Here is a 487587-nt window from a genome sequence, read left to right on the forward strand (position 1 = left end):
TTAAAGATGTCAAAAAGTATCTCTTAAATGGAGGGAAAGAAATTTAATGTGAGACATTTTCAAGACACGAAATGACCACCTTCTATTTAAGTGGAAAAATGCTGTTAACTTAGGAATCCTCAATTAAATTAGAAGCTTATAGCAACACAGCAAAGAGATGGGCTACAGATACCTTTGTTAAATAGATTTTATCCATATACATTGTGCCATGTAGGAGAATGACACAAGGGAGATTTTTGTTAAGGTTTATTTAACATAACAACAGTTTACTCATGAGGTAAGTGCTTATATGAAAATCACATCCCCATGCCAACCAGTCTCCTTGGTGGGGGATTAATTCTCCCAGCAAAGTCAGGAAGTGGATTTGTCACTATCCTCTGTAGATTTTCACTGTGGGGCAAAAGCTATATTTTATCCAGGTTGAATAAGAGCAAATAGCACAGAGCATCTCAGCCCCTGTTCTTCCTTGAATGGAAAGTTCCCAGTAAAGGTTGGGAATGCAGACAGTGTTCTCAAGGGCCAAGATTTGTAACTCATCACTGCTTTTGTTCACAGCAGACTTTTCTGTCTTTCTCTAGACCAATTTAGTTTTGTATTATTCTTTATTCTGTCATCCTTATCTGAGAAAAATAATAGAAGCTAGTCTTTTCCAAAAATCTATCCCAGACTCACACATAAGTGTTATCTTACATTTCTTTCATTAAAACTGAGGCCTCTGTTAAAAGAATGTTGATATTAACTTATAACAGTGCTCCTAAGGAGGTACATACATTTATTTGAACACCCAAAGACATGTTTACTGTGATTTCAACCAATAACAGGGTAATGTAAAATGAATATCACCCTCACATATGTTATTTTTAGAGTATCTACACCAGTAGCAAAAACATCATGGGGAACTGGGCACAACTTTCACAAACACAGCATAAGATGTGAAACCTAAGAAGAATATATTAAGTTACTGGCATCTGTTTGTCTAGAAATAGAATCATCTTACAGTATGCTCTGTATAGACAAGGAAAACACACACTTTTGAAAATGAATCAACATTTTAAAAAAACACACAGATTCTGAGTGTGTGATGTTCTGGTTGCTCAGTGGGGACACATGGATGCTGCTTTGCTCCTTGAATGTCTCTCCACATTTCCAGCCCTCCGTCCATGTGTTTCCTGTCACATATGAAATGGAAAGCATGACCTCATTTACTTGGATGTCCCAGACATCTATTTCTCTCACTGCTTGGTATCTGCCTAGTGCTGAAATAAAATAGCCATTTTGAAATATGTTGATTTGAACCATTCATTTCTCTTAAAAGTTTGAACTTTTATTTTACTCAATAAAACTCCTATGGAGTGATACCCAAGATCTACAAAATTTCCCAAGTTGCTGAAAGGCAAGGTGCTTTACAGACCATAGGAAAAAAATATTAGCATGATTTCCAGAAATTGCAACTACAGTAGAATCAGCATATTATTAGTTTTTTTAAGGTTCACTAAAATTTTCAAATGCAAAACTTGTATCACAGGGTAAGATACAGCTGGTAAAAATCTCAGGAAAATCCTGTTCTTATTTTTTTTAATTTTCAAGGTAAGTTTAGTTTCTACAGAAAAGTGTTTTGTCAGGATGTTAATGCCAACAACTTACCCAGCTCCACAAGACATGACAGTATGAAGTTATATTTTCAAAAGAAAAGATAAAGGCCATGTTTCATTATATTACTGAGGCCATAATTCTTTCATTCATGTTCCTGAGACTCTTGAAAAGTTCTGTGTGCTCACATTACTGTGCTGTTAACAATATTAAATTATTTGTATTTAAACAGAAAAAGAAGAAACCATGCATAATATTGGTTATGAAGGTTAGGCAATAGATATTACAGATGTCTGCTTATTTTATTTGCCTTGTAATATTTTATCATGAAAATTCAACTGAAATTCTGATAGCAGTATATTCCCACATATTGACTTACATCTTCCCTCACACATTTCTTTACAGCTCCATCTCAAGGAATCATCAACGTGACAAATTCTATTGAATTCAAAATTATGAAAACACAAGTTCAAATTAAAACATATGTATGATTTTTACTTTAAAATATATCAGTTTTTGTACATTTTTATATAACTTTAAAGGGAAAATTACATATATTGCATTATTTTGTCTTATACCTTGCTACCTGCTGAAGAAATAACTGTGTAGGGTCATAATACATGTTCTTGGTAGGATTCTGCAAAAGCCTGGAGATAAGCTGGTAAACTCAAGTTCAGTTGTAAGTATATTATGATGAAAGTTGTAAGTAAAATTACAATTTTTTCAAATAAGATGAATTTTACTGTTTGTATTTGCAACATATTAAGTTTCATCCTTTCACTCTAAATGAAATTCAGTCATGACTAAGGACAGCATGTGGATACTATTCTGGAGCAAACATTAATGAAAACGGGGTTTTCAATGAGACTGTCCCATTATCACAATGGAGCTGGGTTTTGTCGGTGAGAAGGGCTGTCAAGTCCTGGAGCACTGTATAATTAGAGACCAAGAGGACTACTGATAATCAATACCACCAACTGAAGTGATTCTAAAACCTTTTGGAATGTAATGGACAATGGTAAATCATTCAAAATTCCATACACTGGGTTAGAGCAAAGTCTAGAAGAATGCTCCAAATTAAATTCAGTTGAACTTTATGATTATGTGTGGATCATGTACCTGTGGAATGTTTTAACTGCTGTGTCTTAACTTCAATAGAATATTGCAAAAAGCAAGGCAACCTTGTCCTTTGACTCAGCAATTTGTCTACCTTCTCTACATGTTTCTATATAACTGTTAATCTGTTTTCTGGACAGTTACACCTATGAATCTTTTTCTAGCAATTTTCTTCAGCTTCAAGTAAGTATCTCATGTTCAAGTCAAAGTTGTGCAACCAAACCATGTTGCATGCTCTGTTTGGTTTGATTTTCCTAATTGTTTCACATCATTGTTGATTGGTTCCTAGGCCACAACCAGAAATACTGAAACATAAGTTCAAAATACTCATTTCTGCTCCTCAGTGGGAAATCAACTTGTGAGAGATAGCTCAGAAAGGTATCTGTGCAGATGAACATGGAACACAACATCTTCTCAGAAATAATCGAAGTCCCAAAAAAGAGAAAGGAATAGGTTTTCATTCCATCCTCCATCAGGTGAAAGAGGTGTTAATGAAAGATTTTAATTTTATTATCCTCTGCAACGGTTCTTGGGAGTATTATATTGTTGATGATGTAAGGTAAGACAACAAACTTCAGTCATGTTCAAATTATTGAAAAGTCAAAAGTGGTCCCAGAATTTGGTTTCTGTTATAATTTATTATTATGAATGCTCTTCCATTCCAGTATAATTGGACAGGTCAAAACTGCACATTAATTCACAAATTAATTAATTCTCTAACACTATAAACAGTTAAAACTTGTGACAGATCTTCTGTTTGTATTAAACTCACATGCAAATTCATAGATTCATGTCAAGTCATTAAAATGTTGAACAACCAAAGATTATGTCCCACAATGCCTTTAGGCCTCCATTTCACTTTGCAAAGGTGTCATATTTAAGATTCATTTGTGGTCCACTGTTTTTCTGCATGAAATCTCAGCCTTACTGTTAAAGTACGAGACGCATGGATGGATGGATGGATGGATGGACGGATTTTTTTTCAAAGATGTGAAAGTTTCATCTCAAAGAATATCTGACATCAGCTATAAAGCTGAGGGCTCATTCTTGAATAGGTCTCTTCCTTTTTGGTGTTCTGCCAAGTCATTCTTTTTCAATTACATGGAGAGAGAGGTGCCACCCATTTTGCATGATCGAAAACTCTTCTAACAGCAGTTTGAACAGCTGTAGTGGCCAAGGGAAGGGGAGAGGGAAGCAAGCCAACTTGTGCACCTTCATCTGCTCCACTGCTAGAGGCAGTTCTTACAGGTTGCCCTAGGGAAATACTACATATCTTCTGTCATCTCAAAACTAAAGAATACCTTTCTCTTCAGCTGATGAAAGACAAGCATCTTCATGTTAAGCATTTATCCTTGAACAATATTAGACTCAGCTCTCCAATCACCCATTCTTCATTCTATTCCAAAGAAATATGAATTGCTTCATAATGAACCCAAATTTGCTGTCCTTTCTCAGGCCTTTGTAAATAAGTTCCCTTTCTTGAGTAATCACTTTTTAGACATAAATTTTAATAATTTTTTTTAACTCTGGCATCACTTAGCTCAGGTAAAAAAAAAAATGGATTGTGATATGCATTGTTAGATGCATCTGACCTAGTAACCCTGGGAATGTTTATGTGCTAAAAGCTTTGAAATGCTTTATACCCTTCCAAAAAAAACAAAAAACCCTCACAAGTTGTAACCTTGGGCTCAAAGTCCATTTTTTATGGTGACTGATACAATTAAATGAAAGCCCAATACTTTTTTCTTGTCTGCTACACTTCCATTCGCTTTGTAAGTGAAATTCAGGTGCACTAAGACAATAGATGATTTGTCATTGATCCACTAAGATCAAAAATATTTGGATTTTTTGCGGCTTCAATGGCTGTTTTCTTAGCTACCTGGTTATGGTGGGAAATTCATATTTAGTCCATATATGTATTAAAAATCTGAGTTTTCTTACAATTAAATTTGGACCCACCTTCTTATTCAATTATTCACTATTCATTTGTGGGTTTACGTAATCAAGTAGTCAAATTGCCACTGATAGAGGATTTCCAAAAAATGGAAAAATTGAAACTTGCCACCTTCCCTATCAAATACTAGAGATTTCAATTTTAAAAACTTTTTTGCCATTGTTGTTGCTGCATCAGATTTTTAACTGCACACTTCAGATATTGTACTTTATGGGCCAAGTTACTGATATCTCAGTAGACCTTACAGCTCTAAGCAAGGGAGTAGTGTCATCCCTATTTTCCAGGGATATAAAATCTTCTCACTCTAACCTCCCATATTTTCAGGCTATTCTGTTCCATTTAGTGACTCCCAGACTGAGCAGAACAACTCATGGTCTGAAAAGAAAACTAGGAAGTTATTCAGCTCTGTTTCAAAAGTAATAAAAATGATGAACTGAAGCAGAAACAATGAACTGTCATAAGGGAGATTATAGTGGAGCTGAATATTGAACTTGGTTCTCCTGGGTCTGTGCTAACCATGATAACACCTTACCCTCCAATGCACTCTACCCAAGGCAGCTTCCAACAAAAGAAAGGCAAAACTTGAGATCTTAAACAATGTTAGAGCTCATGAAATGCTCCTGACTAAATGCCATCTGGTCAAGCTTAGAACTTTGCAAAATAATCACTCACACTGAACTCCTGTTAAAATTCACCTAAACAGGGGGCAAATTAAGACACAGGTCAAGGGCTTTTCCCACCAATTGTTTACAAAATTATAAACTAGAGACATTCAGAGGTGTAGGTTCCTGATGATTATAAATATAGGTCATTTGTAGAATTTCTTTTCTACAAAAAAAGGGGTCCTTTTTTGACATCTGCCTTTGCAAATACAGCTTTGTGTTCCTCTTCATTCACAAAATGTGTATGAAGAGTAGGCTTCCAGCTAGACTTATGCCAAGACAAAATTCTGTCATACAACAAGTTGCTTCATTTCTGGAAAAATTCTTCTGGAGGGGGAAGGTAATCCCAAACACCCATCTACTCTCCAAGCAATAACAATGCAGGAGCATCATGTATGGGAGTTAGAATCTACATCAGATTGCCAAACCTACTGTGTCTTTGCTTGGTGATCCTCAAAGGGCACAGCATTTGGTGGCTATCTGAGAGAACATGAGAAGCTTATTCATAGCTCAGCCTCTGTCTTTGTAGATCAAAGAGCAAACTTTTTTGGCTTGCTCTGAAACACACACAATCTGAAAAGTAACAATTTTTTAGGAAATTAAAAGTACTAAGTATTTGTATTAGAAAACTATATCAGTATTTACCTCTATATTCTACCAGCAGAATGTCTTCATCAGGCTAACATATTCTCTGCATCCAGTTGAGGAATGTAGCTAGGCTATAGGGAACTCTGCAGGAGGAAAAGAGAATTATTTTTTCCTTTTTTCCTTTATATACCAGTTCATATTATCTGTTTCCATGCTCCCTTTCTCCAGAGCAGCAGGTGAAATAAACAAAACAAACAAAGAGAAGAAATGTAGCCCTTAGTAAATCTAGTGGTACCTAACCAGAGAAAGGTTTTTATTCCAAGTAGGCATTGTAATTTCCCTCATATAAAGCCCTGAAGTGGCGCAGAGAAGATGTTGCCACTTCAGTTTGGTAAATAAACATATGAGCTTTTTTCTTCCTTAAGCCATCAAGAATAGATACAGGTTTGTAAAACTTTGTCTTGCAATCTTTGCAAGTATACATGCAAGACAAATTTTCAAAGCTGAGACTGCCTAGACTCACTTCAGCAGACTGCGGCTTTCCACAAAGGCGTTATATGTCATCTGAATAAGGTAATCCAAAAATAGCAGAGGTGATCTGCATTTTTCTACATTCAGGAAATAACTGCACAAAATGAACTTAATTGTTCTCATATTTGCCCAGTTTTCAGATGAATTCCTGTATGATTTCTCTTTAGGGCATCCTGAATGAAAATCAAATGCATAGTTTCACACAGAAGCAATGAATCCAAATAAGCTGGTCTGCCTTTCAATAGTGATAAAAACGGGCATACTATTTAGGAACATTCTATGCAGCTGCTATATATGTATTTTATGTCCACATGTCTTCAGTCAGAATAAGGTTATTTACAACAGGCAGTGCTTGTGAGAGATATCAATTGTACCAGGTACACAAGCCCTTCTCCTGCTCCCCCACCGGGCTGGGGATTTCACAGAACAGGTCCAGCCTGTCCTTCTCTTTGCTCCTTCTCATAGGAGGTGGGATCCAAAGGAGTTTCTCTCAGGTGTGACAGCAGCACTCCAATGCAGCAGATTAGGGTCCTGAGGAAGTCATCAGCTCTCCATGGATGTCTCCCAGAACTGAGAGTGGCTCCTCTGGATATTTGCAACTGCACAAAATCCAGCTCCCATAGGAAATGCCAAAAGTGAATGTCTTAAAAGTATCTTTATGGAGATTTTTTTCAGGCAGTCTTTTGGGTAGAAGTACTTTTGAAGCACTGAAGAGGATTTTCTTGCAAAAAAATGTTCAACATATTCACCTCATTGCCTGTGGAAACTGCTCTTTACTATCCAAGAGCTGCTCATGAGTGGATCTGAGACTCTGTGCCTGTCTCTTCCCGTGATTTGTATTTTTTCTCAGCTGTTAACACCTTGGTTAATTTTCCAAGGACATTAGAAGCAAGGCCTTAAGAATGACAAATTACAAATGCTACTGAAAATAAAAGAGGAGAATTAAGAAGACAGGCCCCAAAAACAATATCTGTTTTTCTGGGATTTGGTTCTGCTGAGGAATACTTTCTAGTGGATAAGAACAAGAAGTCACCACCTTTTCCAGATGATAGGAACGCATAATAGCTGCGCTCTTTTGACTCTTTTCTGAGTATCTGCTCTTTACTTTTTTTCCAAATGAGTTCCTTGTAAAAATGTCACATTGTAGCACTGCTCAAAGGCTACTTAATATTCTTCTTTTCTTAAAAGCTCTGTATTTGGGACATCTGAGGTTTCTCTAATCAGCTCTGAAAATGGCCCTTTTTCTACATTGTTTTTCCTTACTAAATTAGAAGGAAACACACAACCCTCTAATCTGTATATTTTCCATTTGACGTGGGAAAATAATGAGCTTTGGAAGCAACATTTTAATTGTCAAGATTCTTCTGTTGACTAAAATATTACTAAAGATAAAGGATTTGTTCTAGTCATGTTTTTAAAAAGTACTTACAAATCTAAGCATTGTACAGAGTCTGACTCACAATCTTCAAGCTTAAAAGCACCAAGCATGTCATTAAGAACTTCCTGCTCATGATATGGAACATTATCAGGTTTGAAGTGATTTTAGTGGCATTTTTCAAACAGTGAAATAAAACCTGTAAGAAAACAGAATGTGTAGATCAGTGGAAAATACTATATTTCACAGTGTTTTACTCCAAACAGGGATAAAAATGTAAAATCAGAATGATATTTATGCAGAAGTGATATGATTCCTTAGTATTGGAACACCTACTGTTTTATATATGAACATTAGAAAGTATTGATATGAAAAATATTACATTAAAATGGACACTTTAGCATTCAAATCTACAGCGATTCAAAATTATAGTTGAACTGAGAATTTTTTCTCATAAAGATGAGCAATTTTTCTTCACTTATATTTAATTAAATGTAATAAATTTAAATAAATTTTCTGTTTAAAATGGTGAAATATGCTTTACTAACACTTAAAAATTAATAAAACTATAGTCAGAAGATGTTGAACGAAAAATAATTAGAATCCATTTTAAAGTAAAATAATCCTTGAAATACCTGCACAGGTGCAAGTTTTGTTGTATATTTTGAACCTGTAAAACTGAAATAGGGCAGAATTTTGCATGTGTACAATTTTAAATGGTGTGAACACACCTCTTAATTTCCAAAGCTGCAGGTTAGGACAATAACTGTATTTAACATTGCTTATGCAGGGATATAAGCACTGTTGAGTATGTTGAACTAATTTTAACTGATTTTTTTCCAAAAAGTCAAGTTATTTTCCTTCTCTCCACAAGTATATCTAGAGCTCTGGAAGGCACAAGCTCCATTGCATATTTCCTACAAAAACCCTCAAAAACACCAAGCACAGGAGCTGTGATGTATAAATGCATCCCATGACAATTTGTTGGAGCCAAGAACAAAAAGCAGGATAGTGAAGAATATACAGAAGGATCACAGATCTTTGCAGATTCTGCTACTCTCCAATACAAAGTGCAAGAAGAGCAACATCTACAAAGTTTACTTGAGTTATAAAATAAGCAGCGAACTAGGATCCCTACTACTCCTGCAAAGTGTGGTGAAATTCCCTCTATGGATGCCAACAAAAAATTCCACATTTCTTCTCCAGAAAAATGATTGAGGATTGTATCACTCAGTCTCAAATAATAACAATAACATCGTTGAGACAAATTATAAATTCCATTTTAATATTTTAATAATTTTAATGTATTTATCTTTAATTATTTGTTAGTTTTCTTGCAAGTATGAAAATTGTAAAAATAAAAATTTTCCAAATATTTTTTCCTTAATTGTTATATTTGAGTTTATGAACAGGTGGTATTCTAGATGTGCCATAATTTCAAGAGTTACTTGGTTCCTACCAGAACAACTCCATTCTAATAGATATGAAAAGCAAGACAGAAAGCAAAATCTTTGTCATTTATTTCAGTCTTTACAAGTTCTAGACATTGAATTTCTTGTAAGCTGAAGGGAAAAGGATGATGAAAATTGCAAAGATCATAAGGATGTTTAGTCTGTCTGAATGAAATGTCACAATTCCCAAAAGACAGGAAATCTTAAGGTTATAAAGAATCACCCTCAGTGAAAGAGATGAATACTTTAAAGACTCATCAACACCTCTCCTGTGACAAGCTCTAGCCTTAAAATGAACTTTGTTTTGGCAGAGTTGCAGAAAAATTGTACAAGTACTAGAGGAGCAGCAGTAAGTGGATTAGTAAAAGGGAGAATAGGCAGCAAGCAGGGAAAAGCAGAGGCGTTTATACACGTTATTTATTACATATATCTAAGATAACCTAATTCCACCCAGTACCTGCCACAAAGCACTGTGGAGGATCTGTGGGCACCCTCAGGACTTGAAACTGCTGTTTCTCTTTTATTGAGTTCTTTTCCTGTCTGCTGTTACTTCCATTTCTGATACACAGCACTTAACCATGTGCAGCAATGGGAATGTGGGTTTATGAATGGGTTCCTACAATTTTATTAGGTTTGTCACTTCAGGGAGGAGTGTACATACATTTCCATACTAAAGCACTTATCAGAAGCACCAGAAACTGAAGCATAGCGCATTAGACCAAAGAAGGAACTAAATTGATAAACTCTGAAGACTTCTTTTTCTTTTGCTAAGCATCAGATCATACCAGCTTCTCTTCTTGCCTCTTGTAAGCACTTTCAAACCATATTGGCAGTATAAAGCACTCCAGTATTATTTTGAATAGATTCTGTACCTCTTTAAACTTTTAATCTAGTCAAAAGAATAGTTCTTCAATAACAATGCTACATTTCTTCCACCCTCTACTCATCTTCAGAGCTAGACTATTTGTTTCACGATGCTCTGTAGCTCACTTTGAGCTATCAGCAATCTAGAACCATTACAGCAATCAGATGTAATCTGCTTTATCGCCAGCAAAGGTGTTACCAGAAAAAATTTGTATTACCACCATTCTTATAGTAAGTCAGTAAAATTGTACCTGATATTTAAAGCATGGCTTGATTTTCAGTTTTGGAGCTATATTTTCAAGCATGAAATTGCTTAATTAGTAATTTTGTTTTACTGAACAAGTGTATATTTTGCACAAATTATGAAGGTTGAATACAAAACATCACAGTTGCATTTTTAGCAAGAAAATTTTGCATGTGTAGCCAAAAGCCAAAATTTTAAGCTGATTTTTACTGCATGATGATTTAATAAAAAATTAGAAAAAATTTTGATCATTCATCCTTATGGCTGAAATGTCTACTGACCTCTCCTGTGCCAAAGCAACCCCTTTTACCGTGCTCCCACGACTCCCTCTGGTGGCAAACCTCTCATCCAAGCTGCAGGACGGCATCTTCCCTTTTCTCTGGGATGTTTCACGCGGATGAAGACACATGCTGGTGGATTTTCAACTCAGGCAGTGGAAATCCCCTTAATTTTTTTGCTTGAGTTTTAAGAACTATTTTTTTTCCTTAATTACTATAAGAACCGCCTCTTCAACTTAATAAAAAAAAACTACCATTAACTATGCATAATATTTAAAAGATTGCATAATAATGCTAGTTTGAATAAATAATTTGTAAATACAAATAAGATTTCTGGTTTCCATGTAGCCCACCACTATATATACACCTGGGAAAAATGGTCCTAGTTTTTCTCAGGCCAGGCTGCTAAGGGCAAGAGCTTCATCACAAATGCAAAGACAGGGTCTTACCATTCCCAGTTACTGTCATGCTAGGAAAATTAATCCTGCATTTGCTTCTTTAGTGGGGAACTTTACAGCACTCAGTTATATAAAAGAACCTCATTGAGTACCTATTAACTCAAAGCTTTTTCCTTCCCCACCACTGGAAACAGCACTTCCCACCTTCTGCTGCCCTCCCAGACTGTCCTCCCTGCCTGCTGCATAGCAATGTGGCAGTGGAGCCTGGCAGTCCCAGTGTGTAAGAAATCCTAGAAACATGGTAGCAATCGGATGACAGAAGACCTGACATAGCCTGGCTGGCCAACCAAACTGATTTGGTACCAAAGTCATCTTACATAATTAAGTCACTTTAATGATGGCTAAAATAATTTTTTAACATTAAATTACAACTTCTTTTCACTTGTGACTTGTTCTTTCTTATGCACATCTGACATCATCAAGCAATGACAATGGCTAAAATATTACAAGAAATCACAGATTTTAAAGAAAAAGTGATCACTCTCAAACTCACAGCTGAAAAGAAGATGAAAATACTTCTATTTATCCTGCTGTCAAATCAAATGTGTTCATTGGTTACATTACAGAGATCTTATGCAAGGGTAAGCCACATTCCATACCTGCACCAAATATGTAATTCCTCTTCTCATCATGAATAAATCAGCTGGGTACAAAAGGATGATGAGCAAAAGCAGCATGACTGACCCAAAAGGCAGAATGGTAAGTGGTAAGTCTGAGGAATGAAGGGAGAATGATCTACGAAGCACTGTAATGCAGGGTGATGATGTACAGGTGCTCAAAATAGAGCAGGCTGCTGTAAACTATAGTATGCATTAGTGGGAGGCTAAGGAGGTCTCTTTATGTTACCTCTGCTAAACAGGCTCCTACTATTTTTAGCATTTTAATTCAGGTTATAATTCAGGTATTTCTTTCAGACACACATGCTTCCCTGCCAATATGTATGCTCACAATATGTGTACCATAATTTTCCATTACCTAAAATGAAGATTTTTATTCAGTGATTTCTTATTCAAAGACTGTTGTTATTCTAATGAAAGGTAGTTCTAATTAAATTATATTAGTGAATTCATTATAACTAAAACTCTAGTCTTTATTCTGTAAGTATCTATGCATGGGCTTTTTATGCTTGCATTTTATTTATTATAAATGAATCATACCTATTGCAGCTCCCATGAAGCAGAAGCATGCCTCCTCCAGTGATGTGGAATGAGAATAATGGTGTAAATGGAACCTGATTGCACCAGTCCCTGTCTGACAAAGTAGAGAAAACCCTTGCAACGTGATTTGTCCTCTTCAGTTGTATTAGAACTTCTTAGAGTAAGTTGAGGACTTCCAGCAATAAAAATAAAGATCCATACCAGAGACTATTCCCAGAGCCCAGTCCCATACCAATGTCATAAACATTTGGTTGTGGTTTTCCATCCTGAACCTTTTTTTCTTTGTCCAAGTGGATGCTTTTCTAGCTGCAGAGTGATTAAGCTCCAGCTGAAGGTAGAGCTAGCTAAACCAGCAGAAAAAAGAGCATTCTCCTGGTAGAGGGACAGTGTGGATCCAAACAGCTACAAACACAGGAATGGGTAGAAATCAGAATTTCTTGCCCCTGGGTAAGTGCTTCCAAATGTCAGCTATAAGTACAACCATGTTGATAATGAATTAAGCAACAATATTTTTTACAAAGTCTCTGGATTTTGTCTCAAGCATTCAGTGCTGGGCAGCCCAAAACTGAACTGCTCCACAGTGTGGAGTTGTTGGCATCGCAGTCTCAGAATGAGAGGAATCAGAGAAAGCACTGTAACAATGAGAAGGATGCAATGGCTAAAATCCAGAACTTAGAAGGAAGGTTGTGGAAGAGCTGGGATTGTTGGTGGAGCTCATGATCAGAAATATGAGTATCTCAGAGACTGACTGCTGCTAAGTGGGTAGGATCTGCTATCAGTATCTGTGGTGGTAAGACAAGAAACAGTTGCCTTTAATCAAACATATAGTTAGGCTACATAAAAAGGCACATTTTCTTGCAGCAAGGTAATTATGCACTAGAACAGCTCTCACCAAGGGAAACAGTCAATTCTCAATCACCGGAATTCTTGAGCCAAAGGTTGGATACAGATACAAACTCATCCAGCCTGGTGCTAGCAGAGGATTTGCTCACCCTCTACTCCTACTTCTAATGCTATTTTTCTAGGTCATAGGATTTTCAGAGCATATCTCAGAGGTGAACTGAGATGAAAAGTCACCTTAACTCTGGATTGCAATATATATTCTTCAGGGACTATATTTTACACCTGTCGAAGTGAAGTAGATGCCTGTATTTAGGTGCCTGAGGAACTTTCAAGAGTAACCTTGAGAACATCTCCAGGATAAGGCAAGGGGGAAAATGCTCTTTGCAAAGATAATGTAGACACAACATTTACAGCTGAGCACAGTCATATCCATTCACAGTGTATTGAAATGTGACAAGGAGAAAATTTTAGACTTCAGTGAAGCATGACTAACTAATAATAATTGCATAGTTTACTTATGGATGTAAATTTGCATGGGTTCCTCAGGGCCAGTAAAGCCAAGAACCCAAAAAATTTTCTTTTCCCAAGTCTGCAACAAAATTAAACAATTACATATGCAAAAATCTACAGTTAATTCTAGATGGAAAATTTTTTACCCAAGTGGTAAATGTGTACAACTCAGGCTTAAATATGGTGTAATTCAGGCACAAACTCCTTTCCATACCTGAATAAGACTAAGTATCCACAGTCTATCTGTTTCACTTTTTCTTCCTGCTCTGCTTCTTCATTAACCAGTCCAGCACGTATCCCAAGTGCTCAAGAGGCAGCTCCTCTTTTAGATTCTTCATGAGTTCCACTGTCCGAATGAATGGAAACCAAAATTGCCTACTGTACATACCAGGATCTCCTTGAATATACCTGTTTTTGAGTTCCACATTGATGGTGCATCCTTAGGTAAAACTACAGTGTTCAGGGTTACATACACTTAACCATTTATCAAAGGATAGTGTAAGTATAGATTCATACCTGATACATCCAGGTATTTTTCTCTGCAACTCATTGAGTCATTATCTGTCACACTCTTAGGTAAAAGTGGATCTTGTTAGTGGATGTAATTTTTTGTACAAAAATACGTATATCAGTGGCACCGTATTAATGAAGGCACACAGAATATACTTTTAAGTATACCCTTGTTCTTCTGTGGCTTTATTCATCAAAAAGTCTTGTGGAGTAGACATAATTGGCATTGCTCAAGTATTTTATGCCTTCCTGGGATTGAAGCACTAATTGTCACATGACACCTCAGCCATTATTTCTAGCCCCAGTCCAATCTCTCTTTACCCCTACATTCCTTCTTTTTCGCCTGCCTTGCATTTTCCCTAGCCACAAGCTTCAGTCCAGCTGTAGAGATGGGACAGCTGCTGACTGAGGGGGAGGGCTTCACTCTAGGTTTGCTGCCATTGTGGAAAGGTACTTAGCAAGGCCCTGGCCTAATTCAACTCCTTTTGCCAAGAGCCTGGTCTCTGACCATGGCACATTCTGGCACCAGGATGCTACATTTCCCTCTGTGTGTCCTCTTCATGGCTGTGTTTTTAACTCCACAAGTCAGTTTATCCTGCACACGTGGCCAGGGGTTGCAGTTGTGTGTCGGTGGATGCTGGAGTGCCAGGACAGACCAAATCTCCATCTCGTTAAAATTTGTGGTCATTCCTACTAATGCAGCAATGTTGCTGACACACTTGGAGAAGGGTGGTTTGTTGACATATTGCAAAAGCATGTACTTTTGCCAACAGGTAGTTAAACTATTAAAGGCAATGTTCTCATTCCTGTAAATGAGCTCATTGCCTTAGTCTAGGAGGAACGATGCATATAGACAGGAAATGGATTCAACCATTTTTTTTATAAGGTCCTATTATTTTGTCAAGGTTGAAGGATCATATTTATATATAGGTTGGTTCTGGGAATAGACTTTGTTTGAGTTTGTGGTCAGATAGGACCAAAAACTGCTTCCCATATGTATGTTCTCCATCTACTAGGATATTTCTTTCCCTAAGCTAGTTCTGAATAATCATCTTTTCATCACCTTCTTTTCTCTATTTTTCTCTGGTCACTGGATATTTTATTTTTTATTTACTGCAATATTTTTCATGTGTATTTCCAATCTACTTCTTAAACTCCTTGGTGATTTAATGAAATTCATATGACTTTGATTTCTTTCCAGAATTGCAGCCTAAAACATATTCCTTATCCTCTCTTTGATGTTTTGCTTTAGGGGAATGTTCTTTAGATGGACTATTCTTAAATGACACTCTCTGTGGAGACTCTATTCCTTTCTGTAAGTACATTTTAAGTTCCTTCTTAATAGTGAACTCTAGTATTCACCTTTAATGTCACCCTGCTTATCACATCAAAGTAGCATTTGTCCATAGTGCTCCACTGAGGTGTAATGAACAGTATGCCTGACAAACATCCAGAGATGTGAGTACACTTCAGTGGAGTATCTGCTGAAATCACACCCTGCTTGAAACAGAACTGCACTCCTTTTCAGGTTAGTAAATTTGTGTCCAAGCTGAAATAACAGGGTATCTTACCAAACTCCTGTCTAGAGAAATTAAACTCTTTAGAATACCCTGTGGTGAGATACATGAATCCTGGAGAGAACTGAGCTCCTCTGAAGCCTTACAGACTGTCTCCTGGGTGGGAATGGCAGGGAGGAGCAGCTCTGTTAGTCAGCATTGCTTCTCCAAGCACAGGTCATGGAGGCCCCTGTGCTGCTTCACATGTGGTGACTGTCCTTTGTGCTGGAGTCTCACTATTTTTGAATCATAGGAAGGTCAGATATTTCAGATCACAATCTCACTAGAGATGACTAAGTGTTTTCATAACATATGCATTCCCCAGTAGCCTGCTACCACTGTAATTTATGCTGCTCAACCCCTAAAGACTGATTCTGAAATAGTGTCTTCCCCAGGCAAGCACCTCCCCAGCTGAAGTGTTTGGAGCACCCGGGCAAGGGCAGAGCGACGAGTGTTGCTCCAAAGGCACCTTCGGGGCTGATGTGTTTGATATTGTTTTGCTTACACTTGCTGCTGCAAATCAAGATGACACTTAGGAAATTAATATATAAAGCCCCTTTATTGACCCACTACATCCTGTTAGCAGCTCAGAGACCAGCTGGGAACACTTGGTTGCCAAAGCTTCCTACTAACATCATGAAAGAATGAAGCTTTTAATCAGACCCCACAGAGATATTTTTTTAACCTTTTTTCCCCACATCTCACTTTTCAGTGTTGCTGGCCTTGGTGTTTTTTAACCCAGCAAAAAATTATTCTTAGAAAAAATTGCCAAATCCATCAAATTCTGATGCCTCATTTGAAACCATTCAAAAGATGGCATACACGAAATAAGGGTTTTCATTGTCATTTTCAGTGATTAACTATATATCAGAAGGATGCCACAGGGACACTGCACCAAAAATTTAATGTTTGAACAGGAAAATATATACATATGTTCTTTAATAGAACATTTTCTCTGCACTTTGACCACAATACACTTATCGGTAAAGATAATTTTTCAAAAATAATTGCTATTAGAGCTGTTCACAGTATTGGTTTTCATAAATTCATCCAGTTATAATTAATATGTGCCTTTCAAGGACCTAAAAGGGAAGGCATTCAATATTTCTTGCCTCTAATTTTAGTATGATCTGATTTTCCTCTGGTTGCCTTTCCAAACACCTGGGGCCAGCCATATGAGTAAATTAGATTGTGCTAAAATGCATATTAATGAAGCTCAAGCAATGACTCCCTAAAGGGACAGTAAAGCTATATATAGCTCCTTTTTTTCCCCTCGCTTGGTTAATGTGCCTTTCAACACACAAGTGAAATCATGCCATTTTGGAATAGACAAACAAAAAAAAAAAGAACCAAAAAACATTAAAGAAACTGTTAAAAAGTGAGAAGCCTGTTTATTTGAAGTGTCTAAATTATCACCCCTTTTAATACTTGCATTTTAAAATTGTTTCCTATTAAAAAATAATTTTCTATTAATTGATTTATCCTATGGGAAAAATAGAATATCAAGACATTTGGGCTAGTAAGAAGTGGCATACTTTTAAATCTCCTATGGCAACCTCTCCATTCTCTTCTCCATTAAAAAATCCCAATTGCTCATTATAATGGATAGCTGTGGAGGGCAACAAAAAAATTATCACATGTGACTCAGTACACAGGCTGAAGAATTTTGGAAAAAAACAGAGTACTAAATCTCAGTTCCTCAAGAAGGTCCAGTGAGGCTATCAGGGATTGTCTACAAAAACATTTCGGTCTGGACAAGACAGGTGTTTTTTAGTGTATCATTGCTGACTGTGCCTTGCTTCACACCACAGACAGGTCAAAGAGCACAGACCTGGTTCCCAGAGGAGAAACCAAACTGGAAGGTAGACTCAAAAGGCACATTGAACGTGCCCTGACTGCTAACAGGCATTCAGCTCACAGAAAGAGACTAAGTGAAGTCCAAAATCTCCTAAATGTGTTGGCACTGGGTCCTCAGCACCACCACTTTTAAACCAGGTAGATGCAGAGGAAACTGCCTGAATGACTGGGGAAGGCCAGGTTGTCATATCAGACAAAATTTGGTTTGGTTATTAAAACAAAGGACTAGAAAGGATGTAACTCAGTTATTAACTGCAGGAAGGGAACAGAACTATCAAGTCACAAAAAAATAAAAAAGACACAAAAACAAGTATTAATTACTTGGATTCTAGAAATTAGAAGGACGATCTAAACACAGATCTAAGGATTATAAAGAATATCTAAACAAAATGGAACTTTTGCAACAGCATGTCCACTGGAATATCATGGCTCATGAGAGCTCCAAATGTTTTTAAAATGCAGTTTGTGGAAGGAATTTTATAATATTTTTTTATTTGTCTAAGTGTAGGAGGCAAATATAAGAGTTTAATCTGTCTGAAGTGATTATTCATTTCTAAGCATTTTCAAAGCACTTGTCTAAGTTCTCCTTCTTGCTATAATCAAACAACTTTTTAAACAGGCTCATGTAACTTTAAACACTTTTCAGTGTAAAAAGAGCAGGGAAATATAAGACAATTTACCACTAAAAAAAAATTGAGCACATCTTTAGGATGAAGGATAATATCTCTGCTAAATTGCATATTTGTTAATTGTTTACAACAATCTCTGCATTTCTCTCTTTTAAGGTACTGTAGTACCTGTATATAAGGGAAAACAATTTCAAACATTGTCTTTACAAACAGTGTAATGGTCATAAAATTGCAGCTTGTGGATCTGCATGCCAGTAATTGCTACTCATCAGTCCTGCCCAGTTATGTATTTATTTTTATTGCACATTGTAAAGCATATCAGAAGAGGCAATCAAGAACAGTGGCACTCAGATTCAGTGGCTACTTTTCCAAGAGTTGCCTGCCAGCCAGAAGCTTTGCCATGATGATTTTCAATTAGAAAGAGGATCTTTGTATTCAAGAAGGTTTCACAGACTTATTCAGATTTTCCTTTCTTCTGAGCACCACTTCAGAGTCAACAATTGAAAATGCAGGATAAAACTTCTCTCTGTATTTAATGAAATTTACTTATTTCATTCCACTCTTCTCTCCCAGTAAAATGAAAATTTTAACTGTGCTAAAGCCTTACCTGTTCCTTTAGGATCAGGATTCAATTCTACAACTATTGACATTTTATTTTGAGGGTTATTATTACCATTATTTGCTTTCTTCCCCTACTGCTTGTGGTGTTTCCTTCTGTCTTCTCAAATACCCACCCTCTTGCTTTTCTCTTTGAAGACAATCCCAGCTTCCCCTTGGCACTGTGGATAATGTTTGGAGCTTATTGGTTTCCACCACCAAGAACTGCAGGAACAAACATCTGCTATCTGCCTCCCCTCTCCTTCCTCACTACTACTTATTTCTAGGAGCAGGCAAAACATGTCTGTCTTCTCCTGAGGCTGAGCAACAGTTCTTGAGGTAGGTATCCTGGTAGGAAGTGATCATTTGTTTCCACTGATTCCTCTGGACACCCGGGACACTGGCAAAATTTGACTCAGTTTTGTGCTATCCATCCTTGATGTGGATAAAACTGGAATTAACAATGTCCTCTCCAAGAGGACAGTGATTTTGCAAAGGTGCTGGGATCGCTCATGATGAAATGGGCAATGAAATGGTAGAACAAAGGCTGCCCACATATAGGTGCACAGGCCAAGAATTCTCTCACCCAGAAGCAGTCCATGGGCACTACGAAGGAAAATCTGCAATTTCAGTATGTTCTCCCAGGAATAAGACATTGAATCAGAGCTCTCACGGAGTTTCCTGAGACTCTGCTCTTATTCTATAACCATAGTATGGTTTAATTAGGTTTTGAAAAGTTAAAATGCCAAAAATAAATTTGTGCATATATTAATAAATTTAGAATTTCAAACTGAAAATAGTGACAAAGAAAGATTAAATAAGATTTTTTTACTACATCTGATAGTGTCTTTCTATAAAAGTAATTACAGGTCAATTAAATTGCTCTTGGAAAAATTAAAAATTTTGCAGAAATATGTGAGACCTTTAATTTCTCATCTTTTATGTTTCAATTGTATGGCAAAACATTTTGCTAAAGTAATTTTGTGCATTTAATTTTGAAGCAGTTTTAAAAAGTCAATGACATGTTTTTAAAATACAGCACATGAAACGATACTTCCATCAACATGCAGCAGTTGCCATGAACAGCCTTAATTCCCAGTCTAAATTAGTGCTCTAAATACATTCAGACAAATTAATGCAATGGAAAATTATAGACCCCAAATTGTATATTTATTTATTGCAGCATGTTTCACTTGCATGTCATTTGCCATTCATACAAGGTTACTTCAAGTTTAGTAATTTTTCCCCTTTTCATGCTCAAATTGAGAGGAAAACATGTCTCCAAATGTTCATAGTTGAGTTGAAAAACATATTTTGGACTAATCTGTTCTCTAATCAGCAATATTATTTCCTATATATCATACATTATAATTTCATTTCAATTGTTACTGCTGTGTTCAGATGCTTAAGACTTTAAATCAACAACAAGTAAAAATTGCTTTTTCAGATTATGTGTGGGCTGGTTTTGAATCAGCTAGCCCTACAAAGTGAGCTGAGGTGCAGAGAATCACCAGTACATGTGCAGGGTTTTTTCATTGTCTGTCTCCTGGTAACAGCTTTATAATTGGTTTTGGAGTGGCACACAGTCTGAACTGGGGCACTACTGACTGAGACTGGCTTCACTGAGAGGAGGTTGTATTCTTTGAGGACAGGATCTCTAATAGTAAGGAAAACCCTCTTAGATAGTGCTATACCATTGATCATCTCAGGTTAGGACATTAGAAAGTAGATTACCTTCCCCAGCAATTGCAAATGCTGAAAATCAGAAGTGGTGAGTGGTAAAATTTATTTCATTGTCCTAAAAAAGAGAAAGCTTTTACTTTATTGCAAAGTAAGGCCTGGTTTCTATGAGACAGCAGACTGTCCTCTGATTTTCCAGATTATTTTAAAATGAAGCCTTTTTCTCTTCTTTTAGACATTGTAGCTTATTATAAACAGAAACCTTAATTGTTCAGTATGCCACCTGTTTGACAGAAGGAAATGAGGAACAATTACTGGCTGTGGATTTCACATGGAGCTGGAAAAGACAATGAAAAATTAAGCAAGTTATGTTTTATACAGGAAAATGAAAATAAACCATTTATGAGCACCAGAATTAATAGTTCCCTTTGAGATATAGTTTTTCGGGTTTTTTTTAATTATGTCTCACAATTGAATTACAGTTACCTCACCTTCTTTCTGGTATTTCTCAAATCTCTCTCTCACTTGTCACACTTTCATATGGTGTGGGGAGCTGGGGGTGGGAATGGGCACCAACACACTGAGAGTCTTCTTCCCCTGCATGTCCATGTGAGCCAAAGAGAACTGCTCTGCTCATCCCAGGGAGGAGAGGGCTTTGTGAGCAAAACGTGTGGTGTGCCGGTCCCTTATAGGAACTCCTTAAACATCATTAAACTGATTGCATTCCTAGATGTGGCTAATGCCAGTTGAACAGGTCAAAGGCTGGTTGTGAGGAGTTGAAGTAATCACAAATATGAAACTTGAATAAAAATGCAGAAATAAATAGAATAAGATTACATACAATAATGGCAAATGAATTACAAATACAGTTGAGTCACTGCAAAACCTGCTGGCTCTTCCACATCACCTCTGTCCCTCTTCCAATTACTTCAATTACTCTGCCTGATTAAAATACTCACTTTGTGTCATGTCTGACATCAAGTAAGACGAATTTAGAAAATCTCACCAGGATTTTTGTCTTTTGTCAAGACCAGGTGCCTCCAAAATATCCAGACTCACCCTGGACACTAACTGGATTTTGAGATTCTCAAAACCACAGAAATCTTGTGATGAATGGCTTTAAGCTGGGAAATCAATGGCTGCCTTTCTCCAATCTCTTGGAGCAGTGAATTTATAGCAAATAAATACCTGCTCTCTTGCAACATTGATATTTATATCCCATCTGGGGAAGTCCCTATTGGTTGTGTGATTTACCATAAAAGGCTGGAAGAGCCATTACTGCCAGCACACAGTTCAATCATGGGCACAAAAAAAAATTGTATAGGTAGTATAGGGCCAGCCAGCTCCAGATGTATAAAAACTCCTTTTTCAGATGCCTTATATGCAAAAGCACAAGGAAAGCTATGTCCCAAATGTTTTCATAAAGTGCATGGGATTAAAACCTGTAGTAGGGGACATCTTACCTTTTCTCTGATATATGGCAATCCTAGCAGCACCTGTGATGCCTTGCAGGTCCTCCAAAACCAGTGCCCAGAGCTGACACTTTGCAGCCACGGGTCTTGTCAAGAAGGTTTGAGTGACACACTTCTCCCCAGGGTTACCCTTGGTTTGGGCAGCAGCAGCAGAAGGGAGGGGTTTGTGTCCAGGGAGAGGTCCAAATCCCGGGTAGCAAGGCCCTGACAAGAGCTAGAGCTAGCTAGCACACTTTCCTGTGCTTTCACGTGCTTTTGGAGGTGTCCAGGCATTCTCTGGGAAATGAACATCAGTGGACATTTTAACCATCAACCATGGCAATGAAGATGACAATGAATATTTTCAATTTAATTTCCTTAGGAAGAAAAGTTGGCCATGGATGAAAATAGAGCTGGGTTTAAGCCTGAAGAAATTATTTAAACATTTTTTTCAGGTTTGCCAAAAGTCATAAAAGCAGGTACATAAACAATGTACAGCAGCTGCCTTAACATTTCAGTCTTTCACACATGCTACCCTAAAATGTTTCAGAATGGTTTTTCCCCTTAGAAAGGTAAAACAAATGTACTAACATCTCTCAAATATAAAATATGTTTTGCCAAAACTCCATAAAGAAAACAAACTTGAAAATACTTTTCAGATGGAACTCTACTCAAGTACATTACTGTGGTAGTGGGTTGATCCTGGCTGGACACCAGGTACCTCTCTCCCCCTCAGCTGTACAGGGGAGAGAAAATAGAATTAAAGACTCATAGATTGAGATAAGGAGAAGGAGAAATCACTCATCCACTACTTTCATAGGCAAAATCATTTGATTGGGGAACTCAGCTTAATTTATTGACAATCAAATCAGAGGAGGATAATGAAAAATAAAACCAAATCTTTAACACCTCCCCCACATCTCTTCCTAGGTTTAATTTCACTCACAATTTTTTATTCCATCCTCTTCAGCAGCACAGGGTGACAGAGCACAGGTGTTGTGGTCAGTTCATCATACATTGTGTCTGCTGCTCCCTCCTCCTCAGAGGGAGGACTCCTCACAATCTTCCCCTGCTCCATGGTGGGATCCCATGGGAGAGAGTTCTCCACATACTTCTCCACTGTGTGTCCTTCTCATGGTCTGCAGTTCCTCACAGACTTCTCCAGCACTGGTCCCTCAGTGGGGTGCAGTCCTTCAGGAGCAGACTGCTTCAGCTTGGGTCCCCCACAAATCACAAATCCTGCCAGGAGCCTACTCCAGCATGGGCTTCCCATGGACTCACAGCCTCCTCTGGGCATCCATCTGCTCCAGTGTGAGGTGCTCTAAAGGCTGCAGGTGGTTCTCTGTGCCATCCTGGACCTCCATGGGCTGCAGGGGGACAACCTGTCTCACCAGGGTCTTCCTCACAGGCGGCAGGGGAATCACTGCTCTCCTGCAGCTGCTGTTTGGGTAGGCTTTTTACCCCTTCACTACATTATGCCTGAGGCACTACCACCATCGCTGATGGGCCTGGCCTTGGCTAATGATGGGTCTTTCTTGGAGCTGGCTGGCATTGGTTCTGTCCAACATACAGGAAGCTTCTGGCAGATTTCATAGAAGCCACCCCTGTAGACCCCAGCTACTGAAACCTGGTCCTGCAATCCCAATACATGCATCTTTCCTGTCTCTCACCTCCCTTTCCCACTAGCTTACACAAAAACAATGTTCTGGGAAAATGAGTCATTTCTGTAGCTGCTCTTTAAGAGTGTTGTTTTCAGGTTTTTGGTGAAGTATGGTAGAAGACATAAGAACCATTGGGTATTTGAATTATGTCACCAGGTCAATTACTACAAAGACTTTATGGTCTAGTTTCTTGCAGAAAGATGTGCACTTCTTAAAATCCCAGCTATTTCCTGTTTAATTTATTTGCAAAGCAAGATATAACAGGATAAAAAAATCAGTTGAACACAACAATTTTATTTGCATTCACCTGCTACAACAATGTTTATGAACACAAAGCTTCTAGCAAGACAAGCAAGCAATCCTGGAGCTGTTTTCTAAGATTGCTGCTGTTTGCAGCAATGTAGGATGAGCACACAGTCAGTTTAATAGGTTTCCCCCTTGATCAATTATTTAGCCTTTCCTTTTATTTTCCTGAAAGTGCAGGTTGGTTTGTTTGTTTGCTTTATTTAGTACAGTTAATGTCTTTAATAAAGTGTGTACCCCTGTACTTCTGCATGTTTGAGTTTAGAACACTATAAATCCCTGCTTTCTTATCTCTGTTTCAGTGGTTCCTCTCTATCCCCCGTAGTTTGTCAGGCAGGAGAAGGATGAGAAGTCAATAGCAGTTCCAGCAGATCAAAGAATAGGCCATATCAGGTCTCCACTTCCTCCACATCCAATATTGTGTTGCAGGCCCCAGGGGCCAAAGCAGAACCTTTTATATGAGAACTTGCACTGAAGAAGTTCCAGAATGCCAAAAAATGGATGAAAGCCAAATACAGTCTGTAGGCTTGGGATTCACAGGAACATGGGGAGAATTGTACACAACCAGAGTTGCTGTATTAAAAAAAAGCATATAGAAAATAAGACGTCTGAGTAAAATAAGCTAAAACTGCATTGTAATCTTCAAAAGAAAAATAGAGTTTTTGAAAAAATTTCCTTTCATAACTATTGTATCCTCTATTTATTTCCATAAACTTTTTTTTGCTTTTATTCAAATACTTTATATATACTTAAAATGCAATTGATATTTAAATTTTTTTCAATCCCTATGAGGTTCAGTAGACAGAAGCAATTCAATCAGAAACAGAGAATGATGTGAAAAGTACTGAGGGAGTGTCTATTCATTCAGTGCACAAAAAAAATTAACATCCAGAGGACAGCTGTTAAATAGGGAAGATATTTTTTCATAAAAACCAGACTGATTTTGTATGAAGCAAGCATTATATGCTCGAGAAAGATGGGTGACAGCTTAAATTTGTTAAAAGGTGGCGTGGGGGCAAGTGTTCTACTTATTTGTAATGAAAAATACCACAGTAAATGACTAAAGCTCTTACTTTACTCACATTTTGGTTAAAAAAAAAAAAAACAACAAACTGATTTTGTCAATAGAACAAAACACAAATCTAGCTGCACGCTTGAAAAGTAGACAATGTTGAGTAAAATGTAATAATTAGTCAAACTTATCAGTTTGTATCCCTGATTAGAAGGAAATTATCTTACCATTCATGATCAGCAATTAAGCAAATACCCCAGAAACAGCCTTCCTTAAAGACCACAGGGCCAACACTAGTGGAGGGAATCTGGACAAGCAAAGTAGCAAGAGAGACACAGGCACTCTGCAAAGCTGCAAACCCACAGGAGCCCTCAAAGCCCAGCAGGTGCGAGGGGCAGCAGGGGAGAGCACTGCAGGCACCAGCCTTGAGTCACTCCTTGTGTCCCCACAGCTCCTCTGAGCTCAGCGTGCTCGAGGCTGGGACTAAAACACCAGACAGGTACGTGCCACCCTGTGTCTTGTCAGAGGAGGGAAACAAGGTGCTGTAACAGCTCAAGCTGGAAAGCAGAAACAGGAGAAGCCCCAAGCTAGGGAGGCTCAACATAGGTTTCTGCTATGTTGAGCAGAAACACAGGTCTGGTAAAGCAACTGGCTTCTTTGCAATCTCTGAATGGTGAGAAATAGCTGAAACCTAAACTATTCAAATAGCTTCATCTCCTAATGCATTGCCATGATATACCTTATTCTCAGCAAGACGATTCTGCATAATGACAACAGATTTAGCTCCTTAGTATGACTGTCTAAAAAGAGAATTTAGAAGTACAGGCAAGCAAAAAAGATCCTCTCCACAGCTCCAATGCAGACTGGGGTAAAACTACTTTTTTCCCATAGGTCCCAAAACTTCTGGCAACATTGAGGTCACATATCAGCCAATGCAACATCAGAAGTAAACTCCCCTCCCTGAAAGGGAGGACCATATTTTCAGTATGGTATAACATGAAGTTTTATAACTAGTTTGAAATGGGAGGAGAAATATGGCCTATTGTTCCTCATTATCTAATCAATGCTTCTGCCAGTTGAGGGCATTAAAATTGCGATGTATCTGTCTCATACTTGCATCAAAACATAAAGAAGACATCAGCACAAAAAATCTTATATTCTTCTCCATACTACACTAGAGCAAATTTCCTATATTATGGAAAAAGAACCCCTATTTACACAAAATCCAAAGTAATGAAAAAATAAATTTAAATATTAGATTTTCCTCCCAAGCCTAAAATGAAATATGGAAAAACAGTTGGAGGGAAGTTGGAAGGGAATATTTACATGAAGTACTTTTTCTCAGAAAAGTGACAGAAATTTAAAATAACATCTGAAATTCTGCTCTTAGAGTTGCATTTTAGTTTCTCACCCATTTTGACATACTAATTATAGAAAGACAAGTTATTTTAATTTAAGCTTGCATATGAAAATTCCTGTAAAATGTACAGATGTAATACCCTGATGTGTTAAAATTGTTTATAGGATGGTTGGCTTTGTATATAGTGATGACATTATATATGACATTTATATTCTATTAAAGTGGTTGGTAATCATAACAAAGCCTACATAGCCCAAATTTTAGGGTTGTTTGATAACATAGTGTTGTTTTAAAAACTTTATAACAAATTTACATAGAAATAGTGTGTTGCCAAAGAAAAATATATATGTTTCTGTTATGTAGCAACACTATAAAATTGGGGTTTATTTTAAATCCTATTTCTGAGCTACATAAGATTTTTACTTTTTACTTTCTGATTTTTGTTTTGTTAAAATAGAATATATAAACAGGAAAAAAACCTTTTCTTAAGTACATTGTTTTCATCAGTTTAAAGATGCATATATCCTTAGTTAAGAATATACAGTGCTGATAATACTGATAAGTAAGTTATATGTATATTTCTTACTCTTTACTCTTTTCTACTTTTCTACTAGAGATTAGTTTTCATGAACAAGAAAGTACTGAAAAATTTTCATTTTTTTCATGTTTCCTAACCAAGTTGGGGAAGAATGCAGCCATGCTGCCACCTATAAATTTTTATACAGTGATGGAAATAGGAAAAGAAGTTACAATTTTTAACAGGTAAGGAAAAAAACCACAACAGAAACCAAATATATAAAACCTAAAAACCCTGAATGCAGCTTCAACATTATGAAACCACTAGCCTTTTCTGACAGTTTAACAGCTGAAACACAAGTAAGAAAAGAGAGCATGTCACCTACAAGGAAGCAAGGGGAGATAATGTAAGGAGAGACAGCTGATGATTACCATGTAATAATGGCTGGCAAAAAAGAGACAGATTTCACATCCAGATTTCTGTTGACTGGAAGACTCAGTGAAGGCCCATTTCAGCCCAGCTAATGGGATCTGTAAGGAGGAAGAAACCACATGCAACACTGGTTGTGCTCCCTGTTAGAGCAGAATGGCTGCTCAGCAGGAAAGACCAGAAAAATCTCAGTCTGGCCCCCCAAACCCCTTTCACCTTCCGAGCACTCTTGGTGCAGAGCCAGCTGCTGCTCCACAGCTGCAGCACAGCTGGATGTGGAGGGCAGAAGGACGCTGCTGCAGGGCTCTCCTCACACACAGAACAGGAGTGGCTCTGGGAAGCAGTGATTTCTCCTTGCCAGGGAGGTGCCAGCATGGCTTAATCTGCTCCATGCTCCAGCTGGTGGGTACCAGAGGGCTCTGGAGCCCAATGCCCATCCCAAGCAGGCCCCTGACACACCGAGTCCATATGGAGATAGCCCAGTCCAGCTGCAAGTAGCCAAACAGAACAGCTAAGCCACCTCTCCAGAGCCAACAAGTTACAACTCACTTCACAATCCCTCTCTTCCCATAAATACGTAATTGTTAACTTCCATTGATGAGGTAAACTTGTAGATTTACTTCATCTGCAAAAAAATACTCTGAAGACAAAAAAACCTGACAAACTCCAAACTCTGTCCCAAGATTTCTGGGATGATTATCCGAAAATAAATAAACCATAATTTTACTGTGCTTTTACCTTCTCTCCTGTGTCTCACACACAAATTATCTCTGGGTAATTTTTATATAAGTTAAATATAACCAGCTATATTCATGTACCAAAATGTATCCCTTTGATGCATCCCTTTTGAGTTTTACTCTACTTTTTCTTCTGAGCTGGGAGAAGTTGGAAAAAAGGATATGTCCTTTTTAGAACAAGGATCAGCAGATTTATTATGACTGCATTGGAGTATTCAAAGTGCCTATTACCCACTATATAACGTTTAGTTTCAATAAAATATATGAGGTTACTTAAGTGCATTAAAAACCAGCAACACAGATCCAAGAGTGGGAGAGGTCTGAGCTGAAGAGGTATGGCAACAGTTGTTTATTAATTAGTGAGAAAACAGAGCCATTAAACTCCAGGAAGCTTAGATTTCTATGCCAACATAACCAACCCAGACTGTAAACCAGGAAAGTTCAGCTCACACCTGAAGAAAGTATTAAAAGGTCCAAAAATTGATTTCAGAAAAGTTTACTGTTAGATGGGTGATGGCAAAAAAAAAATTTAAATGTTTGAAGGAAGAACCTTCTGAACAGTCTTCTCCCAGTTACTTTTAGCTAGCAAGATATTCTGGCAAACTGTCTGCTAGAATCAGATGTAAAATATGTTAATTCTTGAATTAATTTTCTACACAAGCTGAGTGGAATCTGAGGTATAAAATAAATTTTATACTACCCTTTATGAACCAGTCACTCTTATTAGGGCACAAAGCAATTTAGGTGGTAGGCTGAAAATTGGCCAGAGCAGAATGCAGGTAAGACCCAATTAAAACAAAAAGCAATTTGAGTTTACTGAATAATCTATAAGAGCAAATGACAAATTAAAAAAGCTAGAGAAAATTATATGTAGGTTTTGCTTTCAGTGCACAACTGGAAATGCTGAAAGAAAACAAATAGAACATTACCAAATAATTAGAGTGGGGTAACTTCACATTCAGTCACTAATAGTGAATGATAGAAAAGGTATCAGCAATTTAAATAGGTTTCTGCATAAACCCAGCTTGTTGTTGTTGTTGTTGTTAAATAGAGGAAAGCCAGAACAAATGAAATGGTCCTGTCAGGTGGCACAGGCAGCACCTACATTTTGAGCAAGGGCAGATGAAGACAAACAAATAGCTCAAAGCTGTGACTGAGGCAGGCTCATGCCTCAAGATTCCTTTTCCCCCTGCCACCTAGCTTAGAGACACGGGAACTCCTGCCATGAGAGAAACAACTGATATGAGTTCCCCAAAACAAAGATTAACCAAAAAATTGCAATTTTATTTTTAACTGGAAGATTTAGGCATGCCCACACTTGTGTGCCCTGCCTCTTGCATATCTTCTCCTAGGCAACTCCTGCATGTTCAAGAAACACAGACACTAAAATGAAGGTGACTTCTACATAGACACTGATTTCAGGTCTTACCTGCCACCATCAGAGAATATAAATATTTCATTAATGTATGTCTGTGCTCCATCACTATTAACTTTAGCAGTGCCAGTCTTAAATACAGTATCCCGATTCATCAGCTATGTACAAAGTTGTGAAAGCATATTAATATTATTTCTGTTTTGGTATATACATTTCACAACATTCTAAGTAAACTCTGAGTGCTCAGTGGGCACTTACTGGAATTCCCAAAGGCACTTTGGTGCCTTAGCTGTTAACTGAAAGGATAATTTCACAAGTTTGATTGCAAGTCAAGCCAGGAGTTATTCATCAGACCTTTATAAAGACTGTGCCACCATAACACAAGCAAATGTTTTCTCATCCAGCATAAAGTCTGCAGGCATAAATATAACCCAGAGGGTTCTTTTGAACTTGCAAGGCTGAAGCATGGCTAGAGAGAAAACAGAACAGGCTTTTTTCCTTCACAGTTCTGAAAACAAGTCCAAATAATTTAACTACTAGGCAATAAATTGCTATAAGTGAGTAAGAAGCAAACTGAAAAGACACAGAAAAATGATAATTTGTAACAGGATTATCAGTGGCTGATTTATCTTTGAATATATATTAGAGTAAGAAATAAGATGTAAAATAGTATTCTAATGTATATTCAAATATATATCATTGAATATACATTAGAGTAAGTATAGACCAGAGAACAGAAGTCCTTAGTGTTAACATTTTGGTACCTATTTCTCATGGGAAAGAAGCCATATCATCATTGAAGCACTTAGTAGAATATTCACTGCAGTTGCTTATTTAATTTATATTTTAGGTACGTCTTCCTTTACCAGGAAAAAAAAAAAAAAAAAAAAAGACCAGTAAAAAATGCTTATTAGGGCCAGGAGCTCTTTGGAAAGAAATATAACATGTGAAATTAATTTAGTCTCTTTCTGCTTTGAAATATGTTGCAAACAGATTGTGATTTTCTTCAAAACATTACACACAACTATTCAAGGATTCATTTCAACAATAATTGACATCCTGAACCTCATTAGTAAGTAGTTTGCTGCCAGTAGTCAGTATTAAAAATGAACTATTTCAATAGATTTGTCATGTTGCTTTGTTGGGCTTTTTTTTATAGCTTGATTGCACTGATATAAATTAGACGATAAATTTATCCATGTGAAGACAGGAATTCAGTACTAGGTTTCATCAATATTTTTCAATACTGAGTTATTCTCCATTTGGGCAATTACTTCTACTAGCTAATTTAGTTCCTATCCCTGCAGAAAAACCATCAAACCCCTATGAAAATAGGCTGCACAAGTTTCTTAACAAATGGGGTAACCAAAGCCTTAGTCAATCTTAAGTAATTGTACAGTTAAATTAATTTTTGTTGGGATTTTTCATATTGTGTATTCATTCACATGAACATCATGGAGGTATCACTTTCTGCTTGTAGAAGTGACTGCAGTGGTAGAGGAGGCAACACCAGGTTTCTCCACTGCAGACCAGAGAAGTGTTATCAAAAGCAGAGTGGGGCTTTACAGTTAACATTTCAGTGACAAATAAGGTAACCCAACAGAAACAGGAGCTCTCTGAGTGTGTATTCCATAAAGTCCTATTTAGTTTCTTTACTTTTATACATGTAACTTCTAGAGACCCATGTGTGCTGCCTTTTCTTCAGAAGGAGGGAGGGAGCTGCAGCACTTCTTCTCTCTGTTGTGGCTTCAAAGAGCCCATGAAAAGCCCACACAGAGCTGTGCTTTGATGCCAGTGCCTCACTCTTGAAGACAGGTAGACAATGGTCTGCCCTTCAGGTCATGCACGTGGAGTTCCTCCAGATCACACAGACAGACCTGCCCTAGGTCAGACTCTGGGAAATTGAACTCTGCAGCTTCTATTATAAATTGCAAGTTTGCTCCTTATAAAGTCTAAAACAATCCTCAGCATCCCAAAAGTCACTTCAGTAACATAAGACTTATTAGGCTCAGTGAATGCACTGCCTATCCAGGAGCTGTTCATAGGGATGACAAACACAAATCAAAACTGTAACACAGGATTATGTTTTTGGCCGCAGTTTAAACAGCTTCACAGGTAACAGTTTCCATCCTCTCTCTTATTTAAAAAAAATAGGGAAGAAAAATAATAGGAATTTGCTTAATATTTAATTGCATTGTTGTTTTGTTTTTTTGGTTTTTTTTCATTATCACAAACATCTGAAGCAGCCATTCAGTCATGAAGATTAAGTAATCTTTTTCTGCAAAGGGAGGGTTGACATATTTTAGTACTCCTCCTTGTAACAAGGTAGTACTCTGTAGTTCAGGTCAGTTGTGAGCTGAAGTTTACAAAAATTAACTGGATGGGGTTGCATAGCAAAAATTTTACATAATATTTCCCTTATGATTCCTAGAAGGGGGTTTATCTCTTCTCAACAAAACACTGTGAAGATAAAAGAAATCTATCAGTCCTTACTATTTCCTTCTGCTAAGATGTGTTCTTCTTCAGTTACTCTCTGTACTGGAAGACAGCAATTAGATTTTGAGACATCTAAACACTCATGTCACACCAAGCTGGTACATGAATTACAGCTGTTCTGCAGAAGAGGGTGTCTCCCCATTCATCACCCAGCCCCTCACTATGGAAAGTCAGAACTGCAGATTGGATTTCAGCTTCTTGTGACATAATTATGCCAGCTCTCCCGCAGGCTGCACAGACCTGACCTTTCAAAAGTAAAAATAGAAAACTGAATTCCCTGGAGAGAGAATACAGCTAGAATTTGAGGCAGGAGGATATTTACTTTGTTTTCCTATCAATTGAATAGATTCCTTAGACCACATATGCCCTTCAAACTCTCTTAAATTAATAACATTAAAATCTTAATTGATAACCAGCCCTTTCTACTTCCCCCAGGCAATTACGAAAACAGAATTAGACTCAGGTAACTCAATTAGACATTAGCCTAACCCAGCACTCTCCAGGAGGTCTCTAAGCAAAATTCTCCATGAGGCTGATGAAAACAGCATTAGGATTTAGGATTGCTTTGTTGAGGTCATATAGCATATGCTTTCAATAACCACTGAAGGCAAAATGATGCCTCGTTGTTTAGTCTATAAACCTCTCCACTTGGCACTTGACTTTCTCATCTATTCTCACACTGAAATTGTGCTGATCTGCTAGGTGCACTATGAGGATGACCTTGTGAATTTTTCCCTTCAGTCCTGCTTCTTCCCCAGAAAACGCTGCTTCAGACACACAAATGAAGCACAAGGGGCCAAGTAGAGGCAATCCTGAGCCTTATTTCAGCAATCTGCCTTGCCTTTCCTCTTCTGCACATCCCTCCCTTGCCATTTGAATGCAGAAACAGGGGTCTGCCTAACATATGAAAGCACAATATGAACATGAAGGAGGTGTAAAAAAAGGGCAGCTCCAAACATTTGCATAGGCAAGGCCTTAGACCTCGGTCTAAGTAAGTTTTTGGCCATTTAAAAATGAATCCTTAGTCCCTTGCCTCTAAAGGGAGCTCAGGATAAGGCACAGAATCATCAGTGCAGTACATTGGGAGAGGCAGGTGCCTCCAACGAGCCATCCTGTTCCCTGGAAACTTGAAGTGTTGCATGTTGGTTTGCATTCACTAGCTAAAACCCTGGGACTTTCTATGGAACAAGAATTTTCTTGTTTTGGGGAAATTCCCCACCTCTGTGTTACCACCCTAGACTCACATCTATCTGCTCTCCAAACACCTCATGGCAGATGTCATTGCTCCCTGGTATCCCACAACTGCAGAAGGGCTGGGAGGTGCCTGCCCTGGTAAAACAGGCAGTAACCAGTGCAATTTTCCAGGATGAGAAAGCTGATGCCCCGGGCTCGCTCCCATCTCTGGGCAACTGCTCAGCTGTTATGCAGAAAGTGGGAAGCACAACCAGACAGAAGGCAAGGCTTCTAAAATTATGTGTGTTTGCAGACACCTAAAAATGGGTTGGAGCTCTTGATACAGGTTCACAACCTCTTTTTTGAGGCTAGGCATTTAAACTCCAAAAAGTTCAGACATAACTCTGTACTCAGCATCCCCCATCACTAACTCAGAGGAGATTCCTGTTGCACAAGGCCTGTTTCAAACCCTGTCTCAGGCACTTAATTCCTCCTGTTGCCTGAGCTTGGTTGCTTGAATATATGATTGCAATTTACTCCAAACACTTAGAATTCGGGCACTGGAGCACCTAATTCATGGGTATGAAGCCCTTTATTATATCTGCACACCATCAGTAACTTACTGACACGAGCAAAATCGATATACAGAAGGGTTAAAAGGATTGATAGAAACCTACATTACAGATTTGAGCCAGATGAACCAGATTGATTTTTAAATTCACTAGATGTACTTTTTCAAGACTGATTCATTTAGCAGTTTCTCCCTTTAAGGCTTCACTGGTATTTCACATACAGTGACTAATTACTTTTCAGAACACTGTGTACTTGTTCTCTGCTTCTGTGGACTTTAGTGACTTCTGCACAGTCATTATGTCTGGGTAAAGTGGGTATAAAGTACTATTCTGCTTGACAGTATTCCACAGCACTCTGCAGGGATCACAAAAGGGGCAAGAGAGTGTCTGACAATTGCTGTTGGAGGTGGAGCTGCAAACAGTGGGAAAATACATGGTCAAAGCCATTCTGGCTCTGTAGGGTGAAAAAAGCAAAGCCATGGTGAGAGCCGAGCCTAGAGATGGTTGAGCCTTGGCTGTGGAGAGCCCAGAGGAAGAGGAGGAAGAGGAGGAGAAGGAAGAGGAAAGGGAAGAGGAAATGGAAGAAATGCAGCCCTTCACCACCTGCCCACTCCACCTCTGCTGTGCCATAGGGCACAAAACTATCTCCAGGATACCTGCAGGTTTTGTGATGGGCACAGACAACAAGTGATGATTAAATACCTGCTCTTTTCCTTTTCAATATTCTTTTTATGCTAAACTCTTGAACTCTCTGCTCTACCACTGTGCCTGGGGTTTATTTCCTCCCCTTTCTTAACTTCATAAGCAGTTTTCAGGCAGCTATGTCTAAGGTTCTCATAGATTGCTTTTTTTCCCCCCACATGCTTCACTCATCCACAAGTGAATTTCAGTATAAAAGTCTGCCAAGTCTTCCAAAAATCTCCTGAACATTTTACTCCTCAGTCAAGTGCACATCAGTATAAAAGTCTGCAAAGCCTTCTAAAACCTCCTAAAACTTTTCCTTCGCAGCAATACCCACAGAACCTGGGCAGGCAGCAGGTTTGGCTGGCAGTTACACCATTGTCCATTATGCTCACTGCCAGCTTGTGCTCCCTGCTACTTTTTGTTTGGTGTTTTTTTTTTATTGTTGTTGTTGTGTTTTGGGTTTTTTTTTTTTTTTTTTTTTTTTTTTTTTTTTTTTTTTGTGCTGTGCTTTAGCTTACACAAAAGCTGCTTACTTCACGGGACCAGGGCTAAATTTTTGTTCACAGAATCATATAGTTTTAAGGTATCTCCAGCTATGAAATACCTGGTTTTTACCATCTACTGTTTCCTAATGCAACAGGAATGTACTCAGATGTTCAGATGCTCCCCTTCAGAAGAAAACAGGACTTGTGGACCAGTGTCAAAGTGTTTCTAATGGACAATTAGTTCGACTGAGAACTCACTTAGGCCATGCCTGCTTTGACAGGCATGGAGATTTGCATTCATTCCCCTCATGCTTACTCCAGTGGCAGAAGCACACAGGATGCAGTTCTGGAAGAGCTGACATAGCTGGACATGAGCCAGCACAGCTCTGGCTTTAGCCTACACTTGCTCATCTGCCATGGGCACAGTAACTGCCCCAGACAGGACTCCAAGAAGGATGTTCAGCTCTCCGAATTCATCCCAGTTATGGTAGCCATATGCTGCCCTAAACTGATCATCTCATTACAATTAATGCACCATACCAATGTATTTATCTAACACCAGTAGTCTTATGCTGCCAATGCTGTCAATGCAGAGCAGGAGGAAGAAAGCCCATGGTCAAAAGAAGCCCCGTAGAAGTTTGTACAGAGAGGATCTTATTTCTTAAACTTCATGACTTTGCTTATTGTAGTGGTTAAACTCACATGCCCCATAATGACAAGAGAAGCAAAAGTGGGACAAAACCTCCCCAGAGATATGTCTCCAAAACACTGAGATATATTCTTTTGCACTCTGTTGCAGTGTAAGAAACCTGGCTGAGGTGCCTGACATTAGCACCAGCTCACCCAAGTTCACACAAGAGGAGTCTGGTATCCCTAAGCCTTCCCAAGCCAGACTGCTCATTTCAGAGCTGACCTTTGAGGTCCAGTTACTCTCCTGCTTTGGAGTTGCTAGAAATGTTAAAATTCATTTCAGGCGTGTTCACAGATATTCTCATAATGTTCTGTACTTAACAGACAAAGAGTTCTCTTAAAAATTCATTTTAGTTTTCTTCCATGTAGCCAGGCAGGGCTGGAAGGACAGTTTAGAGCTACAACTCCTCTGTTACTTGAAGGCAGCTTGAAAACAATTTTGAAATTTCTAGGGCTTTTAGTGATACCACATGCACCCTGCTAAAGATGCAGGAATCATTTGCAAGTATACATGACTCTATTCTGACCAGTACATAGCTCAGTCTTAAGGAATAAACAGTAATAGTTCAGTGAAGGAGGGGTAATGTGCAAGACCAGCTCCAACTGGATTCTGCTGCTGACTGAAGGAATGAAGTTCCTGTTCAGGAGTCCTCAGCTACACGAGAAGATATCTGCCCACACTGGGATGTTGTAATATTTACAGAACAATGTAACAGTGTAAACCCTTGTCATACTCTAATAACTGACTTGAACATTGATGAATAAGATGTGAATCATAGTGGCAATAAGCATTTTTAAATTGTTACACACACTGAGCAATAGAAAGAAAGAAGGTCATGCCTGACCTCAAAGAGACAAAGCTACAGAGACAAGTACTTCTCAATGTAAAGTAGCTAGAAAGGACAGGAAAGAAAGGAAATGGTTAAGGAAAAAAAAAGGTATCAAAATTTAACTAAGAAAGGAAAAATCCAAGAATAGGAAAACATTTTCAGAAGGAAAATTACAAATTAAAAAAAAAAAAACAACACAAAATGTTGAGGAAAGTCAACACACAATTAAAAAAAAAAAGATAACCAAAATCAAACAAAACAAAAACAAAAACAAAAAAAAACACACCAGCACAAATGAAAAGAGCAGAAATAAAAAGCTTCACAAACATTTACAAGTGGTTTTCCCACAATACTCTTTGTTCTTCCTGTTAACACTTTGTATTCCTTCCTAATGTACTTTTAAAATCACAAGACCTGGTTAATCAAATATGGATAATATAGATATCCTCCTTGCTAAAAGGCCCAGGAAAAATACTGTAAAAGTTCTATAATAGGCCTGGTATCTGCTTTTCCCATTAGTCTCACAAATTTGAAGACACCAATTATCCATTAGAATTCCTCATCTATTTTGTCAGACACCACTCCTCTGAGTTGAAAACACTTGATAAAAGAAGACACTCATAACATCTAAATAATCATTGAGTGATTAATCTCAGTTTTGAGGTTGTTCTCCTTTATGATTGACAAGGTTAGCACTTCCAAGATCTCTTCTCTTTGTTTGTATTCTGATTGGACTAAGGACGTCAACATGACATAGACTTTGCTGTCCTACTTTCTACTTTAGATAGCAATTCACCTCTTCCTCCAACAATTAGGATTTATCTTGGAAAATTACTAAACTGTACACTACATTAAACATAAGTCAAAACAATTTTCTGTTCAGTTTGCAGGCCCAGAAGGAAACTGCTAGCATGTGCATATTGCACCCTCCATAAATGAGTCCATGAATTATACATCAACGTTATACATCTCAATTCTTTTTAGATTATGAGTTTTTTATAGAGTACATTAAGATTATACAGAATTTAGCATGCAAAGTCACACAGTCTTGCTTACTACATAATAAAGGTACCAGATCATATTTTCAGAGAATATCACTATACCATTTACGCAAATAGAAACAATGGAAAGCTTCAAAAAGCAAAACACAAGTTTACCTGCATATCAGAAAAGCTCCAAGGCCCCACTGACAGACCATCAACTGAAAACAGCATATGTAATCGTATCATCATAGGCCTTAGGTGTATGAGTGACTATCTAGTCTAGTCTACTAAAACACCTAAACTTCACATCTTTCCCTGAAAATCTGTGAAAGTGAGCAGCAGATGTGAATTCTCCAACTCCATATCTTTTTCTGATCATGAGTCAAAGTTAGAATAAAGGTTACACAAGCTTCAAGGTTACACAGGCTACAGTTTTATGATCCTGGAATCAAAGATTTCAGGCAAGGGAGAATCCACCTTTCTGAAGAACTAATCCAAATGATCACTGTTTTCTTGGCATAACATGAAAAGATCTATTTTCAGAATATAAACAGCTATATTCCGAGAAGCAAATTTCAAGGACTGCAGAAAGAGCAAGAACATCAAAAAACAGAATCCATGCTAGTAATGCTGGGCAAATGGGAAAGAGGATTATGAAGAGCTTTACCACATATATATGTGAACGAGGAATAGGTTGAGAATTGGGGCAGAAATTAACAATGGTTGAGAAATTATTACAGTCTGGAAATCCAAGCATGTGGTAACGGAAGATGAGCCATTAATATAAGTAGAAAAATTCAAGTAAAAGAAAACATGAGGACATTCACATTTAGATTACACATTGGAAAAAGAGAATTTGACTACTTTTTCAGTATTTAGGGAGAGCAACCATTGAAAGAAAGAATCTTAAAATAAATCCCCCTCAAAAAAAATTATTTGGAAATCAATGTCAGATAGAAAAAGATACTGCCAAACTATGATCCCCAGAAGTCTAATTTTTTACATTCATATGAAGGACTGACTCTAATTTACCAGTACCTTTAAAATAAATGGATATACTGAACAGTAGAGATAGAAGACATTTTTAGAGATCAGAAATTACAAGTGGAAATGCAAATCTTGAAAGAATTACAATTAGTTTGCAGTAAGTGAATAGTTTTAATGGCTTTTTAATTAAGACTATTTTCATTCCAAAATTACAGTTTCATTTGTAGTCCAAATTATACATTTAATGTGGAGTAAATCCAAACAATTTTAAAACTGTTTTTTTATGCTTTCCCCACAACAATATCCATTACTCACACAAGTCTGGTAACTACCTTTCATTCAGATGAAGGAAGGAGTAATTAAATATTCCCATGTATGATGACATCTGAAACAGAAACTCCTGCCTAAGGTTAAAGTCAGTATTGTAAGCAGTTAAGCCAGTTGAGTCAAAAGGCTTCTCTGATTTCTCAGTTGATTGCCAGGCAATGGGTAGAGGCATAGATGTTTTTAGCTCTGCATTCTTAGAGGCTGAGGAAAACCAAAACACTAAAAGCTACCCAGCAGACAGCACAGATTTTGTTCATCGGGAGCAAATGCAGGGTTTAGTGTTATACAGAACCAGTTGCAAAGTCATACTTGGCTACCGTAAGTTAAAAAGTTAACAACTTGACTACCGTAAAAAGTTGCTTGTGGAAGTCTACATACTGTGTTAGGGGAGTTAACACAGTTGCAAAATACAATTAACCAAGGATTATCAAAATCTGCTGATTATTGAAGAAGCCAGAAGAGCTTTCAAATATTGCCAAACTATTTATGCTAAAGGACAAGGAATTACTATGAAGCCATTGTTCAGCAAAAAATCCATATCAAAAGGCATAAAATCAAAGAAACAACCTTGCAGTCCTCCTCTGAACTTGTCTCCTTGGTCACAAGGCCCCATGAAAATGCACAGTCAAGGGGGAGAAAGATACATCCACACACCTACCAGATATTTATGTTTATTTCTGCATAGACCCTTTGTTTCTGCCTTGGACCATGCCTTTGAAAAAAGACAACTGGAGCTAACAGTAGGCGTGGCTATGCAACACCATTCAAGTTTTTATGTCATTTTTTGTGTCATGCTTTCAAATCATAAGACACAAGGGAAAGAAAAAAAAAAAGAAAAAGAAAAAAACCCTCACTAAAAACCAAACAAAAAAATACCCCAAAAAACCACAGCACTACATCTGTCATGTACAGAGTTCATCCTATTTTTTGCAATAAAGGTTGCATATGTGTTCATTCATAATCAGGTCCATCAGCTTTTATACATGAAGGCAGGCCTCAAGTTCCTCATCTGCCTAGCACAGAGAGTAATGAGATCAGAAATGATCCTGGACCAGTGTCCAGGAAAGTGCTGCCTCATCCCCTGACTTTTCTGTTGTGAGAGTCAGATTCTTTGTACCTGAGTTGACAGCTGCTGTCTTAACCCAGATGTATACCATAAAATGTCTTTAAGGGCCTTATAGAACAGGAAAATGACCTTGAACCTAAAGTATTCATTTAGTGGAGAGAAATAAAACTGTGAAGATAGGTCACACACTCATGGAAATTTCTGTATTTGATGAGATGTGTATTTGACAGCACTGAATAAGTTAGGAGAATAACCCCCCTGTCTGGGATTCAGCCATCAGCAGGGATCCATAGGCACCTCAAGGACACAAAATACAGCAACAAGATTCTTACTTTCTGCAAGCTCCCACTTGTATCACCAGTGAGAGACCTTTCATGATATTATCCCTGCCTTGGTTGTAGCTTGGGATAGAGGAAGTGCTGGGAAGAGGACGGCAGTAGAGTTTGAATGCATCTGACATAAATGTTAGTTCTCTTTATAAATAAGATAAAATAAAGCTAATGATTTATTATGTTCAATCATAATTGAAAAAAATCAAAATATTTGTTTTCTTAGGAAAAATATCCTCCTCAAAAGGAGAAGTTAGTAATTGAAACTTTGTTCAGGTTTTCAACATTGTCCTTTTCTTATGTAGAGACTTCTCACAAAAACAATTTTTATTTCTCCCATTGGATATTTATTAAGAGATTATTATTTACTTATTACTTAGGCCTAGAAGCAAAGATTTTAACTTCCAGTTATCAAAATTTTTTTCAGCTCCATCTCTTGGAATTTGGAGCAAAACTCTGTTACGAGAGCATGCAATTTAAAGACTGTATATTTTTCTTGGCCTTAGCAAGTACTTGTACTTGTACACTAAAGCAGCATCAAAATGTGTCTGGCATCATGTTGTTATTTGGCATCCATTATGCTTTTATTTCCAGAAGATATATTAGAGACTAAGTAAGGGTCTGCTTTTCCCAAATTACTTGTAAATCAATTGGACAAATATATAGCTTAGGGTTTTTTTGGGTTTTTTGGTCTCCTGTTATAGACAGCTCTAGTATTTTCATGCATTACATACTAAAACCACTGTAGACAGTGAAAACTCATGAAAGCCTGTGAAAATTTTGAAGCTGTTTGGAGTTAGTAGTTGCATTCAGTCTGGCAGCTCCTAATTACATCATCAGCTGTTTGCCTGGTTTTAATCCATGATGTTACCATCTTACTACCCTAAGCAAAATGCTAATACATCAAGTCAGCAAACATATTGGTCATGAGCATTCTACCCATATACTTAGTTCTAGACCTGTGTTTTTAAGCAAAACACATTTCATGACTGATATACTGCTATCTCTATGCATGGCTGGATGGAAATGGAAAGAAATATGCATATAGATAGAAAGAAATATGCATTCTTCATTTATGTTTGCTCAGTAGTAGTAGTAACTCACTTGTTGTAAAATTATGGAAAAGAATAACTTGTATTTTTAAGATCTGCTGGCAGACAAGCTGATATGGGGGAGTTTACTGCCTACTACCATCCTGGTTTTAATGCATCTGTGACAATTTTCTGTGATGCAGAAAATACTTCACAGGCCTAAAATGGTACATAAAACCACTCTTGAAAGAGGCCAAAAACACTAAAGCTCATTTAGAATTCAATAGGGGACAGTTGTTTTAATTTCAAGACATTCTCTTTGTTTTACATCAGCAACAGTCTCACATGACTGAAATATCATAGGTTATTCCAGGATAAGGAACCAGAGTGAAACCTCAGCTTTTTCTTTTTAGACTTAAATTCCTTTTTAATTCCATAGGAATGATTCCCCAAAGCCTTAGGATTACTGTCAGCGGTCCAGGATTCCATCAAATTTCAAAATTATTTTTAAGCCTGGACACAGTATTCCTAAGTGTAAGCAAAGTTGCATGAAGTAGAATTATTATTCTGTCCTTAAAAGTCATGTTCTATTTATACATCTGGTACAATACTAATTTTTTGCAACTTCATCACATTGTGAACTCCTGTCTCATTTGCTCTCCATCACCCTCAGGTCTTTCTCTGCATTTCTGCAACTTATGATTAAGGAACTTGCCTTTAGTAAAAATAACCAACTCAATCAACCCTTACCCAGAATTTGAGAAGTCAGACAATCCAACAGAACATTACTCTCCCAACTCCATCTTCTCTAGTCACACTGCAAATAAGCACATTTACTCCCACCACTTAGTAATCCCATTATAATTACTCCTCAGAAAACCTTTGCTGTGGGTTGAGAGGAAATAGAGAACATTAAAAAAACCTGAGCCAGAAGCTCCAGTCCTATCAGAGCTAGGTTAAGTGCTCTTTCAAGCACCTGCCACAATTCTGCCATTCTTAACATCTCAGAGTAGAAATAAGAACTACTGCATTATTATCCTTTGCTCCAGCACCTTTTCATTTACAACTCTTGTCTGAAGCATTTTGTTACCATCTCTGGTTTCTTTCCCTCCAAGCCCCACACAGCTGGAAAATTCCTGCTTGGTAGCAAATGGACCATTTTCTTCTGCTTGGTAGCAAATGGACCATTTTCTTCTGCTTGGTAAGGGCACTACATTATCAATTTTGGAGTATGCTGAAGTTATATTTTATATTGCATTTCTGCAATCATTAACATCACAAACCTACATATAAAGCAGAGTAATATGACATTCTTAGTTGACGTGATTCTAAAAGTTGTCGCTTCATGAACATCAAGATAATAAAGTCCAGTTTACAACATGATTTACTTTTTATCCACAAGCTTTACTGCTGCAAATTTAGCTTCCTTATTGCATTCCTACCAAGAAGCAAAATTGTGAAAAAGAAAACACCATGATCAGCTTATTTCTACTCATGTTATACTGCACATGCTGATAAAGGCAAAGAGATCCTCATCCCTGGAAATTTTCCAGACTTAGCTAGACAAATCCATGGCTGATCTGATTTAGTTCCAGGATAAGCTCTGCTTCAAGCAGGAGATGGGGTAGGTGGCATCCACAAGTTCTTTTGAAACACTCCTAGGAATCCAGTCTGTCTGTGAAAGTGGTAGGAAAATCAATTTTATGCCAGTGCTTTATGGATGTCAAATACTGAATAAGGCAAGAGGAGCAAATTCATCTAAAAATAAAAACAGAATCAAAGGATGCTTTGTTTTTCCTGTCTCACAACAGCAACAAGAGCCAGGAGAAAGCAGAAAATACAAAAGATCTTTTTCTCTTTGGCAGCTTGAGTGGGTGACTCACAGCAAGTAATGAACTCTTTGCATACTGCTCCTGTCAGCATTGAGTGAATTTGCCTTTGAGCCCTGACCTGAGCCACGTAACTGCAGACAGAAAGAGGGAGCTTGGCTTCTTCCTAGAAGTTTCGTCGATATGACACAATGCCAAAGACAGCTGAGAACAGCAATCACTGAAACTTAGACTTTACAAAGTAGCTAAAAACCAAGTGATGAGAAAGCAGATTGAGAAAATTCTAGCACTCTCATCTCCCACAGCTGCTCTGAATTGCAGCATGCTGAGTCTCTCCCAAGACTTTTCTTCCCAGAACTCAGAGTGCCTTTGGACCTTTTTACACCTACCTACTTCAAGCCAGAAAAATACATGTTGTGTGTTCTTGTACTTCTCTAGTAGCTAAGTTCCCCACCAAAATTTGCAACTTTCCTTGTGACTTCTAACTTACAAATCAAACCTAAAGATTGAACAAAGGCAGTGTTTGCTTGTGGGGAGCAGGAAACGGGATTTGATTATGATTTTGTAATTAACTAATTTTTGTCCAGCCACTATATACTGTAATTGCTCACAATCACTGAGGCACATGATGGCACATTTCCCTGAAAGCATCATGCATTTTCTCATTGTTTATACCTGGAGAAAGCTGCTCACATTCACACCCTTCCAGAGTAATAGGAAGACATGGTCTTTCTGTAAAGATTAGGGTTTAATTTTCCATTTGTGTTTTCAAGAACTGATACACTTGTGTATCAGCTAAACTTGCTATTACATTTACTAGACACACAGTTTAATTGCATTTCATTAGACCTTCATCAGTGTGATGGCTTTTAGTCTCCATAGCTCAGACACCACCATACCAGTGTCTTGCTTCTCCATGTAAATAGGATTTTTTTCATATATATGTAAAATCAATGAGCAGTATGGCTGTGGCATCTGCTGCAGTGCAGCTGTGGCTCCAGCTGATTTTCTTCCCTGGGGTAAATGAACAGCACAATATTTAGATTCTGGGGAAGAGGTGGTGGGTGGGTGAGTTTACTGTAGACAATATCTTCATAAAAGCCAATAATATCAGTTATTTGTGTTCAAACAAGTTCTTTCACAAGAATTATAATTTAAGAAGTATTTCCAAAATTTCTCAAGCCTAAGAATGACAAACCTGGGTTTTCTAGTCTTTACTACACAGTGTGTTACTGCTCACACACCAGGCAGAACAAGAGCATCTTTTGCCTGCTTTACACAGCTCAAGGCTAAACACAGCCATCTCTACATTGTGCAGGCCTTATAACTGGAAGTTTCCCTGATGAACTCACCAACACAAGGACCGAAGTAACTGCTAATATTCAATGCAGGGCTGGTGCAAGCTTTTAGGTTCATATCCTGAAATGGATCCTTCTTTCCCACATTCTGGAAATGGCTCAGGAATGGCACTTCCCTCTTTCCTGAGGATTTCCTCCTTTATATTAAAGAATAAAATATTTTGTAAAGAGAGATGCTTTTATTCCGTGCTGAAACAGTCCTTCCTAAGTAGTCCCTTCCTTCTAACCCCCTACTTCAAATCTACTTCAGTTCAGTTTTAAGAGCAGCAAACTTCAGAGTTGCACGTAAGTAGAATGACCTATGGATGCTGAGAAGAACACACATATCCCAGGCTCTCCTGTGACTGTGGTGAATTAGTCCTGCTGAGCACAGTGTCTCTCTTCACCACCCCTAGAAGAGCCTGCAGACACCATTAGTGACCCAGCTGCCACGCAGGCATTTGTCCATTTGAAACCATCCCTGACAGATATGAAGCTACTGAGAACCACTAATAAGAAATTAATTCTTTTTGATTCCAGTTAGGATAGATCTGAATTTGTGACTCTGGCATGAAAGTGAATGAGTTCTGTGAACTTCCTATAGGGAGTTCTAAGGAAAGATTGCCTCCTTTCTGGCAGCCAGTCTCTGTTCCAGGTCAGGTAAGGACAAAATAAGTGAATACAAAAGTAATTGCCTAAGGAAAAAAATGAGGCAACATCAACGACACTTGGAATTTTAACTGACATGAAAGGAGTTTATGCTTATCTTAAAGATGCAGATGTTGGTCATTTTGAAATAGAACCATTGATCTGTTTGCCTTGCTATGTTGTCTACTTGACCACATCTGGATCATTGGATTTAATAGTATTCCTGGCATGGGATCTTTCCTGCTCTTGGTTTCTATTTCTCAAATTTTTACAGCATATTAGAAAACAGTTTGTAACTCTTTTTTTCTGAATGCAGACCACTCTTACAGTATCTCTTATTATTTTAAACACTTTATGAGCATTAGAAAAATGTTCTATTCCTCTGTTTTCTGTCTCTACTATATTTATTTGGTCACGTTCCATATGCTGGTAAGAAATCTACAGTTTTTACTTACAGGAGATCTGCAGATATTATAATTCAACTTTACCAGTATAAATAAAAAAAAAAAACTTTGTGAAACACAGTCTCATAAGTATTATATTCACTTAGACTATAAATTTAAAGTCAGTCTGGTGAAATGTAAAAAGATGGATATTTAATACACATTTTAATTTTTGCTTTTCCTCTGTGGTTCATTAAGTCACTTCCAGTCATGTACAAGGCTCATTGTAAATTTTGGTTTTTTAAAACAATACTTGGCTAAAGTTGCCATTTCAAACTATTCTTCAAAAATGAGGTGCTATTTGCAATTAAAATACCAAATTGGGAGTCAGAAATTATAGAGTATGAAGACCAAAAACCTGATTTATAGTAAGTTGCTCTTGTGGCACTCATGACTACACTAAACACAATTACAGGAAAGGTGAAATAATAATAATTTGTATATAAGATTGAAAAATTAGCTTGGTATTTTTTAATTTCTGTTTACAAATCTCTTCTGATTGCAAACTCTTCTGGTCTTCTTATTTAAGGACACAACTCTGTAAGTATGTTTATAAATAAATTTACACTTACTTCTACCTATGTGAAATTATAAAACACAAGAAAGAGTGAAAGACTTAAGTGAGAACACAGTTCTTCTGAACACACTGACTACTATTCCTGCAGTCAGAATTACAGCCTCTTCCAAGACTGTGAAGCTATTTTGCCTATTTATCAATCAAGATTTACAAGTTTACACACCAGATGCCAGCATGTGATCTAATGACCATTAGGGGTTTTGTGTTAGAAAAAAGACTGATTACATTAGTCTAGAGACAACTGTTTGTAAAACTGTTGTAAAAAGAGTGTATGCAGAGGAATAGTGATACAAGTCACCTACTAAGCATATTGATGCAAGTCTTGCCACTGAGTTTGAGATTCAAATTTAGACCTGATAAGCACCTGCTGTCAGAAGTGGTAGCTGCTAATGTCAGTCATCTCCAAAACCCAGCAAACACATGTGGATTCAGCAATCTCCAGCAGCAAAAGAAGATCTCAGACTATAGTCATTTGCTTGTCACCTTCATTTAGGTGCCAGGTTCTTCAGGAAGAGGAGTCTCAGAAGCATTCTCAGATGATCTGGTAACTCGATATATCAGAACAACAAGTATTATAGTCACTGAGCATATATCCCAGAGTGGAGAGAATGTAGAAGATAATTTGTTTAAAATAAAATTCCATTAGAAATGTGACTCATGGAAAATTAGACTTTGGAAGTCTCTTATCGCATAACAGTAACACAGGCATTTTGTAAAGTCTGTCTCTTCACAGATTCAAAAATCTCACAAAGTAGATCAGATTGCAAAATGGAAATGCTAGCAATGAAGTCTCAGCAACGGAGAACTTTAAAAGCTCACCCTTGTGTTGGTATTTCTTTTATTCAGGATATAAGAGGAAATTGTAGGAGTACAATTCAAAATAATAACAGGATCAGCCTCTGTATTCCTTCACAACAGCCCAAAGATTTACCTTTAGGGTGTGGTAGAAAAATCTCTACTTTGTAATTTCCAGCTAAGCTTCTTCAGAAAGAAGTCTAGTTCCTGTCCTCCAAAGACTTTAAGTAATGTAACTTAAAGAACATCAAGTGTAGGAGATTCACGGGCAAGGGCAAGTCACATTAATAGAAACATTTATGTAGTGCACTTAACTGCTAATGTTGGCAGACTCATTCAATCCCCAGAAGCAAACGTTTCTTCCAGCAAAAGAAAATTGCCTAAGGTCCCATTTGTGACCATCTGCATGAAACAGCTATTGCAAAACTAACAAGTCAGGTATGAATCTGAAGTACAATAACCATTTGTATTGTTTCTCTCACAGCTCTGTCTCCTGCAGGTTACACTGGGTTGGCTACAGAAGCTGCTTTTCAGAGCTGGACACATTGCCTCTCAATCAGAAGTTTCTCCTCCATTATTCATGAAGTAATGGCTGGGCCACCACAAATTACATACTAAAATTAAGGAAAAACTTCAGGCATAAACCATAATAAGAATGAATTTTTGTCCTAGGTAATCCTAGACATCCTAAAGAACATCAAGACCATAGAATGAATGATATTTGTAGATAGCCTGGAAAAAAAAAAAAAATTGTGAAAAAGGATTCATGGGATGCCTCGTGCTGGATCTGAGAACAAGGTGAAAATAGGAGTGCCCCCAGGAGTACTCGCCAACATGGTCTAAATATGACTGATGTCCAAACCAAATCCAATGTCTTTTATATTCCATCCCGTTTGAGATGCTTCTTTCATAAATGAGCTTTCACAGGCCTACAGGATTCTATTTGTCTTACACAGGCAAAAGCTATTTTGAAATAGCTAATTGTGTAAAAATAATCACATGGACAACCGTCCAACAACTCTAAGGTGAGACAGATCTTCTGATATATATGTTAGTCTTTAGACTTCAGTCTGAATGGTAAAAAAATGGATGTAGCCTTTTACGAAAGGAACGTTCAATCTGCAATATTTTTAAACCAAAATTTTTTTCCCCCCTGTTAACACAGGAATACAAAGAAAAAGAAAACAAAGTTAATATAAAGACTGACTTCAATATTATTTTTAGAACAGATTTTTGGTTATGCTTCTAGTTCTGTTTCAGGGACCTCTTAGTAATGACGGGTAAAATTCACCTTCATGAGTCCAAACAGACTTGAAAACTCACAAGTTATTTCAAAAAATTTGCCACAATTACTTTTTTTGCTGCTTAAAAAAAAAGGATTTCTATGTCTCCTAAGAAAATACTGTTTCTATTTATGTAGAAAAGCCTCCAGGAGACCATTCTACCTTCTAAAAAGGCAAGGACATCAATACTTCAAGTCCCTGTCAGGCTGTGTGATAAGCCACAGGCTACATTTTGCTGATCATGTTAGGCTCCAAAAGAGGCAAATACTTTAAATTTATAGTATGAAATTATGTTCCTGCTAAGAATACATCCTGGTAGCTGACAGCCATTTCTCCTGGATTTAAAGGAGTCGTTCAGCAAAAATCCACCTGTCACGTTTCAGCAAGCAGGAGTGCTGTCTCTGGTTCTTACAAACTTCTTACATTACCTCCCATGTTATAACTGTATCTGTTTTGTAGTATGTAGTCATTATGGCTTCCAAAATGAAATCTTCTCCTTGGTGCCTGGTGCAGAGAAGTGAGTAGTCAAAACAGATATTTTTATTATTCAAGCGTTCTTTATATCATCTCCCTGTAGTGAAGTCATCCACACTTATAAGGAGCATTTGCACTGGTTTGAAAACTTTTTTGACAAAGAGTATCACATGCAATGTGTTTCAAGCAACATGTGAAACGGCAAATGTGAGTACTTCAATACTGGATCCCCAGCAAAATTTAGCCTCTTTTGAAAAACAGAACACATTTTCTGTAAAGACAAGGGATTCACTAGATAACCACAACTCTGAAAAAATTAAGAGGTACTGCCACTGGGAGAGCGGAAAAAATATGTAGATGTGGTACTTACAGACATCATTAGGTGGTGGACTTGGAAATGCTGGGTTAATAGTTGGATTTGATGAAATAAGAGGTATTTTCCAATCTAAAGTTATTCTAGGCATTAATAATGTGGGAAATGTCCAGGAGTACCTTCGCACATAGAGAGAAGATATAGATAAAGAAAGTGTTAACTAAAATCTGAACCTCAGTAAGAAATGTATGTCTCCATTAACCACTACAGTACCTTTCTGTTCTATTTTCTATCTTTTTAAATATAACAGTCTATCAGTGTATCCTCAATAAATTGAAAAGGTTATTTAATTTTATCATAACTCTACCTAGCTCTAAATAAACATTTCAAAACTGCCTTCTTCTTCTGCAGTCTGTAGTATAATTCATACCTCAGGGCAGCCGCTATCAGGTCATTCTTAAGCCATAGTAATAGAGATAAAATTTTGACAAAAATTAGTGTGGAGGATGCTCACTTCATGGTATTTGTGTCACAGTTGTTTTATTAGATGTTCTGGAGAAGTAAAAATAAACCATTGTTCAAACAGAAAATATTTATCTGTGGTGCTCTTATGGGAAAATCACTGCAAACCCATATAGACATCCAGTCAAAATTTTTGAAGCAGCGTTAATATTAATGACTTAATTTTTCCTACCATCATTCTTTAGACTCTTTCAAAATGATGAAGCGAATACTAGCCCTTTTAATTTTATTGATAACATCTTAGATACTACTGTCACTAAGGTCAGACTTAACCAAACCAAATACCATATGTGCAGGACAAGCTAGAGCTTTGGCATTCCTTGCTCTTCTTGAAGTATATCATATTGCCTGCAATGCGATGTCCTGAAGGCAAAGCTCCGTTAGATGTTGTATGAATAGACTTTGTTGTTGTTCTCTCATCTGCTTAACTGAAAATTGACTTGAACTTCAGTAGAGTCACAAATAAGCCACATGACAGCATCAAGAGGCAGGAGAGATTAAAAGGAGTTGGGCAATCATTGGAACAGACAAGAACACTTTATTCATTCTAGAGATGTATTTATTTTATAGGTCATATCTAAAGATGCCTGAAATATCTTTTTCCATGCCCTCCCAGGACTTAGGAGGGAAAAGAAGGAGAAAAGTGAAATGACACAGCATACCCTGATCTATACACGGCACCACAGAAATAGATTATTCCTCACAAATTTATTTATTTTCCTGCCTCAAAAATTCACATGCACCTTAGCCTTTCGCTGGGTAATTTTTAGCATACACTACTCCAATCAGACTTTGATGTCATCTTAGTTTATGAGTCAGGCTATCATATCTGCAGTACAAGATTACAGGAAACTGTAGCATTTCCCAATTTGAAAATGATCTACTGTACAGCTATACTGCTGTTGAAAGGTACTAAAATTATACACACCTGACCCATACAGGAAGGCTGGAATTTTAATCCCGAAAAATGAGACCATCTTTAAGATTATCAGGTTTTGCAGATGCACAAATAATCAAACATAAAAGTTTTTGTACTAGTACCAAACTTTCTTAAAGTTACTGTGTCTGAATTGATTATACAGCAAATTTATACATAGCAGCTGACAGAAGCATGAACCAGTGCTAAAACCACATACTATTTTGAATGACATTTGAAGAAAACCAGTTAGATCTGCTGGATGTTTTGATATCTCTTGCTAAATTGAAGTGATTTTATGAGTTAATCCTTCACGGCAGCAAGAAATCAGCTAAGAAGAAACTTGATCTAGAAAGAGTGGCTAGCAGTCTTTGCTAAAGCTATCATGATATTGACTCTGGTTATTGAATAATTCATAAATTCCAAATAACAGGGGAATGTGCTCAGACTAAAATCTATTTTAAAAAAACAACATATTTTTAAGGGAATTTAGGATCGATTTTCAAAAAATTATGTTTATATTTCATTATCTTTGTTACTAGAGTATAAAGTATGTTTGTGATGCTTAGGTTGCAAAGAAGTTGCAATGAATACAGAAACTACTAGAAAGTGCATTGTCTGTTCTCAGCATTAAAGGCTTGTTTTACTTTCTACTCATGCACATAACATCCAGGGTATTTTAGGTATAAAGTGCTTTGCTGCTTTTCAGTAAATATTTAGGTACTTCCATGAAATTTAACTCTCACTTTTCTATTACACAAGTGATAGTCTGAAGGAACTTACAAATTCTTAACTTTTCCCTCCTGTGTCAAAAGAAACAGCTGCTTCCCATGGACAGACACAGATAGTATCTGCTGGCCAGAATGGAGATAGAGAACGTACTGTTTATCAGAAATGCTGGCTGCTGTTTAAACTATTCCTGCCATTTTATAACACAAGCTAGTAAGTAAAAGATGCAATTTCAACAAATAAAATATTTTATCACTACCTAATTCTCATGATCTTAAAGATACTTAATTAAATTCCACAATGAGCCCCTATTTGGGAAGTATTTTAACCCTTCTACAAGCTGGGTGTCTCTACCTACTTGAGCAGTAACCTTAATTTGTCCTGCAGCAGAATCTGCTTTCCAAAAGCAAAAGCTTTATTTATGTAAATATTGGGACTTCAGATGCAAACCAAAGTCAATATAATGACTACTTTTTTCCACTAAAATACACAGGGTCAGGGTACTAAGTAAAGGGACTACTGGTGTGCACTTACTTTTAAAGGTGTCAGTCTCCAGAAATGGAATCTAAGTTCTGTAGTTAAAAAATTATTGTTATGGGGTATCAGTTTTAATTACTATGTAATTTTAATTGCTAAATTACTGCAGTGTGTAGTCTGAAGAATGCAATAATGGACCAACTCTAAATAACTGCATTAGTGCAAATTCAGGAATGCAACTCCCACTTTTTAAACCATATTATCTTGTTTTTATGGCTTATAAGACACCACCATTAATGTAGAAGAAAATCTTAATTTCAACCCAAACATTCTACTGCTGCCTGTTTGTCTGCCATTCAGATACATATAGCAAAACCATTTCCACATCTAAAAAAGAATATTTTAGCCCTTTTAAATCACTACCGTGGTTTAATGTTCCATTAAAACAATTACATGCTTTTGGTAATATTTTTGTAGATTACATTGCACTAGAGACTCTTATGATGATGTCATCACACTGGACAAATTCTTCTCTTTGATGTCCTTTTTTCGGTTCTTTTTCAAACAATTAGCATCTTTAAGATAGAAGAAGTGAACAGGCTGGGAAGACTTGATTGTCAAAACTGCCACTGAAAAAGATGGAGGCAAAGCATTGCTGATTCGCAGCTCACAAAGTTTTTATGTTACTTTTCGTCCACAATTTCACTGGGAAAAAGACTGAAAATATAGGCTGCTGTCACCCTTCCCTCAGGAAGGAAGAGCACTTCCATTTCATATAATCTCATAGTGAAGATGTGGGTTCAGATCCCTGCGGGCAGAGTAGAGATGTGAACTGGTTTTCCCACATCCCCTGTGAATCTTCCAGCCACACAAGCACTGGAAAGTGCTGTCATTATTCGTCCTCCCAGTCCATGAACCAAGACTTTTGATTCCAATGCTATTCATGAAAAGTGACAGGCATTAAAATATTTCAGAAATGTCAAAAGAAACTATTGTAGTTTTCCGTAAATTGTCTTTTAGAATGAATTTATTTATTTAGAAAGTAACTAATACACAGAGGATCATTCATCTATTTTCTGCATTCAAGGTAGTAAGTCCAGCTGCTCAAAACCATTCTTTCCCAGAGAGTGAAACTCCATCACCCCTATCAGGAGACTAATAGTTTATTGCTTTTATCCTCTTGGAGTAAGTGCATGAATCCTTATTGCTCATTCTAGTCTTATGCCTCAGGGACAAATACATTTATGTTCATCTATTTTTCTTCTTTGAACCTTCCTGTAATGTGTTCAAGAAACGTATAGATCACACATGTTTTTTTCTCCACCCTGACAGAGCATAGGAACATCAGTTTCATCAGGCCTTAGAAAACTAATCCTGTTTTAACTGCCCACTCCACTTCCCACCAATATCTCCTTCAATATCTCCACCAATACCTCCTTCAATCATTTTGCATTTGAAGCCTGTCACTAGGACCCAATTCCCATCACATATTCCAGGGAAAATATCTGTGTGTCCTGTGACTATAATGCCTCTTCATCAAATATTCTTTAATTTTTGTGCCTGGAAAGACTTGACATTTGATAAATGCTCCCTACTTGCTTATTGAAACTAAACTTCCATGTTACTTCATTGTGATAAATACTTTGTATTTAAACTCACTTTACTAGTTTTAGAAAGAAACTCTGAGAACTATGAGAAAAACAACAGTGATAACATAATTCAAATGATAACTTATTATTCTGAGAGAGTATATTTAACGTAAGTATAATTTCACCCCAGTTTTCCAATTTCACAATTAGATTTCTGATTTTCCAAATCACAGACATACTCATATTTTGACTGTGCAACCTAGACTTCCAAGTCTGGAGGCTCATGACTGGAAGTGTTGATGCCACAGCAGTATTTTTCAGGCATCCTCCAAATGCCTCCATCTCTCTTCTGTCACTCTAATACTCCTACTCTTCCAGGATACCTCTCTCAGTGCTCTCCTAGTATGATGCCACACACAGAACACTGGCTCATGCTTTTCCTTCTCAGCCTATGCTTCCCAAAATCCTACACAATGGAAAAATGTAAAGAACCACGTAGGCTCCCTGTCCAAGTAATTATTGATGTAATCTCTTTTTACACCATCTTAATCCTTCTTAGGCAGACTTGCATATAAAATTAGAAATAAAAATATTTCAGAAAGATACAATTAACCCCAGCATAAAGCTTTATTTCTGATTCAGATTTAACTTCCTGAAATAAATTGGTAAGTATGGAATACAATAATCCACAGCAGAAGATGACTCTTGGATGTTTTCCAAGTCAAAGTAAAATTAATACACAGTGGTATGTTTTTTTCATTAACACATGATCAGCTATTTCAGTTTCAGAACTTAAAGGAAAATGTAACTAAAGGAAAAACTCAGTCACTACACTGAATTTTTCTTTCTTAATGCTGATTCACTAGCAAAATTTTAAATTCTCCTTCCATTATGCTCCTGTATTTTGAAGAAAAAAAAACCCACCCGACAAAACAAAATGGAAATACTCTTACAATAAAATACATAACACATAGTGATGAAAGATCCAAAATACAATGAAGCTGTTTAAACAATCTCTAAAAAATACCTGCACAGAAAAAGTTGGACCTTTGAGCATTATGTGGGCACTTACAGGTGATGGGTGAGATCAGTATTTGCGCACCTCATTCAGAGTGAGTGAACAAGGGATGACTTTGCAGTCAGTAACAATGAAAACCTTCTCTTTGCCTATTAGAGTTTTGCCTTGATAATTGCACCTTCAAAAGCATTTTATCCAAAAAGCAGAAAACCACTGTCCTCTGTGATTAGCTGTAATTTTTTTTTTTTTTTCCTGGCAGGACCATCATGGTGCTGCTAAGAACCTGTTATACAACCCACTGCACAAAGTCATATGTCACGGACCTTCTCATCAGCATGAAATCTCAACGCTACCTACTGTCCGATTTGTCACAGATTTAACTGTAGCTGCAGCTACCCCCTTAATGCTTCTGGCCACGTCAAACAAGCAGTTTCATGGCGTATTTCCCTGCCATGATCTCCTACGGAATGGTTTTGTCTGTGTATTTCCAACAATTACTAACAGAGAGAACTGAAGCACGGCGGATTTGGGGAAGGGCTGCGGCCGGGCACAGAGCTGCAAAGGTGCCGCTGTAAGGGGCAGCTCTGCCGGCTGCAGGCGCTGCCCCCGCGCAGGCAGCGCGTTCCCAGCCACAAACTGGGCTGCGCAGAGAAATGGGCACAGCAGCTCCACGAAGACATGAAACAGCTGAATAAAACTTGTGTTCTTCAAGCGCCCACACCACGGACACCCAGCCGCCCGGGTTTGCTCGAGTATGTTGTGAATTCAGGCTTTTCCCGCAAGGTGGTTTGTAGGTGGGGAATGTGTTTGGCACCCCCGCCAGACGGGCTCCCGGCCGGCTCCCGTACGGGGTCTCTGGGAAGCCCGTCGGGGCAACCCACCCCAGTGCAGGGGCAGTCGCACTGCCCCGGACACTCGCTGTGTTTTCCGCCTCACTGTTTCGCTAAGCACCGCGGAGTGACCCGCTCCAGATGTGCGGCGTGGGAAGTTCACTCGGCAATAACCCGTCCCGCAGCCCGGGCCTCTGCCGCGCGGTGCGGCGGGAGCGGCGGGGCGCGGCCACGGCGCGGCGGCGGCGCGCGCGGACTCCATGTCCCGGCCGCCCGCGCGGCGCGCGCATGCCCGGGCGGCGCAGCCCCGGCACGGCGCGCGCCTCCCCGTGGGCCGGGCGGTGCGCGGCGAGCAGCGGGAACACCATGGAGGCCGCTCCGCAGCCGCAGCCCCGGCCCCGGCCCGGCGGGGCCGCCGCCGCCCCGCCGCCACCCCCGGAGCAGGAGCGAAAGCTGGAGCAGGAGAAGCTGTCGGGGGTGGTGAAGAGCGTCCACCGGCGGCTGCGCAAGAAGTACCGGGAAGGTACCGCGGGGGAGGGGGCCGCTCCGGCCGGGCCGCCCCGCTGCCCTCGCCGGCAGCGGGCCGGGGCGTCCCCCGCGGGCGGGGGCGGCGGGCCGGCCCGGGGTCGGGGCAGGATGGCCGGGAGCAGCTCCGCGCTCGCTTCCTGCTCCTGCCCGGGAGAGCGGGGTCGCCGCTGCCCTCGGCTGCCCGCAGCCCCGCCGGAGGCAGCCGGTCGGGTCTGCCGGCGTTGTGCCGCTTTCCTGCAGCTGTTGGCAGCGGAGCCCCGTCCTGGCTGAGAAGGGAGCTTCCCGGCCCTATAGCAGTGTTTTCCAAACTGAGCATCTGCAAGCGTGAGAATAGGAGATGATGAATGCCAAAGGAGATTGAATGGTGATCTGGAAAGGCACAGGTCTTTGTGAATTACTTGTGCCTCCTGTCTTTCAGTCGTAGTGCAGTAGTTCAGGCAGGAGCGCTACCTGAAGGGGTTGGGGTAAAGCTGTTGTAATTAATCGTAGTCTTTGAAAAATCTACTTTGTCGTCGGTATTAATGCCCTTATGCAAGGTTTTTATTGGTGGCATTGGGATGCTTCAAAACCTCACTGAAATGCTCGCACAAGTCACAGAAAATTCATCCAGTCATTCTTGTATGAGCCTGCAGCTCACCTCCAGAAGAACACACACATGAAATGGGAGCTCTTCCTCTTGTAGGCACAAGTTCTTGCCTCTCCTCTGTGTTTGCATATGACACTTCTGTTAAAGAAACGAGGTCATACTGCCTTCTGGACTCCCAAAATCTCCCCTGGAGCCAGTTCATGGGATTTGAGCACAAACACTGGCCTATCTAGATGCTGATCAAAAGTAGCTGTTTATTTTGGCCGTGGTGAGGCAAAACTTAAGGAAAGATCTCCCTTCACTCAAATGTTGGGAGAAGTAACATAGCATATGTAAACATTCCAATCCTGCAGAGGAGTCCAGCTTTTAGCAGTACATGTTTCTGTGTTATTTTAGAGCACCTGTAGATTAAGACAGACAAGGACTGGCTTTGTTAACTTTATTTTTTAAAGTGAGCAATCTCTGTAGCAACTGATTTTTTTTTTTTTTTAGATGAGAGCCTAAATAAGGAGGAAGTTTTTGTCAGGCTATTTCTTAGCAAAAAGCAAGCTTGTGCTCAAGGGTAAGTTGTGTGTAGCTGTTTAAGCAAAAGAGCCAACAGTATTTCCATTTACTTCCTAGGGCTTGTAAATCATGCATTAGAGAAAACTTTACAATTATTTTTCTAGTTTCCTCAAAGTAGCAACATGATATGTTGAGAGTTAAAACCATTTCATTGAATTAAAACCAAACAATTCACCACATCTATGCAACAAGAAAAACTCTACCTATTACCTACTCATGCATTAGTAGATGATCCTTCTAAGTTACTAGTGTTTAGTAGTCAGGAGTGAGTACTTCCTATGTTAGGTTCTTTCAGCTTAAGAATTTTAGTTTTGGAGTCTTTTCTACCTACATCTACCTTTGCTTGTAAAGGCAGCCTTGAGAATCTCCTTCTTAAATGCCTTTAATGTCATTCTGAAATTGTATTACCAGGACGTGCTCGATCTCTAAAAGGATTTTTCTTGGAATTTTTTTTTTTTTCTAATACTTGGTGATGCTGACTGGCAAGTATGTTATCCTGACAAAATTAAATTTGACAGTTTGCTAAATAGAAATAAAGTATCAGTAAATCATCTGTAATTTTGCTATACAATTTGAATTATGGCTTGAATATTGAAAAGCAAGAAGCAAAAGCCTTTCATGCTTGCTTATGTGTTTACAGCTTTTTACACAGGGAAAGCCTCTTGACTCCACAATTCAGTGTTCTCACCTCCATATGAAACAGAAACATTATTCTGTACTAGTCTCAATCTTTTGTTCTCTTTTTTTCTCTTTTCTTTTTATACTCTGTCTCCTCTCATGTGTTACTAGAGTTCTGTGAAGCTATTTGTCTAAATAAGCAAACACTGCTTGAATTGCTGTTGCAAGGACTTCGGTGCTTTGTCTGTAGAAGCCAAAGTAGAATCCCATATTAATTTTGTTGGTAGATGAAAAATCATGTTCATTATCCTGAAAGCTATATGATTATTTTGTACAGGGTTGGTAAGTCTAAGAAAGCCCTTTATATTGTAATATCATCCCTAATATCATCCTAGGTTACTGTCTTCTGTTAGAAGTGTTGAAAGGAAATAGATGCATCCTTGATACACTGAGATGTGTGTTGATAGATTTTATTTGGACTTGATTTAATAAGCTGATTTCTTTCCTCATTCATTTGCTTTGCTGACATTATCAAGGTTTGTGTTTTAATGGACAATTGTAACAGGCAAGCCAGTATATTATCTGAGTTGCTTATAACTGCACCATTGTTATAATTTCATTTCATTTTAAGCAATGGTTCCCCTCTTTTTTTGAAGATGAGCTAGTAAAAAAGTGACAATATGCTCCAAAATTGCAAGCCAACATGTTTTTGAAGTTATGTACTTGTCAGAAGTGCAAGAGCAATATTTCTTAATTAAGGGAGCATTGCAGTAATTTTTTTTCACAGTTACTAGGGAATTACTAGAATAAAGTTTAGTCATCATGTCTTGGAAAGGGTTTGATTTTGATTTTTCTTCCTGGTGAAAAACTGGAGATTAATCAAGGCTAAACCTTGGCTATTTTTAAAATTTCTGCAATCGCTTGTAAGTATGGTGCATGGATTTTATATGTAGTTCTGTACTGTGCCTCATGTCGTATCAAAGCCCCATGCCATTCATGACAAGCATTTACCATCTTTTAAATGATGCAGCTGAAACTCTTTTAAGTTTGTACTGAAGTGCATTTATTTATTTTCTTCAACAATTTTTGGTTTTTTGCTGTGTGACAAGTACTTATCTTTTCTATTGTTTAGATACTACCAGTATGACTTATAGTGGGAATATTTCAGATTTTTTATCCTTTTTTTCTCCTTTTTATCCTTCTTTATTTCCTTTTCTTCCCCTTCCTTTCTCTTCCCTCTCTGTTGTTAATAAGAAAACATAGGGAAGCATGTCATCAAAAATGCCATGGTAAATTCGGTATTTTGAAACTGTAGGCTGGTTTTTTTTCTACGGTGGGCCCTGCAGTAGTATTATATGTGATATTTTTTAATTGTTTAATTAAATTTAGCAAAGTAATGTAGGTTTTAAATTAAAGTGATTGGTTCTTGTCCACACTGAGTGAATGTATCAACTAAATCAACAACCATTAAGAAATGGTTTCAAGCTGCTTTTAGGTAATGATAAAGAGTAGTTGTATAGTAGTTCCCAAAAATAAACATCATTCCTGAGGTTAGTCTATAAACTTTCTATCATAAAGAAAGCTTTAAGTGAGAATAACTCTGAGATGTAACATATTCACTTAGGAGTCTCTCTCATTAGTATAAGGCTCATGGGGTTTTTAGTTTTATTCCTGCTTCCTGTTCAAATGGAGTAATTTAATCTTAATTATTTTACACACCATAGTAAAATGAAAAAGCTGAAACTGCTCTCAAGTAGTGAGTTTTTCACTTAGAAATTTCAAGGTGGTTTTGGATGCTTGACACAAGCATTTAGGAAGTAGAGAAACTAGGATTTTCCATAATGTTTGAATTTCTGTTACTACACAGTGATGGGGAAAAAAACAATGTTTGATTTAGTCGCTTCATGTTGGTTCTGTACTACAGGTGACCTCAGGTTTTACAGTGCTTTCCTCTATGCATCTTTTGGGCACCTGCAGCCATGGGCTGGAGCGTGTTGTATGGGTTGCATATATGCATGAATGTTTCATATGCTGCATGTAGACTGGTGTATGTGGAGCCTGACAGACAGACCTGTAATAGCAGATTTAGTAGTTCCTAAGGAACTACACCAGATCTACTGAACATCTGCTATGTGATGTATGTTTGTTTGCTTCCAATTGCTTGTAGTAACTAAATAGGTTTAATTTTTACTGGGATAAAAAAATCCCTTCCCCTGATACAGAGGCATCCTGTTTTTCTCTCAGTTGTTTATTACTTTTGTAGTCATGCTGAGCTGTATTTATCAAGTAAATGTTTTCTCTGTAGCATGACCCTCAGTTATAGATGGTTTTGTGTATAGTCTGAAAGATGATTTACAAGACTACTTTTCCCTTAAAATTCTGTTATAAGTACAAGTGGAAAAAATTGCCAAGGTATCTGTAAAGGTGTTTTATGAAATGTTTTCCTGTGTGTTCACTAAAACAGTTCATTTCTCCAACATATGCCTGCTAAGGCTGGTGAGGCTTAGAGAATCACACAGAAATGTTGTTTGTCCTGTTACTAGTTACCACATCATAGAAGCTGACAAAAACATTTCTATGTGGCAGTTTGATTCCTTACAAGAAATATTTGTTGAAACATCAAAGAAAATGAACTTTTTAAAAGGTTTTTTTCAGAAAATCAAGGAAAATTTACAGGACCCTGCCTGATGATAATACGTAACCCAAGTAGGTAAATGGTTTAGACATTTAGACAGAAAAGTTGTTCTGAACTCACTTGTTTCATGGTCTCTTTGTCTCATGTTTTTCATGAAAAACTGTGAGAGCGCTTAAGTTCTTCCTAATGTGAAACAGGAAACATTTTGAAATGGTGTCATTTTTCACAGGACAGGAAAAACTTTGTCATTGAACTCTACATGATAAATTAACAGTTGTTACTCCTTTTTGTTAAATATAACTGATTTACACTAGAAATTTTTCAATATATTAATTTAGATAGAAGATAGAAGTATTCAATATATTAATTTGTGTTCTACCACTTGCAATAATTTCTTGGAACAGGAAGACATTTTGTAATACTTACTCTTGAATTTTCCAGCAATAGAAACTAAATTTTATTTAATTAAAATGAAGATAGATTCTTGTTTATGACAAAAGCTTTAAGGTATGATTGCCCTTAAAGTTTGCACACCACCTTTTTGCAACAAGGCTTTCGTTAGAAATCACATAAGATTTGCATTTTCGGGGATTTAATTACTGCTATAATTTGGTTAGCCTGTAGATTTGAAAATGTACTGACTACAGTATGGGCTTGCATTCACTGATCAAACAGGTCTATGACACCTTCCCTGCTCCTTTGCTGCCCTGGCAGGGAAGATAGTATTCCTGTTAAAGGGTCAGCATAATAAGATCTGTACCTATCAGCATAAGTTTAGCTCCTGCATTTGGAAAAATTACCAAAATCAGTAGTTTCTGTTGACATGTTCATATCTGTGTCGATTGTGTTAGGGTACAGCATCTAGTACATCCCAGAAAGTCCGGTTTGGGAAAGAGGAGAGGAATGAAGTTTCCAGAAGAGTAGGTCCAACACCTGGGGGCAGTAATTGCTTAAACTATCACATACATGCTGCTTGTATGACAGCCATCAGAGACTTATAGCATGAGAGACACAAATTATTCTTTAGAGTGATCTAAGCTGACCCCCAGTAGATGAGGAAATACCAGTCAGTTGGGCTCTGAGAGTCTGTTTAGGATAGGATAGGAAGTTTACCTGAGAGGCCAGATGTAGAAATCCCCATTTGGTCAAATGAATCCTTGCCATGTAAGTTGGAGGGAGGAACATTGATACTGAGATAGAGAAAGTTAGATTCTTGCACTTGATTATTTAAAAAAGATTTTATTCTGAAATACTTGAGGTAACTCCTAAGAAATGTGAAGCAAATACTAGTCAGACATGAGGAGGAAAATATTAACTCTGACTGCTTGAACTTTGTCCAAGTTGAAGTTCATGTTCTGTATATAGACATGTAAAATTGGAAAACAGAAAAGCCAAAACTACCTAGTGTCATTTGCAAGGAATGCTGAATATGCATTTAGTAAGACAGATGTTCAGTAAGCTTATGTTGTATACAATGAAAATTATGAATGTCATCATATTTTCTGATATTCCTCATGTGATTAATTTTTCTGATCATTGCCACAGCATCCATACATTATTATTACAGCTAAATCTCAATTGATAATGTTAATAAGGAAATTTTGTCAGATACTAATAGGAATTTGATTTCAGTTTTAGTCTAGTGAACAATGTAGGACTGCTTTCCTCATTTACTGTTTAGCATGTTATAGAGGCTAGTTTGCTATTTCCAGCAAGTGAGAGGTGATCTTAAGAGGCTGAAAATGAGATGGGTTCTTTTCATGCCGCAGTGCAATGCCATCAACAAACAAAAAAACCCTCAAAAATCTTGCTAGGCATTGCTATGGCTAGCAACTGATCATCTAACGTTATGCAGCATTGTCATGGACACTTGTTAATTGTGGGGATAGGTTTGCTTTTTACAATGAGCAATAATTATGATTTTTTATTAAGATAGTCTTAATATTGTGCAAATATTAACATATCGGTTTTGGTTTTGCCTTTTGTTGTTATTATGTATATTGAGGTTATTTTCTCTTCTACTAGAGCCAAAGTTCTGGTAGAGGAGAAAATAGGAAGGCAATGTATTGCTAAATGAAGGTATTGAAAAGGGAGTGGATTGAATCTGGTTTTCTGCTTTACTAAGTTATTTACCAGTATGTAGAAGACTTCAAGCCTTTAAACACTTGGGGATGGGTTTTGGTGGTTTGGCACTTTTTTTGGGTTTTTTTTGGAGGGTTGTTTTTTTTTGTTGTTGTTGTTTTTGTTGGGGTTTTTCCAATTAAAGCTACCTTGAATTGAGAAAATTTTTGTTTTCCAGAAGGAAATAATTACCCTTTTTCTCAAGTAGTTTTTTTTTTTGTGTTTTTTGGGGTTTGTTTTGGTGGGTGGGGTTTGTTAGTTTCTTTCTTTCTTTCTTTCTTTCTTTCTTTCTTTCTTTCTTTCTTTTTTTTTTTTTTAGATTATTACTACTATTTTTTAATTTCTTTTTTTTGGAGGAAGTTGTTGCTTAAGATCTAAACCTGCATGACATGTACCTGAAGACTTAAATGCACAGTGTCAATGCCAGTTAACTTTTGATATGCAAGGTCTTGTTTGGTGATGGATGAAGTATTCTGTAGCTAGTTTTGAGATTGTCAAGATGAATGCACTGTTTTTCCAAAGAGCACCAGTGGACTTACGGAAAATAGCAATTAGAAATATCTTCTTGTAGGTGCAGATAACTCTATGTGATAACTATTGTGTTGCTTGATAAAACAGAATTATTCAAATCAGTTGGTTTTGGGTTCATCCCATTTCAAAATGAAAAATACTGCCTTTAGCAGAACTGAGCTCTATTCCTTTTGTAGTACAGAAGGTTATGTTTTCTTAAAATACCAGTTTATGTGATTTGTTCTGTCAGAAGTTGAAGAAAAACTGCCTAATTATTTTTATTTTATAAGTGTACTTTAAATGATAGTTCAGTTTAACATTCTACAAGTAAAAATGTAAATGTTGAAATAAAAGAATATATTTTAAATCTACAGGTAAATTTTAAAATAAAAGAATATATTTTAAAAATGGGATAGAAGAAAGCTGATTTTTTTTTTTTTTCTTTATAACAGACTACCTGGAGAGAAGAATTATGGTGTAGGTTTGTCTCACCAGGAATGGCAAACTGCATCTACTCATGCTGTTATGGGAGCCTCTGATAAGGACTTGTAAATAAATGCAGAGCTAGGGGAATTCTTACTAATTTTGTATGAGTCTTCTCCATTAAAAATATTTTCGGTTAAAAGCTAGAGCTAACATTTGGTCTCTATTGCTGTTACCCACAATTAAAATTATCTTGTAATTAGGATCGTTTAAAAATAACTTCTACATGCCTGACCTGTTCTCTGTGTGACAGTATTCAGCAACTGCTGATACATCTGTGGTTGAGTTCATGGTTATGACATGGCTATTCTGTGGGCAATATTAATGTGGGTGGAAATTACTTAGAAGGATTCATCTGTTCTAGGTAAGTAGTATTGGATTTTTGTTACTGTAAAATCTGTGTTAGGAAGAACAATTCGATCACTTATTAGTTCAGTGACAGAATTCTAGGAAACAGTGGGCTTTGACTTTTTTTTAAAGGAATAGTTAATCTTCAAGGTTACATATTTGTTTTCTAGGTAATTCTGAAAAAAAATAGAACAAGCATTAATTAATTTTGAAATAGCATGGTTATAGTATTTTGAGAGGTGTGTGAAACTCCTATTGTGAGCTAGTTTTGCCAGTCACACTTTTCAGCTGGACAGTGGCATATCTGGCTCCTTGATGGAGATCGTAGGTCTATGAAGATCTCTGAAGGTTCAGCACTCAAAAGAGGTTTTAAATTGCTTAAAAGGTAATCTCTAAGTGTAGAGTAGAAGTGTTTAGTGCCTTCAACTTTATGTTATGGTATGGTCATGAGTATGAAAAGTTTAATACACAAAATCAAATATTAATTTCAGGATGTGGTCAAAGATTCAAGACTTTTCTTTTTGTTCTATTAGATTTGCCTACCACAAACTGCTATTTAATTTACAGTTACTGATTGCTTAATAGAAGACTTTATGTATCTTATTTCTCTAGTAACTACTAGTTTTGTTATGAAACGTTCCTGCATATTTTACTGCCTGTTTGGTTACATAAGCAAAAATTTCTTGATTCATAAATAAATGTTTAACTCTAGAGTATAGAGTTAATGCCATATTTGCACCTGGATGATAATGTATTGCTTGAAAAATTAGTACACAGTGGATTATAATATACTGATTTAAAAAAAATAATGCATAACTCTTCTGTGTTCTAGGTATGAATTTGAAATTAAATTATTCAAGACTTGTAGTTACTATCCCAAAATCTGAACAGATAGGAAGGACTGTTTGCATTTTCAACTCAGTATTGGACTGTGATTCTGGATTTGAAGTTCCTATATATGGTGTGCCTGTTTGTGTCTTCTCAAAGCTCACCATGTTAGAGTATGGGGGAGGAAAAAACACAGCAAAACAATGCACTGACATGCTTCTTGCTCAAATGAAATTAAATGCCAGACCCTTTGAAAGGCCCTGTACGATGGTGACAGTGCCTTATGACCCATTATTTGCAGTTGTTTGGAGCTTGTATCCAAAAAAAACCCCAGAGAAATGGGCATTGTATAAAAATCAGTATTGACAGTAGGCCAACAGCAGATGCCTAGACAAGAATAAGTGAAAAATGCTGCTGGAGTATCACTGTGCTTGCTTACTATTCTGTCTTTTAGTGATTTTGTGGTCTAGAAGCTCCTGAGTTAGAAGTCTCATCTTTGAATACGGAGTTTGTCATGGATTTTCTTCCTGTAGTTTGCCCATCTGCATGAACTTAATGAACTTTAAACTTAGTTATACATTTTATGAGGAACTAACTTTTTCTTTTAAGCAGCTCTTTCTGTCTCATATTCTTGGAACAGCCAGAAGTTGTCCTGTATTTACCTTCCCTCTGTCAGTTGTGATCTTGTGGTAGTTTGTCCTCTCTTTGTTTCATCTGCCTTCTTCCTTCTACTTCAGTGCTCCTCATACAAAAGCAGGGCTGTATCTGTCCCGTGTAGACAATTTCTGTATCTCTGTATTGGTAAGTGAAAATAAACTAGAAGTGCTCACAGAATCGACATAATAGAGGATATGTGACAGAATTACTTTGTGATGAATTTTTCACTTATGTTCTGCATCTCTCTACTCATGGTCTCTGTAATTCAATTTTATTTTCTTGTCAACTCAGAGCCAAGAAGCTGTTACTCTTACAGGCAGTTCTTTTGTAACCCAAAATTCACATCCCAGTGTGCTGGTAGTCAGCTCTGGGTCTGTTGCTGTATGTCTCATTTTAAGACCCCTTATCTGTGGGTGCTTTTATCCCTCATCTGACTTCCAGAGACAGGTGAAATATACTATTTGTTCAGAAGGAAATCAGAGCAGCTGCTGTGAGAGCAGGATTTGGTCTTAGAAGGCATCATTACTTTGCTGTTACTAAGGGTAGGCTAGTTAAGAAGTTAAAAACATCTGGTCTTTGCATATTTCTTCTTTCCCATCTCTCTTATTTCTTAGGCTTTTAGGAAAAGGGGTATTTGGAAATATAATAATTGCTTCAGGATAGACCAGATGAAGTATTGAAATAAAAGAGCAGTGATAAACTTCAGATTTTGTATTTGTGATATTTTCCTTCAGTAAGTGTTCATTCATTTACCTTTCCAATGGGCCACATATTCAAACAAATCTTTAGCAAGTGCAAGTTATTGAAGCATTTCACAGCTGTCTTGGCATGCAGTAGAACCCAAAAGTATTGTGTTGAAGAAACTACAACACTTTGTCTAAGTTGCATCAGAATTTGCTATAGAGAATCACTTCAAACTTTGCTAATGCTTTGTTTGCTAGGAGTTGTGTTTTGCCCTGTGTGCTGGTTGGTCCCTGTTATTGCTATTTTCTGCTCTCTTTTGTCAGTAGCGTATGTCCTGTTCTGCATATTTGTTTCTACAGAGGGCTCTCCTGAAAGCTCTGGAAAAGTGCCCCACAGGTTTTAGCAGAAACCCCTCTGGGGACTTGCCTGCTTATAAAGCATACCTCTCTGAACTTGGATCATTTGGAAAATAATGAGAGATGTCATTCAGTATTATACCCTGCGTTTGTTGGGGGTTTTTTTTGTTTTTTTTTTTTTTTGTCCAGTGTAATAACTTTCTCATATATGCTTGTTGAATAGCAAGTAGAATATCTAATTTCTTGCACAGCTTCTCCATTTTGATAACATTAAATTTTGGCCACTCCCTTCCATCTCCAATGCCATCTCAGACTAGGGAGTATAAACACCTAATTTTAAACATGACTCACTTTGATGATTGTACAAGTGTACTAGATGCTTATTTCTGAAAATTGCTATGAGATCCCTAAACCAAACCTAAGTAGGGAGTAACCTGGGTGGTTGATTTAAATCTTTTAAGTATACATCTATAGTTGTCCATCAGGGACAGTATTTCTGTAAGTGGAGGACAAATGAGGTGAGGATTGTTCTTGCTTTGCACAGGAAAGAAAAAATAAAAAGGTTGTCACTGGAAAAAATCATTGATTTACTGCTAATTAAAACAAAGTACATCAAAGAAACACCAGCAAGCTCTTACTGGTGAGGACAAGTCATACTTTAAGCTACTTTCAGGCTTTAACAGACATTATTAGCTTATGGCTAATATACTTTTAAAGTATTTCCTTCTCATATAAAGATGCTACAAGATGGAACCATGTTGTGAAAAGTGTGTTGTTTGTCCAAGTTAAACCTTAAAATATAGCTGTGTTCTTGAAAAGTTATTTTTAGCGCTGTATTAGCTTGTAAGTTCAAAATGAGTGTGTATTTTTTATTCTGCAGATTGGCATATATTCTAGATATTTGTGATTAAGAGACAAAAAGAATTTAGTGAATATCATACCAGGAAAGCATCTTTCTTAGGTCAGAAATACCCTTTCAGTAAGATACACCAAGGGTTTGCATGCTGTATAGGAATTAGGGCTAGCCATGACTAGCATTTATCTTGTTTTTGTTTAGCAGTACATTATGTAAAGCAGGCTAGGAGAAGAAGATGCTTAATAGCAAAGAAGAAAAATCATCATGTTTAATTACTTTGAAATGCCAGAACTTAACCTGCAAGACTTCTTTTCAGCAAGATGAGGAACATGGAAATAAATCTGTCCCTAGAGATCAGCAGAGGAGTTTGTCTGAGATTTCCTGATCATAGTTGGTTTGATTCTTCAGTACTATCCCTAGATGCTAATTTACTGGGCCTGGCTAGATTAGACAGCAATCAGTGAGAGTTTGAATTTCTTTTTCAGTATACCCAAAGAAATCTCTATTGTGGGTTTAACTTTCATGGCTTTTTCATGTAATGTTATCTGCAGTACTTGCCATGGATGTGAATGCTGGTAGAAACCTTTAAATCTTTCATTTCTAAAATGTTGTGTTAATGGTTATGCACAGAAACCTGAAAGCAAAACTTCCCAGGGACTTTAATTTCACAGAATAAACAGAACAAAATCCATGTACTGATATTTCATGGATTTCACAGCCTCTTCCTGCCCCAAAACTTGGAATTTTGTGTTTATGACTACAGAAAGGAGAACTTGTTTTTGTTATGTGCAGGTAAAGTAATCTCTTGATGCATTATGTAACTTTCAAACCGGATAGGGATTTTGCCATGGAGATAATGAGAGACTTTGTATCTGATGTGCAATTTTTTTTGTCTTGTTTTGTTTAGTGGGAGACTTTGATAAGATCTGGCGTGAGCACTGTGAGGATGAGGAAACTCTGTGTGAATATGCCGTGGCAATGAAAAACCTTGCAGATAATCACTGGGCAAAAACATGTGAAGGGGAAGGCCGAATTGAATGGTGTTGCAGGTAAATAATGTATTTGAAATGCACATTTGCACACTTTTACTTGTAATTATTTATAATACAAAGCTTAATTGTTTTTTACTTTTTGTAAATATTTAACATTTGTCCTATAGCATATTAATAATTTATTGCTTTCTTAAAGAAATACCTTCTTAGCATTCCAGCTTACTGAGGGAATAGCTTATGAAGTGTTTTGTTATTAGGTGATCCTTTCTTGAAGTATTTTCAACAATTTTTTTTTCTCAAATACTGAAGCTGTTTGCAAATAAACCTATGAAGTAATTTTACATGCTTCTGAACCTAAGCTGAATAAATGCAGTGAGTGTAACTCAAGTTTAATTTTCAGAGGTTTGGTTTGATTTGTACATGTAATAGTGTTTGATCTCTACATGCAGATCTCTGGTGCTTATTTTTCAATTCTTAATCTCCTGTGACAGACTTTACCCCTGTGAAACTTTTTTTAAATGTGTTATAAACTCAAAAATTCCTATTGGTCGTAAACATCTAGTTTTTGTTGGGCTATCTGAACTGTAAAGTTATGAAATGAGGAGCTAAACTATTTCAGTCCCTGAGGAAAATAAATAGTAAAAAGAGATGTTGGTGATCCTGTATACACTTGGCATCCAAGACATTCTACAGAATCTGTACAGCAGAATAAAACAATGCTGTTGAGTTTTAAATGGGCAAAGAGTGTATCAATGGTCTTGCGATTAGGAAGGGAGTGACTTCAGAAAGCCAGAAAGTAATCTTGTGTGCCATTGTATAGGTCCTGCAGGTGAGTGTTGCAAAGTGGTGAGCAAAGAGCACTTGATGTGCTATTGCTAAATTTAAATTCTCTTGTGCCCATAAAACAAAGAGGGAATTGACTGTGAAACAGTTGATCTTGGTGGCAGCTTGAGATCTTCTGTGGCTTCTGGAAATGGAGCAAGTAATAATAAACTGAGTTTTTCCTGACATAAACTCTTAAATATTTGAAAACCATTCCTTTACTTACCAATGTTTTATCCTTTAGCTTAGGAAAAAAAGTGAAATGTTTCTTTATAGACGCTTTTCTGGACATGCTTTGTGTATCTGTATCGCAATTACATGAGAGGTGTCTCAGTTAAAAAAAACTAAGCCCAAAAATGGACAGAGCATTTCAATGTCAGCGTCAGGGATAAATCAAATAGATTTTATTGAGGTTGTAGTAGACTCTCGGTTATGCTATTGACTTTGTTTGGTGGGGTTTGATATTTTGTTGGTTTCAGATTTTGATTTGGCTTTTTTTGTTGGTTTTGTTCTTTTGTTCGTGTGCTTGTGGTTTTTTTCGGTAATTGGCACAACACTGACTTTTGCTCCTTTGACCCCCTGCTGCCTATTTCTGTGTTACAGGCTTCCTGAGTTCCTAATTGTTTACTTTTATTTGTGCTATTCATTACTTCTGTGGAAATGCTGATACTTATATTTCTCTTTACTACATTGGACTCCCTTGAATCATATTGAATTCTAATACTGTGATTTCTTGCAACGTCTTCCTCCCACCCTGCTCTGGTTTGGCATCATTCTCAGATCACTTATAAGGAACTGAAACTGGCTATTCCACAGTTCAGGTTATCTGTGAAAAAAATAGTTGTACTGGACCCAGGGCAGATTACATGGAACATTGCTTGATATTTTCTTACCATTTGATTGTCTGCTAATATGTGAAACCTTTTAAATAGAGCTGCGTGTTCTTACTTTTATTTCAGCTAAGTAGCTTGTGGCAAGTTTGTCTGTTATCATGTAGGACAGGATAATGTTGTGGACAGTGATTACTTGAATATAGGTTTTGTGCTCCCACTTGGTTTCTGTTATAAATAATTTTCAAAGTAAACATTGAAGTAAATGTCTAGTTTGGGCTTTGCAGCCTGAGCTCATATTAGGAAGAGAATCCACCCACTAAGAGACACTAAAATGCTCTGTCTTCGTATAAAGCTTCAGATAAAGCACAAAGCTTTTCAGTTTACAAAGTCAAGGGATCAGGAGGTTTTACATTAGGAGAAAAAGAGAGAGTACTTTTCACTTGTCAGGTTATACCGAGGTCTGGATTGCTAAATACCAGAACATATCAGATTGACTGTGTGTTCTGCAATTTTTTGTCCCTTCTCACAGGGCCAAGAGGTGTGCCAGATAGGTGGCAGGTCCCATTGTTGTTACTCCGCCTTGTGCCTGGGTGCAGAATTGCATGCAATAGAGCTTTGCATGGGACTTGTGTGAAAGCTTTTGCACACTGCTTATTACTATGTTACCATGACAACAGGAAGGTAGCTGTTTCATATTAGATGAATTTTAATTTGTGAGTGGAGTGCTGAAAATAGATTGGAACCACCAGTGTATGCCTCCTGAAGAAAGAAAAGACTGAGTTTTGTTTTAGTCTGAAGGATGATCTTTTCAGTGATCTGAAATTGAGAAGTATTTTTTCCATTACTTAAAAGAAAAAAAAAAAAGGTGCAAAAGACTTTGTGGGTTCTTGTTCTTTTCTTCATTTTCCTTGTATTCTCCTTGGAACTTATAAAATAAATCAGCATAGAATAATCACTAGAGACGCTATGCGTACTTCTCTGGATTAAGAATATCAATTTTGTTTTTCTTTCAAAAGCCTTTTTGTTGAAGACATGGGAAAAAATCTGACATCAACTTTTAAACCAGATGACATAAAACTTACTGTTTTACTTCTTCATTAGTGTTGATTTAAAGACATATATCCAGACTCTAGAAACTGTAATAGATGGAAAGCAGTACCTGCTAGACTGTGCTGGTGGCCATATGCTGAATTGTATAGGGCCAATTAATTTATTGTTTCAGGAAAGCATTACAGAACTATTATGTGGGGAGAGGGATGGTGGAGGAGGGATTGAAACTATCCACTTTCAGATCCAGGTTTATTATGCCCTGAGTGCTGGTGTAAAAAGCCTGAGCAACACTCAACTGCTTCTTCTTTCCTTTATATACATTTAGAAAATTGAATGCAAGTAGCAAGTGCTATTTGCAGATTAACACTTCTGTTTCTCTTTCATTTATACTACAACACAAAACTTAAACAAAACAGGTTAAGATAGTGTTTAACCTGAATAATTGTTGTAACTCTTTAATTTTTGCTGGCATAGATAAACTGGTGAACCTTTGCACGCACAATGAATGCCAGCTTGTTCTGGTTCTAGTTAGAACAGAATAAGCCAGACCAGCAGGTTTGCTTCTTTTCGATGCTTTTGTCTCAGTGTTAACACTTGTGTTGACTTGACTGGTTTTTTTAAAGAGCAAAAAATACTATCTTCTAATCATCATGACAAAATACTATCTAGACCTGGATTTGTTTAAAAAGTCTTTTGACTGTTTAATGAGTAAAGAAATACAGTTCTGATTAAATTAATGACAGGTGAGTACAGAACTGCTTGGAAACATTTGCAGGGAATAGATGTGAGACACTTATCTTAAAAATGTGATTTACTGAGAAGGATTCTGTCAGAGTGTATCTCTGTATCCATAACTAATTAATACTTTTATTAGCAGTCTGCTAGAGTAAAGTGTATTTATTAAATTTGGAAATGAGACCAAAGAGAGAGGCACTGTGACTCTGAGAGCAGAATTTAAATTATTGCAGTTATAAACTGTACTAGAAATTATATACTGTATTAAATATCAGCTCTTCAAATAAAGGCCAGGGAATAATTGATTGTGTCAGTCTTTCAAAAAATTGTTTGGATTCTGAAGCAGGCCATAAACTGAATTTGAAGTGGTCATGGGATGCTTTTGTAGTAGAGGCAAATATCATACTTAAGTGTGTTAAGGAGATTGTCCACAAGATATGTAAAGTAATACTCTGACTTTATTTAGCATTGCTCTTAGTTAAAACATCACCTTAGCCACTGCATATAAAAAATAACAAATAGCAGCTCAACTCCAAGAAAGGTAAAGAAATTATCAAAATCCTTTTGTTTTTTCCACAAAAGCCTTGGTGTTCTTTTCTAGAAACTGGAGCTGTCTAGTCAAAAGAAGAGAAAGCTAAGTCATCTATTAGAGGATCTTTGAGAATAACAGATCTCTGCTACAAGTGGAAAGCTGATCCTCTTTAATTGGAAGATTGAATGAATGAGTGTTTGCAAATCCCTTCAACACTGCTTTACAGGTTTTTTTGGTGAATGCAATTAGTCGAGCAATTCACTGCAAGGAGAATGGAACTGAGGAAGGTGGCAGAAACAGCAGGAGGGGAACCATTTAAAATGGGAAAGGACAATGTTCAGTGTTTACATTTATATGAAAGTCTTAACTTTTTGCTGTTAAACACATTGTTTACTGATGATACTAAATTGTGAGGAGCGGTTAACTCCCTTGAAGGCAGACAGGCTCTCCAGAGAAACCTCAACAAATTAGAGGTCTGGGCAATCACCAACTGAATGAATTTTAACAAAGACAAGTGCCAGATTCTGCGCCTGGCTGGGCATTGGAACAGACTCCTCAGGAAAGTGGTCACAGCACTAAGCCTGACAGGGTTCAAGAAGTGTTTGAACAATACTTTTGTGTACATGGTGTGTGACTCTTGGAGCTGTTCTCTGTAGATCCAGGAGTTGGACTTCAGTGACCCTGATGGATCCCTTCCAATTGAGGCTAATCTATGATTCTATGACTACTTTGTTCTGACAAAAACATCATTTGTTTGTTGAACACTAGAGCTAATTAAAGCAATGATCACATCATAACTGCTGACTATTTTCAAGTTCTTTGAATCCTCTGGCAATAAAAGATACTGCTTCCAGAAACTGGCCTGGGGCAGCCACAGCCCAAGAAAAACATATGATTGATTACAGATCTAGTCGCATTTCTCAAAAGGAAAATTTCTCAAACCCCTAGAACTGAGACCAAATATCGAAGTGGAAAATTGTATTGTATATAAGTTTCTGAACTTGAAGCTTAAAACAAAAATAAAATGATGCTATAAAAAATTATGATAGTTTGCATTGAGAAACCTGCTGTTCTCACCCATGATAAACACAATTTTCTTAACTTGAAGCTGGGCACACATGACAATCACTAAATATTTTTAGTCCAAGGGAAACCTGGCTGCTCTTTTAGGTATGATTGGTGTGTTCAAGGGCAGTTGATACTTCTCCCTCCCTTCACTTTGGAGGTTGGGAGGTGGATGGGTTAAACCTGTAGAAGAATTTGCAATTTTATTTTTTTCAGGGTAGCAGCTCTGAGAGTGGGCATTTATAAACTTGTTTCTCAGTGTGTGGCAGGAAGGGAGATATGTTTTGCAGCAGAAATCATGATGAGAAATCCAGATATTCCTTCAGCTGTGAAAGGAAGATTGCTATTTCTCTGTACCCTCCCTAAAGCCATTTTCAGTATTAGGTTTTGGTTAGTAAAAATTCTAAGGAACATGAGTCAAGCTCACCTTTTCCTCATTATAAAGCAGAAGGAAAGAGTCAATAAAACTGGGTGCTTGAAATCCTCAAGCATTGATTACAGCTGTCAGAAACTGCTTTTTGCTGTGATAAAAGTTGACCACACCAGATTGCTTTTAGTTGTTCATTACTGCTTGAGCAGAAGAATTTATTAATGATTCTGTTATGTTTTTTTAATTTTGTACAGTGTTTCTTGGCAATGTCCCCCTCATTTTTTTTCATTTTATATTCTATAGAAGTTCATGGATTTAGTCTTTCTTTTTGAATACAATCCTTCTCTTTTATTGCTGTAGAGTATTAACAAAATCATATGTATTCATATTAGCTTTTTCTGAGACTTCCTTTATTTTATTATTGTCCAACCCAACTGCCAGACAGAACAGGGGATTCAACTGGAACAGGTTATTTACTGTTTAAGATTTGAAATATGGAAAATATGTTTCACTGAAGAAATACAAAGATTTTATTTTTTTATTTCTTTTTTAAAACAAAGACATTAACTGCACACTTCACCCAGAAACCTAATCTGTCTCTCGTCTAGGAAATTGGAAACAGTATTTCAGTTTAGACCTGAAATACTTATTTTGCAGTTTGTGTGAACTCTAGCAAGTGTCAGATCAGATAGCATTTACATTGCACAATTCTTTACAAGCAGGTATGTTAATTGTAGAGCTAATATTATGTCATCAGAGACTGCATGTTTAATTGTCAGTTTTTAGAATTACAAAATAGATTCCTTAATTTTCACTTTGTAGATAATTGAGATACTCTGTTTCTTACTTGAGACAGTTGTTAAATGTGGAGTCTTTATATAACTGCAGACTCAAAACCAGAGTGGTCAGTGATTGCTTTAATGGCTGTGAAGTTAAACATCTGGCTACATCAGCAAGTTACCATGGGGTAAACTACAGAGGGCATTATTTCTGCTAACTGCCAGTGCAGTGAGTGCCCATGTGCTTGCTGTTTCCCCTCAGGAAGTGTGAGGATCACTTCTACAGGGGGAGTACATAGACAAATTGTCTGAGTGTTCAGGAGCAAAAAGGACAACATGTAGCAATCATGCTAGAATGACTGTGATGTCAGAAAAGTGTAAAGGGAATATAACCCACAGTGGCTATGAAGTGTAGTGTGATCTAAGGTTTTTGTTTGGATTGGTGGATTTGGCTGGGGATTTTTTGTGGTACTGCACCAGTATGCAGAGCCTGGGGTCTGTATGCGAAAAATTGTATCCATTTCTCGGCCTTACTTGTGGCACTCACCAGTTGTGCACCAGGGAAAATGAAGTAGGAGATGCTTCTCTTTGTGCTTGACTTTGATAGTGTCTTATGCACAAATGAGAAGGGTCTATTATGAAGAATATAGAATTATGAGACCTCAGTTGACATGATAGGGGTAAAAAGATGGAAGAAAGACTCCATTTGCATCAATACCAAGAATGAGGAAGAAATGGCTTCTCAGTGACAAGAGGAATTCACACTTTACAAATAGGTGGTTCTCCTGTGCTTATTAAGTGTTCAGCTGGGTAGCATACCAGCTTCTAGGGAATTAAAAGGTTGATAACATGAATAGTTGAGGGAAAAAAAAGAAAACATTCTTCCAAGGTTGAGAATTCTCTCATGTCCATGAGCAGGGAGTTTGGATCAGATGACCCTCTGGGGTCCCTTCTAATCTGACCTATTCTGTGTTTGCATATTTCTGACTCAAGGTGCTTCTTTCTTTCCAATGTTGGGGTGAAATTACTTCTGTCTGTACCTGTTTGTGTATGTTTCCATCAAGGAAACTCAATGCCATTCCAATGACATTTTTTTTGTTGTCCTTCACATCTTATGTGATGAAGAGACTGAGTATATTTGATTCCTAAAATATCACCAAACTTCAGATAAGCCCTGTGTATTCCAAGCCTTTGACACTATTTTGTTTTAAAGGCACCATTATACCACCATGTCCATCCTTAAATCTGTGATGTGACGTGTCATTATGTTGTTCCTGCTTAGTATAAAATATTCTTAAACTACACTTGAATTTATTTTTTGTAGAATGTTCCTTCAAACCTCTGCAGTTTTTTTAGAGAAAAATGGAGTGAATTTCAAGAAGACATCATAAAAATGAGTTGTTCAGAAAACATTATTCAAACAAGTATTATTTCTGTTGAAATTTCCATGCAAATACTTGAATGGCAAATTTAATTAAACTGAATTGTGCAGGGTGAATCCAGCTTTTTAATTTCACAGTTTGTGCATAAATCTGGATTAGGTTTCTTTTCCCCTAGTTTATGTGCCAGCAAGACACACAGTTCAAAACCTTGTGTCGACAGGGAGCCAGTTGCTAACTCTTTGCACTATGTGCAGAACTGAGCTGAAGTTTACCTTCTGGTGATGTTCTGATAAGACTTCTGCTGTCTTACTCTAAAAGTCTATCAGATAAAAATATTTTAAATCTGTTTATTCAGCTATGATTTATGGCATAATTTGGAGGCAGAAAAAAACCCCAGCAACCCACCACTCAATTTTGTGTTGTTGGGTGTATCACATCTTTTTTAAAGCTCATTTACCAAAGTTGAAATAAAACCCAGATTTGTTTAAAAGCTGACAGCAGTTGTGTCACTTAACCCTGTGGTATGTATCTAAGCTGTAATAATGAGTAACAAGAGCATTCAGTTTTCCTGGGGAATTTTTCTTTTTGTCTTTTCAGTGTGTGCCGAGAATATTTTCAGAATGGTGGAAAAAGAAAAGCACTTGAGAAAGATGAAAAAAGAGCACTTCTTGCTTCTAAAACCACTCCGGCTTTAAATGTTCCTCAGACTCCCAAGATTGAAGATCCTTTGCCAAACTTTGGCTTAACAAATCATGAAGCTGTGACAGAAGAGTAAGTTTTACTTATTTTGACTTTTTTTTTCCCCTTTTTTGAGTGTTAAAACTTACCCTGACATTTTTTTCCCCATAACATGTTAGATCAGTCTGATGTATTTTTATTAGTTAAGAAAGGGAATTTTCATGTGAATATATACATTTCAAGAGCTATTTATGTTGTAGTATATTTTGGGGAATGCCATGAAAAAATTGCTTGAGAATGACAACTTAGTCATCTTCATTTTAGTGCTAGAGCAATTTCACTTTAGTATGTCATTGGTGTGCAATGCAATTTATATTAAACCTTGGGGTGAAATAAGTGACATGTTAATTAAGTTAGAATCTAATGGCTGTTCAGCACTGTTGAAAAGTCAATTGCTTATTTAAGTACTTAGTGCCAAATGTAAATATCAGGGTACTTAAAACTTTCTCTTCATAAATAATTGCAGAGAAACTCTTGATTCCAATTACATACTTCAAAAGCAATTTGGAATTACAACCCATAACTTTTAATGTGCTAGTTTTCTGATGACTGGCTCTGCAGAACTTATAGTATCCTTGAGATATTTTCCAAACAACAGTTTTAATTTTGTTTATGACCTTCACTCAAGCAAGAATTTTATTTTTGGTATCCAAGACTAACTTTATTATTTCTCAAGTCCCACCCTCCATTTTTTTTTTCCTAAATAGCATGGCTTGTTTGTGACTATTCTGTGTGTGTTGGAAAAAATTAATATTTTGCAAGTATAATGAAATAACGAATGCATGAGCATAGAATCTATGAAAGTTATATTTATGACTTGTTTCATATTCTTTATAGATTAGTTCTTAGAACTTCCTGTAGTAGTGTTTTTTTCTGTTGTGTAAAGAGGTTTTTTTCCTTTATTGTAGCATGTCTGCTGTGATCAGCACTTACTTGAAGCTAGGTGTAATATGAGTTAGGGAAAGAATGACGTGTTACTGTTGTTACTCGTAGGTGTGTCTGTCCTTCGGAGCTCCTGTCTTTTGTGTCTCTCATGTTTCTTTAAATCAATTGATGATCATATTCACTTTAAAGCTGCCTACCAGTGGGAGGCATTGTTAGGACAAAGCACTGTTTCTCTCTTTACATCTCTTTGGTCTCTCTTTGATTTCTGTCTTCATGCTTTCTACAGTTAATAGTGGCTGTTGCAGGGCTAACTTTACCTGCCTTCTTGCTACCATTTGTTTGTAGCCTTCCCTTTTGTTCTAATGTGTACAGAAAGAAGTTAATAGAGATTTTTTATAAATTATTTATAAGCATTTGTTAGTATAGTGAGTGCTGATGATTTTTATTTTCATTCTCAAAACTTTAAAAATATGCACACCTTATAAGACATACGTGGCAAAGGCAAGTTTTATAATATTTACCTGAGTAAGCTACAAACAATAGTAAATTCTTAGTAGCCGTACAGACCTTGAACAAGGCATAACTGGTCTAAGTTACTGCCAAGAGAAATCAAAATTCATTTTTTTCTTGATGCCTTACAGAAGAAATTACAGTTTATCAGAAAGAAAATGGATTGTGTATTACAGAAATCAGAGATCCCTCCTGAAATGCTTTTTCATGTCTACACTGATCTAGTAGTGAAGTCTCAAACTTGGTACAAGGGATATGGAGGAACCTACACAGTGTTTAAAGACTGTCACTCCATTCTGGTCGTGTAACACTAAGAGAGTGTGGGTTTGTCTATCAGTATGACTAAGCCTGTGACTCTTTGTTTTACTCTAGTAGGTGTAAAGACAATAATTCTGTTCATCCCACATATAATCCTCACTCAAGTAATATATAAATATATATGAATAAGGTAGCTTATTGAGAATACATCATAGTGATTTTTTCACTGTACCACAGGTGAAGTGGCTGTCCTGGAAATTAGAGGCTTCTGGGATTTGCTGCTTAATTTTAATCTGTACAAGTATTTTATTTAACATTTTAAAGGGAACATGTTTCGATCTCTAGAGGCTCTGTCTTTTTTATTGAAAGTTTTCTCTGTACTGTAGCATCCTGTTTCCTCTTATGTTTCCTGTGGTCCCATGTGTCCATTGATTTGTTGTTACCATATTAGACTCTCATATAGAATGTAAGCATTCATACAGGCGTACATTTTTGTGTTTGAGTGAGGAAAGACCTGCCATTAGTGTCTCCATTTGCTAGACAAGGAGATACACTGGTCTGAGAACTCAGATTACCCTTATGCGGGAAAAGATCTCTGATTTGACTTCAGTCCATGTTTGTGATTTATGGCTACTAGGATCTGCCTATACAGTATCCAAATTCCTGTTCCAAGTCTGGAAAAATTGTTGCTTTAATCTTCATTCTGAAAACTCACTCAATACTGATTGGCTTACAGGGTAGCTTGGTAATGTTTGCAGCTTTAACTTAAAGGTAATTGCTGCACTGTGGTGTTTTGAGAGAAGCATGGCCTGGGTATCCTCTGTTCCATGTAGAAGCAAAATGCTTAAACTTGCCATTATTTTTCAAAATGCAACAAGACACTTTCTCTTCCTTTTCCAACATCCTTCCTCTGGTAGGTTACCAGAAGTCTAGAAGGGGCTTAGAGAGCCTGGATCTCTTACTGCTGCATAGAGGCTTTTTTTTCTTTCTGCTTTGTTGTTTCTATGAGTACAGCCATAGCTTGGTTTTACTCCTGCACCTCTGTTTCTAGAAGTCTTTTGCAAAGTACCTTTCTCTCCAGGGCTGAGCCTTTCCCAGAAACATGACAAGTTACATTTTGGAGATGCCGATTGGTTTTGGCTACAGAAACTTGAAGCAAACATTTTATCTCTGGAAGGTTATTAGCGTTCTCATCTCTGCGAAGTCCCTGTGAAACTTTGTTTGCCTCTTTTAATGGATTTTGGATATTCTAAGATGTTACAAATCATCATGGAATTTTTTTAGATTGCAGCCCTGTAAATGATGCAATTTATGTAGTTGTTCTTTGTTTCCCTTATCAACTCAGGAAATATTAACTCTAGCATCTAATGTGACTTCAAAATTAGTAAATACTACAAAAAAGTTAAGTGAGAAACACAAAATTATATGAAAACCTGTTTAGGAGACACACAATTTGCCATTTTATTTAGTTACTACAAGTGCAGAAGTGAATAGTTATTACACCTGCTCTGAACAAAACTCTTCTTAAGGGCCACCTGCTTTTATTGATGGATCTTGGTTCTTTAGGTACGTCAGGAATTGAAGTGAGGGATTCACTTCTATTAGTCACTACCGTGGTGTTCTGTGAGAATCTTTTGCATTAGTTACCTGAAATTGTAACTCAGAATATAGCTTTCATAGTTACATTTGATAAAACTTAATTTTTGCTACTTCTTAGGTTCCTTCACTCCTTGGGAAAGATCAGATTACTTGATGTTGGTAGCTGCTTTAATCCATTTCTGAAGTTTGAAGAATTTCTGACAGTTGGCATAGACATTGTTCCAGCGGTTGAGGTATGTAATATTTGCTGTATTTAATATAAACTTGATCCTCAGATTTGTGGAATGCCTCAAAATAACTGTAAAAGAAAATGTTTAATACTTACATGCTTTTTAAATATCTGGTTTAGTAGGAACTAAACACTACATACTTTCCCATGAACAGGCTCTAAAGTCTTAGTGGTGTTTTCTTTTAAAAATACAATTTTTTCCCAGAGTCATGCCTTTATAATGGCATTATTAATCTTGAAAATTTTGAAAATTTTAGTAGCCATCTTTTTAAGGGTATTGCAGATGAACCCTTGCATCTTAAAAGGTGTAAGTAATGATTAAGTAGGCTTATGCTTAGGTGAGAGCCTCTCAGAAGCTGCATTCAGTGACAGAAGGAAATGATAAGTGGCTGTACTTGGTGAGTTTTTCTGGGGAGATTTAGTATTCAGAAGTGCACTATAAGGGAGCATTTCTGTTTATTGCTAGAAATATTTTTGAGCTTCCAAAATCCAGAGGACAAATTTATCAGCATATATGGGGTAAATTCCTTCATTTTCTCTAGGCAGTGAGGTTCTTAAATGCCTTAATTCTGCTGTAATTATATCTTCTTTCTTTTGCTCTTGACCCAACTTCTGTCAGCACTAATTGCATTTATCAACCACACAAAAGGATAAAGGAATAAAAATTTTAAAAAATACACAAATACATTTCTGACAGAAAACAGAAAAGCATTTGATTATACACACCTTGACTACTTACAGTTAAAAATCAGGTTCTGTTTAAATCTGTGGCCTAAGGTAACCTTCTTTAGAAGTGGAGAGGTGAAAAGAAGTGTACAGGTGAAGTAATAGAGTTAACTGGAAAGTAATGTTCTTTTATTTGCTGCAGCGTGATTTACATGCTAAATGCCTGGTAGTTTGTTGTTGTTACCAAGTTTAGTCCATTGACACCTCATTTGTATTTTTGCATATATGCTGAGAGATACTGAAAGATTCTTTAAAAATTTGAGTCTGATAAATTGCTTTCAAAAGGAATTTAATTGTTGTTCTATCTAAAACACAAACTTTGAGTAGATTTTTTCTTGCCTAATTTGAAACACAGGTGTCATGATTCCTTTCCATGACTTTAGAAGCTGTAAGACTCTGCAGGGCTGTTGGGCATGACACAGGAGGTAAAAAAGACAAATGCCACTGGAATGGCAGCCTGTGGCATTTAAAATGGTAATACATGGCAAGTGAATTTCTAGCTATGATACATAGATCCTCAGTGTCTACATCTCAGGTTCTAAGTTCTAATTACAGTCAGTGAAGATCTATTAAAAATAGTCAAACCTAAATATCTGCTGTTCTTTAATGGTGAGGTGAATTGGGTCACTGTGTATTGTCTTATTCTCCAGTGACTATAAAGGCAGCCTAGTTACCTAACACTACATGAGTTGAACCTAAACATTAATTTTTGAGTATGCCTAGTTAATATTCTTCTATCTACTAATCTGTTTTTCTGCTTTCCTAAGAAAGCTACATTTCTTCTCATGAAAATCAATTTAAATGTACAATGACCAAAACCTATACTGGGAAAAGTCCTGAAAAAGTAACTTCTGTGGATTTAATGGAGGAACACAAGCAATTTCTATGTACTAACCAGTTCTTTAGATTCTCTCCCAGTAGAAGGGAACAACAACAAGATAATTGATTTCTGGTTGTCTGACACATTTAGTACTATAGCTTCATGGTAGGAGCTTCCAGTGGTAATTTATATGTGGTTACACACTTGCTTATTCTGAGGCCTGTCTCAGGCTCAACATCTTTGATTCTCTTGGATGCTTTGGCTTGTTCAGGGCACCTTGAAGCCTGGGTAGCAAGTGTTCTTGGAGGGACAGGGAGTACAGTTTGAGCAGTCAAACAGATCTGCTAGAATAAGCTTAGTCCTACATCCAAAGTAGAATTAATGAGACCCAATGTACTGAAGATGACTCTTCTTTGAGCTGTGTCAGCACCATAACCTTCTAAATAAATTCCTCTTTTAAAGCTAGAAGTTGCCTGGGCTGATTTAAGGTTTTTGGAATAATAACCACAGGTTTATTATGGTGGTCAATGTCATCTCCTGACTTGAAAAATTTATTTTGATAAGTTGTGTAAAAGCTGAAAATCAAATAAACAGGTAAAAATTTGTGATTTAGCAGATTTCTTAGGTAAAATCCTAAAGTACCTTTGAAAACAAATTGAAGCACATAGGCTTCTTACAAAGCCCATTTCTTAAATAATGTTGATGAGAGAGTTAAATAGTTTTTTCTTTAATAAAAAAATATTATCGACCTTCATATAGAAATGCTTTGGATATAGACTAAGTAGTTGAGTAATACTTCAATTTATTTGGAGGAATAAGAAGGATGTAATTGTGGAAATACAAGGAAAGGAACTGAAATGTTAGTTATGTAATTCAAGGAAAAATGTCTGCAAAATAGTTGGAATCTCTGTTTCACATACAGAGAATGCAAACTGTAGAATATGGAAATATATTTCCATCGATGGGCTTTGGGTTTTGAGAGAGAGGGAAACTCTTTATTAAGAAAAGATTAGTATTTTCTTCAGTTAAGCAGCATGCACTCAGTTCCTGATGTCCTGGGGTAAAGTACACTGAGGGAAACATGCATTATTAGAAGCTAGGAGATGAAAGCTGAGACTGCAGTGTGCAGCAGATGCTCCTCTCTTGGAGTAAATACAGCCTGGGACAAAGAAAAAAAGAGGCTGGAAGGGTACTGGAGTTAAAAATTAGAATATATATCTCAATACTTGAGGGTCCCTTCCAATTCAGAATATTCTGTGAAATATCTGTGCAAATTATTCACGTAAGTAGGTTTGTGTTCTTAAATGTCAGTGGATGCACTGAGATATAACTATTGTTTTAGTGTCTCTGAAGACTTAACATTAGTTCAAGACTTGTATATCAAAAGTTCAGTAGCAGATTCCAGTTTAGCAGCATTTTTGTCCTAAAGCTGATTACAGATTACACTTGAAACATACCTTAGTCCTGAAATTGTCTTTAACATTATTTCTGCATTACTAATTTATTTCTCCTTTACTCAGAAATGCTTGCAGTCTAAATTGTTTTTTCAACTGTATATGTTTGGCCATTAACTTCTTTAACTCTTGGAGTAAAGTCAGCAAAGTTTACTCTTAGGTAAAGTTAACACATCACGCTGAACAATCAATTTTAAGGGAATAATTTATTTTTCTGTGGATTTCGGTTGTATTTGCTCCTTAAACTAATCTTGATGTTTGTTTTTGTTTTTGTCACTCCACCAGAGCGTATACAAATGTGACTTCCTAAATCTTCAAATTCAGCAACCTCTTCAACTGGCACAAGATGCTATAGATGCCTTTCTTAAGCAACTGAAAAATCCTATTGATTCTCTACCTGGAGAGCTGTTCCATGTTGTAGTTTTCTCACTCCTTCTTTCTTACTTTCCATCTCCCTATCAGCGATGGATATGCTGCAAGAAGGCACATGAACTTCTCGTATTAAATGGCTTATTGCTTGTAATAACTCCTGATTCATCTCATCAGAATCGCCGGGCTATGATGATGAAGAGCTGGAAAATTGCCATAGAGTCCTTGGGCTTTAAACGCTTCAAGTATTCCAAGTTTTCTCACATGCATCTGATGGCATTTAGGAAAACTTCCCTGCAAACAACAAGTGACTTAGTTAGCAGGAACTACCCAGGGATGTTGTATATCCCACAGGATTTCAACAGTATAGAGGATGAGGAGTATTCCAGCACTGCCTGCTATGTTCGGTCAGACACAGAGGATGAACAGCTAGCTTACGGTTTTATGGAGCTTCCTGATGCTCCCTATGACTCAGACTCTGGAGAAAGCCAGTCTAGTTCTATTCCTTTCTATGAGCTAGAAGATCCTATATTGCTTCTAAGTTAATGTAGTTGTTGAAATGCCCTTTCAGTCAAACTTCTTGCTTAACTAATTTTGCTATACTAACATGGGCTCAACACAGAAAAATGGTTTGCATAAAGAAAATGCAAAGGTTTACAGAGTTTGCTATTTTTTTCTACTTTTGAATTTTAAAATTTATTCTTGTATGAAAGTGAAAAAAATACAAGTTTTATGCAAATGACTCATGTCATAGCATAAATTGCTGTTACTTTCTTTAGATTTGTATCACTTTTTTTTCCAGAAAGGTACCATTCTTTTCTTTAGTGCTGTGAAGTGTGAATTCTATTTAATTTGTTAAATGTTGTTTCAGTATTTTAACTCAATGTGGTTGAGCTTAAGGCACTGGAGTTGGTGGGCTTCTGAGAAGTATATGTAGGAGGAAATAATTTGCACTTTAATTAAATGTGCAGATAAGTTAAGACACTTGGTTAGAAATGTCCTTTCTTAATTATGGAACAAGACTTTTTTTCTTCCAAAATTTGTTTCACTCTGGTTAAGCCTGGGCTGGAGAAACAATAATGCTTGCACATTTGATTTTATGTTTATTGCAGCCCTTGTGACGTGACACCAAAACACTGGAATATATTCATCCATAGTTCTACATACTGTGTAATTTCATTGCATAAATAGCAATTTCTGGAGATGCTTTTCCCCCAGAGGAGTATGGTACGTCTAGACAATTATGTTTCACTTCAAAGCAGGAATATGTTTTGCAGTTTTATGAGCATACAGGCGCTAATGTATATCAGTATTTCCCCAACTATGGTGTTCTCTGTTCTTTTCCAACTGTGTTTTTTGGGGGACAGGGTGGGTTTTGTCATGTTTTAAAGTAAATTATTTATGCATTTTAAAAAGAAACAACTTTTTCATGAATTGTCCTTATTTGTAGACCTTCCAAGTTAGCCAGTGACTACAAACTGATTTAGTAAGGACCATAACTGTACAAGCTTTTCAAGGATACACATATTTGCATAAAGCCATGTAATTCAGACCACACAAGTGAAGTTAACACATGCTTTTTGTTTGCTTATTAGGACCCAACTGACTTCTGTTTAGTTAAATAAAAACTCCATAGCTGACTGAAAACTGGTCTGCACTGTGAAGAGACCAAATATATATTTTTACATCTATTAAGTTTTTAACTTGTGTAATGAATCCGTGAGTTTTTGCAGGGAAAATCAATTCTGTTCAGTGGTTTAAAAAGAGGATTCATTATTAGTTTAGCTTAGATTTTCCTCCATTTAAAACTAATGGCCAGAATTTTCAGATTTGGATATCAGGCTCTTAAATCTATATGTAAGTGCCTAGTAGTAAATTATTAGAACTAGATGCCAGATCATGATTTATTTCTGACTTCTGAAAATTGGTAAAAAAATACTAATACAGTTTCACAGGTTACTATCATGTCATCTTACAAGATTAAATATCTTACATTAAACTGCCACGTTGTATTCATAATATAAAAGTTGATAGATAAATTGTAGTATGGACTTTACAGTGCTTGCTACAAAAATGAAACTTACTCCTTCCATTGAAGTTTTGCACTGAATGTGTCACAGTTTGTCCTACCTGTTTTTCTTTTATGGTATTTCTTACACAGAGTAATCACATTGGTCCAGTTTGCACTCAGATGTGGTCTGGACTGTGGTGCTGCATTCTTTAATATAACCTTTTTGTGTCTCTTCTTAACTTTAAAGCATTCCCAAATACCTAATTCAAAATTGTTATTCAATCTGAATGATAGAGTTATACAAACCAAATCATTATAGTCTGATGTGCAAAAAGAAAAAAATAATTAAGTTTAGAAATACAAGAGTCATGGTTCTCTTGCTAATATTTGTAACAGAGCATACTTATCTAATGAAATACACAGTGGCATCAAAATCGGCTTTAAGTCACATTTTTATTAAAATATTTGCCATTGAAAGCCTTTCTTTCCAATTAACCACTGATTCCAGCAATGCTCATGTTAAAATATTGCTTCTGTAAATTCAGCTGTTTATGGGAGGTTAATATGTGCATTCTTCAAAGTATACCTAATATTTTAACTGATACTCGACTTAGAAACTAGTACACCATCAAACGTGTTGGCATTGATTACTGTAAATTGGCTTGTGATTCATACACAAGGAAATGCAAATCGTATCAAGATTTTTCCCCCAAAATAGCTTAAATACTAAGCTTTAAAATTTAATCCTTTTTGGGAGGTTGGTGACAACACTGTGGTTTAGGGACCTGAGATTTGTAACAGCTTGGTTTTCTTGCTGATCATTCTAAATGCCCAAAGTGGTTTTATTGGTTTTCTGGGTTTTTTTTTTTTTTCTTTTTGGTTTGGTTTGTATTTTTTTTTTCACAAGGGACAGTAGATTGTGGTGGAGGAGGAAAGTGTGATTTACCTAAATACTTACATCTCCCTTAAAAATAAAGTGGTGATATCAGGAGTAGTTGTATATTTGGCTTTGGTGCAAGAATATTACTTCTAGGTTATGAAATATTTGAAAATTATGACTGCGCAAGGTGCTGGAGAAGAAAAGGAAGAAAATATGTGTTGGCATCTCTGTTGTCTTTTATGTCACTACTTTTGTGAAAAAAGCACATTTATTAAAAAAAATCTGGAAAACTGAAAACATTTTCTAAAATTCTTTGGGATAGAGCTATTGTCTTTTTTTCTTTCTGTGCAATCTGTTTATGCTGAAATCCAGTGAAATCAATGCAAAGCTATTTTCTTTATTTTCAAGGCGATAGTTGTCTTGTGTTTAATTTATAACCCATAATGATGTTAAATTTGGTACTTCAGTTTCAGTTCTACAGCTCAGCTATGGTCTTTGCTTTTCGGAATGGTTTTTTAAGTTCCTCCAGTCGATTCTGTTACCATGTTGCTTTGCCTGCCCACTTAGATGTGACCATTTTCTAAAGCTCTTCCTCTCATCTATCTCTACATGTTATTAATTTCTATCTTGCTGAAATACTTTTACAGCACCCATTGTATGTTGCCCCTTTGATATCATTATCGTATATTTCTACATCATGATTCTGAATACTGGAGGTGTTGAGAAAAGGATGGCAGTGGGAAAATAAATCCAAAGAACTGAGAATTCAAGGCTCCTGCTCAGATACAAGTTCTAGGAAGACTGGGTTTCAGCAGAACTGAAGTGTGTCCCTAGCACTCATAGCACATAGCACCTGGTACATTCTGATCCCTTAAGTGAGAGTGGGGATGACTAAATAGCATTTCACAGCTGTGCTCAGTGTTGCTTCCTGCACAGCCTTTCTGCCTCATTCTGTTTCAGGAAGACTGCCTGACTGGCTTCACAAGCGTGATCATTCATTCTAAGGCTTTTTAATCATCTCTCCATGCATCAGCAGCAGATTTTCTGCTCATTTTCCCTCCTCTTTCTGTTTCCCTCAATTGTTTTCAACCTGTAGAAAAGCAAGGTGTCTTTTTAGAAAGGGTCCATTTCATGAACTTGCACAGAAACTTAGGTGGGTTATTTTCCCCTCCAAGTAAAACATTCAAGCAGAAGTTTCCATAGTTGTTTGAGGAGTATAACAAGATCATGGTTGGATCAATAGAGTACCAATTAAGTGTTGTCATAATGCTGGTAAAGCATCTGAAGCATGTGACCCTCACTAGGCAACTGAGTGTTCTACTGCAGTGCTTTTTAAAGGAAAACCTCTTTGCTTGTGGGTTCTTTTTATTTCTTGGGCTTTTGTTTGTTCCTTTGGGGGGTTCATTTAGTTTTGTTTGTTGTTTTTAACCCGTGTGATTTTAGGCCTTTGGGCCAGTTTTATTTGATATTTGGAGAAGTGTAATAATTTAGAGGATGTCTGAGGTTCTTTTGAGTCTGAATAATTGAGTCAGGAACGAGAGAGGGGGCAAGCTTAGATGTTCAGGCTGCCCTAGTGCTTCTTGGCTAGGGGCAGAAGGTGCTGGTTACGATGGAGGATTACAGGAACTAAGGCTTTGTCTCCGCAGCAGCCCAGCCCACCTGCAGTTCAGAATGCCTGCGCAGCACTGCCATCCAAACTCCTCGTTTTGTCTCTCTGGGCCGGGGCGTGGGGTTACCGGGGTTACCATGATCCAGAACCTCCGCGCTATCTGCTCACCTGCCTGCGAGAGCCAGTTCAAAGTGTGCGTTTCCAACCACGCGTGCGGAGAAACGCACTCCGAGGCCGAGGGAGCGCACGGATCGCAGGAGGGGGAGGGCTCGGTCTGCCTTGCAGTCCCGATTTAAACACAGTTTTCCGGCTTCCATGCCTCAGCACCAGTGTTTATGGGCTTGGTTCGGGCGCTTGCTTGGTTGGTTGGGCTTTTTCACGATTCTATCGGGCCGCGCCGTGGCGGCGGCGTTTGAGCCTCGGCGCGGCCCGTAGCGGGAAGCGGCGGGCCGGAGATGGCGGCGGGCGGCGCGGGGGGCGGGAAGGCTGCGGCGGCCGGGAGGTGAGAGCGGGCCGGGCCGAGCCGAGCCGAGCCGGGCCGAGCCGGGCGGGCGGGCGCGGGGCTGCCGGCACAGATGGCGGCGCGGGAGGCTGCCCAGGGACCCCTCGCACCGTGCCGGCGCTGACCTTCCCTGGCCGGGCCGGCCCGCAGCTGCAGCCGGGAGCGCGCCCTTCACCGGGGGGTTACGTCTGGTTGGTTAATGTGTTAGCTAAAGACTTCTTGTTTTAAAAAAAACTCCTACAGAATTGCTTTAAAAAGAAAAAAAAAGTGCTAAACTGCAAGAATAAAGGTGAAGGGAAGTGGATTCACTATTTTAGACAGATCTCGCCTGGCCTTAACTACTGAACCAGCTTTGGGGTTTGGTTGTGTTCTCAACTTTCTTAGAGGGTTAGGGTTAAAACTACATTGAGAGCAGTGTTTCTTTACATAGAGGAAAGCTATTAAATAGTTTGGTCTCTAAATGTTAATGAGGCTCCATGTTTTCCTTGAAATTATATTTGCAGAAGTTGACAAATACTTAAAAGTGGGTGTCCACGTTCTTTTTGCAATCTAAAAGTGATTTGCTGAGATCTGTAAGTCGTGTCCAACCTGAAAACCTTAAGGCCATTCGTTTAAAACAAACACAGGAGCGCTGCCCACCCCCCAGGAGTTTGAACAGTCCTTGGGTAACAAAGTACTGACATAAAATACTAGCAAATAGCTATGTTTTAGAGAACAAATCAGTTATTGATATTTCTCTTTAAAATTGAATTGCTATTGTCTTTTTATTTGGTAATAGCTGTGTGATGGGCTACATTAATCAATAAAATGCATCTTTTCCTCTTCACAAAAAGTTGACCATGTATTTTGGTTTAAAAATGCTAATATTTACTAGTGTGGTTTAGGAGTACACATTTTTGCTCATTGGCTAGCAGGTGGGGTCAGGAAGAAGAGATTTGCATTCACAGACTGAGCTGTCATTTTGCAAATCCTTTTTCACTAATTGTACCGAAGCAGATTTTGTGTCTTTCAGTAAGAACAGACATGTTTCCCCATTTGTTCACTCACCCCAGCTTTTCTCTATCATGCCAGTCACTCTTCAGAAGTCTCTGTAAGATGGGCAATTAGTTAATTACTTCAAAAATTATAGAGGCTGTGTATAAGTCTTTCTGTTTGTTGGAAACTCTGCCCATAACATTACAAAATGCTCCTTAAAAATACTACTGGATGTTTGTAACTATACTAAAAAGAAAATCACATCAGTTAAATGGATCTGAGTCGGAGGTGCTTGTGTTCTAAACGTAATATTTATCCTGATCAGCTTGTTTGTTTTCTTGTTTCTGGAGGAGAGGGGAAACTGTCTTGAAGGGGTGCAAATGAAGGCTTTGATTTTACATTAGGAGACCTCTCTGAAAATCATGACAAATCAGTTGTTATATCTGTGTGTCCAGTCACATTTTATGAAATGGAGATAATAATATCTTTTTTACTGTGGGTTAAGCTCATTAACTGAGTGGGAAGATCTTTTTGTAAAACATATACTTATCTGACTGCTAAAAGCAGTCTTGCAAAGCATGCTGAGAAGATTTAATAGAAATTGAGAACTTACCAAATGTAATGGTGAAATAAAATAGTGTTTTAAAGTAATTATACAATGTTCTAGAAGTAAGTGGCTGTCATAGAAGGGGTTTGGATATCCATAAATATCTAATACAGATGCCTAATCAATGAGTTTTGTGTAGAACTGCCAAGGCTAGGATTGTGTTCCTCTCATTCAGGTTACAAAATAAGGTTTATGCAGAACCCATTCTGTATTGGTTTTCACAATTAATTGGGCTTTTTAATATGCTTTTTTACTCTAGTTATTAAACTTCTTTTGTGAGATGGGATGGGTCATATTTATGCTCTATATGTTTATAAGGAATTTTTTGCCACTAAAACTTCTCTTAATTCTCTTCCAGGACTTCAAGGATTCTGGACCAGTGTCACTGAAATGATATTACAGAAGGCAGCAATTGCATCGTGTTCGTTGGATGAAACCTGAATATTCACTGTCAGTCAAGTGGGTGAAGCCCCTAACTGCAGTTTACATGTGTAGGTCACTGCGGTACTGTGTTAGTCACTGTCTCTATGCAGCAATGACAAGGCTAGAAGAGGCAAACAGAGAAGTGAACATGCACTCTTCAGTCAGATACCTTGGCTATCTTGCTCGAATCAACCTACTGGTTGCCATTTGCATGGGCCTTTATGTCAGGTGGGAAAAAACTGCAGATGCACTTATTTTGGTAATATTTATTCTGGGGCTCTTTGTTCTTGGAATTGCCAGCATACTGTACTACTATTTCTCAATGGAAACAGCAAGTTTGAGTCTCTCCAATCTTTGGTTTGGCTTTTTGCTTGGCCTTCTCTGTTTTCTCAATAATTCTGCCTTCAAAATGGATGTGAAAGAAGAAGCTACAAAATATTTGCTTCTCTCTGCCATTGTTTTAAGGATATTATGTGCTTTAGTTGAGAGGATTTGTGGTTGTGTCCATCATCGACCAACTCTGCTGACAACAGTTGAATTTTTGGAGCTAGTTGGATTTGCAATTGCCAGCACAACTATGCTGGTAGAAAAATCTGTGAGTATTATTCTGTTGGTCTTGGCTTTGGCCATGCTGATTATTGACTTACGGATGAAGTCTTTTTTGGCAATCCCAAATTTGGCAATTTTTGGAGCCATTACATCCCTGCTCTTTTTTCCATCGCTGCAGATCCCCACAAACCCTTTTGCCTTGGCCTGTTTCTTCAGCTGCCTCATTTCAGATCCCCTTCTCGACGTTTACTTCAGTGGACTTTCAGTTACAGAGCGATGGAAGCCCTACCTGTACCGTGGTAAAATTTGCAGGCGGCTTTCTGTCATCTCAGTTGGAGTCATTGAACTAATCTTTTTCATTCTTGCAGCCTTTAAACTACGTGATTTGGACCTCTGGTATTTTGTGATTCCTGGTTTTTCTATTTTTGGAATTTTCTGGATGATCTGTCATGTGATTTTTTTTATAACTCTTTGGGGATTTCACACAAAGCTAAATGACTGCCACAAAGTGTACTATACTCACCGAGCAGAAAACAACAGCCTGGACAGAGTCATGGCATCCAAAGGAATGCGTCACTTCTGTTTGATCTCAGAACAGCTGGTATTTTTCAGCCTTGTTGCGACTGCTGTTTTGGGAGCAGTCTCTTGGCAGGTAAATAATAATCTCTTTATCTTGATCTCCTCTTGACAATAATCCTGAGAATTGCTGGGTCCATAAAATTCCAAAAATTTCCTGGTGTGCTGTGGGTTAGCAATTCAAAGTTATAATGCGTGGTTTCATTGTCACGGGCTTTGCCCTTAACACTGAGCTGCCTGGTCTGTGACCTGTTAAAGCAAGTGCAATTTACCAGCTTCCTTATGTTGGCAGCATGGGAACAGGTAAGTGCTTCTAGGGCAAAAGAGATGAGCAAAGTATTTTACATTTACCTACGTGGGAAATTGTTTTGCTTTTGAATTCATTGTGCCATAAAATTTGTTTTCAAAATAAATTACTGTGTTAAACCCTAGTAATGCTCACTAAATCTAGGGCTTTTGTTGTGGACTATTTTAATTAGATTGAAATGTATTAAATAATGTAATTTTCAGTAATTTAGCTTTGCTTTTAATTGATTTACATGGAATCAGAGATCAGCTGATAAACTGATAAATCATTGTTTTAACATGAGCTTTAAGTGTCTCACTTTCAAATCTGGTTATGCACCCCAGGATATGATATCTGAAAGATCATTCGTTAAAATCACACAGTGTCCTTTAACTTTTCTTTCCATTTATGAGTTAAGGATGTTGTCTTTTCTATAGCAGAAAGCATACATTTCTTTCAAGGTGTTTGTTCAGTGCCCAAGTTAAGACACATGGTGCGTTGTCATATTTGCAGCATTCAGAGTCTCTTTTCTCTTTCAAGTTGATATAAAACACAATAACAATTAATTTTGTGTCCATTCACCTCTTTGATAAACTACAAACACATATTAATGTATAGAAAATATCCTTTTACAGAATCTCATATATACAGAAACATCTTTGTACTGTTTCCAGAATAATTTCCTGCCCACTCCTGTGGAAATTCTAATCCTGCAGATTTTCTCAGATTAAATAACTTTGTGGATGAATGGTATTAAAGAAATTAGTGGAAGATTAACAGTTACTTTGTAACTATGTTGGGCTTGGTTTGGTTTAGTTTGGGGTTTTGTTTCGTTTTTTTTTTTGCATGAAGAGCATGAGAGGTTAACAGACTAGCCTCTAAGCAACACTGGATAGTTTTGTTTTTTTTTTTTTTTTGGAAGATTATCAGCACTCAGTTGTGTTTGGACTTGAAGAAAGGACAGAAGGAAACAGAACTAAAAAAGTAGAGATAATAAACAATCCTGATCATAAACAATCTGTTCTATGCAAAAGTTGAAGGGAATCAAGTTGGCAAGAAGCAGGTTGGAGCCAGGTAGGTAGGAATAATTCCTCATGTGGTGCTGAGCTTTGGGACTTTGTATCATGTGTGGTGCCCCATGATTGAAGAGCTTTAGGGCTGTGCACCATGTGTGGTGCCCCATGATTGAAGAGGCACAGGAGGAAGCTGGACAAAATTCACTGGGGTCTGTGTACTATCTGAAAAACACGTGTAGCTCAGGAAATTCTTGAGTTCTAGTGGTTAAAGTTTTTTCTGTCCTTACATCTTTCCTAGGCATCTATTTGGCCTCTTTGGAGACCAGACATTTTTTGGATGGGCCTTTGGTGCAGATTAATGCAGCCATTCATATATTCTTATATTAAGGAAATTTTTTTTATATTTACATTTTTAACATACTTTTCCTTAGAGTTTCTTAGGAATGCCAAGTATTCCTTGGTCTCCAGTTCCTGAAAATGTGTTTGCTCTTCTAAAGCTTATTTAGAATATTTTTTGCAAATACAAGATTTAAGGCTTTTCAGTCTTTACAACATTAGTTTGGGATTTCTGTAGTTATTTCAGTATGTGTGAATTATACTTCAAATCTGTTGAATGTTATTTGGGAGATTTTTTGTTTATACCTTTCTTTTGTTTATACCTTTCTTTACTACTGAAAGCTTGTTTAATGATAGTGCATTTGATAAGAGAGGTGGCTTGAAATCACTTTGTGGTCTGCCATTTGACCTCCTATGAATAGAATTGCTAAAAATCTGAGCCTTGGAAAGGTGCTTCCCAGCACTCAGCTATAAATAATTAGCAATAGTTTATAAAAAATCCCAGTTGTAGCCATAAATCGAGTGGTGGAAAGGCGGGGGGGGGGGTGTTCCCTTCATAGGAAATGTTTTGTGGGCACACTATATATATCCTGTTAACATTTCTAATAACTGTAATATCTGTGCTTCATATGAATCTCATGTGTATGAAAAGTCAAGACCTAAAGCACCAGTTGTCTGTTAATTGCTATCTAGAAGTATCCTGTTTTATTAAAATTGCCAGAAAAATACCAAATCTCCTTTTGTGGAAAGGGTTTTAAAGTGAGATGAATTAACTTGCTGTAGCAGGGACAGTGGTTTTCTTACTGATGCAGAGATGTTGAGGCTAAAAGTCCTGTCAGTCAGGGACCTTTCTTTAAGGGGAACATAGCCTTTGTAATAAGACAAGGGTTTGAAGTCTCTGTTCATGGTACTTGCGTATGCACTTGGGGAGAACTGTAAAAGTAATGTGTTAAAGCTGGGTGCATTAAAAAATGGAGTAAGAGCTCTTTCTTCAGTGGGGCATGTTTCACCTGGGGCATGGTCTGTTTCTGAGAATAATCCTTATTATACCTGCAGAGGAAAGATATCTTGTCTTGTTGGTAAAAATTTAGTGACACTTTCTTTGCAGAATCTGCAGGAAATGTTCAGCACCTGCATTTACATTTGTGTGAGTAATTTCAGTCAGATCAATAGAGTCTTTAGTGTCAGCTTATTTCAGCAATTAATCATGTGCCTGGTCGTAATTAGGCCCTTGAATTGGACAAGATCCAGCAGAAGTCATGCAAATGACTCAGATATTACTTCTTCAAGAATCCAATAAAATGATGAAAAATTTACAGATGAAGAGCTTGTAATTTTCAGACAAAGATCTTTCTTCAAAAGAAATATTTGAGGCACTCTTTTTTTCAAAAACTTACAAATTTTGTTAAGTGCTCTATGCCAAGGTAACTACAGGTTTTCTGAATTACCGGCCAAAGAGAATTATTATCCCTGGAAGGGTTGTATTTAGTATTACCAAGAGAAAAATTGACTATGTTAGAACTGGTAAAGTAATGGAATGAAGTACATTATTCAGTACATTATTCTTGGTTTTAGCGAATTTTATGGGTTAGTAAAATAATAGTATTCCTTACATGCTTGAGTACGCATACTTAAATAGACAGTACCATTTAACTTGAATTATTTATAGGAGACAAAATAAGTTTACTGTATGTATGAGAACTTTACTGTAAGTATGAGTACTTTACTGTTTGGGGGAGAGCTAATGATTTTGTAGTTTTTATTCTGGTGGGGTTGCCTGTATAAATAGCAGCATCTATATTTACTTAGCCATACTTATATTAACATCACAGGTTAAATAACTTGAATGCAAATCATATCCAGTCTTTCTCCTTCTCTTTACCCCTACTTTTCTCCCTGGCTTTTATTTTTAATCCAGTCTTCCTTAGGCTTTGCTTGTTTGGAGCCATTTTTTGTTGTTTCTTTTCCCCAACCCCCCCACCTTCCCCCCAAGAGTCCCTGCTGCATCCTCTGGCCTCTTTCCATATTTTCTCAAATATCCATGCCACTCCTGCCTTTTTTCATTTGTCTGTCTGGTCATGTTTAGTTCCCCCCTTTCTTTTCATCAGTGACAGTTTTTCCTCTTCTTGCTGATTTGCCTTTGATACCTGTGCTTTGCTGTTATTATACTTTTCTGTTGAGTTTCTTTTCTAATAACTTTATTCCTTCTTTTCCTACTGTTCCACCATCTCTTAAGCTGCATCCTAAGTCCCCATTGCTCATTGCTTAGCATTTGTTCTCAAACTCACCCTCTGTCGTGTGTCTTTTGCTGCCTGTCTTCCTCTCTTCGGTGTGTGCTCAGCCCTCCTTAGCTCTCTACCTGTCCAGTCCTGTCCCAGGAGCTACCTCAGGTTGCCTGCTGAAATCCACAGCAGCAGCACACCTTGCTGTCACCACCACTTCAAGAGCTCCTCAGTCCTGAAGGGGATTTCTGGTGACAACAGAAAGTATTCATTGTTAGTCTAAAGATCTATTATGTGTTTAGCTTGCTGTCAAAATTTCATTCGTTTCATGATTCACATTTTTATATTTAAAAACATCAGAGTTTTTATCATGCTTTTAAACTGATAACTTCTTGTGGTTTTGCTGGAACAGATGCGTGTAGATAAAAGCACAGGCTTTCCCATGGCTACAACAGGAGTCAGGGATGGGAAACACAGCACATTAAATCTATCTACCAGTGATTATGACAACTGTTTTGTGCAAAATCTTTCCTAGATTTTCCTACTGCTGTTCTAGTAGTCAGAAGTAAATGATTATTTATTGATCTTCATAGACGGTCTATTCAGTAACTTGTTATGAGACTGTTTCCTCTGGTATCTGATATAGCTTTGATGTAGCTGATTTGTAGCTTTACAAATTTTTCTTTAAGCTTTTTTCTACCTGTAATATACATATCTTGTCCTCATTTGAAATAAGCTATTCATTGAAAATTTGTAGATTAGTTAGCATGTTACCCTTTTTCTCCTGAGCCTTCTCTGTCATAGAGGGTGTTCTTCTATTATACTCCTTTTGTTAGGGGAGATTTGTGTATCTTTGTGTGTCTGTGTATAAAAGCAGGTAAATATGCAGTTTGGATAACAGAAAGCAGGACTGTATTTTTGCTTGGAAATGCACAAAGACATCTCTGTAAGCTTTCTCAGTTATTGGTCTGTTAGATATAATCCCAGGCACCCTGCTATGTGAGCAGTGGGTTGGACCAGACAATTTCCTGAGTCTCCTTCCAACCCCAAACATTCAGTGATCCTGTGACCATCTTAGTTGACATACGTATAGTATTTCATTTCTGTTTTAAACAGAAGGGCTCTTCTATAGGCTTCCAGTTTAAACTAACATTTTATGCACTTTGGGGTTTTTTCTTCAGTCACACATCCATTATTAAATACAGTTCCAGAGTTACTCTACTTCAAACAGTGGTTATTCTTTGGGATGAAAGTTGTTCTATCCATGAGTATAAAATGACATCTTGGCTGTAAAATACCTCTAAATTCTTCTGGTGTTCTAACTGTTGCACTTAACAAAAAACAGTGCTCAAAAAAAGAGAAAGTGGAAAGATAGTACTACTAGTGAAATCTCACCACTCTTTTATAGTCTGTCATTTCAGTCATCAGAGGTAAGAAGTAGATTTTTTTCTTTTACCTTTTCTGTGTCATTTGAAATGAGACTTAATTGTTAATTCATTTAGAACAAGAGAGACAAAGGCAAAAAAAAAAAAAAACAACCAAAGATTACAAGATAAAATAATTTCTCATGGTTTTTTTCAGTAGGATTGCCTAGATGGTCCCTGTCTTCTGCTTGCTTTTTGAGCAGTCTGCAGTCAGTGGGCACTTGGAGTTCAGGGACGTGCTGCAAGCTCGCATTGCTAGCACAGTCAAAAACAATGAAAATGGGTTGAACACGTGAAATAACAAAATCCCTTTCTGGCTCTGCCTGTGCATCCATGGCCATCTGCTCCATTAACGACCAGTCATCAAATCTTTGGGATTTAATAAAGCACTGACAGTTTCCATCTGGAATTTTAGCTGTTTATCTTGAGGGAGGAACCTATCTTCAGTTTTACTGCAATAACTAAATCAGATATTTTTTGCTATTTGAAGTTCTTATTCTTTAGGTATTTTAAAATGCTACCAGTCACTTTTTTGCAGTGCTGGATTATGATATTTTATTATCCTCCTATAGATTTGTTCTAATCAGCATTTGGCATTTTTACATTTGTGACATATTTCTTCTAAATCAAAACTGTTGAAAAAGTGCTGACAGCAAGTGCCAGCATCTTTACATTAGATGGATGTCTACAAATGTAAAATATCCAACTTTTTCCTATTCCATAGCATAAGATGGCCACTAAAAGACAACACAGCTGAAACCTTAGATGGAGCTTGGTTGATTCATAACACTATAGAGCTTATTTCCCATTCCTGTTGTAATATTTGGTACAAACTCAAAGCAGGATACAGAGCAAGATGGATCACCAAGATGATCCTTAGCATTTCTGTGTGAGATCCTTACAAGCACTTGGGAATTTTCTTTGCCAGTATCATTATATTAGTACGAGCATTTTCAATAATTAAATGTAAATATTCTTTAGGAGTTAAACTCAGTGAGTCTTCATGATAATTTCAATTTGTGTTGTGGCAGAATGCTGTGGGTTTAATTAGTTGCATGTGTTTAGGGGATTGGGGAAGTGCAGAGAGTATTTAGAACAAGATGGCATTGTTGTAATAAGACTACAGTAAAATTCATATAAAGTAATGTAATACTTTATTAATTATTTAATAGTTATTATTTAATTATATCATTTATAATAATTTAATAGTTATTATTTAATAATTGTTTAATAATTATTTTGGATGTTATTGCTCTAGTTTTTACAGGCAAATGTATTTTTTATTTTGTAATATGTTCACTGTGATCAAAACACTAATGCAATATAGGAGTAGTTTGCTCTAGCAAAGTCCAAGAAAATATATTTGTATGTGGTGTAAAAGCTGAACTTGTCACAAAAATATTTCCCCTTTTTTTTTTTGTAACTTAAAACACATTACCTTTCTGGAATCTATAGTTGGAAAACTAAGTCTCTAAGTCTTGAAATTAATGTAGCTAGAAAACTCCACTTTTTTATCAAAGTCTTATACTTCATAAGGTTTCTACAGGAAAAAAGTCTAACCAGGGCCTTGTAAGTTTTTGTTGCTGCCACTCTGAGTAATTTTCAGAATGCATTGGGGAAACAGAGCAACAAAAAGGAGTACTTGCTGCTGATATATTTGAAACAGAAATTGTATTTCTTTAGTTAAAGGATTTCTTTTCTCCATATTAACAACAAAACAAATTAAGGTGGTATCATACTAGTTACAGTGCTTTAAGCTTTCCTGTTTTCCGGAGATTTCAGGTAATTAATACTGTGAGTCAATAATGCTGTCAGTTAGTTATTGTTTAATATCAGATTCTGGTATTTATTTGGGATTAGAAGTTTTGCTGTTACCATTTCATAAGTCCATCAGAAGTAGGATATGACACTTCTTAAAACTAGGACAGGTAGCAAACTTCTTTCTTAGCACACTAGATGAGTAAAGCTTTCTTTCAGGATAAGTAATTGTGTTTAAAACCTGGATATAGTTGAGTTAGTGCCATGTGGCAACAAGATCTGGGTTGGTTTAGGTGTCATTTTTTTCAGTATAATATATTTTCCAAATTATTAATAGTGTTGCCTTTGTGTTGAGTTGAACTACCAGTGCCCATCAAGTCACTGAGTCTTACACAGTAAGGCAATATCAAGATTTAAAAAAATAAACAACATTAATATTGTAGATTTGTACAAGAGAACAAATAAAACATAGATGGGGTCAGAAACAATATGATTCTTCTCAATACAAATTTCTAGCTATGAATTTACTTCCTTTGCAGCCTTCCTTTATTTCCTATAGCAAAAAAAAAAAAAAAAAGTACCATGGACATTAAAGTTCTTCTTTAACTGTGTATTATAATACTGTTTTTATCTTTCCTAAGCATTTAATACCTCATTAAACCCATTCACATCATGCTTAAATAACTAAAATGAATCTTTATCTGTTCTGCCTCTCAGAGACATCTGGCATTGCAGAAATCCATTTTTATTTTGCTAGTACTATTGACTGAGATGGAACTGTTGACATTTCTTTTTTGTTTTTTACAGAAATCAGCTGTGTACTAGTGAGTGTAGTATTTTCCAAAACTGCTTTTTCCCTATGAAGCAGGAAAGCTTAATATGGGGTTAGCTCTGTGAATGCTATGAAGTTCTATAGAGGATGTTCCTTTACTCATCTGGTATTTGTGTTACTGACAAATAATTGTCTTTTTAATTGAAGTAATGTCCACAAATTTTCTCAGAATTCATCTCTTGTGTGATACATAGTATTCCACAAGGTAAATGTATATTTTTAAAGATCATAGAATGGTTAAGGTTGGAAAAGACCTCTACGATTATTACATCCAGCCATTAACCCAGCATTGTCAAGTCCACCACTAAACCACCTCCCAGGGTGTCACATGTACAGGTTTTTTAAATACCTCCAGGGGTGGATGCAATACAGTGTGCTGTCATCTGATGCTATATACATAATATCTGTTCTGTACCTCACTGATTAAGTCCTAACCCTGCAGATGCTTACAGATCATCTTATTTTGTGCACACAATTAGTTTTGTGGCATTTGATTTTTTTGCCTCAATTGGTAAAACTAAGATATGATCACAATTTTTACAGCTAAGTTCTATGCTGTGAGTGTTTTCAAAAGAGTGTTACAAAAGAGTGTTTTCAGAAGAGTGATCCTTGCTTACCAGCCACCTTCTCCTCAAACTTTTCATTTGTCTTTACAGTAATTCACCATGTAATGCATGGAAAAATAAATATACGTTACCAGTAATACTTTGCATGTTTCAGGACCCAATTATGTGGGATCAAACAAAGGAATTTTCATACAATGCTTAAATCTCTTAATTTTCTTTTTAGCCAACCAATGGGATCTTCATGAGTGCATTTCTGATTGTTCTGCCTTTGGAGTCCATGGCTCATGGGCTTTTCCATGAACTGGGAAACTGCTTGGGAGGAACGTGTGTCGGGTATGCTGTTGTGATTCCCACCAACTTTTGCAGGTATAGTTCCTGTCCATTTTAGTTTCACAGTGTGTAAATGTATTGTTTGTTCATGGAGACAATACAATGCTGTTGCTTAGATTTTTCAACAATTAAATACAGATTGAAATTATAGGCAGATTTTCTATTTCTCCTTTTTCTCACCCTGGAATGAGGAACTCCACATTTCTGTCTAGGTAATTTGCTTTTAGAAAGCTGATGAATACAGACCAGCTGTGCTTAGGCAGGTATCACAGTTCCTATCTCACACAAGGGAGGATTGGGGCATTTCACTGAGACCAGATATCTTACATGAGGGGATTTAATAAACCAAACAGATCAGTTCAAAATCATTTTGAATTCAGTTAAATGATGTAGTGTCTACAGTTAAAGTTAATTAAAATTAGATTTGCAAATGGACTACATGTCATGTATTGGTGTTGAGAATTTGAAGCTGGTTTTTGTTCCAACATAAATGTTACCATATGAGAAATGCATTATTTGTAAGGGGATTGTACTATTATTATTTGCCCATTTGTGTGTTTTTCTTAGAAGCTTTAAACTTGTAAATGGTGCTTTTGCCATAAAATTAAAATCAGTGTGTGCACATTTTTTAGTAAATGATAAACAAGAGCTATATAAATCATCTCTTCAAGTCACAAGAGAAATAGAATAGTAAGTTGAAATGAGAGGCTTCAAATTAGAACTGCCCAATATATGAAAACTTCACAGCTTCAGTGTGTGTAATGGATTTAGTGGCTAAGGAAGGATTTAACATCAAAGAAACCAAAGATAGTATGCTGATCTAAGATAACTGTATCTTAAATATTGTAAAGAACAAATTTTCTGAGCTTCTGATTTACAGTCTTTTAGCTGTGCACCCTTAAAAAATACTTTTCAATTATTGTTACAGATTTGAAAAACAGATTTTCAAAATTTACATTACAAAAAAATAAATTTATTTTGTTTCTATGGTAACAATTTAATTCTTTCCTTGTATTATATTATTTTGGCACAGGCAGTTCCCTCTAATTTTGAGCAAATGAGATACTCTTGAGCAACTGTTTAGGACCTGACAGAACTAAACTTCCTTAATAACAAAGCTTGACTGTTGCAGTGATGGACACAGTCTTCACTTGCTGATACCAACACTAATGATTAACTATTCAATGTAGCTATACCAGTGGAATATGAATTTTCATAAAAGCCCTAGACAGCTGAAAAGGTGAAAAATTTAGTTGGCTAGACCAGTAAGGAGACTAGATAGCTTTATACACTGACTTGTAAACAAAATACATGAAGAATACATACTTATATCCATATATAGGGAAAAAAAAACATAATGTCATGTTTTGTATTAGTAGAGTAAGACTTGTCTCCATATTTTCACTCACAAAACCTCTCCATGTCTGTAACTGAGCACAAATTAGGCCAATTTGGCCCAGCTGTCAGTCATGTTCTTCATCATTACCCTTATTACATCAGCTGAAGAGTGATGAATGCTTTTCTCTTTCTGAAAATATATTCTGAAGAGCATTTCCCTAACTGGGTGTCTTGCAAGACCAAATTTCCTATTATTATGATTAATGAATAGCTGTGTACACCTAAAATAAAAAGTGTATTTTTATTTGGTGGTTTAGATACTGTATATATTTGGGTTTATTTATTATATATTTATCTATATTTTTTATAAAATATAGATAACAATACAAATAAAATTCATTTTGGAACCCAGGGACTCCTTTTTATTTTTCTTATATATGCATAGTCATGTCTGTGTAGACATAAATACACATACATGGTTTGTTCCAGGTCTAGTTTGTAACTTTCTTAAAACTTTGATTTTCTAAGTTGTGAATACTGTTATCTGAAACACATTTCTTATGCTGAAAGAACAGCATCTGAACAGCACAAACAAGAAAGAATTACTGTATTTGTGTGAGTTCCATGTTTCAGAGTATCTGAGCAAAGTGTGTATGTGGACTTCTCTTTCGTCTGTTATAGGAAACTAGTTTGCATTATGGTTTGTGCAGATTAGCACTCATATTCTCTGTGCTTCTTTCCAGCTGTTAATGAAAAAGTGCCTATGTGAAGGCAGTGCTCCTCAGTGGGACTTCATGAAATTATTGGAGCCTCCCTTCTTCCTGTCACAGCTTCCTTCTCTCTGTCTGTCTCTTAGTTGCAGGAGTAGCATAGGGCTGAATAAGGACTATGTTTGGAATTGAAGTGTGACAGAAGGGAGATAGTGGCCCCTCACTCAAATACAGTAATTTGAGTAAAGTAAATTTGAATTTAGAACAGTGCTACTTCATAGCAGACAAAATATGCACAGGGGAAAAAAATCACCAGCTACTAGAAGTCCACTAAGCATTAAATAATTATCAGCCATAATCATTAGCTGTTTTTCCTTCTCTTTAGTCCTGATGGCCAACCAACTCTTCTTCCACCTGACCATGTCCAAGAGTTAAATCTGAGGTCTACTGGCATGCTTAATGCCATCCAAAGATTTTTTGCTTATCACATGATTGAGACATATGGTTGTGACTACTCTACAAGTGGGCTGACCTTTGATACCCTTCACTCCAAGATCAAGTCTTTTCTTGAACTTCGGACTGCAGATGGACCCAGACATGATACCTACATTCTGTATTACAGTGGTCACTCACATGGCACTGGTGAATGGGCACTGGCAGGTAAGTAATCTGGGGATTTTCTTTTGTTGATTGTTTTAGCTACTGATAGCCTCTTCGAGTAAATTCATTAATTCTGTAGGAAATCATACTATATTGCAAAACTTAGAATGTACTTACCAGATTGTTCAGAATGACAAATAACCATCAGTCTTTGGAAAACAGTTTTATACAACTTCCTAGCAGGGAGGGAAGAAAGGAAAAGGTAGTAGTATTACCAAGCATGACTGTTAAGAGATTCAGAGGCTACAAGAAATTGAGAAAATAAGCCAGGTTGCAATCTGACTACCTCTGCTGGTGGAGAGAATGGAGAAAGGCAGAAGCCCCTTTGGTATGCAGGTAAGTTATTGTTAAGAGGTAGCTCATTCCTTGCATTGTATGATAGTCAGGTATGTTACTTCATGAACTTTATGTCATTTTAGTATTTACTGACTTTGATAAAAATCCTTTTACAGCTAACTAGTCTTCCACTTATTCTCAAAATTGTCTTATTTTGTTGACTCCAAATGTATTCTTTCAAGTTTAAATGCAGTTTCATATTCCCCTGATTTTCCTCACACATGACTTTTGTATTCAACAAGTTAACTTTAAAGATTGCTTTTTTGCCTGCATGGAATTAAAAGTGGAAATTACACACTCCTGCTCTAAAGACAGATTTTTCCCTGTATTTTGAGTTATAGTTGTTCACTGTCATGAACAAGCATAATCTTTTTTCATTCCTTGGACATGACGGAGGGAATTACAGTGTTCTGTGACACTGTGTCAGTTAGACTGTCATGAAGACCTGCAATTATGTCTTTAAGATGTGCTTTTTTTTTTTTAAAGAATCAGTAATAGAAACAGGAGGCAGATACACAATTCACACTACAAAATCGGGTCTTCAAACATATAACAAACCTTGTATCATAAAAACAGGTATGATTTGCTGACATTATGGACTTTGGGAATGATTGTGGGCATAGTGTAGCCTCAAGATTGTAAACCTCTATTTAAAGGGCCAGTTTAATGCCTTCTCATATTGCACAAACTTGATCATTTCTCCCTCTCTTGGCCCATTTGTTTGGTAAACTTAATGAAGTTGTCAAATCATTGCAAGGTTTAGCCCTGCTCTGCTGCAGTAGGGAGCTGAGGTCACTGTGTTCAGAACAGGAATCTCATAGAAAATACATTGAAAATTTGTAACTTTTTTCTTCCTGGAATAGAATAAATTCTCTTGGATAGCACTTTGCCTGTGAGCTCCGGGCTCTTTGTCAGCAGTGTCTCTCCAAGTGCATGTACCCTTCAGTAGGGCATGCCCTTCAATGTATGGGTAAATGTTCAGGCACAGGTCAGTTTCCATCTGGAGGCTCTATACCGGTTTTGGTGCAGCTCCATCCTTCATCCTTTAGACATGCTGAAGAGCAGTGTGTATTTTCTCTCAAGGGCTTTAGCTGTATCAGAGATTTTAAAAAGCCACAGCTTTTACTGTGACCTTAGTGCAAGTGGTGAGCTACAGTGTATGTAGGGTGGCCAAATTACTTATCTGAGAAGAGGCTGGTTTGTCCATAAAAGCAGCTGCCACCCTGTGCAATTGCTGAGTGTGTCTACACCTTGTGTGGAGCAGACTATCAGCAAAACTCCACCTCCCACCTGTGCTCCAGCCAGCAGCATAGACAAAGTCAGCTTTCCTGCATGTGTAGAGCCAAACGTTGCTGCAAAAATTTGACATCTTCCTCCCCAGTCCTGGCTTACTACATCTAGCCACCCTGTAGTGTGTCTGTGGAGCTCAGGTCTCTCTGTAGTGTGCCGGTAGCTGCAACCTAAATTAATGTCTAGCTTTTAGGAGAAAGGCCAAGGTAACTGTTAAAACTTTAAGTGCTGAAAGATACAGTGTGTAAATGCGGTGGAGTTCAACTTCCTTACAAAGCTCCTTTTCAGTTCTCTGTCCAAACATACCTTCAGCTTCTACATGGATACGTGTATAGTCACATAAAGGAGAACAGGCAACTGTTATAGGTCTTGCATGCTTTCTTTGTGATTAATTTTAGTTAAATGGTGTAGTGTAACGTGATCCTCCTTCCAGATATCACTGCTCCTGCATGTAACTTGAAAGTATGAACTGACAGTATAAAGGCTGTAATTGTGCCCCTTGTATTGGACGCTGGCATTTTGTGGCAGTTGGAACCTTGGCTATCAGTTCCAGTAATGTGTACTATCCTCTGACCTGTAAAGGGGATGAAAAGAGATGACAACAATGAAAAAAAAAAACATTCATCTGATTAAAAAAGTAGTTTCCCACTGCTGGCTTATGCCATGGTACATCACAGTAGTAGCAGTTGTAGTCTTTGCTTTGTAATGACATATTCAGTAAAGAGGCTTACTGAATTAATTAATTCAATAGTGATGTTTCTCTGTTGTTGGAAGCTGAGATATAGCACAGTGGTGTATAAAAGAAACTGTTAACTAGTCATGCATGAAGTATGAGCAGTCAAATGACCTGGGTCATGTTGTCTGAGTGAAGACAAAGGCATGAGCTGGGCTAATAAAGCTTTGTCTCTGACCCTCAAACTGTTGACGTACTAGTTATCCTGCTAAACCTGCCAGAGAGCTGGAGGTGGCCAGACACCTGCATTTCTTACACAGCTTGGTGACTAAACCTTGTGCTGGGTGATAAGTTCATGTGCTTAAGGTCCACAGGTTTGGAAGCCAAGCATGTGTTTGCTTGTATCTGTGTGAAGTATGAGATGGTTTTCTTTGGGTGAGTCCATCCAATGCTGTTTTGAAATCATCTGCACTCCTACATAGCTACACTTCAATAAAGTTTATTTATAGGCCTTTAAAATGTGAACAAATAAAGAAATTTTAAGATAATTCACACAGAAGATGTACCTAGAGAAGGAAAACTACTTCTATGTAAGTCTCTGCTGTAAATAACTACAGCAATTTGAGGATCATGTACCAAGACAAGTCCTTACTTTAGGTTTGTATCCTAGAGATTTTCTTTGGTACTAAATTTTCCAGGTTTTCATTTTCTTGGAGAAATGTGCAGCTCTGTAATTTTGCTTTTACTTTGACTAGAATAGCATGCACAATGCTTTAATTCTGAGATATTAATTTTAAACACTTTTTTGTTACCGCTTACAGATACAACTGTAAGTGCTAAAATATGCAGCTAACATTTAAAAACACTGCTTAATTATATTGCTTAATGAAAAATCACTCTGGAATTAAAAATGTGTTATTTTAAATACCTTTCTTCCTCATTTTCTTAAGTTGACATTTTGAAACTTAATTGTTTTTGTTATAAACCTGTATCATAGCTTCAACTAGCCAGAGCTGAGGCATACCAGTTCTTTACTTTAGTATTACTGGGGAGACAATGGAGAGTTATTCACTTGTTTGCAAGATGTTGTCATTAGGTGCCTGAGTAAGTATTCTGCCTTTCCAAGTTACATAGATCCTGCAGCATCTAGTACACTTAAGCAGAAGGACTTCCTACTATAGATAACATTTCAGTTTTAATTACAATACCCTCTTTCAAAGTGCTGTTGGAGCTGAGACAGAACATGAGAAGTTGGACACTAGTTGCAAGGGTCTTTTGACCTGACAAGAAAAAAATACTGTGGAAAAATTCCAATGAGATTTTTGTTTCATTGAGTTGTAAATCAATACCAGTTTGCTTGAAGCTCTGAAAACAGCTGTCTCTATAGAGAGAATCTCTTCATTCCCACTGTTTGAAAATGTATTTTCTTCTAAGTTCATCTCTTAGAGGAGCCTTTTTTAATATTTATAAAAACATATTTAAAAACAGTTCTATTCCTGTTCCTAAAATTATTAAGATTTAATAATTAAAATATTTAATAATTTAATTTAATAATAAAAAATAAATTTTATTTCAAATTTTTTCCCTGTTAATCTGTATTTTCCAGATTGCATCAATTGACTCTAATTTCTTTCACTCTGTATAGGAATTCCTTTATTTGTTATTGTTGGTAGGTTTTCTTTCTAATCAAGGGTAAGTTAATGGCTTCATCTGCCACAGTAAGTCTGTTAATACCTCTGTGGAGATATGCAATATTTACAGACAGAAAGGATGAATTGAAAACATCTGTTATATCTGTCCAAATAGTTAAAGTAAGGGATTCTTAGAACCAGTCAAAACAGTTAAAGTTCTGCAGAAGTTTCTGTTTCTTCATCCTGATATTAAATCTTTTTGTCCTTGTGGCAGGGGGTGATGCTTTACGACTTGACACACTGTTGGAGTGGTGGAGAGAAAAGAACGGCACCTTTTGTTCTCGACTGATCATTGTTTTAGACTGTGAGAACTCTCAGCCTTGGGTTAAAGAAGTAAGAAAAGTAAATGACCAGTATGTTGCTGTGCAAGGAGCAGAAATGGCCAGAGTTGTAGACATCGAGGAAGCAGACCCTCCACAGCTTGGTGACTTCACCAGACAATGGGTTGAGTACAACTGTAACCCTGACAGCAGCATCAGCTGGTCTGAAAAGGGCCGCACGGTGAAAGCGGTGTATGGCGTGTCAAAGCACTGGAGCGACTACACTTTGCATTTGCCAACGGGAAGTGATGTTGCCAAACACTGGATGATGTACTTCCCACACATCACCTATCCATTAGTACATTTGGCAAACTGGTTTTGTGGTCTCAATCTGTTCTGGGTCTGTAAATCGTGCTTTAGGTGCTTAAAAAGATTGAAAATGAGCTGGTTTCTTCCCACAGTGCTGGATACAGGACAGGGCTTCAAACTTGTCAAATCCTAATCAGCAACCAAAGAGCAAATGAAGTGAGAGCTTTGTGAACTTCCTCACTTACCATACTTAAAACTTTTTCTGTGACTATTTTTCTCTGAAAAAGTCTGCTCTACTCACTTTATTCAGCTTTTGGAGCAGCTACTGTATATGCAACAGTAAGAAACTGCAATCTTAAACAGAAGAGGTGAGAACTATGATATTTTGAATTTTGTAACCTATACATACATAAGAGACTTATTTAATATGACCATGCATTTTGGAGACAGGTCCCATGTTGATATGTCTTATTTAAGGCAGCCTTTGTTTAGAGACACCAGTTTGGTGGACAAGAGCTCCTGTGACTGTTACACTATGCTGATCTGTCATTTATGTTCACTGTACAGTTTAAATACAGGAAAGGAGCCAAGCTAATACTCCAGTCAATTTACATGCGCTTGAAATTATGTGGTGGGGTCACTGAGCCAAAAAAACCCAGAATATATAGCTACTGTATGTAAGTAACTACCAAAAAGCTTTAGTTTTATTTGCTTTTACATCTTGTGCCCTGCCTCAGTTCTCTACTGCCATCGGTGGAAATTTGCCATGGAAAACAAGGAAATCAGACAACCCTCTAATGCTCTGATACTTCTCAGATGGTGTGTTCTGAAGTGAGTTTGAAAAATATTCAGTGTTACTTTCAGCATTAGATATCTTAACTGGTGATTTTTGAGCATACATTCCCAGAAGTTAATTTATATATGTAATAAAAAGTGCAGTGAGCATTTTTCCGTCACCTGTTATGTGATTCTGAATTTTCCAGGCTCTTAGTAGTTTCTGTTTTGAAAAGCTACTCTGAAGAAAACAAAGCAAAACAAAACACAAGGAATTTAACAAAGAAAATAATCCTTAGATAAAAAATAGGAATACAAGTGTTGCGTTGCTTCCATGTTATCTGAAGTCCTTGGTGCACCTAAGATCTTGTATCTGTGAAGTTCTGAGTACAGAGCTGGACCAGTGAGTTCATTATCTATTAAAACCACAAGCAAAGTTTGTTTGAATGGATTATTCCCTTAGGAGAAGAGGGAATCTTCAGTATTCCTTAAGTCTTTTCTCCCAGCCACAGGGTCCTGTTTTAATCCTTCCAGAGCTGGATGGAACTCTAGAAATCCTTTCCTTCAGTCATAAAAGCTGCATAGCTTTTTTTTATGCCATTTTCTCAAGTTCAGAAAATTAGAGGTGAAACAAGCAAGTGGCTAAACACAGTACAATTTGTGGTGATTTGTTTGCATATATGTGTGCAATTCAGTAGACATACAGGTTACTTTTTTCTGTTTCCATCAGTATTTTAATAAAGTGTTAGAGAGTAGTCGGTATTTGTCTGAAATATAACTTTTTATTTAAATACATGCAAATAGTATGTAGCGCTTTAAGTCTTTGCCATCATGGCTTTTTCTAATGCCATTTGAGCTTTTTAGCCAGCCAAGTTAGAGAATCTGCTAACACTGATACCCATCAGTAGCTCTTGAAATAAATAATGAGTCAAAGCAACAGCCAAAGCAATTTGTACCCACCAGTTTCAAAATGGTGATTTTCTCAGATCTATAGGTGGCAGCCACTAATTTTCTTCATTAGTATGTATTACACAATGTTGTTTAGCAAGGCACCACCTCCCACACCACTTTCCCTTTCTCTGTCCCCTTCCATAATGTGAGAAGGGGATTAAGAAATAAGAGATAAATTATATCCTATGAAGACTTAATGCCTTTGGGTCTTCTGTGAGTAAATGCTGTGATTGCAGCTCTACCAGGGAATCAAGAGGTGGCTGTTGTCAATAAGGACAGAGGGTTCTCACACCACCTGACTTCAGATATCCAACTTAAGGTGCTAATATGGGAGCCAGAGGTAGGAGTCATCCCATTTAAATGCAGATGTTCAAAAACCAGATACCTGAATCTATGCTAGTGACATGAAGTGCTCCACTGCTCATTAGCAAGGAGAAGTAAATATTTCCAGAGGAAGACTGGTATGGTCTCTGTTCTAGGATGACTTTTCCTGTGATTGAGGGCATTACTTTTTTGTTTTGTTTTGTTTTGCTTCCCTGTGCCAAAGGTCAAGCGGACAAATCCCTTATGTCTCTTTAATAACCTTAGAGCACCTGTTAGCTGTCCTCTGGAGCCTGAGCTGGGTACTTAAGCTCCTTGTTCAAGCATATAAACTGGTTACTTGAAGTTGGGTTGAGCGAGGATCCATCAGGTTGTAGAAAAGCAGTACTGCCTTCTGCAGAAGGCACTGTCTTCCATTCCTGGTCATCAGCTCTTGAGTATAGATCATAAAGACTTCTTTACTTTCGGTTTGTAAAATCAACATCACTTCCCTTTCAGTAAGAGTTCACCTGATTGCATCCTAAACTGTTACAGCTTGAGTCTTAGAAATTTTTAATAAAGTCTCCATAAACACCTGATAGTAACCCTCTGAAGATCTGAAGTCAAGAATTTAGTCCTTTCTGTTCTGGAAAAGCTTTAAATATCAACCATAACACTTGCCACTAATTACAATTGACAGATCTTAATGGGTAAATTTCTACCTGCTACTGTTTTATTTTTATGGAAATCATCTGTATCTTTCTTTTTGTTCATGCAAGGGAACAAGAAAAGTGTGTGATTCCTGACTTCTCCTGAATCTGTGAGAAGGAATCGTCTATGTAGTGCAGTGATGGACTTGGCTCTGGGCAGAATAAATGCAACAGTTTGTCCTGCTGTTCTGCCTCTGGAAATTAAATGGTTTCCAGCTTACTTGCCAAAGTTAGATTTTTTCCTAGGATAGATGGGGTGTTATTCAGCTGTTTGCTGAAAGGCAGCTAAAGAACTGAAAAAGAGATCAAAAATACTATTTGCAAAGCTAATCATGTGTTTGCAGATTTGTTTCTGTTTTCTCAATTATAGACCTCTGGTTTTCTGAATTTGAAGTAGTTCTAACATGAGCTAAGGTGTTCCTACTTCTAATTTCGTTACTGCAAAGGCACGGTGAAAATGCTAACTTTAAAAGAAATGTTTACAGCTGTTCAAATTATGAGGCCTTTTTGGACAACAAGACTGTCATGTGTTTCAAAACACTATCAAACCAGGGCTATGGATGATGAGGAATTCAACTTCATCAGTTCTTCACTTCTGCACTGACTTCTATCAAGGCATCCTACAGTGACCCACATTCCCAGGTGGAGTTATTCTCCAGCTCCTGGTGCTTATGCCTCTCCACAGGTCTCTGCCCAGCCTCGGGCATGTGCCTGAGGGACAAACACTGAGAGCTCCTGTAATCCAAGTGAGGAGTTATCCTTCTGCTATTCCTGTATAAAAGACAGGGCCTGAAGGAAATTTAAATCTAATTCCAAAGAATGTTGCATATGATATCAGTTCCGTACATGTTTAGTGCTAACGTGTACAAATTTCTGGGTAGAGAGAAACGTTTTTGCAAGGTTTGTCTCTGTACTGTATATTCAGACATTTTGCTATGAAGTTTGCTATAAACTTGTGTCACAGCATGATTTTATGTTGACTTTGTTTCATTTACCTCCTGCATAGTACCTGCCTTGCTGAAACATGCAAATGCACTGAGTCTTACAAGTAAGTCTTTTAAAGGGCTTCAAATTGCATATTCACAGTAGTATTTTTCTCCAAACAAGTGGGGGGGGGAGGGGGGAAGCCATTATTCTTCATTTTTGCACTACTAGAGTTATGTATTTGCAGCTCCTTATGCTTTGTATGCCTTGTTGTTCTTGTCCAATCTTCAGTTCAAGTTTTTCCCAAAATAATTTTGTATATTTTGTAAAAGCATTGTTAATGCTTTGCTAGCAGTAAAGCACCTCTGTTGCCAGCAGTAGACAATGAAATTGGGTTTTCTTGTTTATAAATACCTTTTGTGGGAGGATTTTTACTGAATATACGGTTTTCAGATATGTAAATAGATTTTTAGAGTGTATTTGTGATACTACTTAAATATATTTTGCTGTTTTGGATGCTAATTTCCATTTCATCTTTCAGTTTATGTCTTGATCACTTTCCAGGTTTCTGTGCTTCCTCTTGAATTACATAGGGGTTTGCTATACAGCTTGCTTCACAGGAGGTTTTTTATAACTAGAAATTGCAACAGAGTTTACGGAAAATAGAGTATTTTGAAAACACTCTAAGGAATATTTTTAGTTTAATAATTTAATAGAAATGAGAAATGCTAGCTTAAATTATTAATGCCTTTCACCTTGTCTTTTTTATCACTTATTCAACAAACTTGTAAAAATTCTGTTTATACTTCAAGACATAATTTTATAGAGATATAATTGAAGACTTCCTTTACTTGAGTACTTGTAGTTAGTCAAACTTCTTATCTCCAGTAAGATCAAGTTAATGGAGGGTTCCTGTGTGAGATCAAGCCTAAGAGAGGAAGTAGAAGGAAACTTGCTGCAGAATGGTGAGGAGGACAAATCCTCACATCTGCTTCTCACACATTGCTAGGGAGGTTCCTGTACTTGGTTCTCATGGAACAGTCCAACATTCCTTTTCACAAGCCTGGACTTGTTAAGTGAAGACTTTGGTGGGCAGTGGAGAAGCAGAGTGGTACAGTGATAAGGGGTGATGGATATCTCAGTGGTAATCCAGTGTGCAGAGCTGCTGAGAAAGGCACTGACCATGGGCAGTTCTTCTGGCACATTGGCTGAGTACAAGGACAATTTAATGGCACCTTTTGGTTTGTTGGGGTTTTTTTAACAGAAGGAGTTTAATTTTGGCTCTTGTACTTTGTGATTTAATTCATTAATTTTGCAATTTACTAATCGGTGTTCTTTCTTTACTAAACTTGTGTAGATCCTTTCTGTTCAGTCACAAATCCAGAGGTAACCCTAGAGAACAGCACAGCTCATCCTCAGTGCTGCCCTGCAGATAATTTTAAGGCTTTTTGAAAGAGACAACCCAAATTAAGTCTCCATCCATGGCACTGGGTTTGGGGGTTTTGCTCGCTGTTTTTGGTTACTGAGGAAATAAAAGTCAGTGCAAACAGCTCTGTCAATGTTGAAAGAATGTTATTCCTTAGGTGTTGGTACAAAGATACATTATTATTGGAAAACAAGTGTAGCAAAAATTTCAAACGGTTGATTTGGAGCAAGAAAGGCACCAAGGCGTTGATCAGTGTTACCTGCTGCACCAGCGCCGCCCTCCGCTGGTCTCTGTTGGCTTTGCGAAGTCAAAATCAAACTAACTGCTGGATAATAATGGAGACCAGAAAGCTGGATGAATGAAGACCCTCAGTATTACAGAGCTCACCTTTCCAGACTCAGGCCTTGAAGGAGTTAAACTTCCTCACACAATCATAGGCACACATCTTAGGTGTTTGTGAGGGGTTGGTCACCCTGCAATCTGCAGTCGAAATCTTCAGGATACTGAGGAGGATATTCCCTGGTGCCTGCAGCATCCAGCTCCTTACTGCTAGTGACACAAAAATTTAAAATTTCACTCCTTGCCAGCACTGAATTATTTTCTCTACATAGCAGTTATATAGTCACTTCAAGGTGTAGTGAAACATCCTGAGCCCTTAACTCACACAAACTCATTACAGAGCTAAGGATATGGCAGTGCTGATGGTGATGGACAAAAGCAGCCAGCTCTGCTTATTACAGACAGTTCTGAAATTAATAACTGCTAAAACAAACCCCAGTGAACCTGGTATTATTATCCCAAATGCAAAGCCAGGATACTGTAAGGCAGTCTGTGTCAAGAGTATAAAACAGGCAACTTGGCTTTCTATGCAAATCAAAGAGAACAGATTCAGAGATTGGCAATAGCCAGAAGAGAAGTAGAAACTTTTTTGCAAAAAAAATGTTTGTTCTATAAATTCTTTATAAGTTCCCTAGATACTGTGGTACTGACTACATTATAAATGCATAAGAGATCCATTAAGAAAGATGGGGGTAGGGGGGAGAAACTGACAAATTAGGTTTTTATAGCTGAAAGCCCTGAAGATTTCTTCTGCCTTGCAAAAGAGTAGAAAGATTTTTATCCTTAGACAAAGCTTACTTCTTTTCTTAAGAAGAAAGGATACTTATTTTCTTAGGAAGAAAGGAAGGGGCCAAGGAAAAGGAAGTTAAGAATGAAGAAAACAACCAAGACAGTAGTATGATCAGGTGGGCCATGTTCAGTGCTGTGGCCAGCAGAATGGGAATCATGGACCTAGAACTAGAGAAAGACTTCAGGACTGATCAATTTATTTCTTGTGGAGGCAACCTGTGTAGCCTCACACCAGAATTATGCTGTGACCCATCCTAACAAACTGACAGGATAGGCAAATTTCCATTCTGGGCTCATGTCCTAGCACCATTTAGCATTCTGAAGATGGCTTCTAAAAATTACTATTATCTGTGAAATACAGTGCCTGAAAACAGGTAAGGCTGCACAGTTACAGCTGGCTGAGCAGTGGGGCTTTTATAGTCCAAGGCAATATAGTGGATGTTACCTATCCTTGGGCACATTCCCCCAGTGATGTTTGTGCATGGAACATCTGCTGCAGCACTGAAGAAGGTTCCATCTTCTACCATGGCTTGTGAGGAAGGTAGCTCAAACCACTTAAGCCAGGTCTCTGCCTCTGTTTCATTTTTACTCTCAGGTAGGTCTCCAGATGCTTCTCATGAAGAAACATGGTACCTTCCAGCCTGAATTAGAACCAGGTTTCTAATAAAAGCTGCTCACTAAATTGCTTAAAGACTGAGCATGTTGTGGTAAGAGACTTGATGAATGGAGACAAACTAATGCTGGCATACATGGTCAAGGTATGTGAACTGGAGAAGGACAGAAAGCAGGGCTGGGAAGAGAGCATCCTGCTTGTCTTGCATCCAGACATACCACAAGACTGCTTGAATTATGAAGTTAAGTATTTTGTAATTCCTGCTTGTTTGGCGTAGGTGCGTAAAAAGAGATAAAGCTGTCTAAAACTAAGATGAGTGCCAGGAAGGATTCAGATGATGGACATGCAGCCTACCTCAGCTACAAATACAAAAGGGCACAATGAGCCAGGGCTGCTCAGGAGCTTGCCCTTATCTGAACAAGCAAGAGCAGACTGGTACCACCCACATACAAGGGGAAGGAAGTTTTTGGACCAGCCTGCGCTTGATGCACAAAAATGTGCACATAAACATCAGCATCAGCTATTGGAGACTTGTAGTAGATGTAGAGAATCTTTCAGGCATCTTCACTTTGAGGCAAGCAATTTGGGGATGCTAGACTTAAGCTTAGTAAGTGTGGTGCTCCTTTTGCTCTAAAATGTCACTTGGATATTACAAAATTGTGTTATTTAGAGACAATTTCTGTGAAGGGGGCAAAAAATACCAGAACCCACCCATCAGAAACACTAGTACTTTTCTGCAATTCATTGCTGTGTGTCAGATGCCCTGTGTCCCTTTTGAGGAAACAAAAGAAATTGATGGCAGCTGGGATGTTGCTGCTCACAATTGCACAATGAACTGTTGCCAGAGAAAAGTAAACAGCTCTCACTTATGCACACCCTGGAGAGAAGTTTTATTGGTCATTGCATGACACTAGATATCAAATTGCAGTTGGAGTATTGTTACCATTGTTAATTTTCCAACTTTTTTACCCAGCTGTTCACTAAATAACCTTAATAGAGTTAAACTATGAGTCCTGCCAGAGGATGGTGCAGAAGCTTGTGTTGATTTGAGGGATCTGGAACAGATTCATGGGAAAAAGCTGTATCCTGGGTTCTGAGACACAAAGCTAGTAACCTCAGATCAGGACTGTTTGAACCATTCTTAAAGCTCATCCCATTTTGGTTGCTCTGAGAAACCTGGTGCTGGGCTGGATGGGGCTCTGACCAGTTCCAATGCAGCTGCTCTCACTTTACATCCTCCTTCCCCCTAGAGAGTCTGCTGCCCTCCTGTCTCCACAGTGAGCAAAGTATGAAACTACCCCCAAGACCAGCACACTGCTTGGTGGCTGCCAGATGGCATCTACACTGTGTCACCTCACAGCTGAGGTACACTAGCAGGTATCTGGGGATCCCAGGATCTTTAAGATTCATCACTAAGTATTTTTATCTCTAGGCTCATATTGGATTGTAGGACAGTCACTGTGTGACCCTAATTATATGTCTGTCTGCTGGTTTGATCTGTAACATCAAAACTGAAGTAAATACCCAAAACTAGCACTTTGAGGAGAGAACTCATTCCCTTCTCACTGTCTCTTATCTTCTAGTTAGTTTCTTCACTTTGTATTTCTAGTGAAGCTAGGATGGTTTTAGTTGGGTTAGAGTTTTGATGTCTTCAGAATTTATGAACCACTCAGCTTTAGACCACAAAAAGAAAATAAGTCACAACCAGTCACAAAGCTGTCAGTACGCAGCTCATTCCAGCTCATCCATCTTTCACTTTTCATTTATTTATGTGGTAGTATTTCCCACAGCAGAAATCCCCAGTCTGAGTGCATGGCTTAGATACAGCTCCTATTCAAGCTATCACAGACTAATCCCAAATCCTACTCAGACAAAACCATAATGAGAGTGGCACCAGCAGAGTAACCACTGACCTTGCAGGCAGCTGTGTGAAGCATCCCAGTATTCTCATGGGATCATGCTGTATCTGTAAAGCTCTGGACACCCACATCAATGCTTCTCCCTACAGGTTGTACAGTCTAAGAAACACTGGTTTATTTATTGAGAAGTCAAAAGGAGACATAACATACCTCAAAATCCTCTGATTTTGTGGGATATGTAGCAGGATCCAGCTGGCATTTTTCCGCCAAATGTTATTCTGACACCTAAATAAATTCAATTCCACTTTCAGCCTTCCATTTGGGTTTCCTTAGTGTACAGTGACATCCCCTTCCTTTACCTGAGCTGTGTACAGCCTCACATGCATTGCACAGCAAGGCTGCACCTTCAGGGCTAGAGAAGAGCTGTCCTGTGGAGAAACACTGCTGGCCTTCCCCCCCTCTCCAGGAGAAGGGGAGACCTGCCCCAGAGCCTCCACCTACTACTACATGGTTTGAAGGTGCAGTGCTGCCCACACCCTGCATTTCAGGAAGGCAAGGTGTGCAAGGGTCTCTGAAACCAAGGTTGATGAACTCTGAATAGAGGAGTGGCTTTTGGTGGGCACTTGGCCTCCAGCCAGAGTCAGCTGGACACAATCTCCTCATAAAAGCTCAAGCTTGTAGGTTTGATTAGACAAGACCTCCAAACACGAGCTCTATACGAGAGCTGGTAAGAGGGGAAAAAGACTTTCCTCTTTTAATTCAATAACAGGTTCCAGTATTCACTGAGGACATTGGAAACTGGCCTTGATTGCCAATACTCCAGAGTAAATTAAAGGAAATTAAAGAGTAACACTCCAGAGTAAATTAAAGAGTATTTTAAAATACTTGGGATTAGGTTTCCCCACTTGGAGAGTGTGGAGCTCATGAGTACAGCACATCACCTTCCTGGGTGAGCCAGCCCCGCACGCCGTGTACAATGAAACACTTCTGCCATGAGGGCTGGAGGAGATGCTCCACCAGAGACTAACAGCAGGTGGGAGGTGCTGTTCTCACTGAGCAGCCTCAGGAAGTGAACTGTGACCACCCACAGCATGGGGGATGAGCTGTAAATACCAAGTTTTGGGTAAAAAAGAAAGTTCCTGTCTCCTTGCCAAACAGCTGTTGCTTTAGTAGGGCAAGGGGGTGTAAGATTCCAGAAGCAGCTTGTACTTGTGTACAACAAATTCCTATCTTGTACAGCCTCATGGTGTTCACAGGAAAACTAGCAGTAAGTATTTACTTACCACCCTTCATCTCAGGAAAACATGTATGAATGCAAGCATGGGAAGCTGCATTTTAAATGTCAAAATATGCTTTAAAAACTTGTATCAGCTATACTTTTCCAATCTAGAATAATACCAACAAGAGATACAATGCGAGAAGAAATTAAATTACATTTTTCTCTTTTCCCTTTGTAAACCACGCTTTTCTGAAGTCCAGCGTGAATATATTACAATGTTTTTCACCAGTGGCATTTTGCACATCAGGAAGAGCTCATAATTTTATTTTGAATTAGCATTTGCATATTCAGTTAGTCACATCAATTTCCTCTCATGATTAAGCATGCTGTATAATTGATATTCTTCTTCCCTGTAGTGTGACACAGCATGTGACTCAAAACTTGCCTTCATAAAGATACTCATGAATGCTAAAGCACAGCACATGCAGAAAAACATATTTTGTTCCCATATTCTCAGGCTGGAGGAAAATAGCTGTGGTGCTCCCTGACTCAGCTTTCTTCAGAGAATGGGGTGGTGTCTTTGATCTGAGAGAAAAATATTTGCCAGGAAATACCAAGAAAGTTTTCTCCACTTACAATTTTGTGAGTTTGAAGAATGCTGAGAGAAATGAGCTGATCAGACTGAGAATGTATCAATTTCTTGTAAGAACAGCAACCCCAAAGACTGTTTTAGGCTTCTTTTTCATGGTTTCTGTTGGGGATGATTTTTAATACTGAATTTGCTTTAGGAAATGAGCCAGTCTTATACTGAGAGAGTTGCTCCAAAAGTGCACAGCCATCCCTGTGGGCTTTTTGCCCTCTACAGGGTATGGAAAACAAGAAGAGAGTCCTCTACTTCATCAAGCATTTAGAGAGGTATCACATGCCCAGCCACCTTCTCTCTGTATTTAAAACTTTTTCCACCCTAACCCAGACTTTTCAAACTTTTGCTAATTGAAAAATAAGCCCCTGGCAAGCATAAAATTTTAATATTAACCCACCTGAGACATCCAGTGAAGAAGAAAAGTTTTTAAAGAAATTGAATCTGAGGAAAGGATAATTGCTGAAGTAACCCCTGGAGTAAATTAAAACCTTTGCAAACCAGGACCCAGATGCTGACCACAGGCTTAGAAGCAACTCTGCAGTGCTGGGGCAGTATGCAATGCATTCTTCACAGGCCTGTGCCTACCAGCCCTCAATGTCAGATGTATATGTTTATCCACTTCTTATCAAGCCTTAATTTCTTATTCAGATCAATTTCTCTAATTCTAAAATGATTCATAATACCACGCAATGTCATTACATTACAAGACAGCTTAATTTACAAGTTCATTTCATGCCAAGAGCAAGGCGGTAGAATCCCTAGTTCTAAATAAGATCTATTTTATGCCAAATATCCTTGCCAAACCACTCTAATGAGCTGGCACCAAATGGCTTCACAGGAACATCCTACTGTCAGCAGTGTTTTGTGTTTTCCAGGCATTACTGGCACTGTATGCCAACTCTTCTTTTTCCTGCATGTGATTGTCAGTTTGTTCTACCCTTCTCCAAGTAGTAAGCATGTGAATTTCTTCTCTCAGCCACTACACACACCAAAAAAGCAGATCACTTCAGTGTATTTTACTTCAGCTTTGTCATGTCTGGAAATATTTAACGCTACAATTAAATATTTATATATTGAAGTGGTTCTGTGACTGATAGAGAAAGCGGTCAGTGTTGGAGTCTGAATCACAAATGCCAGTGTAACACCTCTCAGCCATACACAGACAAGAGAAAAACCTGTGGGATTCAGTTGCTCTAGGGGTTACATCCTGAAAAGTGCTTAGCCTGAATGCTTTTTGTCTGAAAAAGCTGAAGAGGCCACTTACTGGCCTAGTAGGAGCTGAGAATAGAATACTTTAAGGCCTCTCTTGACAAGTAAGTATTTTCCTCTAAGAAGGAATGAAAAAATTAAACCAAAACACTGCTTTATCTCTATTTATTTAGTCATAATGAGACAAATTCTAAGCTAGGTTTTTACAAAACTGCCGTTAGAAGAAACTTTTCCTAAGAAGTAACAGAATAAACTCCAGAAAGAATCCCAATGTTTCTCCCCATTGCCCAGCAAATACAACACATCCCTGCAGCAGCAAAACATACTGTGCCAGTGTTTTAATGTTCAGGTAGAGTATTGTTACTCATGAGTAGTTGTGCACATTAATTGATATGTTGTGTACTCTATTGCCATCCGCAGGCATTGACAGCTGAGTATAACTAAACATTTAAAAAAGAGAAACAAGGAGAGAGAAATAATTCCTTTGGATGCAGGGTAGATGTGTTTCCTCACACCTGCCCCAACTGAAGAACCTCTTAATGGGACAGATCATGTCTCTAGAGATATGATAAAAAGCCAGCAAAGCTGGGGAAGCAGCACACCAATACCTGGCTCCTAAGCTCTGCAAAAGCCAGTCACTCACACCATCCAGAATCCTGCTTCTCATGCTCATCAGCCAGCCCTTGCACCTGAGCAGGTTACTTGCTGGCTGGGGGTGGGACTGGCCTCTGCTGATGTAAAGAAAATTCATCTGGTGCAGGTAGGATATGATATGATTTCAAAAGGGTGAAAGCAATTAAAGAACCTTATATACTCCTCCTTGCTGTTCCATTGTGTCTGTGTTTACTATTAGTAGAGTCCCTTACTCCAAAGGATTGTTTAGTGCAGTGATATGTTTGTGAGTATTAATACCCTGTGCTGTAAAGCACCTACTTCTTCCCTCAGCTTCATTAATTGCTATAATGGACAACTTTCCCTCTGAAGACCCACCTTATCCTGCACTTCCCTGATCAACAAAGCATTGTCCTTGAATGGCTGATGAACTGATGCCTAATTAGCTGCAAGGTAAGTATGAAATATGAATTTAGATAACCAAAAGGCAAGTTTTAAGGTGGAGACTTCTATTTAACAGACTTTAGTGTTAAAATTATATACTTGAAGGCACAGAGGTAGAAATTATGATCAGCCAGAAAGTTGCTCTCTCCAGAAGAACTTTATGCTATCTCTGATCAAGGCTGTCAGATCCCTACTATGACAAAAAGGGGGTATTGTTAATAATTAATAATTTTAAATAAATTCCAGTGAAGCTGCAGCAGTGCTGTCTTCATGTTTTCTGTAATTCTGAATGGCCAGCCTATGAACAGAAGAGAATTTAAGATCTATTTTGTGAATCTACTACAAAACATTGCTAGTCTGCCTTTAACAAAATATAAGAAAAATTAAGGAAGTTTTCTTCCTCAATCTGTTTTCTTGCCAATTGGAAGACAATTTATATTTCTGTGATTTATTAAGCTTGTGGCTTTGATGTTTTTTTTTAATGCTTTAATATCGTATGCACATTGCTATTAAATGTCTTGAATATTGCTATGAAACATCATGAATATTGTAAAATATGGAGTCTGAAGAATTCATGAAATGCAGCATACAATTTCATGAAAACTGAGCATGTGTTGTCTTAGAGTATGCCCAACTAAGAACACATTTCACTGAGATTTTAATTATTTTAATTATACACTGGCATCTATATTTTATGAAAACTTCAGGGCATCTTTTTAAAATACTTTAGATATTTCGTGAAAATTGCTGAATATGAGAAGATAACATCTTTGGCTGAAAGTTATGTTTTTATAGATTTTTTTTCAATTATACACATGAGAAATCCTTCTTCATTTTAGAAAATGAAGCAGTGATACTCACTCATCTTGTTTTTCCAAGTCTTTTTGTTCATGGTGAGATTTTCTTCAGTTGTAAGATGACTAACCCCTCATCTTTCTCTTTCCTACCTTGCAAGACCCTGAAAACCACCTTGAAAACACTTGCTATCAACACCTTGGAATCATGGATAGCTTGGGTTGGACGGGACCTTAAAGATCATCTAGTTCCAACTCCTCTGCTGTGGATAGGGATGCCTCTCACTAGACCAGGTTGCTCAATGATCCATCCAGTGTGGCCTTGAACACTGCCAGGACTGGGACATCCACTGCTACTCTGGATGATCTGTTCCAGTGCCTCAGCACCCTCACAGCAAAGAATTTATTTCATATATTTCTAATCTAAGTTTCCCTCCTTTCAATAGGAACACATTATTCCTTGTCCTATTATTTCAGTTCCTGATGAAGAGTCCTTCTCTGGCTTCCCTGTAAGTTTCCTTCAGGTATTGGAAGGTTGCTATGGAGTGTCCATGTAACCTTCTCTTCTCCAGGCTGAACAGCCCCAAATTCCTTAGCCTGTCCCTATAGACAGTTGACCCAGTCTCCATATCAACTTCCTGGCCCACCTCTGGACTTCAACTAATTACTATATGTTGTTCACTCTCTTCCTCCTTTGATTCTTCTCTCTTTGTTCAGAATTGCAAAGAAGGAGAAAATTGTGCTTGACAGCACGAGTGGCCCATGTTGCATTACTGTCAAAAGCAGGCAGAATAGCAGGAACTTCTTATTTGGATGACTAAGAGATAGTGTCCCTCACCCTTCAGTTAAGAGAAGCTTGCATCTTCCAAAGACTGGAAACAAAACTTGTTTCCCCACTTTGTTTTCCACAAGTAAGCCACCATAAGGTCAGGAGTTCTCTCTGTGTGCTCCCATGGCATGTGGCCAGTGGGGGCAGGTGAATGATTTTTTGTTGTGGACCATTGATCAAGAAGAGCTGACCATCAGCAGAAATAGCTCCCATCCCTTCAGCAGGAAAGGGAAGAAGGTCTTTCAGAGGATGTTGGCAGGAGAATGCTTGGGAAGGGCATGGAAGAAATGTCATGCTTTGAATGCCTGCAGGGAGTAACTAACAATTGTTCAGTGGTTTCCACTTGCAGATTGTATCTAGTGTTAGAAAGCACAGATGTACTTGCTCAAGAGGGCAAATGGAAGCTCAGCGAGACACGGGCAGATTGATTCCCTCACAGAATGCTGCTGGCATGAAAGCTATATCTTGATGTAGCAGAGCAGATGAGAAGGGAATGCTGGCTGGCAGTGTTACAGGTGTACCTTCAGTGTATCTTGCACATAGGTACAAAGTTCATTCACCAGTTATAATAACCCCTGTAGGATTCCCTTGTAGAACTGCCTTGTTAGGCAATTAAATGCTCTATCACTGTGGCATAATTCTAGGTCATCTGTCATAGGTGTCATCTCAACAACCTAATGAAAAAAGTGAATCAAACTGCATTAAATGATGCTTTGCTTCTAGGCTGATCCATAAAATTGCTTCACTGTAAGGTTCTATAGTCCTAAATCTAGGAAGTGCACACTAAAACACTCTTGGGGTAGATAGGTTGGCTGCTGATCCAGTCTGATCTTGGACCTCTGTCTCATCAGCCCTGTGCACAAGAAATTGTCCTCAGCTCTGAGGGCCTGGCTTTGTCAGCAGCTGAGAGAGGCTCACTGTGGGCTGCTCTCTGATGAAATGCCAGTTTCATCAGAAAGAAGTTTGTCAAAAAAATAATAACAGTACTGCTGGACATCTGGAGCTTGCCCACCTTCCTACGGCAATGACATTGTGTAACTCTGTGTATGCACAAGTGTGTTCAGAATAATCAATATAAAAATTGTTTCATCAAGTTAGAGACATTAGGTTCCTACAGGAAGTAGAATGCAGAGGAGAGAGAGGGGAACCTTTCATAAGCACCCCTCTTGAATGAAAGCCTGAACCCACTCTGGGTGCTGGTTACTGCATAGAGGAGTAAATAAAATACATGCTGAATATCCTATTGCCATAGTGTCTAGTGTCATCAGATCATCAGAGGGTCCAGCTAGGAGATTCAAATCTGCAGGTAACTAATTTCTTTATGGTTTTGCTACTCATAAAACCTGCTGCTTGTTCTTTGGAGATTCTACAGTTTTCTTTTACCCTGCTGGTTAATAAAATGGGCTAACCTAGATGACTCTTGGCTCAGGTACCCCTTCATGGGATACTTCACAAGTCCATTTGCAATTTTCCCTTCTTCCCCTAAGCCACAGAAGTCTGACCCTTGCTGGCTGACACAGTGCTGGAGTACCACTGCTGCTGCTGAAGCCAATGATGTGCAAAATGGCCACAGTTTTCTCCACAGCTGGATAAGGCCTGATGGCAAAAGGACTACTTGGTCCTGTTGTGAAACACAACAGAAAGGCTGCCATGCATTAAGGCTTATCTTTGCTGTACTACATCAATAAGCAGTGAACTGAAAGTACCTTCAAAACAAACCAAAGAACACTGTCTTGGCAGTCAGTGCACTTTAATTGGTTTGCATTTTTAGTTCACCGTGGCTTCTTTTATGAGCAGCAGCTGAACTTAATGTGAAATAAATACCCTTGTGAAGACACATCTTTAGCTTTGGATTTGTCATCTCATCCAAAATGTTGCAGTGTCACAGGAAAATAGCTATTTTTACACATTCATTCTCTATAGCACTTTCTTGAACTGTTTTGTAAAGCAATCTTCAAGGCACATTTGTGCGGCTGTTAATGGTATCCAGTGGAATGACTTAGCCAAAGCAAAACACATACCATCAGATGGGTATATTTACAGAGTGGGTAATGCAGCATCACAGCCCCAGCTCAGGAGAGCCCAGAGCAGCCCCCAGACCTCAGCAGCAGCCCCCTGCCCTCTGCCTCCCCAGCCCTCTGCCCCCACAGCTGGCTGCTTCTGTGCTGAGCACCTGCAAAGGAAGCAGGAAGCTGGAGCCTGCCAGCATTATTCTTTACTGACAAAACAAAAAGTGACTGGCTAAAGTTGAAGGTTGCTTTGTGTTGTCTAATGCCCTTGTCAGCTTGCTCAAGGTGGAGTCAGGGACATGGAGACCAGATGATGTGATCAGAGGGTAAGTTAAGGTAAGAGGTCTAATGTCAGTTCTCACAGAAGGACACCAGGTTCACAGGCTCATGATAGATGGGTTCTTCCAGGATCCTGACACACAGTAAGAGGCAACAGACCTCTATACCCTACAAATCCAATTCCTCCTATTTCTCCAGTTTTACACACCTGGGCGTCCTCCCAGGGTTATCTCTTTTACCATAATTTGTCTTTCTCCTCATTGCAACTCCAAGTTTTCTCTTCCCCAGCTTTTGATCCTGTAGTCACTGCCCATGGCAAACACTCAAAAGAAATTTCTTTTTGAATTATCTGACTTGTAACTCAAAGCAGATAATTTCATAGGTTATTTCCTTTAAGTAAAAATAAGAGATATACCATTTCCTCCAACAGTCCTTTCTAAATTCAGCACTTTGAATTGTTTCTGTCAATGAGAAGCTTGAACGTCACATAAACCAGATGGTGTTGCAGTTCAGTGGCCACCCTATGTCACCACCAGAGTTGTTGTCAAATAGAAACTTCACAAGGCCAGATTTTATTGACCCAAGAGACCTCCTCCTGTATCTCTAAAGAGAGAATTAAACTCTCCATGCAGGTCCCTCAGAACTGCACAAGGTGCTTTGCTCTGGCTGGGATAAGTAATTGAGCAACAAAGAATATTTGGGATATAAAGAAATAAATGATTTTCAGTTCACATCTTCAAAAAAGATGGGATCTTCACTCACTAGCACTTAAAAAGTCCTGGTTTATGAAATGGAAAAGGATTCTGAGGACTGCTGCCTGGGGCATGCTACATTTCAAGGTAGTCTTGAGTACATGTGTGTCATTTAGACTTCCAAAGAAACCACCCTTTGCATTTGAAGGGCATGTCAGCTTCATTCTGGCAGTCACCACTGTACTGTGATCTGCAGATGAAGCTGAAGATTACTCATGAATGTACAGATTACTTACTATGGTGACTTAACCTCTTGGGAGGTTAAGATGCCCTGCTTCAGATGTGCCTCTGCAACAGCTGCTAAAATGTCAAAGATTTACAGAGATTACCCATGAAATGCAATTCTTTAGTTGCTAGAAGAGACCCATCTGAGACTGCAATAAAAATGGAAGAAGCAGGGCAGAAAACAGGAGCATGATGAGTCTCTGCATTGCAGCAGCAAACTGGATTATACCGACCAAAATTATTCCTGCATTCAAAGAGGTTTTCTTCTGCCTACAGAATCTCTGAAAACAAGGTCACATAGTGACTTTAGTGACTAAAGTTAAGAATTCAAATACCATCAGTTTAAATAAATTAGACATGAAATTTTACCTTCTTATTCTAGACAAACCTAGCACAGACCTACTGGCTTAAGATCCCCTTCTCTCCTGCATTTTCTGAGTGCAGGCCGACTTGGGATTCTGTCCAAAATTGCTGCAATGTAGTTTAAGATTTCCCATCTGTATTTCTGAGATCCCATCTGGGACAGATGAGGATGAGTACAAGGTTTTGTGTGCACCTTCAGGACTTAGCCTGGTGGAATGCTTAAACATGACCCAACACATCAGGAAAAGCAGCCAGACTTAACTTCACACTGTGATATCCAAGACCATTGTGATGCTACAAGTTAGGTTACAGTCTGAAACTTAACAGTAATATAAAATCCTTTTACTGTAAATTTTACTGCTGCTTTAAAAGAAGCTAAATACCTGAAATGATTTGAGGTCTGTTAATTTTTTATAAGTATTCACAAAAACATGAGAAATATAATTATGCCAAAATACAATTTAACCTTTGTTTCTTTTTCTTTTCATTGACTAAAGGCTTATCACATAAACAAAACCGGTTTCTAGTCTGTGAAAAAAGGACAGTAGGAGTTTGATAATGTCAAGGTGAGAGCCATGCTAGCATAGCTTCAGAAACTATTCCACCTGGAGCAAGTATCTCCAGAGCAAGAGCAGGGAGTGTACAGAAAGTGGTCACTGAGTAGCCACAGTAGTTATCTGAGTTATTTACACTGAGAAAATAAAAATAAAATACTCTGATGCTACAATAATACTTCTTTTTAGTAAACTTAAATAGCCACTAAGCATGTGATAGGTTGACAAGAAAAATATGATACAGCCTATGTAAATCTGTTTTCTTTACATTATTTGTTCTCGGAATGAACAGAGGATCATGATTTTCCTGCATTATGGTCATAACTTTGCTTGTTAAAAACTAAGTGTGTGCATCTAGGCTTGGATAAAAATAAGATAAAAATAAGTGACTGAGATGATTTTCTTGATTAGTATCATCATAGATGGATATCTATATCACAGGAACAGTTAAATGCAGTTAAAGATTCCAGAGGTTTTGATTAAAAGTCTTCCATTTTCTACCAAAAAGGGAAATCTGCAAACATTCTGGTTTGGGTTTTATTTGTTTTGGGGTTTTTTGTTTGTTTGTTTGTTTTTGGTTTTTGTTTTTTTTTTTTTTTTTTGTTTGGTTGGGTTTTTAAAATTTTTTTTATTAGCAGCAATTCTAAGTACTGTAATGGTGCCACAAATAGAAGTTAAATAAAAGGAGAAAATTATGATGTTTTAATACTTTGAATATAATGAGTATAATACTTTTGAGACCAATTTTTCAAGAGTGCTCAGCTTCCCCAAGTTGTGTATGAATAAACAGCATTCGGTGCCTCCTTAGGAGGACAGGTCCCAGCACAGAGTCTGGGAATAATGTAAAGCTCTAGCACCTCCCAGAGGATGCTGACTGCCACCAGCTCTGTAGCACCCCAAACAGTCTGTTCTCCCAGGCAGAAATCTCATTTTAGGAGTGCAAATGTTGATACAGGTGTGAATTAGGGCAGGACATACCTTGCAAATGCTACACAGGAGGATCTCAGGTGAAGCCGTCACACAAGATTCTGTCGCACTGCCTTCAGTCACAGCCAGGGAATCATTTTCTGGTGAAACAGAGATCTTCCCATTCCAGGAACAAGGTGTAAGAGCTTCAGAAACCCAGAGCATTCAGCTCACGTTGAACCAGGAGTATAAAGCAGACACTTCAATTTCTAAATAGAAAATAGTTTAAAACAATTCAGTGCTGAAAAGTTTCAGAGGAACATTTGATATTCCACCTTACTTGACTTATAAGTTGTACCATTACTTTTGCAAGAGTATGAATATATCAGAGGCTAAATCCTCAAATTTTTAAGGAATTAGGTTAATTGAATTACATTTAAAACTGGTGTGTGAGTAAGCATAAAATATTCCCAGTCCAGAACTAAAACTGATACATTTTACTGCAGAAAACTTGGTTTATTTTCCTGGTAATGATTAGATTCAAAAAGTGCAATTTGGAGTGCTACAATTCTACAGTATAAAAAAATCTTAAAATCTTCACCAGATTATCCATGCCATTAATCCAGATTTTTTTTTTTTTTAAATGCTCTATGATCATCTTACTTTAACTGATTGCTGGCACTGTACCACACAGATGTCAACATATTCATTTCCTTTTTAAATAGATGGATCTAAATGAAAACATAGGCATGATGAGATTAATGGAGTATTTATTCCCTTACCCTGAACTGCAGGAAGAATATTCCATGGCGAGATAACAAATACTTCCTGTTAGAGGATGATACTTCTAAGATTAAATCTAGTAACATTTCATCAAGTGCTCTATGAGCTTTGAAAGGCAGCAAACCCCAAATCATCCAAAAGAGTTCAAAGGAATTTGTTCCTTTTTAACATCAGAGAAACAAATTTCTCATAATTCAAACAAAACATGAGAACATTCCTAATCCTATAGCCACTGATTTAAATAGAAATAAACAAGAAACCTGAAATATGAAATATGCTGAAAATAATAGTTCACAAGATCTGTCTCAAACTTGAAGTTAGGTAGAAGAATCAAAACATCTAATGCTAATTAATCAAATCACATGTTTGACCTAAATTGAAAAAAGAGTGTAAGCTTATAAATAGCCCCAAAGACCATACATGTGTCCAGTTGCAGAACTTCAGTACCTCCACTATGTGTCTTCAGTGCGGAGGCCCAGAATTTAAATTCCTGAACACTCATTCAGCTGTTGCCTATGTCAGGAAGCATTAAACTCCTGTTTCATAGAAGAATGTAGGTGTCTAAAGTGGCATTTAAATCAAAATCATGAATTTAAAATCAAACACATGTACTTAAATCCAACAGTCCCAGTCAAAACAACAGACCCCCACATTTTTACCAGTACAGGAGATACAGAAAACAGTGAAAAAATCCAATCACAGGGCATTAAGCTCGAAGCCTTGCCTTATCAAACACATTCTGTCCTTGTGGCCCAAAAAAATATTTAAATATTCCATTTTAAAGTGGAACAATTTTGAGTAGAGATTCCAAGCACTCTTTCAATGAGGAAAAATTCCCTTCTTCAGGAGTTATGTCCTGTGAGTTCAAAGCCTCTTCAGGGAAAGGGAGGAACAGAATCACTTCTCCAAGATCTGGAATGAGTAGCCTGAGACATAAATTCAAATATTTAACATTTTCAAAATGTATGATTATTTTTTATGCATTTCTAAGAGCATTCTGAAGTATATCAATTTCTTACTTTCAAGGAAAAATACTTTGTTAAGTAAACATAAAGTTATGAGCATTTATCAGTGCTCAAAATATATATAGTCTTGGAAAAACCACTTGATTTTCAAAACAGAGTAAATGAAAGATAGGCATGTTTCCTACAGAAATGTTAAACCTGCTTTAAAGTAAGAGCCACAGCCTTAATTTCCTGTAAACTGAGAAATGCGGAATGAAATCTCATGTGCAGGTTAAGGGGAGGAGGTCCAGAGGACCCCAGAGATCAGTCTGTATGTCAGACAGATTAATTAAGCATTGGCAAATGCAAGGTAATGTGTGCAGAAGGGAGAAATGTTTTGAGTTCTAAACTAACTTTACACCTCACCAAAAAGAAATCTTGACATTAAAACTGCAGTTCATTGTGCTGTGACAGTTAAAAATGCAGTCTTAGAAACAGAAAAGATGATGAAAGAAGAAAGTATTCCAACATATTTTACCTATCACTGAGCTAGTCTCCTATAACACTGATCTTGACTCCCTAATTGAAAGAACACTTAAAGAACATACATGTTGCAAAGACAGTCACGAGAGCAACTGGAAAACAAAGTTGGGAAGGACATCTGTATGAGAAGACAACCAAAGGATTGTAATAATTGGAATCAGACAAGAATAAAAATACCGTAGAGGGACAAGAAATAATGATACAAAGGAGGAAAGTTTCTGCCCATTTGTTCTTAGAAATACAATAAATAATATAAAATATTTTTATAAATATCATCATTAAGGCTTTCCATTCCAATGTAATAAACTCCAAGTGCTTGTCATAGAATTTTCCTTGGTTTGCAGCAGTCATGAGGAACCCCAGCTGAATTTGAAATGTCCTTATGCCTCATGTTGGAGCAGTCATGTTTCACTTGCATTATATAATATTAAACAGGATTACAATGGAAAGCTGTTTTAGCCATGGAATCCATAGTGAATAATTTTCATTTCTGTAAAGTAAATACCTATTCTTTTTTTTTCAAGTATATTTCTTCATGGATAATGAGATCAACAGACAACAGCTAAAAAAATGCTATTCAGGTTAGAGATTTGCGGGAAAAAAATATAATTTTGCTTCTCCTACTGAATATAACAGAAGCAGTTCAAATCAATGGAACATGGCTGTTTCATAATAGTACCTATCACAATAAGATATTAATTTAAATAGTATTAAATATAAAAATCTTGATCTCTAATCTGTTTGTAACAGGCCACAAAGCCAAAGTAAGTTCCAAAGGATTCTGTCCTGTCCAGGTTGTCTTTAAGGCCCATGACCACATCACTGGTTACAATCCCAGCATTTGCATAGATCAGATTGAGCTTGGTCAATGAGAAAGTTAATTAACAGTAAAAGCAAAGATTAAAAATTATCTTTGGTGGTATATAAAAATATTAAATTGTTTAGGAAGAATCTGTTTTGCAACTAACAATGCCATTTTCCCATAAATTTATGTTAATCATCATTATATTTTCCTCCTTTAACCATGTATTAATCCACACTTTTATCAGCATCCCTGCTTTTTTCTCAGACCAATGTCAGAAAATCCTTCATTGCTCTACAGAATGTTCCAACTAATAAAACAATTAACAGATATACTTTTAAACATTAATTTCCTTACAATCTCAAACTACCACTACTAGTTACAGTGTGACTGTTACTAGATAAGAGTCTGCAAAGTACACCATTATCTTTAAAGAATATAAAGCTGTAGGGTCAGGAATAAAAAGGATCTCGTCGAGTTGAGCAATGTAAGATTCAGATATAAAAAGCCTGAATAGAGTAAGAGATGTTCTAACATCTCACTGAGGCAGCTGTGAAAGGGAATTGATAGAGCTTTAGAATTGATGCAACACAATCTCATCTGCATTTCAGAGATGCAAGTTGCAGCTTTAGAGCTGTTGCTCTGAACAACAGAGCTGCTTCATTGCAATTTTTCCCTGGAAAGAAAGAAAATACCCACAGAGATCCAAGTATTTTGAGTTAACCAAATTTTGGACATAATTTTTTGTCATGTAGTTGTTGCATTTGCTATCTGGGTAGGTAGGTATGGACTGGGCTTTTTTTATGTCTCCTCCACTGATCATTAGGTCTTGTCACAATTCCTGCACTGAGAAGCAGGGCAAATTGCAAACCAAAGAAACTGTTCTTGCCTGCAAAACCAAGATGGAGCAATAGATTAACATGAGTCTTCTTCCTAATGACTTTTACCTTTTGAAACCTACATATTTCTGAAAAGCAGCCTCAATCAACATCCATGCTCATTGGATAGGGGCCTCTGGAGAAGCCAAAAGTAAATCTGAATTGTCATGACTGATGTTTATGTCTAATCAGTCTAGCAGATGTGACAGGATACTTCAGCTTCAATTGCTTACTTTCAGCAATCTGAGTCATATAAAGTGTCAATTTTACTGAACTTAATAAAAAAATATTTAATTCTGTAACTGCAAATTCATATAATGAATCAGACTGAAGAAACAGGATTAGTTAAAAAAACCAATAATTGCCCATATTTAAAAAAAAATCACCCTAGCAATTTAAAATCTAGTTCTTGTTTTCCACATGCTAGTCAGATTATTTAAATTCATGAATAATGAATATATCTCTTCTGTGATGTCTTGTTGCTTTCTATAGTATGAAAATACAAGCATTATGCAAATGTGGTATCTTAAAAAAGTCACTTGTCAATAGTCATCATTTTAATTTTTTGTTGCTAATATAATTCACAAAATCCTTGATACTACTGATTATGCCTTTTCTTGTAAACCACTTATTTGATGGACTTAAATGGCTGTGGGTTTGCCTCTATGAGTTTGTGAAGTTGTAACTGGGCAACAAAAGATCAATAGGCAAAGTCTCTGGCATACCATCCTACCAGCTGGCAAACAGCACTTCATAGTAGTGAAGGAATAATTCAATCAACATTGTTACATTTCCAAAAAACAAGGAGAAGGTTACTATTATTCTCCCATCCTCGTTATACAAGCTGCTTTACATACAAGTTCCCTAGCATCTACAAAAAAAAAAAAAAAAAATATCTTGTGGAAGATCAATTTAGACTCAAAAATATATTGGTTTAATTTTTTTGCCATAATTTTATACATATTATATTGCTGAATTTATTCTAAGGGAATATATTTTTTTATGAAAAAGTAATATTTTTTAAGTGTTTTCTACTATGTAATTTGTACACATTAAAAACAAAGATTGAGAAAAATTCCTAGAATAGTTCCTTTTATAGTAACCATTTTCATTTCGTACTTTACTTTCCTTGCATGTCAAGGAAAGGAGAATAGCTTGGAGTATCACTGGGAATTAAGTGCTGGTGAAGAAGCTACTGCAAGAGAAGAAGACCATCAGGCTGCCCAGCTGCCAAATTCACTCTGTGCTCAAGCACAAAGCACTACAAGACCCCTTTTGCACCCAAACACCACCACTACTGAACATGGATGACCAGCAAATGAAACTGTTTTTATTACCCAATTTCCATACCTGTTCTAACACTGATTATGGTAAGAAACAGAAAATTTTAAAAAAAGAAAAAATTATCCCCATTGGCAAATTCTTGTGCCTGAACTCCAATATATGTCCACTAATTTTAACCAGAGTTCTAGAGGATCTCAACACATTTCACGTGTGCTTTCCAGCCCAGTGCTGTGGTTTGGAGGGCAGATGTGGAAACACGACCAACCTGACACACCCTGACACACCCTCTGAAGAAAAGAGACAGGATCATGAACTACAAAGTTATGATTTAAGCAGCAGCATTACACTACATGAGTCTCATTGCACCAAGTAACAATTCCATTACAAACTTAATGATATTCTTGAGACACCCGCATAAGCACCACTGGTCTTTTATTTATTTCAAATTACTGTTCTTATTTACCTCAGCAGGGCTCTCTGTGATTAAGTCCCCAGACTGCTCAGACTCCTATGGGGATGATTTATATTGTCATTCCAATATAATGTTTCCCATAATTGTACTGTGTTTAAAAAACATTAGAACCCGAGGGGCTAGACAAGGAGTTATAATATTAACAGCATGCTCATATAAATCAATTTACTCCTTTGGAGGGGAAAAAAAATGGGAAAAAAAAGAAGTTAATAAGTTTACAGAAGAAGTACAAAGCCAGTGTGACTCCTTTAAGTGTGCTTAATCAATAACTGTAGAAGCATCCCAGATAATGCCTGAAAATGAAAACACAAGCAGGAATCCATTTCCACATGTGTACTTCTATTGATGTTAGTCAACAGATAACAAAAATTAGAAAAGATCTCATTTCACTGAAAATGCTCAGTCCCAAAAAGGAGTGAGCACCCTAGCACTTGCACAGTATTTTTAAGCACTCTCAAAGTCTTGAAAGATCAGCCTGACATTAGTGGCAGACATAGATTTATAAATGCATCATTTAAAAAATTCCTAGTGCATTGCAAGGATCAAAAGGTAGCCTATGATTTCAGAAAGTGACCACTAAGGATAAAATCTAATGATAAGGGTTATGTGGGTAGAAAAAAACGGGGGACTTAGGTCTCTCTTTTCCATTACACACTAAAATATCTCATTTTCTTTTAAAAAAAATCTCACAATTCAATTTTTAATGCGCTTAATGCTATGTGCAAGTATAACTTAATACATTCAGGAGATGCATTACTTGTAGCTTAGTCTGACCTGAATCTCTAGATGCAGCATTGTTTTTTATATTCACTGATCTAATTTTGCTGTACTGTAGCTATATTTTAAGACACATATGTCAATCACTTTAGAATAAATTGAGTGTAATAAAAAACTACAAGACTGAAACATGACAACAAATATTTAAAAAACCATTTTTCTGATAGACTCACTGATTGAAAATGTAGCAGCTCACTAAACCCAGGATGTTCTTCTCTCCACAAAACAACAGGCTATTATGCAATGAATATACCATAAATCCTACTGCAGGTGTACCTTTAGGAGAGATGAAACTTTTATTGCTTTAGTGAGTTCATCCAAAGCCAATATCCAATATGGATATTCCATTTCTGTGAGGCTACAGTTAAGTGATCAGAATCATAACTAGTTTTGCAGTTTTAATTCTGAATTTTCTTTACACTAATTAAAACTACTTTTAACCTTTTTCCTGTGCAGCCTTTATATCCAAACATCTGTCTACTTCAAATGCCTTCTCTAAGATACTTGCAGGTGGTGTCAGTCTTAGGACAGACACCTACTTTCTATAAAGCCCTCTACTTTACAGGATTAAATGGAAATATGCTGCTTCCCAGCAGCTGAAAACATAATCCTTCATTCATTAACCAGAACAATTGCTGCTGATGTAAGAACTAAATTATTATCTCACATTACAAGATCTTCAGAAATAAGGGAGATGGTTTGTAAATCTGACAAGTTAATTTAAATGTTGCGAACTTATCATAGTACCAAACCACACAAAAAATATTATTTACTTCAGGCTTGTAAAAATAAATTAGTATTATGAACAGCAAAAGAAGGGACCACTGAAGAGTTAATTCTGGACTAATAAAAGAGATAAATGGAGGGGCACTAGAGCAGATCAGACAGAAGGGGGTAACAAATTAACAGAGTGTTGGTTGATATCAGCCAGTAATGGGGGAAATGGGAGTTCCTTCCTCCTGCACAACTACTTTCTGAAATCAAGTTAAAAATCTGGTTTCAAAAAGAGTGTCCTTCTGAACAGCAGTAAGATCTGTGCCAGTTTCAGCTTGGCACTGCTCTATCTTGAGAAAAATTAAAGTACAGGCTAATAAAGGTAATACAAAGACTATCATGCATGTGTTGGACAGGTGACCATGTTACCCTCCTTAGGAAGAAACCAGGTAAATCAGGTGAGTTAAACAGATTTTATCCCAGTCTTTCCATAGTAGGATTTAATTTTTTTTTCCCAAACCAGTTTTAAAAGACAAATGCATTTATAAGCATGGCACCATTCCTTGGAAAATACAATTGTTCAGTGTTATCTGTGGGTTTTGTGATTTTTGGCTTCTGGCTTTCATTAAAACAAGAAATTAAGACTACATCTTAGCATGAAGACCCATAACAGATAATTTAAATGTCTGAATAATTTAAAGGACATAGAGTATATTTTAAAATTTTAGATTGCTGCAGTGAATTACAATTGCTTAATCATAAACTCCTCAAAATTATTATCTTAATTTTATTTTTAAAATGCTTCTCTACAAGAATTTCTCTACAGGGACGATGGCAAGAGGTTAGAAGGATATAGAGAAATACCATTTTTCTGAGGTTTTTTTCTAACCTGTTTTCTCCTGAATAGTGTATATGTGGTATGGTTATGCATCAGGCTGCCATGATTTTCCCAAGTGCAGCTGTACACTCCTACAACAAAGAGCTGCCACATTAAAAAAAAAAAAAAAAAAAAGTCTTAGCAGGGAAATTATTCCTGTTTATTCATTTTTTGCATATTCATTAGCTCTGACAAGTCATGAATGCATTAGGTCTCTTGCCCTTGTCCATATTTAGTCTCTGTCAATGTGCTGTATCCTGGGCACATCAAAGCTGCTGCAGAGGCTGTGACACATCCAGGTGTGTCAGTGCTTTTCACATGAACCAACCTGGGCAAGTTTTCTGGATAATGCAAGAGGTTCTGCACTTTCTCATTAAATATATGACTGCTGCAGTTGTCTCTCCAGCCTGGGTAGTTAGAATTAGAGTTTGGCATGGCAGAAACATACTTCAAAATCCCCTATGCACAAAAGGGCAATTTGGGAATACATCAAAGGTATCTCATATCTACCTGCTGCCAAAAGAGGCAGCAGTCCCTCTGCCTTCCCTGACCCAGAGCTGTCCTTTGTCTGATGCCATGGTGAGGCAGCTCATGGAACCGGCTTGGCAGCAAGTTGGAATTGTTTCTCTGCAGGACCAGACACACACCAGTGCCAACTGAGAGACAGCTGTAGCACACAGATTAAAGAAGGGAGCAGGGGTGGGAAAACAGAGCTGACTGGACTTGCAACAGCTGCTTCAGTTTAGTCATACCACCCTGTAAGCAGCAGAGTATCTAAAACTGACAAGAAAGATTATGCAGATTAGGAAATCCAATATCCTATTACCTCTGCAGAGTTTATGTTCCTGAACTAGCTTTCATCCACAGAGGCAGCAGAGGCTAAGGCATTCTCTCAAGAGTTGGTACTTATAAATGCTATTACCAAGAACAGAGCAGGGCTTGCTATCTTCTTCTTTTTGGATCACCATGAGATATATTTATTAGTGAAAGCAGGACAGTAGTACATGAAAAACCGATATGGAAACCCCTTTTGTTCATGAAGAAGTTTGGACCACATCTTCCATTTTCTTAAGTAGTGCCCTCTCCATCAGGCCCTATTCTGAGCAGAACAGTAGACCATCTACAACTCACAGTTCCCAGTGAATTTCAGGCTCTAATCCCAGGCAAAATAAAAATTACATTTTCTTCAGCTGGCCAGAGCAGCAACTATAGTACACAACAAACCAGTTGGAAACTATTAGCTCATCTAGGTTCAGAATCATACCACTGAAACAACAAAATAGCAGTCCTTTTAAACTCAGACTGTAGAATACATGTAAGTCCCAACTCATAACAAAATGACATTGTATGAAAAATAACCTTCATCACAGCTGTTATTTTACTGTTCGTAGGTGCTAGAATTATCCACAAAAGAGGTAGTTCAAATAGAGTTACATAAAAGTGAACAGCTTTGTACAGCAACTACCTTTAAAGATGAAAATGCTTTTGCTTTTACCAAAGATGGGATGTAGGAGAGTCATATTTCCCCAAATTGTAATGTAGATCTTGAGAGCACAGAAACAGGTGCTGTGAAACATGGAAAGAATTTTCCTTAGAGCAAAAAAGGTAGACAGTAATGACAGCCCATTTTATGCCCCTGTGACTGAAGAGGCGATTAGGTTAAAAAAATTTAAAAGTTATAGCATGGTTTACAGAGGCTCTGAGTCCTGAGCTTTACTTCAGGCTATTGAAAAGGCTCTTTGAATTATCCTTTCTCTATTCCATTCATATTGTTCCCACAGAATAAATGGAAACAAGCAAGTAAACATTCCATGCTTTCTGCTCTATTCTGTGATCGATGCTCTCAGTACTTAAGAAATGATGTGGCTTAAACTCTCATTTCCAAGCAAAGGGGAGAAACATTAGACATATATTTTATTCCAAGCATGGAAGTGGGGAAAAAAATCAGCTACCTTATATAAACAAGGAGAAAATTTTGACTGCTCCAATTCTAAATTGCTGATAGCTGATGAATCTGTAAGTGATTTTCAGTTAAAGTTATCTGGTGAGATTTCAGGTAAATCCAAAGGACAATATGGGCACTAAAGTCCGTGTATCCACCAAGTGACAAGGCAGTAGCAGGGGTGCTTCTTTCACCCCTCTTGAACCAGTATAAATGTGCAAATTCACAAAACTAGCACCAGAGGAGATGGGATGTGTGTGAGTCTCATGAACTGATGGTTGGCAATGCCATCATGGAGGGAGAACTTAAGGCTCTATTCATTGCAACTAAAGCTCATATTTATATTTTCTGTATTTTATTTCACATAATTAGATATAAAGGATGAATTCTAGGTGCAGAGACAAAAAAATCTGGAGCATCACCTGTCAGGCCTCAACTTCAGAGCCTTTTCTACAGTCGCACCTATGTGATCTTTCAGGGAGTTTGAATTTTTCTCTAGATGTCTGCAGTTTCAATGAACAAAACAGAGCCACGTGCAGTAAACCCACAGGCAGCTGCACCTTTTTTTTTTTTTTTTTGAGATGAGAGATAAAGTTTTAACATCTCTCATGCCTCAGGTTGGAGGGAGACATGGAATAGGTCTCAGCTGCCAAATAGATATTACCTGTGCTTCAAAATACAGCCACAGTCAGCCCCATGTGCACTAAGTGCTTTTACACAGCCTTCTGAAATCAGCCTCTCCTGGGAATGGAGAGGGGAAAGCTCAATTCCTGGTTTCTGCTTAGGCTGAGGCTGGAGTTGTGCAAGGAGCTACAGCACCTGCATGGTTCTGACCACCTCTGCAGGCATGCAGCAGCCCATCCTCTTTGAGAAACACAAGCTTATGCTTAATTACCTAAACTCTTATTGAGCCTTACTTCCAGCCCCTAATCCCTCTCTCAGATCAAGCAAATTGTTGTGCTATGGAGATATACAATTATTAAAAATATATCCACAAAAACCAAGGAAATTTTTATAAAACTTAGAGTAAAAACGTTTTTTTTAATTAAAAATAATAATTCTAAAAATTATAGAATGCTTTTACTTACAAAATCAAATATTTAAAGTCCTACAGTTGATCCCATAGTTCAACTAAAGTTTGAGCATCTCTAATTAGCTGTATGTAACATTCTCCCTCTTCCTCTCCATGAAGAATTAAGAGAATCAGGCCTTTGACACTGAATCCAACAGAGAATCTACTAGGACAAAAATAAGCTCATTCATATTCTGCCTAAAAACCAGCATAATAAGGCCCTGTGCTCCTCTCTGTGGGTCATCATGTTTTCCTCTTAAATCTTAATACACTGAATAACTGCTTCTGTCATATAAAATAGACTAAAAGACTACAACTCCTAGCAGAGAGAGTAGATGGCTAATTTAAAAAACTGAAAACCAGTACCTACATCATTTTGAGAGATGCTGTACTGTGCAATCCAATATTAAGCATTATATGCTTTTACTTGAAAAATATAAACACCTTCCACCACTTCTCAGTTTTCAAAATAGGTTCACATATGTTCTATTGATTTATGAAAGTCTGGTCTGGAGTGTGGTGAACATGATATTTAGCCTATTTTCAGTATGAAACATAAATGCAAGAGCAGAGCAAATGTTATCACAGCTTTCATCTAACAATACAGAATGAATTTAATTCTTTCACTTTCTGTGACAAAAAAAGAAAAAATTTGCAGTTTTTAGATTTCCATTATCCACATTGATCTTGGAAATGCTGTCAGAGGCAAAGGCCATCTGTGCAGAGACCTGGTGTTCCCACACAGCTGCTCTGAACATGCTTTGTTAATCAGAATTAGAGGACATTAAAGGTACTGTTGTAGGTTCTAGGCTCCCTTGTCTTATAGCAGAGGAATCACATCATAGGATATATTTATACCTATATAATCCCATTATCAAGTAGCAAAAGCCTAGTACTGAACTAATAATCCTTTTTTGCCAGCACTAATTATCAGTGGATGCTGGTATTTTTCTCTCCTGATAGTGAGAGAAAGAATCAGGTTGCAAATCCGAGAGCCCTTTACAGAAAACTTCCAGCTAGCAGGTGTTGGTGGTTTTAAACAAGTAATACAACCCTGTTAGTGCTGTTACTGTCCCAGCCATTCCAGGGGTTCTAGTGCATGAGGACACAGAATAATCCCAAGATGACTAAGGAGTTTTTCAGCTCAAAGCCAACGTCTCAAACTGCACGGGGAAATAAACAGACATTCCACATAGTGAAATACTTTTGTTATATCCTCTTGGAAAACAATTAGGCTGCTCATTTCCCCACAGCATCACTTTCTTTTTCAAGACAGAATAGTAAAAAAATATATAACAGGCCAGTATCTAATATAAGAGTTAGGCAAATATTTGTTTTCTCCAAAACAAATATTCATAGCTTACTGGGCAGCAGAAGCAGAAAACTCCTGCATAAATGCTGCCATGCTTAGCTAAGAGCAGCAAGCAATATGCAATTTTCCATAAATTAGAATTTTAATCACAGCTGTCAATCACACATCTTTAAAACACAGATGTATTTTCTTTCCATACCTTCCAGCAGGTCTCCTAAACTTCACCCCATTGCCTCAGTCCCAAGTACTGAATTGCATCCACCTGCAGCCCAGCTCTGTCCTGGCCAGAACCTAGTAATAGGTAAGGTGGTGAGCAGCATCATTATTATAGTACTGTTTACTGCCTTCTGAAGAAAACATTAACCACTCACCTCCAGTACTTTCTCTAATGAAAAATGGAAGATTAACTGTTTCAGCCACACTTACTGCAGTGGTTATTAGAGGGTGAAAATAGTTCAGCACAATTAGATGAGGAAGCTAGCAGAAAATGTAAAAAACAGTTGCTCAGATAGCAGGGAAAAAAAGATACACATATTGGCATTGCATTCCAGTTAGAAAGCGATTAAAAAACATCAGTGTAGCAGTTAGCTCTCACTATACCTCCTTCCTTTCAGGTCAGTTTCTAGTACAGGAGATTTTTTTTTTCTTCTTGAAGTGTGTAAGACCAGAAAACTATGCCAAATTTCAGACTGAATTTCATTTCTACATTGTAAAAAAGCTCTTGTCTCTTCAAAACACTGGTATCTAATCAGATGTGGATCAGATTAGATTACTTGTGGATTAGACTCCAAAACACTAAATACTCAAAATTCAGGTCAAGTGTAATAATCCATTTGTCTTTTTTTAAAATGATCTTGGTTATTTGCCATTTCAGAGTGCTGTCATCTCAAGGCACTACAGAGAAATTTCAAACTTTGATCAGCCATGAGCTCATGAGTGCACTCCGTCTCCTGACTTCTCATTCTTCCTTGCTTCCAGATGCCATCTCCAGGTAAATATTTAGTCATGTACAACATTCTTTCTTCATGACACATCTCTACTATAATTTTATTTTCCCAATGGCATTTTATCATGAGATTATCTCTCTTAAAACTCATCTTCACCTCAAAATTCTGAGAACCCCGCTTGGTCATTTTTGGTCTGTATTGTCATTTAGATTAACAAGACTTAAACTGAAAGATGTTTCTCAGAAATTTAGGTATTCAGAATTCTTCTTGAAGATGTAATATCTGCCTAAGGAAGATTATCTCTAATAGACTTTCTCAGAAAGCATCTCCTCTCCTCTCCTCTCCTCTCCTCTCCTCTCCTCTCCTCTCCTCTCCTCTCCTCTCCTCTCCTCTCCTCTCCTCTCCTCTCCTCTCCTCTCCTCTCCTCTCCTCTCCTCTCCTCTCCTCTCCTCTCCTCTCCTCTCCTCTCCTCTCCTCTCCTCTCCTCTCCTCTCCTCTCCTCTCCTCTCCTCTCCTCTCCTCTCCTCTCCTCTCCTCTCCTCTCCTCTCCTCTCCTCTCCTCTCCTCTCCTCTCCTCTCCTCTCCTCTCCTGCCTTCATTCCATTAAAATTTTGAAGATGAGAGACTGCCATTCCTTGAGAACAACCTATCCTTCAGAACAGAAATTAATCCAAATAAAACACCACAAAACAAATGTGTGAGTTATTCAAACCATCATTCTCAATTCAGTGTTGGCAAGCATAAAGAAGCAAAAATAATTTCAATTCCAACATCCTGCATGGAGTATCTGCTTGTTTATAGCACACATCTGTTCTGAAAAAGATCTATGCAAGTAAAAGGATCAATGCACAAGTCTTATCTTATGGAGGCAATGCCATGGAAAGGGTAGAAAGTCAATGACATGCTTCTACAGAAGATCAGTCTGACAACCTGGGGACCAGGATCACAGTGCAGCTTTAATCTCTGGAAGTGTAAATCACAGGAGAAGATGCATTTTTTGAAGATGGTTGTCTTTTTCTGGCACACAAAAAGAAAAATAAGCATTCAGGCATGAGCAGCAGTAGCAATAAATATTCAGCACTCCAATATCTTATTCCTAAGCATTTATAATCTAAAACACCACAGTCTGTTTTGGCATGGTCCCAATTATTATCAATGACTTCCAATTGCAGATGAACCACTAGAACACCAAATAGTATATTACTTCTGGAATTATATCTTTGTCATTATCCAAAAAATTTTTGTCCTTCACTGTGAATAAACAAATTTTCTAATTGTTTAAATGTTGAATAAGAATGATCCCAAATTCTCTAAGCTAATTCCACTTTTTTTTCCTCCTCAGAAAAGACCAGTCACATAAAGATACAGATACATCATACAGAAAAGACCTTCTACTCTAGCAGAGTCAAATTTAGATTTTGCATTAGACGATTACCAGCATTAGGTCTTTATTAAAGTAGGAACAACAAAACTTAACTTTAATAAAAATTAAATCCCAAGAAATGTCTTAAAAGGACACATACAGTGGAATTTCTCTATTCTGAGCACTTGGTATCTTTTACCACTTCAGATGATGGAAATTTTCTGGTGCTAAAATGTGATTGCTACTAGAATAAATCTATATTCTTTTTTTTTTTAATAGAATTTGCGAATTTTGACCTGAGATATAATACACAGTAGCTTTAAAATGAGTGTACTGAATGCATACAAACACAGGGCTAGGTTTGCAGCACAGGAAGCACCAAGGTAATGCTCAGATGAGATTCAAAATGTATTTTCCATGGTACATTCTAGAAATGGTTAGACAGAAAACAAAGGGAATTTCTCTCTTACAATTATGTAGCATGGATAGGCATTAGGAACAAGAAAGAAGTAGCAGAGGTAACAGGTAAACAGAGTCCACATGGGTGTGTTTTATCTTTCTCTGCATTGACCTGCCCAAGGCCACAGCAGTATTAATGAAAAAAGGACAGGACTTCTTTTGGTTTTGACCTGATGCTCCAGTCATTACCCTGTACTTTCTGTAGCCATGTCTATATTTTTAACTCCCTTTGCAGAAGTTTTAATTAGGTATTAGACTAAGTACTTTAGCCTTTCTGCATCCCCCAATTATTCCGGTGGCACTAGAATTTGTACTCTGCTTGCATTGGTCACCATACATACTGGGTTTCTTTTCCATAAAACAGAAATCTGACCATTTCCTTTTTAAAAACAAATAAGATGCAACACTTATTCCTCAAAGCTGTAGCCCTTTTTTCCTTTTCCTTTTCCACAGTTTCCATGCTTTTAGGATATAAAAATAAATCCATTATGTGCTTCCTGACTAAAATGTAATTAAATCTGAATTTATTAAGACTGCTTTTATGTTGCATTAAAACGAGCATAAAAAGACACAGAGTTCACACAATTAAATTTAAAAAAAATTGTTGTGACTAGACCTTGGTTTAAAAAGTAAATTACAAGAATTTATGTTATTAAAATTATTTTTAAATCTTTGTGTATTCCATATCAGGATAAAATGCTCAGCTTTACCAGTACTGAACTTTAGGTCCTTTTAAGGATGCGGCTAGAACTGTATGTATATATATCTGTATGTTTATTCAAAATAAAATTGAAGATGTTACAAGATATTTCAATAGCTATAGCTAAAATCTAGGACAAATAAATGTACAAGAAAATCTTCCATGGACTAAATCGATGAGATCCCAGGTAGAGATGGTAGATTAGACTCTATATTTGCTAATGCTTTTACTCCACCAAGGCACAAGCAATTGTGTTAACATATTTTTTTAAGTGCACAGAAAGCAACATGTTGCTTCATTACCAATTCTGATACAGAAGCAGTAACCTGATTCTGTTCTCATTTGGAGACAAAAGCCATTCTTGGGTAAACCATGCATAACTTTCCTGAAATTAATAAGTTTAAAACAGTGCAAAATTGGGATGAAAGAGAAGACTTATATCTTTCAGCTGCATAGAAAAACCATTTTCTTTATATATTCCATAAATTCATAGGAAGCTTACATAAAATTTTCCATTTAGGCAATTTCCTGTAGCATAGCTAATTACTGTCATCTAACTAAGGGGAAACATGTAATTGCAATATGACTCACTAGAACATTAAACTACTCAGCAGAAGATATAGTTTGCATAAACAATCTCAGCACTAAATTAATCTTTGAACAACACCGTCCTCTATTTATTTCAATATTTTGCAAAGATATTTAAAAACAGAAAAACTGCTGTATGGTTAAAGCTGAAGACCAGGAAAATGTGCAGTGACTTCTTTTCTCGATGTCACTGCCAAGTTGCCACAGACCCAGGATTTTAAATATAAGCTTTTCTACAATAATGTCTCCTGCATACTTCAATGCCTATTTCTGGGCAGGCTGAGATATGTCTTAATTTTGATAGAACTCAGAAGCTCCCACCTTTTAGGGACCCAGAGGCAGACATTTCCTCTATGCTGTCCATGGGATGACTTGATTGTTCTGACCACAACTGCCAAGTCAACACAAGGTAGGAGATAGAATACCTCAGTGTGTTAGACACACCCAGGGGATGCAGAACACCTACCTAGGCTTTTTCTACATATCAAGAAAAGAATGTCATTGCAGAGCTCCAGGATGAAGTTTTTCTCTGTGCAGGTTAAAAGTGTAGGAGATCTTCACTCTAAAACCTACTGGTGAATACTCAGTACCTTTCTTATAGGTTTAAGTCATCTCTGTCAATTGAAGTTTCCTCAGATCAGCACTCAGACTTTTCCAGATTAAGTTGTGGCACTTTCAGATATTCCAGTCTGTTGATAAAAGATGTCACCTTTCCCTGCAAGCCTCGCCTGCCTCACATGCCTGTGCTTCCTGGCTGTAACAGAACTGCTGCAGTGGTGGGGTGTACGGGGAGCATAGGGACACAAGGCTGCAGAGCCTGTTCAGTGACAAAGCACTTTAAAGTTTGGGGATAGTCAGATAGATACAGTCAGAATATTACTAATGTTCACAGACCATAACACCCTTCAATACTGGAAGTGAATAGAATTGTCCTTTAAAGCTGCTGGAATAATTTTGATGCAGTGCACAGACTTTTTGAGAATTAAAACTGTTAACACAGCTCTGTCACAATATGAAATTCAATAGTTGCTTATAATCTGTCAGTTCTGCTACTGAAGCCTGCTTACTGTTGACTACCATTAAAAATCTTTTGTTCTCTTTATCAAAGCACAGACAGCAAAGGGGAAAATGAAACCACTAACAACTGAAAGTATTAAGCATTAATTATATGCTTTCTTTTCAGTTGCCTTTTAGAGGGCAGTGGTTATCCTATTCAAAGGGCAATAAGGAAAAGTTACAGGGATTGCAACTGCAGCTGCAGTTATTGCTAATGAAATCTAATTTTATTTTGTGAAGATAAACTGAACAAGCACATACAAAGCATGACAGAAATCCTAAGATAACCTGCAGCTTTTTTTTTTTTTTCTATTATTGATTGGTTTTCAGTGCTGGAGCACCTGATCTAGCAAACTTTCCCACAATAGTAATTGCTTCTCTGGTAGCAGTTCAGATATCTGCAGCCTCTTCCGATATCTGAACACAAATGTCTCTTTCTAACTCTGCTTTCTGAACTGCCCAGGTGTGTGTGGATCCTCATCTTCTAGATGAGGACCAGAAGCATCCAGCTTTGCCATGTGCTTTGTATTGAAGCTCTAAACATGAACCCTGTCCTCTTCTTCCTTGTATCAATGTTCAGAAGGACACAAGCAAGGTAAAATGAAACTCAGAAATCATTTCAGTTAGTAGTAGACTGTCCTACATATTCTTTGGCAAAGAGGCAATCTGCCAGTGCAAGTAGCCAAACAGACAAATGAAATTGTCTTAAGCAGGGGACTAAAAGGATATTTCTGAACAATTTGGATCAGTATCCAAAAAAGCCCAGCAAACAAAGGAACTTACAATACTGCTGCAGTACAGTAGACCAAAAAGGGGATTCAGCTTTATTCTACTACACCATCCTGGGAAGCTGAACCACGACAACTGGACCAAATTCTTTCCAACATGGTAGGTACTTTTTTTTATAGCATAAATTACAGAGCAAAAGAGGAAAGATTCTTAAGCACTGCTTCAAAATAATGTTGCCAGAGCCCTTTGTTTTCCTGTTTCAATGCCACATACGTGTCACTGGACATTTCAGGGTTGTATCTAAAGCTAAGGAGGCTACAGTGCTCTGCTATCCAACTTTGGTGTGCTACATCTACTCAGGTACCCAAGCTGAGCCTGGCTGATCTAATGTGGCCCTCAAAAGCCATGGAAATGAGGGAATACAACCTCCTTGGGACATGCCCTGGGCATCACTTGATGCTGATTAACTAGTACTTGCTTATTCCTGTATTCCTTCTTGTAAGCTTGTCTAGTATTTAGATCTGTATTTTTTTCAGAATGTAACTTGACATCTGTAGACTGACATTCAGAGGAATGAAAAAAAAAAGTAATATTAATTTAATACTATAATCAGAGTTTAAAATATACGTAAATTCATTGAATATACTGACACCTATTTTTTTTTTACCATTAAAAATTTTGGGATTTTTTACTGAAAAGTGTTTCCTTCTAATCCCCATGCAGATTTGTTTACAGACAAACTAGTTATTGCTTTGCTCTCTAGAATTACAAATGTGGAAATATTTAACCTGATTTATGGATATACTTTGAAGCCACAACTGTTTTTCATGTATAAAAATAAGTAACAGAAAGAAATTCAAAAGAGTACCAATTTGTCAAGCTTTCCTATAACTTTATCATTACTAAAATTCACAAACAATACTAAATATAACCACAGAAAATGAATGCTTACATACAAATAGAATAAACAGTTTCTAATTCTGCAGCTTCAGAAAGATTTTATTGAAAACAGAATGTAACTCTAAATATAATACGCATCAGCATAATCATCATTAATTGCTACTAGATAGACTCACATTTTTCTCACAGAGCTCAGAGAAGTGTGAGGGACAGCAGCTGCTATATATGCATCTGCTAAGATGACCATGTATTATAATGGATTTCCTAATGTGATTAAACACTGAAGACCACTATCAGAAAATTACCAGATTTGTATTTTTTTCCTCAATATCCTTGTTCTTTGAAGAGAGGTATATAAAGGACATTGGAAATTATCAGGGATCAGCTCCTAAGATTACATAACACTGGTTATGTCTCCAATAAAATACAGAAAACAATATCAAGTGTTGTATTCTATTCTCCTTGCTTACAAAAGTGTGATTAAGTCTATGCTTTCCTGAAGAAAAATGGCACAATTGAACCTCAAACTCATATATTGTAATATGGAGATATTTCCTCTCTGATAGGACATTCTCTTCTACCTAGCCCAAATGTAGTTTATGTTACTCACATTACCCTTTCCACCTCTGCATTTCCCAAGGTGACCTGCATGGTGTAAGCATGAAGTAGAAAAGATCAACATCCATTTGTACTACAGCTTACACAAGACAGTGGAAAAAAAGGCCTTAGTTTACATTACATAATTATACCTTTCCCAAATTCTCTAAAGTAAAAGCAAACACAGCACCATTCCTTAACAGCCAGCGATCTCTTTTGGCTGTAGCCTCTCTGTTCCTATCTGGTCATTTCATAGCCACACTAAAACCACAAAGTCCAGTTCACACCTGATAGTTTTGTTTCAGTACTCAGTAATGTTTGTTTCAGCAACTCCAGTAATTCTGCACATAAAAGTGGAATTACACTGGATGTTGCTGCTTCAAAGTGAATAGAGCCTGTTATTTGACACATCATCAGGGAATCCTACTTATTGTAACTCCACAGGCATCTCCACTGCTGTTCTCTGCAAACTGTGCTCAGTGGAAGTGTTTGAGGAAGAACAACTTTGGCCTGGACAGTTGCCACCTAATTGCCACTGAAGTCAGAGGATACATCAAAAAGGAAGAAGCTTTGGCATGTAAGGACAGCTTTTTTCTCACAACATTTGTCAGGAAGCGGGAAATGATACCAAAAATGGAATTTCAATCAAACTGTGCCATTTGTATTCAGCCTGAGGTTGCTCAGGATGTTTGCTATGTATGACATTTTTAGATCCGTCAAACTGCCAGATTAGAGATAGTTGGCATGGAGAAATAATAAAAATATAAAACTGAATCAGCTCTTTTAATTTGTTTGTTGTTTAAAATTCAAAAGGCATTTCTAGGCCTACAGTGATTGAGCTCCTAGGTTATTTCTACATAAAAAGTCATAGATGGTAAAACATTGTTAAGCAATAACCTGCAGCTAAGTTGTTCTTCATGCCCATTTTCTCTCTTTTGTAACAGTTCACATACTGTGACTGACTCAACATCCCATTCTAATATAACTACACTTTATCATTTTTAGCCAATAATGTCTAATATAGTTTTGGATAAAAATCCCATAATACCAAAATATTAATTTTTAAAAAGTAGATTTGAAAAAGTAGAATCAATCTCAGCCTGCTTTGATTAATTTTTTTTTAGATATGAGTAATAGTATATTATATAATTTCCAGGACTTCCAATATATAATTAATTTACAATCATATATAGATCTGGACATTTCAAACATTTAGAAATATTTATGAAATCATTTCTGGCAAGATATCAATAAAATGGAAGCCTGAAACTACAATACCAAGGGAGATTTCAGAATGCTAAAATATTCTCTTCAGCACTGAATGTTTTCATATATTCTTAACATGCTCTGGGTTTCAAAACAGCACAAAATAGGCAAAGGTTCAAGCTTCAGATCCGAATAATAATTTTATTTATATAATCAAAATATTTTTTTATTATTAAAACTTTCCCAAAAATCACATCAAAAATGATTGGTGATCTTCCAGGACATGAAGCTCCTGCAAAATATTTTTATCAGATGAGAAGGTGCAATGAGAAAGTACTGCAAAAGTTTGGTTTAAGTCTCTTCACATGATGAACCTGCAGCTTATACCAGTTTTCTTCCAAAGAGTGAATGATGCTAATATCCAACATGAGAGCCGACAATGCATCAAACAATTTGGGCTGTATTGAAATTGCTCTGCTCCTCTGCTTCACATGCCTGTGCCAGTAATACAGTCATATTCTTCATTTCACCTTTGCTGTTGGACCCATTTTTTAACTCTTTCCCTCTAACACTATCCTTTTTTGTAGTTCTCATGCCATGGGGTGTCTTAAGAAGCTGTAAATGTCAGCAAGGATAACAGTCCAGAATAGGATTCATCCTTTCCCCTGGCAGATCTGAGGGCAGAGCTTTGTGGGGTAAGCCTAGAAACCTCGCCCCATCCCACAGCTGCAGGTCCCAGGGAGCTGTGGCACCGGGCACTGCCCCTGCAGCCCCTCCGAGCAGCAGGGCTCCCCTGCACCTCTGCACTCCTCAGGGGCTGAGGAGCAGGGCAGGCAAACCCAAATTAAGCTCTTTGGCTTCAGGGTGTCAGGAGCCCACAACAATTTAGTGCTGTCTCTACAAGTCTACAAATAATGTGCCCTGAGAGACATTCTCCGTCCTTCTTGTGAAACTGGGCACTTCATACCAAGAGTGACTATTTCATGATACAAATTCAGAGCACAAGACTGAAAAAATACACACAATCAGCAACCTAGAGCATTGCTAACAGGATATGGAAGATCCAGCTCTTATCCATAATCCTCAGCAAGGAGTTGAGGAGTTTTTATGTACATTGCCTCACCTCGCCTGACACTTTCCTTTATCATTTAGGGAATACAGCATTTCAGGCAGAACTAACATTCCCAGGAGCAACAGGGAGACAGATACAGCTTCAGTCACTTGGCAAGTTTCCAGGAGCTTCCAGGTACATATCTGCACTTAGTTCTAGACGTAACTGGGTGAAAATCTCTGAAGTCAGTGACAAAACTCCCATTTGTATGCATATGGGAAAAATATTACAGGAAGGAAGCTATGTGTTCAGATGAGTAGAAGATTTTCTGACTCTGACGTAACAAAGAAAAAAAAAGATAGTTGTCACCACCACAGAAATTCACAGAAGGCTTGTTGGAATCCTGCACTGGTATCAGTAGCCATGTCTATCCTAGTTTTGCGTGATGGATGGTGGCTGTGATCTTACACATGACAGCAATCTGTACAAAAAATAGTTTCAAATTATTGTTAGTATTCATTGAGACTTCATAGAACAGGACCAAAAAGCTGTGAACAGGTTAAAGTACTCTTGCTGTCTGTGGGTACAGGCTTTTCTATTCATTTAGGATAACTAGGATTGGAAGAAGTCTCAGGAGGTCTGTAGTGCAACCTTCTTCTCAAAGCAGGGTCACCTGTCAGCTCAGAGCAAGTTCCTTAAGGATTTATCTGGATAGTTCTTGAAAAACTCCAAAGCTAAGATAGTGCAACCTTTCTAAGAAGTCCATACCAGTTCCTGACTGTCCTCATGAAAAAATTGCACCCTATATCCAGTCAGAACCTCTCTCACTGTACTTTATGCTCCTTGTCTCTCATCATCCTGCTGTGCACTGCTTTTTAGGGTCTGTCTCACTCTCCTTGACACATTCCCCTCACATACTGGCAGGATGCTGTTAGGTGCCCTCAAAGAAACCATCTCTCTTCCAAATAAAGCTGAAGAAAAGTACTGTAACTCCTGCATTTTAATAATATTGTCCTGGCTGGAATTCATCACATAGCGAAGAAGTGGTTTGGATTGCTAATGTGAACCTGCGTAATAGAAACTTCTAAAATAACCTTTATGTAAGTGATATTACATTTTTGAGGGTGAAAGATAACATTACAAAATAAGAGACCTAAAATTAGGTGCAATATTTCATGAATAATACATTTCTGGAAACTATTAGAGAGTATCTGTGGAATGAAGAAGTTCCTCTCCCTATATTTAGGCAGAACAGAAAACAAGTGCGTCTTGTGTTCTTCAAAAAGCTTAACTTTTTGAATGACACCCCAGAAATCAAATAAAAAGGGGATATCCATCTCCTTTATTAGAATTTTCAACATACTGTGGTTTTTCAACAAATTTCTACATTTGCTGTGGTTGTCAGTGGTCCATGACAAACACTCTGAGAAAAAAGCCCCAACTTTAGGTACTAGGAGAAAAGTAATCTAGTTATGATCACACCTGTCTAAGTTTTGCTATCTAACTGGTGATTTGCTGTCATTCGTCACTATAGCACTGCATTTCAGGTCTGACCTGGGCATGCTATTTTAGTGTATATGTAGCCAGCACACTTGGGTTAGACCTCAGTTGAGCAGCAACACAAAATTTATCTCAAAAAAAAAAAAAAAACCAAAACCTAAATACCTCTCTGAAAAAGTAGATCAGCTTCAGTAACCATGAAGGTCCATGAAAGGTGAATTCATTGAGGAGTATGCTACACTACTTTCAGAATAACCACTGTATGCTCCATTAATATCTGGCAATCAGGTAGGAAATGTCACCAGGTGTCCTGGCACAGCAATGTGTGGACAGAAGGACTGACACTCTGGCTACATGGTTACCGGGTGTGAAGTTAGTCTAGTTCAGCACATACCCAGAAATCATGGTCTGACTCCAGGAGTAAAGGACAGCAGCATGGAAGAACAGTGCACAGGCAGGAATTTCAGAAGATGGCAGGGAAAATGGTGTTGGTCATACTTAGGAATAAAAGACCTCTTCAGAGGTAAGAGCAAGAACCACAGCCACTGCACACATCAGTGGGTACCCATGGAGCATGGAAGCTGCTCAGAAATCAGACAGGTCAAGGACAGAGATTAAATAACAAAATCACGTTCCCTGGCAGTGCCATGGAGAAGTAGAGCTGGTACGACCCTCACTAGCAGAACCAAAAGTGCACTGACTAGCTGCATCTCAGTAGCTGAAGGTAACTCATCTTTTGGTTTTTTCCTAAATGGTGTGTCAATGCCTTCACCCACCTCTGAGATTTGTTGCTGAGATAAAAGCCATGAATTTCAGTGAAAACAGTATGTCCTCAGTGTCTTTGAAAACTCTGATAGTTGCTTTCATCTTAAAACATGAATCATATGTCAGGTTTGGTTTGGGTGTATCTTCGAAGGAAAATGCGTGGAGTAAAATCAGCAACAGTTGTCTGTTGGTACTGTACTAGAAGTTACCAAAGCTTTGTTCCTTCTGTGATGTTAGCACCAGAGTTAGTGCTTTGTCTCTGCTGTTCCAGCCATGAATCATGCCAAAAACAACATAAAATGGTGCGATTTTCAAATTGGTTGTTAAATAATTGATTGTTTGCCTGCCACCAGGAGGACACCTTTAGAAGCAACACTTACACGGCAGCAAGTCCTGAGCTGTGAGACATCTATGATGCATGTTAATTAAAACTGCTAATTGAAAAAATGTATTTTGGCAGTTGAAGATAAATAAATGCATGAGAGATTTGTTTCCTGAGTTCCTATGGTCTGAAATTACAGATGACAGTCCTTCTGTAGAGGGTGAGAGAATTCATTTAGATTAAATTATCCTTTCATTTCCTTTTCTAAAACATCAGAAAGCCTCCCTTACTGACATTTTTGCCTTTGTGTCGGGGATAACATTAGAATAATTTTATATGACTGTCTCTTCGACAGGCAGAGAACTCGTTTTAATCGATACATCATAAGCTGTTATTACAGCTATTTTCTATCTTAATTCAGCCTGCCCTTCATAATTATGTGGGTTTTTTCCTGTTTTTTAAAGCTCTGGATGGTGGCAGATTTCCACCACCTAGTGGGGAAAGTATGTACTGTCTCCTGAAAAGCTTTCCTCGGATTTCCCCTTAATGCCTGTTTTGAACCTTCCCCTTGTAAGCCCCTTCTACCAGCACTTATTACCAAAGTATTTCTCTTTATTTTTCATGAACTGGTGAATTTGCTAAGCTGTGTAAAACCCTCTTTGAAGGTGTCATACATTGTATGCTCCACAAAAAGTACATTTCAATATAAAGGAACTGTATTGTCTGTGTTTTCTATTCAGTGATTAGTAATGTGAAAGGAAAACCAAAAAGCTTTTAAAAATTGAGGAAGTTCTGCCAACGAATTCACTGCTTCCCTTCCTCTGCTTCACAGGGATCCCTCATCCCCACTCAGGAGTATCCTGAAGAGCAAACTACGCCAAAACCCACTGAATTCATTCAGGTAATCGTCTGTGTAAGGATGCTCTATGTTTAGGTGCTGAGACTGAAATGCCAAATCTAGACAGGAGAAACTTCCAGAAAGGGGAATGTTAATGAAAGGCAAATGCAATTGCTTTTATCACCTCTTCCTATTTGCTGCCAGGAGAGTCTTGCACACCTGTGGAGTATCTTCTTCCTTCCCAAAGTGAGCAAGATACTTCCTTTGGCCTTAGAAGAGAAAAAATTAATTTTCATATGCAGCTTTGATCAGCAGTAAGAACAATAGGGTTAAGAAGCTCTCTTCTTTTTACATTAGACAGAATAATGACTCAGAAAAATCCTGTGCCTGTTGATCCTAGTAGGATTTTTCCTACTGCTTTCCCTGGGGGCAGGAGTGGGAAAACCCAAAAAAAAAACGCCCAAAAAAGCCCAAAAAACTGCAAACAAAAACAAAAGAAAAAACCAACAACAAAACACCACCATAAACGAAATCGAATCAAATCAAACCAAACCAAACCAAACTATGTCATTACCTAATTCTTATCACTAGATGCCTCACACTATTTAGCTCATCCTGATAATGATTCTTTGAATGTTATCACCATGCAGCTTTTTGCCAGCACCTTGTTTCCAGCTGTCTCTTCATTCATCTCTGATCAAAACTGAGATCTTCAAACTCCAGCTAATTTGTCACGTAACTTTGAAAGTTTGCAAACACATCTTTACAGCAGAAAATATTCCTGAAAATATTCCTAAATACCCTCTCCAGGCAATAGCGGCCAGTTAGCACCTAGTTCACAATTCAGAAACGAGTTCGTGCATCACTCTGTCCTACAGTACCCAGTCTGTTCAGGTGTTTAGAGCACTTCTGATGAATCATGGTTTACATAGGACAAGAAAGGCAGTGATGGTGTTATTGTCCCCACTTTGTCTACTAGCTCAACAAGAGGTTGCTCAGCTATCCTATGATAGGAGTAAGGAGTAAGGAGATTTCAGCTATTGCTTCCCATTTCCTAGGTGAAGGCTACAGGTCTCAAATTACAGGGCATTTAAATGTAGCACTTGGTGATAGCTATTAACCATGTACCGTTGACATGGAAAAAATACATTTGAGAAAGAAAAAGTAGAAGTGTCAGCAGTTAGGACAGCACCTGGAGAAGAATAACACCAGGCACCAGCAGAGGCTGGAGGCTGATCTGCTGGGGAGCAGCTTTGTGGGAAAGGACCTGGGGGTTGCTGTCCCTGAGCCAGCAGTGTGCCCTGGGGGCCAAGAGGTCACTGGTGTCCTGGGGAGCATTAGGAAATGCACTGCCAGCAGGTCAAGGAAGGTAAACCTCTACTCCTCTACTCAGCCCTAGTGAGGCCTCACCTGGAGTGCTGTGCCCAGTTCTTCTCTCCTCAGCACAAGAGAGACGTGGAGCTCCTGGAGCCCAGTGGAGGGCTACAAAGGTGAGAAAGGGACTGAAGCATCACTCTTACAAGGAGAGCTGGGGGAGCTGGTCCTGCTCAGTGTTGAGAAGATATGACTGGGAGGGGTCTTATCAATGTTTATAAGTCTTTGATGGAAGGGTGTCAAGAGGATGGACCAGGCTCTGCTCTGTGGTGCCAGGCAATGGGACAACAGGCAATGGGCAGAACCTGGACAGGAAGTTCCACCTGAATATGAGGAAAAATATTACTGTGAGGGTGACTCAGCACTGGAACAGGCTGTCCAGAGAGGCTGTGGAGTCTCCCTGACTGGAAAAATTCCAGAACCATCTGGACACAGCCCTGTGCCAGGTGCTTGGGGATGACCATGCTTGAGCAGGGAGCTTGGATGGGGTGGCCCTCTGTGGCCACTTCAAACCTGACCCATTCTGTGATTATGTGACTTTCATATGATATTTTTGCAGTAGGAACAAGAAAATACAGTGCATGAATAGCTGGCAAGAAATTAACAGCAGGTGAGGCGTACAGTCTGCGGTATTCATAAAAGAATCCCCCAGGAAGAGGCAACTTAATTAGAAATGAGAAACCCCATTGCTTTTTTAGATAGCTAACAAAGACCTAGAAGTAAACTATGCAACATAAATTGTTGGAAACCACCATAAAGACTTTTTACTTGTCAAGGACACCTGGAGCTGGCAAGGAGAACCTGGATGGAAAGTCTTCCAAATAGTTATTTCATGCCAAGTAATGGTATTAGTACTTGCTATTCCTAAGTAAAGGATAGAACAGTATATCAACAGTTTGGGATGGGTAAGTGTTCCTTCCAATTATACTGTAATATTTTCGTGGCTGCAAAAACGTGAAGACTGCTGTCCTTTAAATGGAAAAACAGCTCTGCACTGAGATGCACAGAATCATTATGAAATCTCTTACAAATAAGATGCTTCACTTCCTGCCAAGATGGATAGCTAAATCGACTAAATATAGTAGTAACAATTCCTTATATTCTAGGACGACAGCTTTAAGGAGACAAGCAAGAGTTTGTCTTGAAATATTTCAATCCACAACAGGTTTGAATTGCTCAGAACAAAGAAATCAGTCAGATGGCAGCGATCCAAGGGCTGAGCCCAGACCAGAGGCCCCCTAGGAGGAAATCTGAATACAGAGGAGACATCAATCTCTCAGAAATGAGAGGTCTGGCCCATTTTGAACAGACTCAGTTCACTCTGTAGTGTTTAACTTCTCCTTTCAAGAGCAGAAAGAGGCAGATTGTTGGCTAATTTGGGATGGCAAGTATTGTATAATAATATCATATTGAGACAGGTAGTGCAGCTACTTCAGTAGGATGACAGAAATTCAAACTACAAATCCCAGATTCTTATAGAAAGGGAAATGTAGCAAGGGTGCATAAAGGACATTTGTCCTCCAATGGAGGACATTTATTGAAGGAATTGGTTTCATCACTAGCCCTATAGTATATTGGGAAGGGTTCTTGAAGTGGCATAAGAAATTCTGCATCTCAAAATGAGTAAATAGATCATGGATATAAAATTGCCCCTTGTATTACGATAATTTTCCAGAGGGTATACATCTCCTCCAGATTAGTGCATATGCCTAAATGCATATGCCAAAGTGTGTGTCTCTATAATTGTGCAACAGGCTTAGCAGTACATTCTCCATCAGCGTGTGAGTGGCCATTCCAGTCACTGGCAAAATGTCATTTTATCACAAATCTAAAGAAGGAAAAAATTATGCTGAATAGACTAGTGCAGGTCCAAGTTAACCACCTCTCAGAAGACATAACCCCAGCTCCCAGGCCTAGCCAATGCCACATGCTGAGCACAGGGCTCCTGCTTTTTCTGCCTCCAGACAGGGCTGCATTTCACATACCCACAGGGGCCAGCACAGACCTTCCCCATGCACACAACATGCTTCACTGCCCCAGTAATGCCCATTCCCCACCTCCAAGGTGGGATGAGGTCTCTCCTGAGACAGTCCCTACCCCAGCTGTGCCCCATACATGACCAAAGTGAATATTTGAGAGGTTCATGTTTTCCAGGATTGGCAGACACGATCCCTCTGTCCAGCTTCATCTTCCAGCCTCACCTGCCTGCTTTCTTTCTTGCTGGCTTCCTTTCCTTCCTTTCCTCCTTCCTGTGAAGGGCTATGCTGAAAGACTTGGACACGTTTCAAAGGGTCATTGACTTGTTTAATTCCTTTTTAGACTTGATTTGATCATGACCCCTCTGGGTGCATCGTTGTAGTCCACAGCAGAGCAGCATCACAGGCCACGGGTAATGGAGTCAGCAGAGATTGGATTGCAGATACGGAAAGACATACTGACACTTGTGCATGTTTATGGTACGTATAGCACATGTACTAGATCATATTTCTCTCTCTTCGAGGTAATGTTTTTCACCAGCTGCACTTCTGCCGAGCCTTCTTGCTCTTTCTCCATCTGTGAGCCTGGTGAGTACATGACTCGACGACTTCCATCAAACAGCAGTAGGCGTCTCAAGATTCATCAAAAAGGCATTAGCGCTGGCGGCGGGGAGCTGGGGGAAGGGAAGAGTCAAAAAGGCGAAGCCACGGAAGCAGCGGGGCTGAGCCCGAGCGCTGACCCCGAGCAGCGCCCTTTGGGCCGGGCGCTCCCGACTCGCTCCCGACCTCAGCCCGCCGGCCCCGCCGCACCCCTGCGCTCAGTCGCACCGCCCTGGCCCGGGTGGTGCCAAGATGCTGCCGAGGCGGTGCCCCGGTATCGCCGGGGTTCCCCCGCCCGCCAGGATCGCTGCTGCCGGGTCGCAGGGCGGCTGCTTCCCGACGGGAACGGCCGCGGGCCGCCCCGCCGCCCGCCCTGCACAGCTGCAGCTGCCCGATGGACTGAGGACCGCGGCATCTGCCCGGCTGGAGGCTGCTTCTGGAGGGAGACACACCACATGTGAACAGCGTTAGGGAAGAGGTTCCAAATTCCGGAGGTTTTCCTCTTTTATCAGTTTATCTCGATGTGTGTCAGTACCATTCTTCCTCGAGGAGAAGAGCCTAAGTGAGTCCATCAGTATTTATTTATAGATGCTGAATCAGTTCCCTGGATTTCCTTCACTCCCCATGCACTTCAGCGAGATGATTCGGTGCCCATAGCTGGGAATCCTCCTGCTGCAGATTTTTTCATTAAGCTGAATGTAGTCTCAAGCAGGCTCCTAAACACTAGGACCTCAGGGAGCTGGAGCATTGATTCATCACATCCATGCAAGAAGTGCAACCTAAAAACTATTGCAGACCAAAATAACAGCTCAAGCTTAAAATAAATAAATAAATAAATAAATAAATAAGCAACAAAAGCCACTAAAAACAAACAAACAAAAAAAAAACCCAAAAAACCCTAAAAATCCACCTTAAAAATGAGAAGTTAATGAATTATTCATGAGCTTTTGCTGAGGAGTAAAGGATGTCTGGGAATTTCAGCATTTCGTGTCACCTTGCAGACAGACACTGTTTTCCAAAGTCAGTTATGTGTTGAAGAAGATATTAAGATTAAATGAGCAGTGCAGAACTAAAAAGCAAACCCATAATTATTAATATATATTTAAATTGGCAAGCAATCGATTTTTAAATTGTCCTTTCACCCTTGTGTGTAATGTGGTTTGCCTCACAGTGACAAATTAGCAGCAGCACTGTGCTGTGACTGTTTCTACTGGAAGGTTCTCACTACCATTCAGGGGTTTTGCTGGCTCATCCGTGAATCGTGGACAGCATTTCAATTGCTGAAGTGTGGCCCAGAAACCAGAGAAAGAATTGGAAACAGAGTCTATAAAAGCCTTTTCTTAAATTCTAAGATTCATTGGTTTCTTGAATAGGACTAAGTTCTTTGGCTTTTGTGTTATTATTTCTTATGTACCCCAGAGGAAGTGACAGTACACTCACCCCCTCCATCCCTCTCTTTAAATCTTATTATTCTTGTTAATCTGTCAGGAAAATAAGAACTGTAACATGTAATGGACTGAATGTCCTTTTTTTTTCTTAATTGAAGAGAACAATCCCCTTAATCCCAGTAGCATAGGGCTGAGATCTAAGGTTTTGATCCAGCTTTCATTATTCACCAACATCTCCAAGATAATTATACTAGCAGCCTATAAGACCAAGATAAGCATCTTCTCAGACAAATGATTTTCAGTTACTAGTCAAAGCATAAGTCTATTTTTAGTTACTACTTGGCCTTTGTTTTATCAATTTTTTTAATAATCTGAGTTCTAATTATAACTAGTTGCAATTTTGCCTGTCAAAATAGATCTTTTTAAAACAGTAAAGTTTTCATGGAGCATATTGCTTTGCTACCATTTCTAATGGGGTAGGTTTTGTATCTCAAGAACAAAAACCCCAGTCAGACAGGGTGAAATTAATAAGAAAACTTGGAATTTTGGACCTGAATATTCATATTTGCAGGCAGTATTGTGTAACTTTACAAGACTATGCTTTGATAAAACAAAAGTAAATATTTGATCTTCAAAGACTTCAAAACCAGATGAAGTGGGATTTTGTTCTTCATACACTTTGTGTTCTGACAATAGTTCTTGTCTTTGTTCAACACTATTCCACTCTGCTCATTTTTCAAATACCTTGATCACATTTAGGATTCCTGAACAGTTTGTATTGTGTGCCACACAAAACATCACCTTTGAGAGCGTGTGGTCTAACAAACTTGTGACAATCCTTTTGCCACTTCTGGTATTTTCTCTTTTTCCACATTCAGAGTTTGCACATCATTGTTATTGTTTTTTATAACTTGTGTTCCACTTTGTATTGTTACCAGTGAACAAAGCACATGAACCAAACTCATACTGTACTTTAAGAATAAATGCTAGATTAAAATTCCAGGTATCTCAGAGGGCAAAAAAGCTTTCTTAAAGTTTTAACCATTGATTTGCAGCTATATAATATAAAAGAAATGAAACAATGAAGGTACAAACAATTTTTCATGTTCACAAGGAATTGGTAAGTTGATAATGAGCTTAAATTTCAGCAGGGAAAATTTTAATTAGACTTCAGGAAAAATTGATTTAACCATATTCTTTTAGTTGAACATTAGAAGGGGAGGCCCGTGGACAGTCCATTATTTGAATATTTTACAATGTGAATAGGCAAGCTTCTGTTAGGAATTGTTGGAGTAAATTGAATGCTGCTGTCAGACAGAGGGATGGATTTGATTGTCTCTCGGAATCCCTCTTATTATCTGTGCCTTATTTCCAGTTGAAGGTGCCCACAGTTCAGATTTATGTAACTCTTGACATGGACAGATGTCTGTAAATGATGTTTTGCCCTCAGTTCTCACATGCTGTCTGCAGATATTGAGCTTGAGCTGTTTCATTCTGGAGCAGCACAAGGCCAAGTACAAGCTGATGTTCTCAAGTTAGCATGACCCCAAGCAAGGCAAGCAAATGCTTGCCCAGCTGACCCTCTACTATTTAGTAATGCATATTCTCCCCACAGATAGTGTCAGATACTATTCTCTACTCAGATACTGTCTGATGGTTTGAGGCTAACAAGAACAAGGGCTGATGTGGATATCTGGAAAAAAGGAGTGAATCATCAGCAAGCTAACCGAGGAAAGAAAGTATTTTTTCTACTGATATTACCTAACAACCTAAAGATTCAGCCAACCCGTCAGGGATTGGCATGATGATGCCTTTGATGGGAGGTGGAGGTATACTATTGGTTAAATATTCCATTTTTTTCTTCTTTGCTTACCAGCATTTTTTTAGCATTGTCCTGGTTTATTAAGCAGAAAATGTCCTGAAACATGTTGTTGTTTCAGCAATGATAGTACTTGCAGCAGGTGAGGGTTGTGAAATCTATCTGAACCCCCTGTGCACTCTTTTCACAGTGGAATTACTGAAAGGTGAATTAATTACTTTGGGTATGTACCTCTACAGCCTGCAAATAAGAGAAAAAGGGAAGAAGCAGTACTACCAAGAACAGCAGTACTACCAAGAACAGCGTGACTACTGTAAGATGAAGCTGTCAGACCATCTTCCTCTGGTTGTAACACCAGACATTGCAAAGGCCCTTGAGATGTGCAGCTATACAGGAACAGATCTTACCCACATCTGCAGGACACATTGAAACATCCATATACAGCACAGAGGTTACGTCACATGCAGCTGGAGCTTGGAGTTTACTTAGCTGTTTATTTGAGATAAGGATTATGGGCCTATGAACTGAGCTGAAATTCATTTCAGAGTCAGGTTTATAGGAGGTTTTGAGTCAAGTATTGGCTTTCTTGGGACTACTCAACTGTCAGTAGATTAGACAGAAAAGTTCCCCTAAAGAACATTGTAGGGGGTCCTCCAGAAAGTGTTGATAGAGGGACTGTGGTACTCTGCTCTCAGCGCTTGTTCTGACGTTATACAGAAGCAGTTCTGACAGTAAATGCATATTAGCTATTGTTAACTTGAGCTGAGAAGCCAGAGGCAGCCTTAATCACTGCTGCCCCACACCCTCTGTGTCTGCAAGTATCTCCCAACATTAGGTGTGCTTTAGCAGCACTAGCAGGATCAGCATTTGACCTTTGCACCTCATCAGTCACTCATCTTAATTGCTGGTCACTGCAAGTGAGGAAGCAATTAAATATTAAAAGGATCATTTGAAGCCTTAGTCCTGTATGATCCTGAGCACGCCTGTACATTATTATGATTCAGCTAGTCATAAGACTGGGGCAGTTCAGGTCATTCACATCTTGCAGGATGAAACCATGGAATGAAACAACATTCTAATCTAACCTTTGGAGGCTGTTGCTCTAGCACATTTTTTTTTTTTTTACAGTTTCCTGCCAGAAAAAAAACAAAAGTCTATTGGCTCTTGGTATCAGTTTTAGCGGACCACTGCTCTGAAAACTGCTGTTGCAATGAGGGATGTGACAAATCCACATTTGAGATACACTGAGTGCCAAATACTAGTGTTTCTCCCTGGCTCACATCCATATGTGTGTCAATGCAAAGCAGAGCTTGAGAGCAGTTACAGTAGCTACAATGGGAGTGGGAGAAATGAGAAATTAATACTGCCACTAAAAATCAGGTGACAGCTCAGAGAAGAACAGAGAAACAACACTGCAAGTGTCACAACTTTAGTCTTTAGATGCCTTTTATAATTTAACAGCATTTACAGAAAGATGTTTGGGCTACACTTTCAGCGTTCCTTTCCTTACACTTAATTTTTCATTCTCTGATAGTTTTATCAGAGTCACCTTTGTAAAAACTACTTGTGATGTCCAGAGAAGATAACTAAAATTGCAGCTGGGAAGTAACAGCAGGAGTAATAAACTCTTGAAACCAATCCTCACCATTTTCATGTGAATAACTTGACATAACTTGATACATCAGGAAAATAAAAATCAGGAAATAGAAAGGTGATGTAAAACCTAAGTGCAAAGGAAAGCACCCATAATAGCAGGAATAGACTTGGTGGGTAAATCCAAGTAGAATGATACCAATAAATCCTCCTGGACTTAGTTCTTCCCTTTGTTGCAGACAATGAAGTAGTCATCCCAGAAAGGACTGTCAGGAGCTCTGAAGACTGCAATGCTAGCTGTTGACTTTCGTGACTTTTTTATAAAACTGTCCAAAAGAAATAAGAAAGAATTGGATGAGAATGAGAACTTTAAGCTCTTTTTAGCCTCTGAGATATTGCACAACATTAAAGCCATGAAGGTTCCGACCACATTTCATCTGGCCCTTCTCTGACAGTGACCAGCAGAAGCTACAGGGAGGAGTACAAGAACTTGTAGTATTTTCCCCATATCACTTGATAAAAACACTTGGGCTGCACCTGCAAATTGTGAGTACAGTGTTTTGGCATTGTTATGAGATAGAGTGGCTGTGATGCTGTGACATTACCAGACTGAGTCCTCTAAACACATTTTCAGTGTAAGGCAATAGGATACTCACTCTGTCAATACAAATGTGGACTGATTCTTGCATCTTATGAAAGGGTTTGTTGTTATTCAAGTCTGGGTGGTTTTTTTTCTCAAAAAGAGTATCATAACAGTATATTTAGATGCACAGAAGGGAAAACCACAAAACTCTAGAGCAGAAATTGATTTATTTATAAGTTATGAAATCTGAAGTTATCCTTAAATACAAATAGTAATAGAAACAAACAGAAAGCTTGTACAAAGGTAACAGAAGAATGATTAAGTGAACAAGGTCATGCTGGAATCATGTGAAGAGAACTTGTGATTTTCTGTGATCATTCACTTACATTTAAAATAAAACTAGGCCCTTTCCCCTATGATTTACAATGCACAGGGAATCTGGAAGTTTTGCCCCAAACTGACAATCCATTGTTTATTGTGAATCCTGTGGGTTTAGTATTACAAATCTATGTCCACATAAAACAGGGTAAAATACTAATTGCTAATATTTTTCATTCAGCTGGCTCTTCCAGCAATGTTTCAGCAACCATGTTTCAGCAACCTGTGTGCCATATGTGAGCATGTCTGAGTTGTGAATATGCTGAATTTCTTTCCAAAGAAGATTTATTCTCTGAGGACTTTGAGCTCAGTATGGGTAAAGAGGTAATCATGAAGATCAGAAGGCTATTCCTTAATTCCAGATTGATTCAGGTGCTTTAATATAATATTGTTAAGTTTCTTCAGCTCTTCTATGTTCTTCTTTTCAGATAGTAGTCTGCTTGATATTTGGTCCAACTCATTTCTAGTTTGAACTTGAAAAGGAGAATGTATCACGTTAAATTGGTAACATGTAAGTCAAGAGCATCATTACCCTCACTTGTATTCCTGTGAGGAATAATGATGACTAAAAATATTAAACAGGAAAACAACTGCAGAACCTAATAATAAGAAGTTATACATCTGGTGGGTTTACCTGCCCACTACATTCTTTTTTTGCTTGATTCTTTTTTTCTTTTTTTTTTAATTTAGTGCAGAGTAATAAAATCATATATGGCTTAGATAATTTTTGCCGTTTTCAGGAGCATAACCATTAGTGTCAACAAGGAAATGTCTTATTTAGGAGCTTCAAGATCCAATTTGTGGCATGTGCATATATTTTATTTTAAAGAAAAGAAAAATTCTTGTGAAATACTGACATTTTTGCCTCCTCTAGCACACCAATATGCACTTTTGCAGCTATTTTTATTTTGGCCTTCTGAAGTTAAAAAAATTACCCATGGGTTTTGAAGCTCAACAGTAGCAATGCTAAATTAATCTATGCATGTGTTTTGCAAACACCTCAGATGACAGAACACACTATATCTATATGTATCTAATAAAACATTGTAACATAAGCTGAAACACCACTGGAAATCAGTTTCAAAAACCCAGGCCTCCAGTAACCTGAGCCCAAGCAAACTGCTTTAATTCTTGTAAGAATTTTTTTCACTTTAGTTTATAATTTTTCCACTAGAGCAACCCAATACTAATTTTTCTATACCAAGGCTCTACTTTTATCAGCTCCATGTTAAATAAATCTGAAATTCAAGTATGAGGTATTTCACTTAGGCTTTTACAATCATGTTACTTAAAACATACTTTATGTTCTTTACTTGTCTGATATTTCTTTGAAGGCCTGTAAGAATATATAGTGAAGGGCTAGGATTTTCTGGCTCAAAAGAAAAATCAGGATTTTCACTATATTTCAGCAAATTCCCTACTGCAGGATATTATGGGTTTCCATTCTTCCAAAATAGTCTTGTAAATTGAAATAATGCACCTCAGATTATATTCAATATCATTAGCTCAAAAAACCCCAAGATAACAAGGTTTCCATTAACCAGCCATGTCTTCAGCTAAGCCTGCCTGATCAGTCCTAAAGACTGAACAGTAATTGTGTTTGTAGATTCAATGCTACATGCAAATCCTGATGAATGTCTAATTCTTTTTCTTATGCTTAAGACTTTCTTAGTTCTAAATCAATTTCCAGTCAGTATTTTGATGACAAAGGGTCAGGTCTTCCTTCAGGTAGCCTGATTTAAGTGTTAGCCTGGATGGAACTCTGATTTCAGTGGAATGACACCAATGCTGAGTTTTATCTGGAAAGGAATGGAAGGCACATTGCCAAAGTATCTCACTGCCATACAATTACCTTTAAATTTTAATTTCATTTCTAGTCAGCATTTTTAGCAACACAGTATAATGCTGCTGAGAGAAATTCTTCACGGGTGTTGAAGCCCACAAATCCTTAGCACTAAGAATAATATTGTGCCTTTTAGCCCTGTGAGAGTGTTGTTTGCCTGTGCTTCTGCCCCCAGGACCACGACCCACTGCCCAGAGCCAGCCGAAGCCTTTGACCATGCAAATACAGGAGTAGCATGTTACAAGGTAGCATGACACATTACAGCAAAGTTCTTTTTCCAATTTGCCCTACATTTTTAAGAACTGCTCTTTGGCTTACTTACATATTAAGAATATTACAAATGAAACAAGCGCCAAACTGATGGTCAAAGTAAGAATAAAGGTGATGAAGAACAAAAACTGGTTTCTTGCATTGCTCCCTGCCATACTTTCTCCAGTACCACCAGTGTTCTCTTCCTCATCTGTTAAGAGATGATAAATCATTTGGTGATGCAGTTTTTTAAAGCTGGTTAGGATAAGCATGACAAAATGCTTCTGGTATCATGAAATTATGAGACTACATCGTGTATTTGGCCAACAGATTTTATTTCCTGTGCTATTTCATGAAAGGGAAAGAAATCAACTTTATGAACTCAATTTGAATTTGCAATTTGAAAATATAAAAAATTATACATCTGTTATAGCTGTTAGAACATGCTCAACAAAAACATTTCTGTGTTGAAATACAGTGTTTTGTGGAAGCTGACCTGTTTTATGGTTCAGAATTTTACAATTGTTTTACATGTACAAAGCTTGCAATTAAGTTTTCATCAGGCAGATTGGTAAGGGATTGATTGCATTTAACCTTTTCAAAAGTGAAGAAAGCAAAATTCATATTGAAAACCAAGGTACCGGTTCATCATACATATTCATCCTCTAGATATGTTTATTTTTCTGTTTAATGAGAAGTATCACTGGGATGATTAATCTCCCAAAGTAAACACCTCAGTTAAGCTCCTAATATTGGATAGAATGAATTTAGATCTTGACTGTTTTATCTTAAAACAAATGTTTTCAATATTCTTCTTCATCTTTAGGATTTGTTAGTTTCATTCCAGTAAAAATAGAGGCACCTATCCTGCCAATTGTCACGAATGAAACAGACTCTCTCACAGAGAATACAGGTGTTGCCCTTTACACACATGAGGAATGAGGGGGAAAAGGAAAAGCACTTGAAATGCTGACCTTGAATCAGCTCAGCAAGCCAGTTCACTGCTTTTTAAAGAATGTGTTGCATATATAGGGAAATTCAGCAGTTTCTCTCATAGAAACAGTTGCAATCACTGTGAGGTGGCAGCAAGCCCCAAAAATAACAAGTCAAGTGAATACCATGAGGAAATTCATGCGAATGTAAAAAATTTACACTTGGGTCAGATTTGTTTAATCTTAAGTTTGTATGCTACTGTAGTAACTTACAAAGATTTGGGTTTGTTTTCTATTTTGGAGGGAGGAGAAAGCTAATGTAATTTCACTTTGGTGTCAGTCTCATGCATACTAAAATTACATGCAAATTACTGTAATTTATCCTTCTGTAATTGCTCTCTTGCCATTCTGAAAGGGAGAGCAATGTGTGCATCTGTGAAAAATGTATTTCTAGGTCATGTTCTTGTTTTAGCTGGTGGAAATCTCTGAGGTCTTTGCAACTGAGACTCTAGTGATAAAGCTGAGGAATGGCTGCATATGCCATCACAGAATTTAATAATAACCTTACCTAGGGTTGAGCAATTACTCAGCTGGTAGATCTCTGGGAATATCTCTGTTTTTATTTATTTTGTGTTTAACACATTCTTGTCCATGAGTAAGCTGAAATAGTTTCATATTTCTCCTTTGAGGCTCTATTCTTATTCCCTTAGCATTCATAACAAATTCACCATATAATAAATGTCTGCACCAATATTGCTTTCTAATCAGAATAATAAGGATAGGCAGGGCCTGCTTCTGCTGCCTGCCAAGCATCCTAAATTATCAATAGTGTTCTCAAAAGTGGTCTGAGCTCACTCTGCCTAATGAATGCTTTTTACTATTTCATCAGGCTGAACATGCCAGGCTGCAGTGCTGTGAGGAATTGGTGAGCACATATTCTTGTCAAACTGCAAGCAGTGGGAACATTTCATCATCTAAAATGTGAAATTACTGCATGGCTCCTACTGAAGGAACCAAACAGCATATGCATTTTAAACAGCTTTTGACATGACTCTGATTTTCTGGCTAGAGAACCAGCATTTTCTTCTGCTAAGTTAGCTGACAGGATGAGATATCTACAGACTCTCCAAGCTTAAAAGCTACATTGAAAGAATAATCCTAGAAGGAACAAAAGGATTTTACAAATTTATGAACAAAATACTTATTAAGCTACCATTTTTTACTGCTGAAATGTAGGGAGGGGCATGTATGTGATTATTCCAGAGAATCACGTTTCCACAGAATCTTGTATATTTACCTGAAAAGTAAATAATACTGTCCAATAAAATTGCAAAAGAAAGCAAAACAGTCACACTGAAATGAGTTTCTTAAAATTAAAATTGATTTATGCCATTGTCTTATTTTCTATGTGTAGAAGTGACAATATCAAGATAATTGTATATGAGGAATTAGTACTTTATGTCTAAAATATTTACATTAAATGCAGAAACCAGCACCACTCTAGTTAGTTGGATTAGGAAAATTAGGGGACTTGGAAACAGAAGTAATGAGAAAACATTTAAGACCCATAATTAAAGCATGATTAAATTATGGCCACATTTCAACATAGTTGTTGATCTATACATTTCTTCACTCAAATTTGCCATTACAATAAAGGAAATAAAAGCAGACTCCAATATTGTTGTGTGGAATGCTGCTAAAGAGGTACAGGTTTTAAGATATTTTCAGGTCACAAAGAACTCAAATTGTAGCTATCACTGGGTGAAAATATTCTTGTTGCTGTGAGAAATCAAAGGCAAAAGCCTTACCAAACCAGTAAAAATGTGGGAGCCATAACTGAAACTGTGAGTAAAGAATGTCCAGAAAGTAAAATGCTTAAAGGTTTCACAGGATACTTCAGGTAACTGGTTTGAATTCTTAGGAGACGTGTCTTAAAGGAATGAACAGAAATTCTCAGGTGCCTCTATTGCCACATATGAATTTTAGTGCTTGGGAAGAGCTATGATGCTATTTGTTTAGTTGGTGTATATTGGGCATTACTAGAGACATTATCCTGCAAGAAATCACCTCATAAATCCCAACTGAAATGGAAGATAAGTTCAGGTTTCAAAGTAAATCCCTAACTAAATGCAAGGATTTTCAAGAACCTAAAGCAGAAACACTCAGCAGGGACAGCTAAATCATTATCTGATCTGCCTAAATCATGCCATTTTCAATTTTTTTCTTATATTTTTCAGTACAGCTTGGCATACCTGTTGGCCTATTAGGCTGTTGACAGCAGTGGCACACAATATGGATTGTATATTTAGAAATCCACAGATCACTTATCATACATACCTAGTGAAAGTTGGGATTCAGCTGGGCAAACATTTAGTTTGTTTAGGTTGTTTAGGGAATCAACTACATAAAGTTTTCCTTCTTCATGAGTATCAGGCAGGTTAAATTCCAAGGAAGGTCTCTCCATTGTCTCTAAAAGAAACAATAATTTAAAAGGTAAATTAACACACAGCTGTGGGAAATAACTTGTAACAGTAGGTATCCTGTTCTAAGGAAATACTGAGCAGCCCAAACGGTCCTTAAAATACAGAGATTTGGACCAGCACACTTACTTGAAGGCATAGCACTTGTTCATTCTTGGAAATCTTCAATGATTAAAACATTTCATTTTTACATTGTGTTTGTGCACATACGTGTGTGTGTGGGGAAAGAAAGAGTCAATTTGACTGGCTCCAGCATTGACTTGAATGGTACATATTTAGTATATTATCCTTTGATTTGATGAATACTTGGTAAGACGTGTTGTGAGATCCTGACCACAGTGAAAATCAAACCTTCACTAACACTTCCAGAAAGGATGTCACTCAGGTTCTCTTCTTTCAGCATCAAGTAATTGGAAGATAAACCAGAAGCAACAAGAGTATGTGTCTGTTTATACACCTTAGAATATCACTGTGAAGCTATTATTTGTGAAAAATGTGGTCACACTTTTCACAAATTTTAAAAGCTTTTTCTTCAGACTAGTACCCATTGCTTTAAAAAAGGCACTAGATTAAGTTTAATTAGTAAAAAGTTTCTCTGCAGAGTCTGGGTGCATGAACTCAGTGAATGATTCTTAACATAAATACAGTTTTGAAACAAGATTATATATAGAAAATAAGCAGTATCTAGGGAGGTAGCTTCTATGTATTGCACATTGTTCCCTGTCTTTTGCTTTTCTTTACACTGCTCTGATTGCAAAATTATCTTCTAGAAACAAATTACACTTCTAGCCATAAGAAGATTTAGACACTCTAAGTAGGCATGTTTGTCTACAATTGTCACTGAAAACTCCCCTTGTAATTATTGAAGAAAAAAATATTCCTCTAGGTAATATCCCTTTTATTCTAAGATATTCCTTTCTCACCTTAGAATCACAGCCTAAATGTGCTTTTATTGCTAGTGAATGTAAGCAGGGAGCCCTGACACATTAGTTTAAATTTGGAGTACAATGCATCTTACCCATTTAGTATTTTATAAAGCCCCCAAGTTCAATTTTATCTGCCAACATAAATCAGCACTTTGTGGGATGCAAACCTCCCTTGATGATGTGTTAAGCACCTAAGGGTGATTTTTGAATCCTAGATGGGTTAACTGTCCTCTTGACATGACATGCTTCTGAGCCTTTTCTTCCTCTCCAAGGAATACAGAACACAGTGTGACCAGATTCCTAATAAAACACTAAAATTAAAAACCTAAAATTTGAACCGTTTGCAGAAAATCCTCACTCCTTCCCTCATCAAACCAAATGCAGAAGATCACTATATTTCCCCCAGATCTGAGCACACTGCAAAGCAGACATTCAATCAACCTCAGTAAGTCTGAAGACTAAGCACTGAAAGCAATCCTGACAACAAGGCTTGTTCTCCTGCTAGTAGAGACTGGCAAGACTATATGGATACTTAAATATTTCTTTTTAACAGCCCATAAGAAAAGATTACAACTTACTTTTTTCTCTGTTCAGAAGCATTGCTTCAAAGTACAAAGAAAATGTAGAAAAGCTGGCATGACAGGGGTTAACCTTACCTAGTCTGTGATTTTTAGGTGTGCAACAGGAACTTCAGGACAGATGGTTGTGCCCACGGTCCTTCCCTTAGAGCAGGACATGGCACTAGGCAGCCCAGTCTGTGAGCCACGTCCCACCAGAGCTGGCTCTGCTCTGCTGTCTCCCCACATGCACATCCTCAGGCAACACAGTCACTGTGGAGCCCTGTGTTTGAACTGCATGCCAAAAGTTACCACTTCATGCACAAAGGCTGTTGGTTATTTTTAGATTCAGAAGAGCAGTTGTTTCTCTGTTTTGATTAACACCTCCCTGCAGCTTCAGGGAGCACTCTTCTTAACTACTTGAGCTGCAATAAATGTGTGTATACCTTTGATTCATTAGTATTATGAATTCTATGTTTCTGCACTTATTATTTATTTGCACATGTAAACACAGTGAAGATTGCCATTATTAATTCAAAATAGTTTATATTACATTTGTTTGATTCTATTGACATGCCAAAGGAGAAAGGATACAAACATGTGTCACTGGACAAAAGTATTGATTATTTTCCCAACAAAGCAATATAAACATTGGGACCTTTGGATTCAGTTTATCTTGTACTTTAAACCAACCTAAAGACTTTTTTCCCCAATGCAACTTTTAAATTTCATCCTAAGTCATTGTGGAAAAAAAAAAAAAAACTTAGAATGAGAACACATTGAGAATTCTTCACAGGAAAAAAAAAAAGTAAATGAAATATAAAAGGTTAAAAAATATGAGAATGAAACATAACTTACAACATAATTACATTCAAGTAATGTGCCAGTATGGAAGAAATCAGCCAGTGAAAATCACATGAAGAAAACTTGTTCTGCAGTTCCTCTCTCTACTTTTAGTCCCATAGGAGCCTGTCAAGTCCTGCAGTACCCATAAAGATAGCTGTGAAACAGACTGCCCCTCTCAGTCTATATTTAGAGTTCATCTTGGCTAAGTATACTCACTTTGTAATATTGATCTGCTAAAACAGAAATCAGCACATACACAGCTCTTTTTTATTATATTGGAATCATGATAATATTCCATCATGAAGAATGAGGGTTGTTACTGATGATCAGTATTTCACTAATCTTTTGGTTAGTGCCAAACCTCTTAGGTTTAGTGCTTGTCTAAAATGCATTTGCTAGGCAGAAGAGTAGTATCTACAACTGTAGCCATGAGTAACCAGTTTGCTATGCAGTAGAGTCATATCTACAGTATTGCAGTCATGAGGGTTTTAAAGTCATAGACTAGAAAAAGCAGGGTTGTTCCCGTTCTCCCATACACTTTATGAATTCAAGTGGGACAGTATTATGTGGTGGACTAATTTGTCTGGCATCCTTAGCTGTTCAAAGATTAAATTCTGATGAACTGGTGGTGAGTAGTGTAATTACTCCTTTGCTGACAGTTCTTTCGATCTTTTTTTTACTTGCTGACATGGCAGAAGGCAGTGTTACAGCACACTGTATTGATAGGCAGCTGACAGGCAGGACTGCAGCTCAAAACCACAAATCCTTTCTGAAGCTATACCACATCTAAAATTCTGAATCCCTTTAAATTGCCCATAAACATATTTCTTTCTCAGGAAACAAGAGAATAAATCACCTGACTCATATTTCCCACCCTAAGCTGACATGTTCTGCTGCTCAGAATTGCTCCCTTTCTGTAGGAGTCTCCTGGAAGTCCTCCATCAAAATAAGGATGTACAAGCCAGAAAAAAAAAAAAAACCAAAAAAACAAAAAAACCAGTGTGATATCCATGCCCAAAAAACTCCTGACACCAAAATAATTTTAAGACAAGGACCCAGGCCTCTCCAGTTGAAAACATCTGCAAACCCAAGGGATGTCTGCAGGGCTGCAGAAGAGCCACCTCTGCAACAGGACTGGAAGCCACACAGGTCACTGCAGCTGGCAGTTACAGTGTACAGGGAAAAGGGCAACCACCTGCTTGGCCCTGCCAGGGGGTGCTGCAGAACACTGGACATGAAGCCTGTGCCTGGCAAAGGACACCAAAGGTGACCAGGCAGAAGGCACAGGAGACACCAACAGGCTCAAGGGAACAGTTTAGCTCCAAGGGAATGGCCTTGGGCCCGGCAAGTACAGGCACACACAGCTTCACCTCATTCAAGGATGTTTTTTCTCCACCTGCATGACACTGATGTGCTCAATCATCATAGATTTCAGTTCAAGGTTTTGCATAGTCCAAATGATCTGTTTTGCAAGCCAAACAAGTTCTTACATAGATTATTTGAGGGGTAAAAAAAAAGAGATTAAATTAGAAAGTACAACTTACTAGTATTCATTGACTTTCTGGAATAGGTTCAGCTGTAATCAGAAACTTGGGAGGGGAAAAAAAAACCAAAACAACTACTCCACCCCAAACCCAACTTTCTCTTAACAGAGCAGGCCAGTTTTCAGGGGGCGGTGCTGTTTTTAATGCCATGTTTACATCATCTGGCGACAAACATTTTTAAGGTGGTTTATTCAAACAAGCACTTTTTTCTTCAGGTTCAGAAGCTCCACTGATGTAGGTTTTAGTGTCTTTACATAACACCCCCTGCCCCAAGTAGCTAAGACAGTTCTCAGCTACTAACACATTTCAGTCCTGTAGAACCAGAAGAGTAGCTGGAATGGGTCTAAAATAAAGGAGAATATGTTTTACAGCACCAAAACTAGAAAGCTTTTGACCATTAGAGAAGCAATGACAAATCAAGATTAGGCAGCTGTGCAGACCACATGCAAGAAGAAGACACCTTTGAAACACAGCAAGGTAGACTTGCACATAGCATCTACTAAAACAGGTAATACCCCAAACACATGTCTGAACCAGAAAATAAACAAACCCATCCCTTTCATATTTTAAGTTTTCATTCATGGAATAATTACTTTTACACAGAGAGCAGGCAGTGATAAACATCTTTATTCCAAAAATTAAATATTCAATTTCAGAACACAAAAATCTTGCTTTTATTTTACATGGAGACAAATATTTGTCATTCACTACTTCACTGTCAGTGGAAGTTCCTGAACTTCATAGTCCCTGTCAGGATAAAATTACACTTACATAGGGATTTCTTGTCTACCATCAGAGAGTTTTAAAAAATTACTAAAATAAACTTCACAGAAACATGGTCATCTTATCCTATTAGCACATTCTTACCAGAACACTTGGTCAATGAATTACTTTACCTTTATATAAAGAATCCAATCTGACACACGGCATTTGACTACAGTTATCCACCCCATTTAATATAGCAGTTACAACATAATCGACCTTTGAGCTAGTGGGGGGCTAATGTATGGTATTATAATGTATCCCTGCACCAAATGTTACATCCATCTATATACAATGTACATGCACCTAAGCAACAATATGCGTTATATTTAGAGACTATGTAACAAACCCGTGCACAACTACAAACTGACTACAGAAGTTAAAAAAATTCATTTAAATGTTACAAATTTATTTGAATTATGAAAATTGAAACCCATTGAAGAGGGAATCTAAAAAAATTCCCCCACATCTGCTCTTTTATCACGACATTTACTTCTAGCCTTTGTCCGAGCCTTGAATGCTGCAGAGTTGTACAAGTGCTACAAAACAAAAAAAAAAGAAAAAATAATTACATATTATCATAAAGCTTATGCCTTTCAGAGATTTTTCATGTTACAAAACAAATGAAAATACCCTTTCATTAATTTGACTTGAACTGGTAGGTCTTCTGAAATTTATGGTATGTTATCTTTCCACCAAAGGCTAATTTGTGTGTGTGTATATAAATATGGACAGACATATTTAATTTATATTTACAGATACTGGCCTGAATAAGAAAGGCTGAACTATGAGTAGTTCTGGAAGCCAGTCTTTAAGATCAAGCAGATACCATGTAGGTTACATTTACTCCCAGATTAAATTTGACAGCACCATTCCCCAGATTATATGCAGGATTAATGCATTCACAATCAACAGAACAAGGCCAACCTCCTAGTGCCCATTTCACATTACAGAGTTTGGGATACCATCTTTATAAAGACTCAGTTTCCTGTAGGTCCCTCCCCAAGAGCTCTCAGAAGAGACCAAGTTTCATATGTGTGGTGCATGAATCTAGTACCCAGCAGCAACCACATCAACCTTCAGCAACCCTTGGAAAAAACACACCAGCAGAGACATGCCCACTGAAAAATCTAAGAGCTCATAGGTGCATACAAAAAAAGCTTGGTTTCACTCAGGACAATATGAGGAACTCTTAGAACTACAGCGCAACAATGACAGCTTCTGAAAGGCAGGTGTAATTAGACATGAAGTAAAGAAAATTCATTAAGATGCAATAACCTACCCTTTCAAAACGGGATATCTTCATTGTTTTAAGAGTTGCAGCATCCAGCATTACTGGTGGACCAAGCTCAAACACATTCCGAAGAAAGTCATTTGACTAAACAAGAAACACACCAAATTATTAGTTTCCCCTCTAATTATCAAGTCTCTAAAGTTGACTACTGTAAAATATCAAGTATTCCAGTAAAAAATACCAAGATTTGTGTCAAATTGCTGCTATCTTTTGCAAGTAAGTCAAGAACACGTCCTCCTTTAACTAGAATAGGGCTAAAGGCGAAAACAGACACCTTGAGAAGATAGACAGCTCCTCATGCCTCCTTTGATATTTTTGACCCAGCAAATGAGACACTGTTCTGTTCTACACAAAATCAGGCAGCTGAACAGACCTGTATGGTTTCACAACACACCAGTTTTAAAATATCTGGCTGTGAAAGTAGTACTTGAGAAAACTGAAAAACCTGCTACATGCCTGAGCTCCCTCAGTCACACAGAAATTGAATTAACACAGGGCTGAAGATTTTAACCCCATGATTATCACAGCAATTTGGGAGCATATATTCCTAAACTACAGCTCCTGCTTCTGTTACACATGTAAAGAGAAGACCAGTAAACAAGCATTTCCCACAACAGAGGAAGATGCATTCTGCCTCCTCTGGAATGCTGTCACCATTGGGTTGTGTTCATTATTTTTTACTAAAACTTTCCCTTTCTTTTACAGGCCTGAACAGGAAGGGTGGAGGTAAGCAGCTTTATAGCAGCCAGACAACTATACCACTCTGCTGAAAGAGAGCAAAGGATTCAGGGAAAACCCCAAAGCTAAAAAGATACTCAAATTTCTTATGGAGAAATCAATTAGTACACTAGCACACCCAGGCTACAACTCAGAAGCAGCTTACCCAGACAGCTGCAGCTCACTGTCATTAATTTTTTAAGTGCTGTCTTTAACACCTTAAATGCAAGGCTCATCACTTCACTAAGTTCGAGTCAGGATTTTGTAATTCAGACTGGATTACATCAAAGAAGCCAGACACAGAGGAACAGTCTGAGCAAATGTCAAAAAGCAACTCACCTGCAAATGGTATTGCATCCCCGACCCCAGAACCTCCTTGAACGTCTCATAAGTTTGTTTTTTAACCCAGCAGTCAATATACATGCGCTCAGGTCCAAACTTCACCATCTCTGTAGGGAAGTCACGCTCCTATGCAAGAATCAAAGGAAACAACACCTGTAACTTCAATTTAAATAGTCTTTTGTACTAGTAATTTTAAACATCTCAATGAACTTTATTTTGACTGATAAATTTGGCACACCAAAACCTTCCAAATAACAAAGTATACATATGCTAAAGATTGTATTTGTTCATAGAGCAGATGCATACTTACAGTCAAATTTCACATAGAACTTGAAGCTGATATTCTTCATGATTACAAAGCTTTTTAAAAAACAGTCAACTTTCATCTTTAAAATTACTTTAAGAACTGGATTTATCTTCAGGAAAACCAGTTCTGAGTGCAGAAGTCACCTTTAAGTCAGACTGTAAGCCTCATTTAGTCTCTACCTTACAGATATTTGGGACAATAGAATGTAATAAGTGCTGATAGGTGACTCAGATCCTTCTACAGGCAGAAGCCCAGAGGTGACTTTGAATTATGCCAAGCCTTCTCCTTGGCTTCCACAGTGTTTAACTATTCCCAGTATCTTTGTTCAAAATTGCTAAAAAAAGCAGTTCTATTCCACATATGTGATCACAAATAAATGAGACAAATTTCACTTAAAGTAGCTTTTTCCTGTTTCTTTCACTGAAAGAGTAATTCTGCTTAAGAATAAAATTGTTTTCAATAAATCATACATTATGTGTTTTAAAGGTCTAAACTGTAACTAAGACAAAAAAAATCACCTCAACAGCCCGCAGAACGTCTCTGAAGACAGATCGCTGCTTTCTTTTATCCACTTTGGCCCGGTGCTTGTTTCCATCAGTAGCCAGAGCTCTTAGTTTCTCTGTTAGAAGGTCCATATCCTCATAAAAGAAATCCTAAGACACCAGAAAAAAAAAAGGTTTTTTTAGATTTTAGTTTATTTTATGGCCTTAACCTTCTTCCCCGCAAATAAGAAAATGGATCTCTTTAAATTTTGGGTGTGTAGATCGCTACAACTTCTTACATTATTTAAAAAGACAGAGCACTTCTGCAGCTCTATTTACAGCATTGAAACCAGCAAGAACAAAGTCACAGTACCCAGTTTACCAAGAAGGGCACTAACAAAGTCTGTTTGGTCAGTCATGTTACCCTTACACCTCCATCAGTGTGCATATACACCTGCCAATCTGTTCCACTCTGCAATTCCAAGGACTCAAACTGCTTAACCGATCTGCTGAACTATTCCTGCCAACAAGCTGAGGGCACTCTAATGTTGTTAACACAAAATCCCTGCTGCTGGAGGCAAACCGTGAGACATCACTGGATTAACAGTATGGAATATTTAGCTGTAAGTTTTGTATGGACTGGGAAATTAGGAAGCTTTTCTTTAATGCTTAACAAAACACTGTAAGTAAACGGTAACAAATAGCTTTGTGTTATTCACTTTATATGTGCTTTACATATATAAGAATTTTCTACCTGCATTTAATTCAGCAGTAGTTCACCTGGACTAGTAAGAATGTATGCAAACTTAGGTAAAAAAAAGTTTGTGTTTTGTGGTTATTTTTTTAATCTGAATGTTTTGTCACACCAACTGACTAGAGTTTACTGCATGCTTTCTGAAAGGAAATGGTCAAAGCCAAATAAATCAGGCATTTTTAATCTGCACTGATTAAGGATTCGGTGAGAACAATCTAATGATTAAAGGGGCATTTCCTCAATGCAACAGCAGAGATTGTAGTGAATAGTCTCATTTGTTAACACATTTTAAGATTTTAATTACTTGCAGTCGGCTTGACCAAATAAAGGATCAAGTTGTTGTTTCCATTTATTTTTTTCCTTTCAAAGTTGACTTCCATAGCCAAGAGATTCAAATCCACACTGCTTGCACTTATCACTGCTTACAGAAGCCTTAACATTGCTTCAGATTATGCTGTGCTAGTGTGTCATGATTCCTGACTTAAATGGAGTTATTCTTCCACTTTAGGCAGCATTCTGGCAAAGCGCAGCAGCCTTGATTGAGTTGGGAGCCCTTCAGGCAAATCTCCCAAACTGTGCCATGCATAAGCACAGGGAGGCTGTTTCCTTCAGTGTTGTCAAGAAAAAAGTCTGACAATTAGGCATATTGAATAATGTAAATGCAACCTTAGCTGTGGACAAGCTAATATTGAGCAGTTTGCACCTAATCCAATTCAAAATCAAACTCCAAGAAATTTCACCAAATGAAGTATTACTGATACCTGTGTGAAATTTGTGCTAATTCTTTAAAAACTGCCCCCTTAAAATGACTGCCTAGTTCTTAACTGACTAAAATAGTCAAATGCTCTGAAATCATCATGCAATACAAGTTATTCTTCTCAGGTTACCTAAGTAAGAATACTGAAAAAACAATACTTAAAGTCACCATGTTTTCTACCTGACAATAGATTTTTGGCTGTGGGAGCAGAATTGTTCAGGCTATGAATTACTCAAACTTGTCTGCATAAGCATCTGATGAGTGATCCCACTAGAGTAAACAACACTATTTCATTCTGGAATCTCTCTAGAGGTATCTTTTTAAATTCTATTTTAAAAGCAGGTGTTGGATTTAGATTTAAATTTTGCACTCAATATTTCTAGTTGCTATTAAGTAGTATTTGATGCATTTTGTTACATGGGTCCTGTTTCGCAACATAGAAGTGTAAAAAAATGATAGCTGTGAATTACTGCTATAACCACTTAGACAGGGGCAGACTCACTAGAAGGAACATAAACCAAGGAATTGTTTGCTACTTGTTGAGATCCAGGGTGGTATGCTACACAGCTTAAGTAATTTGTGTCATCATTGTCCCAGTGAAGGACAGTTTAGCTGCTGACATCTACTTACAGCATCTGTTTCTCGTGCCAGTTCAAACAGAAGTGCTAGTGTTTCTCCAGCAGCTATTCTCATGTTCAGATCATCGCAAGACAGCAGGCTTGGAAGTTTATGCAAGTGCCTAAGGAGTAAGTCATATTCCATTAAGATCTAAATTTTACTGACACTGTTTCATTGCATATAAAGAGACATAACAAATTCTGCTTTCCAAGAAAAATACTCACATTTCAATTTTCTTCTTCACTTCATTCATTGGACAAATGGTCAACAATAGTGTCCATGCTAAGAGAGCACTGACATGAAGCACAGTATTATGGGTACTTGACACACCATTAGTGTCCCTATCCCGCTGATAGGCCTTCATGAAGATGTTTTCCAGGCATTCCATAGTAGAGTACAGTTCCTGGACAAGGGAAAAAATGGAAGTGGTTTAGGACTCACACATTTTCATTTTGTCAGTTTATTACATTTGAAAGGTATCAATCAGACTTACTGTAATGTCATCAGTCACAATGAAACAGCAAATCCCTAGGCAGGTTGCACACTAGACACAAAAGGAAAAAAGTGTCAGTATTTGCCAACAATATTACAGTTTCAAAGTAGGGCCTTTGAAATTTAACATCTGGAGCAACAGAAATTTGAGATCAAAAACCCTAGCAGAGTCTAGAAGTCCCAAATCCTTAATTCAGCTGCTTTGTAATATTTAGCTCCCAATCTCATCTACCCTCAGGATATTTTCCAGCATTTGCTACTCACAACCCTCCACTTCTCATGTATTATTTTAAAATAGCTTAAAAAGCCCTTGAAAAAGCTCCACATGGCATTTTTTCACCCAATGATTTTAAATCTCATGAGAAATTTCAAGCAGAAATGATGCTGATAATTATATATTTATTCATAGCTGTGGGACATATTTTCTCCTTCTGACCACTATTTCAATTAAACAGCATGAAAATTCTACCCTTGAAAAGCCTTTCCTGGAACTGCCCAACTTCTCCTGCAGATCTGTTCCCTATGCCCCATATTCTAGTCCAATTTCTCTTACAAAGAGTAAGGAAAAAGACCATTTGAAAGTGGTATTGGCACCAATCATGCACAACTCAAAACTACATTTGAAAAGGACAAGCTTTAATAGTTTTTATTTGTAGAAATAACTGCTATTGAACTAATATTACCCGCTTTTTGCGGCTGACAGTACTGCTGTGCCACAGCTTGACTAGAATAGGAAGAGCCAGCCACATAGTGATAAAGGAAAGCTGGAGAATATTAGTTGAATCTCTGAAGTTTAAGCAAAAGTAAAACCCTTGGCAAGCACTTTGGACAATCTTCCCTCACTATTTCGAGCATACTGCTGATGTATAGATGAGATGACCAGGCAAAAATATCTTAAAAATATCTTTGGTAGAATGGCTTTATTGTTTATGTACTCTGCAGATGTGCTACATTTGATTTTACCATAAATAAATGTAAACGCTTAAGTAACATCCTTGTGTTATTTAAGAATAAAATTAAATTTCAAGAATAAAATAAACACCAGAACAATCTATCACTCAGTGGGAAAGTGGAAAAATATTTTCTAGGATCCCAGCATCAGTCCCCAGCACTGCAGTAAGGAAGCTGCAATATAGTGAGTTCGGACACTTGACAAAACAGTACATGTAAGAGCTAAAGAAAAGACTTATGTTCAACCTAGAGGTGGACCTTTTTAAGCCAGTGAAAACTGCTAGACATCACTGAGGGCATATGTCAACACTGAGTACACACCAGTGTGGTAACCTTTAGTCCTGGATTACACAAGAGTGAGCTGGTCAGAAGCAGCCCTCTGTCCCTGCCTGGCAAATAAACATTTCATACTTACAGCCTGTCTGGCTTGGATACTGGCTGTTCCATCACAGACAATCTTCTTCAGAACTGGACCAAGGGTCTTAAAAATCTCCTCACTTTCAATTCCTGACCCCATCTGCACACACAGAAGACACGCCAGTCCAGCAGCTGCACACTGTTCATCACTCTTACCTAGGGATTAACACAGTGATGAGCAATCACCTTTTGCCCTGCTTTCCTCCTTTAATCTTTTAAAGATAACAGTCTGAAAGCACGTAAGTGGAAATTCAGAAACCAATAGACAGAAGAGAATTTCAGTTAATTTTCTAGGACAGTTAAAATGTCCTAGGACACCTACATTTAAAAAGTAATGCTACCTAAATTATTAAGGGAACATTAACAATCTTAATTTCTTTTAAACAATGTGTTATTTCATAGAGATTATTGTTTTCTAATACCATGCATGTTAATTACCTTTCTTTATGCAGCGCTCAATGCTATCAGTTAGAGTCATTCTCCTTTCCATGATAAACTCATATAGTATTTTAGAAGAAAATGCACTTTTCAGACTTTCAAGGGCTGCTTGTCTTGTCTTTGCACTGTTAGAAAAGAGAAAGAAGACCTCCTGAAACCAGCACATATCAGCTAAACCTCTGCCTTTGCTTTACGGTGATTTATATTTCCCTACATCCAGTAATAAGAGTAATCCACAGCAGTACCATGAAGAAATGAAATGCCTCCTTATTCAAGGACAGCAAAATTTTGTTTGGAGATAGAGTTCACAGCAGTATTGCTGGCCAGAAAGAAAGTCACTCTATTTCAATACATTAGAAAAGGAAAGTCTAACCCATCCTAAAAAAAAAAAAAAAAACAGTAGAAGGAAAAAGGTTTTTTTAGATCCAGAAGTCCTCCCCAGAGTAAAAATCTCAGTAAGCATAGAAAGATTTGATGTGGATTTTCCTTATTACATCAAGCAAGAAAACAACACATGAATTTGTTTCTTCAAAGCAGACTTTACCTCTTGTCCAATGTAAGATCAATAAATCCCTTCAACTTGTATTCTAAGTCTTCTTGAGTGGCTTCTTCATCAACTTCAGGCCCTAATCCAGAAGAAGTAATTTAGTCCTTTTAATACACATTTCATCAGCAGACACAGTCATTCCAACATAATGCTTTTAACATTAATAAGAAAGCAGCTTAATATTGACAACAGCTACAGAACTGTTCAGTATCGCAGCAGTGTGCGTAATGGTGTTAAATCTACTACATAGGACTGTGCCCTAAAATATTTTTATGGAAACTGGCCTATTGATACATTTCTGCTGTTTCTAGATCTGCTTCTTACACATGTCAAGAATGAGGGAGTGAATCAGGTCTTAGATAAATTTTTTCCATCTGATGACCACCAGCCAATCCTGTCAACAACACATTTTCATCCAGTCCACTCCATCAACCCTGGAGTACAGTGAGGTGCCCACAGCTGATGCAGTGAGTCAGAGCAGCCTGTCCTATATAGCATCAATTCAGACACCTCTGCAACAGGGGCTCAGTTAAGAGCAGCCTGTATCTAAAGATGGCTCCCTGCTTATCCCCCTGTATCAAGCTTTCAGATCCCCTTCTCTGAAGAAAATGACATTAGAGTAGCCCAGCTTGCAGAGGTGGTAAAGGAGACAGAGGACAAATCTAGCTCAAAACAGGCATATGTGACTCTTCCCATCTTCAACTCTTCTGCTGTTCTCACTGCTTCAACTACCTGTTATGAAAATCCATGTCTTACAATTCACCTCAAAATTCTTATTGTCTCTATAGCAGCACTCTATATCTTACTATGTCTATATCTATATTCTATTCTAATAGAATAGAGCCTGACAGTTTCACAAGGCTCATGAAACCTGGAATATATTCTTACCAAACAAAAACAACAGCCACTGGATTACCTATCACAGTGTTATATAATGTCATTATTTCATTATTGCTACTTAAAGTCTACTATCTAAAACTACTAGATCAGCTCAGGTTTTATGTTTTTAAAAGATGAATAGATATAAATAAAGAATTTACCATCCTCAGTGAAGCTAGCAGGATCACTGAAGCCACTGCAGTGGCTCATGGTTTCAATTGAAGCATCTTCATCACTAAAAGGCTGCACGTTTCTGGGCTGACCACCTTAAATAAAGATGAATACAATAGTTTGGTCATTTCTCATACAGAAAAGGAAGATCTGAGCACCAGAAATAGAACTGAACCCTCCTAGAAGTTTTCCCTCTCAGGACAGAGAAGGCCTTGATGCAGCAGCTTTCAGACTTTTTGATTAAAATAGTATTTTTAGCAGTGTTCTTTTAATATCCAACAGCTCCCAAAACATCATTTACAGAACTCTGAATTGTGCTAATTATTTTTTTTTCTAAATTATTTAGAAGGCTGCACACAGGGCTTACCAGCTTCAAGGAGGTTCCCTGACTACCAAGACCCCAAAAACTATTTTTATCCAGGCAGAATCAACTTTCAGTTGGATTAGTGTCCAAGTGCTTTCCAATGAAGTTAGTCACACTCCGGAAGTTTCACTACTTTTAGCTGTATCCATTTTCATCATTAAGAACAAACTTGGAGGCTCATAGCTCTCACATGGCCACCGTCTTGCTGCTGATGTCAAACAGGAACTCAACAGAAGTAGCAAGAACAACAGTAAGCCCTTCACAAACTAAAATAAGACCAGTTGCAGAAACACCCAATAAATTGCTCATTTCCTGAAAAATTTGGATTAGGAACCGATGCTGCACACAGCCATGCTAGCCTGAAGCTCAATTTCTCACCAACCCACAAAACCTCCGTTCTGCCCCAAGCAACAGCACCACAGACACGCACATTCTGCATTTGTATGAAGACCGCTTATTTTAAAACACCCTACTTTGGGCTAACAAGAAGGATTTTTTCTTGAAAGCCACAGCAGCCTTTCGGCGGTGCCGCCGCCGCCCCAGGGCGCTCCCGCCGCCGCCGGCGGCGCCAGCGCGGCCGCGCCCGCCGGGCCCGCTCCCCGGCGCATGCGCGCAGCGGCGTGAGGTGGCGGTTTCGGGGCCGGCCGCTGTCACCCGCCCGGCCCGCGCGGCCGGCGGGAGCCCCGCGCCCGCCCGCCCGTCCTGCGGCTCACCCGCCGGCCGCGGGGAGGCGGCGCGCCGCCGGGCAGGGCGCCCTCCCGCGCCGACGGGAAGCGCATTCGACGCTCCAGCCACTACCCGCCGGCCCGGCCGCACTCACCGGCTCCGCGCTGGTGGGTGCTCCCCCGCTTCTTAGGCTTGGGCATGGTCGCAGCGGCGCTCAGCTCGGCTCCCGCGGCCCCTCTCCGGGTCTCGGTCTCCCTGCTCCCCCCCGCCCGGGAATCAGCGACAATCAGCCGATAGAAGAGCAGGAGCGCTTTTTACTCCAACGCCTCTGCGAGGCTGACTTCTCGGGCCGGGGCAGCGGGGGTGATTGGCGAGAGAAGGCGGATGGCGAACCGGCGGCAAAGGCAGAAATCCCCGTGGAGGCCCGTGAGCGGAGTCGATGCATCTTTCTCCTCTCAGACACCCGGGGCTAAAGGCGCGGAGGGGGCGCCGGAGCCGCTTTTATAGCCCCAGCGGACTGCGGGGGCGGAGCCCCGCGCCGCTGCAGCCAATGGCCGGGCGTTGCGACGTTGGGCCGCTGACTCAGCGAGGCGAGCTCGTGACGCGCAGCGCCGCTGCCCAGTGGCGGGGCTGTGACGTCAGCGGCGGCCGGCGCGGCGCGGTGCAGGCCGGGAGCGGCGGGCCGTGCCGCCCGCGCGGGGCGGGGGCGGAGCGCAGCGGCCGCGGGCCCGCGCGTCCCTCCGGGCCGGGCTCGGCCTCAGCCTCGGCCCGCGCCGGGTCGCGGCTGCCGGTGGGCAGGGCGAGCTCGGCTGGGCCGTGTGCAGCTCTGTGGGTGTGCGGCGCCGTCGCCGGCAATGCTGGCCGTGTGGGCGGGGAATGCCGGAAGGATTCACAAAGTCACACTACGGTTTGGTTTGGAAGGGAGCTCTGGTGATCCTCCAGTCCAAACCCCTGCAGGCAGGGTCGCCTGCAACAAGTGGCACAGGAACGTGTCCAGGTGGGGTTTGAACGTCACCAGAAGAGAGAATCCACGGTCTCCCTGGGCAGCCTGTGCCAGTGTTCTGCCACTGTAAAGTTCTTCCTCGTGTTGAGGGGCAACTTCTTGTGTGTTGATGTATGGCCAGTGCTTGTCATCCTGTCACTGGGCACCACTGGAAAGAGTCTGGCACCATCCTCTTGGCACCCACCTTTGAGATACTGACATGCATTAATGTGATCGTCTCTCAGTGGTCTCTAGACTAAACAGGGCCAGCTTCCAGTTTCCCCTCATAAAAGAGGTGCTCCAGTCCCCAAATGATCTTTGTGGGCCTCCACTGGACCCTCTCCAGTAGCTCCTTGTCTTTCTTGTACTGAGGAGTCTGGAACCACAGTGTGCCTTCTCACTTAAAAACAGATATGCAGGATAGATGTCTGACTCCATGGCAGATTTTCTTCCAATGTAGAAATGAGTTTTGTCAATTATATCTTCCAATGTAGAGACTTGTATTTTATGTTTTTTAATCCAAAACTAATTTTTTAATGTTCTTTGCTAATCATCAAATAAATAATTAATAGAAATACAGTAGCTTTCCTGTCCATCAAACAGAAATTAGTTTATGTTTCTGAGCTCTGAATGTTTATAAGTGTTCACTGGTGGGCTGTATCAGGACTGCAGTGTTTGAGGAAGGGAAGGCATAAAGGTTACATAAGACACAATTGTGATTATACATTTTGAATTACGTTGTATACAAAATGTATTTACACTGACTTCCAGAAAGGTAAACTTCCATAACAATTGTCTATATATGCCCCATGAAAAACAAAGGAGTTAGTGACCCGTTTGTGCATGCTGGGTCAGGAAATGCTAGAAGTGTCTATTTCTAGTAAATGGTAGCCGGCTGTACCTGAGCCCAATGTTTTAATTACTGTGCAGTGTGAGACTCCTGGTGAACAATTCGCTTGGAGGTTCAAAACTCTGAAAAGGCTTAGCCAGATCTTTTAGCATCCTGTTTAGAAAGAGCAGAGACAGACAATACTGCATCTATGCAGGACAACATGTAAATGTCTCAAGGGCACTAGTTTTCTCCCTTGGGATGAAATGTTAGAGCAAAGGACAGCCTTCCAGGTAGGTTAGCAAAGGAGTGGCAATTAAATGCAGAAGGCAAAAACTACTCTTGGGTACACAAGACATTAGAATAAGGGAGCAGCACTGGGCACACTACAACACCCAATAGGAGCCAAGCAAACTTGTATGGTGGGAGTATTTGAGCTGTGAGATGCCAACCTCACTTAAGTGAGAGCAGCTGTGAACAATTGCCTGTATGTTCACCCTCATAAATATACGGATTGGTTTTGGGGTGCAGGCTGACTGGCCCCAACAGAATTGAAATTTCTGCCTTCCAGCTTACAGCCCTGTCACATGACTGCTGTCTGAGGCTGCCAACAAGGATTTAATTTAATGCTGAAATCCTTGCAGGTGTGACAGTCTGAATAAGGTGCTGAACTGTGCATGTCCATGTGGCAGTTCAGGTGCAGCACCAGTGCTACCTCATGGTGGAGGTGGAAGAATTAAGTGTTGTAGCCCTTGTATACTTGAAGATGGTCCTGTCAGGAGAGGTGGAGATAGTGCCCTGGAGAGAGAGAGGAGAGAATGCTGCAGATGAGGTGGGAAAATCAACATCTAAAATATGAAATGCTGTTGCCAGATTTAGACTATTAGAATAAATTACATAAGGTGACAAAGAATTTGTGACTACTTTGGGTTTGTGATCACTTTGCATTTTACTTGGGCTTTTGAAATATGATGTCTCCAGGTTACTGAGATTCCCTGATTATTTGACCAACAGTTAAGTGAAATCACACAAGAGGGGTTGTGTATCACTGCTTAGTTTTGCTGTCTGTGACAGAACAGACTCTTTGTTGTCATCGCTGACTTCTTGCCCACTCTCCTGATTTATCCTATTGGCAGGAATACATGGCGCCAGTAGGTTGGCTCAAGACAATTTTCTAACAAAATTCTTTGGCTAAAAGGAAAGTCACATGGTGTCTGCAATCCATGTTCCTATTGTCTGGTTTGTACTAGAACTACTGGTGTCAGGAGTGTCACAGTCCCAGTGGCACCTGCAACTCCACAGGCACCAATGGTACCAGTTGTAGGTGAGAGGCGATATCCTCAGGAGAAAAGTGTTTTATGGAGTAGCAAGGCAAGCTGGGAGTGGAGAGTGACAGTAAGGCGTGCATGACAGTGGCTTCACTGGCAAGTACCATAGCACCCAAACGAGAATAGTAAAGTAGTTCTGGTGGTGGCTAGAAGTTCAGCCAAGAGTACAGATCACCAGTAACCATCCCACTGAACATGGTGACAAGGAGATCCGAGGTTAAGCCAGAAAAACCAAGCCAGTGAGTCAGGGTCAGAATCAGGTTCAGTGACAATAAGCAGGACCAACCAGCCTCTGGTCTGATCATCATTAGACAAGCCCACAGTGATGGGGAGGATCCAAGATCATCTTAGCTGGGTCAGGGTTGGATCAGTGTGTGTAGCCAGGCGCAGTCATACCCGTAACATAGCTGAGTCAAGGACTAAGGGAGAGTGCTTCAATGTAGGCACAGCTCTTGAGCAAAGAGGTGGCACTCCATTCTTCTAGCTCTTTTTCACACAGCACTCTAATCCAAGGTCACTCAGCTGCACAGAGCTGCCTTTGAGCACAAGCACCTTAATGCTGACTAAACCCCCAAGAAAGGGTCTAATTAAGAACTTCACCCCAGCTGAGGGACATACATATGTGACTGACTCAGTTTATGTGGCTTAGTATTTGTGTGCCAGAGTTTATTTTAAAGACATGTAAACCATCATAATTTATGACCAACTGGAGGCATGGCCAGACATACTTTCTGTACATTATTAAATGTTGTAAATAATTCAGAATTGAGGGAATCATATGGATCCTTGATTCATATGGGTGTATTTTCCTCCTCTTTTGACACAATGCTCCTGATATCTTGGCATACAAAATTCTTTGGATTTTCTTTTTCCTTTCTGCTGGGCCTTAAGACATGACTGTCTTTGAACTCAGAAGAGGATCCCAAGCTCATCCAAACTTGGAAAATGAGCTATGCTAAGGCATTCAACAAATGTTGCAAAGTGCCTGGGTTTTTAGTGACCTACCAGGACTGACAGGACTGGTCAGGACTGACAGGCCTTCAGAGTGTATGCCTCCAAACGGTGCCATAGTCCTCTCTCTGGAACATTTAATGCTACAAATGCTGTCAGCACTGACATGTAGTCACACTGCTGAAAATACATTGTGCTGCGTGGAAACACAACTCAACAACATTGCCTGTGATAAATTACAGTTACAACCCCCTCAATTCTGGCTACAGTTGCTACAGTGGAAGCTTGCTTGGGGATTGACTTCACTCTGCAGGCAGAAGGAACTCATTCAGTCCCTTTGCATAGGTAGGGCAGCCAGTCTTGTGTCTTGGGAGAAAAAAATAAGACTTAGAAGGGAAAGGTCATGTCAGGTCTTCACTGTGAAGGTGCTCAGATGAATAAAGGTACTTCCAGGTGTACATGCAAGACATATGGGATCAGTTCTCACCGAACTCCTCTTATTTCTGAGGATTGCAAGTGACATGAATTTTTAGTGGGCAGCAGTAACCAAGAGGTGCAGCTTTTTTCCCTTTGAATGCTGGAACACATATTGGAGGGCTAAGCAGTTTCTGATATAATATTTCAGGAGTATTACACTGTAGCAAAAAAATACACACTAACTGTGTTGGAGGTCCTTTCAGATTTCTTACATTACTTAACTTTTGTCTTCTTGCTTATATTTTGGAAGCCTGACCAGCTGTGTTCCAAGCACATCCAAGAACCCCCAGGTCCTGAATAAAATAAATGTGATGGCAGGCTCAATACTATTAATAGAGTTACTATTATTAATTCCTGAGGTAGTCTTGGTCTTAGCTGACGGATTAACTGCAGACACTGAGGGAAGCTCATGATGTCTATAGGTGGCTGAAGTCCAAATCTGTAAGATGTAGGCACACAGTTTGTAGCAACTGGGAGTGGGGCTGTGGCTGAGCCTCATCCCTAGTGGGTACAGCTGTGAAAAGCAGGTGAGCAGCATTGAAGGTAATGGGCCATGGAGTGCCCAGGGGCACTGACCAATCACAGAAAGGTAGAGAGGCCACACAGGTGCAATACATGAACATGAGGGGTATAAAAGGTTGGGCTAAAGAACAAAAAGGATAGCTGCTTGAAGCCTGCTGAAGTGGTGTTGTTCTGTACAGGCTGATGCTTGAAGCTTTCTGAAATTGTGTGGTGGTGCTCTATATATTGTGCCTATCTCAGCTGTGGTATATGCTGTGACAGTATGATGGTGCAGAACCAGCTCATACTTTTTCCCTAAATTTGGCAGCCTTGTGTGTATGGGCACAGAGAGGACGTTTTGAAGGGAAAAGAAAGTAGTCAAGAATTAAGTTAAATTATTTATGGTGAGCAGATGGATTTAGGAAGTCTGCTGGCTGAGACAGAGGCATGACTCTGCAAATCAGGTAAGTGCTTAGTGGTCACAGATAAATTCTCTCCACAGCCTTGGGATTGTTCATACTATATGTTCATACTATATGTATGGTGCTAGAGGTGTATATTGTATTTAAATTTACAGTTCTTTTTAAATTAACAACTTCTGCAGTAGAGTATATATAGACTTTATGAAACACTGTATTTATACAACTGAGCACATCCTCAGTGGCACACTACACTTTCTTTCTTGGCAGGGGGTTTCAGCAGCCTTCATAATCCTGATATTTTATTTCTTTTTATCTAGGTTTTACTGATGCTTACCTCTATTTTCTGAGGCAGATTCTTCACTTTATATATATGATTGATCATGCCAAGCTTTCTTAGACCTCACTAAGAGTGTTTCCTGCTAAGTCATGAAGAAACAATGCATACTTAAGCTCTCTGGTACATATGCCATTATTCATTTCATCTCTAAATTTGGTTGCCTGAACTTTGACTGTTACTGCCAATAGCAACTGACCACAAACATTATCCTTAACAGTAACAGCATTACAGAGCAAGTGTGACCCCCTGGAAAAAGAAAGTAAGACTCTGACAAACATAAAGCCCTTGCAAACATTTTGCAATAGCTAATAAGGTTTTGTTGGAGTAAGGATTATCACATTTTTTTAAACAAAAAATGTACATGACTCTAGGTTTGTCTCTAGCTTATTGTTTCATGTGGAGCAAGCTATAGCAAACAAATGACTTTGAATAATGACTGTAACTGCTATTGTAGAACGGTTTTAAGATCATGTATTTCATGACTCTTAAGGCCTTGTGTGTTGGCAGTTTGTGTCTTGCTTCACTTGGTTCTCTGTCTTTTGCAAAATTTTGTGTTTCCTAATGTCAGCCACTAAGTTCATGCTAAGAGCTACCCAGGAAACCCAGCTACCTTCTGCTATTCTGAAATGAAATATGTATGTAATTTGAGACACAGGCTTAGGTTTAAATATAAAATTCACAATTGTATTCTTCCAAATTATTTTCAATTTACTAGGGTTGTGTAGAATTAGGGGACTGTGACACAACCATTCTGAGGTGTGATAATCAGGAGTATGCATCTTGTTTATTTTAGCACACATTACTATTGCATTAGAATGCTGTTGACCCAACTGCTTAGCTAATACCAGTGTAGGAAAATCTGCTATTTCTCTATTTATGCCATATTATTTTTTGTCAATGTGCAGAGAGGGTCATTCTGTTGAAAATTGTGAAGGATTAAATAGTAGGAGACAATGCTCCAGTCTCATTTCTGCCAATGCTCCTGCCAAAATCCTTCTGTGCTTATATTCCCATGTCCTCTTCTGTTTGCCAGGCCCTTGGCTGTGCTTTCCCACCCTGTTGACAATACACATCTGTGATCGATATTCTGTGTTTGTATTTGCTGGGACATTTTTAACTGCACTTCAGGCTTGTATGTGGAGCTAGTTCATGGACAGTAAGTTTCCATTGCTGCATCAACCATAAACTGGAAAGACACTAACTTGCCATCAGTTGTACACCCTACTGCACATGCTGCCTCTGCCAGTGACAACTGGGAGCATGCTGATAGCATTTCTGTTCCTTCCAAACAGTACCTTTGCTCATCACTTAGGAGAGCTGGCCTCCCTTGCCTTGGGCAGCAAGCATTTTGCTCAGTTTGCCGAGTGTAAGTCAGTTGCTCAGCTGTAGTTGGTTTTTGTTTTGGTCTTGAGCAATTTTGGTCCAGAAAATAGATTTTTCTGCAGATAGAGAAAGACAAGGCAGCAACACCTTCCAATAATTCCTTTTCAAAACACATGTAATTTTGCAAGAAGTCTCTCTTATGCTAGCATAAAGGATTAGTCCTATTTGTATTCAGTAACAAAAAATCCAAATAAAACAGCATAGCAAACTGGATGAGATGGGGACATTTTGTATCTGCCAGTCCAAATGTTTGCTCTTTCAGGTATGTCCCTCATATAAGCTCTTAAATGAACACATTCAGCTGCATTTTAATTCTAGGCAAGTATCTTATCCCTCCCATCTCCATATGGAAAGCTGCTTCCAAAGATCAGCCTTCTATTTATCAGAAACATTTGTTTGTGCATCAGTTTGTCTTACTGCTAAACCTCACCTTGACCTCTTTTGTGATGTTTGCGCTTCTGTGAGCAGCTGGTTTCTTTCTGACCCCCTGTTTTTTAGGGTGCCATGCACATTCCCTGGAGCAATATGCTCCCTTTGTAGTTAGAGTATTTAAATGAATCATCTAATTTAGAAGCCAAGTCAGAACTTGGGTAGGCTGAATGACTGGAGGTGCCCATCTCCTTCCACTGACTACAGGAGACCCTGGTGAACATGCTCCTGTTTTAGGTATCTTTGTGAAGTACCTGAAGTTCAGCAGTATGAATCTAGGTTTTAGTGCTGTTGTTTGTTGTCTCCTGATCAGTCTTGAAGTCTTTATCTGCACTGGAAATTCTTATTTCTTGAACATAATGAGCAGTATTCCAAACGAATTCTCCTAAGTGTCATTGATAGCTTTCCCATCTCTCTGTCAATTGGAAGTACCCTGTCTGAAATAGTTTGCCATTATGTTTATTTTGAACAGGCCTGAAATTTGTATTGTATTTCCTTCCTCCCTCCCCATGATATACAGTTCACTACCGCTCTAGCTGATACTTGAATTTTCCTAAAATCCTGAAATCCCTGATCTTTGAATATGGCTTATTAAGTCTTACTTTTTTTCTGTCATCCTGGACTCCATAGTCAATTCTTCCTAGGCAATATTTAAAACATCCTTTATAAAGACACCACCTTCCAATTTACATGGCAATTTTAAGTTCCATTAACAGCCCCTTGTTTCTGGTGTCCTGGTAATTAGTGGCAGCATTAGGCTACTTCCTCTGAAGAGCAAGAAATTCCTGTCAGAAGTCCACATTTTTGTGTTGCATAGTCACCCACTTGTTGCTCGTACATTTGCCAGGCTGCCCAAATAATGAGTATTGAAAGCTGTTGTTTCTTAATCATATTTTTGTTCTTGAAATGGAGGGAAACGAAACAATAAGGCTGTTACCATCTGCCATGTAATTGCAGTTCTTTTTCCATTCCATCATTGGCAACTGTTGCTTATTTGAAGGATTATTATTTGATTACTGCTTATATGAAAGGTGATTTCTCACTGCAAGTCACACTGAAGCTGTGGGGAGCTTCTAAAGCTCATGTTCCATAGTCTGAATGATATGCAGACTTCATGCTTCTCTTTACACTAAAAATTGAAAATATGAAGGGTGATTCATTGTTGGAGGGAAAATATGGTTTCATTTGTTGGCTTACAGAGAGCTGATTAAACAAGACAGGGAAAGAATTGGCAAAGGTCATTTCCAAGGAAGGGAGAGCTAGTCTTTTTCTGTGGTATCAAGAGTTGATAGCTACATGGCTTTTGTCCTATCAGAGTCAAAGTGTGGAAGTACCAGGCTGTATGCCTTATGGTTATCTGAAGATCAAAATCCTGGCACATCACAGATACTTATGCATTCCTGCCTTTCTCTTCCCCCCAGGATGACTGTGTGACTCCCTTCTCATCTCTCTATTCGCTGTCTCCAAGCTCTCCCTCACTCCAGGCCTTGTATCTTCTCTACATCTGGGTACACTTTTCCTTCCTCAAGTGGTTCGGTGTCTCTTGTATCCTCTTCCCTCAGAATAGCCACCACGAGTCTCCTCTCTTTGATCCTGCTCCTCTTCTCTTTAACAGACTTATTTGAACACTTGAGACCTAAACTGAGAAGATTGAGATATTCTCAAGGATTTAATCAGCTTATTTTCTCAAAGGTGGGCTGTTCCTACTGCTGTTGGAAGTGCAGGACATGCTAACTAGAGGCTCCAACTACTGCTTTCTGGTTGACTGGTCTCAGAACCAGGCAATTCTTGCCCAAGGATGTTTGTAATATTCTTTCAATACTCTGTAAATGATTGAATGTCATGTTGTACAGTTACCCTATTACGGGCAAACATATAAGCAGACATGGCTGTGAAGGATTTTTGTGGGCCCTGGCTTCACCTCCCAAAGGTGAAGACTCAAAAGCTACATTGCCATTTCAAGCACTGATGTATAAAATTAAAAGAACCAAATTGCCAATGCTATGTAGTCACCATTTGCTCAAAGAGAAACTATACAGAAGGGCTTTTGCACCAAGGGGAGGAAAGTATGTATCTAGCAGGAGCTGGAGAGCTCTTTCCTACAAAAAAAAAAAAAAAAAAGAAAGAAAAAAATGCTCTCAGATGCAAATAGAGAAAAGAGGGTGTGGACAGAGCAGAAATAGGATGCAACCCATATAAAAAACTGCTGTGCAATCTTTGGAGTGCAGGTGATGTACAGTGCAAGAATGTTTAGATTTTCCAGTTACTGTCAATGCTGGCCAAAAATAATGACTCATTCAAATACGCTTAAGAGCTGTATTTTAAAATTAAGAATCTGGACAGACAGGTACTGACATGGAAATGTACACAACAGTTTGTTTAAACAGTGTCTTTCACAACCAGCTACTTGGTGACACGTGACAAGCCACAATACTTTTGCCACGTCAGTTGCCTATGCCGCGTGTCCCAGGTTTGTCACCTTGGTCTGGGTCTGTGCTTGCCATGCCCACTGCACTGATGTGCCTGTGTGCAACACAAGTCTCATCTACTCTCAAGCATATTTCAGACCTGAGGATGCAGAAATACAAACTCTTAGTCTTGTTGGGCACCTGTTGTCCCCATTCTTTTGAGGTTTTGCTATGGCATGTGAGCAATTTTTTTAGGTTGCTTAAGAAAAGTGAAATTTTATCTTGAAAAATGTTGTGTAAATATCCATCTCCAAGAGAAACTATTGGAAAATACACGTTTGCTGTCAGAAATACCAAACTTGCTTTGAGGTCTGTGGGTAAAAACATGCTGTCTTTTTGATTATTCATAGCAAAAGAACCTTAGGACAGAAACAGAAAGAGGAAACTGCTAAAAAAAATGAAAGTGTGTCCCTGCATCAGTTTCATATTGAGTATTTGCACATGTGTACTCCACATGGGTGAGATCTGCCTCCAGCATCTTGCTTCCTCATATTGGAGAGAAAAACACTGAACTTAGTGCCTGGTGAACTGAGAAACATGGATGTGGCATCTCTCAAACAGGCAGTGTGCCTGCAGACTCAGGGATTCCCCTGTGGCCACCATCACCTCTAATGGCTGTCCCTGCAGGCAGCAGCATGGAGGGATTGCACCCCCTTCCCTGAGGGGGCTCAAAATGCCCTGTGATGACAATGTCATGAATAGTGTAGCAGAGACACAGTGGAAATATCCAGAGATGAGTGCCTCGTGAGCCTGATTGAGGTGGTAATCACAGTGTGTAGTGCTAGCAGCATTCCTCTGCCTTGAGGTCAGCACCCTAAACGAGTCAGACTGATGCCAACAGCTTGCCACACCTGTCAGTAATGCCATTAAAACCCAAATCCTCATCTCCAAAAGATCAGCACTAAAGCCCTGTTCAGACCTTGACTGCCTTTTTGGCAGCCCTACTCCCAGCCAGCAGGCACCCCCATGTGGATGGGGACTGCCTAAGAACAGGTTGGGACACCAGCCTGCATGTGTGGTGGGGTCAGGATCAGGCCTGGTAAGGGGTGTCCTTACATCTAGCAGCTCTACTCCACTGGTTTCCCTGCTATTTCTAGGACAGAGATAGTGGGGTCAGGACTGAAAACAGTATGAACAAGGCTGTAATGGAAAAGATAAGATATTACAAGATAAAATACAGTACACTGCAGTATTGTATTGTGTAAGATATTACTGCTGTGGTTATGAAACTTGATCAAGTGGCAAGGCAGGACAAGGTCATACTATCAGGTTGTTTTCCATTTGTATCATTTTTGTTGGGTTTTTTTTTTTTGTTGTTGGTGGTAGGTTTTTTTGTTGTTGTTAGATTTTACTACTGAATTTTGAGAAATCTCCCTTTTACCTGGTGGTGCTGGTGAAAGCCAATCACTATTACAGCCTGTATAGTAATTCTGCTTCTAAATACAGGCGTTTCAGAGAGCATCTCATTTTTAAAGGCAGCTCACAGAAGTGCTCTGTGTTGCTACTATTAAAGACAACCAGCATCCACGGTGAAGCAGGGAGAGGGGTGGAGCTCACAAACCTCCAAGTGCCCTTTCCTCCTCCTGCAGGGCAAAGCTGATGCAAAAAAAAAAATGCAAAAAAGCCAGAGCAGGCCCCTCATGGATGCTGCTGTCCAGGACCTTCATGCTTCTCTGTGGTACCACACCTCCCCTGGCCTTTTTGGTTAGCATTGAGAAAATATGCTCAGGGCAGTTAGGCACTGTTTTCCTCTTCCTGTATCACAGAATTTTTATAATTTTACCTAGAATTATTAAAATGTCTTTAAATCTCTCTAGTATATTTATGTTATATAAGTAGGACTGGAGGAATAAGGCGTACCTTATAGATCAACAACATCCCAGTAATGCTACATGTACCTTCCCTTCCATTTTTTATTTAAAAGCATCTAAGACCAGTAGGATAACATGCTGAAAATATAAATTGTGTTGCCTTTTTATGCAATTGAAGAGCTAGACATAAGGAAGAGAAACACATATTAGAGTATTATAGACCCATTTATGATGAATACTCACTGTAGCTTGTTGTAAAATTTTTAACACAGGTAGTAATAGGACATGATTGTAATTGAGGTATTCAAGAAAGGGTGCTTCTCATACAAACTAACCACAGGAAGAATTAGAAGTGCAAAAGTCCATGTTCCTCATGTGCTCTTAGTCACAAAGTGTATTCAACTATGAATAAACCCAGAGGTTGTGATCTTCTGTTCTGAAAAGCAACTAACCTCATAATTACAGGTTTTTATATAACTAAAGTAGGCTTCTTTTGATCTGCATTTCTTTTAGACAGTTTTGCTTTACATTAGTATAATCATCGACCTTGGTTGCACTGGGGACATCTATGAGCAATATAAGTGAGATTTTCTTGCAATGAATCTCCCTTTGCCCTGAGAGTTGTGGATCTTTAATTTATAGAAGGCAAAATTGTTTGGAAGTCTCTACCATGATTGAAGTGGTTTGTAATTACAAAAACCATGTATTCCTCTTGGAAATATTTTCCTTTTTTAACTCAAGCAAGCCCCACAAAACCTTAGAATATAATTTGTTTCCAGTAGTGACAACTAATTTCTCACTAATGGAATGATGCAGGACAGATTGATTTCCATAAACATGATTTACTGTTATATGTCTAATTAAAACAAGCAATTACCCAAATCTTGAAGTGTTACAGACTTTTCTGTGAGGATACTTTGATGATGAAAACACATGTTTATTCAGGACATGGGTTCCTATTCATTCACAAAGGCAGCAAGACAATTTACAGCCCCAGATTTGACAGGAAACATGACAAGAAGCTGTGTCTTTTCTTACCACTCCAATTCCTTTTCAGGAGAGCACATAACTAGCAACCTTTGCCTCTTAAGCCTTTGTGGGGACACATGCCCACAGTTGTCCTAGCTGTGCTGAAAGGCATGGACCAGGGCAAAACTGGGACTTTGCCACAGCTCCCAGCTCCACCACTCCTTCTGCTCAGTGGCACACCAACATTACCCCCTGGTGGGAAAGCTCATTTTCCCCATATGTTCTTAATTTTGGGCAATAAATAAATAATATGCTTGGAACAAAAGCTTGTAACAGGCTGAGACAGTTTTGCATTTATCATGCATGATAAATCCTGGCTGTACCACAGGCATCCATGCCAGTAAATTTAGCAGCTATATTGCCCTGAAGACTGGTCTGTATTTAGAAATAAGATTCTTTTTTTTCCTCAGTGGTTGTAACAGGTCTAATAATGCTTGTGTCCTGTGGGAAATATGTATGGTAATTTGCCTGTGTAAACACTCGTTTCTCCTAAGTAGATGTTCTGTCTGGCTCTGCATATCCCTTCACCTGTTTGATAAAAACAGCTAAATAAGCAGCTTGCTCCCTGTGCCTCTTCTCACCAAACCAGAAATGTGGGTCAAAGTCCAGCAGCCCCAAACCCCATCTCTGATCTTTATGATATTTTTGAAGACTCTCCCCAGCCTTCCTCTGCTCTAGACTCAAATGCTTTCTCTTCTATGCCATGAAGATCAGATGAATTAAAGCTACTTCAGACATTTTTGGCGATGGCAGCCTTCCTACAGTTTTATCTATTAACATCATCTATCTGTGGCCTTTGCAACTTACGTGGTGAAAAAAATGACCTTCAGACCCTGGGAAGGGATCCCGTAGTTCCTTTCATGTTTCATAGCTCTTTTTTTTTTTCCATGTCTTCCAATGTCTACAACTGTGAAGACCTGCTTTGCTTGGTTTTTCAAAACAATTTTTAAATGTATGTTGATAATGTTGTTGCTCAGCACGAGAGATCATTTCTGAATGGAGGGCACGAAGTGGTTTCCATTGCTGCCATCTCCTGGTACAGTTAATGAACTCCACACGGCAATAACAAAGGCACATTAGCAGGGAAGAGAAATTAACAAACTAAAATAGCATATACACTTTCCTGAAGGCAGCTGGTAGATGCCAGGAAAGCATCTTAAAAGATAATAAACAGCAGAAGGACCACTGCCAGATGGAAATTTCAATGCTCCCTGGAACTGCCTTTCTTGTTGTTGTAGTACCAATGTAACATCCATGATGATATTAGAAAACATATGGAAAAAAAAATATATTTCTCTGTGTTTTGGTAAGCATTTGATATAATGACTCCGCAATCAATTTTATGGTTTTGCTGAAGTAATTTCTCTGCTGTTTGAAGAGCTCTTTCAGAGTAGGAAAAAAGAGAACATTTTGGGGTTTAAGCAGGTAAATGCTTCATGCTTTAATAATGGAAATTACACAAGAAAGTTCAAGGAGAGGTGCAAGGTTAGGAATGTCTTTAATTAACACTCTGGAATAAATCAGCTGACAGTGTCCATATAATTGCTGTTGTTTCGTAACTGGTAAATGAAAGAAAAATTAATACATCTCCTGGAGTTCAGTAAAGGCAAAATAAGAAATTCAGTGAGCAATAAATAAATATCTTTAGGTGCTGTTTTTGCTGCATACTCAACATATTTCACTGCAAAAATAGGCTCTGCTGTGCTTTGCAAAGAGACCAACTCCATGAGGTGCACAGCTGAATCTAGTGGGAATCCATCATACTCATAGAAAATACATTGAATTTCTGCCCTTCTTTTGTGAACAGAAGCACAGTATTCTGTCTTTATTCCCTTAATGAATGCAGTTTTAGATGTTTTTAAAGTTTTGTCATTGCTTTGGCTTGCTTGCGAGTTTAAATAAATTTTTAATGATTTAAGGATGCAAAAAACCACTCAATGTTTCCCAGCATCACACCTATATACTTCAACTGCAAGCTTCACTAATCCTCAGAAATTCATTGCGGGAGAGATGGAGCACTTGATAGCTTTTTGATATCTTCCACAATTGTTACTCCATTCATCAGCCAGCCAGCTGGCTGCATCAGCTCCCTTTGGAGTCCCTTTCCCTGACTAAGCAGTGCTGCCATAAAACTGCACTGTATCCCCATTCTCTGCCCTTCCTCCACAGATGTTACTGTTTCAATGGGCATACACAGTCCCTCAGCAAAGCTAAAATACTCCTCTGCCAAGTTCCTCTTGGCCAAGACACCTTTTTTTTTTTTTTTTTCCCTAAGAGCTTCTGTGAACCATGTACCTTTCCCACTCCAAGAACAGAATATCTTTGATTTACCCTGGCTGGCAGCCTGCCAATATGGCATCCAGGTTTCTGGAGTTAAGAATGGTTTCCATATGATCAGACAAAGTTATTTTGGGGTCAAAAAAAGTTTTGTCAGTGCACAACACTCTCTGGAGCATAGTCATTTATGCTCAATGCATATTTTCATCTGTAAATGAAGGTAAACCTCAGAAAACTGAACCCTTTAGCTGAGCTATTTTCTTTGCATTGTGGAGTAAAGTAAAATTCCTTGATAAAATGTTTTCTAGAAACCCCTACCCCATGCAGTGAATGAAGTAATTTTTACCTGAAAATCTCTATTTTTAATCCAGCTATCAATTGCCATGTGAAATACAACTGGCTCTTATGAAACTGCTCAAGAATAACCATGATCAGAATTTGACTTTGTATATGCTATCACTGCTATTCAGAATAAGGTAACCAAGGATGCACTTCTCTTTGCTCTACTTATGGCCTTCCTAGTTCATGTGTCACTACAAGAAGGTGTGGGCAAGAAAAAGAATTAGCACACATTAGTGACAAGTGTTACCTAATGAAGATTTCATGGGGAGGCACGGGATGAGTAGGGATTGCACAGGAAATGCATTGTGATAGCCATGGTGATGGGGTGGGTATCTGGTGTGGTTCAAGGCTGCTTACACCAGTGAACATGAGATTTATTGCTTTCTCAAGGACCAGGCGAGAATGAAGTTGCACAGAAAATATAAGATATTTATAATGTATTTGTGTTATCATAACCACTATAAATGGCAGACGTACTCATGGGAAAACACCCCTTATCTTTGTCAGAGGCAGATGTCTGGGAGCATTTGCAGGTGGATCACAGCATTGAACAAAACATTTCAGTGAGTTCTGTGTGTGCATGTGGAAGAGAAGGAATGCTGGAAGCACATATATTCAAGTGTAGTGGCTCTGCAAGTGAGGGACAGAGCACATTTCAAAATGTTTCCACTGCCCTTGCACTGCTCAGTAATTCTAGCATTGACCCCTGGATGGAAACAGGAGATAGGCTCTGTGAGCAACAGGCTCACCCTTCACTGAAGGTATTTTGTACTAATGGGGCAAATGTTTTGCTGTTGACTGTTATACCTCTCTTCCATCTAAAGGGACTGGGGTTGCCGTGTTTTCCAACCCAGCACTTTTCCCAGGCATGTAGTTTCATCAACACACAAGAGTTAATTCTAAGTGTTTGTTCTATGCACAGAGTTCCTACAGATAATTTCAAACAATCCTCCTACACATCCTGGTCACCTGCTCACCATCTCTGCACTTGCTTTCATGCCCAGATTTCTGCTGTATCTCTTACTCTTTCCCTCATTTCTGTACATCATGTTTTCACTAATTCCTCACTGGTGGTGGTGCTTTATCTTTCTCTCTTGCCTCTATATTTTTGGCAGCTCAAGAGACAACATATGCTCTGTGGGGTTCAGAGCTCCACAGGTGCTGCCCTTTGTGCCAGCAAGCACATGCTGTTCACACAGCAGAGTGCTGTGTCCTGCAGTGGAGGAGGGCTGAGCTACCCTTTCCTCCTCCGGGGCACTTCCTCAGCCCTCTCTACCAGTCACCTGCATTGTTTGATCCTCGTAGGAATTAAATATCTTTGAGACTCCTACTTCTTTGGCAGATTTGGTAAAAATAGCAGGATAGCTTCAGGAATCTTTGCACAGTGGGAAGGCAGATAGGAGGAGAGGCAGTCACTGCAATTATATTACATCAATTCCTTAGAAAATAGAGTTAAAAATTACTTACTTTGAAAAATAGATTACAAGGAACTGGACTCAGTACCCTCTCCTTTTGTCTGCCTACCAGACTTCTTGTCTCTCATCCTGACTTTATATCACAAGATCCACAAGGCAAGAAACATATTTTTGCTCTCTGTTTTCTCTATTACAGTAAAAAATAAAAGTAGTAGCAGATAGAAATACACAGGACTTGGATGGGGTTTTTTCTGTATGGCAATTGCTTCTTAAAATGCTGTTTCAAAAGCCCCAGCACATGGAGCCAATGAACTCCGAACTGCAAATATGGTGAACATGCTGCAATATGTCCCTTGATCTCCTCCCCAGCTGCTCTTTTGTCCCCCTATACCTTTTTGTTTTGGTTTGGGTTTGGTTGGGGTTTTTTTGCTGCAGTGACCTTCTGTCATTCAGCATGCCAGGTCTCTATTCCAAATCTGTTGTCATGGAAATTTGGGCCAGCACTCCTGGGGGACAGTGTGTCTCTCTCAGCCATCCCAGTGGCAAATCCTGAGCAAACCTGGAGCATGGTCCCTAGCAATGTCTGCCTGCAACATGAAGCCTGCTAGCACCACCAGGGAAGCACCTGGTGAGTGTAATGCAGGGAGACAAACCCTGAATTGTTGAAAACTCAGGGTTTTTCCAGATTTCCCTGCAAATCTGCAAGCGAATCACAGGAGGTCACCCTCTGGCTGGCTGCACTGCTTCAGCATTGTTATAGTGAAATAATAAAGCAAGAAGGGCTGTGTTCATAACAATAACATCTCTGGGGGGGGGGTCTGAAGAAGATGAAATGGCTGAAACTTTGCCTTGATATTCTCATTGTCAAGGGACTGGGGATGAGTGACAACATAAAATAATGAGTCAGCTTAGAATTAAATTTTCTTTCTTTTCAGTTTGAACAGTAGGATAAGCAATTGATATTCTTACATGTTACGAGTGGGACAGAAAGACAGGGATTAGCTCACATAGGAAGAAAAGACAGTCTTAAATATCTCATCAAGATGAATATATGAAGAACACTGAAAACAGATAAGAGTAGGCCTGTTCTCAGTGGTTTGAAATACAACAATATTCATGACTGCTCTTCAGCAAATTTACCTGTCTCAGGTAGCTTGTCAAATGAAAATTAAAATTTCTCTTTTTCAAAAGTAGTAGGCTAGAGCTATGATGCTGGATCACCATTTCCACTCTTCTATTCCTGTGTTGAAGGTCTTGCTGCTTCTTGCATGTTAAACCTCAAATCCACAAAACTCATTATGTTCTGCCTGTAATCCAGCCCTGAGGCGACAGAGGATATTGCTATTTCCACCTGCTAAAGCAGAAGTGAACCAGAGCTGGGGAGTTTCCCAGAAGCTTTGTTTCTGTTTTTGTGCACTTTGAATACCTGCTGTTACCCTTAGTTTGAACCCAGTAATTGTGATGTTAGGCGAGAGGGCAGATACAGATATCACACAAGAAAGGCCAAGGGCTCAGCCATCTAACTGCAAGGTATTATCGGTGTTGGCCCTTGTAAAGTTACCCATCAACACTCTCTGAATCCCAAAACTGTCCCAGGGTAGCTGGAAGCCCCTGAGCAAAGTTCCATCTCCTGCATGGGAACCCAGCAGAGTGACAATGGTCTGCCTCAAGCTAACTTGTAGTATGGGAAGATGGAAAGTCCTGTCTGACTATTAATTAGAGAGGGTGGGAGGAGCTGATGTGTTCTTTGTTCAGTGTGGGCAAGGGGGACTTCTGATGGGACTTTCTGGGTATGCTGACCCTTCCCAGCATTGGCTGGCAGGTGAGTGCCACGGCTGGCAGTGTCCCAGAGGGCATGGCCTGGCAGCAGAGTCCCATGGCTAAGGGCTGCAAAAGCGTGGGAGACAACACAGGAAAATCCTGCTGGGTGCTCTGGGCTGGACCTGGCAAAGATAGCTGCTTTTGCTTTCTGCCTTCAGCTGCGAGGCCAGCTGGTGCCTGCTGGGTGCAGGCAGGGAGGAGATGGTTCCTGCTGTAGCTCCTGGGGTATTGACTGGGAGGAAGACTCCATGTTTCTGTCACTTTGCAGATCTAATAATCCAAGGACCTTGCCCGTGGAGAGGTGAAGAAGTAGGTTTGCATCAGGCTAGTGCAGGAGCTCAGCAGCCCCTGGGGCTGCCCAGAGACACTGGTGTGCTGTGGCCACCCTGCTGCCTGCTTTCCTGCTGTCCCCATTCCAGCTGCCTCTAAGTCTCCAGTAGCAGCACATGGCCAGCCCTGTAGTGTCCAGCAGCTTTCAGCCAGTTCTGTTAGGGCAGGTGGGCTCCTGAGAGGCTTTATTTCTGGGCTGCAGCCTGACTTGCTCCCCTGTGTGGCTGTGGTGCACATGTGACCCTCACCACAGCTCTCTCTACCTCACACTGATTTTGCTTCCCCCTGTGTGGGGTGGTTCTGATGGCTGCTCTAGCACTGCGGCCTTCTCACCACGCTGCCTTTCTTCGTGTGTTGATTGCAGTGCTCCTAAGTGAGTTGCTCTTGGTGGGTGCATGGAGCCAGAGCTGGGGTGGGTGTTTGGCTCTCACCTCCCCTCCTTGCCTCTTGCCTGTGGTGGCAACTCTCTCTTTGACTGTGTGACAAATGGCTGCTGGGATGAAGCTGTCTGCTGCTGGGGGCTACACACAAGTGCAAGAGAAAATGAGAGCAAGAAAATGCAGAGGTTTCTCATAGAAATTAGTAATTAAACATGCAGCCTTTGAGGCATGGCTCCTGCCCATATGCATGTGTTGAGCTCTGTCAGCCTTTGGAGATCAGCAGATCACAGCTGCTGACACAAACACTCTTCCTGGCTGGTTTAAACACTGTGTAAAGCTGCCCAGTGCAAGGGCTGCTTTGCATTCAAAGGTGAGGAGAGGAACACCTGGCTCTGTTACAGAAGAGCTACACTGGTAGGAACCCTACCTGAAATGCAACACCCAAGGAAAGTCACAGCTGATTGTGCAAAGTCATGGACTTAAGTGACAATTAGGTACTTGGATGCTCAGGCATGTACAGCTTGTGCTACATCCTAGTTTAAATTCCAAGGAAGTAATGAGACAAAGAGTCACTGAAACTTGTGTATTAAAGAGAAAAAAACCAATCCTATCTCCACATAATTTCTGATATTGTTACAATACATGGGATATAAAATAATACTGTCAACAACTATTAAAAGACTCTGATTTCACCAAATGAACATCCTAAAACCCATTCCCTTAAGGTGCTAGTCCAGAAGCTACTGTAACCAGCTGTTTCTTTTGGTGCTTATTTCTATCCTATTTAGCCTTAGGAAAGTTATTCAGGCCAAGACTGATAAAGAAAAGGCCAGGCAGGACTGGGAGCTTCTGTACATGGGAAGATGGGCAGTAGCATGGGAGCAAGCAAGGCCATGACAACCACTGGCTGATCTCTGCATTCACTGGGAAGTCCCCTCCAAGAAGGTGGTGGCACAAGACAGGTAACCTGTAGGAATGGATGAAGAAAGAACTATTAAGGCCAATGACATATGTGAAGTTAAAGTCTTGTGTGAACACTGAGTCAGTGGTTCAACAGGATGAGTTAGTTTTGCAGGCTGCTTGGGCAAAGGCTACCCGATGAGTATGCACTGTTTCCTGGCTCAGCTATGAAACACTGCTAATGGCATAGGAACATATGACCAAATGATCAGCAGGGTGCACGGGCAAGGCTTCTGTGCAGTCCTAACCAAGGATCTGCACCTGAACCTCTCTGTCTGGCTTGATCTGTAAGATGTGATGTCCCTAATCCTGCTGTCTACTTCATGATGACACTGTTACTGCATATACAGCTTGCCAGACCCTTGGCACTTGTGTCCTTTGCCTTGGCCCCCTTCCAAGATGCCTGCTCTTCCTCCCCTGCTGGGAGGCCACCTTGATGTCATCTTACTGAGTTAAAATGAGTTCAGTAGCCATGTACTCAGGAAATAAGGCTGAATCAGGCACATACTTCATTACCTTTTCTGGAATTTGAATTTTGGCACCAGGTTCCCAAAATGTTTTTCTCCTGAACTCACTCTTTTGTAGACATCTGAACCACACTTTTGAGTCATTCTTCTAAGGATTTAAAACATCCTTCTTTCTTCCCTATAAGTAACATGAAAATCTGCTTTCCTTCTCCTTGCTTGCTGATTATTTTTTTGTTTCTTCCATGCACTGGCTAGTGAGTGAGAACACTTCAATCGCAGCTGCTTTTCTAACACAACTTTTTCTTCCCACTTTTATAGGTCACACTCTCTCTGCCAGGATGAGTTTCATTTTTTATACCACTTATTCCTACATTGCATTTGGAACCAGCTTGCCTGAAATAAAGGTTTAATATAAAAGAAATTGCCTCATATTGTACTGAGAATGCAATTGGGCTTTCATAACACCACAGACCAACAGGGTGCAGTACCACACTGCACGCTGCGCCTTGTAGACACGGCACATACATTGGCTTATTATATTGGCAGAAAGTAATTTTCTAGTTACAAAACATGAAATTCACTCGGTTCTCCCCAGCTTAACACCTATTTCTCAAGCACATGCTAGCATTCTTAGCTAAATGAATTTGAGTTGGGCATACATAAGAGTGGGCAGATGAAAAAATGGCTTCTTTTGATAAAGCACTTACATACTTTTTACCTGCTCAGTGAAAACCTTCACAGCAGCAATTACACTCAGTGTGTTTTCCTGGCTATACAGCCTCAGCAAATGGGCATGAGTCTTGACATACACATGCTGACTGCAAAGGGGATTTAAAGTAGTGATCTCTTATAAATACTTAATACAGGGTAAATGGAGTATAAAGAAAACGAATTGCTAAGCAGGAGAAAGAGAATTGTGTCTTACTTATGCATGGCACTTGAAGTCAGCCTGAATGCTTTCACTCTACCACAATACACTAATTTCACTCATGGCTTGCCATTTCAAACTTCCATCTCAGCTAATACCACTGCCTGAAAATTAGAGGAGCTGGAAGCCCATGTTTGCCATTTGCATCACAACATTCTGGGGAGCAGGGATTTGGGCTGCTGTGGAATGGCATGGGTCCACAGAAAAGCAGAGAAAACCTCTCTGGCAAGGCACTGCTCTCTGTTTATGGTCATGCCATAACCTGCTTGGGATGGCTAGATTCTTTAGTTTTCAGTCTAGAGGTATTTTACTTTCCCTTGACAATGAGAACAAAGAGCCCAATGAGCCTGTGTGTGAGCTATCAAGAAACTAACTCCCATAACATTTTTTTTTCCATCTTCCAAACTCTGAAGGCTAAAGCTACCTAAAAATCCCCTGCAAGTGTATGCAGAAATACCATGTATTTCAGTGTTTCACTTTCAAGAGGACCATTCATTATTTCTGGGGCAAGCAGAGAGCCCTCCAGCAGTAGGAGCAGCAAGGCTGGCACAGACCGACTGTGGTACCAGAGGTAGCAGAGCTCCTGGCTACACAGCCTGTGTGGAGGAGATCTTCCTGCACTGTTCTACCAGCAGCTGTGTTCTACCAGCAGGTGTGTTTGGGTTGTGCACGGATGCTGAAGTTCAGCCCTCCCCCTGCACAGCCCACTTCTGTGTCTGCTCACACCTGCAGAGAGGCTTGGGTACCCAGCTTGGGTGCAGCCACACAGCCAAAGCAAGCTGCAGGAAGGGAGTTCTGAGCAATCTGTCCTATGTCAGTGGCTTCCATTCTGCTTTTGGCAGAGCCTGAAAAGCATCTCCTTTGTGTGGAGGCAGTCCTAGTTAAATAACTGCTCTGCAATGAGTACTTATTGCTACTTTTAAACAACCACAAGAAACCAACATTTCTCAGATATTTTCTTCATTTTTAGTTTGGGCTAAGGAAATATTTTTGAAAACCTCTTAATGAATAAGGAAAATGGTGATTCCTACTAGCATTCTCAGATATTTGCAAATAACATTATCTCCATAAAATTGTTTTGTTGTTTCCTTCCTGGCTTCCGTGTGCCAACATCGGTAAGAAGCAGAAGAAAAAGGACGAGGAAGTGAGAGTTCAGTTGTTCAGATATGAGATCATCCCCAAGGAGAAACAGCCTTTATTTTTGTAATCTCCTTTTTCTCCTCTAACTTATCTTCAGCTTCCCATTTGCTCAGTCACAGTGCACTGCCTGAAGCAGAAAGAAGCCTTTTACTAGAGTCACTGCTGTGTCCTTCCATCTCTTGGAGTTCCTGACCTTTCCCACCATTTTTTGCCCTACTGTTAACACAGACAGTCAGCAAAAGTTGCTGTGGGACCAAAAGGGGAAATAAAAGCACTTTAGAAAAAAACCCTAAAATAAGGCACTTCCATATTGGCAGTATTAGGAAGTTTTTAAATAAAATTTTATAATGCAGGTACAGGTAGCAGTGAGCATTGCCCAGGCAGATACCAAAGGGGACAAGGAGTGGGGAGACCAAAACCCACTGGAAAAATTACACAGGGGACGTTCTGATGATTCAAAAAGCTAAAACAAACAAAAGCCAAGCCTGTTGCTCATACCTCTCTCCCCTGCTGAGCAAACCTACAGGATTTGGCAGAGAATCTGCCCAAAGATGTGGGCAACACTATGGTGGTTATTGGAAGGAGAAGTGCCACAGAACTCTCCTGAGAGCACCACTGAGATCTTTGGTGCTGAGGGAGTATTCAATTGAGGAAGATTGTCAGAATACCAAAGTAGTATTAAAAAGTTCTAAAAACCTTTTGAAAGCCTTTGTACTGTTTCTAAAAATAGTGTGCTTTTTTTTCCTTCTGTGTTGTCAAGCCAACTTTTCAAAAGACTTAGTCATGGAGTAGAAGTGGATTAAAATGCTACTTAAAATCCATTTTGTTTTCTGTTAACTTTTGCTTAATTTATGTCTTACTCAGGTGCATCCATGTTATGTTTTTATGCTTTTGATCCCTAACCTAGAGTGTAAAGTTACTCTCACAAAAAAGGAGATTTTAATTGCAAAAACATGCCACATTGAGACACGAACAGAATATTTTCAAACTTTTGTTAAAGCAATGGAAGTTCATTGTCTTGGAAATTACTGGAAGTTGCTTTGTCCTTTATAAAGCATTTGTGCCTACACTCGTGTCAGCTCCCTCTTTGCCAGTGGTGAGAGGGAAGGCCAGCAGCAGGGCCCAGCTCCACGATGCTTTGCTGTACCCATCCAAGCAAGTGCTTCCCCCATCCCTCAGCTTTTAACCCAAAACACAGAACAGTACCCCCAGAAAGACTCTGCCTTGCAACTTGGTCATTTCTCCATAAATGTGTATCGAATTTCACAATGAGACACAGATGCTGGAAAATACCAGTTTTAAGGTGCAGTTATATTTTCTTCATTACCTGTAGTTTTTTTGATGCCTTACAACCAGACACCAGCTTTTGTAAGCAGGGGGCAGCCCTGACTTGCTGTACCCCAAAGCAAGCCCTGCAGCATCCTAGTTGCTCATGACACACTACTCTGACCTACTCTTTTTGCAGGATTCTACTCAAAACCTGTAAAAATGGGATGGGGACTTTCAGGCCATGAATGGAAGAGAGCAACTGCAGTAGCAATAGGGAGGGTAGGCAAAAAAATGGTGAGGTACCGAGAAGTACCAAGCTGTACTTGTTTTCTGGAGATCAGAAAACAGATGTTTTCTGCTTCTTCTTCTTTTTCTTCTTCTACTTCTTCCTCTTCTTCTACTTCTTCTTCTTCCTCTTCTCTTTGATGTAAACTTGGCTCCTGTCTAAATGGTGTCTGCAGCACTGACATCTCCAGCCTGAAGAATTGTAATGCAGAAACACATACTTCAGGAAACACTGTGCTGTATTTGCTAAATATTGCCTGTATCAAGGTATGTCACTCATACTACATACCAAGTAACCTGGATAAAACATGGAAGCAGTGTCTTGAAAGATATTTCCATTGGAAATAAAATAGATGATACTAGGATGAGCTTGTCACAGCAGAGAGATGAGTTCTGCAGTATTCTGGATTTCCTGCATGAATCATTTTGTGTGTCTGTGTGTTCCTCTTTGGATGATGACTTGGCAGAACAGGGGGAATGAGTTGCACATATTTAAAACTGGTTTGAATTCTGCTCTGGCTTTCCATCAGCATTACAGTTTTAGCAATTTAGTTATTCAAGTGACAGTGGTTTACATGGAGGATTAGATTTTTTTCTTTGATTTTAAGCTTCCTCAAATGGCCTTTTCAGCATAAGGTAATATTTGTGTCACGGTTTATTCTAATAGTAATTCTAACAGTAATGAAATGATGCTTCAGACATGAAAACCATGATCTGTTGTTTGTGTGACCCTGTCTATGACCAGGGTTAAAATACATCATTTTACAAAGAAACTGGACTACCTGAAAGGGCAGAACACACAGGAACTAGATTGTTAAAGATACCATAGCAGATTATTAGATCTGTCTTGTAATTATTCACCCAAAGGGAAAAGTATTTGAAACCACCTCTGCAGACACACAGACATGTTTTAAACTAGTTATCACTGTTCTGTCTTCTGAAGCTTGTACCAAGGAACAGAGATAAGACCAGCTTCTCCCTTGTTGCAGCCTGAGAAGATTTGATCTAACATAGTGAGCTGTCTCAGAGTCTCTGTAGTTATGATGTATTTATTTTATTTGACCATGTGTTTGACATAGACTACTTGTCTATGTGTTTTTGCTGCAAAATTCCCAGAGATCTCCATTACACAGAGAAGTTTGCAGCAGCCTCAGTCCTGGTGCCTTGCTCAGGTTGCCTCGTGCACTGCCTTGTGTGAGCAACACCTGTCCTGAGATTCAACTTTAAACTGAGGAAGCTGCTGGGCAATTGTTCTCTGCTTGGCCACGAAGGACCATGTTCTCCTCCTCATCTTTACAAAGCTCTAAGCTCTTCCCCCAACATGACTTCTGTGATTGATCTGTTGGGAAATCTTTGTTTTGCACCTACCACTCATGGCAGTTGCAGTACCTTCCATTTTCCATGCAGTTTTCAACTCCTGAAAATGTGCTACAAAATACATACTTATTCTAAAGAAAGACACTTTTGGTGTATAGTCTACTAAAGATGTAAAGTCTTTTTTTAACATTAGATGTCTGAAAACACAAGCATCTTAGCACACAGCTGTGGCTACAGACAATCAGATTCAGATGGTGCATCTTCCACTGTGCTGGCTGGGAAGTGTCAGACTGGAGAAAACAAAGGAAAACACAAAGCTAGGCTTGGCTTTGGTACAGCTCTGGACAAAGCCTTTTGTGCTCTGTGTGGAAAAGCCCCTGGCAGGGACTGGAAAGGTTCCCAACCTTTGCTGCTACAAGGAGGATGACCTGATGCAGAGAGCTGCTGGGGACAGGTGGCAGCAGCAGGTGGGTCTGTCTGGGCTGACCAGTGACACAGTGTGATGCTCTCCAGAGGGGGAATTACCTTAAGAAAGATTTTGATTTCCTTTTCTCTTTCTGGTGTGGATATACAGCCTGAGACATGACAAAGTTACTTTAAACAAAAAAAACAAACAAAAAAAAAACAAAAAAAAAAAACCAACAAAAAAAAAAAAGTTCCTCCTTCTAACACTAACATGGGCACTTGTTTTAGGCTGTGCCTTGAAGCATGAATGAACAAGGTTAGATTGTGTAACATGTCTGTACATCACCATGTTTTTCCAACAGTTAGCTGATCAATAATGCAGATTCAAATTTCTGTAACTGCCTATAGAGAATCTATTTAAGGATTATCTATTTCAACCAGCTCAGCAAGTGTTTCCGAGTTTTCTTAGGCATTATCAAGCTGGGATTCTATATTTTTAAGGAAAAAAGAAAAAATGTCTTTCCATCTTTTTTAAGGAAATTACATCCCAATTACTACATAGGTTTCAAAGTAATTGCCTTCTCTTCCAGATATAGATGATGCCCTAACAATACCTCTAACACTCAAAGAAACTGGGAACTGGCAAACCCACTGCTTCCAGCAGGGACTGAGGTTGTAAGGGGTTTGAATATGTGTGAATATCCAAAAGCAAATGAAGTAAGAGGCCTGAACACTGGATTCTCAAGCTACATTTTTGTTTTCTGGTGCTCCCATGGCTCTGCTTCCCCGTAAAGCAAGAATGCAATGTTCAAAGGAAAAAAAAATCTTCAAAAGAGGAAGAGGTAGACAGTGGACTCAAACCTGAAAGGGAAACATCATAGAAAAGAACAGCTGGCATGGAGCCTGTTTCCAACAGAAGGGTTTCACAAACAGTCAGCCTGGCTGCCCCTTGCCTCACTTGTTTTCCTGACTTACTTCTAGCCTTGTAGAGCCTGATTTGCAAAACAGCAGTCTGCAAAATTGCAGAGCCCCTAACTTGCATGTCTGATAGCTGGAAATGCCAGATTTTCAGGGCATTCACAGTAACTGAGGATTTAACTGAGCCCTGCTGTTGTACATGAACTTTTGAGTGCAGCCCTGGGCAGTTATCAGGGCTTTTTCTCATGTCTGGGGATCACTTTGTGTCTCCAACCATAGCAGACTGCTCAATGGGATTAGTATATTAATGATTCTTAAAAAGGACTTGACAAGTTGGGGTTTAACCTCTACCTCCCTGTCTGTAGGCAGAGATCAGAGGCTGTATTTCTGGAATGGCCCTTTCACACCCTCTTACTGTGAGTGAAGATTTAAAGCAAGGATGTTTAGTCAGCACAAACTTCTAGCAGACCTTACCTTGGCCTTTCCCTAGCACAGGCCATCTCAGTTTTAATATGCACAATTTTTGTAACACGCAGGCACCATGATACAATTGGCACAGCTTAAGGATTGTCTGCAAAGCATAATAGCATATCCAAAAGCTCTTATGTGGAGGTGATGTGGTATTTCTCTACTGAGTTGCCTCACACTAGAGATGTACTCCCATGTGTTTTGAGTTGGAAAGATTTCCAAATTAAACACAAAGCAGACCCAGGTCAAGACAGAAAAAAAATGTTTGGCTAAAGAGCCTAAAAATATAGCCATGGTTTCACAGTTCTCCTTGCAGAATAGCACAATTATTGTAAAGTTGCAAGGATTTTTCCTCCACAGATAATGGAGGATTCATATAAGACCCCATGTGTTTCAATGACCTATAGAAATTGCAGAGAGAAGATTAGAAATGATTCCTCATTCCCACTGGGTAACTATGGGTTTTCATTCAAATTCCTCTGCTCCTGTTGAGCAATACCTCTATTTGGAAGAGGCTATTCAGCATCTAGTTAGTAACAACTGCAGAGTATTATCCCATGTGAATGCAAATGAATGTGTATTGGAAATAGAAAAAGGTTTTCAGAATAATATCCTAAAACAATCACTGCAAGCAGACACACAGTGAGCAAAGATGGAGAGCAGGTTCTACCTGATCCTGAAGGCATGCCTGGGATTCTCACATGATAGAGCACAGTGTCTTTCCCTCTTGCCCAAATCTTATTACCATTTACCTATGGTGTATATTACTCTACTGTCACTATATTAGAGTATTTTAGCATATTTCATTCAAACAGCGGAAGAAATGCAGTTAATGCTTAGAAATGCTTTTTATCCTCACAAGCAGCACTGCTGCCTCAACTCTTAGGTGCACCCAAGTACGAGTGCTGGAAACTGTGGGAAGAGTGCTTGCCTCCCTCTCCAATTAACAGCATTAATGACAAATGCCATATTGACTTCCAAGTAATTCTGGAGAAAACTTTGCCTACAAGGGTGTAACTTTGCACTTGACTCCAGCATTTAAGGGTTAGACTTTCATGTTACAGTTATGCTGCCCTCAAGTCTCTGCTTTAGGAGAATCCAACAGCTTCTGAGCATAAGAGTGTAGAATTGGGCTATCTTAAAAAACATGAAAGTAATACATTAATGAACTACTTCAGAGAGAGAAGGATGTAGTTTCTGAGAGTATTACAAGAGTATTATTTACATGCCAGCAGAAAAACTACATGGAATCCTACAGTGAAGTAGCTAAGCCTAATTATAAATTGATGATAACTGCCCATGGAGGATGAAAGAACACACCTATCCGATGCTTGAAAGAAGGAGCTGCAAGCTAATGTTATTATAGTTTTTTTTATATTACACCAGACCTAAGTCAAAACAGAAAATGTGCTTGTGATATTCTGGAACTCTGCAAATACACATGAATCTATTTTTTATGCTCAGAGCCCAGGACTTAAACAGGATTAAGATGCAAGAGGAAAGGAGAGTGAAGGAAGAGCAAGAATGTAGTAATGTTTTTTGTACTGGTAAATGGAACAGCAAAACTTCCAAATATTGTTTAGTGAGAGCCTAATGAATCATTAAACAGTCATCCCATCCAGACTAAGTCTGGGGAATTACTGCTCATACCCAAAGGGCACTTCTGAGCTGTGGTCTCCAGAGATCCTGTCTTTTCCTTAAGAACATGGCACCATGACAGAGCTCTTCAGCATATGGGGGTGCTTATCAGTGTGGGACAAAGAGCATTAATATGGAATCACAGGACACTTGTCCAAAAAAAAAAAAAAATTAGCCAGAAGATAATATGCAAAACTAATAGAAGAAAATCCTTTTTCTTCTTTAATGTAGTAGTTCCCTCAATACTTTTTTCATAAGCAAACAGTCCTATAAATAAATTCATCTTTTTCTTCTTCAATTGTAGAAAGAAAGGTTATCATTATTTTATTATCATTATTTTCCAACATGTGAAATACATTCAGTGAGTTCTCTAGAGAAGAGAACTTATTTTTTTCTCCTTATGTTTGTTTGCTAATTTATCCCTTGATATAAAATACTGGTCAAGTTGTATATATGGAAAACCTGATTAGGATCAGATAAGCTTCTTCATATTAAAAGAGATGGCTGAACACTGTTTATACAAAAAGACTTTTTAGAAACATATCAGTAGATTAGACTGATAAATAGATTTTGTATTTTTGAAACTCTCAAAATTTGCTGTGCAAGACAACTTTCTTGGCAAATTGTTCCAATGCAGGAAGTACAGTCATATTGATAAATGAAGATACTACAGTGGACAGGGAACTGAAATCCAGCATCTTTCTGTAAACTGTCCAGAAAAGACCACAATGCTACTTTGTAACATTGTATTAGCCTGCTTTTGCCCTTCTGTTTGCAGTTTTACCTAATGCAACCCCATTTCTGTCTTCTTCTTCTCCCCCCCCCACCCCCCCCCCCCCCCCCCAAGTCTTTCACTAAAAAAAAGCCAAGTGCTAACACAGAAGTTTTGGGTAGCAAACTTCTGAGGCTGGAATAAACTGCCTTTCTAATACAAAGGCACAAACATAATGAGAAATCTTCAATTCCCTTCAATTTCCCAGAAGAGCAAATGCAGCTGCTTGGCCTTGTACACTCTTCTTAGATTGCCTGACCTGTGTTAAATTGCATTGCACTCAAGCAAGTTGGAGAGAGACTGTCTGACATGTGTCCTCACCAAAATGAGCTGAGTGTTCCATGAGGCTGTTGAAGGAAAAAGAACTACCAGCGGATACTAATGTATGTACTTGATTTTCTACTCTGAGTACAAGTATTTGCTAAAAGCATTCTCAAATCCTCAAACTGATTTCCTGAAAAAAACCTTTTGGACAGTCGGAGAGACTAGAATTTATTCCCAGGAAATTAATTACAAAATATAGAAATGCTAGACAATAAAGGGAGTAGGGCCAAGGGCACAAGTTCCAAACACCTCCGCAGTAAGCCTGCACTTGTGGTGTACCCCAACTTACTCTCTCTGCATGTGTTGTCTGCAGAAACCAGCAGGGTGGAGGTAGTTCAGATTCCTGTTAGTTCTTGCCTCCTGGATGTTAGCAGATCACTGAAAACCAGTGAATATGCACATGTTTAGCATTCTGAAATTAATCTCCTGGAAGCCAGGAGGTACCTCCAGACTGACTGTCAGATGTTACAAACCTTCAGCTCCTGAATACAATTTAACTCCCTTTGAGCAAACAAGCAAAAGACACAATCAATAATGCAGAGAAAATAATGAATAAAAGAGCATCAGATGTATCAGTAGTTCAAATAATTTGAGGTCTTCTTTAGTATTACTGGGCTGAAGTGCCTGCAGAATTATTTGAGTTCAGTGACCCAGATTGGTATGTCTATGAACATTTACTTCATTAAAAAAAGCAATGCAGCAGGAATGGTGAGATGAAGCACTGCACAGCTGGCTACAGGGGTTCCAGCCCCACAGCTCTTCCTGTCCTTTCAGCTCTGCCATTTACCCATTGTAGTCTATGCGTAACTTTTATACGACTGAATGTATTTTCGCACAAAATCTGCTAATTCTCATTAACCAGAAACTGGGACACACTTTGTCCTTTCATTTCTTCTGAGAGCTCTGTCAGTGGTTTCCAACCAGGTGCTCCAGTGGCTGCTTCCAAAATGACAGAGAAAAGCAAATACATATCCTTCATGTGTGACTCTGTGTGTGCCACAAGTTTCTAAGGTGTCTGTGCCTCCTGAACAAACAGGGCTGAATATTTCTGCTCTGTACTATTCCTGTCAGCCCAGGAAGCTGGCACATTTCAAGTTTTCTACTTCAGTGACACTAGTTTTGACTATCTCAGGTAGAACTTGCCTTGCATGCTAAGCAATATTTGCTGTTAAAACATCACATCTGATTTTTTCATAGGAAGTTTGTAGCATGTTGCATGGAAGCAGATGTTTCTACATTTCTCTCAATGTGTTAAGTGACAGTAATGGATACAGAGCCTAAAGCATCAACTTTCTAAAGGTGAGGCAGTTTGCAATCTGTCACTGGTGACAAAACCAGTTTCAAGTAAGAACAGCAATGCTATACAGGAAAGGACAGGAGGGACCTCTGCAGCTTGTTAATCCAATAATGGCAAACTTGTGGCAGCTGTGTGCTTTTTACTTTTGCAACAACTACCTACAGGACCCAGAGAAGTTAAACAGCATTGAAACAAAAAAGCTGCCCCAAGCCCCAGATTGAGGCTTATTTAACTCACCATGTAGTGGCCCAGAGAGCCAAAGCAGGTCACTGTGCTGTGCTGCAGTGTCTCCATGCTGGCACACTCTTCTTCCTCTCTACTCACGTGTGGGGGCTGCAGGGGCCCTTACGAGCAGCTCAGATGCTGTGTAGTAACTCTTAAGTACCTGCCCTTGTCACAAAATCCAGAACCCCCAGCTGCTACCTGCATTCCCTGCCCAGTCCATAGTGACAAGCACACTAAAACAAAGCCCAAACCAGTCAGCAAAGGGAGCCAGCGGAAAAGATGTTTGTGTTCACAGTCTCTAGCGTATAGTGGTTACCTGTATGAAGGCTGCAGAAATTCCATCTAGTTGAGATATGGAGCTCACAGTCTCCCCTGGAGGTTGTTTTCATCTGGTTTTAAATTATTGAAATGTGTTCATTGCTTGCTTTCATGCTGTGGGAGGAATTGCTATGTAAGAACCTAGTTAGTACAGATGTGCAGGCAGTGGGGACTTGGTCTGGCACCTTCCTCTGCCTAAAAATGTTTAAAGCATTTTCTGCACAGGCAGCCACATCTTAAACATTTTTAAGTCTCATGGATGTTTTGCCATAAAAGAGATGCAAGAAGAATGTAGCACCAAAACAGGCACAGGTCTAAACTCCCATGCTGAGGGCAATCAGCCTGGAGGGACAATTCCTGCTTCAGAGAATAGCATAAAATCTAGACAGTCACTGGAGTAAAATCCAATAATTTGAACCTTGCTTAGCTCAGTTTTAAAGCACCCAAAACCTTACTTGGATATAACCATGAAATTAAGAGATTTCATTGAAAATAATCTGTGCATATGTATGAACTTCCATATCAGCAATCATTGGGCAAAATAATATCAGTAAGTACTGCTCTAGTTGTGTTTTTAGCTGGCATATTAGCTAATGCCCTCAAGAGAAAGGAGGGATTAAAGAAATCTGGAGCCTGACTGTGAACCATCTGCCTGCAACCCCCTGCACCACCTGATGAGGCAGGGATAAAAATGTGTGTTCTGCCTCAAAATAGAGAAGGATGAATATAAACATTGTGCTCTTGCAAGAAGAAATCAGGAGGGTTTCTCATTCATTTGGCTGTCCTTGGATGATGGGGAGGTCACTGCCTTCCACCACCACAGGAAAAGGTGTATTTTGGACAAGGCAAGTTGCCAGTTGGCTGCAGAACAAGACAGAAGTGGTGTCGAGTACTCACCTGCTGAAAATGGGAGGGGAGAAAATTAGTGTCTTTCCCTTTCTTGGTGTCTTTGCAAGCACTTGTGTGGCTCTTTGTCATAAAAACAGGCCCTGCTCCCTAGAAAAATATCTTATAGTGTGACATATTGCAGTTCCTGGCTGCAGCAGCCTGTAGAGGGAGTGAATACATTGGGTGACTGAATGTGAAAGCTACTCCTGGCAACTTCCATTGAAACCATGGGAAACCAAGGGCCCTCAAAATCTTCAAAGATTTGAGACATCAGGACTAATAGGAGGGTGGGAAGGGAAGGAAAATTTCTAGGAAGGATTCATGAGGTCTGGGAGGTTTTACTTCTGGTGGTCTATTTCTTGGTATTCAAGTGTAAACAAGCTACAACTACGTCCTAAATAGGCCTTCTAATAATTTCTGTGTGCTAAATATTCTCAATGTCTCCCATTCCTGAGAATTAAACTTCAGAAAACAAAGACTTGATTTCAGATTTTTGCAAAATTTATGATTATTCTGTAAAAAAATGCATTTATTGGCATGCCTTTGACATTTTTGGAAATCCTACATCTCAAGCTGTACTACTATTACCTGGCTTCTGCCTTTTCTTAAATTTCTATTTCCAGGTTCTAAGCCTCCTGTCTTCCACATAATGTGATAAAAAAATCAAGTAAATGAAAAATAATTAATAAAAAATAATAAAATGAAAGGGGCTAAAGACAAAGGGTATTTTAATTCAGTCACTGAAAATGAGATTTATTGGACCCCTTTTTAAACAGATGGCTGTCTTATCACCATGTGTCTCATCAAGGACCACTTCAATTGCTATCTAAATTCAGAGGGGCAAGAAGTGTCTACCCTAAATACCTGGACAAAAAGTTCAAATCTCTTGAATGGCTATAGCCTTCTCAAAGGAGGATGTAAAATACTATTTCATTCTTTGAAATTAGAAAAAATACCCCTAAAATCCAGATTTCTTTTACTATTTGTAGTTTATGCTCTTACCAGAGCATCAATTTACAGCCTGCACAACAGATGACACCAGTCATCTGTTTATATTATGCTCGAATATTATGTCCAATAGATTAGTACATATTTTATCATTATTGGTTTAATGAAAGCCCTTTTGCAAGACAAGTAGTGTTAACTACTTCTTTTTACACAGATTATCCCATGTACATGCAGAAAACATGTTCTTGCCTTTTACTTCATGATAAGAGAACATCAAAACATTTAACCCATCTACCTTCTCCTGCCTCTGCAAAGCCCTTAGTCTGCACAGGAGACATTCTGTACATGTATGAAGCTCTACTAAATCCTTAGCTTGGAATGATATTGGAATAAGATTTAGTCTAGTTTTCAGATGAACGACTGCAAGGTAAACCTGACTGAGGAGTTGGAGGTGGCCAGTGGTAATCCCATGGAGGGATGGTGGCAGAGGAAGAGATGGGGAATAAAACAGTAGAAACAAGAGAGGGCAGCCTTTAGAACTGTTCTCTTTCTAATCAGCACAAAGCTCCAGAAATTTAGTAGATAAACACTGTCACATATCTTAAGGAATGTATTTTTTTTCCAACTGGAAACAAAATTAACAGCAGGAAATCTGCTCGACAGGATGCTGACATTCATTTTAGATATTAATTGGAATCCTATCTAACTGATTTCAAATCAGTCATTGGGGGCATTCAAGCAACTTTTCCAGGGTCACCAAAGTCTAGGAGGCAGAAGGAATCACATCTTCATCTTTAAAGATCCCTTGGGACAATCCAGCATCAATGGGAAAACGGTCCACACTGTTGCATTGAAGCAGGGATCCCAGCATCAGTCATTTCATAGATTGCTTACTTGAAATATAACTGTTTGTCTGAGTAGCTCAAGGCAAATTAAAAAACTCAGGCCTCTGGTAAAGATGACAATATGAACAAAAGTACCATTGCAGCAACTTTTGAGAAAAAAAATATCCAAGTATCAGCTCTAATACTGAACAGAAGTCCTGTCTTAATCAGAGACTTTCCTACACCGAAGGAAAGGCAAGGCACAAGCTTAAGTGAATCTGAGAAATCCTACCTACCTTATGTGTATACTTTTTGAGAAAAATATTAGACCTTCACTTGAAACCTTCTTAAAGAGTTAGGATTTAAAATAGAGACTGTTTATAAAGGATCAATTAAGTGAATGGATCAATGGATCAATTAAGTGAATTAAGGGATGCACAGCATTTTGCAATATATTTTCTTTCTTTAAACTCATGGATTTATCCCTTTTAAGGATAGAGCAAACCAGCATGGACATCTTCTGTCATCTATGCCAACCATGGGTACTCTACGCTATGCAGTCATTTCTTCTTACAGGAAAACAATCTTCCTTAGTATGCCACTGAACAACTTGGAAGATCTGTAATATGACTAAAAGCAGAGGATCTTCTACACTATATACATTCTCTACTTGAAAACCTCAATTGAAGGCAAATCAGAAATAGTCTCTGAAAATCTGATTTGGAAGTTAACCCTTCTTTTAAAAAAGCATCATTTTCAAAACATTTCAACATTTGTTTCCTTAGAGGAATGTAATCCCAATATTAAGTTTCTTCCTCTTGAATGAGAAAACCTTTTGACTGTGATCTAGTCACCTTCTGAACTAAATCTTTCAAATTTGAAGGCCCAGCTAATTCAGATAAGCTGCATGCATACACTGGAATCCTATCTTCCATGTGCAGTTTTCTTCCTAGTAGTTGTTATTATATAATCAGTCTTGCTGTTTAAGAAACCGAGGCAGAGGGAAGTAACAATATTTGTCACAGAATGCATGGCAAATCGCTGTTTGTAAAAGTAAATTGTCACATGTTCATGATCCTTCTTCACAAATGCTAAGCTTCATCCTTGCTTATCTGCTCTTTATTTCACCTAGATTCTAACAAAAAACAGTTTATTGCAACAGGTCAAATATTTGTGAAGATCCATAGCAATATTTCCATAAGTGGTGTGAAGACACAGATATGCATCAGAAAGTAACAAAATTATCTCAGTACAACTGGAAACCTAAATTTAAAACCACCTAAAAGTTAAAGCAGTGTTTGACTCTGCAAAGCTGTGCAGGCACATTACAGGCTCCCTAATGAAAAATTAGCAATTCCTGCATTATTTATTCCTAAATTGTTCTGCTATTTCCAGAAAGCATAAAAATAAAAAGTAAATCTCCTGACATTCAATGAAGCTGTGGCTTGAGGTGATACCAAATCTGCCTGTAGTTATTCTGAGGGATTTCACTACACACTCATGAGATGTGATGTGACAAATGCGCTGCATGACACTGTCAAAATGTGAAATTTTTAAGGACTTGTTTATACTGGGAATTACATCTGCAGCATATCAGTGCTCTAGCAGTAACACACTTCTTTAGGGTGAGCTGAACGACTCTAGGACCCACAGACTACATTTATTGATTATAATGCAAGGGTAAACATTAGACCCATATGTAATCTACACAGAGCCAGCTTTTCAATCAAAAGATTGTAAACCAGATAGAGAGAATTGTGTTCAAAGGTACATTTGTGGAAGAAAAACACTTATTTCTATCTAAATTTATGCAAACACAACAGATGTATTTTTAGTTGTACATGTCCTTAATTCCCCTGCTCTCCTTATGGAGAGAGTGAATTTATCAGGGATGTAAAATATCAAATGTGAATTCAACTAAAGGGTTACATGTTAATCACTAAAATAGTTACTTTGTCTGCATCTTCTGAGCAAGAATTTACCAAAAGATGTAAAATCCAATTCAATAAGCAACTAAAAATTTCTTCCTGGTGGAAGAAATCAAATTGAGCACAGCTTAGCAGGAGAAAACTTCCTACAGAAAGGAAAAAAAACTGCACTGGGAAGAACAGCTCATTGAATGCTCATGAAAAAAAGGGATTAATTTTACATGCAACCACTTCTGCATACATTTCTACAGCAGCTGATTTTAATGACTACTGCATGGAAGCAGTAATTCTTTCTAGGACTATAAATTACTTCTTACAGGTGAAAATTGTTATCTAACAGTTTGACATACCTGGCAGAAGTAGACGAAGGCATAATTTTATCAACAGATGCTTCAGTTATTGTATTGTAACCAAGCCTCAGAAAGCATCCCAACTTTGTTTCCCTCCTGGGGAAGCAAAGTATTCTTCATGTTTCCAATGTGAAATACAGCTTTTCTCCAGGGATCTTTGATTCTCTTTGGCCTCTGTATACATCTAAGTAAAAGGCAAATTATGCAAGATAATTTAATATAGCATCAAGTTATGAGCAAAGCCAGGAAAATTTGCTGCTGTTCACTGGCAGTAGACAGTAGATGATGCCAAGGCCTATGTCCACTATCTGCTCTGGACTTGAATTTGAGAATGGACACTGGCAACCTTGTTTACTTCCACTCAAAGTTCAGTGTCCCATCTCAGATTTAGGCCAAACACTGTTAAATGGGGGAGAGAGAGAGAGAGAGAGAGAGACTGTAACAAACACCTCACTCATTAGTAGAGATCTGACTGGAATTCAGAGGCAGCAATGCCACTGAGGAAGGACAGCAGCAGAGAGACTTTTCAGAAACTTAGTCTGGTGTTTCTCTCATTAGGCACCATTTAGCCAGCTAAGAGAAGACACTAACAGCTCTCACAGCATGCAAGGCAAATGTAGACAGAAACAGAAAACAGTGTCTCAAATGGAAACCAACAACCATTAACTCCTTAAGTCAGATTAAGACTGCACAGACTTGTCAGACTAAACTGAGTATGGAGAAGCATAATTAAGATATTTGTAAAAAGGGCAGGAAGGATTACCAGCTGCCTGACACAAGCATTTTTCTTCCTTTAACCCAGATCCTTCTAAATTTGGCTTTAGACACAGAAAAGTGAATGTGTATAAGGAGTCCAGGTCTAGGCTGAGAAGAATTATTGTAAGAAATGTTCATTGGAGTTAAATTAGGATAGATTTTTTTCACACCAATTAGAAGTACTCATTCTTCTGATCTGACTCTCTCCAGAGCATCTGCCAACTTGAATTCTGTCCACTCCAAGAATTAAGGCATTATTATATTATTTTTGTTGCAATACTTCCAAAAATACTCTTTTTTTAGAAGACCATATTTGCCCCTAATAACTGTATGCAGTCATAACTGGATCCTCTATTTGTGACAAAAAATAGCTTCAGTTTTTAAACACGTAAGAGGGCAAGAATGCCTAGGAAAATTGTGGGCATTATAAGAAAAAATAAGTATGCTCCAGCAAAATGACAAGCATCATTGTGCTAAATGAAAATGCTTGATTTTTACTCTAGAAACCATAACCAACCCTCTCTGTTGAGACAAAAGACTTAAACCTACTTTGTTGCCTGTTCATAACCGATGTAACAAGCTCAATCTTAATCTGATTCCTCATGTTCCTGCTATTTCCAGTGAACAATTATACACTGCTTATGAATTCTTCCTAACTCCCTTTTTCTCTTTACTCAAAATAGACAACCAGTCTGTGGTATTTATACAATTTCTCTTTAGATAGTCTCTTAATTCTGCACTGAAACTTTGCTTTTTCAAATTTCTTTTAGAACCATAACAGCAGTCATTTCATATTGTTTTCATTTTGTAGGGATTTGAATGATTCAGCATCACATTCCTTATGACTAGGAAATGTTTTGCAATTTCACTTTATTATATATCAGTAAAATGTTATGTTTCCCTTAATGTGCCCTCCTGAGATAGGCTTGCTATAAAACTCATTTGTGTGCTGCTGCCATGGTTCTTTTGCTGATTTTTTCCATTGCTCAACACACATCACTAATGTAAGCCCCATTAACTCTTATTCCTTTAGCTAAGAATCTGACCAAAAAGCAAAGACTGAAATCAATTTCTAAGTTAGGAAGAAAACAACTGCCTGGAGAAAATTAGGGGGCACAAAAATCAGCAACAGCCATTGCAATGGCTGTATGAAATTAAGAATTTTACAAATGCAAGAAGTACAGATTGTAGCTTATTTAAGATGGTCAGGATATTTTAGTTCAAAAATATTTGGTTTGTGCTTGCTCCTCTTAGATTTTTGTACCAATGCAAAATGTATGACTACAACTGTCCCCTTTTTCTGTTTGTATTCTCAATATTTGCTGCACTTCTTCTATCCCATTTCCTCTTGACAGAGTCAGATACCGCTTCTGTCTGTTTCACTCTGCAGTTATTTTACTCAGTGCATTTCCAGTAGCCTGTTGCTCTACCTTATTTCCAGAGCTTAGGTCTGGAAAAATATGAAAGATATGAAAAGATGAAAAATATAAAAGAGAAAGCAAAGAGAAGTGCTAGAGGGTGACAATTAATGGCAGGAGAAATCCAGTTCAATGAAAATGAAAAGAAACTGATGCAAATAAGATTGCAGGGTGAATTAGGTGGGACATTGAAGCTTAGCAGAACATGGCTAAAGATTTACACTTTAGCCCCTGCTCCTAGGATTGCTTTATAATTCACAATCACCGTATAAGGATGAACAACAACAACTCTTGTTGATAGCAAGGAATTTCAGGTAATGAGGGCTGTGTAAAGGCAAAGCTGCAGCTTTGAATCTTCTCAGGCAGCGAAGGGCACTGAGCCAAGACTTCAATTCTTTCAGCCAGTGCTCTAACACTGACCTGAAGAAGAAAAGAGAATGTACTAACACTTTTGAAAGAGGTCATACATATTATGGCAAGCTAAACCTGAATTCTGGGACTACTTAACATTTCAGGAATACTTAGTTTGGATCATCCTCGCATGACCTATGCTCTGAGCAGCTTTACCCAGTCAAGATTGAGATTCTTCCTGCATGCTGAAGATCTTCTGCCACTTTGAGAACTTGAAAAGGAAATATGGCAGCTTTTCCGGACTTGAGATTTTTAGGATTTCATTTGGATTATGTATCTGCAATTCCTTAAGTCATTCTTTAACATCTCAGTTCATAACCATACAAGAAATGAATTTTAAATTATTTGGATTTTTGATGCAACCAATATTGCAATTATTCCTATAATAATTAGACTTTAGATTAGCAAATTTTCATGGAGTCAGATATTCATGGGGCAAGCAGAGCTTCATTGAGTTTTCTGGGCTAGTTTTGAGAATAGCCACCATATGTCTTAAATACCGATGATTAATAATAGAGATATACAGATTTATTTTTATTTTCCAAAGCTGGTAAAAATGAGCAAGATTTCCTTCACACACTAGATCAATAATTACATTTTCTGTCAGCAATAAGACACAGAAGATTTACTCACTGGCTTTATACATTGTCTCAGCTGTTCTCACCTTTCACAAGGTGGCCTTAAAATAGAACTCATATTCTGATTAATTCAGGAAAAATTTTAAAAATATGAAAAATTTGTAAATAACACTAATGCACAAAGGGTATTTAAAGATCCTAGAAGAAAATAGAGCATTCAATTTAAAATGAAGCTAAAATTTAAAGGAAGATGTACCAACAAAGTTAACATTTAAATTTTTATTTAGCATTCGCTTTTTAATATTTGTCCCATGATGATAACATTTGTAAGTTTAACTGTATTCCAATAGTACTTAAATAATTTTTCTTCTTGCAAAAAATCATTAAAGGTCAGCCATTGTACTTCCAGGTCAAAATTTCTCCTGATTTTTTTTCTCTTTACACAGAAGCTGGTTTAAAACACTGCTCTGTTTGAGAGCTTTTAGACTGGATATATCTTCGCTTACAACAGGCACTTCTTCACTTTGATCCTCAGCTTTTGCATCTTCACTGTCTGACAGTGTACACAAGAGTGTATCATTTTCATAGGTAGGGAAATAATACCTGAAAGCAACAAAACATGATTACTAGACAGTCACACATTTTGTTTGAGAGGGTGAGACAAGAATTTTAAAAAGGAAACATGAGCAAGTCTGCTTGTCTGGAATGACAGTAAACAGCATGCCCAAAAAATCAACTGCACAGTGCAGGTATGCACAGTGTAGAAGAGTCATAGAGAAGAACTGACAACAAATGAGCCCTTCCTCCCCTTCCTCCTATTTCTTCAACTATATGATATTACAAAAGAGACTACAGATCCATGTTTGTCCCTCAACAAATGGTGAACCAAGGGTGTTTGAGTTAGAACACTCCCTGTGCTCTACCACCTGGTAGAGAGCATCATTCCCTGGACCCATACAGCTTACTTAGAGTCTGAACCAGTGTTTTTTTACACTGTCTCTCTATTTTCCGTGGAAAAAACTATGGGTAAACAACCAACTTGTTTTAATGCTAAAGTTAGATAGACATCATGCATATATCTACATTAGACATCAAAAGAAGGGGTTTGACTTGGTTCTAGAACAATTTTGCAAGAACAATCTTCTCTAGGATAGTGTCGTGAAAGTGAAAATCCCATGTATAGGAACACTGACTCCTGGATGCAGCTAGAAGAGCAGTATCATTTTATCTTCAGACTATACAGAGATTTCTAATTCTGAGTAGTTCTGAGATAGCTTATTATTTTATCTGGGCCACTAAAGCTAGGGAGCTCAGGGCACTGTTGTATTTGGAAACCCCAGAACTTTCAACTTACTGTTTCATAGAAATTATCAAGTAAAAGTATAAATGCTGGAAGAAATGCTGAAGCAAATCCCTTACTGTGGTTGATCCCATGTAGACCTGGCTGGCAGGAATGCAATGTGTTTGGTCTCTTCCATATGATTTATCAATCCTCCTTTGGATTCAAATTTCTCCTGGCAGTTGTAACAACGACAATGATGGATTTCTCTTCTGATGAAATTCACTAGCTTTACTTGCTGATAGAAGTTCAGACCTGGGAGAGATGTTAGTGAACAAGCACTTGGGCAACATAAGTCTTAATTTAAAATTTCTTGGATTAAGCATAAGGATTGATAAGAGTTTACTGAAGACAGCACTGCCTGCATGCTGTACCTTAGCAAATTAAGCAACCTCTCTTTTAGTGCTCAAACTGCAAACATTTTGCTTCCTCTCAGTCTGTCTTTAGGCTTAGTTACAGAGCTTCAGGAGGAGGCAAGTAGGTTGAAGAATATTGGGAATGAGAGAGAGACTGACTATTGGCACTGTATCCTGTCTTCCCTGGGACAGGCCCAGCAGGTAGACAAGATGCATGGTTTGGAGGGTTCCCTGCCTGCCTGCGCACAGTGACTTAAGGGACAGTGGCAGTGGTGACAAGTCCCTTTTTGGTGCAGCAGACCTGTCTCCTCTGTGACTGTCTTGCCTCCCCAGGTATAACAGGTGAGAGCCCCTGCAAGTGGAACCCAGTGAGTTTGGGTGATGAGGACAATGGCTCACCCAGCACAGAGGTGCCACTGGGGTTAAGTAAGCCTGTGCCCTGCAAAAAAGCTGCTCCCATAAAATAAAAAGACAGGTCATTGTCACAGATGGTTCCCTGCTCAAGGGAATGAAGGCCAAAATGCCAACCAGATTCACTTTTATGGGAGGTCTGCTGCCTCCTGGGGCTCAGGTTAAATGTGTGATGAGAAACATTCCTACCCTCATGGGTAATTATCTGTTAGTGATTTTTCAGGTGGGCAGTCATGAAGTTGCAACAAGAAATCCTAGGGCAATCAAGAGAGACTGCAGGGCCTTGGGAAGACTGCTTAAGTGATCAGGAGCACAAGCAGTGTTCCAGTTGCAAGGAATAATGAGAGAAGAAACAGGAAAAGCCATCAGTTCAAAACCTGGTTCCAAGCCTGGTGCCACTGGAAGAATTTGGGGTATTTGGATCATGGGTGTGTCAACACGACCCCAGGCCTGCTGGTGACAGATGGGGTACACTTGTCTCAGAGAGGGAAAGGGATCCTTGCACAGGAGTCAGCAAGGCTCACGGAGACAGTTTCAAATGAGATTTGAAGGGGGTAAGGGATACAACCAGGCCCATTAGAGATGAGCCTGGGTCAGGATGTCAGTCAATTATGTTTGACAAAGAGAAGTGCTGGGTCCTGCAACTGGTCACACAACCCCATGCAGCGTTACAGGCTGTGGAAGCTGCATAGTAGAAAAAGACCAGGGGGGTGCTGGTGACAGCAGCTGTACAGGAGCCAGCAGTGCCCAGGGGCCAAAAGGCCAATGGTATCCCGGCCTGTATCAGCAATCCTGTGTCCAGCAGGACCAGAGCAGGGATTCCCCCCTGTTTAGCCTAGAGAAGAGGAGGCTCCAGACTGACTTAATCACTCTCTACAGCTACCTGAAAGGAGGCTGTGGCCAGGCAGGGGTCTGTCTCTTCTTCCCAGTAACAAGTGATAGGGAAAGATTTAAGTTGGATATTAAGAAAAATTTCTTCACCAAAAGGCTTGTGAAGCCTTGGTACAGGCTGCTCAGAGAAACAGCTGAAACATGCCTAGAGGTATTTCAAATATGTGTAGATGTGGCACACAGGGACATGGTTTAGTGGTGGACTTGGCAGTGCTGGGTTAATAGTTGGCCTCAATGATCTTCAAGGTCTTCCACAACCTAAATGATTCTACTCTACAGCAGAAAGCAAACATTGGCCAAACAAAGCTCCTAGCTGGCAAGCAAGCATTAACAGGTATAACAATAATAACAACAAAAATAATAATACTTCCAAGTCTTCAGCAGCCAGACCTGGAACTCATAGAACAGGTATTTGTAAAAGCTACCCTGCAAAACAATCCAATGGGTCTAAAGAAAATAGCACTGCATCCTTGGCAGTAGCAACAGTTCCATAAAAATAAAGTGTTCTTGGCTTGCTTTTTTAAGCTGGCAGAAACAGTTTCCATAATGGAAAAGTTAAATGTCTCTACAAAAATAAAACAGATAAACTTGTTTTCCACTATTCTTATGATGTGGTTTTCTCCACACTAGTGACAAATACTGAAAATTACAGCCCCTCTTACTCACCATGCTCTGACTTTATTTTAGGAAAGTGAAAGCCATGTGATTTCTGGAGAAAAGAAAAAAAGAAAAGTAAAAAGATCTTATTTCCACTACTTCTACTACTACTCCAAGTTAAAAACAGATCAGCTTTTCATGGGTTGACACAGACATACACATATAGACACACAAAAATTAATGCATGAAAAAAAACCCAGAAGTTTTGGTTCATCAGAAACTTCCGCATTCATATTTAATGTTGTTAAATAGTTTATTAAAACTGAAGCACAGATACTAACCATAATAAAATATATTAAATAATGAAACCACTATGATATCAAAGATGCTATTTCTTTACTGCCTGTAGCAGTCTGTACACTCACAAGTAATAACTAGTTTTACTCTTAATGTAAAGCTTGATTTCTCTGCATGTTTTCAGGAATAGATGCTGGAGATGCATGCAGTCCTTTAGTTCTGTGCTGAAGACAACATTTTAATGCAGCAGCTGATTTGACCTTAATAAAGGTGCTACAAACACAATTTTTAATTTCATGTGATGTAAAAACTGTTATTTAAAGTAAGACTTACCTGCATGTGAAGATACAGTCTTTCTGTGGTGTCTGATTGTTGTTCACAAAACAGACAAACTGCACATACAGGATGCTCTTCCCAGTCAGACCAATCTCTTATGAAGAAAAGTAGAAAAGATTCATTTAGTTGTGGAAAGAGAAGAGACTTTGAGAAAGGGCAATTCAGATTCTGCTTTCAAAACACTAGAAATAAATCCAGAGAAACTGAATAATGTAAAGGGGTGGAAAAGACAGTGTGGATTTATAGCTGGATACATGATTACAATCTGCTGTAGAGTCTAAAAAAAATACAAATTTGATAAAAACTGAGCAGTTAATACTGGGTAATTTCTATGCAGACAGGCATTTAATCCTACTTGAAACTGTCTGCACTAATATACAGAATACTAACTTCAATTTCTATCCAGTCTGGCAAGTCATTAAATATTGCTTTCTGTATTTATTTTTCTAAGGTCTTTTAAAATTCTTGTATACATTTCTAATCTTTCAATACACCAGACAAAGTCATAATCATCAGGCAGAGCTAACTCTAAGTGTTATTTACTTATGAAATATTAATTACTCACTTATGCTACATTTAGACAAGTACACAGATGTTTACCAAAGCATCCATTTCAATCCTAGTACTGCTGAGAGACAGAACTATTACTGCAACCAGGTAGAGTCAAGTAAAATTAACCTCAAGTCACAGAGAGAACCAGGAAGATCAGGGACCTTGATACCCATAAACTTCTTCCTACTTATTCAATTTCTCTGGCCAAGGAAATTATCTCTGCAGTGCTCTGAGGGCCTGGACCACAGAAGAATGCAGAAGAGGTGGATGTTGCCCTCAGTCAGCACTGCTGAGAAGCTTCCTTTGAAATCCTTCTTTAATCTCTAGTTATTACCTTTTTATCAATTTTTTTTCACACAATTTCTTCTTCATACTGACACTCTTGATGCTTACTTTTAATTTTTAAATTTGAGCAAAAGCTTTTTGACTGTTTTCTGGTGCAAAAGTAAATAATAATGCATTTTATCTACATCATTACAAATCCAGAAGGCTCTTGTTAGAGCTAGGGAAACAAAAACAGGCTTGTGGTTGAAATATGAAGTTTACAGCTCTCATTGCTGAGAAGTGTTTTTAATGAGGACAATTCAGAGTTGATTTGATTGGCTTAAATGAATTTAAAATTTGTGCTAACTGTGCACAGCATTTTCCTTGCAACTTCTTCAAAAAATAATGGTCCTGCAAGTCTGTGTAATGGGTACTTAAGTAACTCTTACTCTTCTAGGTTATCTAGTAATTCCCGGTCATCCTCTGACTGCACTTCCTCCCAGGACTTTCCAAATTCCTGGAGGGAAAAAAGAAAAGATAATTAAAAAAACATTTCCTGATTCTCATCACACATTGTCACTGAACTGAATTAATATCTCAGAAGTCACAATCAATATCTTATTTTAGATCACTTCAGTACTGCTGTGAGTAAAAGGTAGTCATACAGCACTGCTTTAGTAAGAATTTTTAAAGTAAGAATTATTTTAATCTTTTAACAGGGCACTTCCCATACTGTAGCTGAGGGGAAGATGATTTGGCACAGAGTTGCAACACCTCCAAAGTGTTCATGAGGTGGGTATGTTATCACTATCTCAAGTTTGCCCTCACACTTGCTCAATCCAGTCTGCCTACCTTGCTTTTCAAGCAGCACGTGCTGCTTAATGCAGCTGTCCCACCTGAGGCTTCAGCAGGCACAGCTGCACCAGTCAGTGCCTGTGCCTTGCTCAAGGCTGTGCCAGTGAAAACACGGTGTCAATTTAACTAGAGTGCTCCAGAAAGGCAGTGAGAGCCAGGGCTCTGTTCCTACTTTTACTTTTTGTGTTGTTTATTTATACCTTAAAGACCTTCAGCACGAAGTATATCACAATACATTTGTGCAGCGTTCAGCACAATGGCAAGCACTCTCAGCATGGCTCAGATATAAATAACAGGCAATAAAAAGCTGAAGGGCTCTACTGAAATACCAGCAGTGATCTTTAGCTAGTGTTTTCCTTTCTTGGGATTCTTCTTGTCATAAAAAATAAACCCAAGCAAACTAACCAGTAACCAGAAGAGTATTTTTGAACCCATATATTTGATGGCTGTGGAGGATTCACAAAGATTATAGTTGACAATCTTATCACCATAAAAAAAAAAAAAAGACAGCTAATAAAAATATAATCCTTTAATTGATGTTATTAAAATATTCCTACTAATAAATATATTTAATAACATCCTTATTAATGTGTATGATTATGGGTGTTTGGAAAAAGAAAGAAATGATATCCATCATTTAACAATTTAATGAGAATTTTTAAAGTTGTTAGGGTCTATCAGAAAAATGATAAACAATTGTCCCTAGACAGCTCTAAACATAATGTCATCATATATTACAGAATGAAAATTCTGTAATTAATTCAGTGATACTACATGGTAAGTGTGTAAGCTCTCTGAGTGAGAGGGGAGACTCATTAATGTCAGCATTACTGTGAGATCTCACGAAGCCATTAACACCTCTCACCACATGTTCTCCCAGCTGCACACTAGTTTCCTATGTCTGCTAATGTTAACACCTTAATGAGCAGATAGTGGCTCACAACCACTGCAAAATGAAGACTAATGTTCACCATTTTTCCCCTTACCAGCTCAAGGTATATCAGTATAAGAGAGTATGTTCAACACAGCAGCCTCAAGCTTCACCTTTTAATTGAAGGTGAAAGGGAAAAAGCATGCCCCAGCTTTGTTATTGCTGATGTTTTTTATGGTGTTTCTGTGAAGAAGGAAGAGAGGGAGCTTGTAAGATGTCTCTGTTTCCCTCATCTATTTATATTCAGAGGAGAAAAAAAAAAGGAAAAAGCGAAAAGCTAACCAGGTCTTGTATCACTGGAAAATTGCATGGTGAATGGATAACTAGGAACACTGGTGATGAAAGTGCCAAGAGAAAGAATCTGAGCAATTGGGTGGAAAAGAGTTCCTTGAAACATTCTTAAAAATCCTTCAGGTGTTTTTTTGTTTGTTTGTTCTGGTTTTTTTATAACACTTTTTCAGTTCTCCAGCTTGATGAGCATCTGGGACCAAGGGTGCCTTTGAAAAGTATTCAATTTTCTTTGCTTTTTCATCCAAGATGCAACAGCTGCCAGGAATGATCTCTAGAGATTCCCAAGAAATTTTTAACAAAACCAGAGAAAAAAATGAGACCTGACATTGTTAATAGTTCAAACACTAGAAAATGCATAATTAAAAAAACCCTGAAGGCCTTGCTATGTATTCAAGAAAAAACAACTTTTTCTTTTAAACACTTTCTCTGTACCTCACAGAGAGGATGATGCTATAGAAAAGTTGAGAACGTGCAAATGTGTGTGGTTTGATTATTTCCTCTTCCAAAATATAGTCTAATTGCACAGAGATTAAATGCCTCACTGGCAATTTACCCTTGCAACCTGAGTGCAGTTCTACACGAAGAAAATCTGTGTGCCTCACTGAGGCAACACACCCCAGCTTGAAAGAAGTGCAGAGATGGGAGAAGCTAGAAACAGCAATTGGTATCTCAGTGTTCCCTAAAGAGCAGTTCCCAAACTACACGCAAATGGAGATCCAAGCCTGAGCAGCTCACAAACTTCAAACATATTTTGATTTCCTCTGCAAATTTTCTCTTGCCCTTCTTCTCACCTGTTTTGCTGTGATCATCTGAGTTATGTCATCTGTTTTATATTGCTGAAGAACTTGAGATGGTCTAACAGGAAGAAGAGATAGCCTTACCCTGACTATAGTTACTCCACATTGGATGAATTTCAATATGAAGCATTCTCCAATTGACGGATTTTATTAAATCTTGAATTGTCACCAACTTATGAAGGGTTTCCCTTTACTATTTTACAAGATACACACCGTGTAAATCAAAAGAGGTTAAATATAAGAAGTGACTCCAATAATAAAACATTCTTCCCCTGCTCCCCAACAGATAATAGTGACAACCTAGAGCCTGGCAATAAGGAGAAAACATATTTTTATTTTTGAGGAAAAAGGCTTTATGAAACAAGTTTTCTAGTATGTAGCAGGTACCATTTCTCAGCTACCTAGTTTAGTTATAAGTGTAGTAATTCACTGATGCTACGTACTTTAGACCCATGCTATTAGTCAATTTGAAAATAGACATCTGGGCTTCCTACAAAGGATACTCTATACCTAAAAGTGCTGCTGGTACTAATCAGGTAAATCCAGAAAGGAAGGCCTTGTCAGTCTGGGTTTGCCTCAGTTCCTCTGGGAATAAGAAAGTTTTAATACTGCCTTCTGTTCTTTTATGGCCTCCAACAGGCACCACAGATTACAAAGTTCTTCCCTCTCCATTTTTATTTGGCTCTTTGTGCAAGGCGAGCCATGGGGCCACAGGATAATACACACAGAGAAACAAGGAAATTAGGTTTGAAGATTTTTTTTTTAAGAAAAGAAAAATAAGGAATTTTACATCTATATATCATGGATACATTGTTGCTGAGTTCTTTGCACTCCAGTACCAGCTTACCTCTCTGAATTAACACTTCAAGCCATTCTGTAGGATTGGTATAATCTTCCACACTTTACAGATAAAAGACCTCCAAATCCACTGGAGAATGATTTCAGATATGGTATGTAAAATATGTTCGTGTCTTTGAAACTGTATAAGCCCCTGGACATTCAGAGCAATGTGAAGCACAGATCTCTAACACTCATTGGTAAGATTGAGTAAATCTTGATAGTACACATTTAAAAAAAATTTTCTGATAAGTTGTAAAGGTGTTAGGGGAGAGGAAGCAAAATCACTACATTGAGCTATTACAAAAAGCAGATCTTGTATAACATCTAGAATTTACTGAATATAGATGCAGCTTGAAAAAAATCCATCGTATCACATTTAATATAATCTACTCTAGAGCATGTATGTGCTCTACAGAATATTTCTTCCTTAGAATGTAAAGGCCAATCTACTGAACTCCTGGTGAAGAAAATGAGGTTCTTCCTTTTAGTCTTGTGTCTCTGCAGAAAAAAGGGGTTGTCAAAGGCTGTTTGGAAAGCAAACTCTTTCCATTGTGTAGGAACATTCCTAAAAATTTCCTGTGTACAAACATACATTCTATAGTGAACTATGTTATAAGTGTTTAAGACAGAGTTTTTTAGTCTGCTTTCATTTTTAAAAAAATTATTTCTTTAAAAGAAGAAATGTCAGAAATTCTGATGTGGGTATAGCCTCAAGGATCAGAAAGGCTGAGCAGAAACAGTCCCCTGAGTAGACTGTAGTGTGGACGACCAAAAATATATGGAAAGACAACATGGCTGTAGCAGAGCAGGTAGAGCAAGACAGAATTATGATCATTCAGGTATGTCCCAGAAGATGTACTGGCACAGATCTTGCATACACAGTACCCACTGCCCAATTTTAAACATTTTGGTGGTTGGATGTAGCTTATTTGAGTTTTATTTACTACTGTCTGTAATTTCAAGAACATGAAAGAATACATGTCTGAGTGATGTTACTCAGTGACCAATACCTGAGCTGGTTGAGGCTGGCAGGTGAAGGCACCCTGCCAAGTCCTGGCCAGAATCCCAGCGCAGGCCAAGGGGAGCACAGCCCTGACTGTGAAACATCTGCATGGTCTGTGGCCACGCAAACAGCATCACTCAGACCATGCCTGTTGTGGGTCAGGAAGCACACAGACCACAGACCCCTGACCATTCTCAGGTGACAGGCATGGGCAAGGCCACCAGTTTTGGAGCAACTGGAGAAAAGAGGTTAGATATGTGAATATTAGCCTTGCTGTTATATTTACTTTGGCATATTCTGCTTATTAACATGACACAGCCATTGTGTCTGTATTCATGTTATGACCTCCCTGCATGTCTCAAATTTCTCAAGTAGTACTTCATGGCTCTCAGAGATTCTGGGTAGTCATCTAGCTCAATTTTGTGATCTAAGATGGAACAGATTAAAACGTCAACAATGAATGCAAATGACAGACAAAAGATAATTTCAAAAGATGCCAAGTTCTGAAAACATAATATTACGTACAGGACAAGCAGAGAAGAAAGAAACTATTAAAATCACTAAAAACAATTAAGTGATTTTTAACAATTTTTAACAAATAAAATCTGTTAACTTCCAAAGGAGAAGTAAATGCTCAGTTCTTCTGAGGATCTAAAAACATCTACCCTACACAGTTTCACAACTTTTTCCTCACTGTCCAGCAAATACAAGTCAGTTTTCAAAACTGTGAAATTTGAATATCTAGGAAAAAAACGCCAGATCTCAGATCATTGATCTTTGGAGAAAAAATATAAAATATCACCAAAGGAACTCATTCTGTCTTGGGTAGAAGGGCAGAGCATTAAACATACAAATTTTTGTTCTCAGTATTAAAGTAACACCTATGGAGAGAAATTAAAAGGAAAGAGTAGGTAAAACAGTCAAGAATGCCTATTTATAACCTGGATATTAGCACATGTAGAAGGCACAAAGACTACTTCAGGTGAACTATAGTTATTTCTGGGACAGAACATAGCAGCTTTTGAAGCAGCTCCTATATTCATAAGTTGAAGGCAGCAAATGAAAATCTGGTACATACACATGCACATTCTCAGAGGTCTGAGATAAAAAAATATTTAGCAACATACACCTACCTGGAAGCTAAAAACTAACTGTTTTTCTTTCATCTCTGTGTCTTTCATTTTCCTCCTCTTTGCATTTAATTTACCCTCTGAAGAGCACTTCCAGCTTAAGGTTTGTAGAAAACGAGCTCAAAGCCAACTTGTTTTAAGTTAGACCTCCATTTACTTAATTGCTCTATCTCACTTTCCCTTCTGTTTTTAAAGCAGAGACTGAGCACTAATGACATGATGATTAGTGTCTCTTCAAGCTACACTCTAGAATCTCTCAAAATCAAATCTCAACAAAAAATGTTTACTAGTGCTTAGTTTGACAATTATCCAGAATATCACACCGTAAATGAGCATACTTCTTAAGAATCCTTCACTTGATTTTTGACCTTTATACTAATTGCTAGTTTGGATTTATTCACTTTTAACTAGATAATGTCTGTATCTCTTTAGTCAATTTGCTAATTATTCATAGAACTACTTACCAAGTAATTAATGATATAAAATTTGTCATATTCTTTATTTTTGGCATTGATTCTGCGATGCTGCTTCTTTCTCATGTGATCTTTAAGCGTGTTTTTGTCTCTGAAGACTTTTTCACAGTATAAACACTGCAAGCTATGATATAAAGGTTAACAGGTCAACATGTCAAACTGAAAATAGTAAAAATAATAAACTTAAATAAGTTGGAGTTGTATATAATAAGATTAACCTAAGCATGTCAGAGCAAATTAATTGAAACAGAAAGCTTATTTGAAAAAAAAAAAATCCAAGATAATCTTAGATCACAGTACAGTCAATCAAACAGAAATAACAATCACAAAAAATGAAAAATATAGATAACAAAAAAATTTACTGTTTGCCCCATATGCAAAGTGGGAGAAAAGTAGGCACAAAAAGGCTGCTGATTGCTCACTGTGTGAGCTCTGTAACTCAGCATGGACTTACACTGACATCTAATCCATCTGTAATTGTTTCTTTGTAACGCAGATTGAAAAAAACTAAACTGTGAACATACTACTTTTCTTTTGAAACAATTTTAAGTAGCTAAACAGAAAGTTTTTACATCAACAGGGAGGGTAAATGAAAGTTTGCCAGGGTGGTCAATGGGTTTTGAAATCCTAAGAAGTAAAATTTTGTAAGTAAATTCATATCCACACAGAGAGAGAAATATATATAATTCATAAATAGACATACATAGCCATAGGTACCTGCATATATGTACATAGACAGGAAAGTATTATTTAGGTGTATATACACATTACTCAAGAAGGTAAAAACATTAATTAACAAGTAAGAATTTTACCACAGTATGTCTTCCAGAGCAATTCAAACAAAACAGAAGTACATACACTGCCTTAAATCAGCACCATAAAACTGTTTTGGTTCCAGATTCCCCTCTGATGTTTTGTGCGAAGCAGGTATTCAGGATTCTCAGTATCACTCTGCCTTTCAAGACATTTAAGAGGTTTTGAGTTCTCCCTATGCCTGCAGACTTCAAATCAAGATTGCCTTGCTGGTGAACCATAGGTCAGATGCCAAAATACATCTATGAATTTTAATATCTGCTTTGTTCCATCTGCTAACAGCAAAGTGTCCACTCTACTTGAGAAGGGCATTCCCACAAAGATTACAGAAGGCTTTCTGTCAGCATACATAATGTAGTCTTATTTACCTGAAACAAGATTTTTCTCCTCTAGTAATTTATTCTCAGGTACTATTATACTAGCATAGCTAATATGTCAATCCTTAGCCATAGGGGGAGTGGCCTTTCACTACTCTGGACACAATTTCAGCATGTGCATTAACTACAGAGAGGATGAGCTTTGAGAAAACTCCCTCTATCTGAAAGCCTCAGATCCTACTGATAAACAGGAGAGCTGCAAATCATCAGTGAGCATGGTAATTCAAAGCACTAGGCAACACCAACAATAAAAGGCATTTTTAATATGTCCTAATTTCTGGGAAAAGTTAACATGTATCTATCCCCTTCTGCTCTGTGTTTACTCTCTAAGCAGTACAAAAGGGAGACAGAACATTACATAGTAATGATATATGGAGGCAAATGAAGACTGGAACAAGGTCTCAGTACTCAGTGATTAATGAGATGTTTAGCAAAACGTTTGTGATGATGAGAACACGTAACAGAAATAGGGCCCTTTACTTCATACTATTAACTGTTAGGAATTACCTTTCAATAAGTCAACAAAAAGACTTCTAAGAGGACTCACAAGAAATTATTTGCTCTCTTTTCTCCTTAACTAGCCACAAATGTGGAATTCATTTTTATCTACTATTTCCAAGTTAAAAGACATATAACCCAAGTTTATTGAAAATAAACAAACAGAACTCTACTTACTTGTCAAGCTTCCCCTGTAATACAGCCAAAAACTCATAGCAGTTCACAATGTTATCTGGCAGCCCAATGTTAAAGGCATGTTCTCTTGCCATATGATTAAGAAGAACAGATCTACAAAAGACATTCAAATCGAGTGTTACATATTTTTGGATATATATAAGAATTATTCAATTACCGATTTAAAATACAACAATGGCTCTAAAATGGTATAAAAGCCAAAGTTAAATAAACAGTAATAGTCTTGCTGCCACTGCTAGGAAAAAAAAAACAATTTAATTGAAACAGGAAGTTTTTCATTTTCATCTCTGCTGAATGTTCAGTAACATTTCAACTGCTCTATCCGCATGCATGAAATATAATCCTTTAAATGAAAATTACAGTATAGTTTATTTTGACCCTCACTGTTAGCAAAGATCATTCATTACCTTGTATAAGCAAATCGCATTTCACACAACCCTCTTGAGAAACATTCTAAACAGCCATTTCTCAGACTTCTCTATGCTGGTTAGCAGAGCAGAAATTCTTGGATGCAATGTGCTTTACATGAATATTGCTTCATACAGCACTAGCAACATGAACGGCACTCAAAAGTGTACACAAATAAACATAATGGACATTCAAAAAATATATTATTCTGACAGTTAATTCCTTAGGTGCCCAGCCTCTCTATATGCCTCAGCTTCTGCTTTTAGGGACAAACGAAATATCTCAATGTTGACACTTGCTTTTTCCATTGTCCAGGCATGATTTTCAAACATGCACTCTGCCTGTCAGACTCAGGAGGAAGCAGAGGATGAAGTTTCTCTACTGTCACCAAGCAGTAGAGAGGGACACTCATAGAACATTGGGATGACCTGCAGGAATATGTCCCCTGGTGCTTTTACCCTTCCAAATTACCAGAACTACCCATGCAAACAGACTTAGCCTCTCCAGTTGAAACTTATTTACTCTGAATAAACAAAGTTTATTTGGAGCATGGATTTCAATGCAATTCTTGCTCGCACTTGACTGATGCTGTAAAGCCCTCTGTTCTCACTGTAATTTTCCTCACCTCTTTTTCATTGGATATTCAAATTTACACTAGTTAGTAGAGCTTTAAATAAGAAAATGTACAATTGGATAACAAAAAAAAAATGTAACCATCACACTGGCTTACACAGCTGTCCTAGTCATAAAAACACTTGCTAAAAAAACAAAAATTCTCTTTAAAATGGTTCACTCAACTCCAGCATACCATGTAGTAGAAATGATTGCACTGGAATAAATATAAAAGTTTGAGAAGTAGGACAGGGGCTGTTTAAAATGGCACTTCAGTTGAAAGAAATACATGAACTATACCTTAAAGTTAATTCTACCTTCTGAGTCCTACCATTATGCATTAACTGGTTCAATAACATTGAAAACATAAACAAAGATGCTGAGTAGGTATCAAAAAATAAAACAAAAGCAAACAGGGCAATAAACAAACCTGTTTCCTGTGAATTCTTGATCACAGAACATACACATACTATGAAAACTTGTGTCATATCTCTCTTGTTGTTGCTGTTCTAGAATTTCTCTCTATGAAGAGGAACAGATATAGTTATTCAGACAAAACCATAATCATAAAATCATTCCATCACATAAGTTTATTATACATATTTATCCTTACTTGTAACAATGAACATATAAAATTCAAATGTGCTGTTGGCACAAACCGGATGTTAGTGTATTTTGAGTATGGGTTCACACAGAAATTCCAAATTTTTCCAAAGGCAGTATGTGTCCCAGTTAAGTTCTGGTAAAATTCTCTTAATTTTATATACGTGGTGCATAGAAATAAATACAATCCACAGTGAGATCTTATGCAACTATTTAAATAATTTTGTTTAAAATGTATCAGTTTAATATTTCTACCTGTAATACAGCTTTATGTCTCGTATCAGTGAGCAGGTTTATAGGTAACCACCTAACACCCCATGGAAAAGCAAACTCAATCCTACATGACTGATTGCAGGCAACCTAGAGGGCTTTTTCCTAATACAGTACAGAGACCTGGCAGTTTCTGTAAGAAGCTGTGGCACATACCACAAGCACTTCTGATGTTCCATTACACTAAACTGCACTAACACCTCCATCCCTTCTAGTGTATCTCTTCAACCTCCTGAACCTTGTCTCAGCTTAAGATTGTGATAAACTGGGGATCATACAAACAGCTCTTCCTGGGAAGCTGGTACAGCTTGCAGTCTTAGTGAAGTGTCCTCTTCGGGGTCTTTACTTACTGGGAGCAAGAGAAGCCCCTTTACCTAAAACTACCAGTCAGATGATGGGTGAATAGCTGTATGCATGACAGCAAGACAAGGCCAGTGCTGCTGTAGGAAGTATGCATTTTCAAAAAAATAAGTCTGTTACTTTTTTATTTAAAGAAAACACTCAGGTGCCTTATACTGATAGTGCCCCTCCATGTTTCTCTAGTTTTGCTGCTGGGACTTCCTTGCCTGGTAGTGCTTCACAACTATGAAATCTTTATCAAGACTGTGTTTTTCCAAAAGACTGTATCTGTTTTACATTTCACAGCCTTGTCAGCTATTTCAGCAAGCTGTGCTCTCTAACCTACTTCAGGCTCATTGCTTGGCCTCTCTCAATACATCACAATCACCATTATGTCTCTGCATGACATCCACCTTGGCTAGCTCCCTGCTGCAATACAGCCTGAAATATTCCTAAACTGAGTTTCAAAACTGCAGAATGAAACGCTTCAGGCAGCACATTTTAAAGACAGCATTTGTCCTTGTTTGGGCTTGCTGTTGGAGACAGCATTTAGGATTCAAAGGATGCAGAAAAATCACCAGAAGTTGTATAGTTCTGGTCTTTATTCTACGCAACTCACATGAGCCCATTTGCCAACTCACTCTTAATTGCTGGACTTGTCTGGAGGTAAAAGGCTTTACAAAGCAAAATATCTATTTAACTTGCAAGTCAACACTCAGATTGCAGCAAAAGGAAATGAAAACATAAACAGACTTTATTGCTGTAACTAAAGCAGTGACTCCATTAGCCCCAGCTACAGCTGCAACTCGATTTCACAAAATACTTCTGTAAAAACTGAGGATACAATTCTGATAATCAAAACTATTTCGCACTGCAAACTATTTCGCACCAAAATAAAAATGTATATTTCTTTCTTTCCTAATTTCATTACTCTGTAAACAAAATCAGCACTTGCTTTGGGTTAAATTTTCCACTCGTTCCAGAGTTTGAGGAAATGTCTACTTGCAGAGCAGATGAGGTTGCTCACCTGCCAACAGATTCCTCACACCCTTGGCACTACAATGGAGAAAAGGCTTAGTTGGTACAGAACTGCATAGTAAAAAACACCACAAAATCAGAAACAAATGCCCTTTATAAAACAAAAAAGTACAGTCCAATTTATAGCAGCCAGGAGGTATTATTTGTAATAAGATGGTTCTATGAAAACATCAGCTGCATGTTCCATCACAACCCTTTTTCCTCCCTCAAAGCCAAAAACATGATATACACTTGGGAAACAAATATCATTATGACACTGCATGCCCACATGCAAAATTCAACGTGTTTTCACAAACCCAAAAGGATTGTTGAAAACCATAAAAGATATAGCGAAGTGCAGTAATGATGTATTGTAAAGAACCACCAAATAGCTCTCCTCAACCTCAAATCACCTAATCTTTGAGGTTGCAAAGGATTTCTTGAGAGCAACAAGTCCAACCCCTGTGCCCAAGCAAGGTCACCTCTGGTTACCCAGGAGTGTATTGAGTTTTCTTTTGACTGTCTGCAGAGGAAGATTTTACAACCTCTCTGGGTAGCTTCCTCTATGTTTGACCAACCTCATAGTAAAAAAAAGGTGTTTGTTTTCAGAGGGAATTTCCTGATTTCTAATTCATGCCCATTACCTTTTGTCCTGTTGGTGGGCTCAGCTGAGAATGATCTGACTCCTTTTTCATTCATCAAGTATTTATATACATCACTAAGCTCCCCCACAAGCCTTGTTTTCCAGACTTAACAGTCCAAGCTGTCTCAGCCTCTCCTCATAGGATGTTGCAGTCCCTTAAGCATCTTTGTGACCCTGCACCAGAGTTACTCAAGGAAGTCCATATCTTTCTTGTACTGGGGAGCCCTGAGCTGGACCCAGCACTCCCGATGTGGTCTCAGCAGTGCTGAGTAGAGGGGAAGGATAATCTCCCTTGACCTGATTGCAAAACTCTTCCTAAACCAGCCCAGGATGTTGCTGTCCTTCTTTGCCATGAGTGTGCACTCCAGCACAGGACTAATGAAAGACATAATGTAAAGCAGATAAATCAGGAGACAAATCATGAATGATTTGGCTAATACTAAGGACAAAGTCTTCACTATCTCTTCTAATACAAAAACCTGCCAAGTGTGACATGACAGGTTCAAAAGGACCAAATAGATGGCTCTTTCCCAGTGTGTGGTCAAGCTGTGCAACTCACTCCCACAGGTAGTGGGGATCCTGAAAGTTTTTGTGGGTTCAGAGTTGGAGGCTCATATTGCTGTATTCAGAAATTTTTGAGCTGCCAATCCCAGGAGACACAGTGAGTGTTTGGGAAAGGATCACCACTAGATCAGAAGATGCAAATACCAGAGACACATAGCTCCTGTCAAGGGTGAGATACTGGTCTATACAAACCTTTTTTACTGAACCCAGATAGCTTTGGAAGGGAAGCATGCTAGGCATGAGTGCATCAGCTATTTTTTTGAGTTCATGCCAATCCAATGGGCTTATATAAGAATGCAGGTTTCTGCTCAGGCAATTCAAACTCCATGGGAAATCCCCAGTGGAAGAACTACCACATTCCCCTTTACAGGAGTTGGGATCCTATGGAAAGCTGTGTAAGACTTGTACATATTTCCCCAGTTCTGTGGATTCACTAATCATGTACTTCAAGCTGAAGAATATTACTGTTGCCAGCAAATGGAAATAGCACTCACAGAGTAGCTGAACCAACTGGATTTTGCCTGCCAATCTCCCAGTTTCCCTAGGACTAGAATTCAGGTTTTGCAAGGTTCTCCTTCATTCTGAATGCATATCACTAACTTGTCTTTATTTGCATGCTGCATATGAACAAACCTGTAATACAAACATACCAGAAGAAACAGCATTACAAAGGGTTAAAAGGCCTGTGCTGACAATTCTCAGGACATGGCTGCCAGCACTAAACTGAGAAATGTATTTATGTAAAGACCCTAAGGTCTGCACTCTAACATCTCACAGTACAGACACAGGGTATTGTGCATCTCCAGGAAATACCTGCATCCTAACATGAGGAGATTATCAACAAAGCTGCTGTGTATCATGTAACATTCACTTCTAAATTAGCCCAACAGTAAATGTGTATTCCAAACAAGAAACCAGAAAAAACCCCACTGGCCAACAATCTGGACTAAGACTCCTGGAAGCCAGTCAGCATGAGTTGAACTTGAAGGAACATCCATTCAGAACGGACAATGCCTAAAAGTTCAGCAAGGTCTGTCCACAGTACTAGGCTGCCATCAGGCAAGAAGAACCAGAATGGCTCACGTGGACTCAAGAGCTGGCATTTCATGTCCTTTGCATCTCACAGAAACAATAATGGCCAGACTTCCTCCGCTCACACACCATGGTGCTTGTGAGTGTGAGACTGTGAATTAATGAAATCTGGGAAAGGGAGTGCGAATGCACAAAAACAGCTTGCTCAGAGATTTTGTAGGTAAGTATCACCTTCTCTGCTCACAGGATCACACACCAAGTTCTAGTTTGCTAACTTCCCTAGATGTATATTATTACACAAAAGATAGTGTGTCAAAGCATTGCAGATCCTTGCAAGAAGAAAAATGTTCAGCACACTCAACCTTCTTCAGTGTTCTGGGTGTATTCTCCACTTGTGTGGAACACTGACATGCAACCTCTAAATTTATCCCAGTGAAAAATCTATAAGCAGGGTATGATTGTGCAGCAGCTAGGGAAATAAGCTTAAAAAAATTCAGAATTTTGCCATCTCACAAAAAATGTTTTCACATTAAAATGCCTGATCAGTTACTATATATTATTCTATTAGAGTGTTTGCCTTAAAAAATGAAACAACAATAATTTCTTACCAGTTTCTTTTGCTGAAGCTGTTCTCTAAGTAATCTGTCTTCTGGTAAAACATCACATAAAAGAAAATAATTGTCCTGTTCCTCTGTTAAGAGATTAAAAAGTGTGCATAAGGAATGGGCAGTTGCAGCTGCTTTGAATATTACTGGCAGATAATTTGCTAAGACTTTAGAATATATTAACAATATAAGAATGTGATTTTTAGCCTATAGAAGTCAGTTACTTGAATTTAATAATTTAATGAAACATGTTTAAATATTTGTGCATATTTATATTGGAGTGTGAAGGCAAAAGTCTTGCATAGCTTTTCACCACTACCAGCTTTATTCATTTTTGTGATGGTTCTTCTGGATACATGAAACAATTAGTATTTATACTGGTTACAGATTAAAGTCAGCATGAAAGAAATATGAAATCACCTTTAATTTTATCTTATCAATTATTTCCCTAAGTAACTGTCAGTTTTCAGTAGCTATCATAAGTTGGTTTATCCTCCCCTTGCTCTGATCTATCACATTACCTTTTACCACCAAATATTTTTCTACCTGTGAATATATACAACTGTTCAGTACCATACATTGAGACTTGCCAATTTACATTTCTACTTATATGTTTTACACATATTTTATATTTAGTAACCATTTTACTATTTATGGTCATATCCAATTGAAGAAAGCAACAAATTTTATTCAAAGAAATAACAATTACTCAGCATGTAGGAAAATACAAAAGATAATGTGTTGAGATAAGAACAATTTTCTGGAGGGGGAGGGAGGGGTGAGGCAGGAAGGAGAGAGAGAAAGAGAGAGGGAGAAGATTCATGGATATTTCATAATTCTGCTATTCAGGTGCTTGATTTACAGTTTTCAAACTGAGTGGTGTTTGTAGGAGAAACAGAACTATGATTTTTGGAATGATTTTCATGTTTTCCAGAGCTACTTTTCTTAAATTATTTAGAATAATTAAAAAAATTACTTTCATCCATTTCATACTCAGTTTTCACTTTCTAACCATTTCTGACACCAGCTGTATGCATTGTTTCCTCTCTTTTAGGGTCTCTATTGAGAATTAAAGATGCAGAAAAGCCCTAAAGTTCTTATCTATTTTAGGCAAACTGTGCGTTTCTGTTAGAAAAGGAAAGCCAAAGTAATGCATCAGCTGCTTCTGAGAAAAACACTTCCTTCACAGACTCAACACTGTCCCTGTGATGGAATGTGCCACCACACCAACACAGCAGAACAGTGAACTGTGGTTTCAGACACGTGTTGGGGCCCAGAAAACTGCACAATTGTATGGCTTCTGCGAAGAGGACATCTCCTGACACTCTTGGGACAGGGACTACTGTGGCAGGGGAAAGAAAGGGGGGTTGTGGCCCTGATGCCCAAGAAGGATTAGCAGCATCAGTGCAGGTGGTGGGCAGGGTGAAGTCAGAAAAGGCAGCTTACTGGGAACGTTTCTTATAATTTTGGAAGGGTGGTCACTGCATTTTTTATGCAATGGGTACCAATGTCTCCCCAGGAACCATGTGAGCAGCTCTGCTCCCAGGCCTTGCATATTTAAGCATGTATTGATCTCATCCTCACTCAGCACTGTGCTGAAGCACGTGTTGCAATCATTGGAGAAGGTAAGTTTAGATATGTGCTTAAGAGTTAAACATTACTTCTGTGGTTTTCTGACCTAGTGTTAGACACACTTGGCTGTTCAAAGCAGCAGTATATGCCAGAAATTATTACATGATCTGCCCACCAGAGAGTAAGCAAGAGCCATACTTACCTAATGGAGCTTTTGAATTTGTTCTTATCACACTACAAAAGTCTGTGATAGGCTGTTCTGCAAATCTCCTCTTCCAGTACAGGATATAGCTTTAAAAATAAGGGGGAGATGATCAGTGAAAAAAGAAACACTGAAAAGCTTTTAATAAAAAATTGATTAGCCCTTGTTTTCTTCATGCTCTAAATACTTGTCTTTTTGTTTCTTTTTTTTAACTCCTATGTCCCTTTTTTCTTCCTTCGTATTAGTTTTCAATTTTATGAAATTAATTCAGTTTCACTTAAACTGGGTTTAACCATGCTGTCAAAGTAAAGAACTCAATAAGCAGATTTGCACCAAGCTTTGCATAAACACTGTGACCTATTCACATCTACAGACAGAAGTGCCACTCAGATGCATTTTTACTGAAAAGATCTATTACAGAGCATTCTCAAATTCCCAAAATATTGTACTCTGTGTTCTGCAAGATGCAGTCAGAAAGCTAAAACTCAATAAAAACACCAACTTGACAAAAGTGAAATTTTGGCAGGTGTCCTGTGGAGTTACACTGAAAGCTGTAGCTTGGCAGACAACTAGAAAGACTGAACAATAAAGTCCCTGAACACCTGGGGGTAAGACAGCAGACAGAATAAGAAAAGACTTAAACACATCTTGAAAATTTAACCCATCAACTACAATTTAAAACCAATCTGTACTTTGTTGGTATTACAGCTGCATCAACAGAACACAACCGAGATTAGATTTCCACTGAACTAGGAAGCTACTGTCTAACCCAGAAGAAATCATCACTTCATTTATATGATGAAATGAACCAAGCAACTCTTGCGCTAATTATTCAGAATTTTACTATAAAAAATAATCTGAACATGCTTAAAGTGCTCGCTTTAATTTATGCTCATGTATGATATAAATCATGTGAGAGTTGGTAAGGTAAAGGCTATTCAATGACTACTTCTTATTTTGTGCCACTAAATTAGGAAAAAGATAATTAAAAAATGACATATCATTATTATGACATTATAGCAGCAGCTTTTAATATTTGTGCAATCTGTAAGCGTACTTGCCACAGCTATCACATCTCATAGTGGCTCACAATGCCTCTACCATTCTCACCTAATATATTTGAGGACTTCAACTGCAGCAGCCAAGGAATCAGCACATCTTTCTTTCTGCTAACTCTGACACAGAGAGGACTAACCTCTGGTGTAGCACACAGCTGAGCACAGTGAAGACAGCACATGTGGCTGAGGCTCTTTCAGCAGCATCATCAGATGTCAGTAAGTGAGAAGTGAGTCTTTAGTTCTCCCCCTGCCTAAACCACCGTTTGTAATGCACATTGAAAGAGTTGCTAAACAGAACGATAGTTCTTCCAGACTAAGTAATCCTTAGCTTTTAGGACATAAATGTGCAAATGAAGACATTTCAAGAGCTCATTTAATAAATGTCTCTCCCTTGCACTGAGAAAAATGAGCACTGGTACAAACTCACCTGCCCATAACTGTCTGTGTCACAGAAATTGCAGTTAAGGGATTTCATATCATAAGACTTAACCCAAATTATCAATGACCAGATAAAACCAATGCCTTGTGATACTTCCAGGGATATAGAATGAATGATCATGTTGAGTCATGAAGCAGAAGCTTATTCCTGTTATCTCTTCCCTCTGCACTTATGCCAACTTATCTTTATTATTCAAAGTTAAAAAGAAAAGAAAAAAATCTTCCATAGCATCGGTCTTTTCTGGATTATCCACTTCTTGCAGTTCTGTCAAGAAATGTAATCTTAAGACTGGCTGCAACTCATAGTTAAATATAAAAATAATACTATCTTTACAGAATTGATCCTTGTATTTTCCACACCTCAGTTCAACACTTCAGAATATATTATCTTTTTTGTGTGTAGTATTAAACTATTTTACTAATACAGCAAATCAGAGAAAGCACATTTCAGAGCAACAATTCCATCATTTCATGTCCTGGGGCCACTTTCTGTAAGATTTGGCTACCTTCCAATTGCATTAACAGCAAAAAGAATCCAAATGGGCCCTTTTTGAAGGGGTGATTTTAAAATACATTTCTATTAATGCAAAATAATTCCCTCAAGCACTCTTAGACTAGTGGTCCATGACTGAGCACCTTCAATTCCTTTACTTACCCAAAGATACTAGTACTATCTCCAAAGAACAGTACATTCTTCTGCCTGCCTTCAGCAGAAAAGCAAACAAAAACTACCATCAGTTTTCAATTTTAAGCAACGTTAAGCTCATACATTTGATTAAAGATTTATGTGGCTTACATTTCTCTTCCTAAATTATATTGTATTATTTATTTTTTTTTGAGTCTTGATAGACACAAGGTCTTGACTTTGACTGAGTAACTAGTGACAGAAGACCTACTAGAAAACTGATTTTAGTTGAGAAATTATCCATCTAACACTTAAATACTACAGCAGAACTATCTACAGACTGGCAGGTATTGTCAAGCCTTCCTCCTGGCCCATATATTACTGTGGAAAGCAAAAAGACAAGCAAGTACCTTGTCTCTGAAGTTACAAGCCAGCTAGGGCCATGCCAGCTACTGGAGGAAGTTAAAAGAGAGAAAGCCAAATGTGACCCTGGTGAGATGATCAATGACACAGCTGTAGAAGGAGTCACAGCTGTATGTAGATCACAGTACTGTAAAGCACAGTTAAGGATTAAATGTGATTTTCATGGGGGAATACTGTCCTTAAAGTAGCACAAATAAATTTCATCCAGAATGTGAGAGATCCTGTACTGTGCAGCTTCTGTGTACAATACACAGCCTTAGGACATTGTACAGGGACAGAAATAGTCTTGCCCTACACAAATAAAACCCTGGATTAGGAAAGCTGATTGTCTGGAATGGGCTTTGCTAAAAAACAGATTTCTAGTTTGCACACAACTTGTTGATTAGTGACAGGACCTGAGAAGACCCTAGGATATATAAAAAAATGTCAAACACAGGAATTGCTGTGTATTCTAAAACTGAGCTCCCTAGTCCCAGCAACATCTAGACACTAGGGAGAGTGAAGGAAATAGGAAAACAACTTTACAGCCCAGCTGCAAATTGCTCATGAGAAAAGTTAGCAGAAATCCTCCCACAATATCTTTTTAAAAAGATGATCTCTACTTTTCCAGAGCTTTCAATAACATCTGCACACATACACACTCATTTTAAATGATGTAACCCTTACCTTCTAAAATCTGCAACTAGTTTCACATCTGCTATGACAAGCTTGTGTTCAATAATCATGTGCTTCAGGAGCTGGTTTTGTTCTGCTAAGACATAGCATTCTTTGCAGAAAATACAAGGCACATAGGGAGAACTTTCTACTGCATCAATACCACCTGGACTTTCTGGCAGAGACAGAGGCTCCAAAATACACTCGGTATCTAAAATAAGAATAAAAACAATAATAATTTATTTTGACTACGTAAATAAATGTACATCTTTTTGAGTACTTTTAGGTAATAAATGTAAAACCTGTTTGAATCTCAGTTTTGTTGCATGGATCACTTGAGGAGTAAGATGCTTGTAATCAGGCTGACTGCACTGATTCCAAGAAGGGCACTGGGAGGTTAGCACAGGACAGTTCTCAGGTCTTTCCCAAATGAAACTCCCAGCTGACACCAAGTCAGTCACACACAGGTACTCTGCTTACTACTAAAGAAATTTTATGATGGTAAACCTACTTTTCTTCTTCTCACTATCTAATCTACCTGTTGATATGAATGAAGTTACTGTCTTTGTGGCTCCTTGAGCCACATTGCTCAGAGTATCAGGAAGTATTTAGACTATAGTACAAACTGTTTCACATGTTAATTTTCCTAATTACACTTTTATTTTTTGCAGAATACTTCTATGCCTTTCTGACTGACTTGAAGATATGCATTTGTCTTGCCTTTTTTCCCCATTAACATCTAATTTACTGTTCTATGACAAAAGACTGTCCTTGATAAAAATTATTGCCACAGGGATGCTTATGCCCTCTGGAGCACTTTCTAACCATACAGATGCTGAGGAAGGGGCAGCCATGCTCCATGTGGAAAGGTGAATGGCCCATGTTTGTACCATACTGTACCAGCCAGACACAGGTTCCCCAAGTGACACCACACAGAAGTGAGTCATTGCCACATGCTGTCCTGGCATGAGTGTGTTCCCCATTTGAACAACATTGGTCTAAATTCATAAGCTCTTCCATTGGCATAAATTAGTATAATTCATTAAGAAACACTGACCAAGAAAGTTAAACAACTGGCCCCATTAGCCTAACCAAATTCCAACTGTCCAGAAGTAAACTGTGGTGTTTGTTTTCCAAATGAATTACACCTCAGTCGTGGGTTAGGGTTTATCTTGGAAGCAGATGACAATTTCAACACATATCTTCAATTTTAGATATTTAAATTTTGGATAGCAAAAAGTAAACAGAAAAAAGTCTTCATGTTCCTGCCCTCTTGAAGTTGACAACTAAAAACATGAGTGTCCTGGACTTATTATGAAGTTATCTTATGCAGCAGGAGAATAAACTCTGTGTCTTTGGATTCCTGCAGTGACATGAACACCTCTATAGAGAAATGAAATTTCCCAGAATGACAGAATGGATGAGATTAGAAGGGACCTCTGGAGGTCGTCTGGTCAAGGATGACTCTCACGCAGAAGCACCTAGGACTGGTTGTGCAGGGCCATAAGTAAATGGCTTTGATTCTACAACCTCTCTGAGCAACCTCTGCCAGGGATCAGACACCCTCACAGTGCAAAACCATCTCCTGATATTCTGAGGGAACCTCCTGGGCATCAGTTTCTGAAGATACCTGAAGCATTAAGAAAAAGGGCCTCTCTCAAGTCTGTTATTTTGTCACACATGAATTTTAAAATACACATGCTTAAAGGAACCTTAATTAATATTTACCAGATAACTTTCACCCTACAAAAATCACATATAGATGTTATACATTGGCAGGCATACTAAATCTGACAGCCTGGTAACTTGCTCACATGGAAAATGTGAAAAATAATTTTTAAAAATCACAGTAATTTAGCTTTTTTTCCTAGGAGAATATGTTAATGTATCAGTGCTCTACCCTGCCTTCTACCAAGACTCTGAAATAACCAAAGAAGGGCGGGACAATCCCATTCAGAGGCAGACCTGGGTAGCCCCACAAGTTCTGTGTCAAATCTGTGTTCAGGCAGAGGAACGGGCATGGAGAGAGGAATGAGACTTTGTCTTCCACCACACATGGTGCCCGGAGTGTCTGCCCTGCCAGCATGGACACAGCACTCCAAAGCAGACACAGCACGGGCTGATAGGGGTGCTCCAGGGGACTGAGGGTAAGCTGGAGCTGCTGGAAGGCATACGTGGTAAAGGGAATAAAACCATAGGAAACACAGCTTTATCAGCTCTGTGCTGTCCTGGAACAATATATATGCCCTGCATGACTGGTTTCTCCTAAGGACTTCTGAAGAATAGAACTTCCTGGAAAGGCACTGACTTGACTGAAGACTGATGGCTGGGTTACACTGAATTCAATTTATCACAAAAAACTAAGCACTGCGGAAAGATGGCAGAAAACAGAGCATGGTATTACCTGGAGCAACACAGCTGCTGTGCACAATCTAACACTTTTCTTCTCATAATTTTATCTACACTTCAACCCATTCCCTTTCCTTAGAAATTTCTTTATTAAACTAGCATTGCAGAAATCGTTCCATTTTGTCCTATTTTAAGAACAGCAGTGGCTACCCTATGTGCTAGAGCAATCCTCATGAAAGGGTCAAATCTCCCAAGAAAAATTGGTGGTACCTGCAAGAGTCCAGCTTTGTCCATTCTCAGTCTGTTCTGTTGCCTGAAGAAGCATTAAACCATGCTTATGGAGAAAAGCAGAACTTAATTTCCTTTGCAATTGCCGATATCAAGTGAACTAAGAAGATACTTTGTCTGCCACTTCAATTTAACCCAGTAAACAGCAACACTGCTTTTTGTTAATTTTTGGTACAGGTCTCTTGCAATGATGTATTTAAATCTTTAGAAATCCACCTCTCTGCCTCAAGAAATCAACTTTCAACAGATAGATGTGTAGAGCAGGGACTGCTACAAAACAGACAAGGAGCCAATACAGTTGTTTAGTAAGGGTATTTGTGACTAGCAACCACTCCGGCTAGAAAAACAGAACCGCTAAGTCTTTAACTGTAGCCATGAGCTGCTGAAAGGAATAAAGTGGGGTGAAGATTTTTTTTGCTGCCCAAACAGAGTAGCTAATACTAAAAGAGAATAACTTTAGGCTATCAGAGCAGTTTGGCAAATGCGAAGTTTATGCAATTTCTTTTGAAAGCACTTAAAGAAAGAGACAATGGAAAAAGGAATCCATGTAAATATCATTTTACTCATCTGCTACAAAAAACACTGAACAAGAGAATAAATGCACAGAGCTGAACAAATGCACAGCCTTTAGCATAGCACTTACTGGACTAATGTAGTACAAATAAATCCAAGCATAATATTGAAATCTCTATAAAAGCAGCTAATTTTGTTTCTATATTTGGAGCAGAGCGGCTACAGGTACTGAATAAAAGCTGTTAACTATAGCACAGCTCAGGGCTAACAAGGAAATAAAAACTCTCAGATGTATTCTCAGACTCCAAGATTTCTACATGCAGAGAGACTTGAAAATGAGGGAAAAGTAGCAAGCTTTTCTCTTAGAATCTACTGCAGAATCTACTGCAAGAATAACTTCACAGAGACAGATTAAACACCCCTCTGGTGCATGTGCCCTGGCTGACAAGGGTGAGAAGCAATTGCCTAGGAATGGTATAAAAATAGGCCAAACAAACAGTAATCACACAAATAGAATAGTCTTCCAGAAGTCTGAGTATGGGGAGCTTAAGTCAAAGGCAGTATGAGCCCCTCAGATAAACAGCTTTTATTTTTTTCTCTCCATTGACTTATTCCTGAATTTGAAATTTGAAATTCTTGGACTTTTAACACCTACAAAAACTTGCATCAACTTTTCATGTTTTTGTAATGGCCCTTTATTCCTTGATGTCCTGGTTCAACTTGAGGCTAGTTTTACTCTACCTTTCATGCAAAGTGGCAAGAGGTAGCTTGAAAATGTTCAAGAGTGGAAGGAAATATGTTTCAAAATCAGCACAGATGTTTTTCTTTTTCAATCTCTCTTCTATGTACTTTTTACTTCTGGTATTTCACTTGCTTTTAGGATCATTGAATTAACCATTGAATTCTCTTCAATGATTCAAAGTCTCCTAAGCTGTGAATCAGGTGTTAATACACAAGACAGTGGTCATATTCTTTGTGTGTTCACTCCTGTGTGTTACTCTGCATTTGTTAACATTGACTAGCACTTTTTTGGGTGCAATTTGTTTAAATAACATGAGATTTCATGCAATGCTTTAGCTGGCCCTCCTGTTTACCACTTAGAAAAAAAAAGTGCATCACTCAAAAGTGATATACAAGTGTATCATCAGCAAAATACATCACCCTTCCTTACTGCATCTGTGATGAACAGCACAGGACTCATGATACTCCCTATGAGAAGAGAGCCTTATAAAACCCATCCATTAGGTTTTGGATGAATCATGTTGCTGCCCCTGAGTTTTTCTTCTCTGCCTAACAGAAAAACAGCATGACTGTAATGCAAAGAGATATCCCAAACGTTTCACACAAAGCCCTCTGAACTCAAAAAATAAGAAAATCCCTTTCTCAGTCACAGAACTGGCAGCTAACGCCATGTTGTTCAACCTTTAGCAGGACAGATAAAACTATGGTCTTTAACAGCTAATTCAGAGCTAAAAAATGTAGATTAGTAGAATGGAAAGAGCGGAGGAATACATTTTTGAAAACTAAAACTGAGAAGTATACCAAGTTCTTCAGAGGAAAATAAATACTTTGAAGATATTTGAGAATGAGATGGTATAGAAAACAATTTACTTTCAAAACATGAATAAGCACTGTTTTTTTTAATAAGCATCCACAGGATACCTAGTACAATGCATTTCTGATCCCTGCACAGGGACTGTGCACACCATCACAACAGTGGGGGGAAAACAAGTAAATTAAATAAGTCTGCCTGTTATTGAAATCATATGGCTTTATTTTATTTTAAGAATTGTTATAATATAGACTAGTTAATCTTCACAGCTAATGAAGCAACAAGATGAAAATGTATTCATTTTCCTTACTGGAACATTTTTACTTTTGAATACAATTATTCTAAGCTCCAAACCAATGCTCCTTTGGACAATTAAGTAAATGTTCCACCCACAAAGTTATAACACAGCCTACAGCAAAATGGGCAATGCTCTCCACCTGCACAATCACACATGCAATTATCACACATGCAATTATCACAAAGCAATATGCCATGCACTGTTATGGCCAATACAACAGATATTATTATCAGAAAGAAAAGGAAGGAAAGATTCACCATTTGGATGGGAGTTGGCAAGGTCCCCAGAGATAGTTTAGCCAGTGTAACCACTTGCTGCCACCAAGAAGCACAGGGACGTCTCATTATCCTGACTTTCTCCACCTTATCCCACTGCTCCTAACCATCTACCATTGCCCTTCTGCTTGTGCTGGCTCCCAGGCTTGCCAAATCCTTTGATGAGTCAATCCAGCTCTTTATCATTAAGAACCATTCCTTCCTTTCTTTTTGCTCAAGAATATTGAAAATGCCTGCCGACACAAGAGTCCACCAAGGGCAAGAGCAAACTAAGGAGTCAAAGGTGAGAAGCAGTAAGATGAAACATAGCCTTGCTCTCAGCCTCCTCCTTTCTTCTCAGCTTTACAGCCTCAGCTGTCTCATACAATTTTAGCATAAGCCTGCCACAGTGTGTGAGGTTTCTTCAAAGGCATTACACACAGGAAAAGAAGCCACTAAGATTTTATCACTGTTTCCTAACAAGGACACAGCACTGGCTTCAGTTTGCAGAATCCACTGGTGTCAGCATGAGTACACCTAACACACTAAATGCACACTAAATGCAGCGTGGAGCTCTTGTGCTCAATTTTGCTTGGTTGTACATCTGAACTATCTGCTCTGACTAGCTCTGGGGACAAACTGAACACTGCTGCATGAATTACATTCTCTAACTAGAAAGTGGAGGAATGTGGGTTCAGATAAATGAAGTAACTTCACTGTTAGAACTCTTCACTCACACAGCTTGGCCCTGAGATGCAATCTGCAGCAGTGCCTCAAGCAGAGCTCAGGGAGCAGCAGACCCTTCCAGCAGGCAACCAGCAAGCTGAGGGAGGAACTCCATAAACTGGGCTGCAACAATGCTGAGGACAGGGGCACTCACATCCTTCTTTTTGTAGCTTTGCCGCTAGGTAAAAAGGAATGACAGTCCCAGGAACAGATGAAAAGGAGCTAAGTCCAAAGACAAGGCTTTTTAAATAGAGAAGAAGAAATCAAACTATTTTAAAAGAGATTAATTGATTTATTACTAACTGAAGAATACTTTGAAAATTCAAGGCATTGCAAAGTCTGAAAATTGAAATGATGAAAAAGGAATTAATACAAATTTGCTTAAGACATATTTATGGGTTTCCTGTCATTTTTGTAGTCTACGGCACAGCAATGAGGCCTTAGGCTGAGGACTTTATAATATAAATATCCCACTGTTGGTTACCACAAGGATAATGACACAAAATAAGAATATCTGCTGGAATGTTAAGTGTCTTTATAATTAAATCCAATAGTTGAATGGATCAATTCATTACCTACAAATCTGGTTTATTATCTCATAAATACAGCTGGTTAATATTATGAGATTAGCACAAGAACTTGAAATGATCCTAAAACAAAAATGAACACAACAAAGACATACTGGTGAATATAGGAGTCCAAATAATGAGCAAAAGACAGGTTTTTAGATATACAAAGAACAAAGGGAAGAAAGAATGACAGGAAAACAAAAGACACCTAGCAAACCTGGCACTCCACACTAGAAGCCCAACAGATGCTGAATGGAAAACAAAAAGGCTGAGCACCCTCCCCTAAGTTCTCACTGATTACATGGCAAAAACATTTAGTTGCTGAAATGACCAAACCCCTCTGGAGAGTACATTAGGGAACCAACCTGTATTCCTATAGGTAATTCAGCACAAAGGAGCGCTGCATTTAAAACTCTTTAGGAAACAAGCAGTTTTAAAGCTTTGTCTTGAAATCAACTGTTTTTGAGATGATGCAAGAGTATCAAGAAGGATCATCTTGACACTCGAAATTCATACATGACAGCATCCCTGTTTTGCAGCCTTGGCACAACAGCATCTATTTGTTGGCACAGCAGCATTCCCTAATTTGTGGTCATATTCTTGGAAGCAATTTTATACTGATTACAGGATTTTTCCTTTGTTTTCCAGAGCACAAAAGATGGATGACTAATGATTTGCCAAATAAACAGTATTCAAAGCCAAAACTTAGAATAATGAAAATAAAACACCCTGTCATGGTCCTCACCAATACTACATGCAAATATTCTTCCTAGTGAAAGAAGAATCAATGTACATAATCATCTCCTACCTCAATATATTAAAGCCCTCAAGTACTTCTATTAAGTTGCATTAGTCTGAGTTCATGAGGAATTATTTACCGATTACTTCTGCTTGTTAACACACTATGAATGATATTTAGTTAAAACGTCCATGTGCTCTAGGGGACAACACATCCTGTAGCTTCCCCCAAGATCAATCAGTCTCAACCCTGCCTGTTTTTTCATTGAATGCAAATGAGCACTTCAAAAGAACACTTAATCCTACAGCTAAAGCTTGTCACTTTGTACAGACACTGTACATATTTTGTAGCATTTGCTGTCTAGGAATATGAGAATTTTATTCCAGTTAAATGACAGCTTTAAGAAAAGCTGTAAGTTACCGAATCCTAATAATTCAGAACAGAGTTTCTATAGAGCAGGTGTCTGCTGGGAGCTGGAACTAACAGAAATACAACTGTGCTTAATAGCCATATTTAACAGGGCTGCTCTGTCGGGGAGCTTAGGATGTTGCAGTTTCATTAGCATTAACAAGTGTTGCTATGGTACCGCAGCACAGGCATCAGAACACAACTGAATAGGACTGGGAAAGTGATTAATAAAAATGTGAAGTGCTGGAATTTTAATAAAACAAAACCAATGCGCTTGCCAATAAGATCATGTTTAAATAATAGACTAGATTATTGCCCAGTTCAGCAGCAGATACATGCCACTGCTTGTTGTCTTTCTGCTGGGGTCCAGACAAACCCCCACATCTGTAAAGACCAGAGCAAACCTACTGTTCTCACACAGAGGGACACGCATACCCACACACACGCTAATGAAAGTGACCCTAGTAAGTATTCATAACAATATTCAAATATGATGTTAATATGCTGCTATAAATATTTAACACACTACAGCAGGTTCTATTGCTGCATAAGCTCAGAGCTGTATAATGCCTCATTCCTGGGTAAATGCCTCATTCCTGGGTAAAAATGTCTGGACACAGACTTACATTAGGGTAACTAAATTCAGGGTTTGATATTTTGGTCACAAATATGAAACAATATTTATCTACTTCAGCATTATATACTGAATAATTTTATTATACTTTTTACAGTTTCTGTGATTCCCTGTGGCTATTGTTAAACAAAATTTCTGTTTACTGTTCCTTGTTTAGTGTGATTGCATGACTTGGTAGACATGGAGAGCTGAGATCCATATTATCCACTAAAATAAGGGATTAGAAGCAATGATTAAACCCTAGACTATTATCTGGAAAGATTAACAAAGTAATTATGTAGCCTGAAACCCAGAATGTTGGTTACAAGGAAGAGGAAGAAAATACCCAACAGAAGAATTTGAAATGGAAGGACAAAAGTGACCATCCAGGTTCTTCTTTTGTACTTATCACTCAAATCTATCTAACAAAAATTAGCAGCTTTTTTCTGTTAAACTTGCTATTTGGTAAAAAGACATACCAAAGACATCATAATAAAGCATAAAAAATGCTGTTTAAATATAAGGTATAAAGACTGAATTTCTGCTATTTTCATATGAAAATTCCTGGAGAAAAAAAGAAGAGGAAAAAAAAGGCTACAATTTTGTGTCAAGGTGATCCAGACCATCATTTAAAAAATATTTAAAAATACATACTGAAAGGCATCACAAGTAAAAAAAACGTATATGCAAATGCAGTATTTGTGTATGTTACCACTGCCACTGTTCTGCTTAACCCTCTGCAAAGAGCAGCAAGCTGGAAAAAGGCATGTCTTTACATTTTCTGCATCTGTGACCTTAGTTCTCCCAGAAAGGAGGGGTCTTAACAATGGGTTTAATATGGATAGTAATACTTCATTGCTATAATTTATCTTTGCAGTGCCTTTAACAAGTACTGTACTGAGCCTAGTAACTTCTATGCCAGCACTGCTATGTAAAGCAGGTTAATTACTTTACTCTCTACTTTTTATCATGATAATTTACTAGTGATCAATAATGCTTTATTACAAGGATTTTCCTTTTCTTGTCACATGTTCTTTTCCTGTCACATGTTCTTTTCCTCTAAAAGGATTCAATTTCCAAGCACGTTTATCCTTTTGATCTTAAAAGAATTGCCTCATGGTCTTTTAAAACAATTGCTTTACTCTCTGTAACCAAAGGAAAGGCTGTGTGATTTGCCTTAAAAACATAAAGCCTGCTTTAGCAGTTCCTGACACCCCCATGTCATTATGATGGGAATATCTACCATGCTTCTAACTAAAACATTTGCACTGCAGGGTTTACAACTTTTCCACTGGTAGACTTTCCTTGAAAAAGGCAACTATGTGAAAAAAACAACTGTAGATAGTGTGAAACTTTTATTTTAAATAGCACTTAAATTTTTTTCAGACTCATACAAATTAGAACTAATGTCAAAATGCATCCTGAGAGGTCTTGTTTCTGGCATCCCTTGTGTGTGTGGGTGTCATACTGACAGAACAGGCTGAAATCTCTCTCAGATATTCTGATTCAGCTTCCTGACACACAGAGAGCCTTCAAGGCTGAATTAAGTGAATTTTGTACTTAATGAAGAATCTGTATGAAGAAGAAGCCCTGAGATGTTAGAATCTCTGTGGTCTGTTGCTGCTTTCTCAGTGAACTGGAGCTTTTCCAGATGGAAAGTAGCAAAATAAGTTGTTTCTACTTTTAGAATCAAACCTCCATAAACTGGTATTCAAACTGGAAAAACAGTGGCTTGAAGGCAAAGTTCATTATAGTGTGCAGTGATGTGAATCAACATACTTCAGCCTGATATCATGATTCGGGAAAACAAAGCTTTGATTATACTTCAAATAATCCACTCTTTATACTCTTTACACATACATTTTTGAAAATTATTTTGAGAGGAAAGTATTTTTAAGTCAAGGCTCAAATAATTATGTATTATAGATCCCAGAGACATCTCACAGCAAGCTATATAAAATTCCTATGAGTGTATTCTGACTTTGTACCAGAGTTTGAAATACATCTTTTTGTGATACTGTCCTCTGTGCATTCATTAAACATATAATACAGATCTAGACTTCTTAAGTGTGATATATACTTACTGATACTACTAATGTAGCTCGTGGACATGGATGATACAATAATTGAAATTAACTTCATCAAGAAACAGAATTAGAATGTTTGAATTACCAATACAAGTTGTTTATATTTTTCAGGCAACATTTTGCTAACTGTATAACTCCATGCAGGCTCCTGAACATTAAATTAGTACAGTAATAATAAATAATAAAAATAGAGCATAGACTGCATATTTTCATTCCATATAAGACAAAATAAAACTAAAACCTCCAGCAGGAAGTTTTTTTTACATATTGGTCTTTAGAGAAAAAGCTCTACCTCATTTATTCATGCATTATGGAGTCATAATAAAATTTGGTGCTGGCACACGGGCCAGGACAAATGCTAGCAAAATACCCCTCTGACAGCAGCAGCACTTACAACTGCACACATTTGTTTCACAACCATTGCTGTTTCTATATTGTCAGCCTTGTGCACTCCCACCATGGGACACACAGGCCTCCCCTGGGGCACGTGCCACAAACTTGGCATGAGGTTCTGGATGGGAGGGTGCTGTGCCAGCTTCCCTGTGCTGCCCACCAGCCCTGCCCCTCCTCTTGCATCTCAGCACAGCTCTGACCCACACAGGAGTCTCACAGCTCCCTGGCACTCTCCAGCTGCTTTGTGCATTGCCTGGGTTTAGATCAGTTTTGAAGCATGTGAACAGGATTTGTTTGGAGTCCAGATATATGAAAAATGCATCCCAAGCCTTAACAGAAATTCCTGGGTCTAAACCAAGGGGCTGTTCAGTGCGGGAACACTCAGTTCATGTGAGCAGAAATGTCAAACCGCACAGTAAAGTTGCAGGGACTGTGGCACCTTTATCTACTGTGCCTTATTATTTGTTCAGGTGAACAGAGCCACAACATACCACAAAAAATCCTGAGGCTTAAAGTGTGTCAAGTTATACAGCTCCTCTACCAGAGGGATAATGAGAAGGTGTTTAACCTGCTACCACCACACAGGCAAGTGGCTACTCCTTGGGTAGAGTCTCCAAAGACAAACGGGAGGATGACATCTCAATGAGTAAGAATCAAACAGAAACAGCTGGGCCATTTCCCACTGGTCACTGCCTGTGATGCATAAAAATCAGAGAAAAATACACAAAATTAAAAAAAAAAAAAAATACCAACTGGAAGACAGTGTCCAGTGAAAGGCCATAAAGAGGCAAAAGAACAAAGAGGAAAGTTTCAAGAAACATAGTTGAAATGTATTACAAAGAACAGACAGGTGTCTGTGGACCACTGAAACTACTGACAAAACACCTACTACAATTTTTAACTTAAAGATCTACTACAGCAGAATATTAGGACAGAATGGCAAACAAGCAGTGATCATGGAAACATCTGCTGGAAATTCAGGTGCTGGGATCAATGGCTGGACTACTGCAGCTATATCATTTCCTATGGAAACATTAAAAGTTAACATGAACTGCTATTGTTTGGGTTGGAAGGGACCTAAAAGAGAGCACCTAGTTCCAACCTGCCCCCTGCCATAGGCAGAGATGCTACAGTGTAATTTCAGTCTGGTTATGTGGTTTTAGTGGTGCTGACTAATGCATTATTTAACACAACAATTATCAGGTCATTGAACACTAGGCTTTTTCTATTCAAGTGACTGTAATTAAGTACTGTAGACAACAACTCTGCAAAGAACCCAGACTTCTACACATTTTCCTGATTTCAGTGAGACACTGATCAGGATGATGTGCTCAGCTCTTCAGAGGCACAGACCTGCTTTAAAGTTGTACAAAACTCACCACTTTTTTTTTCTCCTGCTTCTTGAATGTCATGTTCTTTCCTGCATTGTGTGAGGCTTTTATTGATGCAATATTTAAAGCTACTTTAAAAAGCCCATAGAAAGACATTCAAATGCTTTCAGGCTTTTCTCCCAGATTCAGCCTGCTGGGAGTTTGTGGATGAGAATGTGAAGCAAAAATCAGAGAGAATCTGGGAACAATAGCAGTTTTAGGATATAAATGGTCACAGAAAGTCACAGAGTTCTAGCAGAAGTTTCAAGGCAGGACATGGTGGAAGGAAGCACAGAGGGTTGGGAAAGGTTATGAAGGGTCTTTGGATAGCCAAATTTACCCTATACTGAAGTTAAAATACTTAACACTTGTAATTTCATAATACTTAAGTTTTTTTCTTCCTTTCCTACTGTTCATATACACAAGCATATGCTAGTTTAAACCCTACATCCCTTCATCAAGAAAGCTGGCTAAAGTCTCAAAGGGTGAACTCTAAGACCTGCTTATGTGACAGGCATACCCTGTGGCAGTCATCATTGCTGACAAGAATCTACAAATTCAGTGCTCTTCCAGAAAACCTGTACTCCCCTGTAAAAACAAATGCAGTGAGCAAGGTGATTCAAGAGGCATAACAAATTATCCTGGCATCTGTGTTACACTCAGAACATTCAAAACACTTGAGGTACCTCTCTAGCCTATACCTCTACATGTAAATAAAGCATGTTCACATCTATTATTTGTTCAAGTCATGAGAAAGCTTTTTTGGGGTAAGAATCAGATATTTGCCAATTCAGAAAGTTTAAAGGTCTTCATCAGTGTGAAGTGATGAAGAATCTGATGAAACAGATGAACTGATGAAACACCAATCATTCTTGCTCCACAATGGTAACAGAAAGACTGAGCAGAGGTTTCAAAGAACTTGAAGGTTTAACACGCAAACAAATTAGCATGTTAAAGCCGGGTACCTGCTCACCAGGCAGGCTGAAGCAGCTCACCTCTAAATAAACTCTGGTTAGAGAATAGCTGATACAACTTAGTTTGTTCATGTATCAAAAGCCTTTACTTGCTTCTGAGAGGGCAAGAGTCGGCTCAGTACACTGGAATGAAATACAAAGATAAAGGCCACCCATCTTTGCTTTTAAGCTATGAAAGTTTTTTGAATTCAGAGAAAACCAAATAGGAAGTCTTTATGGGGTATTTGTGGGGAATCCAACATATCCTATGCCTTGTGCTAACAGAAATTATGCATTCATGCTGAGGTGCGGGGATGCCCCTTGTCTTCAGATAAAATACACTGCACATTTACAACACAATTATTTGTAAAATTATGGCAGGAATCACGGGCACTTCAGATCACTATTACCAACCAATACAATCCATCACTTATTTTATTAAGCCATTATGACCTGTTTAATGAAATATTTAGTTTCACTTGTATATTCTCCCATTGTCAGTTATTTAAAAAATGTGAAGGTTAAAATCACTAAAATATTACTGCAACAGTTACATGAAAGGATTCTGCCTTTTCAATTTTCAAACAGAGAAGCACATAAAAGGAGATTTTACAATAATAATTTAGTATTTTCCAGTCCTCCGAAAGATCCACTTGCTTATCTGGTAAATGTTTAAAATTACTTTGAGATTGGATTTTTAATTAAAAATCAAAAAATGGCTCTTTAAACATTTTTAAATAATACTGCATTAGGAGATCCATTCTGGTAATCATATTAAAATAAATTATATTGCACTTCCAGAATTAATTAGTGAACCTGTCCTCCAGGTGTAATTGCTAATTGTTCAGTTCACAATGATTAATCTGCATCCTTTACAGAGCTTATAATGCCTACTAGTAAAAGGAATCTGTTCTCTGTCCAAAATCTGTACTATGGTGGAAGCCTCAGGTCCTGAAATCCCCTACTGCACACAAAAATTTAACCTGAGAAACAGATCACTCGTGGTATTCTGGATTCTTCAAAGTGCCCTATGAGAAAACAACTGAGGCTGCAACCACATGTATGATCATTTGGAACAGGTGGGGGTTTTTAAGGAAGGGTACTGAAAGGATATCAACCTCTAAACCCATGAAACAGAAATGGGTAGAGACACGTGGGCTGCTTATCAGGCTAAGATCTGAGGACCTCTCAGAATGAAGGGATGAGCAGAGGCAGCTGTGTGCTCGGGGCAATGGCTGCTCTGTCATCTTGCTGGAGTTTTCACCCACAGACACGAGCAGCCAGCAGCTCCCAGTTCACCACCATGCATGCTGTGGATATTTTAGAGAGGAAAGAAATAAAGCACTCAGGCTGATCTGAACAGGAGTGGTAGTATAAGGAAGCAGGGTCTGGGAAGCCATCTAGTCCACCAGTTATTAAGGACTATTCAGTATTAAAGAAACAACAAATAACAAGGAAAATGGTAGATTGCACACAAATGTTAATGAGCAGGTGAAAACAGAAACAGTAAGTTGTCTCTGCCAATATGGGAACTAATGGCATTAAAGGAACTACTCAGACATACTTGAACAGGGTCAACATGAACTTTTGTCACTGACAGGAAAGGGGAAATGTGTGATTATCATATGTACTATGGTATTTTTGAGGATGTTTGTGGATGGGATCAGAAGGTGCTAGTGGAATTTTGTATACTTTATGAAATGGACTTAAACAGACTTAAGAACCCACACTGATACACAAAGTGGCCTATTCAATGGGAGTGCTTGCAAAGCTAATGAGGAATGTATCCATTAGCCTTTATGGAGAAATCTTTTGGGTCTGAGAGTACATGTGACTGCCTTTCAGTGACCAGGAAAGAGAAAACCTTGCATCCCGGAGCCCACTGCACTGAGCAGCTCTAATAGCATCCTTAACAGAACTTAAAGAGTTGATCAAAAGAAGTAATGGCTGTACTGTCAGGAACAAACCAGCTTTCACTGGAGTATCTCTAGGTAGAACAAAAAAAAAAAAGTAGATGTGTGCAAGACCAGTTAAACTTTTGTTTTCCAGAGTAAACTGAATATGCTTAAAAATGGGGTATGAGAGAGAGACATGGAAGGAATCAGAGTAACATGTTGTGCTTGGACATGGTGCACCCCAGCAGCATGTATTCAAAAGGACTTGATCACAAGACGTTGAGTAGGAAACTATATGATGAAACAATGCAAGACACACTTCCAGAAAAAATACTCATCTTAAAATCCTTTGACAGATGCTGTAAGAAGTGTTGATATGCAGACTGAACAAACATTACTGTGGACAGTGATATATTTATTAAAAGCCACTTGGTAAAGGCTGCTGTAAGGAACTAACTAGAAAGCAACACTGTCCTGGATTAGAATATAAAATCACAGGCTTTCCTGTAAATAGAAACAGCAAACCAGGAAATAGTGTATTATTTTATTTTCCTATATGCTGCCTCCAAGTAAGTTACACACCTCAGGTGCACGTGCAAGTACAAGATGGTGCTAGAGAGAACATTTTTGTAGAAGTTAAACCTCTGAATGAATAAAGATTTTGTTCAGAGGCAGAGAAGTAATAAATATTAGGGTGGGATATTTATTTGCCCATAGACAATGTCATTTATACTCTTAAGATCTCTTGACCCTAAGTGACTGTGTTGTAATCAAATAATTTTGAAAAGGCTGTTTGAGCTATTGCACTCTTGCCACCCTTCTCTTTGTCCAAGGGAAGACTGCTAATGCTGAAGTCAGTCATAGTTACCATGAGACAGCAGTTGCAAGGCTGGGGTAAAATTTTGACTCCCAGCCAGCATGCTGGCAGACCTGTCTAATGGGGAGATGAAGCACATGGATGTACATGAAAGTCTATAGGCTAACATAAATGTTAATTTAGTCTGATGTTATAATTTTGATTTTGGACAGTGATTTTTACATATTTCATTACCTAGAGACTCCAAATTGTCTGCTAGGGGATGAAAAGTGAGTTTGGGAGCAAAGACAGAGAAAGTTCATTAGTTATTTCAATGAGTGTGCTCAGTAAAAGGAAAACAGCATAAGCCTCTGAATTTCCATTTTCTTCAAAAAATTTCCTTTTTTCCTTTGAACTGGTGCCAATGTTTTTAGAAGAATTCTCTGAAAAAACCTCAGGGTAACCTCATCATCTCTAGTCCACAGACCTATGTATACACAGAAGAGTTGCACAGAGTCAGGCACATGTTCTTTCCAATAGTTAAACAGCACAGCTTTGCCTCCGGGTGCAATTAGACCAGTGTGGAAATGCTCTAAAAAGGTCTGGCTTTTCATGCATGAGGTTCATACCAACATACTGTAACATAGAAATAAGGCAAGGGTACTGCTCTAACTACTAGCACAAATTGATACTGCTTTTATGAATAGAATAAGGGCACATACTAGACAAAAACCAAAAAATGTCACTTAAAAGACTACTCACTTCAAAGGCCCAAACACAGAATAAAAGTGCTGTAACTCTAGGTTTGAAACTGCCTGCTTGCACATGATTTCCTTTAATTGTGTCCTTCACATTATTAATGACTTGACAGTAGAAGTTAAAAGTCAACTTGAACTGAAAGCTACTCTCTTCTCTTAAATGTGAAAACATTAGACTAATTTTTCCATTTGGACCAAACCAAAGAAACACATATAATCTCTAGACACCACTTCAGAATATTATTGATTTCATTGGAGTACACTTTTCTAAAACCAGACATATTCAGTTTAGAGATAACTTGTACGTGGTAAGGCCTTCAAAGCAGTATCATTATCATTGGTTTTCTCCCCTTTTTTTTTGTCTGTGCCTTTCCACAAGACCAGAAAGAAGATATAACCCTTGCCTCAAAATACTCAGTTTTCTCTTAAAAGGACCAGTGTAACCTGAGGATTTCTTGCAGTTTATCTACGGTGAGCTCTAGCTAAGCTCCTTCCAGGAGGGTGCAGACACACAGGTTTCTCGACACAAACCCTGCTGTTCTTGCTCCTTACGGCACCTGGCTTATCCTTCAGTACTTCGCCACGGTCCATTTGTGCTCCTCGCTGTGCACTGCCTGCTTTGCACTATTGCTGTGTCCGTGCGCGCTGACAAACAGATTTATGTGAGAGGCCAAAAAGCTCCCCGGACCATCAGCCTCACGTCCAGCCGCTCTGGCGCGCTGCCGGCACGAACTCCCTCTCCACCTCGACTTGCTGTTGGAAACTCTCCCTGTCCCCGCAGTTCCGTGCACCAAACGTGGAAGGACTGGCATCAGTAGGACCAGAGCGACTCACGTCCCTGTAACCAGCGGGAGGAGGGTACGGGGCTGTCCGCGGCTCTTCGCGGAACCCCGCCCCGACGGGCGACAAGCGAGCCCCACCGCGCCGGGCCCTGGCGCTCCCGGCTGCTCGACACGTGTCCGCCGCTCCCCATCCCAGGGACGGCCGCGCTAGCCCCGTCCCACCGTCCAAGCCGGGATCGCGGAACGGAGGGGAGTGGGGGAGAGCAGTGCGAGACCCCCACGCCTCCCGCAGCAAACTCACCTCCCCTGGCCGCCGGCCCCGCAGCCCCGCGGGACGCGGCCATGCCGCCGCCGCTCCGCCCGCCGCGGCGGGGGCGGCCCCGGGAGCCGCGCTCCGCCCCGCTCCGCCCCGGCGGGGAGCGCGGGGCCAGACGGGGCTCGTAGTCTCTCCCGCGGCCGCGGGCGGCGAGGGGCGCGGCCGCATCGAGCACTACGTTCCCCGGCGTGCAGCGGGACGGGGAATATAAGTGGCTGGCGGCGAGCGCGCTTCAGTCAGTGCGCCCGCCCGAACAATGCCTTCGCCGCTGGGGCTGGGCAGCCGCGGCTGAGCGCGGCGGGAGCCCCGGGCAGCGGACGCGCTTGCCGGCCGCCGCCGCTCCCGGCGGAGGGGCTGGCGGGGGAGCGGGCGCTCGCACGCCGCGAGCATGTGGCTACCCACGGAGCACGAGAAGTACGGCGTGGGTGAGTGAAAGAGAAGGCGAGCGGGGCAGCGCGGGGGCGAGGAGCGGCGCTGCGGGCGGGGAGCGCATCCCGGGCAGAGCGGGCTCGCCCCGCGGGGCGCTGCTGCCGTTTCCCGCTGCGCGTGTGAGCGCTGCGATGGGAGCCGAGGTCCCGTCAGGGCACGGGGGAGCGGCCCCTTCCCTGGGGGCACAACAAAGGGCGGCCGATGCCCAAGCCGCGGCTCCAGCGTCTCCCGCTGCTGCCAGGGGATGGGGCAGGGGCCGGTCCCCAGTCCCCGAGGCGGGCGCTCTATTCTCCGTTCCGGCGCTGGGTGAAAAGACTGGCGTTTCATGGGGAACAAAGCAACCTAAAATCATCGCTGGGAGCGGCGACCCGGTGGGAGACGCTGTCCGCCGGCGGCCCGGCAAGGAGCGGCGATGGGGCCGCGGGCATTGTTCGCGCGTCGGGGGTTTTGTCACTGCTTCACTGGAAAGCAGACAAAGTGTCGCTTGTGGGAGCCGCGCTGCCTCGGCTCTTCGTTCTCTTCTGCCCGGCGCAGGGCTCTGAAGCCCGCGGGTTTGACTTGCGGAGTGATCGGAGAGACTCGCCGTGATTTTATTTTTCTTGGCACCGCCTACGCCCACACCCGGTGAGCGCCGGCCGCTTGTCCCGGACAATAGCCCCCTCTGACACGGATGTAGCTGAACTGTTGTACAGACCTGCCGGCGTAGTAGGCAGCTCTCCGTGTGTTTACGTCGCATTTGAACGCGGAGTTGTTCACACTGGAGAAAAGCGGGAGGAGCGCGGAGACCTCCTTTGTGTGTGTGTGTGTGTGTATAGCAGCGCTGTGGCGAGCCGAGAGCGCGGGGCCGCTCCGTCCCATCTGGAGTTGAGCCCAGATGTTGCCGTCTTCCGAATGCTAAATGACACTGATCATCGATGAGATTTTTTTTTTCTTGACTTCTTTATTTGTCAGGTCACAGCTGGGTTGCAAGATATTGATTAGTCCTGCCACCCGCCTTTCTTTACGAGGATGGGCAAGAGGTTTAAAAACCACTCTGGGACTCCCTGGAATGGCATGCTGGATATTAGCAGTCAAGTATTTCAAGCTGCAGCCCTCCTCTCCGTCTATTTGTTGTTTATTTTTATTTTTGATCCTAGTGTGCTATTTCACAACTGAAAGCATTCTTCCCCCCACTCCCGATATATGAGCTAAAAATCACTCTTTCTTATACTAAAAACAAGCAGATAAAATTGCTCCCCCTATTTGAATAACTATCCCATCGTTGCTAATCAGTTAAGACATATTCCTTAAGTAAGCTTTTCTACGTTTAGTAACCCTTTTCAGGTACTTAGAGGTGAATTGCTCTTCAGCTCTGCCTAGCTTACCAGAGCTGGTGTCACTGAAATCTTACTCCTGCTAAAGAGACAGTTGCAGTTTCTCAATAGAGAGCTTCCTTTGGATCAACCAGAAAATGTGGTCCACTACAAAGATTGTCTTTATTTGTGCAAATATAATATAGTCACCAAAATGATGCGTATTCTTATTTAAATTCATTTCCTGGTTTTCTGTGATTTGGATTCCAAAGGCTATTCAAGATAGTAACAAAAAGCCACTGTTCAGATTGGTGTCTCTGTACCCCTAGGATGGGGATGATAATATATTTCAATATGACTATTGCAAAATATTGAAATACTAACCTGAAGTAATTAAATTTTTTTCTTGGACTGCTTTTTATGCTATGTGCTCACTCACCTGCATGATGAGTGCTGTCTGCAAAATCTTCACACCCAATTACCCTGTAAGCTATTGTACTACTTAGCCATGGGAGGGAAGGCAGGAGAAAGGGTTGTATCTTGCTGTATAATTATTTAAATTTTATATAAAGTGAACCTCATAAATCAAACTTGCATTTTGCACCACAGAAAAACTTACGTGTTTTCTTTATTTTACTGGTAGGATTATGACATTTCCAAGCAGCTATTTTAATACTTGTATGTCTATCTGCTCTGATAAAATGGGTGCATTAGGAAACCCCTTTGAGAATCCCGCTTAGTTGTACCAAGTATAAGTATCCTTTATGCAAAGCTCAGGACTTGCATCAACATCAGACCTCATCTGCATTTTCAGTCTGAATTCTGCAGCACATGCTGTGTTCTGCACATTTCTACTGTGATGCCAAAATGGATGAATAACCAGACAACAGCCACCTGGTTGCCCTGAAGGGTTGCTGGTAACCAGGTGGCTATTGCTCATTTGTACAGCCTAACTGATCCCACTTTGAGGGGTAGGTAATTCAAGTCACAATCTTCTCTTCTGTAAATTTTTTAACTTCTGCCTTCTAGCTGTTGATAATAGCTGGTTGATTTTTTTCACTGAGCATGTTGCTTAAGCCCGAGTTCGTTTACTGATAGGCAGACACACTTCTTGTTCATTTCATGGTAGACACTCATGCTGCTATGAGGAGAACACTACTGCACTTTTATGTGCCACCTTTTGCACTACAGTTATGTTTTTATTTCCAAGGTTACAGATTTTGTCAGTTATGTTGTATTATCCCTCAGGAAGTTAAGGTGGAATAGGAATATTTCTCTAATATTAAGAACACGTATTGTCTGGGTTTTGATATCTGTATTTTCAGAACAGAAGATTAAACTTGTATATTTCACTTTGAAATTGCATGTGTTTCGAATCACACCTTCAGCTGTGGTGGCATTGTACCAAGGATCCTGTGGTCGGTTATGTGGAGTATTCAGCACAAAGTATGCTGATGAAAGGGTAGGAGAGGTAAGATTATTTCTTGCTGTTAATAGTGCTTAAATCTGGTAGATGTCAAATGGAGTTGACATACGTAAATACTGTATGCTGATCTATGTGAATTCAGAACCCAAGAGAATCACAGATTCATTTAGGTTGGAAGAGACCTCCAATATCAGAATCCAACCAATGACCAATATTGTGTAGAACAATAATAAATTGCTTTGTTAAAATGAATCATTTAAGACTGCCTAGCTTGGGATGCTCTGCAGGCTGCAAAGCAGTTAAGTGCAGCTGTCAAAAGTGACCCTTACTGGTTGGTGCGTACTGGAAACTTACAGCTATAATAAATAAATCACAGGACTACATAATTACTTTGTAGCTGCTGTTTGTAGGAAAGATACAAGTTCTGTTTCATCCTCTATATTCAGGATATGTTTTTCTTTTTGTCTCACCACATCTGCATATTGCCATATACTCTGATTCCTTTGATTTACTTGAATCTGTAAGAGTGCAGTTATGTTTTCTGCAAAGTAGGTAATTTACCCTTTTTCACTGAGCACAAAGTTTCTGAGCATTTCTCTGGAACACATTTTTTGGATTAGGATGGAAAGACTAATTAAGGAGAATAATTAAAAACAGTTGCTGAATGTACCACCTAATTTATAAACACAATGGCATTCCAGATGCTGAAGTCATTCTGTATAGCAAAATATACCAGTTTAACTCTGCCAAGCTGAGATAGTTATTGATATTTTTAGTGTAGTTAAGCCATAAATGTGCCTTTCGGGGGGGGGGAGGGGCATGAAGTTTGGGCATCTTTTAGTTTATAGATGGAGAAGTGAAATGTTCAAATGGCTTTGTACTGTAAGCTGAGGTCCATAGGAGGAAAAAGACGGCGGCCTATTAGCTGATCACAGGAGCAGTATTGACTTGCACATAGACAAAAGCTAAATCAATTGGCTTATGTCCTGTTCTGAGTTGCAGCCAAACTAGTCTTGCTAGCAGTCCTGTTGAAAGATAGCAAAGATATCCTTATCTCCATGCTGCAATCCCTTTTTCAACTGCAACTTATTTTACTGTAAATGAACTTGGTTTGTTTAGCTCAACAGTAGCTCTGTCAATAGCATGGTATAATGTGTTTTGTAAAACATAAACACTTCATTTGGTTTTCTTGTGTGCCTCTTCAAACAGTAGGAATAAAGTCTTCAATCAGACCTTATTTCCTCCAATCCTCTCCATTAATTGTACCTCACCTTTCTATGTGGAATTCACTTTGTATTTTAGTCTTAGACTAATACTGTCACTAAAAAGGAGCTCTATCCAAAATTTCTATCAAGCTGTCTAAATAACTATTGAGAGCTGAGGCACGGCAAAATATAGTGTATTTGTGGGTTCATTTAACTGAGGGACAGTTGAAGGGTGATTTTTGCTTTCTAGGTACAGCTTGTAACTGTTTGTAGGGCTGGTTACCTGCAAGCAAGTGGAGGTGAGGTACCAGGGGACTCCAAGAATGAGGTTGACAGGATACCAGTGCTCCTTTTGCCTCACTGGGACAGTGGGAGTCCATTATGAAATATTCCCTGAGTTCTAGCAATCTGAGATCACAAAGACCCACACATTTTCTATAGGAACATTTTTGACACATGACACATTTGTCATGGAGGCTTTTATATCAATTTAGTATGTCAGTCAAATAAAGGTGGTATTTTTTCTAGTCTTTTATATAAGCAGTAACTTTGAATGTCTTTAAAAAATGGGATTATCTCAACTCGCAGGTTTTGGACAAAAAATTGCTGACTGTATTCTGTTGGAGTACAGAACATGAAGCTGATATTCTTAAGCAATTTTTGGTAATAAGAATAGTATTAGGCTAAACAAATTAGGTGATGAAATTTTTTTGAAGTAAGGCTAAATCAAGATTTTTAAAACTAATTTTGAAAAGCTGTCTCCAAAAATTTGTAGACTTCCTTATGGGTTTGCAATGTCTTAAATATCTTCACTATTTCCTAAGGACAGCTGAGAGCTGGCTGGCTCATTAACATGTTAAGTAGTGCCCTTCAGAGACCCAAATTTTTCCTATTCTCTATGTATCTGGAGCTACTGAGGAAAATTTCTGAAGGTGGTGGTTATTTCATGGTTAGCTGTATACTGATGTCACTCCTTCCTCTTTGGCTGTACTGAGGGTTTTTTACCACCATTCTCACTGTTGGACTTGTGAAACTACTAGCTGGGCTGGATTTATCTAAAATGTGACAGAACAATGGTGAACTAAATGACATAAGCCATGAAAGTGAGAATGTGTTCTCCCTGTGGGAAAGGAGATTTTTAATTTATTTTTTTTTAATCTAACATAGGCGAATGTAATCTGTGATTGTTTCTGCACGCTCAGGCAGCATGAGATGGAGTCACTAACTTCTCTGTCAAGGAAGCTATAATTGGTTACTGAACTCCTACCATGCAGATCTCAGCAGCTTTTTGCACTGCTGCAAGTGTCTGCCATTGACTCATCTCTTTGCTTCCCTAACCTGTACCCCAGAAAGGAAGCTTCAGAATAAAATTGAGTTTCGTGTTTACAGCAGCAAAACATTGCATGTGACAATGTTTTCTATGATGTTCCATAGATTCCAGCTCATTTCTGAGTGTAATTCACTGTATAGATTTTGTTCTATAAAGTTCTCTGTAATTTGAGTTTTGAGATTGGGGAAAATCCTGAGGAGAGCATTTGACTGCTTGGATCATTTGTGACACTTGAATGTATTCAAAGCACTTTGAGCAGACAGTTTGCACCCCTGGGAAATGTGTTATTTAATTTCTTTGGTTTTTAGAGACTGTTTTTTTTTTTTTTTTTTTTTTTTAACTGGATTTGTTGGTTCTGTGAAGGTACAGGGGAACAAACTTGATAACTTGTCAAAGCCTGGTTCTTCACAGAATGGTTGAAATGCAAAAGTTTTGCTTCATTTTCAGTCTGGAATTTCTTTTGTTACTGTGGGATTTTTTTGCATGTAACTGTACATCATTGAGTAATCTTTTGTTTTACTTTTCTTCATTTTCTTGCTATGTTTGTGAGGAGGATCGCCCACTTCCCAGTGATTTGGAAGCCAGGTGACTAACCTGGTGGGAAATATCTCTTTTTATTTATTTGTCACATGCATTTAATTAGTCTTAAATGTCTCTAGTTATGCAATACAGAAGATTGCTTTTATTTTTTTTTTTTCCTGAAGGCGATCAATAGAAGTATAGAAAAATGTTTAGGAAGAGTTTTGAGAGATTTAATCTGCACTGCTTTCTCAAGGCTGGGTCAACTCTAGCTGTCACTTCTGAAGCATATTTGCCAGTATGTTTTTTAAAATGCTGATAGCAGAGCATCTACAACTTCTGTAGTCAGTGCTTAGCAATCTCACTACCTAGTAAGTGTTTAGCACTGGACCAGTTTTCCTCTTGAATGTATCATTATGCATTTATGAAAACTTGCCAGGACTTTTCCTGGCAGTCTGTACAGGACTTCCTGTATGAAGTAGCTCCAGTTATTTAATTTTTTCCTTGTAGATGATATGTTCTTATCTATGACCACTTGATCCATCTTCAAAACTGAGCAGGGAAACTTTATCAGGTAAAGCATGAACGCATCTTAGTGTGTACTTTAGGTGATGTGTCTTGTCTGCTTGTCATTGCTGGTGTGACATTTGTTCCTTTTGCAGTAGCTTTGCACTGACTCACGTTCAGTTGGGAACTGCTAATCAATCCTTCAGATCCTTTTCCAGATTTTGGTTGTCTAGACAGTCATTCTTCCATCCTGTATTTGTCAGCTGATTTCTGCTTATGTGTCTTTACTGAATGGCACTTCTCTTAAATGCTATTTATTCCATTTGTCAGCCACACTGACTCCCAAATTTCCCTTCTCTCATATGCCTGTTGGAAGCACCCTGCTTGACAGATTTGAGAGATGAAATTTAGGAAGTGTACTCACTTGCAGAAGCAGAGCAGATCTTTTTATGAGAAGCAGTGCATGATAAGCAGCCAAAGATGCTTGGATGCCACAATAATTTGCCATTAGTTTGCATTTGTATGTTTAAAGGAATGTGTTTTTTGGATCCTTACAATGACAAGAGACCAAAGTCAGCTGCTTGCAGTTTCTCTTCATAATGCATTTTTCTGGTTACTCAGAATATATGTTCCCAGTTATATAGTTTAAAGATTACATGGTAACTTGTCAACTTTGCATTTTTGGGCACCTGAAATGTTTTGTTTAAAAATAATGCTGATCTAACTTCCAGATGCTCAAGGGTGAATAGGAGAGCTGCAATTAGTGTAGCTGTGAAAGTCACCTGTGCTCCAGGGACAAAGAAAGAAGCTGGATTTTGCAGTCTGTCGTGCATTGTGCTTGCTAATTTTTGTTGTTTTGAGTAAGAAAGTAGGATGAAAATTAGTTTTGCAGTATTAAAAAAATCAAAAGCCTTACTGAAAGAAAAAAACCCCTTGCTGATACTGATTGCACATTTCACCTTTCTCCAGTTAAGGAACCAAGTCAACTTATTTTTTTGGATTCATGTGCAATTATTTATCTACTTTAATAGTAACTGCTAAAGTTACTTCAACTAAAAGTAAGGTGTGTTTACTCAGTACAAAGAATTTTGTTTTCTTCCTAGTTTGTGTATAGAAAACCACACTAGTAGATGAGGTAATAAAAGTGAAAATGCAGCTGTTAATTAACAAGACTCAAGGTGTTTGAGGAATAAATTTATTTCAGTTCTGCTTTTTGTGTTACTGGATTTTAAGTATGTGTTTTTGTGCTTTCAAGGCTCTGAAAGTAGGTGGTGGCTGGTCTAATGCTAAATCATGTGCTTGTTCAGTCCTTTCTGCAGCAGAGAATAAATGTGGTGCCCTTTGAAATGTATTGTTTGGGATTTCTTTATTTGAATTTTATTGTTGTTTGTACTGAATGTATGATTTCTGAGTTTTATTTAGAAATGCAAAACGAGTTCTTAACTATAAGGGTGTATACTGTTGCATTTTCATGGATACTTATCATGGAGTATGTGGCAATCTTTACTCACTGTGAGTAAGACATAACTGCATAATAGGAGCTCTTCCATAATAGAAATTATAGAATTCTCCTTCGTTGTTTTTAAAGCAAGGCATTTTCTTTTATTATCATAAATAATTTACTACATAACAGGATAATGTTTCATTCTTTTGCAACTCTTAAATTACAGGTTACAGTGAAGAAATTAAATGATTACTCCATAAAGTCTTATTTTAACTTTTCTCCTTAGTAGTGAGGTGAGTATGTACAAGATGGACAGGCTGGGACAGGATACATCAGTATTTCTGATGCTTTGTTGTCTTCCATGGGTTAAGTGCAAATTTCTATTATTTCATTATTTTTATTATAGAAACCTGATGGGTAACAGCTTGATCCTTGATCAAGCAGGAGTAATGTTATAGACTATATAAGTATGCAGTAGTTGTACTTTCATGAAGTAGCATTCACACTTCTGTAGGTGATGTTACCCATAAAATAAAGGCTATTAATTTTTTTATGAGAAAAGCCCTGTGTGAAGGTGGTTATTGTGTTTTTTTAAGTGCACTATCTTATCTTTTGGAGAAAAATACAGCATGGGGTAGCTTAATTGTCAGCAGAGGTGTCACTATGAATCACTGAATCCATAGGTACAACTATGAGGAGCACTCTCAGACTTTTAGGTGCAGCTCTGAGGTATGCTGTTTGAAACTAAACAGGATAGAGATGGGCCACAGGTTGTAAATGTTTTTTTGGTTTTTTTTTTTTTTTTGTAAATTATAGTGGTAGTTTTGATAAGAAATAAAGTTGAATAATACTTTGTATCTCCAAGGAATATGCCTCTTTTCCTAGGCTGCATGGTTCCTTTCTTCACATCTGTACTAGGCCTCTTGCTACAAAGAGAATACAGGGCTTGACATGCAGTTTGTGTTTTTGCATGGGATTTAGAAGTGCTCCTTCTGGTGTTAAGATTGTTTCCTCTTACTCTGATAAAGAAGAAATATGAGTCTGTATTTTTGGAACAATTTCATGGACACCAGTTGGCAGAGCTGTTCTGTTATTCATGGTTAATAGTGGAAACTTTTTAAACATTCTTTACTTATCTGTTTCTTCTCTATTCCTCTTCATTTGCTCCCTGCCCCCAGCTTCCTTCCTTTTTTTTAAGTCTGTAAAATTTAGGACAAAAAAAGAGGAAATCCTAAGGTGGAAAACAGAAGATCCCCATTCTTCTGTTTCAGTGTAAGAAGCACATGTCAGTTCTCTGTTGGGTTTGTAACCTCTATTCTTCCACATACCTCTATCAGGAAAAAAAAAAAAGTACTAGCTGATTATAAGTCAAGCCAAAATGATATTGATATCCTCTTTTCCATTTGGAGTAAGAAGACATGAATGCTATTTCTCATTGGGCCATTAGTTCTAATTTCTCAGCTGTGTTGAACAAACAGGCTTATTCCTATTGCTTGCCAGGTTAAATAGGTGAAATAAGGGCAGATGTATCTGCCTGCACATATTTTGCCATTTGATTTGTTGTGGTGAAATATGCCAGTGATAATAGTAAGCACATCAAATTACAGATTCTCTGGTTGTTTCAATTACTGGAAAGCTCAATTCAATCACTTAAATTTTGATTATTTTTTTTTTCAGATTGAATTGAAAGACAAAAGACTTAAATGTGAAAAAGACAGCAGCCAAGTTAGACTTTTTGTAATGATTTAATTATCCAGTGACAATTTCTTTCCACCAATTAATTTAAAAAGCATTGTAAGAGATGCTGAAAATATGTAAAATAACAGAAGACTATGTGTTTTTCCAGGCAAATGTGTGGTGGTCTTGCATGTGAGACAGCTGTTGGTTTTAGAGTTTAATCTGCTTTGGAGGTAGTGTGTGGAAATGTAACATGGTAAGCAATAGTCTGAGGAATCTGAGGTAATGGATTCTCCAGCCTCAGACATGGTGACATGGAAATCACTTATTCCATAACTGCCTGCAGTGCTACTTCTTTTAAACTGCTGTCAGTGGTTGCTTCTAGCAAACACTATTGTTTTATTTGTTTGTTTTAAAAAAATATAAATAGTAGCTTTATCTCAACCTGAGCAATTATAGTGTGCTTTAATAAGCAATACATAGGACTTGCTTTCTTGATGAAAAGCCTTGGCTTCCTGGTGGCACGAAGGATGAGTGGTGTCAGTCTTGCTGTTGCTACCTCTCTGTTGTCCAGTGCTGGACTGAATCTTTTGTATCTTCAAGCTTAAGTGTACTCTTGCTTGTTTACATTCAGAAAATTCCTGGGGAAGCCTTTAAGACTGAAAATTGTTGATGTTTAATGTGTTTGCATGCAAAGGATAGTATTTCTTTGTTTCACTTCTGCAAGGACTTGGTTCTGCCAAATTGGTTGGGCCTTGAATAGCAGTACCTCTAAAAATGTATATTTAATAGATGTATTAAATGGCACCAGTTTTAATGGCTGAGATAAATGTATCTATTGAGCAGTCACAAATTACGTTGGTCCCTGATTTCCTAATCTAATCTGAAAAATGTAACATAGTAAATAGAAAGAGTGCAGCTGCAACACTAGAAAAATTGCATTGGTTTTCATCATGATTCTTACAAAGATATGTTTGGATTTATATTGATAAATATTGCGTCTAGTTATTTTTGAGCAGCCAGTTAGCAGCATCATAATTGACATGCAAATATAGTTGTACAGCTGATAGAAATCTGTGGTCTTTGCCTCTTTTTGAGTTCCCCAGCAAAAGTGACCAAGTAAAGGTACTGGACTAATGAGGAGATGTCTCTTTTCAGAGAGGCAAAGGTCCAGAATAAACCTATTTAAGAATGGACTCTTAAACTAGCAAGTTAGGATCTTTTGCTTAGTCTACAAAATTGATTTGTTTGCAGAGCCATTGTAAGTTTGGCTTGTTAATGACCTCTGTCAAATACCACTTATGTTTTTATGTACCTTATGCAGACTACAAATAGCGGGTTTTGTGTAGGATATGAATATTCACAGCTACCCTACCAAATGTTTAAGTAATCCAGGGAACTCGGAATAGCATATTGTCTTGATTATATGCGTGTGGTACGACTTTGTTGAGCAGAATGTAATTGTCTGGGGACCAGCATGACCATGGCCAGGTCAGCTCTGGGGCTCACCCAGCTCTGGCCATGTGCTTCCCCCTATGCCTTTGTAACAGCTTCTCTGATGAGCAATTGAGAGAGCTGATCTGGCTGAAAACTAATCACTTTTTTGGCAGGGAGGTATTTACACTGCATCAGCACCTCTAGCTGAGTTTGGGTTGTCTGCCAAAATAAGTGTGCCAGTGTGGGGGGAAGTGAGGGAGGGTGCAGCTGGGAGTACAGAGGATGGCAGGACCCCAGCACTCTGCTTGTGCCTGCAGGCACGTCAGATGAGGTGTAACAGAAAGCTACAGCCTAATGAGATATTTAGTTGGCCTATCGAGAATATACCACACTTCTCATGGGGCAGGAGCAAATAAACTGATAGATAAGCTGTATGTCATCCAGCTGTTTGGTCTGGATTCATGTGTGGGTTTTTTCTACACAACCCACTGTTAGTTATAAAACTCTTACATGTTTTAAGTTACTGCCAAGCACGGTAAGTGCTTTCTTATTCCAGAGGCTACTTTGTGAGCAATTGCCTGTTTTGGAAATCCCAATTTTTGTCTTCCTTGCAACAAGCAGAAATGTCGAAGTACACTTTTTGGAAGCTGATATTGATTTTTGTGAGCACCTAGCAGGCTGCTGAAATAGTTTGAGTGTCACAAGATCAGAAAATAAAAACTCTAAAGGTATAATTTCAATTTTATGGATATAAAATTAGTCAAATTATGCTGTGGAGCAAAACTTACAGAAAAACATAAAGTAAAAGAACTGAGAACTGGTAAATGTACATTAGGAGTCCTGTGAGATGTAAATAACACAGTAAAATGAAATGAGCACAGATGTCATACTTCTAACATCATTATGAGATATCTTTGTCCTACTGCTGCATTGAGAACTTAAACAGGTAAACATTAAGTACTTTCAAAATCAAAACATGGAAAAGAAAAAATTAACAGTTCTGTCTGATGTAATAAAAATATTTTATATGACAATTTTGCAATAAAATAATTTATATTATACAAATACTTTGTAATAAATATTTTATAGTAATTACATATAATAATAATGTTGTTGTTATGAGAACTTGAATGACAACTGCTGCTTCTCCAAAATGATGACTCTTAAGCATTGCCATTGCCTCTTCAGTCAGCACAGATTTGGGAATAAATTTGAGGAAGACATCTTAACAGGTTCTCCTTCCAATTATCTCTATGAGTCCAATTTCTTCTTTGTTGTGGCTATCTCTGTATTAGCTCTGCTGGAACCAGAGTGCCCAAGCATTCTGCACTGCCAGAGTCATGTTCCCTTCTGGCTCTTATCTGCTGTCACCGAGCTCCTTTGTCTCTCTTCTGTCTGTTTTTTAGGTCTGAAAACTACTACTCAAGCTTAGAGAAAATACTCTTTGGTTAATTATGCATTGTTTGTTTTGTACTAAAGTAAGTTTTGGATACATAACAAGAACCTTCAGCACAGGAGGAATTGTTTAATTTGGCTGTGATCTTTCGGGTACCAGACTTCTCAGTGTCTGTTAAGTATGAAACAGCATTCTTATGACTTTTTGGTATGGTAGCTATAAAGCTGGGGCATCACATATGTAACATCATGCTGGAGGCATTTTCTTGGGTATCTTCTCCCCTTATAAATTAATCTAGTTATGAACTGACTTTTACTGTGTTCAACACATTTTTAAAATCTAAAACATCCTCTGGGAGTGGGTGTGTTTAATGTACAGAAATATATGAGAATAGGAACTGGAATGTGATACATAAATTGTGGATGTATTTATTTTCTCAGTTTTCTCAAATTGTCAGTCACCTTGCTTGTGTTACTTCAATTACTAAGTGTGTTTTTGACCAGTTGTCACACAAGGTTCTGAATTTGTGTCCCTGCTGTTCAGCCCTATCACAATGAACCAGGAGGTGAGGAGGAGAAAAAAGGAGCTATCATATGTCTGATAATTGTTGTTTGGCTCATATCCAGGGTTCTGTTTATAAAGAGTTATATATTATGATCTTAAAATATGGAACTTGTCTGAAAATGTCAATATTTACTTTTCTTGTGAAGCCTTGATTTGTTGAAGTACCTTTAAAATTTTCAGGGCAAATAGTTGTTATCAGACATTAGTGTTCCTATTGCTTTTTGCAAAGACGGTTCAGACCCTTTTCATCTGTATGCATGTAACTTTTTTTTTTTTAAACAACTCTGCCCTATTGATTTGCAAAAGGAAGTGTTTAGTGGGTGACATATTTATGGAAGATTAAATACAAAGACAACTTCATGATGAAATATGAAAGTGGTTTGAAAGGAATAGCTTTGTCTCGTCAGATCTATATTTAATACGAAAGCTGTTCCGGCAGGTCTGGTTTGGCTTCTTTTTAGTTTCAAAGGATGGATACTGGGTAATTCCATGATGCAGTCATTTTTCTTCTTCTCTAGAGGACTTTACCTCCAGAAATTCATCAGTGTGTAGTTCAGCCATAAAATATTTTACTTTTTCCTAGTATTAGATATTTTGTACTACCTACAAAGAAATTTGTGTTCTGTATGGATGTTGACTTAATGAACATATGAGGCATTCCTGCAGCCTGTGGTATGTCGTGGGGGCCCTGGGGAGGTGAGAGGAATGCTGGGGCTTCAGATACGGCACTGAAACGCTGACACTGTTACTGTGAAATGCTGCAGCGCACAAACAGCGGAGCATACCTGATTTAAATACCTCGAATTCCCCAAGCTTGGAGATGGAGCAGAATTTCATAGAATTTGCTTTGTAATCTCATGTCAAGCTCTCTTCAAGGCAGCATTATACACTCGTGAGTGGGTGAATAGCACTTGGCAGGCTTTGCTGGCACTTGGCTCTTTTAACGTCTCCTGCAATAATGACTTAGAAGCAGAACTTCTACCCTTCCCCCTGCTTAATTTACCCATGTGCTTCTCCAAGATATGGTTTTTTTTTTTTTTTTGGACTTTCTGTACAATTCTGTCAATTTCAGGCAAAATTTTCTCATCATATGAAAAAGAAATTTACCTGCACATCTGTGTGGGGTATTGACAAAGATCTAATGCTAATTCTTTTGTGGTTACTTGAAAACTGTTTTTTGCCTAGAAACCTTTTGTATGTTAACCTTGCAAAGGTGAACTTTTATAATTCATGAAGTATGTGACTTAAAAACACTTAAGTATGTATTTTATTTGTATATTTTAGAGGGGCTTTTTTGGTAAATATGGAAACAGGTTATTGTAGCAGTGTCAATTGGAAATGGAGACCTGGACACGTGCCTGCAAATTTAGGCTTGGCAGACCCAGTAGAGAATTGAAGGTACTGAATTTCAGAAGAGACTGGATGAGGGATTATAGAGTGCAAGTGAAATGGCAGGCAGGAGCAGAGAGGTCAGAACTGACATGTGGTTTTATCAGGGTTTACTAAGGAACTGACAGAGGAAAAGTCTGGTAGTCAGGCACAGAGAGTAAGGAGGAGTTATGATTACAGTGAAAAATATATGAGAGTGTGGGAAAGTTTGTAAGAAACTTTTTATGCTCCATGATGATGGCCTGTTTTGTGGCATCTGCTGCCTGCCTTTCCAGTAGGGAAGTTGTAATTAAGGTTTGTTGCAAAACTTGCAGAATAAAGACAGTGGGGAAAGCAGATCTGGGAAGTGTTTCTAGATAATGTGCTGTCAGGGATTATGGTTTGGAAACCATATACATAAGATTACTTCTGGTGCTAGCTGGATCTTACTAAAGTACACTTCAGAAACAAGACCTTGTCAAGATTTTGCAGGTCTTGATTCAGTTTGAATTTTCATGGAATTGTGTAAGCTGTGTGGTGTAAGGACCTCAGATTTGAGCTTTCTGTAATCACTTAGTAGTAGTACTTAGTTTGTAGGTCATGCAGGTTTTAGTTTGCTAGATAAAGACTGAGAGATTCTTGAATGTTGCTAATGAGCTTTGGACTAATCAAAAGTCCTTGTCCTCTGGCTCAGGCTCCCTGCTATCTGAATGAACTGTTCCTGAAAATATACAGTTTCTCATTTCCAGAAGGCTGCTTGGAAACTTTTGACTCAATACTTAATTGTGACCAAAGAAGCGATTGAATTGAGAGCTCATGGGGTAATGCTATTTGCTGTATTATGTGCTCTGGCCACTGAGGTGCTGGTGAATTTGCTAGGAACAGGCAGCATTCAGCTCCAACTTGAGGATTCAGTCACTGTGTGACCTACAAATGACAGAGACAGTGGGACAGTGGTAGATGTTGAAAGAATTAGGCACTGCAGATCTTATCTGTAAGATGTTCTTGCTTTTTTATCAAGATAATGGATTCTGTCAGTGTCCTGTGTCTGCTGGGAATCAAGTTTGAATTCATTTGTAAGTATGGTTTAACCACTTGAAAGTTATCTTGATTAAATGACATGTTCACTTGGCTTTAAAAGAAATGCTTTGTTTGCTGTACAATACACTAGCATTCCCTGTTTTGTGTCACCTCACTTTACCTCAGTAAAATACAGACTAGTAGAACTTGTGTACTAAAAAATACAATTTATTAAATATAATTAAGAGTATTTATTGTTCAGAAGTGTACAAAGTGATGAGTGACTGATTTATTTTTTCTTTAAACTAAGGTTGCAGGATTTGTTTTTTCTTTCATTTTTAAAAAATTTTAACAGGCTTCTGTGTAGAGTGGGCCTTCAGTCTGCTTGCAGGCAGTCTTAGTTAGGAAACACAGCAAGCATGTGTGAGTACATGTGTACCAGTACTGTTCAAAATATCATCAGAAAGGGCTGTGGCAGAGACTGATAGAAGTAGAGTCTGTGTCATCATGTGCAGCAGAAGTGTGATAAATGCTTATAGTGTTTGTCTGATGGCCTTTTTATTGAAAATAATAAATGTTTCATAATAAATAATTGCAGTTGAATGTTTTAAATGTCTGTTCTTACATAGTTCACTTCTGAAATCCTAAATATGTGTTTGAAAGTGCTTTCTCTTATCACAAATATGATTAAAATTTTCAAGTAATGCAGTTGTGTGTGTAATGGAAGACACTGACTGGTGACCTTACTGAAGTCCAAATTCAGGCCATTCGGCTACCATCCAAATGCTCTGCCAGCTTAGCTACTTGACCACCTGCTTTTGTTTTTCCATTCCCTTTGCAAATGTAGGTTTTGTTCATTTTCTGGCATGTCATCATTGCCTTTCGTAAAAAGAAATCGAATCATGTGGGTAAGGTCTGTAATGCAGACCACTTGGGTGTCTTTGACTCTTGTAGTCATTTGAATTTTCATCAGCCATTCAAGCATGGGCTTGTTGGAAAAGAACAGAGGATGATGCCCTCTGCACCTCCGTGCTTGCTTTCCCCAGCCATGCTCCTACGCTTTGGACTGCAAGACTCAGTGGCAGCCGTGTAGTTGTGCTCAGCCTCACTGTAGCTCTCCTGCTCTGCACCAGCTTGGTGACTGTCTTCAGTGGGGAACATCCAGATAGTGCTGATGTGCTGTTGGAGCGTGTGGATATTCCTTCAACTGTTGAAACAGGCAGCTTAAAATATTTGTCTTTCTTCATGTCTTTTCAATATGCAAAACCGCAAAAAAAAAAAAAAAAAAAAAAAGGAAACACTGGTCATAAATATATCTTTGAGATCTAATGGTAAATGCTTTTGAAACTAATCCCTTAATAGCCCAATATGACTAGAGTGCTGAATTGGGAATCTTCAGTGGTGAGTTACATTCTCACATCTGCTGATTTGCTCATTGGCTACATCCAAATTATATGACCTCAGTAAAGCAGCACACTGAAAAGCGGCTAGCCTGGTGATTGAAAGCTTGTGTACTTGTTTCATCTGACATAGCTGAGATAGTTCAGGAGTTACGTCTGTGGTTGGTTGATGAAAACTAGAGGAAAAATGGGTGGCTGTTCTGTGGCTTCTCACTGTGTTAAATGCTGCTGTTAATTTCTTAGGTTTTTGTCCCTTTTTTACCATGATGCAGTGATTTGGGTGCAATAAATTTGAAACTAGAAAAATCATAAATTACTTCTGGTTTCAGTATAAATGCCAATGGATTGTTTTCATCTTGCACTTTAAAAATGCATCAGTCATGGAAAAAGTTGTCTCCTGTTTTTTTTTCTGTTGCATCTGAAGGCTGTCTTTGGTGTTCCCACAGGCTCGGTCTAATGGAGTGGATAAGGTGAAATAGGAAGGTACTGCAGAAGCTGTGAAAATGCTTGATGAACTCTCACTTTTATTTTGGTGTTTGTTTCCATTGCATTCTGTAATACCTACAATTTTTCAAAAGATGGCTTGACTACCTGAACTGTCTTTTGCTGGTGGTTTAGGCAGAAAAGAATGGACTGAGCAGGCACTGGCTGTGAATCTGATCTAAATATAGTCAGCTATGCACATACTTGCAGCATTGTCTGGATGAGTGTGATTTTTGTAATCTGGCAGTATTACTTGTTAGACAGATTAGTGACTTGGCAATGCTGAAGTGGGAACTTTGGTTTGGGAGGCACAGAGCCTGGGTTGGAAAGCCTACATTTTCTACCATTTGAGAAAGTATCTAGTGTGTTAGGATTGGGGGATCAGGCATTAGAATGTGGTTTTGCAGACTTTACTGTGTGATGTCCAGGGTCTGTGTGAGCTCTGTGTAGGTGTGGGGCTGATGAATCTGCTGGATTGCCCTTGTAATAGTTGCAAGTCCCCCTGATGTCCTAGAGGATTGTCATGAGGGTCCCAGTTGAGTCACTGTTGTCAAGAAACTTAACTTCCTCTAAGATGTCATGCTACAGAGGCTTCAACATAACTATTAAGAATTCTTTGAGCATATCTTACTGGTTTTGATAATTTATTTAACCAAAATTGAATAATTGAGCTCCCACTCTTAAGCTTTCTACAGTAAATATTTATATTCTCTTTTGGTTTTTTATCTCTTGGGTACCAAAGATGAATGTCAGAGACAGTGTTCATTCATTTCTTTGCTTTCCTGCCCTTCTTTGTAAAAGAATCCACCATGGAACAAAAAAAAGTGACATGATAAAACTTTGTAAAAAACCAAAAAAATCCCAAACAAACAAAAAGACCACCTAAATCAAAAGCAAATCCAAACCAAAACTCCACAAAAGATTCCTACAACAAAATACAAACCAGTTCAACATCTACCAATTAGTATCTAGTATTCTGCTTTCGGCATACGAGAAAGACAGTGCAATTAAACAATACACATGGAAGCAATTTTCTTTAGTTAATTGTGAGCATTCAGTATAGGGATAAATGTCTGGCTTCGTGTCATCTGATACAAGGGAAGATTTTTGTGCATCCTGTTTATATAGTTTTTGCTTCCCAAGTGGTAAAACACTATATTATAAAGATGGGTTAAGGAAAACCATTTTTGTGTCAAACATAGATTATTTTTCTGTTTGAAGTGGTGTCCAGACCAAGTAGTGCATTGCTATATGCCAGCAATGTGCCACTGCAAGTCTGAAGTAGTAGTATCTGGATTAAGATAATGAATAACAGCTTTTCTTGGTATATCGTAAAGAGTGTTGGTAGAGCATCCAAGGTCTCGAGAGATTTACTTATTTAACTGGCTGTGTGTTCACCATACTTGGGCTTTATCCTGGATAGACTTCAATATATATCTGGTAGAAAGAGTTTAAAAAGATAAAGAGGAAAAACTAACATTTTGTTTTCAATTTGTAATTGTAAGTGATCATCATAAAGGCAAGTTATGTTTTGGTGGCTAAATTTAAGGTCTTGTTTCTCAAAATAAATGCACAGATCTGGAAATTCTGTGATGCAATGTCTGTTTTTGTCTTATTTTCTTTTAACCATTTCTGTCAGGTATTTGGGTAAGAGACGCTGTAAAAGTCAAAAGCAGTTAGGTGTAGTAACATTTGGGTTTGAGATGTGACCATTTTTATGCCCTACCTTGTTAGGTTATTGGAAGAAGAAACAGGGTCAATGTTCTCTTTGCTGTTCTCCAGACATTGCCACTGGAGAAAGAGACTGAGACCCTGGCTTAAAGATTTGACAGCTGGCTTTGTTATGCCACATAAACTATGATTTGAATGTACTATACATGAGCTACTGATAATTTTTGTGTAGTCTGGAGAAAGAGTAGTCTTGGTTCTCAAGACCCAGAAGAGTCTTCAGTGCATTAATAAATAATCTGTTAATTAGTTTTGCTGTGACTGATTGTCTTCAGTGTGAATGGCCAACATTTTGTTGAGAGTGGGGTGGGTTGAGTTTGCGTGGTCAGGTTTTCCTTGTGGTACAGAGGTGGATCTTTGACATGCTGCTAGATCTCCTGCCACGTCCGATAGAGCCAGTGCCAGGCAGCTCCAAGACAGACCCACTGCTGGCCAAGGCTGAGCCCACCAGTGATGGTGGTAGTACTGCTGGGTCATGTATTTAACACTGGAAAAGTTGCTGCATGGCAGCAGCTGTAGCCAGAGAGAGGAGAGCAATTACAGAGGAGCAGCTCTGCAGCCTCCGGGGGCAGTGAAGGAGGGCTGCCCCAGGTGCCACAGCATGCAGACCGTGCTGCAGACCCTGGCGAGTCAGGCTGCCCTCCTGCAGCCCATGGAGGTCCATGGTGGAGCAGAGATTCACCTTCAGCCCACGGAAGAACCCATGCCAGAGCAGGGGGATGACCAAAGGTGGCTGTGACCCTGTGGGAAGCCCATGTGGGAGCATGGCTCCACAAGGCTCCTGGCATGACTTGTGACCCTGTGGAGAGAGGAGCTGGAGCTCTGTGCTGGAGCATGTTTGCTGGCAGGGCTTGAGACCTTGTGGGTGCCCCATGCTGAAGCAGTGTGTTCCTGAAGGACTGCACCCTATGGAAGGGACCCACACTGGAGCAGTTGGTGAAGAGTCGTAGCCTCTTCCAACAGAAGTTTCTGAAGGACTGTCTCCTGTGGAAGGAACCCCCATGCTCGAACAGGGGAAGTGTGTGAGGGTCTTCTCCCCGAGGAGGAAGGAACAGCAGAGACAACATGTGGTGAACAGACTGCAGCCTCCTTTCCCAGTCCTCATAAGCTGCTGGAGGAATGGATAGAGAAAATGGAGAGTGAAATTGAGCCTTGGAAGAGTGAAGAGGAAGATGTTTAAGATTTAGTTTTGTTTCTCATTATCTTACTCTGCTTTGATTGGTAATAAATGAATTTTTCCCCTAGTCAAGTCTGTTTTTCCCATGATGGTAATTGGTGAGTGATCTCTCCCTGTCCTTACCCTGACCTTTTGTTCTATTTTCTTTGCACTGTCCAGCTGAGAAGGAATGATAAAGTAGCTTAGGTGGGCACTTGGCCTTCAGCCAGGGTCACCCCATCTCAGAGGGGAAGAGGGGCTGGTTGATGTGTTTGGAAATACTTATTGCAAAAGAAATGGTGCTGTCAGGTCATTGATTTTGGGTCAGTATTTAAGCTTCTATTACATGTGGACCTAGAATGGCTTTGTTAACAAAGGCAGACTTGATGACGGACAGATCTGTAGCTCCTAAAAGGAACCAAACTTTGATTCCCCATTCCTGTCAGTCAGACTAGAAGCTTGTCAACTGCTGGGAGGGGAGCAAGCAGATGGTAAGGAAAAATGGACATGGTAAAATTGGAATTTCTTCAAAAATGTCCACTTATTCTAAGGTGTTTTTAAAATGTGTTTATATCCTAATGATATTTCTGCTTGATATGAAGATTTTGATTTTATCAGTAATGTAGGATTGGGATTAACATTTTCAGCAAAACCAGAATTATCTCCTGACAGGACTTCCATATACTTCTAGATTTGTTACACTAATCTTAGAAATCCTTTATAGGCTCAACGAGGTATATATCCCCTGCAGAAGCACCTGTTTTTGTAAGAGTAATAGTTTGCTTTGAATATTTTTTTTAAATTTTGTGTTTTCCTTGTTGTTATTTTTAAGGTGCTAACACTACCCTGGGTTTCAGATAGCACTGAGATTCTGTGTTCTTAAGCATTTATATGAAAAACCTGTTAGTTCTTCCATTTGACTTGGAAATTAGAGATTTTCCCCTGTAATTACAGGCACCCAAGAAGTCTATTGGTTTTGAGCAACACTCAACAGTTATTTATAACATGAAACAGTTATTTCTGAAAGGGATAGATAAAAGGAGCCCTTGAAGTCCTGTTGAAGTTCAGGTGTTTCACTTCCTTGAGACTTTTTTTAGTAGCTACATCCATTACTTTGTTATACTTTGCACATAGTTGGGACATATGAAGCAGCAACAGACAGAAGACAAAAAATGCTGGAAAAAACCTGAATTTGGTAGGATAAAGCCAGAGTGCAGACATGTAAGAATGGGAGCTTGAAACTCTCAGGGAAAGTATTTGAGAGAGAAGACTTGGGGGCAACAGAAGTAGGATTTGTGGGGAAGGACTGACTATAGAGGAGCTTTCTACCTTTGGCTGTTTTCTAACTCTGCTTAAGCCCATGGATGTGGGAAGATAATTGAATTAGGAATGTCACCTGTTTGTGATTTATCAGAAGCTTCATTATTAGCTATTTTGAAGTAGGGGACAGTGGGGATGAGCTTATGTGCAGCTGGCACTGCCAGGCTGAGAATGTGGGTGCTCTGGTTTGTGTTCTATGCAGGCATGTTGTGTTCTGCTGATGTCCTGGATTGCTACTGCCTTTTTGCAGCCTCTGCTAAGCAGGTGTGCTTAGCTCTTTTTTAGCATCTTCCTTGGTTGATTCCCAATTTACATCCTTGTTTCCAGCTCTCCTCTTCAAGCTCTTCCTGCATGCCTTGCAGCACGTTGCTGTAGAGACAGCTGGTGACAAGACAATGAGACTGATTCGAGGAAGTCAAAGCTTGGAATTACAAAAGCAGAACCATCTCAGGACGGGAAGTGAGAACAGACTAATGGACAGATGCCTGTCCAGGACTCCTTGTTCTAACCTCTTGGGTTATTTTTCATCCATATACTCTCATGCCTCTGTTGCATGTACAGGAGCCCAGGTCTGATGGAGACAGACTCCTTTTGCTTCTCTAAAGTTTCTGATTGCCCAGCATGTGCTGAGACATACATGTACCTCTCATCCCTCAAGCCCTCTCAGTACCAGCTTGGAAGGTGGTGGAAAGACAGTTTTTCCTAATACCTGCATGTACTAAGAAAAGTGTTTGCAATAGCATTTGATGCAAAAATGGAGAAATTTCAAATTAAGTATAGCATATTATTTTCATGTAATAGTTTTTAGAGTTCCTAGAGGACATCAATAGCGGTGGCTTAATAACCATGCTTAAGTCCCACGGACTTCAGGCTCCATTGTGATAGAAGTAATGTCCTTTATTGTGGTCTTGAGGTCTCCACCCTTGTTCATACCCAGTTTTTATGCCTTAAAATGACTACACTTGTTTTCAGTATGAATTCCTTTTACCTGCAGTCACAAAACATTAGTGTATTATTGTAAAGTGTACTTTGAGAGCTATCTGAGCTCTGTCGAGCAGTGGATAACCTGATGCTGCACTAGGTAATTGCTGAGAATAAGTTCAAAAATATAACCCTCCCTCAGTCATGATGTGAGAACTCTAGGCTTGAACTTGAGAACACTTTGAATATATCATCAAAACACTTGTATAAACTCCAAATAATTAATTCTAGATTAGCATTTGCTGCATACTTGACTAGACAATACACACGTATGTGGGCTGAGGTTTTTTTGCGTCATGCAGCGTAAACGATGGAAGACAGCTATCCTGGGCTAGTGGGACTTTGGTAGGTTAGTGCCTTAGACAAGCCTCAATGCTGTCTGGCACATGAGGACAAAAAAGACTTCCAAGGGGTTCTCTCACCCTTGTGAGAAGTGATCATCTTTCCATGTTTCACATAGCGCCAGACTGTGACAGTTTTCAGCTACTCAATGCATTTGGGTGTAGAAGTAGTGGAGTGAATATTGTTCTTTAATGTCAGCCTGAAGTAATACTAGAGAAGATACTTGACCTTGCCTAAATCAGAGAAAAAGAGAGAAGAACTTATCTTTTTTCCATAGATGCAATCCCAAGTACTTTTATTTTCATAAGCAATTGATTATTTTTAGTAATTCATAGATTTAAATGTATAGTAAAAACTGGCCCTTGGAAAAAAAAATTATTGGTGTAACTTCAAGTAGATATATTATTTTAACAAGTGGTTTTGATGAAATGTTATAATTTAATTGGCAGCTTCTTGTAATTAGCAGACAATTTCATTCCTGCCTAAATAGATTTTTAAATATTAATGAATGTAATGTTAATCAAAAACTCTTTAACTCATAAAAGCAAGCTAGTGAAAAGAAATAATTACTACAAGCTACAAAGACTCAGGTTTCTCAGTTAATTTTAATGACTGCTTCTAAAACTCCTGGAAGAAGAGCTTGGAGATCTTTTTTTTTATCATTAAACTGTCTCCATTTCTCTCCATACAGAGAATAAACAGCTATGTGATAATTTTCAAAACCAGTTGTAGTGAATTTTTTTCCAACGTGTCTAGCATTTCTTGCTGTGTCAATGTAGATATAGTACAGTTTTTTTTTTTTGTACTGGACTTGTTTGTGCTCATGGTGATTCAAATGATTGATAAAATGAAGTAGGGCCTTTGTATTTTAAAAAGAGGAATTGTGATAGAGATGAGCCTTCTTAAAGATCTGCCCTGTCTGGATTTATTAATCTGTGCCAATATTTCTGTAAGATATAAGTGTGCCTTTATCTTATGGAGGAATAAATGCCAGTCTCTCTTTCTACAAATTCTTTGCAGGGAAAAATTGTTCTCTTAGAGTTGACAGTGCTTAATGTAATAATCTAAAACTCTTCTTATGAAGGGTGGAAGTGGTCTTAAATTTTTGATCTACTCTAGACGCAAAGTGATGTTTGCTTTCCTTTTTTCCAGAATCGTAGTAGATCTTAAATGTTTAAAGTAACCACTTACCTCAGTAAATATATTTGATATAATTTAAGAAAAATTACTACCCTGTACAGATTTGAGAGAAGATATTCAGAGTGGCACAAAAGATAAGCACTTGGGATTCTCATGGCTAAAAATCTGAGATGAGCCAGCAGTGTGTGCTCAGAGCCCAGGAAGCCAAATGCATCCTAGGCTGCATCAAAAGCATGGTGGGCAACAGGTCAAGGGAGAGGATTCAGATGTTCTTCTCTGCTCTGCTGAGACCCTGAAGTGCAGCCAGCTCTGGGGTCTGACAGACAAAGCTCTTAGAGTGGGTCCAGAGGAGGACCATGAATATGGATACAGGGCTGGAGCACCTCTCCTACAAAGACAAAGAGAGCTGGGGTTGTTCAGCCTGGAGAAGACAGGGCTTTGGAGTCACTTCAGGTTTGGGGTCACTTCCACTATCTAAAGGGGGCTTAAAAAAAAAAAAAGGAAGAGTGACATTTTACACAAGCAGATAGTGATAGGTCAAGGGGGAATGGCCTAAAGTGGTAAGAGATTTAGATTAAATGTTTAAAATAATTTTTTTTTACTGAAAGTGTTCAAGGCCCAGTTGGAAGGGACTTTGAGCAACCTGGTCTAGTAGGTGGCATGCCTACCTATGCTCTTGGGCTTAGAACTATATGATCTTTAAGGTCCCTTCCAACCCAAGGACGTTGGTGATTCTGCTTCTATTATCTTATTTTTCCCCCTGCCACTTTCTGCAAAGAAGTGCCACCATAGGTTGGACTTCATTAGACTTTCTCTTTTCTTTGCTTTGTTGCATGTCATAAAAAGTTTTATACTCAATGAATATTGACAAACATGTAATTTTGCAAAGCTGTTAAAACATGCAGTTACTACACCTTGCTTACCAGCATTTTTGCAGCAAGTTTTCTTCAACTCTTCATTGCAGTCACTTCATCACCTCTGTGACCTTTTGTTGGATGCTTTTCAGTATGTTCATGTCTGTTGCCCTGTAGAGCTCAGAAATGAGTACCGTTCCATCTGTTTCATGTGTGACCACCCCCAGTGCTGAATAGAGGGAAAATATCACCACTCTTGCTGGCAATACTTTGCAGCTCAGGATACATTGTGCCCACAAGGGTACACTGCTGGCACATGGTCAGCTTGGTGTCCACTGAGACTCCCAGATACTTCAGGCTGCTTTCCAGATAGTTGCCTCCACTCCCTGTATACACTGGTTCCTGGGTTGGTTCTCTCCCAGGTGGAGGGCTTTGAAATTCCCATGGTTGAGTTTCAGGATGTTCCCATCAGCCCATTTCTGCAGCCTGTTGAGACCCCCCAGATACACTCCCTCCAGTTCTGTGTCATCAGCCAACTCCCTGAGAGTACGCACGGCCCGTGTTGAGCAGGGCTCTGTGTAGTGTTGGCTTCTGGGGTGCACCACTAGTTAGCAGCCTGCAACCTCACTTTGTGCCTCTGGTCACCACTCTCTGACCACAGCCCCCGGGCCTGGCCATCCAGACAGCTTTCATTCACCTTGCCATTGGCTCATCCAGCACTTTATCAACTTCTCTGGGACAGTCTTACGAGACATAGTATCATAGCCCTTACTGGAGTCCAGGTAGACACTACCCACTGCTCTCCTCTTGACTAACAGGCAAATCACTGTGTTGTAGCAGGATGTTGTGTAGGTATGTGCCTGTACACGTGTGTGTTTGTTTAACTTACAACTCTTGAAGCATTGCTCTTACTAGGTTTGTTTCAGAATCTGCACTGTATAGACCATAAATTACTTCCTAGGCTTCTGACTTGAAGCTATTAACTCTACTAGGTAAGATAAATGACTAATGCTATGCTAAATGGGAATAAATATATTTTATTACATGTGGAACACCTTAATAATAAATTTCAAGCATAGGAACATCTTCAACTATTTAAAATTATTTTTTAAAAAAGTCATGAGATGTATGTAAGGAGTGATCTGCCATAGCTATTCTTGCTTAGTCTCATCATACATGATTAAGCTGATTTTAACAAGCCTTACACTGTTCAATTAAAATGTAAAATTTTAGAAAGTCCTACCACAGATTTCTGCCTAAAGGCTTAATATTAGCAAATCTGAAATGAAACTGAAGCTTGAGAACAGCATTATATTTTTCTCCATCTGTTAAAAACAAATAACCTCCCCCCAAAGCATCCCACAGTTGCTATGTTGCCATGGAAACTAACTTCTTACTGCAGGGTTTCAGAAATGGATGTGTTTTATGTACACACTTGAACTGATTTAACTGCAGCAAAAGTAATGGTAAATATACTGCATAACCTTAAGCCTCTTGCTTTTGTACTTTTTGTGTGTTTACAACGACAGAGATTGTGCAATAATATTGTACATTATATGCATTGTATGCATTTCTGTTGTACTTGTCATATAGAGCAAGGGTTTCTGCTCTGGTGACTGGCTACCTGTTTTCTTCTGAGGTTATAGAAATGAATGACAAAAAGTCACTGTGGGTGAGATTGTCCTTCTGTTTCTTCTGTGGCCCTTGACAGTGTTTGAAGCAATTAAGTCTCTTACAATCTCCTCTTTTGCTGCCATTTAGCTCAGTTTTGACTTTTTTATTCAGTAGTGTTTTCACTGAATTTTCTTGGGTCATTTCATGTTATGGACTTTATTTGAGGGCGTTTGTGTGTCTCTTCACTGAATTTGTAGGAGTAAAAGTAAGGAAAACTTTGTCAAGTACTTTTAGTTTAAAGTATTTTAGGTAAGGTATCTTCACTTTGCCACAGTAATGAGCTACAGAATTTATAAATAAGTTGAAGTATGTAAGGTGTGACTGAATGATAACGTAATCTGGAATATTTGCATTACTATGTAGAAATCAATGCCCTTTACAATTGCAGAGGGGTCTGCCAAATTGTAGCTGATGGTCTGTGGCACAGGGTTACATCTTCCACAGCAGAGATACAGAACCTCCCTAAAGTCCTGTTTGTCTGATCTTGGATCTTAGAGGTGGCTGTCAGGCACAAGGATACCAGGTGGAGATACCTCTTCCAACACTTTGTTCCCAGGCTTTGAGTGTGTTTGTGGAAGGCGATGCATGCATCACTGAACATCAAATACTCCTGATTGCACACAAGGAAATAAAGACCAGATTTTTACCTCAGTTACTGACAAATTTCAATGCCTTTTTATCTGTTGGCACACTCAGCAAATAATACAGACTGAGTAAAGCAGCTGTCCATTGTAACATCAGATGCAGAAGGGACCACACATTTTTCATATTTATAAACAGTGATTTAGAGATTACTTTAAAGTGGAGGAAGCATCTCTTTCTCTCTGACATAACATCTTCAGTAGATGCTGCTGCCCAGCAGTCACGGTGCAGATGTGATGGGACAGCTGCTTCCTTCAGTTCTGCTTTAGCTGATGTTAGGTGGCTTTCAGGAGTGCCCTGGGCAGCTTGCTCCTTCCGCAGCGCTCACATCTGCGCTGGCTGATGGGCTAAGAGCACCACTTTGTTATATACCCATTGCCAGAGCTCCTAAAGGACACGTCTGAGGAAAAGAGTTTGGGAAGGGTCCTACCAGACGTTATTGTAGCTGAAATAAAGGTCCAGGAATGGTGAGGGTGGGTATCCTTGTGTCTAAGTATCAGTATAATATTTAATGTGCAGGCTTTTCAGGGGTTAGAAGTATTTCCCCTCTACAAATGAAATGAATTGATTTGGTGGAGATTCTTAGAGTTGCTTTGGGACACCTGATAACTGTAGACCAAGTATAGAATCAGATTGTTTATGATTAATATGTAAACCTTAAAGTCTTTATCACAGGCCTCTTATTTCAATATTTAATAGAGACAAAACCTCTAGTTGCCCTTTTCAATTTTGATAAAACCCAAATAGATTTCTTTAGGGACTAAAAAAAGGTATTTTAGGGACTTCCACTGTGGGATTTGCATTTTTCATTTATGTCCTTTAATTACTATCTGGCTGCTGTCAGCCACAAATTGCTTGCAGTATAGTTTTAGCCATAGTAATTATGCCATAATGTACAAGGCCTGGGGTAAGAATAAGGAAACTGTGTTCTATTTCTATCTGCTCCTCAGTTTGGTTTTATGACACACAGCAAATCACCAGATCTCTTTGTAAACTCATTTGTAAGCCTAGGAAAGAAAATTTTTCCTTACATTTGTGAAATACTAAAATTACTTTAGTTAATTGATATGTACTGTATGTATTTTTTTTTTTTACTCCTTCCAAATATCTGTTTCTATTAAGCAAACTTTGTTTCAGAGGAAAGTAATAAATTAAACTCCTAATTTTAATATTTTTGTATGAAAGAGAGTTTCTGGATGTCATGATTTAGATAAAGTATAAATAATATGTTGTATGGAGTTTTGAAATGGAATTGTGTGTAAAAGTATCTGCTTGCTAAACAATCAAAACTGTAAACACATTTGGTATATTTTAGTTGTGTGCTACTCTTTCCTTTTTACAATGTGTAAGTTGAAAAATTTTATCCCGGTATTAAGCTTGTGTAACTGTATGCACTTACATCCATATTTTTGGAATGTCTAGAAACAACATGCCTCCAAAAAAAAAAAAAAAAAAGAAATGCGATAGCTTGTTAAATCATAATTAATTAAAAAACTATATTTTTGACAAAATATGTTGTATTCCCAAGATCAGTTGTAATTATTTTGAGACGAACTGCTAAATCTAGAGCTTTCTCTATTTTTTATTAACTTTAGAGTATAGGATACTTGGGCAAAATGGAAGGAGGAAAAAAGAGTGCTTCTTTGTTATTCAGTCCTATTTTAAGTGTGCTTAGTCACTTTCAGTGCAAGGCTTTAATTTGGCTTTTGCTCAGAAGAAAGTGAATTATTTTGGTCAGAACAACAGGAGAAGATTTGTGATGCCATGGAACCTGACTCATGGGGATGAGCTCCCTTCTGTCAAAAGTACTTGATCACTGCATAAGATGCACCATATTATTTACCCAGAGAATCTATTATTTTGAAATGATTGCCATGAACAAAGCCCAGCTGTATGTGGATTGCATTTACATGGCAATTGTTTTTTCTGAAGGCATATTTTGATGTAGCAGAGTTAATGGAGGTCAACTGCTTGGCTGCTGTATATAGTCACAGTTCCATTAACTTGAGCTTTTCCTGTGGTAAATTTACCTTTATATGATAAAAATTTATGGCCCTAAGGCTTTGTTTTTTAAAAGGATTGAGAATAGACGTTGACATATACTTCTTTGCATAGAACAGGGAATTTTCTTTCTTATTTAGAGCTGTTTGGTCATTGCTTGATGAGTGGAGTGGTGGGGAGAATTCTTAATTTGGTCACTTACGTCACAGGTAAAACGCATTTAAATCTATGAGCTGAATACATTCTGCCTGACCTAGTCAGTCTTCAATGCCAGCCTCCATTTTTCTGTGGTGTACCCTTAAATGTGAGGAAGAATTAGACCATTTTCTCACTGCTCAATAGCTTTTTTGTATTTCCTGAGTCCTCCACAAGAAGTAGGGTTGAGGGGAACACGCATCTCTGAATTTGAACTAATAGTGCCTGTGATTTGACTGAGTGGCAGATCTGTGCCTCCTCACAGGGTGGGCTGAGGCTGGGCAATACTTCCTTGGCTCCACAAAGGCAAACCAGCTTCTGCAGTTGGTGTTGGTGGCTGAGTCCTGAACTGAATATATATTCATCTTAAAACAAATACATTTTATGCAGAGTAAGAAATTGGACATTTGTACTAGAATAAAACAGGGAGGGAGAAGAGAATAGCTCTTACATTTTTATTGAATGGTATGCCATTCAATATTTAAAAATTTCACTAGGTCTGATAAGTCAGTATGTAAAAGTTATAAACATACTGTTTAAAGGTGTATCTCCACTCTGTATTTGTTCTGCTAGCAAAGGAGAATGAGATGAAGGACAGAATTATGGATTCTTTAAAACTTTATAACTATAACTTCAGGTGATATATTTAAACCATTTAGTAAACTTACCAATTCTATTTCTATTGTGCCTAGTTTTATTCTTTGAACAAAGCAATTCTTGAATCCTTTTGTAATAATTTTTGAAAAAAAAGTCAAGGGTTTTGACTAAATTTGGATACCTGGGCTAGTCCTGTCTGAAAAGAACAGCGGTAACTGTTAAATGGTAAGAACAGTACAGGAAATACCACAATTAAATTTACCCTAATTTAGCTGTGTTGGAAGGGATTTCCTTTTTTTTGTAATGAATTTATGATATTCAGCAGAATTTTAGTTTTTCAAGTGAGTTTCAGTATGTCAGAATGTCAGTAATTTGATATCAGTGGAATTCCTAATACAACTTCTGTACCTAAATTTTTAATTAATTTAGAAAGAAGTACATGACATTATTTTCCTGTGCTTTGTACTTTAAAGATTTTTATGTCGTACTTGGGTACAACTAAACAGTGCCTTACCTAGCCATTTAGGTTTCATTTTGTCCTTTGAAAATGAGACATGCTTTCTCCTAAGAAGGCCTTAATTTCAAATATGGAAAATATAAATAAATTTGCTTGGGTTTATAACATATGCTGAACTAATGTAGAGACTTCCTTAAGAATTGCAGTAATTGTGTGTGTGTGTGTTTTATGGTCTGGTCTTAAAGATCTATTGTCTTCCTTGTAACATCAAATATCTGGTGGTGGTAATGAGTTGAACATGTGTATGGAGGGAAGTATTGCCCCTTGGTTTTTCTTTTGTTGTTTTTCCTTTTAAGAATTGCGGTGGAAGATCTTGGAAGGAAGATTTTTCAGATTTTGTCATTGAGCAATTTCCAGGATATTAAGTAAGAGTAAAAGAAAATATTCAATCTTGTGACATGTTATAATGTAAAGAAAAACAATGCCGGAATAGAAGAAAAGACTAAAAAGAGACTTAAATATGTGATTTCATACAAAGTATATAAACTAGGATGTGCTTTTTCAAAAGCTGTCAAACTTAATTAGAACTTGGTAGACTAAGGCCTTTGGGAAACAACACATCATGTTATCTGCTGCTTTTTTGGTGTGACTTCTGGGTGAAACATCACTCTTGTTCCCATTATATTTATGTTTCCATGATTAAGCAATTACTTTGCATACAACTTCTTTAATGTAGGTTTGCATTTGCATTAACACACTCTGCACATGAGGAAAAGAAAGCAAATATCAAAGACTATAAACAGTAGCAGAAAGCTGAGATGAATTACTTAAATTGTTGCCATCTAGAGTACTGGTTCTCAAGTGAAGTTTTAGAGGCCTTAATGTTCTACTTCTCTTATCAATTACAGAGTCTCCATGTGAAACTTAAGAAATTCAAACTCTGAATTCTGCAATAAGGAAATATTTTCAATTGCACTTCTCAAGATGGCAAAATCATTAGGTGACCTGGGAATTATGGGGCTATTTTCACTATTTATGCTGTAGAAACTAGAGTTGGTGTCCATGAGCATGAAACTTGAGTAAGGGCAGAGTTTTCTTTTTACTTTCTTTACAGTTTTTCTTGTGTGTCTGTTTGTGAATGCAGCTCTTCTAGTACTCATTATTTCTTCTGACAATTGCGTGTGTTTAATTGATAAAAACAAACATTAAAAAAGCCATTTACAAGATGACAAAGACCAAGCCAGGCAATAAAAATGTAAGGAATTAAATCTGTGGAATAGATAGCTGGTATTATTTATGGTGTGTGGGGATAGGATATAGGAAGTAAAAAATTCATGTTATGAATTCTGATGGGACTGATAGCCATGACAATGCTGACTAATACAGACTGGACTGAAATATAATGTATGGTAAAACGTATTTAGGAGGTAGTTTCCTGGGGAGTTATTTCAAATTTTGCCACTGAACAATTTAAGTTGTGTCACTTGAGATATGCAATTCTGTTTTATAAAAATGATAGCTTAGTGTAATGCATTATAAATGAATCTCAGCACATAACTCTCCCAGAGTAATCTCTTCTTTTAATATTCCTGCTGTTCAATTGGATATCTTTCAGCTGTTCAGTTTTTCTGTTTGATACAAGGACCTTAACCTTACCGTATGCAGCAATCCCTTCCCCTTATTTTCTTGCACCTAAGTAAGTGTTGTGTGTGATCACTTTGAACTGTTCCTCATACCTACTTTCTGTGCTGTTCTTGGGCTAGAGATCTGGCTAATTGAACAGCAATAAATTGCTTTAAATTAACCAAAATCAGGAATGTTCAAGTAGGGTGTAGTAGGAGCTCAGGACAGTATCCATCAGAGTTTTACAGACTGCTTCACTTCTACATGTTAACGTGCACAAAAGTCAAAATGCCTCCATTTGTGACGTAAACATCAAGAGTATAAGTCCGAAAATGTAGAAGGATTGACTTGTTCAGCTATGTTTATTCTGTTTCTCAGTCTTCCTGAAAGTTTGTAAAGCTATTAATGAAATCACACTGAAATTAAATTAATAAATTACATAGGTATGACAATGTTCACTTTTTATTAAATGAAGATAAATGGAATAGCTTGCAATTTTTAAAAATTGTGACCACCACCACCAATTTACTAACCTATAATTAGAAAAACATCTACTAAGTCACCACAAAAACTAAAACAAAATTCTCAACCTGGGTGCTGACAAGAAATGGAAATTGAAAACTTGAGGTAGAATGTATATTACAAAATTCTTTATCATTGTTACTACTGTTATTGATTGTAAATAAAATTGGACTGGAAGAAAACTACCTCTATTTCCAACATGCTAAAAAACAAATAAGCTTTTTTCTTTTCTGCACACAAGAAAATTTTTACATGGAAAATTATTTCTTAGAGATGGATCATGTAGACTTTCTTGTAAGAATATGTAACTGCATTTTTAGTTGAAAGAGTGATTAATTTCCAATAAGCAAGGGTCTGTTTCAGTGGGAGGTGTGAAGAGAGCTCCTTGGGAGGAGACACTGAACCTGCCAGTGGGGAAAGGCTCCTCGCTTGTGGAGGGTGATGGTTATCACCTAGAGCCTGGGGGGTTTGTGTTGTTTCAAAATACTTCTAATTTTGCATATTACATCTTATGCTGTTGAGTACCCTTGCAAATGCTTTTTTTTTGTTGGGGGGGGGGGGGCAGTTTTACTTAAGTGCTTGCCTTCTGTTTCTTGTAATTATTGTATAAACAAGTATTTCTATATAAAGATGTGTTTCTCTGTTACCAGTATTAATTTAGTTGCATTGTCTACTACTTCTAATTTAATGAGAAATGTTGAATAGATGTTCCTGACCTACTTTTTCTGTGCTGTTCATTATACTGTATATCTGTACCATGTTGCCTCTTTAGGGACTTTATTTTTCAATGGGAACAACTCATTCTCTACCCCTTCATTGGAATACATTTCTACTGCTCTAATCTAAAATTTGCTTTGACTAAACTAAGAAGCTGTGGTCTCCATATTGTCAGTCCTCAGAGAACATTATTTTCCCTTTTTGCCTACTGGTAAGAATGATTTTGGAAGGAGATATTTTCTCCAGGGAAATATTCTCTTCTGTTTTTTTTTTATTACACTGATAAAACATGCTGCTGTTATGAGTGGGAATACCTTGCTGTAGGTGGATTTTCCTTACCACTATTTCTCTATCCTCTGGCAAGATAAAGATTTTTTTTCCAGGATGGAGGAATGAGCTTTCCTATATTTAGATACTGAATTACATGTGTGCAATTTTCCTTCTGCCCTCGAGGTAAGATCAGTCATAGCTAAAAATCACAGCATGCTATGACTTTATGACTGTTTACCTTATTTTATGAGTTCACTTCAGTAGAAGATTTATGGAAGTGTGAACTTTTTTCTGCCTCTTCAAAGACTGCTCACATCTAGGAAAGCTGGCACTCGGATTGGTCCTAAGTATTGACTGGTGTTGAATTTGGGGGTTCTTCTGGAGCAACTATTTACTGTGCTGTTTCAGTTACTACTTCAGTTCTCTAGACAAACTCTTTTCTGATGATGACTTTCTCTTTCCTGCTGATGCATTAGAATATGTGGATCTTACTCATTTACTGGCTCACTCTAATTAAGGGTACCAATTCAGTGGATGTTTGGTAGGTATCTCAAATTCACATGACTTAGTTTTCTGCTGTTACTCCTTTGTGGTAGACAGTAGTTACTCTTTGCCACATGTGGTTTAGTGTGGTACAGGCAATAATGCTTTACTGGCAGATAGTGCAGTGTGGGATTTCTTTTGGCTTTTGTGTAAATTTGCTGTTCAAAACAAAACTTACTTATGGTCACAGGAATAGGCATGGATACAATTGGGAAAAGGGACTTCTCTTTGTGTTTCTGTGTATTGGGAAACTATAAACTAATCATGTGGGCAGTCTTTTCCTGATAATGGATTGGACCTGCTCATCTCTCAAAATCTCAATATATAAGAGATTATAGATGTTAGATTAGGTTAAAAATTCAAAAATGAAATTTAAATATGAGAGCAAGCTACTTGCTTTTCAAAAGACAGTCCATAACAGAGAAAAAAATGGGTTTAATTTCCTATTCAGAAAATGTTTAGAGAAGAGAGGCAGGAAGATACCCACTATACCCTAGTTTAACTCCTTAATTATTTTCTGGCTGGCTGCATGTGTGAAATAAAATCAAAAGAGATGCTCAAGAAAATAGACAATGAAATACTTCAAATGAAATACTACCATCTCTCTAGAGTTCCTTCTGGGAAACCATGGAGTAATGTATTCCTGTTAATCATCAGGTAGTTGCATTTTTCTAAAATCAAAGTCTGGGATCAAGAAGAATATTTTGCTATTCAGAATTGCTGCCTGGAACAGATATTCTGAGATGGCAGCATGTGTGTAAGCAGAGTGCAGCAGCTGTTGCATTACTTGGAAGTCAGCAGGGCATGAGGCAGTGCAGCACAGCAGGGAGAGGGGCCCAGCAGTGCCCACTGCATGTCTGTCTGTGTTAATGTTGGCTGCCTGGTTTGGACAGTCACAGCTATAGCTATGGACAGAAGGGACCATAGCACCCTTGAAACCTTTCCAGCCTGGTGATGCTGCACTTGTGGCACTGTATGGAAAAAATTACCTGGAAGCAGCTATTTGGACTTGCTTTAGCAACACAGTAATTGCAAGCCCTGAGAAACTATCTTCCAAACAGCAACTACTGATAGCCTCTGAGCAGCAGTCATGTTCCTTGTCCCAGTACTTATATTGGTCTGTGTGTTACTAGGTTCAGTAAGAAGTTTTGTGTCTTGGGCCTGTACCAAATGGTTATGGTGAGCATCTCACCTTAGGAAGAGAGAGACATAATGGAGCCCTATCATGGTATGAGAGCTTGCAAGGCAGTATAAGTGATTTGCCCAGTAATCATGATGGGGAGCTCAGAAGTAGGATGTCATATTGAAGAAATCTAGTTTGAAATCAGGTGAAATGTGAATTTCATGCTATAGAAAATGCATCTGTAGGGCTGTCATTTCACTGTAGTTCCATGGGAGAGCAGGGAGGTTCAAATCAATCCCCCAGCTGTAATGAGCTTCTGTAATGATTATGAAATACTTCTTCTGTCTTCCTACTCCCTCACAGGGAATGATACTGACAGTGCTGGTTCCTTTTTTCCCATCATGGCACATTTTGAAAACAAAGTATTACTAGAAACCATTTTTTTTTGTTTTCTTTTTCAATGTAACCTATCCCTTTTGGAGCACGTAACCATGTTCATATGCACTGAAGTGCTTAGTTTATTTGAAAGGGCTGTGGAAAATGAACTTTTAAGGGGGGAAAGTAGGAAAAAAGTGGATCACTTTAATTTCTGTAAACTTTTTTTTTTACTGCCTTCATTTTATTTCCTGCAGAAGACAGGCTCTGAAATCTGAAAAAGCTGAAGCTGTTGGGACAGAACTTATTCTCCCACTACCAGGGCTGCTTTTTGCAATAAGGTTTTCATGAATATGCAAATTCAGAATAAATGTGCATATGAAACAAGAAACAAGGCAAGATGTAGAGTGTATAGATAAGCACTAAATCAGTCCACAGTTGAGTCAGTGGCTACTGTCTAAAGAAAAATCTCAGAAAAATGCTATTGTTTACTCCTTCCAAGCAGTTAACATGGAAGTACAGGAAATAACAAGATTATTCAAGTTCATTATACCTATATATCACCTTTCTGTCCCTTTTAATGTTAATTTTCTCACTTATTATGGAGTTACTGTTACTAAAATGGTAATAGTGTTCACAAAACAAATGCTAGTGAGGCTTAAAATACAGAATGTCTGTGCACTTTCTCCCTTGTCTGTCTAGAATCTACCAGTCTCATTCATGAAATATTTTTTTTCTGTATTTTCTGAGATATGTTGGTGATGATCTGTATATTTTAGTGTCAGTGGCCTTGTTGATGTGCCAGTTGGTGAGCAGTCAACAATGTGTGCAGTTCAAAGTAGTGCTGAGCATTGTGCAAGGGGTAACAGTGACATAATTGAGAAATCTGGTTGAGTGTTCTCTGACATACTTGGTTTCAGTCTCAGAGTTTTGTTTTTCTCCTTGAGTACTAATTCCATTTCAAGTATTTCAGAATTCTATTCCTTCTGACCAGTTTCTGCTTATTCAGGAATGGGGGAAAGGGCAAACTAATTATTGGCAATGTAAAATAAATTAAGTTAAAATATCTAATGTGGCTAACTGGACACACAAGACTTGGAGATGAACATAATAAAAATTGCTCTTGAGAAGAATTAAAGAAATTGATTCAAAGAATTGATGAGATATAGACAGAACTCTGGCTTGAAGCCAAGTATTTCTTACTACACTTGAGCTAAACAAAAATGCAAAGGAAAGATTCTTCATCTGACGTGGGAAGATAATTGAATAAATATTTTGGAAAGAAAAAGCCCCATAACTTTCTGGAATTATTAGTTTCTTTGCAAATATCAAAGTGTGCAGTGAAATGTATGTGAAACATCTACTGTTTTTATGAAGAAATGTCAAAGTTATCAGTTATGCTCCAGAAATGAAAAGATGACTTTATAAGGTTGAAAAATACCAGAAATCTTTCCTTGGCTTAAAGCTTCATTTAAGAATTAGGATACATGTTCCACACTACTGCACACTTGATGACATCAAGTGTCAAGTGTCAAGACACCCTAAACAGAAACTCTTCTTGTAGGAAAGGAGGAACAAACACAAAGACCAACTATGAAACAACATTTCCTATGATGCATACTTCTTCAATTCACCGTTTTTCAGTTGCTTCCAATGTGTTTCAGTTGTTTCTAATGTTTCTAGAATCTTGCTTTACCAATAGATTGTAGGACCTCATGCTGATCTTTCTTTGCCTGCCTGGGGGGAGAGTGTGTGTGTGCATCAGGAACAATCATAAATGCACAGTTACTTCCAAAAGGTTTTAAGGAATTGTCTCAATATATTATTGTTTTAAATAAACTTCTTCAGTAAGTAATGATTTTGATCCTCACTGGAAGCTCTTTTAAACCTAAAATGGTTGTTTTGGAAATGTAAGCAGCGATTGGCAGAAAATGTCTACTTGGTTATAAATGTGAACTAAATGTTGTTATACTTGATATATGGCTATCCAAAAGCACCTCCTCTATTTTCTGTCACAGTACTAACATTAGGAAAGAACTAAATACCTCTTAATGCATTCATTGTAAACAAATTTCTTTTATTAAAACTTGGAAAAACCTTCTTCCTGCTGTCCAGCTAGATTGAGGAATAAAGTGTTAGGAATGCATTAGAATGAAGCTTGGCTTTAAAGTAGAAATTTAATAAATAAAATAAATACTGAAGCACACACCTTTTCTTCTGCAAATTTTATACATGATTTAGTGTTCTTCTGCCTTCTGCAGTTTAACTTTCTAAATTAAACAATCTCCTGCACAAGTGTTATGTGTTGTTTGATGTGTGTGTGAATGCATATGCACCCAAAATCCCTGTTTCCCTGTCTCTTCTGCCTTTGTATGAGAGTGTGGTTGTCTTGTGTGTCTGCAAGCACAAGGGATGCCCAGAGAAAGGTTCTGGCTTGATTGCTGCAGGGCAAAGGCCAAAAAACAGCTTGGTGTAATGGATTACGGAGACAATGAAATGGTAACTACAGAGAAGAAATTAGTCTCTAACTGTATGGGGGGGTGTGTGTGAGCATAAAAAAAGATTTGGTCCTTATGATGAAGTTCTGTACCAGTTTGAGCTAAAAGGATTTAAATGAATATTTAGTCATGGCTAACTTGTCTAAATTGACTGTTCAACATAATTTCCATAATAAAGAAATATGAAAATATAATTTGAAGTAAATAGCTTCTCCAGGTATATTAGGTGTTCATTAAGTTCTATAAAAAGGTTAAATTATGGGTGTGTTGAGACACTTACATGAAATAAAAATTTAGCCTGTAACCCTGAATAATGCTTGCTATTATATTAAGTCAGATGTCCATTACAATTCAGAAGTGTTATTCTCTGCAGGAGGAAAAAAAAAAATCTTAGTTGTTCTATATATATAGCAGATGAAAGCAGCTAAAAACTGGTTGAGGTAGGTCATACAGAGGAATTGGTATTTCAAGAAAATGGGTACTAATGATCTATTGGTGTGATGGATGCCTACACACTGCTCTCAGTCTTTCCTTCAAGCAGGCCTTGAGGAATGTAAGATGCAAAAGCTTTTGGGTGAAGACAAGACCAAGATCACCTCAGAATTACTGTTACAGGCAAAACAGGGTTGACTTGGAGAAAGGTACTTTATTGCTTATTGAAAACAGAGTATGATAGTGAGAATCAAAGGCAAAAGAGGTATCACCTCTTCTCAGTCATCCCTCTTCTTCCCAGGCTCAGCTGCATTCCTTCATTCCCAACTCCTGTATCTACCCAAGCAGTGCAGGGCAGTTTCTAACTGAGGATCTAAGTAAGTCCATATTAGCTCCTTCCACTTTTTCTCTGCTCCATTACGGGTTCTCCCCAGCGTACAGTCCTTCAAGAGCTGCTCCAGTGTGGACCCTTGCCCCAACCTTCTGCTGTGTGGTTTCTCCATGGGTAGAAGCTTCATTCAGGACATGTCTGCCTGCTCCAGTGTGGGGATTCTCCATGGGCTGCAGAGGTACAGCCTGCCTTACCATGGTCTTCTGCAGGGCAATATCTGCTCTGGTGTCTTCACTGACTGGGGTGCTTCTTTCCTCCTCTTTTGTTGCCCTCTCCTCTCTGTCAGGCATTTGGTCCTTTCTGAGGTGGTTTCCCTGAGGCACCACCACCTTGGTCACACCCTGCCTGGGTGTGTTGGAGCTGTCCTTGTCTGTGCAGCCCAGGCCTTCCCTCTCCAAGGCTGCCCAACAGCCAGCCCTCACATCGGGCACCCTTGGGGCTGTTACAAGTCTCAAAAACTACTGTCATATTACTTGGGAAAAACCCAAAATAAGCAACTAGCTCTGGTATGTGAAATCATGTTTAGCAAATCCTACAGATTCCCTGCTGGGGCTTTTTTGGACACTTTGCTGGGCATATGGGGCAGCTCTGGATTAAGGAGTAGTGAAATCTGGGTATGGACCCTGTCAGTACATGTACATGGATTTAAAACTGAGTGCTTAGTGTTCCTCATCTAACTTGTTCAATTTCTATGAAAAAACTTGCTTAATGTGATTTAATAAGTAATAATTTTAGAGAGACCTTGCCTTGAAGAAGTGTGACATATTTATGACTTGGTTTCTTGTGGATATAAACATCTCTGAGCTTTTAACCCAGCCTTTCCCAAACAGACTGAAACTGCATGTCTCTTCCTATTGAGACATAAGAAGACTTGGAACACCAAAAGGAGTGGAATTCATCACCCTCTGTCACCAGCTTAAAAACCTGTCAAATTCTTATCTTCACCCAAAATAAGATTTGGACTTTGGACAGATTCCCTTTTGTCTACAGAGTCATTAAACTGGTCTGGACTCTTGCTGATCAAAAATGACATTAATTCAGGGGCAGATTTCCTGTTAGGAAAAGGTCTGTGGGCAGCCCACACACAACACAATTGTGAGCAAGTTCTTGGGCTTGAGTGGCTCTACTGAGTGTCTTTTGCAAAGCATGCAAAAAAAGGATATATATTTTTTTACCTTTTAGAATAAAATATAATTTGCGGTAGGTACTTTAAAATGCACAGCCCTAAAAGAAAGACTATGCTATTGCAGCTATTTACATTTCAGTCTGAATCAGCTTTCCAGCAATGTAGGTACATGATGTCCCTTCCCCTTCTTTGAAATATTAATGTAGGACTTGGTGGATCTGTTAGCTTCAAATATTCTAGAGTGCTCTGTCTACATTGGGAGCTATCTCAAAAATTATTAGGATTTGTTTTTCCTCATAAATATTTGGAATTATGTAAGAAGCAGAAACTTATTGTGGAAAATCTACCTTTTCTTTTTTTCTCAAAGCTGTCTTTCTCTATGCTTTCTGGAATTCAGATTGTCAATTTTGTGTGGTTAACTGTTGAGCTGCTTAAATGCATACTGCGTTACAATGACTACTTTAGTATTTACTTTATTGTTACGTGGTAGTGTGTTTCTGAAGCAGATGGTTTGAATGGAAGTGCAAAAGTTACTGGAGAAATATTTTCCTGAATGCATATATATAATTATTTGCATAATCATCTTTGCTGATATGTGTAAATCTGGAGCAGATGTTGTAGTATGCTTATATAGATATAGACTAATGGAAACTAATTCTGCCTAGGCCCTTTGGACACTAATTCTTTTACATGCTCATGTCTACAGCTGATAGGAAAGACTTGAAAAGGAAAGCTTTTCTTAGACTTCTAATATATTGGATATGAAAAACCAAACCATATTAATTTTCTCTTTCTAGCTGAAACTTCTAATGTGAATCTCAGACATGTCATGATGAAGACATTTTCTCAGTGTCAGAAGAAGTTAATTTAAAAAACCTCAAGCCCAATTTTTTAATATGTTAACGTGTGTTCTTAAAACTTCTTCCTTTACTTCATCCTTCAGGCAGGTTGCATGTTTTAGCCAGTGACCATGGAAACAAAGTTGCCCAACAGCAGTTATTGTTCCATGTTGAGGGCAGGCTATGAAACATGTCTAATTAGCTGTCACTTCAGCTGAAAGATGCCATCTTCAAGATGGCATTCACCTTGGATCTTCACCTTGGATCTTGCACTGAAATACTATTGTTTCCTCTTAAATGAAGTCTCCAGTCTGACAGTGTTTCTGTAACTGTTTATTTTAACTGGCCTGTGTAAAATGAGTGTACCCCAAAGAAGCTAAGAAACTAGGGAATGCCAGGAACATAGCGCAGAAACATTTAAGTGACTCTGCAATATTTGCCTCATGTTTAACAGAATTTGTTCACCACCATTAACTACGCAGGACTTGAAGTGGTTTTCAGACCAAACAATCCTGTTGCAGCGCTCGGGTTCTGCACGGGTGCAGCGGGGATGTGTTGCGGTGTCCCGGCGAACAAACTCGTGTGCCGCGGCGTTCCCGTGCCTCGGCTACGCCTGCACAGACCCTCAGGACTCGGGCACTCTGAGGCCTGTCGTCCACAGCAGCTGCAATTCAAGGATTATGTTCTTAACTCGCCTGAGCTGGTTCTGCATAAAACTAGCTCAGCTTTGCAGTCTGAGTGGGTAGTAAATTTTCCAGATCCATGCTGGTACTAGAAGTGATACAGCTGTTAATCCAGGCCTGTGATCATTCTTTGTGGCCCTTGCCATTATTACTTTGTAACAAGGACACTTACTAGGATGCTTGAAAGCTGACTGTGTCTTTGAAGATGTCCTCTAGATCTGCTATCAGCTTTCTTCTAAAATTTAAGAAGAAAATGTTGAAATAATAATTCTCACCTTGCTGTTTAGTTCTGCATAGTGAATCCTTCATAACTGAGCCTTATTTTTCTGGATTGCTTACTGATGCTTTTTCTTTAAAAGAATTGTTCACACTTGTCTTAAAATCTGAGAGAATTAGAATTGCGTTCTCTAAATTCTGTAAATGACTGTTCTGCCACAAGAGCCTGTTGGAGCTTCCCATGAAATTTGAACTTGAATTTAAAAGAGAAAGCTTCTTCTATGCTAAATTAAGAGCAAAATACAAATTAAAACTTTAAGCCAACACTTGTGTCCTGTCTTTCTCCATGTATTGAAACCTCAGTGATTAAATAGCAATCCTAAAAAACAGCTATGGCAATAAGTTTAAATCAGGTATTAATCTCCCCCTCCCCCATCTTTTGATGTTTAGTGTTTAAAATCAAAACTGAAAGAACTCAACCAAAACTAAGAAAAGACCTTTAAGAAGTAGTCACCACTGGCTGTACCTCTTTTCTTTCATCCCCACTGCCTCCAGTTGCTGTCATTGTAACGTAATTCTCTTCAGAATTTTCTACTTAATCTAGCAATTCATTATTCACTGATTTTTTAAATTCTCTTTTTTTTCCTTCCTTCTTGTCTCTGTTCCCTATGCCTTCCCATCCCCCTCCTTGTTTTGTTCACTATTTAATGTTTTGTTCAGTATTTAATTTTCTAGACTATCAGAAGTACTCATATTTTAGACCAAATTCTTCTTCCCTACAGGCTCAATCATATTTCATCGAATCTCGACATCTGAGGATGTCTGGTTTTATGGTTAGTTATGCAACTTGTGTGGATTGAACCTCTGACCTTTCATCCTCAATTGCAGCTTTTAGAGAAATTATTTGGCACAACACTTTAGTACTGGTATTCTTAAGGGCATTGCTGAATTTCGACATGGAACACATAACACAACTATGAGTGAATGAGGGAGAAAAAAAGCAGCAATTCCAGCCTTGGAAATATAGGTAGATAACATGGAAAACTCTAGTCTGGGTCTATTTTTGGTGAGAGATGGCTTTAGAAGTATTTAGGTACTTATAATAGAGTTGTACTAAATGTGGTCTTCTTTTTCCACTTACCAGCTGCTTCTGTTTATTTTGAAGGTATACTTTTGACACTAAAAGTTTTTCTTTTTAAAAATATAAGAAGCTTAATGGAAGCAATCAGCTTCTCTAAAGCCACTTCTTCCATCATAGTAAACTTTTCAAAAGCTATCTAGTTTTCATCTACAGGTCTAAGTTAGCAGACTTTTCAGTTTCTTCTACGACAAATTACAGTCTCATCAATATGTGTTTGCATGTTTTCCCTTTCTCAGTTCTGTGAGAGCTGTAGGACTAGCCTCTGCCATTGTCAGTTCTTTGTTAGAAATGAGGAAGCAGTTGATGTATATTGGGTATAATTCCAACTTTTCTATTATAACACTTATGCTACTGTCTCGATAGTAAAATATGTGGCTGTATTGCCATTATTTATATTTTGAGGAAAGGAGCAAAGAACTGCCATGTAAAGTATGTTCATTCTTTAAAGAATTGGTCTTGTTTTCTGTGATCACAGCTGTAGCTGCATCTCTGCATGTGATGATGCATATAAAAACAAATCTTGTGGCATATTATAAACCACTATGAAACATTTTGAGAAAGTCATCTGGATCTCATTTGCTTGTTGAATTGCTGTTCCAGCCTGTGGTTCCTACTGTGAACTTGACTACTGTGAAGATGGATAAGAAGCAAAACAAAACAGTAATGTGTATGTCATCTAGAAGGAACACTAAAAACAAATAGTTAAAGCATGTAATCTTTCACATGTGGCTCGTGTAAAACTCCTGCTGGATTAGCTCTTGGTTACAGTTGGGAGTCTGGATGTAGCAATTTTTTGTATTTCTGTGAAGACATACAGTGTTTATCTGTGTTAGCTGATGTACTTTGTGTTTCAAATTCAGAAAAACTCATGGTAAATTATTTTACTGTTTTCTTCAGCAAATAGGAATTTAAAATTCAATTAATCTCTTTTTTATGACATTTCTTTATATCTGAATTTGTACTTGATACAGCTTGCAAGTGTTTGAAGATTGAAAGATTTCAGTAAAATCACTAGATATTGAAATATCCAAATTCTCTAATAGTGCATTCAGGTTATGTTTTTTAGTCTATAAGAAGTTCTAGCAAGGCTGACAGCATAAACTAGTATGAAAGGGTCAAGGTTAAATTGGTTATAAAAGGAAGAAATATTTGGTTCTATTTTGCATACATGTCTAGATGACTTGTATAATTCATATTAAGAAATACAGATAACTGACTCGATATCTTATGCTTTCCTAGAATTGTATGTGTTTTATTAAATAGATTTACTGCTTTAGTTCAGTAATCTTAAGTAATCTGGAGGATCTTAAGTAACATTAACAAAATTATTTCAAGTAAATACAGTTTCAAAAGCTACTGCTATTAAGCAGTGGGGTTTTTTCTGGTTGTGGTTTTTATGTGCTGAAGACTTTTGAGCCTCCATCAGTCTCTTATTTTGAGATCTGGACAGGATGGTTTAAAATGTGACAAATCTGCTTTTAGCTGTCTCTTGAAGCATCTTTTACAAGTCTCATGCAAGAGTTCTTAGGAAACCTGTTAATGCTGCTGTAAATGTCTTGATGTCACATATTATTATCAGATGAATGGTGATTAAATGGCATGGCTGAGACTAGTACTTATATAATAAATATCAGATGTTGATATAAGTTCTTTGATGTTAAAACAATCATTATTGTTTATAGGATGTTGAGCTAGCAGAAGAAGATAGGTTTCTGAGTTAATAAAAAAAGAAAGATTGCAGAGGAATTATTATCCATTTATTATTGCAGCATTTTGAAGATTATCATAGAATGTTTTTAATACCTGCCCACAGCTTTGCTTGAAATTGTCATTAGAATTGCAAGCAGCAGTTCCCAATACTGCTTTCTGTAGCTCTTGAGGTGTTCAAAGCGTGCCAGTGAGAATTGAGACTATTGTTTTCCCTCTAATAATTTCAACGTTGGTTACATCAGTCTGAGGAAAAATGATCAGTTTTCCTTAAATAACACCAGAGCCTGCATTTGTGATAACATTTTATTCAAAACACTCAAAAAAATTTTTGAGTTGTTTATGCCTACCAGTCTCTATTAGTTATGCTCTGTCCTTGGCTTTTACTGTTTTTACCTACTTGTCCCTTTCTGTTAAACCTCCAGAAATCATTCAAGGTCAATTCTCATGAAGTATGGAGAATTTATTTTTCATTCTTCATCTCCCTGCACATCCTGCCTTTATGAATTCCATTAATGCTTGATGTAATGCTTCCAGATGTATAAACTGAATAAAATGTTTCCAGTTTTAGTACAAAAAAAATGTGGTAAAATTACAGTTGAGAGGTAGATGGAACCTTAGCTTTAAACTTGCCAGTGGCTGCATTGCTCTTCTAGAGATCTTGTGTTGATGACTAACTTCCAGTCAGCTTCATTGGACGCAACAAGCAACTGAACTAATGGCTCATTTAAGTTTTGATTTCTTGATTCCCTGCGATAAGTAAACTTGTGCTTAGATGGGATTATAAAAAGGATCTACCAGAACATCTTTAAATGCTAGATAAAGCCTTTGTTTGAAACTGGATATAATAACTTTGATTTGATTGCCATAAACACAAACATGCACATGTGTAATTTAAACAACTCTTGGGAGAGTGTTGAATTTATTCATGCTGGAACATCATCAGAATTGTTAAGATTTAATTATATCTGCCTGTAACTTAATTTCTACACCTTCAAAGACTGTTCTAACTGATTCAACATGCTAAATCTTCATTTTTGGCATGTTAATATAAAGGAAGAAAAATGCGGAAAGAAATGAATGGGAAAAGGGTATTTCCTCCTAAGCAAAATACAATAGTATAAATAATTCTGTTACATTTTTTGAGCTAGTCTTTAAATCCACCCCCACTTTTAATTGAACTAGCTTCCCCTGACTTCTTTAAAGGCTTTCAAATTAATTTTTTTTTGCTCCTGTAGGTTGCCAGTCTAATTCAAAACTCAATATTACTCTGTTTTGTTATTCTTTACTCTGTTGTTACAGAGGGAACTGCAACCCTGAACTGTGCTGGCACAGTAGATTAGCTATTATGCTGTCTTCTTGTGTCTGAGAGCAGCACAATGCATTCCAGTTTTTGCCAGTTCCTCTCAGAAAGGCTTACCAAGAAAATGCTTTCATCTTGCTGACTTGTGTTCTTTCTTGTCATATTCATAGAGAAAAAATATTGCTTGGTTCTGTTTCTTGGACCCAGGTTGGGTGTAGCAAAACTGATGAACTCAGATCCCTGTGTTCAACCAATACTTCACTTCCCTTCGGGATCTCAAAGACACTGTAGCCAAATATAATAAATAGTACTCTGCTTTAGGATTGATGGAGGTTAAAGCTGGGACCATGTTAAATAAAATATCATGCTTGGTACTGTAGAAGTCCTTTCAGCACAAAAGAGTGTTAAAGACTGCTGTGGTTCAGATTTCCAGTGGAGTTGTACAATGGTACAGCTTGTGGAGGAAGGTTCTATTTTGTGTGACATTTTGGTGTACCAATATTTGTCATGGAATGTTTATGCTAACCTAAATTTTGGTTCAACTTATAATGTTAGAACATGGTGGTATGACTGCAAGTAATTGATAGATCATCAATAGAATGAGATGGTGCTTCCGTCTATCCTGGGCTGAAACGTGATACGGAATTGTACTGCTGCCTCTGGTCCATGGCAATGAGAAGCAAGGCAGGTCTGGATTGCTCTGCAGCACATGGCTGCAGTCATATTTGGACACTTGGTACTTGTGTTTGGATGGCTTCCAGGGCAACTGTGGGACTTAATGTTCCCCATTTACTAGAGGTGGATCTTGTTTCTAGAAAAAGTTAGTATGTTGTTTCTGGGGCTTTTTTTTTGGTTCATCTTCCTGTATTTTTAAAAACATCAGTAAGTTTATAAATCTGATTTGATATAATTTGCTGCAAATACTTGCAAAATAAATGTAGAGGGTTTTGGGCTTTATTGTTGGTTTTTTGTTTGATGTTTTATTTTTTGAAAATAGCTTTCCTTTTCTGCAGAAGAGAATTGTACAGTTATAATTTTCAATCTTTAGCTTTCCTATTTACTATGACACTGGAACACACATTGCTGCTGCTGTGTTTGAGAAGATCTCTGGTGTTTTAAAGTTTAGAATTAGAAGTTGCTCTCATGTTAAATTTCTTTTGTGCATCCCAGACTAATTAAGAATCCATTAGCATGAACTGCTTTGCCACTTTTTATTGGTCATAGGCCTAGAGGTGTAGAATAAAACCCTCAAAATGTATTTCACCTTCTAAATAGAATCTTTAGGAAATAATTTCTGAAGTAGTATTCCAATAATGGTAGTTCAACACTTGGAGATTGGGTACACACATATTTCAATAATGTGGAAACTGCATTAATGTGTTTACTTCTACTTTGATTGCTGTGTGTCTGTAGACTTGTATAAATGCTTTTTAATACTAGGTGTGACTTTCACTTGTTCTGTTTGCAATTAAGCATCTGGCAACAAAACTTTCTTGGTGTTTTTAGTCCTCTCTTAGTGTTGGAAAAGGAAAATCTGTATAGTCCTGAAAGTTCCACATGGAAAATACCCATAAATATAATCTAATTGCTATATTCTGCAGAATATTAAAAATATGCCTGTATGATAAACAATTAGGGAAAATGGAAGTGGTGTAGAAGATAAACTTTCTGCCCTTCTTGCTGCATTACTGAAGTAATGTTCAGCATTCCTTAATACAATGTATATATGGTAAAGAGCACTAGCCCTATGAGGCTTTTCAGTCATGTGGATTTGCATAGCATGAGGCTGAAAATCCTATAAATTCTTGAAGAAAACAAATTATTTCCATTAATTATTCAATTTTTGGGCACTAAGCAATTGAGATAGAGATCAGACATGAGATCAATTTCAAAGAACTGATATTGCTGTGTTATACAATCAGTGTATCATTTTGACAAGTATTTTACTTTATTGAAGCTGAAGTAAGCTGAATTCTTAGAGTTCTTGAAGCTTTTTAGTCAACTTTGAGGACAGGCTTCTTTCTTCCTCCTGGATGCTTCCTGCTGTGGTAGAAGACATTCTTTCATTGAATGCTGAATACACTTGCACTAACATGCAGCAGCCATAAAGACTGGATGGATGTTCTTTTGTAGCTGAACTTAATCACACCCCCCCCCAAACAAAAAAACTCCACCCTCAAAAAAAGGCCAACAGACCCCCACAAACATGAAGTAATTTATTGCTTTAAAGAAGCTGAAGCAACATCTGCAAAGTAGGAATCATTAAAGAAATATTTAGATACATGTAGTAAATGTAGTTTCTGGAAATCATCCATTGATTATAATTGAGCATAATAGACATACTTTCCAGTGGCCTTCTTGTCTCCTATTTTTAGATTACTTTTCCATAAAGTGATCTACATTTTTTCTTCACCTGAGGTGTATATGTTTAATCAGTTGAAATTTTTTGTTTGAGATATTAAATTTAATAGTATTGTATATAGGTTAAATATGGATTATGGATTGAAAGGTTTGTAGAGTTGTCGGGTAAAGGCAGGAGGCGATCAGGATGGCTTAGCTCCCCAGCCACACCCATCACAGTTAGTGGGAAAAGAGAGGATGCTCTGTTGTCCCTGGGGCACCTCAGTTCATGCCTGAGGCTACACAGTCAAGTGATGTGGGGACTTTGTCCTGTGAAGACCACAAGCTCCTCTTTGGGTGAGCCCATCCTCTCTCACAGAACTTAGTGAACTTTTGCATTTGCCTAATATTTGATACTCCAACACACCACAGATTTCTGTGGGTTTTTTGCCAACTGAGGCAGACTTCTATGGATGGGGAGGAAACATGAAAAGGTGGCTTACATTGACCACATGGCCTATGACTGGTCATTGTGCTTTGGAAATCTGCAGTTTTTCAGAAGCTGGTGGGTGCTCCCAGGAGTATTCAGTGTCTCTTTTTGTTACATTTGTGGCTTCTTTTTCTTTAATAAAAACTCACTCCCATTGAAAATTCTTTGAATCCACTGCCCTCATTTTCCCTCCCCTTCCATTTGTTTGCACTACTTTTTCTGTTTTTCATTCATTTACTCCCTGGTTCTGCAGATCTCAAAGTGTCTTATTTGCCTTCCCAGTAGAGCTTTTGATTTTATAGAACAGGGTCTGGAGCGATCCTTGCTGTGACTCCTGGGGGCAAAACCATTATGAACAGATTCATAAGTGTCCTCTTTGAAATGGGAATGAAGGGCTTTTCCCTCCTCTTACCTGTCTCTTTTCTGGAAGGAGAGGAGGAAAACAAAGAAAGGAGATTACTTCCATGGCCCCAGCTGCTACTGCTGCTGTCATGATCATTTAATTGCTGCAGCCACTCTCACTGCTAGCACATGGGAGAAATTAGCAGTGATCAAAACTGTGAAGTGCACCCCACTTTACATATCTCCATGCACAAGCAATAAATCAAAATGAGAATTCAGCAGGATTACACAAAAGCAATTTGCTGCTCTTGGCTTAGTTCTTAGAATTACAAGCCTGGGTTGTTTTTTGTTTGTTTTCAAATATTAATTGATAATTGAAAGCATCATATACTGTATTTCTACGGAAGTAAATTATTAATATAAACAAAGCCCTCAGCTGCTTGTAAAGCATCTCTCAAAACTGCACTGCTGGCTCTAAAGGCCAGTGAAGATACACTAATTCTACAACAAATTACTCTAATTTACAGAACTGTTGAATTATATCAAAGATCCAATCAGAAGCCATCCATTGTTCTGTAGCCCAGTGTTAATATATCTGTTTTTCCATTAATTGCATAATGACTGTTAACTTAATCTACAACAGATCAATGGTAGTGAACTATGGAGTATGACATTTCTATTGAGTAATAAGTGATGGGGTATTTGAACTAGCTTAGTGTTCTGCTGAAAAGGACAGCAATTGATTGATGTGGAAAAAATGAGAGTAGCACTACAGAACATGTGCAGATTTTTTAATGCCCTTTCTGATTTTCTGTATTTTCATTGAACCTGTGGGTACCTGTAGGTCTCATGCTGTCTGTGAAATCATCCCTGTCTATCTACAAAAATTAGATGCTGTTTGCTATTTTTTAAAAGTGTGACATTTCCTCTGCTCAGCTTTGTGACCAGCTCCTCCCTTGTCCTATACAGAAAAAATATAATTATCTTCCTATGACTCAAAATGCCAAATAGCAAGAAGCTAGCAGAAAAATCCATTTAATTGAACTGGAGCTTAGTTGTTTGAGCAGCCAATTTATAGGTTTCATTTCAAGCCCTTAGAATTCTTTTTTTTTTTCTGTGATTTGTGTTCTTTTTGCTTTTTTAAGGAATCCTAGCAAAAATGCAAACAGCCTGAGATTAGGCATGGGATTTAATGGCTACCAAGAAGAGTTGCAGCTGATGTGTCCACTTTCTCCTTCTGTCAGAGGATAACTATCATTTTGCATTTGAAAATTAATTAATTAGAGCATTAATTAATTAATTATAGCATATCATCACCTAGGCTGCATGTGGTACTTAATATAATGGAGTTTTAAGCATATCTTCCAACTTCTGTGCTAAAGATTTTTTTGTTTTATTCTATAAAAATGCTACCTTTTTTTTTGCATTCTTAAAGAGGCAGTTAGAGAAATTTACTGAGATTTCTGAAACAGAGCTGATGAGCAGTTTATCATTAGGAGGGAGCAGGGAGCCTCTTCCACAAAGCCTCAGTGAGCTGTTGTGAAAAGCTACTGTGATAGTGATTGTCACTCTGTTCTTTTAAAAGTTTTCTATGCCTTCTGATAGTTACATATTTCTACTAGAGTTCTCACCCACTGTTCATGTAAATAATGATTGTTTTGCATTCTTTGTAGGAGGAGAGAATTAATAGACTCTTAGTTTGACCAGTGTGGTTGGAGAAGTGACAATTTCATCCTCCAATCCACTTTCACTTTTAAAATTCTATGTATTAGGAAGTCAGAAATAAAAGTTACTTCTTTTTACTCTTTTAATTGTAGTGCAAGTGCATGAGTTAGTTTGTGTCATAGTGTGACAAATGTTAGTGTCTGTGAGTGGAGCATCTCCAGTGTACCTGGCTGCCCAGAGCAGAGCAGACTGCCAGCTGCCTTTTGGTATGAAGCAGTAGTAAGGTATAACAGTTCAAGTGTTGAAAAATATCTGTGGCATCTTTATATCTAAACTTACTCTTTTCAGCTGTCAACAGGAATTTTGATGAAGGGAGGTACAAGTACACAACATTCTTTTGACTAGAGTTGCTACAGTAGTTGTTCTTAAATTTTGTCTTTCTTTTTTCAAGTGACTTAAACATTGAAGAAATGCAAATGGATACCAGTTTGAGAAAGCAGAAGGAATGTGTAGGATATAGGCCATGGCTGAAATATTTTGCTGTTTTATTTTATAAAAGTTTATACTGAATTTGTAGAAAGGTTTGTCAGAGACCTGATGCTCTTCTAATATTTTTCAAATATGCATTTAATAGGAGTACAGAAGTTTTATAGTTTGTTCATTTTCAGTAAGGTAATATTCTTAAAAACTCTCTGAAATCATGCATGCTTTGTACTCAGAATTCACTGATTGTCAAATGTTATTGCTTTAGATTAGGTTCTTTTATCATTAAGAGGTTGATGTAAGAGAAGCAGCCTTTTTTACTGTTGAGAAGGTTTTCAAGAATTCTGGAACTAATAATTGTCTTTGGCTATATAAGGAACATCTAATGTCAAAAGTTGAGTAAGAATTGCTATCACTTATTACTGAGCAGTGGAAGCTGGTGCTAGTAAGATGCTAAAAGTGCAGGTGCATCACACTACAGTAATTGCATGCATTTAACAACTGGTTTTGATGTTGACTTGAATTAAAAAATATTATGCTCCCACTGCCTTCTAGTTACTAATTCAGACTACTTGGTTTTGTCCTCCTTTGCCTTTCTACCTTAATGTGGTAAAAGAGAGAATATAACAGCTTTCTGTGAAAAGTTTCTCAAAACAATAGGTTGGTTTGGAAAATCCTCCATGATATCCCATCCACAGCCAACAGGAACGTTGCCTTGCCCTTTCTGACTTTGTTTTCGGTGGTTTTGGAGCATTTAGCAGAGGCAGAACACTGCTGACCATGTGTAACTGTATAAAAGGTGTATGGAAATGAGAGAATGAAGTTCACTGGTATCATCACTAGATCCAGGAGCACTAATTAGTGTGGCTGGTAGTGGCAGCCTTCCAGCTTATGTCTCAGATATCAAACCTCTTCAGAATAAAAGAAGAAAACTTGCAGGACTATTTTGCTTTCTTTGTGGCAGTGTAGCTGAATTTGTGCTTATTCTGCGAGTTACTTAATCACATGCTTCCTTGGTTAAGAAATTTTCCTAATAACTGAAACTGACCAGTTATTCTGTTTGTCTAAAAAGTATTCTTTCTTGGAAGTTGGGTTTGTCCAATTTTGAGCCTGTGATAGCTATACATTCTACTGAGGTTAGTACTTCAGGTTAATAGACCTTATGTCAACAGAAAGAGATCATCTTTCCCTAGCTAGGGCTCTGTATCAAAAGAATGGTGTCCTTAGGAGATACCATGCTGGGAATGCTGTAGCTTTGGCCTGGATTCTTGTTATGCCATGATTAAATAAAATTATGGCCTGCCATTTCCTTTCAATGTCTATTTTCATTCTACTCATAGCAAAGTCCAAAGTCACTCATGTTTATCTGTTTTTAGTTTGGTTTTGAATGAATAGACAGTTTGGTAAAAGCAGCCCATCTATACAGATGTGTGCAACTTTCTTCAAAAATCACCAATTCTTAGGGGAGCAAAGGCTGGAAGACACCTGCAGATCATCTTGTCCAATCACTTCGCTCAAGGGAGGGACAGCTATGGCGTGCTGCTTAGGACTGCAGGCTGTTGGGTTTAAAAAGCATCAGTACTAGTTCAGATTGGGTTTTTTGTGAGCAGAATTGCAAATTATATTTAAATCATGGTGAGATTTGAAGACTGAGGGGAGGTGGGTCATTAATGCTGTACCTGCTTTTTGTTGCCAGTACCTCAGTACCTGCTGCAGGGTAACGCTTCTTCACCAGCATTCCAGAAGTTGACAACTTTCTACTCTAGTAAAAGCTTTCTGTTAATACTAAAAAAAAAAAAAAAAAAAAAAAAAAAAAAAAAAATTAAAAAAATTAAAAAATATAAAAAAAATTAAAAAAAATCCTGATTTTCCCTTCCTTGTCTGAAATACATTTATTTAAATTAAAATAATTATTAAAAAATAAATAAAATAAATGCATTTTGTGCAACTTGATCTTTGCATTGGCATTACATATTACTACTCTTGGTTAGGAGTAGGTTTCAAAATGCTTTTCAAGTATTCTCATAAAATGATAGCAATGAGTCATATTATTAAAAATACTATTTTTTATAAGTAATTTTTCTATAACTTATGGAATTTTATCTTGGCTTTTAAGTGCTGAAGAGAGGTGAGGACTGTTTTGTGTGCCAAGCAGTCTCCCTGAAAGGGCCCAATGGTTTTGCTGACAGCTGAGCTAACCTATTTCAGCTGGAAAGTGGGACAGGGTTCAGTCATGCAGATCGTTTCTCACACTGAGTTATTGACTGCATTCATCTCCTCTTCTCTGGGAAGTTTCACATGAAACAGAATCAAGTATATATGCAGTGTCCAAGACCAAATAAAATCTAAGAAGTACTTGAGGTCTCAAAGTTTTATTTAATATTGAGAAATAAAGTGGTAGCCAAATAATTTCAGTACTAGATTTCCTATATTCATTTTGATTACCATTCTTCAACTGCAACTATTTCAACTAGAAATAGTATGTTTAAATGTTAGTAATCAATGCATTTCTTTGCAGTGCTCTACCAGTTTATCTGTTTATTGTTTTCCTAGGTATTTTGGAAGTTTATTCCATTTCTGTTTTCTGGAGACTGAAATAATGAAACATTTTATTTCATTAGACTCAGGGCAAGTATATTGCTGTCTCTCTAATGCAGGCCTTCATGATAGGCACATCTGACATAGGAAAACTCCCTGGGAATACAAAGATCTTACATGATCTGCATATATTTAATGGCTTAAAACAGAATTTCTTAATGACACACACTCCCTATAACATTGAAAAAGTCTGTGTTGCTAAGATTTTAATGTCATGGGGATAGAAAGGCACTCTCTTTTCAGAGAAGCACTGATTTATTTTTCTTTGACTTACCATGACAGGAAATTCTTTTAGTAGATTTTATATTTCTTCCTAGGCAGAACCTTTTCCATCAAGCTTGTCCACATGAGGATGTGCAGTTAGAAGTAATAATGTTTTTTCTTTTTACTTTGGGCCAGGTAGACTAAGTGGCCCAAAAATAGATGCTAGGAATGTCTTGTGTGTATGGTGTTTGTTCAGACAGGACCAAGAGGAAGAGAAGTGCTTTCATTACTTACTGACTTAGGGACTATTAGCAGCTGAAGATTCAGGTTCCATTCAGCTAAATGCTGTAACAGTACACAGAAATATATGACTGCACTTAAGTAATCTCTTTCCTCTCCACACTCTCTTGTCTTTACTTCTTTATTTCTTTTCTATGAGATAATGTCTGGGAATGTTAGACTTGCAATTCTGTGAAGCAATTGTAGTTGGTACATTGGGGCTTACTGCACTAGAAAAATGAAATAAAAATGATTTGCTGCACAGATATTAATGTCAGCTATGAAAACCCTCTCCACAGAAGTGTCTCTGAGGCGGGTGGCCATTAATAATGCTGAGTTTTGTGATGATTTGAAGAGAGCCTTTTCTCTGCCTGCCAGGGGAGACAGCATGAGGATTAAAGCATAAGTGCCAAATGTTTCATAGCTTTTCTCCCTCAGATTTTATGCAAATTCCATAATGGATAAATTTGCATAATCCCAGGTAGTTTGCCTATCTTGTTTAAATGTGTGGGTTTGTTCTGAAAGTGAAGCTTAGTAAATTAGGTTTATTGTTTCAAAGTGAGATAGGGATTGGGCAAGTCTATTACTCTTCTCATGCCTCACCTTTAGCCCAAGGGCATGGGCTCTTTTTTGAGCAAGCTGACAATTTGGACTTTCATTATCTGGTTTATTTTTTACAGTTCTGCTAAGCACTAGCTGCTACATGGAGTTTGTGGTGGCAGTCATCTCTGAAATAATTTGCAAATGACATAAACACCACCACTCAGAACACACTGATGTGAGGGGCCTGCAGTAAATGTTCAGTTGAAAGAAGTGACACTGTAGCAATAAAAATGCAAGTCAAAAATTGAGATCCCCCTTCCCTGTCAATTGAGTTGAAAGCAGAGTCTGGTGCAGGTCTGAAACTGTGGCTCAGCAGATGCTTTTGATGTATGGGGAAGAGCGGTCTGGTGGAAACCCAGCACAGCCACAGAAGCGTTGATGCACAGGTAATAAGAGCCTGTGAGTTGAAGGCATGGAGAAGGTGTGGGTAGGATTTATCTGAGCTATGTTTACATGAGCCTTTTCAGGATTTATTATGAAGTTTGTAAACCCTATTTTATTTTATCATTAGTTTTTGTTTGCTTTTCTTTCTTGTCACTGAGGGCTCCTGAGCTATTTGTTATTCCAAGTTTACATGCTATTTTCTTCCCATAATTGCTTGTAACTGGTGTCACCAGTCTCCCCAGGACTCCTTAGTCCCATGAGGTTATTATTGCCTCTAGAATCTTCCTTTGCATTCATTGCTGGTATTGAATCAGTGTTGGACAGAGCTGCTGTAGTGGGATGTGGTGCACAAGCTGAGCAGCTTTTGTCAGCCCTGTCCTAATACACATAGTGAGAGAAGAAAAATGGGATGAGAGAATTTCACCTGAGGGATTGTGAAGGTTGACGGAAGATGGCTGGCAGTGCAAAGGAGGAAGATACTACAAAGAACAAAACTCAGAGATGGAAATTTTTCCCTGTTACTGGTGTCAAGAAATTAAATACACAATATTTATATTAAACAGCACAGCTTTTTCCAATGGGATATATACAATCAATCATCCCTGGAAAGTGCTATTGGCTGGTGTCTAAACTAGATTGAATAAAACATTGTGTATTGCAAGATATACTATTTTCATTGGTAGAAGAATTCATTAGTGACCCCATAGATAACTTTTCTTCCTAACTATGGTTCATTTAAAATAGAAACTTAAGATGTAAATTCTTCATTGAGGAGTAATTTGGGTAGAAGAGAAACTAAGACTTGCTTTTTTTTGTCCTTCTTCAGCTTGACTTCTGGGCAATGTAACAGCCCGCTCTGTATAGAACTGTAGGAATTTAAGATGCACCATTCTTTGTGGTTTCTACAGAGGGGTTCAGCTGCTCAATATCCAGCTTTTTGGGAAATACCTTTTTACTATTGTTGATTTTTGTTTGTATGTTTTCATCGATACAACTTGATGATTGTGTGATGGTGATGGTGGGGTTGTTGGAAATTGGAGTAGTTTTTCATGTTTGGGTTTGCTTGTTTTAAAGGGAGTCAAAATTGAATGCAACATGTTACTTAATGGGACTATTTTTCATCAGTCTCCTAGTGAATAAGTTTGTTGTCTTACTGTCTCAATTTCTGAGACTCCAGCCCATTGCTAAAACGATACATATATTTATATGTAGCTTATAAGTGCAAAAGTAAAGGACCTTCTGCTTTTCGGGCATTGTATATGTTTGATACTTTGTTCTGTTGATGGTTTTTGAGGGATAGGTGTTCTTTTAATGTATTTTCTCCCATACTCCCCTTTGAGGTAATAGATACAGTCTCTTCTTTTGTTACTTTTATTTTAGTACACTTTTAACTATGGAAAAGTGAGGTGAAAGGTGGTTCTGTTTGGTTGTAATGAAAAACTGAAATCTAAAGTCCAGATGTCTGGTTCTAGCTCTACTTGTTAGAATTTGTCATTCACTGTTCTATTTTTAATAGAGCAGTGATTTTTGTCCATTTCTCTGATTTTTAGGGACTATTTTTTCCACAATAAGGCTGTGTTTATGCTTGTTTTGTGCTAGTTCAGGATGTACCATACTTGAAAAAAATGTAGTTGTCACTATTTATTATTATAATTTTTATGAACATCTTCCTAATTTGATGTGCAATATATGTCTATATTTTGTTGCAGTATGCGCAGTAAAGTGCAGATCCAAATAGCTTGTATGTTGTCTTTAACTCTTATCCTCTGCAAACCATTCATATTTTGATTTAACATGGAGGGGAAGGTGTTGTGTGTTGCTTTGGACATAGCTTTAAGATTTCCTAGGTGGCCTTCAATAGTTAGGCTGTTGGTATCCAAAACGACAGATATAACAATTCTGTCACTAACAGCAGTGTTTAGAAATCAGATAGATGGACATGAGCAAAACATGGGAGTGCTGTTGATTCTCGTAATTCATCAGAAATTCACCTTTCTTTGTTTGAGAGCAGGGCTCAGGCAAATGACTGCTCTGAAGAGCAGAAGAGCTTTAGGCTTTATCTGGACAAGTTTGTATTCATTTAAATGCAAGTTATATTCACTGTAGTTTCATCTGAACTGGGTACAAAATGTATAATAACATAGCTTTTAAAGGAAACAGGATTTTGTAGGAATACTGAATAAGAGATTTTTCTTCCTTCTTTTGAAGATCAAACAGATTACCCTTAATGTTGCTTCTGAACATGACAACAGATAGGAAGTCTGTAATCATAGTAAAAGGGTTCTTCAGAATTTACTTGTTTGTTTGTTTTGGGTTTCTTTTACCCTTTTCATGCATGATTTAGAAATGTATTCACAAACTCAGCTTGGGAACTCAGAATAAATTGCAGCATATTCAGGGTGGAAGGGACCTCAGGAAGTCTCTAGTCCATGTTTGTAGTTGAAGCAGCATCAGTTTTGAGATGAGCCCAGGTTACTCAGCATACTGTCTGGTTGGTACCCTTGAAAACAGTATGGGAGACTGCACAACCTTCCTGAGCAACCTCTTGCACTGCTGTCTTGTTTTATTGTGACAGTTTCTCCTTATATCCTTTCAAAAGCCAGATATAAAGATTCTAGAATTTCAAAAGGAGAAGGAATCTATCTCATTCGTCTCCTTTGTAACTTTTCCCCTCTTTAGCTTCTATTTTAACCTCCTCTCTCCTACCTTTCCTGGTGTCACTGATGTGGTGTATCCATAACCGTTGAATGTCCCACAAGCACTACCCTTTAAAAGTTTGTAAAGACTATGACAAAAGTAACCAGAAGAAGAAACTAAGGCAAAGAATGCTTTTATGGTCACATTGGAGTAACCATACATTTTAAAGAGATGAAAAGTACTGAACTCTAGAATAATAAAAAGTTTTCATCAGAAAGCTAGATTGGTAAGTGGAAAAAATGCATGCAACCCTCCTCATTAACACAAGACATAGTTAATAAAATCAGAGAGGAGGTGTCAACCTGTTATAAAAGAAATCTTCTGTTCTAAGCTGATACTTGTATGTTTAAGCTGCAGATAAACATTTGCTGATCTGTATTTCTAGTTTTGTAACAGATTGTGCTGTGTATGCAGTAAGTTCTGAGGTTTGAGCTAATATGCTTATCCTCATTGCTGTTTTGCAGAAGCCTTTAATAAATTTTAAGAAGTGAAGAAAGCCCCTTTGTACTTCCATGTAGTTTTGTGTTTTAAATAGGCATGTCTGTTTTTGTTTCTCTGCTAATTGTTTATGATAATTGTACAGTCTGATCTTCTACTTTTTGAACTCTTGCTTTCTACCTCAGTTATATTTCTTTATTCCTGAGGGTATCTTGAGTGCGTGTGTTTGATAGGTGTTTGTACTACATGTTTGTGTAGGTCTTGTGATAATCAAGATCAGCATGTGGAATGGATTGTATGGTTTACAGGATAGATAATAACTGCTGAATTTCATGCAATTATGATGCTTATTAGTGACTCTTAATGGTGTTCTCTTGCCAGATCTCAAATCTCTCTATTTTCTGGCAGAGACTGGAGGACTTCAAGTCCTGAAATCCTTAATCCTTAAGAAATAGTTTAGGTTTGTATCCATGTTTGATTTCTTGGTACTTTGCTATGCAGTGGAGGAACTCTGTGTTTCAAGAATAAGGTAGTTATTAAGGGAGGGGTTCCCCAATTTTTTGGTTCTGAGCATTAGATGGATTGTTATCTCAATAGCTGCAGCCTCATTTACTAGTAACTAAAGGGGATGTAAGATATTTAAGTAGGACTTTGACAGGAATACTTATGTCGGTTTAATAAGTAAGAATAAAAAAGAGGCTTATTTAAAGTTGCATTTTATAGGAGCTTTACTTCTGCAACATGTGAGCACCAGTGGCTGCAATGCCAAGTGTGCCCCAGCTCTGCCTCTCCCAAGTCCTTGTGCACTCCCAGCCTCAAGGCCTTGATTCTGGGTAAACTCTGCTCAGCAATTGCTAAAACATCCCTGTGTTATCCCCACAGTTTTCAGCACTAATCCAAAACACAGCCCCATACGAACTGTTATGAATATAAGCAAATAGCTTGCAAAGTTCTCTTTATTACTGTGGAGGCTCACTTTCCATATTTCACTTGGGTCTGCAGACTTAGAAGATTGGTCCTGGATATGGTATAAATATTAAATTGAGAGACTAACAGTATGCCACAGCTGGAAATTAGGAAGCAAAATAACTTGTTTTGCCTACGGTATCCTCATGTTTCTGTCTCTTACATGAAATGATATGGCAGACTCCCAGAATGTTTGTTCAAATGTAATACAGCTGGATGAAAAACTGTAGCCAAAACCATCATGTATCCCTAAGCAATAGTTATAAGAAAAAATACTGGTTAAATAATTTGAGAATACTAAATACTTTATCAATTTGCCAGTTGGTAGCTGGATCTCACACAGGCTGCTTTGACTGTGACATGTGACCATGCCTTCTGTTCCAGGTATAGTAACTCAGAATGATGCTTTGTTGCAGGTCTGTCAGATGAATGAAACTATTAATTTTAGAGACTCACATTTTTGACTATCTATTCAAACACTGAATTTAAGGATAAACAAACACTTTGAGCTCAATTCAAGTTAATGAGCAGCCACTCCTGGGTTTGCTTCAGATTCCTACTTTTCCTTTCTGAACTTTTAAAGCTGTGTTTTAATTAATCTCTTTAATGTATTTTAATTTAGCTGTTTTATATATTTTTATAAACAAAACCAAATCTCTCTGGACTCCTGCGCTATGCATATTGAGCTGTTGACTAGGGCCTTCTAGATGTTAGAACCATTTCTTTGGGCTTGTTTTAACTGAAGTCTTGTTGCATAATAAATACCTTTGTAGATACTAGTTGAGGTCCTTTTCTCCTTTAAAATGAAGTAGGTAGTTATTTTGTAATTGCTACTTCAGATATTGCCGGAATGTTTATTCTGGGATGTAGATATTTGTAATTTACTTGAGCATGTCTACCCTGATCAGTAGGATAAACTGCATTTTTTTTCAGTTTGGAACAAAAAGCAGTTTGGAATTACCTAACTTTGGCAGTTATATTTGTGGCAGTATAATTTGTTCAGTCGTCTTGAGTTTAAAATATAGTGTAATGTGGTGAAATTATTTAACACATGCTTAGAAAAGGGTATGGGGGAGGTAAATGAAGAAATGAATTGTCATCCTTTGGGATTGAGAAACTAATGCAAATCTTGTGTTGGTGGCTGGGGTTTGTGGGGATGTTTTGTGTGTGGGGGTTTTTTTTGATTGTTGGGGAACTGTTGATTTGTTTGATATTCTTTTGTTGTTGTTATTACTTCCTTGTATCCTAAAACAGTCTTTTAAGTCACAGTTACCTAGGCTCTCTTTCTGAAATACTTAATTTGCCTTGTTTTTTTAATTGCCTGTTTTGAAAGGAGATGCTCAAGTCCCACCACCAGTGTTAAAGCAGGACAAAGGGCTCTGCTGGCTGCTGAGGATGATGGCAGGAGGCTCATCACGGTGGGCTCAAGCCATCAGAGTGAAGCCTTGTCCCACCTGCGGGCACTTTTCCCCATGTGCTCAAAAAGCAGCAACTCACAGGGCTTAGCAAGTGCTTCCCAGCTCATGGAGAGGAGGATCTTAGCTACAACTCTCCTTCACATTGCTCACAGCATCGCTTAAGTTTTCCTCCAAAATAACACTTTTATTGCAGCCGTGTTGGGAAGATGAGTCTTTGGGGTTTGGAGGATGAGTCCTTAGTGGGATTTGTGCCCATAGCAACACGCAGGGGCAGCTGTGAGGCTGCAGTGCTGCTGCTGCTCAGCCCTCTGCAGTGCTGCTGCTCTCGGCATACTGACCTAGAATACTGCCCTAGATCTGTTTCAGAGCATTTCTTTGGTTTTCCCCTTCTAGCTTGTCAGAAACCCCCTCAGGATAGTAGGTAGTTGCAGTGTGATAAATTAGCTTCTAATTAGTTTTCTTCTAGAAACATTATTTCTTACCTTTTAAATAATTTTTCTTCCCTTCTCATCTTGACACTTTACTTTCTCTGATACATCATAATGTTAATTAATCTCCTTAATTCATCTATTTTTGTAAATACAGATCCTTTAGGTTAGTTTGTTGCTTGCTATTAAATTTTAGCTTTGTACAATGTAAACTAACAAGTTCATTGACTATTAGGACTTGCAAACTTTTGTAGTGTCCCTTAATCACCAATTTTTTTGTTTATTGCAGTGCTTTTGTCAAAATAAATTGCAACACTGAGGCTTTCATGCACAGTAATTACTATAAAATCTCTTCATACTGAAATCTGTCAAATATGAAATGGTGACTGTATTTTATTTTAGCCTCTGCCAAAACAGACATAAATAATGTTTTGAAATAGGAAGGGATGCTGGTGCCTGGTCAGAAGGGGCATTCACCTTTGAAATGATCAATGAACCCAGAAATCACAACAATCTGCTCCTTGTTTAATGGCCTATATGGTATGATTCTTCTGGTCTTAGTCCCATTCTCTGAGAACAAATGACAATATTATTAAAAAAAAAAAAAAACAAAAAAACAAGACCCCCCAAAACTCCCTCATCAATGTCAACACTTGCTAATTTTTTGGGGGGTAAAAAGTCTGAGAAGCCAAAACCAAAATGCTTTTTTTTCAGCATTTCTGAATTTGGCACCTCTCCTTTTGTCTCAGATTTAAGGTCCTTTGCAGTTTCCTTTATGGCAGCAGTTAACATTCTGTCTGAATAATACCAAAATCCAACTGTGTGAGAGCTGTAGGCTTGTGTTAACATTATTGGATGTCACTTCAGAATGACAGCCTTAGAGTTTCTTTTGTTATGGTGGATTCATCCAGAGTTTCAGCTGCACTTGCCTCGTGTGGGTTATCTGTATTCTGCTTTTTCATGAAAGCAAGTCCTGGGGCCATCTCTTATTTGATGGACCACTTAGATTCTCAGAAGAATTCTGTCCTGAAAAGATGCTGGTCCAACCATTCTGCTGGCACTGAATAATTATGGTTGCCTCTCTAGGCAAAGGCTCTATTGAAAGGATACTAACAATATTTAAGAATATGTATGTTCCCAAAAGATTTCTCACATAATTGTTCCATTTCTCACAGGTGAAATATTTTAACATTTCCTTCCTGCCTCAGTTTTCTAACTTCTCTGATGCTGGCTTCCTTTGGCCTACACTGGAGTGTTTGAAAACCTCCTTCCTAAGCATCCATCATTCTCTCTTCTGTAGAACCTTTCTGCAACTTCTTTAAATTCCTCAACTCTTCCTTTTGTGGCTTCTTTCAAATCTCTCCACTTCAGCTCACCTGAAACCAAGATTTGGAAGAATTTGCATTAATAATTTATTATGTCTTGGAGTATTTTCTCTTTACAACAGACATAGTCTGGTTTTCATAGAAATTATTGAAGTTTAATGATTCTTCATTCCCACTGGCCACCCAAAAGTCAGTTTGCAGACACGTCACCAACCTTTTATTGATAAAGTACTTGTGCTTTAACCTGGGCAGGGATAGACAGATACTCTAAACTGTGGCAGTTGATTAACTGAATATTTAAAATCTCATAAAATGATTTTAGGAAATTCCAACACCTTAAGTAAAATTTGGGTTTGAAGGATCTCCTTATATGCAACTACCTTGATTACAAAGCAGACATTTGAAAAACATGACTGTATATTGACAATAAATACAAGTATTGTACTGGGGCTCTTTAAATCTAGAGAACAAAACTCAAATTTTAACACACATGGTTCCACCAGATCACTGTATTGTATCCAGCATCATTTCCCCTACTATAACCACTTATGTTTTGTCCTTTCTCTATCGAAGTCCTGCCAGTGTAAAGTACTGCAGTCTGAAAATGTTTTTAAAACAAGGTGTAAATAAATAAAGAAAAAGCATTGTTTGGCAGGACGTAGATTATTTATTGAGTATAATAATGTAGAATAAGACAGATATGCTGTATTAAATGCAGGGCTGGTGCAGTAGCATTACACTTTTAACTAAAGATATCATGAGTGCAATGATTTATTCGCAGGATGAAATCTGAAACTTTGAGCTGGAAACAAAATCTCTAGCTGCTAGTTGTCCATCAGAATATGTCTCAGATTTAATAATGTGATTTTGGAGCTGCTCCTAAGAATTTTACTTATAGGGGAGAAGTTAATCATCAAGCGTGGACCTTTCCTTGCATCAAAGAAAACTGTTTTGAGCTTCTGATATCCTGAATTTAGTCCAAGTTAACTTGTTAGACATAGGGAGGAGACAAATATCACTTAATTACTAAGTATTAAGCATATTAAGTACTGAAAAACATGATTACAGTTTGTTACGTAATAAAGCCAGACACTTGGAAGACATTTTTCATTCTTGGTTAATTTTTTCTTTGTTTTACCAAAAGATATAATTTTCAGAATGTTAAGATAAATTTGGTTGCACAATGTTTACTTAAAATTGTTGCTCATAAAGAAATAACTGTTGTTTTCCTCTTTTCAAAAGAACAAAATTTATTTGACGTTTGTTCTAATACACTTCTGTGCAAAAGTAAGACGAAATTCTCCTGAGTTGTGAGAGTATAATTCTGTGGGGGAAAAAAAGGTTTTTATAATTATGTGTATATTTTCAACTAGGATTTCTGAATCATGTGGTTGATCTTTTTAATATCTTCTAATCAGAACATTTAAGATAGCACTGACCAGATGTAAATCAGTAATTAAGAAAAAACAATTACTAAAGGAATTCTAGATCAATTAGAACCCACATGATTTGTCATTAATACATGTTTTTATGAATGTGTTCATAAATATTCTTCTATTTTCAGAGACAATGGATCCTTTTCTATTTGAGGCTTTGTCAAAATCAAGGGGGGTGGGGGAAGAAGTATGAACTTTGCAAAGAAGGTGATTTGCATACTATTACCCCTTATTCTTTGCTTTCTGTCAATTTTTAAGCTCACTGTGACCTACTTTAGAGTCTTATGATGAGATTAGGAATTTCAGTGAATTCCCTATTACAGGATACGGTAGTTTCAGCACTTGTGTTTATGTTGCCACTTTGTTTTACTGGGAATAATGCACAGTTTCTCATCACAAGCCTCTGATGAATTCCTTGATTCCTTTCCCTTGATTTTATTTTGATTTTCCTTGATTTTTTGTTACTCCTTAATTTTTTTGATTCTTGGGTTTTCATTTGTTTGTTGTTGTTTGAGGGCTTTTTTATAATTCTTATTTTGTTTGTTATGTAAGAGAATACCATCTTGTTTTCATGGTTTTAAGTTTCTAACTTATATCAAACAAAATATTGCAGCTACAGGTTTTGTACCATCCTCCCAGTGGCAGCCTTACGAATTCCAGGGCAAACTCAACTGGAAACATTTGTCCTGTGCCACAATGTTATAGGTCATTGCCAGAATATTCTTCTTGTCACCACAGCTTTGTCAAAGTCTGGTAGTTGTTTTTATTTTTGTCATCTTATGTATACTGGAAATATGACAAGAGTGAAAACCACATACATGAACCCGTAGCCACTCTGACATTTGGATTTTGTGACTGTATGACAGAGTGTAGTGTCTTGCAGAGACATCAAAATTACTCGGAAAGAACTTTCTTGATAACAAATTTAAGATTAGAGAGTTTTGTGTCATAAGTAGGCAGGAGTTAATGTGCCTACTGAGAAATGGGTGCAGTATTGTATATATGGATGCATTGTAGTGTTATTTTATGGTTGGACCCAATCCTAAGGGTCCCTTTCAAGCTAAGTGATTCTATGATTCTAATAGTGGCTATTTTTCCACTACTGCTGCTATTTCAAGCTACTTCAGTAGGAATCAGAATATATGATTCTACATGGGTCCTGTCTTGTAGTTTATAAATAATTCATAGTTTTGAAAAGCATAAATTATTCGTTCCTTTTCATTAGTAATTCTATAGTTAAAAAAATTAAGTATGAACTGCTAAATTGCAATATATGCTTCCAAAGGTGTAAATCAGGGTTTTAATAAGGAAGGAGACAAAACTGGAGAGCTTTTTTCTCATTTACTACTATCCTAAAGTAATAAGGAATAAGATAAAATACATCTGTCTGAACTGTTCCAGTTTTTGCTCTGCTATACTTTGGGTTAGCTTTTGTATTGCTAAAATCAGAGACCTTTTATTTTTCAATACTTTTGGAACAAATTAGATATATTTTAAGAATTACTGAAGGAGAAAAATCTACCCCAAACCAGGAAACTCAGAACACCCTTGTCCTGTCACCCAATTCCACTTCCTAGTCCTAGCCAGAAAAGTTTTAAATAGGGCTAACTTTGATGAAACCAGGTCAACCCTGAATGTTTAATGTAAATCCCTGCTCCTGATGGAGTATGTTCAAAAAAACAAACGTTTTGGGCAAAGCAAGTTGGAAGGTTGAATGGTTAGGATTATATTTTAGTCTTTGGAATGCACTTGCCCTACAGTACAATAATTCATTGATCAGTTTAGTATTTGCAGTGACCAGTCTTCACATTTAAGGTCACATCCTTTCTGTGTCCCAGGTACTACTGTGCTGCTTTTACAAAGGCACAACTTAAAGTTATCTTTAATTTAATTCTAATTTGTCCATCACTACTTGATCATTCTATATGCCAGTGTTGGTGGGTTTTTTTCAGTCCTTAAATAGACAAAGGAAAGGTAAGGAATTTAAACAGTAAAATAAAAATTATAGACTTAAGATGAAAATAAACTTTCAGAAAAGGAAAAATATTGGTAGGGGTATTCCCGAATAAAATTCATAGTGTGTTTTCTTTCTTCTAATCCAGCTGAAATGCAAAGGCTGCAAATTTCACAAGATGTATTTGAGGAAGAATATTCTGTTTTGGCTCACTTGACATCTCCCATCCTTTTTGGAAACTGAAAGTGTTAAATAATCTAATTTCCATGCCTTTTAGAAAACAAGTATGAAAAATCATAGCACTTCATTGATTTTGCTCATATATAATTTCCTTTTTGTGACACCTCTGTGGTTTATATGCCAGCCTTCAAGGATTAGGTAGGATTATGTTGGTCACATAATGGTATCTCTTTCTGGCACAACGAGTAACCAAATCACCAATGACTGCAATTATCATAGCCATTAACATTACTGCTGGCTGGAAGTAATGAATTTCGGTCCAAGCCCAGCAGTGATTGTTGGCTGACCTTTTAAGCAATCCTAGTGAAGTAGGAACAGGAGTTCCTTTTAATTTGGATGGTAATTTTACAGTTAATAAATATAATATTTTTAATAAGTGAGTTGAAATTGTTTAAGGAAATTAAAAGCAAGTTGCAAGTTTTGATGTGCCTCTTACTTTACTTTTCCTCCTCAAGTTTAACTGTATCGTGTACTGCAAATCCCTTCCTGCTCTTTTTATTCCTACTTTATTTCTGCAAGAAAGTATTACATTTTTATTTGATTTGGTCCCTTCAATTTGCTGTTAGGAAAAGTACGCCCATTGCATGCTAGGTGTGTTGTTGATTATTTACACACCTGTAATTGTTTTAATTATTGAGTGGGATTATAATGTGGATCAAATCGAATGGCTGAATCAAATCCAAACAGTGTTTGTTCATGTATAGTGCTCCAGGGGTTCAATATGTCATAGAATCACAGGATGTTAAGGGTTGGAATGGATCTTAAAGATCAGGACCCACAGATGAATGTCCTTGGGTCCTATGAACTTGTGCACAGTCTAGATGACTCTGTCTGTCTATCTGTCTATCTATTTATCTATCTATCTCTTGTCTACTTAAATTCAGAGTTCTTGGGCAAAAGATTTCTTGAGAGAGGGGAGGAGAATAATGCAGAAACACCAAATTATACAGTTATTCTAAAGTCAGCTTAGACTAAGGAAAGTTACTGTTTTTAAATATCTTTGTGATTAACCATATTTAATTTTGCCATTTGGTTTCCCTCTCAGGAAATTATTTTTTTCAGTGTCTTTGAAAGTCTTTTCTTTAAAAAGAAAAAATCTCTGTATAGTAGGTATGCCACATAATGTTCATCTTACCAGTCCTAAGGGTTTGTTTCATTCACTTTCCAAACCAACTTTGCAGTAAACTGTTTGTCTAATTTACTAATGTTCAACACCTGTATTTTGCTACTGAAGCTGAAGTTGGGATCAGAAACTGCTTGGTGGAGTACAGACACTGAAAAACTAGCAAGCTGAATCAAGATACTAATGTCTGCATGAGTTTCATATTCTTGTTTCAGAAGGTCTTTTCAAGCATGGGAGAAAAATACAGTTTTTTTCTTTTCCTTATTTTAGCTCCTGGATAAATCCTATGAAGTCTATGTTATTCTATTTGGAGGCTATTAATTGTAGATTAAAAGCTCACAGTATTTATGAAAAGTAATGCTTTTAAATCAGTGTATTAACTCTGTCAGGTGTCTGTGATGATATGTGGTGTGATGGCACTGTGGCCAAGTGTAGCCCTGGATTTTCAGTTTGTTTGCTGTCCCTCCCTGGGAATGGTGCCTCCTTGGGAGGAAGCTCTGCACTTTGCAGAAGGCCTTGCCTTACTTTTTCACTTCCCTTCATTCCCTGCCTTGTCTATGCCACATTCAAGTGAAGTTTGGCAGTGTCTTCTTTAACTCTGTGAGTTTTGTAGCTTGATTCAGTGCAAAACGAGCACGTGGCATCTGGTTTAATGGCGTGGACAGTGGCCAAGTGGATAGATTGCAAATCTCCTTAATTTGTGTTAGCTTCTTTCAGCATTGTTCCTAACCTGCTGGCAGACAGTGGGTTGACACAAAAATCTTTTTACCTGTCTTTGCCAATTTTTCTTAGGTACAAAAGAGAGTTTTTGTGTTTAAGTTTCAGAAAAGATTTCTGTATGTTCTTTCAACTGGAGAAGGGTTGAAAAATGCCTTAATACTTAAAGACAAAAAGTCCCTCTGTCTGGCTTGCCTGGCACTGCCTAGTTGCTTGTCAAAACTGTGATTAGTTTAACTCAGGAAGTATTTTATGGTTCCAGATGATAGTGTGTGTCTTGTGGTACTAATTTCTTAGAACAACATAATTATTTTTCATGTTTGTCTGCACTTGTGGTATTTGAATGTATTCCTAGGATTCTATGCCAATTCTATGCCAAATCTAGAGGAAGGATAGAACTGTTACAATGGCAGGGATTTTTAGTGACTCTTCCAAGGTGCTAAAAACCAAAGGAACTATCTTGTCTCTTGAAATACTCTTACCAAAAAAAAAAAAAAAAAAAAAAAAAAAAAAAAAAAAAAGTTCAGATGACTCAATGAATCATAGTATCATAGTACAAACCTTTAAAAAGGACTGTTTATATACTTCCTTCCCCCATTGCATAAAACAGAATTTCCCCCTTGTCAGCAAGTCAGCAACCTTCATTATCTTAAGTGGTTGCATATACTTTTCCGATACATTTTTCTCATATTCTTTTGTGCATTTATAAACAGTTGCCAATTGAACCTAAACTCTCTTCACCCTTAATTTTGGAATAATAGGTACTATTCTTAAGCAAGAATGAGCAGAAAGTGAAGGTTCTGACTTTCCAAGAAGAGCCTACCCTTGGATTTTTGAAAGTGCACTGTGCCACAGAAACACTGTTGAAATACATCTGGGTAATATTTTTTGAGCTTTGAGCAAGGGAAAAAAGTGTATGCACTTGTTACATTTCTATTTGGTCACACATTTAAAAATAATTGTAGGATTTCTTTAAATATCCCTGAAGTTTTAACTTTACAGAGATTATGGATTAGTGATGAAACCCTGCAGGGTTAAATACACTCAATTCTGCTGGCTCAGCTGTTGAAATCAGGCTGAAAAGTGCAGTGGTGATTTCCAACCATTAAACCTAATAAACCAGCTTAAACCCAGAGTGGGATGTTTAAACTTGCATTCAGCTGTCTCTGAGGATTTTCACAGGAGGAAGTAGTTTTGCTTTACTAGTCCTTATAGCTGTGTTCCAAAGTATTTGAAATGCCTCTCAATTACACTGGATCAAGAAAGTTATGCCTCATTTAAGATAAAAGAGCATATGCCAGGGTACTTGTAAGTGATTTGTAATCATCTTCCTTAGCTGCACTTAATTCCACACCTTGTGAAATTCTCCTTTCTTTAAGGAGATTTTCTGATATTTTTATTTACAGAGAATTGGCTGATTTGTGGGACAGGCTACAGAAGCTCACAATTCCAGTTTATTTTTTGTGTTACCTAAATTGCACAGTTTGCATATTGCATCAGTTGATAAGTATTTGTTGTGTTTCTGAAAAATACCATACTGCAATAATTTTTGAAGTGCAGCAAAAAAATTATATTTAATAAGTGTCCTTTGTAAGTAGCAATATGGTTAAGGCTCATGGCTTAGAAAAGCAGAATCATTTATTTAGTTATAAAATGCCACAAAGAACATTGCATGAAGGCTAAAGTCAAAGTAAACAGAAGTCTTATTGGTAAAAAGAAAGTACTTGAAATGCATTTATAATTATATGGTTGAAGATCAGAGAAATGCAACTTAATACAAGACTGAAACTCACCCGAAATACAATACCAGACAAGCTGAAAAACAATGCCAATGAAAATTGCAGGCTGTGTTGATTTTTTGTATGTTTTGTGTTTGGTTTTGTGTGTGTGTTTGAGTTTTCTAGTGTGTTTGGTTTTCGTTTTATTTAATTGTTTTCCACTGATGGCAGGTCAAATACAGAATTAAACCCTGCTCTTCCAAAGGAAATACAAGACAGCATGCAATACATGGAAAGTGTTTAATCTCTATGGACAATTAACAGACCAACTTGTTGGTGGAGGAAGGGTGTCCTGTTGTATTAGTGAAGAAAATTTATGCTATGGTTTTCTTGGTTTCCTGGAATGCTATTTATTACTTGAGTGGGAACAAACAGTGCTCCCAATTTTAAGAGGAAGCCAGTCTCATTTACTGAAGTCTTTGATAAGCAAGCACATGGAGTTTTTGAACTGCTGCACTTTTGTCTAACCATGTTCTTCTTGGGTGCTTCTCTTGAGTGATTCTTGCAGCTTGCACAGTGGTTGTCTTTTTTTTTTTTTTTTTTTTTTTTTTTTGGCAGTCCATAAGATTATCGCTTTTCTGAGCTTGAGTTTGCATGGTGCTACTTAAGGTTTGTTCAGGGTTCCAAATTTATTTCTCCTGAGTTCAGAGAAGCATGTTGTATTAGAATGCTTTTTGGGAGGAAAGAGGAGAATAGAGAAATGTGTAGTTATTAGACTTTGGACCATACCCACTGCTCTGACATTATTATTCAGCATTCATTTGTAAGCACATACTCTTGTATTCTAGGCCTTCTTTGAAATAATTGTCATCCTATTATTCTGGAAAAATTTAACTGTTTTCTAGAAGATAACTGCTCTGTTTATAATCATGTGAGGCTTTCAATTTTCTGCTTCAGTTTCTGCAGGCTTTGTAGGGATATGACATGTAGCCAGCAAACCCTCTGGCAGATACAAAATTACACCATAGATCTGCTTTTGAAACAATGTGCAACTTTCCATCTCTTAAGTTTTTGGAGGTTTTGGTGGGCTTTAATGAAGTACAAAATGTACTGGAGAGTTTCTGTGAGATCTGGCATTTGCAGCTTTGTTGGCTTTGGTAGGCCTCAGATGATGCACTTGCATTGTGGATACATCACAGAATCCTTTTGGTTGGAAAAGATCTCTACAATTATCAAGTCCAACCTTTGGTCAATCATCCCTGTCAACTGGGTCAGAGCAGTAAGTGCTGTGTCCAGTAATCTTTTGAATACCTCTAGGTATGGGGACTCCATCACTTCCCTGGGCAGTCTTTTTCAATGTTTAACAACCCTTTCTGTAATGAAATTCCTCTTGAATGCTAACCTGAACCTCCCCTGATACAGCTTGTGGCTATGTTCTCTCATCACCCCTCTTTATTGTACCTGACACTTACAGGAAGTTAGAAAACCCCTTGCTGGTTTATTTGATTTTGCTCAGAAATTATTTCCCCGGAGGTTATGAATGAAACATAAATATTTTTTCAAGTAAATAGTTGTAACTCTTTTCCTTGATCATGATATTAATAATTAAGGCAGTTCCTTAACAAAGTTTAATAATTATTAGAACTTTGGAAGTACTTAGCCTTAATAAAAGATGTCATTATTTTTAGCTAAAATAGGTTGTTCTTACAGATAATGTCTTCTGAACATAACCTACTTTTTTTCACTTACTCCTTTCTACTAGCTGGATTTTTTAGTTGTTGCTGTTTCCAAGTAATAAAAGAAAATTCACATTTAATCCTTCTCATTTAACATAGCAGTCTTAAAGCATTGATACTGCATCTCTAACTTTACAGTAAAGAATCCAAGTGAGACGAACTGGTTGAACTGGTTGCAGACTAGTTCCTTTATCAGAATTTGATTAAATGCATGAAGACTACACCTGTTAGTATGGAGTGCAACTTGTCTTCTTCTATGACGTCTATGATGGGTTTTGCATTGACATTCCTTCTCTGTAAAGGACATTCCTGACCAAATTAATGGGAAGAGTTATGTTGTTTATTCATAAACTCGTAAGTTGTACTAGATTTTCTGGACATGTAAAGACTTTTTGTTTTATTTTCTTTTGACTTTTAAATTTCTTGCTCCAGAACCAATGCATAAATGCTTTTAGCAGAGACAAGATATAGACTTAAAAATATATCAAGCAGGATTTAAAGGAATATAAAGGGCTTAATGAGAAATTTGATAGAAGAAAGAAAACAATTGATAAAATCTCATACCTGTGAGGACAGAGACACTGTTCGTGCATGCTTAATTATTGCAGCTTTGGTGTTCTAGATGGACAGCCATTCTCAATACCAAATAGGTATCATCTATTGTTACTTACAGTGCTCTGTTGTAATATATAGTCTTAATTCCTAAGGTACCCAAAGCAAAGAGTGAACAAAATCATTTGCAGATATTGGGAGAACTGATCAAGCCATCATCATTATAACATGCCTGCCTGTAACTGAGATGCAGGATGAAGAGAGCTTTGACAAGCATTCAGACATTCACATTAAACTGATTATCTGTGTTAGAGTTGTCCTATAGGTTTTGGCAGCATTGTAATCAGGGATTTGAAAGTGATTACCTTGCTGAATTCAAATGTTGAGCTGTGCACAGGAGGGAAGAAAATCTGCTTCAGCTCCATGTCCTTTGTGTATTTCAGACTTGGTATTTGCCTTATCTGTACAGGTAGGCAGTGCTATTAGCAGTAGGAATTCCAGATTTTTGTTTTACAGGCAATTGAAAACTATTTTTCTATATCTATTCTACTTTATACAGTATTTTCAATGCTTGGACATTGATGCAAAGTTTTTTTTTATTATTTTTTATGTGCCTCGACATATTTTCATGAATAGCTATTCAATAAATATTTGTGGTAGGAAAATTCCATGTAAGCTCTCATCTCTTAAGAAAACTGACTGCTGCATGTGAGCAGCACTTGAGATATTCAAAAGTCACACTGAGCTGTCATTATCTGAACTGTGCATTTGATCCTTTTAATTGTGGTTTACACAGACAAGAGAACTCACATTCTTTTATTTCAATACAAATTTGAAAGTGTTTATCCTTGGTAATCTGCAAGAGATTTAAGGATCACTTTTGTTATTGAAACTAACATTTGTGTATATTGTGTTTATTGAAAGGAGATTAAATCGATTCCCCACCCCACTCCCTCTCTCTTTTCTGTCACTGTCTTCATTAGCTTGTTGCTGGTTTGCAGCAATCCTCCTGGTGTGGCTGTAGGCAGCACAATGCATTATGAACAGATGCCCAAATTAACTTGTGTATTAGAAACATGAGCATGTAGCTGTGCTATAGTTCTGCTCCATCCAGATCAATTCATATGTAGGCAAAGCTCAATGCACGTGATGACCTTTTACAGTCAGCTCTGGTCATTTGGCATTAGGAAAGCTGCATGCCTCCATGTGTTTCTGCTGCTAGTAATCCTAACCTATTTTGAAACCTGAAAAGGTTCTTCAGCTTCTTTTGAGGAGGAAAGGGCTTCATCCTGAAAGCAGTACAGCAGAGAGGGTAACAAGAGATTTCATATTCAAACTTTCCCACAAGAGCAAGGGCACTGTGAAATGAAAGGAAGACTTTCTCTTGCATGGGCATACTTAAACTGAAAAGTTTACTGTGGACACTGATATTATGATGCATATAAATTCTAGTTAGGAAATTCCATAGAAGAAAAATGCATCCATAGTTGATAAACACAGAAATGCCATGTCTGGCTCAGGAGACCCCTATGCCACAATATGCTGGGAGTTGTTCTGCTGGATGCTTGCATTGCTTGCCAGTGGTCAACAGCTTCAGACATGAACTTACAAACAGTATGTCAGGAGAGTTGTTGACAGATTTTTATTCTTTTTTAATAATGGCTGTCGTGAAAATGATGTTGCACTTTCTGCAGCTGCTCACAGTGACAGATATCTGTTGTATTTACTATGGATAAGGCCATATCAAAATATAGTCTTTATATTTCTGCAAAAGGACCACTGAATCAGAACCTTCCTCAAAGGTAATATATACATGTCATTTCTCATCAAAAAACTAAAAACCTTTCCATCATCAAGTCAAATACAATATTGACTGTTTTAACCAATATAGTATCTTCATATTGTTAGAAACATCCGAATTTCATTTGTTAGATTTTATTTTATTTTCAACTGTTGAACAGAAGCAAAACCCCTTGAAATAGTTGTTCCTGAAAGTCTTAATCTCTTAAGAGAAAGGCCCAGAATAAAAACTTTAAAAATTGCTTTTGCTACCAAGAGGACCTGATTTCAATTATAGCTGATAATATCTGGAATCAATAATAGCTTCTGGCCAACTGTTAGGAGGAAAAGAACAACAGTGTCTGCCTCATTAGTTCTTATATGCAGATCTCCAGTTATTTCAGGCATAAAAATTTTAAGAATATAACCCCAAGCAAAACTTTGAAGTGGGCCAACCACCCCTGTTGCAAGCTAATCAATTCCTTTTCTATCAGAGAATCTTGTTCCCTGTCAAAGCCAGTCCCTCTGACACAGTGTTACCACCATTCAAATCTGATCATCTAGTGTGTACTTACCACATTTCTGCGTGCTTTAAATGCCACCTCTCTTAATTGGGGCATCATGACTTAGGGCATTTGAACTAGAGTCTATTTTTCACTCAAGTATTTTGCATGCAGAATATGGCTAAGCAATAATTAATTATTAAAGTAATATATGTTCTTCTACCTCACATCTTTTCCCCACTCTTCTTTCTTCAGTTGAAGGACTGTTCCACATAATGATGTGGAACCCAAATATGCTTTTGTCCTACAAGTGCTCATTTTTGAACATTGAGCAGTTGCTGTAGATATGACTTCTTTTCATCCCTTTGTATATGGGGGTGTATGTCCTGCCACTCAATCCAGAACTGAATGTAATGTGTGTCTCCTTTTGTGGTGTTGATTGTAATTCTAACTTGTGATGAGGGCATGTTGAGCACCATGTCATTCTGCACCCTTTGTGGGAAGACATTTTCATCTCCTAAACATAAAGTCAAGCCAGCCATGAAACCAGCTTACTCCAAGTGTCTCAAATCCTCTTTATAATGCTAACTATATGCTAGTTGCAAGCAGAAAAATAGATTGTTTTAGTTTTTAGAACAGCAATGCTATCAGCACTCTAAATGAGCAGAAGCTGCACCAAAACCCCCCACTTAGTTTAGGACCTTGGGCTTGGACAGATCTTTTCACACAGCAGGCACTTTCATATGTAAAACTGTCCAACAGTGAGCACATCCAACCAGAGATTTTGAATGAGAGCACAAAGATGAATTTTGTTTTGAGAAGCTGAACTTAGGAGCAAACCAAAACTGAAGTTGCTTTAATATTGCATGTCACTATAGTTCTCATTGTATTATTTCACCTTCTGTATAGATTAGGATTTTTATATCCTGTGCTGTTGTCTTGCTTTTTTATTCTCTGAGCACCCTTTGGCAGACAGAAAATGTTTAATAATGCCAGCTGGCTGCAGTATTTGAACACAGCTTCTAAAATATTTCTGAGCACATATCCTGCTACAAACTTTTATTGTGGAGTTCCATGTTTCTCCTTTGGCTGAGAGGTGATTGAAGAGGACATCAATCACTGTCATGTGCTTGAAAAGGACATTTATATGACCTTCAGCTGCTACAATGACAAAAAAATATATCTAGATGTGGTTTTGATACATAGCATGTGACTATCCATCTGCAAAGACTGCAGGTATTGGTAAATGACCTGTACTCAGAGTAGATTTTTCTTCTCCTGTCCATCTTCCTTTCCAAGGTCTCTGGTATACACTTACAATGAAGAGAGAGAAAGTGATACTCTCTTTCAACAGCTATTGTTAGAAGAATTGAATGGGACATATATGATGCATGTGGGTCAGCAAATGCTGTATATAAAAAAGTCTGGTTCTATGAGTATGATAAATATGTACTGCTCTTAGGTTGGGAACACCTTAAGCCATGGTCACTGCAGAGTGATTAATTATATACTTACTGCTACTAGAAGAAAGAATTAAAGAGCATCTGCTTTTGCAGAACGATGTGGTCATTGGAGAAAAGGGTGAGGCATTTAGTACATGAAATTTATATTATGGCTTGATTAAGAACTCCATGTCCTAGCTGAACCCTGGGATCTTCTCTGGTGGAACAGCAGCTACCTCCTTCCATGCCTTAATTTTAATCCTCCCTGTAGACTACTTATGTATATACAGCACAGATAAACTGAAAAGATATGAATCACAGAAGAGATGAATCTAAAGATTCTATAGAGTTCTGAAGAATCTACAGAATCATAGAAGGATTGGAAGGGACCTTAAAAATCATTGTTTCAATTCCCCTGCTGTGGGCAGGGACACTTTCACTAGAATAAGTTGCTCAGAGCTCCATCCAAAACCTGAAGTGTTCACAGGAATCCACATCTATAACTTCCCCAGACAATCTGTTCCAGTGCCTCACCACCCTCACAGTAAATAATTTTTTTCTATTATGCATGCTAAACTTACCCTCCTTCAGTTTGAAACCATTCCCATTGTCGTATTGCTGCATGCTTTTGTAAATAGTCTGTTCCCACATCAGTCAATTCCCCCAGGATTCTGGGATGCCATTGAAGACCGAGGCAAAAAAAATTTGTTGAGTTCTTTGGCCCTCATCTGTTTTTAGCAGTTGAGTTGAAAATGATGGCCACCTTCTGTCTCAGACCAACTTCAGTAGAATGACTTGATTGTTACAAAGTTGGCTGTGTCAACATTTGTAAGTTTATCTGTGAGTCCCTGTGCTTTACATTAAATCCTCTGCTGCTCTGCAATGCTCTTTATTTTACTTTGATTGACACTGCTAAACACCACAGGCTACTTGTTTTGAGCCTGACCTTACACCACAAGAATACAGGGAGAGTTTTTCAAGTGTGTCAGGTAAATGTGCTTAGAGGTAAAAATGATGACCTCATTTCCTTCTTTCTTTTTCTAGTACTCTGCAGGCCACCTTTCTAGAAGATATTTCGGGGTATAATTTTGTTCTTCATGTTCTTTTGTTCTTCATTCATGCTCTAAAATGATTTCTAGCTATTTTCTACACAGTGTCAGATTTCAATCTTTTTCTGTCCTGAAAGTTGTTTTTAAACTTAAAAAAAAAAGAGAAGAGAAAAAGAAAAATATCTTTAACAACTCTAGTAACTAAGTAATAAAAACTAAATGTCACAGAAAAGTAAAATCATAACAATGTGACAGGATATCTTGGCTCATAAGGAGAAAATTACTGTCTTTTTTTTATTCAATAGAGTTTAAAAATAAGACAACTCATAACTGTAATAACAGATGAGGGTTTAGTTTGGTTTTGCATACTTCTTCAGTTAATTCCTTAATTTATTTTGGTTGCTGTACATGCTATTTTGGCAGGTTTCATATTTAAATTTTACTTCTTTCAAACTAGAAAGGTGACTAGAGTGGCTTCTGTCATTCCAATGCCACAGCAGAATTTAGATGTATATCACATTGATATTCAGGGAGTTTGCTTCTTATGTTTATTTCTTCATAGTTAATAAACTGTTTTAATTTTCAGATCTTTTAAAAATAATTAACTGCAAAATTCTAGGATTTTTCAACTCTTAGAAAAACTTTCTTACTGTACTAATGCTGTCTTGCTACTAAGCTGCTTTAAAAATGGTGCACTTGATCATGGTGTGGAACCAAAGTAGCTTTTTATTTCATGCTGTATATCTCACAGTATTCAGTTCAGTGTAAAAAACTTGAAGAGTGGGAGTAGCACCAAGACAAATAGAGATTGATTAAATACACATTCTTGAGTAGGATCAATACTATAAATACTGGTCTCATGTTGTATCAAAATTTTAGGGACTGTCCAGGAATATAATCTCACAGGACTTTTTCAGATATAAAGACTGTGGGTGAAGCACAGTGGTAATTTTCTTATGAGTGAAGTGATAACTGAATACAGTGAGTTTTGAAGTCTTCAAATTCTGAAGAGGAATTTGGCAAAAGAGTACTTTTTGTGCATTTTAAAATGTGCTGTCCTATAGCATAAACCATATCCTGTTGGTTTACTCTTAAAATCTGAAACTTTCTTCTGAGGATTCACAAATGAATTTTCAGTTTCTGTGGTTGCTGACAGAATCTCTCCTGCTGCCTTTGATGAACAATGTGGCAGGCACAGATGGTGGATGACAGGTTATGTTGTGTTTGAGTGTAGTGTCTGCTTGTGGCAGGGTAGACTTCCAACAGCAGGCAAGAGTGTATATATGTCCTTGCATATATGCATATCTTTCTGGCTTTTTTATGTGACATTTTCTTGTCATGCCTCTCAGTGGGATTTCTTTTTTTTCCCTATGAGATTTGGGGTTTCCTGTCTAGATGGGTAGGTATTTGACAGCAGTAAGACTGATGTTAGGCTACAAAGTCTTTTTGTGCATCATGTCCTGGTAGGTAGGCTGTTTTCCTCTTCCACTTCAAAATTCAGCTCTGCAAGAAGATTACAATACAGAGAATCAAAAGCACTATTGCTTGGTCTTGTGGCCTGAATTAAGCAATATTTTAATTCGGCATTTCAAGTACAGAAAGAACAGGATTGAATAGCTGGATTGCTATCTAGCATGGATTTTTGGCATTTTTAGGAGTGAATTCTTGGAGTGGCTTTTGGGTATTCTGTTTTGATTCAGAGTGAAAAAATAGCTTTCTATTGTTTCATAATTAACAATATAAGACTTAATATTTGGCCACTGTATGTATCTGGGAACATCACTGCCTGAAGTTTTATTTCTGAAGCATGTTTTAACTCCAGCTCCATTTCTGTAGCTCTTGTGCTAGCCTGAGCTCATGACCTCCCTTCAATGGCTTTGGTGAAGCTGCAGGGGAAGCTTAGTGTGCAGTTGATGTATTGGAGTGAACAACATGCTTTAGTGGTCTCCACCCCCTAACCATTTCTTCACATTTGGGATTATATGGAGTGTTGGGTCTATAGCATCCATTAAGTAAATGTGAAATAAGGTTTTCTTTTCATAGTGTGTGAGTGGTATGGATGGCAACAAAAATATTGGCACATATTGGCACTTTCAGCTCGCAAAATTCTGAGGTCTGATGCCTGTTAGTGTAAGCATTTGGAATAAAACACTTTCTGTCCTTTGGGGTACTTATAGTAGCTAATAGTGTTCTCTAGTACAAGCTTTCCATTCATGTATCATAAGGCTGTGTTTAGGTTTATTTCTGAGTCCCGTTTTTTGAATTTTCTGCCCATAAAGGTAACTTAATGATTCTTTTTTTTTTTACTTTTTTCACAGCTTATTACATTTGAATAAGCCTGTTCATTCTAACATGTAACTTCTCATGGTAATATACTACTTTTTTAACAATAGGAATAATTTAAATTTTAATGTTGTGAATAATTGAAGCATGTTATATTTTTCAGTAATTGCTGGTTTTCGAGGGACAGTCCCACATGGCCTATCATTGGAGATTGGAGACACCGTTCAAATATTAGAGAAATGTGATGGTGAGTTCACAGCTGATTCCAGTGAAAATCAAGCTTTGTGTATTGATGGTGTGAAGGCCATTAATATTAATTTATTTTGTTAAGGTAACACATTTTTGAAGTCAATAATATAATACATTTTGCCATCATAATTTTTTCTACAGTTCCAGTGAGCTCTAATCTCTAAAATAATTAATTTGCAGTACATTCATTTTTATTCAATCTTTCTGTTTAATAAACACTTACAGATAAGAGTTGTAATAGGAAGGAAGGCTCTCATGATTCTTCTGCTTTCTTGGTATTTCTGAGGGAAATCTGGCTGTCATCAAGACATTTTCAAATCAATTCAACACAACTTAAAAATCTTAAAGCAGTGTAAGCATTCTCTTCTACCTCCATTTTGTGTTAGAGAATGCAAATAAAATTTTAGCAAATGTCTGTTGCTAGTGTCAGAGAAATAATGTTGCATTTTCTTTTCATAATCTGCCTCCTTAACACTTAAAAATCAACACATTGATTTTTAAAATAAATTTTAATCATTTTTTTATAATTTGGTATCATATAGGTGGGTTTTTTTTGTAATATAATATCAAGTTTATATATTGCTAACCTTGTAAGAAATGTTCTTTCCGAAGGCATAGGATCTGTTCTGTTGAATCAGGTATATTATGAGTTTTATATAGCATTGTGGTTGATAGATGTAGAACCTGAAGCCCAGAAATTATTTGTAAATATTTTGAGTTAGTAAGAAACTATTTCTGTTTTGACCATTGTGGTGTTCAGTGCAGAATTTACTTAGGTTACATTGTTAGAAACATTTAGGGGTACGGGGTTAAAGAGTAATGCTGAAATGGTGTGAATGAAGTCATCCAAATATGAACTGGTTTAAATGAAATACCTTTCACTGTGTGGAAAATCTTTTAAATTAATATAGCCTGACAGCACTGTGGAATTGTTATATCTGTCCAAAAGGGAAAGATGAAATCTGTTTTACATATGTAAATGATTTGCACTCTTTAAAAAGGAAAATGTGCTTTCTTCACAGGGTGGTACAGAGGATTTGCCTTAAAAAACCCCAATCTTAAGGTAAAGGTCAATTGCAATTTTGCATTCTTGGGCAAAAATGTATATTTACTTTTTAAAAATTAATAATCTGCTTGAAAGTGTATGATATTTACTCTTAAAAGAAAACCAGAGCTTAGTGTTAAGTATATTACTGATACTACTTTAATTAGATTTGGACATGGATTACCCTTCTGAAATGCTTCTATGCACTACGATAATGCACTTTACAAATCCAGCGCTGTGGTGAATTTTCTTTCATTTCCAAATTTTAGACTTTCCACTCAGAGGAAGCTAAGTTGAAGGGAAAAGACTACTGAGAATACAAATTGTAAACACTGTTGGAAAAGTTGGTTAAACTGTGCTGGTTTTTCTTGATGCTATGAATTAATTTAGAGCAGCCAGTGGAGACGGCTAGTATAGGAGCCACATGCAGAGTATCAATTGAATAAAACATATGTGTTTCCATGTAAAATATATGGTTCCTTTTGGTTTTCTTTGATGTGCAGTCTTTGGTTTCCATAGTAGCATAATATTCTAAACCAGACTTCACTGATTTATTTCTTCTACATTCAGACATGAAAAGCTACTGAAATATGTATTTCAGTGTCTGTTCATGTTGTATATTTAAGCTTTATTAGCCTTGTCTTTCTATTTTCTTGATCTCTCCTGTTGTCTTGCCTCTGAAATTGTACAGATTTTGTTTTTTTTGGGAAAGAAAGGTCTTAAATTATCTGTTGATCCGTTAACCTGCATTGTAAGCTTTGCTCTTCTTTTTCCGTCCTCATTTCCAAGATTCTTCAGCTGCAAAAAAAGCATATGTACAATAATTTTGAAAAGTTTCTAGGGGCTCATATCAAGTTGTTGGTCTTTTGTGCCAAGGCCTATGGTCTCTAATCACATAAATTTCCTTTCTTTATACAGAAGGTCAATTCAAACAGTAAATTTAGCTACAGAATCAAATTGATATTTACTACTTTGACCTCATTGTTGTATATTAGTTTGATTTATATGACATGAGCAGTTGTGGTTTGTTATTGCATCTTTTGTGTCTTTTATTGCAATTCTCACCACATGCTTGCTGTCAGTCTTGCTTTGTGGTCTGTCAAATCTGTGATGGAAGTTATGAATAGGTTTTCTAAACATGACTTGATGTGTGAAAAGATGAGATATAAATTCTCTGTTTTCCTAGTGAGAATGAAAACAGTTTTCTGATTTGGATTTTTGAAGGGAGTCTCTCCAAGAGTAAAGTCATAAGAGCATCTTGTACCTCCTCTTGTTATTGGTAGTGCTCTGTCAAGATTCTTCCCTTGTTATTCTGCCAGCTTTGACTGGAAGAAGTTACTTGTGGCAGCTGGTGTGCAGCAAGGGTGCATCTGCATCCCTGACACACTGTTACACCTGCAGGCTGTATGTCCTACTGTCCTTGGGAGATGCTGCCCTGAACTACTCTGCACTGCAGAGGAGTAGGAGCATTTAAAAGGATAGTTGCCTCTACACAGTAGATTTGGTTTTCTTGGAGGTCTAATGGTTGTGTAAAAAGAAAATGGGACACCATCATCACAAAGGAAAGCTGTGTGCAGCTGTGCTTATTATGAAGAGCCCATCTATGCATTTTCTCTCACTGCAAGAGCTGTGGTGTATTATCTTCCCAGCCAGAGGCTTGGGGCTTGCTTCATGTTGTTTGTTCTGATTTGTGCAGGCCAGTGTGTTGTAAGGGAGTGGGACTGTTGCAGCAATGCTGAGTGTTTGCCAGAATGGTGGAGAGCCCTTAAACAACTGGGAAAGGGCTGCTCCTTTGCTGTGCACAGACACAGGCTTTGTGACAGGCATCTACCACAACGTTCCTGTGCACTGCAGGCAGAGTACCCACCAAATTAGGCTCCATTTTGATTTTCTTTATTTACTTGACTTTGTTTTTATTGAATATTGTTAACTTCATTTACTCTGCGTAATTTTAAAAATCCCTGTCTGAAAATCCTTATTTTTAAGATGTGGTTGATAAGACAGTATCCCCCACAGCTGTTCTGTTTCTTATCAAGGTAGGAATAATGAATAAAACAGTCTGCCATAAGGGAGCTCTCAACAATTTTCTTCATGTTCTATGTGCTTTTTATCTTCTAATTTTCAGAAGTGTTGAAGATTTTAAACTCTACTGAGTATGGCATTTTCATTCCTGTTAGAGCTATACTGAGTATTTATTGCATTCTTTCCTTGTGTGTGTTTTTTGCTAATTATTTGGAGGGCTTTGAATTCAGTATGCATTTCATATTGAATGATAGTAAATGGAATGCCAGACTCATGTAAGGGGGCATTTTTTACCTAAACTTTTTTATTTTTCAGGGCATATTTCCATCTAACTACATTCACTTGAAGAATGCATGTGTTAAGAACAAAGGGTATGTGTGAAATGTTCTGATTTCAAATATTTAAACATAGTTAGTTACTTGTACCAAAAATCTTTTGCTTATAAAGTAAAGAACGTAGTTACGATATCTTCAGCTTACTCCCAGAGGACTTGAAATGTTTGTATTTAGCCAACCTGATACTCCTGCATGGTCATAAAATTGGAATGCTGTATCCAGAAAAGACACTGGATGCAATTTGGAATGTCATTCTGTATTGTCTAGAGAAAAAGCAAAACAATTATGTTAAGTTTGGCTTAAAAATAGCATTGCCTTAATTTTAAGAAATTCTGTACATAAGCTGTCTTTTAACCTACTTTTAGATTAGCTGTTTTAAGATTAGCTGTTTTATTTGAGGGCAGTAGCTCTACCAGTTGCCATTCTACAAAAATGGGTTAAATAATGTATCTGTTTAATGGCAAAAGATTTTGCTAAACCCGTAAATGAATAGAGAAACTTTTTCCTTTACTTCTTTTCTTCAGGTGATGGAGAGCCAGTATTTATTTTTGCCAACAGCTGATATCTTTTCACATTTAGAAGAGTTGATAAAAGCCAGAATCATTGTTTAAAATTTTGTTTTGGAATTCAAGTTGTCTGACATAAAAAAAACACTGATTTTTTTATGTATAGAACTTGATACCTTGATGGTATCACTTTTAAAATTTTGAAACTTTAAAAAATTGTCAGTGATCTTAAAAGGTTTTTTCTGTTTTGCTTAATCTGTAATAGTTCATATTGTATCCTTTTTTTTTGTATTTATTAGTAGAGAACTGATACAAAACAGTTTGAAAACTGTTTAGGTAAGGACATTTCTTGTAATAGATGGCTGCCTGAACATGAAGTGACCTTTGTTTTGGGAACATGAATGAGTGTGTTGAAGATCCATTATTCATGATGAGCAGAAATAATGATGAAGACTGTAATAATATTAAAACAAGTTTCATTCTCACAGGTGAAAATATCCCCATGTTACTATTAAACTCCCTGGTGTCCACTATGAAGTTACAGCCACTTGTGGTTTGTCTTGCCCTAGGATCCTTTTCTCCTTTTAAAATTGTAGCTGAAACTGAAGGTTCAGTGAAACAAAATTGTAAGCCATCACAATAAAATAAAGTTTAAAGGCAGAATAATTTTTGTTAGTGGACACCATGACAGGGCTTGCATGGATTTCAATTGTTGTTGCATCTATTTCCTTTGTTAGTTAGTTTCCCATTCAGGCCCTGTTCTCTGCTGCACATCATGGCCAAGAGCTGTCACAAAGTTATGTTAATTTAGTGAGAGAGACATAATATCATGAAAAAAGTAATCCAGGCATGAAAAGCTGAAGTGTCAAGATCCCTGTGGAAACTATGGGATTTATTCTGCTGTGAAAGTAGTTTTTTATATGCTTATCTCATAGTAAAAAAAATTCTCCTTGACTTCTCTAGAGCCAAGACTTTGCATGGGGATTAAACTATTTTCACCCAAAGTTTTTCCACGGGGATTCAATAAATCTACAAATAAAAAGTGTCATGGTCTGAAGGAACACTCATGTAGGTTGACAGCCATCACTGTTGGCAGTAGGAAGTCTACATATTAGTAACTGCAATGAGATTAGTCATGCTTGTGTAATATCATGTGTTCTTCTGCATGTTACAGACAATTTGAAATGGTTATTCCAACAGAAGATTCTGTTATTACAGAAATGACATCAACTCTAAGAGACTGGGGAACAATGTGGAAACAACTCTATGTGGTAAGTACCCTAAAAATATTGCTTTGATTTAATGTCATCTCAAAAGGTGCACTGTTGTTTAGATGCTCTGGTTTGGTTGAAGTATATATTTCATAAAAAAACTCGAAGCATTCAGTTTGTTTTTTAATTGTTTTACTAATACCTTTAAATCTTATTTTGAGCTTCATAGTGTTATTAACATGTCTCTTGTATTCACATGAATAATAATAATATACTTCTATAGAACTTACCAGAACCAGGACCAAAGATGCACCTGAATTACTGTTTGTTCAATTTGGTTTTTTGACTGCAGAAATGAAAGCTCTATATATTAGTGTCTGATGGAAAATTGTGAAAACATACTATCAGTATAGTTATATAATGTTCCTACAAAGTCCTTTTTGTCTCTTGTTTCTAATTCAAGGGCTCTTTCTATTACTTTTTTCCCTTGGTTTTCTTTTACTTATAATGTTCATATTTCCCTCTTGTTACAGCAGTTATTTCTCTTTTTGGCAACATTTTTCTTGACTGTTGTTGTTATTGCATGTTCAAAATTACCCTGGTTTTCTTCTTTTCCAGACAGAAAGCCAAGACAAACAATAAATTAATGCCCTTTTAGTAAACTTATTATGTGAATGACTGTGAAGTAAAAAGAACAGATTTATCAAATTGCAATTTTTCAGAGTGCTTGGAATATAACAGTTACTGATGGAGAGTAATAGTACTTCTAAATGAATTTTAGGTTTTATTTATGCAGCAGAACTAGCTGAACTTTATTTTTATGCCTTTTATACATAGGAAGAAGGAAAAGGGAAGTGGACTTAGGGTTTTTGGCAAGAATTAACAAAACAAATTTTAACAGGAGTGTTTTTTCAACTTTGTATGATGAATCATGTAGATGAAGGTTGTAGTAATTTTCTTAAGCTAAAGGTTCTCAAAAAAAGGTGTAAAACTATTTATATTTAGCGAAGGAAGAGTTAATAGATTTTTCCAGAAGAGAGGTTAATTTATGGGAAGTTGTTATGCCCATAACTGGTATATAATTAGAGTAGGAGGATGTGGTTTCAAAGCAGTTGTATTCACATATTTTCTCCTACTTCACAGTTAGATAAAGAAGAGCTGTCTGGACAAGATTCTGTCTATATGATACTATTTATTTATGATTAGGTGCTAGTGTGTAAAATTATATCAATGCAAGGGAAAGTTAAAACAAATTAATGCTGTTGTTCAGAGTTTGACTGCTCAGAGCTATTGCTTTTTCTATCCCTTATGTGTATGAGTTCAAGTAGTCTTGAAATATGGATGATATATTCAGTTTGGATGAGATAGCAGCACAGAATGAACATACTCTTGGAGTAAAACAATGCTGCATCATGCAACACATGAACACTTATTGTTGAACTTTTGTCATACCTGTCATTAGAGGAGGTTAATGTGAGAGACAAGGAGTTGGACTGGAATACTGAGATGGGTGTGGAGCATAGACAAGGTCTGTAGCAAGGTCTGAAATTATTTTATATGCACACACTCACATGCAGATGAAATGGTCACAAGTGTGATGGGGAATAAAAGATTAAGTAAGGGGGAAAAGGGGTCTTCCTAACTTCCTCATCATGTATGTATTTATTAGCATTATCAGTTTATAAGCTGATATCCTGATTATCAGATAATGTAGAGGGAATCATATTTTTATCTCACAGAGGAATGAGGGGGATCTCTTTCACCGGCTGTGGCACATAATGAATGAGATCCTGGACCTGCGAAGGCAGGTCCTTGTTGGCCATCTCACCCACGATCGAATGAAGGACGTCAAGCGACACATCACTGCTCGTCTGGACTGGGGCAATGAGTGAGTGAATATAAATAAGTCAAATGTAGTAAAACTGTAAAGCTGCTTCTTTAGACTGATTGTAAAATGGTGAAATAAAGAACAAATTTCTAACAAGTGTTGCCTGTTTTTTAAATGGATTTTCTCCTTCATTGTTTCTATGTCCACTATATTTTAACAATGAAAAGTGGCTTATTGTTTTATTCTGCTTTTTATATCAGTATAAGTTACGTAGTAGTATCTTTAAGGTAGTAATTGCATTGGAATATCTGCAGCAGCATTTTACATCTTTTTAATACACCTGATGCCTGGATGATGCATTTAGCAGAGCTTTGTGTTCTAACTGAAACTCTGTTGGTTGACACTGCTTCTTTTTTAACTTGGTCACACGATTTAGTTTCTACTTGTGCATCTCTAACATACATCCAGCTACTGTGCTCTGCATCTTTCTTTAATCTGAATAACTGAAATGAGCTAATGCAAATTGTATTGCCTTACCTATTTTTAAGCAAGAAAATCGTTAAAACATCCTCTGGTCTTTAGGTGCTGTTTCCAAAGTCTCTTTAGCATATATTTATACAGCTAAATGCTAACTAAAGGATGCAATATTCAGTAGTAGAATTAACTGAATTTCCAGGGTTTCTACAGCTTTCTGAAATCATAAATACCTAACAGAGTGAAAGGGCTATAACTAAATGTGTGTGATTACTTGTCTGCTTTTGCAGTAGCTGAAACGAATTAAATATGAAGGTTTTTGACATGGAGAGTTCCAACTCTTTAACACATTTTTGAAAAACTTTATAATATTTTGAATTTTCCTAAATTCAGCATGACTGCCTTTGTGTCCTTATGCATTCTTAAATATTATTGCTTGCTGCTGTGCTGGAAATAAATAGTAATTCTGTTGATTCAAGCTCATCTCCTTTTTTTGTTCATGTGATACAGGCAATTATCTTTGGTACCATCCACTCCAAACTGAATATAAGCTGATGTTTTAGCATTTGATGGATTTTCTTTTTATCTTCCTTTCTGTGGTTGTTATTCAAATTGACAGTACTAGTGCATTCACACTGAAATGTTCAGTATAGTATGAAGGACAATGTCCATTGTACATTGCCCACTATGTGAAACATATTTAAAAATTGTGGGAAAACATTCTATTAATGTTGCAAAGTGGAGAAAGGGAATGAGTCAAATGTGAATGGTGGTTACAGCCAAAATACACTAAAATAAATCAAAATCAACTAATTGTAGAGTACCAATTAACATGTGCATTGTTTATTGGAATAAACAAGAAACACATGCAGAGCTAATTTTTTTCTTTTGAAAATAGAAGCTACTTACTGTTATTTCATTTCTCATACAGACAACTGGGACTTGACTTAGTTCCAAGAAAAGAATATGCAATGGTAGATCCTGAAGAGATCAGCATTACAGAGCTCTACAGGCTGGTATGTGAATGTAATATTTGGTACATTTGCTATCAAATTATGTACTGATAGTTTGATGGCCACTCTTCTACTTAACCAAAAGTACCATTTTTGATCCAATAAATTGGCATTTCATGATGTGATGAGTTTTACTGTAAGGAAAGAATTTTTTTAATAGCTATATCTTCTCTATATCTGTATGAAATTCTTTGATTTGATATCAAATTTGTCTGTGCACACATGTTTAGGTTAAATGTTATTTGTTAAAAGTTTTGGTTTCTGATATACCTTTTAAATTATGTTAATATGTTAATATGAATTTAATAATCAGTAAAAGCTTATGGGACTCTATCATTAGAGCTTTACCTGACTTATGAGCCTTTCCAGATAAGCTCTGTGGAAATATAATAATGGTATAATATTGTCACAATTAATCATACTGGGCTCTTGGTATTTTCTAATATATTAATGTAAATAGCAGTTAAATTGCACAAGAAAGCTTTCTTTTAGGTGTAAAAGCCCATCTTGATTTACTAAAACTAGCACTGGTATTTCTTCTGATTAACTCTCCAGCAAGGTCTAGGAAAACTTGCCAATTCATTTATATAGGCTTTGGCACATATTTAAGTATTGCAGCTGTTACAGATACACAGTTCTGAGTCTTATGTGCTTAAGACTAAGCTTGTATTTAAGCTGAATTTTATCTGTTATAACTTTTGTATTTAAGTACAAACCCCACAAAAAAAATCATTGCTACAATTTTTTTTTTTGTATCTGAAATAATTATGTATTTTTGTAATAATTTTAGGTTGTATTTTATTTGTATTGTTGACCTGTGGTGTCAATCCTAATAGTAAATTCTTTGTGCTAGAATCAGTATACCTTTGAGTAATTTCAAAGTGATATGTAATATTCTGGAATCCTAGGCGGATGGAAGCACTAGGTGAAATATGGTGAGGAGCCATTAATCATAAAAGAAACATACAGAGGAAAAATAAGCCAGAAAACTAGTAATGGCACTCATGGAGTGTACTTTGAAAAATAAAAAGGGGGGAAAAAAGATAACCTCAGTGTGAAGACTATTAGAAAGATTGATATTTTAATTTTTACAATGTAAGAAAGGCATAGTACAACTTAATATTGTCTCTCTTAATGGATGACTGAAATACAGAAGGTATAAACTGTGACATCAAATCAAGACAATTTATTAGCTTGTATGAAGCAGTTTGCCAGAGATCATAAAATGCGGGTAGGATTGCTTTTCCCCGGTTTAAAATACTGGTATTTAGTCTTCTGCAAAAGCACTTTTTAATGTGTTTGAATACAGCAATATCAGATCATTAACTGTTTAAACCAACTAAGAAATACTATGTTGTTATATCACAAAGCTTTAAAGTGGCTCCACACTTTCAGAGTAAAAAAAGAAATAAACTCTTAGAGATTACTGTTTTTCACCTAAAGATAACTATGACAAAGTGTAACACTGGGAAAGTAAATTCCCTGTGTTTTCCTTCTCAGATGCAAAAGGGAAAAAAAAGATAGGAAAAAATACAAGTTAGTATTAAATAAAAAAATAAATCTCATTTGGAATAAGAAAGTAGTTCTACATTACATATTTTACCTGTTTTTGTTTTGAGAATTTTATAATTGACTCATACTGGTCACTGTTTTTGTGGTATTTGTAGATGGAACATCGCCATCGAAAAAAAGACACACCGGTACCAGCTAGCAGCCACCACCTTTTTGTTCAGATGAAGAGTTTAATGTGCTCCAATCTGGGAGAGGAACTGGAAGTAATCTTTTCACTCTTTGATAGTAAAGAAAATCGACCCATCAGGTACCATATGATTTATAGTTAAATATTGATTTTACATAAGTTTTACAATAAATACTGTAACTTTTGATCCAGGTAACAAATTCCACATTTAGAATCAAGGGCACGGTGTTTTTGTTTCATGAGAATATTTTGCTTCCTTCTGAAATTCAGTTATGTTTAATGGTTTGTAGTGCCATTTAAGGTTTACAAAAATATATACATCTCTCTTGTTTACTTATTTCACCTTCCAGTTGTTTTTTTTAGTATAGGAATATATATACATGTGTGCGTACAGAATGGTAATTTTTCAGTATCCCTATTTTCATCTCTGCTAATCAGTGCACATTCGAAACTTTGAACTTCTGCTTTTTCTGTAACATTTATAAGAGGAATTCTCCTCTGTACATGAAAGTGGAGTGCTGCCCTTAGTGACTTAAGCATATTTGTTATAAAAGGAGCCTTTACTTCTATGAGTTCTTCAGTGAAACTGTCAAAATCAAACTGTCCTAGAGTTTAAGTTCTGTGAGAGACCTGATAACCTTTGATTTTTAAAATATTCAGTAGGTACTTCTATTTTCAGAATTCTGGCTAATAGAGAAAACATGGGAGTGATTAGTAGTGAAACCACTATGTGTTTAATAAATATGAGCACAGGAGGAGAGTACAGTTAGTGCAAGAGACCAGCAAGTTCCGTTTGAGGAGTATGCCAGGAAATCTGAACCATTAAATGGCTCTGCAATGGTGATGGTTGTGGTTGACCCTGGCCTCCAGCCATCCACAGCCACCCTGTTACTCCCCTCCTCATCTGGACAGGGGACAGAAAATAGAACAAAAGGTTCAGGGGTCAAGATAAGGACAGGGAGGGATCACTCACCAATTGCTGTCACAGATAAAACAGACTTGACATGGGGAGAATGAATTTATTACCAATCATATCAGAGTAGGATAATGAGAAATAAACCCAAAACTTCGAACATCTTCCTTCCCAGTTCTCCCTTATTCCTGTGCTCAACTTCATTCCTGATTTTCTCTCCTTCATCCACGCTGGCAGTACAGGGGACTGGAAATCAAGCCTGTGTTCAGCTAGTCACACATTGTCTCTGCCACTCCCTCCTCCTCCAGGGGAGTACTCACACAATTCCTCTGCTCCAGCCTGGGGACCCTCCCACAGAAGGAAACATCTGTGAACTTCTCCAGCCTGAATTCTTTCCCCAGTTTTTCTGTTAAATATGGCAATAGGAGTTTGGGGATCTATGTGGAAGTTGGGCAGAATTTGACAAAATTATGTCTGTGCTTTGCTGTGCTGGCAAAATAAGTACTGGTTGTACTTTGAAGGAAGAGTATATTGAGTACATTAATTTTTATGGTTAGTGAGATCATATATACACAGCTAGTGTTACAGTGTTAGCTGTTAAATACTGACATTTCATTCTAGCCTGCACTTCAGACAGTTGTCACGAAAATTCAGTTTCCTGTTGTTTCTGAGAATTAAATGTGCATCGGGACATGTTGTTTGTGTTCACTCCAATGAATGCCACAGCAGGTGATAGATTTACGAGAGGGCTGCAGACTGACAGAAAACAATTTGGGGTGATATGGATTGCTGAAAACAAGGTTAAGGCAGCGGTGGTAGTGTGAGAGCAAATGGATTGGATTTCATCTTTCATGAAAGCACAAATTCTAGAGCTGTTTCTCACGTGCTTGCTGTGATCTGACCTTTAGCTATTGATTCCTGACTCCAGTGTCTGTTTTCAGCTACTGTGAACTTCCTCATCCCATTACTGGCAAACCTTGAAGAAACGTTGTTACAAATCCAAATTGCCTTCTAGGGTGTGGGGGAATGACAGGATAAACTTTGTGAAGGTAGTTTACACCATCTGCAATTCAAACAAATATACCATGCTGTAACAAAAAAAACACCCAACAAACAACAACAACAAAAAAAACCTCCTGGGAAACAAACAGAAACTTCTCAACATACTGGAAAAGTTAAATCTAAGAGAGCTTTCGCAAGCACAGATTAAATGCAAGGTATATCTGGGCACAGAATGACCTCTGGAATGCAGAAGTGTACAAGATGGATCTTTATATGGTCTGTCTGGACTAGACATGGAAGTGACTTTACCAGTTTATTACAGACTTAAACCAAAGCTGGTATGGTCATTGTGCACTATGGTATGGTACAATGTATAATTTTTATTCAATACAAATGGGTGTGATATTTCAGAGATCTTTAGGCCCTTGCTAATGCCTACTTGACATGAACAATCTCCGTTAGAAGAATGATATGTGAGAGGAGACGGTGTCCTCAGCCCCAACAGTTCACACCCTGCAATGATGCCAAAGCCTATGGGCAGTGGAATTGAGGAGCTTGGATACTCACTCTTCTGCTCATTTCTAGCAAAAGTGCTGGCCAAAAGCTGTGTGTGGCAGCACCTTGGGATCCATCACAACCTAGAAGTGTCATTTGTCCATTGCTTTCCCAAGTCATCGTTTTCAGTCCTGTAGAATCATGTAATGAAAAGAACAGATGAAACTTGTTACTGGCACAGGTAAAGATAGAAGTACATGAATATAAATTACTCAAAATGTATTTCTCCAAACCATATGTTATTAGAATTTTTGGGCTTTATTTCTTTGGACTTTGCTGCTTTATATGTTAAATCTTGCAAGCACTGTGTGCATACCAAGGTGGGTAATCCTGTTTATTTTAATGAGACTGTTTGAATGCATAATAGAGTGTTCATTGTCTACCTCATATTAATTGACATAAAGCAAGTCAGATTTGTAGCCACTTAAAGAGTTCACCTGGAGTAAAAGATTCAAATTTAATAATAGAATTTCTTAAAACTAACTTAGCTTCTTTTCAGATGGACCTGCAATTGTAAGATCTCTCTATATCAATATATCTCTCTCTAATAAATCTATTTTATTTTTTCTAAGCTCAAGTATATGCAATTAAAATAGCAACTTTAAAAGATTTTTGGAGGATTAGAAGCAACATTGTCAGTTTACTTCTTGAATCGATTGGTTATCTTTTTCCACAGCTTTTTTTGTTGGTTTAATGTTATTATTATTATACATTCAACTGTTTGAACAGCAATATTTATTCAAGTATCACAGTAACAGAATAGCAAATGCATATACTGAGGAGAGGAGAGTCTCTCCAAAAAGGAATAGTATTTCCTGTCTAGTGCAAGAAAACGCCCTGTGGAGAAGTCCATGCTTCGGAAAGTGAGATGCAATAAAGGTACTTCATAACACAGGGAATGTATGGTTTGATAGCTGAGCTTTGTATTATAGCTCAAGAATAGGATTTTCCTTAGCCCATTTTAAACTATAATTTTCTTGTACAATATTAAGAAATTATCACACTTCAAAAATATCCATGGAGCAATGAAAAATACTGAAACATTTTCTTGATGTACAGTTATAGATTCTCTCTGAAAAAAAAACATCCTGTAGCAACTGAGTCAAACCAAGGCATGAGGAGAAAGCACAGTGTGCTAACAGTTCTTGCATTGGCTTAGTCGGACCAGAATTGAGTGTCTAATGAGGAAATATAGTATGATTACATGCTAAGAACAGATTAAAAGAATACAGATATATAAAGTAGAAAAAAATTAGATATCAAATTGAAAGCTATGCGACTGAATGTCAGCACAAAACTTCTCTCTAATTCTTGTGACCCATATGTTTTGCCACAGGAACTACATTTAGTAAGTATTCTTGGCAGAAGTGGATTCTAAATGATGCAATGTGGGTATTGTTTGTCTTTGTAAAGACAAGCAGATGAGGAAAAGGAGAACAGTAGTAATTTTAATTCCTTTTACAGTTTATAAAATATTTTAATGCAGATTGCTGTGGCTTAAGAGACAGTTCAGATACTTTGGCAGATGGGAAGTGTAAGTTTGAATATTCAAAGGCAAAGTGAGAAATTGGACTTGGGTCTTTTCTCTCTTAAAGAAAAAACCACACCTACTAATAGAAATCTATTCTTCACCTACACTGCACTCTTGTTCCTCTTTATTTGAAAAATAAATTTTGGAAAATCCCCTAAGTGCTTTATATTTAAATTCAGGATTTGCTCCTGGTTATAATCTTTTGTTTCTCTGAGTAGCTGTGCCTCATTAGACATGAATTAGTCCTGAAATAAAGTACAAGTATGTCTTTAGGTCGTTGGCAGGGGGAGGACCAGACCACCAGCATCACCTCTGGAATCTGTGTAGATGGATGTATCTTTCTGCAGTCACAAGTAAGATGTCAAGATTAAGACACAGACCAATGCCTTTCTTTTTGTTTGATTTCAGAAGGTATCATGATGAATCAATGGACTTTAGGATTGGAATTCAGTTCCAGAGACATCTAAACTTAAGGTCTTTGTGTGAATTGCACCTCCAGTAACTAGTTGCTAGTTATAGTCAGCAAAACCTAGAAAGCAATTCAGCCAGTGAAATGTCTTCATCTTCTGTAGGACATTTTGGATAGCTCCTTAGGATCTATAGACGGTATTGATTAAGGAGCTGCTCAGTCTGCCTTGAAGTAATTTTTATCTGAATCTATCATATTTCTTTTTTGGCTTCTGTTTCACTACTTTAGATCTCAGTAAAGTTTAAGGCTTTAAGTTCAAAAAAAGTTGATATTGAAATCATACAGGATATAGATTCTCAATATTAGTTATCTGAGTTTTTGATATCAGCCCTTAAGAGCGCAGTCTGTAGGAAAAAGCACTGAATTTTCTCTTAAGTATTTGCAAAGGATTTAGGGTAGATCCAGATCAAAAATAGCTGATAAATATATATATATATATATGTACAAATTTACTGCTTTTCACTAGGTGTTGTATTTTTTTTAGTTTAAACAGAACAGATATGTTGTGGTAGGCAATGTGTATGGTTAAGGAATATTCTCCTAATTAAACATAAACGTTGGTGCTCTCATTGTGGGACCTACCAGTGCATTTTTAGGATAGCACATTTTAAAATAAGTAAAGTGGAAACTAAAATGGAAACTAAAGCCATAAAATCATTTAACAGTTATTCTGGTTTTGATAATGTATCTTAGTATTCCTTTAGTGTTTTGAATAGCTCAATGTTAGATGATCTTTAAGATGTGCTGTAACCCAGACCATTCTATGATTCTATTAATAAAAGAAAAATTAAGTATATTTATAGCTAGACTACTTTCAATTAAATATTTTTTCATTTTTAACAGCATATATAAATGCCCATAAATTTTCCAACATCTACTGAGAATTAGATAATAGGTTTTTCATGAGATATGAAAAACTCATTTTGAAAGCAGAATAAAATCTGGTATCAAGTAGTGACAGAAGAAATCAGTGATGCTTCAAGGTTTTTTATTTTCAGACTTTCTATCTAAAGATTTTTCTGGATTGGTTAGGGCTGTTATGCCTCACTTACACCTAATGTACTGAGATCAGCACCCATTTGGGCAATAGGAAAGGTGTTCTATCAATTTTCCTAATCTAGAGGTAAATACTCTTTTGGGATAATTTTCCATTTGTCTGGGACAGGATGAGATTATACTTTTCTCCAGACTTCTCTTTTGTTGCTGAAAATTGCTATTAAAAATAACTGTTTCTTAATATGTTGGTATCCAAAATAATGGCAGTCCTCTTGTATTAAGTTAGGGGTAATAATAAAATACAGATTTATCTATGACTTGATGTTGCTGTTCATAAACAGTCATAATAAATATTATTTTCCAGACTGTTTCTGTATTAAAATAACTGTCTAATGTGTGCCTTTCCACTCTGAAAAGCTTTTTTTGAACATGAATATTCTACTTCTATGGAAGCATAAAACCCGTCACTATTTAAGTCAAGTAGTTAAATCTGCTTCAAGACATGCTTATGCTTATTAAGACTACAGTTGTAAGTCATTCATTTTCTACTTAATTGGTGCATGCTAATTTCACTTGATCTTTATGCATATGTATATATCCATATTTTCTGGCTAAACTAGCTGCTAGGATTAGTTTTTGCTATCACTTAAATTAACAATAAACAGCTGAAGTCAGTCACGATGGTTCCTAGAGTTTTCCTTGGTGTGTTTTTCTATCATGTTCCATTTGTCTCCCCTTCCTTCTTTGCAGTTTCCTTTCCTAGAATGATAATAGCCCCTGAGTGGGGTAGAGCAAGTTGTGAGTGGCTCTGCTTTAGCATGATACAACCATATGGCTTGTCCCAGTAAAATTCTTTGATTTATGTGCTGTTGTGTCTTCTAACCGTATGTTTCTCTTCCTCTTTTATTTCTGCTAAGGCTAGAAGCCCAGTTTTTGTGTTCTTTCGTTCTTTAAGAAAGTATAATACCATAATGATGACACTTAAATTTTAGAACTAATTCACTCTTATAGAATCCTAAAGGAAGCATTTTAACATATGCAGAGAGGTGCTGTTACTGTAGTTGGAAAATGAAAGAGGTCCATAGTCACATCTCATGAGATTTGTTTTTCTTTTGGTTCAGTCCTATTTTTCTGGCCACTGCTCAGCTTTTACTGTCTACTTGGAGTTGTTCTTAAAGTATATGAGCTCAAACATACTCTATCTGGATCTGTACTGGTACTGCATGTTGTTAAAGAAATGCTTTTATAAAATCTGTTCTGGAATATGGCATGTTGCACAAATGTTTGAGAAAAGCAAAATCAGAAGGACTTAGAAATTTGGTAAAGAGCCTTGAAAATTTGCTTTTATATAATCTAATTTTGTTGCCAGCAAATCAGTTTGAAAGTCTAAGACTGCTGTTTACTTATGCAAGTAGTGCCTTCCAGTAGGAATGGATTTGTAGAGCAGCAATTCATGCTAGACCCTATGTTAATGTGTAAATGTTTTAAGGATTTTACTCTGGACAAAATTCGTGGTTGTGTGGAGTGATTGGCAGCAGCATATGTTCTAGTTTGGGCTCATAGCTAAACTGCTCTGGCTTGTGAATCAAATTGTGGAGATGATCGAAGATTGTCTTCAAAAGCACTTTATTCAACTTGATCATATGTAAAATCATAAAATAGTGTATGTAAATATAAGTATATTACAGGATCATAGTTTGAATGGGGGAAAGTTCTGTAAAACAGAGTAACTCAGTTGTGCTTTGGGACATAATAGTTTCTACTTCAATCACATTGCAAAAACAATTACAGAGTTCAAAGGCGTTATAGAACTCTGAGTGCAATTGATTTAATGTGAGAAACAATAACTTTAGGTAAGATGCCATTGCTACATGTCCAGAGGAAAACTGGAAACTTGTGTTTGCAACGTTCCAGCACACTGCAACAATTCTGTGTTCCGATGTCTTTATTAGCTGCTTTATAGGTCAGTTGTAGTGTGTGGGTTTTTTTTATAATGTGTGAAGTTTTACAAGTTTTTCTATTCCTTGGAACGTGAAGGTGAATATATAGAGTCCTGGCATTTAGAGTGCTGAAGAGCGCGAGTGTGGTGATGATTGTTGGCTTTGGGGATATCTTTATCTCTTACCCAAACAGAAGTTAGTGAAACAAGCTTTTCTTTCAGCAGTAAGGTCACACTAAAAAAGCCAATGATAAATACTTCAAGGGGTTACACAGTTACAAATTATGCAATGGCACTTTCTCAGAGAAATAAGAGACATCTGATGGCAGTGTGTGCTTTCCATTCACATGTACTAATATCAGCTACCCAATACAGCATTTTTTTTTCAGCAGTGATGACCTTAGTATAGCTGGGGGGCCCATTTACACTGGATCTCTAAGAACACCAATCATTTAATCAGAAATATATTGATTTTTTTTCTTAAAAGACCCTGGTAAGACCTCACTTAATAGCTTTTAATAGAATCAGTTTAACAAGTGGCTAGGGACAAAGTAAGAACTTAGCTGTTTTTTAGACAATGTATATTATTCACTGAGGCTGTGTTAACTTTATTTGTTGTTATAAGAATATTCTGCAATAAAAAAAAACCCAAAAAACAACAAAGCCAAAAAGCTCAGAGAAAATATTTACCAAATGACTCTGTTCAAAAAATCAAGTCATTCCCATGTTCTCTGAAATTCCTACCATTCCAGTGTAAATGCCATAAGACTGTATTAATATTAATATATGTAGCACATTACCATCTAGAGATCTTGCCTGGGTTTTTTAGGAAAATTTTGAAAACACTAAGCAGCACTGGGTAGTGTATTATGAAAAAGGGAATGGAAGGTGTTAAATCTGCTGCCTACATTTGTTCAGTTCAGACTGTGGCTTGTTCTTGGCATTGGTGAGTATGCATAAAAATGCTGCATCATCTCCTTTCAGAGTCCCGTTCCCTTTGCTGACCTTTACATTTATGTAGAGTTTATGCTTCTGCTGTCTTATGCCAACATACCACTGTAGAAATTCTTAAATCTGTAATATGACCCATAGTTCTTATGTAGCATTCTAAACCATTTTGTTTTTTCCCAAGTAGTAGTACTATTAGTGGGGAAGTTTCAAGGCAGCACTTCAGTAAGATGGAGCATGTTAAGATTTTTTTTCACTGATAGACACTTTGTGTCTGTGTCAATATGATATGAACATCTTATCAGACATGATTGATGCCTCTGACCCCATCTGTGTGGGGAGCGGAGATAAGCTGGCATGCTAATCCTCCTTTTACTATCACCTTGAACAACCTTGTTTGTAACTAACATATTGCCTTCAAATGAGAAGAGATTCTTAAACAGCACAAAGAGAATAGGCTGTTTATCCAAGGCCAGTGAAAGCAAACTGCATTTTTTTGTGAATTCAGTGAAATTACTTGCCAAAAGCTGAAGTCCACATTAATTAGTCAAAATATTCACTACTTGGTGTTCTAATTTTTAAATTTTTGAAAAGACATACTATCAGTTTTTCACCCTTATAATGTTAAAAGGATCTTGGTATAGTCAGAATGTTTAAAGACATATTTTGCAATCTCCATCAGCATCTTCAAAACCTGAGAACTGCTCATTTCAAAGAGCCTTACTTTTAGTCATCACTCTAATTAAAGTTTACTCAACTCGCTATTACTGTTAACAACAACAAGGAAGGGCTGGGATACCTCTTGAATCAAGCTAATAATAAATTTTTCTACTCTGAATGTTCACTACTGACAACCCAAGATGTCTTTCTTCTAATATATCTCTATGGTCTCTCTTGTATAGTAGCTCAAAGATTAAATATTATTTTAAGCACAGAAATAGGTTACACTTGATTTTCAGTATCTAGTTTACTTAGAATCAGTACTCTAGATATTAACTCTCTAAATGCAGGAGTATTAAATAAATTCTTTGTTGTTTCTAAGTCATGTTGAACTCTAGACCACAAAGGAGATGGAAATTATATTTGTTAAGCTGTAGGGTGATTATATTTGAGAAGCTGTAGCCTTGTAACTTCAGTGCAGGGATATAGAAGTTGATAAAAAGGTACAGTACCTTCAACCTTGACCCTCTGGCTTAGAAAAAAAACATGTCACATGTTGTTGTGAGGGATAGTTTGCTAATTATAGTAATTTGGAACTTCTGGGCAAGCAGACAAGTGGCAGAATGTTTCATCATGACAGTTACTAACTTTCAGAGGTGGAAGATGGAAAAGACTGTAAAAAAATTTATTTCCATAAAGACCCAAATGACCCAGCCATCTGTCTGGGCTGCCTGTGTGTGGTACTTACACATAATCACAAAATCTTGGAATGGTTGAGCTGATAGGAAAGTCCAGAAGTTATCTGGTCTAGAGCTGGTTCCCCAGAATCATGTCCAGGTGGCTCTTAAGTATCTCCAAGGATGGAGAGTTCACAACCTCCCTGGGAAACCTGTGCCAGCACTTGGACACCATCCATCAGTAAAAAATTTGTTCCCTGATGCTTAGTGGGAGCCTCCTATACTTCAGTTTATGTCCATTGCCTCAGTGGGAACCACTGAAATTTGCTTGACTGTCTTCTTTTTACCCTCTCTTCAGATATATTCCAGTTTATTAATAAGATCTCCTCTGAGCTTTCTCTTCTCCAAGCTCAAGAGTCCCAGCTGCCAGAGCATTCCATCCAGCCCTTAATCATGTCCAAGTGTGGTATAACCACTCCTGAGTAGAGAGGACTTCATGTCCTTCATGTCTAATGCATCCCCGGATATCATTGGCCTCCTGTACTGCATTTCTGGTTTATGTTTGACTTGGTGTCCATCAGGATGCCCAGGTTTACAGTGTGTGAGTCTGTCATTACTTTCCATGTTTTCTGACTCTCGTTTCTTTATTTTATTCTGACATCAGAGATGAAAACAAATTAGATTTGGAAAATGATTGTGAGGAAACTTTAAATCCAGATATGGAAATAATTTCAAATGGTGCAACGCATCTTGAGTACAAAAGCTGGAGAGAGACGGAGAAAAATTTTTTATATGAGCATACATGCATACACATTAGTTGGGTACATTAGTTGGTATTAAAATTTTCTGCTTCTGCAAATGGTTTCTTTTTCTATATTTGATTGTTTGACATTTAAGTCTTGCGTCTCTGAATGTCATGGAAATTCAGGGGCTCTATTAATAAATAACGCTGCATGAAGACAGGTGTTTGTTTCTAACATTATCTATGTGAATTAATATCATTCTGGGGGAAAAAAAGTGGCATTTTTGAGTTGTTTAAGGATGTGTTTTAACTGTGCCTCAGACATAATTACCTGGGAGGTGTGAGCAATGACTAAAGGCAGAGCTCAGACTGGACTTTATTGTACTTTTTCAGCAATGTGAATTATTTCTATTAGGAGCACAATCCAGGTGCTCCCTAAAATTTTTAATCTATCATTAGGTGATAATCTACTCCACCTATTTCCTATAAAATACTATTTTTAGTGTGTTTAACCTTCACTTTTTTCATACTGTTCCTTGGAAATTATTGCTCAGATACATCCATATTATCCGTGGATGCTTTTTGTCTTGAGGTACTCTTGGATCCTGACTTTTTCCATGCAAATGTGCCTGCTAAGCAGGGCAGGGATTTAAGATAAGGGAACTAACAGCATTTCTGATAAAGGGGACAACCCATGGGAGCCAGAACCATGAATTAGCTCAGAGCTACTTTTCTGTTACAGTATTTCCACAAAAGCAGGATTGCATTCATAGTGGATCACAACTTAGGGTAGTTCAGTGTTGTTTTCAATTTCCTGTGTCGTATTCACAAAAATATCTAATCTTGCACAGTATTAAAACTATGCTGCAGTGAATGAAACAAAATCAATGCATATATGTATTTATATATAGGTATATATGCCTCATAGATGCAGGAGAGATGAAGTATTTTGGTTTTTCTGGCTAGCAAACTCTTAAAGGAGATCTCCATTCTAGTTTAGTTACGTACTGCTCTGGTTTGCTACTCCTTCGAAGCAAAAATAAAACAAAACCAGCCTAACTTCATTTACTTCCTGCAAATTCAAGAGTTAGTCCTAATTTTAGCAGGAAGGATAAACACCTCAAAGAAAATGTAAAGGTCACTTTGACAAGAGAGCAGCCACCACTCTTGTACCATTCTTCTATGCATTTGATGCATTTGGAATAAATTACCTCTTTAGATGGCTTACTTGGTATGTACATTTCTGATTGTGGTTGCTATTTTTTAAAATTATGTCATCCTATATATTGATATACATTTCTGAGAAAGTTTGGTTTTGTATTTTAGGGTAGACAGAGCTTCATTTAATTTTACCTTTCATAAGCCCTCCCAGGAGTGAGGGTGTGTTAGAAATTAGTTGTATTTAATGATGTAGCTCAGTTCTTCTCACAAAGAGCCATATTCAGTGAAACAAATCCACCCTCTTATCCACTGCTTCAAGATTCTTTCTCAAATATCTTCTACTTGCTGTAGTGGAACTAAGGGTGATAGCTTATATAGATCTTTGATCTGAGCTTGTATAGATAGACACATTTTTAAAGTAGACAAACTAACCCAAGAGGAACTTGGGTTCAGTTGGGAACCGTGGTATCAATTACACACTCGTATCTATTAACAAATAATCCTCTTACTGATTCTGTTATAAAAATTGAAAACTGGCAGGAGAACTAACTGTTTTTTAATGTGATGAGGAGAACACTGGAAGAGGTGACTTATCATGTGGCTAGTGGAGCCTAAACAATTAGCTACATTCAGAAATAAATGGTATGTGAATCAGCCATGACATGTATGTGTCAGATTTAGGTAACAGTGAGATACATTGAGCACCAGTGGTGTGTGTGTGTATATATATATGTGTGTGTGTATATATATATATATATATAGTTGGTTTACAGATCATCTCATGATGATATTGCAGTCACACTGCCTACCAGCAAAAGGCATGTTAGGATTGACACAAAATACAGGCTTGCTCCTTGTGAAACACCAAATGGTGCTGAATACATAGGAAGCTGGGAGGTGCTGGGGGAAAGGGAATTTTCTTAAATGCTGTTATTTCCCTTCACTTTACCAATTTCTCCTGCTCCCTTCAGGTTTAATTTCCATCTTTGGGGAAAGATACTGCAAATCTGCTTGTAATCATCAATGTTGTTAGCTCAGTCATTGACTAGGATAATAATAAGGACTGTAATTCAGCTTAAAGGATCTGTTGGTCTGTGTACTGGTAATGCTGTGATGCAAAATGTTTATCCCTGATGGCAGACTAAGATCAGTGAAGCCTTCAGATTCTGGTATATGTATTTTCTTTAGTTGTAAATACATGCTGATAGATTCTTAAAAAGAGTATTCTGTTTTTAAACTGTCATCTTCCTCTTGCTCCTGGTACGTCATGAGAAGTAAAGTTACAGCTTTCTAGCTCTTTTAAGAAATGTATTATGCCATCTTTCATTTAAAATGCAGGTGCAATTATCTAAAATAATATAGGATATGTTCATAAAATCTGTAATGAAAACTAATTTCTCAAGGCTGTCTTCAGTTAATAAAGAGGTAAAAGAGGGTGAGAACAGGAGCTTGATTTAACTATGTAAATCTGTTTTGCTTTTCCAATCCCCTTTTCTGCTTTCTTTCTTCCCTGTTAATTGTACAGCTAGCCAAGAGATATTTGGCTCCATTGCATAAATCTATGAACATTCTTTGAATGGTTTTTTCTTCTTCCCTCATGTTGTCAGCCTGGCTAGGGGACCAAAAGATAAGCTTCTATGTACCATAATAAGATTGTTTGGGGTTTTTTTTTGTTAGTATTTTTGCTTTGATCTTTATCTGAAATTGGCAGACATTTTTATAGTACTCATTCTTACTTTTCTGTCCCCCTTTGCTTATTGCCTTGTATTTTACAGTTAGAAATTTGGGAATATTTTTTTAAGCACATAACAGCTGCAATACAGGACCTGACTTACTGTGAATCAGCTGGCACTGCTAAGTCATGTTAGCACATCTATTGTTCAGTTATTCCCTGGTTAAGGATATACTTTAAGGCTTTATTATCTTTCAGTAACTTATGATATATTTTACAACATTCCTCTGTATTTCGCCACTAAGTGTGAGGGTAACATTTTGTGTCTGATCTGGGTTTTATGAAACCACTGAGCCTTTAGCTGTAAATGAAGTAAATTCAGATTCAAGTTCCTACTGAACATCCATTGACAGTGTTCTGGAATGTAATAAACTTAGTGGTGAACTATGTGGCAGAATTCTCTTCTTGCTCTTTATTGTTTAATTTGGAAATCACTGTAACATATTTTGAAGTAGAGAGCATTTATTAAGATGTCTGAAAGTGGAGCTGTACTGAGAACTATGACTATTTGATGTCATAGTTTTGCCACAAGAATATGCCATGTGGTATAAATCTGGCCAGTTTTTTTTTTTTTTTTTGATAGTGTGTTTATAAATCATAGAGCAAGCAATCTGTCTAGACTGGTACCATGTGACTGGTAATATTTTCCTGCTAATACTAAGGAAATAGGGGTCACATATCAAAATAGAACAGTTTTCAGCCATGTTCCTTTAAAATGCATCTGTTAAGCCTGCAGATTTGGAACATGTTGTTACTCTGCTAATACATGAGAAGTTACAGTACAAAAATCCCTTGTTGACCTTCTTAAATTAATCTCTCCAGCATTAGTTATTTCCTTATTTTCAGGGGGAAGACAGCTGAGTTTAAATTTGTATGACATGTTTAAGTGGCGAGATTGATGCTCATGAAAAGTTTGTTGTAGTCTAAACTAAAATCAAGTTGTTTTAATAAAAAGAAGAGGTATTTCTGTTTTGTGGTTCTGCTGTGCGTATTTGCTGTGTCTGTATATGTGTAGCTGCCTGCTGAGAAAACTGCTGTGCAGCAAGATACTAGCTCTAGGTTTATCCCTATGAAATTTTTACTGCTGTTTGAGGCTGAACTTTCAGATCTGGGGAAGTCTGTATTTTGTTTTATGAAGGCTGTTTACTTTCCTTAGCACTTTTTCCAACCTGTTGGTCTCTACAGAAATCCTTTGAAATGGTATATAAATAACCATGCTTTATGTGCGTAGATATAACATTGCTGTTTTTGTCTTGTAATCTCACAAATCTGACTGCTTGCATTTGCTCCCTGGAAATGTTCAAAAATAACCATTTTAATCTGAGATGTAGCTGGTACTGTCATATGTTCCTAGTTTAAAAAAAACTGTCATAAAGCACCAAGAGAGGATTAAGATTTTGTTGTTCTTGTTTTCGGTTTGCTTATTTCATTGCTGCTGAGTCCTCTGTTTTCAGTGAAGGAAAATGTCAAATACAAATGAGAAAAGTAGATCTGAGTAACCATTACATATCTCTTGCTATCAGGATATTTCCTTGTAGCATCACAGAAATCTTTGGCTTTTAGTTATGTTGTGAATCATAATCTCATGATCTGTGAGTATAAGCAGAACTTGAAAATTTCATATTGTAGTGGATAGTGAATTGGAAGCTTCCAAAAGATGTGCCTTTGTTTGTGTGGAATATAAGCTAAATTAAATACAGGATACTCTCCCAGTTAAATATATTGCCCAGTTAACAGTTAAACTATGAAGCTCTCTTACGAACGGTATTATTCTTTGAGCTAACATATCTAGCACTTGTTTTAAAGACAAAAACATAGTGAGATGTGTATGTATGTACATATTACTTTCAACTTGTTATATAGATTGAAGATATAGTGGTGAAATTCAGAATCACCTTTACTTGCCAACTTTTGTTGACACATACCATGTGCACAGAAGCTCTGTTGCTGCTGTAATGGTCTTTTTCATTTGTATCCAGTTTGGAGTGGTGTCACACATAATGGGGTCCTAAAACTTCAGCTACTCTGGCAATATAATCAATAATTCTTGTTCAATGATAAACAAAGACCTATAAACAAAGTTCTGCACTTTTTTTTTTACTGTATTTCCCAATATTGTAAATTAGCTAAATTCTAAATGAAAAAGCATAATTATTTTGAAACCAGTTGTAAATCAACAGCAAAATACCAACTTGTTTCTCTGTAAAAATACACTTACATCAATAGTCTTTAAAAACTCAATTTTATTGTTCTCATGGAGACCTAAGCTGCAGAAGTTTGCTATATCATAAAAGGTGAATGAGAAAAATAGCATTTTGCTGAAGAAATAACATTTTCATGTATTTTGATGTGTGAGCTCCACTCTACTGTTTCGTAGGTTCTGCCTTTTATGGTGCCTGATAAAAAAGTTGTACAGCTGAAGGTTGCATAAAAGTTTTCAAAGAATCTCATTAAAAAGTCTGAAATATTTACTTGTTCAGCCTGGCTAGCTGGCACATAAAAACATAAAGCATTCTCCAGAAATAACTCTCAAGAAGTGTGCTCTTGAGTGCTACGGCATCTTGGGTTGTGTCGACAAGAACGCAGCCAGTTGCTTATGGGCAGTGCTCATCCCCTGCTCAGCATTGGTTAGACCATGCCAGTTTTGGGTCCTTCAGTACAAGACCTGTATTAATGAGCTGAAGTTAATTCAGCAGAAGGCCTCACATTTGTGGACAGGAGCTCCTGCACTGGGAGGTCAGATTGAGGCAGTGGAGCTTGTTCAGGCTGGAGAAGCAGCAGTTTTGAGGGGAGCTAAATCACAGAATAGAATGTTTTGGGTCAGAAGGGGCCTTTAAAGGTCATCCAGTTCAGCCTCTCTGCAATGAACTGAGAAGTCGTCACAGAATCATTAAGGTTCGAAAAGTCCTCCAAGATCATAGAAGCTTGGAGTCTTGCTGGCAGAACCCTTTGCAGCCTGACTGAGTATTTCCATGGTGGAGCATCTATTATCTCACTGGAAAACCTGTTCCAGGGTTTTACCACTGCCATTGTAAAAAAAGGAATTCTTTCTTATTTCTAGTCTGAATCGACCCTCTTTTAGTTTGTAATCCTTATCCCTTGACCTATGGCAATAATCTCCAGTAAAAAGTTTGTCCCCATTTACCTACAAGAAGATCAATAACATCAATGGTGGGACAGTGAGAAACAAGGGATACAGGCTGAAACAAGGTGTGCATCTGAATGTAAAGAAAACGTTGAGGACAGTCAGAAACTGGAATGGGTTTTTCAGGGAGCCTTTGTGGTTTCCATAGCTGAAGATTTGGGTTAAAGCTCTGAGCAAGCTAATCTGACCTGATAGCTGACCCCATGTTGAGCAGGAGTTTGGACCTAGACGCCCTTTGAGGTCCCTTTTAATGTGAATGACTGATTCTGTGAGTGATCAGTGCAGATTTTCTACAAGGCAAATACTGGTGCAATAAAGATTTAATTAGTCTCTGTTGAGATGGATCTTATCCAACATATTCCTAGTGATTTTCCAGCTGCATTTTGAAAAGCTATGCTTGATATAGAGCAGTTGTAAACCATGTTTAGCTTCTGGAATAAGCAGAAGATGTGGATACAGCTGAGAATAAAAAATAGGTGTACTTATGAAATTTTATTTCTGATTTGAGCGTAACAGAACATCCAGACTCATGTATCTGGCCAGCTGGGGCTGGGGGTGAGAGAGTGAAGGGAAATGTCTGTAACACTTACTGGCCTTTCCCATCTTCCACATCTCTCACTACAGAAGTATAATTATTACATTTCTTATGAGGCTGTGTCTTAGAGAAAATTATCCGAAACATGGAAGGTTGTCTTTTTTATAATATTGCCATGGAAGAGTTGCCAGGTTAGCATAGAGTTTATCCATAAATCCTACTATCTAATGGAAATATTTAAAATAATAATTTCTCTTCTAGTGTGGTCTTGTGCCCTCTTCTATTTGGAAATAAGAATTCTCTGCATCTCCCTACTAGCAGTATTAATACTTGTATCAGCTGCAGCATTTAAAACCCCACAATAGATTGCAAAACAGGATTTCAAAAATGAGATTTGCCCTGCTGGAACTTTCAAGACACTTACAAAACTGCTAAAATCAGTGTACTGTAGTAAGAGGTTTTAACAGAGTTGTGTAAGAAAAATGTCTCTTACGATCATCATCCTACATATGAAAAAGAATATTGGTTGAATACAAACATGGTGATGTTGACATTTGTTTAGCAAGAATCAATACCAACTTACTACACATCTAATTTTAGTTCTAGGATAAATGGATTCCATCGCTTGTGTTTCTCTGTGTACTAGGATGTGCAATATTATTCTTCCAAATGGCAATCAGTCTTCTATTTTGTATTGAGTTTTTACTAATTTTCTTAGGTGATTAAGTTAGTCAACACCCTTCACTAGCGTCTCCCTTTTTTTTTTTTTCATTCATACATCTGAGACTTCCAGAAAAAGAATATTTCATTCATTTTTTATCTTGAGAAAGGTTGCATCTGGAAATAAGATCAAAATAAGATCTACTTTTTCTGTAGTGTTGTTCAACATATATGTCATATTTGTTTTCTTACAGTGAAAGATTTTTTTTAAGACTGAATAGAAATGGTTTGCCAAAATGTCCAGAAAAGCCTGAAAGACACTGTTCTCTCTTTGTGGTGAGTTCTTCCTAACCTCAGTCCTTTTTTGCCCTGGATTTTGAGAATACAAGTTGGATTAAATTGTTACTGTGTGGTTGACTCAGAGCTGCTCCCTAAGCTTGTATATTGCTATGAACATCAACTGAAAAGGCTGGTTTGAGGGGCTGAAGGGTGTGGATGAACCCCCAATTTAAATGTTTTATGGCAGTATGTGGACACTCATTGAACTTCCATGCAAGCATACGTACCAGTCATTCTCTCTGCAACAAAGACCAGTTCTTTCCTCCTTGTACTTTTTACACTCCAACAATTCTTTGTGCAGCACTCCCTGTACGTCCAGAATATTTGGAATTGCACAAATGCATCACTATGTTCAAGGCACATAGCAAGTCTCTTGTACCCTCCCACTGCTTTTGCTACATTACAGCAAATTCTAACCAGGGTATTTTAGGATGCTCATTTTGACTGCATGACCGCCAATTTTAAGTGTTGAAGGGATTTGTTAATGCTGTATAAATTAACTCACTGGCAGTGAGCTGTGTGCGGAAGTCTCTTTAAATGTCACATTTTAATCAGGAGTCAAAAATAATGAGGTTCTGATCTTGTGCAGGATTTGGGTAGCAGTGAACTCAGGAAGGACATCTATATCACTGTGCACATTATCCGAATAGGTAGGTATAACGTTTTATTTGTTAGACGTGCAGCAGTACATAAAAGAAAACTGCTTGGGGCTAGCTTTTGGGTTTGTTATAATAGCTATACTTTTGAACAAACTTTTGGAAAAGAAAATGCCTTTTTTTTGTTTGAAAAATCACTTGGATTTCTCAGCATTGTTTTATGTTATTTATCAAGTATACTGCTGAGTTTTGATGCAGTATACTTTGTTACTATCCCAAAACAAAATGAAAATGTCAAAGATGAACTGTGTTGAGATGATGGAGTTGTCATGGGGAGTCCATTCTTGTTCTGAAGTGTAATTTAAAGCATCCTTTGAACATAGAAAAGCTTGTCTGGACACTCTAACTTACTTCATTTGTATACAGTATCTGATGTATAACTGATATTGTTCAGATTAATTGTTCAGATTAATTTTGTCTTCTCCCTGACTCCTTTAAAAAGGGTGAGAGGTGATAAAAATGGGCAATATTTCATAAAAAAAATTATCTCTGATACTCTAGAGAGATGTCCTCTAGAAGAAAAGTGGACGAGAAGAAAAGTATATGTTTGTGTACTTATTTTAAGTCCTCTGGGTTGTACTGATGTAAAACAATAATCTTTGGGTCTGCTTTTGACCTCTTAGATATATTGTTTTCTTTGTAATCTGCCTCTAGTTGCATTGGTACATTACAAAATATAACTTTTCTTCCTATTTTTGAAAGACATTTTTGTTTGAAGTATAGTTACTGTAACTTATGCTGAGTTCAGAAACAATTTACAAAGTAAATATACAGTAAACAAACAATTTACAAAGTAATTTACAAAAGTTACAAAGCAAGCTTTATTTTACAGCTGTGAGAAATGATTTTCTGTGCATTTTTATACTGATTTGATATTTCATCAAAATACAGTGTTTTGGTTTTTGGGCAAGATTTTAGAAAAGATATGGTAAGTTCTGATATAAGTGCAGTTAGAAGAATAAATGTTTTAAAAATATTAAAGAGTAGGATTTTTCTAGTTGCATGATTCTCAAATATATTCACAGCCAAGTTTATACATGAACCACTGAAATATTTAAAAGTTAAAACAACATTTATCTGCTTTGTGGTGTAAAAATGAACAGTTACTCTTCAAACCGCTGTGATGCATAGGGATATTTGGAGGTGACATTACCCTTGCAACAACTGCAGCTATAGGTTTTTTTTGACAGAAATTAAGACTTGGTGGGAAAGATACATAACTACTAGTGCACAATTGAATAAAATTGATAGAAGAGGGGAGTTTCAAATGCCAGGAACACAGCGGGAAGAATGATAAATTTTATTTAAATCAAATGGAAAAGACTAGAAAAAATATTTTTTTTCAAATCTCTTTTCCTTGATTGCCTTCTTTCTTTCCTTATCAAAAATTGTTCTTGTGCCTTTTGTCATCTTTTCTCCCTGTGTTTCATCTCTTCTTTATTTTCCTGCAGCTGGTCAATTATTCCTTTGCTGTCCAGTTGCCTATAAGGAAACAGCATTTGGTTATCAAATTGTAATGGTTCAATCACACCTCTCACATAGATGATGGGTAGCAACAGCCACAGTAAAATTATTTGTATCAGACAGCAAATGTTGAACACCCTGTCATGTCTGAACTCTAATTTGATAGTGTCATGAGGATTCTATGACTGGGTATTACAAATTGGGTGAGGGTCATGAGAGGATGAGTAGAACCTCTGGTCTGCTTGGAGACCTTTTGAGATCACCACATACTTAGTGGACTTGCTGTACCATTTGCTATCTGAATGTAGCACAAAGATGGACCAGGTAGGTTCCCAATGGGAGTACACTTGGCATTGAGTTGGATTGCTTGCTGCCTCTCTTCTGTGGTTTGGAGAGACACAATTCCATGGATTATCACTCAAATATTATTTTTGTTTCGCAGGACGAATGGGAGCTGGAGAAAAGAAAAATGCCTGCAATGTACAATATAGACGGCCCTTTGGCTGTGCAGTCCTCAGTATTGCAGATTTGCTGGCAGGAGATTCAAAGGATGACCTTGTCTTAAAAGTCTACATGTAAGAAATGTTTTTTTCTTCATTTTTTGAAAGCATCTTAGAGTCATTTGCATCAGAATCAGTGGTGTTAAATGCAGTGTGACTAAATAGCTCTAGCTCCTTTCTTTTCCAAAAACGCACACTAGCTGTGTTTTTTGGCTTTTTTTTTTATCACAGTGTGGAAATTTTGGCTAGCTCTACAGGTGTGTTTATGAAGTGGGATAATAGTGAAGGTAAAGGCTGCATCCTTTTAGGTATTTATGTATGTATCAGCATTTTTCACATTATTCTGGAGCTCTCTTATTATGGCAACATAAAGTGCCTTTTGGACTTACTTCAGTGCCTTGTGCTGCCAAGGCCTCTAGTGGAAGTACTTTGTAGCTACAGAAAAAAAAGCAGGCAGAGTATCTTTTTGTGAAATAAAGCAGCTATATAATGGGAATAATAAAAATACAGAAGGCAGTTAATGCAAAATCAAAAGTAGGTTTAAAAATGAATGCTTTATTAGATAGTGGATTTTGGCTGATAGCAATTGGAAGAAAGGTCCATTTTCCAGTAGCAACTCAATGCATGCAATTTCCTGCTGGTCTTGGACATTATAGTAAGAATTGTATTGTGGAGTAGTCTAGTCTAACTACATATACCTGAGACACATATTGTCATGTGTATGAGAAAGTTCTGTCCTTCCCAGGGGTAGCACTCAAATCTTGAAGGCATGGGCGTCCTTCCTCTGTCTCCATCTGTGGTGAATTAGAGCTGCTGGAATCAGTGCTGCAGAAAAGCAGCTTAGAGTAATAGTGGGCAGGTGGGCTGGCTCTTATTTAGACTCCTAGAACATCAAAGTCAGATAAATGTTTACTCTTGGTTAACAAATTGTTAGTTTTGTCTACCTAATATATTTTGTTTTTTTTAAAAAAAATGCCTGTTTGTTTTAAGATAACAGAAAAAAAATGGAAGAAGAATTATCATTAGAAATCAGATTTAATGCTCAGGCTAACTCAAGTCTAGACTTTGATCATTATAACACAGGTTTTCCTTATGGAAAACCAGCTATTTTATAAATGTGTACTGAAATGTAATTTGCTCTTTCATTGACTACCTCCAGAAGATAACAACCTTTTTAAGTAACTTTGAGGTGTATAGCACTGGTTTTTCTGTTACTAATATCAGCTCTGAGTTCTGTGTCTTCTTTGGAGTGTCACAAGATAAATTTCTGCGTGGGTTAGCCCTGAAAGATAGATCTATACAGAAATGGCTTGGTCATGTCTGAGTTCCTCAGCACAGTTGTTCTGATCTTTCTCCTATGCTTTGCCTATGAAGCAGGTATTTCATGGTGCCTTTCTCAAATGGTAAGGGCACTGTTGCTATTGAGACAGGTAGTTTCATGGTACTTTGTTAGCTCCTATTTATTTCATGAGCTAAAGAGGATTTATTTAAGGATATGTAGTGAAGTTGGTCTGATGAACTTGTGTTCCTATTTCAGAATTAAGAAAGTTATAATTTTTCCAGGTGCAACACGGAGAGTGACTGGTATCAGATCCATGAAAATATCATTAAAAAGCTGAATGCACGTTACAACTTGACAGGCTCCAATGCAGGTGAGTAATTTGCTACCTTTCTGTTTGCATTCTTAGTCTGCAAATGAAGTAGCTCTATTGTAAAAAGAGTAACATCTATGAAAGAAACATATTTGCACATAGAGAAAAATAGATGAAAATGTACAATACTGCTGTTCATGTACACATTTTAAAATAAAAAATCACTGAATTTTCCTCAAGGAACTTTATAATATAAACGTTTATTCTGTGCTGAGGAGCTGAAGTTTTCTGGAGTTCTGTTCAGGTCTGGAGCTGATCAAATTATTGATCCATATTGCTTGATATTTCTGCTTCACATTTTCACCAGGAATATAAAATTTACCATAGACATAACTGTCGTGTTTTAGGAATAGTATTCCCCAGTTTAGTACTCAGAACTAAAAAGAAAACCATGACCCACTCTCCTGCCCCTTTTGGTGGGACATGCAAAAGGCAGAGATCCTGAGGTGACATTAAAACAATTTGCTGGAAAGAGCAATGAGATAAGAAAAAGAAACAGAAACAGCAGCAATACTACTAACAAAAGTGTGCAAAAGAGGGTGATTCACATCCAAATGCTCACCTAGAGCCTGGGCAGCAATCAACAATGGTGGATGAGTTTCCCCTCCCTCCAGGCTCTCTCTTGACCTGAAGTCACACCTCTCCTTCCTAGAAGCCAAAGTTCCTTACTTTCCCACCATCCATGATGTAGCTGCTATAGAACAGCAACTTAGACAAGCCCACACAGCTCCAGACCTCACACCTCAAGGCCAAAACCAGAACAATTATATATTACGCTTCAGAAAAAAATGAATGCACAATCTGCATTCCAACTGGCCACTTTGCATTTCAGCTGAGCAAGATTTGGAGTTGTAATTTCAGAGTTTACCAATAATCCTCACAGTCAGCTGTACATTACTGGAACTGTCTGAAATAAATTTGTGTGTGAGACTAAAGGAATGGGACACAACTGACCTTTGTTATTATGAGATGGTGGTTTGACTCACAGGAGATGTTGAATTTGCATTTTTTGTTTTCTTTTTTTAATATCAACTTGCTAACTTTTTCTGAATTCTGTCATTCAAAGGGGGGGTTGAAAAAAATTTGAAATGAAACCTGAAATGGAGGCTTATAAGTCTGTTGCCCCTGTATTCAAATGTTGGTTTTCCCTGTGAAATATCAATTAGTTGAAACCATAGAAAAATCTCATTTTTGAGGTTCCAGTATATTCATGTAGTAGATTTCGTACTTCTTTAACTAACTGTATTGTCATTGCAGGCTTCTTTAACTTGATTTCAAGCATGTTTATCTTAAAAATAAATGTTTTACCATCTTTAGTGGACAACCAAGAAGCACATAAAAGCTTACTTATCAAGACTGAAGTTATATATTTAACCATTTCTAATTTAATTATTTTCTCATATAGAATCTAGCCACATATATACATGTGTTTAAGGTTTAGAGTATCATGGATCTTATTGGACAATAGGTATAAAAATCATGTACTGAAAATAGAAGGATATATTACTGAGTAAGTTTAATGTTTGGTTTCTTAAATATGTTAATCATATGCATCAAGAAAAACTTATTCATGGTCGTTCTGACTGTCCATATAATATGTGCTTACTCTGTGATACTTGCTAATCCTATTCTTCCCTCATGAAAAAAAAGTGCACAGTTAAATATGCAGTTCTTAGGAGACATTGGATAAATTTGAATACTTTAATTATGTGAATATTCAACATGAAAGACGTGACACATGAATGTTTTCACTTGTTGCAGAAGGCTGGAAACTAAAGGTAGCAAACGGAAGATTAGTTGCATTTTGAAAAGGATTGTCAGGGTAAGGAAGGCAAAGAGGGAAGAGCAGCACAGAATTCCAGCAGTGGATGTGAAGGTTGGAGAGAGAAAGAGGAAGTGAGCAGTGATGCCACTTTGAGTACGGAGCAAGTGAAAGTAAACTATGGAAGGTTATTTATAGCACACACATGAGATTCATTCTCCTGTGACTCCTTAGCAGCCTGAAAAAGCACTTGCAAGATTTTAGCAATATGTTCAGATACTTCTGCTGACACCTCATGGAAAATATTGTTGTTACACTACTTTTTATTTTTCATTTGCTGTTTTTTTCTGTGATAGTGTTCTGTGGTTGGTTCTGAAGCCTCATTAGCTTTGGCTGCCACCTTGTTGTTGTCAGAAAAGGATAACACCTTGCATTACAGGAGAGAGAAGTCTTTTCTCTCCCTTAGGAACTGTTGTAGGTATGAGCCAGATGTAGGAAAACTTGATTTTTTGGTTTATATCACACTTGCCCTTTTCAAATCACCTTGAATACTTAGAAAGGAAGAGTGGTAAAAACAACAGCAAAGGTGCTTCAGACTATTGTCTGTTTTCTAAGCTTGTTCCCTCTTACAGTTTCTTTCAAGTCAGGAGATTTTGCATGCTTTAGTTAACACAAATTGTTGTGTTTCCCTGCTAAAATAATTTATCAGGTAGTTCATAATATTCTTCAGGAAAAAATGTCTTCCACTTTTTGTGGCAATCTAAAAAGGAACTCAAAATGTACTTCAAGTGTCTTGCATGTAAAATGCATAGTGACATACTATAGCATTTGTATTTGCCACTCAATCCTCCACCATCAAAAACTTACCTTTTCTGCTTCAATTCATGACAGTTCTTAAGTGCAGAATCCTCATGCATCTTATTCTCGGCTTGTGTCTAAAAAGGATGAATTAAAGGCAAATGACTGTCATTTGTTTATAAAGGCCAAAAAGGAGCAGGGGACAAATGTTCATCCCCTTTCCTCTACTTAGTGGCACAGGAATGGAAGGAAAGATGTACTCTCATGGATAATTTAGTATCCTTTGCTAAAGTGGAAACTGGAATGTGTTTTCTGTATGAATTTCCAATCTAACAGAGTGGAGTACCTGGTAGTGGATGCAATTCCCATTCACATCTGCAAAGACCAGATATGTAAGGTATCACATTACTGGAAAACACCTGGTTGTCTGGTGTAAGAAATCAAATCAGTATTGCAAAGGCCAAATTGTACAGCCTTTGCTGCATTTAGTAGCTTTGTTATTTCTTACATTGAGTTTTTGGTATTTGTGGAATGTCATTATTACACAAACCAGGTTTCAGTAATACCTGGAGCACAGCTGGCTGTAAAATCTATTTTTTGTATAATATTTTTTCTTAGAATTAGAAGCTGGTTACTTTGTTTTAAAATGCAAAAAGCAGTGGGAAACCTAATATTCCTGCATAGATATCACACTTAATTGCATCAATTTTATGAGGAAAATAATGCATTTCTATTTTTGTAACTGCAGAATCAAAGATCTGATCTGGAAAAGGATTTTCAGCCAGTCTTGCATGTCCCAGATGAGCATGCTAATTGCTTGGCTTCTACAACTTCCCTGCAGCAACTATTCAACTTTGTATACGATCTGAAAATATTCATGATACCATGGGGAAAGGGGAAGTGGCTCTAAAGCCTTCTGAGTAATGCATAATTTTCCTAAGTGTGATCTATATTTATGTCCTCTTACCAATCTCTCAAAAGAGATTTAAGCTTGGATCTCATGATATATATGAATGTTCTCCCCAGTGAGTTACCTGATAAGTATCATATTTAAATGTCGATGAAATGCACTACAAATTTTCTTCACATTCCTATGAAAAGAAAGACTGAATGACTTACTTTTAAGGGGATGCAAGACATTCTGTTTTACTCTGCTTTTCCCTTTAGGCTCCTTAATTGTCTCAATTGTAAGCTTTTCTGTAAATGCTGATTAGGATTTCCTTTTAACAAGTCTTGAAAAGTTGCATGTGCCTGATGCCATAATTCTTGGAAGCTGAGAAAGGGATACATGTACTTTTCATTGTGACATCAAAGGAGATAAAAATCGTTTCATGTCCTTTAGAGATTAAATTACTGATGTAAGAAATTATAAACACATCTAGCTGCTCTGTAGTTTTGAAATCATGTGGAGTCCATGAAAATAACTAATGTAGTGGGAAAGTCTTTCTCTGTGCCATTACCTTGGAATGGTCTGATCAATTAGACAAGGGTGATGTAACATAATTGCATTTTTACTGAGTGCAGTGTGGTTTATTCTGTGGTACCAATGCCAAACTTTGCAACTGCACTGGGAACACTGTTATTATACATTAACTTTAATTGATGTGAGTACTTGAAACTAGAATTCCTTGTTTGAAGCATGGAGGATTTGAAGCCCATGTGTTGACAGATGTTTGCTAACAATATTGTCATAAGGAAGGACAATCTTAAGGAGGAAAGTTATTCATCAGATCATACAGTAAGTTAGGCTGGAAGGGTCCTCAGGAGGTTACGTGGTCCAACACCAGCAGAAAGAGGAACCCACCTCAAAGTGAGATTGAACTCTTTTGAAGTTCATTGAGGTGGCTCATTCAAAAGCAAATAATTTTAACTTTAATTCAACCAACCTAAAGTAAGTTTTGTAGACCATTCTTCAGTTTAGGGAACTATTTTACCTCATATGTGAGACCTTTTTTCTCTCCAGTTTAGCTCTCAGTTGCCACTCAGTGTGGTTCAGTGGTCATATAAGGCTTGGTCAGAAAAGACATGAAGTAGACCAGCCCATTGCATGAACTCATCTGACAAGATGTAAGTTCTGGGACAAGTATGACAACAGAGACAGTTGGTTAGAAAAAGTGATATGTGCTTTGGGGCTTTCTCATGCCTGCTTACCTGAATTCAGCAGCCCCTTGGCACTCTGATGATATCATTTCTCCATGGTTACTGTCAAACACTGAGAAATTTAAGGGAGCAAATACTTTGCTTCATTTTGTATTTCACAAAAAGTAAGCTTTGGCTTACAAATTCCTTGGTTTGGAGCAGAAAGCCTGTTGGTGTTATTATTTACCTTGCAGGGGAGAAACTGCAGAGGCCCCTTAATCAGAGAGCTTAATTTTTTCACAGTTGTGAAATGAAGATCTACAAGAGATAAAATGTGGGAATTGCTAGCTCAGTGTAAGTCTACAATATTTATAGGAATAGAGCTGTGGTAGCTTGAAGTATTTTTTAGATACCAGAAGTAATGTGACTGTGTTTACATGACACTACTCCAGCAGCTCACAGTGTTACCACACTCAGAGTTGGTGAAGGAGAGCTTTTTCTTGTGAACCAGCACAAGAAATCTCAGATGGGAAACTAAATGTGCATTCCCTGCTACAAACAGCTATGACTTTTAGCCAAAAAGAAAGCATGGGCTTACAGTGGAGAATTGGTTGGAGTAATGACGGGGGAACAATGAGGGGAAATGATAGCAGGAGCAGTTAACATGAATTTCACTGAGAAGGTAAAAATACATCACTTTTAGCTAACTTCTGGACATATAATTAATCACAGAAAATATTTCTGATGTTTGTATTTTATCCAAAAAGTTCTCAGGTGTCAGCATTGCTTTGAAATGGTTTTTTTTAACTTCACATCACTAACGTTTAAAGAGCAAGTGCATTTGCTTAGTTCCAGGACAATTTATAAATCTGTCATTTTTAATCTTTGTTTTGTGACAAGGAGATTATGTGTATTCCAGTTTGATATGTTTAAGAATTAGTTGTCACTGAAGGCTGCTGTTTGAAACGCGTTTAAAATAAGAATGCTGCTCTTATGTGCTTCACTAAGTATACAGTGAATAAGGCATTCTTTTTTGTTCTCAAAAAATGCTAAAGCCAAAAGATTACCCTTATAAAGAATTTTGCACATAAAGTGTTGTTCCAAGATCATTTGGCCCTGAAGAGATAAGGGTGTAATAGAGTTAAATTCATGTTATTGTCTTCAGTGTTGCTAAAAGATTTGTTTTCAGAGAAGGATGAAAAATGTGCCATTGTGATACTGCCAGGGAGATAATCTATTCAGTAGAAACTATGATTTGTTGTTCAAGTCAGTACTGCAATGATAGTCATAGAATCGTTTAGGCTGAGAAAGGCCTTTAAGATCATGGAGTCCAGCCATTAACCCAGCGCTGCCAAGTGGGTCTTTTAAATATCTCAGAGATAGTGAGCCAAGCATTTCTCTGGGCAGCCTTTTCCAGTGCAGTTTCCTCTTATTACTTGTAACCTGAGAGTAGAGATGGACCCCCACCTCACTGCCACCTCCTTTCTCTGGTAGTTGTAGACAGCAATAACGTCTCCCCTCAGCTTCCTTTCTTTCAGATTAAACAACCCCAGCTCCCCCAGCTGCTTCTCATAAAAACTGTGCTCCAAGACCCTTCACTGACTCTGCTGCCCTTCTCTGGACATGCTCCAGTGCCTCAGTTTCCTTCCTGTTGTGAAGAATCCAAAACTGAACACAGGATTTGAAGTGTGACCTCACCAATGCCAAGGACAGGAGAACAATTACTGCCCTGGTCCTGCTGGATATACCATTGCTGGATGTGATTCAAATGACACTCAATTTAAACCCAGAAATTCCTACCTAAGGCTGCCCAGAAATTTCTTCCTAATGCTGCATAATAACAATAGCTGGTTCATATTTCTATCTTGGAATTGCATTATGTTTTTAAAAGCCTTTTCCAAAAATTTGTTGGATAGTGTTGACTTCCTTCATTTTATCTATTAAACGAATAAAAAGTCTTAACACTGTTTCAAATAATTATTTATAGAACACATACACGATTTTAACTTCTTCAAGAATATATTTATAAGTTCTTTACAATTGTTACCTAGGTTCTAATTGTTGGTGGAGATTTGATTTTTAACATTTTGTTCAGGTACCTATTAAACATCTGTTTCCTTATTTCAAAGACACACAATTGGAATGCAAGTAGCTAAATTTCTAATAAAATTCTATTTCTATGAAGAACTACACTACATGAAGGAGAAAATAACAAGTGTTTCCTTGGAACCTTTTTTCTGTTATTTGCACTAGCAGCAATATAAACTACTTATAATTGCAGAATTGTGTATTTTGCAACCTCCATAATATTCTAGATAACCTTTCAGTTTGTAAAAATGTAATTTAAAAAAGTTTCTGCAAGATGGTTCACCTTTGCAGTATAGTGTGGTAGTGTGAGAATGGTGTTAACATGCCAAGTGACTTGTTAATAGAAAAGGGAAGCAGTGGGCTTGCTAAGGCAAGAACTGTAGACATTATTTCTGAATTTTTTATTGTTTTTATATGGTTGTTAGACTAGATGCTTATAATAGTAACTTAGCCTTGTGGTCCTTTATCCTTCATACTGTGGAAAGTCTGAAAGAAATACTTGAGGTTTTATTATATACCCTGTAAAGAAATTCCAAGCCAGTTTTCCTATGACAGCTAAATGTCATTTGCATTTAAGTGTTTCTGTTCCATCTGAGGAAGAAAAACATCCCTATTTTATACACTTGAGGGCATTTCTGACAAAAGTCTTGACAAAAGAGCTCCAAGAAAGCTGTCAAAATGTTACAGTGGTATTCCTGCATTCTTTTTTTACTGAGCTAAACCCCAGAATTTAAAGCTGAGGAAAAGAGGACTTCAGAGTTTAATTTGATAATTCAAAATAAATAGAATGAAGTCTTCAAACAGGCCATCAAGGACTGAATCTACCTCTTCTTTTTTAGTTCTCTATTCCCAGACAGTAATTTGTGGGATTTTCTACATAGAGTTTTCTGTGGCCAAAATTTATACAACTGTTTGTCCCAGATCACATTAAATCAGTAAACCATTTTTTGGTGCAAATCCACTGGTTTTATCTTTACCTTTTTACCTTTGCACTTAAAGCACTACTGGAAATGGGATCACCTGTAAGCTCTCGAAAGGCTTTAACATTATTAGGCAGCTTTATTTGGACAGATGCCTTATTTTATTACTTTTCTTAAAATACAAACAGTGCTGAACAACATTCTGTCTGAGATTTTTTTTTTCTTCTATCAGTTTTCTGAGCAGCTGCTAGGCATTTTCTTCTAAATATGATCTAGCATTCTCTGCTGCCAGCAGATAGAAGCTGAATGTAAATTATTTCCCCTGCCCCCAGAAGCCCAAATGCAAATAAAGGGTCCATAAGCATAATGAACAGATGCCTTCTGTCATAACTAAGTGCAGAAATCAATAATGCAGTACAAAAGCTGTTTGAAGGTAAAATGACAATCTAACAAAAATCTGGGATACTTATTCAGCAGACTGACAATTTTCTGCATTGTCTTTCATCTGAATAATAAAAATAATCTGTCATGTATTGAAATTTAGTACAAAAGTTGCAAAAGAAATAAATGCATATCTATTTGTAGTTCCTTACAGAGTATTGTTGTAGTGGTTTCAAAACTGGGGTAAATAAAGAATAATAGCTAACACAAGAGTTTTAATTATCACTAGGGAGATAATTGAAGCTTTTTTTCTGAGGGGACAAAACTAGACTACATACCTTACTAAAAAAATGTGCCAGTCCTTCAGAGACCTGATGATAATTTTTTGCTGCTGTGTTTTAGCTCCTAATGTTCTAGAAATGGAAAATGTATAGTTATGAAGTTTTTGATGGTTCCCAGGTGTAATAAATAGCGGTCCTATGAACCACAGTCAGATGCAGTATATAGTGACATGTTGCAGATCTCTATTTTGCTTTGTCTATGAACAGCTGACCCATCACAAAATGCTCTATTTTTTCCTAAAACTAATTTTTGCTGTGTGCAGTCCCCCTGCTGTTGGCAAAGATGCAACCCACTAGATCTGGTTGCCCAGAGCCCAGTTTAACCTGGCCTAGAACACTTCCAGGAATGGGACATCCACAATTTCTCTAGGCATCTTTTTTCAGTGACTCACCACCCTCACCACAAGGAATTTCTTCCTAACATTTGGTCTAAATCTCCCCTCTTTTATTTTAAGGGTGATGTGTTTCAACTTGTGAGTTCCTCTTCAATCTTCTTTGTTTTTCAGTGTATCTGAGGGAGTCCCTCCTAAGCTGAATCTGCACCTTCTGAAAATCTGAATATGATGTGTCAGTATGTTTTAAATTATGCTAGTTAATGCTTATTAATATTCTGGTAGCTCAATTTATAATAAGCATACAAACTCTAGGCCCTTGCAAAATGTGAATTAATCCATCTTTTTAAAATATATCTTCCCGATGATTTTTATTATATTTATTATATATTATTATATATGTGTGATTCCTCAGTCCTTTCTTTAGCAAGTGTATTGAATTTTCATAAACCCATGAATTTGGGATTGCTGTGGCTTGCAAGTGGCCACAGGCTTTGTGTTTAGCTTACAACAAGGTCCTCTTTTTACCTATCTGGCTTTGGCTGGCTGAACTTGTCTTACCTTGTGTTGTTCTGACAGGAGATTTATTTGTTCTGACTTGTAAAAGCATATATCTAATGACAAAATAAAAAACTTTATCTGCCTTATTATAGCTCTTGTGTTGTTTTTTGCAGTCGTGTGGCATATATATAATTTGGATTTAACAAATAACTATAACATGTAGTTACTCAGTATAGAGTTAACTACCTATAACCCTAAACTAAAATAGAACACAGGAGAGTAAAGACATGTGACCATTTCTGACACCTTGGCAGTGCTGGCATAGGATGACACTAGAGGCATGTGAACAGCTCACCAATGGCCAATTATTGGTTATCAAATAGTTTGAGCTTGAGAGCAGAATGAAACCAATTCTAGGAGAAACTTTTGAAATACAGTATGTTTTTTTTGCCCATCTCAACACACTGAATGTAACAAGTCCTTGGGATTTCAGGCAACCTGTTCTATATTGTGGGTATCACACCTCAGTAGCAGTATGTCTCTTATGATTTTAGGTCCTTAATGGAGGGTAGCCTGGGTGTCTTGCAAAATTAGTGGAGCTTTGACAGAGCAATCTGAATGCTTACCTGGGAATTGTGTTCTTTTCATTTACTATGTAAAAGTACGTGTGCTCTGAACTTTAGCATTTTACCAGATTTATCAGTTCTACTTCCCTTCTTGGCAATTCCCTTTTGTTTGACAGCTGGGTCCTCTGTGGCAAAATGTTAACTTGAAGACTTGATTTTTGGAGGTCCTTGAGATTTCCTTCTCTGTGCATCCTTTCTTTGTTTCCATTTTGACTGACTTTCATTCACTTCTATTTACTGGCCTCTTTATACTATTTAACACTTTTAAGTAACTTTGCTGTCTGTAATCCAGTTGTTCTTCATTTTTCTGAAAAGCTGGGGAATGCATGTCATTTGTTTTCCAAAGATGTATCTAAACTATGGGTAAAATTACTTACCTGCCTTTCAGGTGTGTACACTGAGAGATTTCTTGATGCTTTTGGATATATAATTTGACTCAATTTTCTAGCAATGAATGTCATGAAATACAGAGCTCTATATCTTTCTTGCCTTGCATGAGCAAGTACTTCAAATCCTTGACAGATAGCTTTTTTCTCAAGTTAATACTATTTAGCCTTCGATGACATCTGATTTTAGAGTTAAATAAAATTCTTCAAGGAAATCTGTGAAGTTCATACTTAAAGAAAATTAGATTTGGAGACTTCAACCTTTGTTTAGAAAACACAATAACTTTACACCAGGTGCTGTACAATATCTTATTAATGCTGTTGTTGATGTGATCTGTAACAATAGCAAATAGATTTTTCAGGTTTCCAAGGAAACAGTGCAATAGGGGCATATGAGGGCATGATTATACGTGTGTGTATAACAATTTCCTAAAATATAAAAGCAGCAAGATTGGGGGTGAGCTTAATATCCATTTTTATCAGGGACCTATACCCAGCCTAGCTATTCCCATTACAGCAATGAAAAACCTTTCACCTGCTCTAACAGAGCCTGAATTTTGCCTGTATGACTTTGTACTGAGCTTCTGTACTGGCAGCTAGCCACAGTGCAGTTTGTTTTCTCACCTGCCCAAATAATGATTGTCACTTCTTCCTAAAGGTTGTTCACTGTATAACCATAAAGCAAATTCCCCTACAAAAATAATTAATATCCATGGCATTAAATACAGTCCTTAAAATAGAAAATACTTCACTGAATGCTTTTCCTTGTAAGATTTGTTTATGTACCCAGTTGGAGATGTGTAGGCAAGCTGTTTTTCATGAGAGGGAAAGTTTGGTCAGAGTATCACATTCTCTGGAGCTGCCAAAATAAGAAAATGCAAGTGTAGGTAAGAGGAAAAATATAAAAGTTGTCATGGTAATTAGATATCTGATCTGCAGGAGCCTGGACTTGGCAGTACATGGCACAGAATTTTGAGCCCTGATTTTAGGAACTGCCAGACTTCAAGTGAATTTATTCAGCTAAACAGTAACATGGTTGTGGGGAAAATTTCTTTCAAAGCCAAAAGGACTGATGACCTTGTCATTCAGTCTGTGTTGTACATGTTATTTGCTTCAGCTTAATCTCAAGTTCATTATTACTCTTCTTAGTTGTCTGTCTCCAGTTGTTGAGTGCATACACAGAGTTTGCTTTTATCTTCTCCTTGATTTGTATGTTGACACAGGATATGCTGTAGTAACACTGAAGGTCAGGCAAGATTAATCTTTACAAGCTCTATCATTCAGACACTCGCCTCAGTGATTATATTTGAAATAACCAAAAGGCATGCCTGTTGCTTTTGGTAATCTCAACTGTAATGAAGTATGCTCTTTGCAATTTATTTGTATACTGCAGATATAGTAGAAGAAGTTATGCTTCCTTGATTCTAGAGGACTAAAAATTGGAAAATTATTATATGGCCATCCTTGCATTTTGCATGTCTTCTAGCAAACATAAGAAAGAGTGTGACTGATTAAGTCTGATAAATGTTGAACAAAAATCACCATTTCAGTCATTATGAAATTGCTGTTCCTAAGAATATAGATTATTCTATATTAGCTTATGAGAATTTTTTTCTTCAGATTTTGGATGAATAAATTGTATAACTTTATATGAGATGATATAAAGTGATACACTGGGATGTGACTTCTGTGTCACACCCATAGCCCGGAACCATTTTTCTTGCATGCCAATAAAGGCAGGATTACATTGAAGGAAGTGAAAAATTAAAATGGTGACAAATAATCTGATTGAAATTTCTCCAAGCTGACCTCTTCCTAGTTCTCTTTTTAGTTAAAAATAGTAGTCCATCCCTACCGACATAATTTCTGTTCCTGTCGTTGTGGTTCAATTACACATCAGTAATAATTTGCTGATATTTTCCTGGCTTGTTGTTTTCAAGACTTTACTGATTTTTCGATGTTGATACCCTTCACAAATACACTTAAAAATTGAGGTTGGTTGGCTTGTTATTACTAAACTTCCTCTGAATTTTCTGTTCTCAAGAATGCATATATACTAGCAAATATACAAAATTTTAAAGCAATGCTGATAATAATATGTTTGAATATCTAATTTTTCATAGTTTTTCTCTTAATTTTCAGGTCTGGCAGTTTCTCTTCAGTTGCTCCATGGAGACATAGAACAAATTAGGAGGGAGTATACATCTAGATTTACCCATGGAGTATCCATAACACGGAAACTAGGTTTTTCCAATATTATAATGCCTGGTAAGTTAAAAAGCAAACTATCCTAATAAGTAATAAAAGAAAAGAACTTGTGAGAAATTACTTGCTTATCAGCTGGTTTTCAAATGAATACTGTATTCTGAAACTTCTTAAACAGTTCCTGAGAATTTATATATTACCATTTTTCCATAAAAATAGAAGAAAACTGTGTCCCAGTGGCTTCATTACATTATACTGTATAGTTGCTATGCCAGTGTCAAAAATCTTATGGCTCTAGAAGCTTTTTTTTGAGATCTTCATTTTTTATAAAAGTGAAGATGACTGAGCTCTATGAAGTGCTGCTGAGCACTTCATAGTGAAGACTGCTGAGCTCTATGCAGGTAAAAAGATAACCAGCAGAACATTTTGTTAATAGGAGCTGGTAACTTTTTAAATAAAGACACGGCGAATTTCACTGGTACTGTACAGTTTCTGCTTTCACAAGGTTTGTGTCTCCAATACTGGAAATGACTGGACATGGATAATATTATAGATGTAGAGACTTCATTTTGCTTATATTATTTGACAAAATATGCAAGTAATTGAACGAGTGCTAAGAAAGGTGGAAAGATTGTGTCAGTGTCAATATGAAGAAGCAAATACAGGAAAAAGATTGTACAGGAATTTGTAGGTATATCCCTGAAATGAAATTTTTTAAAACTTCAGTGGTTCAGTGGGTTGCTGAAAATTAGACAGCAAATGTCTCTTTAAAGGAAAAGCATACTTTCAGGCAGATCAGCTTGGCATGATTATGGTGTTATGTTGTTGCTGAGAAATGTTGCAGGGAGGAGCTCACATCTTAGTTTTAGCTGAGTACGCACACAGTCTTGACTTTCTCAAATGTAAATCTTCCTCATGACTTTCAGATTTTTAAAAGGGACACACTTTCATATAAAGATCTGTCTTTGCATTCCTGTGGACCTAAATCAGAAGTAAACTAGTGTTCTGAGGCAAAAATAAATAAACTTTCATACTTCACTAGTTGAGGAGGTCTTAAATAGGCATTTGAAACTCAGTAATGAGGCTCAGCTTTAGCTGTGGGCATGTATTTCTCTTGAACTTCTGCCTGAAACTTGATAACTGAGAATTCACTCTTTTGTGTTTACTGCCAATTAAACATCTGTCCTTCTGCATCCTTGATCAGCACTACTGGTCACTTAAAACATGCACATAACACAAGTTAATAAAACAGTTTCAGCACTGCAATGAAAATGGTATGACTGCAGTATTTAGAATAATGAAATGCATAGGTCAGGTACCATTTAAACTGAAGCTAGTTTGTATATATGCCTAATGGAAGCAATTCACATGAAATTTTATGGCTTATTAGCTAGGCTTTATTTGTTGTCTTACTGTTGGATTTGAAATTTGAATCAAATGGGTGCTGTAAATAGTCTGGCAGATAGCAGTGGAAGCAGTTTTACTGAGCACACTGTAACTCCCATTAGGAATAATTTCCCCAGTTATCTATGATTTAGTGACCTGCTGCTCTGTGTTATCAAATTTTCTATGAATAGATCTCTTATCCCCTCATTTTCCACTTGAGAAATAATGTGATGTTCTAAACTGCAAGAAACATGTTATAACAGTACAGTGTAATCAGCTGCTGGAGGAGTTTCTTGATTCAGTTTCAAAGAATTATGCAGGTTCACTTTTTCACTGTTTTACTTAAAAAAAAATATATATGGGTTTTGGTGTACTGCTTTCTCTGTCCAGTTGTATGCACACATCAGTTTAAATTATGTACAACTTCTGTGTTTACTGGCATAGAAGGGGTTTCTCCTAAAGAGAAATAATTGTCTCAATCTTGCAATGATGAATTTCAAGGACTAACCAGAGCAGTAAGCCCTAGGCCCTGAAATGCCCTCAGCAACCTAGCCTTTGAAATGCTTTTTTAATTTAAAGCTTCCCTTTCATTTTATTTCTCTTCTAGTGTGTTTTTTTTTTTTCACAAATAAATTAGAGAATTTAATCTTTTACCACTAGAAATGGCCATTAATTAGATCTTATTTTATATTTTTGTTGAAAGAGTATTCCTGTGGCTAATTAGCACTTAGGTTAGTGTTGTGAATAAGACTCTCTTGAATTATTCAATAAGAAATGCTTCATGCTGCTAAACTTCAGTATCTCTCTTAGAAATGCCATATTTTAAGTCTCTCTCCTATTCTGGTGTATTTAAACTCTCTCTGACCTTCTTTTTTTGTCATACCAATCCTTTTCTCTGTGGAGATTTTGCTGTGAAAAGTAACTGGGATCAGCATATGTGCCAAACCAGAACTGACAGTAATAGTGCATGTTTTTATAGAGTAATGCTTTTTGTGTCACTGCAACTTGACAGGCTGAAGCCACAAAATACAATATCCAGGACCCTTGGAATTCCTTAATGAAGAACTCCAAGTGTTTTAGGAAATTAAGTAGATGGCTGGAAAAAAAGTAGATGGCTATCATTCAAAAAGGCTGTGAAATAGGTAATTCACTTTATTCTAGCCAACAAAAGAAGGATAGGCAGTGAAAGTGTCAACTTGTGAAGATAATCAATATGTATTTTCTAGGTTTGACCAGGATTTCAGGGCACCATGCAAGCACTGGTATTCCAGTGTTCTAGTGTGGTTGTCTGCAGATACACAGCCAATATTCTCAGGCTTTGTACAACATTGAAGGACACCTGTGCTTGCACACTGAGTTTCTGTGTTCACCATTTCCTAACAACCACATCCTTACTTAGTATATAAAATTTCGCATTTGATATTTACAAATATATATATTTGTATACTTTTGAGGAGTATACTTTTGAGGAGCACTCTAGGTTAAATTTACATACACGATAGGTAATGAAATGTGAAAGCTCTTTTTCTTTGTATACTTTTAACAGCTTTTTTGCTATTTTCTGTAGTTCAGTATTATGGAATCTCTTTCCAAATTTGACTTAGAACACCTGTATCAGTGCATGCCTTCAGTGCTGCTCATGCTCGTGTGTTTTACACGTGCACGTATATGTTCTTTGGCACCATTTATCTAATTCCATAAATAAGCCTGATTACCAATATGTGTTCCTGGGGTTTTTAGAATTGGAATAAATCCTAGCACAGCTATTTGTCTAAATGAGGACTTAACTGGCTTCACAAGATACTTGCTCTGCCTCCCAGTTGTAAATAGACTAAACTTTTGTGTGGTAAGCATACATATAGGTGCATGTCTTCCTTTGTTGTGCATTCCAGATCAGAACTGCATCTGCTTTACTTCATTTAAGCTACACTGTTCTTAACAGTGCTAAGTCTATTACTGGTAGTTTTTTGGTAGCTGTTGTCTTAACTATTAGTACTTTCAAAGACAAGATCCATTCAGTGTGAGACATTAGCACTTAATGTAATCTCATTGTCTTCCTGTAGAATACTTTTTTCACTAAGCAGTTCAGTGAGGTCCAAACTTTACTTCCTCAAATTTTACCTACAAACTTACTCTATGTAGGTTGGTCTATTATTAATATGATGAGATGATTCTGAATTAAAACTGCTATTGAAAGTCTCTGTGACATCTAGACGACAGCAGCTCAAAATGTCTTTGTCCATAAAATATATTTTGGTGTGTAAACAATTGGCCTCTTGGCTGACATCTCAAAAGACTTTCACAGGTGGATATCAGTTAGCTATAGCCATCCTTTTTTCAGCTTATGATCCGAACTGATGCCATTACCACTACTGCCATCTCATCACCATATGCTTTAAGGATAAGAGTTAATATTTCTTCCTGTTCATCCAAATTATTAAATTCATATGATATTAGAAGAGGTTAAAGAATTGGTGCATCCCTACAAGGGTTCTACATTGACCAGTGTTTACCTTGTACACAAGTGTACATTAGTGTGGTATCTGTACTGTTATCTAGAGCTGGGTTAGTCAGTCCTGTCTGTAGAAGTTTTGGCTTGTAATACTTGGGCCAGAATTTTTTTGTCTTTTTCTATTTGTGTGATAAATTTTGACAAATAGCATTGCTAAAAACTCTACATGCAGCTGCACTATTAATTTTTGTAGTGGAATTTTCATTCTTTCAAACTTATCTGTCCAAGACTAAAAGTTGCATTTTGCTTCAGCATTGTCTTTCTTTTTTGCAATTTCTACTCATTTAGCAGGTAAAATGAGGTGCACGGGATATTACCAAGCTTTTAAGTTTCCTATGTTAAGCTTTCATATGCTTAATTTAGGAAAATCAACAGATTTTTTTACCATTACATCTGCATTGCTTTACATTTGTCACTTTTTAACTTCATTAGATGTCCTTTTGCTGTCCAGTTAAATCTCATCAGATCCTGTCCTTCAAAGCCACTGAATATACTTATCATGTTTTCATCTGGATTATTAAAAGGTCTTTTCAAGTTCAAGTACATTCTCACCAAACTTTCTTACTATTTTCAGAAACTTTTTAAAATAAAACTAGAAGTAGAATCTTTGTCTTTTTATACAGTCTCACAAAATGCTATGTTTGTGATAACATTCATTTTCAATTATGTGATTTTTGACTAGAGGCATTCATTCTTTCAAAGCATAGAAAAAGTTTCTGCAAAAATGTAAAGAAAGCTATGGAAGATGTTGTCTTCATCATGGTAAGTGTCTGTGTCTGCCAGTGAGCTTGGAGTTAGTAAAGAGCTGTTGATTCTAGGAGAAGAAATCTATATCTGACACACTTCAACATTTTTCTCCCTTGAGCATTGGAGTGAATTTTTCCAAACTTGTTTATACTATATGAAGTACAAACAGTTTGAATTTAATTTCTTCCACTGGATATATTAGTTACACAAAATACGTTTGAGCAGTATGGTGGAGTAAAGACACACCCTGCATTTTGACATTTCACAAAACTGTAGTACTCTAGGGGAATATCCTCTGCTTTTGAAATCCTATTTTAATACTTTAAAAAAACTTTAATCCTATCTGTTGAAGGAATTAACATTTCTACAAGTCACTGGAGAAAAGAAGGGTATGATGTATTTGATTAGACAAGTGCAAGGAACGTGTGTATTGTTTTCCTTCTCCTTTCCATCTCCCCTGTCTTATTTTTTTGGTTCATTAGAAACTGAAGGAAAAAATAGAAGAAAACTATGCAAAGGGAAGACAAGCCAGAATTTAAGTGTACTTCCCTTGATTTAAAATCTCTGGAAATTAGGAATGGGAGAAAGGGTCTTCTGCAGTTTATAGTATTTGAAGAATAAGTTGGCATTCTACTTAGTATAGACTAAGTAGCAGTGTTGCATGGGAAGTGTATGCAAGCATAGTTATGGCTTGGAAGTTTTTCTTTGATAAACCAGGTAAGGAACACTGGCAAACTAAGAAATGAGTGCTTTAGCTCTGTTAAAGTAAACAGGCTTTCAAAATTTGTTGGAAATATTTTCTTTATTTTGAAGCTAGACAAAGTCAACAGGTCAAAGTTACCTGTTGAAAAGAGTTCACAAGCCTTTTATTCCTCACTTGTTCAAAACATCTTGTTTTACATCTCATTGTAAAAAGGAAGAGAAAAAGGTCACGGAACAATTGGGTATTATGTGATAAATGTATAATCCATTTGAAATCTGAAAGCATTTGATAATTCCTTGTAAAGGGCATTTCATTTGCTTAATCAAATGTTTTCTGGTGAGTGTGTCTTAGAGCTTGTTGAATGTTTCTGCAGTAAAGCTGAAAATGCAGATAATGTTTTATTAAAAAATGAAAGTAAAGTAATTTGGGGACTACTAAAAAATCAGTTTATTCATCTCTGGTTTAAATGCCCAAGTTTACTTAATCCATTAATAAAAAGGCAGTGGTGTTACCAAAGTGACCAATGCTCCCAAAATCCTAACATACACAGAGTTATTTTTATTAAGTTTCCCATATATAAGCAAGAATACCAGTTATAATATATAAAGTGACTGCTAGTATATAAATAGCAGAAATTGCCTTAAATTTTTCTGGCCATCCCCTATAATATACTTAAATACAGACACACAACTGCAAATAATTATTTGTTAATATCACCCAGAAGGTCTCAGTCTCAGAGTTTTTCTTTGTATGTATGTATTTAAGCTCCAAGTAAAACATTTTCTCATTCTTGAGTCATTTGTGTATATCACTCATAAATCTTGTGAATGTGTGCAAAATTTGCTTGGTTGTTCTTTGCCTCAGTGATGGAGAAGTGAAGGTATGCTCTGTGGGGAAAAAGCACTGAACAGCTGACTGGTGGTTGTCACAGTCTTTAAAACTCAGATATGTTCACTGGCAGCTTCAAGCATGTCAATGAGATTTGCCCCCTTTTTAAAAGTTCTGAATATATTCCCTGATAAGTAGCCAGTCAGTATTTCAGTATCTTCAAAAATGTAAAACAAAAAGGAAATTGTTTCAGTGATGGGATTTCATTTCCTACAGTGATGAAATCCTTTGTGAAATGCAGCATGCCTGTGTGTCTTCCTGAGCTGCTGTCCTTAAGAATGCCCTTCTCTCAGATAACCTTCTTCTGTATTACAATTTTCACAAATATTCCTAGATTGCTTAACTTGAATTTTTAAAATTAATTTTTGTTTTTAAATTAAATGTGTAAGAAATCAGGAAGGGAAGGCAAGAGGAAAGAATAGTTGAGTGAAGACACGCTGGTCAAAGTAGGCCAACAGGGAAATGCAGAAGCAGTGAAAATATGAACAGGTATGCTGGGAAGAATATTGGGATTTTGCCCAGTTGTGTAGTGATGGGGTCAGGAAGTCTAAGGTAAAGCTGGAGCTGAAATCAGCAAGGGAATGCAAAGAAAAATAAGAACTTCTGTAGGTATTTCAGCCAGAAAAGAAAAGCAGACTCTTTGTGATGGACATGACTGGTAAACTGGTCTCAGCAGATGAGAAAAAAAGGCTGAGATACTCAACAATATTTTTGCCTCAGTCTTCACTGTAAGTCTCTCTTCTCAACCTCTCAAATCTGTGGATCTCAAGGCAGGGACTGAAGGGAGCAAAGTTCATCCCTCTGTAGGAAAACACCACCCGAGGAATCTGAGCATACTTAAGTCTCTGTGACCTGGCAAGGTGCATCCCAGGGTCCTGAGGGAATTGGCTGAAGTAGCTGCCAAGCCACTCTCCATGATATTTGAAAAGTCATGGCAGTCACATGGAGTACCTAGTGATTGTAGAAAAGGAAACATCACACCAATTTTTTTAAGAAAGTTAGAAATGCCAGCACAGGGTGCCCAGAGAGAGTGTCCTCTGCCTAGCAACATTTAAGGACAAACTGGAGAGGGCTCTGAGCAACCTGCTGTAGTTGAAGATCTCCTGGCTCATTGCATGGAAGTTGGACTATGAAATCATTAAAGTTCAACTGTCAGAAAGGGATTAGCAAGATGGAAAATTTCACTAAGCTTCCTTAGCACTCTCCTCAAGTTAAAATCATCTTCTGCTGCTTTTTTTTTTCTCTTATTTTCTTTTTTCTTTTTCTTTTTTCTTTTTCTTTTTTCTTTTTTTTTTTCTTTAAATATCCTTCCACTGGCAGTTGCTACACAGCTCTTTTCCCATTCTGCAAAGTATTCTAAGAATCTTTTCTCTAGAATGTTTTCATCCACAAGATTTACATTCTGTGTTAATACCATTTTGTCTGTGCCACATACAGAGATTTTCAGCCCCTACAACTGAAATATTTTGAAGACCTGTTCAAGACATATTTAGAGTATAAAGCATCTCATAGCTTGTATTTTACATAGATGTAAATGAACAGGAACTTCCTCTAGACAAAATTATGTTTCTCTTTTGCAATTCATGGTTCTATAAGACCTACAGTTCTGAGCAAAGCTTTCAAAAAAGCAGTTCCAAACAACAACTCCTAGTGAAGTCTGTATACTTATTTTTAATTTAGCAGCTGTAACAGCAGTAATATCAGAGATGCTTGTTCAAATACAGTCATGCTGTGTTTTGTTACCCTACTAAACATTAAAATTGAAATTTATTTCACTAGAAAGTATATAAATAGTTATAACTAGCAAACTAATCTCTTTTTTCTAACAGAGATGCTACCTTTGATCTTTGAGAGCTATCTTCTGTTGAAGAACTTGTTTCATATTAATATGCTACAAGAGATTCTGCAATTCTAAATATGTTTGAAACATGAGAAGTCTTGTTACAATATATATGTTGCAGTTGCAACTCAGAGCTTTGTCAGTGTAAGTTCAAAAACAATTTTATGATGAAAGATCATTTCTTTGATGCTTAGGTTAGGTGCAAATGTTTCTATAAAAATAACAGCACAAATGATACATTCATGCAAGGCTCTCCTGAGACCTGTACTGATCTGATTTACTCCTTATTAGTGATTACCTGTGTTGTTCCTGTCACCTGAAGTTCAGTGGGTGCAGTTAAGCCTCTCTGAGCTGGGTACAGTTTACACATAGGTCCATTTGGGAGCAGCAGTGCTTATACACAGGTCCTTGATAGAGATATTGGAACCTCCAACCTATGAAGGAAAGGGATCCTGCAGAGGCATCCCATAATAAAATTCTGCAGTGGGCATAATAGGACGCTGAGCACACATTGTCATCTCCTGCCTGGAAATTATCCCTGGCTCTTTCCTCTTTACTGCTTATTTAATATTTGTAGTTTATAGCTGGCAGGTTGAAGAAGGCTGACCTCCATTAACTCCACTAGTCTTCTTGTAGTTGTTTTTGACTTTAATTGGCCTTTCCTCCTGTTCCCAGTATTAGACTTTTGCATGTAATTGGTGCTGATCAGGTGTCTGTCCCTCACCCTCATTTGTGCCCTTGTACAATTCATTGCTAATTGGATTGAAGTCATGAAGCTTTTGCTTCTTCATAGGTCAGAATTCTTGAGCTATAATGCACCTGGTGAGCACCTACAGCTGGGACAAGATGGGTTTGGAGTTTTCCCTCTCCTAGTCCATGGAGAGTTCTTTCAAGATAATTTTGCCATATCAAAGCAGCAATGTATTGACAGGACCATATGATGAGGCAGGTACTGCCAATGCTGAGCTGTACACATTTCTATTTAGCAGCTCAGACATTTCAATTCAACACCTTTCATTTACAATTAAATTCACATACCAGAGTGGCTGTCCATACAGAATGTGCACTGAAAGCTCGTGCTACATCAAAATGTTATGTCTATATTCACACCCCTGCAACTTGACTTTGTTGTTGTTAAATTCTGTGGAATATTAGTTTCCATATGGCTTTAACCCTCACTTAATACTAGAAACTCGTGTAGGAATTTCTCAGCCTGTTTTTGATGAAAAGGTGAAATCATAGGGTGCTAACTAAGAAGTCCCAAAGTGTTTGGTTTATTGGGTCACTTCTGTAATTAGGACAGAATATACCCCTTTTCAACACATTCAATTACAAGATTGTCAGATGAACAAACAGCTTCCCTAGATACACTCTTTGATCCTGACAGTTCTGTTTTTTCCAAGAAACAGCTTATTACTTCCCACTCTCATAGGGACCAACACCAACTTTCCTATTTCTTCTTTGTTGTTTACCATCTCACACCCAGTGTACAACAGTCCTCTGTCTTACCTATGCTGGTTGTAACATGTTAATGCCTTTTATTCCTTGTAATAGTGTCTAGAAAGTAGCTTTACCAAGATAAGCAGCTTTTTAAGCAGTGAAGTCATTCAAATAACACAGAAATGCAACACGACTCCTTTAACTTGCTTTTCTCCAGCTTATGTTGACTCAGCTCATAACCTACATGTTTAGAAGTATTTTTGACTTCTAAGGAGACAAGGTGGTTTAGCTTCACAGGAAATGTTTAATGATTTTAAACATGTGTGATTCACTATTTGGTAGTGGTTTCTTACCCAGAAAACTGTAAGTCCTAGACAAAGCTGATTTGCAGGGGGGTTTGACTCTGGCTAAGAATGTTATTAACTGGATGTTGCTCTCTGAATGTTCATTTCACAGTCTGGATGCCCTAAATTCAGAAAGCTGAAAGTGACCTGTCATAACTGGGGCCAGGGAATGGAAATGCTCCATCAGAGTAGGGAGAAATGAGCTGCCCTTTCTTTTGAAACAAATGCTTTCAAGTGGTCTAGATCTTTCATAGCACTCAGTATCATTATAGGTAGAGGTAGGTTTGTCACTTCAAAAGCTGAGCACAATTTTTGATATTGTTTTCTGTTGCTTTTTCCTGTACCAAACTTTATGCTGAAAACAGCCATTGGATGCTTTCACTGAAACAAGCCTGGAAAGGAGACACTGTATTTCGCAGCACAGAAATTGGCTGGAATTTGTGTGTTGCTTTTTTCATCTCATCTAAAGCCTCTTGTCTGATAGGGATTTAATTCTGTAGGTATGCTTTCAGCCAGTAATTAAAATCTGATGAATCTATGAATCTATGAACTATGAAATATGCCCTTCCTCTTTCTGTAGTGATTCTTCACATTTGGTGAAGTGTAACACTGTAAAAAGTCTCAGTACACTTACACCTATAAGATTTGATTAATGCAGATAGTTTAGCTGAAGGTACCATCTTCAAAGCCTACCTCAGAACTCTGATATTCAGCAGGATTTGGCCTTTCAGTGCTACTTATGGTTGTAATTGACTACCTTAGTGAAAAGGAGTTGATTTAATCTGTCTGGTGTACTGGTGAAGGCAAAGGTCCCACAGAAAAATGATGCATATTCGTATAATGAAATGTGTAATTATAGTTAACAGAAATAAGAAAGATCAGTTAAAGGTGTATAGATAGATTCAGCAATTTGCTGATATTTGAATGCTTCATAGAGGATTTAGAATGTTTTTTTATGGGAAGTGGCACCACAAATGAATGCCCTTAGTTTAAATAGAAAATCTCAATTTTTGGAGTGAGAATTTCTGTTAAGGAAGATTGAAAAATGGCATTTTAACAATGAGAAAGTAAAAGTGATTAGGATATCTCCAGGCCAATTATATCAATAGTTAAATAATTTAAAAATTTGGTATCTAAATATATTTTTCTAGGTTTTTATTCCGATTTTCTTTCCAGTGTGACATTTACTTGTCAAATCCATTTTCTTTTTTGCCAGCACCTGTTTTCTGATATGGCTTTGTGCTTGATATTTATAAGCCTGTTGATTTTTTTATTTTATGAGCTTATATTCTGTTTATTCAAATATTGTGCTAAAGATTTGTCAGGAACATGGTGTAAAGTTCTTAACATCTCAGGACTCATAGCTGAACTGTGCAAGTTCAATAGAGTTGTTTTTCTTATACTTTGGTTGCAAATAATGATTGTGCTATAAATCAAGAGTGAAATATCTGTGTGCCTCCAGACAGGAGGCAAGTTTACATAGAACCTTACATTTCTGTAGATGTTATAGAATGCCAGATATGCTACCTACTTTGAGGAAAGGAAGCTGATGTTGTATCCACCTGGTTCAGACTGTGATGCATAGTCCAGAGTTTACTTTTTTTAAAAATTAATTTTCCAGTCTATTTCAGTCATCTACCTTCTGCTTTTCTATTCATTTCCTTATAAAACATGGTTATTTCTCATATAGCATAAGAGGCTTAGTCTCCTCCTAGGTTTAATTTGCCATGCATGATAACGGAAAAAAAAATATATATATTTTCTTTCACTAACATGACCAACATGTCTTGAGTTTCTTCAAGACATTGAAAACAGAGCAGATCTTCCTGAATGAAGAGAAATCAGGGCAAGATTCACCTGAACTATCTTTCCATGTCACTGATTAAAAACTATGCCAAGGCTCTGTTAAGCCAACAGCAGGTAAATAGTTGAGAAAATACACCCTATACCTCTGTGTTTTTTCACTGTAATTTGATTTCTTCTGGCAATTAAAAAGGTAAAACAACAGATTTGGATAAAAAAAATTAACTGCATTGAAACACAATTTTTAAAAGCCTCCTTCACTTCTGTGGAGTCCCAATGACTTCTTTTAAAAATGCTCTCCTATTTTTTTGCATGGAATTATAGGCTTGTGTGAGTTGGAAGGGATGTTTAAATATTAATATTTCTGCCCACCTACATGGGCAGGAATTTCTTTCACTAGGTCAGGTTGCTTAAAGCGCCTTCCAATCTGACCTTCAACACTTCTGGTAATAGGGCATCTCATTCCACTGTTATGTTCATTTGCATTTAAATCCCATACGGTTTATTTAAAAGGAAAACTTGCAGTTTTCACTGAGTTACACCCGGAGAAAGTCATTACATTTGTGGTGGAAATGCTTATTCAGTTGTGGTTATCTTTCTGTGAAAATCCCATGGAAAATTGAAGCAGATCTGTGCTGATAAATGAAAATAATATAGCACAAATGCATGTAGGATTCAATTTAATTTTTAAAGAGATATTGCTGCACCTAAAAGTTGTTTGCTCCAATTGGCTCTATAACAAACCTTCTTTTTCTGAATACTGTGTGTTGTCATTTTTTCTCAATGTCAAATACTTGAAAGGAACCAAGAGGCAGCACTGACTAGAACCAAGCCCAGTATATGCATATGCTAAGCAAGGACCCAACATGCTTTAAGCTCTTTGGTAATCATACTATTCTAACTTATAAAATTTTTATAATGAAATAGTACTAAATGTAGAAATAATCGTAATCTGGTTGTTTTAATGGTAGTCTCAATGAGTTTTTAGGTGGGTTTTTTTTAATTGCTTGAATAAACAATAAAAGCAGCTTTACAGACTCAGATTAAGGGTCTGTCTAACTGAGGACCCTTGCTGTAAGGAAATCCTAAGAAAAAGTAAAAGCTGAATATGTACATATGAGTATGGTAATTACCCCCGATGCTCTCCCAGCCTCCAGCTATTTTCAGCTCAAGGGATTTCCCGAGTCCTTATGATTGCCTGTTTCATATCCTGTAGCTGATCTTTTTTCCACAATTTCTCCATCCTTTCCTTTCACCCTTTTACGTTACTTACATTCATAATGTCCTTCAGAAAGCTTTGGGTTTGTGTTTGTATTTTGTTTTGAGATTGCTTTTGCATTTGATTTTTTTTCTTTCAAGTCTTGCTGTCCATCACCTGAATAACTATCACCTTTTGCTTATTTTAAACCTGTTTCCCACCAGGAACCAGAGACTGATGTGGTGGTAGCACTTAATAGTAATTCGGCTCTTTCATCCTCTTTCAGACACTCTTAAGTGAATACTATCTGTATTTTGTGAATACTATTTGTATTTGTTCTGTTGATTCTGTCTAGCTGTATGCTAGCATCTGCCCATGATTGTTCGAGCAGGTACTGATAATAAGTTAATACAATAGCAGATTTCCCCCCTTGTTTATGGGCATGGGTCTTAAGGGATTCGTGATGTGGCAATTTCTTCTTTATTTTTTTTGATAATTTAGATTGTGCTTTGGTGGAATCCTTTAATTATTTTGCATCCAGTGATGTAATAATATTATAAAATATTAGATGACTATAGCAAGTTACTTAAAAATCACTGGAGAGTTGTAAAATACAAGAAATGTGAAAGATGAGAGTATTGTGTAAAGTTCAAGTAAGTCAAATTTTATTTGCAAATTAAAATGAAGCTAGAAATTGAAGATGCATTAATTGTATATTATAATTAATTTTACCCACAATACAAGTTCACATCCCATGGTTGCTTTCTGAGTGGCACACCTATAAATAGACTAAACTATCACACTTTCAGCAATGCTGAGTGAAAATCTGCCTTATTAAAAGATGATATTCCCTCTTCACTAAACTTACATTTCTCCCAAAGAAAACACATATTCTTAATTTCTGTTTCAGAGAAGTCCAGAAATAAGAATTTTAGAAAATTCTCCTGATTATGACGCTGTTCATTCTTCATTGTTCTTCCTTTCACAAGTAAAGTCCAATTGCTTCAAATAGTTCTGGTAATGTTTGTCAAGAGCTGGATTGTTTACACTCTTCACAAATAGATTCAGCATCATTAAACAGAACAGGGGCTTCCCTACTATGGCACTTCAGTCACCACCAGTACTGCTTTTCCCTGTCCTGCCCCCACTGCAACCACTACTTCCCCTTTTCATCAAACTTTTCAATTTGTGTCAACTAAAATTAAAATAAAATCACTGTTGATCTTGTCCATATTATCTGTTTATGTTCTGACAGACTACTTAGCATGATACTGCATGAATGTGCAAATAATAAATTTAGATATGCTAGCGGTACTTGGACATACCATAGCGTACTTAGGTAGTGTCTGTATTGGATTTGTAATTTAAATGTCCTGATGAAGAGTCTAATTTCTCAGAAGCCTTTCCAACAAGCAAAAAATAAGTTAATAATAATGATAATGATAATAATAATAATAATAATAATTTTTTTCCTCATAAGCTTTGGAACACCCTATTAATGTAAAATATTTTTTAGATTACAAATTGTACCACTCACAATCTGGGAAGACAGCCCTTCTAATGGAAAGAACACCAACCTCTTGGTTTTTCCTTTTGAAAATAATACACTTCCTGTTAAGATTAAGCAGAAAAAAGTTGTAATCAGTTAAATGGAGAACTGTAATGGTTACAGGTGAAAGGAAGTACATTAATATTGCCATAGATTAGAAGAAGAATGAACTGAGGTGGAGTTAGACACTGGCTTCAGTATAGCTAGAGGGGCCAGTGAAAAGACCAAACAGACCCAAAAGATGAGTAGAAGCTCCTAGAATTGGTTTAGTATGGCAAATAATCTTTGGCTTTTGAGAGGGATTTGAAAATCAAATCTTTTCATTTTCTTGCTTTCTGAAAACAATTACTGTTTAAAATCTGAAAATACTGGTAAATTCTGGGTGCACTATCCTTTGGAACACAAAATGAAAGCACTATCCTTTGTAAGATAAAATTAAACTCTACTGAAGTACTGAAAGCAAAAGTAAGCAAGCTGGACTGACTTTTGGACACATTATTCTGTTTGTTTTTTTGATAGGTGAAATGAGGAATGATTTGTATATCACTGTAGAAAGAGGAGAATTTGAAAAAGGAGGGAAAAGTGTGGCCAGAAATGTGGAAGTGACAATGCATGTGGTGGACAGCAGTGGTCAAATTTTAAAGGTATCTTTGTTTTAATTTTTTCCTTGCTGTAGTTAATTTTGATACTCTTTTTCATATGTAAGTCTTCTTTTGTGGCACTGATTGAAGAATACAAAAATGCTTTGGAAAGGACATGTTTATCTTCGTTGTCTTAGGGAATTCTAAGTGTTTCCACTTTGCTTAAAACATTTATAAAATGACTATATAAAACCTTAATATATGTTTCTTTTATTGTGATGATGAATTACATGATTGGGATAAACACATAAAATTGTCAACCAAATAACTGATGATTCCATTAATATGCTGAAAAATGATGAAGCAGATCAAATTTGGGAAATTTTTGTATTTCCTAAGAATTCTTCTTATAAATATGCAAAGTTTTATGTTACACAGAACAATTTGTTGTGATAATTTTGAATTTCATGTCTGATTTTAATAAGTCAATGATTCTTGCTGCAGAAGTCAGCACCATTTATCAGTAAAAAAATTAAAATAATGTTCCCATTTAATTTCATTTAATCCTGTTCAAATTTTATTATATGCTGCTGGTGACGGCTTACAAACAGGCAATGGTTTAAATTTTAATTATTAATAGATGTCTGTTTCTCAAAATTTTTCTGTATCAAAAAGATTTCTGTTCACATTGAAACTTTTTCTCACATATTTTTTATATGGTTTTTGCTTTGGTTTAAAGTTGGAAGTTGTATTTTCATATGTTCTGCATAATTTCATGGCTGTGGGGTAACACAATGAAGAAAGGCTACAAAAATAGCCTGGCTCAAATTGTGTGTTTGTGTATCTGAAGTGAAATTGTGCATATTGATCCATGGCATCCAATATAGATAGATACATTTTTATATGTGTGTGTGTGTGTGTGTGTGTGTGTGTGTATTAAACAAAAATATGATATTGATATTATAACTGCAAAAGCTACACCTTACCTTTCCCACAGAGAATTAATGGATATATCTGAGTCAGGACATTGCACAAATCCATTTGTATACCTTGCAATGGAGAGTCCATAATGGGTGTTGTAAAGGCAGCCATCACTTTGCTTCTTCCTGATCACAGAATCCAAATTTATTTTCTAATGCTGGGACATATCACTGATAGTGCCAGGGTTCCAGGCTTATTTCAGATGACTGAAGATCTTAAGCCTGGCCTGTTCTGGTCTCAGTTCCATTCTTTGTTTTGCTGGGGCATAACATGGGCAGGACCGTGTTATGTCATGGGAATCCACATTCTGATCACCCAGTACACTCTGATAAACACTTCTGTTCTAAATTATGTGAATAATTCTTGCCATTTATAATTCTCTAATTGTAAACATTAAAAAAAGTGCTGCTGTTTTTGAGGATTATAAGATACTGAACATTGTACCACATTTGGCATTTATGATATGAATGTAAACATTAAATAGTCATCCTTGGAAGATTAGTCCTTGATGATGTTTTACTAGTGAACTAATCTATCCTTAATCATATTTTTTCTTCATTAGGATTTTATCTCATTTGGCTCTGGAGAGCCACCAGCCAGCGAGTACCATTCTTTTGTGCTTTATCATAACAATGGCCCCAGGTGGGCTGAGCTGCTGAAACTTCCTATTCCTGTGGATAAGTTCAGAGGAGCTCACATCCGCTGTGAATTCCGGCACTGTTCCAGTGAGTGATGCTCATGACTTCTGCTAGTCCTCCCCTTATGGCTGCAGTCAGCACACAAGTTTCTGTAGCACCTCAGGGAAAAGACAGCAGCATGAACTTTCTCTGTAATGCTTTCCTTACTTACAAATGTCTAAAACTTTTAAAATATTATGAAACATTTTAGAGATGATTTTGGGGTAAAAATTGGTGACTGGTTCCACATTCTCCATTCCAACCATGAGAGACAGGTTTAACAGAGGAGGATAAACTTCTATATGTTGCTAAGATTGCATATTTGGTGGCTTACATTATTTGTTGTTAATATATACTAAATTATTTCAGAATACTCCCTTCTGATTTAAAGTGAGATTAAAAAGGAGACGATGTGCAAATTGTAACAGCAGTTCAAGTTAATCTTCATCTGACTAGCTGCAGCTCCAGTATACTTGCTTATGTTGCATTGTATAATTTTTTTTGTCTTAAAAGGATACTATTGTCTTTAATTACTGCTATTTATATATGCATTTCAGCAAAAGAAAAGGGTGAGAAGAAGTTGTTTGGCTTTTCTTTTGTGCCCCTGATGCAGGAAAATGGGAGGACTCTGCCAGATGGCACCCATGAGCTAATTGTACACAAGGTAATTTGAGTTAGCAGTCATTAGCTGTAATGATTCCACTGGAACCTACTTTAAATGCCCAGAGACATTAAGTTAAGAAAATCTTTACTGATTATCAAATGAGTGATAATCTTGTCACCATTAAAATATCCAGTACTGATTGTTTAATATTCACTTTCCTAAAAGGTGACTATTCCTATAAACTGCAATTGAATCTAGTTTCAGTGCATTGGTTTACCAAAGTCCTACTATTATATCACATTGTGTTATAATGAATTTCACAAAGGTAAGTTATTTTAACTTTGTGTAATTTTCTTTCCAAATGTAAGAGTTATCACTTTGTTCAGAGGATTTTGTGCTCCCAGATAAATTTGAGTTTATCTGAAAACTAAAATATAAAATTTGCAGCTACTCATTTAATGTAACTTGTGCAAATTTGTTTAATTTGAATGTCAAATATGATGCTATGTTCTAAAACCAAAGTTGCAAGAGGCATAGTTGAAATTCTTCAGTTTCTGACAGAGAAACAATGATTCATATAATTTAGAGATTTAGTCAATTTTTTTGTGCAGTACAGTTATTTTAACTCATTTGTTTCCACAGTGTGAAGAAAATGCAAACCTTCAGGATTCTGGTCGCTACCTCAAACTCCCTTTTTCAAAGGGAATATCCCTAGGAAACAACAGCCAAGCAGTAAAAACCACTAAAGAGTCCTTCTGGATTACATCCTTTCTCTGCTCCACCAAACTCACACAAAATGGTAGGATATGTTGATTATTTAAAATATGATGAGCTGAAATGAGTGTGATAGCTAGTTTTTTCCATGCCAAGCAAGCATGGATGCACTCAAAAAAGCTTATGTTCTATCTATTTTGTGAACTGGTTTTCTTCATAATTTTTTTATATCCAGATGGAAACAAATGGATGATGATAAACCACTATTTTTAAGTAGTTTAAGAATGCTTTTTAGATGACCGTGATATTGGAATCAAATGCAGCACTTCTGGAATCAACTATCAAAACCCAGCTGCTTTATAAAACCTCTTAATCTGATTGTTGTCAATTGTTTATGAAATACTTATTGTCAGCTTTAGGCTGTAACAGTTTTTTTCTAATTAGGCATATGTTGCTTTTTTGTTTCTCTTCAAACCAACAACATTTATTACTACTTAAAACAGTCTTATACACTGGCTATAAGGAACAGCAGATTTAAATACATGTGTTTACACTCTCTACTAAAGTTCTTAACTAGTATGTATAAAGCTCTTGAGGTTCTTGTTTACCTGCCATAACTGAACTACCTGTAGCTAAACCAAGAAATTGTGGAACAGTTTTCCAAAAATTTCTAAATATTGTGTATTGGCTTGGTAATACATGATACACTTCAGACCATTCTTTGATAGAGCCACAGTTTTATATTGCTTTGATCACTCTTCTGTGTGACTATCTGTGACTTTACCTATCTTCTGTGTATGATAAAATTGCTGACTGCTTGCAAATTAATTATAGATGTTTGACAAAAACTAGAGCATCTTTTTAAATTGAAATAGTGCTCTTAATTTTCACCCTTTAATAGCAAGTGTGCAAAATAGAACTGTGTGCAACCAGTAAGTGGCTTATTTCCTTGCACACACCCATTTTGTATTTTCATAGCAATTACTTTAGTAATGAAAGTTACTCAATGAAAGATTTTCCCCAAGGTAGCTATAGGGAATCAGAGACTAAATTTGCTCCAGTTAAAGGCCTTGATTTAGGGAATTACATTACTGATACTTACACATGCATAAAAGTGCTGCCTGGAACTTACAAGTTTCTCAGTGATAAATAGTTGCCCTGTTGTCTGGGGCTGTAATACTAATTTTTATTTACAGTACAGGAGTTATTTTGTACTTATTGTAAATAGATGTGTGACATAGGGCATAAAATTTCCTCCTATTTTTAACCATATTCTGAGTAAGAGGGTGTAGAATATCTGAATAATATTGATCCCCTTTTCAGCTCTGAAAGAGTTAACAATTATTTCAGCAGTACTTCAGAGGGTGGAAATATTTTCAATAGACAGGCTCATATTTTCTCCAAGGATCTTCTTTGGGAAGTTCATCTTGGTGAGTTTCCAAATCCCCATTCTTTTAAACAAAAATTTGCCAAAATCTATTGCATGCTCAGAAAATGAACATAGAGCAAAGCATGTGGATATTTGGTCATGTGAGCATTACTTCAGTTATCCCTGAGAGAATGTAGCTTATGTATTAAAAAATACAAGACTAAAAAATCTGTGTATTTAATTTTTTTAGTAAACATTTGTATTGGTATTTTTGAAACTTGCTGGTTATTTTTAAATTTGTTTTTAAGTTTGGAGATTTTTCTGAATGTCTCAGAGATTCATCCATTGTTTACAAATAACAATGTCCAGTCTGAAAATGAAGTGAAAATTATTCTGTTGTCTGGTTATGGGGTGAAGAACTCCAACCCCAGACTTGTAAAGGGTGTGACTGAATTAGGCTGCAGCTTTACTCTCTTGCTGGGAAATTTTACTCAGCTGTCATTCTCTCATTGATTGTTACCACATGCCATCAGCTCTCATGCATACTAAAATTATGGGGACTGGGGGACAGAGGCTGACTCCTAGTTGTTGGGATCCATAACTTCCTTACCCTGGGTACTTTGGAGAGGTTATTAGGATTATTTCCAAATGACTTTTAGAGACCTTCTAATCAGGGGTGTCTGTGCGTTCATCGTGGCTAAGAATGCATCCTTATCTAATCTTTCTGCTATTTAGTTTTTCCTTCTCTTTTCCTTTTGACCCTGGATAGTTAATCAGTTAATATTAGCAAAAAATATACTAGCTGTTATTTATTGCATTCTTAGTTAGTTATTTTTCATTACTCTATAAAGCCCTAAAAGAGCGAGTGCACAGTATTTTTCTACTGAGTAGTTACCAAAACAGTCTTAGTTTTTGAGATATATTAGGGATCACTGGCTGCAAGAGAGTCAGAATCCTTCCAGTAAGTCTGAATATTTTAGCTGTTGGCATTCTCTTGTTTCTCAGCACTGATCAGGGCATCCCTGGTTCAGCTGTTCAGCAGCAGAGCAACATGCATACAGCAGGGCAGAGGTGTAATCCTTTGAGCTGCATTAAAAAAAAAAAAAAACACAACAGTGAATCAGTAAAACAATAGTAGCACTGGGCAGATTTCCAAATAATTCTAATTTGGAGGAAGTGTTGGTGACCACAGAAGCAACCTGACTGCCAGTTCTGAAATTCAGTCTTTTCCTCCTGAAGTGTAGTTGTGTCATAACAAGACAATTTCTGATGTCTCAGGACTTACATGAGCGAGATGGAAAATCATCCCAAACCACTTCCTTAAACTCATGATTCTAAACTTTCTATTAAACTTAGCTCCTTGGATTTAAATTACATTCTCTTAGAAGGGATGTGTTTTGTTTGGTAGGGATAATAGGTCAGGTGTAGTCTATTTTCAATATACAGGCCTTGATTATTTTGAAGATAATGCATTGGAAATATTTTTATTCTTCAGCAAAATTAATCATCACCAGTGACTTTTTCCCTTGTCCAAAACTATGCTTTCCTAGTGGGGCTATTTCTGGGGACAATTTTATATTCTCATATCTCTTCCTACATGATACGCTGCTATCTGTTCCCCTTGTGATTCACATGTCAGATTTTCTATTCATGTCATTTATGCTTGGGCTATTTGCTAATGTTATCTTAGAATGTGTTTCGTCCTTAGCACTTCCCTTGAAATAAGTCCTTTGAAGTGAGTGTCTTGCATTTGCTTTCTTTTTCTTTTTAAATCCCCCAACAAATCCCTAATATTGAGTGTTAACTATTTTCTACTAAGTTTCTCCAGCAAATCTGTAAAGAAATATTTTTTCTGCTCTGAACTCACACGTTCAGCTAATCTTGCTACTCGTCAGCTTGAGCTGAGGCTTAAAGTGTGGAAGTACATTTGATTAACCAAAAGACAAATGTAGTTCACTGGATTTGTAAATCTTGTTTTTTAAAAATTCCTGACAGAAAGAATAATAAGAGCTATCATTTGTCCGTGATCTTTGGGATGTGTCTCTGATGCATATGTGAGACTTTTCATCACTCGGTGCAACTCAAGGATGTCTTTTTCCCATGCCAGCACAGCTTGAAGTAAAACAAAGATGTAACACAAAAATGCATCAAAACAATCTGTGTCCATCAAAAGCAATTAAGGCAGCAAAATATTTGTGGAATCTTATGTTGATTGTTTGCCATTAACATCTACAGCAAAGTTTGAATATAGGTGGAGATTTATTTAGTGTTAATAAAGTAAAAATTATTACTTCATTTTTTATGGGATAGAGGAACTTCCCTGGAGCAAACCAGGAAAGGGATGATACAGAGATGGGTGTTGTTCAAATATTACTTGAGTATGAAAACAGTCTGTGGTAAAAAACAGCCAAAAAGATGCTGAACCAAGATGAAAACTTGCTATTAACTTCTTACTTCAATAACTACTGAGAACACCTCAGAAGCCCTGGCTCCTTCTAATACAGTGCAGGGCAGTGATCAGCGAGACTGTAGTTTAGCTTAAATTGATGGAAGAGTTGGATGGTGATTAAGGTTTTCTGCTTCAAACCACTAGGCATAGAGAATTTCTGAAAAGATGGTCAGTGAAGTGTGGCAGTAGTAAACTGGAATATAAAAGGGATTTGGAATTTCTTTAATTTAACAGTCAAGAATATATGTAGCTTTTACTGAACACAGCTTGAAAGGAGTTCTGCAGATGTGCCCGAGTTCAGCAAGGAAAAACTGCTGAAAAACCAAGCCAAGTTTGCAAGGCTATTTTAGGGTATTGAATGGTATGGAACAAGAAATTCTCAGTCTTATAGCAAGGTAGGCTTTTTAGTACATCTGTGAGGCAATAACATGTGTTTAAAGACTATTAAATGTAGAAGTTAAATTTAAGATATGTGGAAGGGCAGGTACATTCATTGGGCCATCCGTTCCTGGTGAATTTTATGCAAGTATTTACAAGAAATCATGGATGAAAAAATCAACATGTAACTAATTCAGATGTGCTGTAAGATGAGTTTATTAAAGGCAAATCATGCCAGAATAAACTTACTAATATTTCTTTTCAAAATTATTTTATTTACTATCAAGAGGAAATGCAGCAGTTCAACAATGCAGCACATAAGAAAACATATAGATTAGAAATAAGAATTTTCAATCAGGCAAATAAAAGTTAAAATGGCATTGGAAGGCTGCACTACAGAGGAAGGAATTTCCCTCTGGAGCAGATGGAAAATACTTCTTGATATGAAGAAATCTCTGGGATTTTTCTTTGTTTTAAAGGACTGGAAGGATGTGGATATGAGAGTAACTTCACTAAAGTCTGAGAATTTTCTGCTAATATGTTGTTGAAATGTCTCATCAGTTAAGAGGGACAAAATCAAAATATGATACAGCAAAGCATTGTAATTTTGATTTAAATAATTAATAAGAAAGAATAGAAATTAGATTGATTCTAATGGTAGAAAAGGCAGGATATACTAGTGGAGACTCCTGGGGATTCTTCTTTATCCAGGGAGCTGAATAGTGTTAAACAGAAGAAGCATCATAATGGTGACATAAAATATGTCTATCTAAAGACACTCAAGTTCTAGAACATAATTAGCAGGTGTTTACATAAGATGTATGAGTTTGCTAATGATGTAGAAAATGATGTAATCTTATCTGTAATGTAGTTATCATTTTGTCTAAGAAAGCTGAAGGGCAAGGAATTAAAACTGGAGGAAGTTTGGACATACTCAGATATTTTTTAGCTCAGGATAGTTCATTTTCCAGAAGAGATTTTTTTCTTGTTAATCAAGTGAGATCTTAGAGGCATTGTATTTGATCTTTAAAAAGACATAGAAACATGAGTGTTTCAAGCTAGTAATTAGGAGATCTTTCCTATCTTTCAGAGGGTAGCCTGGAAGGCATCCTTCAATGGGATGAGAGAGGGTAAAATAATTGCTTTATTTAAGGTACTATCTGAATGAGATTGCATAATAGAGTGGCCACAGGAGAGTGATTTTAGTGGCCCATTACCATGTTCTTATGTTTGTATTGGTGGAGCAATTATGGAATTGAATGAAAATGTATTCTTGGGAAGATCATATTATAGCAAATCTGGAGGAGTTTTGTTTTAATAATGCCAAATTTTGCTGAATGGACTGTAATATAAAATTTAAAATATGAAATGCTGCTTTGCTTCCAACTTTAATATTGCATTTTGTTTTTGCAGGAGATATGCTTGACCTTCTGAAGTGGAGAACCCACCCAGACAAAATTGCAGGTTGCCTCTCAAAATTAAAAGAAATTGATGGTTCAGAAATAGTGAAGGTATATACCTTTTTATACCATACTTTTAGATGATATGAAGGAAATAATGTATTTATAGATCACAGAAGTATCTTTTTAACAACACTCTTATTCTCTCCCATCAGTTTCTTCAAGATACACTAGACACTTTATTTGGTATTTTAGATGAAAATTCTCAAAAATATGGATCAAAAGTATTTGATTGCTTGGTAAGTTTCATTTTGTGATCATGCTTAACACTAGCTAAAAGCCAAGTAAAACAAAAAACAAAAAGTGTTGGGTTTTTTTCTTTCTCTCACATTTAGGTTCACATAATAAATTTGCTGCAGGACAGCAAGTTTCACCACTTTAAGCCAGTAATGGACACTTACATTGAAAGTCATTTTGCAGGAGCACTTGCATACAGGTGAAGTCTGTACTTTTTTTATCTGACTTAATACTGACAGTAATTACTAAACTAAAAGAATCAATCATTAGTTTAAGGAAATGGTGTATCCCTGTTAAAATCATTCTACTGCATATTTAATACTGGTATCATGGCCATTTCATCAGATATCTATTAGGTGCTTTTCAGCAGAGTTAAAATTAAGTGTACTATTGAGTCTGTGGTGATCAGTGAAATCTAGTAATCTTTTATTTTGCCAGCGTTTCTCATATGACAACTATTGGTTTGCATTTTATGTGTAAAGTTAACCCTTCTTCCACTTCTGTGTTGTAATACTTTCTGATGTGCTATTACAGAGATCTTATAAAAGTACTGAAGTGGCATATTGATCGAGTCACTGAGGTGGAGCTTCATGATCACATACAGGAAGTACTAAAGGTAATAAAATTATTGAAGACAAGTATACATTTGAAAGATATATTCATATAGTACATACAGGTTTACCACAGGGAATGAAGCAGAATATATATAGATGATGGAACAGTAGTACTAATTCTAGGGAGCTGCAGACTTTCAGTGCAGTCAGTTTATTCATTATTCTCTTCTGTCAGTAAATTGACCATTGAGGCTCACTACCGTTAGTCTGTGGAACTCTATGTTCCTTACCGAATGAGGCAAAAGAATCAAATATAGATTACACTGATGGTATTAACATCCACTGCATGAATCTAAATGCTGACCTAATGGTTCAGTCCTGACAACAGGGAATTCTACTGATTGTAGTGGTTGTGGTTGTTCTTGTTGCCTTGGTTTGTACAATCAGAAGAACATAACATGCCATCAGGCTGAGTTATACAACAGAATAATTCCATTTGGGACACATGCTACAATTTGGAAATAAAATATTAGTGTGGTACCTTTCTGTGTTTTTCTATGCTGCTGTGAACTTTGGTTTCTTGACACCACTTTGGTGTCTTGCCAATAAGAGAGGGCAGTATTTTGAATTTGCATTCCAACAGTTTTACAACTTAATTTAAGCTTTTTTTGGAGGGGGAAAGGATGAGAGGAGAAAGTGGTGTTGAGTTTTTGCTTGTTTGTTTTTCTTTGGGTTTTTTTTGTTTTTTTTTTTTTTTTAGATGTTGTTAGTGTTTCAATAGAGAGATTTACCAAAATTAACTAATGGGCTCCTGTTTCAGACTATTTTCTGTATTTGAATTATATAATCATTGTATGTGTTCTGTTTGGAGATAAGCATGTTCATTTTTGTGAGTTATCTCTGATTTTGGCATTTATAGGCACAGGAATATATCTTTAAATACATAGTTCAGTCTCGAAGATTATTCTCTATTGCTACTGGTGGACAAAATGAGGAGGAATTTCGCTGCTGTATTCAGGAGCTCCTTATGTCAGTACGCTTCTTCCTGTCTCAAGAGAGCAAAGGAACTAGTGCTTTATCCCAGCTACAAGTAAGTTTTATGGCTTGTAGGCATTTTCAACATCCAGTATAAAAAATATATGCCTGTTCAGAAAGAAAACTTATTTTTGCTAGAGCAAAGTGGCATTTTTAACTTTGCATCCTACAGTGTGCAATTTTCATACCAGTACCTTCTAAATATGCTTGGAATAGATAATCCTAAACCTGATATTTTATTTTTAATTATAATAATTATGTTGATGGATACAAATAAATCAATTTCTCTGTTTTGGTCTTTTTACTGCTCAGTTTAACCACACTGACACTGAAGAATTTGAGCCATACAAAAGCCTGCTATCAGAGTTTTCATGCCTTACAGGAAATTTTTAATTCTTGATGAACCATATGGTTTAATACTGAGATGATATCTGTATTTCATTTGTGACTACAGAAATGGGCTCATGCTGAAGTGTTGTGGCAAAACACGCAGGAGACAGCACTCTACATTAAATGCTCATAAATATACCATCCTTTTCCCAAGTTTCTGTAAACAAAGATGTTTAAGATTCCATTAAGAATTAATGTTTTCCAAATTTCTGTAGAAACTGTTCCACCAAGAAAATGGCAAATCAGAGAGAACTGAGTTAGAAAGGTAGTTCTTTCACCTCATGTCATGTAAGCAGCTGGAGTCAAAAGACAATAAAAAACAACCAGATTTAGAATTATTTTTCAGAATTTTAAACTCATGTTAGCCTGTTCACCAGTGTGAGTGTGTAAGTAGCTTTTTCACAATCAGCAGAATTTAAAGAAGGGAATGTCAGTTTTAGCTTATTTTCTCTGGTGTTCCTCTCCTTTTACAATGTTTTGTTTTCATATTCATCAATGACTTTCTAACCCATTTTAAAGATTGTTGAAGGGAACCAAGACTGCCACTACTGCCTCACTCCAAAATAAAAATGTTCAGTATTTGAAAAAAGGATGATACAGAGACTGTTACATTACTTACCTTAAAACAAAGTAAACCAAACCACACAAATATTTTTGTATCATATCAGCTAGATTCTGCTGTCCTTTTAAAAATTTTCTCTCACTGATACGTAAGTGTGTTTAAAGAATAAATATTTTTGTTCTGAATTGAGTTTTGTTCTGAGTTTTGTTTTGAGTTGAACTTCCACTTTGTCCTGGGAGAAATTAACAATCATTAGATATTACCTGAAGGAAATAGTCACAAGTGTAAGTCCATTAATGAATGTAAGGCTATTCATTCTGAAAATAAGACCATTTTAAAGGCTACTACCTACTCTGGAAGCCAGACATTTCTCTAGAGTTACTTAAATTTCTGTATTTTATTAAATTCTATAAATGTCAAAACTGTTCTGACTGTCCATTTTAATCCTGTTCCTCTAGGCTGTGTTTCTCAGCTCATTCCCATCAGTGTACTCAGAACTTCTGAAGCTCTTTGATGTGAGAGAGGTGGCAAATTTGGTTCACGATGCTTTGGGCAGCTTGCCAACAGTCATGCATGGGGATGAGTCCCTTCAAGCTGTTAAGCTGCAGAGTATTGGCAAAACTGTGGAGAGTCACCTGTACACTAACCCGGGTAAGGTTACTCTGGGCTGCCTGCAAATGAGGAGCTCAGACTGTGCTTTGTACCTGGGCCAGCAGGTGCTGAAGGGAATAGTCTTCAATTTTTCCAAGCAGGCTGAAGCTTTGACCATCTGTTTAGTAATTGAAATTAATCACCTTCTGAAAGTAATCTTTAAAATATACTAGACTGAAGAAAGTATGTCTCTGCAGAGGCTTTACCACTATATGGAAACTGGGGAGGAAAGATGTGCTATGTATTAAATGTTAATGTTGCATAGGAATGTCACAACAATTGTCCAGAGTCTAAGATTTCTCTTTGTAATTATGCCGAGCACATACTTGAAAAACTCTCTGTCATGATTTTTTTCTTGTCTTTCTGTATAAAATTTGTAAAGGGCAAATATTATCATTTGAAACAGTCAGCTAATTTGACTTCCTGCATAGAAGAAAAATTAGGACAGTGACTGATGGCTCAGAGTTCTGATTATTGCACCGTTGCTTTCAGTCATTAATTTTTCTATATCCAGTGGCTGACACTGCAGCTGACAATTAGCAGGAGAAAGAATAATCTCAGACAAATATTCTCCAGACTTTCTCACCTAGTCCTTGGTGAATCCAGAGGTGAATGAGCCAGCTCTTCTCTTCTGTAATACCACTACATCTCTCCAGCTAAACAGATCAAGACAGAGGGGTATTTAGATTCTGGGCTTATAAGGGATATATCTAAAGGTGTGATATATGTAGTGGTTGTTTCAATAATTGGCTCTATTGCCTTCCAAGTCATTGTAAGATGCTTTTTGCTAGTCCATTTGGTCTGGTAAAACAGAGTTTCTGATCATTTTATGAAGCTTTTGCAAAAATGGGATACTTGAAACAGTTGAATGAGGATGCTCAGTTTTGCCTGAGATGCCTCAGACCATATTGTGTGTAAGAGCTGGCTATTTGCCAGTGTTTCTACGTGTAGATTTTTAGTCTTCAAAATGTAGTTCATAGTGCTGCACTTATGTGCAAGCAGTGCACAGAGTAGATGGCGTCTCAGGTGAGGTGCCAAATGCTGTGTGGGCTCATCAGGAAGCTATCTAAAGTGGACCAAGAAGAAACACCTTGGCACAGGGCTGCTCCTGGTTTCTTCTGGCCTTCTGGATTGAGGGATTTGAGTTGTACCTGTGGCCCAAACAATAATGCTCATACACAAAATATGTGAAAGAGCTGCTGTTACTGCTCTGTGATAGTTGTGGAGTTACGTAGTGACTGGATTGAGCTTTCTCTCACCTGCTTGCCAGCACAGTACCCCAGCCATAGAATCACAGGTTGGTTTACACAGTGAACACTTCATCTTGTCTCTTGATTATGGATTGCCAGATAGTCAAGAATTCAGTATGTGTAAGGCCTAAGAGAATGCAGGGAAAAGGAGCCATCCTCTGTAATCCATGGGCTAAGTCTTTTTTTTTTTACAAATAGAAAAGTCCTGTTTTATTGCTTCAACTGAAGGCATTAGCTCTGTTTTTTTCATCCAGCAGGAATCAGTAAGCAGATTTAGCAGTGAGGATCAGAAGATGGCACTTTTCTAACCACAGGTTTGCACATTGGCAATTTCCCTGCCCAGTTACCCTTTGACCCTAGAAGTCTTGCAGTAGATGGGTCAGTGGCAGCTGTGCACACTTGACATCTCAGAACACCGGGGACAACACTTCGCTAAACCAGGCTCTGAGTTAGAGAAAAAGAATATGCTGCCTTGGTTCTGCTGAGAAGCTTCCCCCCATTTGTGGTGCCACAGGCAGATAGGAACTCTCAGGGCAGCCCTGATGAAAACCTGCTGAGGCACTTGCAGAAATAAGCAGTCACTGTAGAGAGGCTATTTATTGCCCAGTGTTGGGTTTCTGTACTACTGGTTTTTGATTATGACTGATTGATGGTCATTTGTCTACTGCCTTACAGCCTTTTTGTATTATTTTATTTAGTAGGAAGATACAGAGGTACACCTGAATAAATAATAAGCATTAAACACCCATTTAAAAAGAGCAGGCGAGCTTTTATTTAAAAAATAAGAATATACTTAAATAGTGTGTACAGATCGGTTTGTCCATATGATTTGTCTTTTATTATAGAGATGATTATACAATGAAAACAATGGGATAGTAAAGCATAACAAGGTTAGTGCTGTGTTTCAGTAAATGAAAGAAACATTAAACAAATAAAATCTCAGAATAAATATAACTTCTTCTTCCTCATATTAAAAATAGAGAAAATAATTGGGGGGCGGGGGGGGGGGGCGGCAAGTGTTCATAGAAAGTGTAATCCACAAACCATACCTGCTTGGCAAAATTGTTTTAAAAGAGTAATTTGCCAACTAGAGAAATCAATTTTTAGCATATGGTCACATTAATGAACATAGAGGGTAGATGAGTGTATTTCTATAATGCAATTTATAATCATTATATTTTAATGGAGGAAGTTATTCAAGTACATTTCTATGGGAATAGAATTTCTTAATTATGGAAAATATTTTAAAACAACAACAAAATGAAAACAGGAAATATCCTTCCCATTTATCAAGTTGTGAATAGATGTTTTTAAGTGTTACCACTAGTGTAAGTGCTCTTACAAGGGTTCTTCCCATTTAATATTGTTTTTAATTGTAATAAAAAGAAGCAGAAATAAGTAGCATTTTAAGTATGTTCTTGCACAATTTTCAGCAAACGCAGGACTGCAAATAACACCAAATAGCTGTGTTTAGAAAATGAAAGAATGGAAAGGCAAATTATTTTATGTAGAAATCAATAGTCCAAGTTGCTCATACTCAGTAGGAGTGGGAAATCTGGAAAAGTAAAAATTCTGAAAGAAATCTGAAAATACTGCTGCTGGTCAGTAAAGTAGAACTTTTTTTGTAGAACAACATAAGTTCCTGCTGAAGTCTGTCGTAACCTTGGCATATAAATGGATCCTGTCACATGGCAGGACCACTAGAGCCTAATTTCTCATTGTTATGAATACAGGCATTACTCTTCTACATTTTTATTAATTTTGGATGACAGTTCAATAAATAGAATTTCTTTTATATGTAGTATATTCCACACAGTGATGTTTTTCTTCATCCATGATAAAGTTACTTCCAGCATATTGTTTACTCTTCAATCGTTTGCTTATGATTGTGAAGTAAAACCTTCTGCTCATCAAAAAATTTTATTAAACCTAGGAAAAGCTTCTGCTTACCAGAAATAGTTTTGGACTGAAGACATATTTAATAGCTGTATTAAAATTAAATTATTCTATGAGTAGCTCCTATTTATGAAATTTTTTCATTTTTTCCAGATTCTCGATGCATTCTTCTTCCAGTAGTTTTACATCATCTCCACATGCATTTACAAGAGCAGAAGGACCTTATAATGTGTGCCCGTATCCTTAGCAACATATTTTGTCTCATCAAGAAGAACAGCTCAGTGAGTAAACACCATGTCACATCCACTTGAACTTCTTTATATGGCTCAGTGACATTCAATGACACAAGCTGGACCTTGCCCAAGAGCATTTTCAAGAGTTCTCTGTGTAATGAATCTGCATAAACATGTCATTTTGATTTTTAAATGACCCTTTTCTTTGCATGCATGAGTATTTTAATTGCATCACATAGTGTTCTGACAAGCTTTTGCACTTCTTGAGTGTTGTGTTGGAAAGAAAGAAATGTCTACTTTCTTTTGGGGCATTTTTTATTGTGTGCTGTGAATTCTTAGGGGACACAGGGCTGATCTAGATAAAAAGATTGGTATGAGTGTTGCAAGGGAGATTGCACTTTGTTGCTAGTTGATAAACTTTGTGGCCAGTTTCAAATGTTTGTGAATTAATGTGTGAAAGCTGCATATGAGAGCTCACTTAAAGAGGTGTATTGCAAACGGGAAGGTGATGATAGGTTCTGATAGACAGCAGGCTATAAGGCAATTAAAAACAAGCACTGCTTGTAATTAGTGCAATACATGCATGTCAAGGCTAGCATACATTACTTTTCAATGCACTAGTGAGAACTCCTTTATGTGCTTCTTCATTTCATACCACTTTCAGCAATTAAAGTTGCTTCATCAGTGATTTGATAAGGATGTGGCTTGCACCATTGGCACTGTAACAACATATTCCTTCCAGCTGCTCCTGGATAAGTATAAAATCTCATCACAAGACAAAGTGGTAGATACTAAAGCAGAGTTGTGGTTTTGGCCTGGGAGAAAGCCTTACATATCTGGTCTGAATTTCAGGAGATCTTCCATTTGGAGCCACCAAGCCAGAGATGTGCACAATTACAAGTGGATATCTACATAAAACTCTCCCAAATGTTCAGGATATGCAGCTACTATTTTTAGTATTCTTTGAGTAATTGAGACTATTAACAACTTTGTGACTTTGACATGTTTCTTTGGTACATCAGTACAGATTTCAGACCTGCTATTATAATCAAGTTGATTTGGAGATTGAGGGAACAAGTGAACTTGCAGTAAGGCAGCTTTGAAAGTTAAGGCTGTTGCTCAGTCCAGAAATAGTTTGTAGTAGTAAAGAGAAGGGTCCTCTTGGTGGATGCAGTTCCTAAATATACTGTACTGTCTGCTTTCATAAGAAGCCAGTTTAACGGTTCTTTGATGCTAGATGAAGTGACAGAGGATATGGCTTGACACTAGATTCAACTTAAGTACAAAAAGGAATTTTGAGTTTTTTTTACAAATCATATGCTTTAGGGTGTCTAGAAAGCAAAATAAAACAAAAGAAAAAACCCACATCACTCCTGCTCCTCAATGTCAAATGTTTCTGTGAAGAAGGGTCATGTTAAAAGGGTCATGGATAAAATTGATCAGATTAAGATAGTGGTTTCTGTTGCAGTGGAGTCTTAAAACAGTCTTGAAGCAGGGAAAACATATTTCCATCTGAATTAAGAAGGAGAAGTAACTACAACTTGACTTTATCAAGTGTTTTCCTGCTTGTAACTGAGGTATCCATGGTCTGTTTTGGGAGTGAAGACTTTGATTCCTTTGTTTTGATGTTGTGTACAAGCAGTTGCAGGCTCACATAAATGACTAATTTGTTTGTGCTACTCAGCTGCTGGGAAGCAGCGTAGCTGGGCCTTACTGATGAAGGTTGAGCACCATCTGCTTATTTCTGGTGATAGTTTCAAAGTAAACCAGGATTTTGCTTTTTGGATTTTAAGCCTTTCTTGGCAATTTTCCCAGAAGATATATGAGTGTTACCTATAGAAATCTTGCCTGAAAAGTTTTTATATATTATTTACTACTTTCCTCTACATGTCAAGTGAAAATAGAGCTGTGGTAATTTGATAAACATTTACATATTCAAAGTCAACCCTGTAACTGTCCTCTGTGATGTAATTAATGGAAAGCTGTTAGGAGAAAAATGAATAGAATTAAACTATATCTGAATTAGACAATAGTCCTTGTTTCTTGAATGTAGCATTCATTATGAAACTGTAATTAGTTTCAAAAACTACATCAAAGGAATTATACTTGTGGTCATATATCTATTTTTAAATCTTAAATGTTTTATTTATTATTTAAGGAAAAATCAGTCTTGGAAGAAATTGATGTGATAGTAAACAGTCTGCTAGATATTCTGTTAAGGACCATACTAGAGATCACCAGCCGACCACAGCCATCAGGCTCTGCTATGCGACTCCAGTTTCAAGATGTGACTGTAAGTTTCCTGCAGTGAGAAAGCTCACAATTGTCACTGGTTGGACTACTAGATTTCTGAATATATTGTCTTTGTATTGTAATTCACAGTGTTAGACTTTGTGTATAAAAGAGAGAATGAGGATGACAATGAATCCTTCCTTACATTCTACTCATTTGTAGTGGAAATAGTAATTTCTTTTCATTTAGTTTTTTTGTAGATTGTGACCAAAAAAACCCAAAGCAAAGCAAAAAAACAAGCCCAAAAGATAACATTTCTTTTGAGACTTTCAAGTTAGTAATTATTTCAGTATGTTACTTTTGTTTGCAATATAATAGCTTTCTGAAACTCTCCTTCAGTTTGAATTCCTGAAAATAGAAGATTATCAATCAATAATAGTTCTTAAAATGCATATATTTTTTTCATGATGAAACAACTCTAAAGATGTCTGCAGAATCTGTGATAACTTGTGCTAATCTAAATTTATTACTTGAGAGGCATTTTGTTCTTCTCTGGGCTGAGCATTTGAGCTTTGTTTTTGTCACATGAAGCTGAGTATACAGAATAGATTTAGAAGATTAGCAAATGATGTTTTGGAGAACCTGCTATGGAAATTAGAAGGTTGAAACACAGGTATTTATGGAAAAGTCAGTGATGAGCATTGATCAAAAAAATGAATATTTTGCTTTGTTTGCAGCAAGGTTTTCACTTTGCTTTTCAAGGTCGAATTGGTTCTAATATAGCCAGAGATGTGAACCCAAGAAGGTGTGAGGGGCCAGCATTTACTGCAGAAAACATACTATGCTGAGTGATTTACCATCTCATTATACATTTATTAATTAATTGCTCAGTGTTTACACTGTAACAATTTTTGTTAATGAATAGAGGGTTGCTTTTCAAACCAGAATTTCCTCTGAGATCAAACATTTCAAAAGCATTTAATAGCTGCAGAAGAAAAATATGTTGCTGTTTTTTTTTTTTTGCTTCTTTTCTCTTTTTCTTTAGACCCACTGAAAGCAAACCATATATGGAGTGTTTTATGGAGCTGATCAAGCTCTGTGATAAGATAACATCATGGTTAATCACTGTGGTTCAACAGCAATATATATATAAGATTTTGGGAATTTTTTTTTTAAATTACAAAATTGTAAATGTATGCTGTGTGGTATATCAGGCCACCACAAGAAAATCTAAGCTGAAGAAAGGGTGGTAATGTTAAACTGTTAGTGTAGCAAAGCTCTGATTTTATTGGCTTGTTATGAGATATCCCTTGCTTGCAGATTAAGTTTTCATTAAACACCATGACAGCCTAATTCTTTTACACCATCAAAAAATTAGACTCAGAAAGTGCTTTCAAGTTGAAAAAAATTCTATTATACATCAGAAAAGCCATGTTATTGTCACTGCAGGCTCCCAAAGAGTACATAATGTGGAAGTGACTCACATCACAGCATAAGGCAATTATATACATTTATGTAGAAATATCATGCAGTATGGGCTTCTGGCAGCACATGGGGCCAGATTCTTGGAACTATTTGTAGAGCATGTATGACAAAGTACTCAATGTGAGTACAGCAGTAGTCTGTTCCAGTACATTGCCATTATTTCAAACTGCATGTGCCATAAAAAATTCTTTGCGAGATGTACCATGGGAGCACACTTAATAAAATTCTCCCATAGTTTTGAATGAGACATAGTCTTCCTTGTGGAAGTAGTCCCAAACCTATCTGAGTGTGGTTTCCTAGGCTCATGTGTCACTTTTTTTGTTCACCAAGAAGCAGCATCAGATCAGGCAGCGCTGGGCTTTGTGCTGCCATGACTCCACCATTTCTCTCAAGCAGCTTTGATAGCTGGATATCATTTAATTTTCAGTCAGCAGCCTTGTTTGATGGTAATCTGCAAGGTGGGTATGAGGCTTTAAACTGAGCATGAATCAGACACAGCTCCAGGGTGATGGTGTTGCAGATGTTCCATTGGCAAACATGGAATTTAATGCAATGGTGAAACTGAAACTTGTAGTTTGGTTTGTTGCTGAATTAGACGTTTGGACTTCCTTAAGAAAGAAAGCATTTGCCTATAAAGGATTGGCAGAAAGCAGTCCAATTAAAGTGAACTTTAATTGATTTCAGATCTTGAAAGTTCAATCTCTCAGAACCTAAATGAACTGGAATTTAATTGAAAGCTCCATGGCTTTTAATAATTATGCTCCTGAAATAAGACACAAAAAAATTCTTAAGGAATCTACCTAAGTGATTTTAGTATATTGCTTGGCTTGACTTTTGACACTGGAATTGGACCCTAAATGTTTTTAGCAAGATTGTTATGTGTGTAGAATTTGCTTTTGTGCATGATTTGAAAGTTAATCTGTGGCCAACACTGGCAGAAATCCTACAACATAAATTTTTATGTTGAATTCAACAAATGAAGCTGAATGTGCATTGTGATTTTAAAAACCAGCCTGTGTAGCTACCTATATTCAAATTAAAAGCTCAAATTTAGAAGTAAGTTAACAATTAGTTAAAGTGGATACTTTTATAACACTAATCTGTCAACCATAATAGTACAGCACTCTATAATAGATTGTGATTTTTAAAATACTACTATATAAGTTGAAACAAATGTGGGAACATAGAAGAAAGGACTAAAAAGGACTGCTTAAAATGCCTAGGCAGGGAAGGAGTTTTGTCACTCAAGCTAGCAATTTGGTATACAAATATTCACAAGACAGCAGCTGTAACCTTTATGTTTATGCCCAGAGCATGAATATTAAGAGATTTTGTAGCCTTAGGATATTGTTTTGATATTGTGATTCTATGCTTCTATTAATGCTATATTTAGTGTGAAACAAGGGGAAGTAAGAAATTTAGAATCATTACCTCAGTGCAGAAGTATCACCATGTTGCCAGTGAAAGCCATCACCTCACACCAGTGTACCAGGTATAATCACAAATGAATCACGCCTCCCAGTGTAAAATATAGAACAGCTATTCATGTGAAAACATACTACTTCATTTTAATCTTATTTTCTGTTTTTAATGAAAGATGGAGGGAAATCTTCCCAAAATTTCACTTGGTGAACTAACGAAAGACACCATTTTAAAGTACTGTTATCACTTGTCTTCTCAGATCTCATTCTCCATTCCTGGTACAGGCAAAAATATATTTCCCATTTTTTAGAAAGCTTGTGAGATTTCAGAATTGCTCTAAGTATTGGGATGCAAACCAGACCTTTGACTCTTCCCTGTCCTCATCAGTTCTGCAGTCAGACCTGATTGATACCATTCAGTGTTTTTAGCCAGTCCAAAAGTGAATAAGCAGACAGAAAAGGGTGAATAGGAGAACCTGTTCCTTCCTTTGATATCTTGGTTGTTTGACTGCTCATTGCACATACCAGTGCAGTTCTCTGCTCTTTCAATGAGAAATTCTTCTGTAAGCCCAAAGAAATTTCTGATCAAAACATTTTTGAAATCTGTTCAGTCCTAAAAATGAGTTTTCTCTTTGACAAATCTTGGGTTTTTGGGGTGGAAGAATGCTTTAATAATTCCCAGCTAATTTGATTAATTTCTTCCCTAAAGGAAAACAATAGCATTCTTCTCAGAATTCTTGCAAAATGCGTTTATTTATATTTGTTTCAAAGCTGAGTTGACTAAAGGTTGTAATTTTAGCAATCTAAGTAATCTGTTTAAAAACAGATACAAGGAAAACAAATCACAAATAAAAATTTTACTGGTTTAGCCCCACTGAAACTATTTAAAATTGATTTTTGTAAGCAAATAAACTCCATTTATGGGAAAAATATTTCCTTAAATGGGAAGAAAGTGCAATCAATATATTTTCACAAAATGTGGAGTTGAAGCTTAACTGTAGATTAATTTCCCTTGCATTTCTTAATTATTTTCAAGTGCTTATAATATAAGAGTTTCAGCTCAAGTGCGAAAAACATAATATTTCTCCTCTTGGCTTATCTGAACAGGGGGAATTTGTCTCCTGTTTATTGTCACTCTTGCGACAAATGACTGATAGACATTATCAACAGCTTCTTGATAGCTTCAACACAAAGGAAGATCTGAGGGTGAGTAACAGAATTGTTTCCACTTGCTTAGACCTTTTTATTTCTCTTTTTGATTAATCTCCCTTTACAATATCTCTGTGCTTTGATGAATCACTTCAGTATTTGAATGCAATGTGTATTACAGATTAGCTAAGTATTGCACAGCTTTTCTTGGGAACTTGAGTCCACTCTCACAGTGAGGCAAGGCTGTTATTGCTTCTACAGTGACAGCAGAGAGAATATAGATGGAGGGAACTATAAATTAACTTTAAAGCTTTGAACTTAGCCTCCAAACCTCTTTTGAAGATGGTGTCAGCCTAAGGTTACACTGCTCTTCTTTGACTCTTACTGTCAGGCAATTGGGGAATTTTATGTTTGGCTTATTATACATGCTTATTTTTTTCATTTATTAAATTATGTATGGCAATAGCAAACATGCAGCTTGAGAAATGCATAATCAGCTAACTTCATTTTTCTTAGCTGTGCAGCAGGTTCATTGGCAGGAGGACATGTCAGACTTATATAATGTCTGTCTGCTCATTTCAGTCATAGAAAAGAGTGGCTGCGGAGGTCTTTTAAGGCAACTTCTACCAGTTTCATTAATTAAGTTACTGGGTTTGTGGAGATAAAATATTTTTAGTTCCATTATGGAGGAAGGACAGGATTAAAAAACATTTTCTTCAAGTTAGGATTTCCTGCATAAACGTATACACTAAGATTTCTACTCTATTGGACCCTGGAAAGTTATATAGTATCAAATTTGATCCATACAAAAAATCTTGAGTAATCATTTATATACATTATTCAGCCAGTAATCCTGTCCTAATGTGATAATACATTTTAGGCATTACTTCTTAATTGCCATTTGATATACTTAAGTGCTGGCCTGGAATGGCTAGTCTAGTCATAGTGCAACTTCAGATGTACTTAAATTCCTGATAGCTGCTTAGAGCTGAACAGAGCATATAATTTGTGAGTGCCTTTTCTTTGAGTGAGGTGGTCATATAGAGCTTGACAGATAGGAAGTGCTATTATCATAAGTCAAGACCACCACCTCACTCAAAGAGTATAGTGTGAATTATGTTTATACAAGCATACAGCATCTATTTTCACCTAGCACAGTTGCTATCCTTAGGCAATTTTTAGTAAATATTGTGGGACCTAGACATTTTTGAGTGGAAATATTTTGCCTTTTGTGTAAGTTCTGAACAGGTATTCCTAGGGTCTAAGGCTATATTTCTGTTTGATATATCTGTGAAATACCATGTTGCGTTTATTCAGACTTTTCTTCCTTCTAGATTATGAAAAATCTCTGGAATTAATTCTTGAATGGTGTTTGATTTGACACATTTAAATTCCCCCCACGCACATACCCTACTATTATGCAGAGACATATGGAAAGCAGCTGTAGCTGGTGCCATCAGCTATCACAACAGAGGTCTTAAGAACTCAAGTCCAGAGTTTGTTATTTCCATTCAGATCTCATCAAATCAGCATCAGCGTTAGTAGTCTGATCATCATCAATGCAGCATTCCTTCTCTTCTGAATCTTAAATAATATATTGTTTTTCCCCTCTCTTGGAAATATCAAATATTACTGAGAGCAATATGGAAAGATGAGCTCTACTGTGTGAGACCAACACTGCTGTTAATCATGAGGTGATTGCGTATGACTGGGCTATCTAAACCATCTTGCTACTTCCCTTTTTACTTTTCTGCTTTGATTGCTAAGTGTGAAATTTTCTTCACTTTAAGATATCATAGGAAATGATATCAGTATGGTTAAATGAAAATTCAAAAGGTGTTAACATCAGTGATGTTTTTTCCCCGGAAATTCTTTAGAAGCTAAAATAGTAACCTCAGTTAATCTAGTGGCTAGTTGGGATTTAAACTTCAGTGATGATTAACATCAGCTTGCTCTGTTTCTGACTACTCATTTTATCCCTAGTCAGTAGTATCAAAGTGAGTTGGGTCTTCCTGAAGCCACATTATGAATTACAGATCTGATAGGAGTTTTCCAAGGGAAACCTTATCTTATTTATAAGGGATTGTAACCTAGGCTTTTGAGTTGCTTTGTGTTCTGTGTTTTTGCTTTACCTACCTCTGGTTATAATAACTATCTATACTAAATGATTAGGCACTGGTACCATATGGCATTTCATCTTTCAGACTAATTCTTAAGGTGACTATGTCAGTACTTGCATGACTGTATGTTTACACAGTATTTGTGATACAGTTAATAAAAATACCCCCACCAAATGACTTCTCCAAACAAAAAGTCCCTCATGAAGGTACTTGCAAAGCAGGAAAGGTTTTGCAGTTCTCTCTTTTTTGTAGCAGTCTCTACCAAACTTACTAAAGGCTGTTTCCAGCTTGTTAAATAAAGAGAGGCAAAATGGAGACTTTGAAGGAATGACATGTACACATATTTATATGACATGCATCTGAGTGATGACGTAAATAAGTGATTGCTTATGGAAATATTCCCTCTATTTTTTAAATATATTTATCTTAAGTAATTGACATGGTGACTGTTTTTTCAATTTAAGAGAGTTTTTTTTCCACTCAAAGCAGAAGATAGAGAAAACATTTTATGTATAAAAACATGCAAATGAAGTCTAAAAGAACTGACAGGGGTTTCATGGCTGAGTGGTAGAACCAGGCACTATACTTCACTCACTTTTTGAAACCCTGAATTTAACAAGATCATAATTTTAAATGCTTCCTTTTATCTTTCAATATTATTTTAAAGGTATATTCTTTTTGCTTACCACAAAATGCTTTCTACTCCTACTAAATATATTTTACAGTAATTTATAGAACAGAGGCAACTTTCTAGGTGGATATTTTCTGCTGTGGAAAATCTCAAATATAATTTATGACAAAAGGTAACAGTGGAAGTTATGAATAGGAAGAGATAGTGGGAAAGGGAATTTCAAATACTTAGCACAATGCAGCTTTGACCACAGCAAGGTGCCTTTGATCAATATGTTTGGGGTTTTTAATTAATAGATTAAAAGAAGACAAAACAAGTAAGCACATACCAGAAGGCCTAGTTTTTATTCATTGGCAGTGTACCCTACATAATGTGACAGAATAGAGTTTTGATTAAGGGAAAGATAATATTTCATAGGGATGGGTGTAAATCTTACTAGTTCTGTCATCCCTCTCTTTCAGCTCTAGGAGCCTGAGCAGGGTAAAGTGGGTGCCAAACCATAACACCAAGTGGAGTTTATTCCACTGTTCTCTAATGGCCCCTGGGACACAGGCTGTGTGAGGTGACACAGGCTGTAAGGAGAGACACTCCCCTGGGGATGGGGAGTGTCACTAGTGGAGAAGCTCAGTTCTAGCCACCATCCTTCCCCTGCTCTGCAGGGACATCCACTCATATATGGGACTTCTGAAAGGATGAATTTTGAGGCAGAGGGGTAGTTCTAAAGCCACTTATTTAGGTGACATGTGATGTAGATTAAGAAAGCAGTGAAGCAAAGAAGATCTGGGAAAGGAACTGGCCAAGGAATGGATGAGTTGTCCAGGAATTAACACTGTGGAACAATCCTCTTTCTTATTGGCATTTGGGACTCTGGATGCTCTACAAAACCTTGATACTATGTAGTCTGATAATCCTACAGCGTGAATCAAAGCAGTGGAACATCATGCAATTAATTTCAAAGTGAACTGTTGACCCAAATTAAAATGCTTTATACCCCAAGGGAATCCAATAAAGCCTCTGAGAACTCCAGGTGGGTCTCACCAGGCTGGAGAAGGGGCAGAATCCCCTCCCTTGACCAGCTGCCCACGCTGCTCTTGATGCAGCCCAGGATACAATTGGCTTTCTGGGCTGGGAGGGCACTTTGCCTGCTCATGGGCAGCCTCTCATGCACCCCAAGTCCTTCTTGGCAGGGCTGCTCTGCATCAGCCTGGGGTGATACAGGGGCTGCCCTGACCCAGCAGCAGAACCTTGCCCTTGGTCCTGTTAAAACTCACAGCATTTCCACCAGCTCACTTCTTGAGACTGTCCAGGTCCCTCTGGATGGCATCCCATCCTTCAGCTGTGAAGTTGAAGTGGTGTGAAATAGAACTAAACATTATTGTTTAGTACTAATTTAGTACTACTAAATAAGTACTACTAATTTAGTGCTACTAATAAGATAATATCTTGTATTATATTACAAATAGGACTAGACATTATGTACACTAAGTAGAAATATTAAGAGATGGTATTTAGAGTATGTAAAAGGCAAAATTACTTCTTTTTTGTCTTTTAAGATAGAAGACATATGAGACATTAATTCTATCTGTACTGAACCAACTAAATGTTAGCTCACTTACACTGCCGGCAAAAATGTTTTTTTAAATGTTAAAATCTGTTACTAAATCTATGTTTTGCAGCTAATATTGCTACATTGATGACACAATTTTCTATTTTTTCAGTGAAAATTAGAAATAATTAGCTTGGTATTAATGATTCAAAATGTAATGCCAGTGTCTACATTTGCTTTGTTTAAAAGTTTGCTTAGAATAAAATATGTATTCTGGTTCAAGTCTAATTACCCAAAGAAATGAAGTACATATGATCTTCCTGACTATTATTTTTAAGAATTTTGAACAAGCTGTCTCAAAGTTGCTATGTTTCCACCTCACACATCCCTTGGGTTTTAAATCTTCATACCACCACTGGATGGTTTTCTGATTTCCCAATAACAGCCATTTGGCCTCTTCAGTTCAGCAGTCCACTGATGGCAGAAACATATATTGTGTCTGGACAGCAGATAAAAAGGGAATATGGAAGAATCTGGGATATTATTGAAGGTGCAGCAATGTTCAAAGTATTGCCACGTTGGGATTATGGCACAGAGCTGTGGGATTACTCACAGGGGAGGGAGGTAACCCCTGCAAAATAAAAAGGCAATTAAGTACAAGGTGCAAACCTATAGAACAATGGCTGGCATAATTGTGTTGTTAGTAGAGGTAGGTACTTGTTTTTCAGCAAAGCTGGTCATTGCATTCAAACAGTGCGTTATCTGCAGGGAGTATCATTTATACTCTTTAATACAGGTATTTTTTTGGCATCTTGCACAGAAAACAGGTTGTCTTTTTTATGTAATCTCTGGTGGGTGGGTATGGGGATCTCATCTGCCTTATTCAGTGCCTGCATTCGTCCCCCTTTACAGTGATTCTCTAATGAAAGACATCTGTTGTGCAATGCCTGTCATCTACACTTTGATAAATGCATTTGAGAATATATTTTGGTGTTCAAAATTATTTGTATCTTCATCTCATCTGTGTTTCGGGGTAACTCTACAAATGATGTGGGCAGAATGAATACCAAGCATTTCAAGGTCAGGTACTGCACTGATTCTGTTAGATGTGTTTATATCACTTGCCTCATGCTCTTCGTGTTGTCAACAGCTCAATTTTCATACTGAAAGAATACTGGCAGTACTGTACATAGTCAAGATGGTCCCTCGTTGTTAGTTTTATTAGTGAAAATAAAAACTGAAAAAAAACATATGCTGAGAGTAATAGTTTCATTATTTATTAGAGTTACATGACACAGGAGATGATAATGCTAAAAGCTTTCAGGCAGTGCTTTCTACATTTCTACAAAGTAGCTCACAGGTGTTGACTGGTTTTTTAGATCCAGCAAATGAGGCAGAAAGGTTAAGTGACCTGCACAGAGCCAGCCAGCTGCACTACCACCTGAGCATCTCTACTGGAGTCACTGGTCTTTGTCAAGTCAATGACAAAATTGTCCTTACACTCTTTCTGCTGCTTTTAGAATGAATCTTGAAAGCGATGAAAACCTGGCATGATTAAGGAGATATTCTGAACTCTCTGATGTTTGTAAAGTGCTTTTTTGATTTGCAAATTATTCTCAACATTGCATTTCTTGAAGTGTATGGGTGGAAACCAAATGCATCTTTGACATTTCTTTTATGCATTACTGTCAATCAAATGGCACATTATATTATTTTCATCATTTTAAGAAGAAAGGATTAAATCACTATTTGAAAATTCTTGGGAAGTAATAAAAAAAAGCATTCAGAGGTTTATCTATGGTGAAAATAAGTGCAATTGTGCTATTTTTATAATGATTTTTTCCCTCTGATTACAACATTTTTAAAGCTCATTGCTCTTTTTAAAGCAGCAAAGACATATAACTACTTCTTTTCCTTCCAAAGGATTTCCTACTGCAGATTTTCACAGTATTTCGGATACTAATACGACCAGAGATGTTTCCAAAAGACTGGACAGTGATGCGTTTGGTTGCAAACAAGTAAGGCATTTTTAATGTTATTAAAAAGTACGGGTAGCATGCAGAGATCATGATAAAAATAAACTTATATGATGTATGTAATAAAAATTCAATGTATTTTTAATAATGCTGGCTGCAGTTTTACATTTTTAATTTAAGATTTCAACTCTCTGCACTTTTTTTATGTCACAAATTTATGATATAATCTGTACTTCTTTCTGTTCTGAAATTTAGACAGCAAATATAACTGGAAACTCAGAAACGCTTTTACAGAATAAAGCTGCAAAGCACCAACAGCTTTGTTTTCTAAGTAACAAATGACAAGTCTCTAAGGAATTTCTTTTCAAATCTGTTTCTTGAAATTCCGAGTTGGTAAAGATCTGTTTGCTCTCAAGAAAAGTATTATCAACTGTAATATTGTTAAATATGCTTTTGCATGTTTTTTCATTTAGTGTTTGTCAGAAAAGTCACAAAAATCACAAATCAGGAAATGAGGTACGGCACAAGGCAACAGTCACGAAAGGCACTAAGTGCTGCTTAGTGAGGTTTTCAGGTGAAACCTGCCCATCAGCCATTCTTTCTCTGCTCAGACCTTATTTTTAATGGAAGGGCTTCCCAGCATTTCTAAGTAATTACAACAGGTCTGAAACAACATTTTAAGTTTTATTTTTCCGCTATCACCATCTACCCTTTTTGCAACCTTAGCTTTAGATCAGATAACCCATCTGAGCAGTCAGCACAGTTTTACAAACATTGTCAGCAGAAGAGGGGCGTTGTGTTGGGCAGACCTAGGAATCCAGAATGAAGGATTGACTTAAACTTTCATGACACATATTGCAATGCCTGATTAAAATTCCATTTTAGTCTGCATTGTGCCTACTGGCTTCAAGGAGAATTTAAGTTTGTGGTGCTGTACATACTCCTGATAGCAACGTTATTGGTACAATTAAATTTAACAACACTTGGGTTTATGATCTGTATTTGTTATGTGTGTGTATGGATATGCAAGCATAATAGCACTTATTCAAACTTCATAATGACTTGAAACAATTTTTGTTAATTTTTATTACCTCAGTGCTGCTAATATTTTCAAGTTTGAATTCCAGAAAAAAAAAGTCACTAATTAAAGAATGGATATGATAGTTTATTTCTGTGTATGATATTAAATAAGGTATGACTGATACCAGCCTGCATCTGGTAATTATGCTTAAGATATAAACAGTGAAACACAAGAAAGAAGGAAAAAAATAGGAACTTTTTTAGACAAAGTAAATAATCTAAGAAATGTTTATATATTCCAGTAACAGCTGGCTTGGCAGATGGTTTTGCAACAGCTGACATGTATAGAGCTAAGGCTTAGGAATGACCTTGGGACATGTTACATTGCTGGTGATATTCAGATGATACCAAGTTCTGCAAAAGGAGAACTTTTCTTCTCCAGTATTTCAGTAACCATCACACATCTCCCTTTATTAATCCATGTCATGTTGTTTCTGACCATGTAGGGGGTGAGTCTATGCCCAGTTTTGTCAGGCAAAGAAGACAGGCAGAAGCTGACAATAATTGCTGGTGGGGATTGGCCACAAGGAGCTCATCAGACCCACCAGCTGATCCTGAAAACACAGTTGCATAAGAACTTTTGCCCACTATAGCAAGTGGGCTATAAGCACATTTTTACCAATTCAACTTTCAATAACTGCTTGGCTAGGAATTTGTTCCTGTGTGGAGGAAGTGCTAGTTGGCTGTGAAACAGGGAGCTGACCAGGTGTATTTAAATGTGTGCTGAAGGCTGAAGCCTCATTATTCCTATGTTCCTATTCTGTTTCTTTTTGAGGCAACAGAAAGGAAAATGTGCTTTTACTCTCTCATCAGCTTCAGAAAAGTAGTCTTTCCAGAGCTGTTCCTGAATAGGAGCTTCTTCCTTTACCTCGTGTACCTCACTGCAGTGGCAGTGACTGCCATCCTTCATCTTCCTCAAGGTGCTCAAAAGCACAGAGTAGTAGCTTTGCTAGAATTGTTCCAGCCCAAAATATTTATATGCAAAGGAAAGAGCCTAGAGGCAGGATGCAAAATTAAGGACTGCCTTCTCCACAGAGAGGAGTGAGCTGTTCTTCCTGAGCTTCACTTCATGTGCTAGAGCACTTCCAGGGATCTGAGACTCTTCAGAACTGAAGGCAAAACTTCTTGAACTCTCTGATCCATTCATGTGTAAAAGAAAAAGCTAGAAGGTCTAGCCCATCTTTTTAAGAGCAGAATTAAGTGATCCAATAACAATTTGGGTCTTTTCAAACTTCTGCTTCCCAGGAATAAGCCAGGTGCTGTGTTTCCTGTATCCCATGGCTGCCTCCTGATCTGTCTGGCCTTTCACTCGTGAGACTGTGGCTCGCCTGAAGGCAGTGTGTGTGTCACCACATCACCCATCACTGCCGTCACACCAGCAGCAGCACTGGTTTTCTCCCTGTCCCTAGAGTGATATAAGAAGTCAAACTGTCTGATATTTACAGGAAGAGGCATTTAGCCTGTCTGAGCCTAGGGAAGAAATAAGTTTTAGCAAGGATATAATAATGAAATAAGCTTTTCTGGGGAAGAAAATACTTTTTTTTCTCCTCTTACTTATGTGTGCAAACTAGAATTACCTGAAATATTTCTAAGTCTTAAAATGCCATAATTCTTACAATATACAATATTTACACATAAATGGCTCCTAGGGGTTTTTCTTCTTTCTAGTTGCAATCTTTTCAGTCATTATGTAGTGTCTGATACCTGGATGCTGTCTGTGAAATTTAAAAAAAACACCAAAACCAGAAGATACTATGAGCTCGAGGAGTCAAATCTATAACTCCCCAGAAACTAAGATGTTTCATGATGACACATGTATGAGCTATAGTTCTGAATGTTCTGATGTCCAACGTGTGAAAGTATTAATGTGTGAAAGTATTAACTGACTTCTAAAATTTGAGAAATAAGGTAACATTTAAAAAGGCAAACTTAGCACTAAAGCAGAGAAACTGATTTTTGAATTGTATTTTGTAATGGAAAGAAAACATGCAAAAAGATCCTTAGCTTCTAACAGTTAAGAGACAGAAATAACTGTTTAAAGCTTCATTGCCCTGTAATATCTGAGCTAATCATCATGAAGGCACGAAAGCAAAATAATTACTTATGGTTATTTAATATTTCTAGCATGGATGTTACTACTGAGTGACAAATATGGCTTTATGTTTACTATGGAAAATATTGTTTTAACTTCTTTCATTCTAGAAGTAGACTTTTTTTCCTACATCAATTAGGTAGTATCTAGCTTCTATTTGTAACTGCAGAGGAGCACCACATAATACAGGAAGATATCTGAATCAGCTGCATAGTGCCAGAGAGAAATACTAAATTTTATAGCAAAATATGCCTGACTAAAATTGAAGCTTCTGGAGAAGACCTTCACAGTTTCAACTGGAAGTCACTGTGTAATGGTCACTGGCTTCAGTTACCTTAAGGTTAGGAGAAGAATGACTTGTCTAATACTTTATTTGTCTGGCATCTTTTGAAAGCAATTAACAGAATCAGGTATGTCATGTTATTAACAGTTGAGGAGGGACTTGAAGAGCAAAGGAGCTTCAACTACTTGCTGAGCAAATCTTTGATATTCATAGTGCCTATGTATCATTGAACAAAGAACTAATTTTCTGCTGGTCTTGGTACACAAGAAGCTTTAATTTTCAAGATCTCTGTGTAATTAACTGTGTATAGCCTTTCATCATTCTGCTTAATGGTAGAGATGCTAGGTCACCCAACCCTCAATTTGAATATTATAAGCATACAAATAGATGTACAAATAGTATTATTTATGGTAAAATAATTGATCTGTAAAGTAAGGTTTACATCTGTTGCTTACACTGAAATTTCAAATGTATCTTCTGAAAATTGTGCGTAAGGACTTTAAGCAGAGAATCCTTTTGGTTATAAAATTCAGTAATGGCTGAATTATTCTTATTATTCCTATTATTATTATAAAAATAACTCTAATGGAATACACAGCAAGGGGCGGTATCAAATCAGCATTTGTGTCATCATAATGGCTGCTCTAAAGAATCCTGTTAGCTCCTATGGTGTGGGAGTCTGAGACTCCTACAATGAACAAAAATTCTTGCTTTTATGTAATACATAGTGTTGCTAACAAATTTTTGCTTTTATGTAATGCAAAATGTTGCTAGCAACTAAACCTGGCATTCAGTCCTTCACAAAAAAATTTATACATAGGAATGCATATATAAATAAGCTCATAAACGTATAACAATAGATACATACACATATGCATGATTCAAGGTTAATTTCAATTCTTTATGGAATATGAAAGAATTTTTTTTCTGTTTGAATACCTCTGTGCTTGGGATTATTTCACTCTGAAATAGCAAAGAAAGGAATGAGAAGCTAATGTTATACATTTGTCCCATATCAGCATGGAAAAGGAAAGCTTTCATTTTCTGTCACTGGCTGCCCAGGCAAAAGCCAAGTTGCCAGGCAGTAAACAGTTGTTGAACTTCTGGATTTTTCAAACAGCTTATTGCAGAAAGATTTGCTCTGAAAATTTGATGGAAATGCCATTCCATCAACAATGGCCTTACCAGACATTGGGTTAGCATCCTGTGTATGAGTCCAGAATATCTTAGTGGCTAAAAGTAGAGGGTTTTCTCCTGTAATACAAGCATTCTGAAAAATATATGGCAGGTGGTAAGAGGAAGAAAAGCAAGTCTTGTCACAAACTCAGTAGTTTATAGTTTGATACTCAGATGGATTTCAAATGAATGTTGTTGTTTGACAATCACTGGCTGGGAATCAACTTGGAATGCGAGTACTGTACTGAATCAGGCAGCTGTCCTCTGGCTGCTGCCTCTGCTTTCTGCATTTTTGCTTTTTTGTTTTGGATATGAGCATCCTCAGCCTTAACTTGTTTTCTGTTCTACCTGATTTTAGCTTGTTGTAGATTCAGAATAACAGATATTGGATCAAAAACAATATCTTCAACCTTGTGTGTTGTATCTGGTGTTTTGAGGGTTTTTTATCTACAACACATCCTCTCATGTTAGAGACCCACATTTTATCAACTAATCCATATCATATCTTTGGCTTACCAAATAAATGAAACCTGAGCTAAGTTCCCTGTAGAAAGAAATACTTGCATTGCAGTTATTCTGTTATCTCAGGAAAATTCCTCAAAAATATTTTAAAAGTTGCATTTGTCTACTTTATTCACTTCAAAAGAATTGAAGCAGATCTTTCTCTTCAGTTTCACCTGCCATGGAAGGAATGTAGCAAGAAAGGAATTGTCTCAGACATAAATTGAATTATGTCATGTAAACTTGGCAGTATGGTTATGGATCTTGTGGAATTTTCTCTTGAGTACAGTTTTCAGAAATTTATTACTTTGGACTTAGGTGGAAATTTCATATAGCAAAAATTCTGATAAACTGACTTTTTCTACCAGAATGTTTTCCTGAACAATACAAACTATTTCCATTCTGCGAAGCATATGGATCTTGAATTAAATTATGCACAACAACAAGAATGATAGGGCTCTGTTCTTATCCATGCCTTGATTATTAACTTTGCTGATACTGGATTTTATTAATGTTTCACTTTGTCTTTCATGCTGCAACACCAAGTGCAGTACACAGGCTGTAACTCTCCACTGGTGAAAAAGTGGGGCTAACTTACTGATGAGTGCTAAGCCTGGAACACTACTTGGACAGAGAAGTTACACTATAATCCTTGATAAAATAATATGTATGAAAATACACTGAGCAATGGAATAGGAATAAATGAAACTTAAGTCTCAGAACTGGCTGTTATTGTTCAGGTACATCAAAGAAGAAGGTAGAGTTTGGCAGGGATAGTAATTTTAAAAGCAGAAGGATGGAAGCAAATGTTTGAACTACTAATATGTTAAATTATAGATAGCCAGTTTTTATTTATAAATGTGAAAGCTGTCTGAAGTGCTAGAAGAAGAATATAGTTTATACCCTAGTTAGGTTGGCTAACATTTCATTCTCCAGTGTTGTAAAAATGAAAAATATTGTAATCTTGAAGTATATATACTGCTGTTATTATTCTTAAAAATCTTTTTAAATGAGTTGCAAAAAATAGTGAAAAAAAAATGAAGTCCAAAATATAGAAAGGGAAACATATTTTAGTGTTGTAACAACATGCTGGTCAAGAGCTATGTTCAAAGAAGAACTAAATGTATTAATAATAGACAGATGGCAATTAAATGAAATGTGTAGATACAACCTTTTTTCTGAGATTTTTAAACAGCTGATTGTTGTAAAATATATAATAGCAACAAGATCATTCTGTGTTTATCTTTTTTTCTCTCTGTAAGTGTTCACTTCTGACTATTTTCAAAAATAATTTAATGCTTTACATGGATTTCTAGTTTGACTAAATATGTTGGCAGACAAGAGTGCTGAAGAGGTTAGTTTAAGGTTTGAGCCACTGAAATTAGATGTATTTAAATTATCTCAAAGAATGTTCTATTTCTGTATGTTACCAAAGTTGGTTGCTACAAAAACAAAGCCATCACTAACTTCTGGTGACACCACTCTGAGAGGATCTGGTCACATATATTTATTTAAGATAAATTATTATAATTCATGCAAGTGTAAATGCAGTGTAATGTATGGCGTTTTACAACATACAGCATAGAGATCTTTTGAGGCAGATCCTTCTCTCAGAGCTCACTTAGTTTTACATTTATCTGTTGTTGCCATTAAAAAGATTTTTTGTCCATAGGGGTGTCAATGTTGAATATTGGCATTTACTAGATATTTTATATTTATCATCTATATGCACATATTTTCAATACCAAGAGAGTTGAAAACAAATTGTACAACTGTGTGTATTAATACTATTAAGATAAGATGTGTAATAAATCTGAAATCATAATTCTTTTCAGTACAAAGTTTATTATTGGTCTTGATCAGTTATGTTCTATATAGAATGTCTATTTTCAGTGCATGTTTTTTCAGCACTCTTTGTTATCCTAATGGGCATGTTTTCTATCAATAGATGTTGTTAGGTATTTATGTGGTGTGTTGAAAATGTATTATTTAATGCCACCAGACACACAATGTCTATTTCTTCACTGGAAAATTTTCCTGCTTTGAGTATTAAATATGAATTTTCACTTAATGAAAACTCCTGTCTTTTTCATTCTTTTCTTCCCAGTGTGATCATTACTACAGTCTTGTATCTTTCGGATGCCCTTCGTAAAAACTTCTTAAATGAAAACTTTGATTACAAGGTATGGGTAAAAAATAGATGCAGTAACTCCTACATCATTCTGTGGCTTGGTGGTTATTAAACTTAGCTCCAGTATCTAAGTAGCTAGAATATATACAAAATCAGCAATTTCAAGCTCTCAGAAGCATGTTTTTCTTAAATACAGGGCAATCTTAAAAATTAGTGCTGTGAGGTTTTTTTTTTAATTTCATCTTATGTTTATTTTATTATTTGAGCCTCTTTGTTAGACTACTTATTTAGGAATTAGCAATTTTTTAGCAATTTTTTGGATCATAAAAACTAATGAAATTATTTAGCTTGGTTTTTCAGTTATTGCAGAAAGAAAAAATATTTCAATTTTTTAATCAATGCAGATTTATATAAAATGCAGATTTATATTTTTGTGATTTCTCTCAGACCAATTAGCATACTGCATAATTTAAATTAGAAAATTATGACACTTCATGGTGAATGTAGTTAAAGATGTTAGTGCATACCTCATATAGTGAGATACTGTGTTTATAATAAATTGTGAATATATATTATGCTTTTAGGATTCAGATGAGAAGATCTAGGAATGTGTCTGAAAAGACACATTTCCATGGAAACAAACCTGAATGAATATTCTGCCCAACCAAGACATGTTAGTCCAACTGCTGCATCATGAAAAGTGCAGAATGTCCTTCCTAGAGAAGACCCTGAGCTCCTGTTGACTTCTAGCAGGGTTGTGGATGCTTCTCTAAAAATCCAGACTTAGATAAATTGGCAGGAATGCAGATTTATCTACTTAATGGAACATAAGGAAATCTATGAATTTATGCAAGTTCAGAGGCTAAAACTGATAAAATAATTTCCTGTAGACAAGCCCTCTATGTCCCTTAGACTTGATTAGAAATGTTATTGCTGTCCTGCTGAACTGCAGGGTCTGGAATAGGGCTTCCTCTACACTTCCAGTCATGGAGCATCTATAATTGGGTTATAGTAATTAGTATTCCACTTTAATTTTATCTCTAAGTCTTCTAAGTAGCATATTCAACATCTAATTCATAAAGCATGAGCACAAAACATCTGTATGTTTGCAAAATCTTGACAAAACCTGGCTTTAGTTTTGTCCAGTGAAGGCTGCAGCAATTGAGACTTGCAAATAGTATTATAAAGTGTGATAGACAGAGAATGTCAGTCCTGTTATGTGATAGCTTTTGAGGTGTCAGAACTTTTTGGGTTTTGGACTTAAAGGCATAACTTTTGTAGTTTCTATTTAAATATACCCCAAAGAAACTTTCCAAAAGTAAGGCTTTTTGATTTGGAGAGATGAAAAAACCCAATCTGTAGCTTTGAAACTTTTGCATTTTGAGATGTAGGATATGTAAATAGATGTATTTCTGCTGAACATCTTGGGGTTGGTGAAAAGTATATTTTGAGTTAAAGAAATTTAGTGTAAAGTAGGTTGATAATTTATCAGTTAAGACTGAAACAAGGGCTGTGATTTGAAATTTTGCATCTTGAGCAGTCATAAATTGTACTGAGAAAATGAAATAACCACATGCCATATGTTTATTGTAGATATGGGATTCCTACTTTTTTCTTGCTGTCATTTTTATAAACCAGTTATGTCTGCAACTGGAGATGTTCACACCTTCCAAGAAGAAAAAGGTTTTAGAAAAGTAAGTATTGCTATCAACTTGTGGAAAACGGTAATAGATTTAAAATTTCTCAAAATGGAAGCCATTGGAGGTTGCAAAAGGATGTACCAAAAGAAAAACATAACAGTATGTCCACTGACTAGAACAAGAATTTGTTCTGGCTCTTTGTACAGGTATTCAGTGCCAATAACTTCATATGAGTGTATGTAAATAACTTCATATAAGTGTCTAAACTGGTTCAGACTCTGGGAGCAAAAGAGCCATTCATTGCCAGTGAATGCTTAAGTCAACTCAAATTTGTTCAGGTGTTTCTGCCAGGCACTGCACTATTGTCTATATGAATTAATTGTATTTCTTTAAGCTAGAGCAAAATTATTTGCTTTCAGAGAGTGAACTGGAGCATGTTATGGCAAAAAATAGGTTTTGCTTCACAGTTGTGTTACTGATATGTAGAATTTTGACAATATTTCAAAAAAATCTGGGTTTAGGGAATCCAGTTTTAGCTGGGTACAATCAAAAGAGCAAAACACTTGGGAGAAACAGCACTTTCAAAGTTGGTTTTTTTTTTTTGTAGACTATAAATGAGACATTCATTAAATAATATCACAGAATGGCATATGAACTTGATTTTCTTAAATTATCTTTTGTTTTCTTGTCTTATTTTTTAATATACTGCAGATATGGTGACATGCGGGTAACAATGGGATGTGAAATCTTCAGTATGTGGCAAAATTTAGGTAAGTGATTAAACACATCATCAATAACTCATAAAATGAAAGCCAATTATTAGTTCTTTGCCTATTACATATACTTCCCAGTGATAGATGAGTTGTTGATAATTACGTTCAAGATATGAAGTCCTGAATCAAGTTTAGGAAAAAGTTTGTTGTCTATAATTCCCTTATTTATAGCTAAGCTTAACTTTCTGTGCCTTGGTACTGTAGCTGACCCATCCTCTTTTCTTCACTGACAACTGAGAAAATACCATCAGAGAAAATAAAGTAGTACTCCTTTTGGGCAGAATTATTATGACTTGAAATATACTAAGGTTCTTATTTTTAGTCCTGTTGTCAAATTGTTTAAAGACAAGACGTCTTAATTCTGGAGGTCTCCTGAGATCCTGGATTTGCATCAAGTCTTCTCTGAAGTCTTAGTTGCACTAAAATATAAAGACATAAACCAGTCAGTGACTAATGTATAAATGAGACTTTGGACAACATAGGAAAATTACATGCTTGAATATAAACTTAGGAACACATTTATATTTTTGAGCAATAATTTGCAAACTGTTTGAAATTATGAGCATTTTGAATGTTGTTTGAGAAAAAAATAAGAAGTGAGTAGAAGATCTGGACACTACGTTTGTCATCTTTATATTTCAGTTATTCAGTATTCACTTCATCAGAGAGCAACCATCATCAGTGATTTTTGAGATACTGTAATTTCAGTTCTATCAATCTTTTCCCAGCAAGATATGTAATTGCAAAAAACTGGTCTTTCAACTCAACTTGTACTAGAGAGACGTGTTCAAAATAAGAAATATTTTCTTATTACTATCTTGTTAACGTCTGAAAAGTAGCATATTTTACTTATTTGCAATATTTAGTATTGCTGACTCACTAAGACATTACATGGATACATGATGAGTATTTCAGAACTGGTATATACTCCCAGGTCTCATCTCCTTCCTGCATGTACACCTTAGCATACATCACCTCCCCACTCATGCTGTTCTCTGCTCAACAGAACCTTAGGATGCAGGCAAACGATGCCTTTCAATAAGGGTGAGTTTTGTAGGACACAATATGGAGCTCATCTGGTAATATGTCCTTGTACAGTCACCTTGCTTTCATAGGGATAAGCATTCTAGGATGTTTCCAGCAAAGACAGTTCTTGTTTTCTTTTGCACAAACTCAGACACTGAACACAGCAGCAAGCAGGGGTGAATACCCACTGGAATATCCAGAGGTAGGGTGGATGTAAATAAGTTCCTAGCTTGGAAAATCAATGCATCCTGATTAAAAATCCCTTCATTTTGAGGTTATCAGAAGTCTTACTTGTGGAAAACTAAACTGAATGGTCAGTGTTTACTGTGCCATTTCTGCATTTCTAGCTTTTCTGACAAGAACTTAATTTTCTTTTAAGTGGAATGTGGTGAGATAATATAGATGCTTTAGAACTGATTTTAAAGCAAGTTTTTTTGAGAACAGCTGTGTCGTATTTTCATTTTCCTGCAATTGAAACACATATTTCCATTTCTATACTTGCAAAACTAAAGACAGGTAAAAATCAAAGTACTTACCTCTTTTTGATGATCACAGAATATCAGACAGTTAACCATTTTATAAACACCAGGATGTAGAGTTTAGAAACCAAATTATTCCTGTGAAATATAAATGGAATGCAGAGAGAGTGCTTTGTCTGTCTTCATTATCTTGCTTGAGCATTAACTTCAGAAACAGCTAACCCACTGTCACTTCTGAACTCAGTAGTGCATAATGAAATCTGATAAATTATGTTGGCCTTATATTCTTCATTTGTATATAGCTTCATTTCTTGGACTTAAGAAATAACCCATGCTATGATGTGTGATTTAAAAAAAAGCAAAACTATAGGCATTTAAAATGTTCTTTTTTCATTCTTCAGACAGCATTTGGATTGCTTGATAACTCACAGGACACCCAATTCACATTCAAGTTTATGTTCATTTTCATTTTAGGGGAACACAAGCTTCACTTTATTCCAGCATTGATTGGCCCTTTCCTGGAAGTGACCTTGATCCCTCAGCCAGACCTGAGGAATGTAATGATTCCTATTTTCCATGACATGATGGATTGGGAGCAAAGACGAAGTGGCAACTTTAAACAGGTACTTTGTGTGAAGCTGTTTATAAACAGGACTGAATATAAAGCATTTCATAGAGTCCTAGTGGACTTGAACCTGGAGTTCCATTGATGGGTCAGGGTGGAGAAGATACCCACAACTCTGCCTGTTAGAGGGGCATTACAAGGGCTTTCCCTTTCTTTTCTTTGCAGGGCTAATAAGATTCTCCAGTTAATACTATCATGTTAGTTATGTGAGATGAGGAATAAAATCCATAGCCTGCTGAAATGAAGAAAACTTGAGCTGTTTTCCACAAGGTTGTTGTGGTGGATTTTCACCTCTGCTTTACAGTGGTACAGACTTCTGGTTAGATAGGATTCAACCAGCTTCCTTTCTGGTTACTATGGAAAAAGATCAGATGTTCTTTAGTAAAGATCCAAGTACTCTTGTTGCTCAAACACATCCTTAATGGGCTAGGAAGGAACGACCAAGAATGCCATCTGCTCCCTCAGCTCCCACTCAGTTCTTCCAGACTGCCTCAAACCATTCTCAGTGCCCTCCTTCCTGCTGCTTCAAAACGAAGGAAAGTAGAAGTATTTTAATTACTCCCAGGCAATCATAATGCTTAGGGTGGGACCTGCATCTAAAACACAAACCAAACTATTAAAAACAAGAGTTTTGCAGTTGATGTAAGTAGGTAGCTTTTCACTATCAATATCTAAGCTTATTGTTAAAAATTACCACAGAAATGTTAACAAGGAGTGAGAAGGAAGAAAATCTACTTGTTCTGTTACTGTCTTTTCAGCTTGGTTTTAAGTATAAATTGCAATAGATTCATTCTGTAATAAAATAATTACAACAGCTTGGTTTCTTCCTGAGATTTGTGGTTGTTAATATATTACTGATAAAAAGGGGGTTTGAAATATAAATACAGAGTGTAGCATCAGCTCTATATTTTTTTTATAATCAGTGCACTTAAAAACATCCATTGTAGGAATCATTAGCCACCAGATTTTCTTAACAACCGGGTTTTTTAGATAAATAATATATAAGTTCAGGATATTTGTTTTGTATTGAAATACACTGGCAGGTAAGAGTGTTGGGAGAGTCTGAACTCCCAAGTATTCTGAACACCGCAGACACTTATGTATATTAAATTATAATGAATGGGGTGCAGGTAGAAGAAGATTATATTTTTATTTCAGTCTAAGAAAATAACTTATGCTTACAGTGCTTACTTATGCCTTGCAATGAGAATTCAGGCAATTTATTTGGGCTCTGTGCTTTTCCTCTGACTCCATAAATAGATAGCTGCCTTAGCAGCAGCAAATGCTACTCAGCCTGTAGTTGTATAGTCACGTTGCTCAATTTAAATTAGCTCCCTCCCTCAAAAAAAAAAAAAAAAAACCCACAAAAAAAGAAAAAAAGAAAGCCCTACAAACCTCAGGAATTATAACAGCCTCTAAGAGATGAGGTGACTTATCACATGATTGACCAATAATTCGAAAATATGCATTTAGCAAAGTCTCTTACATAAAACCAGACTTCCCCTCCGTTTTCTCTAATTCATTAAAGGAAAAAGAAGCTGTTTATACCACACTTATATGTTGCAGGTGGAAGCAAAGCTGATTGACAAACTGGACAGCCTAATGTCAGAAGGTAAAGGTGATGAAACATACCGAGAGCTCTTCAACAGTATGTGAGTAGTATGTTTATTTTATAATTCCTTGAGTTCAGTTGGTTGTACCAGATGCAAATGTTTTTGTAGAGAAGTAATGTTTAAACCAGTTGTGATGCTAATTTTTTCTTTTTTTTTTCTTATTTCCTTAAAATCTGAAGAATAAAATGTTTCATGGTGTTATATAGCATCTGTAAAGTCTGGCAGTACTTCTTGCATACAGCTACAATTGGGAAGGGAAAATCTGTTATATCACAGAACATTCTCTTTCTCTACCTACTAATTTTAAAATCAGAAAAGCAAGAAATGCTTCATAATTGCATAGGGTGTAGGTAGAGCTCAGATGGAGCATTTTGAAAAGAAGGCATGACAATTCAACAAAGCATTTAATAAGTGATTTTCTATTGCTACAAACTTGTACTCCTCTGAGTAATGTCACTTGTTGATTTCTTGTTTGATGTAAATAATCGTGTTTATTCAGATAAGATTATTTATTTCAATTTTTTTTGGTAAATTACTGGCTAAGCTTTTAGTACTTTTTAATAAATGGCATGTCACTTAAATCTAATATAAAAAGTTAATGATAATGCTGAAGTCCCTAAAGTTATGCATAAATTATTCCACTGACTGAAATAAACTATTGTCACAGAGTACAGGTGCAAAATAACTCACTGGACTCTGTTTCTGAGTTTGTTCCTCAGAGCTCAATTCCACCAAAGTAAAAGATTTCAATTATTTCTGATGTGTTTATTTTAGTATGAGATGTATTGTTCTTCTTCATGATTCCAGGCTGCTGTGTTTTCTTCATTTCTACTAAATGAATTTTTTTTCTTGTTTATATAGTTTCTTAATCATTCTTTCTTGTTTAAGTATTATTTTAACTTGTTTTTGGTTAAAAAACAAGAATCAGGTCTTGGTGTCTGAAAATAGCAAACACTTATTAATCTATAATTGTATTGAGTTTTAAAAATAGAGTTTTTAAATATTTATCGTGTATAGAAGCAAAGGTGAAAATTAGGCAGAATAGTATGGAATTGGATGAATAATAGTGAACAGCAGTACAGTATGCTAAAGCAGAACTTTCCTGTAATTATTCATGACATTTTCATAATCTGAATAAAGATAATAAAAGGTAAAATATGTTCAATATTTAGTAGTACAGTATTCTAACCATAAAAATAAGTCATTTAAGGAAAAGCTCTAATTATAAAATGAAGCTTATGTAAAATACATCAGTGTGTCTATCACTGAAATAACTTATATTTCTATAAGAAACATACTGGTATCAAACACAGTTCCTAATTTTTATGGGTTTGAGTTAGATTTCAACTGGGGAATGTATAACATGATACAGTGAAAACTGCTGAGAGCCTTTTATAAATCTAAATGCTGAAAACATAGTCATGGTAATTTAAATTGCAAAATGTCTCACAGGATCAGTATACTTCTGTTTTCTGTCATGGTATAACAGAAGTTAAATCTAAACTCTGGGAAATGTCAGAGTAAGTGCTCAAGTTCATTCCCAGCTAATATAAAAGATAGCATTTATGATGAGGGTTTTTTTACTTTGATTATATGTATGCATTACCACCTCTCAGGAGGAGAACCTGTAGAAGATACTAATCTGACATGGAGGATGACATATTGTTCTAGGGTATATGAAAAAAAAAAAGATGAAAATCAGATGGACAACTTTGGGACTTGACTGCAAGAGGCAGGGTTGGTTAGCCTGAGATTTTGGGGTTTCTTTATTTCTTCCATGGGTAATTTAAATTAAGCAATATTAGGATATCTTTACACAGTGCAAGAAAGCAGACTTATTAAGGCTGAAGTGGCAGAGATGTAGCAGGTACCCAAAAACTGAAATAGTAATGCAGTTTTGCAGCAAGCAGTAGTTTCTTAGTCTTTAATGAAAGAAAATTCTCCAGTATTATCTGGTCTTTCTGAAGATTAGGTATGGTTACTCTTGATAGGTATCACTGGGAACCAAGGGGATGCACACACCTACTTTGAATACAGCCTGGGAACTGAAGTGGGTGGGAGACTTTCAGGTTTTGTCATGCTGTTTATTTTGTCTGAATTGGAAAATGAATTTAAATCTCTTAACTCCCACTTCAACATTTTGTTGATTGTTTTTTTTCCCGGAGACAATCACTGCATCTTTCCTTTGAACATCTATTTTCAAGGACAAGTTATCAGCATCTCTGGAGATAGCTAAGATATTATGTGCTTAGAATTTGTTGCCTACAATGGAATTATCTATATCAAATAAAAAGACAGATAAAGTAGGGGGAAGGTGACTGCTGTTTGTTTTGAATCAATGTCTTTCTAGGGACTTGAATGTGACCATTCACTGATTAGCTCCTGATGTCTTTAGAAGAAGCTGCAAAGCATGAAGTAGTGAACATTTTGTTATCTTGAGAAACTAGATGTTGTAATTGCTATCCATTGTAATTATGGAATAAAAGCTGTTCTGGTCTACATTTACACTGTAATACTGCAATTGAATTCCTGAATTAATTGGCACAGGAGAAAGATTTATTTTACTCTGTGAACAGTTGATAGTTAAAATAAAATCCTCAGAAGTCAAGGTACTATACTCAAGTAGGTCTTTCTTCTGCATTAGATGGATGCTGCCATTTTATTACTTCTGTAGCTGTATTTCAATTTGGCCTAAGACAAGGCATTTCAGATTTGGAAGTTAGGTGGCCACACTGAAGCACAAAACCTGGACTAATGAGTTCTTCTGGGGGCCTGGCAATAAGGCTTCTCTTTGAAGACATGGTAGCTGACACTCAGCTGGGCAGGCATTTATAACTGAGTTCTGCCAGCTTCTGGGTGATTTCTTCAACTGTGAATCTATTACATAAAATGTGATGGCTGCTACCTTTCCTCTTCAGTCATCTTAATTTCTTCTCCAAATGCATGACTGAATTCAGCACTACCCAATTAATTAGACTCTGTCTGGAGTGAGTCTTTTGAGAGCCTTTATGACTCGTTCAGGGAACCTCTGTCTAGCGAGGTCTTTGAACTCCAAAAGAGGCATCCAGATGTTTTAGAGCAACTCTAGGATTAGCTGCCTGTGAGATAAAAGTCTGAAAAATGCTGTGGTTTAGACATACAAAATCCACTTACTACATGATTGAGCTAGCCTGAACATTGTTCTAAGCCTGCTGTTTGTCTCTGGAGAACTCTGGTCCTCTGGATCACTATTGTCTTACTCCTGGGATGCCCATGATTAAATATAATTAAATACATCCCCTTTCCCCCCCACCAAAAAAAACAAAGCAAGCCATAATTGTTCAGGTGAGTTCAGGTGTTAGGCTATCTTAGCATGGATAGACAGAAACCTTTTTATAGTTTCCTTTTGTTGTATAACCCCCTTAGTGCTTTGTACAAATAGTCAAGCATTTTGGCTATGCTTTGGGATCTGTAAGAACATGGATACAATTCTACCTAGATTTAGCCTAGAATATATTTGTGTTGCTTTTTCATCTGAGTGTTTGTTCTGTTCATTGAGCTGGAAATGTGGTGGCGGGGAGAGGGAGGCATACATCAGAAGGCAAGTCTGAAATTTTTTCAGCCAGCCACACTGATGTCAGTTTGTATAAATGCTTTGACTGTATCAACTCAATTCATTATTAGAAATTATATGTTTATAATGAACATGCCAATGCAATTTTAAAGAAAATGTATAAGTCAAATACAGATAAGAACAATCTGTTTTGAAAGAGAAGTCATACTTCTATTGTTTTTCTAGAGGAGCTATCAGTAATTATTTTGTTGAATCTAGGTTGAAATGTTGCTTTTTAACATAGGGTTAAAACAAAGCAGAAAGGAAAAATCCCTGAAGTAATTAAGGTTCAATAATGCAACAGGGTCTACTCTTATTTCTTACTAGACACAAAAAGTTCTATTAGAAGGAACATAAGGGATTCAAAAATTAATTAAAGTATTCTGTATGGAAAACAGCTTAGTGCTTCAGCACTTTCTGGTTAAGATGGCCTTATCATCTGCATGCTAGCAATGAAAGATAGCCTCTGATTGTGAGGGAAAGACATCTGCCTGCCTCCTTAAGAGAAGTGAGTTTAAGATTCATATTAGGGTGCAGGATGAAGATCAGTATTTGCTTTTCAGTTCTGCAGAGCACAGCTTCATTTAGGTCAAATTTGCTTGGAGAATTGCATCTGTGACATCCCCAAACCTGTAAGGAGCAGAGCTGGAGTGTATAGCTAGTGCAGTTCGCATGTAGGAGTTCCTGAGCACTTTTACAGGTTTGAGATTTGGATGTAGGAGGTTTTAGGGACTGAGCATGCTCAGGGTAGATGAAGGTCAGTGGAGCTGATAGACAGAAGGTTCAGAGATGCTCTAAAACTCAAGGATTTGGATGTGGAAATTTTTAGAGCTTTCTAAATAAACGATAACTGAGTACATTTTAGGGAGACTGCTGAAATATCTCCATGGAACATGTCATACACCTGAGCTTCTGCACCAAAGTATAAAAGTGACACAGCTCTGTAGATTTCTGTAAATATTTCCTTGCTCAATCTTATAGAGAAAATGTAGAAATTCATGCCTAAGTGATAAATATTTCATAAACTTAAACAATGAAAAACAGAAGCCTGTAGCAGAATTATATAAAGAATAATAATAATAAAGAACCTTATATCGTACGGTTTTACTGGCAGCTCCACTTACATTAACATTTTGAAATCTTTCAACTTCAATGCGTAATATGCATTTACATTGGCACAACAGTTTTAAGTAAAATAATCTTATGACACTTTAAGCTAATGGAATTGTGCATGTGCAGGATAGTATGTTCTCAGAAAGAAATATATGAAGAGGGGGAATCAGCTTATTAAAACCTGTCCTCTATTCTTAAATTTCATACTTTCTGAAATATTAGAGAAGAGAGGAAAAAAAAAAATTTTTTTAAAATTGGGAAGGTATATTGAGCTCATGAATATTCTTTTCTAGGAACACCTTTAAATTCCTCCTTTTCTGATGTATCAACATGAAGTGAATATATAAATTTTATGGAAGAGTTGTGTTTAGTCTTTGGGATATTAATATGTTCTGAAAATTAGGTATTTGACATATTTTTAACCTGATGCAGCTAATATAAAAATCATTTGTTTTGTCAATGCTTCCTGGACTAGAATTCCACTTTTTGGTCCTTATCCTAGGTAAGACATTGTTTGCAAATTGCACTTCTTGGGAGGGTGTTTGTAAAAGAAAATCTAACTATCAAAGATGTTGCTAAGGTATTAAGGTACTGGTAAAAGCAGAGAGGTTGTCATAGTAACAGTTAAAAATAAACAGTGACATTTTTCTGGCTTGTTTTTTTTTTCAGTCTGCTGAAGAAAATTGAGCGGGAAACATGGAGGGAAAGTGGTGTTTCATTAATTGCCACTGTGACTCGCCTCATGGAGAGGCTCCTGGACTACAGGTACAGTGGTTAGCACAACTGAGAGTAGGGTTGTCATCTTTGAAATATTAGGAAACAAGTAGAGTTAACTTGCTTAAATGGTGACCACACATGGATACAGCAGCTGTAAGTGCTCAGGATCTCTGACAGCAGCTGCTTAGTCAACAAGAAAAGGCCACTGGCAGGATGAAAACAACCAAGTAGACTCCCCATGGTAAAACATCCAGTGATGTGTTTGAGTTGGCTGTCAAGGAATGTAGTAACTTTTGGTAGTAGGTTGGTGACTCAAGTCTGTCTGAAGACACAGAGCTCAGAGCTAATCACCTGACAGTTGTTTTACACAATGTGTAAAATTCTTATTACTGTGTCAATCATGCTTAGTTGTAGTGTCAGCTGGGACAGTAAGTGTGTATACAAAGACATGATTGCTGGATGAACACCTCACATCTGACTGTACCATGTGATCAAAGGAGAGAGAAATGAGAGGCACGTACTCTCTTTCAGGAGTGCGAGACTAAAAGCAATTTTCCCAGTCACTTGTGAACCTGTGTAGAGGCTTCACATTTCAGCTTAGTCCTCCTCATTGCCACAAACTCTAGCACTGTCCAGAGCTTAATTGTGAGCTTTTCTCCCTGATTCTATAGGGATACATGGTGAGACCTAGTACAGCACTTGCTGTTGTCACTGATAGTTTGAAAAGAAAGGTATTTCATTAGCAAAGAGACTGTACTCTTAATTTCTAGAAGCATGACACTGCTATTTATCTTCAGGGATCAGATGGATTACAACCTCTAGGACTCATAGTCTTTCAAAACAGTGGTGTGATGTTAGTTATGAGAGTATTTGAGGCAATTGTTTAGCTCATGTATCCAAGAATGGTTTACAGTTATGTTAGATTTCTTTTAGTGATTATGTTATGATGTCTGGTTGTTATTATTTTATTTCAGCATGCTTATACTGGCTACTTTTTTTCCCTGTGTGATAAAAAAAGATCACATAGTAATGACAGAGCCAGAAAGAAAACATTTACTTTCTTGAAAATTGAGGTATTCAATGTACTACAAAAGGAGGCATGAAATCTCTTAGCTACTTGGATCTGCTGTTCAGCTAAAAGCAATCCTTTCAGTCAGCTTGCCAAGTGAAATATGTCTGTTTTCTGAGGTGTGCTTCAGTGTAAGTGGATAAACAGCATTCCTTTTGACTGTCTTTACTTTCTACTTTAGGGACTGCATGAAAATGGGAGAAGTGGATGGCAAAAAGATTGGCTGCACTGTTAGCCTCTTGGTTAGTATAATATTTCTCTTTCCCTTTTTTTTGAGTTCAGTTGAGCAAATGCACATTTGAATAGGACATACTTTGCTTCTTGTTGCAATTTGAGTGGAATTTGACAGAGTAACACTACACTTAGGATCACTTATTATTTTTTCCAGGCTGAGGTTTATACAGTAGGGGGATAGTCTTCCTTGGCATTTCATAGCTTGGTTCTGAAAAGTCTCTAAAACTGCATTACTCAGTTTTAAGTCTCTTCCTACTGGATAAACTTCACCAAAGTACTTTCTAAGTTTAATTAATCTCTTGAGTTTGTAGAAACAAACATGCCTTTCCTCCTCTCCCAAATCCAACAAAACCTACATGATTTCTCTTGTTTCTTTTCTTGCAATAACTGATGCAAGTTGGTTCTTATAGCATATAGTATGGGATATCTTGTGAATACTGCGAGCTGACTATTCTCTCCCCAGTAGAAGAGACAGAAATGCTGTTCAAGACCTTCTGTTGTCATGCTATCATTATTACCACAAACCAACAGTGTGAAACCATAGTATGAAAAATATGTCATTTTTGTTTACAAGATTTTGATTCTAGGCCAGTTTCCACTGACAAGTTTGTTGACTTCTGTTAGCCTTGGAAAGTGTCCATTTTCATGGTGAATCTTTTGAAAAGCTTTATTTTTAGCCAGAGGGGAAAAAACCAAAATAAGCTGACTTGTAATTCTGCATTTTTGACGTCAGTGAAACAATTTGGTATCACTTCTAAGTAGCAGTTATACATGAGAGAACAAAGATTTCTTCAGTAGGAAAATAGTGCTCTAAATAGGGATGATATTTACTATGAAGCCATAAAGCAGCTGGCTTGCTGTCAAAATATCTGGCATGATCTGAGGTTTGCAAAGCACCTGGATTATTTTCATCCCTATGGAGTTTTTAATCTATTATTAGCAAAGCATCCAAGATTTGTACAAAAAAAATTTCTAAAATCCTAAAACAGCATAGTACTTTTTAATGGAATTTTCAATGACTCATGCAGGCTAAGGTGGATTTAATGTCCTAATAATTTTCAAAGAAACTTTTAATAGTCTTGTACAACAGAGAGACAATGAATGCTAAATTTTCTCAAATCAGTTTAAAAAATATTTTCTCTATAAAGTTTTTATTTTTTACATTTTCATAGTATTCCTCCTACCTTTTTCCTTGATAATAACTCAATTTAGAAAACAGTGGCACAGAATTTGAATACTGTACATTAGGAGAAAAACTGATTAGAGTTCAAAATAACGATTTAATACTAGAACAGAAATTGTTAATTGCTAATGAGAATCAGTGCTTAGACTTTTCTAGCCTATAATCTTTTATTAATCAAAGCAGATTATCCTGAATATGGACGATGTCTAGCAGGAGGACTTAAGCTGCATGTCCATTGTGAACGTGGCAGTACTTGTGAACAGGGCTATAGGCTTGTGCTCCTCTTCCTGTAACTTTTTCATACTTTGCTTTAGTGCTTGCAAATAGATAAAGAATGTTTTGAAGAACTATGGTATTGCAGTCCATATTTCATCCATGTAACAACAAATAACAGTTATATGTTTAGAAATAAAATCTGTACATTTATTTCTAGAGTATTATGAAGTCTTTTATTTGTAACCATTATAATAAATTTATTAACTACTGTGTTTTATTACAAAATTCAATTTTATTTCAGAATTTTTACAAGACTGAACTGAACAAGGAAGAAATGTATATTCGCTATATTCATAAGCTCTATGACCTACATCTGAAAGCACAAAACTTCACAGGTAACTGAATAGAAACTAGAAAAAGATATTTAGGACTGGTCTGTGGTTTGCAGTGTTTTGTAACCCTGCAAGCTGTATCTTCAGTGCAGAACATACCAACCCAGGCAACAGCTGAATTTCCTTGCCTAACTGATTCCTCAAAATATTTTTTTTTCAGCCCCACAGCACTATTTTTTGCTGAGCCATGGTGAATGTAAATTACTTCTATTGATACCCATTAGCAATGAATGTGTGATACAGTTATTTGTCACCCAAAAGGAGTAAAGTTTGGAGGAAGTTTTTATGAGTTCATTTAGTGGTATCTGAGCCTCTACATTTTTTTAATGCTCCTGGCTATCTGTTTGGTGAAGTGTCTCCATACAGCTGTGTTTCAGAACCTTATTTTTGAGTTAAAAAAAGTAATAAAAGAAAAAAAATCTATATCACTTACTCATGATGAGATAGAGACCCTAAAATCTGTGACAAGTATTGCAATTTCATGATGTCTTTCTAAATCTTCACACACCGCATTTGCAGTCCTATTGTCCAAGAGTTCTCTAATTTTGTGCTAAGGATGGTTTTATCTTTTACATAAAGAAGTAAGAAGATATTGTTCATGACTGTTGTTTATACAGCTAAACACACACTTCATTGGGGGAGCTACATGCCATCAGTAACTGCTGGAGAAGATGAAATCAGTATCCTTTTAAATCACACTGTCTTTGCCAGAATATTTTACTGACCTTATAATACCTCCATCTTTTCCCCAGTGTTTGCAATTGCTTATGTTCAAAATTTCTATATTTTCATTCTTCTTAAAAGCAGGTTAGTTGGCTAGGGGGTCTCTAGTAAACAGCTTACCTGGTGTCACAGCAACTTTCCTTATGCTTTTCTGCTACCCATGAGAATGGATTTAAATGTGGACTAGATAGCAGGATATGTTAAGGAGAGATTTTCGTTTCTTCATGTGACCTGGCAGTTGTGAGTCACAAGAGAATTTTGATTATCAAGAAGTCTCTGCCACAGCTGGCTTTTGTATCAAGCTATTATTTTGCATAGTCGATCTTAGTAACTCTTTGAGCAGTGTTGAGTTCCTTTTATGCACTGAGTACTATTATGTGTCCAGTTTATCTTCAACTGTGATATGAACCTAATTTTTTAAATTGTTTTGCCATCCATTCTGATTTTAAACAGTATTTTGCTCAAAATTTATTTCAAGAACTTTGTTGTATTTCCTATGTGTATATTATCAATCTGTGTGTTTTTTGTGTTCTTTACTGTGGTAGATTTCACTGCTTCCTTTTTTTTATTATAAATTTTAATTTTTTGCTGTAAGAGCTTTATTAAGACTTGTCTCACACCCATAATTAGAAAACAGACTTGTGTAATCCATTGCCTTGCCTTATCAGAGGCAATACAGACTTTTGTAAACCAGCTGGTCTAGAGAATTTGGGATTAGGAAAATAAGTTTGATACTTCAGCAGCATTCCTACATGTTGCAGCATTAGTTTTCTAATTGCATCATTTCATCCTAGAGATGAAATGTTTTTTCTCTCATATCCATAGTATGCTTTACTGGAATGTTTCTAAAAATTCTCTGTTAAAAAAAAAAAAAAGTCATCTTTATACAAAACATTACTTCAAATCTTTCTTTACACAGCACTCAGTTACAGCTATAAATATACCTCTCTTGAGGCCAAACCACATAAAGGCACTGATTCCTTGTGTCCCCTCAGTCACTTGAGAAATGTAATGAGACTTTTTACTTAACCACCTTAGAAATATCTAGTTTTTTTAATATCTCCTGTATAAATTGAATTTTCCACGTCATGAGTTAGCCCTATTTATCTCTCCTTAGTGCTTTGATGCAATCTCTCCCTGAGGTACCAGTATTTTATTTGTTGTGTTTGCCACTGCCAGACATAGGATGCTGAGTGGAGGAACCCTTCAGACTTGTAATTCACTATGGTCATTCTTATTTGAGAAACCTTCTGTATAACTTTATTATAATTTAAGAAAACTACATTGTTATGGCAGACAAAATTTTGTTGAGGACTTAGATGCCAAGTTTAGAGAGGAAAGGTCACGATGAGATATCCTGATCAACTACTTATGTTCTGCTATCTTTTGCTTCCTTATGATTTTGAATAATTTATTATGAGCTTCATGGAATTTTAAAATTTTCATATAGATGTGCTTCATGTCTAGAGTACATAAATGTAGCTTGAAACTATGACAAAGGTGGTTACCAGTGAAGCATCCTGAGAGCTGCTGAGTGTGATGCCAGAATTAAGGCTGTCTGTGCAACTTGAGCTGGTTTTCCTTGCACGGGTGTATCACAGCGCAGCACCAGTTTGCACCACGCTTGGCATTTTGCAGCACTGGGGGTTCAAAGCACTCTCTCACACAAATATTTTCTGCAGTGATGTTTTTTTCATCCACAGGTTCTTAGCTGGATGTGTAGAGGAACACTACTAGAAAAAATACTGTAAAATTTGGCTTAAGTCGCCTTTTTATGGGAACTCATATGGCAGAGGCAGAAGTAGGATATGGTTGTCTGGGGTAAACTTAGCTTAGCACGAAAAGTACTTTAGTACTTTATTGTTATTTTTTGCCTTATGTACAACCTATAAAATCTGCAATAAAATAAGTCTGGTAGGGAGCTTCTTTCTCCAGTGCAGTACATCTCCAGAACATGGCCCGTCTTTGTGCTGACTCACTCATGCAAAGTGGTCCTGTGAGTGTCAACATAAACTGTGAATACTAACTTGGAAATCAATAATACATATGCTCAGTTAGCCAAACTGAATTGTTGTAGCCAGTAGTAATTATGGTGTTTTGTAATTTACCAAAGTCTGACTTTTCAATAAAAATATTAATTTAATATTATTTTAGTGTACTGTTTCTGAGGGATTTCTGAAATCAAAGTTAAAAAAAAATTATATTCCCAGATAATGTCTACTTATTAATGTAAATATTGCTACACAACTCTCTCAGTAGAAACCAACAACCAGTTTGATTCCTGCCAAACCAAAAACTAAATAAAATTTAAAAAATTTAAAAATTAAAAACATTGCATTTTTAAATTGCTTGTTATGGTCAGCTGGTAAGGCTCAGCTATCAGGGATTTCTTTCTCTATGGAAGGAGTGAAGGAGTGGTTTCTATTAAGCACATATCTGCCTCCCTGTTCTCCTCCCAGCCCTGATCTCTTTTGGACTGTGTCCACAGTCTTGTTGTCTTTCCTCTTTCACTACTGCTGTTTGTCATCCCCCAGTCCTTGTTCCTTTTTTTCAGACAGCAAAGTCATTGAGAGTTTCTCCTTAGCAGTATGGCAGACTGGGGCTAAGCAGGAAATGGTTACTTAATTTCTGTCTCCTTTGTATTTTCAGACTCCAGGAGAAGTCCCAGTAACTCCACTTTAAATATTGTGTGAAAATGTCAAGCTATTTTTGTTATAGCTGTAATAGTAACTCTGTCAAAAAACACCACTACCATCTGCCTAATACCCCAAATAAATCAATTAACCATTAGAAAGGTGCCTCTCAAGAAAAGCATTCACATCTCTGTGCACTTTGTCTGTTTGATGTGTTTGGTGTTGATAAGTGCCATGCTGTAATTTGTCTTGCAGAAGCTGCCTACACACTGCTGCTGTACGACGAGCTGCTGGAGTGGTCTGATCGGCCGCTCAGGGAATTCCTCAACTACCCCATGCAAACAGAGTGGCAGCGTAAGGAGTGCCTCCATCTGACCATCATTCAAAACTTTGATAGGGGAAAGGTAAAATAGTCATGTTTTGCTGAGTGGATCTGGGAAGGGTAATTTATTCATTTTAGAGTATTAGTTCCAGGGTTGCACTCTTTTCTTGTGTTGAGGGGAAGTGTTTGTCCTTGCTTGATTGAGCAGTTACTTAGCGATGCAGTATGTTTCTTCTAGTAGGTTTCTTCTAATACTGTGGTTGTATCCTAGAAATCCCCCACTTACATATGAGAATAATTTTCACTTGCATAGCAGTTGGCTTTGTAACTGTCAAAGCACTTTATGAAAGGTGATATCATTTTTCCCCATTTTAAAGGTGGTGAAAATGAGCCTTATAAAGCTAATGAAATTCACTTAGTGAACAAGTGAGGATTGTAAAGGTTATGTTTACACCTTACAATACCAAGCTGTATCTCTTAAAAACTAAAAATTAATTTGTTTGGGGGATCACAGTTCATTGTCATTACTGCAAATGCCTATTCTGAATTAAACAAGTGTAGTTATGCTGTAGTCTAAAATTTTATATACACATAGTGCTCTGATTCGTCTTACTGGCAAACAAGCAATACATTACAATTTTGTGTAGCTAGTGTAAAATCCATGTAAGCCTAATAAATCCAGTAAGCCTAATAAATGTAATCAACTGGATGTTGATCATATTTTTCAAACAATTCTGTAATTATATTATATAGTTTAACTTACATGGCGCAATGAAGTACTTGTACAACCTAAAAAAAAATAAGGAAGATGTATTAAAAGTACAATTTTAAAATGTAAAAATCATACTGTGTGGAATTCATCTCATGTAGTGTCAAAAGAGTTGTCCATCACTCTTGCAATGACTAACATTTTGTGCATAGTGCAAAAAGAATAATTTATTAAATGTCTCTAATATATATTTTTAATATATTTTAATTCTTCAAAGAGTTCATCAGTATTACTCAGAAGCTATCAGCATGTTTAGCGGACAGTTTGTTCAAATATTTTCAGTAGCAAGACTTAGTATAGATAGAACAGACCACTGATAAATCACAAATTGTCAAACAGTTGCTTTGAATTACTGAACATTCTTTATTTGCTTGCAGTGTTGGGAAAATGGCATTATCTTATGCAGGAAAATTGCAGAACAATATGAGAGCTACTATGACTACAGAAACCTCAGCAAGATGAGGGTAATGTACATTAATACTTTTCATCAATCAGGAATCCAAAAGCTTTTTAATTTAGGTTATAAAATATTACTGAGGAAATTAAATTTACCACAGAATGGTCCTTAGGTTTGGTTTTCACTCTTATTTTTACCCTGAAGATTTTTTTTCTACAATAAGGATTATAGAAAAGGAGTATGAGCTTTTTGAAGAAAAATGAGAAAATCCTGTCTACAATAGAGCAGTTTGGGTTGGAAGCCTTAAAGATGATCTAGTTCCAGCCCCCCTGCTAGACACCTTCCACTAGACCAGGTTGCTTTATTTCATTATAAAATTAATGTTCTTACAATATTTGTACCTGTACAGCATTCTTTTTGTGTATGTTTATGCAGAAAAATAATAATAAAAATTCACTTTCATTAGTTTCCTACAGTTTATCCAGGGAATGTGCTGCATGCAGTCTTTCACTAGGAGGAGCAGCATGTCTTGGCAGCTGTAATTGCAAGCAAAGCCACAGACAATGCACACCTTTACTTTTTTTAATGCACTGCTTATAAATATGGTCTGTTTAATATTACATAGTAAAAATGAATATTTTTGGTACAGTCTTCTTGTTGTTGGTTTGGGTTTTTTTTCATTTTAGAACTCTAAACATTGTTTCTCATTCATTCAGATAGTGTATTTTAAAAATTATTGTGTCTTCTTTTCTTACCTGCTTCTGATGGATTCAATATTTTATTACAACTCCCCTTTTAAATTTCCTGTACATGTAGGATGCTTGCTGCTGGGACTGAGTGAAGTCCCTTTAAGACAGAGCTGCTTAACAGCATTATGCAAAATTCTTAACACATAGCTATGTGGCAGGACTCTGTTATCTGCTTATTCCATATATATTTTGATATGTCAGTGGCAGAATCCTATAAGCAAAAGCAAACTGACTATCATCACATTAATAAAATTATTCATTTATGCATGTTTAATTAATTGTACTGTGTTTTGTGTTTGAAATATTCTTTTCCTGTATCAGTGCCACCAATGTTAATCCAAAAACATTAGTGGGGGTGTGGGGATTTCTCATAGCAGTATAATTAGGCAGTTATTGATATCATATGCATACTAAATAGCTGTCTGTGTTACCTATAATAGGGTTAAGACTGTGTTTGGCTTTTTCCACAGTATTAAAAACTTTGCTGAAAATATCATCAGAAAAGGTGGACTTTGGTATTAAGATCCCCTTGTGTCAGTGTTATGAGTGAAATAAAAAACAGATGTCTTGATGAAAAATTATGCTAATTGCTATTGGGACATTTTAAAGGAGCTCATATTTGATGCTTAAATAATTGGAATCTGGTGTGATTTGGACATGACTGTCTTGAATATGGAAATTAGACTTTGCTGATTTAACTGACCACATTGCTGCCATGTGTTTGGGTGATTAGCAGATTACTGGGTCATAGGTTTCAAACTGTCTTTCTATTTTACCCCTTTAATATCGGTACTTCATATTTTAAAGGATTTATTTTTTAATTCTTGGCAACTTTCGAATCCCTAAGAGGTATAATTACTTAATCTGATGCAGTCAGAAACTTCTGGATGTCCTAGTTGTTGCTCAGAGATATATTGCAATTCCATAACCACAGAGGTGAAAGACATTCCCTTTTGTGATAGCTTATGGTAAAAATACACTTTCAAAAAAGACTAATTGCATTTCTTCTCAATCTCACACAGATGATGGAAGCATCTTTGTATGACAAAATTATGGATCAACAGCGCTTGGAGCCAGAATTTTTCAGAGTTGGTTTCTATGGGAAAAAGTTCCCATTCTTCTTGAGGGTAAGTGAAATGAAAATAAGCAGAATGGAGTAATGCTGTCATTCATAATCACTTTCACTGTGTTAAAATTTGTTCATACTATATGCAAGTTTTATCCTGTGAGAAATTATTTACCTTCATGTTTCATGGTTAAGAAAAGGTCCTGACTAATGAAAAGACAAATTCTAGGCTTCTAGAGTCCCACAGAAACACAATATTGATGTTTATATTGGAAACCATGCACCTACATTGTTCCACAGACCAATGGTTCATGGTAGTTTGTTCCCTTTCTCCTGTTCTGTTCCTGCTGGTGGATACTCAGGGAAAGGCTGTCAGAAGCCGTATCCATTGGTAGTGGGATAATCAGAAATTTAGCATTTAAGCAATTACATTCCAAAGTTCCTTTTTTTTAATAACTTAGAAATTCCACATGCTGAATTTCATTGATTATTAATGTACTGAAACTGACAAATAATAGGGTCGTTACTCTTGGTCATTAATTTGGAATTCTGAAGTTACTGAAGTGCCCTTGAAAGTGTTAGTGGTGTTTACACTGTGTCCCTGCTCCACAGTCTGCATTGACTTACCTAGGGAAGAGAACAGAATTCATCCTATTCATGGAGCAGCTGCAATCATAACCCAGGTTCCTCATCCTGTGGTAATTAAAATAAGTGATGAAGGAGCCTCCTATGTGGTGGAGGCCTAAAAAGCCTGATTTGTCTTTGCCTTAGTGGTGGGGAAATGACTATTTCAAACTGGTAAATATAGTGTGAAACTCTCCCTTTTAAAAGTAATGCTCAAAAAGAGTCTGAGGAAAAGATAGTTCTTCACATTACCTAATATTCATCTGAAGATAACTTCTGTATAAACCAATTTGAAAATATTAATCAGAAAGTCTAACTGATGGAGTAAAAACCTTTCAAACCTTAGGTCTTTCACTGCTTATGCATCTTATGAATTTTTCAAGTTAAACATGCACAGCACATATTTATATTTGCAACACCAACAAGGACAGACTTAATACATTTGATTTTAATTCTTTATGGCAAAGCAGTTTGTAAACCTGGATATGTTTGCTGTAGAAGATATAAATATTAAACTTCATAATAAAGCTTTCAAATTTTAATTTGTAGCTGAATAATTATACAGTTACAGGAGTTTATTTGTGCAATTCCCATGAAAGTCTCAATTCTCAGAATTCAATGCCAGGAGCATTCTTTTACTTTGTGTTGTAAAAACTGGATCATTTTAATTTTCCAGGCTGATAATTGATCAGCATTTACAGGGTAAGGCAATTGAATGCCTTTATAATTTTCTTATGCAATATTTTTCTTCAGAAAAAGATAACATCAGAACAAAGTTTCTTAGGGAATTGACTTCGAACCCATTTCCTTGTCTTATCTGTTTGTTGGGTTATATTTCTGTTACATATTTTATACTGTCTGATATATCATGTTAATTGCATAATTTAATCCACTAAGAAAAATTTCTCCCTTCAGATTTTTATCAAACTTTGAAATGCAATTATTACATTTTTCCAGACTTTTGAATAAAACATAATTTATGTTATAAAATGTCCTTCTTCTAAGATACCTGTTCTTTCTGTGTTCCTTATTTTTATTCTTGCCTTTTGTTTCTTATTTTTTCCCTTCTTTAAGTGATGCAAAGGTTGCCTGGAAAATGTAATACTTAAGAGCATGTGTTTGGATCCTACTTATTTTCATGCAACTTGCTCTTGCTTTTTGTTTTCTTTCTCCACTCAGAATAAGGAATTTGTTTGCCGAGGACATGACTATGAAAGGCTGGAGGCCTTCCAGCAGCGAATGTTGAATGAGTTCCCACATGCCATTGCTATGCAACATGCTAATCAGCCAGATGAGACCATCTTTCAGGCAGAAGCACAGTGTATCCACATAATCACAAAGCCATACTCTGCACTTACATTTTCTATGCTTTTAAAAAACGTAGGTACACCTATAGCCAATTTTGATCACACAGTACCTCCATGAAATAAATGGTAGGTGAGAATTTCCCTGCATTTTGTCCCTAGTTCACTCTATTATGTTTAGAATTTCCTTGTGTAATTTTGGTTCTATTTAAGAATTCCATGACATGTTATTGACATTATTTCTTTAGCTAAAAATAGAACTATCACCACTGTGATAATGGTGTAGCAGTTCCAGGTACAGTAATTTGACTTCGTACAATGCAACATTAGGTTAGCATGGCATGACATATTATGTAAGAATATATTTAATTAAATCCCTTTACTTTATGTACTATTTCATGTAAGTAGCTCTATTTCAAAAATAAAGACAAAATTTTCAACAAAACAGTACAAAGAAATCTCAAATAATAAAAAAAAATATCTCTGGTTCCTTTCACAAGCCATTAATACTATAAAAGCATTTCTTGAGACACAGTTTTTAAAGAATTTTTCTTCTGTAATGCTTCAGGAGTCAATATGCTTTGCTAATTTGAATAAAGTGGGATAGCCTTAACTCTTTATGTATAGATTTGCAGATTTATGCAGTGACACCAATTCCAGAAAACCAGGAAGTTTTGCAGAGAGATGGTATTCCTGATAATATCAAGAGCTTTTACAAAGTAAATCACATCTGGCGATTCCGATATGACAGACCATTTCACAAAGGGACCAAGGACAAGGAAAATGAATTCAAGGTAAAGTATCATGCCCTTTCCTGATCTAGTGGACCTATGGATTTGTTTGTTAAATCAACAAAGGTTGCATTATTGAAATATCATCTGCATTTGCACTATTCAGCTGAATGTGGTACATCAAATTCTCTAGAGGAGATGGTATTTCAGGTTTAACTATTTCACTTCTTATTTTTAATAAAATAGTATTAAAAATATATGGGAGATGCAGAGGTCTTGCTGTATATGTGACTAAAATTGAAAAAGAAAATCTTTTTTTGCATCGTGATGTATAGAAGGCAGAACTGGATAGAGCAGTCTCATAAAAGTTTCTTAGGCAGATGGGAAAACATTGTTAAGGAGGTAGTCTGGGGTATGGATAGGATTGCCAAAAGCTATCTCTCTCTAGAGCAAAGCAAAGACAGCTTTGACTGAACTGCAGCATAATGACCTGTTCCTGTGATATCAAGACTAAAAACTATCTCTGAACTTAGACATTGTCTCAGGGAAAAGCAATAGTTCCTTCCCTAATAGGTAAATCCCTTCTGTTCCTTCTATTAAAAATGTCACAGAGAAAATTCATCTTTTTGTGTAATTATAATTCTTACCCACTAGAAGCACATCCTGATGCTGAATGTATTTGGTAGTCAGACAGACAAAAAGAGTTATCCCATAATAATTTTGTTATAAATTTAGATGAAAAAACTGTAAGGATAATAAATTAGCTAAATTGAGTCATTGCTGTCTTCTGATGTATGTTTGAGCTTTGTTTTAACTGTACAGCTTACATAAATATTTTGTGTAAGCACTATCCTGTGTGTTGATTTGTCATTTTACAAACTTCTTGCACAAAGTATTTCCCAGTAGTATATTTGAGTATCCCATCAGCTATGCATTCTGGAATCTTGAATAGGGCTTCTCAAAGGAGAACTGATCATGCTCTCTCCTCTGTAAATTGTTCTACTTTGGAACTCTTGTTCTTCTCTGATGTTAGATCAGAAAAGAAATATTAAAATACCAATGCAGGTGTGAGTGAGTTTTGGAGATTTGGGGACAACATATAATAAAGTTTGAGAGTGAAGAATCAGCAGAAATTACTAATTAGTAGTAGGACCTAGAAAGTAAGGAGAAAAGTGAGTGACATTGACTTATGGTATAGACATTTCAGTAGGAATTTGGATGTTAGTATTTTTTTATTGCATACTCTTTAGTGAAGGTGTTCATAAAGGAAACTGGCAATAATTAAGGAAGAGAGAATAAAATCAGGAAATAAATTACTTCTATATATTTTAGAGTCTATGGGTAGAGCGAACCACACTGATCTTGGTACAGAGTTTGCCTGGAATATCTCGTTGGTTTGAAGTAGAAAAACGTGAAGTGGTGAGTATGAGACTCATGTCATATTGTGGGTTGGTTTATTTCCTTAATCTTATGTTATTTGTGAGCTGTTTTAAGATTTATTACACATATGTAATTTCTTTGACCAAGGTCTCAAGGTGGCTACAACAAAATTATTTACAAAGTATATTGAGTCGTCTGATTCCTCTTGTCTTCAAAAGTATTTTTAAGAACTACCCTCAGGATTCATTTAAACAGCTGAGGGGAAAAAAATGAGAACAATAACAGACACCCAAAGACAACATTTAGTGTCAGTAAATTACTTCCTTAAAACTCAGCATCACGTAACATTTGATACTTAAAATATCTATAGCTTAATGTAAACTTCAGTGTCCTTGAAAAGTAAACATTCTTCAAATTCCTGTACTATAAAAAATTCCACGAGCTTCTGAACAGAACCTGTAGGAATAGGATCAGATTTACCAGTCTGTTATTGACACATTGGAAGTGCTTCTCCTTGCTCGTTCTTTTACTTAAAAAAATCCTTAAATAGATTCCAGATAGATTTGGAAGAGTGCTCGTCCTGTAAATAGCTCTAAATAATTGGTCAGTTGCTGAGCCCTGGAGTACAGATAGCATCTGTGACTATTTTCCTTCTTGTCAAAGCTAGTCTTAGAATAATCCCATTAAATATAAGGATACCATAGTACAATTTATTTTCTCTAAAACTCTGTGTTTTTCTTTTATAATAGCAGGAAAATATAACCATCTTGATATTCTCCTGTAGAAAACCAAAGGTGGAGTTTAGTAAAATCAAAATGTGTGTGACATGAGAAATTTTTTTAGTTGACTCCTGCTGAGTCTTTACTAGGTTAGTATGACCACTGATATGAAGACCTTCAGTTTACTATCATTTTTACCATTACAGTCACCATTTCCAAAAGTAAACTGTAATAATTTTTCCTGGGCATGTATTAGGTCATGACTCAGATTTGCACTTCTATATTTTGGTAAATTATAGTAGCTGCAAGCCTGTACTCTTCCCAACACTCAGCATTTGCTTTTTCTGGCAGTTCACACTACCTGTGAAAGAACTTCCCCACCCTTGAGAGTTCAGAGGCACATCCTGCTCAGGGTTGCCTTTGACTATAACTTGATCATCATTTTAGTTCAAAGCTTGCATCCTGATCCATAAAGTCTTATTGGTGACTTCACTTTGGATGGGGAAACTAACTCACCAATACTTCAGCTGTGCTCTGTACCCTTAAACTGATGAAGCTCCCTGTCCCCAAGCCTCTTCTAAGTAATTACCAAGGACAGTTTAATCCTGAATTCTAGGCGTTCCACCACTGGCTGAAAGTATGTTCATGTTTTGCAGCAAGGGCTGGGTCATCTCTCAAGGTCAGATAGTGAATCTACAAAAGAGTGACAGTTGTTTATTTTGATCATTGATTACATGAAAAAATCAAATCTCTCCCCCAGCTGAGAAGTACTTTCTCTATCAAACTACCCTAGACATAGAATAATATAGTTTTATGTTAAGAAATCAAAAATTATCTGCAATATATTTAATCTTTCAATTGAAGATTAAGTTGTTTGCAATGTTTCTCACTCATATTTCAGGTGGAAATGAGTCCTCTTGAGAATGCTATTGAAGTTTTAGAAAATAAGAACCAGCAGTTAAGAACACTGATTAGTCAGTGTCAAACTCGACAGATGCAGAACATTAACCCTCTCACAATGTGTCTAAATGGGGTCATTGATGCAGCAGTTAATGGTGGAGTTGCTAGATACCAAGAGGTAAGCAATTTACTTTCTGTTTATTAGAAATCCAATCTCTTTCCCTGTGCAGATGCAGCTCTTTTGTATGAATTAAGGACAGAAATTACTGTATAAATAGTAGTTATAACTATATTGCAGTTTTGGGTTAGGTAATGTTAATGACATGGTTTATTGAAATAACCATCTTGCTGCAGATAGTACCATAAACTTACTCCAATGATGACTCAAATCACAATTACCCTGCATTCTTCAGTGATTTGATTGGAAATTTTCAATTAACTGGTTAATTGTAAGTAAATTATTATAATACATTCCCTATTCTGGGATTGGAGATAGTTCTGGCCAACTAGCAAATTTACTTTTTTGTGCTGACATTCTAGTTTCTATATGCATATGCATTTCTATTTCTATTTCTATTTCTATTTACGTTTATATTTATATTTATATTTATATTTATATTTATATACATAAATTCTCAACAAGAAGTTAATTATCTTGAAGAATCACAATTTTCTAGATCCTTCTTGTATCTCTTTTCCAAGTTTATAAGAAAAGCTTTTTTGGGGGCAGGGGGAAAGGCATTTTAAAAAAAATATACAATTTTAAAATGCTTAGCACTGGATTTGTTTCTATCAGTTGTTTCTCATTATTATGCTTTCTGAATCATCTTAGGAGAACCTTAAATGTTTGGGATGCTCTATTTATACAAAATTCTGTGGAATTTTGAAACTTCAGTATAAAGAAAGGGTTGGGGTTTATTTGCAACTCAACTTGATTTTTCTCTTTCTCCTAATTGTCTTATGAAATACTTGAGTCTGCTGGTTTTTCCTTTGAAAATGTCAAATTCAATAACATTCTGTCCACTTGTCTCAAAGGCTGAGAGACTCAGTGTTCACTCAACAGTGTTAAATTTTGGTAAAACTGAATCTTAATTAAACTCCAAGAAATTGAGTCCGGTATAGTATTAGAATCTGTCATCAAAACTGTAGTGTTACAAAAATTGTGAGACTGAAACAAAACAGTAACATTTTTTATGTTTCCTAACTGCTTTTAGACAAACTCAAAACCGTTTAGCATAGTGAAGCACCATGAAGGGAGTCCCTGGAGAAATGCAGTCATGTCAGAACTATGTCTGGTTTGAATTAGCAGTGTCAGAGCTAGCTCAGTGTCTCTGCACAACTTCCATTCTTCACAAGCACATCAAAAGTTCTAGCTTGCTTCTTATTGTTGCCCTTGGCTGTAATTCTTTATCTCTTACACAGTGTTCATGTTTCAATTCTCTTCTGCCCTCTGTCTCTCACTGTATTAAAATAGGACTTTTCAGCAATTTGTTTTGTAAATATCAAAACTGTTAGCAATAATTGTGAGGCTTTCTTTTCCCATTTCTCTCTAATTCTTCTCTTTGCATGTCCATTTTTCAGTCTTTATGTGTCTACCTATTGTTTTGCCAGTTCTTATCTTCTACCTTTCTTGCTATCCTGTTTTCTGTAAATGCTTTTCCCTGTTTGACCTGCTTTTCCCTTCTGCCCTGTACGAAGCTCAAAGTTGAGTCAGTCTTGGAGCATTTGGTTGTGAGGTAAGAATGACCATGTCTTTACCATTATCTTCCTTCTCTTCAGGCAACTTCCAAGTTTTAAGAAGTGACCTTTGACCATCTGCTGCCTTCTTCATTTTGTCTTCCTTCTTCCCTCTTTTTTCTCTTTAAATTTTTTTCTTGTATTTTTTTTCTTCTCTGGTGGGGAAGAAACTAACTCTAATTATTCAGCACCTCCATATTTCAAATGTTAAACTTATCCATTCATTAGTGACTACATTTTTTTGCCTATGGTCTCTATAAATGACTGTATGATTAATTACTTATTTACCATGTATTATGAATTATTGCAGATCAAAGGAACTTAAAAAACATTTGAAAATGTTATCTAGAAACTTGTTTTTTAAAAAAGATAAATAAAAGTGTTGTGTTTTTACTTACTTTATTTTACTTTGTAATTTTATTCTGTTTAGGCATTCTTTGTCAAAGAATACATCTTGAACCATCCAGAAGATGGAGAGAAGATCACACGCTTAAGAGAACTTACACTCGAGCAGGTAAAGTGGGGAGAAGTCTGAAAAGATGGCCTGTTCAGCAGTTCCAGCTAAAAATGTCCCCAAATAAAATAAAAAAATACCAGAGGTTAATAATTGCCCTGTGGTCTTCAGTGTTTTCTGAGTTAGACTCCAAGTAGAGAGTAACTGTCTATACAAGCAGGTTTCTGGGCCATGCTCATATATTTTCCCAGTAGTTTCTATCATCAACTCAATCACTTCAAACTGTTTTGTGTAAAATAAAAGTTGAGTGAGAGGCCTGTCTTGTCATGCTCATATACAAATATTTGCACAAAACATTTTAACACTACTACAGAATAAACACTATTTCATTGAAACATTTGATGACTTTAGCATATATTTATATTTTACCAATATTACAGAAAATATTTTCACTACAAGGACAAAATGCATTCAAAATATTATTGCAATCAAAGATATCTGGTAGTAGTTGGCAAAGTAGGTAGGCAGTAAAATAAATACAAAGTGATCAAATTGAGCATATGAATATTCTGTGCATTATATGTTTTTTGCATCATTTATAAGCCAATGACCTACCAGCCTCAAATATGAAGTGTTTCCATTTGAAAATGCTGAATATTTTGTAATCAAAGATCTTACTAATGTTTCAGCTTCTTTAACTAGCATTTATCTATTTTTGTTCTTTACAGTGTGTTGAAGTTTCAAATTTTATTGCCAGCTTGGAATAAAAAGGGTCACAGTATTGGAATTTGGCAAGATGGAAATTCCATTTTTCATCAGCATTGTGGGATCTTTTGGTCAGATCAGCCAAGTGATAAGTCCTCAGACCGTACAAATCAGAATAGATTCACTGAGCTCACTTTAATTTCATGGAGACAATGTGTAGTAATTGACATTATAATTTAACTTTTTCAAGCTATAGTTAATTTCACTAATGTTTACAATGTAAAACTGGAGTTAATAACTTCCTGGACCAAAAATGTGGGTTCCAAGCAATAGCAGTTCAACCCTCAGTTGACTTAATGCACCCACAGCTGATTTAATGCAGAGCATTTGGAAGGGCTGGCTTGGCTGTGTGTGTGGATGGATGCGCTGCAGTCCTGACCCCAGGTCAGGGATGCTTACAGCTGCATGCCTGATCGCAGGCTGCCTGAAAACATCAGCCAGGAGCTCTCATCCAAAGATATTACAGCACACCCTAGCTATTTTGTTTTTAAATCTGAGTTTATCTGATTCCTTGTGTAACTAATTCAATATTTTGAATGCACGTGACCAAATTTGAGCAAGACTCAAGTTTTAGCACTGTAATTCTGAAGCATGTCATGCCTTGTGTCAAGGATATACATCAGGCCACCACTTATGGACGTCTCTGGGGAGTTGAAATAGGATATGGGACCATAGACTTCATTGCCAATGTATTACAGAGCCTCTGGATGGTCAAATGGATTTGACCCTTGCTGTTGTTTCATGCTTTTTACAACTGGTCTTGAAGAAAATGGCTTTTATTTAGGGTTTAGAACTGCTCCTTTGTAAAGCTGGCATTAAATTAGATTTTTCACTATGTTATTTAATATTACTGTTGAATTTGCATAGGTGAAACCTTTAGGAAAGTTAAACGGGAAGAGGTGGTAAATCCTCTTGCATGCTTTTGGTCCTAGGCCTTTTCTTGTTGCAGGTCTTTCTGAGATTTAGATAGGTGTTTTTAAGACAATGTGCATATTGTTGGTTTGGTGGGTTTTTTTTTTTTGGTGTCCTAATTGATGATGAGAGCTTAAAAACAAATGGATCAAAAATATTTTTTCCATTCCGGCAGGCTCAGATTCTAGAATTTGGCTTGGCAGTGCATGAGAAGGTGGTACCACAAGACATGAGGCCATTGCACAAAAAGCTGGTGGATCAGTTCTTTGTGATGAAGTCAAGCTTGGGAATACAGGTACTCATGTGAGCAGGTGCATGGACAGAACAGAAAAGTGTTCAGCCTCATTAAGGGTTGGTACATTTTCCCAAGCAACAGACAGTGACATCTTTTGGTTGTTTGTCCTCATTACAGCTTGTAGCCTTTTTGCAGTACCACAAAGCAAAGAGAAACATAAACTTCCCATACCATGCAGAGAAAATTAGTTACATTTTACTAATAGTAACATCTTGCTATCATTAGTGAAAAGTTAAAATATTTTTCTTAGTAATGATTAAGCTGATCCAAAATGCCATTTAATTACATTTATGTGTAGTTATCTACATATCTGTTTCTTAAAAAATATACTTAAGATATAATGTTAATTTAAATTAATCTTATTTTAATAACTCTCCAGGAATTTTCTGCCTGTGTACAAGCTAGCCCTGTTCATTTCCCAAATGGAAGTCCTCGTGTATGCCGGAATTCCATACCTGTTTCTATGAGCCCTGATGCTGCCAGGGTAATACCCCGACGCAGGCAAGTTTAATATTAGTAATGACATATTTTTGCTACCAATGAAAGATGAGCCATAAATACTTGTATTGTGTGCATGCTTTCTTGTATGGTCTGGCTGAAGTGTGGTCAGCCTTGAATAGCAGGCATATGTATTCTCTCTCCTTCTTTCTCTCTGTCTCCCCTCCCCCAAGTAAAGATTAATAAACATGTGCTGTTCTCACATGAGAAATCATGACTGACAATTAGAGTTAACCATTTTATATTTCACTATTCTTATAATAGCCCCTTGAGTTACCCAGCTGTCAATCGGTATTCTTCCTCATCACTGTCATCCCAAGCTTCTGCTGAAGTCAGCAACATCACTGGGCAGTCGGAAAGCTCAGATGAAGTTTTTAACATGCAGGTATAATTTATTGTCATTCTTCAAACTGTACAGAATCTTTCTTACAAGGCTATTTACTAAATTAATTCTTCTATTATTTCATTCAGAAATCTCATAACTATTGCTGATGCTTCTTTAAAAACCAAATCTTTAAATGAGATGTTAAACTCATTCACTTAGAAATAACTTTTATGTAACTGTTTTCTCTTATTTAAATTAGAGCATTAATTTTTTACAAATATAGTAAGTAGCAATGGACTATGATGCAAAGTCATCTGACTGTGCATAGACCTTTTTGTCCAGCTGTCACGTTGTGATGTAATAATTTTACTGTATGAATGATGCTTGTATTTATTTAGTATTTGGCTACATCTTTGTGTAGTTAGATTAATATTCCTTATACTGATTTGCTATATTGAATTGCTGATAAGCTACTCCAAGTAGTTAAAAGTTCTTTGTTCTAGTGAAAAGTATGCTATACATTTTTATGTTTTCCAAAACAGTAAATGTGATCTGGTAACAACAACATCTCTTCTATACACAGCCTAGTCCATCTACCTCAAGCTTGAGTTCTACTCATTCTGCTTCACCTAACGTGACCAGTTCTGCTCCATCCAGTGCCAGAGGTCAGTGCTCGTCTGCTGTGGTAAAGCATAATAAATGACTTGTGATACATTACACAGCTGAATTTCTCCATTATGTCACTGGTCAGACATCATATTTAGCCAATTACTTGGGGAATCTGAATTATTAGAGACAGAGGATTAGTTTGTCATAAGCATAGAATTGAAATGTCTTGACTTTCACTGCATTAATTTAATCACTAGACACATTTATATTCTAGCTTCTCCTCTGTTGTCTGACAAACATAAGCATTCCCGAGAAAACTCTTGCCTGTCTCCCAGAGAGAGGCCCTGCAGTGCCATCTACCCTACTCCTTTGGAAACTTCTCAGGTAAGAAGTTTGTTGGGAATCCTTGGAGCACAAATAGCTAAGAAGACAATAAAGGTGCATATTGAACTTTGAGCAGATTCAGTGCCTGTTCACTGTTGTAACTTCTCAAAGGGTTTTTTATGGTTTTATAAGCAAATACTTTAAAATATTTTAGATGTAAGAGATGTGAATAGAATACATAGTGCTCGGTCACATTTCTGCTTGATTTCTTTAGGTGTAAGTCTGTTTCTTTATGTTTACTTACTGAAGTGAGAGAGAGATGCAGAGACTTACCAGATGACACAACCTGCTTGTGTGGAACAACAAGCATTTGTTCAGTCTAGGGAAGAAGACAAAGAATTAAAAACTCCTATCATGTCAGTTGTCCTTGTATAGCTCCCCTTTGTTTCCTTCTGAGAAAGCTAATCCTAGTCACTGTGAGATAATAATCCATTCCATGTGGCAATTCCTGTTTTCCAGAGTAGTTTCAGAAAAGAATGACTGACATTTTGTTACTCCAGAGAAAATAATGTATTGTGTTCTTGCCTTAAAACACTGTTACACAGTTCTGTATGAAATGGAGTATACTGAAATTCAGCATGAGCTTGGTAAACTGGCCAACACTGAATCCTTATTTCATCTTTTCTTCTTCATGGACCTGTTTTCACAAAGTGCTTTTCACAGCTGCTGTTTTAATCCCTGCCATCACACACACCACACAATGTACCCCTTGCTGAAGTTAAGAAAGATGAGAACATACATAGAGTGCTAAAGGCTGTCCTTTCAACACTCTCATGTCTATCAGGAGTTTTACCGCTGATAAAAAACAGCTCCAGGATTCTTTATTTTAGAAATTATTTATTGGTTTCTCATTAGCTCTTTTCTCATTTCTTTGGTTATTGAATTGGTGCTTGATTTAATTTTTAATCTCTTTTCTGTTTAAGTCCTCATGCTATTACCTGAGGGCTTAAGAAGTAATACTGAGGCTTAACCAGACTTAAGGACAGTTCTCAGGAGCTACTTAGAGCAGATAGATCTACTGGGCACTTCATCAGTGTTAGTGGAGCCAAAACAACAGACAGGAAAGAAAGATCAGGAGATGCTCTTTAAATAAAGCGGTTTTACCATTTGCCGCAAAGAAAAATTATCCCATTTTTGCTCCCAGACTACAAACTCTTGCTTTGCCAAGTGGAATGCGACTTCTATCCCCCACTCTATCCGAGATTGCATAAGGGAGGCTGAGGAGCTCGTAGGCCCAGTCTCCGCTCTCTCTGAGACTCGCCCAGCAGGAAAGTCTCCCAATCTGTCTCTACCCTCAGTGTCCCATGAGAGGGTAAGTAGAAAATTAACTTGCTCATATAGTGAAGTATATTTCAAAGATGAGAAGGTCTGACGGTTTCATTCTGCCCTTATAACTATAAATGAGGATTTATCTTTCTGGGGAAAGGTGAAATTTCTTTCTCTGCTGTTCCCTCAGTTGTAAAAATGGACTGTGATCAGAAACAAAATCCTGATTCTCTGCCTTCTGATAAAGAAGGGGAAAAGAATTCCTCAGGACAATTGTAAGGAGATATCTTAGAGATACCTGCAACTCTCATTTAAATTTTGCTGCTCAAACTATTCCTTGTCTTTTTTCATTTCATTCTAACACCACTTCAACAGTGTTGGTTGGAGCTTCACACTGAGGAAAGAACCACCCATTTATTAATTACTTGGTTACATACAGCTTGATGAAAGCAATTTTCACATTAGGATTTGAGCTGGGAGAGGTGAGATTCACAGGCAAATTCCTGAATTTCAAGGCTTTCAGGCCATAGCTACCTTATTTAAGGAAGTTTGATGGACTTCGCAGAACAAGACTACAGCAGTATTTCATCCACTTCCTCATTGAAATTGATGCTCAAGGTTATGTACAGCTGTTTTTAGTCAACATCCATTTGTGCTTGCTTTGTGATCTCTGGCTGAATGGTTGTACAGTGTCTCTCCAGCTCTTCCCATACTCTGAAGAGTAATGGCTGCTGTCATTGACTGGTCAACAAGCCTCCTTAGTTTTTTGCGCTATTATTCTTCCTATTGAAGCTTTTTGAATTTCACGGTTTTGGGGGTTTTATTTCGTGTCTTTAAACATCCTGTGATTGCTCTTATTCTTCCATATGGTTTTATATCTCATTCTTTTTAGTATGTCTTTGTTTCTCTGTATTTCATTCAGCTTTTGTCTCTTTATCTCCTCCAATTTCAGTTGCTGTTTCAACCGTTGTGCTTTACCTTTGCAACAGAAAATGGACTTCAACACTTGTCCACCACATCCTAGTGCACTGCAGACTCACTAGGCAGTGAACACTCAATCCAGACCAGGCAGGAACATATGGTCACACTCTCTATGTCACATCAGAGTACATATCTAGGTTTACCACCTCAGTTTAATGGTAACTCCAGGAAAACAGATATTACGTGACCCAGAATGACTCTCATATGACATACCTACTACACACCTACTGTAGCTGAAAGTGTACCAACAGCATTCTGTCACTGAGATGTTTGAAGTGAAGTTGAATTGGGCTTAAGTGTTTGTTCCTCACTTAGTAACGTGAAGCTGCAACATATTAGATCAATTTTGATCACTTTGCGGCTGGGTTTGCCATCTTGTGGAATCCCAGCATAGTGCCTCACCAACTTAGCACAGTGCTCTGTAAACACTGGAAAGAGGCACAATAATAGGATTTTATTTGCATTTCACAGATCGGCTGATCTTGTTTTTAAAGAAAAAAAGAGTAAGAAAAAAACTATGTCTATCTGTTCCCATTTCCTCTGGAAAGTGCATCTTAATTACTTGCAGGATTAACTGTATGCTATTTACATATGTTTTTGAGACAAACTAGTGACCCATTTGAATGCTGCCAAACAAAATAAATTGTAGGGGATTTTTTTCTATACATTTACTGTGATTTGTAAACAAAATGGATTTTAAGAAAATTAAAAACAAACATGCTTTATGGGTCAGCTCTTATCTGCAAAAGAACTAAGAAGACTGCTACCAAAAAAGTCAGGGTTAGAAAACAATACACAATGCTTTTCTTAGGTAACAGTCATAACTTGAATATTATCTTGTTCAGATCCTGATTCTGTAATGAAATTATTTTAAGCAATCTATTAAGATATCTCTTTAGGAATGAGCTTTATTATGTTTTTTAAGGTGCTGGAAACTGTCAGAACTCAGTACATAATAATCCTCCCTCCAATTTCTGTGTGTACAATTTTCAGAAAACTAGTCTCCTCCCTATCTGTATACACATACTTTAATTAAACTGTTTATGTTCTTATGTGATGCTTATCATTCTACTTCCTAAGCAGACCTGGGCATGAGGGGGGATAATAACAAAAATATAGTTGTTTTCTTAAAGGCTACTTAAATATAACAGCAGCTATGTGTAAACCATGCTGTTCTCAATTTACAGAGAATGCTGTTTAATCATATTGGAGATAGTGCTTTGCCACGAAGTGATTCCAATCTGCCCGGCTCTGACAAAGGTAAGCAGACATGCTACAACATGCCAGTCTTTGAAGAATGAAAACTTAATTACTCCATCATGTTCCTGTGGAACACCAGTTCTTTTGAGTGCATACTGTCATCTCCAAGTGTCAAAACATTCTAACTGACTAAATAAATTATGCTAACAAATCTAAGTGTCAAAACACTTTGACAGAAAGGGGAGAACTGAATTTTGCACTCAAATAAGGCCCAGAAGTTTGCAGGAGGGGGTGATGGAGCAGCAGGTTTCAGGCTGCCTGTGAGACCTATCCTTTCTGCTTCTCAAGAGATACATATGTGGGGAAAAGTCAGCTTCTGGAGAATGGGGCAAAGAGAAGGCAAAGAAATGGACAGAGTTCTGAAGTTTGGTACCTGCAAGTCCTGTTTATCAAATATAACTCAGTGTGCTTCTGCTTACACTTGGATTGAAAACACCAATTTGTGTTTCTCGCATTTTGGGGATTTTGTTTTTAATTAGAGTAAATGAGAAATATATGTATTTCCATAGAAAAAATATTACCTCTTATAATTTTGCACATAGGGAAATCCAATATTGTTGGCATAGTAATTGTTTGCCATGATTTTATTATGTGCCTCACATCGGTAATATGCTCATTTCATTATGGTACCTTTGTGGTATGCTGAATAAAGGATACAGTAAAATAAATGCATAGAAAGTAACTATTTTAATAATATACTGTAATAAGTACTGACCAGGAATCAGATTTTCTTTAATAAGAGCTAGGTTTTATAGATATTTTTGTGTTTACATTTTTATGAAAACAAGGGTGGAATTTTTTCTCAGGGTTGAAAAACATATGAAATAATTTAATATGGAAATAGCAAAACTTTTCCACTGGCCCATGCAGCTAAGTACATCACAGAATTGTTAAAATGAAGTATTCTCTCTTGAAGGCTTTAGCAGACCAAAAAATCCTGACTGCTTGGATGACTTAAAAGAAAAAAAAAATGGCTTGTCAAGAGATTTAGGTATTTGAAGTACCTAGGTCTGGTTCCCGGTGATTTTTAGGATGAGGGCAAAGCCATGCTTTGGTTGGGTGACAATTTACAATAAAAAGCAAATACTGTATTGCATATTTTGGCAACAACAAAGCAAAATGGTCTTCTAGAAAATAGATTATTCTGTTCATTGATCCCAGGGTCAACTAAAGTGCTATTATACTGTAAAAATATTGCTTCAGATATGAGACCAGTGGCTTTTTTACTGTAGTTATTGTATTAAGTCTGGTGTGTAGTGGGATTGCAGTTCTGAGAGCTCTCAGAGTTGCTACAATAGCAATAATTGGTGCCATCAGTTAGCAACAATACTTTGCTTTTTCATTTCGTCTTTGTAAATAAACACAGGGTCCTTGCATGTGATTCTATATTCACAATTGAAATAAGTAAACAAGAAGGAAGATGTCATGGCAACGCAAGAGGTTTGAGGCTTTTAAGGTGGACAATCTTTTGGTGTTGTATTTGGGAGATGAATGCAAGGTTTGAAGAGGCTATTTTCAATTCCTTTTTTGTTTTTAAGGACGTGTAATGAGAGTTCTATTTTTTAAATTAGCTTTTGTCCTCCTCATGTTAAATGCCCTCTCCTTCTGTCTGTCTGACTTCTTTCTGATACTGGTGACATCTTGATGACATGAGATAATCCAGTTCTATCAAGGAAGATGTTCCAGACCTTATGGAATCATTCCATTAAAATCATAGAATCTGATCAGAGTAAAAGACCAAGAAAACAGCCACTTTTATGCATGTCAAGGTGGTAGTCAATTTACATTGATTAAGCAGAGATTCTTGACCACAGATATAAAGTGTGCAGAAATTTTCTCAGTCCATTATAATTTCTTAATTTGATATTTTTTGCTGTCAGACAATTTCTTCCAATTTTTATTCCCTGCATTTTATGCTCTTCTCTCCATCTTCTTTCAATTCTGGATTTGTAGTCTATGCAGGCAACACAGGAATGTTAGCACAGAAAGCTTTATGAAGGAGGTTGATAGGAATTTGGAGAGTTCCTTTCTCTAATCCCTTCTGTATATAAGATGAGTTAATGGGAACAGTTTATGAATAGTCTATTCCCTTCTGCCTGGAAAGCTCTAAATAGGAGTCTGGTGCAAAGACAAACTGATTATATTAAAAGGCTTCAAGCTTATCTCCCTTTGTGGCTGGATTTGCAGTGCACCAGAGTGCAATCTCAGCTGCTGCTGCTGTTGAAGTCTGCCACTGCTGGTCACCAACTGACCTGAGAGCATCAGGCATCCATGAGATTGATGGCTGCTGTTTTAAGAGCTTTGCAAGTGCAGATGTAATTAGGAGAGCTTTTCAGGTGTGCTTATTGAGTTGTTAGGCATTCTGTCTGTTTTTATGCTCACATAAAAGCAAGTCAGACAACTGGGAGTGTTGATGCCTATGACAGTTTTTTCATTCTCTTCCAGCTGTAAACACCACACCCAGCAGCTGGAGCTTGGACAGTGGGAAGGAAGCCAGAAACACATCAGAAAGTGGAAAGCTTATATCTCCTCCTGTACCACCAAGACCTGCACAGACTGGTGAGTTAATGGCCATCTCAGGTAAAGCGCCAGTACTTGAGGACATAGATTCTTTCCACTGTGTTTGATGTTTAACTTCTTGGGCAGGTCAACTTATTATTTGATTTCTTACATGAAAGGCTGTAGAACGGTCTCTGTGGGTATTTTCATCTCGTTAATGTTCTCTGCAGTTTCCAGTACTCTGCCCCTTCACTAATGAATGAGCAGTTTCAGACAGTTCATGTTAGTATGAGGAAGGATGATCAAATTTAGTCTTTTGATTTTATGATAATTGGAGGTTAGCAATCAGAAATTATCACAAAGTATCTTACTGGCCAGAAAACGCATAGCATTCACAAAAGTACATGAGTTCTGTTACTATAACCATTTTGCCTTTCAAAAGATTAATTTCCATTTAAAGGAAAGACTGCTCAAGTGATACTATAAATATAATTGTTCTCAAAGGAGTGAGTAAACATTTTGTGTATTATACTTAAGCCCCTGACTTTGTCCAGGCATGTTTCTAGTATATTTGGAGGTAAATGTTTGATATAAATATATTATGTATTTTCTATTTTCCTTATTTGACTAACAAATACATAATATATTTCTTAAGAACAAAAAGGGGGAGGTTTTTATACTGACTCTTGTTTTTGACTTGTTATCATTTGGAAGATTATAATCAATTTAAAGTGATATAAAATTTGTCAGAAAAGGTAGATGCAGAAATTTTTTATACTTGGTTGTACTGCAAGATAATCCAGAAAACAAAGCAAAATAAACAAAATCTCTAAAATTATTTACAGCTATCAGCCAAGTTATACAGCAGAGGACTGTTGTAAAAATATGGTTAGGAATTTTTGAAACACACACTTGGCTTATGTTATTTTTAAGATGGAAAAACATAGAGATAATGTTTATGTATTGAACTATCTCCTATCTACTTAAAAAGATTTCTTAGTGAAAATTGTAATGCCACAAGTGCACCGAAATCTTCCTACCTTTACAGCATCACCATCAAGACACATAGCCTCCATTTCCCCTTCTCCTGCTGGAAGATCACCAATGAAGGTACTGTCTTATTGTAGTGAATTGCCTTTGTGAGACAGATCTTGTGTGTTGTGAGGTAGATGGCATATATTTAATATACATTATTTGGGATTATATTATGTTTTCTTTTTCTTATCATATACCTGTACAAAAACCAGTATTTTGTCTCCAACATGGAAGAAGGGGAGGTGCCAGGAAAACCTGTTGTGCTACCCCTTAGTCTTATTCTTCCAGTATTCAGAGCTGTTAGATTAGAGGGTCGGTTAGAGAGTATTTCCTTCTTCAATAATTTTAATACCCATTTTCCTCTGCAGGATGATCCAGGGCAGTTGTAAGAAGTTGCAAATAGTTTGACACCTGCCAGTAGGACACATTAAGCATAGGCTATGAATAAGCACTGGCTCTTCTCTGGTAGTTAAACATCCAAAGTAATTTAAGATTCAGGTGAAACTGGGCTGATTTCATTTATATTTCAAGATATTTGCATGTGTTGGTACCCTCATTCTGGTACCTGCTTTTTTTCTGGAAAACTTGACTAGGTAATTTGTGTTTTCCACAGCATTGGAGCACACAAACATGCAGCCTGTTTATTCCAAGCAGAGTACATGACATTGGTCTTGGGGATAGCCTCTGCCACCCCACTGAAGCAGAGATGATTCTGCAGGTAGAAATGTAAGAGTCAACAACATGGAAGGAGAGCAAATAGAAGGGAGCATGACTGGTGTTTCAGCTACTCAGATGCAAGGACTGAAGGAAGCAGCCCTGCCAAAGTAACCCCTCAGCAACTCAATGCCCAACTGATACTGCAGGGATACACATTGCCTGAGGAGGAGAACAGCAGCCTAAAATATTTCCTTTCCCCTTGAGGTCCCTAATTACGAGTCCACACTCATTGTCCTGTTTGCCTTTCCATAAGCCTGTATCATTACTTCTTGTGTCTGCACAGTGGTCCAAATACATAGCAAAGCAATTCTGCTGGCTATCAGAGTGCCTCATAGTCCTATTACCATTCTACTGAAGTGAGCACCAATCCTAAGCTTTGCCCTAATTGCTTACTAGGAAGCTCTTTAGAACATTAGGATCTTGTCCAAAGATGAGTGACCCTTTCTTTTCATTCTGAATGGACACAGTACTGTGTCAAAGGATGCTTGAAGCTTGTTCTAACATCCTTCTTCTGTAGGTCTTGTCAGAATTTAAGCATTTTACAAAGTCTGGATTGCTGCCTGGAAGAGGAATGCTGGCCTAAAATACTTCTAAGAACTGCTGGATCTCACTTTGAGCATCCATGAATTTCCAGGCTGTTTTGGTGTCCAGACTGTTACTTGCTACTGGTAAAAGTAGTCTACACTGTTTTACCAGAACCAAGTGGTTACCCATACAGGCTTTACATATTTGCCATTGTTCTGAATGACAAAAGCAAAGGTCCTTAATCTGGTCACTAAATCTCATCCTAAATATAGTCACTTACTCCAGCTATCCAATATTTTTGGAACTGGAGCCAGATAGATAATTTATTTGAAAACCTTGACCCTGGGTGTTTGTGGGAGTAGAAGTGCAGTTGCAGCCTCCTAACATACAGAGGAATGGAACATGAAACAGGCTTCTGAGAAAGTCTGATATGTCTTTACCAGGTGTTGAGCTTTAAATAAAAGTTGCTTTGCTTTTCCACAGCCATATTGAGGGCTCAGATTTTAGCCTTTCTTCTAACAGTGTGCTAACAGAGAAAACCATCCTAGTACAAAACCCACTGACGTAAATGAAGATTTTTTTTCTCCATTGATTTCAGTGCTCTGTGGATCCAGTCCTAGATGGATAACTAAAATTATCTCAACAGCATAAAGTCAGTGCAGCCAGCTCTGTACATCCCTGCCCCTCTCCTCCTCTTCCACTCCCATCCTTTGTTGCATGACTCCCACTCTCACCTCAAGCTGAGCAACTGAGTATCAACCAGTCTAACAAGAATGGGAGTGAGAAATTTGTCTTTATTTTGATTTCTCCATCCTTTTTTTATCCTGAGGCTTGAGGCCAATAAGTTGGGATTGTCTCAGATTACTCCAGTCGTAATTAGATATGTTGCAAAAAAAATTTTAACTTGGAAAGTGTGGGTTAACCTTTCACAGTTTTCAGCTGAAGTTGCTTCACTGGACTAGAACTGCTCAGTGGTTTTAGGTAGGCCTTTATTGTCCATGCCTTTTATTTGTCATCAGCACTGTTGTTACTGCTTGGGCCCTCAGCTCGTGGTCCCTCACCATCCCTCACTGACCTGTGAGGCTGCTGGTGCAGCCTCTGGCCACCTGTGCCCTCCATATGGCCCTTTTCCCCGAGACACACACAGTGTGTTGTGTTTGTATGTCTAAGGAACACCTGGGAGATGGGGAGAGGAAGGGTGGTGATGCTTTCATCTCCTGCCATTCTGTTGCTGCCCCAAATGGGAGCAGGAACAGCAGAGCAGGGGGCTGGCACCCGGCAGCGGCTCTTACCTTGATACCTGCTTTGTGCCTACTCCCCCAACACTGGTTTTATGGTACACTCAGAAATGACACCATGATGCACTTTTCACTGCACGGCAATGCACTAAAAGCTGTGAGGAAAAGCTTTGGAAACTGAATTTGGGACATTAGAGCCCAGCCACTGCAGTAGCAGCAGTGGCTGGGCTTTGGCATTAGGGGGCAGGATACCCCCAGGTATGTCCTGTGGACGTTGATGCATTCCATTTCCAGCTGGGAAAACTAGGAGTGTGTTCCAAAAACTTCCAGATTTTCCAGGCTATTATGATAGTAAGATAACATTTAAAAACAGTTTTATTTCCACTTATATGAATTACTGGCATGTCCACTATCTAAGGTGTACCCAGGCACTACTGAAATGAGCTTTTTATCAGTTTCTTACCAGGTCTTGATAAACAAGGACGCAACCATTTCTGTTTATCAAAGCTCAGAGTTTTGTGCACTGTATCTGTGTATGTTTTCACTCTGAGCACAGAAACACTCTTCTCCTATATGCCATGTAAATTCTTCTTCTGCCCTTTCATTTGAGCAGGGGTCTGTGCAATCATTCACACCGTCTCCAGTGGAGTATCATTCCTCGGGGCTCATATCCAACTCCCCAGCGCTGTCAGGGAGTTACAGCAGCGGCATCTCTTCGCTCAGCCGATGTAGCACATCAGAAACATCAGGCTTTGAAAGCCAAGGCAGCGAACCAGCAGTGACTGTCCCAAGCTACAGCATTTCCGAGGAGCCTGTGAGAAAAGAAAGCAAAACCCCGCCACCGTACAGCGTGTATGAGCGGACTTTGAAACGCCCCGTTCCTCTACCTCACAGCCTCTCCATCCCACCCGCCGCAGACCCCCCGGCACTGCCACCCAAGCCACAGCTGGTTCGGCCAAACAACCTGGAAAACAGCAGCAGGAGGACTGAGCAGGTTCCCCGGCCCAGGCCTCTGCCCCGCAAAGTCTCTCAGCTATGAGAAGCCACTTTTATATTTAATTGCAACACATTCTTTACTGTTTAAGAAATAATATTTTTTAAAAATTGTAAAACTCATTTAGTTAGGCACTTTAATATTTTGTCCACCTTTTCTTTTGAGTAATTTTGAAATGCTTATTAATATTATGTTGCACATTTGAAATGAAATTACTAATTTAGGTTGCCAGATATTACAGGAAGCATGAATGAGAGGATTTTTTTTTTATTTCATGGTGGTGAATACTGATAAATGCTTTTATTTGTTCTTTATTTTTATTTGAAAAATCTAAAACCCTACAACTCTCATCTGAGTTAGCTGAATGCTTCTTACAACATGCAGAATATACTGACTGGATCTTTACTACTAGAGATAAATGCACGCTTTCTAACAAAGTAGTCTGTAGACTAGGATGTTTCTGCAAGTAGGCTGAAAGTTGTTTCTCTTACCTGATGAACAGGTTGTTCATTTCAAATGTATCTGGCAAAAATGAGATAAAATGTAAGTTATACAGCAGAGGACCGTTGTAAGAATGTGGTTAGGAATTTTTGAAACACACACTTGGCTTTTGTTATTTTTAAGATGGAAAAACATCTGTATTTAATTTAGCATACAGCACCATTCTGGTGAATCCCGAAAAGGTTTTGTGCCATTCATGTATGTACCTGACACATCCTTTTTCTTTTTGAGGTGCAATTTACTTTTATTCTTCCAGTTAGTGTATTTGTTGTTGTTGTTGTTGTTTTAGTTTTGTTTTTTTTTTTTTTAAGCTAGGAGTTTTCTAGTGAATGCTCTCTGCTGTTCTTGAAAGTTCAGCCTAAAATTTGTGTATGAAATAGGTACAACTCAATTGTTCATTTAACTTGTGTACAAGAGTCTGTACTGACTATTATCAAGGCAATTCACTAAATGAGCCAATTTTCAAAAATGCAAATGGCTGGTTTACAATCCATGTATTTCAAAAGCTAATTGCAAAGGTCATTAATAATTTTGTAAAAATCTAGCAAAAATTCTGAACAATTCCTTGGATGTGTATGTGCCATTGGAGCCGAGCTTTTTATTTGCTTCACTATCATCTTTATTGTTGAGAATGGTGTTTGGACTTAGGTTGTATTTTAGTGACTGGCATCTGAAGAGCTCTGGAAAGCTAATGCCAAGACATAGGAATGTGGAGGAAAAAGAAAAAAAAAGCACCTTCTGTATGTATGTTTTGTATCCTCTTTCTTTTATTGACTGTTTAAATGTGCTTGGGAACAGATGTGTGAACTGCATTTTAAATCATTTTGTTAAAAAATATTCTCCCTCTTTTGTTGGGAAGCTCATGTTGATCTTAGCTGTGTTTGATTTATTGATAGTTTAACTGGAAGAAAGTGACCACTTTTTTATATTCTCTCAATTAAACCTTCAGCAGTTACAAGCTGTTGACAGTAGTTATAGAAGTTTTCTATAATAAATGTTCAAGTATTTTTGTACATAATTGGTAAATTTTAATAAGGAGTGTACCATTATGTGAAAAAGAAGAAAACAGTTGTGTATGCAGTAAGATTGTTATAATTATGCCAAATACTTTATGTATGGAAAAAAGATTATTTGTAAATATGTGCTTTTAACAATAATTCTGCCATATTGACTTTACAATTTTGAATGTCAGAAAAAATAATATATGTTAAAATATTTATGTTTTAGTGAAAGTATTCATAACTTGAAAAGGAACATATGAATTTTAGCTTTGTATCTTGCTGATTTCAAAGTCTGGAATTCCTTGAACTAGCTTTTGCTTTCTACTATAACATTTTTATGTCTGTAACCACATCATAAAACCTGTAGAAGGCTACATATTTATGCTGATATAAAGAAATAATGCCTGAAATTTAAATAAGGTGTCACAGTAAGATAACAAAGCTGCTCTGATTTTTTTTCCACCCATGTAATTTAATAGATTTTGTTGACTAGTGCTTGAGCACAGTACAGTATGAATCAGTGTTATTTGCTCTTGAAGCCTTTTTTTTGTATTTCTGGCAATAAGCAGAGTTGATGAATTTATAATTTGTGTGCATTACTGGTCAGCTTTGCAGCAAAACATTTCACAAAGTCTCTGTTTACCTAGACACTTATATTGGTTGCTGCATAATATTAGTATGAAATAAAAGAACTTGCTTAATCTTTACAGTACAACTTGTTTTCTACAGAATGAGAGATTCTAATTCAGCTAGCCACAGTATGAAAGTTCTGACTCCTTGTCTTGCTTTTTTTTTTTTTTTTTTTTTTTTTTAAGTTAAAAATCTCCTGATTGAGCTTTCTCCCTATTTGGACCCGTAATTGCTTTGTGAGACAAGGTGGGGAGAGTATTGACATGCTCTTTTGAACAAGTGAAGAATGCAAAATTTACTAGAGAGTTCACTGTAAATTAACCTGCATAAGCATTCTGTTTTTATAACCAGGACATCAGAAATACTCTGAACAATAGAAAATTATATAAAATTGACAGAGTACTCTTAAGCCGTGTTAACACATTTTCTGCTTAGCCAGTTTTGATAAATTGATTCTGTAGATCATTTTTTCAACCTGATTACCTATAAAAAATGTAGTATGAAATTTTGTTATGTATGTTGCAACACCCACTGCTTGAAAACCTAATGTAAATAAAGGTCTTGTTTGAATTTTATGTAGTAGTCATAAATATAATTTTACCACTTTCTGGATGATGGTGAGTAATTCAGAAGCTCATACAGAAAGACCAGTGGGAACAAGTTGCTCTTACTGCTCGATAGCTTGAACATTAGCCAATGTGTGCATAACAGGTGACATAATCTTGTATTCAAATACCATATTTGAGAGGCTGCAGTCTCTGGGATGCCAGAGAAACATCCTCAAACTTGGCTGACTGGCTTCAAAATGACACAGTTCAGACTGGTTCTCATGATGGCATAATAGCTCTGTAGTGTGAGTAAACTCAGTTATGCTGTCTTAAGTCAGATCCTGTGTGAGGCCAGTTGCTGTGCCCTCAAAGAAGGACACAAGCTGAAGTTACCCCTCTTAGTAAAGGTTTCAGGGCAGGGCAGTTATGGCCCTGCTCAGACGGAGCAGGGTATAGTGAAAATCTTCTTTCATATGAAAGATCTCCTCATATGAAAGTGGCACCTTGCCCACCTGCCTGACCAACCTTCCTGTTCACTGATTGTCCAACAGCACTTGCAAAAAGAACAGTGACAGAGCAAAAACATACCAATAGGCAGGAGTCAGTGCCTGAGGTAGAGCCCTGACATATGCTGGCCAAAGGCAAAGTCCTGTCTCGTGGGATATTGTGGAAGGATGGTTGCCATCTCTTGAGATTCTGACCTTGAACTAGATACTATGGGAGAAAGCTCTTTTCATATTAATTTGTCTTTACCTTCTCTTTGACATTTTAATTCAGCTTTTGACATATACTTCATAGAAGAAACTAGAACAATTAGTTCGGATAACAACAGAAAAAAATATTTGGAATTAAACAGCTAAATAGGAATAGGAAAGGTTTAGAGCTGCATATCTTGTGTGTGCAATAAGCACCAGGTAAGAGACTCCTTCTGGGTGGTAAAATAAGACTGCTGAAGAAAGAACATTAAATATTTTTTTAAGAAATGATTGCTCAGTAAGGAAATTTGTGTGTTGGTTTTAACAGGCTGAGGGCTGTCAGACTTCAGTGGGGATGCAGCCTTCCAGGCATAGCTGGGCAAATTTACCTAGGCTGGAACTTGTGTTAAGGACACAGTTCCAATCTCCTCTTTAATTGACTGATATACTGATATTCCTCCCAGGAAGACCGTTAGAAGAAGGTCAACAGTTGGGGAAAAAAAAAAAAAAAAAAAAAAGGTGCAAATAAAACTTAGGCAAAACCCTTGATGGCTGACAATCCAGGTGTTTTTTGACTCAGCCAGGAGGCATGATGGGAGAAACCGAAATGTTACCTGAAACTGAAGCATCAAGTACATTTCTTTAGGCTATTTCCTAGCATGATGCTATACCAGCCTAACCACTGGTTGAGCTGAAGGGAGTGGAAGGGAAGCTGTAAGTCCTGACAAAGCAGAGGGTGTTTTTATTTTACAAAGGCCTTGTGGTGGGGGATCTTCTCTTTTGCTGTGGCTAACCAGAGGGTAGAGAAGACTGACTGTCTTGAGTTGCAAAGGCAAAGAGTTTCTAAATAGCAAATTTGAATACAAAATATTCAACTATTTCCCTGCTAAACAGTTACTTTCTTAACCCATGGTGCGTAACATGATGCAGTGCATTTTGCAATTAACATCTCAGTATTTTAGGGAGCAAATGAATGTCAAAATTTCATAGTAAATAACTTCTCTGATACCTCATAAGCTGCTGAAATTTTGGTTAAATATTTAAATCTTTTACATCATTGATTTGCTATGGGAAGTACATCCACTTCTGTATTCCAATTTATTTTACTTCTGGAAAAATCTGCAGAAGAACTCTCTGCATTACATTCTTGCTTATATGTGAGAGACTACTATCGCTGCTAGTTTTTGTTGACCTCACTGACTTCCCTTGAAGTATTTCCTCTTGCTTTTCAAAAGAAAGACCATCAGCAAGGAGCTACTTCTGCCTTTCCTGCAGGGAAGATTTCAAAGGCACAGCCTGAATGGGATGCAGCACAGCAACTGTTCCCAGGGGGAACTTATAAGCAAGGGCTTTGGGAACAAAAGCTGAGGGGGAAGTTTACCCATAAAGCTGTTCCCGTAGGAGTTTGTGTTCACAGACAGGGCAATAACTCAAGGACAGGGACTAAACTAATTTACTAAAATCAGGAGGTAATGTCCAACAGGCTTTGCTAAAGGTGGAGGCTCGGTCCCAGCAGGTCCTGTAAATGGGAATCCTTTGCCTTATTTCCTGATCTTTTCATGAAGAAAGTAATGCTAGGTATACAGACAGGGTGTGGGGGGGGAGGGTGTAAGTTTTATTTTAGGGTTGCTGAACATGGGTAGGAGCAGGGAAGAAATGCTGAATCTATAATGTGAGCCTAAGTTGATTTGAGAGATCATTCCTCTGGGCCTTTGGGCCACGTTACATTCAAGGGATGTAACTTGTGCAATGATTTGCCCTTAAACTCTGAATGTGCTCTAGAGAGCCAGCTGTCCATCTGAATTCCTATGCCAGACTCTTTTTGCCGTGTGTTGTGAGAGGAGGGCTTGTTGCAGGTGTGCTGGAGCAGAGTCTGATGCAGCTTGATCTCTGTGCTTCTTTTTTGAGATATTCAGTTCACCTTTGTAAGTACAGTGCTGTGGTAAATCCAAGAAAGTGATACAACACCCAGTAGAATTAATCTGAAGAT

At 37.4% G+C, this 487587-nt stretch overlaps 6 protein-coding genes and 2 long non-coding RNA genes across 20 annotated transcripts; 5 read left to right on the forward strand and 3 right to left on the reverse strand.

Annotated features, from left to right (window-relative positions):
* Positions 1 to 15306: 15306 nt before the first annotated feature.
* On the forward strand, positions 15307 to 20865 carry LOC116183155 (uncharacterized). The gene is made up of 3 exons (XR_004147702.3): positions 15307 to 15446; positions 18930 to 19109; positions 20686 to 20865. It is a non-coding gene; the product is annotated as an uncharacterized LOC116183155 (long non-coding RNA).
* Positions 20866 to 54854: 33989 nt separating this feature from the next.
* SAMTOR (S-adenosylmethionine sensor upstream of mTORC1) lies at positions 54855 to 85838 on the forward strand. The gene is made up of 5 exons (XM_021545248.3): positions 54855 to 55251; positions 67410 to 67551; positions 75660 to 75833; positions 79171 to 79285; positions 82567 to 85838. Exons 1-5 carry the CDS (start codon positions 54870 to 54872, stop codon positions 83194 to 83196), a joined length of 1443 nt encoding a protein of 480 aa, XP_021400923.3. The 5' UTR covers positions 54855 to 54869; the 3' UTR covers positions 83197 to 85838.
* Positions 56280 to 62919, forward strand: LOC146763456 (uncharacterized). Its single transcript, XR_014952038.1, has 2 exons — positions 56280 to 56404; positions 62743 to 62919. It is a non-coding gene; the product is annotated as an uncharacterized LOC146763456 (long non-coding RNA).
* Positions 85839 to 87204: 1366 nt separating the features above from the next.
* On the forward strand, positions 87205 to 108348 carry TMEM168 (transmembrane protein 168). 4 transcript variants are annotated; one of them, XM_021545249.4, is made up of 5 exons: positions 87205 to 87343; positions 89593 to 90858; positions 99446 to 99588; positions 101986 to 102260; positions 106465 to 108348. In XM_021545249.4, exons 2-5 carry the CDS (start codon positions 89665 to 89667, stop codon positions 107010 to 107012), a joined length of 2160 nt encoding a protein of 719 aa, XP_021400924.1. In that variant the 5' UTR covers positions 87205 to 87343; positions 89593 to 89664; the 3' UTR covers positions 107013 to 108348. The 4 variants fall into 4 exon arrangements, with proteins under 4 accessions (XP_021400924.1, XP_021400926.1, XP_021400925.1 ...); XM_021545251.4 differs by having other exon boundaries at positions 87339 to 87511; XM_021545250.4 differs by lacking the exon at positions 87205 to 87343 and adding an exon at positions 87582 to 87652.
* A 52958-nt stretch (positions 108349 to 161306) lies between these two features.
* Positions 161307 to 174092, reverse strand: LSMEM1 (leucine rich single-pass membrane protein 1). 5 transcript variants are annotated; one of them, XM_085569809.1, is made up of 5 exons: positions 173964 to 174007; positions 172896 to 172991; positions 166836 to 166967; positions 163640 to 163777; positions 161307 to 161947 (listed from the first exon to the last, which is right to left on the reverse strand). In XM_085569809.1, exons 3-5 carry the CDS (start codon positions 166960 to 166962, stop codon positions 161820 to 161822), a joined length of 393 nt encoding a protein of 130 aa, XP_085425935.1. In that variant the 5' UTR covers positions 166963 to 166967; positions 172896 to 172991; positions 173964 to 174007; the 3' UTR covers positions 161307 to 161819. The 5 variants fall into 5 exon arrangements, with proteins under 5 accessions (XP_085425935.1, XP_085425936.1, XP_085425937.1 ...); XM_085569810.1 differs by lacking the exon at positions 172896 to 172991 and having other exon boundaries at positions 173964 to 174092; XM_085569811.1 differs by lacking the exons at positions 172896 to 172991; positions 173964 to 174007 and adding an exon at positions 170678 to 171304.
* On the reverse strand, positions 171458 to 182286 carry IFRD1 (interferon related developmental regulator 1). The gene is made up of 12 exons (XM_021545252.4): positions 181964 to 182286; positions 180770 to 180874; positions 179727 to 179808; positions 179183 to 179307; positions 178743 to 178900; positions 177378 to 177428; positions 177109 to 177287; positions 176897 to 177005; positions 174792 to 174926; positions 173964 to 174092; positions 172896 to 172991; positions 171458 to 172152 (listed from the first exon to the last, which is right to left on the reverse strand). The coding sequence occupies exons 1-12, from the start codon at positions 182007 to 182009 to the stop codon at positions 172063 to 172065; spliced, it is 1305 nt and encodes a 434-aa protein (XP_021400927.3). The 5' UTR covers positions 182010 to 182286; the 3' UTR covers positions 171458 to 172062.
* A 39804-nt stretch (positions 182287 to 222090) lies between these two features.
* Positions 222091 to 264174, reverse strand: ZNF277 (zinc finger protein 277). Of its 3 annotated transcripts, XM_085568332.1 has the most exons (14): positions 264109 to 264174; positions 263557 to 263863; positions 246477 to 246675; positions 245418 to 245462; positions 243267 to 243355; positions 241496 to 241578; positions 236850 to 236941; positions 235382 to 235492; positions 233508 to 233640; positions 227646 to 227713; positions 226378 to 226474; positions 225817 to 225859; positions 223573 to 223747; positions 222091 to 222756 (listed from the first exon to the last, which is right to left on the reverse strand). In XM_085568332.1, exons 3-14 carry the CDS (start codon positions 246533 to 246535, stop codon positions 222564 to 222566), a joined length of 1188 nt encoding a protein of 395 aa, XP_085424458.1. In that variant the 5' UTR covers positions 246536 to 246675; positions 263557 to 263863; positions 264109 to 264174; the 3' UTR covers positions 222091 to 222563. The 3 variants fall into 3 exon arrangements, with proteins under 3 accessions (XP_085424458.1, XP_085424459.1, XP_021400932.3); XM_085568333.1 differs by lacking the exon at positions 245418 to 245462; XM_021545257.4 differs by lacking the exons at positions 245418 to 245462; positions 263557 to 263863.
* Positions 264175 to 264341: 167 nt separating this feature from the next.
* DOCK4 (dedicator of cytokinesis 4) lies at positions 264342 to 484929 on the forward strand. 4 transcript variants are annotated; one of them, XM_021545259.4, is made up of 54 exons: positions 264342 to 264548; positions 343572 to 343655; positions 344680 to 344720; positions 347040 to 347095; positions 348740 to 348836; positions 350516 to 350664; positions 352010 to 352094; positions 353759 to 353910; positions 371710 to 371791; positions 372384 to 372444; positions 374357 to 374489; positions 375978 to 376066; positions 388423 to 388548; positions 403415 to 403539; positions 405020 to 405182; positions 405692 to 405798; positions 406381 to 406537; positions 412062 to 412159; positions 412264 to 412347; positions 412444 to 412544; positions 412880 to 412961; positions 413819 to 413989; positions 415345 to 415537; positions 418837 to 418964; positions 421075 to 421209; positions 425162 to 425260; positions 431424 to 431518; positions 438716 to 438791; positions 440333 to 440433; positions 441091 to 441149; positions 443132 to 443280; positions 444849 to 444934; positions 450076 to 450102; positions 450270 to 450365; positions 451568 to 451628; positions 453321 to 453414; positions 457023 to 457171; positions 458236 to 458322; positions 460027 to 460131; positions 461874 to 462015; positions 462626 to 462792; positions 464062 to 464148; positions 465730 to 465906; positions 467896 to 467979; positions 469772 to 469891; positions 470271 to 470392; positions 470654 to 470774; positions 471298 to 471379; positions 471598 to 471707; positions 472852 to 473019; positions 475142 to 475214; positions 477660 to 477773; positions 478762 to 478823; positions 481842 to 484929. In XM_021545259.4, the coding sequence occupies exons 1-54, from the start codon at positions 264512 to 264514 to the stop codon at positions 482265 to 482267; spliced, it is 6075 nt and encodes a 2024-aa protein (XP_021400934.1). In that variant the 5' UTR covers positions 264342 to 264511; the 3' UTR covers positions 482268 to 484929. The 4 variants fall into 4 exon arrangements, with proteins under 4 accessions (XP_021400934.1, XP_021400936.1, XP_021400937.1 ...); XM_021545261.4 differs by lacking the exon at positions 472852 to 473019; XM_021545260.4 differs by lacking the exon at positions 450076 to 450102 and having other exon boundaries at positions 264343 to 264548.
* Positions 484930 to 487587: the final 2658 nt, after the last annotated feature.

Source organism: Lonchura striata, chromosome 1A (assembly GCF_050655825.1).
Source record: "Lonchura striata isolate lonStrDom1 chromosome 1A, ASM5065582v1, whole genome shotgun sequence".
NCBI classification, from domain to species: domain Eukaryota; kingdom Metazoa; phylum Chordata; class Aves; order Passeriformes; family Estrildidae; genus Lonchura; species Lonchura striata.

Bases quoted from the DNA above. Each gene is read 5' to 3' on its own strand.
- IFRD1 (XM_021545252.4), bottom strand. From the start codon at position 182,009: ATGCCCAAGCCTAAGAAGCGGGGGAGCACCCACCAGCGCGGAGCCG. The intron at 177,006-177,108 runs GTGAGTATTTTT...CTTACTCCTTAG, and splicing joins GTGAAGAAGAAAATTGAAAT to GCACTTGCATAAACTTCCAA. The intron at 174,093-174,791 runs GTGATTTTTTTT...ATTCTTGCATAG, and splicing joins ACGTTCTGCGGGCTGTTGAG to GAGCGTGACTTCCCTACAGA.
- ZNF277 (XM_021545257.4), bottom strand. From the start codon at position 264,151: ATGGCCGCGTCCCGCGGGGCTGCGGGGCCGGCGGCCAGGGGAG. The intron at 233,641-235,381 runs GTAAGTAGAGTT...TTTATATCATAG, and splicing joins TTACAGGGGAAGCTTGACAA to CTTGCAGTGTTTATACTGTG. The intron at 225,860-226,377 runs GTAAGTCTTACT...TCTTTTCTCCAG, and splicing joins GACTGTATCTTCACATGCAG to AAATCACATGGCTTTCACTT.
- TMEM168 (XM_021545249.4), top strand. From the start codon at position 89,665: ATGAAACCTGAATATTCACTGTCAGTCAAGTGGGTGAAGCCCCTAACT. The intron at 99,589-101,985 runs GTATAGTTCCTG...CCTTCTCTTTAG, and splicing joins ATTCCCACCAACTTTTGCAG to TCCTGATGGCCAACCAACTC. The intron at 102,261-106,464 runs GTAAGTAATCTG...TCCTTGTGGCAG, and splicing joins TGGTGAATGGGCACTGGCAG to GGGGTGATGCTTTACGACTT.
- LSMEM1 (XM_085569810.1), bottom strand. From the start codon at position 166,962: ATGGAGAGACCTTCCTTGGAATTTAACCTGCCTGATACTCATGAAGAA. The intron at 163,778-166,835 runs GTATGTATGATA...ATCTCTTAACAG, and splicing joins TGAATCCCAACTTTCACTAG to ATGAGGAAGAGAACACTGGT. The intron at 161,948-163,639 runs GTAAGTAAGCCA...CTCCTTTTCAAG, and splicing joins ATTTGTAATATTCTTAATAT to TTCAAACTAGAAATGAGTTG.
- SAMTOR (XM_021545248.3), top strand. From the start codon at position 54,870: ATGTGCGGCGTGGGAAGTTCACTCGGCAATAACCCGTCCCGCAGCCCG. The intron at 67,552-75,659 runs GTAAATAATGTA...TTGTCTTTTCAG, and splicing joins CGAATTGAATGGTGTTGCAG to TGTGTGCCGAGAATATTTTC. The intron at 75,834-79,170 runs GTAAGTTTTACT...GCTACTTCTTAG, and splicing joins CATGAAGCTGTGACAGAAGA to GTTCCTTCACTCCTTGGGAA.
- DOCK4 (XM_021545259.4), top strand. From the start codon at position 264,512: ATGTGGCTACCCACGGAGCACGAGAAGTACGGCGTGG. The intron at 371,792-372,383 runs GTGAGTTCTTCC...GATCTTGTGCAG, and splicing joins GACACTGTTCTCTCTTTGTG to GATTTGGGTAGCAGTGAACT. The intron at 460,132-461,873 runs GTAAGTGAAATG...TTCTCCACTCAG, and splicing joins AGTTCCCATTCTTCTTGAGG to AATAAGGAATTTGTTTGCCG.